We start from the raw sequence: 576,716 nt of genomic DNA on the forward strand, positions 1-576,716 counted from the left end.
ATAAAGCAAACTTTCCTTTCCACCAGCTTGCCTTTTTATTGGCTTTTGAGCGGCAAGCAGCCAGACCCCACTTTCAGTTACACTTGGAGTTGCCATCTCCTTCCTTCCTTGTTCTTTCTAAAGTCTCTCAGGGACACTGCTCCATCCATTATTATCCAGAAATTGCACCAGTGAGTAGAAGGCTTAGGGAAGTGAGTTCAGCTGCCCTAAAATAACATGAGGTGCCTTTTTAGACAGTAAATTCTCCACCACTGGGTGTTCAAGAAAATATTGGATCATTAGGTATCAAAGATATGGAGGATTGTTCATGGAGGTGGTAGGACATTGAGAAGGATGATCAATAAGTTTCCTTCAAATTCTGAAATTGTAAGACATTGTGGGTAGTGTTGCATAGTGGTAAAGAATTTGGGCTTAATCATACAGACCTAGATTCAAATTCTGGATCCTTTACTTAATTAGCTATGTAGCTTTTTTTTTTTTAATATTTATTTATTTGGCTTCATCGGGTCTTAGTTGCAGCACACGGGATCTTCATTGCGGCATCAGGGATCTTTCGTTGCAGCGTGCAGTCTTCTTTCTAGTTGTGGTGCACAGGCTCCAGAGTGCGGGCTCAGTAGTTGCAGCACGTGGGCTCTCTAGTTGTGGTGTGCGGGATCTAGAGCATGTGGGCTTAGTTGCCCCCGTGGCATGTGGGATATTAGTTCCCTGACCAGGGATCGAATCCACGTCCCCTGCATTGGAAGGCGGATTCTTAACCAATGGACCACCAGGGAAGTCCCCACTATGTAGCTTTAAGCAAATTATTTTACCTATTTTTATACTATCTTCATCAGTAAAATGAGTATAATCATAAGATTAAATAAATTCATGCAGGGGAAGGCTTAGAACAAGTGTTTGGCAGTTTAATGCATACTTAGTAAATGTTAAGCATTATTGTGATTTTTATAAAAATAGTAAGAGCCACAGCTTTTGAAAAATGAATTGAAAGTTCTGTGCTTATAACCTAGCCCTGCTTCTCAATATCCATATGACTCTGGGCAAATCACTTCACATGTTTGGGCCTTGGTTTCCTAGATACCCTTTCTTTTAAGACTCCTGAAGTGTCTTTCTTTCTTTCTTTCTTTCTTTCTTTATTTCTTTCTTTCTTTCTTTCTTTCTTTCTTTCTTTCTTTCTTTCTTTCTTTCTTTCTTTCTTTCTTTCTTTCTTTCTTTCTTTCTTTCTTTCCTTCCTTCCTTCCTTCCTTCCTTCCTTCCTTCCTTCCTTCCTTTCTTTCTTTTTCTTTCCCTCTCTCTCTCTCTCTCTCTCCCTCCCTCCCTCTCTCTCTCTCTCTCTTTCTCTCTCTCTTTCTCTCTCTCTTTCTTTCTTTCTTTCTTTCTTTCTTTCTTTCTTTCTTTCTTTCTTTCTTTCTTTCTTTCTTTCTTCTTTCTTTCTTCTTTCTTTCTTTCTTTCTTTCCTTCTTGTCAAAAGACTAAGATGATTTTTATGGGATGGTAGTTTCTTAGGAACATTAAAAGACTGAAAGGCAGCCTGGCCTTATGGGCAAAGTACTGAACCAGGTGTTCAGCCTCTGCTTTGACTATTGAGATATTAATTTCGTGCTGTCTTGATATGCAACCTTATACCACTGTTTGATAACTCTGTGGCTAGGTTTGTCCAACAAAATTGGAGATAACAGGGCTTCCCTGGTGGCGTGGTTGAGAATCTGCCTGCCAATGCAGGGGACACGGGTTCGAGCCCTGGTCTGGGAAGATCCCACATGCCGCGGAGCAACTGGGCCCGTGTGCCACAATTACTGAGCCTGCGCGTCTGGAGCCTGTGCTCCGCAACAAGAGAGGCCGCGATAGTGAGAGGCCTGTGCACGGCGATGAAGAGTGGCCCCCTCTTGCCACAACTAGAGAAAGCCCTCGCACAGAAACGAAGACCCAACACAGCCATAAATAAATAAAAAATAAATAATAAATTGCCATATCTTTAAAAAAAAAAAAAAATTGGAGATAACCACCTCTGCCTTCTCTTTGCCAGCAAGGAATGGTTTGAGGTAGAGTGGGATAAATTTATTAAAGCAATTTGGGGACTTCCCTGGTGGTCCAGTGGTTAAAACTTTGTGCTCCCAATGCAGGGTGCCTGGGTTTGATTCCTTGGTCGGGGAACTAGATCCTGCATGCTGCAACTAAAAGATCCCACATGCCGCAACTAAAAGATCCCGCATGCCGCAACGAAGATCCCGTACGCAACAACAAAGATCCTGCATGCCCCAACTAAGACCAAGCGCAGCCAAATAAATAAATAAATAAATATTTTTTTTTAAAAAAAAGCAGTTTGATTTTCGTTGAAATAAAATGGCCTTTGCTAAATTTAAGGTCATATTATTTTTATGAGCTAGAAAATCACTTGGGAATCTATAATTGAAAAGGTTAAATCATCTCACTTTTTATATCAAAATTGAGATCTCTGAGAGTGCTTGAAGAGGGATGCTAATTTTTTATTTAACAAGGAGAGTGGAGCCATCGATGATCTATTACCCTTTCGTTGTTGTTGCCATTAAACATCAGTTTTCCTGCCTCTATATAGGAATTCTTAGAGTGTATTGTTTGCTTTTTGGACAATTTTTGATTCTACTCTTGTGAAACTGGGCTTCTCAGTTCTCGTTCTTATGTTACCCCTTGTGAGATTCCTAATCCACTGGAAAGCTGTGGGAGTGCTAAGGATGGAGAGAATGGTGGAGGTGGTGGTTAAGTCTTCTATTGTATCTAGACTTTATAATGATTGGGTCATGAGCAAGAAGAGGGAGTTATCCAAATCTTACAGGATCAACTGGGGTGTTTCTCCTGAGATTCATATGGGGAATTTGAGTAAGCTGACATCCAAGAGGGTTGAGCTTGTACCCAGATGAGGGGAGGGGGAAGAGCACAGGTAGGTAATAAAAAAAGAGGAGAGCTTGAAGAGTCTATGTAGAGAGGCTCAAATGTCCATCTATGCATGGGAGATCTGATGTCTCTGCCTCATTCCCTGGGTATCTCTCTCTCCCATAATTCCAAAACCAATTTTCTAATCCATACTTCTCTATGGGGCCCCAACCCAAGATATCCAACTGTGCGTTGTCCAACAGTTACCTCATACATGTCCCATACTGGACTTAAGAACTTTCTGTACCTCAAGCTGTTCTTCCTCTTGTATTTTAATCTCTTAGTTCAATCAGCCATCCAAATACCCAAGCTAAAAAATCTGCAGCCATCCTCAACAATTCCTTCTCCTTGACCCTGCACCACTCATTCAGTAGACATTTACTTACCATTTACTACGTACCATTGCTAGATATTGTGCTGTAACAGGAGAGACAAAGATGATTAAGACATGACCCTGAATATAAGCAGCTCAGTTCAGCAAAAGAAGCCAACAGGCAAACACAATACAGTCAGATACAAATCCTTTTCTTTTCTGTCTCTTAAATGATTCTTGAATCCATTTCCCCCTCTCCATTCCCACTGCCAATACTTAAGTTCCGAGCTTTTATTTGGCCCAGATTACTGTAATTATCTGGCATAGTTCCTTCTTTCCGTTCCTTTTCTGGAAATACCCTACTCCCAGAGTAATTGTTTTAAAGACACACTCTGCCTCAACCAAACACCTTTCCAGTTTTACCTCCCAGCATTCCACATGTCACTCTCTATACTACCCCTCACCTAATTTTAGTCATGAGAGCTTTTGTGACCTTGAGCATACTATTTCTCTGCCTAGGAGTCCCTTCTCCATATAGTGGATTTTTATTTCTCCAGTTTATGTCCCTTCCTCCATGAGTCTTTTCTCAAGTACTTAGACAGGACTTAATGCTCCCAGAGGACTCTTTATACCTCCATTTATACCATCAATTATGCTGCATGTTTTTGGATTCATGTTGTTATTATTATCTTTTACTTTGCTTTTGTTTTTTTAGTGTTTTCTCACTGGCCTGTACCCTCATTAAAGGAATATATCTTACTCCTATTTCAGTCCCTAGCAGCCAGATTAATGATTGGAATAGAGTAAATGCTCAGAAATGTTAGAAAGATGAATTGCTCTTCATGAAGCATGGATGCGAACCAACCTGGTTCTACACTAAGATTTAGAACCAGGAAATGATGACTTCTCAGGCACTGGATTCTGGAGTTCGCTTCTGGCTGGGATAGGGTCACCATTACTCTGAGCTTCCTTCTGCCTTTTCACAAATGGAAACCATAGCAGAGTCCAGTTTTCAATAGGAAAAGGCAACTGCATACCAGACCAGGCAATGAGGTTAGTGCCTCATATACATCATTTAATATAGTCCCAATAGCCCTATGAGGGAGACATTCTCATTCTACAGGGAAGAGAAGCTCATGGAGTTAAGGGGCTTATCCAAGATCTTACAGCAATTAAGGGTTGAGCTGGATTTTGAACCAAGCCTGGCTGACACAGAAGCTGCTTTCTTTGCACCATTCTATACTGCTACAAATTATAGGTCATGGTTTGAGTACTTGGTAATTGTTACTACATTAGGGGTAATAAGATTATCATATAATGTCACTGGTAAGAAATTGACTGTTATTTGGTGAATTACTATCCTGTAGAGCATCAACCTGGGAAATTAAAGATTTCTGAGTTTGAGTATCTAAATTACACAGTTATTTGAGCTCATGTTCTAGATTGCAAACAGGAATTCTGGATTATAAAGAATTAGAGTGATAGAGTAATGCCTCGTTTGCCACACTTATAGACCCCATTTGAATTTCTCCACCATCGGGTAGAGTAACAGTGGTTATTTCATGAGGTTAAGCAATATAGGTAAGCTATCATTATTAATTAGGAAATGATGGTTGGCAATGAAGGCTGTGAATAGCAAATGAAGTATTAAACTCTCAGGATGCTAGACTCAGCAGAACCTTATGGATCATCTAGTCCAGTCCTTTCATTTTACAAAATGAGGCTGAGAGAGAGAGGCAGGGACCCACCCAAGGTCAAGTAGCTACCTAATGCCAGAGCCGGGATGAGAGAAGCCAGGCCTTGATTGTTAGAATAATGCTTATATTACTCAAGCTCCCTTTGTAGATCTGAAGGTAGTTCACAGCCAATCTGGACATATCAGTACAAAAGTGTACTTGTTTTCTTAAAGTAAATTCACTTTTTAAAAAATTGTTCAGGTTCCTCTTTTCCTTATGCCTTGGTAATTTCATCTATAGATGTCAAAAACTAATAGTTTTTATACCCCAATCTATGTAGGAACACAATTCCATTGTATGGATGTACTAGACTTATTTACCTATTCTCCTATTGATTGACATTTAAGTTGTGTTCAATTTTAAAAATTGTAAACAATGCACATGGTGAACTTTTAAAATTTTATAAATTTATTTATTTATTTTTGGCTGCGTTGGGTCTTTGTTTCTGCGCTTGAGGCGAGCGGGGGCTACTCTTAGTTGTGGTGCGTGGGCTTCTCGTTGTGGTGGCTTCTCTTGTTGCAGAGCACGGACTCTAGGCACATGGGCTTCAGTAGTTGTAGCTCATGGCCTCTAGAGTGCAGGCTCAGTAGTTGTGGCGCACGGGCTTAGTTGCTCCGCGGCATGTGGGATCTTCCCCGACCAGGGCTCTAACCTGTGTCCCCTGCATTGGCAGGCAATTCTTAACCACTGCACCACCAGGGAAGCCCTTAAATTTTAGAATGTTAAAGTTTTTAGCTTACAGTTGATTCATTGATCAGACATTTATCAAGCTTCCATTCTGTCCCTGGCACTGTACTTTTTTTTCTTTTAACATCACTAGTTAGAAGAACAAGCTCTGCCTGTCAGTTCACAAGATGAAAATGGGATTTCTTGATTAACTGCCCAGCCCATAATAAACTTCATCATGAGAGCTGTAATTTTAAGCTGCTCTGTACAGCTACTGTGCCAGACATTTTACAAGAATTTATCCATAGATAGTAACTAGTATTCTCATTGTACACATGAAGAAACTGAGTCCTAGAGAGGTTAAATAAGCTCTGCAAGGACACATAATGAATAAGCAATAGAAATGAGTTCGTTCATTCATTCATTCACAAGTTTTGCTTTGTTTTGTTCTGTTTTTCTTGGAGAGTCTACTAAGTGCCAACCATTATTCTAGAATCACATTGGGAAGTAATACAATGGTAAGTAAACCAGATGTGGGGCTTACACTCTGACTGGTAGACAATAAATAAGTAAATAAATGTAGATATTCATAATGTGTCAAATTGTGACAAGTGCTATGAAGGAAATGATTGGGTGCAATAGCAGAGAGTATTGGGGGGCAGGGTGAGGAAGACAGCTGCTTAGATTGGGTGGTCAGAGAGGCCTTTCAAAGGAGCTGACATTTAGCTGAAAGCATGAAAAGAGTAGGCAGAGTTCTTCCAGCAGAGGCCACAGCTGGTTTGAAGGCCTGTAATGGGAAAAATCTTGGCAAACTCTGATGTGGCTGCAGGGAAGCTGGTGAGGTCAGGGTGGCCCAGGATGAGGGTGGAGAGAAGGCAGCTTTGATGCTGCAGAATTTCCTAGACCATGGGTAGGAATATGCATTCTATTTGCCATGGAATGGGACAGCCATCAAAGGTTTAAGCAGGAGGTGAAATGGTCTTATTTATATTTTTAAATAATCACTTTGACTTTTCTGTGAAGAAAAGATTAGAGAGAGGAAAGAGTGGAAGTCCTGAGACAAGTAAGGAGGACATGGAATCCAGGTAGGAAATGACCAGAGCTTGGGCTTGGGTGGTTGTATTAAGGAGGGAGGGAAGGTGGTAGACCTGCCTGTTTCTCGGTGGTGTAAATGGCAGGGCTGTGTGACCTTAGTATCTACCTCTTCCAGTGCCACAGTAATTGCAACTCGCTGTCTGAGAATGGAGAGGTCTTACGGAAGATTCTTATTTCTGGAATCTTTTAAACTCTGTGTTGGCTTCTGAAAGTTGGATACTCTTTTCTTTCAAAAGACTTGAAAATGTCTTTGTACTCAGTTCCACCACCCACATTTGTGATGCACTGGTAAAACATTTCTGCAAACCAGGGCTAGTGCTCACACTGACTCCTGACTTCATGCATTTTGCAAATGCACAGCTCAGTGAATGTGACTTCCTGCTGTTTGTGGTTTACAATGCTGCAAGGGATGACTTTGTATGAGGCAAAAACTGATAATGGTCTCTTATTTTAAGTTACAAAGAATTGGGTGGTAAAAGGAGCGAGGAAGGAAACCCTAAATGCTTTGAATGAATTATTGCATTTATAGCATCTAAAGTGACATTTCTTTTTTCTTCTTTTTAATTTTTAAATATGTTTTTAAAATTATTTTTCCCTTTTCTCAAAAACAATGAATATTTATTACCAGAAAATAGGAAACTACAAAAAAGAAGACCCGCAATTCCACTTACCCAGAGATATCCCCTGTAATGCTTTAGTGTACATGAAGGTAACTTTTAAACAATCAATTTGCTTTATTTTTACTAATATTAAAAATCAATCATGCTCATTATAGACAGTCTAAAGAATATAGAAAATTACACATAAGGTAATTTGTCATCCAAAGGCAGACATTGGTAACATTTTAATATGTTGTCAAGTCTTTTTAGTGTGCATATTTTGTATAATTGATATACCATCTATTTATTTTTCCACTCAATATTGCAACCAAATAATTTTTCTATGTTATTACAAGCTCTTCATAATTATTGCATTTAATCACTACATAAAACTGCAATCTGTGTTTGCCACAATGTGCCTTGAATTCCCAACTGTAAAACAATAAATACGTAAAATAAAAATAATACCAACCTCACTGGATTGTTGTGAGAATTAAATGGGTTAAATGAGTTGTTGAGCACAGAGCCTGATGCATGGTTAGCATTTAATCAGTGTTAGCAGCTATCATCAATTTCTTCCTATGAATTTAGACTACTTCATTTTTCATTGTTTTATGTAAATCCTTAGTGAAAATCTTGTCTACAAAGCTCTTTCTGTATGGATTATTTCCATTTCTTTTAGAGTTAATCCCCAGAAGTGAACTTACTGGGTCAGAGGGTGGGCATAATGTTAAGAAATTTAACACTGTGTTTGCAAGTGTCCCCACAGGATACGTTGGACATATTGAGATTTGGATTTTGTTACAAGCGGCTGCCTTGTTGGCAATTGCTGTGTGTAGGTGGGTGGTATCACAGGAGATGACCTACAGGGTTAATATTCTGGATTTAGAATACTATTGATTCTCAGCTGCAACATAGAGGAGAGGGAGGCATGCCTTCCTAACTGGGTGTAGCAGAATCACCTAGGGAGCTTTTTAAAAATTTTGTTCCCTCTTCCTTCTTTTCAGCATCCTTATGCACCTGCCATGGCAGCATGGGGCATGCCTTTTCCTTCTGAAAAAAATCTCACCATCTTCTCTCTTCCACATCACTGATAAAATAATCACTTTACAGATAGAAGTGTATCATTTCCTTTACATGTGTTAGACGGGAAAATTTTGAGAAGCAATCAATGGTTTAGGTGATGGTAAGTAATGGTTAGGACTTGGTCTGAAGCAAAAGAGGAGATTGTATCTGTCAACTTGGAGAAAGATGGCTTGGTGCATGCCTGTGGCTGCCTGTAGTGGTCCACAGCTTTGTTCTGGGCCCCACTAGGAGACTATCTGCTGAATTTTTTTTTAATTAATTTATGTATTACTTATTTATTTTTGGCTGTGTTGGGTCTTCGTTTCTGTGCGAGGGCCCTCTCCAGTCGCGGCAAGCGGGGCCACTCTTCACTGTGGTGCGCGGGGCTCTCATTCTCACGGCCTCTCTTGTTGCGGAGCACAGGCTCCAGACACGCAAGCTCAGCAGTTGTGGCTCACGGGCCCAGCCGCTCCACGGCATGTGGGATCTCCCCAGACCAGGGCTCGAACCCATGTCCCCTGCATTGGCAGGCAGACTCTCAACCACTGCGCCACCAGGGAAGCCCTATCTGCTGAATTTAAAGTGTGTGGTGCTTAAGGCTGCTATGGAACCACAATTATCTTTTTGTTCAGCTCTGAGATCAACTTTCAGGCCCTGGGCTGTTCCCTTTTAATTCCTACACCTCTACCGTGGTGGACTCCTTATCAAAGCTGCTGTTCCTCATCTTCCTCAGCCAGCCTGGCTATTGATGGCACACAGCTTTTTGGTTTCCCCTTTCCCGCTGTTCAGATGGGGCTTAGCTCACCCCAGCCCCAAGTCTGGCCAAACAGACTCTTCCATCTCCCTGGCCACAACGATTGGTTCAGAGGTGGGCACATGACCCAAACTGGAGGCTTCTTCTTGGAGCTATGAGGAAAGACAGAAGAGTCTTCCTCTGAGGTGCAGGCTATATGGATGATGTAAGTGCCAGCTGCTGGAAGCCACTGTGAAACTTTCTGCCCTAGGAGAGAATGAGGCCATATGCAAAGAGAAGCAGAGGGAGAGGTGGAAGGAGAAATCGGGAGCTCAAGGACACTGCTTGAACTCCTGGTTTTAGTTGTAGAAACTACAGTCTCTTTCAATACCTTTTGACCCCCTTTTTTGCATTTCGTCCACTCCCCACCCCCCACCTCTGGCAGCCACCAATCTGTTCTCTGTATCTATGAGCTTGAGATTTTGTTTTGTTTTGATTTTACATATAGGTGAGATCATACAGTATCTGTCTTTCTCTGTCTGACTTATTTCATTTACCATAATGCCCTCAAGGTCCATACGTGTTGTCTCAAATGGCAAGATTTAATTCTTTTTTTATGGCTGAATGGTATTCCATTGTATATATTACATACCACATTTTCTTTATCCATTCATTCATTGATGGACACTTAGGTTGTTTCCATACCTTAGCTATTATAAATAATGCTGCAATGGACGTGGGTGCATATATCTTTTCCAGTTAGTGATTTCATTTTCTTTGGATAAATACCTAGAAGTGGAATTGCTGAATTGTATGGTACTTCTATTTTAAAATTTTTTGAGGAGCATCCATACTCTATTTTATAGTAGTTATACCAATTTGCATTCCCTCCAACATTGCACAATGGTTTCCTTTTCTCCACATACGTGACAACACTTGCTGTTTCTTGTCTTTTTGATAATTGCCATTCTAACAGGTGTGAGGTAATAGCTCATTGTGGTTTTGATTTGTATTTCCCTGCTGATTAGTCATGTTGAGCATCTTTTCACGTACCTGTTGGCCATCTGTATGTCTACATTATTTTACATCTTGACGAGTAGATAATATTATTCACACTTATAATTCCTTGCAGGCATGGACACAAGTAGCACAAAAACTGTAAGTGCTCAAGAAATATTTGGGTATTAAGTATTAAATAAATGAGTGAATCAGTCAATGGCATAGTATCCTTAACCAATTTGGTTTCAGAGCCAGAGTTTTAAAGATTAATTCATTAACCAAGAATGGGCAGAGTAGGTTGATCCATGGCATTTAGTAAGATTGCCTGTTAAGAGTTCTAGATAAATTCAGGTGAATTGAAATAAAAAGTTCCAGCTAGTGCCAGAATGGCTTAGAGCTGCTTCTACTGTGCATCAAAGTAGCATTTCCCGAAACCTGGCACTGCCCTCATTGTCAGGACTGAATCTTAGGAGCATTCTTATTTATACCACCAGCACTACAGTCTCTGTCCCTTTTTTGGTTTCCCAACTGTCTTAGACAGGAGTTTCTTCATAGGTGACACCACCTGACAGAAATGAGAGTCCCAGGACATTCAAACCATAAAGCTCTTCAGAGATCACAGCTAGTAAAAAGATACGGACATATACTATGAAGGCCCAGAAAGGTGGATTAACTTGCCCAAGGTTACACAGTCGGGGCAAGAACTGGGTGTGAACCTACATTCCATGACTAACTGTGTAAGACTCCTTCCATACTACTAGTGGTTTCGAGATCCGGATGCACACTCACATGACCTGCCGGAGCAGCTGTACTGCAGACCCATTAATATGAAATTCTGGGGGACATAAAGCTCTCCATTTGATTTCAATATGTAGCAAGTTTTGGAACCACTGCAGGATCCTGTGTCCTGCTCTTAAACTTCTAAGACCCTTTGTGACATCAACCCAAAGTGTCAGACTCAGTTCTAGTCTGAGTAATGCCCTGATTTAGGGACAGCTTGTTTTTCCCATGCTTTATATGAATACTTAGACAAACAGACCATGGAAACATTTTATTACTTATAAGCAATGGCATATCCAATATCTCAAGTGTCCTCCCAACAATATTATATCATCCCTGTATTTCCCCAAAGAAACAAACACTCAGAGAGGGAAGATCACTTGTTTGAGATCATCCAGGCAGTAAATAGCAGTTTGAACCTAGCTCTCTCACTTCAAATTATACATTGTTCCGCACTTTCTTTTTTTTAAATATTACTTATTTTTTTTAATAGGTACATCATGCACAAGATAAAAATCCAAGAGGTACAGTGAGTGAAAAGCAAAGTAAGACCCCCCCCCCGCCCTACCCTGCCCTAGTCTGCTATCTGTCCAGTTTTTCTCTCTGAAGACACCGCTGTTACATGTTTCTGATGTGTGCTTTCAGAGATTGTCTATGCATTTTGAAATGCACACATATGTATTTGTCCAGCCCCACCCTCATAAACGGTAGCTTAAAATGCACACACAGCACCTTGATTGTTTTTTGTTGTTGTTGTTTTGTTTTTATAAATTTATTTATTTATTCATTTATTTAATTTTTGGCTGCATTGGGTCTTCGCTGCTGCACACGGGCTTTCTCTAGTTGCAGTGAGCGGGGGCTACTCTTTGTTGCGGGGTGCAGGCTTCTCATTGTGGTGGCTTCTCTTGTTGCAGAGCACAGGCTCTAGGCGCCCGGGCTTCTGTAGTTGTGGCACACGGGCTTCAGTAGTTGTGGCTCGCGGGCTTAGTTGCTCCGCGGCATGTGGGATCTTCCCGGACCAGGGCTCGAACCCGTGTCCCCTGCATCGGCAGGCGGATTCTTAACCACTGTGCCACCAGGGAAGCCCTGATTGTCTTTTAACAATATAGTTCACCTTGGTATACACAGAGCTGCCTCGTTGTTAAATGTTGCATAGAATCCACTGTCTGTGTGTCATGTTATTTAACCAGTTTCAGTTTGAATAACATATATGTTTTTTGTAAGCTTTTAGGATCACAAACAATTCTGCAATAAATATCCTTATACACATATCATTTCAACATGTGGGAGTACATCTGTGAGCTTAATTACTAGAAATAAGTTTGCCAGTAAAAGGATATATGTATATTTAAAATTTTGACAGATCTTGTCAAATTACCCTACCCAGAGGTTGTGCTGTTTTGTACTGCCTGCAGCAATATATGAAAGTGTGTATTTTTCCACACCCTTGGCTACAACGAGTTATTAGTCTTTCAATCTTTGCCAATCTGATGGGTGAAAAAATAGTAACTCATTGGAATTTTAATGTGCACAAAGGTACTTTTAAATTTTAAAAGTTTTAGGGGATTGAACTACAGAGTGAGATTGCGAAATTCCAGAGTACTTGAGCTATGGTTTACTTCCATTTTGGGGAAGCAGTTAATATAGTCCTTCTCCTTAAGCTTTAGAATGATCTCTGAAATTTGGAATTTTGCAACCTTAACAGTTCCCTGGTGTGGGTTTATTCTAAAGGGAGTTATAATTATTGAATAGCTATTATGCGTCAATTCCTCTATAGGTGCTTTCATGTATGTAATCTCATTCACATTAAGAACTCCTAACAGCCTTTTGTGGTAGGTATTATGACCCCCAGGTTTCAGTTGAAGAAAGATAGCTCCAAATACTTACCCAAGGTCACAAGGCTAGCAAGAGGAGGAGGTACTTACAGCCTGCACAACCTGATTTAGAGCCTGCACTTTTTCCCCATTATACTATGTTAATTCTAAGAAAAGGACAAAACATGTATAACCCTAATAAGTCCCTTAAGTCCATGCAGCTCATTCTATCCAGTTACATTTAAAGCAGAAACAAGAGTCCTTCTAAAGAGAGTTATTAAAAATGAATTCTATTCTTTATTCAAGTCTGTTAAGGAATATTGAAGGGGCTCCAATTTCTAGCCCTGAGCTGCGCTTCTCAAAAACGTCCTCAATCCAGATTCTTTTCCACCCTGAATCTGCTCTGGAGTGTCTCACATCCCAACCTCCCATATTCCTCCTCTATCCCCAGCTCCATCTTCTTCTCTTCCTCCTTCTCCTTCTAGTTGTGATTTAAAAAAGACCACTCATACACACAACATGAGATCTACCCTCTTAACAACTTTTAAGTGTATAGTTCATTATTAACTAATTAATAACATTAATTATTAACATTAAGCATAATGTTGTACAGCAGATCTCTAGAGCTTTTTCACCTTGTGTAACTCAAACTTTATACACATTGAATAGCAACTCCCCACTTCCCCCTACCCCAGTCCCTGTCAATCACTGTTCTACTCTCTTCTATGAATCTGACTACTTTAAGTGGAATCATGCAGTATTTGTCCTTCTATGACTGGCTTATTTCACTTAACATGATGCCCTCGAGGTCTATTTTCTTCTATGTCCCCTCTTTCCACTATATCCCAGCTCTTATGTAATTCAACTTGATATCTTGTTAGGTTCTTTCTCTGCTTCTTAGTCATATATATCTACCCATTCTACAGATTCTGCATCTCAAAACACAGGAACTGTCCCAGCCAAGAGAGAGGGAGAAACTAAATGGAAAAGAACACACATTCTTTTATACAAAGAGAAAATTATAAAGCTCACGCGCTTATTGAATTTTGTTAGAGCCATTAATAGATGTCTTAGACAGAAGACTTAAAACTAGAGTTTTAACTGGGAAGATGAGAGTAAAAGTCAGATTGAAACAGAGAAAGGAGGTACAATTGGAATATGTTGGGTCCTTGCACTGCAGTATCCATTGTGGTAGCCGTTAGCCACATGTGGCTATTGAGCATTTGAAATGCAGCTAGGTCAAATTGACACATACTGTAAATATAAAATGTAGATTGGATTTTGAATGAAGACTTAGAATGAGAAGAGAATGGAAATATTTCATTAACAATTTTTAATGTTGATTGCATGTTGAATTGACAATATTTTGAATACATTGGGTTAAATAAAATATAATATTAAAATTAATTTTACCTGTTTCTTTTCACTTTTTAAAATGTGGAACAGGGAGAATGAAAATTATATATGTGGCTCACATAATTGGACAGAGCTGTTATAGGATTCTCTGTAATCAAAGGGCAAGATGAGGGCAAGGTGCTAGGGCTAGAAAAAGTTAAGGGACTAGGAAGAGGAAGAAGGACAAATTGGGGGAAGCAAGAGGGTCCTGAGGTCAGACTTTTCCAATTTCTCTGTTGTCTAAAAGCTGTCCTAACTGTATTACATGCACATTACAAACATAAGCACAGTCATATGCATATTTTATTATATTTTATAATTAATTCCATAATTTGGCTTTTTTGGGTGATTTCTCTCTTTTTTTCCTTTGACTTCTTTATGATGAGATAGAAGGGTACTGTCTTGCTAATAATATAAACTTCATCAAAAGACAATGTTCCAGAGCCTCATTTTCCTTAACTGTAAAATGGGAACGAAAGTCTCGTCCCATATATTTAATTAGGTTTTGTGAAGGTCAATTATAAATTAGAAACTGTTTGACAAGTAAAAGTGGTTTCTCTGTGTTGTCATTTGAGAGAGCCAGGGGTCCTCCTCCATTGCATCAAATCTGAGAACATTATCTGAATCAAAAGAAACTTGAAAAGAATCTGCATAAAATTTGGAAGATTTGGGAAATTATGCTGCTTTCCTTTCTATGTTCAACTACATATTTCTGATAAATTGGAGATGGTGATGGGTGGAGAGGTGGATTAACTGAAGGTGAGATTGCAGGATGCATGGTGGGCTACTGAGGGGGAATTCACTCAGCAGCGGCAATGTGGCCTAGCATGGGTATGAAGGGTGGTTCTAAGTTCAGCATGTCGTACACAGAATAATGACCCTCCAAGGATATCCACATATCAATTCTCAGCACCTGCAAATGTGTTACATTACATGGAAAAACGAGACTTTGCAGATGTGACTAAGTTAAGGATATTGACATGGGAAGGCTATTGGGGTGGAGGAGGATGGGACAGTGAAATCACAAGAGTCCCTATAAGAGAGAGGCATGAAGGTCCAAGTCAGAGAGAGAAGATGTGACAACAGAAGCAGAGATTGGAGTGATGTGCTTTGAAAATGGAGGAAGGAGTTATGAGCCAAGGAATTAGGGCAGCCTCTAGAAGGCGGAAAAGGAAAGAAATATTCTCCCCTAGAGCCTCTAGAAAGGAACACAGCCCTCTGGACACCTTGATTTTAGTTCCTAAGACCCTTTTCAAACTCTGACCTTTACAACTGTTAGATAATGTTTGTGTTGTTTTAAGCCATGATGTTTGTGGTTGTTTATTACAGCAACTATAGGAAAAGAATACACTGAACAATCCACCTGAACCATGAGTACAGCTTGTAGAGAAAAAGAATTGTGAGGACAAAATGGAAGAGTTCTTTCGATAAATTCTGTAGTACTTTAGAAGCCACATGTGGGAAAACCTCTAACTGAACTTATCACAGGAAGGGGTCACATATTCCTTCTTATTTCACAGAAGCATTGTTGGTTGGAATACATTGCCAGGGATAGGCACCAAGGAAACAGGGGGGATGATGGTGATGGGAATGGGTTCTGGTTCCAGGGACGTAGAACAGCTGCATATTGGGACAGCAGGAGGTCATCTCAGAGAAGGGCCTCTACATGCAGATTCTCAGCTGAAGATTCCTGCCTCAGTTGCTATACTAACAAGGGTCTAGAATGATATTGTAAGTACTCCCTGTCCACTCTGGGAGTTTCCAGAAGTACCTGAGGAGTATTAGAATTAATACTAATTAATTAGTATTAAGTACCTGAGGAGTATTAGTATTTCTAATGTATTAGAAATCCTACTTGAGTAGAAATGCCTTTGAAACTAGTGAATATCAGGTATGAATGATAATGTAACCACATTTGTTCTCATAGGTTGATGCAGTTGGACCATTTGCTTTATACTACTACAGTGGGTGGCTTTTTGACTTGGACTTTTAACATTGGCACCTGAAAATGGGCTCAAATTTAGGCCCAGAGTATTCTGAAATCCCCAACATTATGAAAACTAAAAAAGTTATTTTTATTTGGTGGCAAGTATAGACATGAAATGACATGAAACTATTGTCTTTATTTCTCTCACTTGGTATGAAATGCATACACTTCACTGCAGAAACAGTAATGTGTTTGATTATGAGGTGCTGCTCTAGACTTAAGGGTGGAGTGTTATGTAATATATAGTAAATACCTGCTATCTCCTTAAGTCTAAATCTAAAAGCATTTAATCTTAAGAGTTCAGATAAGGGATTATGGAGTTGCAAATGGGACCAGCCATTTACTGGGCATACTGGACTGGACGGTGTCCCCCCAGAATTCATGTCCACCTAGAACCTCACAATGTGACTTTATTGAGAAATAGGGTCTTTGCAGATGTAATTAGTTAAATTAAGATAAGGTCATACTGGATTTGGGTTGGCCCTAAATCCAATGACTTTGTGTCCTTGTAAGTGAAGACACACAGAGAAAAAGGCCATGGGACAATGGAATTAGAGACTGGAGTGATGCAGCTACAAGCCAAGGAATGCCAAGTATTGCCAGCAGCTATCAGATGCTAGGAGAGAAGGATGGGTGGTTTCTCCCTCAGCTTCTGGGGGAACCAACCCTGCTAACACCTTAATTTTGGACTTCTGACTTCCTCAACTGTGAGAAAATAAATTTCTAATTTTTTTAGCCACCTAGTTTGTGGTAATTTGATATAGTGGTCCTAGAATATTAATACACTGGGCTAGAACAAATTTAGTTGTAGGAATAACAATTGGAGTTAGAATTTTGAAAGTTTGACTAATTTATTCAACAGAATATCTCATTCAGTAAAAGAATGGTAGCATAAGTCTAACTTACACAGTGATATTACATTCTCTTTTTAACAGTGTTAATAGGATATTCACTGCAACACTGCTTTTAATAGAAAACACTGAAAACTAATTACATAATTATAAGGAGTAGCAAAATCAATTACAATACATCCATACTATAGAATAATAACCAGCTAAAAAAATTCATGCCTTTGGAAAGCCTTTAATGGCATGAGAAATTGCTCATGTTGGGTTGAAAATAGGATACGGGAGTTGTCAGAACTCATCCCATTGTACATGCTATATTTATGCATTTCAGTGTCTGTGTCACACGCTGAATGTATCTCAAAAAAAAGAACTATAAACAAATATTGAATTCTAATCAGTAGATTTGTTTTTTGTAGTGGCATGAGTTTCATGAGTGGCATGAAACTACCTTCTGTGCATCTTAGGCTTAAGCAAGTAAGTAGATATATTGAGGATAATGGAAGCCAGTTTTTTCACTGTTGAGGAAGGGAGTTACAAGTGTGAATAGCTGGAATTTGAGAGTATTCTCTGAAGTGTTGGACTGGAACTGGAGGTGTTAGTTTGGATTCATGGTTTTTTTAGTATATATATTTAAAATATGTTATGTATAGATAGATGGATATAGAAAAATTATAATTATATAGGTATAGAAATAATTATATGTAGATAGATAGATAATTTCTAGCTCTGTCTGCTGAGAGGGCCTAGAAGAAATGACCAAGTAGTAAAAATGAGCACACCTAGCACTCAGAACTTGGCTTCTAAATACCACTTTCCAGTAAAAGGAACTAAGACTCCTTGGAAAAATAGCTGATTTCAGGACAGGTTGGGGAAAGCCCAAGATAAATCTGGATCATCTTGTACAAGAAAGAAAGGAATTTTTTAAAGAACAGCAAGAACATATCAAAAGGGCACAGAAGCCAACTTGAAGAGTTCCCACTGGCTAAATATGGGACAATCTGTGCATCAGAATAGATAATGATAGTAATGGATTATAACCCATTAAATAAAATTAAAATCTATGAGGCCATACTTATATCAATAAATGATAAATGAGTAAATAAAAAATGAGAAGGGAGGAGAGTTCTTTCAGTAGGATACCAACTGCCAAATATAGAAGGAATAATGGCGATAGAAAACCATTAATGGATGCTAAAACTAGTGGATGAATGAGGTTCACTAGCGGGTTTAATGAGGAATGGAATGTTTACATAGTCTCAAATCATCTCCTCATAAATCGCTTATTAATTTTAAAGGAAAATAGTCATGTTAGGGTGGAGAGAACTAGCCAAGTCTACTAAGTGATCAAAGTTAACAAACCAATATTATTTGTCTCCTGGTGAGGTGCACTGAGAAGGATATAGCATTACTTTGGTAGAATTCCTGCCCAAATGGCAAAACCTGAATCTGATCAGACAAATCCAAATTAAAGGACATTGTACAAAATAACTGGCTTGTACTCTTCAAAAATATCAAGGTCAAGAAACACACACAAAAACAGTGAGGAACTGTTCCAAATTAAAGGAGATTGAAAATTGTGAGAATTAAATGCAACTAAGATTTGATTTTAGACCAAGAAAAAGCTATCTATAGAGGACATTTATGGGACAACTGATGAAATTTGAATAAAGATTGTGGACTGTGAATTGTAGCAATGTTAAATTTCTGGATTTTGATAGTTGTACTGTGGTTATATAAGAGAACCAATGTCCTTATTCTTAGGGAGTACACACTGATTTCTCCAACTTACTCTCAAATGATTCATACCAAATAACATGCATAAATATAAATTCACATACATACATAGAATGATAAAACAGATGAATCAGCTGATTGATGAATCTGGGTAAAGGGCATATGAGGGTTCTTTGTACTATTCTTGCAACTTTTCTGTAGGAAACATTTGAAATTATGTTAAAGTGTTATAAAAATAAGGTACAAACCTCTTGTAGTATGATCATAAGTTTGAAAGGTTAAAACGTTAAAATATATTTATTTACCTTATTTATATACATAGGAAAAAACTGGAAGGAAATACAATAAAATACTGTCAATGATTATGTCCCTATTTAAGTTTTAGGGTTTTTTTTAAAATAGTATTGACAGCAGCTTTTTTTTTTTTTTTTTAATTTTTATATTCATGGCTATGTTGGGTCTTCGTTTCTGTGCGAGGGCTTTCTCCAGTTGCGGCAAGTGGGGGCCACTCCCCATCGCGGTGCGCGGGCCTCTCACTATCGCGGCCTCTCTTGTTGCGGAGCACAGGCTCCAGACGCGCAGGCTCAGTAATTGTGGCTCACGGCCCTAGTTGCTCCGCGGCATGTGGGATCTTCCCAGACCAGGGCTCGAACCCGTGTCTCCTGCATTGGCAGGCAGATTCTCAACCACTGCGCCACCAGGGAAGCCCCTAGGGGTTATTATAAAGTTTCTTATTTATATTTTTAAAATGTTCTGTTTTCCTACTACACTTGGAATAACGTCCAATGACTTTAAATGTCCATTGACCTCTTCAGACGGAGGTATTGTTTATCACTACATCTAAATAGCCACTCTCCTCTTCCCCATCACATCCTGTCCCCTTTTTCTGGGTTTGTGGTATCAGCTCCTTTTAATGGCAGAATGTTGGAAACAAACAAACATCCAATCTCAAGGAAGGATTATATATATTATGATACAGCTATATTCTGAACTATCAGGCAGTCTACACTCTGGAAAATCTGTATTATGTGTTATTTCCCAAAAAGAGCTGGGCTCTCCTGTTTCCTGGCTTGCCGTCAAGCTATTAGAATAAATTCCTTTCTTCTTTAGCTTTCTTCCCTTTCCTTTTGGGCAACTGGAGATAGCCAACAGAACCCAGAGTTCAATTTTCATTGCTTCTTTGCTTACTAGCTATACAACGTTAGTCAACTTTCAAGTAATTGAAACTCTGAACTGTAGTTTTTCCATCCATAAAGTGGGAAAAGTAGTAGTGCCTCGAGGGGTTATTGCAGGATCAAGGGGACAGAAGCACTTACGGCCTTAAGCAAAGCACCCACTTCACTGTGAGGGTCAAATGTCGGTTCTCTTGAGAACTCTTATTTACCCCTTTTTGTGACATCCACATGGTCCCAGGCAGAACTAGCTGCTTAATCCTCGATGCTCCAGTGGCTTTTTCTTCTTTTTCCTACAAGAGTATTTGCCAGGGTGGGTTGAGATTTTTCTTTTTATAAGTTTCTCTTCCCTAGCTGGGCTGAGAGCTTTTCCATGAGCACAAATGTGCCACTTTTATCTCTGTATCCCCAGTGCCTAGCACAGAGTCTGGCGAACAGCAGAGCTCAATAAAAGCCTATAGAAAGTGGGGAATTCCAGTTCTAACGACATTTCTCCCATGAAATCTTTTGATACTCTAACTAGGAATAATTTTTCCCTCTGGTGAGAACTGAGTACTCTGATCACATTCTGCCTTGAACTGTAGTTATTTGTGAGTGTTTTTTCTTTTTAATTTACCCTTGCACCCCCTCATGCAGGGCCCCAGTCATGTGATTGCGGGAACTGCATCTTATTCATCTCTGAAACCCCAGCAGTGTCTGGCCCATGCATTCTATCATTTGTTTAAGATACAATTCTTGAGCAAGGAGCAAGGGATATGACTCAAGCATTTAATATACAATACAGTTCTTGCCTTTTTTATGTAGGCCTGTTCAGCAAACCACTTCCCCATTGCACAATGAATCCGAGGGTGGGGTTGCTTTCAATGTTAAAATCAGTCAGGGTTACCAGAAGTCATTCACCTACCTCTGAATAAAAAACATTAATTCACAACTTACCTCAAATCCAGCCCTCTCTGTTTTACCAAGAATGTCAGCATAAGAATCTGAATCATTATACATATGCAAAATAAAATGCAAACTCTGAGCAGGACAAGGGTTATTGGAACTGATGGGAAGATAAAATCTGGAATAAATGATAGGATTATAGTTCCCAAGATCACAAAAGTTTTTAAAAAGTTGTCTGACCTTAGCAGCAATTACGTTACGTTACGTTACTACTTACGGCTATTTAAGATTAATTGCATTGGTTGGCATTACGTTATATTAAACTTACACTGTGAATATAGGACAGCTGAATAGAGATTTGCCAAAGTCCAGTAGCACCTTGGTGAATTTTTTTATCCATTGAACAAATGTTTACTGAGCTTCTATCATGTGCCAGCTCTATGGTAGAAATGGCTGATAAGAGGTAAATATGACAGACCCTTCCCTTGCTTTCATTTTTTTCTTTCTTACTGTTAAGTAATCCAAGTTGATTGTATTTATCCTGGTCACTAAACTTGCAGATTTGCCGTGGGGAATGAAGAGAATATTTATATAGCATTCAGATGTTTTGATAGGCACTATGTAAAAACTCTGTATAATTAGTCTCCAGCACAATATTAATGTGTTAAAAATCAACCATGAAGTTGCATTTCTAAGGCCCTTTTGCTTTTGACTTTAATATTTCTTAATAGACAAGTCCACCAACTCTCATTTGATTATCAGTTTTAAAAATTAAACTTCTTTTCACCATTTAACAGAGAAATAGTGTTTTGATTCCTCTTAGAATATAAATGCTCCACTCCGAGTGATGTTTCATAGAGTTGTTTTTCTTTAATATCCATATTTCCTCCTCAATCTCACAGAACATTAGAACTAGAAGGGTACTTGGGTATCATCTAACCTAATGCTGGTCAAACATTTCCATTCTTTGCATAACATTTGAAAGTGCCTAGGGACTTTCCTGGTGGTCCAGGGGCTAAGACTCTGCGCTCCCAATGCAAGGGGCCTGGGTTCAATCCCTGGTCAGGGAACTAGACCTCACATGCCGCAACTAAAGGTCCTGCATGCCGCAACTAAATATCCTGCACGCCACAACGAATATCCCGTGTGCCACAACTAAGACCCGAGCAGCCAAAAAAAAAAAAAAAACTTTCCCAATTAAAAAAAACAAGTGCCTCTTTTCTGAAGACCCAAGGTTCTGGAAAATTTTTGCATACCGAACTGTATTTCATTATTAATTACTAATATTTCATTTTTCTCATTTTCATTAAAGACATTACTGCTAATCATGGCTTCCAATTATTATGAGGCAATTAGAATTATGGCAGTGTGGCTATTGATTCTGGAACCCAAATTACTTGGGTTTGAATCTTCCCTCCACCACTCACTAGCTGAGCAACGTTGACCAAATTTCTTAACTCTCTGTGCCTCAGTTTCCTCATCTGTACATGAATGATAACAATAGTACGTATCTCATAGAGTTGTGAGGATTCGTACATTATTGCAGCCCCCAAAAAGAAAAGGGCCCCTTTGTTATCTTGTCAAACCTAAAGAGGCTTCTATATAATATTAGGTTTCTAATAAAATATTAGAAATACTTTAGCTTGTGAATACTCATTACTACCTTTCAAGACTCCAACGAGTTTCTAGGGAATTGCTATTTGAGAATAAACTTCTCTTTAAAGGTGAGGAACTTGAAACTCAGAGAAGTGAGCTGCTTGAGGACTCCCAGCTTGTTAGGGCCAGACTGGCACTGGAACCTGGAACTTCAGATTGGAGGATTGTGCATTTATCAGGCTAATTAGAAGCCTGTTCATAAAGGTCACAAATACACCCAGATCATGTGGTGTGAAACAGACATAGGATGGGAACATTAGAAGCACTTACTGTCATGGGTTCTGTGCCCACCAAAAGCAACCAAGTATTGAAATTCCATTTCATTTGGAATAACAGAAGCCCCTTGACATCTATAAGGAATATCTCCAGAATTTGGAGATTCCAAATTATTAAATATCACTGCAGAATATAACTTCCTCCAGAAAATGCATTAAAGGATAACCGAGGAGTTGAAGTAACCCCATGAAACCCTTAATAAGGTCTATAAATATTAGACTTTTAAAATAGATACTGCCACAGAAATAAAGTTGACACTATATGCTAATATTATTACTGAAACAAAGCAAACCATGAGCTTACCTGAATGTACAAAACTTCAGGGATGATGATGGGTGCCAATGACTGCTGCTGCCCAGTGAAGGGCTGACAGATGAGATGGAGCAGTGATCAGGAGTGGCCACACGGCAGGATGAAGTCAGCAAGGCCCTGTACAGAGCTCCCCCACTAACAGCAGACTCTGGGCCCTCAATTAGACTTACTTACTGGGAGCTGAGTGGGCTTCTCAGCCGGTCCCGACAGTTTCCCAGTCCTGTCTCAACCTACTACCCATAACTACCTGTCATGAGCCATCTGGGAAGCTCCTAAGGAGTGGAGATTTGAGAATGATAAACCCAAGAATGCCAGTGGACTGTTGTCCTCAGTGCTGCTTAATATTCATATATACCGCTGAAGGGACTGTAAATGGATACACTCTTTGGGAGGACAATTTAATATTTCATTATTATAAGTTTTAAAAAATATCCATTTCCTTTAATCAGTAAATCCACATCTAGAAATCTACTGTATGGGAGTAATTAGAGACATGGACAAAGAGATATTCAGAGCTGTCTAGCAGCAGTATACTATAGCAAAATATAGGAAACAATCTCAATGCCCATCAACAGGGAACTGATTTAAAAAATTATTGTATGTTTATACAGTGGAAAACTGCACAGCCATTACAAATGATATTTTCGGGTAAAATTTATAGATGTGGGAAAATAAGTTATAACACCGAGTCAAAAAATCAGAATACAAATCTATACATGCACATTATGATCCCATTTATATGAAAAACTTTATGTCTTCAAATAGAAGATTGAAAGGGAATACACCAAAATATTAACAATGGTTTATTTAGAGGTGGGATTATAAGTGATTTTTATTTTTCTGTATATTATATCGTTTCTACACTAAGTATGTAGTACCTTTTATTTATTTATTTATTTTTTATTTTATTTATTTATTTTTTTATTTTTGGCTGCATTGGGTCTTTGTTGCTGTGTGTGAGCTTTCTCTAGTTGTGGCGAGCGGGGGCTACTCTTGGTTGCCGTGTGCAGGCTTCTCATTGTGGTGGCTTCTCTTGTTGCAGAGCATGGTCCCTAGAGCACAGGCTCAGTAGTTGTGGCTCGCGGGCTCTAGAGTGCAGGCTCAGTAGTTGTGGTGCACGGGCTTAGTTAGTTGCTCCGCGGCATGTGGGATCTTCCTGGACGAGGGCTCGAACCCGTGTCCCCTGCATTGGCAGGCGTATTCTTAACCACTGCTCCATCAGGGAAGCCCTGTAGTACCTTTTAAATCAACTACCTTTATTAAATAATACATGTACATATTTACAAAATTAAATATGGAATGAAAAGAAATCCAGACACGTAGTTCCTCTTCACATAAACAACACTATTAACAATTTCTTGTGTATCATTCCAGAGATTCTATGGTGTAGGAGTGGGGTGTCATGTGTGGGTATATATATGTGTGTGTATTACATTCATTCCTTAACAAATGGAAGAATACTGCAAATACTGTTTTATATTTCACTTTTTTAACTTAGCAGTACAGTTTGGAGATCATTCCACACTAGTAAATATACAGCTACCCAGTTGGCTGCCTAGTATTCCCTAGAATGAATGGAAACATAATTGGTTTAATCAGTCCTCTATTGATGGAGGATTTAAGTTGTTTACTATCTTTTGTTATTACAAACAATGCTACCATAAACAGCCTTGTCTATGTGTCTTTAAGCACAGGTACAGGCATATCTGTACAGTGAATTCCTTGATATAGAATCATTGAGTCTAGAGAAAGCCCTTGCACAGAAACAAAGACCCAACACAGCCAAAAATTAATATAAATAAATAAATTAAAAAAAAAAAGAATAACATCTTCTCAGGACTTCTCTGGTGGTGCAGTGGTTAAGACTCCACGCTCCCATGTAGGCAGCCCGGCTTCGATCCCTGGTCAGGGAACTAGATCCCACATGCATGCTGCAACTAAGGAGCCCACCTGCTACAACTAAGACCCGGCACAGCCAAATAAATAAAATTAAAAGAAAAAAAAAAAAAAAGAATCATTGAGTCAAAGGCTTATACAGAAAAAATACATACTCAAATTTTAAACGTTTATTTAATGATCATAGCACATGATCCAGAAACAGTTTTTAAAAAAACATAAAATATAGTAATAAAAAATATAATAATCCTAAATATCTTGTTTATTTAAAAATATGATTATTTTGCTTCATTTATCATGATGTGTCTTTCCACTATAAAATAAACAGCAATTTGTTGCTGTTTACTGCAGAGGCTTTGTCTATCTTGCCCGTATAAGTATCTCCAGTATCTGAAATGGTGTCTGACCCATCCTAAGTAATTCAACAAATACTGATGGGATAAATGAATGAATGAAAAAATTTTAATGCAGTTTTCATTACTGGTCACTCATAATAATATCACATCCTTGTCTTAAGTCAAGTGTTCTAGAAGCAGAGCTTGAGACAGGGTTTTGGGTGTGAGGGACTTATTGAGGGCATGCCCACCACCCTGTCTGTAAGGGAATGAGGAAGCAGGATGGGACAAGCAAGCAGTCAGGTAAAGATGTCACTTCAGGTAAAGTCTAGCCTTGGCCTGACCCAAGGGGAGCTCTGGAGCATAAATCGCACCACAGAGTTGGTCCCATCCTGAGGTGAAGTGCTGGATATTTTAAGCCCTCATCAATCAGTTTTGGGGCGGCAGGCTGAGAGTGAGGGGAACATAACCTCCTAGGAGAGTCAGCTCCTGTGCTGCAGAGGGCAGTTTCTGGAGACAGGAACCGTAGTGAGTCATTAGCAGTGAACATGCACAGCAGTCGGGGGATAGCTAGGCACCAACAGGGCACCAACAGTGTCCACTACACCAACTCAACCACTTCCTAGTTTTATTCACATAAAATAATTAATTTATAAATATACTCATTGTTCTTCCTAGCTATTGATTCTAAAATTCCTTACTCCATATCTAATATACATATATGTGCAGGAAGGTAAGCAAATAAATTCATCGTTTCCCCTAAATAATAAAGGTTGGCACAGTATTATCTTCTAATAAAATGTGCTTGCTTCCTTTAAAAAATATACTCAACACACAGCAAAATAAATAAAATAAATTTAGCAAAAGAAAAAACGAGTTAAATTTAGTTCAACTTTTGGCAAAGAACTAAGTAATACTTTCATTGTTCTCAAGTACATATTTTCCTGATTTGGACTTCGTTAATGGATTGTGATTGGTGATTGTGCTTGTATTTTGACAAATGTCAGTGTTTTTTTAAAAAATTTATTTTATATTGAGGTAACGTTAGTTTATAACATTTTGTTTCATGTGTACAACCTTCTATTTCTACTTCTGTGTACACTACAATGTGCTCACCACCAAAAACTTAGTTTCCATCTGTCACCATTCAGTTGATTCCCTTTACCCATTCCCGGTCCCCGCACACCTTCCCCTCTGGTAACCACTACTCTGTTCTTTGTATCTGTGTGTTTTTGTTTGGTGTGGTTTGTTCATTTATTTTGGATATGTTTGTTTTTTATATTCCACATATGGGTGAAATCATATGGTATTTGTCTTTTTCCATCTGACTTATTTCACTAAGCATAATACCCTCTAGTTTCATCCATATTGCAAAAATGGCAAGATTTCATCTCTGTTTATGACTTAGCAGTATTCTTTTGTAGATATGTATCACATCTTCTTTATCCATTCAACTGTTGATGAGCACTTAGGTTGTTTCCATTTCTTCGCTTTTGTAAATAAGGCTGTGATGAACATAGGGGTGAATATATCTTTTCAAATTAGTGTTTTTGTACTCTTTGGATAAACACCCAGAAGTGGGTAGTTCTTAATTTTTTGTATTTGTACAAAATAATTTGTAGTATTCTTAATTTTTTGAGGCATCTCCATACTGTTTTCCATAATGGCTGCACCAATTTACATTTCTACTAACAGTGTATGAGGGTTCCCCTTTCTCCATAAACTCACCAACACTTGTTATTTTTTGCCTTTTTGATAACAGCCATTCTGACAGGTGTGAGGTGATATCTCATTGTGGTTTTGATTTGAATTTCCTTAATAATTAGTGATATTGGGTACCTTTACATGCATCTCTTGGCAATCTGTGTGTTGTCTTTGGAAAAATGCCTCTTCATCTCCTCTGCCCCAAATGTCATTGTTTTACAGGTTTTCTTTTTCTGAGGTTTCTGAAATATTGGCTTCTAGTTTCAAAACGCTCCCTGTTTTGGCAGCAGTTAGCGTAACTCCAAACACATATCAGAGGTGACTGAAAATTAGAAAGAAACCTAAAGATCGATTAATCCAAAACTCTAAGTTTACAGGTATAGAAACTGAGGCTCAGAGAAAGGAAATGACTTAGCTAAGGCTGCATGTTGTGTTAGAGGTAGAAACAGGGTTGGACCCCAGTCATCTAGTTCCCCTTCTAAGCTCTCGAAATGATTGACTACTGGTTCCCACAAAGGTACATTAAGCCACAGAGATGGGTTTAGCTTGGATTAAAACTTCTTGTTTCTTTTTTATAGCCTTGACAGTTTTTTCACAGTGACAATCAACTCTGGAAAAAAAACAACTTTGGGAATGAAAATTTTCTGTGTACCCACTACAGTGTATTCAAGTGTGAAATGGGACAAAGACCAGAACAGGTTAGACTTGGATGCTGTGTGGGGAAATTCCTTGACACCTGAGCATTTTGGATTATTCAGGAAATGACTTAGAGACTTGGCTTTCCTCTGTATTGTTGCTCTTGGAATTGCCATGAGGCCAGGGAAAGAAATGGGGCTCACACTAATTATTTACAGCAACTTTCCAGGGGGATCAGAGTTTGTCCTCCGTGAACAGATTTTAAGATCCCAGCCCTTCTGCATCTTCATTCTAAGGAGGCTGGGCTCTGACAGGTTACTCTGTCTCAAGGGAGCAGTGGAAGTCTCAAGGCGAGACATCGACACAGAAGGGTAATTACAGTCTTTAGACAGAATAGGGTTATGCTTAATTAACAGAGTTGCTTGGTTTCCAAGGGGTCAACACTTGCACAACTTTTTCGGTGGATAAGAAGGAGGAAAGCAGACATTTCTAAGTCTAAGAGGATGTTTGGAAGTCTTTCTTGGGCCTATAATTTTAAGAGGGCTGTGTGGTTAAATGCAAATATATGAGCTCAGCCCTCTTGAGCTCTGACCTTCCAGGAAGGAGAAAGAAGCTCATTTTATAGACAAGGAAACAGGCATAGAGGGGAGGTGACTAGCCAAGGCCACAGAGCTGGTAAACAAGTCAAACCTGAGCCATAAAACCTTAGCTGCTACTCTACTTCCAAGATGACCAAGATGCATTTCCTAGTGTTTTCTTCCTTTCTAATCCTCTAGATAATAATAATCTAGATAAATCAAAGAAAGCATTTGGTATGACCAAAGTAGGAGTCTACCTTGGTTTCTTTAGTTTGTTTTATTGTTTTTTTTTTGCCAAAAGGTATAAACCCATTTTGTTTTTTCCTATCCCAGGCAAAATAGGCTCCATCCCTCACATCTTTGCCAAAGGCCACCTCCTCAGGAATTTCTCATTCCCCTGTATGCTAGGATTCTCCCCTTTTAAACGTTCAGGTCATTTCTATGTTTATAAACTCCATATTTGTATCAGGCCTGCTCTGAATTTTCAGGGTCTGGCATCCAGTAAAGGCTCAATAAATGCTGGCTGTCATGAATTCAGGCTGACCTGAGCCAGGGCAGTGGCACAGTGAGCACCGTGAGACTGCAGAGTTCTCATGGGTTCAGCTGCTGTGGGAGGCTCCTTCCTCCTACAGCCCCTGGATCCAAGTGACATATCCATAGCTCAGTAGGGAAGAGATAGGCAGGCCCAAGTCTCAGGCACAATACACAGGAGGCACTTGCCTAGCTCCTCTACTATTTCTGGGCAGGACAACTCTGCTCCTCTATGCTCTGTGCTGCCTGGAAACCCTCCAGCCAGTAATCATTCTTAGGTTTCAAGTGTATAGCTCTCGGTTCCCCTTCCCTTGAGAGGGTTAGGCTTGGTGCCTGGGACAACATGCCCTGTATTCTCTCTGAATAAAATAAAATTAATACCCTTTGCCCAATAGCATTTGCCATTTACCAATCCCTCCTTTTAAAATATATATTATTACATTTTCTTGCTATCTTTAAAATTACCCTGTGAGCTAATTTTGCACCCATTTTACATATGGGAAAACCAAGGATTGCTGAGGTTAAATAATGTGCTGAAATACACACCCCAGTAAAAGCGAGGACTCAAACCTGGGACGTTTGACTCCAAATCTCATGTTTTCCCCACTTGGGAACAAGGACCATATCTCATGCACTTTGTAACCTATGTAGTGCTTCATAAAGAGTCCTATCCCTTACTGAATGGAATGAAAGGGCTTTCCTATTGATAGAAGCCAGCTGCACAAATCACACCCAAGAAGCACCATGAGAGGCGATTCAATAGGAAGGGGGTTGTGGACCAGGGCTTGACTGTATCCATTTTCTGTATGCCTACTGCTAGCTAACCTTCTGGGGCCAGTAAACCTTTCACCAATGATTCAAAACGAAGAATTTCAGATTCCAACGGGCCTATAAACCTTATCTGTGTGCTTAAGGCTGGGAAATCTTTTTCCTAAAATATTTGCATCTCACATTGAAATTCTTCCATTCCTTATACTTTATTTTTCCTCCTTTATTAATTCATTTTGTAAATATTTATTGTCTACCATGTGGCAGGTACAATTCTAGGCACTTCATCCCATCTCATCCTCCACCTTCATTCATCTATTCATTCATTCCTCTAAGTCACTTATTATTAACTGTGTATAAGGCATGGATTTTCATTTGTTCTACATTTTTATTGAACTATCTCTGGGATAATTAGGGAAGAAAGTGAGAAATTTAGCAGCAGTTTTCCCAACCAGCTCCATGTACCTGCCCCACGGAGATGGCAGTGGGGAGTGGGGTGGTTAGGTCCAAATGCACACAGCAGTGAAAGGAGTTGAGTTTCAGCCATGCCTTTTACTGACTGTGTGATGTGGGGAAACCACTTACTGTCTCAAGAGTCTTGGTTTTATCCTCTGCAAAATGAGGGTTACACCACTTACTGCATAGGGCTGTGGAGGATCATATGAGAATTCAAGCGAAAGTGTCTATTCTAGCAAAGGGCTCACTGTGGCCAAAGTTCTCAGCACATGAGATGATGATGTCAGTCCCCAAGCAGCTTTCTTCCTGCCAACACCACCAAGCAGGCGGCTCGGAGGCATCTTGACAACATCGGGCAGCACATGATCTCCCATAGTCACCTCAGAGAGGCTGTGAGGTAGGGTTACATTAGGGCAAAAGACAGTCCAATCACAGCCTTTGTCTTTATCAGCCTGAGCAGCAACACAGTCTTGGAGCACAAGGCAGTGACATTCCAATTCCCTGACTGAACACTCAAGGAAGGGGGTTCTTGGAAAGAGGTGAGGGTGGGAGGGGGCTGACTGGCAGATCTGCAGCCTTTTCTGCTCCTCTTGCATTTCCCTTTCGGTAGTTGCCTGTTTCCCAGACCTCTTCAGGAGAAGAGCTGAACTGCTTTTCTTTTTGTGATTCTGAGGAACAGCTGGGGCACTGAGGGGCAGGTAGGGACAGGAGGGGTGTATTTGGTCCCCTGCCCCTCCCTGGGAGATGCACTTTTTGCCTCACAGGAAACGCTATGCCTTCCACATGCATGGAGGTGGGCCAACTCCCCGATGTCTAGGACTCAGAATGGAATTTTCAGGAAAGCAAGGCATTCCTGCCCTTTGAAGCTCCCGTCCTGTTTTCCATCTGTGTCCACCGCAGTGTGGGTGCTCAGTATGTGTGCTTTATGAATGGAAGTGTCCTCATCTGGGAAAAGTCGCAGGAAAGAAGTCACTTCACCTACTGGCAGACACAATTGCAGCTTCCTTCCGGGCTAGTCTGGGATTGAAAATGTGTTCATTCGGTTATAAACTCACCCAGTAAACACCATACTTAACAAACCATGAGCAGTGCACTCTGTCCTTGCCCTCAATGAGCTAACAAGACAACTATCTCCTAGAAGGGGTGGTCACTTTGTATTTCTGTAATGGAAACCTGCAGTCAATGCAAACTTCCAATGATGAGAACATCTTTCTCTTCCTCATGCCTGGGCCACTCATCCCATAGAGTTTGAAGCTCTCACATAGGTCTGTGGGACAGGGGATGAGGGAACCTGACCTTGAGCTTTGAGCTTTTTATCCCTCTAAAATGGAGCACGAGATCTCAACTCTGCTGGTCTCTCTGTGGTCACAGCACAACTTTCTTGAGTCTCAGTTTCCCCATCTGCAAAAGGGAAATAGTAATACTAGTTCCACAGGTTTCAGGTAAGGATGGAACCAGGAGGGTGCCTTGTAAAATGCTCTACACATGTGGGTTATTAGCACTACAGCCAAAAAAACCCCACCTCAAACCAGGGACCATTTGTAGAAACTGCCCTCTATTGATTGGATGACCTTGAGCAAATTATAATACATGAACTCGCTGTGGCTCAGTTTCCTCTTTTGTAAATGGGAGGCCACCTTGTCTGTTCTAATGCAAGATTGAAAATAACGCCGTGGCATGCCCAGCACCGTGTCGGGTACATAAATGGCGCTCAGGCGGTGGTTCTCTCCCCCGCACCATTCCTGGACCTCATTTCCCCATGGAGGACTGAGTGACAAGCATTTTCCAAGTCTGCTCGACGCCCCCGCCGCCCCATCGCCTCCTGCCCTGCCCCCTGCCACATCCGCAGCTCGATGAAATGCAGACTTGGAGAAACTTGCGAAGGAGGGAACCAGCCGCCGGAGCCCGCGCACGCGCGTCTGGGCCGCCGCCAGGATCAGCGCCTGCTAGTTACCTTTCACCTAGTTCGGCCGGCGAGCCGCGCGGGGTAACTCGAGGGCAGACGCGGAGCCCAGTGCGCCTGCGCGCAGCTCTCTCCCAGCCGCCGCTGGGCGGCCAGAACGTTTATTTTTTGGTGGTTTCCGTTCCCCTCTGAAATGAAGGGTGTGGGCTTTGTGGATGTGCCCTAATTTCGAGGTGTGTCGGGGCTGGGCACAATCTCAGGCCGGCGGGGCGACCGAGGCCCCCTGTGCCGTCACTCTCGCGCATCCCTTTGCCTCGGACACCGCATAACTTCTCATCCCCCTTCTATCTGTTGTCTTCACGTTCCGCCTTCTTCCACAGCTGGCCGCGATTCAGCTCCGGCCTCTCCGCACATCGTTTTCCACAAAACGCGGTTAGGAAAGGAGCCCCGGGCTTCCGAATGGAGCACACGCCCGCGGAAAAGCCACGTGGGCACAGAGTTAATGTGCCCATTTCTGCCAGGGAGGGGCCCGGACCTAACGACAGGTTTGAAGTGAAAAGGAGCACATTCTCGGGTTTTTTTTTTGGTTTTTTCTTCACTCTTCAAATGGCTACGTTGAAGATAGCCGAGGCTGCCGCGCGCCTCGGGGTTACTGCCGGCCACCGGGCGGGGCGTGAGCGGCGCTGGGGGAGGGAAAGACTTCCTCGCCTTCAGCCGCCGCAGTCGCAGAAACGCTTTCAATCATCTGGCGAGGTTTTCGGTTCCCAATCACACAATCCCAACGACGGTTTTCCGGAGTCCTTGTTATCTCTTCTGCTTCAGGGTCCTCCCTCTCCTGACATGCCACCGATTTAGGGGCAGGGAACACGATCTAAGATACGGAATAAGAACCAGATGCGTGCGAAAAACATCCCTCTTCTTCCTGTGGCCTGTTCCCATCTTCCTTCCTCTGGTTCCTGCAGTACGGCAACACACCCAACCATCAACCAACAAACCCAACCATCGACCGGAGTAATTTAGGATAAGCCCGGTTCTCTCTTCAGGATGGGTATCTTCACGTGTAAGATGTAGGGGTTAGTACGGATGATCCCCCAGGCCCTTCAACATTAAAGTTTAGGTGACGGGGCTTCCCTGGTGGCACAGTGGTTAAGAATCCGCCTGCCAATGCAGGGGACATGGGTTCGAGTCCTGGTCCGGGAAGATCCCACATGCCGCGGAGCAACTAAGCCCGTGCGCCACATCTGCTGAGCCTGCACTCTAGAGCCTGTGAGCCACAACTACTGAGCACATGAGCCACAATTACTGAGCTCACATGCCACAACTACTGAAGCCCACGCGCCTAGAGTCCATGCTCCACAACAAGAGAAGTCACCGCAATGTGAAGCCCGTGCACCGCAACAAAGAGTAGTCCCCGCTCGCTGCAACTAGAGAAAGCCCGCGCGCAGCAACAAAGACTCAACACAGCCAAAAATAAATAAATAAATTTATAAAAAAAATAAAATAAAAAAATTAAGTTTAGGTGACGAATCCTAAGATTTTCAATTTCATAATGTTATGTCTCCTCCATTTCAGACAGGGCTAGCAGGGAATGCTGTTAAAGAGAATTACCATCAGAGTTACAACGTTGTTCCGTGACTGGACATTTCGAGGTTTTCTAGGTTTCCTTGAAAGGTTGTGTAACTGTCTTAACACATTACATTTAAGGTTAAGTATATTAGGTCATTTTCCCAATGTACTAATAGACATGAGGGCACCTACCCCAAATTATATTTCTTTGACTCTGCCATTGCCTCCAGCATTGTGTATAATGCAGCCGGTTTATTCTCTTAATGAGTAAAAGAAAATTCGTGACTAGCAGGGATAGGGGTCTTATGCTTTCATTTTAATATGAATAGATTTTTTAAACTCATGAGCAGATAAATATATCACATGAGGAAAAAATGTGAAGGCTGAACATAGAGAAACCATTTAGAACAATGTTAATCTGATAAATCCTAAATGAGTCTATACATTTTAACAGAGATTAGTATAAAGTCCAGCACTTAGTTAAAAAATTTGCTGACATACTTTATGTGGAGGATGGAAATAAAGTAGCAATAAATACAGAGCTTCTTTACATTTCTACCTTATGTAATCCCTATGAAAATGCTGTGAGTTGAGTACAAAATAATGGTTCCCATTTTGCAAAGGAAGAAACTGGGGCTAAGAGAGGTCGAACATCTGGCCCAAGTTCACACAACTAGCATGTGATAAAACGAAATCTAGGGTTTCTAAGACCAGGCCTTCTGTTTTAGGAGAGTGCCTTCCAATAATGGTTGGTGTGTGTGTGTATGTGTGTGTGTGTGTGTGTGTGTGTGTATGTACTCAGGCGATCATGGAGGTGGGAGCGTGCAGAAGTGGAGAGAACAGATTTGTCTGGAGGTGGGCAGAGGATGGGCATTTATAATTATAATTATTATCATTACAGATGATATTTATTGGACTTTACAATGTTCCAGGTACTGCGTTAGCACCTTGCATGCATGAATTCATTTAATTCTTTTAACAGCCTTATAAGGTAAATAATATTATTTTTTTCAAATTAATAAGATTTTATTCTGAAGACAAAATATAAAATAAGGTTCCATATAATGGTAATATTCATGTGTCCTTGTATTGGATTTTTTTTTATACAGCAGGTTCTTATTAGTTATCTATTTTATACATATTAGTGTATATATGTGAATCCCAGTCTCCCAATTCATCCCACCCCCCACCCCACTTTCCCCCCTTGGTGTCCGTACGTTTGTTCTCTACATCTGTGTCTCTATTTCTGCCTTGCAAACCAGTTCATCTGTACCATTTTTTCTAGATTCCACATATATGCATTAATATACGATACTTATTTTTCTCTTTCTGACTTACTTCACTCTGTATGACAGTCTCTAGGTCCATCCACATCTCTACAAATGTCCCAATTTCGTTCCTTTTATGGCTGAGTAATATTCCATTGTATATATGTACCACATCTTCTTTATGCATTTGTCTGTCCGTGGGCATTTAGGTTGCTTCCATGACCTGGCTATTGTAAACAGTGCTGCAATGAACATTGGGGTGCATGTGTCTTTTTGAATTATGGTTTTCTCTGGGTATATGCCCGGTAGTGGGATTGCTGGGTCATATGCTAATTCTATTTTCAGTTTTTTAAGGAACCTCCATACTGTTCTCCATAGTGATTGTATCAATTTACATTCCCGCCAACAGTGCAAGAGGGTTCCCTTTTCTCCACACCCTCTCCAGCATTTGTTGTTTGTAGATTTTCTGATGATACCCATTCTAACTGGTGTGAGGTGATACCTCATTGTAGTTTTGATTTACATTTCTCTAATAATTAGTGACGTTGAGCAGCTTTTCATGTGCCTCTTGACCATCTGTATGTCTTCTTTGGAGAGATGTCTATTTAGGTCTTCTGCCCATTTTTTGATTGGCTTGTTTTTTTTTTAATATTGAGCTGCATGAGCTGTTTATATATTTTGGAGATTAATCCTTTGTCCTTTGATTCATTTGCAAATATTTTCTCCCATTCTGAGGGTTGTCTTTTCATTTTGTTTAGAGTTTCCTTTGCTGTACAAAAGCTTGCAAGTTTCATTAGGTCCCATTTGTTTATTTTTGTTTCTATTTCCATTACTCTATGAGGTGGGTCAAAAAAGATCTTGCTGTGATTTATGTCAAAGAGTGTTCTTCCTATGTTTTCCTCTAAGAGTCTTGTACTGTCCAGTCTTACATTTAGGCCTTTAATCCATCTTGAGTTTATTTCTGTGTATGGTGTTAGGGAGTGTTCTAATTTCATTCTTTTACATGTAGCTGTCCAGTTTTCCCAGCACCACTTATTGAAGAGACTGTCTTTTCTCCATTGTATATCCTTGCCTCCTTTGTCATAGATTAGTTGACCGTAGGTGTGTGGGTTTCTCTCTGGGCTTTCTATTCTGTTCCATTGATCTATATTTCTGTTTTTGTGCCAGTACCATATTGTCTTGATTCCTGTAGCTTTGTAGTATAATCTGAAGTCAGGGAGTCTGATTCCTCCAGCTCCGTTTTTTTCCCTCAAGACTGCTTTGGCTATTCGGGGTCTTTTGTGTCTCCATACAAATTTTAAGATTTTTTGTTCTAGTTCTGTAAAAAATGCCATTGGTAATTTGATAGGGATTGCATTGAATCTGTAGATTGCTTTGGGTAGTAGAATCATTTTCACAATATTAATTCTTCCAATCCAAGAACATGGTGTATCTCTCCATCTGTTTGTGTCATCTTTGATTTCTTCCATCAGTGTCTGATAGTTTTCTGAGTACAGGTCTTTTACCTCCTTAGGTAGGTTTATTCCTAGGTATTTTATTCTTTTTGTTACAATGGTGAATGGGATTGTTTCCTTAATTTCTTTTTCTGATCTTTCATTGTTAGTGTTTAGGAATGCAACAGATTTCTGTGCATTAATTTTGTATCCTGCAACTTTACCAAATTCATTGATTAGCTCTAGTAGTTTTCTGGTGGCATCTTCAGGATTCTCTATGTATAATATCATGTCATCCTGCAAACAGGGACAGTTTTACTTTTTCTTTTCCAGTTTGTATTCCTTTTATTTCTTTTTCTTCTCTGATTGCCATGGCTAGGACTTCCAAAACTATTTTGAATAATTGTGGTGAGAGTGGACATCTTTGTCTTGTTCCTGACCTTAAAGGAAATGCTTTCAGTTTTTCACCAATGAGAATGATGTTTGCTGTGGGTTTGTCATATATGGCCTTTATTATGTTGAGGTAGGTTCCCTCTCTGCCCACTTTCTAGAGAGTTTTTATCATAAATGGGTGTTGAATTTTGTCAAAAGCTTTTTCTGCATCTATTGAGATGATCATATGGTTTTTACCCTTCAATTTGTTAATATGCTCTATCACATTGATTGATTTGCGTATATTGAAGAATCCTTGCATTCCTGGGATAGATCCCACTTGAACGTGGTATATGATCCTTTTACTGTGTTGTTGGATTCTGTTTGCTAGAATTTTGTTGAGGATTTTTGCATCTATATTCATCAGTGATATTGGTCTGTAATTTTCTTTTTTTGTAGTATCTCTGTCTGGTTTTGGTATCAGGGTGATGGTGGCCTCGTAGAATGAGTTTGGGAGTGTTCCTTCCTCTGCCATTTTTTGGAAGAGTTTGAGAAGGATGGGTGTTAGCTCTTCTCTAAATGTTTGATAGAATTCACCTGTGAAGCCATCTGGTCCTGGACTTTTGTTTGTTGGAAGATTTTTAATGACAGTTTCAATTTCATTACTTGTGATTGGTCTGTTCATATTTTCTATTTCTTCCTGGTTCAGTCTTGGAAGGTTATACCTTTCTAAGAATTTGTCCATTTCTTCCAGCTTATCCATTTTATTGGCATAGAGTTGTTTGTAGGAGTCTCTTATGATGCTTTGTATTTCTGCGGTGTCCGTTGTAACTTCTCCTTTTTCATATCTAATTTTACTGATTTGAGTCCTCTCCCTCTTCTTCTTGATGAGGTTTATCAATTTTGTTTAAAGAACCAACTTCTAGTTTTATTGATCTTTGCTATTGTTTTCTTTGTTTCTACTTCATTTATTTCTGCTCTGATCTTTATGATTTCGTTCCTTCTACTAACTTTGGGTTTTGTTTTTTCTTTCTCTAGTTCCTTTAGGTGTAAGATTAGATTGTTTATTTGAGATTTTTCTTGTTTCTTGAGGTAGGATTGTATTGCTGTAAGCTTCCCTCTTAGAACTGCTTTTGCTGCATCCCATAAGTTTTGGATCATCGTGTTTTCGTTGTCATTTGTCTCTAGGTATTTTTTGATTTCCTCTCTGATTTCTTCAGTGATCTCTTGGTTATTTAGTAACGTATTGTTTAGCCTCCATGTGTTTGTGTTTTTTACGTTTTTTTCCCTGTAATTGATTTCTAATCTCATAGCGTGGTCGGAAAACATGCTTGATATGATTTCAATTTTCTTAAATTTACTGAGGCTTGATTTGTGACCCAAGATGTGATCTATCCTGGAAAATGTTCCGTTTGCACTTGAGAAGAAAGTGTAATCTGCTGTTTTGGGATGGAATGTCCTATAAATATCAATTAAATCTATCTGGTCTATTGTGTCATTTAACGTTCGTGTTTCCTTATTAATTTTCTGTCTGGATGATCTGTCCATTGGTGTGAGGTGTTATTATTATTATATAATAATGACACTAGTATTGTGTTACTGTCGATTTCCTCTTTTATGGCTGTTAGCAGTTGCCCTATGTATTGAGGTGCTCCTATGTTGGGTGCATATATATTTATAATTGTTATATCTTCTTCTTGGATTGATCCCTTGATCATTTTTTAGTGTCCTTCCTTATCTCTTGTAACATTCTTTATTTTAAAGTCTATTTTATCTGATATCAGTATTGCTACTCCAGCTTTCTTTTGTATAATTTATTTTATTTATTTAATTATTTATTTTTGGCTGCGTTGGGTCTTTGTTGCGGTGCGTGGGCTCCTCATTGTGGTGGCTTCTCTTGTTGCGGAGCACAGGCTTTAGGCACACAGGCTTCAGTAGTTGTGGTTCGTGGGCTCAGTAGTTTTGGCTCACGGGCTCTAGAGCGCAGGCTCAGTAGTTGTGGCGCACACACTTAGTTGCTCCGTGGCATGTGAGATCTTCCCAGACCAGGGCTCGAACCCGTGTCTCCTGCATTGGCAGGCGGATTCTTAACCACTATGCCACCAGGGAAGCCCGTCCAGCTTTCTTTTGATTTTCATTTGCATGGAATATGTTTTTCCATCCCCTCACTTTCAGTCTGTATGTGTCCCTAGGCCTGAAGTGGGTCTCTTGTAGACCTCATATATACGGGTCTTGTTTTTGTATCCATTCAGCAAACCTGTGTCTTTTGATTGGAGCATTTAATCCATTCACGTTTAAGGTAATTATCAATATGTATGTTCCTATTACCATTTTCTTAATTGTTATGGGTTTGTTTTTGTAGGTCCTTTTCTTCTCTTGTGTTTCCCACTTAGAGAAGTTCCTTTAGCATTTGTTGTCGAGCTGGTTTGGTGGTGCTGAATTCTCTTAGCTTTTGCTTGTCTGTAAAGCTTTTGATTTCTCCATCGAATCTGAATGAGATCCTTGCCGGGTAGAGTAATCTTGGTTGTACCTTCTTCCCTTTCATCAGTTTAAATATATCATGCCACTCCCTTCTGGCTTGTAGAGTTTCTGCTGAGAAATCAGCTGTTAACCTTATGGGAGTTCCCTTGTATGTTATTTGTCATTTTTCCCTTGTTGCTTTCAATAATCTTTCTTTGTCTTAATTTTTGTCAATTTGATGACTGTGTGTCTCAGCGTGTTTCTCCTTGGGTTTATCCTGCATGGGACTCTCTGTGCTTACTGGACTTGGGTGGCTCTTTCCTTTCCCATGTTAGGGAAGTTTTTGATTATAATCTCTTCAAATAGTTTCTCGGGTCCTTTCTCTCTCCCTTCTCCTTCTGGGACCCCCATAATGCAAATGTTGTCACATTTAATGTTGTCCCAGAGGTCTCTTAGGCTGTCTTTATTTCTTGTCATTCTTTTTTCTTTATTCTGTTCTGCAGCAGTGAATTCCACCATTCTGTCTTCCAGGTCACTTGTCCGTTCTTCTGCCTCAGTTATTCTGCTATTGTTTCCTTCTAGTGTATTTTTCATTTCAATTATTGTATTGTTCATCTCTGTTTCTTTTTTCTTTAATTCTTCTAGGTCTTTGGTAAACATTTCTTGCATCTTCTCAATCTTTGCCTCCATTCTTTTCCCAAGGTCCTGGATCATCTTTACTATCAGTATTCTGAATTCTTTTTCTGGAAGGTTGCCTATCTCCACTTCATTTAGTTGTTTGTCTTGGGTTTTATCTTGTTCCTTCATTTGGTACATAGTCCTCTGCCTTTTCATTTTGTCTATCTTTCTGTGAATGTGGTTTTCGTTCCACAGGCTGCAGAATTGTTGTTCTTCTTGCTTCTGCTGTCTGCCTTCTGGTGGATGAGGCTATCTAAGAGGCTTGTGTAAGCTTCCTGTTGGGAGGGACTGGTGGTGGGTAGAGCTGCGTGTTCCTCTGGTGGGCAGAGCTCAGTAAAACTTTAATCCGCTTGTCTGCTGATGGATGGGGTTGGGTTCCCTCTCTTTTGGTTGTTTGGCCTCAGGTGACTGAGCACTGGAGTCTACCTGGCTCTTTGGTGGGGCTAATGGCAGACTCTTGGAAGGCTCACACCAAGGAGTACTTCCCAGAACTTCTTCTGCCAGTGTCCCTGTCCCCATGGTGAGCCACAGCCACCTTGCCTCTGCAGAAGACCCTCCAACACTAGCAGATAGATCTGGTTCAGTCTCCTATGGGGTCACTTCTCCTTCCCCTGGGTCCTGATGTGCACACTACTTTGTGTGTGCCCTCCAAGAGTGGAGTCTCTGTTTCCCCCAGTCCTGTTGAAGTCCTGCAATCAAATCCTCCTAGCCTTCAAAGTCTGATTCTCTGGGAATTCCTCATCCTGTTGCTGGAACCCCAGGTTTGGAAGCCTGATGTGGGGCTCAGAACCTTCACTCCAATGGGTGGACTTCTGTGGTATAATTTTTCTCCAGTTTATGAGTCACCCACTCAGTGTTTATGGGATTTGATTTTATTGTGATTGTGCACCTCCTACTGTCTCATTGCAGCTTCTCTTTTGTCTTTGGATGTGGGGTATGTTTTTTGGTGAGTTCCAGTGTCTTCCTGTTGATGATTGTTCAGCAGTTAGTTGTGATTCCGGTGGTCTCACAAGAGGGAGTCTCTCATTCGGCAGGATGGAATTTCTTCCGGACTCTGCTGTGTACGTTCCACTGTCTCCTCTTCAGAAATAGGACCTAAATAATATTATTGGCTCTTTTTGAGCAGCCAAGGAAACTGGGGCCTATAAAAGAGAGGTGAGTTGTCCAAGTTCTCACAGGAAGTGGTGAAGCAAGTATTCACCCTGGGACTGATTCCAGAGCTCAAGGAGGACCTTTGTTCTAGGGGTTTCCCTTGGCTGAAAACTCAGGATGAATTAGCAATGAATGTGAGCTCAAAGGGACCTCAGGTTGCGTGACTAGAAATACAGGGTAAAGAATGAAGTGAAGGGTCCTGCTCTCCTATGTGATGGTCAGAGGCCACCTGGGAGGCTGAGTTTAGATCTGGGCACCATCTATGAAGACATGGACACTTACCGTAAGATGACAGCCAGGAGCTGGGGGTTATCCAAGAAGAAGTGCCCATGGAGGAGCTGCATTTGGCTCCTCTGACCTCTGCCACCACCTTGGGACACTTTACATTTCCAAGGCCAAGCACAATATATGAGGCAATGTGATGTAGTGATAACAGCAAGGGATTCTGAGCCAGATCCACAGAGTTTTGACTCTGCTCATCCCTTCTCAGCTAGATCATCTTCAGTATATTCCTTAACTTCTCTGAGCCTCAGTTTTCCCAGTTGTAAAGTGAGGAGAATCAGACCTACCTTGCAGCATTGCTGTGAGAATTTATTGAGATAATGTATGTTTAGTAACCATCCTCTCCCTGTTTCCCACCCCCATGCAAACAGAGAGCAAGGACGATTTTAATCTTTGGACAAATAGTTTAATGAAGTCCTTAAAAAGGATAATTTCACATCTTCAGCAAGGTATTTATGAGGCTGAAGTGGTGGTCTTTAAGGGTTTAGCCAGGTTTTTTTTTTTTTTTTTTTTTTTAAGTAGTGGACTCCGGAAAGAACTTAATGGATTTGTCTGTGTAATGGAACAAGAAGAATTTGGAGTCTCAGGCAATCTGAGGCAAGGATTGACGAGGAGAGATTAGTATGGAAAGGGAAGAGAGAGGAGGATTTAGGATCCTGGCAGAAGGCTGAATTCTAAAATGTGGATGTGGTCAACGACGTTATAAAGAATAGGGATGACTCACTTTATTGACAGCCCTAGCCTCTCTTTAGTCCCTGGCAGCTGCTAATCTGTACTCTGTGTCTGTAATTTTGTCATTTCAAGAATGTTATATAAAGAGAATCATACACTATGTAAAAAAAAGAAAAAAAGAATAGGGATGACTGATACTGAATTTAAAATTGATTGGGTGTTGTAACATAACCCTCCCTTTCCCCAAAGGTTCAGCAAAGTTTGCTACATATAGGAACACCTTGCTAAACTTTGTGTGGATATTAATTTGAGTTAAACATTTGGGAACACAATGTATAGAACAAAAGAGTACTCAAACAGAATAATTCTGAAGAAGCTGGTATTTAGAGCCTGAGCTAATGAAGAAATATAAGGTACCCTTGGGAATTCAAGGAACTATCAAAGTCTGTCTAGCTGTAATTGGCTTTACGTTGCACTGCCAAACTGAGACAAGACTGCTCCCTCTCCTCTGCGTGTGAGCACAGTTCTAAGCTCATCGACCACTGGTGATGGAAGAGGTTCCCTCAGACCAGGAAGTTATCAGACAAGAAAGTGGAGAAGTAGCTTCAAGTTTGGAGGCTTTCTGCCCACGGATGAAGGAGCATGTATTGGTATGGTTAAGAAAGACCCCCTATCCCCAGGCTGTTTGTTCCCCATGTTGGAAATTCTCTCAAGGAGATGGTAATTTGCAATAAGTGAGTGGTCTCCAAACACTGCTGAAATGTCCCAAAGGCGGTAGAAGTAAGAGAGCCTTTTGAGGGATGGGATGCTTAGGATGGGTGGAGGGCAGCGCAGGGGCTCTAGGGGAACATGTGAGAGGGTGCTGTAGGAGGTGTGAGCTGCAGAGGAACAGGGGGGTACCAAGGACACAGGGTCCTCCAAAGCCCAGGAAAGCTGTAGCTTAGCTTAGCTGCTGGTAGGACTGCACTACTCTTGTCCCACTCCTAGCACCCGCCCTTATTGCAGGTCCCCCAAAGCAACCTCAAGTGGGCTCTTAAGGCCTTTGAGAATTGTCGAGGGCCATGGAATGGACCTGCAGGGAAAAACATTATTGAGACCTAGGGAATGCCTTCCCCCCACCCCGCCCCACACAAAGCCCTGGTGGCAACTGTAGCCGTAGACTGACACTTATTGGAGGGGTCAAAGAAAGGTAGTATGGTAAGACAGACCCGGGTGTGGATACTGCTATTAATTACCTTCTCTAAACCTCAGTTTTCTCAAGTATAAAATGAAGATAATGGCACTTAACTCACAGGGTTATTTGTAAGATAAAATGAGACATTGCAGGTGAGCATGTTTTGAAATAAATACACTACAGAAATGTTATTTCTATTGCGGAGAAACCGTTTTGGGGGCATTGTTTATAATCAGTCATCTCAATTTCCAGCTATATTTTGGTAGTGAATATCTAACATCACCCCAAAAGAGAAATCAGTAGCATCAGCTGGTTCACTATCTTATATATATTCCATAATTTGTTACACTGAATCTTTCCACTGTGCTACAAGCCAAAAAGAGAGATGAGGTGAGTCAGCTGGCCACTGGGGAAAGTGCTTTCTCATCTATTAAAGTATCTTCCTCATCCATCAAAAGGCTTACCTGCGATTGGATGCTTTTTTCATTTGCTCCCCCTTTTCTTCCTCTGACAAGTCTCTCTGTCCTTCATTCAAATTGTAAATAATTTCCCAGATACAAACTACCATCTCTTGAGTCCTTCTCCACCCATCCCATCAACTCTCCTTTTAGCAGTGATGCATTTTTTTCCCTCTCACATTCTGGCACCCCCAGCTCCCAAATAGAGATATTTAATAGCCATTCCTGCTCTATAACAAGAAATCAATATACTAAAGGAAAATATAGATTTCTGGGGTGGAACAAAAAGGTTCTAGGAAGCAGAACATCTGTCACCTTCATAAGCTGTGCCAAAGCTTCTCATAATGAGACAATCAAAGTTCGTTGGCATTTTCCCTTGACTTCTTTCGCTTCATGAACATTTAAGGTAAAGAGCTGTGATGACTTGTTTTATATTCATTTGCTAGATTCAGAATTACCAAATACATTTGTGGGAAATACGGGAATTTAAAAATACGCAACTTAGAATCATCAGTCATGAATGCAGCATCATCAGAAGGCAAATTAATTGTACTCAGTGTGTAAAGACTGTGGGCCTGAGGAAGAGAGAGTATCATTTTTTAAAATTAAAGTTGATATGCAGCCTATAAACTGATAAACACTCAAAGCAGTTAAGGTAGGTTATTGGAGCTTTAGTACCTCTCCTCGCTTTAGTACCACTCAAACCTGCTATTGCTTTAACTTCCATCTCATTCGAATCTTCCATCCATAACCAGACCTAATAATAGCTATAGTTATTGAATATTTGTTTTCTCCTGAGTATTGGGCTTATTTACTTACTGTATCTCATTTAATCCTCATACCATTACCCAAATAAAGTATTATTTCTCTCAATCTTGAAAAAAGAGGAAGCGGAAGCAAGGGGATGTTAGGTAATTTGCCCAACGTCACCATTCTTATGAGTAGCAGGGCTGGCAAGTGGACTTGGCTTGTCTGGCTCCAGAGTCCTTGCTCTGCAGCACTATTTAGAATTCCTTCCCTTGTTGCTGACACAAAGTCTTCAATTTCCCCCTCCATATCTGGGTCTGTACTCCTCATTCCAGTAAACTACTTTTGTAATACTGCTTTCCTCTTGAACAAACCCAATCGTTATAATAATAACAATATTAGTTGCATTAAAAGGTCTACTATATGCCTATCATGGGGCCAAACTCTCACACAGTTAAAATCAGGTCTGGTGAATCCCCTCACTCCCATCCCTTCTTCATTAGCATTATGTGTAAGAAAATCAGGAAACAAAAATGAAAAAAAAAAATGGACCGAGAACGTCCTGGAGTCCCTAAGCTGCAAAATAAAAACCACTTTCTGTGTTCTTCACAGAGTAATTGTGAGGATTAAATTAGATAAAGCATATAACAGTGCTTTGGAAACTGGCCAGATCTCTACAAAGTATTCTTGTAAGCTATGTAAATGTCTAGCTGTATGACCTTGGCAAGTCAACAGCTCTAAATCTCCATTTCATCACCTCCAACGGGAATCGAAGTTCCTACCACTTAGGGGTGTTATGAGGATTAAGAGCTGCCTAGTGCACAATACAGGGTAGTTGAATCTGTATTTCACTGATACTCTTTTAAAGTGTGTTTTCAAGGCCACATTCTTTCCAAGTTTCTCACGCATCTCTTCTTTTCCCCTTCCGTGTTCCCCTTTGCTGTCAGTCTCTTCCACTCACATCCCTGAGTCAAGTCTGAACCCTCAGTTCTCTGGCCTGCCTCTGCATTCACTTCTGTAACAGGCTTGCCACGCATAGGAGCTCAGCCACCACTCTACCGAGAACACTCTCCCCTCTAGTTCCTGCCTTGTGCTACAAGTCTCCCCAGCTTCTGACCTTTCTCTTCTCTGAGATCTTCTAGAGCAGTGCTGGGGAGCATGTTAAAATGCAGATTCTGATTCAGTAGGGCTGGAGCGGGGCCTGAATGTGTATTTCTGACAGGGTGCCAGGTGATTTTTTTTTTTTTAAACATCTTTATTGGAGTATAATTGCTTTACAATGGTGTGTTAGTTTCTGCTTTATAACAAAGTGAATCAGTTATACATATACATATGTTCCCATATCTCTTCCCTCTTGCGTCTCCCTCCCTCCCACCCTCCCTATCCCATCCCTCTAGGTGGTCACAAAGCACCGAGCTGATCTCCCTGTGCTATGCAGCTTCTTCCCACTAGCTATCTATTTTACATGTGGTAGTGTATATATGTCCATGCCACTCTCTCACTTTGTCACAGCTTCCCCTTCCCCTTCCCCATATCCTCAAATCCATTCTCTAGTAGGTCTGTGTCTTTATTCCCATCTTGCCCCTAGGTTCTTCATGACCTTTTTTTTTTTTCTTAGATTCCATATATATGTGTTAGCATACGGTATTTGTTTTTCTCTTTCTGATTTACTTCACTCTGTATGACAGACTCTAGGTCCATCCACCTCACTACAAATAACTCAATTTTGTTTCTTTTTATGGTTGAGCAATATTCCATTGTATATATGTGCCACATCTTCTTTATCCATTCATCTGTTGATGGACACTTAGGTTGCTTCCATGTCCTGGCTATTGTAAATAGAGCTGTAATGAACATTTTGGTATATGACTCTTTTTGAATTATGGTTTTCTCAGGGTATATGCCCAGTAGTGGGATTGCTGGGTCGTATGGTAGTTCTATTTTTAGTTTTTTAAGGAACCTCCATACTGTTCTCCATAGTGGCTGTATCAATTTACATTCCCACCAACAGTGCAAGAGGGTTCTCTTTTCTCCACACCCTCTCCAGCATTTATTGTTTGTAGATTTTTTGATGATGGCCATTCTGACCAGTGTGAGATGATATCTCATTGTAGTTTTGATTTGCATTTCTCTAATGATTAATGATGTTGAGCATTCTTTCATATGTTTGTTGGCAATCTGTATATCTTCTTTGGAGAAATGTCTATTTAGGTCTTCTGCCAATTTTTGGATTGGGTTGTTTGTTTTTTTGATATGGAGCTGCATGAACTGCTTGTAAATTTTGGAGATTAATCCTTTGTCATTTGCTTCATTTGCAAATATTTTCTCCCATTCTGAGGGTTGTCTTTTGGTCTTGTTTATGGTTTCCTTTGCTGTGCAAAAGCTTTTACGTTTCATTAGGTCCCATTTGTTTATTTTTGTTTTTATTTCCATTTCTCTAGGAGCTGGGTCAAAAAGGATCTTGCTGTGATTTATGTCATAGAGTGTTCTGCCTATGTTTTCCTCTAAGAGTTTGATAGTGTCTGGCTTTACATTTAGGTCTTTAATCCATTTTGAGTTTATTTTTGTGTATGGTGTTAGGGAGTGTACTAATTTCATACTTTTACATGTACCTGTCCAGTTTTCCCAGCATCACTTATTGAAGAGGCTGTCTTTTCTCCACTGTATATGCTTGCCTCCTTTATCAAAGATAAGGTGACCATATGTGCATGGGTTTATCTCTGGGCTTTCTATCCTGTTCCATTGATCTATATTTCTGTTTTTGTGCCAGTACCATACTGTCTTGATTACTGTAGTTTGTAGTATAGTCTGAAATCAGGCAGCCGGATTCCTCCAGCTCCATTTTTCGTTCTCAAGATTGCTTTGGCTATTCGGGGTCTTTTGTGTTTCCATACAAATTGAGAAATTTTTTGCTCTAGTTCTGTGAAAAATGCCAGTGGTAGTTTGATAGGGATTGCATTAAATCTGTAGATTGCTTTGGGTAGTAGAGTCATTTTCACAATGTTGATTCTTCCAATCCAAGAACATGGTATATCTCTCCATCTATTTGTATCATCTTTCATTTCTTTCATCAGTGTCTTATAATTTTCTACATACAGGTCTTTTGTCTTCTTAGGTAGGTTTATTCCTAGATATTTTATTCTTTTTGTTGCAGTGGTAAATGGGAGTGTTTTCTTAATTTCACTTTCAGATTTTTCATCATTAGTGTATAGGAATGCCAGAGATTTCTGTGCATTTATTAGAGAAAGAAGAACAAAAAAACCCCAAAGTTAGCAGAAGGAAAGAAATCATAAAGATCAGATCAGAAATAAATGAAAAAGAAATGAAGGAAACGATAGCAAAGATCAATAAAACTAAAACCTGGTTCCTTGAGAAGATAAACAAAATTGATAAACCATTAGCCAGACTCATCAAGAAAAAAAGGGAGAAGACTCAAATCAATAGAATTAGAAATGAAAAAGGAGAAGTAACAACTGACACTGCAGAAATACAAAGGATCATGAGAGATTACTACAAGCAACTCTATGCCAATAAAATGGACAACCTGGAATAAATGGACAAATTCTTAGAAATTCACAACCTGCTGAGACTGAACCAGGAAGAAATAGAAAATATGAACAGCCCAATCACAAGCACTGAAATTGAAACTGTGATTAAAAATCTTCCAACAAACAAAAGCCCAGGACCAGATGGCTTCACAGGCGAATTCTATCAAACATTTACAGAAGAGCTAACACCTATCCTTCTCAAACTCTTCCAAAATATAGCAGAGGGAGGAACACTCCCAAACTCATTCTACAAGGCCACCATCACCCTGATACCAAAACCAGACAAAGATGTCACAAAGAAAGAAAACTACAGGCCAATATCACTGATGAACATAGATGCAAAAATCTTCAACAAAATACTAGCAAACAGAATCTAACAGCACATTAAAAGGACCATACACCATGATCAAGTGGGGTTTATTCCAAGAATGCAAGGATTCTTCAATATACGCAAATCAATCAATGTGATACACCATATTAACAAATTGAAGGAGAAAAACCATATGATCATCTCAATCGATGCAGAGAAAGCTTTCGACAAAATTCAACACCCATTTATGATAAAAACTCTGCAGAAAATAGGCATAGAGGGAACTTTCCTCAACATAATAAAGGCCATATATGACAAACCCACAGCCAGCATCGTCCTCAATGGTGAAAAACTGAAACCACTTCCACTAAGATCAGGAACAAGGCAAGGTTGCCCACTCTCACCACTATTATTCAACATAGTTTTGGAAGTGTTAGCCACAGCAATCAGAGAAGAAAAAGAAATAAAAGGAATCCAAATCGGAAAAGAAGAAGTAAAGCTCTCACTGTTTGCAGATGACATGATACTATACATAGAGAATCCTAAAGATGCTACCAGAAAACTACTAGAGCTAATCAATGAATTTGGTAAAGTAGCAGGATACAAAATTAATGCCAGGTGATGTTGATGCTGCTAGCCCAAGGACCAAGCTTTGAAAAGCGAGAATCTAGCTTGTGAGCTACCCCAGAAACCACCTGACCAGCATGGCTCTGATCCTGCAGCCTTCGCAGCAGCTTCCTGAGTCTTTTCAGCTGGGCTTTAGGCCCCCAGCCCTGGCCCTCTCTGATGGAGGCTCTCCTATGTCCATTCTACCCCTTTCTCCCTGTGACAGAGCCTCCCCTCCCCGCCTTTAGTGGGTATCTGGCCCCGTGGAATGAAGACATGTCCTAATCCCCCTTCCAGCTGTGTATGGCCGTGAGACTACATTCTGGAGGTGAGCAGAAGTGGTTTGTGTTACTTTCAGGAAGAATCCTTAAAGGGAGGGGATATACCCTTTTTCTCCCTTTCCTCCTTCTTGTTGGTTGCAGTGTAGTCATGGTGGCTGAAGCTCAATAGTCACCTCAGGCCACGAGGCAGGTGTGACATGCTGAGCATGGCAGAGCAACAGCAGAGAACCAGCCTGAGTTCCTGGTGCCATGGAGAGCTACACCCGCTCTGCACTGACTGCCCCCAGACTTCTTCCACATGAGCGGGAAATGCAAGGTGTGCTTGTTTAAGCCGCTGATATTTGGCTTCTTCATTTCTCACAGTTTAACCCGAACTATTTGGTCCTGCTCACCACTAAACTCCCCTCCTTGCTTGTGTCGAGGGGCGGCAGCTGGTGTGCTCCACCTCAACCTCTCAGAAGTATGGTGGTTTCAGCCCCACTCCAGGCTCTACATGGGTCACATCTCCGGAGTTCTTCTCCATTTCTGTTTTCCACTGAACTCGTTTCCCCTCCCAAACCCTGTGTCAGTGGTCCTCTAAGAATCATGCGGTGTCCTTCTTTGAAATACAGACTGCTGGCCCCACGCCTGGAGTTTCTGGTACTAGGCCTGGGAGGAGGCCCCCAGGAATCTGCATTTTAACATATACCTTCAGGGATTTTGGTGCAGGGCATTTGTGGACCACATATTGAGAAACACTGCCCAAGTTTTGTTTTACTTTGCTAATTTATAAAAATGATGAAATATTTCAATCCCATACAGAAAAACAAAATGAATAATATAACAAATACTTACAACGGAGCTTTGTCAAATTTTATTTATTTTAACTGTTGTAAAGTATTTCATACTTTTATAAACCAAAATTTATTCTTCTGTTGTTGGACATTTAGGTTTTTTCCAAATTTTGGCTGTTACAAATAATTCTGGAATGAAACTTCTTGGATATAGCTCCTTGTGCACACTTGGGGGAATTTAAAATACACTATAAAAAGTTTACCACCTTCATTACAATTATAAAGGGGACTTTACATACATGGTTCTACCTTGAAATCTTATAACAACCCCAAGAGGCTGCCTGAAGGAGTAGTAACCTCCCCGAAACTCTTCTAGCGTCTTCCTCCAATTGTTCTTATCACCACTCGGCATGTTCCTTCTCTGCATCATACACTCAAGTGTCTCTGTAATTCACACTAAAAACAACTGGCATGGTGGATATTGCTAGTTCCTGTCTCATATCCATTCGTCCTTCTTTCATTATTACCAGAACATCAGTTTTGTTTGGGATGGCAGCATGCCCAGTTTTTAAAAAAAAAAAAAAACACATTACTCTCTATCTCCCATGCAGCTGCGCTGGGGGCAGGGTTGGGGTTGGGGGGGGGGACTCTGGCCAGTGAGGCTACTTGGGAATCTGCAGGGGAGTCTTCTGGGCAGCTACTGGAAAGTCTTGCTTTCTTGATACCTGTGATGTGCCTTTTCTCTTCTTTCTCCTCCTCTTCCTCCTCCTTCTTTTTATCTGAAACAAGGGTGAGAGGCTGGAGGTAGGGCCCCCCATTGACCCATGAAACCGAGGCCACGTGTGGAGTCTGGTGAAGCAAACAGACAGGGAGCCTGAGTACTTGATGGCGTTGTGGAGCCTCCATACAATCCCGAGCGCCCACAAGAGAAAGAAACCTGTATTTGGTTAAGCCTTCACAGTCAGCTTTCTGTTCCATGCAGGCAAATACAATCCCTAACTGCTACTTAGAATTTCACTTCACTTACCCATGTTTGCCCTATCTTTCTTTCAGTCTGTTGTGGACTGGAGATCTCCCTTCCATTAGAACAGATTCTTGGAGTGTGCTGGTCTGAATATAGGTGATGATAGGTGAATGGTTTTGGCTAATTAACTAAAATTTGATCTTTAAAATCGTAAATTCCAGGCCATTTGAGGCTGTCCCAAAACCATTTAATTGAATAATTCAGATTCTCTGTCACAAGAGATTCTAATTTTTACTTTAATCTGACTCTTAGAAAATAGCTCTGGTAAAGAATGCAAATGATTTCTTACACCTGAAATACTGATTTAAACATTATCTTCATAAACTTAGACTTCTGTGCATTTAAGTTTTAAGTAGTAACATAAACCCTAACACTTAAAGATCTAATATAATAATCTTATATAGATTATTTCCTTCAAATTTAGGATTCACTTCTAGGGTTGGAAATTCAAATAACTTGGAAAGAGCTTTCGATAGTTCTGCTGAAATGTATCTAGACAAACTGTGCCATTTTGAATAGTGTGCATTAGTGTCCACTGACATTTCACTTGGATCCTATAAGCATCTTCCCGATAAATGCACACTTAACTTTTCTGCTTGGCTTCAGTAATGCCGAGCTACCTCATAGGAGGGCTTTGCAGAAATACTAACGAATACGATTGTCATGCACTTTACAAATATAAAGTGCTACCACAATGCACAAAACAATGAGGTGGCACCATTTGTCTGAAATATGCCGTTCGATGAAACTCTAGAAGAGGCACTGAAGTCTTGTAAAATAGTCATCTAGCTATGTTCAACGGACACCCAAAGCCAAAAATCTGCATTGTGTTTTGGGAAACTTTAATTTTTCATTTTTCTTTTTTTTAAACATAAACTGAAGTGAATGCATCTAACTCTAGAGAATAAGACCACTCTTCTGCAGAGCATCAACTTTGTACTGTTTTTTTTAAAAATTTATTTATTATTTATTTATTGTTTATTTTTGGCTGTGTTGGGTCTTTGTTTCTGTGCGAGTGCTTTCTCTAGTTGCGGCAAGCGGGGGCCACTCTTCATCGTGATGCGCAGGCCTCTCACTTTCGCGGCCTCTCTTGTTGCGGAGCACAGGCTCCAGACGTGCAGGCTCAGTAGTTGTGGCTCACGGGCCTAGTTGCTCTGCGGCATGTGGGATCTTCCCAGACCAGGGCTCGAACCCGTGTCCCCTGCATTGGCAGGCAGATTCTCAACCACTGCGCCACCAGGGAAGCCCTTCATTTTTAATTGTTACTTTTTAGTGGTTTTTTGGTATCATCTTACCTCTGATTTAAACAATAATTCACTTGAGAATATCAGGTTCATACTTATAGTAAGTCATTTATACAGAATGAATTATACTATTATAAATGAATTAAAAATTTAAAATTAGTAATAGATTACAGATGAGCTGTTATTTATGAAAATTTAAAAAACATTAAAATTCATCATAAAAAACAGAAATTAGGGCCTGATCTCCTTCCAAATAAGGCATTCTTTGCTTTTCCAGTAACACAGTTCATTCATTAATTCAACAGAGAGTTAGATGACTACCATCAGCCAGGCATGGGGACAGGAACTAAGGAGAACTGTGGTGGGAATTAAATGGCATAACATATATGAAAACATCTGGTACACTCTTGGTTGCTACTCAAGAGAACCAATAACAGAGGGGCCTCAGAGAATAGAGGAGGCAGTCTAGACTGAGGAGAAGATGGAAATAATGTCATAGTCTGTTCTGATAAGGGCTTTGGAATGGAAGGTGAGAACCTGGGGATTGCTCCCTATAACAGTGGTCAAGTCACTGCAGTGCCGGAGGAACAGAAGTGAGGCCGGGGAGGAGACTAGAACTGTAATGCTCAATGAGATAGAGGATTTGGAATAATGAATCAAAGGTGAACTTCCACCGTGTTCGGTTTGCAAACATGTTTGCCCAGTGACCACCTGCCCTGATCAAGAGGACTTTAAACTGACCCTGGTCGGGGAAGGGGAAAGGCCTAGATCAACCTGTTAAGCAAGTTACCATGGAGTAGACACAGTATTGAGAGAAGAAAAAAGGTGTAGGAGTTTCCCAATGAGTCACATGAGAAAATAATTGGGGAGGGAGTTGAAAACAATACAATTCTTAGCGCTTCAGATATCCATATGCCAATAGGATGTGCATAGGTAATAAACAGCATGCAATTGACATGATAACAGAGGACAGAAAATACAGTCTCTTAAGGTGCATTGAGCTGTGGTAGTATGGGAATCAACCCACTTGCTGCCAGTCTCTATTGTCAGATAAAAGGACTTCTGTGATACTGAATGTGAATCCTTTAGCACGGTGCCTAGCACAAGGTAGTTATTATTTGGAATAGAAAAAAATAGCTATAAAACCCTTGTAAATTCCTGATCTTCTCTTCACCCCTACTCCCATCTCTATAAATGCACCATAATCTATCCAGTTTTGCAAGCCTAGAAACCCAGCACCCTCCTAACTTTTTGAAGCACACACCAAATCTTGTTGATTTTAACTCATAAATATGGCATCAATGCATTTCTCTGTCTCTCCACTTGAGTACATCACCATCATCTCTGAGTCTATTCCAATAGTTTCCCAGCGAGTCTCCCCAGTTCCACTCTTACTCCACTCCCATCTATTCTTTACCATGCAGTCAGGGCCTTCGTTTTAAAACAAAATCCATTCACGTCTTCTCCTATGTAAAACCCATCCCCTGTTCCCCATCATTCAGGGTAAAGACAAAGACCACACTTTAACAGAGCCGACAGTGCCCATGTGTTCTAGCCTCTACCTGCCTCTCCAGCCCCATCTCTCTGTCCTTGTCCACCAACTTTCAGCTCCTAAAATATGCCAGGCTCCTTCTTTCCTTAAGATCTTTGAAGACGTTACTTTGTTTGCATAAGTTCCTCTGTCATCTTTGCCCAGTTCACTCCTACTTATCCTTCAGATATCAGTTTACCTGCTGATTTTCTCTGAGAAAGCCTTCCCTGACCACCGGGTAAGGGAGTTCTCCTAGAACACATACTTGTAGCATCCTCTGCTTTTCCTCACCACAGTTTGTAACTAGTTTTTATAAAATTATTTCTTTAATGGCTCTTTCTCCCACTAGACTATGAACAACATAAGGTCAGGGGCTATGTCTGTTTTGCTCACGGTTATAGCCCTAAGACCTAGCAAAATGCCAAGCAAATGGTGAAATACTATGTATTTGATAAATAAACAAAGCATCTATGATATACATCAGATTTAAATATTAGATTAAAAATTATGGTACAGGATGTTGATAGTGGCAGAGGCTGTGTGTTTTGGGGCGGGTAAACAAGGAGTATATAAGAACTCCCTACCCTGAACTCAGTTTTGCTATGAACATAAAACTGCTCTAAAAAATAGTCTATTAAAATTTTTTAAGCTATTATGCAAAATTTCAAATGTATACAAAATTAGAGAGAATAGTATAATGAATGGATCCCCATGGACCCACCACCTTAGATCTTAGTATCATTTGAATGTTCAGGGTGACTAGTGAAATAATTTCTTTTTAAATTGACTTCAGATTTTACAACTGACATAAGAATAAAATGATTGACATTTATATATTCTGTGGAAATTACAAATGATAATTTTTTAAAAAGCATAATAAATATGTCTTCACATTTGGGACTTTTTAGTCCCTAAAGGGTCCTAGTGCACTCTCACAGCTATCTGATTTCATAGGGCACATAGCATTGGCCACTTCACTATGTCATTTGGACATGAGAATGCACTGGTCCCCTCAAGAGCATTTGAAATCAACATGAAAACCCTAATTCATTCCAATGACCACTCACCCTCACACTTCAGCACTTTTAGGCAAAAGCAAAGACGATTAGCCGCTGTGAGTTACACACACACATACACACACACACACACACACACACACACACACACAGAGCTTTGAAAACAGAATGACTAAGATGTTTACCCAAAGAAATACATACAGTTTCTTGAATGTGCTGGGCTGCTTCCCACCCCCTAGGTCTTTTCACTTGCTGTATCTCTGTCTAGGTGATACCCCTGGCTTGATCCAGTGGACTCCCACTCATTCTTCAGCTCTCAATTCATGACCCCTCCCCTGAGGGGCCATTGCTGATCTTCCTACTCTCCCCCCCCCCCCCCACATAGATGGCCTTCTTTGTGTTCCAGTATTATCCTTTGCTAACCTCTGACACTATACTTGATTTACATTTTCTGTCTTCCAGTTGTCTGTAAGCTATGTGAGAACAGAACCATTGAACTGTATAGAGAAGCATTATAATGTAGGAATTAAGCAACAACATATAAGCTTCAGAGTTTATGAAACCTGGCTTCAAATTATGATCCCAGCACCTGGGAAGCCTTATGCAACTGGCTGTGAAGCCTTAGGCAACTAAGCTGAGCCTTTGTGAGCCTATGTGAGCTTTTGTCACATTTTAAGTGACGATACTAATACCTCCATCGCAGAGTTGTCATAGGGTTATGAGAGATTATGAACATAAAGCATTTAGAAAAATGAGTATCAAGGACATAGTTAATGCTCAATAAAAATATGTTGAAAGAAAGAAAAAGAAGGAAAGGAAAGAGAAAAGGAAAGAGGAAGGAAGAGGAGTGAAGGCCCACGCAAAAAACAAATGGATGAAAAATCCCCACAATTGTTAACCATTTCTAATCTTGAGGATTGCTCTCCTCTATTTAGTTACAGCGAAATTAGAGGGACTTTTACATTTTGAAGCTGAAATTCTTCCAGTGCACTCTGCCTTTTATGAAGAAAAACATGCTTTTTAATTCTTTTTAAGCCATTATTCTGAGGGGGAATGCACAGATTTGCCTTTCCATCGGCTGATGTGATTTTCATCTTTCAATTGCTCGTTTGTACCCTTGGGCTCATTCATTTTTTTTTTTTTAATTAATTAATTTATTTATTTATTTTTGGCTGTGTTGGGTCTTCGTTTCTGTGCGAGGGCTTTCTCCAGTTGTGGCGAGCGGGGGCCACTCTTCATCGCGGTGCGCGGGCCTCTCACTGTCACGGCCTCTCCCATTGCGGAGCACAGGCTCCAGACGCGCACGCTCAGTAGTTGTGGCTCACGGGCCTAGTTGCTCCGCGGCATGTGGGATCTTCCCAGACCAGGGCTCGAACCCGTGTCCCCTGCATTGGCAGGCAGATTCCTAACCACTGCGCCACCAGGGAAGCCCATGGGCTCATTCATTTTTGATGGGCTTCATAGCCTTTATTAATCTGAAAATTATATTTACTGGGCACCTACTAGTACAGAGAATTACAGCTAACACAATATTGAAACAACATGGTCTTTTCAACTTTGCTTTCTTATCACCCAGGAGTTGGCAACACTTAGTGTGTGTGAGGTGAAGTGGTGGCTTAGATGACCCAATGTGTGTAGCTCATGTACTTGGGCATCTTGTTTCTGGAACAGGGGCTCTGAATAACAGGTACTTTTATCTTTCTCAGAAAAGCTCAATTTTGAGCTCCTGCTATATGCCCGGCACTGCTGTAGACATGACAGGGAACAACAAGGGAAGTAAGACTCAACTCCTGCCCTCAATGAGCTGACTACTGAGTAGGGGGAATTAGACATGAAGATAAGAACAAGCTAAAGAAAATGTCACAGGAGAAACACAAGAAAGTGCTTGAGGTTTCAAAGGAGGGAAAGGGTATATCAGGTTGGAGATATTACAAAAGACCTTATTTGCTCATCCATTCATCCATTCAATGAAAAATATTTATTAGGTGCCTATTATAAGCCAGGCACTAAGGTAGCTATTAAGAATAAGAGATAAATGATCCAATATTCCTAACCTCAAAGACTTAATAATAATGTGGGAGGGACACATATGTAAACAAACGATAACATTCTTCCATTCGTTCATTTATTTAACATTTATTATCTGTTAAGTTCCAGGCTCAAGGATGAAATAAACATGGTCCTTCTGGTAAAAAGAACCCATAATATAGTTCAGGTGATAGGCGTATAAACAAAAAAATTCAATCCAGTGTGTTAGGTGCCAATGTTAATTGTGAAATCAGAAGGTGGAGGGTGAAGGGACAGTTAATTCTTTCTGGGGTTAGGGAAATCTGAGGGAAACACAGTGGAGGGGATATTAGAGGATGAAGGACTTTGCCAGGTAGTTGTAAAGAGGGAGAAGGGTATTTGAGGCTGGCTGTACGACCTGGCTGGAATAAGAAGCAAGAGTTGAGATGTACTGGAGATGGAGGCTAGATTGTGGAGGGCTTTGAAGCCCTGCAGCTAGAAGAATGGAATGTCAAGGAACTTGTTAGGAGACCAGAAAGATAAAAGCATTCAATTAGGAAGAAACAGCATTCCTCAGGAAGAAGTTTCCTCTTCTTGGATTTTGATAGGTGCAAATAATGGAGAGAAGGAATTCCAAGAAGAGAAAACAGCTTGAGCCAAAAGCAGAAAGCTCACACATACATACAACTGAAGAGAGTAGTGAAAGCCTATGGGAGCAGCTTTTCCTGTGTGTCTAATTCCAGACATGCCATGTGTCTGGCCGTGACTCTGACCACTGTACAAATTAACACAGCAGGGATAGCCCCCATTCACTCCTCTCTCTTCTTCAAGGTTCAGTCTTGGGGATTCAGACTTTTTTGAAGTTAGGAGACCAAACTTGTTTTTAAGGCCGCCAGATCACATGGCTTTAGAGCACTGTGACAGAAAGGGCCCTGAGGCTCCAATGCAGCCTGACCACTAGACCCGGCTCCTCCTTCCAGACTGACCTATACCAAAGCCTCTGCCCTGCGTTGGTGGCTGGGGAGGCCAAAAAGCAACATGCCTATTTTCTCCTTCTGAGTTTGGAAGTGACTGAGAAATAAGACTAGGAGGCAGACCGCTGGAGATCAAAATATCAGCTTTATTTATTGATAAAGCTGACCTGCAGCCAGCTGGGTTCCTGAAATGCCCCTCCTGATCTTCGCCTACCCTTCAAAGCTGGCTTAGCCACGCTCACACGGCAGAACAGAATGCAGGTGTCCTGTAGACAGGCTGGCTGTAAAAGGATACACAGAGAGAGAAAAGGCAGGGGTAGAGTCACCAGGCGGGTAAGTCACCCCTTCCCTTGGGGCAGGGAGAAGCCGGAGAGTTCCTTCATACTTTTCCATTTCGGGGAAGTGACTTGGAAATTCTCTTCTTTCCGTGGAATGTGAGAAGCAGGGAAATACTATGGACGCCCCCCTCCCCCCCCTGCATCCCACCAGACACACTCACACTAACTTCATCTTTTTTGCCTTGTAGGATTTTAATTTTCTACTGCCCAACTAAGCACTTAGCTATTTACTCCGAAGTGGGAAATCTTTCTCTCAAGTCTGCAAGCTCCTTAAAGTCAGAAGGCATCATCTGGTGTTTTTTTTTTTAAATCTCTTCCCTCTCACAGAGACTAGGAAGAAAGACCGAAGGGAAGGAAGGAGGGAGGAAGGGAGGGAGAGAGGGAGTGAAGGCAGGAGGGAAGAGTAGCCCTAGGCTGTGCTGACTCTGACTGGCTCCTCAGCTTTCCCAGCTCCAGCTGCACCCCAGGCTCTCTGCTCCCACAGTTGGAGTCACAGTCTTTAGCGCAGGCTTTGGGACCAATCCTGAGGGCTTTGACTCCTGACCTAGTCTCAGGTCACCCAGTTCATAGAGTGGGGCTCCTGCTGCCTGCAGCTCAGTGCCTGCCAAATAAATGTCTTGCTTACATTCTGCTTATTCCAAGTGGCCCTTCTGGAGGTTGAGTTCTCTACCAGAACCTTCACTCTTAAGGCAGAATCCTTGTTTCTGGCCTCCTGCGCTGCCTATCTGGGCTGATTCTGCCCCTGACAGGGTGATGCTCCAGCACCCTCTTCCCTCTTCCCAGGCTCCCCCTTCTTGATGAGCCCTTCCCTGACCATTTGTACTATTCTCAGCAAGTCTTGCTGGGTTTTGAGCCTCCAACTTCCCTCTCTGATTTGGCCTGTTTGTTGTCGCGAGATCCCTGGCTCTGACATCAGGAGGATGATTTCGTTGAACAAGCACAACAGCAGTAACACACATCCCAATTAGGGCTGTCATTTGAAGGAGTCACCTGGGAAGTTTGCATTACACGTCTAGTCCAGGGATGCTGCTATTGTTCCACTTTGTATGTGGGGGCACTAAGGCTGCGGGAGCTTCGGAACCCACTGAGACCACACATCAAATTCCAGGAGCAGCTGAAACCTCCCCCTCTGCTCTCCTTCCATGTGATTCTCCTTCCGAGGAGCTTACAGGCCACAGAAGTGATCTCATAACTCTATAGCAGTAGTTGTTCATCTTTTTTAAATCATGGAGTCCTTGGGGAATCTGATAAAAGCTAAAGACATGATCCCTCAGGAAGATACACATACACTCAAAACTTCCACACACACCAGGATGAGAACCCCTGTAAACAAACAGACAAACAAACACCTTCCCCCACATTTCAACATCTATTATGCAGCATGATTGCCTTCCTCATCCTCTAGACTTTCATCCCAAATAACTTCTGGCTCTTCCCAAATATCAAATCCCTGAAGGAACGAGATGTTCCTTCCAGTGCTGAGGAGGTCCAAAAGAATGTGCTGTAAAACTCAAAAGGCATTTCCACAAAGAGCATTCCAAAGATGTCTGAGGAAAGCCACGGTCCCTGGAAAGCACGGCTTCTCCAGATGACCACCTGGAAGAGGGTAGCATCTGTGTTCCTGTCCTGGTTGGCTCTTAAACAATCAGTCCCTTTCCCTGTCTGGCAAAGCTCACAGAGAGGCTTTGGTGTGATAACTTCCCATCTGCTAAGTCAATGAGGGGCAATTCCAAAGCTTAGAGGATACTCCCTCCATGCAGCCTCAGGGGGCCTCTCCAGGCAGTTACATGCTTCTTCCTTCCTGTCCCAAAGCTTTGTGTAAATCTGCGTCTCTACTCTCATCTCTACCTCTGCCAGCAGACTTTGAGCACAGACCTGAATGGCAGACACTGGATTCATGCATGTCATCACTGGACATTTACCAAGAGACCACCATGTGTTAGCACCGCAGACACCATGGTGAAAAAACCAGTGCTGCAGACTCTCAAGAAAGGCAGACAAACAAGACATAGCATGCCTAATGCTATCCTCTGGGAAATACAGGGTGCTTTATGGTTCAACCTGTCTTTGGGGAAGGGCACCTTTTAAGCTAAAATGTGATGTATATCTTTCCAGAGCCCAGCACAAAGTATGTGTTTAATCTTAAACATCTCCCTCAGCAAAATCCTCTGTTTGCTGGAGGGCTCACTCGCTGAGGGCAACTGCTCACTAATTTAAGAGAGGCTGTGGTGAACCCGAGCTTGACCATTCGGGAAGGCAACTTGCATCAGGTTCAGCTGGTTACCTCCTTTAGCTGTTTGTGAGACATTTGTGAAGTGGTGGAAAAAGCAGTGGATTTAGAACTCCTGGAGGCTGTGGTCCTGAGGCTTTGTCACCAACTACATTCGTGAGTTCTTGGGTCACTCGGTGTCTTTTCGTATATTGATGTCACCTTCCAGAGCAAAGGAAGCTATGAAAGCCCTGTTCAAACTTAAACGCGTAATCTTTCTATCTATCCATCTATCTAATCTATCACCTAGCTGGTTCCAGCTTTGCAGGAGGAGGGCGGGGTGACTAAATTTCAGAGACCTGCCGAGGGTATTGCTTTGTGGGGCCTGTGCCTCAAGCCTTTTGCTGCCTCACATGACATGGATTTGGCAGGGAGGGGGCGGTTTGAATTCCAGGCGGGCTAAAAGGCCTTGGCTGAGAGGCTCTAACAGATTTCACAACACAGCAGGGAAAGGCTTCCCAAGGAGAGATGGGAGAGGGCGAGGGCGGGTGTGCGTGTGGCTGCAATTCTGCACGTTGGACGAGGGCAGGAAATGGGAGAGTCCTGAACGGCAGGATGAGGTAGGGCGAGAAGACAGTCGGACAGCTCCCCTTATCTCCCTGCTGACAACCGCACTCCCGCAAGCCGTACCACCTCAAACTGGCCTAGGGCCCTACCTCTGTCCCCCGCCCCCCAACGCGCCCGGAGAGGTGCGGGTGGAGCAGGTCGGCTTGCGCATGCGCGCCGCTGCGGCCAAACACTGAACAGAGCCCATCGCCTCTCCTTTTATCTCCTGTTGTGCCTCGGGCTAAATCCACAGCAGCTTCAGAAGTCCGTAGGCGGCGGGACGCAGTGGAGGTAGGAAGAAAAGAGTCAAGAAACGCTTGGGCCTAGAACTACAACTCCCAGCAGACACCGGGTCGGCCACGCCTTCTTGTGGGCGGGCCCGAGGGTCCCCCGCGGCTTAAAGCGGCGAGATCTCCTCGCCGAAACCGCTGGACGCTGAACGCGCGCTTTCTGTCCTGAGCTGGGCAGAGTAGGGAAGCGGTGGTGTCTTTCCGTTTTTGCCACTTTGTACCTGAACTAGCAAACACCACAAAACAAATAAACTACAGTCAAGCGCGTTTAGAGGCTTCTCTCAGGTTCGGCAGCTTGTTGCTCCTGCTTCACAAATTCTGAATTGTCGATTTAGCAAATGAGAACCTAAAAAATAGCTCGTTTGTTAAATTTCTGTAAGATGAATTATTTTCCCAACCATGTAGGAGCAACTTTATTTTCTAGTTTGCAGGTGGCAGTGGCTGATGTTTAGTCTCACTTTTTTTTTTTTTTTGTAAAGACCCAATAAATAAGAGGGGACTCTTAAATCTTGCAGTAAATCATCCTGAAAAAGTAAAAGCTTATTTGTTGATTTGATAAATGTTCTACTTTAATTTTCTAAGTTTTAACTTTTGTAATGAAGTGTCTTTAAAATGCAGCATACTTGAAATTATGTTTTAAGGTGTAGATTTTAAAATCTACTTTTAATTGTAACCTAATCTTTGAATAGGATGTAGAGGGGTGAGGTTTAAAACTGCTACTCTTTGCTTCTTGCTGTAGGGAAGAGAAAAGTGATGACCATTAGCATGAGGAATAGCTACCAGAATAGTGTTATTGGGGTCCTAGGTCCTCATGACCATACTGGGTTTCTTGAACAAAGCAGTTTCTTGTATTAAGAACTGACAATTTTACTGGGTTAAGGTACTAAAATTTAAGAACTTTCCTTTTCTCTTCCTACCTCAAGTTCTAACCCTGATTTCTCACAGCCACTAATAAGCCACCTCCAAATGCCAACAATGAACTTTTGTTTTTTGCAAACAAATACATTTTAAAGGCCTCAAAGCGAATCAGTTCAGAACTTGAATGCAGAATAGCTTTAGAGTTTTTGGGGGGTAGGGGCATGTCTCAACTTCAGCCTGCTGAGATTTATGATTATGTATGCTTTCAGTCTGTGTAGTGTGGCATTTGAAGATAATATGAAATTGGCCAACTTTGCCAAAAATTAACAATCTGTGTAATTTTTATTTGTTCTTTGTGTGGGGGGAGCTCAGCAATAGGCATACTGAAAACTGGTAATAATAGTTGGTGTATAGCGATTTTCGAGAAGACTAGAGTGTAGCTATTGTGCTCTAAACAAACCCTCCATACATTCTGAAACATTAAATAGGGGAGGAAGCAATACTTGTGATATTTGGTAATATTTAAAATTTCCCCAGATCTCAAATGTTCTCTTTATAGTCACGAACAGAACATGTTTTCTGGCTATCAGCTCTCCTATTAAACATTCAATTTATCAAGTCTTAGCCAGCAGAGTAAGACAAGAAAGCATAAGATATAAGACAATGTTACTGTGTACAAGAAAATTTCAGGAGAACGTACAGACAGAGTATTAACACTTTTAAGAGAAGGCAGCTGGAAATAAGGGCAATATATAATAATCAAATTTATTCCCATTGCCACCAACAAAGGACAAACATCAATTTGACAAAAGATGCCACTTACAGTAGCAACAAAAACATTAGGAACCTAGAATAAATCTAAAAAAATAGATGTGCAGGATTTTAATGAAGGGAAGTATAACACTTTGTTGAAAAACATTAAGAAAACATTTATAAATGGATGGATACATTGTGTTCATGGATGAAAGGACTCTATATTCTTAAAACTGTCAATTCTGCACAAATCTATACATTTAATGTGACCCAAATCAAATTCTTATTGCATTTTCAGTGTATGTATGTTTACATACACTAAGTAAATATTTAGTGTATTTAGAATTCTGTGTGTGACTTGACAAGCTTATTCTAAAATTTATTTGGAAGATCAATGGTTCATGAATAACAAATTTTTAAAGAATAAGGTGGGGGCCCTACTACATATCAAGACTTCTTATAAAACTGTAGTAATAAGACAATGTGGTATTGTTGCTGGAATAGGCAAATAGAGAACAGGTCAGGGCCTGTGCATATAGGAGGACTGATGTGATATGTCACTGGGAGAAGATGAACTATTCAATAAATGGCGCTTAGAACATTTAGTTAACCACATGAAAAAAAAAACAACATACTAACTAAATAAACAAATAAATACATTCTGATGGATTAGAGACAAATTTGAAAAGCAAAACTTTAAAAATTTTAGATGTTCTGCTATATATCTTTATGAACTTGGTCTAAGAAAGGATTTCTTAAACAAGCTACATAAAGTTTAAACCATGAAGGAAAAGATAGGTAAATCTGTGTATATTAAAAACAGGTAAGTGGGAATTCCCTGGTGGTGCAGTGGTTAAGACTTGGGCTTTCACTGCTGTGGACCTGGTTTTGATCCCTGGTGGGGGAACTAAGATCCCACAAGTCACACGGTGTGGCCAAAAAAAATAAAATAAAATAAAAAATAAAAGCAAGTAAGCAAACAAACAAAACTTTTGTACATTAGAAAACACAAGTGAAATGGCAAGGCACACACTGGGAAGACATTTACAACTCAAAGAGAGACAAAAGATTAGTATTCAGAACATTTAACTACTAAAAATCACTTAAAACAAAGACAAATGTTACAATGTAATGATACAATATAATAGTGAACTAAGGTATGACTGGGCAATTCCCAGCAGAGGAAAACCGAATGGCTGATAGATAGTGAGAAGATGTTCAACCTCCCTGGTAATCAGGGAAATACTAATTAAAACAACAAGAAGACGTCATTTCACATTTATCTGATTGGAAAAATTAGTAAGACCAATAATATCCAATGTTGTCAAAAATGTCAAGCAACAGGAACTCTCATTTACTGCTGATGTTAGTGTAAATTGGTTGAGTTTGACAGTATCCTGAAAAGTCAAGATTACAAAGCAATTCCACTTTGGACATACGTTCTAGAGAAACTCTTGTACGTATGCATAAAATGACATGTTGGAAAATATTCATAGCAACAACAATGATGATAATCCAAAATAGAAAACAATGAAATTGTCCCTCAAGAGAAGAATGGATGAGTAAGCCAAGTCATTCAGTGGAATACTATAAAGCAGTGAAAATGAATGAATTAGAACTGCATTATCAACATGTATAAATCTCAAAAAACAATTTGTGCAAGAAGAACAAGTTATAGAATGATGTATACAATGTCAGCATGTTACCATTTACAAAAAGTTTGGAACATATGAAACAATACTAGTTATTGATTATGGACACTTTCATATGTAGAGAAAGTATAAAAAAATACATAGGATTAATAGACACCAAATGCAAGGGGAAGGAAGGAAGTAAAATTGGAAGGAGCTTCAAATGTGTCTATAACATATTATTCCCTTATTTCTTGAAATTGTCCATTAAAAAAAGGAAAGAAAAAGATGGACTGCCCTGTCTGGTGAACTGAAGTTACACTTACATTTTCAAATAACTTTCTGAGTTTCCTTTATAATTCAATCCAATGAACCATCACTCTCTCTCTGTAGGATCCCTTGGCATAGAGGACTAAGGCATGGCGGGGTCTTGCTGACAGCCATCTGCCCAGCTTTCTATCCCCACATTTCTACAACGCAGTGGGACTAGTGGAGATAACATGCTTAGCTGGCACTGAGGAGTTTAAATCTGGCTGAGAATCCTTATTCTAGGAGCAGGATTGGTGCAGCCTGAGAGCATGGCTCTCTCCCGCTGATCTCTGGTGGATGCCAATAAAAGCTGCCGTTTTAAGCACTTAAACACCTTATCTCTCTGTAGGCATCTTCCAATCAAAATGGGCAAATTAATCTATTGAATCCCAGATGCTAGTGGGATGGCAGCTGAGCCAAATTCTTGAATGAGGGTCTCTTCCCCCTCTTTAATTGGTTTTCAGTTTTAGAAAAGGTGCTTTTGGGGGTAGGCAAAATGGGTGAAGGTGGTCAAAAGGTACAAGCTTCCAGTTATAAAATAAATGAGTCCTGGGGATGTAATGTACAGCATGATGACTATAGCTAATAATATCGTATTGTATATTTGAAGGTTGCTAAGAGAGTAGATCTTAAAAGTTCTCATCACAAGAAAAAAAATTTTTTGTAACTATGTATGGTGATGGACTTATTTGTGGTGGTTATTTTGCAACATACACATATATCAGATCATTATGTTGTACACCTGAATTAATATTATGTTATGTGGCAATTATATCTCATTTTTTAAAAAGGTGCTTTTAGAATCATTTGTTAAAGGGTTGAAATGACAAGAAAGCCACCTGCAGAGAACATAATATACCTTGCTTTACTAAAGATACTTAATTGTGAAAATTCAATTTGGCTGAAAAGTTTTAATCCTTGTTTTCTTATTATTTTGGCAGCACACAGTCACTATCATTGGCTATTGAAAAGTGTATCCAGTCTTTTTTTGCCCAAAACAAGAGCACTTCATAGGACGTATTGGCTTTTTACCACCTTCACCTTCATACCTTGACTCACAGGTCCTCCTGGATTCTCAAGTGATGCATATGACCTTGGAATGCTTTTCCATTTATCAGCAAACAAAGTTTATTAATTAGCCACCCACACTGGCACAATGCTCCACTGAGCACCTGATAGATAAGTTTTAAAAAGACACTGTCTTTGCCTCACAGGGCTATAAACTTAAGTAGTGCCAGTTGTACAGGCTGTTGGCTCTTCATCTCTGACCACACTGTCACTGCTCACCCCTTCCTAACCTCCAGATCGCTGGAGATGTTTGAGCCCAGGACTGTAGGGTCTCCACCACCTCCCTGAGCCATGAAGCAGGCATTCACTACATGCTTTGGCTGAAGGTGGTAGGAAAGAGCTTCTCTGTCTTTAGGAAGCATCTACTAAGCCTTTGCCATGGGCAATTGGCTTTTTACCTTCTCAGCTGTTTTTTTTGTTTGTTTTTCTTTGTAATTTTTTTTACTTTTTTCCTTTTAATTTTTAAAGTATAGGTGCCAGACAATATATTAGTTTCAGGTGTACAACGTAGTGATTTAACATTTACATACATTACAAATAGATCACCAAAAGTCTAGTAACCATCTGTCACCATACAAAGTTAGTACAATATTACTGACCACATTCCCTATGCTGTGCATTACATCCCCATGACTTATTTATTTCATAGCTGGAAGTTTGTACCTCCTAATCCCCTTCACTTAGTTTGCTCAACACCCCTCCCACCTTCTCAGCTGGTTTTAATCACATGGTTTTCTATGGGCAAAAAGCCGGCTATAGCTTGTTTCCATAGAGTTGCACCCAGGGAAGGGGAAGTAGTCCATTTTAGACCACAGTATAGAATTCCACCAAGCAAAAGTCACAAAGGCAGGACCCGGAGCTAATAACCGCCCCCCCCCCCCGCCACGTACACACTTGAATTCATTTTATGGGGCTTTTTCCTGTAAGTAATAAAGCCACAAAGCATTCACCTGCGTAAACATGATTAAGCTCTAGTATCATACAACTGAAATAAATACCAGCAATTTAGAGAAAAAAAGTTCTTGGTTAACAGAGATATGATAAACACAGTTTAATATGAGGATTCGATTTCCACCAAAAAAGGAGAGTGATGGTCTTAAGGGTGGGTTTCTATCTTCCAGTTTGTTACTTTAGTTAATCAATTTATAGCCCAGGCTGCCTCTCTCTTGGTGAGCCTGGCTTCTGTGGTTTCAGACTCCCAGGCAAGTGAGGAGAAGGACTTAGCTCTCTCGAGGAGTTGATGTGGTGGGCCTTTCTAGTTTGAAAGAACAGGCAGTCAGGCAACTGTTACTGAGGGTCATGGTGACTTGTGCAGCCGTGTGTGGGGTGAGAGGGGGCCTGTCAGCAAAAGGCACTGGATGCCCTGTCATCTTCCCAGGAAGTTGTGAGAATTCGGTTTTATTTCTCTATTTTTTGCTGGTGGAATGTAAAGTATTATTAGTCATCAGATGCCAACTCTCCACGTGCATAGTGGACTCCATGGTGAATGGGGGAGGGGAGAATTTATGTCTTTGGTTTCATTCTGCCATTTAGAGAGCTAGGAAATTAAATGGGCTTCACAGCATGGTCATTTCTGATCTGCAAACACTCTATTCACGTGATATAAAAAAGAACGATTTCCTTCTTTCTTTTCTTCTTTCCATTTTTTTCTCTCCCCTACTTCTCTCCCCCCTTCCTTCATATTCACCTAATCATCCATCCATCCACCCAACCGTCCACCCAATATTGACTGAGTACTTTCTATGCACCAAGCTCCTGAGACCAGTAGTTATGGTCCAGGAATAGAGAGGGTGGAGGCCTATTCAAGGGCAGGGGCAGTGGGGATAGAGGGTATGGCAGAGAAATGAGGGAGCTGACAAGACATGACACCCAGTAGTAGGTGAAGGGTGGTGATGGAGTCAAAGATAACTTCTGACTGGAAGCCTTCCCCCCCCCATTTTGCAGAGTTCTACAGTCTCTGCCAGTAACTCTGGAACTTGGGTACCACCTGAAACAAACAAAATGTGGTAAGTACTGCAATCTTTCTACATGTAATTTATAATGCATAGACATGCTGCCCCAAGGTTCTGCTGGGCAAAGTTTCAATTGATATCTATAGTCAACCAATATGCTACCACACAATGATTGTGTATCAGTTTACATAATTTAAAGCTATAAGAAGCTTAAATGGCTGAAAAGTATAAATTTTAACTAAATTTTTGAACTCCCAAAATCATATAAGAAAAACTAGCAAAACACAGAACAATAAGATAGTCCAGGAGACCAACTCTAAAGACAGAGAACATTGATGAAAGAGACAAGGTATTGGAAATGAGACACATAAAAATGCCCTGGGACCAATCATATAGAAATGCTGAGGGCAAATCATTAGCAAACCTGGAAAAGCATTACAATAAATATTTGTTATTACAAAGAGCACCTCAATGCAGGGGTTAAAAGTGTACACTAAAGATTGTCACAGTAGGAGGATTTCTCTGGACGTCTGTTTGGGGCACTTACTCTATCATAAGAGCTTTTACAGGAGACACAGGCAGAGCTCACAGCTGCAGAGAATATGCACAGGAAGACAGCTCAGTACAGACATCTCTATGTGGCTGAATCTAATCACAAACAACCATAGGTTGCTCTCTCAAGAGCCTGATTATTGAACTCATTCAGTGCATCTAAGAACATAACTGCTAATTTTGCTTATAATGAAATGCATGAATAAATAAATGCATTAATACTCTAGTAAAATCTATTAAAGTATGATGGCTGGTGGAGGTGCAAAGCACCAGAGGAGGACAGGGAAGGGAGAGTATTCAGCTGGGAAAGGCTGTGGTACCACACTGGTTGTTACCCTCCGTATCCCAGGATGTGGCACAGATATTTACACCAGCCAAGGAAGGCTGACATTCTCCCCCTGCGTGTTCTGCTTCCTAGGGCAGGCACATCTAGTAATTTCAGAACAATTTCTAGTAATGAGAATGAAAGCAAAAATAACAAGAGAGGGGAATGCAGCTAGCCGAAGTGGAAGGTAAGGCACCGGAATCCCAATCCAGCAGTCTTCCTTCTACCTCACACAGCAACTTAAACTCTTGCTTCATTTATTTTTATATACATCAAAATTCACTCTTTTTAGTGTTCAGTTCTATAGATTCTGAAAAACACACAGAGTCATGCAACCATCACCAAAATTAAGATGCAGAACCGATCCATCACCCCCCAGAGTACCCTGTGCTGCCCCTCTATAGTCAACCCTTCCTCCCACCTTTAACCCTGGAAACCAGTGATCTCGTCTCTGCTCTTTAGTCTTTTCCAGAATGACATGCAAGTGGAATTATATAGTAGCATAGCAGCTTTTTAATTAGGGGGTTTAAAACAAAGTGAACCAACAAGAACAAAGCCAGAGCCTATTCCCTGAATATTCTAGTCAAGCAAAATTTACTGTGCCAGACTACTCACATCTTCCTAATGCTTCTCAAAATATTTTTCCTGATTGAAGCAACTTTTGTTTCTCTTTCTCCCGGTCCCAACCCTCAGTTTGCTTAAGAATTTGGGGGCAGCTTTGCAGTTGTTTCCTGTGTGGCGATGATTGTGTGTTTGACTCTACAGAGGAGACCGGCTTTGCAATATTCTGTCTGGAAAAGAGGCAGTGTTGTGTTTTTCTAGAACTGTTACAAATTAAGTCTGAACTAAAGAGGAGAGCTCATTTCATGGAGTTCCATTAGGATTTTCTTGAAAGAGCACAGACAAGAAGGGTGTGGGAAGCACAGCGAAGCGCATAAAAATTATTAAAACTCTAAGGGTCCTCTTTTATGAAGGTCAACTTCATACATAAAGGTACATAAAATTCCTGAAACATAAAACTGTGAGGCCTGCAAAGGAAAGCCAACACCTGTGGGTTTGTTGGGATGCACACAAACGCCATGAGGCAGACAGGCCAGCTCTAGGCACAGCATGAGTTCATCGCCTAACTCTCCATCACCCTCTCTACTCTGACTCTTCATGATCCAGCACACATTAACTATAAAAACAAATGGTACGAGAGCTGGATTGTACCTTAAATTTCCTTTGGCTATTATTGGCTATTACTGGTAATGATAAATATTATTATTATTTATTAAAAATGGGTTCAGGGATATGGATTTGTTTTGTTCCATTCCATGAAGTATGGAAATGATAACACTACCTACTGGGGATAAGGATGGAGTGAAACATAGGCTGCTTCCTGTCTCCTCCATCTTCACTGGTAGTATTTATTGTGCATCCTCTCTGGACTAGGATAGTTGCTGTTTGGATGGTGCTGTCTTAGTATAGTTAACTTCTTTCCATTATGTCACCTTGCTTTCCCAGCCTATTATAAAATCATTTGCATCAAACCGCTATGTATGCCTGCTGGATGGGGCTCCGCCATTGTGCTTATCACCAGTATTAGACAGAGGAGCAGTGAAGGGCACCGAGGGAAACACTATATAAACACAGTGATGGAGATAGTGGCCTGGTGACCCATGGGGACAACATATGCATAAGATCCCTGTATTTTCTCAACTCTCAATTTGTGACAAAATCAAGGTCCTGACAAGACATTAATATATATTTTTATTTGTGAATGTATAATATACAAAGTCTTACCCAAATATCTTATGATTTATTAATAAAAATAGAATAAAATTCAGTTCTGCATGCAATAAATCTAACTTTTAATATAGAAAAAAGTAAATTCATGAAAACAATGGGTTTGATGTATAATCTCTGGCATCAGGTAGTGAAACAGATGGTTTGTAAGCACATAGCAAACAAAACAGCGTGGGTTTACTAAGAGCAAGCCATGCTAAACCAACCTTGTTTCTGATTATGATAGGGTTGACACTGATAGAAAGGAGAAATTCCTTAAAATCAGTGTATCTTGATTTCAGTAAGGTTAAAATGTTTCCTTGAGGACAAGATGGAGAAAAGGCACCTAGATGGTAATGCAGTAGAGCTGTTGCTGGTTAAACAAGTGGTTAATGAGCCAGGGCACCCTTGAGGGAGGTATATAGTGGTATGTCATAGGACTCTAATTGTTCCCTGATTTTATCAATAACTTGAATGAAATCTGTACATACCTTTACTCAACGTTTTCAGAGATATTGAGTACAATGAATATAAAAATCAAGAGTTTTTAAGAAGAAAAAAAAAAGCAGACTGGAACAACACCCCAAACTAATAAAAGATTTTTAATAAAGACAAATATAAAGTCCTAAACCTGTGCTTTAAAAAATGCACAAGTATAGAATGGGGGTAATTTACTTCTTGTTAGTTCATGAAAAGAAGACATGGATATTTAAGTCAGTTTCAAAAGTAATGTGAGTCAACTGTATAAAATGGTTGCTGAATAATAGAAGAATAGTATTGGTATCAGATGGAAATGGCCATCCCGCTGTACTTTCTTTTTTTAAAGGATTAGATTTTTTTTTTAATTAATTAATTTGTTTGTTTATTTTTGGCTGCATTGGGTCTTCCTTGCTGTGCGTGGGTTTTCTCTAGTTGCAGCGAGCAGGGGCTACTCTTCGTTGCAGCGCACGGTCTTCTCTTGTTGCAAAGCATGGACTCTAGGTGCACCCGCTTCAGTAGTTGTGGCATGCGGGCTCAGTAGTTGTGGCTCATGGGCTCTAGAGCACGGGCTCGGTAGTTGTGGTGCAAGGGCTTGATTGCTCCACAGCATGGGAGATCTTCCAGGACCAGGGTTCAAACCCATGTCCCCTGCATTGGCAGGCGGATTCTTAACCACTGCGCCACCAGGGAAGACTCCCGCTGTACTTTCTAATAGTCACACGCATCAGTAGAATTGTTTCTAGAACCACATGTCTGATTTTAGGAAAGACATTAACAAACTGGAGCAGATTCTGAGGATCTGACTGTGCTGATTTGAGTCTGAAGATCCCATCATGGGACAAATAGGGGGAAAGAAGCAACATGTACTGAATGTCTACTTAGAGCATAAGAGAGAAGGCAAAAAGGCTGGAGGTAAAAAGGAGGATGGAATAAGAATAGGTGAGCGTCCTACGGGTTTAAATATAATAATAAGTAACTGTGTAGGAAGTGGCTCCAGAACACAAGTTATCTAGGGTAGGGAAAGAGTCAAGTAGGACATTCTACTCCTCTCTTGCCCTGCATAAGGGTGAGGAGTGTGTGTGTGTGTGCTCATGTGTGTGCACACGTGTGTGTGTGTGTGTGTGTGCAGATAAGTAGGTAGCTAGGTGGCGATGAGAGTGTATGTCTTAGGCAATTTGTGCTGCTGTAACAAAATAACACAGACTGGGTGGCTTATAAACAACAGAAATGTACTTCTCACAGTTTTGGAGGCTAGAAGTTCGCAGTCTGGGTGCCAGCATGTTTAAGTTTTGGTGAGGGCCTCTGCCAGGTTGCAGACTGCTGTCTTTTTGGTGTACCCTCCCATGGCAGAAAGAGGGTGACAGAGCACTCTGGGGTCCCTTGTATAAGGACAGTATTCCCATTCAGGAGAACTCTACCCTCATGACCTAATTACCTCCCAGAGGCCCCACCTCCTAATACCATGACCTTGAGGCTTAGGATTTCAGCCTAAGAACTGGGGTGGGGTTGGACACAGACATCCAGTCCATAGCAGCATGTGCCCCTTCTCCCCCTACTCCAATAATGGCTTCCCTCAGGACAATCCAAGTTGTCCTCATCATTCCATGTTCACTCTTGTCACTAATTTAGTGCCAAGCCTCATGGTAGGAATTGGAGATACAAGGTTGAATAAATCCATTTTCTACATAAAATGAGCTCACAGTCTGGAGAGGCAAATGGGCATTGTGCCTGCAAGTCGGCCCACTAAGCTGAGAAGCCAAGTTAGGAGTCTAGGGTCACTCAGTCCTCAGGGCAGTGACTAAGAGTCATCTACACAGACTTTCAGAGCTGGAGAGGATTTTGGACACTTGCTTAGTGCATGGTTTTCAGACAGTGCCTGGTGGAATCCTTGGCCTTTTGCAAAGCTTTCTTAGGAGTTGCTGTGTGTGAGAAGGAGATCGAATCAGAAGATGTCTGGGGTCCTCCCTTACTCACACTTCAAGTGGAGCAGCTCTACTTCTGTTTTATTTGTTCGTTATCCATAGATGAATTAACTTGCAGAAAGGGTACTGCTACTGCTAAGAACTGAACCACACCTTAAGGCCACACAGGAGGCGAGTGAGCAGCGGCCAAAAGATATTGTGATTTGCTTGATGTGATTACAGAAATGTTTTTGTTGTATACCTACTATGTGCTTATAAAGACTATTCATTCAGTGGTTTATTGAAATACCTAATAAGCCAAGATCCTATGTGCTTCTAAAATTATCCTAAGATTTTTCCTCAGAAGTTTAGCTTTGTCGTAAAACGCCACACTCCCTAAGGGCAAGAATTTTGCCCTACTCATTTTTGTTTCTCAAATGAATAACACTGTGCCTGATACATATGGGCATTCCAAATGTTTGCTGAATATATGAGGAAGGAATTAAAATAATGTATTAATTGGACCCAGAACAGATCTTCTAACTGATTATGGAAAAATAAAATAAAATTCTGAAAACTTGATTCAATTTTCATGAACCTAATAAGCTGAAAAAAATATATAGTTACATTACACTGCATTAGCAGTAACTATAGCAATCAAACTACATATTGATTGGTGTTGGAGAAGACTGAACATTTGGCTCTGAAGCAGTGTCGTTTCTTTCATCTGTGTGCACCCAGTCTCCCATTCCTTCTTAGTGAATCCTGGAATCTAAGTCATAAATAATAATAGAATTCTGCCAAGGATACTTCTCACAGGAGGGATATGTAACTTCCTTTCCTGTGATGCACTGACTCACTAAACAGCTACCCTTGTGAATTCCACTTAGCAACAGCTTTTGTTCTTTCTGGTCAGACTTTTTGGCAAATATAAAATCTTCAGGATTCCTTTAGCCATTTCTAAGTGTGGGCTGGAGGCATTCAGACACGCCCAGAGGCACTCAGTAACCAACTGATCCATGAAGGTCTGCCTTGGGTTTGGCCAGGCTGAAGCCTTGACATTGTGGTTCTCTTCCGAGAAGGTGCCTGTTGGGTGTGCCATAAAGACAGCATGACTAGATAGTGCATGGAGAGGGTGCTTTTCCTAGTTTTACCAAAAATGTTAACCTGTAAAGCTGCGACCAGTGCTTGCGTGCAGATGCACACACACACACACACACACACACACACACACACACACACACACACAACCACTGACATATTCATGAAAAGAATCTTTAGTAAAGAACAGAAGCCAAGATTTTATAGACCAAGAAGGGGAGGGGTGATGTTCTTGGAAGGAAGTTGATAAGCAGTAGCTATGAGTTATCCCGAGAAAGCAAGGAGAGGCCCCCAAAGCTATGGGAGCTATTAAGGGCCCTGCTTTTGCTTAGCAATTCATAACTCTTAAATTTTATACAGTCTTTTAAGGCTGCCCCTCTTATCTAGAGTAAATGGATTATTTTACAAATTGTTCCTCAGACTCACATTCATACTTTCTGAGACCATGACTTTATAGGAGAATGTAATTTTCCTCATTCTGGGCAACTGAGTTCTATAGCTAAAGACACTGAGACAAACCTTTAGTCAAGTGTAGTTTGGGCATATTGCTTCTTCTCCCATGAATGTGAAATGGTGCTGGAAGCAGAAACCCACTTTTTGCCATGAGACATATCAATGGTACTTGTTTTCTTCAAAATAAATCCCAAGTCTCAAAGATGGCCTCCATCTTTTCAGTGAAGTTCGTCCTCTGAAACTGCTTTTCAGAAGCTGGAACCATATTTTATTCTTTCATCCACATTCATTACATACGGAGCACCTATCATACGCCAGGTTCTGCAGATACATTAGTTAACTGACCACTGTCCTTATCTTCAAGAGGGTACTGGGAAAATGAACAAGTGTTTCCAGTATGTATTGCTGCCTAAGAAGCCACCCAAAATTAATGCTGAAAACGAAACCAGTCATTTATTTTGCTCACAAATCTCTAATTTTGGCAAGGATCAGAGCAGGAGCTCATCTCTGTTCCACATCTTCTCGGGAAGTTCAAAGGCCAGGGCCTGGAATCACCTGAAGACTTCTTCATTGACCTGTATGGAGGTTGATGCTGGCTGTAGGCTGACATCCTAGCTGGGGCGGTAGCTATAGCACCACAGTATGGCCCATCTGTATAGTCCTTCCACTTCTTCACTGCCTGGTGATCAGGCTCCAAGAATGAGCCCAACACAAACCAGCAGAAATTGCATGGCCTTTTCTGACCTTGCTTCAGAAGTCATACAGCATCACAACAGCATACATTCTGTTCCTCCAGGCAGTGACAAAAGCTCACTCATGTTCAAGGGGGAGGGGAATTAGACTCCACCTCTTCATTGGACAAGTGTTAATATATAGACATGTTTTGAAACTACCACAAGAAAATAGACAATTACCATGAGATGGAAAAGTGGAAAGAGTAAGCACTGGGCTTGGGCAGAACCTAGGATTAACATCTAATTCAATGGTGGGGGGGCAGGAAGGACTTCCTAAAATAAATTATATTTAATCTAATTCCTGAGGAGTCAGTTGAGATTAGTCAGGAGAATGGGGTAGCATGGTGGGAAGAGTGGTACATGTAGAGAAGAGTAATAAAAAACTGAGCAAGTTTACATAATTACAAGTAATTTTGGAGAGCCAGATGTAGAGTATGAGAAAGAGTGACAAGGTATGAAGCTGGAGAGGTGGCTATGAAAGGCCTTGTAAATCATTTTATGGGTCTGGACTTTATCCTGCAGGCCATGAAGGAGTCATTGAAGTGTTTCAAGCAGAAATGACATGATCAGATTTGTATTTTATAAAAGAAAACCTCAGCCGTAGTGTAGAAAACTTATCATAGAGGAGGGATGGGGGTAAGACTGGCAGTAGACGACCAGTTCAAAGGCTGTTGGAGTATCCAAATAAGAGATGATGATGGAGTGGGTTAAAGTCATCTTGATGGGGGTGGAAAAAAAGTGACAAAGTCAGGAGATCTGAAGAGTTAGAACTGATGGGACTTGGTGATTAATGGTTGGTTGTTGGGAGAGAGAGAAAGGAGTCAAGGGTAAGAACAAGATTTTTGCCTTGAGTAAGCAGGTGATATCATTCATTCTTATATGGGACACAAGAAGAAGAACAGTTTTGGGAGGATGGGAATATGGGATGCTCATGAATTTGGGATTATGGGATACTCATGTATTTGGAATTATGGGATACTATTTTGAATTTGGAGTGATTGTAGGACATTCAAGTGGAACTATTCAACAGGCTGTTGGATATGTGAATAGAACTTATATAGGAAGACTGGGCTTTGAAAAAAAGATTTGAGAGTCATCAGCGTATAGAATTTATAAATGGCAATTTCAGACTTGGATGAACAGAATAAAAAGAAAGAAAAGAAGAAACCTTGAGGTTCACCAATATTTAAAGAATGGGGAAGAGGAAGAGAACCCCACAGAATGGATGGTAAAATAAGTCAAGAAAGTAGCCAGATAGCCAGGAAGTGTGGCATCATGGAAACCATGGGAAGATTGTTTCAGTAATAGAGGCTATAAAGAAGTCAAATAACTTGAGAATTGAAACAGCTCCTGGGTAACTAAGACAACTGGGCCCGTGACGTTCTCTGTTTTCTCCTACACATTTTATGAGGTTAATCTCAGGGCAATGGGGTAGCCCATGTAACTGTCAAAATCAACTCCAATATCATCAATAAGTAATATGGAATTTAACTGAAGATTTTGTGGGGAGGCGGAGGTGTAGTTACATACTACCTAGCAAAACTTGATGAAAACCTTCTTTATCCAGCTCTGTTCTTTCTCCAAAATTTCTCTTCCTTTACCTCTTCTCTCTTCTCTATGCACAAGCCTCTCCAGTTTCTTCAGTACCACCATCCTCCAATATTTTATCTCTTTTCTTATCTTGTCCTCTCTCCCCTTTGCACTTTGTTTTGTAGGGCCATTAGTAATAAACAATTTTTAAAGTATAATGGTTATGTTTAGCAACCTGGAGTTTCAAAACAAATTAGGCCAAGAACAATTTTAGTGTAGTGGGATGGAGGGCACATTACAGATGTTAAAAATAAGTTAGACTTCTTGTTAAACATGTTAGACTAACCATATACATTTAACTCCATTCCCTTTTCAAACCTCACTAAAATGACAGCTGTGGCTTCCATGAAAATGTACTCTTCAGATTCCCTGCTCTTAGGAGCATAACTCAACAGTGGCCTTAGCTGCTACCCCTCTAGATCCACCACTGCCTTGATGACAAGGCCACACTTCCTGTGAGCTGTTCCTGATGGTACATGGTAGGGATACTAATGCAAGCTCATTACCATGAGACTCCTCCAGTGGCAGACATTGGCTTGAAGGCTCTCCCTGGCCTGATCAAATCTTTCTTGGAACCGCAATGTAGTTCTGGACTCTTGCTACTCAATCCTCAATTCCTTCCCTCATTCCCCCTGCAGGCATCCAAACGGCATGGCAGTTGGAAGCCTCTGCTGCTCCCCTTTCCCCCAAATAAATCTCTTCTATATATAATCCAATCTTGACATCTGCTTCTCAAAGGACCCAAACTAACACGATTGTAAAATTAAAAAGGCAGAAATTCACAAGGAAAAAGAGATAAGGTGACAGTAGAAGAGAAATGTCAACAAAATTCTGAAAGATAGAAAGTTGGTAGATGAAAGGTAACTTACAGACTTACAGAGGAGAAAGATGAAACCTAGGTGCCAACAGAGGGGCTAGCCAACAAGAAGGAAGCTGACTTGAGTTGCAGAGTCTTCAAAAGGCTCAAGAATTAGAGGCACAAAGCACTGGGGTGAGGCTGAAAATATGAAGAAATTGGCTGAAAAGTCTGCATGAAGAGTAATAGATCACCAGATTCCTTCTTTCATGACAAGTATCCAAGTGAACTACTCTCTTATTACCCCTGTAAGGAGACTGGAGATGCCAATCTTGGGAATACCAGACACAGTGGAAGGGTGATTAATTGCAGATCTACAAGCTGGTGAGAACTCCCCCAATCCCTAGCAACTAGCAGCTCTCTCCTTAAGAAAGACTCTCTGAATGTCGATAGCCAGGGTTATATCTCCTGGATAGGAGATTAAAGAATTCTTCTCTGGAGACACTGGTCTACCCCAAAGAAAATAACTAGCGATACTGTCTTTTGGAATCCGCCAAACACAATCCCTGTGGCCAGGTACAATCATCATATAGCGAAATCCACCATTCCATATGCTGAATCTCCAAAAGACATAGACAAACAAACAGAAAAAGATAAAAGCAACTCAAAGGAAAAGAGAAACAACACAGCGGCAAGAGAAACATTTACATATAAACCTTTTAGTTACTACCTTCAGAGAAATAAGAGTAGTTTTGTAACCATGAAACAAAAATAAAATTCTTTAAAAAAGGAGGTCAGAAAATAAAAATATTTCAGAAATTAAAAATACGAAGGCAGAAATAAAAAATTGAGTGGACAGTTTGATGAATAAAATTGTGGAAATATCTATTAAAGTAAAATAAAAAGTCAGTGAGATAAAAATAGGAGGAAAAAATAAGCAAAAAAAAAAAAAAAAAAGGGCAGATCAATCCAGACAGTCAAAATTTGAGTAAAAGCAACTTCCAGAAAAAGAACCAAAAAGAAGAAAGAAAAAAAAAAGAAGGCGGAGGAGGAGAAGAAGGGCATTATCAAATAGAAGAAAATGTCCCAGAATTGAAGTCTATGTCTCCAGGATAAAAGGGCCAACTGAATGTCCAACACAATGAATGAAAAAAGACCTATACCAAGGCACATTTTGGTGAAATTTCAGAACATTGGCTCAAAGAGAAGCTCCTAAAATCTTCCAGTGAGAGAGGGAGAGGAGAAAGAATAAGAAACTGATCATATACAAAGCATTAGGAACCAGAATGCCATCTAACATCTCAGCAGCAGCCCTAGACTTTAGAAAACCATGCAGCAATGTTTTCAACATTCTTAGGAAAAATGTTTTCCAAACTTAAATGCTATAGTCAATCAAACTACCAATAAAATATGAGGCTGGAATAAAGATATACAAGATCTTTAAAAATTTACTTCCAAAGCAACTTTTCTCAAGAAGCTACTGAAGGATATGCTCCACCAAAAAGAGAGTAAACCAAGAAAGAGCTAAGTGGAGTGACTCAATACAGGAGAGATGTGGGTCTTTGTATTTAGAGGCCTCCAATCAACTCACACCATCAGTTTAGACTCCCCTGTGTCCAGTTCCAGCACTGCAAATTTGAGACCCTAATCCTTACACAATTCTTTTACTAATGTCTAAATCCCTTCTTACTGTCAATCCACTATTATAATGACCTGGTCCAATAATTTCCTTAGTTAATTTATTAATTCACTCACTTACTGAGTGCCCACTGTAGTATAGCTGAATTTGAAGAGAAAATATGGGGAAAAAATAGGCATGGACGATTGTTTTTTTTCTTTCTCTTTGTATTTTTGTTAAGCCTTCCTTTCCCTGAGGTCAAGGTCTGATTTGAAAGAGGAACAGAAAGAATGTAGATAAAGGAATTTCTCCCACTTTGAATTTTGTATAAGATAGGTATATGCATACATACCATTTGAGATGCATATGGAACCCATTGCATGTGCCAAAGTCCTGGAGAGTAGGACTTTAAAAATGGCCTCTTTCTTCCAGGGAAACTATTAAGACCCAAGTGATGCTGCAAATTGTATTAATTTTCTAAAGTTCATATATTTGAAATCTTAGATTTAGCATTTAAGTCCTGTACCTCTAAGTGCAGAATTTTTTTTGCCTTCAACCTGCTTTGGGTTTGAGAGATTATCTGAGTTATAGGAGGCCCAAATATTTAGCAATATTGGGGTATGCACATGAGTTTCATAGTTTTGATGTGTATTCAAGAAACTGCTGGTACTTGTAAGGCATGTTGCAGATGCAGTTGATGCCATGCTTCTAACCCCTCTGTCTACCTATGCTCACTGGCACCTGCTGTAGAGAGTTTCCAGAGCATAGACAGATTCCCACCCGGAGCACCTGCTTCCCTTTTCTCTGCATAGAGGCTTTCTTGGCACCATGAAGAGTTTGCAGAGCCTCAATCTGGCTCAGCCGAGAAGTGCAGGGGCATCAGCACCCCTGGGGCAGAGGGCAGTTCTCAACCAATGGGAGACGGAAGTCAGTGGATATACTCTCCAGTCTTCCCCTCCACCAGTGGAATGATTCTGGGCAGGGCTGCCTCTGCTTTTGCATGACTTGAAGTTGGCTGACCTTGGGTGTAGGGGAGCAAAATTTGCCACTCCAAAATGTGTCTCCTTGGCATGAGGATTATTTTAGGCTATTGGTTTTTTTTTAACATCTTTATTGAAATATAATTGCTTTACAATATTGTGTTAGTTTCTGCTGTATAACAAAGTGAATCAGCTATATGTATACATATATCCCCATATCCTTTCCCTCTTGCGCCTCCCTCCCACCCTCCCTTTCTCACCTCTCTAGGTAGTCACAAAGCACAGAGCTGATCTCCCTGTGCTATGCACATGCTTCCCACTATCTATCTATTTTAGATTTGGTAGCGTATATATGTCAATGCTACTCTCTCACCTCGTCCCAGCTTACCTTTCCCCCTCCCTGTGTCCTCAAGTCCATTCTCTACGTCTGCATCTTTATTCCCGTCCTGCCCCTAGGTTCATCAGAACCTTTTTTTTTTTATAGATTCCATATATATGTGTTATGGTATTTGTTTTTCTCTTTCTGACTTACTCCACTCTGTATGACAGACTCTAGGTCCATCCACCTCACTACAAATAACTCAATTTCATTTCTTTTTATGGTTGAGTAATATTCCATTGTATATATGTGTCACACCTTCTTTACCCATTCATCTGTCAATGGACATTTAGGTTGCTTCCATGTCCTGGCTATTGTAAATAGTGCTGCAGTGAACATTGTGGTACATGTCTCTTTTTGAATTATGGTTTTCTCAGGGTATATGCCCAGTACTGGGATTGCTGGGTCATATGGTAGTTCTATTTTTAGTTTTTTAAAGAACCTCCATACTGTTCTCCATAGTGACTGCACCAATTTACATTCCCACCAACAGTGCAAGAGGGTTCCCTTTTCTCCACACCCTCTCCAGCATTTATTGTTTGTAGATTTTTTGATGATGGCCATTCTGACCAGTGTGAGGTGATACCTCATTGTGGTTTTGATTTGCATTTCTCTAATGATTAGTGATGTTGAGCATCCTTTCATGTGTTTGTTGGCAATCTGTATATCTTGTTTGGAGAAATGTCTATTTAGGTCTTCTGCCCATTTTTGGATTGGGTTGTTTGTTTTTTTGATATTGAGTTGCATGAGGTGCTGTATATTTTGGAGATTAATCCTCTGTCAGTTGCTTCGTTTGCAAATATTTTCTCCCATTCTGAGGGTTGTCTTTTCATCTTGTTTATGGTTTCCCTTGCTGTGCAAAAGCTTTTAAGTTTCATTAGGTCCCATTTGTTTATTTTTGTTTTTATTTCCATTTCTCTCGGAGGTGGGTCAAAAAGGATCTTGCTGTGATTTATGTCATAGAGTGTTCTTCCTATGTTTTCCTCTAAGAGTTGTATAGAGTCTGGCCTTACATTTAGGTCTTTAGTCCATTTTGAGTTTATTTTTGTGTATGGTGTTAGGAAGTGTTCTAATTTCATTCTTTTACATGTAGCTGTCCAGTTTTCCCAGCACCACTTGTTGAAGAGGCTGTCTTTTCTCCATTGTATATTCTTGCCTCCTGTATCAAAGATAAGGTGACCATATGTGCGTGGGTTTATCTCTGGGCTTTCTATCCTGTTCCATTGATCTATATTTCTGTTTTTGTGCCAGTACCATACTGTCTTGATTACTGTAGGCTGGTTGTTTTAAGAAACAGAAGACTCAGGAAATTGTTGTTGTTGTTGTTTTGTTTTGTTTACCTCCCCCTTAACTGACTAAAAGAATTTAGATAAAGGGCCTGGTCCAGGAAGAGCACTAGCACCAGAGATATTTACAAAAAATATGGGCTAAATATGGCAGAGCTTGGGGACCAAAGTCCTCTCCATGTCCCATTGTCTCTGTGAGGTATAACAAGCATATATTTACCAACATTTCTTTTTCCCATCTTCCTTTAAAATTGCTTTTATCTCCTTTGAGGTCCCAACATCCTACCCCCTTCTCCTTCTCTCAGATGGCATGTAAATCCAATTGCCTAACTTGTCCTTGGGCCTCATATTCTTATGGAGTTCCCAATTGTACATAAACTTGGTTTTTCTCCTGTAATCTGTCTGTGTCAATTTAGTTATTAGGCCAGCCAGAAGGACCTAGAAGTGTAGAGGAAAAGTTTTCCCCCGCAAGAGTTGGCATAGCTGGCAGGATTAACTTCACTGGCTGACACTACTTGCTCTGAGGCTACTACTGCTAAAAGATCCAGCCAGCAGAATGTAAGAGTTTTTACCACGTCAGTCTCCCAAATCTCTGCCTACAGGGTCTGTTGGAAGCCAGAATGGTAAGAGTGCTTTATTTCCTTTTTCTAAATTTAGATTAGCAGGAGAGAATACTTGTGGAACTAGTTCCTTAGGTCACAGTGACTCTGGTAAAAGTTTGGTTAATGGCTACTCTTGATTTTTATTGATCCTTTTCCTCCCAAAGATGGTCACTGATTTTCTTTGTCTCTGTCTGTTGTGTTGTTTGTCTTGTTCTATATTTTGAGATCTTAGCTTTATGACCAGTGAGAACTCTCTCTGATCTCTACCAGCTGGAAGGCGCAGGTACCAGCATGTATTTGGTGGTCAGTCTAGTAGACTGGGATTCCAAACAGCTGTAGCCAGTTTGTCAGAACAGGTAGCAACCTTGGCTTGCAACTGGTGTCTCTTTTGTTCGACAGTGCTAGCTCTCAGGGGGAATTTGTCATAAGTCCAAAAGGGGACCTTGTCTTCTCAACCTTTGTTGTGTTGTTAATGCTGGAAAAGTCTTATTCCAATAGTGCCTGCCTGCTGTCACAGATTAGTGGGTCTATGACTCATATTCTTGTGGGAAACCAAAGATACCATTTGCACTGCACCGTTCTTAGCTCATGTGACAACAAGGTCTTTGCTTTCGTAGACTAATTCTGGGAGTAGACTTCCTAGATCTTATAAGAGCTGCATCTTTTGCACTCTCTTGTGGGATGCCTCTTGCATCTTTGGTTAAACCATAAAAAGGTTTATTGGTTTGAGTCGCTATTTCAGATTAATATAAGATCCTACTCATCAATGGCCAGATAACGGATCCTTTGAATTGGCTATATTTTAAAGAAGAAAATAATTTTTTAGAGACCTCCCATCCTAAACAATTTTCTTATTGATATAACAGCTAGCCTTAGGGACATCCTTAATAAGGTAGAAGGACAGAAATTAGAACAAAAATAAAAGTTTACTTAGACCCCTTCAGATTTGCCTTCAGCTATTTGCAGATACTGTGAAAAATCAGAACATTGGAATTACAATTGTCCTGTACTTAAGAAAAAGGAGAAAAAAGAACAAGAGGAACTATTTGGAAATTTGGGCAAATAAAAATAATTTTAAACATCTAAGAACTATGGTCTTAGAAGCTATAAATATCTACCAAAAAAAAAAAAAAAAAAAGATGACCAGACAAAAATGTGTGTTCCACCCCATTTGCAGCTAGATGTAGATGAGGAGAAAATGTGGGTTAAACCCCAGTTGTAACTAGCGTCCTTCCAAACTGCAGCCAGCCCTCAAGGAAATTACAAACTAGAATTATAATGGCCATTATGAGGAACATTCCAATTAGATAAGATCATTTAAAGGGTTCACTTAAAAGCAAGGGCTCCCAAATCAGACAAAGAGAATGGGATACATATTTTAATTGGTATGCAAGAAACTTCAAAAGGCTTCTAAATTCCAAAATAGCTTTGTTGAAAGATTTGTTATAACAGGCAGAAAATAAGCTAGAAGTCCACTGGTCTGACTGAACTCACGCCCATAGCTGATATTCAGAGCTAATAAAAAAAAATTTAGGCCTCATCCCCTGAGTTAAATGCACCCAGAGAGAAAGAAGAATATTCCAACATAAGTGGATAGATACATCAGTCCTTTGATAAGCAACTCACCTCACAGATTTGTCTCAAAAGACTTATAAGTATTCTGGTTTTAGGAAACCAAATTCTTTCTTGGAGGAACTTGCATTCCTTCCCTGCGCCTCTGAGATGTAAACATTCTACAAACTTCAGGGAGGTAATTCTTATGAGAAGAAAAACAAAAGGGGGGAAATTGTCATTTGAAAAATTAAATGAATGAAAATTCATATGTCTTCTTCACCAATATTAGTAGTAAAAAGTTTTAGCCATCTGAGCAGATAAACTTAGCTTTTTCCAGTTGCCAAAACAAAATTTGCATCCAACTGTTCTTTGGTAAACCAGTAAGTTTTGTACTGTTGTGCCTGTCTCATGATTAAAATTTTTTTAAACAAAGCTATAAGATCTATGTCTGTGTCTATCTATATGTTTATGTATGTGTCTATATGTGTATGTTGTAGAGGTGTGATAGTTTTCTAACTCTGGATGGTATTACTAAAATTAATTTGTAAAAGAGCTCTTTTAATTGGTTTAAACAAACAAGTGCTTATAAAAAATTCTCAAAAATGTAATGAAAACTAACCCAAATGTTTTTCAAGTTCATGTGATCTAGGATTAATCTTTAGAAGATAAAAGTAAGTTCCAATTTATTGGTTTCATTAAAACAAGCATATATTTAGCATTATCAGCATTAAGTATGTTATTTTTATTCTACCTAGGTTTACTAAAAGGCAAATAAGCTCATGTTATCTCTATCACAAAATTTGTCAGCCAGAAAAAAAAAAAAAAAAAAAAGCTTGAGTTGATGGTTGACTTTGTTTAATGTCTCATGAAGTTTTTTTTCCATAGGTAATCTAAACATAATTGTTTAGAATAAATAAAATTAAATAGATGTAAGTAGGATCAATGTTTTTAGGTAAATTTTAAACAATAATCATGTGTTATGGTATATATACTTAAAAACAGCTTCCAAAATCTTTTTGGTTACTAGAAACCTTAGTGTTCTGCTAAGTTGAGTTAAATGATGAGCTAAGTTAAATTCCTTGAATATCTAAATCACTTCCAAATAAGATAAAATAATGAAACATTAATTGCTAAACAAGTCTAACTTTACCTACTTTTGACCTCTTATTAAAGAGGAACTAAAGATGTTTGTAAACCTGTTTTGTGCCAAATTGAAAAAATTTTGTTATGAGGAAACATATGTTTCTAGAAATTATTAAATGTATTCATACATTTGTCAATCAAAAGAATGCTGGTATAACAGTTCACAGTTGCTTACTTCTTAGTTTTCACTAGAAACTAAGCTTTCTAAGGGTTAAGTATTCTAATTAATATACATGATTAAAGCTACTAGAAATAATAAGGGAAACAATTTTGCATGCAAGGAAAGTAGAATATATTTTGGGGTAAGAAAAGGTGTGAGGTATGGAGATACTTTCTTTGTTGAGGGAAATGCAAGCGATTTTGTCCTAAAACTGATGATTTCCAAATTGGAAAGAAAACAAGGGACAAACTAAAATAGCCATATAGAAAGTTATAGAAGGTTTGTGGAAAAAGGAATATCTGGAAAGAAATTGTATGTGTGGTCAGGGCTGGCTAAGATTGGAATGAATTTACTTAAGTAAATGAGATTTAATATCAAAAGTAAGCTGTTACAAAATTAGAATTTGGTTTTCTCTGTTAAAAGAACAAAGTTTTATTGGACTATTGGTCTACTGTTGATAAGAAATTATAAAAGGCTTTTCTTTATTTTTTAAAATAACCTGCCTAGAAAACAAGAATTCTATGTTTTGTCAAAATAATTTCCTGTGTTTTCTGTCTTCATCAGGTCTTTGATTACTTAAGTAAACCAAATCTTCCTAATATTAAAAGAGTTAAATTTTGCTCAGAACTATGTAACTTTCTATATTTGCCTATAAAATCTTTGTCACTATTGTTAAGTGGATAACTAACATTTTCCACAGTGATCTGTGATCCTATTTGACCAACTGTTTTAAAACCTTTTGATATTCTTGACAAACTTCCCAAAACCAAATTCTAAATGAAGTCGTTTTGACCTCAAACTAACTTTGAAATTTTCCAGAGGGTCCCTGGAATATTTCAAAAGATGTGTTCTCTCTCCTTATAAAAAGGGACATGTTAAACTAATTAGTCTTATTTGGTATGTTAAACCATTGTCAAATAAGAAGCAATACTAAGCCTTCTGTATGTTTTATCTCTATGAGTATATGTTGTAAGTGTTCCAGAAATTATGTGAAATTCCTAAAAATCTGATATGTCCTGGTATAATGTTGTCATCATAATTTCAGGTATCTTATAATGTTGTACATCACAAAAATAACTACACTTCCTTATCAAATGAACTCTAACAATAGGCATTTTAAGTCTTTTATTATTTATAGACAGTTATTATTTTACTCTGTCTTGCAAATATGTTTCATCTTCAAAGAGATTCATGGAAGGAACTATTAACACATATTCCAGAATACAAGTTTCTGATGAACTTTCAGATTGTATCACTGAACTGGGTAAGAATTTACAGAACCCTAATGGAGAAACTGATAGCTTCATAAAACTGCTAACAAATGATCAAGATCAACAAGAATTAATTACATGGGACTGAAGGAACTGATGAGGATGATTATAATTTTTTTTGTGATTTCTTTTTGTTTGAAATATTGCTGATTTTTAAAAATATTTTATTTTCCAGATATAAGGAAGCCTTCCCTCTTAAGCTAACTATGACTTAGAGCAATTTGGTAAATTATATCTTTATAAGTAGAATTGAGACATTTATCTTTTTCTCCCTACCTGATTCCTCCAGAATTCAGAAATTCTCCATGAGTATTCTTATTTTCATGGCAATGTAGTTATTTGCATAAGTTCAGTAAGAATCTGTTCTTCTTGAAACAGGACACAGTTGGAAACATTGGTTATATTACCAGGACTTTGACTGGAATGTCATATTTGAGAGAGCATTCATAGACTCAGATATGACCACGCAGCTTTAAGGAATTAAGGCTGACTTTATGGAGCCAATAAAGCCCCTTGAAAAAATAGCCTAGTACCTTGCTTAGGGTTCCCAGCAGTCTTACCAGGTGAGTAAGGAAGGTTACTCCCTGGCAGGTGCAGGAACCTCAAGCTATTTTGGGAACCTCAAGAAGAGAGTAGGGCTTCCCTGGTGGCGCAGTGGTTGAGAATCTGCCTGCCAATGCAGGGGACACGGGTTCGAGCCCTGGTCTGGGAAGATCCCACATACCGCAGAGCAACTGGGCCCGTGAGCCACAATTGCTGAACCTGCGCATCTGGAGCCTGTGCTCCGCAACAAGAGAGGCCGTGATAACGAGAGGCCCGCGCACCGTGATGAAGAGTGGCCCCCTCTTGCCGCAACTAGAGAAAGCCCTCGCACAGAAATGAAGACCAACACAGACATAAATAAATAAATAATAAATAAATTTAAAAAAAAAAAAAAAAAGAAGAGAGTAATTCAGCCAAATCTATAGGTATTGCAGGCAAGTCTAGTGGTGAATTCTTGGCTTGGCTTCCTGGCCTCAAGAGGCATTTAAAAGTGCAAAGCGAAATTCCTTATGAAAAATTCCAGCAAAGCAGATATAAAAGAGTCTATATGATCAATTACTATTCTTGCTGCACTTTTGTAAATGACCAGGTCAAGTTTATTGAAACTAGACCTATTTTTGCCAACAAATTAGTCTTAATTTGGCTGTCTTTGGTAAAAATGAGGGTGATTTTAGAGAGAAAAATTAAGTTTCAGTGATACACTTGTAGATATTAGATTCTAATATTGTCTATCATCTTTGAGGTTCGTTTTCTACACATAAACTGTTCTAGATCCTGAATTCTTCTAGTTGCCTCATGGCTGGCTACAGCCCTCTCAGCTAACATTTCCAATTTCTCCTGTCCTTTTAACTTGAAATCATTGAGAACTAAAACTGCCCTTTTTTCTGAAGTCCTGCAAACTAAAGCTAGATGACGATAAAAACTTCAGAGAAATCATCCCAACACTTCATGTTTAGACAATCTTCTTCATGCCTGTTGCTATGTGGGCCAGTCAGAAAGTTTACCAGTACACCTGATGACATCATCAGAGACATTCAATCTATAAACCAGGAAAATCTGATTGCCACTGCCTGCCCTCATTCCATCTAAAATGCTTCAAGCTGGACATTTAGAAATCTTCTCAACTGGCTGCCTTCAGAAGTCTGAAAATGGGATTATGGTCTGCTCCAATCACTAACCATTGTTTTTCTTTTGTTTCAATAGAAATGCCTCTAATTAACCTGATTGCTTCTACCATAGACCTAACTTGGGGAGCCTCACTTCATCAATGTCTCCTGAAGTGAGTTTAACTGAACTAATCTATTGTTAGAACTAAAAGACTGATTCAGTAAGATGAAACAATCTACCAATTCAACTTTTGGACTGTGAAACTTCTTGGGGAACTTTCAGTGGTAGGACTGTAGGGGAACAAAATATCCCCCCCGCCCCCAAGATGTGTCTCTTTGGCAGGAGGATTATTTTAGGCTGGTTGTTTTAAGAAAAAGAAGACTTGAAAAGTTTTTCTTTTTACCTCCCCCTTAACTGCCTAAAAGAATTTAGATAAAGGGCCTGGTCCAGGAAGGGCATTATCAATAGAGATATCTACAGAGAATATGGGCTCAGTGTGGCAGGGGGACCTTGGCAGGGCCTGGAGATCAAAGTCCTCTCTGTGTCCTATTGTCTCTGCACGGCATAGCAAACATTTGTTTACCAAACATTTGTTTTTCCCATCTTCCTGTAAATCGTTTTCCTTCCCTTAGAAGACCCAAACCCCTAACCCCTTCTTCTCTCAGATGACATGTAAGTCCCAATTGCCTAACTAGTCCTTGGACCTTATATTCTTTTTTTTTTTTTTTTTTTTTAATTAATTAATTGATTTATTTATGGCTGTGTTGGGTCTTCGTTTCTGTGCGAGGGCTTTCTCTAGTTGCGGCAAGCGGGGGCCACTCTTCATCGCGGTGCGCGGGCCTCTCACTATCGCAGCCTCTCTTGTTGCGGAGCACAGGCTCCAGACGCGCAGGCTCAGTAGTTGTGGCTCACGGCCCTAGTTGCTCCGCGGCATGTGGGATCCTCCCAGACCAGGGCTCGAAGCCGTGTCCCCTGCATCGGCAGGCAGACTCTCAACCACTGCGCCACCAGGGAAGCCCCGGGCCTTATATTCTTAAGGAGTCCCTGAGCATACATAAATTTGGGTTTTCTCCTGTTAATTTGTCTTGTGTCAATTTAATTATTAGGTCAGCCAGAGGAACCTACAAGGGTGGAGGGAAAATACTCCTCTTCAACAATAGTGAGTGCCCCCCTTAAGTTTTGCACCCTGGCTGCCTTATTCACTCCTCCCTGATCCTGGCTCTGATTCTGAGGCAAGTTCCTCACAGTTTCTGAGAGGGTTTCCAGCAGGACTGAGCCCCAGTAGCTCACAGTTAATAACTTACTTATTAACATACCTTTTACTGATTTTTCTCTTTTCCTTGTCACACTTTCCCTACTGTCTCACTGGTGCATCCTGGGATTGCCTTTCAAACCAGTACCTCCACCCATTTCCTTTTCAGCTCCTACTCCTGAAGGAACTCAAACTAAGGCAGGCATTGCTTAGAAATGGTGTTTCCTCTCCCCACCCCCACCCCACATACCATTTATTTAAGCTTATGATCAGCTTATGATAGGATTCCATTAGCTGTAAAGGTTTGTCTTCTCTGAGACAGATCTGGGACTTAGATGTCCTGGTGCTCAGGGTTAGACAGTTACATCCTTCCAAAGACTTCTTTGTACAAGTTCAAACACATACACGTGGGCACTTTTTGTTTTGGGTGATTGAGGAAAGAGGTGTTGGATGTTGTTGCTCCTGTTTTGTTGTGTTTTGTTTTGTTTTGTTTTGTTTTTGGTGGAGAGGCATTTGGGGAGGTGTGAAGGAAGATAAAGACCATGGAAGGATAGGAAGGCAAGAATTGGCTGGATAATTTTCTCAGACTTTCCCTTCACTTGGGCCTATGGCTAAGGGCCTGGCTGCGAGCCCCTGTGGGAATGGTGCCAGGGCAAGTAACAGAGTCTGTGTTCAGACAGACTGGGAAGCTTGGAGTACACACAGTCCTGCTTCAGGACAAAGGTGGCCAAAGGCAGCACATAATGAGCAACACATGCCCTGTGCCCTCCTTTCCCATCTCAGCCCCAGCCCCGGTCCCCAGACCACAGTACTTATTCTGGCTCAGAGACCAGTCTGAAGAAATGCACAGAACTTGGTGGAGCATCAGGGAAGATCTTGGGCAGGACTTGGCAGCTGGACTAACAGAGAGTCTGCATCTCCCATAAGGGGCTGGTGGGCTGCAGCCTGTCTCTGAGCAGGACAAAGCATAGGACCCTGGGTAAGGAAGCCTTTGGGAGGGGGATAAATTCCTGAATGAGCAGGTAGAGGCACAGGACTGACAAAATTTAGGAGACTTTAGCCATGTGACCTAGTTTGTACTCACAGGTAGGTGAAACCTGGGCTATTTAGCTAAGTGATGTTTGCTCTAAGCTTGCTGGCATCCACGTGATTTAATCAACCTGTCCAGCAAAAAGCCTGGGAGTCAATTATCCTGGGCTCTAGCTCTGTCACTAATAATAATCTTGGGCATGTCACTTGACTTCTCTGTGCTTCAGTTTCCTTCATCTTATAATGACCTCATTGGGCAAGATGAATGCTTAGGTTCTTTTTGAATATTAAGGTAACCAGAGTTCTTTCTCCAGAAATTGCTGTTGGACACACAGAGCCCTAGAGAATGTCCTACCATGTGGCTCCTGCCTTGGAGCTCAGAAGTGGCCCGTGGGCTTGGGATCCTCTTTCTCTTACAGTGCTCTTGGGTAAAATGTCAGGTTATGGCCAGACACAGTGGAATTGAAAAGGAGTGTCAACTGCAGCTTTTGTGAATGTCTACTTTGGAACTTTATCTTAAATGTTTGAGAGACAACTCTTTTTTTTTTTTTTAATTTAATTTTATTTATTTTTTTATACAGCAGGTTCTTATTAGTCATCAGTTTTATACACATCAGTGTATACATGTCAATCCCAATCGCCCAATTCATCACACTACCACACCCACCCCGCCGCCGCTTTCCCCCCTTGGTGTCCATACGTTTGTTCTCTACATCTGTGGAGAGACAACTCTTAAATTGATGTTTTATTGTCCTTGAGACACCATACCTTTGTTGAGTTCATTGTAAATCATAAATTTGAGCATGAAACATAGGTTGCCAAACTGGCAACTAAGTGTGCCCATTTGTGTTTAGTTTGGAGAACTTGAAAATGCCATTATTGATACGATGTATAAAATAGATAACTAATGAGAACCTACTGTGTAGCACAGGGAACCCTACTTAATGCTCTGTGGTAACCTAAATGGGAAGGAAATCCAAAAAAGGGGGATATATGTATACATATTGCTGATTCACTTTGCTGTACAGTAGAAACTAACATAATATTGTAAAGCAACTATACTCCAATAAAAATAAATAAATAAATAGATAGATAGGTAAATAAATAGAAAATGCCTCTTGCAGCTGTCTGCTTATTCCCTGTCCAGCCTCTGATTGATTTCTGTCCCATGCTTATGTGACACCTTTTTATTATGTTTACTCCGCACGGAGTTGGCCGATTGTTGTTTCAGAAAGTTAAATGGCGTGCCTCCAGTGGAGGTGTGGCGTCATGGTGTCCCTGCTTCCGAGAGCGGAAAGTCCACCTCCACTGTGCCGTAATCTGGGGGCCCTAGGCTGAGACTTCTCCAAGTGAGCTGCCTCTCCTGGCCCAGGTTGTGATCTGGGTGGCACGGCTGAACTGACTGTGAACTGTCCATTTATTTCTGATTGGCAGCCAGGCTGGACGGTGATCAAACAAGACCATTCTGACAATACAACATGCTGCTCTGTTTCAGAAGTATTTTTAAGGAAGGATGTTGTCCTGGGGGTGCCCAGCAGGGCTGTTGAAAGCAAAGAGAAATCACACGTGGTCTAATCAGAGGGTCAGTGAGTGGGAAAGTGTACTTTTAAAAGTATACTACTGATTTCTGAATATGCCAATACAATCTAATAGCAATACTATCTAATATTTATTGAATGCTGCCTAGCAGCTATGTTCTGAGTATTTCTACATATATTAACTCACTAATCCTTACCACAAACCGGGGCAGGTCCTATTGTTGTCCTCACTCTATAAATGACAAAACCAAGGCACAGAGATGTTAAATGACCACACAGCTACTGAAGAGTCAAGACCTGAATTTGAAACCAGACCATTTAGTTTCAGTGTTCACACTTAATTGCTCTACTTTTTTAAGAGTAAGGATGTTTTCGTCTATGTGGCAAATATAGAAAGGAATGTTGTTAATTATATTTCAGGCCAAATTAGAAGTGGAGGAGACATAAGGAAAAAAATATGTTTTTTCTTTTTTGTATTTATATGAGATGATGGCAGTAAACTAAACTTATTGTGATAATCATTTCATAATACATGTAAGTCAAGTCTTTATGTTGTACACCTTAAACTTAGTGCTATATGTCAATTATATTTCAATAATACTGAAAGAAAAAAGAAAAAAAAAAATAAGAGAAAGAGAGGCCACAGTGAATCCAAGCCCTCTGATATAGCTTCTCAACAACCCTCATGAGCTAGCCTTGGCCAGCCTCTGCACCTTGTATGCTGGGTGACTTTCCTGGGCCCCAGCCACAGTAGGAGACTTTGCACCTATCTTGATTTGTTCAACTCCTTGTGCTTTTATGCTTTTACGCACCCTTCCTGGAAAGCTCTTCTTCCAAGTCTGGAGAAATCTTCAGCTTTTTAGACTCGACTCAAATGTTAACTCCTCCGTGAATCTTTCTCAGACTTTTCATGCTGGGTTTTTGCTTGTTTGTGCTTCCTCAACACCTGGCTTATCCCTTCGCCATAGCTTGTTAAAAGACAAAAATTCAACCAAGTAAATGTGAAAATCTAACTGGCTTTATTGGGCAGTTCATGAGTGGGGCAACATCCTATCTAGCAAGTAGATGTGTGCTCTGAGGGGTTGTACAAAATGGAAGGTTTTTATAAGAAGAAGGGTGGGATGAGGGAGCTATTAGCAAAAGAAAAGAAAGAATTGTTTTTAGGCCAGGACATCTTTTTGGGGGTGGGAGGGAACAGCAAGGGTTTTATCATGCAGACTGATTCTCCTTCCTCTTGGGTGTGGAGAGGGCCGAAGTGGTAGATTACTTCATTGGTGCTGAATAGAAAATTCCAGACCAGTTTATTGATTACATTTCTGGTGTAAGTTGAAACTGCAATTACGTTAGGTATGAAATCTAGTTTTGGTATCATGGGCTTTAGCACAAGGGATGCCATTTTGGGCCTGAGTTTTTTGTTTTATTTTTTTCATTAACAGCTTGCTTCAGGTAATATTGAAACTGTTTTCTCTCTCCTCACTAAGCTGTGAGCTCCTTCAAAGCGTGGTAGCATCTAGCAGAGTGTGTGCTTCATAAATGTTTCTTGAAAAAACTGCGTAAAGCAAGTATTCCTGTAAGCAGATAGAGTAGGGGATCCCTGGAGAAAGAGAATCAGGCATGGCTTTCTTTACATAAGAGAAGCCATTTTTGGCCTAAGCTATTTTGTGATCTAAGCCTGGCCACAGTGCTTGCCCTTGAACAGGTCTCAGTAATGAATGATATTAAGGGAAGTGAGGGAAAGCAGGGACAAAGGAAAAACAGTCAAGAAACCAGAGTTCAACAGTAAGACGGAGTCCTAGTTCCTCCTCAAGGTATATACATCATAATCTGATACAGATCTTTGAGTTCTGCAGGAACTAAGGCGCCTACGGAGGTGGAGAATGGTAACTACATGCTGAGATCCGAGACTGGTCAGAACCTAAGGAATAATGATGTTGACCTTTTCTGACCCTCCTGACTTCAGTCAACTAAAGCTTGGACTTTGTCAACCTTTGCCCCAATTCTCTGCCGAATTCTCCTCTGCTCCAGCCCCTTCATGAATGTGCATGTACCCTTAGTTTAAAACTTACCCAGTTTTGCTATTCAGAGACATACTGCTTTGGGAAAGATCCCTGGTGTTCTCCTTACTTGCTGCAAGTAATAAATCCATCCTTCTCCCTATCTTTGGCTTGACACCCACCAAGAGGTGAACCCAGTTTTTGGGTAACATTCCCATCATTAGGTAATAATGGACACTCAGAGATTCTGTCTTTAGGCTTATGTAAAGAACTTTATTTTGGGTTCTAATTATCCTGATAATTTTTCAATCCTTTCACTTATTTTGGCTTGTTTGCATAAATTGTTGACTTTATAAACACTTGACTCTTTGATAATGAGAGTATACTAACATATGAATTAAGCAGCCACTCTGATGATGGTGATGATGATAAAGTATATATATACATGTGTTTTTATGTATATATATATATATATATATATACACACACAAGTAACACCCTTATTTTCAGGGCCAACCATGACACCCTCCCTTTTCATTCTACCAGGTAGGCAGGTATTCAGGTAGAACCTGTTGGAAGATACGTTGTTCCTATCCTGGACATGACAGGAGTTTGGAATTTTTGACACAACTAATGAGAATTGGAGGTTCTAAAACAGAGTCTTTCAAAGTGGGATTTGTTTGAGAATAATTTATAAAATATAGAGAAATCACTGCTCGATTTTACTAAGGAGTGAAAATCACAACTGATTATAATTTCTGCCTTTGTTTCAAGTATAGCTCTGCTTCTTCCCTAAACAGTCGCTGACCTGGTCAAGGATGCCTGGCTCCTTGTGGCTCAGGTCCCTCAACTTCTTTTATCTTTCCTCCCCCTTCGTCATAGAGCTTACCATCTCCTGCTGCAACGCTCTCATATTCGGTCATTTGTTTTGCTGCAGATCCTTCCAGACTCCTTTTCCACTCATAGTTTTTCTTTACTATGTTCTTTTCCCTTGTTCAGTTTACTCTCTTGCATATTAATTTTTTTCTCTTCTGTGGTTTGTTTCCTTGATTCTCCCCAACACTGGACCCCCAGCATTGGAGCCCTCTTCCTCTATGGTTATCCTTCAGATCACCTTTAAGGCCATCTCTGCTTAGTTCAGTGTAATCCTATTTACTCACTAAAACTGTTCTTTGGGGTGTACAGCATCTAAATCAGGACTTCTAGTAATTAACTCTTGATTTTTAGAAAGGTCATTTTCTTGCTCTCGGGGCTTGGGTGAGAAGGGGAAGAGATGGAATTTTTAGCAAAGTTTCATGAGGGAGAGCCTCTCTCCACACTCACTTCTATCCTTCCCCAATCAGAACAATCTCCTTAGCCATGAAATATCTTGGCCGTTTTATTTTAACGCTCAGCAGAACATTTTACATAATGTTTTGATGTGGTTGTAGAAAACTGATTCCTGCTGATAGAGAAACACTTTGAAAAAAAGTTTTAATTTTCAAACAATGAGTGTAAGCTGGCTGCTCTTACCCTTACCCCACTTCTGAGATTCTCCCCATGGGCTGGGGTGAAGGCGACTGGTAAAAATAAAATTGAATGTTTACTAATGTATGCAAGTGTTTGAAGAAATTTTTTTGCATATTTCTATAATCTTGAAATGGAGAAGGAATCTGTAAACATCAAAGCCAGAAACCCTAAAGGAAAAGACTTATAGATTTAACAAAGTAAAAAAAAAAAACAAATGATGGCAATCTGGGGAAAATATTTGCAACACGTGTAACATTTGAGGAGTTAAAACACTTGGTTTACAAGAGTTTAACAAAGAAAAAGCTGAACACTTGGATTAAAAAGGTCAATAGACGTATGAAAAGATGTTCAGTCTTATTAGTAATCAAAGAAAATGTAAATCAAAACAATAGTAAGTTAGATTGGACATAATTTTAACATTGATAAGAATATTGATAGAAAGATGAAAAACTAGACATATTCATACCAATATACACCTATTAGAAAGGCTAAAGTAATGCTGACAATACCTAGTGCTGACAAAGATGTGCAGCAGTTGGAATCCTCATACACTGATGGTGAGAATGCAGAATAGAACAGCCACCATGGAAAACAATTTGGAAGTTTCCTGTAAAGTTAAACATACACCTACCGTATGACCTAGTACTCTCACTCCTGGTTATTTATGCTAGAGAAATGAAAACTTATATTCAAACAAAAAAACTGTGTAGCAGTTTTATTCACAACTGCCAAAACCTGGGAAGCAATGTCCTTCAGTGGCTGAATGAATGAGCAAACTGTGGTATATCCATGTAATGAAATACTACTTAGCAGTAAACCACCCCCCGCCCAGAACAATGAATGGAATCATCTTTGGATGAATCTCCAAAGCATTACGCTGAGTGAAAGAAGCCAGTCTCAAGATGTTTTAGATGATTCCATCTGTATGACATTCTTGAAAAGATAAAAAATTGTAGGGACAGAGAACAGATCAGTGGTGCCAAGGGTTTAGATGTAGGGGAGGGGAGTGTGCCTATAAAGAAACAGGACAAGGGAGTTTTTAGGGAGATGAAACATTTTTGTATCCTGATTATGGTGGTGGTAACACAAATCTGTATATGTGTTAAGATTTGTAGAACTGTGTACCAAAAGAAAGAAATGTAAATGTTACTCTATGATAATTTAAAAAAAAAACAAACGTAGGCATTCTCACACCCTGTTCGTGAGAGTGCATTGTGCCAACTTTATGGAGGATAATTTAGCTATATGTATCAAAATGTAAAATATGTCTATTCTGTTACTTAGCAATCCCACTTTTGCTGAAATATTCTGAGGAAAAGTGCAGCCATGAACATTCTTGTACTATCTTTGTACACATGCATTTTTTATGACTGCAAAAAAGAGATACAAACTATAAGTCTATCTCTGGGGATTTGATTTCAAGTTATAATAATACATACAGTGGAATATCATACATTTAAAATGGTATAATCTATACTTGTTTACATGGGAAAACGTCTATAACATATTATGTAGTGAAAATAATTTACAAATTATTAGTGATATGCAAATACGTGTGTTTATGTAAAGTATGTTTATGCAAATATGTAAAAACGTAAAAATATAGTTTACAAATAATGTGTATGGCATGAACTTGTTTTTTAAAATGAGAAGTATATGTCCAAATTTATTCACTGAAAAAAAATCTGGAAGAATGTACATCAGACACATTGACAGAAGTCATCTCTGGGTAGTGGGCTTATAGTGATTCTCACTTTCCTCTTTGTACCTTTTTCATAGTCTTTTTATCTTTCTACTTTTGTTATAGTCTGAACGTTTGACTAGGAGCATGTATTACCTATGCATTTTTAACATTTATTTTGATTTTTACAAAAACCCATGTAAAGTTTGAAGGTTTGCGTTTTAGACCATGATAAAATTTTCCCAAGTCAAAACAGATGTATTCAAACATTATGTACTCCACAAAAATATCCTGCCCAAATCTACTATAAAAGAGAGCATTTAGCTGTTTATTGCTAGGACTGCGGACACCAGCAATATTATTTCCACTGTTGAACTTTTCACCCGCCAATATGTGTGAGCTACTAACACACTTCCTCATTTTTGGGGATTTGTCTTTGATATTTAAAATATAATTCTTGGACTCAAGGAACATAACCTCAAGGTATTTATATGGTTTAAAATCAAATAATGCACCTTGTTTAGTATAAAGTATGATCCTATGCATATGGTGATTGGGAGGATAAAATGGAAAGGTTATCTATTACCAAATTTAGAAATTATGTCCTGATAGATTGATGGTTGATTTAAATATAACTTCTTGTCAAGCATCTATTTTTAGGATCAAATTACTATGACTCTACAGTTTCCTTGAAGTCTCAGAGTCTCAAATTTCTGTTTGCTTTTGTATGGTTTTAAGAAAATGAAGAGTGTGAAACTGCAAACTTAGTTTTCATTGTATCATATTTTATATGACACACTGGTCATTTCATAGAAATATAAGGTGGCAAACAAATTGTCTGCAGAAGAAATCATTGTCATTCTCTCATTGAATCCCAAGTCATTCAAAACCATCTCCCACACGCTGAAGATTCATTTGAGAATGCTTTTGTCTCCCCAGCTGCCCACATGTTTTTCTGATCCATCTCTTCTCCAACTTTGCCTTATTGACCACCCGGAGTGGAATGCTGACTGTTTTTCATCTTGCTTCCTTTGTTTATCTCTAGGGTTTAATTCAATAAACAAAGTGGCTTGGATCAAACTTTGGGCTCTTATGGGTTTGGATGTGTTCTTTGGTCTCAGTTTTAGTTACCAGAAGGGAGTGTTGCTTCTGACCTCTTTGACTCTTCCCTGCTGATTTTACTAGGCCTTTGATACTAGTAAAGGGTGAGATTTTTGAGGAAGTGGTCTTGCGTTTGTTAGAGGTGGTAATGCCTTTTATTACTTTGTGACTCAAGTTGTGTTTAGTTACAATCACAAAGGTGTGCCTTAAAAAAATCAAATTCAAACTAGCAGAAGTAGAAACCCAGGGTTTTGATCTTCGAGGAACAATGTGACTCTTATTATTGATGCAAAAATAGCAAATAAGATCCCTCATCTAGGTTTGATTTCACAAGATTTAGGTAATTCATTGCCTACTACACTCACACTCTCAGCCACTTCTCCCAACACATTCTCAGGATGTATAATGGACTAGTGTGTCCACTCCACCACACTCCCCCAAGAACTTCCAGGCCAAGGGGCCACAAACTCAGAAGCCTTTACGGGCTGAGCAGGTGGAACAGAAGAGTAAATCAGGCTGTTTAAGAAAAACGGATTAGTGGGGACTTGGCTAAGGTAGAGACAGCATGTTCCACCTAGAGAGAGCCTCTTTCCAGCATCGGCCAATTGTTGCTCTGTGGGAATGGGCCTCAGGTGGTCAGAGCTTCCACCCTTCCAATAGAAGCAAGAAATAAAGATTTTTGTTGTGACATTTCCAATCTCATCAACTATTTCCAATAAAATACCAACACACTTTAGCCCAGACCACGTGTCAGAGAGCTGGATGTGGCTATGGGCCGCCAGTGTGCAACTTCTGATTAAAAACTAAAGTGCATAAATTTTGGGAGTCCAAAAGCAGGGTGCTGATGGAGGCTGTTCCGAGGTCAGGACCAGCATGGACACAATCCCAGCAGTGAACAAGGGTATGTGGGACTTTGAGGCACCAATCAGTGGTACTTCAGTGGTACTGCTGTGTGCTAGTGACAGGGCAATTGGCTGCTGAAAATTAGAGGCTGACTGGCTTCTCTAGATCTCTGTGGAAGCCCCCAGGGCTCTTAGGCAGTTCAGGGGGAGGGAGGGGAGGAAGGAAATCTCAAGAAAGAGATATTGGATTTCCTGCTAATAGGTAGGCATGTGGGGATTTGAGTAATTAAATAAAAGATGGAAAAGAGATATGACCGTATTTGAACTCTAGGCTGGCAAAGTAGTTTATACTGGTTAATCTAATTGAAAATATCAATTTAAAAATCCACGGATTGGAATTTTGGAAAGAAGTCATATTTATTAAGTTATTATTGGACATTGAGGAAAGGTTATATTGTTGTTTGGAATAATAGTATAGTAACATAATAAATGGCATTAATAATAACAACAGCAGTCTTTTATTTATTAATTTATTTTGGCCACGCCTCGGGGCATGCGGGATTGGACCCGTGCCCCCTGCAGTGGAAGCATGGAGTCCTAACCACTGGACCGCCAGGGAATTCCCAACAACAGCTGTCTTTTATTGAGCACTTACCACATGCCAGGCACAGTACAAGCACTTCACATGTACTAGCTCATTTAATACCCATAGATACCCTATAAGGTAGTTTCTACTATTACTTCCATTTGATAGATGAGTAAACTGAGGCACAGAGAGGTGAAGTAACATGCCCAAGGACACACAGACATGTTGTACAAATAAGGAGTTTTCACTTAGCAGTGGCCTCCTAGGATTGGTTTAAAATCCTCTCACTTTTAAAAAAAATTTATAAACCTACTCACCGAAAAGTTCTAGCTGTCTTAACAATTTCATCTCTCCATATTCTCTTCTGCTCTTTGTTACTGTGTATACATTCTTCTAAAATATGTCAGGGTTTACTGTTTCCACGTGGTGATTTATGGTTTGCCTTTCTGCAGTTGTGAACTATCCCCTCTCACTACTAATCTACAAACTCTCTTCTTAATGCCATTTTTCTTAGGTAAAAAATACCATATGCTTATCCTAGAAATTTTGTAAAATACAGACATGTATGAAAAAATTAATCCTAATCCCACCATCCACAGAAAATAGCTGTTAACTTTTAGGTGGCATTCTTTCCATTCTTTTCTATACACATATAGTCAATGAAAAAGACTACAAATACACTGCTAACTATTTTTACGGAATATAAATCATATATACACATAGCTATAGCTTTGCTTTTTTCAGTTAACATTTATCATGAGCTGTTTCCCATATCACTACCTTTGACAACATTATTTTTATTTTTAATGACTGCATAGAATTCAATCATATGAGTTTACCAGAATTTATTTTAGAATCTTAGATGATTAATAAACATTAACCATTAGATGATTTACTATTTTAAAAATGTTCACTCCTGGAGATAACATAGTACAAACATTTTGAATATAAGTCTTTGACCATATTTTTGGATATTTCCTTAGGGTAAATTCCTCCAAGTAAAATTACTGGGTCAATAGCTCATAACACATGTTGCTACGTTGCCTGTCAGAATGTTGGGGCCATTCACACGCCACTAACACCCTCAGTTTTTATGATCTTCACTTTTACATCACTCTCCTTTTTCCTTAACCTCTCAGTTTATTTCCTTATATGTCAGGACTGGGCCCACCATTGAGCTGTCTATTCTCATTCTAGTAGTGTGTTGAGGGCCTCCCATCCCCAGCAGTAAGCAGCCAGATGTGGGGACTTCCTGCTGAGCTTTGTTGGGTAACGGAGCCAATCCAGAGGAACCAGCTTTAGGGTCAGCTAAACTGACCCGTGGGAAGCCCCAGGCCTCTGGGAATGGAGCCCATCCCCACTAATTTACATACTGTGGATGATTCTTCACGGGTAGGTTTCCGGGACAAGTAACCAAGCTAAGAAATTGCTCAGATTTCACTGGACAGCATCAGTCACCGGAAGCACGGCAATGAAGAAGGGAAATGAAGGCCTGCCTCCATGGCCTGGTCACAGCACAACAGCTAGACAGTGTTGTCTTTGAGGGGGCACAAACATTCATTCTATCAAGACAGTTTCAGAAGCTACGAAGGGCACTGGTGCAGGCACGAGTCAAACCAACACCAGAACACCAAGGGGACAAGAACAAAGAGAAGACCATGCACTACAGAAGGGATCGTCTCCAAAATGCTGAAGAGGAAAAAGAGAGGCTTGCCTCTCTAGCGGCCCAAAAGAAAAGGGAAATCTGGAACATTTCCTAGGCTTTCTTTGTTTTTTAATGACTTATCCTCTTATTAATATGTCAGAGAGAAGGAAAGCTCCTGGCTAAGAAATAGCAGTCCCTCATCCCAGAAATCACAGCCAAGAATATGGATTCTTAACAAGTGTCAAAAAAGCACTCTGAGTAAGGAGAGAAAAATGCAGATACATCACTTCTGTTATAATAAATGCTGGATTTCTTTTAATGCCGAGTCCAATTATTTTCTTTTCAAACTTAAGGGTACTGTCTGCCCTATTAATTAAGGGTATTTGCCTATTAATTTGAGTACTTAAAAAATAGCTGCCTATAATATTTCTCTCTCTCTCTCTCTCATCTACCCTCTACCCCATTCCTTTTTATCTAATGAATTCTAATCCTCTCTCTTCTCTGTCCCTCCTGCTTCTTGAATAATAGCACAGCAGAGTTAGTCATTTAATCCCATCCCTCTCCTTCAATAATCTTACACAGGAGGACAGGGGTGGAGATGAGAAGAAGGATTTCCAGGTAGGGAAATCACTGAGCAGAGATGCAGAAAGTCTGTGGAAGGGGGAGTGGGTAGATAGGGATGGGGGGATGGAGGAGGCTTCAAAGGCCTTTTATGTCATGTTTGCAAAGGTCTTTGTAGGTTTTCTTAAGGAACTTTGAGGGATTGTTTCTTTGTAAGCAAAGGAGAACCATAGGAAGTTTTGAAGGGGAGAAAGATATGATTAGATACTTTTTGTTTTTGTGTTGGCTTGCTTAGCTTTTTTCCCTTCAAGCAAAAATCACTCCATTGTGGTAGGAAAGATAAATAGGAAGAGGAAGAAACTAAAGGCAGGAATAGCAATTTGGAGGTTTCTCAGTCCTTTGGCTTGGATTTAGACAAGTGGGGTTGGAGAGTAAGGGACAGATTTAAGAGATATTTAGGAGATTCAATTGGCCTGACTTGGGTGCTTTTTAGGATGAGAAGAGAACGATGAGGTCAGAGAGATGAAAAGTCAAACAAGTATGACTCTGATTTCCCACAGTCAATGTGTGGATGAGGATGTCATTACATGAAATTAAATCATAAGATGCATATGGAGGAGGGAGATTTAAAGGGAAGATAAAAAAATAAGTATGGGGTTTAGCTGCAGAATGTCCTATTCAGTGTTGTGGTGGTAAATGTTAAAATTGGCTTTCCAAAAGAAGAGAAAGAGAAAGAGAGAAAGAAAAGAAAGAAAGAAAGGAAGAAAAAGAAAGAAAGGAAGGAAGGAAGAAAGGAAGGAAGGGAGGAAGGAAGGAAGAAAGAAAAAGAAAGAAAGAAAGAAAGAAAGAAAGAAAGAAAGAAAGAAAGAAAGAAAGAAAGAAAGAAAAAGAAAGAAAGTATAAAATAAAAGGAAGAAAAGAAAGCCCTGACTGTATCAGATTTCAATGGTGTTAATATTCCAAACCATGGGCTGATTTTAAGCTCACCCCGTGGAAGTCACTTAGTGCAGAATCGGGAAGAGATATACATACACAGTCAGCAGTTCTGAGCTGGAGCGAGCACACCACTGGTCCCACTGGATGCCCCACCAAGTATGGGGGGCGTACCGTCCCGGAGCCCAGCAAGGAGATGAGAGCTGGCGACACAGGGTTTACGTGAAGCCAAGGGGAGTGGATCATGTAAAAATAAAAAGAGAAAACCAGTATTAGGAGACATTATACAAGGGCAGAGGAGTCAGGAAAAGAGTCGTTAAAGAGGCAGGAGGGTCAGAAGAGAACCAGATTCAGGAAATAAAAGAGATGAACTTGTTTCAGGAAGGAAGGTGTGGTGGGTAGTGTCAAATATCAGAGATCAGGTAGCCCAGGGACTTAAAGGAGGTCATCAGCGTTACCCATTCAGCAGTCTTTCTGCACTTGAGGTATTTTTCTGTTTTTCTACATGAAAATATTTTATACTGATAAGAAAGAAAGCACATATACCCCTCTCTCTCTCTTTTTAAGGAGGTCATTAATGAATCTGGAGAGTGGTGGGGGCCAGAGTTTGCCTGAAATGGGCTGGAGAGCAAATAAAAGGGAGGGATAACAGATGAAATCTTTTCAGCAGTTTGGCTGTTAAAGGCAGGAGAGCTTGAAGGGAGGCAGGTTGGATGGCTGGCTTTTAAAAAGAATTATAGCTCATCGATCAACTAGTAATTCAGGGGAATATGTCTGTCTATAATCCAGACTAACTTGCTGATCCCAATGACAAGCAGAACAAACATCTTACTCAAGTCCAGAAGCAGTAATGGTTTTGAATCTTGCTACATGTCAATAGGAGTCACATTAATAAAGAAGGAGATTGCATTGGTCCAATTATATAGAATTTGTAGGTATTGAAAGCCTATGCAATACATGGTTTACTCCACAAATAACGGTGATTCCTTGTATTTTTTGTTTGTTTGTTTGAATATCTATAGCTTGAGAATTTGTTTCTAACCATGAATTAGAATTAAACTGACTCAAATATGAACTGTAGGTCCTTTTATTCCACTTTACATGAAAGAAGGATTACCTATTTTTTTTCTTTAATTTTGAGGTACCTGTCATTCTCCAGGAATTCTCAAAAAGTCCAGCTATTAGGTCTTAATTGTAACAAATTCTGCTTGAGAAGTTATTTTTAGAATATTTTCTGTTTTATTCTTCATTGACTTCCTGTAATACTCTATTTTTTTCAGTTTCCAGGAATCAAACAGTACGCTATACACATGTGTGGTGAAAATCATTTACATTTTAAATAATGTGTGCATGTACATTTATGTAGACCAGTTAACAGATATTATATATCAAAGCAATTTCCAAGCAAAACCTTTTAGGTAATTCCTAATTTAAAAGTCTCAACAGAATGAAAATCTGTAGCTTCATGACCTCTAGCAGGGTCTCCAAGGCCACAGCTGCCTGAATTCTGTAGTTAAAAGATTCCAGGGTCATCTCAGAATAGAACTTCAAGACACCCAGGCTACATTGACAGAATCATTTTCTCCGGAGCCACAGCAACAAAGAAGGGCCATTCCACTTGTTTGGAAAGGGTCACCTAGGGTGGGGACCTGGAGTGTTGGTGTTGGTGTTAGCAGGAATTGAAGGACTTGGAGGAAAGCTCGCTGAAGCATACTCTGGAACAAATAGACCTGTGACATTCAAGGGAGAGAATTCACGCTTTTACACTTTCTCAAGGGACACATTCTCTTAACCTCTAACTTTTGGAATTCAGTATTTTTGTCATGTGAACCTGTCGTATTTGCAAAGTGTGGGCTTGGTGTCAGCAGACTTAGGTCCTTGTGTCCCCTGGCCAAATCACTTAGACTCTTTGGGGATTTGGGCTCTTTTACTGGTAGAAATCAACACGACTAATAAGCATATTTCAAACATTATGGTGTGTTCATGTATTCATTGCAGAGATGAGCAGATTCTTGATACCATAGGTTGTTCTTAGTTAAAAATGATCACATTTGGTGTTGGGGGCCATAGACCTGTGTATTCGAATCAATGGCTGTCCTCTCTGGGGCTTTCATCTCCTTCTTGGCCTCATCTCCTTTCTCCAACAGTCTATCTTTGTCTCATTTGTACAGAACTTACTGTCACTCATTCCCCAAGAGAACAATCTGAGGGATTACTTTAGTAGGGGGTGCTCTTGGGAACTATAGCCTTCAGTTGCAAAAAGAATGCTTTTGGTGGTGGGATTTCAAGCATTGTGATAGGTGGATGGTGGGGTGGGTGGGCAGGGAATGGAGAGTCAGAGAGACATAAGCACCTTCCATAAGTCACACTTGGAATGGTAACACTTCCTCCAGGAGCTTTCCTTTATATCCAGAGGGTCAGAAAGATTACTTTGAGCTCTTGGCTAGACCTGGAGTTTTAAAATTTTGGCATGGGACAATCTTTATAGGCCATTTTCTGGTACCAGAAAATGACATCAATAGTCAGCTACCAACACCCTCTTTGTTTACAGTGCCATTCTTCCCAGGAGCTCAAATGAACAAAATGCGCTTTCAGAAAACCGCTGTGAGGCAGGGAGAGCATATATATTCTGTTTTATGGACAAAGAAATGGAGGCAGAAAGTTGTGGATCATATGGTTCAGTCAAATGTGACCCCAGAACCCATTCTCTTGACCAGGGTTGTCCTTTGACCCAGGCAAGAGGGAGTCCTCTCGTGGGCCCTGGGCTGCAGAAGGCTTGGCTGTGGCCCGCCTCAAACCTCATCCCTTCCTAAGGGTGAAGAGTCCACAGGACGTAGGGGCCAGGCCACCACAGTTATGAGTTGCCGGGACCCCAGAATTCCTTGCAGTAAGGCCCCTAAGTGCACTTCCAGGGCTTGCATGGGCCCCCTCCCTGGATCAGTCCTGAGCGTTGACAGAACCACTGACATGTGGACCTGGGTTCAAATCATAGCCTGGACTGTAGCATGGAGGGCCTTGTGCAGCTAGGGGCCCACATGCACAGCTGGAGGTTCTTCTGCAATATGATGGAGCTGGGGGTGGGAAGAGAAGTTGGCTGGGGGCCAGCTCTCCCACTCCACCACTTTCTTGACAAAACTTAAGTCAAAGGGTGAGGAGTCTGAATGTGAATCCTCCCTTCCAGTTTGCTCCAAAGGTATCTTTGTCAGGTAGGAGAAACTTATTTTACAGTTTGTTGGCTTGATTTATGAGTTAAATATTTAGACTTAAAGTATGTGGGCCTCCATTTGTACTCTTGCTTCTGTTCCTCAAATGTTATGGGCCGTCTTGCTCCTGACTGTCAAAGCCAAAGCCAGAGGAAGAAGGTGGAGAACTGGAATGGTTATGTAATTTTACAAGACTGCGATTCTCTAGCTGCACTTTGCGAATCTGTAGAAACCTAAATACAAGCCATGTGTATTTATCTATCACTGGGACGCTGACCAGTACGATGAAAATGAAAAGGGGGCTGGTCCACATTGCTCGGTTTTTTGTGGCCTTTCTCTTCCACCCAGTTTGCTAAGAGAAGGAGCAAGACGCTTTTCAGGGGTCCTCCCGGGGATCTGGGAGGCCCAGGCTGGGAACCCCAAAGGCAGTAAGTCGCCTCTTGAATTCCAAAGTCAGGGTTTGTGGTGGAAAACAACACCAGCCAATTGTCCAGAGGACTATCCACCCTCTCCCACACCCTGGGCACTTGAAAGGAAAAAAAGACTAAAGGGTTGGCATCCCGAGGGTTTGCAGCCTCGAGGTCTCTTCCCCTTCCTCCTCCTCCCTCCGCCCCCTAAGTCCCTCCGACTGAGTAAATGAACAAAGGAAATAAAAATTGCTGAAAGCAAGAGTTTAGAGGAAGCGATGTCCACTTGCGCTGTTGGCTGCCCTGAACCTGGATGAGAGTCTCTGTTAGGCGCAGCCCCAAGCCCGGCGTTTCCCGCTGGTCCTGGGCAGGCCGTCCGGGCAGGGGCGAGGGGCGCGGACCCAGGCCCGGGCGAGGGGCGCGGACCCCCACCAGCACCCTCCGCCCCCAACCCCGCGCGCTGCAGGACGTCGCCCGTTTAAGGGGCGGGGCGCGGCTCCACGTGCTTTCTGCTGAGTGACTGAACTACATAAACAGAGGCCGGGAAAGGGGGCGGGGAAGGAGGGAGAGAACAGGCTTTGACCGATAGTAACCCCTGCGCTCAGCGCAGCGGAATCTATAAAAGGAACTAGTCGCGGCAAAACCCCGGTAATTCTGAGGAAGAGTGAGTGCGGCCGGGGCCGGAGGAGCGGCGCCGACACATCTCTCCCCCGGCGCAGGTGGGCAGAACAGGGGGCGCCGCGTGACCAGCGTCGCCACAGCCCATTTCTCGCGGCGCTTTGCTCCCTTTCCCCCACTTCTTTCCCAGAAGGGTTTTTCAAGGGGTGGGGGAAAGAGCCGGAAACAAAAAGTGGAAAACAGGTAAGAGGCTCTCCAGAAACTTGGGCTGGGGTTATTGTTTTGTTTCAGGGCCGAGGGGACTTTGGGAAGCGCTGGGTTTCGGGGACTTTAGTCCGAACCCCCCACGTCCCCACCTCCTGCAGCGCAAATGGGGGGGCGTAAGGGGGGGGGGGGAGGACGTCCTAGGACGAGCTTTGGAGACCCAAAGACGCGGCGCCTCTGTGTTCAGGGTTCGCCCGGCGGTGGAGCCCGGGGAGCATCTTTGGGCGCGGACACCCGAGCGCAGTACCTGGGGCGCAGTGGAATCGGGGGCTCCTGGTGGTGCTGGGGGCGCTGCAGCCGGAGTGGGGAGAGTGGCAGGTCTGGCACTGAGCTCTTCCCTTTGTTTGGAAGCTCCTGAGCCGGCTGGAATCCTCTCTGGCTGCGGGTCGGCCGGCGCCCACCCGGACAAATGCTAGCCCTCAGTCTCCACTCCGTTCTTGCGAGTTGGACTCTGGTCTGAGGATCGGTCCCCTGCGCCCCCGGACTGGAGCGGCGCGTTCTTGTTCACCAAGAACGCGACTGGGAGGCGCACCAAACCGGGTCCATAGCGCTAGTGCTCATTTGAGGCCTCGGGGGCTTTGTTTGGGTCCTTTCTACGGTCTCCGTACGCTCCCCGGAGCTGGTATCCCTGACGCAGCTGGGGCGACGAGAGTTCTGTTTCTTTAAAAAACGTTAGACTTAGAAGGAGGGCCTAAGGAAACCTGGAGCTGAGGTGCCCATTCCCCTGTCCCCCATCTTCCTGCCCTTTGCTGCTTGTCTCTTGGGGCAGCCTCAGGCCGGGCACGGATGGGGAAGCTGGGGCGAGATGGTGTAGCGGAATGACCGAGAGTAACCCCGGCGGGCGGTGCAGAGCTCGCAGCTCCGCTGGCGGGCTGCGCTCCGCGGTGGGGGGAGGGATGGCTGGGCGCCGGCTGCGGGTGGCCACGGGGGGACTGATCCACAGCGCCTCCTGGCCGGGTGGCCTGGGAATCGGCTCCTTGGCCGGAGTGAGGCCGGGCTGTACGAGGCGTTGTCGCTCGAGGGTTCCGACCGAGATGCGGTGAAGACGGGTGTTGCAGACTGAGAGGAAACCTGGAGAACAGGCGAAAGCGCGTCTGGTTCTGTTTTGTTACAGTGGTTCCCAACTCCCAGAGCGTTGCTAAATGGAAGGTTCTTGGGGCATGGGCCAGTGCCAAGGTTGTGTGTAGGTGCCTCTTTTTCAACACTTATCAAAAAGAAGGGAATAAACAAGATAAAAGAAAATAAGGAGAGAGAAAGAAAAAGGGAGAAAGAAATGCGGCACTGCAAAAGCGATACCATCAGCTTTTAAAACCAACACTTTTCAGTGACACAACAAACTGAGCGAGTAGTATATACATTAATATAATAGAGAACAAATTTGATATTTAAAAAAATTCTTTGGTGATGAAAATCAGCAAGTCACTTTCTAAGGCCCGGTCCCCACCTCTCCACAAAGAACACCTCACAAAATTTTGCAAGTTCAAAAGCAGAGTTTTACTGGTTCTTTTAACAATAGTTTGGGACCCAAACCTAAGTTTTGATCTTCTTTTCAGACAAAATTTAAATCCCAACTAAAAAAGTACTTAGTTTCTCATTTCCCCTTTTATTAATATTTCAGCCCATCTTCCTCATACCTACCACAAAATTAACGGAGGCTTTCTTTTGTTCATATCGTTCTCTTGAGGCATTTCTCCCAAATGAAAGAAAGTGTGAAAGCATGGAGAAGCTTCCGGAGTAGAACCTCTTCTGATGGTATAATAATTTTCAAATACAAAGTTTTCATTGTCAGCTTGTTCCCCAAGTGCTCCTTTTATACGAGCTTTAATGCTTTATGCATTAATTCATGATAGAGTTTTGGGAAAACATTGGCTACACAGAGCACATTAGTATTTACTCGAGAAAAAGCGGTAGAATCAGAGTGACCAGCCTTCGATGACCACAGTTCATTTAAGGGGTAAGAATTTCTACTGTAGTCAGAGTAATTCATTAGCCCCCTTGCAGGGACCAGCCTAGTGTTCCAGAATGACATATATCTGATTGTGAAGGGGATACCTGTGATATGTGTCTCCCCTCCAGATGAGCATTTGAAATCTCAACCCTCAGTTTACATCTAAATAGAGGCCTGTAAGGGACCCTGGACACCTTTTGACTTAGGGCATATTTACAGTTCATGTGAGACAGTATAAGACAGTAGCTTAGGATTGGAAAAGGGTGATTAGGGTTTGGTTGTTTTCAACCTCTGCTCTAGGAAACCTTAATGCTTACATTATTAAAAATGAATGAAACCAAATGAAACTCAGCAACACAGCTTTTTAGTATCTTCTGTAGTATTTACCTTATATGGAGAGAAGTTGGAATATTTTTCCATCAAAAATTTTTTTAGGGGATCTTCCTTCCCATAAACCAAGTTGCTTATGCTGTATTCAGAGTGATTGTAAATTGTTAATATCTTTGCTATTTTAATTTTTAGCTCCTAAGATAAATGGACATGACTTTAGACTCCTTAATTATGAACTTTTTTTAGAATCTAGAAAATACCAATAGATGTGTGGTTTTTACATTTCTAAAATACTCTCAAATCCAAATACATTTTTATTTACTATCTGGATGTTAAAGGAATAATGAAAGTATAATGCTCCTTACGGTTAATTACCTCAGTATCAAATTTTAAAGATCTTGCTGAAAATTTGTTTTAATTTAACTATTCTGGGAGAGGGCCTACACTGAAACTGAAACCTTCTTCATATTTGCATGTGGAAATAATCATAAGTGCCAAAGTTACAATATTTATTTAATAGACACTGTTAAATAGCACCAGGTGCCAAGTACTGATACAAATGTTTTTCAAATACTATTTTAATTTTTACAACAAATACACTTATTATCCCTATTTTGCAGACTGAGAAACGGAGAGGGTAACTAACATGTCCCCAGCCACACACCTTGCAAGTGGCAGAGCTAAGTTTTGAACCCAGCCAGTGAGCCCCAGATTTCTTTGACTCCCACACTAAGCAGTGAGGTGGTACAATTTCAGTTGCTATGGGCAGAGGACTTTGTGAGGATGCTCGCTGAGTTCTGGTATATTCATCTGCTCTAGTCTTTATCAGAATCTGCAGCCTGTGTTATATTTCCCTTGTTGCTATGAGTGGGCCAGCCAAGTTCTCTTCAGCTTGTTGGGACATTGGTTGTGTAGGGATTGCAACACCGTGGAAAGGACAGACAATAAAATTTGCTCAACTCTAATTCTTTACTTGGTTTAAAATGAAAAATTTACTCTCGTTTTAGTCAAGTATTTGTGAGTAGGTCTATGATGATCTCGAAATCTTTTCCTGTGTGATGCATAGAAAATGGATAGACAGAGGATTTGGCTGTAAAAGGATAAGGAACAAAAGAAAAAGGGAAGGGATTTCCCTGTGGCCCACTGGCTAAAACTCCGAGCTCCCAATGCATGCGGCCCGGGTTTGATCCCCTGTCAGGGAACTAGATCCCATATGCCACAATTAAAGATCCCTCATGCTGCAACTAAGACCCGGCACAGCCAAATAAATAAATAAATAAACAAATAAAAGGAGAGAAAAAGGGAAGAGAACTATTAGTTAGCTGTCAGTCTTAATTTTGGTGAATTTTTAAAATTGGTTATTGTACAATATGACTTCTGCTTGTTTTATCCCTAATTATGTCTTGGACCTTCTGAAATAAACCGTTTTTCTGTTACTGCCATTACTGTCTAGGAATCAAATTTAGCCTTTTCTTAAGGCATCTTTCTCTGAAAGTACATACAGTTTCAAAGTCAGCTTAATAAAAGTGAAATAGGATGGGAAACTCTTTTTCTTATTAAATTGGTGTAGCACCTTAGAAATAAACTCTTAGGAAAGATTTCTTCTTGATTACATTATTGTTGATTTACCTTATGCTGGGTGTTGTTTCAAGCGTTTCACACGTAATAATTTAGTTCATTCTCATGAGAACCACATGAGGTGGGTTCTGTTATTATCTTCATTTTACAGATGGGGAAACTGAGGTACAGACAGGGTAAGTAGCCTGATCATGGAGTTTGTAAGTAAGTAGTGGAGCTGAGGCTGCATCCCAGGCAGTCTGGTTTCCATGAATTTACTAATAGCAGGGTAAGGACTTCATTAAAATATCAAAGTTTTGACAAATGAAATACTAGCAAAAGGCAAAAAATGAGTCTCACTTTTCGTTTGGATATTTCCGACTGCAAATAGTTCCCTGAGTAGGTAACCAGCATAGGTGTTGTTAAAGAGGCACATTTTGGAAATATCTGAAGCCAGAGGAAGAGAATCTCATATGTAAAATTGCTTTCAGGTAGAGCCTTTGGTTGTTCTGCATTCTGTTGAGTCGATAAGCTGTATTAAAGCAAAGATCATTTACTCTGAGGAGCATCAGACTTGGTTCCTAAAACAAAAGAAAATTTGAAATCCTGTCTTTTTCCATTTTGAAAATCTACTCTAAGACCTGATTTAAATGCCATCCTTCTCATAAGCTCTCCTGAATTCACACCTTCCTGCCAACACAGAGTTAAAATGAATTATCCCCTTCTTTTTTGCTCCCATAGGATTGGATCACAGCACTATTCATGTCATGGGTTTAATTGCATTTTTGTTGTTGTTTTCGTTGTTGTTGTTATAGTTAACATTTATTTGTCTTCTTCTTGAGTGTATGCTTCTCCAGGAGGGCTTTGATTCATTTTCCTAGTCCTTAATTCACCCTCCTTGATATGGAATGGGATTCAATAAATGCTGACTTAAACAAGTCAAAGAGAATGGGGAACTAATGTTGGTTTTCTATATTCTAAAGATGAATTAAAATGATGGGATAATCACAGAAAAGCTAGGAATTCATTCTTTCCTTAGTGGAGTAAAGTGGAATGAGCCTGATGAAATATGGGACAGCAAAACTGTGGATTATTTTGCTTCAAGAGTAAGTAGTAAAACAGTTTCTTGTGAGTTTTTGAAAAAGCATGAACAGAAATGGGAAGTAAATATAATTTGTGATGAAAAATGTGTCATTAATGAACTATTTAAATGGACAGTATGTTCGAAACTACAGAAAACAGTATTGCAAATGCCTAAGGTTGTCTCTCAAAAGGTGAGCCCTATTGATAAAGAAATGAAGAAAGGACGATCAAATGAGTATGAAGGTTCTATGATCCTTCAACTATCCTACCAACAGCTGGTTAATATTCCTTTTGAAGAGTTAAAACCTGGACAACTTGAAAAGGCTGAAATACTTTATGTTTCAAAATGTGGGACATTTTATGTTAAGTTATCTAAAAATAAAAAGATTTTATCAGATTTAACAATATTAATTACTAAAGAAGTAAAAAAAAACCTCTTTTTTATCAATGGAAAATATTGAAAAAGGCTTAGAATGCTTGGTAAAATCTAAAAAAACTTTGAAGTGGTATTGATCAAAAGTAGAAAAAAAGTGTGTTGATGAGAAAGTGCTTGTTTTTTTAGTAGACCATAGTAGGTATGAAATAGTGCCTTTATGTAATACCAAGGTGCTTACTAAGGAAATCAGAAATATTCCAAGACAAGCTGTGCCTTGTAAATGGATTTGGTTTGAAAATTTTAGGAACATGCCATTTGAGTCCATTGTGTGTTTAGTTGCTCATTTGGAAATAAAGATTCTTTTTCTGAAAAAACAAAAAACAAAAACCATTTTATAAAATGTTTTAAATTCATGTATTCTAGACATAGAACTATATGAGGAAAAACTCTAGTTAAGTTTAGGTTTATGACACACTGAGAAATATTAGTATGTACCTAGGCCAGTTTACTTGTAGAACAAACAATTCTGACTCCATTCAGCTTCATTTCTCTTCTTGAGGCAGCTGTGATTTGAGAAAGTGCTGTAGTCTGTGACATTTCACATTAAACTACTTCTATTTGCACATTAATTTATTTTTTAAAAATAAGAATGAGATAATTCACTAAGTAGTTTAGAATTTAATTACTTAAAAATAGAATTTAATTTTCAAAAAAACCCAAAATAACCTTTTATGTATAGGATCTTTTCCTTTATTCATTTTGTGTGTGTGTGTGTGTGTGTGTGTATTTGTTTAGAACTTCAACATTTTCTATGCCAAATCCAACTTCCAAGAAGCATTTGGAAGTCAAAACATTTTATTTGGCTAGTCTTGAAGTCAAGATGTTTTATGATAACTGATGTTTAGTCCAGGACACTTCCTAGGAAGAATTTTGTATATAAAAAACTAATCAGTGGCTATCAATTATTGGGAGAGGATTTTTGACTACATAGAGAATATGATGAAAGCTATGGATTCTCTCTAAAGAAAAAATATACACAGGCATGTACACTCCAAATTTTACATATAATTACATACAATTTGACGTAATTATATTCTACATGTAATTTGAGAAACACACTAAGGAGTCATGTGACCCTGGGCAAGTCATTTTACTTTTCTGAGATATAGTTTCTTGGTTGATGAGATGAAAGAGGCTGAGTACGTGACTTTTAAAGAGCCATTCAAGCTTTTACGTCCTTTAACTCTGTGTCAGTATTCAGGAAAAAGGATGATTCTTTGATTGGAGCTGCCCAGAGAAATGTCCTGAGGGACAAACTCAGCATTAGTGTAACAGATCGTGTGGGTTTTGAGAGGTGGAGTGGAAATACCCAGGGAATGCATAAAGAGCGTTTTTGTTTGTTTTGTTTTGTTTCTGTTTTTTTTTATGAGTGTTTTGATGAGAGTGATGATGGAAGAAAAGAAGATGGTGGGAAGAGAGGAAGGTAGAAGCCTGAGGGTGTTGGAATTGCCTATTTAATCTGCATTAGGTGGATGAAGACTTGAATCATAGAACCAAAAGGGGAGTTTCATCCGAAATGCAAGGGAAGGAGGGGTTGGTTGATCTCAATAAATTTCAATGGAACAAACATGATGTAGTGAGACATAGTGAGACATTTGTCTCATTTCCGACTCAGCATCTGGAGAATCTCTCTGAAAGAGAATATTCATTTGGACTCTCCATTCTGGACATCTCCATTTTGAGTATAGGTTTTGCTTCTTATACTGCAGTCTTGTTAAGCCAATACATGATAGGGGAAAAAAAAGCTGACTTTTAAGACTCATTCATCCTCCAAGAAAGGATGAAAATTGGACTAACCTTATGAAAATATTTCTAAATATCTCAGAAGACTTTCACTGGGGGTAGATGGGCAAGACACAAAGTTTTCTAAAGCATTGCTCTGAATTAGTTGTTTCAGAGATCATAGTAGATTAGGACTAGAAGGAAGAAGAAGGGGAAAAAAAAGGAGCAAGAGTTTTCAGGGTTGGGGCAGGCATGGGAGGAGGGAAGGAACTGCTAAGAAGTTGTTTGGGTTTCATATCCCTATTTACACTTGCTTTGCAAAATTTCTGTGGGATGCCAGGTTGGGAATAGTTTTTGCCAAGAGTCAAGCCAAGCTTGTTTTCTTGAAGAAGCAAGTCCCCAAGGGGATGACAGCTTGAATTCAATTGGATCTGGTATTTAGATGATCCAAGTTTGACATAAAAGGCAGCATTGATGGAAGCAGCAGCTTTCCTTGGAAAGGCAGAGAGAATGTAAAGGCCCGGACTGATGGCTTTATTTTTTTAAAAAAAAATCTATCTATCTATCTATCTATCTATCTCTATCTCTCTATCTCTCTATCTATCTGTCTCTATTTATTTATTTTGGCTGCGCCAGGTCTTAGTTGTGGCATGTGGGATCTTTTAGTTGCAGCATGCGGACTCAGTTGCAGCATGCACGCAGGATCTGCAGAGTCTTACCAACTGGACCACCAAGGAAGTCCCACAGACTGATGGCTTTAGATTGATCTGTAGACTCTTCTCCATTCCCAGATGCAGGGTCTTGGGATGGAAGTGGCCGTTTACCTTAGCTGGGGTGAGGTGTGATTTCTGGTACTGGAAGAAGGAAGGAAGAGGACGACATAATTTTTTAAAAATGTGTGTGCGTGTGTGTGTGTGTGTGTATCCGTCTATGGCTAATGTACAAAAAATACCATTAAACTGAAATTCATTTCTTCAGCAAATATTTTTCAAACACCATGTAAATACTAGGTGCTGAACAGATGTCAAAAGACTTTAAGGATCTGCCACCATGACAATCTTTAGCTTGGCATTCAAGGCTCTTTGACCTAAGACTCTGACCATTTTGACAGCTTTGTCCTGGACTTTAAGAGGCATCCACCGCTCTGGATTTTCTCACCAGTGATGCGCATGTAGTCTGACTCAGTAACTATCTGTTAACTGACTCTCCTTCTATGGGTTTTCCTCTTTTCTCTGATTTCTACTTTAAGAACCCCTTCCTGCTATTTTTTGGCTCCTCATCGTTCTGGAATCTCACAGCCATGCTTCGTGGTCGGCTTTTGTTTGCACTGTACCCTCTACTCTGATTCCTCACTGACGGAAATTTTGCCCCTTGACCGTGGGTAGATGAGCTTGGCGTGGGCTAAGCCTTGCCCTGCGTTACCATATTTTCTCCTCACTGGATCCTGCGGTAGGCAGCGTGTAAGCCCCTCAGATTATTTCAGTGGACTCACACTTTTGTAATCATCAATACGTATATTTTTTAAAGTTAACTTTATGTTGGTTCTCTAAATTGAAAACTGATATCAGTTGTCTCAAATAAAAGGTAATTTTTAAAATAATTAGAATGAAAGCAAATTATTTCTTAAACAGTCTGTCTATAAAATAAACTTGCTTTCTGAAGACACTGACTCTGAGACTTGCTCTCACTTTGTTAAAAAAGGGAAATTAAGCACGTGTTAAAGAGACATTGAAGAGAAGACCAAACAGAAACTTTCTCCTTAATGTAATACAGTTTTTACAAAGGCTAAAGAAGTGTTGAAAAGAATATTTTCTCATTGTGTGATTGAGTGTTTAATACTGTGCCTGTCCATCCCCTAAAATCCTCTACGTGGAATTTAAGTACTGCTTAAATTCATCTTGTGTAGCTTTCCTGCATTTTGGGAAATATTGAGGTTGCCCCATTTTTCAGATGGTGCACCTGATACAGAGACTAGTTAAATAATTTGTTCCTGGTTCACATGCTTCGATAATGGCAGAGCCGGGGGTTCAAACTTGTGTCTGAAACCCAAGCTCCAGGCAGTTTTCTTAGACTCAGAAGATCTTCTACTCCAGTCTGTTTATCATAAAAGCTTGTTTTCTGTTCTGTGGCTCAGAGTGGTAGAATGCCTTACCTAAATTGACTCCTCAGCAGTCAGTAACTGGAACTTAAAATCTTAGCTTCTTGCCTCTTTAACCCAAGCTTCTCGCTACTGTACCAGAATTTAGGGTAGTATTTACAGTGTCCTTTTAGGAGAGAAAAAAGAAATTGGGTCTATAAGTCTGTCCTTTCAGCTTACAATGGACACTGAATCTTTGAATATTGAACTGACCTCATTTATTCTGTCTGTTGGTCCAATTTGAATCTTAATAGGTTTTTCAACTGGATTTTTTTTTCTCACTCTCTTAAATAAACATTGCTCTTTGGTTGTAATTTCCTTCTGATTTCCTTTCAAATCAGAAGGAAACCTCCACAGAAGTCCTAAAGGTTGAGTCTTTCCTGGGGACCGTTTCCTTTATGCAAAAGTACAAAAACCCTATGCTAATTTTGGCCATTTAGGACTAATTGTGATTAAAGGCAGTTTATCAGGTCTTTTTTCTTTTTTTTTAACTTTAATGATTGTGTTAATTATAGTAAGGACCTTGAGCTCAAGATAAAGAAAGCCTTTGGTCAAGTAGTGTTTATTCAGTTGTCAGTCCTGTTGCAGGATTTGCAAATTTAGTGGAATTAGTGCCATTTTCCAGTTTCCAACTCCAGTCCCATTTCACATGATCACAGTATGGCTTTCTCCTTGGCTGTCTGACACTAGGTCCCAATGGCCTCCACTGAGGGGAGTGGATGTGCCCCTGGAGGGTGCAGAGACCAGCAAGGCACTCTGTCCTCAGGTGGAGCTCCACTGGGGACTCTGTGCTCACCTGATGTAGACACTTAGCACACGGTCGCTTGGGAGATGAGAGTGTGTGCATTTTTAAATGCCAGTGTCAACCGCAGTTGAAAAAAGAGGCTAGCAGGAGTTCCACTCAATAGTTTAGTTTCATCTTTCCTTAAGCACTTTTTTATCTGGCACGTAAAATATTTGATTTGTGAAGATCTTAATGACAGTAGCACTTTCTAGAAGGAATACTCAAAATTATGATAATATTGGAATAATAGAGATCATTTTCCTCTGGGAGCATCCTCCCAGACCTCAAATAATGGAGTTCATGTTGCCATTATTTGTTTTTAAAAGTCTAACATCCTTCATTTTTTGTTTCTCAGAATCACAGGTAGGTGAATTTAAACTAGTGATCTTATTCCTCTTTAGTTCAACGAGGCAGCCAGCAAAGTGGTTTGTTTTGGTTGTTATAGAGAAGGAGTTCATTTATGAAGCTGGAAGGGCAGGGCTTAGACCCTGTACCTCTGTGCCTGCCATGGAGTCCTGACTACATCCTCACCTACCTGGTCAGCTGGTCCTCACTGGGCTGCAGGGACAGAGGCATCTCGGACACATGACATGTGCCTGCACTGTCTCAAGAGCTGGCTGGTGAAAGAGGAGTTTCTGGAGAAGGTTGCTAGGTTTGGTCACATACTCTATGAACTAGAACTGGAAAAGAGCCTGGAGATAAGTAAGATAACTTGTTTTGGCAAGAGTAAAAGGAATAAAGTGTTGAGGTGGAAAAATTATATCCAGGTGTTGATATGCTTCATTGAGTGAGTTCTTGACTTGAGCCTATGGGTTTAGAGTTCAAGGCTCCTGAACAATGCTGACAGTCCTGTATTAGTGGCTGAGCCCCTAGGGGAGGTATTCTTGTTAGCTGGCATGTTTACTTGTTTGCTGCCATGTTTACAGGGGTTCTAGAGCATCGGTCTGGCAAATTACAGGTTCTCCTTTGCTCACATAAGTCCATGAAAATGAATGTCCTTCCCAACAAATTAGCGTGGCTTTGGGGAAAACCAAATTAAATGTACTCCTATTTAACCTGTGTTTCTTTGAACACAGCTGGAAATTTTGTCATGGTTTTGGGCTACCTGAACCTGTACTTTCAATGACATTTCTGACATGTTACCGTGGTGAACCTGCTTTAACTAATTTTTCTCATCCCTGAGGTCTGACTTCAGAGGCTTTCAAATTCCATAAATGTTTCCGAGCACCAAGTGGTTCTGGGCTCTGGGCTCAGTGTGGCAGAGGATGGTAAGATGTTGAGACACCATAGCTTGCTGCACATGGCTTGCAGTTTAGCAGGGACCACCTGAGAAGTTGGTACACTGGAGGAGATGGTAGGGAGAGCTGAAGAGATGGAGGAATTAGAAGGCCCAGATTGCAAATAGGTAATTGACCTGGAGGCTGGAGGAAGTGGGCTGGGGAAGAAAACTGTGCTGGGTGCTAAAGATGTGGAGGACGGTGGCCTGCATGGAACAGAGGAGCTGACTGCCCCCAGAGTGGGAGAATAGTATAACTGGGTGGTGGGGTCCCCAAACAGGGGTTTATGGTACAACAACGGCAGAAGTGGCATGAGGATACCAGCGTAACCCTTTCACATCTCCCACTGAGCTGGGCACTGCAGAGAGTTCCAGTGTGTTCTGGAAAAGCCCTTGGGGGAAATCGTGCCGTCTGTGGACAAAGAAGGGAGAAGAGAGATTCCTTTAATAAACTGCCCATTTTGTGCCCCATCCTTGACGAATGCTTTACCCTGTGAAGTCAGCAGCACTAATCATTGTAATAGCTGCCGTTTGCTGGATACTTCCTTTGTTCCAGGAACTGGCTAAATATTTTATATACATTATTTGTTCTATTTAATGGAGAGGATACAGGGACTCAGAACCCCTAGGGTCCCAGAGCAGGTGAGTAGCAGAGTCAGGATTCAAAACCTGCTTTCTCTGACTCCAAAACCTCCCTTCTGTCTACTGGGCCAGTTAATTCAAGAAAATAAGAGTTAAGGACGTCTGGGGAAGTTTGCTGCACAGCGGCATTGGCCTGCAGGAAGTAGAAGGCAGTGAAGGGATTTGGGTTTGTCTGTCCCCAAGTCCTTTGAGCACTGTTATGGGAGATTGGGATTGAGATATATATACCAATATGTATAAAATAGATATAACTAATAAGAACCTGCTGTATAAAAAAATCAATAAAATAAAATTCAAAAATTCAAAAAAAATAAACTTTTAGCCTGGGAGAAGGTTGAACATCTGAAGATGTTGACCCTTCCAAGATGTAAACCAAACAAAGTGGTTGTTTTGTTGATACAGTCACCGAGCCTTTTATCATAAAATTCTCTTGGAAAACCCTCCTCCAACAACAGGGAATATTATCCAGTCAAGTTTTTCCGCAAATAAAGGATTGCTCATGGAGGTGGGCTTGCTTGTGTTTCTGTATCACTCAGGGTGTTTGTGACTTTGATAGTTCCTTCCCTGCAGGGCCCTCTTGCTTTGGCATTATGATTATGGTTGAGAAAATTTTTTTTTCTATGACATGTAATGTTGACAGGTATTTCATTTCTAGGAGAAAGGTTCATTTTTCCTATATGCTACACATCCCCAACCAGGGAAAAAGCAAATAGTTGTATTGTTTGCTGAAGTCTTCCTTTGAAGCTTGCTCTGTGTTTGTTTAGTGGAAATCAGCAGGGGAAGAAGGGTTATCTCTAACATTTTGTCAGAATTCCTCCATAATTCTACAACAATGAAACAAGAACTTGGGGACAGGACAGATATGCTTTCAGAAACCGTGGATCTTGTCAGTTTTAGAAGTCCTGAGATTGTTTAGCTGGTAACAACTGGACTGTTGAGAGTGATAAATAGGATCTTTGGTTGTCCAAATATCAGTGACATGATAGAAATAGATTTACACTTTTTGAATCTCCTTTAAAATAGAATTGTTGACAGCATGAGGAATTATGCTTCTCAAAGGCTTGTTACAAATTTGTACAGTATTCATGTATCTCTTCTAGCTTTACGTTTTTATGTATTCATGTCATAACTCTCATTTTGAAAATTAACTATTAGCAAATACTTTTGTCCAGGAAATTGAATATATATTTCAGGGTGAAACAAGAATGTGCAGTTATCTATAAACTTATCGTTACTAATAATCAAGTAAGTATGATACATTTGGTACTTTAAAAAATATCCCCTTGAGTTACAGATTGTTAAAATTGATAAAATTCATTGGATCTGTATTTTTTAAACAGGTATTGTGATAGCAGAGCCTCTTCTAGAATGACAGGAATTTCGAGAATGATAGAATGGCTTCCTTTTATCCTTGACTTTTATCTTGGAGGATTTCTTACATCTTCTTTTCTCCTTAGATTTGAGTATTAAAATATTATGGTTTAAGTAGGAACACAGTTTCAGGGGTCACTGAGTACCAGCCCACGGCCTTTCTGCAGGCCTCTAAGGGTATAGTGGCAACTAAGGACAGTTTCACTGAGTTTGTGGGTCTGCAATATGATTGGGGAATGCGAGGGGGTAGAATTTCAGGATTAGCATGAACGACCTTACAGGTAGAGAGCTCAGTGGCAACTGGAGACCGGAAAAGAAACTGAGGCAGTCAAATTAACTTCAGCCTTAATAAAACTGATGGCTCAGCCTGGGAGAGATCACGGGGCGACTCCACGGGGCGACTCCCCTCCTTCCACCACGGCAGCCGTGTCCTGTCTTCAGTCATGGGTGCAATGAGCCTGTCCCAGCCTGGTTTTCTGACTGTCAGTAACTTCACTAGCCTTTTCCCTGAATGTGGCTACTGATCCAGAGACATATACGCAGAGAGGCAATTAAAGAACAGACCTTTTCCAAGCAAGCATGCTCTGGTGGGCTTACAGCTTTCATATCTTCATTCTTCAGGACCCTCTACATCTCTCTGGAGACGAGATGCAGCAACACCTGTGATCCTTGCATTTGCATCAGCATCTCATGAAGAGGCCATTCGTTGAGCTTTACTCCCAACACGTTTACTGCAATTCATATGTGATATAGTTAAATCCTGCCGTAAATCCACCTCCTGCTTTTGTTAACGGCTAGTTATTTATTGAGATAAGACATCTAGAAACAGTTTTGTCAGGAGAGATGCTGATTGCTGTTGTCACAGGTTTCAACTTCTATGTCACTTCTGGTGACTGTGGGGAAATTTGTCTAACAAAGAAGAACACACACACAAATTTATCTATTTATCTATCTATTTATTTATTTGTTTAAAATTTAGAGGAATAGCTGCCATAAAACCACTGGTTTTGGAAGACGAAAATTAGTTGCTGACTGCATATTTGCAGTGTATGAACTATTTGGGTAGAACTGATAGGAAAAATGTGTTCAGAAGAACAAGCAGAACTGTAGGAGGGATATAGTAGTGAGAAAGTGGGAACAGTTGTTGACAAGTTATTTCTTGAGAAACCTGGGGGCCAGCTCTAACTCTAGGGGGTGAGTCTGGGCAGGCCACTTGCTTTTTGGGGCCTTGGCTTCTCTGTAAGATTGGGGTGTGGTGGGAGCGGGTCTCCAAAGCCACAGTAAACTCTTTCTATCAGCTGGGGGATGGCCTTGCGCTAGGTTGTCCTCTTCTGCCTCGAGGAGCCGACTTCTCTGCTCCAGTGAGAAACGGCGGCTGTGTTGTCCCCACTGGAGACCGTCCTCTCCTGGAGCGAGCAGGCTAGAGGGTTGGCTCCCACCCTTTGACAGAAGCTCAGTCTCACGCGCTCACAGTGTTCTTGCAGGAAGGAAAAAGACCAACCAACCCTTGGTTACTGCACAAACTAAGAGTTTCGGGTAGCAGTGTAAACACGTGCCGTTTTTTTCCTTACTACGTTTCTGTAGACAGATTTAATGCTCTAGGAGGGTAGAAGGCAGTCACGGGATGTAGTTCCTCTTTTCCTTTTGACTTCACTAAGTGGGAAAAAACCCTCCCACCTTGTCTTTCTAGCATGTCTGCCTCTTCCTCTCTCGTCCTTTCTTCTTTATATTTCTCATCGCTCTTTGAAACTTACATGTGAAGCTCAAAAGGGCCAAATGTTTTGGTGAGGAAGGGGGTTGGGGGAGCAGTGCAGTAGGTGCTAATTGGGGTCGTCATTTCCCCCATGGCACCAGGCTTCCTGTGAACCTACATTTTTTCTTTTGCCAGCATCACTGAGTCTGTCTGACATTTCAGGTTTCGGTTTAGGGAAAAGTTAAAAGAATTCACGATCCCAGCTGTCACTTGGTGACCCTTTTGCCAGTAGCATATGGCACACTCTCATTTCACTGTCCTAAAGAAAGGGGTTACCCACCCCTCGTTACTTTCTGCCTGCTTACTCTGCTTTATTTTTCTTCATTACTCCTATCACCCACTGCCTTAACAACACACTGTTATTTGTCTGTTTTATACCTCCTTGCTAGAATAGAAGGTCCATGAGAGCAGGAACTTTGCCACTTTTGTTCACTGCTGAATCTCCAACGTCTGGAACAGCACCTGCACATAATAGGCATTCAGTAAATATTTGCTGTGGCTGATGGCAGCCTGGCAGAGTTAAGGCTGCAGTTGTTTGTGGAATAAACAGGGGGTGAAGATTTTATTCACTATTTACCTTCCTAGGGAATCACACAATAGTCAAGCTTTACACTATGCAGTACTTAGGTCTTCCAAGGCATGACTTGACTTGTGGAGTATGTGAATTATTGTCATAGAACACAGGTTTTTTGGGGGAGGGAGATCAAATTATTGACATATAATTGACATACAGTTAAATTTAGCCTTTTTGCATGTACAGTTAGATGAGTTTTGATAAATGTATATAGTATATGTATAACCACTACCACAGTCATGGTGTAGAATATTTCCATCACTCAATGTTCTTTGCAGTCTGTCCTCTCCCCCACCCCTTGGCAACCACTGATATGATTTCTGTCCCCATTGTTTCACCTTTCCAGAATGTCATACAAATAGACTCATACGGTATGTAGTCTGGCTTTTTTCTCTTAGCATAAGGCTTTTGAGATCCACCCATGCTGTTGCGTGTATTAGTAGTGCAGTCCTTTTTATTATTGCTGAGTAGTACTCCATTTTAATTTAGTCACTAATTGATGTACATTTGGATTGTTTCCAGTTTTGGCTATTCTATATAAGACTTCTATAGATGTTCACGTACAGGTTTCTGTGTGAACATATGCTCTCATTTCTTTTGGGTAAATACCTGGGATGGGATGGCTGGGTTATAAGTCTGTGCGTAACTTTACAAGAAACTGCCAGAGTATTTTACAAAGTGCCTGTTCCGTTTTTCATTTCCACAAGCAATGTATGAGAGCGCCAGTTGCTCCACATACTAACACTTCCCAATTTTAAAAATTGCAATAGTTCTCGTGGGTATGCAGTGGTATCTCATTGTGGTTTTAGTTTGCATTTCTCTGCAACTAATGATCTTTGCTTATTTGAGAAGATCACGGTTCAGCAGGCTGTGGTATTCTCTAGGTATTAATAATTTTAGAATATCAGTGGCACTTGAAGTGAAATTTTTTTTTAAAAAATTGGCCAAAGATTTGAACAGTCGCTTCCGCAAGGTCATACTGTACAAAAAAGGTTAGAGTATGGAACTATGTTAAATTTTGGCAAAGCGTGATCCACCTGGATGACTGATGCAAAGACCTAGAGAGGGAGCGCCTAGGACTTGGCATGAAGGTGGGGAGAAAGCAGATTTCATGGTTCCTCTGGCCTTGGGAGGGCCTTAGCTAAACCTGTTTGTGGGAAGCCTAGCTAGATTCAATTACACTTTCCCAGATGTCCCAGGAGTCACCTGGGAAGCTCAGCAGTCCTTGTGGCCATCACAAGTGTGTGGTGAACATAGAGCCCCCTCCCTGGGGACAATTTGCCTGAATCAGTTAATCAAGCTTGAGAAACCGGTTATCACGGGCCCAGGAATGCCACCACCCTTCCATCCTGAATCCCTATTTCTCATGCCCATCTTGTAGTTAATTAATTGAGCAAATATTCCCTGAGGGCTTACTCTATGCCTGACACTGTTTTGCATGCTGGGGAAAACTGCTATGAAGAAAGAGGTCCCGTGGACTCAGAAGGTGGCAGAAACGATGCAAGCGAAAACAGAGGCTGCCCTGGGTGCACCTAGGAGGGGCTCCTAACCGAGTGTGGTCAGGACAGGATCCTAAAGTTGAAGAAGAGCTGGCGAGGCTGACAGTGTTGGAAGCAGTAGTTTCAGGACCAGGAGCGCACGGGAGTCCCTGTGGTAGGAGAGAGGGCAGTCCATTTGGAGCCATGGGTAGTTTTGCGGGGCCTGGTTTAGGAGGTGGGGAGTGGTGAGAGAGGAGGCTGGAGTCATCGGGGAGACCAGCTAAACCAAGGTGAGGACTGGACTTTATCCTCAGGGCGGTGGGGTGCTGGCAGAGGTTTTAAGTGGGCGAGTGGCATACCTGGAACTTGGGTTTAGTGGAATAACTTTGGTTGCTCTGTGATAAATGGATGGAGGGGGCAAGACCGGAGGCAGGGAACCCAGGGAAGTGGCTGTTTTGGTCACGCAGGAGCCAGAACAGGGTGGCCTATTGACTGGCCGTGATTGTGAAGTAGGACCCTTTCCAGCCAGTAACTGGAAATGTGCATAAGGGCAGAAGCGAGTGTGCTACTAGCTTTGAAACATTGAGAAATCTAGTCCATAGTACGGCCTTCTTTTTGGTTTTGGTTTGTTTGTTTGCTTCCTTGGATGTAGAAATGTCCCTTTGGATTCAGTTACCTGAGCAGAGGAATTCAGGCATTGCCAAACCCTCCTCTTTGGGCAAAATTGCTCCCAGCTGTGGTCACCGTGTTCTGAGGTGGGAGGAGGGGATTATGCGGGAGGCCGAGGTCTGTGTCACGGTGGGTAGGGGAAGTCGGGCAAGAGGCCTGCCTGTTGGTACCCAGCGAAGCCAGAGCAAGGCCTTCCACTGCTGCTCCAGGCTACTTCTCACTGACTTCTCTGCGTGTCTCCTGGAGGGTCTCTGAGGCCAGAATCCATGTCTGGAGACCCAGAAACTCTGCTTTAGGAGAATACTCTCCAAAAAGCCTCCTCCTAGCTGTTCTCTTCTCGTGAACATTCTATAGAGGCGTGTCTTCTTTTCCTCTGAGATTCTCCACTCAGATTTAGGGGATTCTGTGTCCTGGTTTGGGCCTGGGGGTCTCTGACACCAGGCCATTCTGATTTCATCCTTCCTACTTTGCCGGAAACCCACACTGGATTTGCTAGAAATAATGGAGTAGAAAAGATTGTTTAGACAGGATATAACCATTTCTCTATTAGAGGGTACTGATAGACCAGAGAAAGAAAAGTGGGGAGAAGGGAACTAATTTCTTTGACACTTACAGTGTGCCATGTACTTTGTTGGGTACTTACTTATATCGCCTCATTGAATCCATTGAATATCATGCAAGGTAGGTATTGTCACCCTCATTTTATAATGAGGAAATTGATGCTCAGAGAGCATAAAGATTTGGCCAAGGGCACATAGTTGGGAAGCTGGGCCTAATTCCTGTCTAGGCTCTCTTTCTGCTAAGTTAATTTTCCTTTTTAAAAAAATTTTATTTATTTATTTATTTTTGGCTGTGTTGGGTCTTCGTTTCTGTGCGAGGGCTTTCTCTAGTCACGGCAAGCAGGGGCCACTCTTCCACCGTGGTGCGCGGGCCTCTCACTATCGCGGCCTCTCTTGTTGCAGAGCACAGGCTCCAGACGCGCAGGCTCAGTAGTTGTGGCTCACGGCCCTAGTTGCTCCGCGGCATGTGGGATCTTCCCAGACCAGGGCTCGAACCCGTGTCCCCTGCGTTGACAGGCAGATTCTCAACCACTGCGCCACCAGGGAAGCCCCCAGTTTTCCTTTTTTAGTTACAAACTTGTGTTCCAACGTCCTCATTGTTACCTTGGGGATCTGAAAAGATTGTTGTAGCTTCTAAATTAACTAAGTGATTCCTGGAGAGCAGCTTTCGCATGAGAAAAATCTAGCTAATTATTTATTTCTGTGTTTCTGGAATGCAAGCCCTGTCCTAGGCCACTTTCAAAATAATTTGGGATTGCAAGCACGCAGCTCACAATCAAATTCTGGCTCTCAGCGCTTGGAGGCCAGTTGCCATCTTTAAACAACAAATTACGGATGGACACAGTGCTGATTTAACTCTTCTTTTTGGAGTGAGAATTTTTTTCGGGGGGGGCGGCATCTGTGTCCAACTAGAGGTTTGCTGAGCAAACGATAAAGAAAACAAATAGGGGGACTTCTCTGGTGGCGCAGTGGTTAAGACTCCACGCTCCCAATGCAGGGGGCCCAGGTTTAATCCCTGGTCAGGGAACTAGATCCCACAGGCATGCCACAACTAAGAGTTCACATGCCACAACTAGGGAGCCGGTGAGTCGCAACTAAGGAGCCTCCAAGCCGCAATGAAGGAGCCCGCCTGCTGCAACTAAGGAGCCCACGTGCCAAAACTAAGGAGCCCAAGAGCCACAACTAAGGAGCCCAGCTGCTGCAACTAAGACCCAGTGCAACCGAATAAATAAATACATCAATAAATAAAAAGAAAAAAGAAATAGGTCCCAAGACTTGACTATTTCAGAGGAATCCCTGATTTGTTGGCTTGTCAATGAATGAATTAAAATACATAATAGTAGAGTCAGTCCTTCTTCTCAGACACTGCAGACTCCTTCCATTCCCTCTTCTTTTTTAGAAGTTTTTAATCCAGGTCCTTGTGGGGTGGGGACCAAGAGGGTAAAATCCTGCTATAGATCAACCTTTGCATTGAGGTCTGTTTGGACCCACAGATATTTAATCCAGTACTTGGTTTTGTATGCACAAGTGCTCACTACATTCTTAGCTGTTTTTGCTGTTTGTTCCTTGGGCCTAATATCCCACCTCTACTCCACCACAGGCCACAATGATTAAATGAGCCATTTTAGAGGTAAAACTGGTTTCTGATTTCTGCTAAGGGTTCATGACTGTGAAGTGGAATCAGGGCGTAGCTTTTTTTTTTTTTTTTTTTTAATAAATTTATTTATTTATTTTTGGCTGCGTTGGGTCTTCGTTTCTGTGCGAGGGCTTTTTTCCAGTTGCGGCGAGCGGGGCCCACTCCTCATCACTGTGCACGGGCCTCTCACTGTCGCGGCCTCTCGTTGCAGAGCACAGGCTCCAGATGCTCAAGGCTCAGTAGCTGTGGCGCACGGGCCCAGTCGCTCCGTGGCATGTGGGATCCTCCCAGACCAGGGTTCGAACCCGTGTCCCCTACACTGGCAGGCAGATTCTCAACCACTGCGCCACCAGGGAAGCGCTCAGGGCGTAGCTTTGACCTATGTATCCCTCCCTGCTTCCAGTTTTCATTTTTCACCCTTTCCCCAACTTTAATTTTAGTATGACTACCTGGGATTATTCCAGTATTAAATGAATACCATTGTTGAGGGGGCAGCAGGGACACACAGAAGGTTGTATCCCCTGTTTATGAGAACCCCCGCCCCCAGCATGGCAAAACAGTCCTCCAAGGAGGCACCTGTGACACCTGACAAGGAGTAGGCGGGCCTTGTGTGCAGGTGCAGGTGTAGCAAGACCAGAAATGTGCATACGTCCGGACAATGAGAGCTTGTCAGTTTCACAGGTGATGCTCTCCGTCTGCCTTAGCTGCCTTGTTTTTCTCAATGGGATATTGTTTCCTTTCCACACACGCACAGCACTGGGGTTGTCCTCATCACCTGGGAGCCAGGTGTCCTTGGCATTTCCTTGGTGTTTACTCACACCATCTAAGATACCATCACATCTAAGACACGCTGTGACTTTCCAGATTAGGAAACTGCTTTATCGATGGTGCCATTTATCACCAGAAGGACTCAACTTTGGAGCCAGATGAAAACGTAGCTTGCAGCAAATTTCAGGGACTAGCATAAGTCACTCCAGGTTCAAGGCAAAATTTATAAATGCTACTGACATTTTCTGAGAGGGGAGGCATTTTCTTAGCGAAGGGAGGCAGGTCTCTAGGATTCCAATATGCCCTTTGCAATCTCAGGGTTTTGGCCACCTAAGGTTGCTCACGTAGGTCTGCCTTCATAAGTGCATTTTTCATTCCCAAATGATCACACCAGTGGAGCTCAATTGATTGGGATAATAATGACTCACTCCCAGGCTACTGCCAGAAAACCTCCAGAATCCCTGTTTACCAGAGACCCCAAGGCTAGAAGTTGGGGTCTCATGACTTAATGGAGAAGTAGTCATGAGGCAGAGCTGGGTTTGAGGGCTCAGGTGAGAGGGCTGGTGCAACAGCCCTCACTGGCGTATAGCTTTGCAGCAAAAACTGACGGCGCTCTCCCCTCTTGCTTTATCTTTCAGTTAATGACCAGCCACAGCGTCCCCCCTGTGAGCTCCGGCCACTTCCTCCACGGGCTCCCGAGCCACACGCAGGCTGCTGTGGTGTCGGCTGAGGTAACATGGCTTGTTGGCCTCAGCTGAGGTTGCTGCTGTGGAAGAACCTCACTTTCAGAAGAAGACAAACAGTAAGCCTGGGTTTCTCTGGAGGTTCTCCCATGCTTTTCTTCCTGATTTTGAGTTGGGAGGGGAGGAGGGGGGAAAGGGAGTCTCCTTGGTTTTCTCAAAATGATTGAATGAATCTGGCCCCGGTGGACACGGGACTGTGTGTAGGGTCCTGATCGAGCCCCGTCACTTATCACAGGGGGCAGATTGGCAACCAGGCAGAAATGATAGCTTTGGTTTGTGCTAGTACCCAGGCCTGAGTTCTGACCTCTGGAATCTCGCACAGAATTGCCCCTTTGCCATCTTCCGCTTAACTTTTGCTGCAGCCCTGGGGCCACCTGGCTCTCCAAGAGCATCTAATGGTTTCTGGGCAGTGGAAATGAAGTGAGTTCGTGGCCCAGCTCTTAGAGATCAGAGGCTGGATCTGTTAGTGTCAGCGTGGACTCTTTCCTGTCAGCTTTGACTGCAAGCCTGGAGGAATATAAAACTGAGATTTGTTTTATTTCTGTGGAGTGTTCTAAGCCATTCACTTCTGGATGGGACAATGACCCTTTCAGTAATCCCGAGAAGGCCATCTTTAACTCACAGGTGAATGGTATTTTTCCATGAGAAGATAAAGGCTATAAGGCCCAGGGATCTCTCTGAAGCTCCGACATCAGCTCTTGGCTTCTCCCTCTCTGAACACTCCTAGAGATCCCGTCCAGTCTCCTGGGTTTAGCCTCACCTCTCTGTAGTAGGCTTCTAAATGTCTGTTTCCTGCCCTGCCTTTTTTCCTGAATTCTAAACCTACATCCCCATTTGGCTGTGCTCATGAAGCTTAACACGTCTGCAACCGAAATGCTCATCTTTCTTAGACTCAAAGAGCTATAAGGGATCTTGGATATAACTTAATTCAGTGTTTCTGAAACTAGACTAATGCTTGGCCGGCCCTTCTTTAAAAGAACAAAAATGTCAAGGTCCTCCTCTATTCACTAAATTTATTCTTTTATTATAATGTTACTTAAATATGAACATATATGAAACTAGATATAAACCCCTTATTCTTACAGGCCATATGACCCATACAAACTTACAAATTAAATGCAAACAAAATTGCAAAACCAGTACTGTTAATGTAGTAAGGCAGCTGACACTGTTTAGCTGAAGCCATATTATAGGTAACAATGTGACTATGGTAGTGAATGCTTATTCGTTTGAGTTTGGACAGTCTATATTACTATGTGCTAATGATTCAATTTCCCAATCGTTTTTTCCGGTGACCTTCATTTGATATCATTTGGCTTTCATTTGGTCCAATCTCATCATTCACAAGTTGCGTCTGCCTCTGTGCCTTTCTCATTGGTCTGCTACAATTATATTGGTGCTAACACAATCACAAACACAAATATAAACTTAGGCTTGAAATCTTGTTCCAGAACTTGGTTATAAAGTAGGCATTCAGAAAAATCCAGATATGTTTATTCACATTTGCTTAGATGACCATTGAAATGAAAACACAAAATTTTAAAATCCTGACATAGAACTCATATATAATCCCTCATGGATATGTGTGTATATGTGTGACTCTAGAGTTGGTTCTCTAAACCACTATGTCAGATTGCTCTTCAGTGGTATTATTATTTTTTCTATCTTCAGTCTTGCAGTTTCTAACCCCTTCCTTGCCTTTGCCCCTGCCTCCCATGGCTCTGCCCAGGTCCTGGTGTTCCAAAGACCTATACGTTCACCTCCTAATCTCATTTCTTAGCTACTGTGTGGTCCAGGTCCCCTGCCTCTTCTCATCATGGTGGCAGCAGCCCACATGATGGGCAACTGTCTCTGCTGTGCTGTGTCCATTAGCCGGTGAGTAGTGGAAAGAACTATATCATCTTAGTGATGCAAGGTCTCAAGGACAGTCCAACCCAAACCTGTCATTTTACAGATAAGAACACTGAGGCACAAAGCAGGGAAGGGATTTCCCCAAGGTCAACCAAGGAATCAGCAGCACAGGGTCCTGGAACAGGATTTGGGGTTGGGCCATCCAGGCTGGGCCAGTCTCTACTAGTCTTGCTGCTTCTTGCTCAATATTGCTTATCAGTTTAAAAAGCATTACAAGTAGAGAGATAGGCGGGCTTAGTCAAAGGCAGTTTTTGGCCTTGTGGCAGAGTTCTTGTTGAAAGAGTAAGAAGGAGACAGCATCCTGACACAAAAGGGCTTTTCTAGGTGTTACACCTACTGCCTGCTAGCTTGTCCCCCCTTCCTGATTTCTACAGGAAATGTATTTTGCCAAACCGGAAACAAAGGGTGGTTTATTTCAGGTTGCACATGCTTAGGTTGTCAGAGCTGGAAAGATCTGACCTGCTTCTTGTACAGCTGATGGGATTGGGGTTTGGGGTAGGGGACAGGGGTCCAGAGTGGGTGGGTCATGGAAGTAGCACCAGAACCAATTTCCTGGTGGCCCTACAGGCACAGGCCCTTTTTTAGCAGGCTTTGCCTTATCTGCGTGAAAGATTTAATGCCCATGGATCTCAAGTGCTGGCTGTAGCTACTTCCCAATCCACCTGGCTTGGATCTCTAGATATATTGTTTTATAGACAATGGAACCTGTTTAGGGTTTTGGTACCACTTTGTTAGCTCACATAGAACGAGCTCTGCCCAGTAGGCAGGGGAAGAAGTTAGCAGCTCCAAATAGTTCTTGCCCACAGTGTATGGAAGACCATTGCTTGATTTCCTCCTTCTGAGATCCTGGATGTACACACTTGGCCCTAGAGCCTGGCACCGGGGATATGCTTAATAAGTATTTGCTGAACGGGGCGGGGGGGGTAAATGCGTTAAATGGGCCATTAGTTTACAGGTCTCAAGGAGGCTCCCCTGCTATAGGGGCCTTGTGTGCAGGCAGATGGGAAGAAAGATGTAAAAGCTGGGTGCTGAACAGTAAACCCCGAGCAACCTTCCTGAAAGGTGGCCATTTGCCCTTTCACTCTGTGTCCTTGTTTGCTAATGAATCCTGGGGACCTCTCTCTTGTGCTCCCATTATGCAGACTCATGGGGACCATCAGCCAGGGGTAGATTTCCGCTGTTCCTGTTGGGCAAAGAATACATTGAAATTGAGTTGCATAAGTTGGGTGCAAAGCTCAGTTTGGGTCCAAAGTAACGGTTAACTTGTGTGGGTGGCAGTCACTGAGCACAAACAGGGCTTGGGACAGGAAGGGCGAGGGGCTTCAGAGTTCTCCGGATCCTCGTCTGGTTTTAGGCTGAGCCAGAGGCCAAGGTCCCCATGGAACAGATGGGACAGAGTACGGCCATATGGCCTCTCTTTTTTCTCTTTGCCATTGATTTTCTCATTTAGATCTGTCTAGCTGTGTCTGGGAAAATAGATAATTCTAATTTCTGCATATATCAATATTAGAGTATCAATATTTGGGGATTGTTTAATGACAAGGAATAAGCTATCAAATAAATAAAAATTAAGACTCCTCATTTAAGAGCCACTAGAGAATTTTATAGCATAGACGCAAAATTTCTGCACCTCCACCCGGCTTCCAATTTCACCTGATACATTTCTTTCCTGTCCTTAGTCCTGGCCTGGCATTGCTGGTTCAAATCCAGATAAGAATTCGAATTATTATCTAATTCTCATTCAGTTCTAATTCCAGCTTGGCCACTATATGTCTCAATGGCTCAGGGAAACTCATTTTTCCTGAGTTTTAGTTTCCACTTCTTTGGAATGAGGAAAGTTAGAACAAATAGCCATTTGTTGTTTCCTTTGGGTAGATATTTATTGAACATCTACTGCACGTAAGATAGTGTGCTGGGTATACAGGCCGGATCCCTGCCCTCATAGGGCTTACAGTTCAGTGAGGGAAGCAGATATGAAGCACATTATCACATAAGTAGAAATCTCATAACAAACTGTGATAAGTGCTACGAAGGAAAAAAACCAAACTGTCCTACTATGTTAGGTACTACCAGGCTGTGGATAGGGAGTTAATTTAGAATAGAAGGTCATGACATTTAAGCTGAGAGCCTTGAAGTTCGAGCAGCAGTTAGCCAGGGGAAGATCAGGAGCTCAGCCGTCAGGCCACTGGATTCCGGGCAGAGAGACAGAGGGTGTGAAGGCCACGGGCCTAACGCATGTTCTGGAGTCAAAGAACAGGAAAGCCAGTGGCACTGAAGGAAGACTGGCTGGGGGTGAGTTGGGAGTCAGCAGGGGCAGATCATGCAGCCATGGAGCTGAGCAAGGGCAGCTGAATTTTATTTTATGTGCAGAAGGAGTCTCTGAGGTAGATAGGTCATGATGACGAGGGTCAGATGACGTGGTCCTTGGCACCGAGGGGACTTGAAGGACGATAGCCCAAGGAGACAATTATAATCATTACATACATACATACATACCATTTTGTGCTCTGTTTTCCTCTTTCATTTAACATCATTTGGCATATATGCTGCCGTGTTTCCAAATAATTTACATATTTATAATAATGATTCTTGATGTGTAGGCTGTGTTTTGTACTTTTGAAAGTACTTTTGTATCTGTTATCTTCTTGATTTTCACAGCAATTCTGAGAGGTATGCATTACAATTTTTGTTCCACAGGTGAAGAAAGTGTTATAAGTTAGTAAATTAGTAAGAGGAGGGGCAGGATCTTTTGGGCCCAAATCTGCCATGGGATAATGCCACTGACACTCCCAGTAGCATTACAGTAATCTATCAATGCAGTTTTCATTTTGTAAGTTCATACCCTATTGCCAACATTCAGATGTTTCCCGTGTTTGCTGTTATACATAAACTACTATGAAGACTTTATACATATAGCCTTTTCTTATTTTTATATTATTTCCTTAGGCCAAAATCTCAGAAGTACGATTCCTAGGTCCAAGGAAATGGCCCTTGACATATACGATCAGATGTCCTTCCGAAGGATCAAACCAATTTAAAAATCCACCATCACCGCATGAGGCTTTACAGTTCTGGGAGGGCAGGCGTGGTTTTCAGATTTCTTTTTCCCTCAAGCATTTCTCTGATTTGATCTTTAAGATTTCACTTTAATTTGTCCAGACTTAATTGAGGTATATATCGATAAGTATTTTTCATCGTGATGCTGATATAGCCTAGAGTGTGCTATTGCTTTGATGAACATCCTGTTAACTGGGAAAATTCATTGTCTCACATTTTACTTTTTTAACCTCTCAGAATAGTCTTTCATATTTTCATCTGTTTCTTTTCCCCATTGAATCGTATTACCTTATCAAATTCTAAAAGTAGCCTGGCACTATTTTAATGTCCCAGGGACACTGGGTAATGTCTAGAGACATTGTTTGGCGGTTACAGCCCTGGCCAGGGGTGGTTGGTACTGTTGGTTCTGGCGGGAGGGGACCAGGGATGGGGGAAACATTCTTACATTCACAGGAGGGCTCCTTACAACGCTTATCTGGCCGCAAATGTCAATAGTGCTGTTGAGAGAAACCCTGCTCTAGAAAGGCTCGTTCATATTATCCCCATGTTGTTGCTGAGGAATAACGAGGTGGAAAGTCCCCAGAGCAGCTCAGTGTAGCAATTTACTGAAACATCAGAATTTTTGTTTTAATACCCAACCTAAAAGAAGGCTTCTGAGTTTCTAACTTTGTAAGAAGCATCTTTTGAACACGGTGTTCCTCTCCATCTCCTCTGCCTCGTGGTGGGGGCAGGTGTGGAGGGAGGTGGGTAGGTATCATCAGACTAAGATTTAGAAGAGTTTTCTAGTTTTCTATAGGAGTGTGTAGCAGTAAAGCATCAGTCTTATTTCCAAGCTATTGGGTTGGCCAAAAAATTCGTTTGGGTTTTCCATCTGGTATGGAAGACCCAAACGAACTTTTTGGCCGACCCAAATATTTATGAGGGCCTATTCTAAAGGAAAAGTGCTAAAGTGCTTAGAGATGGGGGAGAAATCTGATTTTGACAATGAGTGGAGCCAGAATGGCATTCCTGGCAGAAGTCGAATTGGGTTTCTACAGGGAGGCTATTAGGAAAAGAAGTACCTAGAACAGCCCCCTGAGTTTGGAAGGCAAATTCTATGTTCAATGACAGAAATAATTTTAGAGGTTCAGAGTAAAAGTGCACGGAGAGAATTGTGTGTCACGAGTTCTCTGGTTTGAGTGCTGGCTCTTGGAGACGGTCTCTTCATTCATTCATACATGTTAGTATCTCAGCTCAGCACGGCTTATAAAGATCAAGATCTAGATACTCTGGTAATGGGGCAGGGGGTAAGGAGGCTGGGGTGCATAGTGGCTAAGAACACACCCTTGAGTTGGACTGGCTTTGAATTCTGGCTCTGCCATTTACCAGGCTTGTATCTTTGGGCAATTTATTTACCCTTTCAGCCTCAGTTCCCTCATCTGTGAACTGGGTATTATAATAGTGCTAATGGGGTTATCTGAAGATTAAATGAGTTCATCTATGTTAAGCACTTAGAACGCTGATACATGGTAAGACCTATTTAAGTGTTAGCTGTCATTATTGTCGTCAGTCTTTTCCTTACCTCTTTCCCTAATCTGCTTACACCCACTGGCTTCAGCTGCTGAAAATGAGTTGCAAGATTTTCTTCGTGCTCTTTGCTATTAGTGCCATGGGAAAGATCCATTCATTTTTTTTTTTTTCAATCAATCAACATATTTTGAGCATCTGCTCCCCTATTGGATCCTAGATGTGGGGCTACAGAGATGTCCAGGAACATAAACTTTGATTCACTGGGTCAGATCAGTGCCCAGGAGGGCTGGTGAGTGCCAGACTCCTGTTAAGTGGAGTCTTGTAAGTCTTGGCCATCTTGTAAGGTATACATCTCAAACATGACTCTGTAAGAGGCAGGATGATGGGTGCAAAAGCACGTGGGGGTCAGTAGATCTGGGTTCAAACTCTGGTGCACTCTCTTACCAGGCTATGGCTCATAACCTGCCCCAATCTTACTTTCTTCACTATCTAGTGATACCAGCTACCTCCCAAAGTTCTTGTGAAAATTAAATATTAGAGATGAGGTATATAAATCCCTGGTACACAGTAGGTGCTCAGGATTGGCCGTAACTATCATAAACCTATAGGCCATGAGCTCATTTTACCTCTGTGGAACCTGTTGGTATTTTTTGACTGTGCCACCTAGAGGGGTCATTTCCTACCTGGGCCACACGAGTTGGGCAAAACTAGCTGCTAATCTCAACCCTGCCACTGACTTTCTCTGTGACTTACCCTTCCTTGAGCTTTAGCCTTGCCACATATAAAATACAGACAATAATGGTTCCTACATCTCAGGGTTGTTTGCAGGCTTAAATGAAATAATCCATGTATAATGTGCCTGCTACACACTTGACTCTAAAAAAGTAAATGGTAGCTATTATTTATCGCAAAAGTACACATAGTAGCTTCAGAGCTTCAAGGCTGATGACTATCTTACTCATACTCTTCATTTAATTTTGGTTTTGTTGCTTTATTTTTTTTTAACTTCATTATTCTTTTCTGAATGTATCCACACTTAAACCGTTTTTTGGAAGTTTTACTCCCATCTGTTAATATTTGTGAGTGATTTTATTTAGCTGTAAGCTTGGAATGCATACAATTTTGTGTTCCACTTTTTTCACTTAATATTATATGGTTAATAGTGTCTGTGTTTCATAAACCTTGTTGTAGTGACTGCATAATGTATTGTTGAGTAGATGTGCCATATTTAATCATTTCTCTATTGCTGTGCAATTAAGTTGTTTCCAATACTTTGCAATTATAGTGTTTGAAAGAATGAGTAACTTAGTGTATATAGCTTTTAGATATTTTAAACTTAGTTCTGTGGGATGAATTTCTAGGAATACTGTTTGGTCAAGGGGAATAAACATATCTTTTGAATACATATGGCCAAGTTGCTTTCCCAAAGGGCTCAACTGACTTACATTTCCATCTTTATTATTTTGTAAACTTCAGTTCATTCTCTCACTCAACACACATTTTTCAAGCCCTTATCCTGCGGCAGGCTCAGTGAGAAGAAAGGGACACTAGAGGAGGAGCCCCTGCTATGCCCAGTGCTGGTAGAGGCTCAGGGTACTTGGGGAGCCCAAGGAGGGAGTTGCAGCTCAGCTGGTAGAGGAGGCTGAATGTCATTTGAAAGCTTGGAGATTTCACTGTGTTTTACCTCTTTGGGATTATTTACAGAAATATTTAGCGAGACCAGCCCCATCTTTGGTCTTGGAGACCCCACTGACAGCATGCTTTCTTCCAAAGAAGGACCCATTTGTCTTTTTTTTTTCCTGGTGTGCTATCTAGAGCAAACTATTCTTCATAGTTATATGGTGACAGTGGGTTTTTTTTTTTTTTTTTCTACTAGAGAAGTAATACATGCTCATTATGGAAAATTTAGAAAACACAGGAAGGTGTTTAAAAAAATCACCCATGTTCTTATCATCTTAGGACATCCACTGTCCTCATCCATGTATTTCCTTCTAAAAAGAAGATTTAAAAAAGAGTTTAATGTGGAACCATATCAAAGGTCTTTGGAATGTAAAATACCAGAAATCCAACGACAAATAATAAAAGCTAAAACCAGTCTGAAGCAGAAAGGTTAAATTAATTATGATCTATTCACAGCGTGGAGTATCAAGTGGCCATTAAAATCCATATTTTAAGAGAGTATTTTATGTCATGGAAAACACTCCCAGTATGATGTTCAATGAAAAAGCAAAATACAAAATTATATATGCTGTATAATCTTAATTTTGTAGAGAAAAATCATTATTTATGTATGAATAGGAAAAAAAGACAAAAAAATATTAATGGAGAACCATTGTTAGCTTAATTTACTATCCTGGATTATCTCCTGGATTATCTCCAGGAAGTAGAATTAATGGTGATTTATATTTATTTTTTTCTACTTTTCTGTATTTTTTTTTTTTTTAAATTTCAAAATTTCCACAATAAAAATATATGGACTTGGGGATCAAAAAAAATTCTGTTTAAATAAAAGGAGGGATTTCATATCAGTGTTCTCTTGGCTCTGAAGCCACAGTTGTAGTTACTCTCAACCACAAGGGCCCGTGACTATTCTGGGCTCTTTGGTGTTCATCCTAATTAGAACATCTGAGTCCAGAACTGAAAGGAATGAAAGAGGTGAGGCTTCAGGCGTGGAACTAGTTGTCCGAACACCACAGGTTTAGTCAGATTATGTCTCATGATTTCCATCCTGTCCCTGTGCTTATTTATCCCCTGGTAGCTCACTGAGGCAGGTTTTTCCTTTAGAGAAACCCCATTGCTTTAACTGGTGGATCACAGTTACATATGTTTAATGATCTTCTAACCCACTGGAGAAGGTGGTGACCAGATCTCGATGGATGGGGAAGGACTTTGCACTCTTCCCAGATCTTTCCAGTCCTGGGGGCACTCAGGTCACTGTGGAACTGCGTGTGATTTCCATTGTCCTTTGGAGCCCTATTCTCAGCCCTGCAGGGGGCAACTTTGTGTGTTCCTTTAGAGCCAAGGTGGTGTGTATTTAGCACAGCAGGTTGCCCTGGCCCTCTTCTTTTAACAAATGGTCATAACATACCTGACACTATGCTAAGGCTGGAGATGCAAAGATGACCTTGATCCAGTGCTTGCCTTCAGGGTACTCATATTGCAGTGAGGAAGCCAGTGATAAAAACATGATTTCAGGGGCTCAGGGAAACTGTTATGGGAGGAGGATGCATGGGTTACTCTGGGAGCACAGCAGAAGGGCTTCCAGCTCAGCCTGAGATTTTAGTAAAGGAAATTTTGCCTGGTTGAATCTTGAAGGATGAGTGGAAGTGAGCCAGATGAAGCAGGATGGGAAGCATCTTCCCTTTTGTAGGGAAAACACAGAGGTATGGAATAGTAAGTTATAAGGTGAGAACTGCAAACAATTCAGTATTATCAAAGCTTAGAGAGTGGTAAGAGACGCTGGAGAAGTTGATCAATTGTTTATTTATTTATTTATTTATTTATTTATTTATTTTTATGGCTGCGTTGGGTCTTTGTTGCTGTGCGCGGGCTTTCTCTAGTTGTGGCGAGCGGGGGCAGCTGTTCGTTGCAGTGCGCGGGCTTCTCATTGCGGTGGCTTCTCTTGTTGTGGAGCACAGGCTCTAGGTGTGCGGGCTTCAGTAGTTGTGGCACGTGGGCTTCAGTAGTTGTGGCTCATGGGCTCTAGAGCACAGGCTCAGTAGTTGTGGTGCATGGGCTTAGTTGCTCTGTGGCATGTGGGATCTCCCCGGACCAGGGCTCGAACCCATGCCCCCTGCATTGGCAGGCGGATTCTTAACCACTGTGCCACCAGGGAAGCCCTGATCGATTGTTTAATTAGCTTTTTTGTGGATTTCCCAAAGCTCAATAGCATTAGGCATCTACGTTTTTCTGTTTGTTTAATTCACAGTGCTCTGTCTTATTTCCCATCAGTGTCAGCTGCTGCTGGAAGTGGCCTGGCCTCTATTTATCTTCCTGATCCTCATCTCCGTGCGGCTGAGCTACCCACCCTATGAACAACATGAATGTGAGTATATGAGCATCCCGCCTGAGACTTACTGCTGGCAAGCGAAACCCAGGCAATGGGCATGGGCTAAATGTGACCTCTCCCAAGATGCTATCTTTAGGAAACAGTGCAAATGGTTCGGAACAGAAAAGCTAGGCTTTCAATTGTTTGATAAGGCATGAGCTCAGGAAACCATTTTCAGTCCTAGTAGATGGTGATAATAGTAATTATAATAATAGCCAACATCTGTTTCATGCATTTTCAATCATGAAAGTAAAATAACCTTACTGATAGCTCAGAAAGGGGTAATTAAAAAAGCCCCCTAAGGCAATACCTTAATACCACTATCATCTGGTCCCTGCCGGGCTTTTTCATATGCATTATGTCTTTACCACACAGTTGCAAATCATGGAACATATAATTTTAAGCAGCATTTGTGGAGAACATCTCGGATTGACTAATATTATTTCATTTGATTCTCATAACAACCTTGTATAATGGACTTTATAATTGCTATCATTTGCTTTAATTTCTTTTTTTTTTTTTTTTATAAATTACTCCTTTGAGCTGCATGGCAATGACTTTATTTATTTTTTTAATTTTATTTTTACTTATTTATTTATGGCTGTGTTGGGTCTTCGTTTCTGTGCGAGGGCTTTCTCTAATTGTGGCAAGTGGGGACCACTCTTCATCGTGGTGCGCGGGCCTCTCACCATCGCGGCCTCTCTTGTTGCGGAGCACAGGCTCCAGACGCGCAGGCTCAGTAGTTGTGGCTCACGGGCCTAGTTGCTCCGCGGCATGTGGGATCTTCCCAGACCAGGGCTCGAACCCGTGTCCCCTGCATTGGCAGGCAGATTCTCAACCACTGCGCCACCAGGGAAACCCTGCTTTAATTTCTTGATAAGTAAATTGGGGCTCAGAGAAGTGCAGGGAATTGCCCGAGGTCACATATGTATCAAGTGACAGTGATGAAATAAAGCTCAGGTCATCTGACTCCCAATCATGTGTTTGGATGATGGCCTTTTCAGTGAGCATAGATAATACAGTAGTGGCTGAGAACACAAGCTCCAGGTGTCAGGTTACCTAGGTTTGAATCCTGGCTTCAACACAGGTATGTCACCTTGGGCAAGTGGCTTGGCTTCTCTGTACCTGGGTTTCCTCATCTCTATAAAAAGGGAATAATAAGACCTACCCCATATGGTTGTTGTGTTATCCCACAGTCACAGCCCTTCTCTCCTGGCTGGGCTTGCTGGATGGATTAATACAGCAAAAATGTCCCAGTGTAAAAGATCAGCATTTATGGGAGAGGTTTGGCTGGGACCTCTTTTCCGTGGCTCCAGCGACTTTTCCTGTCATTAACCAGCTCCACCCACATCCCACCAGCCCTACAGGTGTGCAGGATACAGTTCTTCAGGGAAGAGGGAGGGCTGGGGTCACCTTTGAATTGTGTTCTTGGTCTGGTCCCGTGTCTCTCAGGGCACGTAGTGGCAGTTATTTACCTGCTAATTTGCCAGTACACATTATACATATTCAAGTTTTAAAAAACCCCACGAAACCTCAAAACATTCTACCAGATGTGATTTTCTGATTTCACCAAAAAGAAAAAGAGCTTACAATGAAATACACACTCAGTTTGTGGGCCTGGAAGGTAACACTGCTTTCTTGTTTGGAACCTCAAAGATTGATGAACAAGTGTGTATTTGATTTTGTATAAGCATTACCCTAAGCCCCACTGAAGTACACATTTTAGGGAAAACTCAGCTTTTTCATCTGATAAGCTATTCTTTCTCAGGAATTATCACAAGCAGACAAGACGGTGTAAGGGAAATAGTGCAGACCTTGGTATCAGACAGACGAGTTTGTTTGGATCCTGGCTCTGCCACTTGCTGAGGTTGTGATCTTGGGCAGGTTGTTGAATTTTGACCCAAATCTCTCTGAATCCAGACCATCAATTCTCAGAAATGTTGTGAAATTCCTATACCTATGGGAGATAGATAAGACTTTTGCCCTCCATCTATGTACTTACTACTGCAACCTTACTTCCTGTTCTCACCACCTTCTAGGGACCTAGCTGGAAGGGCAGAGAGTTAAGGTGAGGCTTACAGAGGTGTCTTGTCTCTAGGAACAGAGGAATGGCATATAATTCTTCCCCATAAATCTTTCCCAGTTTGACCCAGACCCATCAAGGTCCTAATCACGTCCCTGGGTCATGAGACTCCATTAAGCTACTTGACTGTCATCCTGTGCACCAATGCCAAGTCCTCACCCTGCTTTTATTTGCAAATCAGGTGGGACAGGACACACGAGGAAGGGTCTTTGCTTCACTCACCGAGGTTTAGACTGAAGCATGTTGTTGGTGTGCTGGACCAACATCACCCTGCCTTTGGTGCCAGTATTTCCTGGAGGTTAAAGGGGAGAATCCCTTGGTCCTTTGAGTATTTGGTTGGGTTACATAAATCTCCCCTGAATGAGGAGCAGCTGACTTAGGCAAGGGACCTTGTTTGGTTTTCCTTGAACTATTAACAGGGAGATAAGGGGATTAACTGAGTAAATGTTCAACAGGCCAGAGTCCCTGCAGAGGGTGGCCACAGGGACCAAATCTTGGTTCATCCTTGCTTTGGATGTTGCCTCTCTGGTTGGAATGTGGATAGAAGAAAAAGAAAGATAGAAGGACCCCAGTATTGAAATGCAAAGTATAGCAAGTCCTGGCTGTGGGTGAACTTCTGGCTAACTCTGTTAGCCCATTTGCATGAAAATAGTAAGCTGAATAAAACCGGGTTTCTGCCTGGGGGAGGGGCTGCTGTGTGATGGAAGGAGTGTTCCTGGCTGGGCAAGAGCCAAGGAAGTACTATGGTAGGCTGGCCACCACAGCGCCTCAGTAACCCTAACAGGCCCATTCACTGAGCCTTAATCTCTGCCAGGCACTCTGCGGCGTGCTTTCCTTGTAAAAACTCACGTAATACTCACTACAGCTCTGCGAAATAGATTGTATTGTTACCACCATTTTATAGACGAGGAAACTGAGGGTTAAGGGGTCAATGACTTGGCCAAAGTCACTGCTTAGCAAGTTGCAGAGACTGGATGTAAATCCCAGTTGGTTTGACCCTAAAGCCTGTGAAGCTATACGGCTCTTCACTCAGAGCCATGGTTCTTACTGGTTGTTAACTCTTTTGGGGTCACAGATAACCCTGAGAATATGGTGAGCGTGGAGCCTCAGCCTTTCTGTCACAGAAATCCACACGTGCTTGGTCTCAGGTTAGGAGCCCCTGGTTCCAGGGCACATTTATCTTGATCCCCGTAAGCAGCCCCATGGCCTTTGATGCAGCACCACCAGCCCCTGTACACGCAGTCCTGCTGTTTGTACAAAGCTCCTCCATAATGAAGGGAAGGGGACAGAGAGGAGATGGCCTGTTGGACGGGGCTCGGTGCTCTGATGGGAGGAGAAACAGCAACAGCAACTAACATCGCTTCAGAGATGGCATCTGCCCCCAAGTCAGCACGTTCATTAGGTGCTTTTGAGGAGCTTGGGAGCTAGTGGAGAAGGTGAACAGAGGTCACAGAGGACAGTACCACGGGGGACTGAGAAAAGCTAGCAGATAAAGGAGGCCACAGGTGGGAGGGAAGGAGCAGGATTGGGGTCACAGAAATGTGGGTTCTGCCCCTGGTCCTGCCCACTGACTTCCTGAGTGTTCTTCATCAGCCGCTTTACCTTGCCGTGGTTTCCTCCTTCAAGTGTGAAGGAATTGGATTAGGTCCTCGCCAGGGCCCCTCTGTGTCTCTGAAAGGCGAGGTGAGTGGTAGGAGATGAAGGAATGAGGAGCCAATACTTGCTGCCCTCCAGGCACCTTCTGTATATGGTCTAATCAGCCCCTCTGGTCGCTTCCCCAAGGCTGGTGTCATGAATCCCACTCAACAGACTATATCAAGTAGATTAAGAACCGCTATCTGATGCCACATTTCCAACTCAGGGTCAGATTAGTCCAGGGTGTCAGGTCCCAGGGATGTGGGGAATGGGACAGACAGACTTGGGATGGAGCAATGTTTGGTGGAACCAAAAGAGATAGAGGTTCCTGTCAAGTCCCAAATCCTTCAAAGAATTAATGTTTCTCCTTGTGTTTTTCTTCTCCTCGATTTCAACAGGCCACTTTCCAAACAAAGCCATGCCCTCTGCAGGAACACTTCCTTGGGTTCAGGGGATTATCTGTAATGCCAATAACCCCTGTTTCCGTTATCCGACTCCTGGTGAGGCCCCCGGGGTTGTTGGAAACTTTAACAAGTCCATGTAAGTACCGGATCAGGTTTTCATTCCCTAACTTGTCAGTTAATACTTTTCCTTTCCCTTCTCAACCTCCGGGGAATTTTGAATGGTTGGGTTTGAGTGAAGCTTCTTTTGTGATGGTTTGTGTGATAAAGTCCAAAGAATGAGACCAGAGAGAACTGCCGCCAGGATTTAAGCCTGTGTGACCTCACTTTGGTGCATTTTAGGAGTAACGTTATGTAGATGAAAGTCCTGTGGTTGGGGGCTTTTCCTCCAAAAACTGGCGGGTAAGTAGAGGAGGGAGACATAGCACATCAGCTTCATCCGTTAATGAGCAAACATTCAGTTAGCAAACACTTATTGTGTGTGGGAAATGGCTGGTCCAGGAGCTGGGGATGCAGAGCTGCGCAGAGGGAGGGGCCTGTCCTCAAGGAGCTCACAGCCAAGGCTGGAAGAGTTTGGTCCTCTCTGCTCTCAGATCACCTCTCTTCCTCCATTGCTGCCCTATCACACTGCAGCGGTCTTTCATCTGCAAGTCTTTCTCAGCCCTGGGTGTGAGCTCCCTGAGGGCCAGGATGCTGCTTTCTTCACTTTTGTATTCCTGGCTCCTGGCTTCAACAACAGACATTAGGGCTGAATAAGTGTTTCCCAAATGAGCCGTTGAAGATTCTTGGAAGGCACAGAACTGTGGCATGAGTTAGAAAGGACTAAGAACTGCAGGAGATGTAGCAGGACAGTTTTGAGGAAGCTGCCGCCAGGCAGGCGGGGCCATGTTATAATGTTCATGGACCTTAGGCTTTGTGGCTTTCATGAACCCCTTCTTCCTTGCAACAATATTAAAATTTTTATTTTATAACTGTGTTGGTATAAAGATGAGTATAATCCAGGCTGGATTCATTATCATGCATTCATTCTGAATTTCTGAATTTTTTTTTTTTCTAATTTTAAAAGAAATTTAAAAATTTTGTGGACGCGTAAGAGTATCCTGGGCCCTAGGCACTGTGTCTGCTGTGTCTTTTGGAGAAGTTGGTCCTGGGGACCTGTGTGTGTGTGTGTGTGTGTGTGTGTGTGTGTGTGTGTGTGTGTGTTTGAGAGCTTCCTGGAGAGGCGGCACATGGGCTGGCCCTTGATGGCTGGTGAGGTTTGGTTGTGTGGACACATGAGGACGAGCATTTGGGGCAGGGCTGGTGGCTGGGTGGTTGTGAGCAGAGGGTCTCAGTGAAGTTGGAGGAGGGGGCAGCAGGAGTGGGTCAGGGCCGGCCCACGGAGGACCCTGCAGCCAGACTGGGTCTTCCCGGCAGGTACTTTGTTCAAGCTGGAGAGACAGCTGGCCTAACCAGGGCTTTTCTACTTTTCTTGCACCCCCTGCAGTGTGTCCCGCCTGTTCTCAGATGCTCGGCGACTTCTTTTGTACAGCCACAGAGACACCAGCATGAAGAACATACGACAAGTTCTAAGGACATTATACCGGGTTGAGCGTTCCAGCTCAGGTAAGCGAAAGCCTTCTGTGAATTGGTTCGTGATTGGAAGTAAACCTGCACCAGGGAGAGACAGCAGCCCAGGTGGCCTGGCACTTGTTCCTTTTAGCTCTTCCCTACGGGGTTTTCCTCCTCAGTGGCTGGGCTGTAAGGCCTCTCTGCAGGATGTATTTGAGAAGAAACTAGGGACTCAGTGAGTGTGCTGGCCTTCTCTGGGGACACAGAAGAAAACCCCCCAGAGAGGAATGGCACCAGCCTGGCGTTAGGACCGTTAGGGGGGCAGGTTGCTGCCAACCTCATGTTTTTGGAGTTAGCCATATGGTTGCCATGAATGGGAGGATTTACAGACGGGATACTTCTGTGCATGTAAGAGCAGTTAAAAGTTGCAACTTGATATGGAGAAGTGAAAGTTGAGCATTCATTTCTAGAAGGAAAATGCAATTCATCTTCCCCCAGGTCATTTGATTTAGTCTGATGGGTACTTGAACTTTGAGCTTTAAAAAGTGACACCTTTATCTCTGATCCGGAGTGTGCCCAGGCAGTTTACTGCATGCCGTCTAGGAAGTGGCTGAGAGCAGGCAGCTTGCTGGGTGAGGCACTGGTTGCAGAAGTCACCACGGAGCAGCCTCCCGGGCCGTGGCCTACCATGGGGGGGCAGGGGGCGGTGGGAGCAGACCCCTGGGTGCAGGCCGTGATGGCCTGTGTGGTCTGTAGAGAATTTAAAAGCAATAACGAAGCTGACTGAGAGTCAGTCTGCTTTTTGTCATCTCCATGCACCGGTGGTTCTAAACAGCATGAGTGATAAATTGCAGCCATCAGGAGTTAGCTGCTGCCACTACTCCAGGAAAGCACTTTTTTTCTCAGTTTGGTGTTTGGGAGGAATGGGGTGGGCCAGCTTTGGCTGAGAGGAGTCCCAGTTTGCCATCCACTTGGCGAAAGAAGAAATGGTGTAAAGTGCTGGAGTTTAAACCAGGCTTGGATTGGAGCTTTCTCTTGGGAAGCCAGACTGTGCTTTCCCTGGGCACGAAAAGAGGCAGTGAGCAGGGTGGGATCTGCCAACAAAGGGAGGCCAAGCAGTGTGGGGTGGTGCGGGGGAGGTGTCATTTCCCATCAGAGATGGGTGTGACTGTGCTTGGGCTCCTGGGTCAGCTTCGAGGAGCTCCCAGCTGGACCACTCCTGGATGCACAATCAGGCCACCTGGATGCTGTGTTCTTGCCCTATAGACCCCCATCCTGCACACCTGTCTGTCTCAGCACAGGACACAGAGGGGTAGCAATCACCAATCAAAGCATTAGTCCTTCCTTATCTGCTGGGGGCCCCCTGCCTGGTGGACCAGAGACAGAGTCAGGGTTACTTCTTCCACTGCAGAGACAGTGTGACCAAGAGGAAAGAGAGCTACAATGTATTACTTTGTAGCTTGGTGACTTTGTGAATAAGTCCTTTAGACCTCTTTGGGGCCACTCTTCTCATCTGTAAAATGGAGACAATAGGAGAACCTAGCTCAGGATTGTTGTGAGGAGTAAAGGAGATGAACCATTTAATTGCTGAAAGACCGCATGTGACACATAGGAAGCACTTAGTGAATATGAGCTATGATTATTTTGGAGTGGTGCCATCTTGGCCAAGCCATTTAACCTCTCTGAGCCTTAATTTCTTCAGCTGTAAATAATAAGTAACCTGCAATGTGAAATGTAAACCCTAACGCAGTTTCTGGCACATAGTAGGTGTTCAATAAATGGGAGCCAGTGTTATTCCTGTGTGTCAGTGATGCATTTCTGAGCACCTGGCCTTGCTCTTCTGCCTCTGCACTGCACGGCCAGAGAAACAGACTATGGATGGGGGAGGGTGTTGTTTCAGATCTCAGTGGGTGCTTCCTTAGACCAGAGCAACTAGAGACATGAGTCAGGGTAGAGAAGAGAAACCAAACCTGCATTCAAACAACTTTCTCTGCACAGCTCTGTAGAGAGATCTCTGAGTATGATTGTCTCCCATCAAGGCTTATCTCTCCATTCACCCAGTTTGGTCTCTTATCTGCCCTGCAGCTACTTCTTAAGTGCTTCTACCTTTCTTTGCCTGTCTTGCAGCACTGAGCCCGGCCTCAGTCCAGAGGGAAGTGCAACAGAAATGGTGCTTCTTCCGAGGTGAAATCAGTAACTCTTTGCCGAATTTGAATAGCACTCTAGATTTCAGAGAGCGTCTGAGGCTGGGGTATGTTGGTGTAGATCCTGACTTGGAGACCTCTATTTCTCTGCCCCGACACCCCTACTTACAGCGTGATGGGCTCAGCTCTCTTGCACTGTCACTCTGTGGATGGGAAGGATCCTTGGTCCAGAGTCCTGCCCTCATCAACCTTCTCTACCTAGCTGAGGAGGGAACCTGCCTCTCCCAGGGCAGCTCATTTCAGGTATTGGCAGGATACCCAATATTAGAATACTGGTATTCTAATTATCAGAATCTATTCACTGGTCTGCTTATCTCCCAGAGAAAGAGGCTAATCTATTTCCCTTGAAGTGTTAAAAGACAGCTCTTCCCCATCCCCCTTCCTGAAATCTTTTGTTTTTCTAGGCTAAATGGCCTCCATTCCTCTTCTGGAATGTCACCCCCCCCCCCCCCCATTTCTGCCTCTTCTCTGGTTGGTTGTGTTTCAGTGTGTCTGCGTCTTTGTTGAAGTTTATCAGAAATTACAACAGTCTTCCAACACAGGGTAGAAAGAGCTTTGTCTCCTTTGCTCTGAGCACCATCCTTCTGTTAATGCGGTGACGCTTCTTGGCATCCAGGTCACGCTGCTGACTCATATTCCACGCGCAGTCGACCCAAACCACAGAGCCTTTTAAACATACAGAATCGCGAGTCACTTGTTCTCCATTTCTGAATTGTGCTGTTGGCTTCTTGAACCTAAAGGGAGAATATCTATCTCTTTTCTAGTTTACATTTTTAGATTCCCTATGTCATCTCCTCCTACCCAAACCGTTTTAGATTTTGGTTTTGCCATATGTTATATTTGCTGCTGCTGCTTGTTGCCTGTCATGTAGGAATTTGATAAATAGCTCTCTTTGTTCTCATCCAAGTCATTGGTGACTGTGGGACCAGGGCTGGAGGCTTGGATCAGTCCAAGGCTGGAGACTGACAGCCCCTTTGGACAGTGCCATTCAGGCTCTTATAGACCTACCAACCCATGTTGTCATCTGTGCTGGGCCACCGGGCTCCTGTGATCTGGTTAGAGGACTCATCTTGTTTTTTCCTTCCACTTCACCTGCTAAATCCATTGGCCTATCCACTGATAATTTGTGGATAGGGGAGTGTCTGCTCAAATACTCTTTTCTAGTCCCATGGTTTGCTGGGCTAGGGCATTGTTTTATTTCCACTTATTGGATGAGACCAGTTAGTTCATTTATAGACAAATGGGTTCATTGATTCAAACGTTCAGCCAGTATTTATTGAACATGTAATATGTCCCAACCACTGTTCTAGGTGCTGGGACACAGAGGTGTACAAAACAAATATGGCCTCTGTCCATACGGAACTTCTGTTCTAGAATAGACTCTGATCCAGCAGCGGGGAGGGACTTTCCCAAGTTTGCACAGCCGCCAGAGGGATATTCTGGGAATTGAACACAGCTAAACCTCTGCTGCCCTGTGCAGTGCTCTTTCTACAGAGCTCTCTTGTGCTGTTCTATTAATCTCCCAACTGGGAAGACCACCAGTTTTAAGAGTTAAGTCATAGACAAGTCTAATTATCCTTGAAACCATCCTCATAAGAAACGCATGTAGGAAGCTTTACAGAGGGGCTCCTCACTCAGTTTTCTCATCACTGGAACTTTTTGGACATTTTATTATCTTCTTCCTAAACCTACAACCGCCCAGTTGAGTAGGGGCTAAATTAATGTTTGGGAGTCCAGGTGAGGAGCGTTCCTTCTTCTTAAGTCCCTGTCATGACTACAGTCCAATGTAAGTGTAAAAGTTGCACAAATTCTCAAAAACTCTAGAAGAAATGACAGGTCTAGATTCTGTCTCTGTGAGATGCAGTCTGGCAAGGAGTGTTTCTCTGAGTGAGTCTTGTGTGGTATCTGAGATGATTTTGAGCAGTACACAGATGAAAACTTTTCCTTTTAACCCATCTCAAATTGCAATTTCATGGGTATTATTGCTTAGGAGGCTGTTAAATAGGAAAAAATTACTTGAAGTTAATTTAAAGAAGACATCGTTTTATGTGGATGTGGTGAAACTTGTGAGAGTAGTTTGTAAATGCTGGAAGATTGGAAAATGCTGCTGTAAGAGAAAGCGTTTTGGGCTTTGTATTAAGATTTGTTTTGGGGGAGTGATGTCACCAAGATGGTGAAATAGGTCTTTGCTGACTTTGCTCCCCCCTCACAAGAAGATTCCTTTGGAGAACAAGTTCAGGCTCTGTCCCTCATTAAGTGTGAACCTTGGGCATGTTTTGATTCTTTCTGACCCTCAGTTTACCTGAAAAGTGGAGATTAGCTGCTCTGCGGGTTGTTGAGCATTAAATCAGATGACATTGTAGATGACTGATAGTGAGGTCACAGCACATAGTTGACATGCAATTAATCTGAGTTAGTTTACCTCCCCGTCTGCTCCTGGCTGCCTTTTGGCTTTGCCAATTTGTTCATCCTCTCTGGGCCTCAGCTTTCCTTGCCTCGAAATTGGGACTTTGGCAAAACAACCTGAACATGTTTCATCTTGGAAACTTGGTCGGTACTTGGGCGGGGGATCACCTGGGACTGACTGGTGATGTGGGCCGTCCCCTGCCTGTAGCTCCTGGAGGGCAGGGCTGGGCCTTGCTTGTGGCTCTGTCACAAGCATCAGCATGATAGCAGTACAATCAGGTAAGGAACCAGTGAATCTTTGTGGAATGAAGGTGAGAGATAACACCTGCCCTTTCTCCTTCACAGTGTATTCTGAGGGTCAAATGAAAGCACCTTGAAAAGTATAAAATCCCAGCACATGTCATTTTCAAGTTGATCCACTGTGTGAACCCAAGTCACCAGGGGTCTCAATTACTAATAATGACAAAAGTTCTTCAGCACAGCCTTGGCTTTCTTTCGTCTACAAGGTTTACCTTCCAGAACTTTACTGGAAGGGCTGCCATGAACCCAGAGGCTTGAAGTGGATTTACTGAGAAGCTAAAGAAGTTTCACTTTCACAGCCCCCTTCCAAGGCGCTGGTAGGGATCTCAGCAATCAAAAAATTGCCAAAGTAGGATGTTAAAAAAAATATTCTTTTTCTTAAAGAGAGTCCCCCAAACCGTGTCAGCCTCAGGCCTCACACAGCTGCATCTGCCCCTGCCAGAGGCTTCGGGGGACAGGAAGGACCGCCTACTTGCTCGGCCTCCTCTTCCACCCGGCCCTCCAGGTTTGCTCACCACTCCAGCCCACTGCATCCTCTTTGGGGAATCTGGCATTTTCCAGTGGGGTGACCAGCAGGCTGGCCGGAGCTAAGGCCTTCCCAGTGGGGGCCGGTGCTGCTCAGATCAGGACTGGGCTAGGGAAGGAGGTATCCCTTTGCTTTCTTACTGTTTGTTTCCTGTAGAGCTACTGAAACGTGTTGTTTAGCGATACCTAATGGGCTCATTAGCCTGCTTCCTGCTGGACATTTCAGCTCAAACATCCACTCTGCCCCAGTGCCTTGCTCCTTCCCCAAATCCTGGAATCCCGACTACAGCTCTCCTTCATCTCTAGGTGACATCATGGGCCCAGGCCCCTCTCGAGTTTGTATCATATGTAGTGGTTGAAGACATCCCACGTCGTTGAGGTCACGGGTTGGAAGGGGAAGGGCTGGAGGAGAGATCTGGGGCAGCGCCGCCTGCATCCTGACACCCTGACTTGGGTCTTGAGTTTGTCCATCCCTTCGGTGACATTTTTGAGTGTCAGTGGAATGGTTGTCATTTTCTATATATTCATGGTACAAATCTGACTCGTTTGACCTTTTTGATGTGGCTCTGACCAAGACTTTTATGCAATAAGTCCTGAGGGTTATGCTGGACTTTACATAGGGAAATGGATCATAACTTTCTGGCTGTTGGGTTTACTGGTAATACTGAGAACTCACTGCATGGACCTTTGAATCTGCTTTGATCTTTCAAAGTCAGAAAGACCTGATCCCCTGAGGGCAGGTCAGGCTTTGGTGACTGGCTCTGGCAGGGAGTTGAGGGAAAGGGTTGTAAAGTTAGCATCTTGTAAACATCCACTGGGGCAGTACAGTTTATTATTAAGAGACTCAGCATACCTGGCAGCCAGACTGCCTTGGTTCAGATCTTGGCTCTGCTGCTTACCGGCTGTGTGATCTTGGATAATTCTGGAGCATCTTTGTGTGTCAGTTTCCTCAAAATGGGGATAACAGTCCTCTCTTAGGGCTGTTGTGGGGAATCATGAGATAAGCATAAAGCATTTAGTACGGTATCTGGCACATCAGGAGCACCAGGCTTAGACTTTACTTCATTGCAGGACCATCATGTGAGGTAGGGAATTTTGTTCCTTTTTATACACACGAAGGAGCTGAAGTTCAGAGAGACTAAGTAACTTGCCTAAGGAAGCACAGCTGGCAAAGGGGAGGAATAGGACTAGAACTTCAGACTTCCATGCTCTGCTAGCATGTTATTACAGCCTCAAGAGAGCAGCCCAGGGTAGCCAGAAAAGTTCCCAGGTCACAAGATACTGGGCATGGATGGATTGGGATCAGAGCAGAGACAAGGGGGCTTCCGAGGGAAATGCCAGGCTTCCTCTATTTCCCGGCTTCGTGGTAACAGACATGGGCGGAACGTTCCCCAAAGCCCGTGTACAAAGAACATCCTGTGACTCACAGCCACTTCTTCCCTGCCTAAACCCCTTCCTTCCATTTGGGCAGCTGCTGAAGTTGAGGCTGCAGCCTCGAACTTTGTTTTCTGTCCTTGTGGGGCCCCTGCGGGTCATCTTGGGAGATCAGTTGACCTGTGTGTCAACATTATGTCATCAAACTGGAAATTCCTTGAAATCTTTGGATGATTGCAATTCATGTCCGTATGCACTTATCAAAAGTTCTAATTTGAAGCCTTAGAGTTTCATAGTTTGAAAGTTTCCCAGACCTGTCAAAACCAGGCAACGTCTCAAAGCCTAGGCTGTTGGTTTCCATCCAGGGTAGGGCTTGGCCCCAGCTTGGTCTGCCATCAGGGGGATTCAGTGCTGCACTGCTGTGTTGAAGTATTGCTTGAACTAAAGCAAATCAAAGGTCAGCTTTACCCAGACAAGAATAGAAAACACAGTTGTACTTGATTCCAGGAAGGCATGTGCCACATAATATCAGGCTGCCTTTAAAGAGTTTGGGTTGTTAACCTCAACAGCAGTGTTTCATGTCTCGTGCTTTTCCAGTGTGAGATTTATTTACCTTGTGGGTGGCAAAGAGCAGTTTGGAAGTCCAGTTTGTTTCTCCTTAAAATCTTCACATTTCTAGCCCTCTCATCGCTGTTGCATTGAGGCACAGAAAGTCAATCTTAGAGTGACACTGTGTCCAACAGACTAAGCTGTACCAGGTTGTGATGCCGTTTTACATTTAAATATGTTGTGACATTCAAGTCTTACAGCAGCACCAGCTTGGTGTTATCACCCCCATTTTATTGATGAGGAAACTGAGGCTCACAGGGTTACATCTTTTGCCCAAGGTCACAGAGTAAGGCTGTGAATTTAATCAGGGTCTGTCTGACCTCAAGGCTCAGAATCTTTGCACCATCCCATGCTGCCACTTCGCCTTATTCCAGTACCAGGACGCATGCGTGGTATCACCAGCTTTTGATGCCAAAATCATTATGAAGCATTTTAAAAGAATAAAATGATTCATTTAATTCCTATATAGCGAAAAGAGCCAAAACTTTGTAAGCCTGAGCTGATTGGGTTCAGATTTACCACCTGCTTGCTCTGTGACCTTGAGCAGGATATTAACATCTCTGGGTCTGTTTCCTCATTTGAAAAATGGGAAAAATAATACCTTTCTCATAAGCTTGTTTTAAGGATTGTAGAAAATAATATAGGGACTTCCCTGGCAGTCCAGTGGTTAAGACTCTGGGCACCCAATGCAGGGGTCACGGGTTCGATCCCTGGTCGTGGAACTAAGATCCCACATGCCGCACGGCACGGCCAAATAAAATACAATGGCTGTGTATTAAAAAAGAAAGAAAGAAAGAAAATAATACATATAATGTATCTGATGCTCGGTACATGTTAATCCCCTTCCTCTGCCGACAAAGCACTACCATGTCCCTTAATATACGTTTTATTAATTTTAAAAGTAAGAAAAACTGAAGTAATTTATACCTTATATATATGAACAATTCTTCCTTAGTCCAACCCTGGAAAGAACCCCTTCTCAGCCCCTAATTGATAAATTCATCTGCCCTTCCTTTCCCATGTTTCTGGGCTTCTCAGGGCCCTGCATGCTGATTCTAATCCCTAACTTGTTGTGTTAGGAGCCTCTGGTCTCATTTTCAGTCAGAGACCAGCTCGTCAGCAAGAACTGAATGCCTCCAACTCCCTTCTTTTTTCCCAGCTCTTTTTCTCTCTGCCCTTTCTGTTTGATGTGGTCTTTCCTGTCTCTAGACTCTGTTTCCTCTTATTTTGATCTCACCTTCTCTCTGTTCCTTGCCTCTTCTGGGCACCCTCCCTCACCTCTCCACCTTTCTGGCCTTCACAAAGGGGTCTCCATGTAGTGTTCTCCCAGCTGTTTTCTTGCTTTGTCTAACGATGTCTCCTTGCCTCTTCCTCTTTTCTCTTTAGGTGCCAAACTCACTGGGGCCAATGCTACCTCCCCAGTGTTATCTTTCTTTTCCTTCTGGGCTTCCCAAGCCAGCCCGACTGTGTCCACCACCTGCATTGCATTAGCAGAGCTCCTGGCCAGTGTGAACAGGTCACCTCTCCCTCTGGGGCCACAGTCTCCATTGGCTCTTTGGGGGCCTGGTTACCATTCAGCTTCTTATCAGCTGATGTTAGTCCTCATTCCAGGGGCTCCTGACCACCTCTCCCACCTTGCCCACTTCTCAGTAAGACACAGGTATGCTGTTGCCTTAGCAGATGGATCTGGGAAAGATGTGTCATGTCTCTTCCCATCCCCCGATTTCAACGTTGACTGATTCTGGAGTGGCAGAGTGGGCTGCAGGCTCACGGCTCTGCTCACCTGACCCTCTGTCCACCTTCTCTTGGAAGGCAAGGGCAGGGATCCTGTCTTTATACAGCATCTCTTTTATTACAGGCTCCTGCCTTCAAGGAGCGCCAAGAAATATTGCTACTTGGAACCATAGCTCTAGCGTTTTGGGTTCAGTAGCCATTTAGAAGTTTGTTGAACTTATGCAAGTTCCATTCTATGTAGAATAAGGAAATTGTGGTTCCGGAAGCTGTGATGCTCCCATTGGTCTCAGGAGAAGACTCTGGCTTCCCCGGGACTTGCCACAAAGGGTTCAGGAAGCGTGACCCTAAATATTCTGGTTTCTTTGTGGAACCCTTCACATAAGTGTCATCCAAGACTTTATCAACATCTGTTTTGAACTTGTTTAATTTTTCAGCTTGTATTTTCTCTTGCAGTGTGTGTGAGTCAGTATTCACTCAGTGTCGTTAGTGTTTACTTAGCCCACCCCCTAGTATGGCCGATCTCCATTTATAGAAAAATGCAGGTTCAGAGAGTCTAAGTGACTTCTCCAAGGCCACATAACTGGAAAATTCTGGAACTGAGATATGAACCAGGTTAGCCAGACTCCAGAACCTGGGATCTTTCAGGGGTGTCTTGGTGTCCGTCAGCAAGCCCTCACTGTAGAGAAGGAAAGTTCTCCTGGGTAGGGGACCCTGGGCCCAGATGACCAGCAGGGAGGTCCTGAGGCTGTGTGTACCCCAGGCTCCCGGCCTCCTCTTACAGGCCCTAAGGAGTCAGCCCAGGGAGCAGCCAGGATATCCTGCCTTACCCCCTTCTCCAGAGCCCTGAACTTCCCAGAGAAGCCCTGGTTTTCCCGGGGAGGGCCCAGCCGTCTCAGTGAAGCAGGCAGGAGCTATCCCTGAAGAAGAAAGTGGAGCCCTAGCATCAGGAAAACAAACCAAAACAACAAAAAATACCCCAGAAGACACCTGAGTATGTTTGTTCCCAGCCCTTTTCTGGCAGAGAAATGTTTCGCAGTCTTGTTTAGAAGGCCCGGCTTAGGCTGAGTCAAGCCAGGAGCGAGAATCTGGCCATGGCCCCTCCAGGCCATTGCCCCTGCGACAGGGTCAGGGCTGGGAGACCCTCCTGTGGTCCTTTTAAGAAGAGTATTTGGGCCTGGGAAGCTGATGTGATCTCTTTCTCGACTTCTTTTTTTTTTTTTTTTTCATTTGCCTCCTCCACCCAATTCTCAAGCAGCTGATCCTGTGGTTTCTTTTCATGTTGAACAAAAGAGACTACAGCGATCTTGAAACCGGAGCTGGGCACTGGAGGGCACTGACCGAGAGTAACCCCGCCGCCAGCTCTGCTGAGGGCTTCCCTCCTCCGCCTTCCGGGGCTGCTGCCCTCCCTCTTCCCTGCTCCCCTCCTTCTCCGCGGCACGCAGGCAGGCTGGGAAGAAGCAGAAGGAACACTGCGTGGCCATGAAGGTATCCCCTGGTGCAGTGCCCCTCCGCCTCCACACCCCTCTCTCTGCTGCTGTGGAAGCGTTTCCTTAGCCTGCCTGGCCCAGAGGGCTGGCAAGGAACTGAGGATTCTGTCCTGTTTGTCCTCAGCCCACAAACACACACTTCACTTGTTCTGTTCTTTAGACTCCAAGCTCCTGAATTGTTTTTTTTTTTTTCTTCTTCTTTGCCCTGCCTCCCTGCACCCAAAGCAAAGCTCTCTGGAAAAGGACAGGCTGCCGCTGGCTCCTCAAGTATTTTGGTCCATATCAGAGAGATGGCAGCCGGAAAGCTCTAGGCGCCTTTTGCTGGACTTTTGGTCTTCTCTGCAGGCAGCAGGGACTCATGTTTAGTTTAGTGACCCGTTGAGCTCCCTGATGACCATATTCTGTGACAGCATTTATATCCTCTCAGTTACCCTTGTAAACTCTTGAGGCCCTTTCCCTCCAGAAGAGTACTTTCACTTTCTTGATCTTGGTGTTCACAACAAGCGGTGAATATTATTAACCCTTCTTACATCTAAGGAAACTGAGGCCCAGAGAGATTCAGAAAAGTGAGGTTCATGATTACACAGTGAGGAAACAGCTGAACTGGGACCTGAATTCAGATTTTCTGATGCCATGTCCAGTGCTGATTTAGTTTTACCCCAAGTGTACCTTTCAGTACCAACTTTAAGAAGACCTCTGAGATCATCTTCTACAACTTACACATTACAGATAAGAAAATCAAGGTCATGTCAGCTCATGTGGGCAAAGTTAAATGGCCAAGTAAGTGACTATCTCTTCCATTGTGTTCTCTGTCTTGTTTCCAATGGCTGGTTTTTCTTACTGGTCATCTTCCATCTATGCCCATCCTTGCAGTGATCCTGTAGAGGCGATCATTTCCATTGATTCTCTGCAAAATGCTAGATTTATTTATCTTTTCTAAAGCTTTGAATAGGCAAATTGGTTAGCTTCAACCTTTTCTTCACCTTATAGACAGTGTCAGCAGAAAGAATTCAATAGTTCTGTCTGACTCAGGAGCTCAGCCAGGCAAATACATAACACACACATACACACACACACGTGCATATACCTTAGATCATAAATTCAGTATTGACTTAGTTGGCAAAGTCACTTCTGTGTTCTTATCTATTCTGAAAGCATATGCTTTAGGATCAAACTAGCAACGAAGCTAATGAGGTGTCTTTCCTGAAAGTGATGATGGTATTAGCCGTCCTTATTGAGAACTTTTCTTGGTTTCAGGCATTATGCTGGGACTTCAGGTGCATTTTCTCATTTAACCCCCAGCTCAGTGCAGTGACGTAGATGCTGCTGTCATCCCCATTTATCCTGTTATTGACACTTCCAACACTCTGCTTCCAGCTCCCACTCACCTGACTGTCTTCCTGACCTGGGCTGACGCAGCTGAGGGGGCTTAGAGAAACTCTAACGCTATCTTGACCCGGTTTGTTTCACACTCAGGTCCTGTTTCACCCTTCCCTACCCGCAGCAGATCACCTCAGTTCATTACTTGATTCACTCATTTGTGTTCATCCATTCCTCCATCATCCACCATTGCCAGGGTGCCTTCTCTGTGCCAGGCATTGCTGTGCTTTCGAGTTCCAAAGTCCTGGCCCTCAGGCACTTCTGTTCTTCTGGGGAAAAAGATGTGGTCTCAGACAACTGCAGCTTGGGGGAAGCACACTTAGGAGGCTATTAGGGCACAGAGGATGGCCACCTGACCCAGCTTGAGGGCAGAACGTCAGGGCAGGCTTCCTGGAGGAGATGACTTATGGCCCAAGTCATAAAGAAGGGTAGGAGTTAGCTAGGCCGAGAGGAGAAGGGCCGTTTCAGACATCAGGCTTTCTCGATATTCTTGGCTTCTCCATTCATTTTCCTGCCAACAACAAAACGGAGAAAACTGAGACCAGAGGTACAAAGTCACCCAACTCTGGCCTCATACTATACCTCGTCCTCTTCCTTCTCCCATCCTACTCCCCAAATCTTAGGTTTTGAGGAATCTCCTCTATGTTTATCTGCTTGTACATTTATTTATTCATTCAGAAACATTGAGAACCTGGTGTACACAGCACTATGACTACAGGGTATCCTGGTCCCTGCCATCACAGGAGGCCTTCCTTACCCTCTCCTCACCAGACACAGCCTCTGGAGACTTCTGGCTCTCTGTTCCAGAATTTGGCTTCAGCCTGACTACCCCCTTGAAACACTTGCAGATAATAAGCCTCATCTGGGTCAAATGCTTCCATGAGCTGCCTTCCTCTGGCTCTCTCATCCCTTCTGCTTTCTCTGTTGATTTGCCTCTTCATCTCCCTTATCATCCTTGGAAGTTCCTTGAGGGCAGTGCCTGTGTCCTTACCTTTTCTCTACACTTCATGGTGGTACACTAGTAAAGGTGAGTGAAATAAACCCTTCTCAATAATCACAAAATTATTATCATTTTTTGAGCACCTACAATGAGCCCGTTGCTCACTATTCATGCATTACACGTAAATATCTCTAATCCTCATACCTTCGAAAAGTGGGTACTGTTACCCTTACCTCTTAGGTAAGAATTCTTGGGCTCAGGAAGGCAAAGTGAACGTCTCAAAGCCACACAGTTCATAAACAGCAGAGTCCAGCATCAAAGTTAGGTTATTCTGGTCCCACACCCCTGATCTTTTCACTGCACTATTGTTTCCCAAACTTGGCTGGAATCACCCTGGGGAGTGTTAGAAAATTCTGATGCCTGGGTCTCAGCCCCAGAAGTTCTGATCGCGTCTCCCGGGAGCCAAGGTTGAGAACCAGTGCACCCCACAACACTGCTTTCCTGCGCGCACACTGGCTGCAGCTTGGTGGTGGCGGTGTGTGACTCTGCATCCACATGTGTGGTATCCGTGTGACCAGAATTCAAGTTCTTCGTAGCCAGGGATCTTTGGCCCTCCCTGCTGCCTTGCCGCATGGCGGCCTCCCCACCACGTGCACGTGCACTGCCAAAGGTTGTTGACTGTTTAATCAGCCTCTCAGTTCTTCTTTCTCATTCGGAGGATTCACTGAGAGGCAGTTGGAGTTTGATCACATCCAGCTGTTCTCATCCACAGAGCCAGTTGACTTACCAGAAACGTCTTGTAAATGCACTGCGCATGCTCCCTGGTCTCAAGAGTGTTGCTTGTGACCTAGAGCCATCGCAAGTGCAGCGGGGTCGGCCTCCCAACCTTCAGCAGCCCTGCTCCAGAGGGAGGAGGCTATTCTGGAGTTGGCTCAGCCCAGTGTCGAGTGCTGCTCTGGCTTTTCACCTCAGGAGGGGTGTGTGACCCGCCTGGTCACTGAGGCTCAGCTCATGTGAATATTCTGTTCTGTCCGGAGCTCAGAGAGGTTTCTTCATCCCTCATTTTACAGGTGAGGTAGTGGAGACACAGCTAGGTGAAATAATCTGGCAAATAAACGGATACAGAGCCCAAGTTTTCTGACCCCCATTGTTCCACAGTGGTTAGTGTCAGGCTTTCCATGCCAGACCTCAGATGAAGCCACTAGCTTTCCTACCTTCTTCCCGTTTACCTTAGGGATACCTTAGGGCTACTGGGACACTCAGGATGTCACTTTGCATCTCTGGGAATATAGTTCTAGTGACCAGGAGTCCTGCTTACTGTTGGGGTGCAGCCTGGGGATCATCCTAATACCTCTGGGCCCTTCTCGGGCCTGTACAGCTGAAAGGAAACCTCCTGTGATGTTGCTCGGATACTTCCGGAATCTTCCCAGCCCTGATCCCATCTCCTAGTATTTATTATCCAGCCATCATTCACTGATCAGTAATTCTCTGCTTGATCTGGACACCGGGATACAAGGATAAAAGACATAGTCTGTGTCCCAGAGGCATAGTCTGGTGGAGAGAATATGCAAATAAAGCAACATTCCTAAAAGGATGGTCCCCAGACCCCCTGCATTAGAAATACAAGAGATGCTTATTAAAATGTAGATTCTTAGGCCCCACTCTAGAGCCACTATTTCAGAATCTCTGGGAATTGGGCCCAAGAAACTGCATTTTAGCATGTCCCTAAGTGAGTCTAAGATGCTCTGAGGTTTGGCAGCTATAGAAGCAAACACGATGGTGAGAACGCAGCGTCATATATGTTAGGGAGCACCAGGCAGGGGTCAGCCTGCAGGAGCACCTGTTCTCAGAAGGGGTACTGACTGGGCCAGGACCAGCTTCTTGAACGTGTCCTGAGGAATAACTAGGAGTTAGTCAAATAAGGTGTAGCCAGAGAATCATTTCTCTAGAGACGCGAATCATGCTTAGTGTATCCCTTCTATAACTCTGTATTATTAAAGTTTGCTTTAGCAGAACATGTCTGGATCAGGAAGCACTGATGAGAGTCTGGTTGGATTTTGAGCCCTCCTTCTACTTTATCTCTGCACATCACCCCCATAGCTCCCGGGATTAATTCCTGTCCTCTTTAAGCCTCACCTCACAGCCCCATTTTCAAGTCAAACATCTGTTTCTCATCAGTTAAGTGATTTAGGTTTGCTAGGTTTGCCCCCGAGAGGTGGGTTCGTTCCTGGGCCTGTGGGCTAGTCTCTCAGTGATGTCTGCCTGGTCATGAGATCATGACGAGCTGGTTTTCTCTTTATTGAAAGAAGTTGGGTTATTAAGAGGGAGGGGCAGAAGGAGAAGTGGACACTCAAATGAAATATGGCAGGGAAAATGAGAGCATTTCAGTAAGGGGGAGGGCCTGCCAAGCATCTGGCCAGAAACCTCATGTTTTGGGATGAAGAAGCTGAAATTCAGAAAGATATGAAATACCCAAGTGATGCCATTAGGCACAGCCTCCAACTCTGGGGACTAAAATTGGATTTCTGGCTAGTGCTTTTTCTGCTTCACTGCACTGGATTGGAACCTTTTCTAAATGTACCTGAAGGGCTAATTATTTAAAGAGATTCTGTATGACACCCTGCAGCAATCCAATCATTTGGTAGCGTTGATTTTTTTAAATGTATGCATATGTGTTTTCTTAAAGCACGGCAGACCTGGGTGTTGGAGCTCTGTATCACGTGTTCCACGTTTAGAACTGAAATGAGACCAAGTCTGTGAAAGCGCTTTGATATGCATAATGCTCTACATCCTTGGTTCTCAAAGGGTGGGCCCCAGACCAGCCGCAGCAGCACTGCCTGGCAGCTTGTTAGAAATGCAGATTCTCCAGCCTCATCCCAGGCCGATGGATCAGAAACTCTGGGGGTAGGGGACCAGCAGTCTGTTTCCACAAGTCCTGCAGGTGATTGTAATGCCCGCTCAAGTTTGAGAACCAGTACTCTGCATCAAGAGGAAGCCAGGCCCTGAGGCTTGTGGGAATAAAGGCTTTAAATATCTCCAAGTTTAGCTGTCTGAGATGGCACTGGGGAGACGGGCGCTGTGGGGTCAGGGTTACAAATCTCAGGTGGGTTGATTTTTTCTTTGAAAAGCAAGGAAAAGCTGCATGTGTGTGTGTGTGTGTGTGTGTGTGTACGTACAGAAGTGCCGCACTCCACAGCTTCAGAAAGCAGTCTTTTCTTGTCTCTGCTGTTAAGGCGAAGCTCCCTGAACTTTGTTTCTCTGTGTGCTTAAGCCAGAGGCCTGTGGTTATCAATCGGTTTAAAACGAGGCAGTCAATATTATGATAGTTTGCTCCGTCGTGCTTTTAATTTGTTTATTTATTTATTTATTTATTTTTTGAGTTACTTATGAAATGAAAATAAAACGCTATTTCTCCAGCAGGCTTGAAGTTTCGGGACTTCCTGGTAGACAATGAAACCTTCTCTGGATTCCTGCATCACAACCTCTCTCTGCCAAGGCCAACTGTGGACAAGATGCTGGGGGCTGGTGTCAGTCTCCGCAAGGTAAGCTGCGACCGTCACTTTCCCTGGTGGGGCTGATGGCAGTGACATTGTTGGAGAGCGCCTGGAGGGAAGTGAATAAAATCCTGTCTTTGTAATGGCGCTGAAGGAGGTTGTTGGCTCCAATGCAGCTTCACCTGTCTTTACCTCCCTGCTCAGGCTGGCGTTGCCAAACCATCCAGAGAGTAGAATGTACAACCTGGCGTCACGGGCCCGCTGGTTGAAATAAAACTGATTTCCTGCCCATCAGTTGGCATTTGTTGATAACGTCTCCCTAAAGGGGAGATGAATTTAAGATGAATTAAACATTTTCTTTAAAATTTCACAGTTCTGAAACAATAACCAGGGCTGAGGATTATTACCTAGAGTATCTCTGTCTATAAAATCTAAGACAGGAGATTTTCAAAATGTAATGCTTCCCTTAAAGATAGACGAGAAAGATATATAAGGGAAAATGCTTAATTTTTTTTCTTGAATTTATAAAACCAGGAAGTAATGTTAGTGTTTATGTAGAATTTTAACCTTAGATTTTCAGAAACTTCCACTGGCATCATTAGATAATCACACTGCTCCTGTGCGGTGGACAGCAGACCCAGATTGCATGGTTATTGATTTTCAGAGAAGTGTCTCAAATTTATTCTCTGGCAGAAAGGGGAACTGCTTCTTTACTGTGTCTCATGTCTACATACTAGCTTGCCTTTGCAGTAAGCAGAAGTAGTGGAAATGTTTATGACTGAAAATAAGATCTTTGCTTTACATGATCTAGAATTTTAAAAATTCGAAAAATGTGCTTACTGCTTTCCCTTATGAAACTAGGAAAATATGCCTTGAGTTCACCAGTTGTGTGGTTGGGAGATGGGCCAAAGGCAGCAGGCTTATGAAAATCGTTAGCATGATTTCCATTGCCCTCCGCCAATTTCTTATCTGTCACATCCGATCAGTTTAAAATAAGGGGCATCCTAAGTATGGAGGTGGTCCTTGCATGGTAATTAGTCTCTGTGTAGTCAGTGTTCTTAAACCAAATACTAAAGGTAGGCTGGCAGCAAGGGCTAGTTAGAGAAAGGAGGAAAAGTGAAGTGTACTTGAGTATCTGGCAGTAGGTGGAAACTTAATGGAAACCATGGCCAACCAAGTGCTCTGCAGGGTTAGAAAACTGCATGGGTCTTGAAAGGCTTTTGATCCATCACTCCCACTAGGTTGTACTACAAGCAGGTCAGGTTGCACTAATTGAAACAAACAGAGGAAATAGTAACGGAGTTATAAAGAGTCTGAATTATCCATTCATTCAACAAATATTTACTGTCCATATGTTCCAGCACTGTGGACACAAAGAGAGCAAGAAAAACAAAGACCCTCATCTTACTGAACTTATTGTCTAATGGACAGTAAGGACCATATATGAAGAAGTGCAGTTTATTTAGGTCCAGTAAAACTAATTAAATAAGATATGGCCAAGGAAAGGTTCTTTGCTGAAATGAATAGATAAGAATGACATAGGGAAGATTGGTTCAAGATGGCGGAGTAGGACATGCTCTCACTCCCTCTTTCTAGAACACCGGAATCACAACTAACTGCTGAACAGTCATCGACAGGAAAACACTGTAACTCACCAAAAAAGATACCCCACATGCAAAGACAAAGGAGAAGCCACAGTGAGACGGTAGGAGGGGCGCTATCACAATAATATCAAACCCCATAACTGCTGGGTGGGTGACTTACAAACTGGAGAACACTTATACCACAGAAGTCCACCCACTGGAGTGAAGGTTCTGAGCCAAACGTCAGGCTTCCCAACCTGGGGGCCTGGCAATGGGAGGAGGAATTCCTAGAGAATCAGACTTGGAAGGCTAGCGGGATTTGATTGTAGGACTTCAGCAGGACTGGGGGAAACAGAGGCTCCACTCTTGGAGGGCACACACAAAGTAGTGTGCGCATTGAGACCCAGGGGAAGGAGCAGTGATGCCACAGGAGACTGAACCAGACCTACCTGCTTGTGTTGGAGGGTCTCCTGCAGAGGCAGGAGGCAGCTGTGGCTCACCAAGGGACAAGGACATGGCAGCAGAAGTTCTCGGAAGTACTCCTTGGCATGAGCCCTCCCAGAGTCCGCCATTAGCCCCACCAAAGAGCCTAGGTAGGCTCCAGTATTGGGTTGCCTCAGGCCAAACAACCAACAGGGAGGGAACCCAGCCCCACCTATCAGTAGACAAGTGGATTAAAGTTTTACTGACATCTACCCACCAGAGAAAACAGCCAGCTCTACCCTCCACCAGTCCCTCCCATCAGGAAACTTCCACAAGTCTCTTAGATAGCCTCATCCACCAGAGGGCAGACAGCAGAAGCAAGAAGAACTACAGTCCTGCAGCCTGTGGAACAAAAACCACATTCACAGAAAGATAGACAAGATGAAAAGGCAGAGGGCTATGTACCAGATGAAGGAACAAGATAAAACCCCAAATAAACAACTAACTGAAATGGAGATAGGCAATCTTCCAGAAAAAGAATTCAGAATAATGATAGTGAAGATGATCCAGGACCTCGGAAAAAGAATGGAGGCAAAGATGGAGAAGATGCAAGAAATGTTTAACAAAGATCTAGAAGAATTAAAGAACAAACAAACAGAGATGAACAATACAATAACTGAAATGAAAACTACACTAGAAGGAATCAGTAGCAGAATAACTGAGGCAGAAGAACAGATAAGTGACCTGGAAGACAGAATGGTGGAATTCACTGCTGCGGGACAGAATAAAGAAAAAAGAATGAAAAGAAATGAAGACAGCCTAAGAGACCTCTGGGACAACATTAAACGCAGCAATATTCACATTATAGGGGTCCCAGAAGGAGAAGACAGAGAGAAAGGACCCCAGAAAATATTTGAAGAGATTATAGTCGAAAACTTCCCTAACATGGGAAAGGAAATAGCCACTCAAGTCCAGGAAGTGCAGAGAGTCCCATACAGGATAAACCCAAGGAGAAACATGCCGAGACACATAGTAATCAAATTGGCAAAGATTAAAGACAAAGAAAAATTATTGAAAGCAGCAAGGGAGAAACGACAAATAACATACAAGGGAGCTCCCATAAGGTTAACAGCTGATTTCTCAGCAGAAACTCTACAAGCCAGAAGGGAGTGGCATGATATACTTAAAGTGATGAAAGGGAAGAACCTACAACCAAGATTACTCTACCCAGCAAGGATCTCATTCAGATTCAATGGAGAAATCAAAAGCTTTACAGACAAGCAAAAGCTAAGAGAATTCAGCACCACCAAACCAGCTCTACAACAAATGCTAAAGGAACTTCTCTAAGTGGGAAACACAAGAGAAGAAAAGGACCTACAAAAACAAACCCAAAACAATTAAGAAAATGGTCATAGGAACATACATATCAATAATTACCTTAAACGTGAATGGATTAAATGCTCCAACCAAAAGACACAGGCTTGCTGAATGGATACAAGAAAAAGACCCATATATATGCTGTCTACAAGAGACCCACTTTAGACCTAGGGACATATACAGACTGAAAGTGAGGGTATGGAAAAAGATATTCCATGCAAATGGAAATCAAAAGAAAGCTGGAGTAGCAATACTGATATCAGATAAAATAGATTTTAAAATAAAGAATGTTACAAGAGACAAGGAAGGACACTACATAACAATCAAGGGATCAATCCAAGAAGAAGATATAACAATTATAAATATATATGCACCCAACATAGGAGCACCTCAATACATAAGGAAACTGCTAACAGCTATAAAAGAGGAAATCGACAGTGACACAATAATAGTGGGGGACTTTAACACCTCACTTACACCAATGGACAGATCATTCGAACAGAAAATTAATAAGGAAACACAAGCTTTAAATGACACAATAGACCAGATAGATTTAATTGATAGGACATTCCTTCCAAAAACAGCAGATTACACTTTCTTCTCGAGTGCGCACAGAACATTCTCCAGGATAGATCACATCTTGGGTCACAAATCAAGCCTCAGTAAATTTAAGAAAATTGAAATCATATCAAGCATCTTTTCTGACCACAATGCTATGAGATTAGGAATGAATTACAGGGAAAAAACCGTAAAAAACACAAACACATGCACGCTAAACAATATGTTACTAAATAACAAAGAGATCACTAAAGAAATCAAAGAGGAAATCAAAAAATACCTAGAAACAAATGACAATGAAAACACGACGATCCAAAACCTATGGGATGCAGCAAAAGCAGTTCTAGAGGGAAGTTTATAGCTATACAAACCTACCTCAAGAAACAAGAAAAATTTCAAAACAATCTAACCTTACACCTAAAGGAACTAGAGAAAGAAGAACAAACAAAACCCAAAGTTAGCAGAAGGAAAGAAATCGTAAAGATCAGAGCAGAAATAAATGAAATAGAAACAGAAAACAATAGCAAAGATCAATAAAACTAAAAGCTGGTTCTTTGAGAAGATAAACAAAATTGATAAACCATTAGCCAGACTCATCAAGAAAAAGAGGGAGAGGACTCAAATCAATAAAATTAGAAATGAAAAAGGAGAAGTAACAACAGACATTGCAGAAATACAAAGCATCCTAAGAGACTACTACAAGCAACTCTATGCCAATAAAATGGACAACCTGGAAGAAATGGACAAATTCTTAGAAAGGTATAACCTTCCAAGACTGAACCAGGAAGAAATAGAAAATATGAACAGACCAATCACAAGCAATGAAATTGAAACTGTGATTAAAAATCTTCCAACAAACAAAAGTCCAGGACCAGATGGCTTCACAGGTGAATTCTATGAAACATTTAGAGAAGAGCTAACAGCTATCCTTCTCAAACTCTTCCAAAAAATTGCAGACGAAGAAAAACTTCCAAACTCATTCTATGAGGCCACCATCACCCTGATACCAAAACCAGACAAAGATACTACAAAAACAGAAAATTACAGACCAATATCACTGATGAATACAGGTGCAAAAATCCTCAACAAAATTCTAGCAAACAGAATCCAACAACACATTAAAAGGATCATACACCATGATCAAGTGGGATTTATCCCAGAGATGCAAAGATTCTTCAATATACGCAAATCAATCAAGTGATACACCATATTAACAAATTGAAGAATAAAAACCATGTGATCATCTCAATAGATGCAGAAAAAGCTTTTGACAAAATTCAACACCCATTTATGATAAAAAACTCTCTAGAAAGTGGGCATAGAGGGAACCTACTTCAACATAATAAAGGCCGTATATGACAAACCCACAGCAAACATCATTCTCAATGGTGAAAAACTGAAAGCATTTCCTCTAAGATCAGGAACAAGACGAGGATGTCCACTCTCACCACTATTATTCAACATAGTTTTGGAAGTCCTAGCCACGGCAATCAGAGAAGAAAAAGAAATAAAAGGTATACAAACTGGAAAAGAAGAAGTAAAACTGTCCCTGTTTGCAGATGACATGATACTATACATAGAGAATCCTAAAGATGCCACCAGAAAGCTACTAGAGCTAAGCAATGAATTTGGTAAAGTTGCAGGATACAAAATGAATGCACAGAAATCTCTTGCATTCTTATACACTAATGATGAAAAATCTGAAAGAGAAATTAAGGAAACACTCCCATTTACCATTGCAACAAAAAGAATAAAATACCTAGGAATAAACCTACCTAGGGAGACAAAAGACCTGTATGCAGAAAACTATAAGACACTGATGAAAGAAAGTAAAGATGCTACCAACAGATGGAGAGATAGACCATGTTCTTGGATTGGAAGAATCAATATTGTGAAAATGACTCTACTACCCAAAGCGATCTACAGATTCATTGCAATCCCTATCCAATTACCAATGGCATTTTTTACGGAACTAGAACAAAAAATCTTAAAATTTGTATGGATACACAAAAGACCCCGAATAGCCAAAGCAGTCTTGAGGGAAAAAAACAGAGCTGGAGGAATCAGACTCCCTGACTTCAGACTATACTATAAAGCTACAGTCATCAAGACAATATGGTACTGGCACAAAAACAGAAACATAGATCAATGGAACAAGATAGAAAGCCCAGAGATAAACCCACGCACCTATGGTCAACTAATACTATGACAAAGGAGGCAAGGATATACAATGCAGAAAAGACAGTCTCTTCAAAAAGTGGTGCTGGGAAAACTGGACAGCTACATATAAAAGAATGAAATTAGAACATTCCCTAACACCATACACAAAAATAAACTCAAAATGGATTAGAGACCAAGTGTAAGACCAGACACTATAAAACTCTTAGAGGAAAACATAGGAAGAACACTCTTTGACATAAATCACAGCAAGATATTTTTTGATCCACCTTGTAGAGTAATGGAAATAAAAAGAAAAATAAACAAATGGGATGTAATGAAACTTAAAAGCTTTTGCATAGCATAGGAAACTATAAACAAAATGAAAAGACAACCCTTAGAATGGGAGAAGATATTTGCAAATGAATCATCAGACAAAGGATTAATCTCCAAAATATATAAACAGCTTATGCATCTCAATATGAAAAAAAACAACCCAATCCAAAAATGGGCAGAAGGCCTAAATAGACATTTCTCCAAAGAAGACATACAGATGGCCAAGAAGCACATGAAAAGCTGTTCAACATCACTAATTATTAGAGAAATGCAAATCAAAGCTACAATGAGATATCACCTCACACCAGTTAGAATGGGCATCATCAGAAAATCTACAAACAACAAATGCTGGAGAGGGTGTGGAGAAAAGAGAACCCTCTTGCACTGTTGGTGGGAATGTAAATTGATAGAGCCACTATGAAGAATAGTATGGAGGTTCCTTAAAGAACTAAAAATAGAAGTACCATATGACCCAGCAATCTCACTACTGGACATATACCCAGAGAAAACCATAATTCAAAAAGACACATGCACCCCAATGTTCATTGCAGCGCTATTTACAATAGCCAGGTCATGGAAGCAACCTAAATGCCCATCGACAGACGAATGGATAAAGAAGTTGTGGTGCATATATATAATGGAATATTACTCAGCCATAAAAAGTAATGAAATTGGGTGATTTGTAGAGACGCGGATGCATCTAGAGACTGTCATACAGAGTGAAGTTAAGTCAGAAAGAGGAAAACAAATATTGTATATTAATGCATATATGTGGAACCTAGAAAATGGTACAGATGAACTGGTTTGCAGAGCAGAAATTGAGACACAGAAGTAGAGAACAAACGTATGGACCCCAAGGGGGAAAAGTGGCGGGGGGTGGTGGTTGTGGTGTGATGAATTGGGAGATTGGGATTGACATGTATACACTAATGTGTATAAAATGGATGACTAATAAGAAAATAAATAAATAAATAAACATTTAAAAAAATAACCAAAAAGACTTAGAACTGGCCTATCAGTGAGGTAAGGGGCTTGACTTTCTAGTACTCTGCTCTGATACCAGTAAAAGGAAGAGTTCCACATTCTGAAATTGTTTGAACATAGTTCTTTGCAGCAGTTAAATATCTGTATCTACACATAAATAGTATAAATGCCTTTTTTTCATAATTCAGCCCAACCCCAGTTTAAGATATCATGCATTCCAAAATAATGAGAATTTTCTATTTTCTTTAATAAAAGTGGTTTTAGGAGTTTAGACTCTAGATTCCTACTGGGTTAATCACGTGTCCCACTTTTGAGAAGAAGAGTTGCACTCAGGATTTCCCCTCACAAGGACAAGAGTGTGGAGGTGATAAGTCAAATGTCACATTCCGGTTTTAATGTCCTGTAGGATCATGCCTTGATCCATCCTAAAGTTCAGTAGAGACCCTATGCACTGGACAGAGTCCAGCAGTGTCCATTCTTCAAAGCTGTTTTGATGTAAAGTCCCCCAAAAGGCTTCAAGGACCCTGCTTCCCATCTTTGTAATCCAGTTTTGCTTCTCTCTCTTTGCATGAAATGCTTCCAGGTATTTTTGCAAGGCTACCAGTTACATTTGACCAATCTGTGCAATGGATCAAAATTAGGAGAGGTGATTCGACTTGGTGACCAAGAAGTCTCCATGCTTTGCAGCCTGCCAAAGGAGAAACTGGATGCAGCAGAGCAAATACTTCATTCCAACCTGGACATTCTGAAGCCGATCCTGGTGAGTAGGATTGCTGTGTGGAGAAGCTTCAAGCACTAATACTTTCGGAATGTGACGTTTTTCCTTGGGCAACGTGACTTTGTTTTTGTAGAAATATAGGGCTGTCTGGGAGTTGGAGACATAATTTGGCTCAGTGGTATTCTAACTGTCCTTTCAAACTTTTGGGCCACCTCCCCAAGAGTAAATGGGGGAAGAGTAAGTAGAGTGTGGCTCTGAGTCCAAGTCTAAGGTCCCTTGTGCCTGTTTCAATCAGAGAAAACCTGCTTTTTTATGGTTTTTAATATTGAAAGGGTTCATTTGAAGAAGGAATTCCACAGATTTTTTTTAAAAAGTCTCAAAACCATTGATGGGAAGATAGATACCTATTCATTTTTAAAAGCCTATCAGAAAGGAGACATCGAGATGTCTCAGTGGGAAAACCCTGGAATTGGATGGGAGCACAGTCAATAATTAGCTTAATCAATGACAAAATTGCATTCACAGAAAAAAATCATCCCAACAAAGACCAGTCATCAGCTGGGAATCACTAGTTCAGAGAAGCAGTCCATGAGAATACATCCAAGAATAGGGATGAGTCTGAGCATTCTGGTCGTCTATGTGTTATGTCTTGTTCCAGAACAGGTATCTTTCTTTGGATTTCCTTGGAGCTCTGGTGAAATGCCCCTTGAACAACATCCTTTAGCATTCAGTGTTCAGGTTTCCTATTCACCATAGAGCTCTCTGATTTGTCAGTAGTTTCTTTTAAAACCAGGGGAAAAGCCCTAGAAGAAGGATGTGCCTGGAAAGAGATGTTCCTCATTATAATAGAAAGAAATTGGAATCCTCTGAGACTTTGCACACCATGATTTCTCTAGAGAAAGATGGGCCCTCCTGGGGAACTAAGAAGGTTCTGTTTCTGGACCCTGTACCTGGATCATACCCTAGAATATTCCTTAGAAACACATGCCAGGGTTTACACTCTTGACTGACCATCAGGGAGTCCTTGTGTCCAGCTTGACTCTCTGATGCTATAGCTTCTGCCTGAGGTGAAGGTAGTAGTCAAACTGTGACTTTTTGGATGCTTCTGTGGCAGGGTTGATGGTGATCCCGTCAGTGTGAAGGGCTTAGGCCTAATGCTTAAGATCTGTTTTTGTTTTATTCCAGAAATAGTATTTTCTGTTTCAGTGGTTGAAAATGTACTGAGTTATTTTCAGTGCTCTGTGATTCCACTGGTAATGTTTCTAGAGTATAATTTTAGTAAGATATGTTTCTGTATGGAGATGTCTGCAGCCCCAGATAACTGGTCTAAATAATCGATAAGCTCATCTGTGAAGACACTTGCAGCCTGTTGGCACTTTTTGCATTGTGAGACAGAGGGTCAAAGGTTGTTACAAATGGTAGACAATTTCCTTGGACCGTTTTGGCTGTTTTGCTTTATTTCACAACAAGATAGAAACGTTCACCCTTTCAGCTGGGATGATTCAGACTTTGGAAAGATGGGTGCTTTTAGAAGACATAGTAATTTATCCTGGTGCCCATTCATTGTTTCACTTCTGTTTACTCATTAAACACCTATTGTGTGCACAACCCAGTAAAATCCCTCTAATTATATAATGTCTGAATTATGCTCTAAGTAGAATGATAGTACAGCCTTCATAATCTGACAATCAGCAGCTTAGGGTTCAACTTGAAAATCTCTCCCTAGTTGGGAAAATTAGCGAGATCGAGGACATGGAAATGCACTGTCAAAACTGTCAGCTACATCACAGCCCATCCTGTCACGTTGTGGTTGTGCCTGGTAGACCAGTTGGTTCACGGCGGGTGTTGAGTAGGGTAGCTGCCGTATGCTTCCTGCCCATCTCTTGGGCATAGGAGCATCTCAGGTTCTGCTCCTGCCTGTCAGCTGTTGCTGTGAGGTCTTCCTAAAATCAGAAAATGGGGCTCTTGAATTAGAACATAATGAGTGGCCAGGATGGCTCTGTGTAAAGATGTTTTAGGGGATACCTTCGGGATGAAGTGACTTCCAAACATTTTGAAATGTGACTCTTATAGCAGTGCCTTAGTTGGAGCACTGGGATTGATACTTGATTTGCATTAAGCAGCCTTTTGCTTCTGCCACTTGGGTGGAATTTTGACATTGGTGATGGTAGACGGGTGTGCCGTGAGACCTCGTTGCACATGGGCAGTTAATTGCGCCAAGATATACAATAGGAGCAGCAACCAACATTGCGGGGGAGGGGAGAGAAGCTGTTCTGTCGGTACGTGTTTCTGTACTGAAAGTGGATTTTGAGGAGAGACATGTTTTGAAACATTTCTCCTCTCTTTCTTTCTTTCTTTCTTCTTTTTTTTTTTTTTTTTTGATGTGGCTATTTCTCTCTTTTTCAGCCGAAGTATTCTGACTCTTTCTCCTGGGTCTCCTTCAGTTCCCTGATGACCACTTGGACCCCAGTATTTTGACAGAAGTGGGGAAGTGTGGCAGAGTAGAAAGGTTGTAGGCCTGGGGTCATCTGCATCTGGGTTCAAATTCTGCCTCAGCATTTTACCAGCTGTGGGACCTCGGATACATTAGATTCTGTAAGCCTCAGATAATGAGGCTTTTACATACAGATAATGTAGTTTACCCTCGGTTGTGATTATTGCTCAGGTATATGAAGAGCCTGGCATAAGGCCTGGTACACATTAGATGCTCAATAAATAGAAGTTAATAATTTAATTGATATGAGTAATATAAAAATTATATGCTGAAAGCAGTGGCTGGTAAGGTAGAAATTTTCTTTTATAAATCAGTGTTAGAAATCAGTCATACCAAGCAAAGTAATCCTGAAGAATATTTCAATGAAAAATTGCATTCTTTGCTTAGGTATTGCCAAGGCTTCTTATCCTGTAGATTATTTGTTTATGCCTTTGTTATACCTTGCATAAAATGAAGGTATGAATTTTGCATATCAAGGTGTTCACAGTGCTGTATTCCTTTTTTGGAGGCTCTGAACATGAATCTGTTTCTGAGCTCATTTGGATTGGTAGCTGATTTCAGTTCCTTGAAGTTGTAGGACTGAGGTCCCTGTTTTCTTCCTGGATGTCAGCTGGGGGCTGGTCTTTACTCCTAGAGGCTGCCAGCATTCCTTCTCGTGCTTTTCATACGGTCCCTCCCCAGCCACAGTGGTTTGAGCCCCTCTCATGCTTTAAATCTGATTTTTCCTTCTGCTACATCTCTCTGCCTCCAGCCTGAAAGTTTTTTGCTTTTAAGGGCTCATTTGACTAGACTGAACCCATCCAGATAATCTAGGATAATCTCCCTATTTTAACATTCATTACTTTTTACATCTGTAAAGTGCTTTTTACCAGGTGAAGTAACTGATTGACAGGTTCCAGAGATTAGGGTGTGGACAGCTTTGGGGAGGGCATTCGTTCTGCCATAACTGCCTTTGGATTGGAACATATATTGGAACAATATTTCATTCTGTCTTTGAAGTGTTTCTTCAGTGCCCTTGGCTTTTATTATTAGTCCCGTTTCAGCCCTGTGTACTTTTTTGCTCATATTCTGAGAGTGATTCTAAAGTACAGTAGACACTACTCATTAAGGTTTGTAATGCACAAACCAAAGAGCAGTGACTTTGGGAAGCAGAGCATCTCTGAACGAGGCATGAGACATTCATCAACAGAACCAACGCATATTTACTGTCTGTCTACTTTGTACCAGGTACTGTTCTAAGGCACTGAAGGTTCAGCCATGAACAACGCAGACAAGGTCCACGTGGAGCTTTCATTCCACTGGGCACTGAGAACCAGCTTTAAGGCTGAGACTGGAAACTTGAGGAATTCTTCATAAGTTCTGGGTTCTGTAAAGTGAGGGCTGCCCTCCCAACAGCTCCCCGACAACAGTCTTGTCTCATACGGGACACTGTGAGCCCTAGTGAAAGTCTGTGTGGTTAAGTAGGCTTGGGCTCTAGTCCTGTCTGTGATGTGAAGATGGTGTCTGGTTTTTGAGGTGAGGAAAACGGTGTCTGATTCGAGTTAGCAAGGACAGGCATGCAGATTGACCTCCATCTTGCTAACATCTTAGACACTTCACGACCATGTGGCCAGACTGCCTTGACTTATACTTTCAGCTGAAAAGGGAAAGTTCTGTCTCCATGGAACAAAGTGTTCTGTTCCTGTGTCTTCCGAGGTGTGTAACACATTCTTGCAGAGGCGGAACTCAGTTCATAGGACAAAGGAGGTAAGGTGAGTGGTGCCCTGAGGTGCCCAGAGGACTAGTGGGCTCACAGCTGGACTGCACAAGGATTGAAGGAGCAGATGGAGGAGGAGTGAAGAGTTATCCTTGTCCTGAAGGGTCTTTGACTTGATGAGGTGAATATGAAACAGAGTATATCTGAATTTGAATGACCTTTGAAGCAGCACTCACACCAGTGCATCTCTCACCCTCCTAATGTGCTCTTCTTCCCTTTGCTTTTCATTTTTCTTGCATGTTTATTGGACACCTAGTTATTATGTGTCAGGAACTGTGCTGGACACTGAGTTGAAATAAAACACCGGCTCAGAAATTAAAGTCAAATTGACTTTGCTAGGTTATTGCTTTTTTTTTTTTTTGCTTTTTTTTTTTTTTTTTTTTTAAGTTTCAGTCTTTTACAACTTAGTTAAACTAAATTTTTGGTGGGGCACATGCTGCAGCGTATATAGAAATATAATGTGTATTATAGAATGTAGGAATATAATGTACATGTGAAATGTATATAATGTTATAAACCATAGTTACCTCAATTTAAAAAAGAAAAAAATAAAATTCATGTGGAAGGAAAAAGCTAGTGAGGATAGAAAGAATATAATGAAGTCATTTATTAGGCCCAGAAAAGATGGCACAGTGGACTTGGTCATTCTCAGGCCAGTGCCCCAGAATGTGTCATGCTTTTAGGAAATCTTTCAATGTTGTGATTAACACATTTTGCAGAAATGGGTAAGAGCTTTTGAGTAATACTCATTTGTCTATTCTTCCATTAATGATAGTACAGTATCTAGTTGTGATCTAAAAATATTGAATAATACATGAATTCCTGTTAGCTTAACACAGAACGTACAGTATTCACCAAAGGTTTTATTTTCCCTCTTTTTCCCCATTTGCCTTCATACAAGAAAATCTTGCCCCCTGTGGTCAATGGGGACCTGTATGAATTCATAGCCAAAGGAATGTTTTTGGTTAAGAAAAATAGTAGGAGGAATTCCAAACTGTGAATGGCTTACCAGAGCTCTTTGGAAATACTATTGGCAAGTTTTGTCTGCCTTTGTCAAGTAAGTATGAGCCGGAGACCTCAGTTAACAGTAGGTGCAGGCACATGGTTCTCAGACTTCATCGTATGGCCTCATTTTAAGGCATATTGCCTGGGGTTAATTTTGTTCAAGGAAGTTAGACATCTTTCAGATCTGATACGTACTCAAGCCAACTTATATTCTTACCCTTCCTTCATTCCTGCCAATCTCCTTTCCTCCGCCCTCTCTCTCTTATCTTTCATTGAATTAAAAAGAAAATTATGAAATAGATCAAATATATAAAAAGGTACAGAAATAACATAAAGAACACTCATGTACCAACATCCATCATTTTACCATGCCTGCTTTAGATTCTTTTCAAGAAAGAAAACACTACAGATACAGTTTATGTCACCTGTATATCCCCCTCTTTCCTCAAAGATAACCGTTATCCTGGAGTGGCATATTTTTATGCAACCATATATATGTTTGCATTCTGTTAATAACAATATAGGATATTGGTTTGCATATGTTCATATTGTATAGGTGTGCATGTTGATTTGCAACTTGTCTTTTTCACTCAACGTTATGTTCTTGAGATTTATCAATGTTGATAAATGAGGCATCTGGTTCATTTTAACTGCTGCATGGTATTCCATTTTTATTCTAAAAATATATTTTTTAAATCTCTTCTTCCAGTCTTTGGCTTGTTTTTTCACATTGCTGATGGTATCTTTTTGTGTATAGTTTTTACTTTCAGAAGTTGAAGTCGTTAGTTCCCATTTTTGGTTTGGACTTCTGTATTTTAAGAAGGCCTTCCCTACCTTAGGTTCATAAGTAGATTTTCTCCTCTATATCTTTTAAACTTTCATTTTTAGTTTTAGCTTTTCAATCTACCAGGAATTTAATTTTGTATAGTGGTATGAGATGGAAAAATTACTGTCTTTTTTTTTTAACATCTTTATTGGAGCATAATTGCTTTACAGTGTTGTTAGTTTCTGCTCTATAACAAAGTGAATCAGCTATATGTATACATATATCCCCATATCCCCTCCCTCTTGCATCTCCCTCCCACCCTCGCTATCCCAAGCTGATCTCCCTGTGCTATGTGGCTGCTTCCCACTAGCTATCTATTTTACATTTGGTAGTATATATATGTCAGTGCTACTCTCTCACTTCATCCCAGCTTACCCTTCCCACTCCCCCTGTCCTCAAGTCCATTCTCTATGTCTGCATCTTTATTCCTGTACTGCCCCTATGTTCATCAGAACCATTTTTTTTTTCAGATTCCATATATATGTTTTAGCATATGGTATTTATTTTTCTCTTTCTGACTTACTTCACTCTGTATGACAGACTCTAGGTCCATCCAACTCACTACAAATAACTCAATTTTGTTTCTTTTTATGGCTGACTAATATTCCATTGTATATATGTGCCACATCTTCTTTATCCATTCATCTGTTGATGGACACTTAGATTGCTTCCATTTCCTGGCTATTGTAAATAGTGCTGCAGTGAATGTTGTGGTACATGTCTCTTTTTGAATTATGGTTTTCTCAGGGTATATGCCCTGTAGTGGGATTGGTGGGTCATATGGTAGTTCTATTTTTAGTTTTTGAAGGAACCTGCATACTGTTTTCCATAGTGGCTGATCTGATCTTTATGATTTCTTTCCTTCTGCTAACTTTGGGGTTTTTTTGTTCTTCTTTCTCTAATTGCTTTAGGTGTAAGGTTAGGTTGTTTATTTGAGATTTTTCTTGTTTCTTGAGGTAGGATTGTATTGCTATAAAATTCCCTCTTAGAACTGCTTTTGCTGCATCCCATAGATGTTGGGTTGTCGTGTTTTCATTGTCATTCATTTCTAGGTATTTTTTGATTTCCCTTTGATTTCTTCAATGATCTCTTGGTTATTTAGTAGCATATTGTTTAGCCTCCATGTGTTTGTATTTTTTACAGTTTTTTTCCTGTAATTGATATCTAGTCTCATAGCGTTGTGGTCGGAAAAGATACTTGATACAATTTCAATTTTCTTAAATTTACTGAGGCTTGATTTGTAACCCAAGATACACTCTATCCTGGAGAATGTTCCATGTGCACTTGAGAAGAAAGTGTATTCTGTTGTTTTGGATGGAATGTCCTAAAAATATCAATTAAGTCTATCTGGTCTCCTGTGTCATTTAAAGCTTGTGTTTCCTTATTTATTTTCATTTTGGATGATCTGTCCATTGGTGAAAGTGGGGTGTTAAAGTCCCCTACTATGATTGTGTTACTGTCGATTTCCCCTTTTATGGCTGTTAGCATTTGCCTTATGTATTGTGGTGCTCCTATGTTGGGTGTATAAATATTTACAATTGTTATATCTTCTTCTTGGATTGATCCCTTGATCATTATGTAGTGTCCTTCTTTGTCTCTTGTAATAGTCTTTGTTTTAAAGTCTATTTTATCTGATATGAGAATTGCTACTCCAGCTTTCTTTTGATTTCCTTTTGCATGGAATATCTTTTTCCATCCCCTCACTTTCAGTCTGTATGTGTCCCTAGGTCTGAATGGGTCTCTTGTAGACAACATATATATGGGTCTTGTTTTTGTATGCATTCATCCAGTCTGTGTCTTTTGCTTGGAGCATTTAATCCATTTACATTTAAGGTAGGTGATTATCGATATGTATGTTCCTATTACCATTTTCTTAATTGTTTTGCGTTTTTTTTTGTAGGTCTTTTCCTTCTCTTGTGTTTCCTGCCTAGAGCAGTTCCTTTAGCATTTGTTGTAAAGCTGGTTTGGTGGTGCTGAATTCTCTTAGCTTTTGCTTGTCTGTAAAGGTTTTGATTTCTCCATCGAATCTGAATTAGATCCTTGCTGTGTAGAGTAATCTTGGTTGTAGGTTTTTCCCTTTTGTCACTTTAAATAACGTCCTGCCACTCCCTTCTGGCTTGCAGAGTTTCTGCTGAAAGATCAGCTGTTAACCTTATGGGGATTCCCTTGTATGTTATTTGTTGCTTTTCCCTTGCTGCTTTTAATATTTTTTCTTTGTATTTAATTTTTGATAGTTTGATTAATATGTGTCTTGGCATGTTTCCTCTTGGATTTATCCTGTATGGGACTCTCTGTGTTTCCTGGGCTTGATTGACTGTTTCCTTTCCCATGTTAGGGAAGTTTTCAACTATAATCTCTTCAAATATTTTCTCAGACCCTTTTTTTTTCCTCTTCTTCTTCTGGGACCCCTATAATTCGAATGTTGATGCATATAATGTTGTCCCAGAGGTCTCTGAGACTGTCCTCAATTCCTTTCATTCTTTTTTCTTTATTCTGCTCTGTGGCAGTTATTTCCACTATTTTATCTTCCAGGTCGTTTATCCATTCTTCTGTCTCAGTTATTCTGCTATTGATTCCTTCTAGAGAATTTTTAAATTTCATTTATTGTGTTGTTTATCATTGTTTGTTTGCTCTTCAGTTCTTCTAGGTCCTTGTTAAATGTTTCTTGTATTTTCTCTATTCTATTTCCGAGATTTTGGATCATCTTTATTATCATTACTCTGAATTCTTTTTCAGGTAGACTGCCTATTTCCTCTTCATTTGTTTGGTCTGGTGGGTTTTACCTTCCTCCTTCATCTGTTGTGTATTTCTCTGTCCTCTCATTTTGTTTAACTTACGGTGTTTGGGGTCTCTTTTTTGCAGGCTGCAGGTTCATAGTTCCTGTTATTTTTGGTGTCTGCCCCCAGTGGGTGAGGTTGGTTCAGTGGCTTGTGGAGGGGACTGGTGGCTGTGCTCTGGTGGGTGGCACTGGATCTTGTCTTTCTGGTGGGCAGGGCCACGTTTGGTGGTGTGTTTTGGGGTGTTTGTGAATTTAGTATGACTTTAGGCAGCTTCTCTGCTAATGGGTGGAGTTGTGTTCCTGTCTTGCTAGTTGTTTGGCATGGGGCGTCCAGCACTGGAGTTTGCTGGCCATTGGGTGGAGCTGGGTCTTAGTGTTGAGATGGAGATCTCTGGGAGAGCTCTCACCGATTGATATTACATGGAGCCGGGAGGTCTCTGTTCCAATGTCCTGGACTCGGCCCCCCCACCTCGGAGGCTCAGGCCCGACACCCGGCTGGAGCACCAAGACCCTGCCAGCCACACGGCTAGGAAGAAGAGGAAGAAGAAAAAAAAAGAACAGCTAGAACCCCAAACCAAATGGTAAAAGCAAAACTAAACAGAGAAAATCACACAAAGAAACATACACACTCACAAAAAGAGAAAAAACAAAATAATAAAATAAAAAAATAATAAAAATAGAAAAAATAATAAAATAAAAAGATAAAAAGTTTTAAAAAGTAAAAAAAAAGAAAAAGGAAGAGAGCAATCAAACCAATAAACAAATCCACTAATGACAACAAGCACTAAAAAGTAAACTAAGATAAACATAAAACCAAAAACCAATCAGACAGAGAAAGCAAACCCCAAGTCTACAGTTGCTCCCAAAGTCCACTGCCTCTATTTTGGGAACATTCATTGTCTGTTCAGGTATTCCAGAGATGCAGGGTTTATCAAGTTGATTGGGGGGATTTAATCCGCTGCTCCTGAGGCTGCACGTAGAAACTTCCCTTTCTCTTTTTTGTTCGCACAGCTCCTGGGCTTCAGCTTTGGTTTTGGCCCCGCCTCTGCGTATAGGCCACCCTCAGGCGTCTGTTCTCCGCCCAGACAGGAGGGGATTAAAGCAGCAGCTGATTAGGGTTCTCTTGCTCACTCATGCCAGGGAAAGGGAAGGGTACGGTAGTCATAATTGGAATGGAGGGTGAGCCTGTGGCAGCAGAGGCCGGTGTGACGTTGCACCAGCCTGAGGCGTGCCATGTGTTCTCCCGGGGAAGTTGTCCCTGGATCACAGGACCCTGGCAGTGGCGGGCTGCACAGGCTCCTGGGGGGGTGTGGGTAGTGACCTGCGCTTGCACACAGGATTCTGAGTGGCAGTGGCGGCAGCGTTAGCAGTTCATGCCCGTCTCTGGGGTCTGAGCTGATAGCCGTGGCTTGTGCCTGTCTCTGGAGCTCGCTTAGGTGGTGCTCTGCCTTCTGTGGGCGCACGGAGCAGGAATCCCCTCTCCTCACACACCTGGAAAGAATGCTGTGTTGCCTCTCCAGCAGGTCCAGACTTTTCCCCAGACTCCCTCCTGGCTATCTGTGGCACACTAGCCCCCTTCAGGCTGTCTTCACATAGCCAACCTCAGTCCTCTCCCTGGGGTCTGACCTCCGAAGCCTGAGCCTCAGCTCCCAGGCCCTACCCGCCCCAGGGGGTGAGCAAACCAAAAAATTACTATCTTAAATGAGTAACTACTTGTCTCAGCAACACTGGTTGAATAGCCCATCCTTCTCCCATTAATTTGTAATATTAAATCTGATTTACATCAGTCTCCTCTCTGTATTTTATAGTGTCCAAGCACAAAAAAGTGAAATGAAGTCTTGAGCAAAATACCTGGATAATGTAAGATTTAAGCTTGATGTTGAATTTGAATTGTGTGTGTTTTTAACCCTGTGATGTCAACCCACACCTATATGTGTAACTCCAATCAGCACTCCTTTGAAAATGGAAATTAGTTTGTACTGATACAGGTTGCCAATACTTATGTTAATGAATTCTGAGCATTTAATCTCAAACAGTGATTAGTGTAAAAAGGATCCAAAAAAATGGAATTGACTATTCTAGTTATGACTTATGGATGGGTTTAGCCAGTGTTTTTCTCTTTGAGACCAAAACCTGAATCAATCAATTAAACAAACAAACCAAAGTTCAGTCTGTTGACAACAAGTTCGTATAGTAAGATACGGTATTGCATGGAGTTTGAATATCTAAAGGTCTGAAATCCACAGCAAATGTAATGAGGTCTTTATGTTTATGTCCATGGTTAACTATATTCATGGGTGAGACAGTCATGCAGTAAGCCCTGCTGTGTGTGTGGAGTTTTGCTGAATTGTGTAGCTTCTAAAACAAGAAGAATAAGCTTGCTCCAAAGTTAAGACACTTAAATGGAAAAACCTGAAGGAAAAATCATTACCCAATGAAGATTTAAATTCATTCAGATGGGGAAGACGTATTCTCAGAACAACATGAACTGCCCATTGATTTGTCTCCTTCAGGGGAATGCTTGCTAGTGGGGACGACCGGCCAGTGTTGGGTCTGGGGGTTTAGAGAGCTAGCCTTTTGCACTTGGTGACTTGTGTACACAATTGGTGTGACGTACCTACCTGCAGATGTGTTTGGCACTATCTTGGATCCCACGCAAGGCCAGGTAAACTGATTGGCTTCTTGTCACTGCTTCACCATCTGAAGCAGACAGCATTGTGTGGACCAGATATAGAATGCACAAACAGCCACACTCGTGCAAAGAATACTGTGAAAAAGAGGTATGAATATTGTCCAGGTGCTGTGCCTCAGTGGTTCTCAAACTTCAGTGTGCAAAAAAATTTCCTAAGGATTTGTGGGTCTTACGTCTAGCTTTTCACTCAGGTCTCGGGGGCTGGGTGTCGGCACACCTGACAAGCACCTCACTCAGGTGGTTCTGATGAGGAGTTCCTGAGACCACAGTGTGTTGGCGAAACCTGGTTATTCTCAATCCTGTGTCATGATTTAGGTTGTATTCAAGTGCAATTGGTTTTTAATTTAATATTTTCTTTTAATCAACTCATTTGTTTTGTATAAAGAAAAGGAAACTGAATTACTCCTATAAAAGTAAAATCAGTATCACTTACTGGGGGTAAGTAGAGGGTATAGAGGGTATGCATGAATATACATTAAGATAAAGGTGTGTGTATGTGTATATATATACATAATCATAGGTAATGATTTTGCTTCAGGTTTTTCCATTTAAATGTCAAGTTTGGGGAAAGTTTCTGTGTATATAGTATAAATATATACCAATATAAGTATATCTGTCATCCACTTAATATTATCTTTTGTTTCTCAGTTTGGCAAACACTAAGAAAAAGGGTTATAGGGGAGAGAGAAGCATTTGCCCCAGGCCGTCAGGAATTAAGGATGAGGATGTCTTGGCTTTGTGCTGAGGAGCATTTATAATTTTAGAAATAGCACACAGGAGTGTGGCTGATATGCTTGCCTTGAGCTGACAACTCTAGCTGTCTGCCTCGTGGAGAAGGGCACCTCGACAAGAGGAAAAGTTCACCCAGAGACAGACAGAAGGGAGGGTGCACGTCCCTTCAAGAACTGGAAAACCCTGTGTGCAGAGGACTAGCCCTTCCGTTTTGGTAGTAAATTTTGGAGAAAGGGAAGAGAAAGGCAAGGATGGAATTGTTTATAATTATAAGGACCTGCGGTGTGCCAGGCACTGTGCAGGGGCTTGCACATGGCCTCTGGTTTAATGTTTTGAAGGCGCTGTGACACGTGCACATTATTGTTTACTCTGCTGTGGAGTTGAGGAAGTGGAGGCGTGGGGAGTTGAAGCCACTTGCCCAGGGTTCTGTAGTCACTCCGGGTCACCCTAGAGTGATACGAATCTTATTTCAATTCAGACTTGAAAAAGAAATGCATTAACTACCACATTTTAAGTTTTAAATGTTTACATTAATGTAATTTAGCATTTTTTGTTTTGCTGTGCAATCCTGAACATGTATCCTCTTGTGGGCCTCATGGTAAGCACAGAAACAGTTTTTACCTCCTGTGTCTTCCAATTAAGACCTCTCGTTATGTAAAAAGTTTTCCTTACCAAGGTCTCTGTAGGTTCAACTTTTAGTGTGGTAGCCTTCAGGTGTAATGTAAACCTGAAGAGAGAAAGAAAAAGCAAACAAAAAGCCCCCAACCTGTTTTTGCTCATAATTACTTCATGGAAGGAATGATCATTAACACAGCCTGTGAGTTGTGTCACAGAGACCTACCTGAGTGTAGCATTTCAAGGAAAGCATGGGCCCATCAGAGGACTGGGAGTGTGGGAAGGCTGGTCTCTGGCGAGTGAGCCATTCTAGAAGAGCTCATGAATCAAGATGGATGAAATCTTCCAGAGAACCTTTAGACAGATTTTATCAGAAATGTACATTTGGGATTATGCTAGGATATTATGATGAGATCATGATACTGACTTAGCCTTCTGCATTTGGAGTCCTTTTTAAAGGGAAACATCCCAGGCTGCTGTTTCCCAGAGATAATGATGAGCTCCGTCTACTTTCAGCCATCTTCCATGCAGGCTGCCTTATGATTTCACAGCAATCTCTGATATATGACAAATATCAAAATGTTTCAGCCTTCTCTAGATTTCTGAGGGTCTGATATTGAATAAAATGATGCCCGTAGAAGCAACAAGGAAAGATGGGTTTTTCCCTGGAGACCTTTTCCCCCCTATTTGACAAATAGGAGTGATGAAACTGACCCTACGTCTTTTTTTCTTCGGAAGCCTGAAAACTCAGAAGCAGTTCTGGCCTCGGAGCCTGTGCATCATTGCTCTATTTCTTCTCTAGGTTAGGCTTTCTGCCCTAACCCAGCTTTTCCTTGGGCCTCAATTATTTGCTTATATTTGCCATGCAGCTAGGTGGCATATTACGATTTGACTCAAACTAGACATAAACACAAGTATTTCTAAATTATCTAAAATTAATTTTAATATATTAAAAATAAGTAAATTTCCAGTGTTAGAAACAGTGCTGACTTGAGTGGAATGAAAGAGAATTCCTTCTTTCCATGCTTTTGGCAACTTTATACTGTCTTTTGTTTCTTGTGAGCCATCACACACTTGTTTCTCAAGGCCATTCCCATGTTGTCTTTCTTGCAGAATCATAGACAGAGTTGGGAATTTATGGTCAACTTTGCATTGGACACACACACACACACACACACACACACACACACGAGATATTTTTATCTCTTGCATATCAACTAGTTTAAAATACACATTCCTATACCCTTTAAAAGCATCCATCAAAGAATTAGTAATTCTTATCTGAGATGAACAATCTGCAAACATATAGTTAGAATAATTTTAGTGTCTTATTTTGATTAGGAGTGGGTTTCTTGTGTTTTAAACTCAAGATTGTGAATAGTTTTAATTATCTTGTTTATTTTTAAATACAGATTTCAGGTTTACATTGAGTTTAGAAACAAAGTATTTTTTTTTCTCATTGCAGACACAACTAAACTCCACATCTCTCTTCCCCAGCAAGGAGCTGGCTGAAGCCACAGAAACTTTGCTGGATAGTCTTGGGATTGTGGCTCAAGAGGTAAGTCATTTCTTCTCAGCCCCAGAAGGCAGATCATCCACTATCACTTTTTTCCACCCTGAGTTTGGCTCAGAGGGTCTTTTTGATTTGATTATCATAGGAAGTGTAAAATCAGCTTTATATCCGTGATCTTAAAATTACCTGATTTGATCTCCTTACTTTAGAGATGAAGAAACCAAGACTCATAGATGTCTCAAGGTTAATTAGCTAGGGGCTGAAGGCCTGATATCTAGCCTAGAACTTTCTCTCATAATTACTCTTGGCCCCTAGTTAATGACCCATTTGTAAAGAAGATGATTCCTCCTCATCCTCCGTGTACTGTATTTGTCTTACCAGCAACTTCTCCGTATTTCTTTTTTTTTTTTTTAATAAATTTATTTATTTGTGGCTGCGTTGGGTCTTCGTTGCTGTGCACCGGCTTTCTCTAGTTGCGGCGAGCGGGGGCTACTCTCCATTGCAGTGCATGGGCTTCTCATTGCGGGGGCTTCTCTTGTTGCGGAGCACGGGCTCCCCATTGCGGTGGCTTCTCTTGTTGCGGAGCACAGGCTCTAGGCATGCGGGCCTCAGCAATTGTGGCTTGCGGGCTCTAGAGCGCAGGCTCAGTAGTTGTGGCACACGGGCTCAGTTGCTCCGTGGCATGTGGGATCTTCCCGGACCAGGGCTCAAACCCGTGTCCCCTGCATTGGCAGGCGGACTCTTAACCACTGCGCCATCAGGGAAGCCCATCCTTATTTCTTTTTCAGCAGCAAAGCAAGACAGTCTTTTTATCAAAACGTTTGTTTGCTATCTGAAGGGAAGAACCTGGTACCCCTAATTCAGATCTTTCCCTTGTAAATATCTGGGCCCTGAGTTCAACTTTGGGAATGTAGTCTCCTGATAAAAGTTGAGTTTACCTTTCGGGTCCACATGTTTACAAGTGTATTAGAATAACCTTAGTCACAGGATCAGGGGGCCTAACTTACAAAAAGCAATTAACCATTCCTCTGCCTCCCAGTCAGCATGTGCTCACCTTTCTGACACCCAGCCTTGTTTCAAATTAGACTTGGAAAGGGGGAACCATTTGGAGCCAGGTGTGTAAAGAGCTAAGCTTGAGGGATGGTGGTCAGAAATCATGCAGGCCTTAATGTTTAAGACACTGGGTAGGAATAATTCATGGTGAAATTCTCTCAGACTTGGTCCAGTCTTATTATGAGTTGCTTCTCTAAGTCATTTTTTGGGGTTTGTATCATTTTTCTCAAATATCAAAACTCACTTTATGTCTCCTAAGAATAAAGGCTTGCATGCTCACTATGGGAAATGCAGAACGTTTGGAAAATACAGAAAACACCGAGATTCAACGCTGTTGATTTATTAGTGTTTTGCTTTTGGGTCTGTTCTGTTTTTCAATTTTGCTCCTGTGTGTCTGACTGGAGAGGGCTGGCTTTGGGGTCCCTTTCAGGAGGAGAAGCCCTGTTCCAGGCTGCCATCTGTTCTTCCGGTTATGAACGCTGGTGACCGCTCTGTAGGTGGAGAAGCTGGGTCTCCCAGGGTTCTTCCAGGAGGCAGAATGAGAAACAGAACCTGCCCTGCAAGTCATTTCTCCCGGGCCCTGTTAGCTGACACTGATATGCCCCGTACTACTCTGCAGGTCCCTGCCAGCCTTAGAGAAAGCAAAGCAGGGTCTCTAACATGGGAGGCTGCCTCTAACCTCACGGTCTGGTTACAGCTGTTTCCTCTTGCATCACTGGCCCGCCTTTTGTCTGGGGTAAAAAAAAAAAATTGAAGGCATCTGATGCTCCTGTTGCTCATGTGGTAGAACCTCTCCAACTGAACAATATACATTCTTCCTGGCAGCTGCTTCCTTGTGCCCTGCTTGTCCCCTGGTCCTGGACAGCAAGGGCCACCTGCTCCTCTCAATGGAACACTAAATCAAGTCACTTTTGCCACGAGTGACTCATTGTCTAACTTGCCATTTCTCTGGGACAAATGGGAGAAGATAAATAAATAAGTGCACTTGGAGATCTGCTCCATGTTTGGAAAGAAAGTTGGTTGTTTGACCAAAGCACAGCCCTTAAAAGGAAAAGGAAAAGGGAGTTAAGCTGCCCTGGTTCATGCAGTTTCACCCAATTTCCCTGTGTAATCCACCTGACAGATGTCAGTGGGTCCTACTGTGCCCATTTTACAGGTGACACTGAGGCTCAGAAGAGCTAGACAACTTGCCCACAGTCACCTAGTAAGTTAATTGGCAAAACTGGGATTCGAACCCAGGACCGTTGGCCTCAAAAGCCCATGTTCTTGCTACTTAAGCCCACTTTTTGTCTGAACCCTGATGGTAACTGGAATAAACAAAATAATAGATAAGTAAATAAAGAAATAGATAATAATAAGTAAATAAATAGAATAAAAAGGAGACTCTTCAAAGAAAGAAAATATGGATTAACAGGGCCTGCAGTTGGCTGGGAACGGGGACTTTTGGAGCCAGATGAGTGAGAGCGGACATGAGCTTCACATCTGGGTGATGGGAAGGTGAGCCCAGGGAGGCAGGGCAGGAAACAGCGTCTCCGTTACCTGCCCAGCACCCACCAGGTGTCTGCCACAGCCGGGTGCTGGGGACTCAGCAGCGAGCGCACTAACTTCCCTGTTCTCGTGGGACTGACATGGGGCGAGAGACAGAAATAAACAGTTCTGTATATAATGTGACAGCAGGGATGCCTGCCATGAAGAAAAATAAAGCCGGGTAAGAGGCTGGAGGGCTGTGAGGTGGTGTTTTAAAGGGGGCTGATTTGTGAAGTCCTCTCTGGTCAGGTGACATCTGAGCCTGAAGGGAATGACACTAGGGCCTCCACTCCAAGCAGGAGGAACCGTAAATCCAAAGACACTGATGTTGGGCATGATGAAGAGATGTATGTAAAGACCAGGGAGAAGCTGGGACGAAGTGAGAGAGTGGCATGGACATATATACACTACCAAATGTAAAATAGATGGCTAGTGGGAAGCAGCTGCATAGCACAGGGAGATCAGCTCAGCGCTTTGTGACCACCTAGAGGGGTGGGATAGGGAGGGTGGGAGGGAGACACCAGAGGGAGGGGATATGGGGATATATGTCTATGTATAGCTGATTCACTTTGTTATAAAGCAGAAACTAACACAACATTGTAAAGCAATTACACTCCAATAAAGATGTTAAAAAAATAAAATAAAATAAAATAAAGACCAGAGAGGAGCCCAGCCGTGGCCAGACAAAGAGAGCAAGTGAGAGGGGAGTCGGAGGTAAGGTTAGGGTTAGCAGCAGGAGGTGAGTGCCATGCAGGGCTGCCAAGGCTGGGTTTACACTGAGTAAGATGGGAGGCCAGTGGAGGGTCCGGAGCAGGGGCACCTGGTGTGACCTAGAGGATGAGGGTTGTTTATGGTTCGGCTGTTACGCTAGGAGACTGATGGGGGCGAGGGCAGGAGGAGGCCATCGCAGTGGATTGAGAAAGTGAGTTGGCGGTTCTTCTCTCCACGGATGACAATCAAACGCCACCTTCCGTGGGCTGGAGGATGAGCGGCCCCCCTCCCTGTGAGGGGGAGCGCTTCACGGAGGAGGTGTGGCGCAGGAGCTGTGGTGTAGAAGAACGAGTAGGAGTTTGCCCCTAAGACAGGTTCCGGGAAGAGCCCAGAGTTCGGAATAACTCAGTCATTTATGGTGCTTCTGTCCAAAGATGTGCTGGCTTTAGGTGGGGAGCCATTTGTCCTTTTGATTGGGGGATGGCAGGCTGGTGGTGGTGAGAAAGAGAAGTGAGTGGCTTTTGCTGTCATTTAAAAACCTCTAGGGCTGTTGCACCCACCAAGGAAAGGAGAGGTGGTCTGACTACCTCTCCCCTCCCCGTCTGTATACCTCATACAGGTGATGAGAAGATAAAAATCAGGAAAAGCGGGCCGCCTGAGTTCTCCCGGTGTTAGATGCTCCCTCTGGAGGGAGGAATCTTTGTGACCTCTGACTGCCTCCGGGGCGCCTGGTTCCCCTTGCAGGCAGAAGGCAAAGGCGGGCTCTGTGACGCCCAGGACCTTGCCCCTCACCGGAGCCAGCAGACTCTGTGAGATGGAAAACTGGGCCCGCGGAGTGCGAACCTAGCCCACCTCCGGGGCAAGTGTGGGGTTCCGCAGCCACTCCCCGCTGCTCACCACGCCTCAGCCCTCCAGGCGGTGAGAACATGCAGTGGCATGGCAAGGAATGTAGGGATTTTTTAATGATTTATTGTGAAATGTGTGGAAATACAAAGTGCTCTATAAATATTGAATTATAAGAGCCACTGGGCCAAGAATTCCACACGGTGCTGGGGTACGTTGGTGTGTGAGACATAGAGCTGGTCACGTGTGAGTCCCAGACTCACCCCCCCCCCCCCCCGCCCCCGACTGCCTGGGGCATCTGGCTCTTCCCGGCAGGGACCGTTCTGTGTTGGGCCCTCTCTGGGATGTCAGATATCGTGTGACTTTCTCCTCACCACACTGTTTTAGCTTCATCATCTTGATGAGAAGTTGGACCCTCAGAGAAGTGACTTTCTGAAGGCTGTGAACTCATGAGAGACACAAGTGGGATTCAAACTCGGTCCCCCACCATGCGCTCTTTCCATTGCCCGACACTCAGCCGAGACAAGAATGGGGACTTCACACGCAGCACCTCTTCTGCCCGGGGGCAGAGGGCCCCTCAGTTTCCACACTGAAGTTTGAGGTGTTGTAGAAATGAGGCAGTGACCGAGGGTGTAAGCGGTTCCTGATGTACGCCTATGAGCACATAGTTGTTCAAAGAAAGCATCCTCTTCTGTAAACTCAGTGATCATCCGAATAGATAAAGCCCGTCACCAGGGGCTCCCCTAACTGCTAAGCGGTGCTTCTCAGTCTCTAATGTGTCTAGGAGTCACCTGGGCACCGCGTGAAAATGCGGATTTGAACCGTAGATAGATAGACCACCTCCAACAGCCTCTCCGATGACACTGATGCCACTGGTCCCTGGACCACAGAGGAGCAGCAAGGCTCTGGCAATCCCATCACAGAGCGATGCCCCTTTGAGAGGCGACATCAGACGAGATAGGTTCTGGGGTGAGGCTTTGGCGAGGTCAAGAAATTGACCTGTTAATTCCTCTTCTGTGTCTTCAACCTTCCCCCACTCTTTCCTCTCCTTCAGCTGTTCAGCATGAGGAGCTGGAGTGACATGCGGCAGGAGGTGATGTTCCTGACCAACGTGAATAGCTCCAGCTCCTCCACGCAGATCTACCAGGCCGTGTCCCGCATCGTCTGTGGCCATCCCGAGGGTGGGGGCCTGAAGATCAAGTCCCTTAACTGGTACGAGGACAACAACTATAAAGCCCTCTTTGGAGGCAACGGCACTGAGGACGATGCCGGCACCTTCTATGACAATTCGACAAGTGAGTGTCTGTGCAGACCCAAGCCCTGGCCCCAGCCCACCTCGGGTCCAGGCTCAGCCCCGTGGCACCCGTGGCACCTGCTTCCTCGTGCTTATCCTCATCCTACGTAGCAGCGGTGGATGTTTGTTTACCTGTTTGCCCCCCCCAGACTGAGCTCCTAGAGGAGGGAATCTTCTCCTAGTCAGTGAACTGTCCCCACTTGTGTGAATGGGGCCTGGCACATCCCAGGCGTGCAGTGTGTTTATCAAGTGAATGGATGACTGAAAGCCAATCTCCTCAGTTTTCTGGGGGATGTCAGAGGGTGGCTCCCAAAGTGATCAAGTATCTTCGGCTTCTTCTCTTCCTCTCCCTTGCCCCTCCCCTCTCCCCTCCCTCTCCTTGAGGTATGCTTTACAATAAAGACTTAACAATAACAACAACAATAATAAAAGATAACATTTAGGGAACATTTCCTATGTACTATGCATTTTATTTAACTTATCTCGTTTAATCCTTACAATAACCCTGCAAGGAAGGTTTTATAACCCCACATTTTATAGGCTCAGAGAGGTTCAGCGACTTGGTCAAAGCCACACCATAGCTCATTGGCAAGAGCCAGGATTAAGCCAGATCTGCCTGGCTCCATGCTTTTTTTCGGTAAACCACGTGGCCTCCAAAATACCTGTTCATGGTGGTGTGTGTGTGCCGTCAGACTCGGACATGGGGTCTGCTGTCTGTGGTTCTTAGCTGCAACGTGGCGTTAAAGAACCCTGTAACTCCATATCTGCTCCCCACACTCGGGCAGTTTTGTGGGGATGTGTGTCCTGTGCCTGGTGGCAGCCAGGAGCCAGTGTTACAGTTTTAGACAATGGCATCGTTTTCATTGAAAATATGATGCAAGTGAGCCTTTCTCCATTTCTAACTGCAGGTGTGTCTTTCGGACACTGAGTGAGGTGGCTTTTTGTGCGTTATTGTGACACAAGAACCTTTTATTCTTGTCTAGAGTGAAGCACTCCAGACATGGCAGGTTGCTTTGTGAGCCTGAAGGGAAGGGCGCTGCAGGCAGTTTTCTGAAATGCCATCCCCTCCGCTCCCTCACTTTGCAAGTCAACCCAAGGGAACCTTCATTTTCACAACAGATATAACTGTGAGAAAATCCTCTTTAAAAAAAAAAATTATCTTTGTAGCATGTAGAGGATTCTTAGTATCTAAAAGAACCCAGAATGAAATTTTTAAAAAAATCAGGAATCCTTCTGGATAATCAAACCCTACTGTCTGTTATAAATTTGGATTTTTCAGTTTGGGATGTTTATTTACATTTATTACATATACTTGTGATGAGACCTATTAATTAAAGGGAAATTTAAAATTTCTGCTTGAAAACTAAAGTCTGAATTCAGCTCTTTGTTTCCAATAAAAACAAAGTGGTGAGGACTGGTGCAAGCTATCTAGAGTTACAAATCTAGAGTTATAAAGGATTGTGCATAATAAAAAACATTTTTCCATATTGTCTCAGTTGTGAGTTGTCCATCATCAGTGTTATAATAAGCTCTGATTATTTATCAAGCATCGTTCTAGGGGCTCCACAGATAGCATCTCAGTTAATCCTCTCTGCATCTCTGCCAAGTAGATGTCATTAACTTTATTTTTACAGAGGAGCCAGCTAACTGAGACTCAGACAAGTGATGTTGTTACATAGCCATTAAGTGGCAGAGCTGAGATTTGAACCCATGACTAACCAGCTGGCTCCAAAGCTCTTGTTACTTCCTACAAGTACATGAGCATGCATACAAATATTTGCCTTTCATCCTCTTCATAGCTCCTTATTGCAATGATTTGATGAAGAATCTGGAGTCCAGTCCTCTTTCCCGCATCATATGGAAAGCTCTCAAGCCCCTGCTTGTTGGGAAGATCCTGTATACACCTGACACTCCAGTCACAAGGCAGGTTATGGCTGAGGTAAGCTGCCTGGGCCCAAGAGGCCCTCTACAGAATCCTCCTAGAATTATGGACAAAAATATAAAAGTGGCTTCGGATGGCGTGTGTTGAGTATACTCATGGCTCTTCTGGGATTTCCAAAGAGTGAGAACCTCCAGTCTGACTCAGGCCCAAGCTGACTGTTGAGGGCCAGCTCTCCAGCCTTGGGTATTTGAATCACTGCTGCAGGCAGACACTTCTTGGGAATGGGAAGGACTGGAAAAGGGCCTCTGTGATGGAACATCTTTTCAGGGAGCAGCTGAGTTCTCATGTCTCTGCCTCTCTCTCTCTCTCTTTTTTTTTTTTTTTTTTTTTTGCTGCCCCTGGCTCCCTGTTTGACTCCAGGTGAATAAGACCTTCCAGGAACTGGCTGTGTTTCATGATCTGGAAGGCATGTGGCAAGAGCTCAGCCCCAAGATCTGGACCTTCCTGGAGAGCAGCCCAGAAATGGACCTTGTCCGGGTGAGTGTCCCTCTGATTACCGTGTACCTGATTGATGCTCTTTACTTTCCCAGAAGTCACTGAGATGAGGATTCTTTACATTGAACCAGTGCAGACGTACTGAGCATCGCTCAAGCCACAGGCCCGTCACTTGGCAGAGCTACAGGTGACGGTGCACAAATCACACCGTTTCATGCACATCAGCATCAATGCGTCTGATAGTCAAAATCAGATTTCCAAGAAACCTAGGGCTGGTATTTGGAGCAAGAGTTTGGTGATTACAGGACGTTGATTATTTTCATTTCTGGCTCTAGAGCCACAGCATCTTACTTAGCCCTACTATGTCCTAGTGGGTCTTGGACAGAGGTGTGTGTGAGCAAAGGTCTGGTCTGACCTGAGATACTCATTCCCCGAGGCACCGTGTGCGTGTAGAGCTGCTGTTAGTGCATGGAGGGGAATTGCACTTAGTGCTTCAGAACCACTTGAGAAGGGATAAATGCTCTAGAGACAATTGGATTCAAAAGCGGAGGAGTCTGAGCAAGAATGGAATGTCTCCTTTGCTTGAGCCTGAGTGCCATTTAATCGCATCATCCTGCCTTGGGCTGAGTCAGAGAATCATTAGACTATTTCCTCTCTCCATGGTGAGAGAGGCCTCTTCCTTTTATTCCTGCTGCTATTAAGAAGCACGAATGGATTTTGCCAGGTTTCTTTTCTTGACACCTCATTGATCAGAGGGGCAGCTGGGTGTTAGAGGAGGTATCTACCCTGGGAGGTACTCTCCCAGGCTGAGGACTGTCCCTTGATGCCCTGGGAGGGACGATACGCAGGTGGTCTTCCAATGAGGGGAAGGCTGGAGTCATCTTTGTTGCACTAGTCTTGCAGTTTAATTCTTAAATTGGGAGCCTTTAAAAACCAAGGGACTTTAGTCAGAAAAACATGAACAATAATTTGTATGGATTGAGTGAATACTTCTGACTAATAATAATAACAACAACAACTTATGCCCTTCAAGGATGGCTCTCTATTGGACTCCAGTCTGTCGTCCAAAAGGGATTCAAGTGGTCCAGCCACAGACAGTGCCATAGAATTAGGTGTGGTCTCAGGTGTCTTCTTCCTGGTCCTCTCCTTAGAATGTACATTTCTACTTGTTGGACTTCTCTCCTTCTGCATCTCAGAGGATGGTGAGGGTCCCTGTTGAAGGAACTCCATGAGTTTCAGTCTGTAGGCAGATAGATGCTTCCCCTACTCTTAAATAGAGGGTTTGGCTTGGATGCTCCAGCAGCTCACAGGCTCTCAGTTCTTCTGGCACAAGGCGCTTGCCAACATGGCCATGGCATTCATTAGGAATCCTGCTGGAGAACACAGGATGTGTGATAGGAAATGGAGGAGCTGTGGCTGGGGAGAAAAGCATGGCGTGTGGTTTGGAGAGCCTTGGGCGTCAAGCCAAGGACCTTTACTTTAAGCTCTGGAGCACCATGAAAGGGTGTGAGGCAAGGGGGGCTATTACTCTGGTTTGACAGGTGGATTGAAGAGGGGAAAGGTGGAAGGCAGAGTCCAGGGCAGAGGCTATCCAAGTAGGTGGCCAAGGCATTTTCTGGAGGCAAAGCCTGGTGACTGCTTGATTGTGGAGGGGTGAAAGACAGGGCAGCTTCAGGATAATTCTTGATTTCTAGCTGGTGGACGGTGGGGATGTCCAACAGGCCAGTGGGTATTGGGGCCCGGAGTGCAGGGGGCTGGTTAGGCTGAGACACCAAATGGGGACTCATCAGCCTGCGGGTGGAAGTCAAAGGAGCCTCCTCCAGCTGCTTTCTCTTCTCTACTAAGGAGTGTTTATTTCACTCCCCAAGCTTGGGCCACTCAGTCCTCTGTGCCCCCTGCAGCCTTGCGTCTGGTACACAAGGCAATGCTTGAGACTTCTGTGTCTGTTGGGGTAGCTCTTTCTTTTTTTTTTTTTTTTTTAGCTTTATTGAGGTGTAATTGACAAATTAAAAGTGTATGTATTTAAGGTGTACAACTTGGTGTTTTGATATATGTGTGCATTGTGAAATGATCACCACAATGGAGCTAAGTAACATGTCCCTCACTTCACATAGTTACCTCTTAGCAAGTGTCAAGTATACAGGACAGTATCATTAACTGTAGTTACCACACTGTACATTAGGGCCTCAGAACTCTTTGTACTGCAAAACTGAAACTTCATACCCTTTGACTTCCCTGTTTCCCCCAGCCCCCGGCAGCTACCGTTCTACTCTGTGGTAGCTCTTATCTTCTGCTGTCTCTGGCTCTGTCTACACCCGTCACGTCACCCCACATATCTGGAGGCGCTTCTCCGTTGAGTCATGTAACCCACTGATACTAAACTGTTCTCCTTTCTGAGCTGTTGTTTGTCTCCTTCATCTCAAGCCTCTGCTTTCTCCCTGGCCACTGCTCCTGAGGGGGATCTTTGGTCTCCTGGCCCCTCTTGTGCCCTAGAACGGCCATGTGATCAGTGATCTCACTGGGCATGTCTCTCCGGCCTTGCTGCCCTCCTTGGCCATATTGCTGAGAAGCCACACTGGCCAGGGAGGGCCTCACCCCAAATGCCACGTGTCTTCACTCAGGTCTTATTTGCTCAGTTCAAGTCCCAAATAAGTCATTTCAGAATCACTAACCCATACCCCTCTGAACCTTTGTGAGGTACAATTTTGTACCTATTTCGTTAACAAAAATACATATCTTAACTGATGACAGTATAAATTGTTATTCCCTATAGGAAAACAATTTGGAATGGAAGTTGTACGAGCCATAAAAAATGTGCTATCCTGTGTATCTGCATTTCACACACCCTCAGGGATGTATCCCATACAGAAATAATTTTAAAGAAAGAAGTCACCATATGAGAGAGAATGTTATTGCTATAATAATTGTTATTGTGAGAAATTAGACTAAATGCTGTGGTATGGGAATAGTTAATGAAATTATAGTTTATATACTGTATAAAAACTATTATGCTCCCATTATAATAATAAATATGAAGCCACATGGGGAAAAAACTTATATGTTAGTAGGAATAAGACTGATTTAAAAAATAGCAGAGTTTGGCCCCTTAGGGATTCCATTTCAGTAGAGCCAGAGCTTCATGTACATTCTCAAAGGTGTGAAAGGAGTTGTAGCTGATTCTCCTTTCCATGAGCTGAGGTTGAAATAGACCCATTTTTCTGGCAGCACATCTGTGCAGGCCTCTGCCCTGGTCCTCTGCACCTGCTGGTTGACCACCAGATTGGTTTTCCTTCTTTCCCTGTTGACCCACATGGAGAGCCAGCCAGCTAGGGAATAAGAAATGGAAGACAGGCCTCCTTTGCATCATGACCCATGCATCCCGCAACTGGAAAAGATCATATTGGTTTAACAGCAGAATTCTTTTCCCAAACTAAACAGCAAAAGTAGGTGTGTCTTAATTCGATCTAGAGATTAGGGTCTTTATGAGGAGTCATCAGCCTGGGTCTCAAAAGAGGAAGAAGATATAATGCAGTGGGAAGGTGCAGTAGAATCCGAGAGCCCAGTATTCTCACCTGTAAAATGGCAACACTGGGTCACCTATCTCACAGTTTTCTATGAAGATTTTAAAAAAAGACAATGTATGTGAAAGGGTTTTGTAAACCATATAATGCTCATCAAGACTTAGTTGGTGTTTACTACTTGTACTTTGTCATTGGAATGGCAGACGCTATTGGACAGCAGAGGCAATGACCACTTTTGGGAACAGCGATTGGAAGGCTTAGATTGGACAGCCAGAGATATCGTGGCATTTCTGGCCAAGCACCCAGAGGAAGTGCAGTCCACTAATGGCTCTGTGTACACCTGGAGAGAAGCCTTCAATGAGACCAACCAGGCAATCCAGACCATCTCTCGCTTCATGGAGGTGAGGATCTATTCTGCGGACCACTTAGAAAAGGCTTTGGCTTCTTTCTCTGAGATGGTGCAGTAAGGTTTGGATTGGAGTAAAGTTTAGGAATAATGTGTCATCTTATTTACAGTAGTATCCCTCCACCTAACACAGGGTGTAGCGTACAAAAAGGTACTCAGTGGATGTTAGTTAAATGACTGAATGAGTAAATCAACAGACCTAACTTCTAGCTTTATTCTATCTGACTCAGGAATGTCTCTATCCATTGTTTTCTAGATTTTCCTGTGTTTTGATATCCCAATATCTAATGGCAACAAAGCATTCTCTTAAAAAAGCATTACTTACGAAACTTATCTAAAATCTAATAGGACCGATTACACTTTTAAAAATTGAGTCCTAAAAATGATGTGACTTAATAGGGACAAATGAAGGGATTTTTTGTTCTGTTTGGTTAGTTGTTATGACTCAAAATTACTAAGAAAACAGAAGCAAAAATGAGGTTTAAACCTCTTTCCCTCCACAAAAATCAATATAGGTAACTTACCTCTAAATACTTCCAACATTTCCCTTAAACTGCAGTTAAAAACCAAAACAACCCACTTTCAATTGAATATTGGAGAATGACTTGAGAGGAGTAGAGAGTGAGGATAAAAGAAGTCATGCACTTAGCGCTTCTCTCTTAGCATAGATTCTGCCTTGGCCACCGCTTGTTTTCCCGGCCATCGGCGTTCTCATGACGGCTGTTCTTCATTCAGTGTGTGAACCTGAACAAACTGGAACCAGTGGCAACAGAGGTTCTGCTCATCAACAAGTCCATGGAGCTGCTGGATGAGCGGAAGTTCTGGGCTGGGATCGTGTTCACTGGAATTGCTCCTGGCAGTGTCGAGCTGCCCCATCACGTCAAGTACAAGATCCGGATGGATATCGACAATGTGGAAAGGACGAATAAGATCAAGGATGGGTAAGTCGAATCCCATCGTACCAGCCAGTCTTGGGAAAGTCAAGAGCAGCTAATGTGAGTGGAGGTACCTTATTTTAACTAATAATTTGGTAAAAATTTCCAACAAAGTATAACTCAAATTGGTGGCATGATTTTGGTGTAACTGGCTCATTCATTGTGGAGACAACTATTGCAAAGGTCTTAAAATATCATTATCTTTTGGTTCAGCATTTCCATTCCAGGGAATTAGTCCTGAGGAATTAAATCAACAGGAAAAAAAGACATTAGGTTCTCTGTGCCAGCACTATCCCTTTCTATAAAAGGGAGCAAATAAGCAAGATAAAAGGGAATGGTTAAGTAAATTTTGGCCCATCTACTTGTTGCAATGTTAGGGAGCTAATGGAGGGGGGGGGATACCCAAACCAACAAGTGGTTTGCTCATTCTGATTATATTTATTTAAAAACATGTGTACGTGTCAGCTGAGACCGGAAAGTAAGATACAGAAATAAGAAAAGTGGCTCTGTAATGGTGGTAGGATTGTGGGTGACTGAGTTTTTTTTATTGTATGGTTCTAAGGAATGTTTGATCGCCTGTGGTTTGATTTAAGGTACTGGGACCCCGGTCCTCGGGCTGACCCTTTTGAGGATATGCGGTACGTCTGGGGGGGCTTCGCCTACTTGCAGGATGTGGTGGAGCAGGCGATCATCAGGGTGCTGACGGGCACAGAGAAGAAAACCGGCATCTACATGCAGCAGATGCCTTACCCCTGTTACGTTGACGACATGTGAGTTACCAGCGAGCCACCGCCTTCGCTTAACTGGTTAACACTGTCCCCAGGTGGTGTGTACACACTCACGCACACACATACACACGTCAAGGGAGGAAACAGAATGATTACATTTATTTTATATGTGTGTTGATACTGGTCAAAAAATTGGTTAAAACAAGATTGCAGCTACTGCCAAAAAAAAAAAAACTTGTTTTTGAAATTCTGTGGCAATTTCAGGAAATAAGATGCCAGATGTAGGTAGCTGACAGTTTGAGCCACGTCACCAGTAATCTTCACTCCTTTCTAGTCCATGGTTACCAGAACTTTTATTTTTTTATACTCTGTCCTTTCAGTCAAAATCAGCCCAATCTGCAAGTTTAAAATGTGTCATGACGAGCACATGCCAGACGCATCTACACATCCTCACGTCCCCCAAACACAGAGGCACAGCGTTCTAGACCTATAAAAGCAGACTTCGTGTCAGTTTTTCTCCTTCCTCTCTATAAGTGGTAAACCACATTTTCAAACAATGCAGATAAAACCGAACAAGGCCTTTTTATCTTAGACATTTTAGATAATCTTTTAGTGCTTAGTCACTGTGCCGCCAGGTCCTCACCATGGGGACTTTGGAGCCAGAGATTTCTTGTGAGAGAGAGAGAACAGGCAGAGGTGTAGTTATTGCAAGCATCTGAAACATGTCCCGTCTCTTCTGGATTCTGGAAACTCTCTTATTCTCTGTTGTGTGAGGGAGAGTGTGTGAGTGTGTGTGTGTAGAGATCAGAGTGCAGAAAGAGCAGGGTTCCTCTCCTTGTACTTCTCCCTGCTTTGCATTGAACAACCCATTTCCTTGCAGGGCTCACTCTAGCTTTTCTAGGTCACCTGGATTTATCTTGTTTTTCACCTTCAGAAAGGTTAGCCAATATTTTCCAAAGGAAGACTTTTCCAAAGACCCCCTAAGCCAAGATTTACTCTAGAAAGTATGTATTAAGATGGGAACACGATGAGAGGTCAGAGGCATTCAGAGCCTTTGCCTGTTGTCACGTAGCCTGTAAGTGCATAAGTGGTAAAGCTGGGACTTGAACCTTGAGTTTCAGAGTCCAGATTCTGTGTTCCTTTTACTTCACTGCATTTCCTATTCTACTTTGGAAATCTGAAATATTACTGACAAGAGCTGCCTGAAGTGTATTTCTGCACCATCTGTCGTTAACAGTTATGCACGGCAAGCTGATAGTGAGGTGACCTTGAAGATGTTGAACTTTCATGACAGAATGAGTCGGTTTTTTGGTTTTGTTGGTTTTGTTTTAGTACTTTAAGCTCACCCCCATTTAGCTTAATGACATCTGAGAGCTATCTGGTTACTAAAGCAAGCCCTCCAAGAAGTTTTCTTTGGCATCACTTTGTTAGTAGTTTCATCACTGCGTTACCCCACTCACGAAGCGTGACTGTCAGGGTGCACGGGTCTGCCCGTCTCGGGCTCAGTGCTGGTGCTTTCTCTTGCATGCAGACCCAGAGGTGTTGGCCCAGGAGCCTGGCTTACACTCCCCTTTACTCCTCCCCCCGCCCTTCCAGCTTCCTGCGGGTCATGAGCCGGTCAATGCCCCTCTTCATGACGTTGGCCTGGATTTACTCTGTGGCTGTGATCATCAAGGGCATCGTGTACGAGAAGGAGGCGCGGCTGAAGGAGACCATGCGCATCATGGGCCTGGACAACAGCATCCTCTGGTTCAGCTGGTTCATCAGCAGCCTCATCCCCCTGCTCGTGAGCGCCGGCCTGCTGGTGGTCATCCTGAAAGTAAGGCTGCCTCACCGGCCCCTCCCTGCCCCCCGTGGGCTCTGTGAGCAGAAGAAAGGCACGGATTCTTTGGAAAGGAAGGGGTCATATGTGCTGTTCCCTGCAATTCCCTCATTTTGTAGTTGGGGAAAGGGAGACCGAGAGAAGGGCAGCAACTTGTCCAGAGTCAACCCAGCTGGTTAGCAGCTAAGCAGGACTGAACCTAGGGGTCTTGTGTCCCAGGTGAGCACAAGCTTAACTACGCCATGCTGTTTGGCAATGGTTCGTGGCAGCATCTGAGAGTTACTCATTTTGCTAGATGTATTGGGTGGTAATTCTGCCAGAATTTCTAAAAACCATACTCAGAAGCATAGATATTGTTGCACGTTAGGATTTTCTGGAAGCAGAGGCTGAGGCGGAGTTTGGGTATGGGTATTTCTTAGGGATCCACACCTCTAGAAGGGATGGGGAGGATACAGGATTTAGCAGAGGGAGGAGTTGAACTGTGACGCACGGCCAACTCGCCGGGCACTCTTGCCGCGGAGCTGAGATGTCCAGCCCTTTAGGTTACCCCAAGGCCTCCCTCCCTGACACCGCATAGATCCAGGCCCTTCAATTAGTCATTGGAAGGGTGTGCCCCAGGGCCGGACAGCTGTCTGCAGCTGGGACAAACCTAGAGGGGTTGACACCTGAGGCTGTCTGCTGACAGCCAGGCAACAAGTCCTTCCTTGAATGGGACTCTGTACAGTGCAGTTCTGTGTCCACCCCTTACATTAATAGGTTTATATGCCATTTTTTTCACAATCATTTCATTTAAGGATGCATTGTTTAAAAATAAATATTTTTAAAAGCAGAGGGGTACAAAGGGAAAGGAAGTGACATTTAATTTAATACCAGCTACTATTCATTACAAATGAGCACTTACTGATTGCAAGCACTGTTTAAAGCACATACGTACGTGTACTGTCTTGTGATATCCTCACTAAATAACCCATTTAACATACAAGGAAATGAGGCCAAGGAAGGTTAAGGACTTCACTGAGGTCACCCGACACTGTGGCAGAGCAGTTCTTGCTAAAGTCAAGCCCCCCTCATGCTCTGATGTCTGACTGCCAGGGTTGAGCTATGTGGCCGGGGTGGAGGTCCTGTGGCTGGTGGGTGAGAGCCACTCTGTGACAGCTGAGCGCTGGTGGGTCCTGCTGAAATAGAACCAACTGCTGAAGAGAAACTTGAAAAGTCCACAGAGCTTGGATGATCGTGGGGATCCAGAATCCATAGCAGGTTCTCATGGGGGATGTTAAGATGGCCTGAGCATTTTCCTTGGCTTTCAGAGGGAGAAGCCATGTGGGATGCTGTCTCCCATAATTGTTTCTTGGTGCCAAGAGTCATGGTCCTTAGAGAAGAAGGAGAATCCAGGTGATGTTATTTCTTGGAGAAACGAAGAACAAAATTGTCTGTTGAGATGAACCTTGGTGAATGTCAAGCCTGGACTTTGTTTTGTTTCTGGCTCTACCATGACTTTGATGTGTGGTCTTGGGCTAGTCATTTCCCTTCAGTAGATTTCAGTTCACTCATCAGAAAAATGAACAGCAGTGTTCCTCAGTATTGTCTTTAAGATGAGCAGGAATAAGCCCTGGCTGCTTCCCATAGATCATTGCTTATTGACAGTCTTATTGGGTCTCTTCCTTCCCAGTTAGGAAACCTGCTGCCCTACAGCGACCCCAGTGTGGTGTTTATCTTTCTGTCCGTGTTCGCCGTGGTGACCATCCTGCAGTGCTTTCTGATCAGCACACTCTTCTCCAGAGCCAACCTGGCGGCAGCCTGTGGAGGCATCATTTACTTCATGCTGTACCTGCCCTACGTCCTGTGCGTGGCGTGGCAAGACTACGTGGGCTTCACACTCAAGATCTTTGTGGTGAGTAACTCTGGCCCTTCTGCGGTAGCTGCAGTCACAGCTGCACCTGGTATTTCACTTCTGCTTTATAGTCCAAGCTGAGAACAGAAGATAAGAGATTCTCTTTCCAGCGGGACTTGAAACTCAGTTCTAGATTCTATGCTCCTTGAAGGCAGGGACTGTGTCTTATTCAATTGTTTATTTTTAGTCCTCTGAGTGAACACTGGTTGAATTGAATCAAATGGTATTTTTCAGGGAGCCAGACTTGCACTGCATGCGGTAAATGGCACTGGGGAATGCCTTTAGACAATAGAGGCCAGCTCTACCTTTTGTCTCCCAGCTCTGTTGGCCATGTTAAGCTCGCCATAAAGTCACAGCACAGATAGAACTGAAAGCTCTTAAGGTCAGAGATGGCTCCTTCTGGACTCTTGTCTCCCTTGTGTCCAGTATGGGGTTTCGCTTGAGTAATATTTTCTGAACGTCAGGACTGAGGAGCAGGTGCTCCATGTCCCTGCAAATCCCTGACTTCACTCCCCTCCCTTGTACAGAGGAGGAGAGGCCTTTGAGGGTGTGCAAGTCCCTACAAGACTGAGTTGTCCTGAGTTTTTTGCAGGATGCTCCAGATGCCTCTGTCTGGACCTGTTAGACATCAGCAGCCCCAGACAGGCTCCTATGACACTGAGCCATCACTGACCGAGCAGGGAGCTTGAGAGGACCTGGATAAATGGGCTGTGTGTGTGTGTGTGTGTGTGTGTGTGTGTGTGTAAGGTACAGGATTGCTGAGCCCTTGAGGCATCTTTGGAAGCATACAATTCTAAAAGTTTTACATTCCCTCATACATGCATTTCTGAAATGTGTGAGTATAATGAGTGCTTATAAGTAGAATCACTTTATATGCTGCCAGGGAGCCCACTCCCCTAAAGGGACTCTGTAGATAAATATTTCCATATCTTGCAATTGATCCATTTGGCAAATTCACCTTTCTCCAGGTGACATTTACATTAGCAGTGATAGGAAAATGAGAAACAAGGAGATGGATGAGTGACTTCTGCATCTTTCTCACAGAGCCTGCTGTCTCCTGTGGCTTTTGGGTTTGGCTGTGAGTACTTTGCCCTTTTTGAGGAGCAGGGCATTGGGGTGCAATGGGACAACCTTTTTGAGAGCCCTGTGGAGGAAGATGGCCTCAACCTCACCACCTCGGTCTCCATGATGCTGTTTGATGCCTTCCTCTACGGGGTGATGACCTGGTACATCGAGGCTGTGTTTCCAGGTACACTGAGCTTCCACACTGCTTTAGACATCAGCCAGAGAAATGAAGTTTCTAGTTGTAGTGCTTTCCTTCCTTTGTGCTGGAATTTCTGCAGGGCCTGGGTCTCCTTGGAAAGTGGTTAGGGCTTTAGACCTATGGCAAACAAATAGTCTCCAAGGAGAAGCAGCTGACGCTAAAAGTACAGCTCTTAGTACTGACATAGCTCTTGTTTCTTGAGCACTGTGTGCCAGGCACTGTGCAAAGTGTTTTACACACTTTGGTTCATTTAATCCTTGTAAGACTACTCTGAGGGAGTTACTGCCCTAACCAGTTTTTGCAAATGAGAGAACTATGACCCGAAGAAGTTAAATAACTTGCCTGTGGCCACAAAGCTGGTAAGAGTAGGTGCTTGGAGGTGAACCCAGGTGGGTCACACTGGGTCAGCTAGCCCAGGAGAGTCCTCCCAATGCTGACCCAGGTCTCTAATTCTGTATCCCCTAAATTACCACCAGCAAAGGTTCTGTTTCCCGAGTACAGCTTGTGAATAGTAAGATACATTGGCTCTCAACCCTTGCCTGTGCTTTAATCGAATTAGTATTCATAAAAATTCATTTTTATACTTCCCTTAATAAATCTCCTTGACCAAGACCTGCCTTGGATACATTTTCATAGAAGATCAAATTCTGAGAGAGTGAGGTTTAACCGTTTCTGGTTCACCTACTGATTTTTCTCTAAAAGAGTGTATGTGAAATGTTTTTTACATACCCTACCTGAACTTCCCACATTGGATATGCAATTTTGTATCATACAGATCTGGATTCAAATTCTGAATCCTCCACTTTACTGGCTGAGTGATCTTGAGTAGGCTACTTATCCCTCAGTTTCCTCATCTCTAAAGTGGGGATGATACCTGCCTCGTGGGGTTGCTGGAAAGATTCAGAGAAGTGCAGGATGTTTGTCATACACAGGAGATCTCAGCAAATGTTAGTCCCTCTCCTCCCCCACCTCCATTCCATTTTGTCCTGTCTTCAAAGGCTGTGTCAAGGAGAGAGTCAGGGAGGCTGTGTCTGGCTGGGACACCTCGGGGATGCTGGGGCGTTGCTGAGCTTTGCTCACACCTGTGCTTTGCTTTCAGGCCAATATGGAATCCCTAGGCCCTGGTATTTCCCTTGTACTAAGTCCTACTGGTTTGGCGAGGAAAGCAATGAGAAGAGCCACCCTGGTTCCATCCAGAAGGGAACGTCAGAAAGTAAGTTCTGCTGACCTGCCCTCACCTTAACTGCAGTGCTGGCTCCTATTGGCTGTCGGGGGCAAAGGGCGGCTCTCTGCCTGAAGAGCCTAAAACCACCTAAGGGGCGGAGAAATCCCCTGAAGTGACCCTTTCCAAATTCTCCCATGCATTTGTGTCCAGTGCTGTTGACTTATCGGGGAGTCACTATCTGGGTTTCTAAGGGACATTTCCTTTGTTCTCTTGGCTTCTAAATAAAGTGGCTCTTGATCTCTACCTTCACCTCCGCCCACCCCATCCCCCCAAACACATATACACATACTTTTCATGCTATCCTGACAGCTAGAAAGAAGAGGTAAAGACAGCCGTGGTTATGGAGCCATAACCTCGCTGCCGCCTTGTCCCGATGACAGACGCGTGAGCCCGTGCAGGCTGACACCAAGTGGCTGCCACAGGGCTCGCTCTGTGCTTCTCAGTGTTCTCACCCCGCATCACTCAGAGCGCACATCCTCTCCTGGCGTCTGACTGTAGGTAGTGGTGCCCCCAGTTCAGCAAAGGCTCTGCCTTCTGGGCTCTTCTGCTCAAGTTCTTGGAGGGGAACTCTTTGTGTTCGGTACAGCTTCCTAAGTCGTTCATAAGTCGCTCCCCTGCTGATCTCTTCTGCGCCCTTCCCCCAGTCGCCAGTGGTGAGGTGTGGCGTTCCTTAGCATGGCTCACGAGTTTCCTTGCCACCCGCCCTTGCCCGCTGTTCCAGTGGCTTCTCCTGCTGTTCCTTCTCTTCTTCCGCAGCCTCCCCTCTGCACCTTTATCACTGTATTCCCATCACCAACACTCGTGCCCAGATAGGCCCTACATAAATATCTGTTGCCTGTCTGCCTGAGAAACCAGAAATAGCTGTGGAGAGAGGACACTTGTAAAAGTGCAAGCACAGCCCCCTGCGTCTTGACGCTCCACTCGTCAGTGTCGTCTGTGGGCTCATTTCCATCCTGTGTCTTCTCACAGTCTGCATGGAGGAGGAACCCACCCACCTGAAGCTGGGCGTGTCCATTCAGAACCTGATGAAGGTTTACCGAGATGGCATGAAGGTGGCAGTTGATGGCCTGGCCTTGAATTTCTACGAGGGCCAGATCACCTCCTTCCTGGGCCACAATGGAGCTGGGAAGACCACCACCATGTAAGAAGAGGGTGTGGCTTTCTCAGAATCAGCCACAGGAAGGTTCTGTCCTACAGTTAGAAACTCATACCTAAGAACATTGCCTTGGTTACCGGGCCGAGGGCAGAGCATATGAGGAATTGATGAATGTAAAAATATTGTCTAATCACGAGAGTGCTTTCCAAATGCTGGTTTTTCTCTAGATATTATTTCTTCAGGTTAAAATAGGCTGGGGGCCCTTTGATGACCTTTCCCCTTCGGTTCTCAGAATTCTGCAGTGTTTTTGGAAACTGAGACTGTGACAAGTCTGAGAAAGGGTCTCCTTTGGAGTTGGTTTGGTCAGAACTGTGAGGCAAGAATGTGGAAAGAAAGATTGGCTATACTGGTGGGAGGAAGTAATTTCCAGGAACTCTGTCTCTAAGCAGATGTGAGAAACAGCTGGGCAGCTGGCCGGCTGTATGATTGCCTTCTCTGGGACCTGTAAGGACCTTAGAATGGACAGCTTCAGAAGGGAGCACAGGCCATAAACACACCCGAGTTACCTCAGTGGCTTTCAGTGTAGTCCGTCAACCATTGCCGAGGGCATTTTGGTGGGGGAGGGGTAATCTCTTCCTCCTGTTTTTCTTTTATATATTTTTAACATGCAAAATCAATATATTATGAACATTGCAGAAACTCTTTAAAAGGTGCACAAAAATCCTAACTGCCAAACACACAAATTACTTTTATCTTTGAATCATTTGTTCTGCTTTGTCCCTTTTACTTGGACATGATTTTAAGCATAAAAAGAATATATGCTTTAAAGTGTACTTCCCATTGTAAATTGGAATCTTCATTTAAAAAATGCTTGTGCTGAAACTGCCATTTCCAACACATAGGCCCACTCCTAGCTGTTCCCTGAAGCAGAGACTCCTTCGCTGTGTCGGGGTCTGTTGGAGTCCATTAGGAAGGAAAGGCGCTGCAGGGTCGCTGCCTCTGCCGTCTGCCCAGACGCTGCAGCCTGGAGTGGAGCTTCAGGGCAGGAGGGCCAATGCTGACTCCTGTACTTTAACGTTTTTGCCCTTAGGTCAATCCTGACTGGGTTGTTCCCTCCCACCTCGGGCACTGCCTACATCCTGGGGAAAGACATTCGCTCCGAGATGAACACCATCCGGCAGAACCTGGGGGTCTGTCCCCAGCATAATGTGCTGTTTGACATGTGAGTACCAGCACACCCTCTTTGCAGGTGTGTCATGAGTCACAGGTAGAGTGGGACTTAAGCATTTTACCACCTTTGGGGGTAGCAGGCCTCGCCTTCCTGGATGTGTTGAGACCAGGTCGTCCTTCGACGTTGGAAAAGTAAGAGAATTGTGGGGTGGGGGATGTTATATCAGTCCAGCTGGTGGATGGAGGCCTGGGAAACGGTGCTTTCCATTCCTGTCCTTCTGGAGTGAGGACATATCTCTCCCCGCACACACTCCCTGAGACCACCACAGCTCTCACCTGGCAGTACCTCAGGGACCTTGATACGTGGGTCCCGTGTTTCCTGCTCAGAACTTTTGCTCCCGTTCAGCCTGCCCATCACCAAGCAGGGAGCCGCCATGGTGAGCAGAGAGAGACCTGAGCTCTGTGACCTCGGGCAAGGGCATCCCCCTTCTGGGCCCCGGTTTCCTCTCATCTACAGTGAGCAGCCCGGGCTTGTGTCCTCCACAGGGGCCCCCCTTCTCTCAGGGCTGAAGTCGTTCGAGGTTCAGGAGGGCTGCTCCAGGCTAAGGCCGAGGCAGCTCCTTGGTTGGTGGGGCCTTGGGGAGGGCCCTTTGAGGATCTGCCACTGCCTGATGCGCGGGGGCCAGGCCAGCGGGGAATCGGGTGGACGTGACCTGTCGCCTTGCTGCTTTGGCTTCTCAAGTAGCTCATGTGACTGCTCACTGCTGTTCTACCTTGAATCCTTCCTGGAGATTATTTTTCAGAAATTGATAAAGTTAAAAAAAAAAAAGTGGGGAAAGAAAAATGTGCCTGTTGTGTTCTGGGTGAGGAGGCACTGTGTTCTGTGCGTCCTGGGGGCCCGGAGCCGACCTGCCCCTCTGTCCCCAGGCTGACTGTTGAAGAGCACATCTGGTTTTACGCCCGCCTGAAAGGGCTCTCGGAGAAGCACGTGAAAGCAGAGATGGAGCAGATGGCCCTGGATGTTGGTTTGCCGCCAAGCAAACTGAAAAGCAAAACAAGTCAGCTGTCAGGTGAGGCCCAGAGCTGCCTTCCTCCTCCAACGCACCCCGCCGCCCCCGACTACACACACACAGGAAATACAGCTGCCGCCGTGTCCCCGGCTTCCCGGGGGAGTGGGAGGGTCAGAAACGTGTTCGGGCTTGTCCCCAGGAGGGCACCTCCATCCCTCCTTCGCCACCTCTGCTGTCACTCACTGGGGCTGGCCCTGGATCCTGTCTCCTCTCTCCCATAGGTGGAATGCAGAGAAAGCTGTCTGTGGCCTTGGCCTTTGTCGGGGGATCCAAGGTTGTCATTCTGGATGAGCCCACAGCCGGCGTGGACCCTTACTCCCGCAGGGGAATATGGGAGCTGCTGCTGAAATATCGACAAGGTAACTGATGTGTATTTACTCTGCCTTCTGGGCTGGCAGGGGGAGGGAGGGAGGAAAGGAGCGAGAGAGGGAGGGAGGGCCTCTGGAAGAGTATCTTGTGGCTGTTTCTGCTAGAGCAACAGAATTACTTTCAAGGAAAACGTGGAGTTGAGCTCTGAGCTCAGCCCTGGTGTGCAAGTGGGATGCCTGGTTTCCAAGAACCTTCAAGTTTACACTTTATTCCCTAGGGGCCTGCAAGGAGAAGAGAAATGGGGATAAAGGGCATCCTCCGTGGGCCCCCAGGGCTCCCTCCAGCCTAGAACTCTCACATGTATAGTATAATTATGGTCTACAGACTGAGATTCCCAAGAGCCGAGGCTGTGTTGTCCTTCATCTCTGTCCCCACGTGGTGCACTAAACTTGTGTGCTGACAGAGTGGATGAATACATGAATGGATGGGGGAGGTGCAGTCAGCTTAGAGGGGTAGAAGGTACACAAGGTGGTACAGTATGAGGGGCACGGGTTTGGAGTCAGCTCAAGCTGGCCCGTGACCTTGGAAAAGTCATTTAACTTGCCTCAGCTTCTTTATCTATAATGGTGGGAGTGCCCACCTTACAGAGGATTAAGTTAAATGAGAATGCACCTAGACCACGTAGCACACTGCTGGCATGTAGCAAGTTCCCAAATAAACATTCCCGTCCTTCATTCTATGAGGATGCAGCAGCCGTCCTCACAGCACTGCCATCCTGGGGGTCATGAGCACACAGGCCTCGGGGTCTTTCTCCCAGGCTTTCCCCTGCTCGTATTTCTGTAGTTGTGGCCACTGCGACCAGTGAGCACAGCAGGCCTCACCTGTGCCTCGCCCTCGTGTTTGTTCCCGGCAGGCCGCACCATTATTCTGTCCACACACCACATGGATGAAGCGGACATCCTGGGGGACAGGATTGCCATCATTTCCCATGGGAAGCTGTGCTGCGTGGGCTCCTCCCTGTTCCTGAAGAACCAGCTGGGGACAGGTTACTACCTGACCCTGGTCAAGAAGGACGTGGAGTCCTCCCTCAGCTCGTGCAGAAATAGCAGTAGCACTGTGTCGTACCTGAAAAAGGTGAGTTGCAGTCTCAGTGCTGGGCTGGTGCCGGGTCCGGGGAGTCAGGACTCATTGGCTGTGAGTGGCTTGTCCACATCTGCCCCACTCTGCCACCTTGAGGCCACCATCTCCCTGCTCTGTGTCCCTTTGGAGTCACGTCGTACCTCCTACATGGAAATCTCTGGAGACTTCTGTTCCCATCGTGTTAGCTCTGTTGAATCCCGTTTCCTTTTTCGTATGGAGACAAAATGAGCGATGAAGAAGGCCCTTAGAGGACTTTATTTTGTTGAAGAAGAAAGACTTACCAAGAGTTAAGAGCCTTAGCTGAAGAATGCCCTGCTGTGCCTGCTCATTACCTTTAAATCTTATTGACCTTAACTTTTAAACTACAAAACAGCACATGTATGTTGAGCACCGATTTCATGCCAGACACTCAATCTGGCAGACTCTGGCCATAAAAGAAAATCAGGATAATAGTTGTAACATTGTTATCATTTGCAAACTTTTTTTTTTTTATCTATCATCTCAAAGTACAGAGCAACCCTGGGAAGAAGGTATTGCAATTATTATCCCAGATGAGAGAAGTGAGGCTTGTAGGGATTTAGTTTATTCAGGGTCACCCAGCACGTGAATAACAGAGGTGGGACCAGAACCCAATAACCGGGTACATTTTCCCCTGTACTGCAGTACATGCCTGAGGTTTATCTGTGTGTTCAAACACTGGCGCCCAAAACACTTACATCCCAACCTTGACCTCCTGTCCACTTATTTACCTTTTAACTAGTGTCTCGTGGGTCAAAGTGTGGTCTGAGACAAGCAGCATCAGTCACTTGGGAGCTCGTCAGAAATGCAGAAACTTGGGCCCAACTCAGACTTACTAAATTAGAATCTGCGTTTTAACAAGGTCCTCTGGTGAGGAAACACAAATTAAAGCTTGAGAAGCACTGAGCTAGATAACCAGGCAGGTAAATCCCATGCCCAAGACGGTCGATGAGGGCCTGGTTACAGCACTCGCTGGCAGGCCGCAGTTCTTTTGCGAGCTCTGCTTCCCGTGCACACAGCCCAGGTGTCAGATCAGACAGTGACCTCAGAAGCCAAGTCAGCCCAGCTGCGTGCCTCCCAGGAGGAGCTCTTTGCTCCGGTTCTCACACGATAGAGCTTCTCGGAAGCCCCCAGGTGAAGCTGGTGGGGCTGCACCTTGCTCGGTCCCTGACCCATTCTTACCTCCTTCTTTGCCATCAGGAGGACAGTGTTTCTCAGAGCAGTTCTGATGCTGGCCTGGGCAGCGACCATGAGAGTGACACGCTGACCGTCGGTAAGGACTCTGGGGTTTCTTATTCAGGTGGTGCCTGAGCTTCCCCCAGCTGGGCAGAGTGGAGGCAGAGGAGGAGAGGTGCAGAGGCTGGTGGCGCTGACTCAAGGTTTGCTGCTGGGCTGGGGCTGGGCGGCTGCGGGAGAGGGTGCAGCTTGGTGGCGGATCGGCCTGACGCTTGCCGGGGAGCTTGGGGCTTGGTCTGGGAGCTGTCAGGGCAGTGTCCCAGAGCGCTGAGATGATTGGGGGTGGGGGGATCCCTTAGGGGAGTGGGTCTGGCTGCACACTGGACACTGGAGACCAAGGATGAGGAGCTGAGTAGCCAAGCTGATGGTGGAGGGATTGGGGTTCAGTGCCTAGGGAGGGTGAGTTCCCAGGAGAGGAGCAGCCCGCTGGATTTCCCTCGGGAGGTGTGTGTAGGACGCCAGTGTCACCAATAACAGAAATGGAACAGAAGCCTTTACCCTGGCCCTGTCTTCCCCATCCTAACAGCTGGCTGTTCCCAGGAAGCCTCTGGCTCTCCTTCCATGCCCTGTTTGATTAACCCTCTATTGAGGTAAATAGAAGGAGCCTCCTTTAAAAGGTTAGAGAAAGGTGAAGAATCTTTTACAGTTCCTTTAGTCGAGCTTTCCGTTGAAGAATCCTAGCACTTAGGCAATAGACACCAGGCTTTCAACCTCAGAAGGCCATCCAGCCACCCACAATGCACTGAGGACCTACACTGTGCCTGGCTCTGGTGATACAAAGGTGAATAAGACCCAGCCTCCGCCCCCAGGAACTCTCAGGCCAGAGGTGAACACATGGAATGACTTAAGTGTCTGGGCCATGTGTGCTGTGTGGGCAGGCGGGCTCCTGAGGAGTAGGCAAGGGAGAAGGCGGAGAGCGGCTGGCCCCTAATGGGGGGCCTCGGAGTTGGCTGATCCGTGTCTGTTCTTTGGTCCCTACAGATGTCTCCGCAATCTCCAACCTCATCAGGAAGCATGTGGCCGAGGCCCGGCTGGTGGAAGACATTGGGCATGAGCTGACCTACGTGCTGCCCTATGAAGCCGCCAAAGAGGGGGCCTTTGTGGAACTTTTCCATGAGATTGATGACCGGCTCTCAGATCTGGGCATCTCCAGTTATGGAATTTCAGAGACTACCCTGGAAGAAGTAAGTTCGGTGGCTGGCTGTCAGAATGTAGCAGGGCCAATGATCCCGGAGCCAGACAGGCAGCCTGCATGCCCACTGGGAATAGCATCACCATGGACCTAGGCACTGAGTGCTTAGGTCGTTGGCATCTGGGTTGTGTTGGTTCCAGTTAGCCCTTTAAGGTTGTAGTGGGAGATGTAGGAAAGAAGTATTAGGATTGCTCCCCGGTATGACTGTGTCATGACCATGCATTGGAAATGGCCAACATTTATGGAAAATCTACTCGTGCCATGTGCTAACCTTGGTGTGTTTTGTTTTTTTCAATCATTATAACTTCATTTAATCCTCATAACAAGATGAGAAAGTTGACATTCAGGGATGCCAAGCAAGGATTCAGAATCAGGGGTTTTGGGCTTCAAAGCTCATACTCCATTACTGTGTAAGCAGTGCCTCTCTTGAGAGAGACCTCAAGGGCTGGAAGGGGTATAAAATTGTCTGGCCCAGTAGTCTCCAGGTTTGACTGTGCAGCAGAATCATCTGAGAATATTATTGACAATAAAAATTCCAAGGCTCACGCATAGCACAGGGAGATCAGCTCGGTGCTTTGTGACCATCTAGAGGGGTGGGATAGGGAGGGTGGGAGGGAGGGAGATGCAAGAGGGAAGAGATATGGGGATATATGTATATGTATAACTGATTCACTTTGTCATAAAGCAGAAACTAACACACCATTGTAAAGCAATTATACTTCAATAAAGATGTTTTAAAAAAAAAAAAAAAATCCAAGGCTCAGCTCCAGGGTCTTTGAATCAGAATTTCTGGAGGTAAGGCCTTGATGTCTGTGCTTTTATTGAATGCTTCCTGGGCAGCGTCTGGGCAGATCAGAGTTTGGGAATCATTGGTCTAGTTCAGATTGTTTTCTGATGTTGGAATCCCTGCCATAACATTTCTAGTGATGGGAACCCCTCCTCTCTTGATCATCCTGTCTCGGATAACCTATCATGGTGCTAGCCTACTCAAAGATTTGGGGCCATAGACTTGGAAGAAGCCACTTGGCTCATTCCCTGTAGGTTCAGAACAAATTCCTCCTTCCGCAGTGTCCTCATGTCATAGCTTTAATTTGAAATGACTGTGTGGATTGATAGCTCTCACCACTGGGGAAATGTTCTCTGGTAAAAACGGCTTCTCTCCCAAGTGACTCTGACAAAGTGTTATCAATAAATGAGTCTTCTACGTTTTGTCTTTAGGGGCTAGCATACCATTCAGTCACGTAATAATCACAGCAGTTGCTCTCACAATGTGGTGCTTATGACACTCGCACTCACTCTTATTTTTCAGATATTTCTCAAAGTGGCTGAAGAGAGTGGGGTGGATGCTGAGACCTCAGGTAACCCTCTAGGGGGGCTGCACATTCTCTGGGCTGTGCCCCCTGTAGGCTGTCTTAGCTCACCAGGCTTGTGCCTTTCCCTTCAAATTGTTTTATGACATTCTTACTTTTAGTGTATAGATTTGTTACAGATTCAGAGTTTGTTTTGTTACAAATAAAATGAAACATGGAGTTCCTTCCTTTTGCCTTCAGATGGCACCCTACCCGCAAGACGAAACAGACGGGTCTTCGGGGACAAGCAGAGCTGTCTTCGCCCATTTACTGAAGATGATGCTGTTGATCCGAATGATTCCGACATAGATCCAGGTCCGTTTGGGCAAGATCTTCATTCCGTTGCTAGAAAGTGAATTTCTCTCTTATGTTCTTCTCAGGTGTTATCTTTCGAGGTCCTTGAACCAGGATGATAGATGCCTACAGGGTCCAAAGGGAAGAGAGAGAATGAAAAAAGCCACTTTCCCCTTTTCAGGGTTGTGCATACAGTCAAACCTGAAAGAGCCTGTCCTCACCACTTCCTTCACTGCACTGAGATCGCTCTCTCAAGATACACACACATCAAAAGATGGCCCCTCAATCCTCTGAATCCATTTCTTATCTTTTCTCACGTTCATGAGGTGTTTAATTGTTGAATAAATGTTCTCTGAGTGGACGGAAGATTTTGAAAGAGCGAGGTGAATTTGCTTTTAGAGTTAATTGGACCCTTAGACTTAGCTGTTTTGGATGAGTGTATCCCTGTGTATTTGACTGGGATGGAGAAGGGGGAGGCAGGATATGAAGCAAATATTGGTGAGATGTCAAGCCACCGCAGTTAGAAATGGTTTGTTTAAGACAAGGATTTCTATAAAAATTTTTCGGAACAGAAACCTTCCTGACTCTCCCATCCCTGTGCCACGTGAGTGTGTGACTCTCATGTTCTCCCTAACTTCATACATCGTTAGTGCTTAGATCACTGGAATGTGTCCACCTTTTACCAAAAATAGAATAAATGGGAGACAAATTGCTATTGTGTGTTCTCAAGTATGTCAGCCTACTTATGTGGCCTGTTTTGTAGAATATTCTGTAAGAAATTGAGGATGACTTGATTCATCTGAATGGCTTGATGTAACACCATTATGTGTGAACATCTCTCTTCAGCTGTCTCAAGGCACCTTCATTTTTCTGTGCTCATCAGATAAGAACCCAGAGGCAGAGACTGCTGCTGTCATACGTTTGGGGTCATCACTTTTCCTTGGATGTGACTTTGTCACCAAGGCCCTTTACTCCTTTACTTTTACCTTCAAACGCAAGCCTCCAAGGTGGTTGCTGAAGATGCTGGAGGGAGGAGCGTGGGGGTGTCAAAAATGCCTGATATACCAGGTGACCTTCAGTGTTGGCTCTCTGCAGAATCCAGAGAAACAGACCTGCTCAGCGGGATGGACGGCAAAGGCTCCTACCAGGTGAAGGGCTGGAAACTCACACAGCAGCAGTTTGGGGCCCTTTTGTGGAAGAGGCTGCTGATTGCCAGACGGAGTCGGAAGGGATTCTTTGCTCAGGTGAGAAGTGCTGTTCCAGGCCAAGGACTCAGGCTTCCTTGATGGGCTGCAGGCTCCCTGACCAGTGAAGACACGGCAACATCACTGTTATAAGATGGACACTGGAGCCAGGTTATCTGTATTTCAATCCCAGTTCTGCTTCTTGCACTCACGTGTCTGTTGCAGGTTACTTTTCTGAGCCTCAGTGTCCTTATCTGTAAAATGGGGATAATAATAGTACCTATGATATAATTGTTATGAAGATTAAAATGAATAAGTGCTTAGAATGGGCCTCACATTAGTAATTACTGTGTGTGTTAGTTTTATCGTAAAGGAGAGTATAACAAGGACAAAGTTTAGAAAAACTGGCTGGGCAAATTATACTTTCATAACTTCAGAGATGATATGCCCAGATGCACTCAACATATGAACTTATTGGAAACTTGATTTTTCTCTAAGTTGATGTTTATCTGAAAACTGATAGAAAAGATAACCAGAGGTCAGACCAAAAAAAATGATAAACAGAGAAGACTCATTACACTCTTGCCTGCATGTCAGTGTTTGCACGCTAACTTGCTGGGTTAGGAGGGATGAAATTATTCCACTCTATAAAATCAAGAAGTATAAAGAAGTTACAGAGATTCTTCTCTACAGACTACGTGAGTAATGCACAGAATATGAGTTTGGAGCATATAGACTTAGGTTTGAATTCTGGTTCTGCTACTTATTGTCTCTTTGGCCTTGGGCAAGTTACTTAGTCTCCCTGAGCCCCAGTTACCTTGTTTGTTGATTGGTGATAATGATATTACTACTTAGGGTTGTAATGATAATTAAATGAGATAATGCTCATACAGTTTTTTCCCATGGAATTAATCACCTAGTGATTAATTTTCTGCATTGAAATGCAAGAACATTAGAACCAGGGGCATCATTTGGATTTTTTTTTTTTTTTTAAACGGATAAATTTCTCAGGAATAAATGGAAGGAGCTTAGAGTTTGCTTATAAAGTATGTACAAGTCATTGTTTTCAGAGAAGGTACAGGTGTAAAGTTTAAGGTGGTTTAGTAAGGATTTAGATTAATCATGCTTTTTGAGGCCATTGGGGGAAGAAATAGCTGCTGTTCCCTTTCCATGGAGACAGTGCTGTAGAGTGGTTTTATCAAAGTATGGAATCTGAATGAGTCACCTAGTCTGTCTGCAGATTACAAATGAGAAGACTGAGGCCATAGGGGATGTGGCTTCACATGGATACAATTACAGTAGAGACAGAACAAACTGCAGGTCTTCTGGCTTCTGGTCCAGGCTTCGGCTCTCAGCTTTCGTCTGAGCTGAGCTGGGCTCATGACCAGTGTGGTCTTTCTCAGGTTTTCAGGGAGAAGAGGGACCTGGTGTTCTAAGTCACCCTGACATGTGACCACTGTTTACTCTGTGAAGTTCTCAGCTCGGTGCCCCTGTCAGGGGGCCACAGCCTCTGGCCTTGTGTTGCCAGCTTCCAGAAATGCCCCGGAGGGAAGGGGTTTAGATTTCAGTCTCCATTGCTTCCAACCTGCCAAGAATGCCTTGGTGGAGCTGCGCCCTGTGCACACTCGAGTGATGGCTGGTCTGAGAGGCTGGCTGGACTCACAGGGCCTTGCCCTGTGGCCTTCTTTCTAACCCTTGTCCTTCTCCTGCGATTTCTCTTCCCTCCTACCCCCTGGTTATAGATTGTCCTGCCGGCTGTGTTTGTCTGCATTGCCCTGGTGTTCAGCTTGATCGTGCCACCCTTTGGCAAGTACCCCAGCCTGGAACTTCAACCCTGGATGTACAACGAACAGTACACGTTTGTCAGGTATGCGTTTGCCTTCTGCGCCCAAGGTGGGAGGAGACCTCAGGCCGACCAGGGTGTTTACTGTGCTGAGGGCCAAGGGGAGGGGGACTCGAGAGTTACACAGGGGCATGGATTTATCAGCTGTGGCTACAGCCCTCACACAAACTCATGTTAGATGCAACGGACAGCGGTGAACAAAACCTGAACTAACAGGCCAGTCCTCTTATGCATTTAAACTCCATTCCTCTTTATACACTGTTGTAAGGAACATATGTGTTTTATGTAAGTAATCTGCCCTTGCAAAAAAAATCTATGATTGAGCTATAATACATTTGGATTTTCATAGCTGTGTCTTTATTCTATAGTTGAACACATGGCTTCCATACACTCAGAGCATTGCACCTCCAGGTTCTTGTTTTCTGCATGATGCAATTCGTGTATGTATTATTTAGTCTTTTAGCTTATAGATAATAGCTAGCTAGTGTTTGGTTTTTAGACCAAAATACCAGCTACTCTGTAACAATCCAGCGCTTCAAACAAAAGGACAAAGGAATTTCTGCATCACGTTATACAGGAGTTTTCCTCAGTCCCATAGTATTTGCAGATCTTTCGATCGGGGAAGTGTGTCAGTGATGTCAAAGGGAAGCTTTAAAGAAAAAAAAAAAAAAAAATATATATATATATATATATATATATATATATATGTAAACATGTGAATCAGTCTCTTTTTCTCTAATCCCATGCTTCCTTCCTATTTAGTGCAGGTTTACTTTCTTCTTTCCTTTCCAAGCTGCTGACCTTGTATTGCCCGGGGCTGTGGAACACATGGGCTTGTTTTGTGTTTGTAACCTGTATCCATCATTGTTTGTGTTTTCCAGTTGTCCGTGCAAACATTCAGCCCATAAAGTCAGCCTGCCCTTTCCTAGAAAATCCCTGTTGTCTATGCCTAATGGATAATTGTGAAAGTACTTTTGAAATACTGATCTTTAACGAATTCATGTACTTCACATTAAAATATATACGTAAATGTGTGTATATATGTGGGTGGGTGTGTACACACGCGTGTGCACATCTCTATACATATAACTTATTTACACAAGCTCCACTTCGGAGTGCTGTATGTTACCTTGATACCAAATGTATGGCCAGAGGCTGAGTTCCTTGTGGGTGGGTTCTGTGTTTTATTCATTTCCGTTTCAAGAGTTTGGCACACAGGAAGTACTTAATAAAGTGTTTAATTTTTTAAAAAATCGCCTTCCTCCTCCCGATTCATGGTTTTAATGAATTGCTGAGCTGGCTGCCTCTCATGTACCTACAGTAATGACTCTCCTGAGGACCTGAGCACCCAGGAGCTCTTGAGCGCTCTCACTGGAAAGCCTGGCTTCGGGACCCGATGTATGGAAGGAAACCCAATCCCGTGAGTGCCACTTGAGCCGTGAGCCCCTCCACGGCTGGCTTCTTGCGCTTGTCACCTGGTTTGATCTCTACACTGCTTTTATCATTTGTTATGCCACATGGTGACTACCGTCATTTGCCCTTTGAAACATTTTTTTATTTTAAAAAAGTTAATATAGTGGTTTAATCAGACCATCTAGGAACAAACATAACAGACTAGGAGAGTCTTCTAGCATCTTGCCAGGCAAATGACTATAGACATTTGTTTACTGCTTTAGAAATGAATATTTAATTTAAATAGTCCTTTATACTGATCCCTTTTCTCCAGCTCCTATACCTAAGTGCAGAGACAGGCTCCCATTATGTATAATTTGCAGTTTTGTTGATCAGCTTCTTCACTCTAAAAGCCTGAAAAGATGGCATAGTTTTTATAAAAATGGACATTTTCTTCTTTCAGAGTTGCATATTTTTATCATATTCTCCTTCAAAGTCCTTTAAAAAAAAAAGTAGGCAGTGAAATACCTGCCTACTAATTCAGTGAAATACCCATACGACTCTAAGTGTACATGGGAGGAAGGCAGGTCCAGAGATCTTTGTGAGTAAAGACAATGCAGAGAGGTGAGGAGCTTCTGAGAGAACCCAACGATGGTAGAGGCAGGTTCAAGTTTCCAGGCTCAGGTAGGTTGTTAACCACAGACTGAGGAATTATGGAGAGTGTGGGAAGGTGTGGAAAGATTGGAGAAGGCCTAACTTGAATTCCAGGTTTTAAAGGGAAGATAGTGAGCCTGCAGGAGACAGACCAGTGAGCATACCACCTGTGTGTGCCAGGTTTTAGAACAGGTTGCTAAGTGGATAGCCATTATGTACTTGTTAGCTCTTATCAATTGAGTACTTACTGAACATTTGTTAGTACTTAACACTTGCTAAGTGGTAAATCCTGACAGTCAGTATCAGTTCCTAAAAAACAAGGTGACCAAGGTGGAGACGGTCAGAGATTTCGCAGGACTTTTGATGAGATTCCACTTGGAAGTTCTCTGTAGGCGAGAGAGGAGAGTGAGATGAGGTAATAACACAGGTAGGTGGATTCATCACATGCCAGCTCAACAGTATGGACTCAGATGGATGCCAGCCAAGGAAGGATCTGTAGGAGCCAGGTCTGCATTGAGAGGTGCAGGCCTGACATCACAGGCTCGCAGCCTGGGGGCAGAGCACCCACTGACGTGTACTGGGGTCCGTCTGATGTAAGGGCCCCACTGTGGAGACTGTTAGGTTTTTCAGAAAGTAGTAGAACCGATCTCAGCCAGTGATCTTGTGAAGGTTTTAGAGCGTGAGCTTCAGGACGGCACCATCCTAGTCTGACTTTTCCATTTAGTCCAGGTGCTTCAAAGAGAGAACTAGAGGGCAATCCACAAAACTGTTCCTTTGATAGAAGAATCATCTAAAGACTGTGGCTCTGCTTCATACTGTAGAGTTTTGAAACTGGAAGGGATGTTAGAAATGCCTTGTTGAAATGTGACTTATTGAGACAAGTCATTTCATACTTCTGTTTCACTAGTGGAGAAAATAGGCCCTGAGAGGGCAAGTGACTTACTGATGGTATCACAGTAATTCAGAGCTCACGTCAGACATAAAGGCCTGTCTTTAGTTACCTGGGATGCTTGCAAACAGTCTAGCTCTTCATGGGCCAACAACTGTCACCCCCATTCACTCCCCAAAATCCTCTACTCATTTTGAAACATAAAGTGAATCCTGACACTCTCCACCAGGTTTCAGCACATTGAGCGTAAAATGCAGACTCCTTCCCAGGCCTATGTCTTAGGGCCCCTGCCTCCCTCTCCTCCTCATCTCCCCATCACTCTCCCTGGTAGCTCATCGCATTCCAGCCCCACTGCCTTCCTGTTGTTCCTTAAATGTAGAACACTCGGAACCTTTTCACCTGTGCTCTGTTGCTTCTGCTTGTAATATTTTTCCCCTGAATCCCTGCCTAGCTTGTTCTCTCCCATCATTTAGGTTTTGGCTGAAGTATATGACCTCTTCAGATGGTCCTTTCTCACCAGTCACTCTGCCTTTATTTTGCTTCATTTTTGGCTATCTAAGATCATATGATTTAATTGTTTGTTATCAAACTCTTTCCTGGGAACACAAACTCCATGAAGGCAGAGACTTTGTCTTTTCACCCCAAATTCTCAAATATGCAGGACAGTGTCTGGCACATAGTAGATGCACAGTGAATGTTTGTTGAGTGAGCACATGGGTGAGTGATTGAATGCTGGTGATTAGATTGACTTGAGTTCAGTATATGAGCATTTAGGCCCTCTTTGTGTTCCATCATCCTTCACTGTAAATGAGTTTATAGCTTACAAGTCTGTGGGGCGGAATGTGTTCCATCATCCCTCACTGTAAATGAGTTTGTACCTTACAAGTCTGTGGGGCGGATCAAATAACCAAGTGATGAGGGGATAGATGCATGTTTGCAGTTGTTATCGATTGGTCCTGTGCTCTGAGGCAATAGGAGAGGCCAGGCCCTCTTGGATGATCCTACCTTTGATGTCGCTTTGCAGAGACATGCCCTGCTCGGTGGGGGAGAAGGAGTGGACCACCACCCCAGTCCCCCAGACCATCACAGACCTCTTCAGAAATGGGAACTGGACGATGGAGAACCCCTCCCCCACCTGCCAGTGTAGCAGCGACAAAATCAAGAAGATGCTGCCCGTGTGTCCCCTGGGGGCTGGGGGGCTGCCTCCTCCACAAGTGAGTCACTTTCAGGGTGTGACCGTTCAGGTGGGGTGCAGGGTGGGCTTGGGGAGAAGGCATGGGTGATCTGCCGTGTCAGGAGGGTCTCTTTCAGTCTTGATTCTTGTCATAGGGAAAAGCATGTGAGTTTTGAGAGGAGGGGGCTTGGAGCAAATTGTTCCTGTATCTGAGGGAGCTTAGCCTCCTTCTCTCTTTTGGAGTCAGCCTAGTTTCCTTACTGGTTCGAGGTACAGCCAGAATGCAACACTCTGGATCATTGAGCTGTGGAAGGCACACTGTGGACTCTCTGGTGTCACAGGACAGACTGTGACAAGCCCAGCTTCATCTCTGCCTCTGCCACGGATGAGCTGGTGACCTTGGACAGGCCACTCTGAGTCCCTAGGCCTGTTTCCTCACCGCTGAATTAGGGAGGCTGGCCCATAAAACTTCTGTGGGTCTTACAACTGTGACATCCTCTAAAACTCTGAGTGTGGGAAACAGTTCTGAGCCATTTTTTCTGAGAATGATTTCAGGAAGAGGCTTGCTTTTGCTGTCTCTCTGCTGCCTTATCAGCATCCAGGTTGCAGGGTGAGGACAAGGAATTTCAAATGGTGTTGAAAACTTAAAGCAGTCCTTCTTGGTTACCTTTCTTTAAAATAAGAGCTCATCTCTTCTTCAGTATAACTCCAATGAACAGAAGAATTCACTAGGCATGGTCAATGGTGCTGCTCCCTAAAATCCTTTTGTAACCATAAAGAACGATACTTCACGGTCTAACGCTTAGTTGTTCAGAATAATTTGCTGGGGCTCTCCTTGGCTTGCCATAAGTGAATGGCCCTGCTGAGAGCAGAGTGGATCAGACCTTGGTGGCTGGCTGATGGCAGAGCCTGGGCCCTGTGGGCAGAGTCTGGTCACACTGTGGTACATGTTTGAGGGACATGTGTCATTGTTGTCCTTGATTTGTTTTCTATTCCAATTCTGGTCCATAAAGACACATGCACTTGGTTTTTCTGTGATAACAGAGAAAACAGAACACTGCGGACATCCTTCAGAACCTGACGGGAAGAAACATTTCGGATTATCTGGTGAAGACATATGTGCAGATCATAGCCAAAAGGTCATTATTTACTAAACTTGGCGCCTGCTTAATCATTACTGATCAGAGGAAGTAAAAGCCAAAAAAAAATAGTAGATTGAGTAGTGGGGGGGAACATCACATTTTGACCTGATGTTGTCTTTTGGAAGTTTAGGATATTCTTTCAAACTAGAAAAGGTGATGGGAAGTATTATGAGCATTCAGCTTCAAGACTGAGGTTGCATGGTTCCAGGATGAAAATAAATCTGGATTCAAATTCTAATTCTGCTGCTTATTAGCGTTTTTGACCACGGGCAGCCAGTTATCCTATTAAAGCCTTAAGTTGTATAAAATGTGATAATAATGTTGCTCTTATTAGTTTGTCATGAGGATTAAATGAAATGATACATGTGAAGTACCTCTCATGGATGGAATGAATGATAATACATGGCATTATAAAGAGAGCCCTGGCCCAACTTAACGGCCTGTCTTAGCTCTGGAGCCTTGGAAGAGCCATATAGCTTCCTGGGGCCTGGGATGGGAATCGTCCCTTTGTCCAGCATATCCGTGCCACAAATACTACCTGCACACGCCCTCTTGGTTATCAGATTGACTGTCACTGTATTACAGTACTTGTGTTCATGTAACCCTTATTTTACATAATAGTGGCCCTATTGACCTTCAAAGAAATTAACAGGAGACATAGGATAAAACATAGTATATGTAGGGGTCGGTATTATCCATGGTTTCAGGCATCCGCTGGGGGTCTTGGAATGTATCCCCTCCAGATAAAGGGGGACTGCTGTATTTAGTTGATGCTCAGAAAATGTTTGTTCTAGCTTCCTTCCTATCAGCTTGGTTAGTTGGGCCCCTAAGTTAGGAGTTCTAGTGACTTTTAATGACAAGGGTATGCTTGAATGACAGTTACTGTGAGTTTCCAAGAAAGAGGCATAACCTCTCCATATGTCATCCATAATTGACCTATTATTTTGAATTTTAAAAAGTTTCTAGTTTGATCACCTCTGTTGGTTTTTGAGTTGTTCTTAATATAAGGCATGACCTTCATATAAATAATAAGGTTTTAATATGGGGAGAAGAAAAGACATGCTGATTAGGACTTCTTTCCATTGACAAGACCCTACAGCACCAGCCTGACCGTAGGGTTATTTCTGCCCTTTGTTGTATCCTCAAGTAGATATTTACTCCTTTTGCATCATCAGGAATAGGATCAATGTTTCTTTGCACTGATTTCTGGTTTCTTTGTCTTTGGCGTTCTGCAGCTTAAAGAACAAGATTTGGGTGAACGAGTTTAGGTAAGTTGACCTCGCTGTGCCTTCTTTTCATTTTCCTTGACTCCTAAAGTTCAGGAGGATGATTTTGATGTAGTTTTCTTGGATCCCGGGAAGTTGTTAGTTTAGGGATTGTTTTGCCTTTAGCATTTCTGCTCAGTGCCCAGCTGCCACTTCAGAGGCCTTTGGAATATTTGGCACACTGATGTCCTTGAAGAGATTTAGAAGTTCCTTGTGGGTCTCTAGGGACTTGACAGGAAGCACGATGTTTTGAGGGAAAACCTATGCTAGTTAAACTTACCAAATCAAATTCCTAGGAGTCCTAGTGACTCAAGGACAATTTTTCAGGTCTTTGGAATAACCAAGGAGGTCTTAGATGAAATAAGAGGCATCAAGACCATCTTTGTTCATTGTATTTCAACTCATTTATCCCTCTGAGTTTTTTTTTAAATAACGATGTTTCTATTAGAAAATAAAACCAGAGTTCCATCAGGATAGCAAGAATCATTCTCTCCTGTGCTGCAGTCAGGCTGTCTCCGACCCACCCTCCACCTCCACCCCTGCCCATATCCCTCTAAGTTTTGAAGGAGCAGATGGGACTGGGGAAGAAAAGAAGGAAGGATCCTTGAAGTCCCTCAGTTCTCACGAGAAATGAGATACACCTTACATGGCTGCCTCAAAACTTGGCTCTTTGTCCCTGCCTCCCGTCTTCCTTCTTTGCCTTTTCTCCAAGAGCCAGGACTTACTGAGTAACTGAGCAGGGCGATTGCAGGACCTTTCGTGGTTCTGCTATGGAAGAGCCACGGCCTGTCTCTAAACCCTTTCAGGCCTCTCTGGTCAGTGTCTTCACTGCTCATCCTGACTTCCCATCTGCTTGCCTGGAGACGCACGTTCAGGCCAGAGCCACCAGGGGTGGGAGGAGCATCTGTGAGATGGATGAGCATTCTTTCCTCAACATCTCAGATGTCTCACTCTATGTATAATCAGACCCAGGTCCCTCCCACTTGGGCAGGAGACAGAAGAGTTAAGAGATTGCCAGAATCCATTAGAGGAGGCCAAGGTGAAACTTTCTCTGAGTCTTACTTGGGTCCTACTTTGAACAGGCAGTTCATCTAAATGAAGCATTACATACTTACGTGGCGTCTGCTGCTGAATGTTATTGGATCCCACACCGCCTGTGTTTTAATATCAGGCTGTTCTTTTAGGTACGGTGGATTTTCCCTGGGTGCCAGTAATTCTCAATCACTTCCTCCGAGTGAAGAAGTTAATGATGCCATCAAGCAAATGAAGAAACACTTGAAGGTGGCCAAGGTACAGTATCCATCCCAAGACATGTCAGACAGAAAATGAGTTGCTAGTACGTGGGAGTAGTTGGCAGGTAGATGATCACCTGGCAGCTTATTGTTTAAGACTTTCAAATACAAAGCCATCACTGGGCATTTAGTGATCTTGGGCCAGCCAAGACTGAGCTACTCAGTATGTTATTTACTATCTGAAAGTGCAGATCAAAAACAAATGCAGAGATTTTAAATCTCTCAATAACTTAAGCATAGCCAGTGGATAAATAAACTGGGCATCAAACATACTTTTCTGAAACAATCTCTGGTTAAACAGGAAATGAATCATTTTCTTTAACCTGGCAGCTAGATTTAGTACCTAATAAGCATTCACTTCATTTATCTGTATCTCAAGTTCCCCATTTCTAAGTTTGAATTGAGGAGGTCAGATGATATGGCCTCTAGGGTCACAGACAGCAGGGATTGTCTTAGAGTCTGTATCTCTGCCCTTGAGGCACAGACCCCATGTCTGATGCATCTGCATATTGAGTGTAGTTCTGGGTCTTAGGAGGATGTCAAGGGAGCACGGTGAAGAATCCTCACTACCAGTTACAGCCAGACATCTACATCTTGGGACTTTGAGTCACAGGGTTTCCCTCTGGTTCCTTTAAGACCTGTGGCTCATGGCAACAACACTGCTTTAGACTTCTGGTCCCTTGTTTCTCAGGAGCCAGTTATTCAGTGGCTTCAAGGTTCATTTCAATGAACGACGCAGTGGCAGTGTTGCCCTTCACAAGGTTGTCCTATTGTCCACAGACTCCAGACTTTCTGTTGCCCTCCCCTGTGAACCATCCCGCTGAGGCAGCTTTCTGTCATTCACAGGACAGTTCTGCAGATCGATTTCTCAGCAGCTTGGGAAGGTTCATGACAGGACTGGACACGAAAAATAACGTCAAGGTAAAGCCCTTTGTTCCAATAGCTTTTTTTTTTTTTTTTTTTTTTTGGCCGCTCCTTGCTGCTTGAGGGATCTTAGTTACCCAACCAGGGATTGACCCCGGTCCCCAGGGCAGTGATAGCACCGAGTCCTAACCACTGGACCAGGGAATTCCCTACAATAGCTTTTAAAGTTGTTTTTGGGTTTTTTTTAAAGATTTTTGATGTGGACCATTTTTAAATTAATTAATTAATTTATTTATGGCTGTGTTGGGTCTTCGTTTCTGTGCTAGGGCTTTCTCTAGTTGCGGCAAGCGGGGGCCACTCTTCATCGCGGTGTGCGCGCCTCTCACTATCGCGGCCTCTCTTGTTGCGGAGAAGAGGCTCCAGACGCGCAGGCTCAGTAATTGTGGCTCACGGGCCCAGTTGCTCCACGGCATGTGGGATCTTCCCAGACCAGGGCTCGAACCCATGTCCCCTGCATTGGCAGGCAGATTCTCAACCACTGCGCCACCAGGGAAGCCCCCTCCAATAGCTTTTTGATGAACAATAATCCCTATGTTCCCCTGAAGTACTTTCAGCTCATGATAACATTGATTCATGACAGAAATATCTCTTAATTTTACTGGTGAGGCTGTACAATATGATGATGAAGAGAACTTGCTTTGCCACCAGTCACACCAGGGGAACCATTATGAACTTGACCGAGTTACTTAACCTATTTAAGCCTCAGTTTCCTAATCTATAAAATGCAGGCAGTAATCGTGGCTACCTCAAAGCTATGGTGAGGGTTAAATGAGTTAAAGGTAGCACAGCGCCTGGCCACACGGTCAGTGCTGGGCACACCCTGGCCACTGTTACCTCTTTGCCATGTTCTCTGATCATGTTTTGTCTCGTGGTATGACTGGAATTTCTGGAGTGCACATGCATGTTTTGTGTGTGTGCACCTACCTCCGGGAGCAGGGTTTGGGAGCAGTACCTCACACCTGGTATGTTTTATTTCAGGTGTGGTTCAACAACAAGGGCTGGCACGCCATCAGCTCTTTCTTGAATGTCATCAACAATGCCATTCTCCGGGCCAACCTGCAGAAGGGAGAGAACCCTAGCCAGTATGGGATTACTGCCTTCAATCACCCCCTGAACCTCACCAAGCAGCAGCTCTCGGAAGTGGCTCTGTAAGTATCACTGTGTCTGAATCGGGAGAGGGAGAGGGTGTTTGGGGGAATCATGGAGCAGGGAAAGGAAGTATGAAGCTGGTTGTAGAGTAACAGCTGGGGAAACAGGTTCATTATGGTATGTTTGGGTTGGTCCAGGCTCTGGACAGAAAATGATCAGTTTATGAATTGGCTGGGCAGGGATAAAACTGCAGAAGATACATGACTCTGATATATCAAAGCCATTTTTACATTTAGGGAATTCACATAAAGTAAGTTAAATTGTTAATATAATTCTAAAATATTTTAACTCACCCTTAACACAGTGTTTAATAAAAAAATCAGTTTCATTTGTTTTGAAATCACTATTTTTTTTTGTTTTTTTTTGTTTTTATTTTTTATTTTATTTTATTTTATTTTTAACATCTTTATTGAAGTATAATTGCCTTACAATGGTGTGTTAGCTTCTGCTTTATAACAAAGTGAATCAGTTATACACACACAATATGTTCCCATTTCTCTTCCCTCTTGCATCTCCCTCCCTCCCACCCTCCCCATCCCATCCCTCTAGGTGGTCACAAAGCACCGAGCTGATCTCCCTGTGCTATGCGGCTGCTTCCCACTAGTTATCTATTTTACATTTGGTAGTGTATATATGTCCATGACACTCTCTTACCCTGTCACATCTCACCCCACCCCCTCCCCATATCCTCAAGTCCATTCTCTAGTAGGTCTGTGTCTTTATTCCCGTCTTGCCACTAGGTTCTTCATGGCCTTTTTTTTTTTTTTTTTTTTTTCCCTTAGATTCCGTATATATGTGTTAGCATACTGTATTTGTTTTTCTCTTTCTGACTTACTTCACTCTGTATGACAGACTCTAACTCCATCCACCTCATTACAAATACCTCCATTTCATTTCTTTTTATGGCTGAGTAATATTCCATTGTATATATGTGCCACATCTTCTTTATCCATTCATCTGTCGATGGACATTTAGATTGCTTCCATGTCCTGGCTATTGTAAATAGAGCTGCAATGAACATTTTGGTACATGACTCTTTTTGACCTATGGTTTTCTCAGGGTATATGCCCAGTAGTGGGATTGCTGGGTCGTATGGTAGTTCTATTTGTAGTTTTTTAAGGAACCTCCATACTGTTCTCCATAGTGGCTGTATCAATTTACATTCCCACCAACAGTGCAAGAGTGTTCCCTTTCCTCCACACCCTCTCCAGCATTTATTGTTTCTAGATTTTTTGATGATGGCCATTCTGACTGGTGTGAGATGATATCTCATTGTAGTTTTGATTTGCATTTCTCTAATGATTAATGATGTTGAGCATTCTTTCATGTGTCTGTAGGCCATCTGTATATCTTCTTTGGAGAAATGTCTACTTAGGTCTTCGGCCCATTTTTGGATTGGGTTGTTCGTTTTTTTGTTATTGAGCTGCATGAGCTGCTTGTAAATCTTGGAGATTAATCCTTTGTCAGTTGCTTCATTTGCAAATATTTTCTCCCATTCTGATGGTTGTCTTTTGGTCTTGTTTATGGTTTCCTTTGCTGTGCAAAAGCTTTTAAGTTTCATTAGGTCCCATTTGTTTATTTGTGTTCTTATTTCCATTTCTGTGGGAGCTGGGTCAAAAAGAATCTTGCTGTGATGTATGTCATAGAGTGTTCTGCCTATGTTTTCCTCTAAGAGTTTGATAGTGTCTGCCCTTACACTTAGGTCTTTAATCCATTTTGAGTTTATTTTTGTGCATGGTGTCAGGGAGTGTTCTAATTTCATACTTTTACATGTACCTGTCCAATTTTCCCAGCACCACTTATTGAAGAGGCTGTCTTTTCTCCACTGTATATGCTTGCCTCCTTTATCAAAAATAAGGTGCCCATATGTGTGTGGGTTTATCTCTGGGCTTTCTATCCTGTTCCATTGATCTATATTTCTGTTTTTGTGCCAGTACCAAACTGTCTTGATTACTGAAGCTTTGTAATATAGTCTGAAGTCAGGGAGCCTGATTCCCCCAGCTCCATTTTTCGTTCTCAAGATTGCTTTGGCTATTCGGGGTCTTTTGTGTTTCCATACAAATTGTGAAATTTTTTGTTCTAGTTCTGTGAAAAATGCCAGTGGTAGTTTGATAGGGATTGCATTGAATCTGTAGATTGCTTTGGGTAGTAGAGTCATTTTCACAATGTTGATTCTTCCAATCCAGGAACATGGTATATCTCTCCATCTATTTGTATCATCTTTAATTTCTTTCATCAGTGTCTTATAATTTTCTGCATACAGGTCTTTTGTCTCCTTAGGTAGGTTTATTCCTAGATATTTTATTCTTTTTGTTGCAATGGTAAATGGGAGTGTTTTCTTAATTTCACTTTCAGATTTTTCGTCATTAGTGTATAGAAATGCAAGAGATTTCTGTGCATTAATTTTGTATCCTGCTACTTTACCAAATTCATTGATTAGCTCTAGGAGTTTTCTGGTAGCATCTTTAGGATTCTCTATGTATAGTATCATGTCATCTGCAAATAGTGACAGCTTTACTTCTTCTTTTCCGATTTGGATTCCTTTTATTTCTTTGTCTTCTCTGATTGCTGTGGCTAACACTTCCAAAACTATGTTGAATAATAGTGGTGAGAGTGGGCAACCTTGTCTTGTTCCTGATCTTAGTGGAAATGGTTTCAGTTTTTCACCATTGAGGACAATGTTGGCTGTGGGTTTGTCATATATGGCCTTTATTATGTTGAGGAAAGTTCCCTCTATGCCTACTTTCTGCAGGGCTTTTATCATAAATGGGTGTTGAATTTTGTCGAAAGCTTTCTCTGCATCTATTGAGATGATCATATGGTTTTTCTCCTTCAGTTTGTTAATATGGTGTATCACATTGATTGATTTGCGTATATTGAAGAATCCTTGCATTCCTGGGATAAACCCCACTTGATCATGGTGTATGATCCTTTTAAAGTGCTGTTGGATTCTGTTTGCTAGTATTTTGTTGAGGATTTTTGCATCTATGTTCATCAGTGAAATCACTATTTTTAAACTTGGCGAAACATGCTTTTGTCAGCTTGTGTTTAATTCCTTGAGTGTGTGTGTGTGTGTGTGTGAGTGTGAAGTTAAAACCACTATAATCTAGTTCAGAGTGTATAGCCTTTGAAATCATAGAGATCTGGGTTTGAAACTGGTTTCTAAACTTTCCAGATGTATGGTATTAAGTGAGGCAATTCATGTAAATTGCCAAGTCCAGCCTTCAACACATGGTTGATATTCAACACACGTTAGGTTCCTTTCCTGTATGTGGAGCATGGCACAGTTATTACTTCTGCTTCACTCGTATAGAATATCAATATATGTCACTGGGATCTTTATACCAAGCTTATGTAACATTTATGCAGAGAAATAGTTGATATTATACCCCATTTCATGGACTTATAAGACTATTCTTACAATAAGGATCTGATGGAATTTTTGTACGTGTTAAGTTGATATGCCACGAGCTTTTGTTGTCAAACTTATTTATAGCCAGAAATTGTTGTTTGAATAGTTTCACACTAATATTTCTGCTTTATTAAGTTTTCAAGCTACACTACTCCCTTATGTGTGAAAATTTACAACTTGTTGCTCATAGAAGGTCAAGAATAGTGGAACAAAGTGAATGCCGTTAGGCCACTCTTAGACTTCCTTTAATAGTTTCATTTTGGCAGTAGACCCTTTTGACCTCACTAGAATCAGTTTTGCATTTGAATTATCGAGTTTTTTTTTTTTTTTTTTAAACTTGAAAATAATCATCTTTAACCCTGAATAAAATATATGTGGTGAAGAGATTTTTCTTCCCTGGGCTGTGCTTCAAATATTTGTGTGTGTATGTGTCCCTGATTGAGTCCTCAGCTGCACTGTCTGTCTTTTTCAGGATGACCACATCAGTGGACGTCCTCGTGTCCATCTGTGTCATCTTTGCGATGTCCTTCGTCCCGGCCAGCTTTGTCGTGTTCCTGATCCAGGAGCGGGTCAGCAAAGCGAAGCACCTGCAGTTCATCAGCGGAGTGAAGCCTGTCATCTACTGGCTCTCCAATTTTGTCTGGGACATGGTAAGAATGCTGGTCTGCTGCTGCTATATAAACCTCCATCAGGGCTCTGGATTGGATGGATGAAAGAGCTCCTGGCCATCAGCAGGAGATGTTCTAGCTAGTCCAAAGATGAACAACAGAGGAAAAGGCAGGCGCAGTTGTACACTTTCATGTGACCAAACACACTTAAGCCCAGGGCTGATCTCACACCAGAGGAAATCTGTCCACATGGACTGCAATTCATACCACCGCCACCTCATTCCCTAAGTGACAACTTTTCAAAGAAACTGAGGTGGAAGACTTAGTCAAAACTCAAAGCCAGTGCCTCTAACTTGTCTGATAGAGCTTTAACCGCCAGAGTCAGGGTGTTCTTTGTCTTACTAGGAACTCAATCTGTCATTTGAAAACTTTATATGTTTTACTGGAAGCTTATCCATCCATTGCAAATCTATTTTCATGCCAGCTGTAATATATTGCTTCTATTTGGACCAATATGGAGGACTTCAAAGAATTCTGAAGTTCTAATTTTTATAAAGTGGAGTTGAAATGTGTCTCCCTATGGGGTCCATTAATTTGTAGGCCACACGGAGGAAATTTAATTCTTCTCCCACTGGACAGCCCCTCAGATATTTGAAGACATCCATCATTTATCCTAAGTCTTCCCCAGATAAGATGATATATGAGAACATACTTTGTAATCTCTAGATCACTGTACAGATGTGAGTGATGATGGTGATGTCTGTGTTGATTATAGCAAGCCTCTCAGACTTGTCATTGTTCTGACCTGATTGCCTCTCTGTGGCCATGCTCTATATTGTTAATAAGCCATTTGAAAAGCAAAGCCCAGAATTAACCTTACATTCAGGCTGTGGTCTGAATGGTTATGAGTCTAGAGGGAGTTGATCTTTATCCCATATTCCTATTACTCAGCCCAAGGGTATTTCATCTTGGAAGCAGCACTGTCTTGTTGGCAACTTGGCAGTGAACTGTTTCACAGGTATTGTTTATGGGGTCTCTTTCACTGTATACTAATGCAATTGACTTTTTTGAACCTTTATATACGAATCTAAAACTTGATATATATATATCAAACTTTATATATAGCTTTGTATATAAATATAAAGGTTATTAAAAACATATATAAAAGTTTATATTTATCTCCGTTAAACTGAATTTTATGTAGTGTCCATTTGTTTTGGTTTTATCTTGATCCAGTAATTGCTTTATTGAGTAAGCACATACATACTGACTGCTCACTACGTGTCTGACTCTGCCAGGCATTGCAGATTCAGAGATGAAAAGATCAAGTCCCTGACTCAGGAATACCACTTATCTTCCTGTGTATTATCTGTCCCTCACTGCTTTAGAACCTCTGAAATTTGCTATAACCATGTCTTCATCTAAGTTGTTTGAAAAGCACAATTGAGTAGGATGGGACTGAGACGTAGAGCCCTGTGGTCTGAAGCTACAAATACTTCTAACAGCTGACAAGCCCACTACCACCTCCCTGCCTCTGCTCTGCTCTGCCAGCTATGAATTCCCGTAATTGTCCTGTGGTCAAGTCTTTATTTCTGCATTTTAATGCTTGAGACACTGTTAGGACAGACTTTAAAATTAGTCTCAATGTGATGAAACAGTTCTGACATTCATGTTATGAGTGCTTACCTCATAAATAGATCACAAGTGAGCTTGAACTTGGGCAGACTATAATACAGCATTAATGATGAAGCAGACACAGTCGTCTTCGGGAAGAATAATGGCAGCTTACTTGCTACCTGTGAAATTGAAATTACTCTGACTGGGAATCCATCGTTCAGTAAGTTTACTGAGCGTGACACCTTGGCTTATCTGTTGGAAAGACAGAAAGGACGTGCAGTTTATAAAATCAGCCGGGGGTAAAATGCTTGTCAACACGTATTGTCCAGTATTTTGATTAATAGTTCTTGTGGCTTCATTAAGTCAAAGTTCTTCTTCAATATGTTTATCTGCCCTTTCTTGTCTGATGATGATGAAGACTTGAGATGTGTTGTATCTTTGACTTAGGGGTGACCTTGATTTCCTCGTTTCACTTTTAGTGCAACTATGTGGTCCCTGCCACGCTGGTCATTATCATCTTCATCTGCTTCCAGCAGAAGTCCTATGTGTCCTCCACCAACCTGCCTGTGCTAGCCCTTCTCCTGCTGCTGTATGGGTAAGGCACCTCTGGATGGGGCATATGGTATCAGATGTCAGGGGGAAGGCAGGGGACACCCAGTGGACATGTGTCTTTGTGCCTCACCAGGTGGTCCATCACACCTCTCATGTACCCAGCCTCCTTCGTGTTCAAGATCCCCAGCACAGCCTACGTGGTCCTCACCAGCGTGAACCTCTTCATTGGCATCAATGGCAGCGTGGCCACTTTTGTGCTGGAGCTCTTCACCAACAATGTGAGTTCTGCAGAAAGAGATGCTGGGATGAGCATAGTGTTTAGTCATGATCTTATTCCGCTTGCCTGCGGTGTTGACACCGTGGACCACTCTGTCCTTATGCAGAGTCTGTCTTTCCTGGGTTTGCATACCATCTCTCGCTTCTCCTTTTCCTTATATGTCTCTGATCACATTTTTCTGTTTCCTTTGACAAGTTCTTGTATACTCCTTTCTGTTTAAATGTTGCTTTCCCCAGTATTCAGTTCTCTGGCATCTTGTTTCCCACTTTAGATGCTCTCTCTGGGTGATGGCATTCATGCTGGAAGATTTCACCACCACCTCTCAGAGCCTCATGTTGTTCTTTCTCACATTCATGCATACCTTTAGCCCCGACTCTCCTTTTGAACTCTATTCTCATGTTCTCACTTGCCCAGTGGATGGCTCCATTTAGATTAACTGAAGGACACCCCAGACTGGCCATGTCCTAAATCATCTTCCCCTCAGAACCCAGTATTTCTCTTGCCATTCCTGTCATGCTGGATGGCATTACCATCCACCCAGTCACCCCAGCTGGGGCAATATTAGAGCCATTTTATATGCTTTGCTTTTGCTTATTTCCCACATTCAGTTGGTTACCTTGCCAGTTCCTCCCATTACAGATCTCTTAAACAAGGTTCCCCGTATATTCTTGTTGTCATTGCCTTCATCCAGATATCTTAACTTAGCCCACAAAGCCTTTCAGAGGAGTACAACCCTTCCTTGACAGTCCCCACCACACTCTTTCCCAAGACATGGTAAGCTTTGGCTGAATGGTCCCTTCAACCCTCCATACTCCTGTAGGCCTTGTTCAAGATCCCCAGCACAGCCGACGTGGTCCTTACTAGCGTGAACCTCTTCATGGGCGTCAATGGCAGTGTGGCACTTTGGCACTGGAGCTCTTCACCAACAATGTGAGATACTACCCAATTCTGTGACTCCTCTGTCACGGAATCGGGTAGTATCTCACTAACCCTTCATGACTGAGCTTGAATGTGAAGCTTTCCTTACCTGCCTTATGGGAGGTGCTCTCTCTTCCCTGTGCTCCCAAAGCCCACACAGTTCATGCCTCCAGTACAACACATCCAATTATGTAGCAATTTCCTGTTTCCATGTTTCTTTTCCTCAGAGTAGAGACTAGACTGTTTCTTATTAATCTCTGCCTCTCCTGTGCCCTGCCACAGTGCATCCAGCACATAGCAACTTACTCAGTTGTTGGGTATTTGGCCACTGCTGGATTGATGTATTCGAGAAGAATTTTTTAAACTCCAACAAAATCCTGAAACTGAAGTATTGACCCAGACATGATCAATTTGCTTTTAAAATGCTAAGCAGATATTTTATGATGGATTAGCTTCTGATTAAATATAATCATGTTTCTAAACTTTGCTTATATTTCTCCCATACTCATAGCATTATTCCAGATTTTCTAAAGAGCAAAATTTTATTACGTTATATATCATCCTCTATGGCTACTGCTATTTATTGGTATCTGAATTCAAAGATTCAGTTTGACCTCAGGGAATCAAATTTTTTTTTCACTTCCTTATTTTAGACTTTGGTAAATTTTTAGCCTGAATCACAAAAGACAGTCTCTCTCTGTCTTATTTTTTTAGAAGCTGAATAACATCAATGATATCCTGAAGTCGGTGTTCTTGATCTTCCCACATTTTTGCCTGGGACGGGGGCTCATTGACATGGTGAAAAACCAGGCAATGGCTGATGCCTTGGAAAGGTTTGGTGAGTGACAGTAGTGGCTGTAGGATGTTTTAATAGAGATGGCAGTTTGCATGGGCCTTGGTACTTTGGCCTTTGTTTTGGAAAGAGGGTGGTGACTGGGCACAGGACTTTTCTCCACTGATAGGACTCATGTCAGTACAGCTGGCTGTGGCATGGGTCTTGTGACACAACCATTTGTCTGAAAGATGAGACAGTAATTTTGGAGGTGAGGAAAATATTGGCTTAAGCTTGGACCCAGTGCCTGATACCACTGGTGGGGTTTGCCAGAGTCATTGGAAAAGTCAAACAACAGCTTTGAGAATTAGATACAGGCCAGAGAATCAGAAGGAAAGATGCAAACTTTGGCTCTATTGGGAAAATCATGGACCTGCAGATGGGGTCATATATTACCTTTTACACAGTCTATAAAAAGGTAATTTACTGCAGCTCTTTCTACATTTAGAGTCTTTAAATTTATTTCTCCTGTGGCCACATTACTATTCTTTATTGACTGGCTCATATAGTTAGATGGGCCATGTTATTTAATGGGCATAGAAAAGGGACTTTTTTTAAACTTGGAGGTACAAGGAGATATATAAGGATTTTAAGGAATATTTACATAAAACCAGATGAGTTGAGTCACCAGGTTACATTATATGCTATTGAAAGGGGCATCTTTTAAATGTGCTTTCTAATCTTTCTTAGTGAAGCTTATAATTTGTTAAAATACTGACCCTAAAAATTACCCTGGATTGTTTGCCTTTTTACAAAGGATTTTTGGCATGTCTCATTAAAATGGAAACATTAGGGACTTCCCTGGTGGTGCAATGGTTAAGAATCCGCCTGCCAATGCAGGGGACACGGGTTGGATCCCTGGTCCAGGAAGATCCCACATGCTGTGGGGCAACTAAGCCCGGGCGCCACAACTACTGAGCCTGTGCTCCAGAGCCCACAAACCACAACTACTAAGCCCACGTGCTGCAACTACTGAAGCCCACGCGCCTAGAGCACATGCTCCGCAACGAGAAGCCACCGCAATGAGAAGCCCGTGCACTGCAGCAAAGAGTAGCCCCCGCTCGCTGCAACTAGAGATAGCCTGTGCACAGCAACAAAGACCCAACGCAGCCAAAAAATAATAATAATAATAATAATAAATAAGTAAATAAATACATCTTTAAAAACAATGGAAACATTAGATTTCTTAAATGAAGTTACAGTTCAAATACATGTTATCTCTGAAATTCTGATTGATACTGTTTCATAGTATGTTTCCCCAAAACCTTACCCTAAATCAGATTTGGAAAGTGGTGACTCCCTTATTTTCTCCTCCTGGCCACGGGCCATAAACATTGGTATTTCTAGGAATGTAGGCCTGAATTTGAGGAAGGGCCATGGTCTCTGGTGCCTCCATTCTGACTGGATCTCTGCATTGTGTCTACCAGGGGAGAATCGCTTTGTCTCGCCACTGTCTTGGGACTTGGTGGGACGAAACCTCTTCGCCATGGCCGTGGAAGGGGTGGTGTTCTTCCTCATCACTGTGTTGATCCAGTACCGATTCTTCATCAGGCCCAGGTGAGCTTTCTCTCAGAACTCACAGAGCACCTGGTTGATGGTCACGGAGGAGGAACACAGGGAACACTCGCTGGTGGTGGTTGGATTGACTGAACTCAAAGCAGAAAATCAAACTGATTTTCCTCATGTGGGCATCTCCCGGCCCACAACACTGCCGACAACTCTGGAGTGTGGGTTTTACAGGACTGCTTTAGAAACTGGGTCTTTGACTTAGAAAATAACTTGAAAAGTTGACTTGGTTTTTTTTCTTAATTTTTTCCCCCTAAGACCTGTAATGGCAAAGCTTCCTCCTCTGAATGATGAGGATGAAGATGTGAGGAGGGAGAGACAGAGAATTCTTGATGGTGGAGGACAGAATGACATCTTGGAAGTCAAGGAGCTGACTAAGGTGAGGCAATGAGGACAGGCTATAATAACTTGTCTTCAGTGTTTTCAGCTTTATATGTTGGAAGCTAGCATTCTGCTGACTCAATAAAAAGAGCATGCTTCTTAAAATGTGCATCTATACCAAGTTTCTGTCAATTTAATTTTATTTAAAATACACCATGGGGACTTCTTAATTAAAGAAATCCTACTGAAGATAATTATACTGTGAATTCTTATTCTTGAGTATATTTGTTTTTCACACTTACATTTATGTATTAGTTATTAAAACATCTAATATTGTGTATCGAGGCAAAGCTGAAGTTGATAGAATAATGATTGATTTTGAGTTTCATGGTCCAAAAAGCTGGTAAATCTCCATTGCTTAAGAAGAGGGTCTGTTTCAGCCCTTTCTAGGTGCCAGAATCCCAACAAATTCACTTTTTTGTAATCTGTTCAATATTTGCAATGTTTTGATAGCAAATTATTACCCTGTAAAATTTAGTTTTTAAAATATCTACAATGTCTTTACATATTAAATGAAAATTATATAGATATTAATGACCAATATGTTTTTTAAAAGTCTGACATTAGATTAAAAAATAAAAAGAAATTCACTTGTATTTTGAGCTTCAGGGTCATTCAGAAGCCAGTTGCCACAGAGACAGACCAAGGCTTTAGCACATCACATGTGTGACTTAGTCTTATCGATAAGTCTTATTTCGTGGTGTGTTTAGGTCATAATTTCCTCTTCCACAGTTGCCTGGGACAGCTGTGAGTCACTGCAGCTCATGAATTTTTGCATTTTGTTTGTTGCAGGTATATAGAAGGAAGAGGAAACCTGCCGTCGACAGGATTTGCGTTGGCATTCCTCCTGGTGAGGTAAAGACACTTTGTCTACCTTGTGTTTGCCTCTATTAATTCAGACTGTCTCTACTGCAATCAAACAATAATGTCTGTAAGGGGTTAAAAGTGGTTTTAAAAGGCTTCTCCATTTATATCTGTGTGGAGTAATCAGTCATTGAAAGGATGGGGGCCCCATATATCAACAATTTTGGATAATCTCAGACAATGTAAGAAAAGTATGCACATCCAAAAAGTGATTTTGTGATCCATTCCAGGTGATAATGAAATTCAAATAGATTTTAAAAGATAGATTTTCTCCTTTCTCATTTATGTGTGTATTCTTGTATGCCCTTTAGCCAGATTAGATGGTGAAATTTGACTTGTTGGCTTTCATTACTGTTTTTCACACATTAACTTTGGCCTTAACCTGACGACTCAAATAATACTTACAAATACACCCACACTTTAAATGGTTTCATTATAAAACGTATGTTTAAATATCTATATGATTTCTTAAGACCAAGAAAATAGTTGACTCTTCATTAAGAATGATGTTTTAGGATCATGTTACATGAAAATGAAGCTGAGGTGACTATTTTATAAGGGTCATTTATATTCAGATTTTTAGTAGTTTACTTATACAACTTACCCAATCTTTTTCAGTGCTTTGGACTTCTAGGTGTCAATGGGGCTGGGAAATCATCAACTTTCAAGATGTTAACGGGAGATACCACTGTTACCAGAGGAGATGCTTTTCTTAACAAAAATAGGTGAGAAAAGAAGTCTATGTTTTGCCACAAAGACTTTTTTTAAACTTTATTTGAATGAATATGTTGTTATTTTTCTGATTATAACAATACTGTGTAGTTTCTAAAAATGTTGAAATATAGTAAACTGTAAAGAAGAAAATAAAAGTCATCCATAATCCCAGTACCTAGAGATAACTACTATTTACATTTCATTTTAGTCTCACTCTGTTTTTTTTTTAACAGCTTTATTCAGGTATGATTTACAAGCCATACAATTTACTTGTTTTAAGAGTACAAGAAGTGACTTTTAGGCAATTTACAGAATTGTGCAACCATTACCACAATACAATTTTAGAACATTCCCATCACCCCAAATCTCTCTACTTTATATACACATATAAATATATTATAAAATTGACATCATACTACATCTAGATTTTTAAATTAGTTTTTTTGTTGTTAATGACTGTATTATATTTCCCAATGGGTTACGTATTCTAAGATATAGAATTTTTGCTGCATAAAATGCATCTATGTACATGTACCTATAGTTTATTTCACCAATTCCTTATTAGACATTTGTTCCTGTTTTTCATTAAATATGTCCTTGTATTCATCTTGGTTGTTTCCTCAGGGAAAATTCCTACAAGATAAAAGGTTATCTATATACTTGCCAAGTTGCCCTCGCTAAAGGGTGTGCCAACTGTTGGTGTCACCGTGGGCTATTATCCGAGAGTGCACAGATCACTAAACAGTCTGATCGTAAGGGGTACAGTACACTTTAGAGTCCTGTTAGGCAATGTTATGCTCGAGCACTCGAATTATGTGGGACTTCTCTGGGCTTTTTATATGGAGAGACGGTACAAGGCGCAGTGGCTTTCAAACTCTTTGATCATGACCCGTAATACCAAAATCGATACATTTTACCTCTCAACCCAGTAAATACACAAAAACACATAAACAGGCATATAGCTTAAATAAAAGTTTTGTAAAACATTACCTACTCTTCGTGCTTGCAGTGTACTCTGATATTTCTTATTCTACTCTCTACCACACCATTTAAAAAATACTGGTTATGACCCACTAAATTTATTTCACAACGTACTAATGGGTGGTGACTCACAATTTGGACAAGGGCCTGCTAGCCAATAAAATTGAAAAGAGCAAGGAACTTAAGGTACTCATGGCTCTCCTCTGCATCTTACACATTTTTTCAGTAGCAGTGTAAAGGAGGTTTAAGGGAACAGAATTTCTTTTTTTTTTTTTTTTTTAAATATTGATTTTCAGTTTAATCAATAAATATTTTCATTTGTATTTCTAAAAACAACATCCTCACACCTAAACAATGAGAATCATTTCTTAACATCATCAAATATCCAGTCAGTTTTAAAACATTTAATAGACAATGGGGGATATTTTATTTACTTGTTTATAATTAGTTTATTCCATCTTTAATCTCTAAATTGTCTCTATTTTTTTCTCCCTATATTTTTTAATTGTTGAAGAAACCATGACATTTGTCCTAGAGACTTTTCTTGTGCTGGATTTTGCTTTATGCTGATTGAATCTCCAGTGTGTCCTTTAACATGTTTCTCTATTCCCCGTACTTCCTGTAAACTAGCACTTAGATCTAGAAGCTGGCTATAATTCAGGCTTTTTAGTTTCTTTTTTGCAAGACCATTGCAGAGGTGACCCTGTGTACTTCTATATGAGGCATATGATGCCCAGTTGTCTCTTCTCTTGTGGTGTTAGAAGCCATTAAAAATCATTGTCTGAATCCTTCTTTTTTCAACACTGAAAATTCTATCATTCTTTCTTCCTTGATTAGCTGTAATATTTCTATTAAGGTTAATTTTCTCTTATCAACTATTTGCTTACCCTGAAGTACAGGAGAACAGAATTTCTAGAATAGTTGGCCTAAGGCTACACACCTGCTTTCCCCGTCTTGTTCCTAGTACCAGGCTCCTGGGGCACATAGCAATGGCAGCAATAACTGGCCCAAACTAAGGTTCATCACAGTGCCTGGTTCTGAGAGCTGGTGTGGGCAGTGTAGCTGTGAGGTCCAGGCACAGGGTCTGTGAGCGCCTCAGTCATAATTCTGGAAAAGGCTGGATCTGGGAGTACGAATTTATATGCAGAGAGGAATGAATACTGCTGATGGGCCAGACTCGTGGTTGTCCAGAGGTGGCTAAAGTGCAGCTATCAGACTGGACGTGACACTGAGCTTTCTCCTACGTCAGGGATCCTTAACCCGAGAACGGCTTCATAGGCCCTAAAAACTGCCCCCACCAATATATGTAAAATTGTGTCTGTAGGTATATTTTTTGTTGTCATCAGATTCTCAGAGGGTCTGTGATCAAAAAAATCCTTCAAAACCAGGAGGATTCCTGGGTTGAGTATTTAGTGGGACCAAGGGGTCTGGATCATGTTATGTGCGAGTCAGTGTATGGGCAGCAAAAAGCAGAGGCAGTCACAGCGAGTTGCTGAGCCTCCTCTGACGTGAATGGAGCAACGGAGCACAGGGTGCATGTGACTGGGCCACAGAATCAAGTCAGGGATGGACACTTAGTGTTAAAGCCCCAGGATGGTGTGACTGAGGCTGTTGATAAAGATGGTGCCGCAGCTGGGATGGACTTGGGAATTCTGAAATGGGACTGAGCCTGCAGATTGAGGTGCTGGGGGAGCCAGGTGCAAGGACTGGGCAGGGTGTAGGCCAGAACCCTGACTTCCAGGAGGGGCTGGCCTCCTGGGGGCAGAAAGGCTGTTCCTTCAAGCTATAGCAGGTGTGCTTGCTGGTATGTTGGTCATACACAAGCACTCTATAGGAATATTAGGCAAGATGGTCTGATCAGAGTATCTAAATGCTTAAAAACCTGACCAGTTTTGTTTTTCTTTGCAGTATCTTATCAAACATCCACGAAGTACATCAGAACATGGGCTATTGCCCTCAGTTCGATGCCATCACAGAGCTGCTGACTGGAAGAGAACATGTGGAGTTCTTGGCGCTCTTGAGAGGCGTCCCGGAGAGAGAAGTCGGCAAGGTACCGTGGGCACCGGAAAGCCAGCCTGTCTCCCTTGGCATCCTAACAGTGTACCTTACGGCTGTGACCTTCACACATGACCATCGGCTTCAGGCTGTTCTTCCTTGTGGATGCGGCAATATGAAGTGCTGGCTCTTTGCAGCTCCTTTCAGGGTGGGAAGCCGTGGTGGCGGTGGGACAGGGATGGGTGACCTGGCTCACACCGGTGGGCAGAGAGGGAGTGCCGCTCCCACCACGCGAGTCCCTTCCCCCCCTGCTGTTGGCTCCTCCACACTTGCCAAGTCGTGATTGTATAGAATCTGGTCCTACTCAGTGAAAGAGTTTTCATACGCAAGTGTAAGAAAGCATGATAAAATTCCCAAACCCAACAAAGGTCAAGACGCTTTTTATCACCCTTAGGTTGGTGAGTGGGCAATTCGGAAACTGGGCCTCGTGAAGTATGGAGAAAAATATGCTGGGGACTATAGCGGAGGCAATAAGCGCAAGCTCTCGACGGCCATGGCTTTGATTGGCGGGCCTCCTGTGGTGTTTCTGGTGAGTGTAACTGTGAATGGAAAACTTTGTTCTGGCCTGAATGGAAGACATGTCTTTTCTAAAGTCCTCGGTGTCCAGGCCGTGCATGACTGGCTTGGCAATGGCAAGCCCCCCTCCCCCGATGAGGAACAGCAGGGCAGCCTCAGAGAACCAGAGGGAAGCTCCCTCGCCCCTCTCCTTGACACACATTGGGGTGGCTCTGACATGCCCCCAGATGCTCCAAAGGAGGAGATACTCCAGGGACCTTGTTTCTCTAGCATGGAGAACCCCAACAGGTGCGGCTGAGGCTGGGTGTGTGATTTGACCTTTCTCTGGACCATTCTATATGCCATCTATGTGTTCATCCCCTGAAGACTGAGAGTGTGGATATAGCTTCAGGATCCCCAAGGTAGCACCTGGGCCATAGTTCCTTACATACAGATAAATGGAAAACAGAAGGTCAGACTGACAGTGGCCCTTGCCCATTTTCTTCTGTAGAGGAGAAGAGCACTGAAGTTATTATAGGAAGAAGCCTTGGGCTGAGGCTTTAAAGTTATCCAGACTATTTGGATTTGGAATTTGTTTCTCTAAGACTAGCAAGTACAGTATAACAGGCTAAGCCAGAGTGAACTAGAATTAAAAAACAAGAAAAGAAAAGGAATTTTACCCAAACCTTAAACTGACTTCAGTAGACATTTCAGACAAAAATAATTTTTAGTATATACTTGTCAGTCATGAAAAGATGTTTGAAACTAAATGACTTTTCCCCTTCCCTTTCTGTTTATTTGGAGAAATTTCATTTCATAAAAAATTAGAGTTTTCTACTTCAGTGACACATGTGTAAAAGTGAACTGGTTGCAAACAGTATGAAATATTCATGTATGTAAGGTCTGGTTCTTTGGTCCATAAGAAATAAATAGAATGGTAAGTTAAAACTTAGGCTATTTCAGAGATGTTTCTGAATTTAAAACCAAACCTATCTTTGATTTTTTTTTTTCCCAGCACATAATAGGGCTTATTTTATTCTAATTACAGGATGAACCGACCACAGGCATGGACCCCAAAGCCCGGCGATTCTTGTGGAATTGTGCCTTAAGTATCATCAAGGAAGGGAGATCAGTAGTGCTTACATCTCATAGGTCTGTAGTGAAGACTTAGCTTGGCTTCTTTGTTGTGTGACTTTTAAGTTTTCCAAGTAGTATATATGATCATTGTATAAAAAATAGAAAACACAGAAAGGCAAATAGAAAAAAAAAATTATGATCACCTGACATTGCAACACTAGGAGACAGCTATTACTGTCATCGGGCAATATATCTTTGCAGAGTTTCCCTATGCAAATCTATACACAGTGTATATGTTTTTTACAAACAAAAATGCAAGCTTTAGCATATATACTAAGTTCTTTTTCCCTTAACAATACTGAGAACATTATTCCAAGTCAGTTAATTTAGATGTGTCATCTTTCTTATAGCTATTAGTGAATAGTATTCCATTAGGATATACCCTAATTTATTTAACCATTCCTCTTTTGTGTAGACATTTGGATCATTTCCAACTTTTTTCACGATTATAAACGGCACGGCAGTGAACAGCGTTTTCCCTACATCTTCATGTATTTGTAACAGGATGCAATTATGCCCTAGGAAGCTGGGGATCTGTTTCTTTGAAATGCCAGATGTCATGGTGATGTTCTGATGGTTATAGGAGCATCTCTCTAAAACTAAGCCTCATTCTGTTTTCCCACAGTATGGAAGAATGTGAAGCTCTTTGCACTAGGATGGCAATTATGGTCAATGGGCGGTTCAGGTGTCTTGGCAGTGTCCAGCATCTGAAAAATAGGTAACAAAGATAGTTTCTTTGGGATCCCACATACTGAGAAATTGTGTATTTATTCTTTTGTGAGTGTATACATGGTTCTCTAAAATAAAGGGAAATAAACTGAACAAGATGGTATAGTGGAAAGAATGAGGACTTTGAAGTCAAACAGAGCTGCGTTCAAATTCTGTCTTTACCTTTTATTGGGTTGTATGCACTTCGGCAAGTTATTTAACCTCTCTGAGAGGCAGTGTTCTAGGAATATCTACTTTCTAGCTTTGTTATAGAGATGTAATGGGAAGATTTATATGTGCCAGTAAGGTTAGAGCATAGGCTTCAGAGTCAAGCACAAGTTGGGTCCACACCCTGGCCCCACCATTTCTGAGCTACGTACCATGAGCAAGTGACTGACTCTCTCGGTTTCAGTTTCTCTGTAACATCTGACAGACCTCACAGGTCTAGGTGAGGATTCAGTGAAGTCATGTCTAAAGCCCTCGGCAAGGCAGCTCACATAGAATAGGTATTCAGTACGTGACCACTGGTTCCTGCTCTCTGAAACTTACTTCTGGGTCTGGCAGGGACCTCTCTCTTTCATGGCCCAAGTGGGGTTCTCAGAGCTAAATATTCTTTTGAGAAGTTTCCCGAGGGTCTTCCATTTGGACTTTCTTTTTCCTGCTTTCAGGTTTGGAGATGGTTATACAATAGTCGTACGAATAGCAGGGTCCAACCCTGACCTGAAGCCTGTCCAGGAGTTCTTTGAACTCGCCTTCCCAGGAAGCGTGCTGAAGGAGAAGCACCGGAACATGCTGCAGTACCAGCTTCCCTCTTCACTGTCTTCCCTGGCCAGGATTTTCAGCATCCTTTCCCAGAGCAAAAAGCGACTCCACATAGAAGACTACTCTGTCTCTCAGACAACACTTGACCAAGTAAGCTTAGAGTGTCAAAAACAGGTTTGCTTTTCAGGGCGAGGCTTCCTGCCGCTTCTCCACCCCCTGCCCATTGTGGGCCCTAGCACAGTATAGATGAGCTGAGCATGAACTCCTGATCTTCTACTACTAGTTATGCTTTTTACCTAACCTCCCTGAATCTGAAAATGGAGATGATACTACCAACTTCATAGGGTTAATGTGAGAATAAATTGTCATAATAATCATAAAAACTGCAGTTTTTTATTGAGTATCTGCCACGGGCAGGTATTATGCCAGGTGCCTTATCCCATTTATATTAGATAACATCAGGTACCAAATAGATCCTGGCACTTAGTAGGTGTTCAGTAAATGTTAGTTTTCAACTCTCTTCCCTTTAATCAGGCCTGTATGAGTCAAAGTAAATAGATGATCGAGCAGTTGGTGATTTGGGGGGCAATAATAGAAGGTCAGTAAATGTTAGTTTTCAACCCTCTTCCCTTTAATCAGGCCTGTATGAGTCAAAGTAAATAGATGATTGAGCAGTTGGTGATTTGGGGGGCAATAATAGAAGGTCAGTTTTTTAGGTTAATGCTTTGTCAAGTATTCCCCTCTCCCTCCCACACACAATTTTCTAGTTAATCTATTCTATTTATTCAATCTCGTATTCTCTAATTTTCATGTGGGGAAAAATGCAACTAGAATAAAGAGAGCAAGTTAGAGGTATTTATAAAGGTCCACCTTTATTTTGACAGGTATTTGTAAACTTTGCCAAGGACCAAAGTGATGATGACCACTTAAAGGACCTGTCATTACACAAAAACCAGACGGTGGTGGATGTTGCAGTTCTCACATCTTTTCTGCAGGATGAGAAAGTGAAAGAAAGTTATGTATGAAGAATCCTGTTCATACAGGGTGGCTAGAAGAAAGGAGGAACTAGACCTTCCTTTGCACTATGTGAAGTGTTCCAGAGGAAAGAGCTGGAAGATTTTGTGGGAAGAGGTAAACTGGATACTGTACTGATACTATTCAATGCAATGCAATTCAATGCAATGAAAACAAAATTCCATTACAAGGGCAGTGCCTTTGTAGCCTATGTCTTGTATGGCTCTCGAGTGAGAAAGACTTGAATTTAGTTTATTACCTTATACTCATGTGAAACTCTAGTATGGAACCCAGTGGACATATGGGTTTGACATACTTTTTTGTTCCTTTGTATTCTAACTGGGGTTGCAACAATAATTCATCAAGTAATCATGGCCAGTGATTGTTTATCAAAATCAAAAGGCATCCTCATTCATTAAGCCGTGCCAAGCCAGGAGACTGGTTTCCCGGTGACACAGCCAGTGCCGGCAATGAGTGCACCGGAATTACTAATGCCAAGTTGCTCAGAAAGCCCGAAGCACCATGGTGTGTCGTGCACACTGTTGTGAAAGCTGCTCTGCTCAGAGTCTGTTGACATCATCAAATATCAGGTGACAAAATGGTTCCCTGTGTGGGGAAAGTCCTGCTTTGATTCCCTCTTTGATGAACTGCTCTGATGGTGGTGACATGCAAATTGCAACATGTAAATTGCATGATGACATGCAAGAGTGAGACTTGGTTTCATTGTTGTCCTTGCTTGGAACCATGAGTCTCCAAGGTTATCTTTGTGGGACTCTTTAAGTATACTTAGATCCTGGTTAAGAAGCAAAGAATCAGCAACTGCATTGTTGAGGCCGCAGGCTGCGGAAGCCAGGGCATGGGATGAAGGAGATGATGCGTTCAAACCAAGGGAGGCCTGTGTCCATTTGTCCTGATTGTCTGCTAACACGGTACAGTGCATCTCAAGATCTTGTTGTTTGATACAAGCATAGTATTATTTCTGGCTTTTTGGATTAATCTAGAATATGAAAAGATGGAGTTGTATTTTGAGAAAAATCTTTGTACTTTTAATGTTATTTGGAATTGTAAGTTCTGTCAGTGACTTCTGAAACCTTAGAATGGCCTCTTTGTAGAACCCTGTGGCACAGAGGAGTATGGCCACACTGCCGCACTAGCTTTATTTTTTCATGTAAGTTTGCGAATGGATCATCTAATGCCTAGTGACTAGAAAACACTGTGATGGCCAAGATCTCATGACAACATTGTATTTAAGTTTCTTTAAGATCGTTTAGAATACTTTTAGTATCAGTGCATTAATCAAGTATTTTTTGAGTGTATGTTATAACTGAGTATGGATGGATGCGGTGAGGAGATATTAAGTCTCAGTAGATTTCCTGTGCCATGTTTGTCAGCTAACTGGTTTACAAATACAGGTTTTGTTGTGGTTGTGGGAACCCACTGAAAGAATATTGGGCAGCCCACTTTTTGAAAATAGCAACAATGCAAAAGCCAAGAAAGTTTAAATGTCATAAGGGTCACAAGACTATATAATGAATACTTTCACAGAGAAGACAGCTAGCTTCAAAGCTTGTTGAATAACATAAAACTGTGCTTATGGCATTTAGTACCTTCGAATAATTAACTTTGAAAATCTCAGATACCCCATTCTGACAATCTCAAATTTTTCATCTCTTCAATCACTAACCTATCATGAAAAAAAAAACAACAACAAAAAACAGCAAATGCCCCCACGTAAAGATTATCTCAGACTTTTCTAACCCAGTTTAATTTTTTTAGTCAGTAAATACTTGTTAAAAATAATATTGCACTAATGCTTAATGTCATCTGTCTTGAGGCAACAAAATTATGAGAGAAATACTGTTTGGTAAAGTCATCTTTCAGTATCATTACTAATGTCTTCTCCTTTAAAAAAAATTTAGATATTAACTCTAAAGGTGCAAGATTCCAGATCTATCCAAATCTGTATTTTTTCTTTTAAAATTTACTGTATGTTATCATGCAACTTGTTGCTTGGAAAAAGAAAATGACCTTTAGGGGACTTCCCTGGTGGTCCAGTGGTTAAGACTTCACCTTCCAATGCAGGGGGTGCAGGTTCGATCCCTGGTCGGGGAGCCAAGATCCCACATGCCTCACTGCCAAAAAACCAAAACATAAAACAGAAGCAATATTGTAACAAATTCAATAAAGACTTTAAAACTGGCCCACATCAAAAAATCTTTAAAAAAAAAAAAAAGAAATGAATGCCGATATTTTCTAAAATGATAAACAAGTAATGAAGGCATTTTTCCAATAACTATTGGCATGAGCTCATATTTTATGCTATCTTTAATGATATAAAACTCATAGAATAATTGTTTCTCCTTGTTCAATATTTTTCAAAATCAAGCTTCTGTTTTCCCATTTCACTAGAATCATGTTCTAATTCTGTATTATATTAAAACCATGAGTAGCTCTTTTTTTGATTACTTCAAGGCCATATTTTAAAAAATCAAAAGACACTGTGAACTACTTTGAAAAAAAATGCAACATTTCAATATAGATTTAAAGGTTCTCTTAAGCTAGAAAAAGTCTACAGCTACCCATCTACTTCATTAATATTGTTACCTTTTAGACTATCCAAACAGCAATCTTTTAAATTTTTCTGTGTAAGCCTAATTATAGTAGAAATTTTTACAACTCTCTGCTCAGTCAGGTAAAATTTCTATATAATCCCTGTGGAAATGTAACCATGTGAGTTTCAGAAATTTTCAAAAGTGTTTAAAGATTTCGGCTTTTGCTTCTTTTGGACACCTTAAACCTTATTAACTGTGAATATGAAAAATACAAAAGAAAACAATAACAAAGCCCTCTATATGTAAACGCCCAGCATAGGTCATTGTTAAAAAACAAATAACCAAACCTCAAACTACTGTATTTCAACATCTGTACTGAAGCCATATGCATTGTGACTATTAAATGTTGCACAGCATTCACTGTATACTAATCATTGACTAAAGGGATATGTCTGTTTTCTTCTCGTGGTTGTATATATCAGGTAAAAATTTTTTCCAAAGAGCCATGTGTCATACTGAACCACTTTGACGCTGAGATATTAATTTCTACCCTTGTTACTATTTACTAGTAATAATATAGTGCTATAGTCGTATCATTCTAATTCTCTTCAGAATTGTTGCATCCCTTTTTATAGAATGTTTAACCTTCCATAAGGTTTAAGTATTCTGTTCTCCCGTCTTATACCCTACGATGAAGCTATGTTTTTGTGCTTTTTCTTTATCATTGGCCCTTCATTCCAAGCACTTTATGCTGTCTGTAATGGGATCTATTTTTGCACTGGAATATCTGAGAATTGCAAAACTAGACAAAAGTTTCACAGTAGATTTCTAAGTTAAATCCTTTTCATTAAAAGAAAAAAAAGAAAAAAATTTTGTATTGTCAATAACTTTATATGAAGTATTAAAAAGGCATATTTCTATGTTGTAATAAGTCACGAAATAAACCTGTGACAGTTCTGTTGTGGTCTGTACTAATTTATTTTCGTGCATTCATAGCACCACCTACTGTTGGAGCTTATAAAGTCATTACAGAAGTAAGAAATGTCTGCTTATAGAAGGGAAGACGCTTGGACCAAAAGTAGAAATTTAGAAAAAACTAAATGTCCTGTTAATCACAAAAGAAAATCGAGGGGACTACTTGAAAATATAGGGTGTTTCGCACTTTCATGGTTCAGTTTTGGTAGTAACTGATACTAAGTTTAAGAGGTTTTAGATAAACTTATTTTGCTTAATGATTATGAAGCTGTAGAGATCTCTGCAAATACTCTGTAGCTAAGCCATTTAATAAAAACCTCATTACTTCATTTGGCATTGAGGAAGCTCCAAGGCAGCCTTCAGTGCTCTTTTGTTTATTCAACCAAAATACAAGGACACAGTGTGGCAGGTGTACCCGCAAGGTGCTGGCAAGGGTGAGCATGCAGGAAAAATAGGCAAACGTGGGAGAAGAAACGATACCAGTGTTGGAGGGGCCTTCCCTTTCTTCTGTAAAAAGTGCTGTGCAGTCTGCACCCAGGATTATGTAGTGCTATGATATGTGGGTGCATTTGTCATAGCTCATATGCATTGTTTCTGAGACTGACTGCTAATCTCCGTCCTTGAAGAACCCCTGTCAAACAGGCCCTCCTAGGCAGCACAGTGGAGTCGTGGCTCTACCTGTGACCTCTCGATGCCCGTGACGTGTAGAGAGCAGTCCTTTGCTAAGGTGTGGATCTGAACTTGGCGGGCGGAACGATTGTGGCTTTGCGACTGAGCCTGGTTGACTGCCCAGCATCAGCATCGCGATTATGTCTCTCGCCCTTGAAGTTCACATTATAGCCACTTTAAGGAAATGACAGAAAACTGTGTTTGTGAAAAATGACAATTGAGGGAGAGAAAAAAATACTGAAAAATAAAAGGCAGTTAAGATAATATGTTACTCATGAGTCTTGACCAAAACATTCTTCTATCTAGGAAAAAAGCCTGTATAAACATGTACAGGTTCAAAAAAACTCTGGAAACTTTGGAATGCTAATGCGTACATTGAATAAGAAAAAGCATGAGAAGATTAGCTGTCTTTTTCAAAGGTTTAACTGTGTTGTCAGGTATTTCATTTAATCCTCAGAACCTGCCGTATGAGGTAAGTAGTACCATTTGACATATGAGTAAACTGACTCAGAGAATAAGGAACTTGTTCAAAGTGACACAGCTAGTAACTGGCAGAGGGTTCTTCTGGTGAAGTTAAAAGTTAAATCAGTTTGGTTCTTTTGGTGAAGTTAAAAGTTAAATATCAATTAAAATTGTCCTTATAAAATCAGTTTGGCATCATTATGCAATAATGTAACAAATACTTCTTGAACTCTCTCATGCACCAGATACTCTTCTAGGTTCTGGGGATACAGTGTTGAAGAAGGCCGAATTCCTGCTCTAATGAACTTGAATTTCAATGGAGAAGTTATATTCATATTCACAACAGATGTGTGGGTAAAGAAATATAATAAATTCAGACAGCACTAAGTGCTAAGAAGAAAATACAACACGGTAACAATAACCACGGAGAGGTGTCAGGCCTCTGCGGCGTGACATTTAAGCTCAGATGTGAATAAAATGAACAGGAGCCAACATTTGAAGGTGGGTAGGAAGAATGTTCCTGGAAGAAAGAACACTCGGTGCAAAAGCCCCAAGTGGGAAAAATCTTGGCAAGTTGGGGAGCAAGGAGAGAATTCCAGTGTCTCTGGAGTTGTAGGGAATGGAATCAGAGATGGCAGGAACCAGAACTTGTGGAGCCTCGTAGTCCTGTGTAAGGTGCCTGGATTTTATTGTTAGTGCAATGAGGAGCTGCTGGAGAGTTTTAAACAAGGAAGTGGCTTGATCTATGTTTCAGAAAGAACTTTGCTGGTTATATGGGAAGAAAGGACAGTAGGGGGGCTAAGTAGGAGAGGATGGTAGATTGGGCCAGGATGGTAGCAACAGACATAGGAAGGAATTGTAACACTGAGGATCTGTTTTAGAGATACAGCCAACAGGACCTGCTGATGGGCTGCAAAGGGGATGAGGGAAAGAGAGATATCAAGGTGACTTCTAATTTGTGACCCAAGCTAGGTAGATGGTTGTGTTCAAAAGGCAGTTAGTATTTCAGTCTGCAGCTCAGAGGCAAGGATGGGAAAAAAGATAAAAGTGCGTGAATCATCGGCACATACATGGTACTTAAGCCTTTGGACTGAATGAGCTTACCTAGAGAGAGGGAAGAGAGAGAATACTCTTGAGGCCTGAGATGCTACCCACATTTAGAAGACACACCAGCAAAGAAAAAAAAGGGACTGGCCAGTGGGGAGGAGGGAAATCTAAGAGTAAGATGCCATGTATTAAAGTTCAGAATCAAGTGTATTTGGGAAGGTAAGAAGTGGTCGATTATGTCCAACATGGCTGAGAAGATGAGCAAGGTAAAGGCAGCGAAAGACCATTGATTTTGGTAACAAAGAGATCCTTGGTGACCTTCCGAAGAATCATTTCAGCAGACTGACAAAGATGCAGGCCTATCTGGATTGGTTTCAGGGAAGAATAAGAGGTAAGGAAGGGAAGATGGTGAGTATACACAACTCTACAGAGAGTTTTGCTTTGAAGGGAAACAGAAAACACGACAACAGCTGGATTACAAAACTTCTATTTGGATTCTTTTCTTGCCTGTTAATAGTATAGGCTGCACCTGAGCACCATCTCACCTTTCCCTTCTGACTTTTTGTTTGTTTGTTTTTTAATCCTTTAGACATTTCTTCTATCAGGAGCCTAACACACTGTACCTTGTTTTCCAAATTCCCGTTAGACAACTAATTCATAATTTACTATATGTTTTAGAAATGTAAAATAATATAACTATAAATATAGACTACAATATGTTTTAGAAACATAAAATAATACAGCTATAAATTTACAATATGTCTTAGAAATGTAAAATATAGACTATCAAAAGAGCTTGGAAATACCAAACCTAGTTTTAGAAAGCAGAGGTATACAACTAAAATGGAAATTAAACGTGTTTCAAGGAAAACCCTAGCGTATCTGTGGTGGTACTGAAGAAACCTTCCTTCTGGGATTACTGTCATGCTATTTTCTTGACATAACATAACATTTACAATAAAGGTGGTAAATTATTACTGTGTCACCATCCTATAGTAACACAGTAAAAGCTCCAGATACGATAATATAAATATAAAACGCAAATTAAGAAAAAAACAAAATGGATATGTAGGCTTTTATTAGGGCAAGCATTTCCATAAACATAAAGATCTCCTTAAAACAAATAGATGTCCCAAGGATCTTCATTAAATAGTGATCCAAAATGAACAAAAATTAATAAAACTGTAAACACATTTCAGCATATAAGTCTTCTGAAATTTTTTAAAAATTATTTTCCAAGTGAAAGTTACAAGTAATTAATGTGAAAACCATAATTAAAACAGGTGACACAGGTTATACTGTACTTTCCCAAGGTAAAGAAATATATTTGATATAATATTCTTCTGAATTCCATTTGATGTCACAAAATAAACTTTACTGGGCAAAAATGTTTTAAAAATCTCAGATAACACAGACATGATTAAAAGATAGACACTGTATATAAATAATTTAAAGATATTGTCAGTCACAGAAATGTAAAATCATTATATGAATATAAGAAAATGCTATAGAGCAAAATATTGTTAAAATAGAGAAGAAGAGATGTTCTGAAACAAATGAAAAATCAAGATCAAGAAGTAGTGGCGACTACATATTTCTAAAGTATAATAGATACTGAAATGCCAAGGGGAAAATGAACAGAACTATCCTGAGGTGGTAGTGACAATGGACAGAGCTGGCTTTTAAAATGCAGAGACATAGTGAATTAACTTACTATTTTCTTCAAATAAAAGTGAGACTCTCTTGGAAGAATTTAAGCACCATTAGCAGACACATCTTATGGCAGTTCATGAAATGCTTCATATTTCAGTGGAAAACTATTTCAACGGTGAAAATGATATAGGAATCAGAAGCATATTCTTCTGAGACTCTAAGTAATTTACACTTTCTCGAACTGAAAAAAAAAATCATAAGAAGGTATATAAAGTTATTGACTAAATCAAATTTGTTCTAAGAATAACTTGTGCCTAGTGAAGTAGCCTACCAGCTGCTACAACTCTGGGATCCTCATGAGACTGGTGTCTCCCAGCTGCTCGGCCATCTGCACTCTCGTTCCACCAAAGAACATGAACTGCAGAAATAAATAAACCAGAAATAGATTCTAAAGACTGTGGCATTACTACAAATAAGAAAGACAGAAATATTAATCAGAAACTGAAAGTCCTATTCTTTAAATCAAAATAATGAGTACAACAAGGTAACACTAAGTATGTTAGTGATAAGAGTTCAGAGGAGTCAGAGATTTGGGAGAGAAAGTTATAATTAGTCAAACTGGTTTTATAGATGAAGAAACAGAAGGCTTTTACTTTTAAAAAGCAAGACTATAAAAAAATTGTGTTTACTACTGAAAATTTGGCTGATACAAAGAATATGAAAAGTGCCATAATCTTAACCACCTAGAGAAAACCTCTTTTAATATTAATATTTAGTTTATTTCCTTCAAAAAATATGAGTGAAATAAAACTAGGGTCTTACTGTATATTATGCTTAGAAATAGATTTTTAAAAATCAACAATGAGTATTTTCTTTGGCAGTGATATTAATTTTTAATGGCTCTGTGAATTCCTCCTTAGAGATATAGCAAATTTTTATCCCAACACCTTGTTGTTATATTCAAAATATATATTGTTGTTATATTCAAAATAGTGTGGTAGTCTACAAAATACTGAAATAAGTGTTCTTGTACTTATTTAAATTTTTAAAAAATAATTATAAGTAATATGTGTTGTATAGATTTTGGAAAATGCAGATAAACAAAAAGAGAAAGCAATAATCATTTCTAATCCTACCAACCTGAAATAACTACTTTTCAATTTTGGTGTATCTTTTCCATATTTATGTATATATGTATGTATTTTTATATGTTTAAATATTTATATACACACAGAATATATGTTTATGCTTATATAAGATACATGATGTATATGATTTATGAGTGTGTCTATTTGTGTATTACAAGTATATTATATACATAGGGTCATATCACATTGTTTCTAAAGTTTCCTTATCATAAACAATGCTGACAAAAACTTCCTTAGAGCAGCACCTATCATGTATATTTATAAAAATAACAATGTCAAAGACAAATCACTACTTACATTTATTGGGTGCTTCCTATGTGCTAGGCCTGGCTCTAAGCGTTTTGCATGTATTAACTCATTTAGTCTTCACAATAATCCTAGGTGGTAGGTTATTATTATCATTATTTTATCAATGAGCAATGTAAGGCACAGAAAGTTTAAGTAACTCACTCCAAGTCACAAAGTTAGTAAGCGGTGGAGCTGGGATTCAAACCCAGGCAGTCTGGATCTCATTATTTCCTCAATATAATCTCTTAAAATGAAAATTGAGAGAACCAAAGGGAATATCTTATATATACTTACATATGTACAGTGTACATATTATAAATTGTCATCCAGAAACGATGCACTGATTTATACTCCACATATTACTCTTCCCTTTTCTCCACTGACAATGAATTTAAGATTAAAAAATGTGCATACTCATTTTCAGTTTTTTCTTATAAAAGTTAGATATGTCAATTATAAAAACTAAAATACTACTTAATAAATATTAATTTCATCATTCAAATGACCACTATATGTTTTACGTCCTTTCCAATTTCCTTTCTGTGTAACTGAACACATCTATACAACTATGCATATTTCCTAGGATATTGGGAAAAATAATTTAAAAATTAAGGCTTTTAATTTATATCACCAAATTTTGTGGAGGGGAAAGGTTAAGCCAGTGCACCCTACACAGTAGGGGTACTTATTTTTTCCCAGCTTATTTAGTACTATATTTATAAAAGTATGTATTTATTAGGTGAAAATGGCTCTCATTATTGTCTTAATCTGCATCTTCTTTAATATATATTCAGTAGTCATCTGTACATCTACCTTTGCATAAGTTTTTATGTTTCTCTTTGTTTTTGAATTTCATTTACAGTGTTTTGGGGCATGCAGAAAGATTGAGCTTTTTTATAATAAAATCATCAATTCATTGTTTTTCCTTCATTGTTTCTTCATTTGTTATTTTGGCTTAAGACATATAGTTGTCATTCATATTATTAAATAAATTCATCTATATTTTATTTTAGTAATTCTATAACTTTTTTCTACTCTGAAATCTATAACCCATTTGAATTTTATTTTTTAGCATATGGCATGAGATGGACATCTAATAATTTTCATAATTTTTCTCCTCTTCATATATTTTCCAACTTGAAAATAAATTTTTCTGTATATTCTGATAATTTTCTTAGGATGTATTATTAGAAGTTAAATGTCTTGGTAAAGATCAGAAGCTCAGCTTTGAATATGTTAGGTGTGAGATGTCCACTGGACATTCAACTAAGAAAGTTGAGGAGGCAAATGGATATAATGTGTCTTTCAACTATTTTGTTAGCTATTCTTAGTCATTTATCCTTCCAGGTAAACTTTACATACATTTTTTTAGTTTGCCACAAAAAATGCTCTGAAATTCTGACTGCAATAACTTTCAACTTTAAAAGTTAAATGCCCCAAATAAGTGTTTATTAAATAAGTTAAGGTATGTATAATTATCTGTCTGCTGTGTATACTTGACTAGAGTGTTAGGAAGTAATTGTTAATCATGCACATGCATTATTTCTAATATACATATACACATATAATGTACATGTACATACATATACATAAATATATGACATTTTGGTCTCCTTTTTCTCATGTCATTCATACACACACACACACACACGCACACACACACACACACACACACACACACATAAATGGAAGGTTGATGGAAATATCCCTTAAGAACCATTAGTTCTTTTTGTATTAGAGGTATGGTCACTATATACATTTTTGCTGTGTTTAATCTTCTGAGTCTTAGTGAACTTAACTTTAGGTAGGAAATTACCTGCCAGAAATTATGCTCTGAATGTAAATGTGTGTGTATGTAAATATGTATATGCATACGTGTATACACACACACTCGTATGGCATTTGTGTTTACAATTTCATGTTATTGCAGTTTTGGATATCGTGTGCCAATTCCTGAAGCTGATTAATCAGAATTATCTAATACAAGTGTTGGTACAAACAAAGCTATGGACAAATTTGGGGCTTATGTTACAAACAAAGCTATGGACAAATTTGGGGCTTATGTTGACCAGCTGATATGTCAAATGAAACCAGTAGGCTCCTTTCTCTGACATATTTTTGGTTATAACACACAGTTGCCTATATATGTGATTTCATTGTGCATAATGTCATATTTATAATTATCTACTTGAGTTCATTCCCCTCATGTCCCCTAGGAGTTATATTCCTATTGCCCAAGTGTCTAAGCTTACAATGAAAGCAGGTATTCCCACCAAAAACAACTGCAGCCAGCTACTCCTACTTTTGGTGGACATGTTTTTTTGTGTCCTTTTAACCAAATTCTAATAAGACAATATTACACAAATAAACAACTGCCTGGTATACTAGTTTAATAAGTATTATAAATAAAATATATCAGAAAATGAGCCAGTGGGGTATTTGTAACAGTTGCTTTTTTAGTTGATTTTTCAGGAATTTGTATTGATACTTGGAAACAAGTATGTGGTCAAGGCACATAATTTTGTTATCTTTCACAAGAGAAAGAAACAAATAACAAAGGAAGCCCAGGGAAAGGTTAAACAGCAGTTGAGATAAGTGTGTGTGTGCTGGGGGGAGGTGATTTTTGTTGTAGGGCAGAAACTAGAACTGTGCTGGGAGAAGAATCATGAGTACTTCAAGCTCCCTTATATTCATGTCAGGGCTCATTTCAGCAGCAATAACTTCCAAGTCACCTATAAGAGAGCGTTTGATCGACATTTAGTAAAGTGAAAGTTCAGAATAAAGTTGTAAGGAATAATTTTGGCCCTGCCCCGGTAGAGAGAATCAGGATAAAGGCTGTATTGCTAATCTTGAGTGAAGGGGCCATTATGGCTCCTCTTTAGTCTTTACAGAAAGTCAGTCTCTATGTAAATCCCCGTCCTGTCCTATCCCTTGAGAAAGGAGTACAAACCTAAACAACAGAAGGAGAAAAATCTTTAGGTTAGATTCGCGTATTAGACCAATTCCCGTCAGTTAAAGCTGTCTATTTTGTACATTTCTCATTAAGTTTAAATGAGGTTGTCATCCTATGTGCTGTGAGGTTCCTGACCCTACCTGCCTGACTTGGGCACTGACCTCAGGAGACAGTGGCAGCTGGGAGGATGCTTCACCACTGGCACCCTGGGCCCCTCTTTAAGGTTCTCCATCTGCAAAATGCTGGGAGGTTGCGTATTTCGTTAAAAAGGGGGAGGCCAGTTCTGTTGCTAGCTGCTGGTTGACCTTCTTCTCCTTCCCCCTTCAGCCTGGAGGGGTCTGTCAAAGGACAAATCAAAGAGGCTGGACCACCGCCTGGCATAGGCCCCAGTGCTGCGACAGCAATCGCGCGGGGCGGCAAGAACGCAGCAGCTGGCGCTTCAAGGGTGTCCTCGTGGCTGCCTGGTACCTAGGCTGCAAAAGGCCCCCGTCCATGGCTGTTCGCGAGCCGGCCGGAGGCAACCCTGGCAGTGGGTCTTCCCCTAACGGCACCCTCCCTCCCCCAGCGTGTCTCGGGGTCCTTGCCCTGCGGGTTGTGGGACTTGCACTAGAACTTGGGCGGCAGCACCAATCTCGCAGACCTGGGCTCTCCGGCCTGTAGGCGCATGCGCGGCCAGCGCGCTCCCAGCAGTCCCCTCTCCTCACCTTCCCTCCCCTCCCCCAGGAGACATTTTGGTCACGTCCCAGCAGCAGGTACCCGAAGAGCCAGTATACGAGCGGCCAGAGCCTTAGTCAGGCTCCTTCGGAGGGCAAGCATGGCGCGGCTTCGAGCGCTGCGAAGGGCAGCGGCCGGTATTCTTCCTTAAATTCCTTCTCCTGTGGCTTCTTTACTGGTAGGGAGCAGCTCCTGCGCAAGGGTAGGTACAGGCTGGGGGCGGCTCAGCTCCTCCTACTGCGACGGGGGCGGGGCGGGGGGAGAGGGGGCGGACAGCCCAGTTAGCGAGGCGTCCACCACCTGCCCCTGTCAGGCGCGTTAGGTGTCGGCCCTGACCCTTCGGTGCACTTTTGTACCCTCAAGAGATCTTACCCCCAGTGTCCGCTGTGACATTAGTTGGTTAATTTCATCTCATCTCCATGCACACCTGCATACACTTCGTAAAAGTTCGTGTGTAGAATGCGAGTTTGTGTGACCACTGGGAAGGCAGTATGGATGCGTGCCTGTCATGCTTTGCATTTAACTCGTGGACGTGTTTGCCGGGGTTAATTTTTACTCGGGTGATTTACATGTAGCTAAAGACCAGTGAGCCTTCACTCTTCCTTATTAAGTGCATTCTCTCTCCCTATCGCCACCTCCGGCATGGCCTTGTTGGAGTATTTCTTAGTTGCTCAGAGGAATGGGGGCCCTGAACTAGATAATGGAAATTCAAATTTAAACAAACAAATCAGCAGACTTCTGATCTTGTCTTCTTATTCTTGATATTGGTCCCCAGAGTAACCGCTTTCAACATTTTCAGCTGTTTCTTCTAATGCTTGTTTCCCTTTTTCTGAATTATATACACTTTCTGGTGCTTCTTGATATTTTCAGTTACAGATAGTATCTGTTGCTTGGAAATTGAGGATATAGGTCTGTTAACATACCATTCACCCAAAATACACTTCCTTTCCCTCATCTGATAAATAACATTAAAATAGTTAAAATTTACACTATACTGATGTTTATGCCTTTATCACTAATTACATTACCTTCTTACACACATAACTACACACACAACACATAACTAAACCCAATTACACAATAGTTACATTCATGCACACATTGAAGTGATATTGCTTATACTATTAAGGCTAGGGAATTATTAGAGGGCTGTCATCTGTGGTTGTATTGGTTGTGCCTTTGCAAAGACTTTTGAATCATCTGTTCAGAGGAAGGGAGGCTTTTTAAAATTAGTAATTCCAGAGGTAGTGAGTCAGTTTTTCAAGTTGATGGGCGTCCATATCTAACCAAGCAAGACAAAAAAACATCATCTGTGCCTGGACTGGATCTTTATGTTTAAGTTTTTTTCTTAGACTTTTTCTCCCTAGAATTCACAATTCATACCCTCATTCAACCCGTATTAATTAAACTCCTTTATGCTTCAGGCACTTTTACAAAAACTGGGGTGCAGAGGTGAACAAAAGACAAAGTTTGTGTCCTCTTGGAACTTCCAGGTTAGGGGAAACAGGTAAACCTATGAAGGAAAAACATGTTAGGGATTAATAAATACAATGAGGAAAAACAAGTAGGATATGGAGAATAGAAAGTGCTGGAGGGAGGAAGCAGAGACTGCTAGCTATTTCCCAATAGCCATTCTTCTCCCACCCCACCTTTTTTGAAAATTAGCAATACAACCCTTGCAGCTTAGTGCAGCCATGTGACTGAGTCCTGGCCAGTGGGATGTGTTAATGCATTTATGACCTACTCTAAGTGGTCTTAAAGCAGTTTAGGTTGTTGCCCTCTTTGTTTCTTTCTTATTTCTGCCTGCTGGAATGTGGATGTAATGGCTTGAGTTCTTGGACTATGAGGTAGAAACCACATGCTGAAGATGGCAGAACAACAAGAGAGAAGCAGCCTAGGTTCTGACACCGTGGTGCACCATATTAGGAGCGCTGTATGAACTCCTTTTTTACTTGAGAAATCATTTTCTAGTGGCTTAAACCTATGATCTTAATCAAAAGGAGAGTAACTATTTTATTTCTCTTTTTCATTTGTTTCTATTATTTTCATTATACCTATCACTTATTAATCACCAAATTCTTTGCCAGAAGAATAAATTTCCTCTCAGTATGATTAAACCCATTAATCAGCTTGTCAGTTTCATCTTCTGGCATTGTCTTTTGGGGGTCTTTTGTTTTCTTGCTCCAGTGTGGGCTAATTGTTCTCTAAGATAGCATGGTAGTAATTCTGGGATCTCTCACTGATATTCTGGGGGTCTCATTTGCCTTGTGTTGGACCTCCTGTTGCCAGGATTTTATAGCTTTTTGTTTTGTTTTTTTTTACTCCTACATTTTGGAGAGGGTGCGTGGGAGTTAAACTTTTGAAACTTGCATCTCTAAAAATGTTTTATTCTGTTAACCCTCTTGATTCATATGTTGGTTGGGTATATAACCCAAATTCTACTTTGGAAATAATTTTTCCTTATATTTTCAAAGGCAATTCTCCAGTGTATTATAGCTTCTAGTAAGAAATTCATAGCGTTCTGATTCCTAATTTTTTGTATGTGACTTGTTTTTCTTTCTTTTTGGAACCTTTTATGTTTTTTTCGTTTTCCCTGGGGTTCTGAAATTTCACAATTACATGCCTTGGAGTAGGCACTTTTTTCATCCATTGTTCCTCACTCAGTGTCCCCTCTTAATCTGGACACTCTTCAATCCTGAAAAATGTTTGTGTTTCTTGGAGTTTTTTCCTTCTCTTGTCAATCTTTGGAACTTCTGTTTTTCAAACATTCTGCCTCCACTTGATCTTCTCACTTTCTTTTTCTACTATTTTACATCTCTACTTTTTTGGTGTAGGTTTTTTTGGGGTTAAGTACCACAATTTTATCTTCTAACTTATCTACTGAATTTTAAACTCCTACTTTCACAGTATTTATTTACAAGAGCTCTTTTTTTATCCCTTCCCCAGAATATTTTTACTTTTAAAAATAATATTCTCTTTTTTTTTTCATGGGTTAAATATTTCTATATCTGTGGACATTAATTACAGGTATTTATTTTAGTCATTGCTTTAGGTCTTCTTCCTGCATTATTTCTTTTTCTTTCAAGTTTTATTATATTTTCTCTCATTTGATTCCTTTTCTCCCTTGTTACTAGGGTTTTTCCTATAATATTTTTATGTTTGTGATCCTTGACTATCAGTTCGTATTTTGGAGAGAGACAAACAAAAAAAAATTGACAGCTCTTTGAGTACCTGGAGGGGCGGCTGTCAAACAGTGGGCTTCACTGTAGGGTTTTCTGACTGGGCTGTTTCATCACTGGGGAAATTGCCCCATTTGCTACCATGTGTAAGTCATTTCTCTTAGTTACCCCTCCGAGGAAACTTCCAGGATTCCATCTGTGAGTTATAAGCCTTACTGCCAGTCTCCTATGACTGAGGAGGGTAGAATGCTGAATATCTCAGTGCTTGGTTGGTAGTCATTCACATAATTTGTTTAAGACTAGTTTTGACACTTTCTGCCGTATCTGGTATTCCTGAATGTGGTTCAGCCTTTCAAGAACGTATTAAATAGGATAGGCTAAAGTGCTGTAACAAATAGACACCAAAATGTATGTCTCAAACACAGTAGGATTTTATTTCTTGTTCTTTAAGATCTAAAATGGGTTTTCCTAATTGGCAAGCAGCTCTTCTGTATGTGGTGAATTAAGGACACAGGCTTCTCGACCCTGTGGCTCTGCCATCCCTAGAGCCCCATCATCAACTGCATCTAGTCAGCAGAAAGGGAGAGAGAATTTACAAGGGGAAGGTACTTACCAGATAGTGAAGAGTAAAATGCATGACTGTAACTTAGAGAGGGAAGACGCTGCTAAGTGCTGAGACAATTTCCTACTCACTTTCTCACAGGTTTTAATTATCCTCCAAACGCTGTGAGTTAAGCTTTATCTCCAAGTGAGAAAGGTGAATTTCTGAGAGAAGTAATTTTCTCAGGTTCACTGCTGCTCAGTGGCACATCCAGGGTTTAAAGCCAGATTTTAAAACCAGTTCAGTTTACCATTTATTTTAAATCAGTTGAGTAATCAATTCACTTTTTAATCTCTTTTAGCTTTACTTGACCATCATGGATTGCTTTTACAGCGTCTTTATAATTTTTTATGCTTTATTTATTCTCAACATTGTATTGAGGGCCAGAGCATTAATGCAAGGGGCTGATAGGCTGTGTCCAAACCCATGGGGCCTGTTGTCTCTTTTGCCCCTTGTTAGATCCTTCAGGATATTGCCTAGGATTTTCCCATACACATTTTACGACTGAACCTCACATGTCCCTCTATCTCTTATGAAGGTTGACAGACACATGGTTTATAGCAAATCAGCACTACACAGATTAAAATTCCTTCAGAAAATCATTCTGTGTTGTCTTTGCAAGATAGCTTGATGACATTAGTTGAAGTAGTCTTCATACTCAAGATGATTTTCTTCTTATATAGACACTGGATATTAAAAAATACAGTTCCCAGTTTTCCCACTCTATTGGAGTCATTGGAAGTTCACACTCAGCACAAAATAAACATTGAAAATAGAGAAAAGTCATAACTTTACAGGCTGCCTTAGTATAAATTCTATTTCAAAGTATATTTCATTGAATAAGGGTCCTGAGCTTGTGAGTGTTTTGGAATGAGGCCTGTTGGTAGATTCATGTGACTAGAGTCTCGTTTGTGATTACCTCTTCAATGAGAGCTAGGCCCTCATTTGGTTGGTTAATTCTTTCCTCATTCCTGTCTCGCTGACCTTCTCATTCTTAACCTAATAAACATTGATTATTCTCAAATCATATATCCTATTCCTCTCTCTTTCAGAGAACATCAATGATACCTATTTTGCAGACAAGAGAATATCAGATTCTAATGTGCCTGATATCATGTAGGAGCTGTCGTGTATATTAATGTCTTTTACTTAATCTTTTCTTTCGTATTCTCTTTCATCTCACTTTGTGAAGTTCATATTTCCATTTTACAGATTAAAACAAAAACAGCAACCAAGAAGCTCAGAGAGACTAAGAGACAAAAGTAACAAAGTAAGTTGTTCAGATATGGTTCATTCATTTTAATACTTCCCAATAATCCAGTGTTTGAGTATACTGTTGGCCTGTATCTGCGGGTTCTGCTTTAGCGGGTTCTGCACCTGCGGATCAAAAACATTAAAAAAAAATTCCAGACAGTTCAGAGAGGAAAAAACTTGAATTTGCTGCCCACAGGCTACTATTTACATGGCATTTACATTCTATGTACAGCTATTTCCATAGCATTTGCATTGTAGTAGGTATTATAAGTATTCTAGAGATGATGAAGTATAAGGGGGATGTGCATAGATTGTATGCAAATACTACACTGTTCTCTATAAGGGACTTGAGCATGGCAGATTTTGGTATCTGCTGGGGTCTTGGAACCAATCCCCTGAAATACCAAGGGACATTTGTACCATAACTTTGTTATTTCTTCCCTATTGATTTTTAAGTGTTTCCATATGTTTATTTTATAAATAATGTTTCAGTGAGTAACTGGTACATGGGAGTAGTTGGCAGGTAAACATGGTCACCTAACAGCTTATTGTTTAAGACTTTTAAATACAAAGCCATCACTGGCACTTAGTGATCTTACGCTAGTCAAGACCGAGCTCCAGTTAATACTTGAAAATGTAGATCCTATATGTGGAGCATGGCAATTATTGTTTCTGCTTATCTCCTACAGCGTATCAGTATAGGTCACTAGGAATCCTATATGACCCTGTATAATGGGTGTATAAGACTGTTCTTATAACAAGAATCTGTTAGAATTTTTGTTTCTGTTAGATTAATATGCTATACATTGTTGTTTTCCAGTTTACTTACAGCCAGAAGAATTTAACTTATTTGAGTAACTTCACACTAATATTTCTGCATTTATTAAGTTTTCAAACCAAAGCAGTCCTTTTTGTGTGTGAGAATTTACAACCTGCTGGTCTTATAATGTCAAAAACTGAACCAAAGTGAACCCCATAAGGCTACTCTCAAATTAAACTAAATTAAATTGAATTAAATTAAATTCCATTTATTTATTTATTTATTTATTTTTGGGCCGGGCCTTCCCCAACCAGGGTTTGAACCGAGGCCCCCTGCAGTGGAAGTGCAGAGTCCTAACCACTGGACTGCCAGGAAATTCCTTCTCAGACCTCTTTCAATAGTTTCATTTTGGTACCAGACTTTTTCATGAACTCAGAGAAATCAATTTTGCATTTGCACTGTCAGTTTTTTCACCTCAATGATGTTTTAACTCTGAATAAAATAATTATATTTTATTTATTGAAGAGGTATTTTTCCCTGGGCTAGTCTTCATATATTGCGTGTGTGCACGTGTGTGTCTGCCTTGATTGAGTCCTCAGTTGCATCAGTGAACCCTCAGATTCTCACTGACTTTCTCTTTGCAAGAAGAACATGTTAGTGGACATAATTACGTCCATCTGTGTCATCTCTGCAATGTCCTCTGTCCCGGCCAGCTTTGTCGTGTTCCTGGTCCAGGGGTGTGTCAGCAAATGGAAGCACCTGTAGTTCATCAGCGGAGTGAAGCCCATCATTCTACTGACTCTCCGGTTCTGTCTGGGACATGGTAAGAACGCTGGTCTGCTGCTGCTTTATAAAACTCCATCAGGGCTCTGGATTGGATGGATGAAAGAGCCCCTGGCCATCACCAGGGAATGTTCTAGCTAGTTCAAAGATGAATGAAAGAGGAAAAGGCAGACCCAGTTGTACACTTTCATGTGACCAAACATGGCCTTAAGCACACGGCTGATCTCATGCCAGAGGAAATCTGTCCACACAGACTGCAATTCATACCACCACCACCTCATTCCCTAAGTGACAACTTTTCAAAAAACTGAGGTGGAAGACTCGTAGTCAAAACTCAAAACCAATGCTTCTAACATGTCTGATAGATTTTAGCCTTCAGAGTCAGGGTGTTCTTTGCCTTACTAGGAACTCATCTGTCCTTCAGATTCCTGAGGACCAGGTAAGTGAGAGGTGACCGTGCTTCCTGTTTTTCAGTTTTCCCATAGATAGCTAATTCATAATTTATTGTTTTTGCAGTATATTAGAAACATAAAATAACATAGCTGTAAGTAAGTACAAGCTATCAGGAGGGCGTAGAAGTGCCAAATCTAGTTTAAGAAGGCTGAGGCACTCAACTAAAATAAAAACTAAAGTTGTAAGAAAATCCTAGTATGTCTGTGATAGTACTGAAGAAATTCTTATAAGGTTACTAGCAGGCTATTTACTTGAGATGACAATATTTACAATAAAGATAGTACATTATTACTGTCTCATTGCCTTATGGCAACACAACAATAGCTCCAGAGATGAGGATAAAAATATAAAACACAATAAAAAGAATCAGATTGTATATGTAGGCTTTTATTAGGGCAGACATTTCCATAATTATAAATCTCATCAAAACAAATAGATGACCTAACACAACATTGTAAATCAACTATACTTCAATTAAAAAAAAAACCAAATAGATGACCGAGTATCTTTATTAAACAGTGATCCAAAATGAAGTAAAAATTAGTAAAATTAACTGTAAATGAAGACACTGCAAGCACATAAACCAATGAGTTATCAATGTGCTTTAATACCAGGACCTAATAACATTATTTTCCAAGTAATTAATTATTAATGTAAAAACCATAATTAACATAAATGACACAGATGATACTGTACTTTTCTGTAGTAAAGAAATGTTTAATGGATTTTTTATGGATCCCAATTGGTATTATAAAGAAAACCTTACTGAACAAAAACTTTTATAATCTCAGAAAAACAGACATGATGAAAAGGTTGATAATTTATGCATATAATTTAACGATACTATCACAGGTATGGAAATGTAACAATCATTTGTATGTAAGAAAATGGTATAAAAGCAGAGGGTTGTCAAAATAGAGAACAAGAGATATTCTGAAACAAATGAAAAATCAAGATACTGTAGTAATGGCAACTATTTTTAATGTGTGACAGATACTGAAATACCAAGGGGAAAATGAACAGACTGTTTCCTGAAGTGGTGGTGACAGTGGATAGAGAGTAGCTTTTAAAAAATGCAAGGGATATAGCAAATTAGCTTACCACCTCCTTCAAATAAAAGTGAGAATCTCTTGGAAGAATTTAAGCACCATTAACAGACACATGTTATGGCAGTTCATGCAATGCTTTGTATGTCCATGGAAAACTATTCCAGTGGTGGATATGATGTAGGAATCAGAAGCATATTTTGCTGAGACACTAGGTAATTGACACTTTCCCGAACTGAAAAAAAAAATTCATAAGAAGGTATATAAAGTTGTTGACTAAATGAAATTTGTTCTAAGAATAACTCGTACCTAGTGAAATAGCTTACCAGCTGCCACAACTCTGGGATCCTCATGAGACTGGTGTCTCCCAGCTGCTCGGCTATCCGCACTCGCGTTCCACCAAAGAACATGAACTGCAGAAATAAATAAACCAGAAATAGATTGTAAAGACTGTGGCATTACTCAAATAAGAAAGACAGAAATATTAATCATAAACTGAAAGTCCTATTCTTTAAATCAAAATAGTGATTATCAAAAAGGTAGCACTAAGTATGTTAGTGATAAGATTTCAGAGGAGTCAAAGATTTGGGAAAGAAATTTATAAATTAATTAGTCAAACTGGTTTTATAGAAGAAGAAACAGAAGGATTCTACTTTATTTTGAAAAAGCAAGATTATAAAAAAATTATGCTCACCACTGAATATTTGGCTGATGCAAAGAAGAAAATTAAAGTAGCTGAAACTTAACCACCCAGAGAAAACCTGTATTAATATTTACTGTATTTCTTTTAAAAGATGAGAAATATAAAATTAGCGTCTTACTGTATATTATACTTTGTAATTGATTTTAAAAAGTCAACAATGAGAAGTTTCTATGACAATGCTATTAATTTTTAACACGTGAATTCTGTCCCATAGATATAACAACTTTTTATACCAGCCCTTTATTGTTGATTATTTATATCATTCAAAATAGTGTGGTATTCTACAAAATACTTAAATAAATGTTCTTTTACTTAAATTATTTAAAAATTTAAAAATAATTACAATGTAATACATGTTGGTTGTATAGATTTTGGAAAATGCAAATAAACAAAAAGAGAAAGCAGGAATAGTTTCTAATCCTACCACCCAGAATTCATCACTTTGCTATTTTGGTGTATCTTTTCCATATTTATGTATATATGTATGTATTTTTATATTTTTATGTATTTATAGGCACACAGCATATATGTTTATGCTTATATTAGGCACATGATATATATGATGTATATGTGTGTCTGTTTGTGTATTACAAGTATATTATATACATAGGGTCATATCACATTGTTTCTAAAGTTTCCTTATCATAAACAATGCTGACAAAAACTTCCTTAGAGCAGCACCTATCATGTATATTTATAAAAATAACAATGTCAAAGACAAATCACTACTTACATTTATTGGGTGCTTCCTATGTTCTAGGCCTGGCTCTAAGCGTTTTGCATGTATTAACTCATTTAGTCTTCACAAGAATCCTAGGTGGTAGGTTATGATTATGATTATTTTATCAATGAGCAATGTAAGGCACAGAAAGGTTAAGCAACTCACTCCAAGTCACAAAGTTAGTAAGCGGTGGAGCTGGGATTCAAACCCAGGCAGTCTGGATCTCATTATTTCCTCAATGTAAACTCCTAAAATTAAAATTAAGAGAACCAAAGGGAATATCTTATATAGGTACAGTATACATACTATAAGTTGTCCAGAAATGATGCACTGATTTATACTCAGCATATTACTATTTATTCCCTTTTCTCCACTGAGAATTAATTTAAGATTAAAAAGTGTGCACACTCATTTTCAGTTTTTTCTTATAAAAGTTATATATGTTCATTATAAAAATTAAAATACCACTTAAAAAATATTTTTATCATTCAAGTGACCACTATATATTTTATATTCTTTCAAATTTCCTTCCTGTGTAACTGAACACACCTATACAACTATGCATATTTCCTAGAATATTGGCAAAAATAATTCTAAAATTAAGGCTTTTCATTTATATTGCTGAATTTTGTGGTGGGGAATTATTAAGCCAGTATATGCTACACAGAAGGGGTACTTATTTTTTCCTATCTTCTCTGGTACTATATCTATATAAGTATGTCTTTATTTGGTGAAAATGGCATCTCCTTATAGTCTTAATCTACGTCTTCCTAAATATATATTTAGTAGTCATCTGTACATCTACCTTTGCATATGTTTTTACATTTCTTTTTGCTTTTGAATTTCATTTCTGGTGTCTTGGGGCATGCAGAAAGATTGAGCCTTTTTATAAAAAATTCATCACTTGATTTTTTTGCCTTCATTGTTTTCATTTGTGTTTTGGTTTAGAAATATAGTTCTCATCCATATTATTTTAAAAAAGCATCTAGGGGGACCTCTCTTGTGGTCCAGTGATAAAGAATCCACCTTCCAATGCAGGGGACGCGGGTTCGATCCCTAGTCAGGGAATTAAGATCCCACATGCCATGGGGCAACTAGGCCCGCGCATCACAACTACTGAGCTCGCACGTCTCAATGAGAGAGCCCGCGTGCCACAAACTACAGAGCCCACATGCCCTGGAGCCCTTACGCCACAACTAGAGAGAAGCCTGTGCGCTGCAACGAAGAGCCCGCGTGCCACAACTAAGACCTGATACAGCCGAAAAAAAATCTATATTTTATTTTAGTAATTTTATGACTATTCAAATGGATCTATAATCCATTTGAATTTTATTTTAGCACGTGGTATGAGATAGACAGCTAATAATTTTCATAATTTTTCTCCTCTTCATATATTTTCCAGCTTGAAAATATTTTTTTTGGTATATTCGGATTCTTTTCTTAGGATATATTACTAGAAGTTAAATTTCTGGGTAAAGATCAGACGCTCAGTTTTGAATATGTTAGGTTTGAGATGTCCACTGGACATTCAAGTAAGGAAGTTGAGGAGGCAGAGGGAAGTAATGAATTAGCTATTCTTGGTCATTTATCCTTCCACATGAACTATACATGCATTTTCTAGAGTTTGCCACAAAAAACTCTGTGAAGGGCTTCCCTGGTGGCGCAGTGGTTGAGAATCTGCTTGCCAATGCAGGGGACACGGGTTCGAGCCCTGGTCTGGGAAGATCCCACATGCCACGAAGCAACTAGGCCCGTGAGCCACAGCTACTGAGCCTGCGCGTCTGGAGCCTGTGCTCCGCAACAAGAGAGGCCGCGATAGTGAGAGGCCTGCGCACCGCGATGAAGAGTGGCCCCCGCTCACCGCAACTAGAGAAAGCCCTCGCACAGAAACGAAGACCCAACACAGCCAAAAAAACCCAAAACCAAACAAAAAAAAGACCTAAAGAAGAAATACGTGGCAAATATCTTTCTGAAAAAAAAAAAAAAATGTGAAATTCAGATTGCAGTAACTTTCAAATTTAACGTTAAAAGCCTCAAATAGGTGTTTATTAAACAAAGATATGTACTATCTATCTGTCTGCCATATGTTACTCTCAGTGGAGTGTTAGGAAGTCATTAATCATGCGTATGCATTATTTCTAGCATATATATGAATATGAATATATATGTATACACATATATACATTCACCTACATATATATGAATGACACAGGAATAGAAAGACCAAAATGTTAACAGTATTATCTCTAAGTAGTGGAAAATGTTTTTTTTCCACCTTTGGTCATGGCCATGATATTTAGTCGCTGTAAAAATATGTATTACTTTTTCATTCAGAGACAAACACTCTATCCCAAGTAATGTTATTTTTAAAAATCAATAAAAATATATTTAGAGGAAAAACAAGATGCACAGATTTTTCTTAGGCTCCTTGCAGTTTTTTAATTTTATCATTTTGATGTATCATGGAAGACAGCAGTTCAACATTTGGAAAAGCCTTCATAAGTGGTTAACATTCTAAATAAATAGTATGTAAAACAGGTATTTTCAACCCTTAAAATGACAAAAAACCCTAAATATTTGGCAATAAAAATTAAATATATGGCATAATCAAAAACAGTGACAAAATACTGGAGGAACTTAGTAGGTCACCAGTACACTTTAAATTTCATAGAAGAAATGGACAACTATACCTCTGTTGAGTGCTCCATATTCTGTATGGAAAACACCAACTAGTTTTGAGTAGCCTAGGTCGACATGGGCATTAATTGCTCTTCTAAATGCGTCACCCCACAGAGCTGGCCCACCAGGTTTCATCTGAAAAGTTACCAGCTCGTAGACTCCTGGAATAGAGAGAAAATAATTACTTTACAAAAGATATTAAAGAAATTTCTCATCAGGTTAGTGTGGTTCCAGTGGAAGGCTAATCTACATATACAGATTTGGAGGATCAAACATAAAAATGTTTATGTATACATATTTATGATTTCTTTGCATTTCTTGCATTTTTCCTAGCTTTTATGTTTAGAAAGTCTTTCTCCATGTTTAAGGGTGAGTAATTAAGCTTATCATAGAGAACAAAGAACAAGGAAGCTATATTAAGCTCTTATCTGAACGATTTTTAATCTATAAAATTAGTTATTTAAACAAATATTGAGAATTTATGATAGGATTAGGATTTTTGAGCTGCCTGAGTCTAATTCTAGGTAAGAAATGAATAAGAAAAGTATTTTCTGATCTCATATATTTCCTTCTTTCCAATTCTGAGAGGAAACACTTTTTTGTTTGTATAATTTCCCCCTACAGGTTTCCATTTCTAACAGGAACAGCCAGCAAACAAAGGACCCAAAGTGATATGTGAGATTTTGAGGGGAAAAAAAAATGAAGAAGGTGGTTTTATTATTCCTAAATATCCAGGTAAACACTTGAAAATCAGTTTACCTTCTGGTCAGAAGTATGGAGCAGGTAGAAAAAAAGAAACTAGGGAACAAGTAGATTTGAGAAGTAAAAGGAAAAAAAGTACAAAGCAACTAAAGAATTATAAACAACAGAGGCAGATAACCAAGATGTGACACTGTTCCAGGAGCCACTAAGTTCACGTAGACAGTGCTGAAGGCTGAGGGGAGGTCCTGGTGGATAGGATCCAAATAAGACATTCCAAATCTCTTGTCATCTAAGATACACTACGAAGTTGAGATTATGGGGGAAAGAAAAATTAGTTTATGCTTTTAAAAAGTCTGCCTTTTGTTTAAAATTAGGTTGAGGTAAATATTTCCCTTAAGTCAGTAAGAAAGTGAAGTCAGCAAGAAGATAAATCTTTAATAATTACTTTCAAACTGAGAAATAAGAGGAAAACAAAAAAGTTAAACTACAGTAATTCAGCTTAACAGTTTAAATTAATCCATTCCCCCCAGTTTTACAAGCAAAGATATACTTACTGTTTTTAGATTAACTGTAATTTGTGTAAAAAAAAATACTAAATTATGAGAAAATATCATACATTATCCTTTACCTACCTATACATGTGTTCTGTGTTCCAGATCCCCAACTTCTCAACCTTTCTTCCCATGTATTTCATATTCATACCTAAACTTTAACAGTTTTTCCAAATTGGAAAAAATTTCATTATTTAAGGCTCATTGTTTTAATTGTAAGCAAAGAGCTCAAATTCATTTTTATCTCTATAATCACAATATATTCCGATGTAAAACAAAGGATTATTTTTTCCTATGGAACTTTAGTTTTTATAGCTTAAAATCTTCAGTATGTTCTTCATTAAAATTCAATGTAATTTAGAGAGACGAACTTACCTTCTTTGGGTGGTTTTTCTAATTTGCACCATGGCACCAGATAAGTAATTTCACTCTCTTGTTTATCAGTAAGACCCAAAATTGGAATGAGTAATTGTTCTCGCCATTCCTTATCATTGGCCAAGGCTTTCCGAACTTCAGTTTGCTGAGCAAAATTGTCTATGGGAATAACAGGAGTAAGAAAAATAAAATTGTTTGATTTAAAATCACCTGTACAGCTTTAACATATATAATATTGTACATCAACTATACATCAATAAAAAAATAATCACCTGTACTTTTTCTGGGTTTCATCCAATTTAGCAAATGTTTATTGAGGCCACATAAGGACAATGTGTTATATCACTAGAGATACCAACATAAGTAGTTAGTTGCTCATGGTCTAAAAGGGGAGTGGCAACGTAAACAACCAATGATGTCATATAATAATGGGCTTTATAGGTGCTACCATTTAGTAGGTAGTTGTGAGACTTAGGTAAGTTATTGGATCATTCTGTGCCTGTCTCTTATTCTGTGAAATAGGGATAATGATATAGTAGCTACCTCCAGGGCTGTTGTGAGGATTAAAAGAATTGGTATATGAAGGGAGCTTAGAACAATGTTTGGCACCAAGTGAGTACTCCGTATATATTATTTATTCTTATTATTTGAGGCATTTAAGTTATAGTGTTAGTTTAGAGAAAGACTGTTTCTTCGGTAGTGCTGGTGGTGGGTAGTCAGGTCAAGGTACAACTGAATTAAATTTAACATAAATGAAATTAAGATTTGCTTTTCCAGCCTCTTTGAACAAACAGCTTCCAAAGAAACAGTGCTAATTCTCTTACTTATTGACACCCATTCTTTTTACCCAGTACTGTTTCTCTTCTGTTACCCAAACAGGTATATACATTTAATAACATATAGGCCTAGTACTATATTTATTATTAGGGCCTAAGGTTAATGGTAAAAAAAGAGTTTTCTATGGTTTATGCTAGAGATAAGGAATAACATCTATCTTAGAGCTTAAGTAAGTTATATCATGATCTTACTAGTAATTTTCTTAATGGGACATAATTCTCCTTGTTGCACATTAAAGCATAAATTGTGTTTTAATGGGGTTTGTCCTATTACAACAGGGAAATCCTCTAAACTATGGCCATGTTAAATATAGAATGAGCACTTTTCACAATAAAGTATGTGATGAATATTAACTTTGGACACTATTAATGACTCTTAACTTGATGACCAGACACTAAATGAAATTATTAAAAGTTCTCTGGATATCATCAAGTCCTATGTGGACTTCAGAAAGATTAGACACTGGAGTAACAATCTGGGGATTCCTGTAACCTGTTCTTCGTTGTCTACTAAACCAGCAGGAAGTCAACTTCAATATGGGGAGAATTCTAATTCCTTTGCCTTCACTTCCCTAGAACAGTGTAATGATAGTGAATTCCCTGAAACCTTGGGGTACAAAAACAAGTGGTTCCCTAAATTTAACAAATTATTCAGTCTGAGTTGGGTGAGGCCTGGAAGTTAACTATTATCCCCATGAACCTCAACTAAACTAAATTAGAAATATTGAATTGTTTCTACTAAAATCCTGATATCCAGTTGCAGATTCAACAGTAAGAAAAAATAACTCTCCCTTTTATTATCTTTACCCACTTGGGCTCTTGCAATCAATGCTTTAAATTTTCCATAAATGATCTATACAATAAACCATTCTATGTTCTTTCTGAGCATTAAAGGCTAGTTCACAATTTCATGATTTGAAATATGAGATGTCACACTTTCCCAATGACGATACATAGGAATTTGGGCAAAAGTTGTTAGAGGCACCAGTGGGAGGAGTAATCACTGAATTCATTTGTTGTTGTTATTGTATTTGTTGTTCCTCTCTTTAAAAGCTGAATTTAACCTGTGTGTATTTATAGTAACATAGACCCAAGAGGTAAGTGTATTGTAACATTCAAAAGAGTGAAAATCTATACTGAATACTAAAGCTGGAAAAATCATACCATACTTCCAAATATGAAACACTTTATCAATCCTGCCTCCAAATTCTACACTCCAGGATCCAACCAATTCAGAGTGAGCTGTCTGAAGATGTATGTTTTTCTTAACATTTTCCAGAAACTCATTCATCTTTGAAGGTTTAACGCAATAAGTACGAAACTCATAGAATGTTCCATCGTATTGTCTGGGGCCCGTAGCAAAAGATGAACACACCTGAAGAAACATAAGGCAAATTTAAGTATTTGGGGACCTTAAGGCTTATAATATGTTAACAACCAAATCTGAATCTGCAAAGAAGCGACACTCATTAGACTCATACTCCATGTTTGTACCTCTGTTGTCATCTCTCCTTAGAATTTGCTGAGAGATGTCAATAAAGATAAGTACTCTTAAGTGTGCTGAATATACAAATACTGCTTCCTAGCAGGGGTCCCTTAGCCACCTTTTCATGAAAAGTTAATCATAAGAAGGCACTAGGGTCTTCATGAGAGTCCTTTATCCAAGAACTACAACTAGGATTCTAATTAATTACAAATGGTTTACCTTATTTATCCAATATTCTATCTTTAGTCAATACTGTATGTGTTACAGTTATATATTTAAATGAACTTTATAAAATATACAGGTGTTCTGGCAGGAATGATGGAAATACGTTTACTTGCAGAAAAACCTTCTTTAGGTTTTTTTTAAAAATGTAAGTTTCAATTCAGGTCAAAGTATTTTCCAAATTCAATGAAGTACATCACTGGTAAATAATAGAACTGGAATGTAACTAATGCTAAAGGGAATCCATAATCTATTAAATTGCACTATAACATGGTGGTAGACTGTATGAATTCTATAAAGGAAAAATCAACAGGTCAGAACTGTCTGAATCATTATTAGGTTTAATTATAGATGCAGTGTGAAGAAGGGCATTTAATCCATCCAATTATACTAAGTTGATGGAAATATCCCTTAAGAACCATTAGTTCTTTTTGTATTAGAGGTATGGTCACTATATACATTTTTGCTGTGTTTAATCTTCTGAGACTTAGTGAACTTAACTTTAGGTAGGAAATTACCTGCCAGAAATTATCCCCTCTGAATGTAAATGTGTGTGTGTGTAAATTCGTATATGCATACGTGTATACACACACACTCATATGGCATTTGTGTTTACAATTTCATGTTATTGCAGTTTTGGATATCATGTGCCAATTCCTGAAGCTGATTAATCAGAATTATCTAATACAAATGTTGGTACAAACAAAGCTATGGACAAATTTGGGGCTTATGTTGACCAGCTGATATGTCAAATGAAACCAGTAGGCTCCTTTCTCTGACATATTTTTGGTTATAACACACAGTTGCCTATATATGTGATTTCATTGTGCATAATGTCATATTTATAATTATCTACTTGAGTTCATTCCCCTCATGTCCCCTATGAGTTATATTCCTATTGCCCAAGTGTCTAAGCTTACGATGAAAGCAGCTATTCCCACCTAAAACAACTGCAGCCAGCTACTCCTACTTTTGGTGGACATGTTTTTTTGTGTCATTTTAACCAAATTCTAATAAGACAATATTACACAAATAAACAACTGCCTGGTATACTAGTTTAATAATTATTATAAATAAAATATATCAGAAAATGAGCCAGTGGGGGTATTTGTAACAGTTGCTTTTTTAGTTGATTTTTCAGGAATTTGTATTGATACTTGGAAACAAGTATGTGGTCAAGGCACATAATTTTGTTATCTTTCACAAGAGAAAGAAACAAGTAACAAAGGAAGCCCAGGGAAAGGTGAAACAGCAGTTGAGATAAGTATGTGTGTGCTGGGGGGAGGTGATTTTTGTTGTAGGGCAGAAACTAGAACTGTGCTGGGAGAAGAATCATGAGTACTTCAAGCTCCCTTATATTCATGTCAGGGCTCATTTTCAGCAGCAATAACTTCCAAGTCACCTATAAGACAGCATTTGATCGACATTTAGTAAAGTCAAAGTTCAGAATAAAGTTGTAAGGAATAATTTTGGCCCTGCCCCAGTAGAGAGACTCAGGATAAAGGCTGTATTGCTAATCTTGAGTGAAGGGGCCATTATGGCTCCTCTTTAGTCTTTACAGGAAGTCAGTCTCTACGTAAATCCCCTTCTTGTCCTATTGCTTGAGAAAGGAGTACAAACCTAAACATCAAAAAACAACAACAAAACGTCTCTAGCTTAGATTCACAAAATAGGACAATCCACGACAGTTAAGGCCGAATCACAAAAATCTATTTTGTACATTTCTCATTTAACTTTTTAAATTTATTTAATTATTAATTTTTATATGTCAATCCCAATCTCCCAATTCATCATTTCTCATTTAACTTTAATGAGGTTGTCATCATCATATTTTCTAGGAAGTTCTCGACCCTGCGTGACTTGCGCACTGACTGCAGGAGACAGTGGCAGCTGGGCAGATGCTGCACCACCTCTCTGAGGTTCTCTGCAAAATGCTCAGAAGTTTTACTTCATGTATAAGGGGGAGGCCCGTTCTCTTGCTGGTGTCAGGTTGACCTTTTTCTCCTTCACCCTTCAGTCTAGAGGGGCTTGTGGCTTGTCAAAAGTCAATAGAATAGGCTGGACGAGCGCGTGGCACAGGGACCAGCGCGGCGAGCCCAAAGGCGCGGGGCGGCAAGAACGCAGCAGCTGGCGCTTCAGGGGTGGCCTCAAGGCCGCCGGGCACCCAGGCTAGAAAAGCCCCCCGTCCACGGTTGTTCCCGAGCCGGCCATAGGCGACACAGGCCGCCGGTCTTCCCCTAAGGGCACCCTTTCTCCTCCTGCGCGCTCCAGGGTCCTCGCTTCCAGGTGCTGGGACTTGCTCTACAAGAAGGCAGCAGCACAAGGCTCCCAGGTCAGGGAGCGCGAGCCGGGTGGTGCCCCTCCCCTCCCCTCTCCCAGGTATCATTTTGGGCGCGTCCCCGGGGCGGGTACCTGAGGCGCCAGGGTCCGAGCGGCCAGAGCCTTAGTCAGGCTCTTTCCGAGGGCAAGCATGGCGCGGCTCCGACCGCTGAGAAGGGCAGCGGCCGGGATTCTTCCTTAAACTCCTCCTCCTCTGGCTCCCCGACTAGCAGAGAGCGGCGCCTGCACTACTGCAGGACGCAGGCTCGGGGCGGGGATCCGCGGGTCAGCTCCGCCTCACGCCCGGGGTTGGGGCGCGGCCGGGGTGCCCAGTGCGTAAGGCGTCCGCCCGGGGCCGGCCTCAGACGCCTTTGGTGTGACCTCTGGCTCTTCCTGGCTCCTTTGTTTCCCCAAACGTTCTTACCCCCATCGTCAAGAGTGATATTAGAATTAGCTGAATGCTGAGGTCGTTCCTGTGCCACCTGTCTGGACACATCGCCTCATCTCCAAGAGCTCTTGCATACAATCAGTAAAAGTTCGTGTGTAGAATGAGAGTGTGTATGACCATTGGGAAGGCAGTATGGATGCGTGTGTGTGTCATGCTTTGCATTTTAAATCGCGGACGTGTTTGCAGCGGTCAGTTTTAGTCGGGTGATTCACGTGTAGCTAAAGACTAGTGATTCTTTCCTTTTGTTCATTAAGTGCATTTTCTCTCCCTATTGCCACCCCCAGTATGACCTTGTAAGGCTCCTAATAATGGTATAGATTGTATTTCTCAGGAGCTCAGAGGAATGGGAGCCCCGAACTAGATTCGAAAATTCAAATTTAAATATATATAGTTTGAATCAAACAGTTTTTAAGCCTTAAAAGCAAAACAGCAGACCTCTGATCTTGTCCTTCTTATTCCTGAAATTGGTCCCCAGAGTAGTTACTTTAAACATTTTCAGCTGTTGCTTGTAGAGCTTGTTTATTATTACGTAAATGTCATTATATGCATTTTCTGGTGTTTCTTGATATTTTCAGTTATAGATAGTGTCTGTTGCTTGGAAAATGAGGATTTAGGTCTGTTACATACCACTACCCCAAAATACACTTCCTTTCCTGCATCTGATAATGCTTACATTAAGAATAGTTAATTGTAACGTTATTAATTTGATTATATTGATGTTTACATAATTACTAATTACATTACCTTCCAAACATATAAATACACACATTAAATCCAATTACACAATCATTACATTCATGCATACATTGAAGTAATATTGCTTATACTGTTAAGACTAGGGAATTATTACAAGGCTACTGTCTGTGGTTGTATTGGTTGTGCCTTTGCAAAGACTTTTGAATCATCTGTTGAGAGGAAGGGAGGCTTTTTGAAGTTAGTAATTCCAGAGGGGGATGAGTCAGTTTTTCTAGTTGATGGGCATCCGTTTCTAACCAAGCAAGACAAAAAAACATCATCTGTACCTGGACTGGATCTTTATGTTTAAATTTATTTTCTGAGGCTTTTCCCCCCTTGAATTAACAATTGATTCCCTCATTCAACCCATATTAATTAAACTCCTTTATGCTTCAGGCACTTTTCCGAAAACTGGGGTGTAGAGGTGAACAAAAGTCAAAGTTTGTGCTCTCTTGGAGCTTCTAGGTTAGCGGAAACAAAAACAAATGAAGGAAAAATATGTCAAGGCTTAATAAATACAATGAGTAAAAACAAGTAGGATATGGAGAATAGAAAGTGCTGGAGGGAGGAAGCAGAGACTGCTAGCTATTTCCCAATAGCCATTCTTCTCCCACCACACCCTTTTTGAAAATTAGCAATAGAACCCTTGCAGCTTGGTGCAGCCATGTGACTAACTCCTGGCCAATGGGATGTGTTAATGCATTTATGACCTACTGTAAGTGGTCTTAAAGCAGTGCAGGAGCGGTTCTTGCCCTCTTTGTTTCTTTCTTATTTCTACTTGTTGGAATGTGGAGTAATGGGTTGAGTTCTTGGACTATGAGGTAGAAACCACATGCTGAAGATGGCAGAACAAGAGAGAAGCAGCCTAGGTTCTGACACCATGGAGCACCATACTAGGAGCCCTGAACTGCCTATCTCTGGACTTCTTTATTACAAAAGAAAATTTTTCTAGCTTAAGCCACTGTTTTGTGGCTTAAACCTATGATCTTAATCAATAGGAGAGTGACTATTTCTTTTTCATTTGTTTCTATTATTTTCATTATACCCATCACTTATTAATCACCAAATTCTTTGCCTAAATAAATTTCCTCTCAATATGATTAAACCCATTAATCAGCTTATCAGTTTCATCTTCTGGCATTATCTTTCGGGGGTCCTTTGTTCTCTTGCTCCACTGTGGGCTAATTGTTTTTTAAGACAGCATGGTAGTAATTCTGGGATCTCCTCTCACTGATATCCTGGGGGATCTCGTTTGCCTTGTGTTGGACCTCCTGTTGCCAGGATTTGGTAGCTTTTTTTTTTGAGACTTGAATTTCAAAAAATGTTTTATTCTACCAAACCTCTTGATTCATATGTTGGCTGGGCATAAAATTCTACATTGGAAATAATTTTTCCTTATAATTTCAAAGGCAATTCTCCATTGTATTATAGCTTCTAGTAAGAAATTCATGGCATGCTGATTCCTGCTTCTTTGTATGTGACTTCTCTGTCTCTCTATAAAATCAAGGGAAGGAGTCTGCATAGATTCTTCTCGACAGACTGTGTGAGTGATATAAAGTATATGAGTTTGGAGCATACAGGCCTGGATTTGAATTCCGGTTCTGGTACTTATTGACTGTGTAACCTTGGGTAAGTTACTCAGTTTCTCTGAGCCTCTGTTACCTTGTTTGTTATTGGTGATAATTAAACTACTACCTAGGGTTGTAAGAATAATTAAATGAATCTCATTATAGTACTTTCCCATAGAATTAATCACTCAGATTAATTTCTGACCTGAACCCCCAGAATATTAGAACCAGGGGCATCATTGGAATCTTTCACTTTTTTAAGGATAAATTTCTCAGAAATAAATGCATTAAATTGTATAATTTTGAAAATGAAAGGGACACTAGAAATACTTTGTTGAGAGAAGTAAATTTACACTTTTATTTTGCTAATGGTGAAAATAAGCTCCAAGAGGGCAAGTGACTTGTTGATGGTTACACAATAATTTAGAACTCAAGTCAGGCATAAAGGCCTTGTCTTTGGTCACCTGGGGTGCTTGCAAACAACCTAGCTCTTCATGTACCAAAAACTCTGACCCCTACTAACTGCACCCCTCCCAATTCTCTACTCATTTTGAAACATAAAGTGAATCCTGACACTCTCCACCAAGTTTCAGCACATTGAGCATAAAATGCAGACTCCTTCCCAGGCCTATGTCCTATGACTCCTGCCTCCCTCTCCTCCTCATCTCCCATCACTCTCCCTCGTAGCTCATCACATTCCAGCCCCACTGCCTTCCTGTTGTTCCTTAAACATAAAAGCTCATTTCTTTTGTGGGACTTTGTACCTACACTTTCTATTGCCTTTGCTCATAGTGTTCTTTCTCTCCAAATCTTTTCCTGGCTTGTTTTTCCTAATCGTTTATGCCTTGGAAGAAGTTATCACCTTCTCAGGGAGCGTAGTCACTCTTCTCCTCATGCACTGCTTTATTTTTGGCTAAGTGATATAATTATTTGTTTACTGTCAAATTTCTCTATAGGATTGCAAACTCCTTGAAGGTAGGGACTTTTTCGTATTCACCCAGACTCTCAAATATGCAGAACAGTGTCTGGCATATAGTAGCTGCTCAGTGAATGTTTGTTGAGTGAAGACATGGGCGGTAGACTGGATTGACTTGAGTTCAGTATATGAGTATTTAGGCCCTCTTTGTGTTCCATCACCCCTAACCGTAAAATGAGTCTGCAGCTTACAAGCCTATGGCAGCGGGGAGGGGGGCATCAAATAACCAAGTGATGAGGGGATAGATACATGTTTGCAGTTGTTACTGATTGGTCCTGTGCTCTGAGGCAACAGGAGAGGCCAGGCCCTCTTGGGTGATCCTACCTTTGATGTCCCTTTGCAGAGACATGCCCTGCTCGGTGGCAGAGGAAGAGTGGACCACCACCCCAGTCCCCCAGACCATCACGGACCTCTTCCGAAACGGGAACTGGACAATGGAGAACCCCTCCCCCGCCTGCCAGTGTAGCAGTGACAAAATCAAGAAGATGCTGCCCGTGTGTCCCCTGGGGGCTGGGGGGCTGCCTCCTCCACAAGTGAGTCACTTTCAGGGTGTGACCGTTCAGGTGGGGTGCAGGGTGGGCTTGGGGAGAAGGCATGGGTGACCTGCCATGTCAGGAGGGTCTCTTTCAGTCTTGATTCTTGTCATAGGGAAAAGCATGTGAGTTTTGAGAGGAGGGGGCTTGGAGCAAATTGTTCCTGTATCTGAGGGAGCTTAGCCTCCTTCTCTCTTTTGAAGTCAGCCTAGTTTCCTTACTGGTTCGAGGTACAGCCGGAATGCAACACTCTGGATCAATGAGCTGTGGAAGGCACACTGTGGACTCTCTGGTGTCACAGGACAGACTGTGACAAGCCCAGCTTCGTCTCTGCCTCTGCCACAGATGAGCTGGTGACCTTGGACAGGTCACGCTGAGTCCCTAGGCCTGTTTCCTCACCGCTGAATTAGGGAGGCTGGCCCATAAAACTTCTGTGGGCCTTACAACCCTGACATCCTCTGAAACTCTGAGTGTGGGAAACAGTTCTGAGCCATTTTTTCTGAGAATGATTTCAGGAAGAGGCTTGCTTTTGCTGTCTCTCTGCTGCCTTATCAGCATCCAGGTTGCAGGGTGAGGAGAAGGAATTTCAAATGGTGTTGAAAACTTAAAGTAGTCCTTCTTGGTTACCTTTCTTTAAAATAAGAGCTCATCTCTTCATCAGTATAACTCCAATGAACAAAAGAATTCACTAGGCATAGTCAATGGTGCTGCTCCCTAAAATCCTTTTGTAACCATAAAGAATGATACTTCACAGTCTATTCTGATACTTCATAGTTGTTCAGAATAATTTGCTGGGGCTCTCCTTGACTAGCCGTAAGTGAATGGCCTGCTGAGAGCAGAGTGGATCAGGCCTTGGTGGCTGGCTGATGGCAGAGCCTGGGCCCTGTGGGCAGAGTCTGGTCACACTGTGGTACATGTTTGAGGGACATGTGTCATTGTCATCCTTGATTTGTTTTCTGTCCCAATTCTGCCCGATAAAGACACATGTGCTCGGTTTACTTTGAATTTAAAAAGCTTCTAGCTCAGTCATATCTCATTAAATAAGGTTGTTTTTAACTAGTTTAATCCAAAGTATAAGTCTCATATCTTAGTTACACTTTCCTCCCAAATCAGATTCATAAAGGGTCCTATGGATTTAAGGACAGTTTCTCAGGCTTTTTACATGGACCCACGAAGGACTTGGATGGAAGAAGTGGTATTAAAACCATTTATTTTCACTGCTTTTCAACTCATGTGTCCCTCTGAGTTTTGAAGGAATAGGTGGTACTCAGAAGAAAAGAAGGAAGAATCGTTGAAATCCATTCATACCTTCAGGAAAATGAGATCACTTACATGGCTGCCTCACAACGTAGCTCTCTGAGCAGAGCAGTCTGGGGCATCTACAGTGGCCCTCATGCTGGGAGAGAGCCAAGGCCTGTGAATAAGTCCTTCACGTCTTTCTGGTCAGCGCCCCTCACTGCTCGTCCTGACTCCCCATTCGTTTACCTTGTGATCCAGGTTCAGGCCTGAGCCACCATAGCTGGAGGCGCATCTGTGAGATGAATGAGTATTCTTTCTTTAACATCTCAGATGTCCAACTTTGTCTATAATCAAGCCCAAGCCCCTCCCCTTCCCCATTTAGCCTCTGCTAGCCCCCTGGGCAGGAATAATAGGAGTTAAGAGGTTACCAGAATCTAATAGAGGAGATTGAGCTATAACTTTCACCAAATCTAACTTTAGACTTCCTTTAAAGAGGGAATTCATCTAAATGAAGCATGTACAGACTCATGCTGTATCTGCTACAAAGCGATTCTGTATTCATATTCTCAGTGTTCTAATGTCAGGCTGTTCTTTTAGGTATGGTAGGTTTCTCGGGGTGCCAGTACTTCTCAATCATGTCCTCCAAGTCAGAGTTAAGGATGCCATCAAGCAAGTGAAGGAACACTTGAAGCTCGGCAAGTAACAGTATCCATCCCAAAACATGTCAGAAAAAGGGGCCCAGAGTCGTTGGTACGTGGGAGTAGTTGGCAGGTAAACATGGTCACTTAACAGTTTATTGTTTAAGACTTTTAAATACAAAGCCATCACTGGCATTTAGTGATCTTACGCCAGTCAAGACTGAGCTCCAGTTCATACTTGAAAGTGTAGATCCTATACATGGAGCATGGCAATAATTGTTTCTGCTTATCTCCTACAGAATAATTATACAGGTCAATGGAAATTTTATATGACCCTGTATAAAGGGTGTATAAGACTGTTCTTTTTTTTTTTTTTATAAATTTATTTATTTTATTTTTGGCTGTGTTGGGTCTTCGTTGCTGCGCATGGGCTTTCTGTAGTTGCGGTGCGTGGGCTTTCTCTAGTTGCGGTGAGCAGGGCCTACTCTTTGTTGCAGTGTGCGGGCTTCTCATTGCGGTGGCTTCTCTCGTTGCGGAGCACGGGCTCTAGGCGCGCGGGCTTCAGTAGTTGTGGCATGTGGGCTCAGTAGTTGTGGCTCGCGGGCTCTAGAGCGCAGGCTCAGTAGTTATAGCGCACGGGCTTAGTTGCTCTGCGGCATGTGGGATCTTCCCGGACCAGGGCTCGAACCCGTGTCCCTTGCATTGGCAGGTGGATTCTTAACTACTGCACCACCAGGGAAGCCCTAAGACCGTTCTTATAACAAGAATCTGTTAGAATTTTTGTTTGTTAGATTAATATGCTATGCATTGTTGTTTTCCAATTTATTTACAGCCAGAAGAATTTAACTTATTTGAGTAACTTCACACTAATATTTCTGCATTTATTAAGTTTTCAAACCAAAGCAGTCCTTTGTGTGTGTGAGAATTTACAACCTGCTGCTCTTATGTCAAAAACAGTGAACCGAAGTGAACCCCATTAGGCCACTCTCAGACCTCTTTCTTTTTTTTTTAAATAATTAAATTAAATTCCATTTAGTTATTTATTTATTTTATTTTGGGCCAGGCCTTCCCTGACCAGGGACTGAACCCAGACCCCCTGAAGTGGAAGCATAGAGTCCTAACCACTGGACTGCCAGGAAATTCCCTCTCAGACCTCTTTCAATAGTTTCATTTTGGTACCAGACTCTTTCATGAACTCAGAGAAATCAGTTCAGCATTTGAACTGTCAGGTTTTTGACCTGAAAATGATGTTTTAACTCTGAATAAAATAATTTTATTTTATTTATTGAGCCGGTGTTTTTCCCTGGGCTATTCTTAAGATATTGCATGTGTGTGTCTGCCTTGATTGAGTCCTCAATTGCATCAATGAACGCTCAGATCCTCACTGACTTTCTCTTTGCAAGAAGAACATGTTAGTGGACATAATTACGTCCATCTGTGTCATCTCTGCAATGTCCTCTGTCCCAGCCAGCTTTGTCGTGTTCCTGATCCAGTGGTGCGTCAGCAAATGGAAGCACCTGTAGTTCATCAGCGGAGTGAAGCCCATCATTCTACTGGCTCTCCGGTTCTGTCTGGGACATGGTAAGAACGCTGGTCTGCCGCCGCTTTATAAACCTCCATCAGGGCTCTGGATTGGATGGATGAAAGAGCCCCTGGCCATCACCAGGAAATGTTCTAGCTAGTCCAAAGATGAATGAAAGAGGAAAAGGCAGACCCAGTTGTGTACACTTTCATGTGACCAAACATGGCCTTAAGCACACACAGCTGATCTCACGCCAGAGGAAATCCGTCCACACAGACTGCAATTCATACCATCACCACCTCATTCCCTAAGTGACAACTTTTCAAAAAACTGAGGTGGAAGACTCTTAGTCAAAACTCAAAACCAATGCTTCTAACATGTCTGATAGATTTTAGCCTTCAGAGTCAGGGTGTTCTTTGCCTTACTAGGAACTCATCTGTCCTTCAGATTCCTGAGGACCAGGTAAGAGAGGTGACCGTGCTTCCTGTTTTTCAGTTTTCCCATAGATAGCTAATTCATAATTTATTGTTTTTGCAGTATATTAGAAACATAAAATAACATAGCTGTAAGTACAAGCTATCAGGAGAGCGTAGAAGTGCCAAATCTAGTTTAAGAAGGCTGAGGCACTCAACTAAAATAAAAACTAAAGTTGTTTGTAAGAAGATCCTAGTATGTCTGTGATGGTACTGAAGAAATTCTTATAAGGTTACTTGCAGGCTATTTACTTGAGGTGACAATATTTACAATAAAGACAGTACATTATTACTGTCTCATTACCTTATGGCAACACAACAATAGCTCCAGAGATAAGGATAGAAATATAAAACACAATAAGAAGAATCAGATTGTATATGTAGGCTTTTATTAGGGCGAACATTTCCATAACCATAAATATCTCATTAAAACAAACAGATGACCAAGTACCTTTGTTAAACAGTGATTTAAAATGAAGTAAAAATTAGTAAAGTTAACTGTAAATGAAGATACTGCAGCATATAAACCAATGAGTCATCAATAACTTTTAATACCAGGACCTAATAACATTATTTTCCAGGTAAGTAATTATTAATGTGAAAACCATAATTAATACAGATGACACAGGTAACATTGTACTCTTCCATTGTAAAGAAATATGTTTAATATTTTTATGAATCCTATCTGGTAGTATAAAATAAACTTTAATGGACAAAAACTTTTAAAATCTTAGAAAAACAGACATGATGAAAAGGTCAATAATGTATACAAATAATGTAAAGATATTATCACAGGTATGGAAATGAAAGAATCATTTGAATGTAAGAAAATGATATAAAAGCAGAGGGTTGTCAAAATAGAGAAAAAGAGATATTTTGAAACAAATGAAAAGTCAAGATCCTATAGTAATAGCAACTATTTTTAATGTATGACAGATGCTGAAATGCCTAGGCAAAAAGGAACAGACTGTTTCCTGAAGTGGTGGTGATAGTGGACAGAGGTAGCTTTTAAATATGCAAGGGACATAGCAAATTAACTTACCACCTCCATCAAATAAAAGTGAGAATCTCTTGGGAGAATTTAAGCACCATTAGTAGACACATCTTATGGCAATTAATGAAATGCTTCATGTATCAGTGGAAAACTATTTCAATGGTGAAAATGACATAGGAATCAGAAGCATATTCTGCTGAGACCCAAGGAAGTTAACACTTTCCCGAACTGGAAAAAAATTCATAAGAAGGTATATAAAGTTATTGACTAAATCAAATTTGTTCTAAGAATAACTTGTGCCTAGTGAAATAGCTTACCAGCTGCCACAACTCTGGGATCCTCATGAGACTGATGTCTCCCAGCTGCTCGGCTATCCGCACTCTCGTTCCACCAAAGAACATGAACTGCAGAAATAAATAAACCAGAAATAGATTCTAAAGACTGTGGCATTACTCAGATAAGAAAGACAGAAACATTAATCAGAAACTGTAACTCCTATTCTTTAAATCAAAATAGTGATTATCAACAGGGTAACACTAAGTATATTAGTGATAAGATTTCAGAGGGGTGAGCGATTTGGGAGAGAAATTTATAAATTAATTAGTCAAACTGGTTTTGTAGATGAAGAAAGAGAAAGCTGGAGAAGGGAAGTAAAATAACACAGCTAAAGACATAATCAAGACTAGACTCAGGGTTTCCCTGGTGGCGCAGTGGTTAAGAATCCGCCTGCCAATGCAGGGGACATGGGTTTGAGCCCTGGTCCGGGAAGATCCCACATGCCATGGAGAAGCTAAGTCCGTGAGCCACAACCACTGAGCCTGCGCTCTAGAGCTCGCGAGCCACTACTACTGAAGCCTGTGTGCCTAGAGCCCATGCTCTGCAACAGGAGGAGCCACCACAATGAGAAGCCCATGCACTGCAACGAAGGTTAGCCCCTGTTTGCCACAACTAGAGAAAGCCCGTGCGCAGCAACAAAGACCCAACGCAGCCAAAAAAAAAATAAAGACTAGACCCAAATTGCATGACTTCCTAATACATGTTCCTTTATTTTAAAAAAGCAAGATCATAAAAAAAGTTGTGTTTATTATTGAACATTTGGGTGATACAAAGAAAAAAACTAAAAGTAGCAATAATGTTAACCACCTAAGGAAAACCTCTATTAAGTGTATTTCCTTTAAAAAATGTGAGGAAAATCACATTAGGATCTTGCTGTATATTATGCTTAGTCTTAGTAATAGATTTTTAAAAATCAACAATGTGTTCTTTCTATGGCAATAATATTAATTTTTTAAATTAATTTTTATTGGAGTATAGTTGCTTTACAATGTTGTGTTCGTTTCTGCTGTACAGCAAAGTGAATCAGCTATACGTATACATATATCCCCTCTTTTTTGGATTTCCTTCTCATTTAGGTCACCACAGATCATTGAGTAGAGTTCCCTGTGCAATAACATTAATTTTTCATGGCTATATGAATTCCTTCTTATATTTATTTTTTATTTTTTATTTTTTTTATTTTTGGCTGTGTTGGGTCTTCCTGTCTGTGCGAGGGCTTTCTCCAGTTGCGGCGAGTGGGGGCCACTCTTCATCGCGGTGCGCGGGCCTCTCACTGTCGCGGCCTCTCCCGTTGTGGAGCACAGGCTCCAGATGTGCAGGCTCCAGATGCGCAGGCTCAGTAGTTGTGGCTCACGGGCTTAGTTGCTCCGCGGCATGTGGGATCTTCCCAGACCAGGGCTCGAACCCGTGTCCCCTGCATTGGCAGGCAGATTCTTAACCACTGCGCCACCAGGGAAGACCCGAATTCCTTCTTATAGATATAACAACATTTTATCCCAACCCCTTATTATTGACCAATTAAATTATTTCCAGTGTTTCAGTATTCTGTGAAATACTGGGGTAATGTTCTTGTGCATAGTGTTTTATAAACTTTTTATAATTACAGTATAATACATGTTACCTGTATAGGAAAATGCAGATAAAGTAGGAGGCATTTCAATACCATCCAGAAATAACCACTTTAATACTTGGTATATCTCTTTCCATGGTTATGCATACATGTTTGCATTTTAATATATATTTATGTATTTATATACACATAAACACATAAAAATATATGCTTATGGTTATAAATACATTATATATGACACATATCTATATATCTATTTATGTATCACATGTGTATTACATAAAGATGGTTATACCACATTGTTTCCAAAGTTTCCTTACTATAAATAATGCTGACATAAATTTCATTAGAGCAGCAGTACATGTATATCTATAATAAGAGCAGTGTTGATGACAACTTCTAACATTTATTGGGTGCTTATTACGTGCTGAGCCTGGTTTTACATTTTGTGTGTATTAACTCATTTAGTTTTCATAATAACCTTCAGTGGTAGGTTATTATTGTCATCATTTTATGGATGAGGAAACTAAGGCACAGTAAGGTTAAGTAACTCACCCAAGGTGACAGAGTTTTAAGTGGTGGAGCTGGGATTCAAACCCAGGCAGTCTGGATCTGATTATTTTCTTAACATAAACTCCTAAAATTTAAATTGAGAGAACCAAAGAGTATCTTACATATATACACTTACAAATGTACAGTGTATATATTATACACTATCCTCCAGAAGTGAAGTACTGATTTATACTCAGCATATTATCATATTCCTAGTACACTGAGAATGAATTTAAGATTAAAAAGTGTGTGCACACACATTTCAGTAGTTTTTTTAAATAAAAATTCTACACGTCCATTATAGTAAATTAGAGATTTAAAAAACCTTTAACATCATCATTCAAATGTGATTATATATTTTATATCCTTTCAAATTTCCTTCTTGTATAACTAAAAACATTCATATTTCCTAGAATGTTGGCAAAAACAGTTGAAAAAATTAAGCTTTTTGTTTTATTGCCAAATTATTAAGGGGGGCAAGATTAAGCCAATACAGCCCTACACTGTACAACAGTACTTGTTTGTCCCCAACCCCTCTAATACTATATCTATATAATATGTTTTTATTAGGTAAAAAATGGCATCCAATTATTGTTTTAATCTGCAACTTCTTTAATATATATTAGTCATCTGTGTCGTCTTTGCATAAGCTTTTATTTTTCTTTTTGCTTTTGGATTTCATTTATGTTGTTGTGGGTATGCACAGAAATTTGAGCCTTTGTACAATAAAATCATCAGTTCTTTTTTCTCCTTCATAGTTTCTTCATTTGCTTTTGGCTTAGAAATGTTGTTCTCACATATTATTAAATAAATTTATCTATATTTTGTTTCAGTAATTCTATGAATTCAGTTTTTTAATTGATATTTATAATCCATCTTGATTTTATTTTAGTGTATGCTGTGAGAAAGGCATCTAATAATTGTCATAATTTTTCTCCTCTTCATGTATTTTCCAACTTGAACAAACATCTATTTTTGCACAGTCCAACTTTTTTTTTTACAATATATTATAAAAAGTTGAATTTCTGGGCAACGATCAGCTCAACTCTGGATATGTTAGGTTTGAGATGTCCATTAGACATGAAGTGGAGAATACGAGGAGGCAACTGGATATTATGAGTTTTCAAATATTAAAAGTCTTAGTTATCCTCTCAGATAAACTTTATAAGCATTTTTCGAGTTTGCCACAAAAAAAAAAACAAAACGAAAAAACCCTCTGAAATTCTGACTGGAGTATCTTTCAACTTGATAAGTTAAATATCCCAAATAGGTGTTTTATTAAATAAATCAATATGGTATACATACTATGTGTATATAAGTAGTGAGAAATGGGTAATTTTTTTCTTTGGGCTTGTCCATGTTTTTAATATTTACAATAACTATATATTACTTTTCACCCCAAAACAACCCAAGTAATATTATTAAAAAAAAATCACAAATGGTACAACACTACAAACTTTCACATATAAAATAAATAAGTTGCTGAGAAGCTTAAAAGTTCCCATTACAAGGAAAAAAAAAATTTTAACTATGTGAGGTAATGGATGTTAACTAAATTTATTGTGGTGATAATTTCACACAATATATATATATATCAGATCATGGGCTTCCCTGTTGGCGCAGTGGTTGAGAATCTGCCTGCCAATGCAGGGGACACGGGTTCGAGCCCTGGTCTGGGAAGATCCCACATGCTGCGGAGCAACTAGGCCCGTGAGCCACAACTACTGAGCCTGCGCGTCTGGAGCCTGTGCTCCGCAATGGGAGAAGCCACGATAGTGAGAGGCCCGCGCACCGCGATGAAGAGTGGCCCCCACTCGCCACAACTAGAGAAAGCCCTCGCACAGAAACGAAGACTCAACACAGCCAAAAATAAAATTAATTAATAAAAAAAAAATCCACTTTAAAAAAAAATATATATATCAGATCATTATGTTGTACACCTTAAACTTAACACAATGTTATATGTCAATTATATTGCAATAAAAGTGGAAAAAAAAATGAATAAAACTACATTCAGAGATTATGTAGATTATGAAAAAAAGATTATGAAAGGAATAGGTGATTTCTTGAGGTTCTTTCCAGTTTTAAAAATTTTATTATTTTGATGTATCAGAGAAAAAAGCAGTTCAGTATTTGAAAAAGGCTTCATAAGGTATTAATATTCTAAAGAAATAAGATTTAAAAGAGGTTTACTCAACCCTTAAAATCACAAAACACTAAAAATTTGGCAATAAAAAGTAAAATACACTCAATAATGAGAACAGAGACAAACTGACCCAAGGAACAGTAGATCACCAATATACTTTGCAATTTCATAGAAGAGATGGACAACTGTACCTCTGTTGAGTATTCCATATTCTGCATGGAACACTCCAACTAATTTTGTGTAGCCTTGATTGACATGAGCATGAACTGCCCTTTTAAATGGGTCACCCCACAGAGCTGGCCCACCAGGTTTCATCTGAAAAGTAGCCAGTTCATAGACTCCTGGAATAGGGAGAAAAATAAGTATTTTACTGAACACATTCAAGCAATTTGTAATCCTGTCTAGTTTGGTTCCAGTGGAAAGCTAATCTATATATAGATTTGGAGGATCATACACATATACATGTTTATGTAGACATATTTATTAATAATTTGCACTGTGCTTTTATGTTTAGAAAGTCCTTGTCCCACTTTAAGGATGAGTTGTTAAGCTTATCATAGAGAACAAAGAAAAAGGGACTGGAAGATATAGGTAAGTTATTATCTAAAATATTTTTAACCTATAAAATTTATCAATAAAATAGTGAGAAAATAATGGAATAGGAGTTTTTAGCTGCCTGCATTTACACTTTTAAAATAGAAATGAATAAAGTATTTTCCAATCTCTTACAGTTCTATTCTTCTTTCCAACTTCCACTACTTTTTTGCTTTATATGATTTCCCCCTATAGGTTTCCATTTCTACCAGGAACAGCAAGCAACCAATGGACCTGAAGTGACTGTCTCAGAGTTTCTGAGGGAAAACCAAACGCTAAAGGAGGTGGTTTTATTATTCCAGGTATATAATATCCAGGTAAATACTTGAAAAGTATTTTACCTTCTGGGTGGAAGTATAGGGTGGGTGGACAGAAAGAAACTAGGGGGCCAGTAGATTTGAGAAGTAAAGGAAAAACATGCAGAAGTTACTGAAGAATCATGAATAACAGAGAGGAAGAGAACCAAGATTTGACATTGTCTTTGAAACCCACTAGTTCATTTAGATGGTGCCTAAAACTGAGGGGATGTAGGTGGATAAGGATCTAAATAAGACTTTTCAAATCTCTTGTAATCCAAAATGCACTACAGAGTTGGAAATAATGGGGGAAATAAAATAAAATTTAAATTAGTTTATGCTTTTTCTAATCTGACCTTTGTTTAAAACTGGATTGAGGTAATAATTTCTTTAAGTCAGCAAGAAGTGAAATCAGGAAGAAGACAAATCTTTAGGAATTATTTTCAAACTGAGAAATAAGAAAGAGGAAGACATAAAAGTTAGACTACAGTAATACAGCTTGGCAGTTTCAGTTAATTCATTCCCCCGAAACAGTCAAATTTTATAAGCAAATTTGTACTTAATGATTTGAGATTAGTAGTAATTTATGGAAAAATGCTTTTATATCTAAAAGTTTGTAATATTTAAAAATTATGACAAAATATCATACACTATCCCTCATCTACCCACATGTGTTCCCTGCTCCCAAGGCCCAACTTCTCAACCTTTAGTGACCATGTCAACTTTTTCTATAATATAGCTCAACTTTAAGTATCAGTATGATACCAATTTGGAAAAATACTGCATTATTTAATGCTCAATTTTTAAGAATAAGCTAAGAGCTCCAACTTATTTTTATCTCAACAATCAACATATGTTCCTATATTATGCAAAAGATTAACTTCATTTTTTTCCAGTAGAACTTTAGTTTTTATAGCTTAAAATCTTTAATATTTTCTCCATCAAAATTCAGTGACTAAGACGGAAGGACTTACCGTCTTTTGGAGGTTTTTCTAATTTGCACCATGGCACCAGGTAAGTAATTTCACTCTCTTGTTTATCAGTAAGAGCCAAATTTGGAATGAGAAATTGTTCTTGCCATTCCTTATCTTTGGCCAAGGCCTTCTGAACTTCAGTTCGATGAGCAAAATTGTCTATGGGATGAAAAGGAGTAAGAAAAATAAAAATGTTTGATTTAAAACCACCTGTACTTTTTCTGGGTTTCATTCAGTTTAGTAAATGTTCATCGAGGCCACATAAGGACTGTGTTATATCACTGGAGATACCAACATAAGTAGATGTGACACCTGTCCCCAAGTTGTTCATGGTCTAAAAGGGGAGTAGGAATGTAAACAACTGATAACGTCATATAGTAATGGGCTTTGTATGCTCTACCACTTAGTAGGTAGTTGTGAGGCTTAGGTAAGTTACTGAATCTTTCTGTGTCTGTTTAACTCTAGGGCTGAAGTGAGGAGTAAATGAATTAGCACATGAAAGGAGCTCAGAACAGCGTTTGGCACCTAGTGAGTACTCAATATCTGTTAACTATTCTTATTAATTTTATTGAGGCATTTAAATTATGGCACCAGTTTAGAAAAAGACTATTTTTCTTTGTCAGTGGTGATGGTGATGAGTGGTCAGGTCAAGGTATAACTGAATTAAATTGAACATAAATGAAATTAAGATTTGCTTTTTCAGCCTCTTCTTTGAACAGCTTCCAAAGAAATAGTGCTCATTCTCTTACATATTGTCATCCATTCTTTTTACCCAGTACTACTTCTCTTCTGTTTGTTACCCATATGTTACTAACATATGGGCCTAGTACTAATATTTACTAATAGGGCCTTATAAGACTAATGGTAAAAGAGTTTTCTATGGTTTACGTTGCAGATAAGGAATAACAGCTTTCTTAGAGCTTTAGTAAGTTATATCAGGACCTTACTAGTAATTTCTTAATGGGACGTGATTCAGCTGGTGGTGCATTAAAGCATAAATTGTGTTTTTTTAAATGAATTTATTTATTTTTGGTTGCGTTGGGTCTTCGTTGCTGCGCGAGGGCTTTCTCTAGTTGTGGCAAGAGGGGGCTACTCTTCGTTGTGGTGCTCGGACCTCTCATTGCAGTGGCTTCTCTTGTTGCGGTGCACGGGTTCTAGGTGTGTGGGCTTCAGTAGTTGTGGTTCGCGGGCTCTAGAGCACTGGCTCAGTAGTTGTGCATGGGCTTAGGTGCTCCGCGGCATGTGGGATCTTCCCGGACCAGGGCTCGAACCCGTGTCCCCTGCATTGCCAGGCAGATTCTTAACCACTGCGCCACCAGGGAAGTCCCATAAATTGTGTTTTAATGGGGTTTGTTTTATTACAACAGGGAGAACCTCTAAACTATCGCCACGTTAAATACACAATGAGTACTTTTCATATTAAAGTACTTTATGACTATTAACTTTGGACACTGATGACCAAACACTAAATGAAATTATTAAAAGTTCTTTAGATATCATCAAGTCCTGATGTGACTTCACAAAGATTTAATATTGGAGTAATAAACATTCTGGGGATTCCTGTAACCGTTCTTCTTGTAAACCAGGGGTTGGTCAACTTCAATATTGAAAGAACTTACTCACTTCCTTTCCTTTACCTCCCTAGACTAGTATAATGACAGTGAATTCCTTGAAACTCTGGGGGCAGAAAAAAAACCAAAGTGGTTCTGAAACATAACAAAATTATTAAATCTTAAGGATGGGTGAGGGCTTCAAAGTTAACTATCATCCCCTATCAACTTCTATTTCCCTAAAGTCCCTAGATGTTTGAATGATTTCTGCTAAAACATTGATATCCAGCTATAGCTTCAATATAAAGAAAAAATAATTCTACTTTCTTTTATGATCCTAACCCACTCTGGTTCTTGCATTAACTGCTTTAAATTTTTCATAAAAAATCTTTACAATAAGCCATTCTAAACTTTTTTTTTTTAGAATTAAAGTCTAGTTCAGAATTTTATGACTTGAAATTGGAGATGCCACATTTTCCCAATATTGCTTCCCATATGATAATATAAAGGTTCCAGGAATGGGCTGTTAAGAGGTATACTGTTGGGGAGAATAATCACTGAATTAATTTTTTTGGTATTGCTTTTTTAGTTTTACTTAACCTGTATATATTTATAGTAATATAGATCCAAGAACTAAGTCTCATGTAATATCTAACTGAATGAAAATCTGTACTGAATACTTAATTTGATGACTCATACCATACTTCCAAATATGAAACACTTTATTCATTCTGCCTCCAAATTCTACAGTCCAGAATCCAACCAATTCAGAGTGAGCTGTCCGAAGATGAATGTTTTTCTTAACATTTTCCAGGAACTCATTCATCTTTGAGGGCTTAACATAATAGGTATGAAATTCATAGAATGTTCCATCGTATTGTCTGGGGCCTGTAGCAAAAGATGAACACACCTGAAGAAAGATAAGGCAAATTGAAATATTTGGGGAAGGTAGGGTTTATAATATTATGTTACAAACAAATCTGAGTCTGGAAACAAGGGACACTCATTAAACTCATAATCTGTTTCGACTTCTGTTGTCCTCTCTCCATTGAATTTGTTTAGAGATATGTCAATAAAGATGCCTGCTTTTAAACATTCTAAATATATAGCTACTGTTTCCTAGCAGGGGCTCCACCTTTAGTCACTTTTCCATGAGAAGTTGCTCATAAGAAGGCACTGGGGCACTCTCTTTACCAAAGGACTACAATTAGGATCCTAATAAATTTTACAAATAGTTTATTATCCCTTATTTAGCCAATATTCCATCTTTATTGAATAGCATATGTATTAGAGTTAAGCATTTAAAACAATTTTTTAACATATACAGGTATTTTGGCTGGCACAATAACAATGTGTTTACTGGCAGAAAACTCTTTTTTTTTTTTTAGGTTCTTAAAACAATGAAAATTGCTGGTCAGATAGAAGTATTTTCTAAGTCCAGTGAAGTGGACCACTAGTCAAAAATAGGACAGGAGTGTAACTAATATAATAGGAAACTATGACTTAGCCAATTGCATTGTAATATGGTGATAGCCTGTGTAAATGCTAGAAAAAGGAAACATCAGTAAGTCAGAATTGTCTGAATAATTACTAGGGTTTAATTACATATGCAACCTGCAGAAGGGCATTTAATCCACCCAATTATAGAAGGTTGATGGAAATATCCCTTAAGAACCATTCATTACTTTTGTAATAGTCATATGCTCACAATGTAAATTTCTAATTGGGTTCTCTGAGTGAACTTAACTTTCAGTAGGAGATGCTTTGTGTATGTATATGTGTTTGTGTATATATATAGGTATATACAAATATATGTATATACACACATGCGTATACATATACATTCATATAGCATTCTAGTTTACATATCCATCGTACATAAGTTTGGTTAGCATGTGCACATTTCCTGAAGCTGATTATACCAGAATTATCTATTAAAGTAGTTTTGGTACTTATAAGGCTATTGATGAATTTTGGGCTTATACTGGCTACCTGATGTGTCAAAGGAAAGCAGTAGGCTTCTTCCTCTGACATATATTTTGTTTACAAAACAGAGTAATGCATATATTTTACTTAATTGTGTATAAGGCTTAATTATAATAATCTCTCTTGAGGTCATTCCATCTCTATGATGAGTTATATTGTTATTGCCCAACTGACTTAAGCTTGCCATCAAAAACAATTGCAGCTGCCCCTGTATTTGGCAGATAATTCTTTTTGTGCCATCTTACCAAACTTTCCTAACAGAATGTTAAGCACATAAAAACTGCCTAGTATTTATAGTTTAAAAATATTATAAATAAAATATATCAGGTATCAGAAAATGGGCCAATAGGGTACTTGTAACAATTGTTTTTAAAGTTGCTTTTCAGGGAATTTGTATTTGGAGATCAAAATATGTGATCAGAGGCACACGTTTTATTATCTTTGGCAGAAGAATATGTCCTCCCTGTGTCCTCAAGTCCATTCTCTACGTCTGCGTCTTAATTCCTGTCCTTCCCCTAGGTTCGTCAGAACCATTTTTTTTTCTTTTTTTTTGGTTGACATTTAATAACGTCAAAGTTCAGAGTAAAATTCTAAGGAATAATTCTTGGTCCTGCCCCAGTACAGAGAATCAGAATAAAGACTGTATTGCTAATCTTGGGTGAAGGGGCCATTAATGGTTCCTCTTTAGTCTTCACCAGAAAGTCAGTCTCTAGAGTAGATTAATCCCCTTCTTACTGCTCTTTGAGAAAGAAGTAAAAGCCTAAACACCAAAAGGAAAAACCTCCAGGGTAGATTCACAGAATAGGCCAATTCCTGACAGTTAAGGCTGAATCACAGTAATCTATTTTGTACATTTTTTATCCAGATTAAATGAAGTTGTCATCATCATATTTGCTACGAGGTTCCTGACACTGCCTGACTAGGGCACCAACCTCAGGAGACAGCGGCATCTGGGCAGGATGCTTCACCACCTGCACCCTGGGCCCCCTCTTAAAGGTTCTCTGCCTGCAAAATGCTGGGAGGTTGTGTATTTCGTTGAATCGGGGGAGGCCTGTCCTATTGCCCCTTCAGTCTGGAGGGGCTTGTCAAAACGCAAATGAGTAAGAGAGGCCGCAGCAGTGTCTAGCACAGGCCCCAGTGCGGAGACAGCAGCCTCGCAGAGACGCAAAAACGCAGCAGCTGGCGCTTCAGGGGTGTCCTCAGGGCTTCCGGGTACCTAGGCTAGAAACGGCCCTTGTCCACAACTGTTTGCGAGCCGGCCGGACGAGACCCTGGCAGTGGGTCTTCCTCTAACAGCACCCTTCCTACTGCCGCGCACCCCGGGGTCGGCCGCCTCGGGATTCCCAGACTTGTACTAGAACCTCTGCGGCAGCAGCACCACGTTGGCAGGTCTGGGCCCGTAGGCGCAAGCGCGGCCCGCGCTCTCCCCGCAGACGCCCCTCCCCGCCCCTGCCCCAGCGAACGTTTTGGGCACGTCCTGGGCGGCCGGTACCTGAGGCGCCTGCGTCCGAGCGGCCAGAGCCTTAGTCAGGCTCCTTCGGAGGGCAAGCATGGTACGGCTTCGAGCGCTGAGAAGGGCAGCGGCCGGTATTCTTCCTTAAATTCCTCCTCCTGTGGCTTCCCGACTAGCAGGGAGCGGCGCCTGCACAACTGCCGGATGCGGACTCGGGGCGGGTCGGCTCCTCCTCCTGCGTTGGGGCCGGTGGGGGAGGGGGGCGGCCGTACCGCCCAGTCTGCCAGGCGTCCTCCGCAGCCTGAGCCCCAGACGCGTTTGGTGTTAGCTCTGACTCTTCCTTCCCCGCTGGTTCCCTCAAACGTTCTTACCCCTAGCGTCAGAAGTGACATTAGAATTAGCTGAGTGCTGATGTCGCTCCTGTACTACCTGTCTGGGCCCATCGCCTCATGTCCTTGCACACCTGCGTACAGTTCCTAAAAGTTCGTGTGTAGGTTGCGAGTGTGCACGACCAAGGAGCCTTCACTTTTCTGTTTTAAGTGCGTTCTCCTTCCCCATCACTGCCCGCAGCGTGAAGTTGCAAGGCTCCTAATAACTTACACTGTATTTTCTAGGAGCTCAGAGGAATGGGGGCACCGAGCTAGATATGAAAAATTCAAATATAAACATACGTTGTTAAAATTCTGTGATTCTTAAAAGCAAAACCTCTGGTGTAGTCTCCCCTATCCCTGATTATTGCTCACCAGAATAATCACCTTTCAACATTTAGAGCTGTTTCTTCTGACGCCTGTTTCTATATTTTTAAATAATAGGCATATTCTGCTATTTCTTGTGTTTGTTTGTTTTGGGTTTTTTTTCGGTTTAGATAGTATCTATTGACTCCCTTTATGGAAGAAGAGGATTTATGTCTCTAGTATAACACTCCCCGCAAATAATTTCCCTTCCTGCGTCTAATAATGTTTACATGAAAAATAATCAGTTGATTACATCATTAATTTACATTATTTACATCATGTTAATATTTATGTTATTCTTGCTAATAGTTACATTATTGCAAACATTAATGCAGTATTACTTATATTGTTAGGACTAGGGGGTTAGTTGTACCTTGTACAATGACTTGAATCATCTGTTCAGAGGAAAGGAGGCTTTTTAAAATTAGTAATTCCAGAAGGGCGAGTCATTTTTTCCAGATGATGGGCATCCATTTCTAACTAATGAAGACAAAACAAAGCATCATCTGTGCCCAGACTGGATCTTTATGTTTAAATTTATTTTCTTAGACTCCCCCCGCCTCCTGGAATTAACAATTCATTCACTCATTCAACCCATATTAATTAAATTTCTTCTATGCTTCAGTCACTTTTCCAGAAACTGGGGTGCAGAGGTGAACAAAAGACAAAGTCTGTGTTCCCTTGGAAGTTCCAGGTTAGGGGAAACAGATAGACAAATGAAGGAAAAATATATCAGGGATTAATAAATACGACGAGGAAAGACAAAGTAGGATATGGAGAATAGAAAGTGCTGGAGGGAGGTAGCAGAGACTGCTAGCTATTTCCCAATGCCATTCTTGTCCCAACCCCTCTTAAAAAATTACTAATAGAACCCAGGCAGCTTGGTGCATCCACGTGACTTAAGTCCTGGCCAGTGGGATGTTTTAGCGCATTTATGACCTACTGTAAGTGATCTTAAAGTTGTGTAGGAGGGGTTGTTTTCCTCTTTGCCTTTTTCTTATTTCCGCCTGCTGGAATGTGGATGTAATGGTTTGAGTTCTTGGTCTTTGAGGTAGAAGCCACATGCTGGGGATGGCAGAACAACAAGAGAGAAGCAGCCTAGGTTCTGACACCATGGAACACCATACTAGGAGCTCTGGACTGCCTGTCTTTGGACTTCTTTCACAAGAGAATTCATCTTCTAGTTTAAGCCACTGCTATGTGGCTTACATCTATGATCTTAATCATAGGAAGGGGACTATTTTTTTATTTCTCTTTTTCATTTGTTTCTCTTCTTTTCCTTATACTTATTAATCACCAAATTATTTGCCAAAACTCAAAATGATTAAACCTTTTAATCAGTTTATCAGTTTCATCTTCTAGAGGTATCTTTCAGGAGTCTTTTCTCTTGGTCCAGTGTGGACTAAGCGTTCTCTAAGGTGGCCCTGTAGTAATTCTTGGATCTCCTTTCACTGATCTCCTGGGGAATCTCGTTTGCCTTGTGTTGGACCTCATTTTTCCAGGATCTTGTATCTTTTTTTTTTCCTCCTAATTTTAGGAGACGACACATGGGACTTAAACTTTTGAGACTTGCATCTCTAAAAATGTCTTTATCAACCTCCTTAATTTATAGTTTGGGTGGATGTAAAATTCTACATTGGAAATAATTTTTCCTCATATTTTTAAAGGCACTGCTCCATTGCATTATAGTTTCTAGTGAGACATTCATCCCATTCTGATTCCTGATCCTTTGTATGTGACTTATTTCTCTCTGGAAGCTTTTATGTTTGTCTTGTTTTCCCTAATTTTCTGCAATTTCACAATAATGTTCCTTGGGATAGATATTTTTTCATACACTATGTCTCACTCAGTTGACCCCCCTCAATCTGGAAACTCTTAAATTATGAAAAATTTGTTATGTTTCTTGGATTTTTTTTCTTCCTCCTCAATCTCTGGAACTTCTTTTATTCAAACATTATGCCTCCACTTGATCCTCTAATTTTCTTTTTCCTCCTAATTTTTTTTTATTATTATTATTAATTTATTAATTTATTTATTTTTGGCTGTGTTGGGTCTTCGCTTCTGCGCGAGGGCTCTCTCCAGTTGCGGCAAGCGGGGGCCACTCTTCATCGCGGTGCGCGGGCCTCTTCACTATCGCGGCCTCTCTTGTTGCGGAGCACAGGCTCCAGACGCGCAGGCTCAGTAGTTGTGGCTCACGGGCCTAGTTGCTCCGTGGCATATGGGATCCTCCCAGACCAGGGCTCGAACCCGTGTCCCCTGCACTGGCAGGCAGATTCTCAACCACTGCGCCACCAGGGAAGCCCCTTCCTAATTTTTTAATCTTTCTTTTTTGCTTTTTTCGGGGGAGGGGGTCATGAAATGTTCCAATTTTATTTTCTAACTCATGTAGTTAAATTTTAATCTTCTAATTCCAGTGTTTATGTCCAAGAACTCCTTTTTACCCCTTTTTCCAGAATGTTTTTTTCCCCACTCTCTTCAGAAATATTATCCTCTTTTTGTTTCATGGGTTCAATATTTCTGTCTCTCTGGGTACATTGATTATAGGTGTTTTCTTTTTAAATATTGTTGTTTTAAGTCTTCATTTGAGTTTTATTTTGTTTTCTATCTGTTTGATTATTTTTTCTGTCTCTGGTACTGGAGTTTTTCCTGAAATGTTTTTGTATTTGTCTATCAGCTCATATTTTGAAGTTGGACTATAAAAATGTTTGAAAGCTCTGTGAGTATGGGTGGGTCTTGGCAAGTAATGGCTTTAGTGTAGGGTGATCTGACTGGGCAGTTTCCTTCAGTAGATGCCCATCACCCCACTGTTATTATCTATAAGTTATTTCTCTTGTCTAGTCAGTTTTCCCTGCAAGGAAACTTTTGGTGTCCCACCTGTGAGGTCTAATCTTTGTTGCCAGGTTCTTGAGGCTAAAGCAAGAAGGAGGCCAGAGATCTCAATATTTGGTAGTATCTTTCAAGAATATATATAATATATATATACATACATACATATATACATAGATATATGTATATATCGTTTAGGCTAATTTGCTGTTACAAATTGACACCAAAAGCGTATTATGACTCAAACACTAATGAATTTTATTTTTTATGAGAAACCAGAGTGCACTTACCTACTTGGCAGGCAGCTCTTCTGTACATGATAAGGACCAGACTTCTTCCACATTGTGGCTTGGCCACCCCCTAGAGCCTCATCGTTAACTGCATCCAACCAAGGGAAAGATAGAGGAAACTTCCAAGAATATTTCCAAAACGAGAATGCTTACAAGATAGGAGTAAAATTTATGGCTACAACTTAGAATTAGGTAAACATTGTTAAGTACTGTTAGGTGCCTAAGACAATCTCCTATTTATTTTCTCACAGGTTTTAATTATCCTCAAAATGCTATAAGTTAAATTTTATCTCCATTTTATAAGTGAAAAAGGTGAGATTTTGAGAGATTAAATAATTTCCTCAGGTTCACTGCTGCTATGTGGCCCAGCCAGGACCACTTTTTAATTATTGCCATCTGGTCCAATGAGTGTGAAAGTGCATTTTACACTGTACCTAACAAATAGGTATCAGTTAAAGGGTGGAGGAAATTATATGAGGTGGGGAAAGGCAACGATCCACTTGATGATGTCTCTGCTTGGTTTTGTCCAAAGGTCAGGCTCATCAAATCTGCAGAAGGAAGCGGGAGAGGTGGATCCAACGCTGGCCCAGCTCCATAGGAGGGCAGTAGCTCTACGTGTGAACTCCAGATGCTTGTACTTTGGTGACGTCACTGGGTAAGTACTTTCTTTGTGCTGCATCATTGTGTGGCCACTAGGTGGTGGTATAAACTCGTTTCCTTCATTAAGCCTCCAGTAGTGTGCGCTATTTTTGTTATTTTTAACTTCCTGTAAGTTAACCTGTAGGTATTTAGAGTGGAGTTGTCTTACAGTTCTTCTTTTTTTGTTGAAGAGAAAAATTTCAGTAAAGATGAATTACTTTCAAAACTTTTATAAGTTGCTTTATTATTAATATAAATAAATGGTAATAAAGTAACAAATTTTCATTCAGTGTTTCTTAACAAGTATCCTACTCATATCAGTGAATATGTATTAAGCACCTGTTGTGTGTCGAGTATTGAATTAAATGCTGTGGGGAAGGAAAAAGACTGGATGCCTCTTCTTGAGCTTGTCAATGTCTTGATATTTCTGTATCAGCCTCTTTGCTGCTAGCCTTCTTAGAATAAGTAGTAAGAAAGACTTGTGAGCAGCCCAGTATTACATATAATATGAATTTATTTAACGCTGTTTCTATTAATAAAATAAATTGTTTTTTATTACTAAAACACATAAACATATGAGTTTAATATATATCCATTATATACCTTTTTAGATATCCTCTATTAATTGGCTTTCTTTATGTTTTGCATTTGAAAGTGAATTCTAGTGCCAATGACATTTAAAAACCTGTCAATAATAAAAGCAATTACTTCCTGAAATAGTCTTGGCAAGTCTATTCCTTTGAATAATCCTTGTGCCTCACAATTGAAGTTGGGGGGAAATGTATGGGGGAGGTATTTCTGGACCTTTTGCTAATTGTTTTGGATTTTTATTATGAAATATGGCTGATTTCTTTCCTAGGTGTAAGTTTAAACACCTTTTACCTTTAGGCACTAGTGCGCTTAGTCTGTGACACGTTTTTCCATGAAGTTCCTCTTTCAAATGAACACGCATTATCTGATGCTCTCCAATGGAATTCTCTTCACCTCTGCAAGTTGTCACAGACACCTACTAGCTGAGTAATCAGCTCACTTTTTAATCTGTGTTAGCTTTACTTGACTATCTTTAATTGCTTTTGCAGCATCTTTATAATTTGTTATTTTAAAATTTATTCTCAATATTGTATTGCGGGCCAGAGCATTAATGTAAGGGGCTTGTAGGATGTATCCAAACCCAGGGGGCCTATTGGCTCTTCTGTCCCTTGTTAGGTCCTTCAGGATATAGTTTAGGATTTCCCCAAATACACTTTATGATTGAAGCTCAGATGTCCCTCTATCTCTTATGAAGGTTGACAGACACATAGCTTATGGGAAATCAGCATTATTCAGATTAAAATTTCTCCTGAAAAATGTAAGTTGACTTCTCAAGATAGCTTAATAGTATTACTAGAAGTGGGCTTCATATTCAAGGTGATTTTCTTCTTATATAGACACTGAATATTAAGAAATATGGTTCCCAATTTTCCTACTACCTTGGTGTCATCAGAAGTTCTCACTCAGCACAAAATAAAACTAAAACTAGTTAGTGAAAAGTCATAACTTTACAGGCTGCTTCAGTATAATTCCTATTTCATAGTGTTTTTCATTGAATAATGGTCCTGAGCCTGTAAGTGTTTTTGGAATGGAGCCTGTTGGTAGATTCATGTGACTAGAGTCTCGTTTGTGATTACCTCTTCAATGAGAGCTAGGCCCTCATTTGGTTGGTTTATTCTTTCCTCTTTCCTATCTAGCTGCCTTTCTCATTTTTAAACAGGTTTTAATAAACATTGATTATTCTCAAATCATATATCCTATTCCTGTCCGCCTCTCTTTCAGAGAATGTTGGTGATACCTATTTCGCAGACAAGAGAACATCAGATTCTAATGTACCTGATATTACATAGGAGCTGTTATATATATTGTGTCTTTTACTTATCTCTTTCTTACTTATTCTCTTTCATTTCACCTTGTGAGGTTGATTTTCCATTTCATAGATTAAAACAAAAACAGCAAACAAGAAGCTCAAAGAAGCTAAGTGACTGACAAAGGGTAACAAAATGAGTAGTTTAGAGCTGGTTCACTCATTTTAATTACTCTCCTATAATCCAGTGTTACAGGATACCATAACTTAGTTATTGATATTTAAGTGTTCCCATATGTTTATTTTATAAATAATGCTTCAGTGAATAACTCTGTGTGGATCTCCTTGGTCATATACCTGTAAGTGGAATTAATGAGTCAACTTCACACTTTTTTGTAGATTTTTAAATTGATTTATATTCCCACTGTCAGTGAATGGGATTTCCTCTTTCTCCATATTCTTGACAGTTCTTGTAATGGTTTAATATTTTCGTATCTCTTGGCTGAGAAATATCTCATTGATTTAATATACATTTCTCTGATTTCATGTGAATTGAGCCTCTTTTCATAATTTTATAGCCCATGCTGTTTTCCTTTTCTTTGAGGTCCTGTTTATATCCTTTGCCCAATTTTCTGTTATGTTGTTTATCTTAGTAATCTGATAGCTTAAAAAAAAAAACAATCTGGATACTTATCCTCTTTTGTTACTGGTATAATCTTTCATTTGTGTTAATATTTAAACCTTCCTAATGATGCATTTTTGCCATATAGATGTTTCTAAATTTGAATTAGTAGTTTTTTATGTTTTATGGGCTCATTTGAGATACACTTTTCCTATCCCTGTGTATGAAGACATTTTCCTGTAGATATTTTACAGTTTTGCTTTTGACATTTGATTTGTCTCAAATTTATTTTGGTCACAGTGTGAGGTGGAGGTTTAATTTGATCTTTATTTTTCCCTTTAATATTAGTAGTCCATTACCAAAGCACAATTTATTAAATATTTCATCGATTCCCTACGGATTTGCAATGCCATATTATATCAAGTATCATTTATTTAGGATATAAACTTCCACATATGCCCAGGCTATTTCTGAATACTCTATTTCTTTGACATATTTATGTTTACTTGTACCAATGCTATGCTATCTGAATTATTGTAGCTTTACCATCCATCTTGACATTGAGTACAGTAAATTTGTAGCTCTTATTCTTACATTTTCTTGACTATTCTTGGTCTTTACTATTCAAGTTGAATTTTGGGGTAAACTTCAGAAATTAAAAATCCTAATTTAATTTTGATTGAAATTACACTAACTTTATAGAGAAATTTGGGATGAATTGATACAGTTATTCTTGAATTTCTTAACATGAACAAAATAAAGCTCCCCAATTTGTGGGAGGTTTTCTTCTATGTGTTTTAAAGAAGAGTTATACTTTTCTTCAAAAATTCCTTATACAGATTTTATAGATTTATTTGTGAGCACTTTATACTTTTGTTGGTGTTGTGAGATGCTTTTTAAAGTACGTTTTCTAACCAATTATAACTGCTGCACAAAATACTATTGAATTTTGTATATTGTTCATGTATTTAGAAGTCTTGCTAGATCCTCTTATTCATATAAATTTCAAGATTTTCCTTTTATAGATTTTTTTTCTTACTTCCTATGTAGACAACCTTATTTTCAGTAAATAATGATAATTTTGTTTCTCCCTTTCCAATCTTCATACCTCCTCTCCTTCCCTTCCTCCTTCTCTCCCTCCTGCCCTTTCTTCTCCCCTTCCTTCCTATTTTTCTCTTTCTTTTCTTTCTTTGCTTTCTCCCTTCCTTTCTCCTTCTCTTCTCTCTCTGTCTTTCTCTCTCTCTCTCTTTCACTGGGTAGGATTTCTTTGCAATGTTGAATTTGTTTGGAACTTTAAGGGAACTTGTTAGTTATAAGTTTTTTGATAAATACTCTTTATCAGGTTAAAGGAGATTTTTTCTGTTTTTAGTTTGCTAAGTTTTTAATTTTTAAAAAGTTGTGAATGCCTGTTGAATTCAAAACTTTTCCTGAATTTGCTAAAAACATCATTTGTTTTTATTCTTTAATTGATATTGTGGTGAATTACATTAACATATTTTTATAATGTTAAGACGTCCTTACATCCCTGGTATAAACTCTGCCTGGATGTTAGGTATTATTATTTTGTACATTGTTAGATTCTGTTTGCTATTATTTTATATAGAATTTTTCTGTCTATGTTTGTAAATGTGATTGGCTCATAATTTTCCTTTCTCATATTGTCGTTCAGTTTTCATTTCAGTGTTATTTCAGGCTTATAAAAAAGACTTGGGGGAGGTTCCCACTCACTTTTTATATTTTATGAAACAATTTGCATATTATAAGGGTTACCTGTTTTTGGAAAGTGTATTAAAAGTATCCAGGGAAATGGTATGGGCCTGGTAAAATTTTAAACTACTGATTTGGTCTTTATCTGTCTTTGGATTTTTTCGTTTCTTCTTTTTATAAAGTTTTGGGTGGGATTCTTAGTGTATTAATTTTCAATCTTTTTTTTTTTGAATTTTTGAATTTTATTTTATTTTTTTATACAGCAGATTCTTATTAGTCATCCATTTTATACATGTCAATCCCAATCTACCAATTCATCACACCACCATGCCCACCCCCCGCCCCTTTTCCCCCTTGGTGTCCATACGTTTGTTCTCTACATCTGTGTTTCTGTTTCTTCCCTGCAAACCGGTTCATCTGTACCATTTTTCTAGGTTCCACATATATGCGTTAATATACGATATTTGTTTTTCTCTTTCTGACTTACTTCACTCTGTATGACAGTCTCTGGATCCATCCACATCTCAACAAATGACCCAATTTCGTTCCTTTTTATGGCTGAGTAATATTCCATTGTATATATGTACCACATCTTCTTTATCCAGTCATCTGTCGATGGGCATTTAGGTTGCTTCCATAACCTGGCTGTTGTAAATAGTGCTGCAATGAACATTGGGGTGCATGTGTCTTTTTGAATTATGGTTTTCTCAGGGTATATGCCCAGTAGTGGGATTGCTGTGTCATATGGTAGTTCTATTTTTAGTTTTTTAAGGGACCTCCATACTGTTCTCCATAGTGGCTGTATCAATTTACATTCCCACCAACAGTGCAAGAGGATTCTCTTTTCTCCACACCCGGTCCAGCATTTGTTGTTTGTAGACTCTCTGATGATGCCCATTCTAACTGGTGTGAGGTGATACCTCATTGTAGTTTTGATTTGCATTTCTCTAATAATTAGTGATGTTGAGCAGCTTTTCATGTGCTTTTTGGCCATCTGTGTGTCTTCTTTGGAGAAATGCTATTTAGGTCTTCTGCCCATTTTTGGATTGGGTTGTTTGTTTTTTTAATATTGAGCTGCATGAGCTGTTTATATATTTTGGAGATTAATCCTTTGTCCATTGATTTGTTTGCAAATATTTTCTCCCATTCTGAGGGTTGTCTTTTTGTCTTGTTTATGGTTTCCTTTGCTGTTCAAAAGCTTTTAAGTTTCATTAGGTCCCATTTGTTTATTTTTGTTTTTATTTCCATTACTCTACGAGGTAGATCAAAAAAGATCTTGCTGTGATTTATGTCAAAGAGTGTTCTTTCTATGTTTTCCTCTAAGAGTTTTATAGTGTCACAGTCTTACATTTAGGTCTTTAATCCATTTTGAGTTTATTTTTGTGTATGGTGTTAGGGAGTGTTCTAATTTCATTCTTTTACATGTAGCTGTCCAGTTTTCCCAGCACCACTTATTGAAGAGACTGTCTTTTCTCCATTGTATATCCTTGCCTCATTTGTCATAGACTAGTTGACTATAGGTGCGTGGGTTTATCTCTGGGCTTTCTGTCTTGTTCCATTGATCTATAGTTCTGTTTTTGTGTCAGCACCATATTGTCTTGATGACTGCAGCTTTGTAGTATAGTCTGAAGATAGGGAGTCTGATTCCTCCTGCTCTGCTTTTTTCCCTCAAGACTGCTTTGGCTATTCGGGGTCTTTTGTGTGTCCTTACAAATTTTAAGATTTTTTGTTCTACTTCTGTAAAAAATGCCATTGGTAATTTGATAGGGATTGCATTGACTCTGTAGATTGCTTTGGGGAGTATAGTCATTTTCACAATATTGATTCTTCCAATCCAAGAACATGGTATATCTCTCCATCTGTTGGTATCATCTTTAATTTCTTTCATCAGTGTCTTATAGTTTTCTGCATACAGGACTTTTGTCTCCCTAGGTGGTTTATTCCTAGGTATTTTATTCTTTTTGTTGCAGTGGTAAATGGGAGTGTTTCCTTCATTTCTGTTTCAGATTTTTCATCATTAGTGTATAGGAATGCAAGAGATTTCTGTGCATTCATTTTGTATCCTGCAACTTTACCAAATTCATTGATTAGCTCTGGTAGTTTTCTGGTGGCATCTTTAGGATTCTCTATGTATAGCATGTCATCTGCAAACAGTGACAGTTTTACTTCTTCTTTTCCAATTTGGATTCCTATTATTTCTTTTTCTTCTCTGATTGCAGTGGCTAGGACTTCCAAAACTATGTTGAATAATAGTGGTGAGAGTGGACATCCTTGTCTCGTTCCTGATCTTAGAGAAAATGCTTTCAGTTTTTCACCATTGAGAATGATGTTTGCTGTGGGTTTGTCGTATATGGCTGTTATCATGTTGAGGTACATTCCCCCTGTGCCCACTTTCTGGAGAGTTTTTATCATAAATGGGTGTTGAGTTTTGTCAAAAGCTTTTTCTGCATCTATCGAGATGATCATATGGTTTTTATTCTTCAATTTGTTAATATGGTGTATCACATTGATTGATTTGCGTATGTTGAAGAATCCTTGCATCTCTGGGATAAATCCCACTTGATCATGGTGTATGATCCTTTTAATATGTTGTTGGATTCTGTTTGCTAGTATTTTGTTGAGGATTTTTGCATCTATATTCATCAGTGATATTGGTCTGTAAATTTCTTTTTTTGCAGTATCTTTTTATGGTTTTGGTATCAGGGTGATGGTGGCCTCATAGAATGAGTTTGGGAGTGTTCCTTCCTCTGCAATTTTTTGGAAGAGTTTAAGATGGATGGGTGTTAGCTCTTCTCTAAATGTTTGATACAATTCACCTGTGAAGCCATCTGGTCCTAGACTTTTGTTTGTTGGAAGATTTTTAATCACAGTTTCAATTTCATTACTTGTGATTGGTCTGTTCATATTTTCTATTTCTTCCTGGTTCAGTTTTGGAAGGTTATACCTTTCTAAGAATTTGTCCATTTCTTCCAGGTTGTCCATTTTATTGACATAGAGTTGCTTGTAGTAGTCTCTTGTGATGCTTTGTATTTCTGTGGTGTCTGTTGTACCTTCTCCTTTTTCATTTCTAATTTTACTGATTTGAGTCCTTTCCCTCTTTTTCTTGATGAGTCTGGCTAAAAGTTTATCAATTTTGTTTATCTTCTCAAAGAACCAGGTTTTAGTTTTATTGATCTTTGCTATTGTTTTCTTTGTTTCTATTTCATTTATTTCTGCTCTGATCTTCATGATTTCTTTCCTTCTGCTAACTTTGGGTTTTATTTGTTCTTCTTTCTCTAGTTCCTTTAGGTGTAAGTTTAGATTGTCTATTTGAGATTTTTCTTGTTTCCTGAGGTAGGCTTGTGTAGTTATAAACTTCCCTCTTAGAACTGCTTTTGCTGCATCCCATAGGTTTGGATCGTCATGTTTTCATTGTCATTTGTCTCTAGGTATTTTTTGATTTCCTCTTTGATTTCTTCAGTGATCTCTTGGTTATTTAGTAACGTATTGTTTAGCCTCCATGTGTTTGTGTTTTTTACGTTTTTTTCCCTGTAATTCATTTCTGATCTCATAGTGTTGTGGTCAGAAAAGATGCTTGATATGATTTCAGTTTTCTTAAATTTACTGAGACTTGATTTGTGACCCAAGATGTGATCTGTCCTGGAGAATGTTCTGTGTGCACTTGAGAAGAACGTGTAATCTGCTGTTTTTGAATGGAATGTCCTATAAATATCAATTAAATCTATCTGGTCTATTGTGTCATTTAAAGCTTCTGTTTCCTTATTTATTTTCATTTTGGATGATCTGTCCATTGGTGTAAGTGAGGTGTTAAAGTCCCCCACTATTATTGTGTTACTGTCGATTTCCTCTTTTATAGCTGTTAGTAGTTGCCTTATGTATTGAGGTGCTCCTATGTTGGGTGCATATATATTTATAATTGTTACATCTTCTTCTTGGATTGATCCCGTGATCATTACGTAGTGTCCTTCCTTGTCTCTTGTAACATTCTTTATTTTAAAGTCTATTTTATCTGATATGAGTATTGCTACCCCAGCTTTCTTTTGATTTCCATTTGCATAGAATATCTTTTTCCATCTCCTCACTTTCAGTCTGTATGTGTCCCTAGGTCTGAAGTGGGTCTCTTGTAGACAGCATATATATGGGTCTTGTTGTTGTTTCCATTCAGGAAGCCTGTGTCTTTTGGTTGGAGCATTTAATCCATTCACGTTTAAGGTAATTATCGATATGTATGTTCCTATGACCATTTTCTTAATTGTTTTGGGTTTGTTTGTGTACATCCTTTTCTTCTCTTGTGTTTCCCACTTAGAGAAGTTCCTTTAGCATTTGTTGTAGAGCTGGTTTGGTGGTGCTGAATTCTCTTAGCTTTTGCTTGTCTGTAAAGCTTTTGATTTCTCCATCGAGTCTGAATAGGTCCTTGCCGGGTAGAGTAATCTTGGTTGTAGGTTCTACCCTTTCATCACTTTAAGTATATCATGCCACTCCCTTCTGGCTTGTAGAGTTTCTGCTCAGAAATCAGCTGTTAACCTCATGGGAGTTCCCTTGTATGTTGTCGTTTTTCCCTTGCTGCTTTCAATAATTTTTCTTTGTCTTTAATTTTTGCCAATTTGATTACTATGTGTCTCGGCGTGTTTCTCCTTGGATTTATCCTGTATGGGACTCTCTGCACTTCCTGGACTTGGGTGACTATTTCCTTTCCCATGTTAGGGAAGTTTTCGACTATAATCTCTTCAAATATTTTCTCAGGTCCTTTCTCTCTCTCTACTCCTTCTGGGACCCCTATAATGCAAATATTGTTGCATTTAATGTTGTCCCAGAGGTCTCTTAGGCTGTCTTCTTTTCATTCTTTTTTCTTTATTCTGTTCCGCAGCAGTGAGTTCCACCATTCTGTCTTCCATATCACTTATCCGTTCTTCTGCCTCAGTTATTCTGCTATTGATTCCTTCTAGTGTATTTTTCATTTCCGTTATTGTATTGTTTATCTCTGTTTGTTTGTTCTTTAATTTTTCTAGGTCTTTGTTAAACATTTCTTGCATCTTCTCGATTTTTGCCTCCGTTCTTTTTCCAAGGTCCTGGATCATCTTCACTATTATTATTCTGAATTCTTTTTCTGGAAAGTTGCCTATCTCCACTTCATTTAGTTGTTTTTCTGGGGTTGTATCTTGTTCCTTCATCTGGTACATAGCCTTCTCCCTTTTCATCTTGTCTATCTTTCTGTGAATGTGGTTTTTGTTCCACAGGCTGCAGGATTGTAGTTCTTCTTACTTCTGCTTTCTGCCCTCTGGTGGATGAGGCTATCTAAGAGGCTTGTGCAAGTTTCCTGATGGGAGGGACTGGTGGTGGGTAGAGCTGGCTGTTTCTCTGGTGGGTAGAGGTCAGTAAAACTTTAATCCGCTTGTCTGCTGATGGGTGGGGCTCCCTGTTGGTTGTTTGGCCTGACGCGACCCAACACTGGAGCCTACCGGGGCTCTTTGGTGGTGTTAATGGCAGACTCTGGGAGGGGTCATGCCAAGGAGTACTTTCGAGAACTTCTATTGCCAGTGTCCTTGTCCTCACAGTGGGAGAGAGCCACCCCCCGCCTCTGCAGGAGACCCTCCAGCACTAGCAGGTAGGTCTGGTTCAGTCTCCTGTGGGGTCACTGCTCCTTCCCCTGGGTCCCGATGCGCACACTACTTTGTGTGTGCCCTCCAAGAGTGGAGTCTCTGTTTCCCTCAGTCCTGTCGAAGTCCTGAAATCAAATCCCGCTATCCTTCAAGTCTGATTCTCTAGGAATTCCTCCTCCCATTGCTGGACCCCCAGGTTGGGAAGCCTGACGTGGGGCTCAGAACCTTCACTCTAGTGGGTGGACTTCTGTGGTATAAGTGTTCTCCAGTTTGTGATTCACCCACCCAGCAGTTATGGGATTTGGTTTTATTGTGATTGTGCCCCTCCTACCATCTCATTGTGGCTTCTCCTTTGTCTTTGGATGTGGGGTATCTTTTTTGGTGAGTTCCAGTGTCTTCCTGTCGATGCTTGTTCAGCAGTTAGTTGTGATTCTGGTGTTCTCGCAGGAGGGAATGAGAGCAAGTCCTTCTACTCTGCCATCTTGAACCAATCTGAATCTTTCTTATTTTTTAATATATTTTTTTAAGATTGTAAAATTGCTTTATCCCACCAATTTTGATAGTCCTATTAAGTTATAAGTATGTTTAAATTTTCATCATTTTTTTAAACATATGAATTATTTAAAAGTATGTTTTAAAATTTCCACATTTAAAAGACATTTTGGGGGTTTTGTTTTTCAATATTGATTTCTAATGTTACATTATGGTTATAGATTGTGGTTTGAATGACATTAATTGTTAGATATTCATTGAGACTTACTTCCTTTACTAATGCATCATTTGTTTTATGAACATTTTACTGGATTTAAAAACATTCTTTGCAGTTTGAGTGCAAAGTTACACACACAAACATATACATACATGTATGATTGCCGTAATTTTTAAAGATGCTTGTTTGACTTAACACAGTCCCTATTCAATAACTCTGCAATCCTCCTGAGTAGTACCAAGGACCTTAAAATGTTTATCTCTTATTTCTAACCCCTCCCATTATCTTCCATATTATTTGTATCTAAGGTTTCATTTATACCTTGTTTTTAAGTTCCCCAATTGTGAGCATTCTCTCTCTCTCTTTGTTACAGTGACAGTTTGGATCCACTCACATATTTACCAATTTCTTTGCTTTGTATTATTTTTTCATTCATTTCCTTTCATCCAGGGACAGTTTCTTTCTAGGGTTGCTTTATGGAAAAATGTTTTAGTTTTTTTTTTTAATAAAAATGTCTTTATTTTGTCTTCTCTCTTGAAAGATAGTTTAGTTTGGTATAGAATTCTAGGTTTTCGGTTATTTTGCTTGAAAAATTTGAAGATATTATTCCATTGGCTTGGGGCCTCTATTTTCACTGATGTCATTTTAAAAATTCTTTTCCAATATGGTTTACTACAGGATATTGGATATACTTCCCTGTGGTATACAGTAGGACCTGTTGTTTATCCATTCTAATTCTATGTATAATAGTTTGCATCTGCTAATCCCAAACTCCCAATCCTTCCCTCCCCCACCCCCCTCCCCCTTGGTAACCACGAATCTGTTCTTTATGTCTGTGAATCTGTTTCTGTTTCATAGATATGTTCATTTGTGTAGTATTTTAGATTCCACATATAAGTGATATCATATGGTATTTATCTTTCTCTTTCTGACTTACTTCGCTTAGTAGGATAATCTCTAGGTCCATCCATGTTGCTGCAAATGGCATTATTTCATTCTTTTTTATGGCTGAGTAATAGTCCATTGTATATATATGTACCACATCTTCTTTATCCATTCATCTGTTGATGAACATTTAGGTTGCTTCCACGTCTTGGCTATTGTAAATAGTGCTCCTGTGAACATTGGGGTGCATATACACTGGTGTCATTTTTACTGTCTTCTTAATTTTGAAGCATTTGAGAAAAATAAATACTATATGATATTATATGATATTAAAATATAATGAGATCATTCATTATTAAGAACAGACTGTGGTTCATTCAAAAAAAATAAACTGCTGTAAATATTCTATGTGGAAAGCATCATGACATTCCTAGATGAATGTCCTAAAAGGAATGGTTCCTTTTAGGCACTCATTTTGCCTGTGTATTATGCTTAATTATAAACATGCTTATATATTTATTATATGTTAATTTAAAAAGTAATTTCCTTTATTATAAATATTATTACAAAGTTTACAAATATTCAAAACTACTTTGTACAAGTTTTAGATTTTGAAATTTAAGTGTGCCAGCCAAATCATACTATAAAAACTTAAACTGTATTATATATACAAAAAAACAGAGGAAGATATCTTCTGTAGCATCTATCCAGAGAACCTTATTCTAGGGATTATCATTCTCTTCTTTATACTGTAAAAAGAAAAAAGTAAATCTGTATTTCATAATTTGATATCTTAGAGAAGAGATTTAAGGCAAATGCTAATGTCATACATACATATTGAAACAATGCAGTTTTGCACACAGTATATACTTCTGCACAATCATTCTTAGGACTTCTAATGATTTCACTGTTATAGTAAGACAACTAGTTTTAAAGTGTGGTAAAATTTCCTAGCCTAGCCCAAAGCTAAGAAATATATAGCACAAAGACTCTTAAAATCTCTTTTGCCTTGTGCCTTTATATAATTATTTTGATATTTGTCTCTTTTTCCTTGCCAGGAAGTTGGGTTTTTTTTTTTTGGTGGGGGGTTTATGTTCCTGAACTTTAAACTACTGTATGAAAAAATCAAAGACATTAAACCCAAAGATATCCAAGTCTGTGTGCATTTATTTCTTATGAAGACACTATTTCCTTCTGAAACAGAATCAATGTGTTACGTAGTCTTTGTCATGTAATTGTCTTGATTGATTTACTTCAGTAGTTTCTTTCATTTGTTCCTCAGTCACTGAGTTGTACACTTATGCTATCTTTCAGGATACTTTGAAATTCAAACCTTTTGATCAGATGCATAAGATTTATTTTCAATAGTCCTTTTATCACTAATACCAGTAGTGTTCATTGTATCGAGTAATGTCTCATTCTCCATTTTTATATAGTCTTGTGTATTACAGCATACATATTAATACTTATATTCTATAATCACCTGAATCATTATTATAATATAACCACTATTAATGTATGTTGTCTTTAACCTACAGTGCCTCCACATTTATAATCATTGTTTGTCCCACGTCTGTTGTAGGAAAATTAATAGCATAGTAAATAAATAGTTTAGTCAATTTACAGGTTAATTGTTTGAATGAACTTCAACTTCTTAATTTTTAGTAAAGGTCCAGATCAGAAAAGGTCCTGGGAAATGTGAGTGATTATGTAAATTGATTGTTTTAAGAATAGCAGTGCTAGAAGCTACATAGGTGATTATCGTGTGAATATATAGGAATGGCATCTAAAATTTTATGGCCTTAATTGCATTGAAAGGGTGGAATTACAGAATAAATGCTGTAGAAAGAATGAAATTTCTCTTGTTAAGGTCTGTACAATCTGACAGTCCTGGGGAATCAGAAATACTCAAAAGCACGTGAAGGAATATGGCAAACAACACATCATGCCAAAAAAGTTTGCTGTCTTCTTTTTCCTTATTACCTTTGAATCTGATTCTGGTAAATCTTCTGATATACTTCTTTTCTTTCCTTTCTTTCTCTTCCCCTTATACCATCCCCCAGGAATGGCAAATGAAACCTTGACAAGAGTTCACTGTAGGAAATTGTTTCACAGGGACCATTAAAATTTATTTTTAATTTATCTCTTGTAAGAGTTGTAAATAACCTGTTAAAAAGTTTTGCCTTTTTAAAATAGCGGAACTTTTTCCTAAATTAATTGAGTTTATAATGACACTATTTTTGATCTGATTTCTACCGTTGCCTCATTCATTGATATAACATTTATTTAAGAACTGTATTCCTGACAGGCTTTGTATAATTTTTCCCCCAGCACTGTATTATGGTAAATTTCAAACATAAAGTAAAACTGAAAGAATTTTACATTAAACATCAAATACTCACCAACTAGATTCTACCACTAACATTGACTAGATTTGCTTATCTCATGCCTATGTGTCTATTCATCTGTCTATTCCCCCATTAAATCCATGTCATTTTAGATGCATTTCAAAGTAAACTGTAGAAATCATTACCCTTTCCCCTAAATACTTCAGTGAATGTATTATTAACTAGAGTTTAAAACTATATTTGTTTACAGTTTTTTCTTTTAATTTAAAATTCACACACATTAAATTCACAAGTCTTAATGTAATATTCATAGTTTTGACAAATGTACACCTTTGTCACTCAAATTCCTGTTAAGATGTAGAACATAAACATAACCTCAGAAAAGTTCCTTCATGTCCCAACCCAGTTGATACTTGCTCTAGCCACTCACCCACATAGGCAACCACTGTTCTGAGTTTTAAAAATCCATTGATTAATTTTACCTGTTCTAGAGCTTCAGTATGAGCTCTTCTAAAAACAACACTCCAGTTACTGTGAAGAGAACAGATTATAGGAGAACAAAAGTGGAATCATGCTTGATGTATTTTTACAAATAGAACACATCACTCAGGGTGCTTGCAGATTAGACTTCAGTATTTCTAAATCATTGCAGGTGAAGAAACACTGTTCTTTTAAAGCTTCCTGAATTTCTTTCCTGTAGCTCTAAGAGTAGAAGCTGCAGTTTATTTTGGGAGTAAGCTCATTCACTCTCCATTTTGGAAAGAACCATCTTGAGGAGGGCTTTGAGTTAGGTATCAGTTCATTTTTATTGAGAGAAGTGTTTGTTCTTATGAAAGAAGGAAGAGAATAGATACTACCAATCTTGTAGCAGGACAGGAACTAAACAGGAAAATGGACTTAAGAGGGCCCACGTGAAGGGGAATGGCTAATGGATACCAAGAGCAGTAATATTTAATATTGATTTATTTTTCATACTCATCATAGTCCCTTTATATTATTTTTAAACCTAAGCAAAGGTTTTCAATATAGTAGTCTTTTGAATGTGGATATTTATGAGGCTTTATGTCTGTTCTTTTTTTTTTTTTTTAATTTAATTTTATTTATTTATTTTTGGCTGCTTTGGGTCTTCACTGCTGTGCGCAGGCTTTCTCTAGTTGTGGTGAGCGGGGGCTACTCTTTGTTGCAGTGTGCAGGCTTCTCACTGTGGTGGCTTCTCTTGTTGCAGTGCATGGGCTTCAGTAGTTGTGGCACACGGGCTCAGTAGTTGTGGCTCACGAACTCTAGAGCGCAAGCTCAGTAGTTGTGGCTCATGGGCGTAGTTGCTCCACGGCATGTGGGATCTTCCTGGACCAGGGCTCGAACCCGTGTCCCCTGCATTGGCAGGTGGATTCTTAACCACTGAGCCACCAGGGAAGTCCTTTTCTTTCTTTTTTGTGTAGAATATTTATGCCTTCTATTGAATTAACAGAAAATTTTTTGCTCTCTTTTATTCCCTTAATAGGCTTAGAAGTTCTGTATCTCATTCCTATTGTTTTTGTGAGTTCCCTTAATTTTTTAATGATGCTTGTTTAATTAACATAGTCTCTACTTACTATCTCTGCAATCCTTCTGAATAGTACGAGGACTTTAAAATGTTTATCTCTGACTTCTAACTCCTCACATTATCTTTCATGTTATTTATTTTACCTCATATTTAAGTCCTCCAAATTATTGCTGGTTGTCTTTTTTTTTTTTTTTAACAAGTTAGGGACAATTTGGATTTATCCACATATTTACCAGTTTCTTTGTTTACTATATTTTTTTCATTTGAGTACAATTTCTTTCTTTCTGGAGTTTGATGTGGGGTAAAATTGCTCATCTTTGTCTAAAAGTGTCTTCATTTTGTTTTCTCTCTTGGAAGTTAGTTTAGTTTGGTGCAGAATTCTAGATTTTTAGTTATTTTCCATGAACAATGTGAAGATATTATTCCACTGATTTTGGGCCTCTGTTCTCATTGATGACATTTCTACTCTATTCTTTATTTTTAAACATTTGACAAAATAAATATTATAGGTATAACATGATATCCAAATTTAATGGGATTTTTCATCATTAAGAGAAGTCTATTCTTCATTATTTCTAAATAACAATAAATAGTCTCATAGAAATAGCATCAAGACATTCTTGACTAACTTCCATGATTCCCTATTGGACATTAACTTTATCATTATAACTTGTTTAATATAAACATGCATATCAAGTATTGGTTTTAGAAAGTGATTTGCTTTGTTTTATAAATCATTACAGTTAATATTGATTTAAAAACTCTTTAAATGTCTTAGACTTTGAAATATTTGGATTAAAAAATATAATTTTTATGGCTGTAGTCCAAAGGTTTAAATATCAAAGCATCATTTGTTCTTTGAGTATGTCATAAGTCTAGAATTATATAATGCAGAAATAAAATTTACTTAGTTTTGACAAATGCATACACTTGTGTAATCTAACCCCATATCAAGATATAGAATATTAGTATAACTTAGAAGAGTGCCCTTATGCCTCTTCCCAGTCTTTCCCTGCCCCAACGCTCCCAAAGCAACTACTTTTGTGATTTTTTTAAATACCATTGATTACTCTTACCTGTATTAGAACTTGAGTATATACTCTTTATTCTTTTATTTCCTGGGTTTTCTTTTTTTTTTTTAAGACATACAAACAACTATACATAATTAATGTATACAACTTGATGAGTTTGGAGATAAATATACACCAGTTGAAACCATCATCACAATCCATGACACAAACCTGTCCATCACTTCCAAAAATTTCCTCCCACCCTCTTATTTATTACTATTATTATTATTTGGTGATAAGAACTCTTAACATAACATCTATCCTTAGAAAAACTCAAAAGTATACAATACAGTATTGCTAACTATTGGCACTATTGTCAGTGTATCTCTAGGACTTACTCATCTTGTATAGCCAAAATTTTGTACCCTTTGATTAATATCTCCCTGTTTTTCCTTCCCTCTAGCTCCTGGCAACCACTATTCTACCCTCTGCTTCTATAAGTTTCACTATTTTAGGTTCCTCATATACATTGTATCATGTAGTATGTATTTATCCTCTCTGACTGGCTTATTTTGCATAGCATAATGTCCTCAGGTTTAATCCATGTAGTTGCAAATGGCAGGATTTCCTTCTTTTTAAAGGCTGAATAATATTACATTTAATTATATACCACCACATTTTATTTATCCATTTATCCATCATTGGGCGTTTAGGTTTCTAAGTCTTGGCTATTGTGAAATCGTTGCAATGAACATGGGAGTGTAGATATCTCTTTGAGATCCAGACTTCAATTCCTTTGAACAGAATTGAAGAAAGAGAACTTATTTTCTCAAGATAAATCAGAACCCTTACGAAGTAGTGATCAATTACAGCACAGATAGCGTGGAACAAGAAGCTCATGTTAACATGTAGAAGAATCAGCAGAGTCCGGAAAGAAAAGAGTACACTGGGAAAGTATAGACTGTAGTCCTTTAACCACTGGCTTAGGGTTCCTACCAGTTATTTCAGTCATGAAGAGGCATACATTTATATATGGATATACTCCAGAGTAAAATGTATAATGCTGTCCTACATTTGGATGTGGAAAGTTTATTCCACATCCAAATCCTATTTATGAACTACCATTTATGTATCATTGATGTAAGTACTGGAGATCCACAGCAATGAACAAGAAAGAGTCGCTGCCTTCATGGAGCTTACAGTGGAGAAAATAGACAATAAATCCATAAAATGATAAATCTATAATGCAGTTTACAGGAGTGATAAGTGCCGGGGGATTACGTTAAGGTTTTTCTGAAGAGAAACATTAGACATTTGAGGAAAGAACTATTTGAAATGACAGAGGGAAGCCTTGGAAATTCTGGGGGAGGAGTATTCCATATAGAGGGAACAGCAAATGTAAAGGCTTTGGCATGTTTGAGAAACAGCAAGAAGACAGTGAAGCTAGAGTCCAGTGAGCAGGTAGAAGGCAGGAGATGAGGTTATAGAAGTAGGTGGGGGTCAGATCATGTGGTAAGGAGCTTTAATTTTAAGTATGTTGGAAAACATTTGTAGCAGTTTAAGAAAAGTATGACATAATATGGTTTACATTTTAAAAACAACACTACAGCTGCTATTCAGAGAATGGACTGTAGGAGAACAAGTGGAGTGGAAGCAGATATATAATTAATTTGAAAACCATTACAGTAGTATAGATGAGGTGACTGTGGCTTGTACTAGGGTGGTAGTGATGGAAGTGGTCAGATTCAGACTGAATGTGAAAATAGAGTTAACAAGATTTATTGGTGGATTGGATGTGAGTTAAGGGTGCTGGCACTTTCCAAGAAGGAAAGAATTGAGGAGAAGTAGTTTGGGGATAGAGAGAATCAGGAATTCTGTTTTGAACATGCTGTATTTGAAATGCCTGTTAGAACAACACATCAGGGCTGGAGATAAACACATATGAGTCACATTGCTATAGATTAATATATTTGTTTTTAATTTCTGTCAAATTCTGAATTAAGTATAGGGAGTATATCTCTATTTAACTGAATTTGGTAGACCATGCCTGATCTATCGTAATCATGATTCTGGTGCACAGAGTGGACACAATCAGATATGCAACATCTTCTAAGGGAATTCTGTCTTCACCAGGCTCATTGCCAGTGGTGTGTGTTAATATGTAAAGAATCATACTGGCTATATTCTGCCAAACGACAGTGTCTGTTAAAAAATTTAAAACATTTTACAAAAAAGCAAATTGCAGTGATCAGAAGAATCAATATACTGAATTGAAGCACAGAGCATGGTAAAAAAAATTCCAGAACATCAGTTTGGAGCAAAATCTGAGAACAAAAAATTAGGAACATGTAAATGCTCCTCAGAAATAATTGGTGAGGTTACTGGAATGCTGAAGTTATGAAGAATAGAGGTTAGATTAGTGTAATTTAGTTATTAAGAGAGAAAAGAACTAAAGACTGGAGAACCTGGAACCACTTAAATAACATACCATACGTATATATACGCACACATGTATATATATACACACACACACATATATGTATTTATTTTTAGCCTCAAAAATGTGAGTAGATAGAGGGAGATGTGAGGTAAGGGGATATATTAATTAGGATTTATATGGTTGTAAGTGGTAAAATCCAACTAAAATTAGTTTTGCATAAAATACTAATTTGACTCATAAATAAAATGGACACAGGTGACTCTGATTTTAGCCATAGCTGGGTTCAGGAGTTAAAATGACATCATCAGGCACATTCTCTATCTCAGCTCTAATCTCCTCGATTAGATTCTGCCACATATTGGCAAAGATGACCATCAGGAGCTCTGGGTTTACATTCTTCCAGTTTAGAGATCACTGCACAAAGAGCGCCCTTTTTTCTGACACTGGGGTAGCACTTCTGGGATTGAGTCTGATTACCTTGACTCAGGTCAGTTGCTATACTATACCAGTCAACATGACTAGAGGAATAAAAGTCTTTTTTATGAGAGTTATTTTATACTTTTAAGAAATAATTTCTGTGCCATATAGTATGTTTTAATATGAAAAAATTATGGAATATTTTACAAAAACATTTTATCAAACTAAAGTAGTCTGTTATTCTAAATTGTCAAGGGTAGAATACAACTATGGAATCATTATTACTTATGCATATATATGCAAGAATCATAAATAAGTATATCCAAACTATATACTAAAGTGATATGATTTATTTCATGGATTCATGAAATTCCAAATTAATATTTGAAAATCTATCAGTGTAATGTACTGAACAACTAGGCAAAAAACAAAACAAAACACATGGTCAGCTAACAAGATGCTAAAAAGCACTTGATAAAATACAATACTCATTCTTGGAAAAAAATAAAATCTCAGTAATACAGATATAGGAGGATACATAATTTAGATAATAAAGATTGTCTTTTTGAAAAATTCTTTGGCCACATAATTCAAAATGGTGAAACTCTGGGGTATATCCCTAAAAGTAGCCAAAGATTGGTATTAGCACTATTATTATTACTTAACATTTTTTTCCCCTTAATGATCCACCCAATTGACTAGAATAAGAAAAAAATAATGACATTGCATGTCCTTTCATGTTTCAGGTTCAATCATGATTTAAACAGTTACAACAGTTTTTTACTCTAGGCTGCTGGAATTCTGGTTTGTGTTGGTTGAGGGTCAAGCAACACATGTGAGAAGACATACCCTTCCATGTTATACAACCAGTAAAAATTGTAATCTTGGAGAAGAGTAAAGGGAAAAGAAAATGGCCATGCTATAGTATTAAATTAAAATAGGAAATTTCATAGCTATAAAAATGAGCACAATTTGTATACATGTGGCTGGAAAAAGCCACAGCAAAATGTTAACTTGTTTTCTCTAGAATGTGGGACTTGGCTGCATTATTTTTATTCTTAACTTTTCCTCATTCTCCAAATTTTCTTTAAGGAATGTATATTTTATGACTGTAAACATCAGAAATATTAAAAAGTTTTTCTTTGAAGGAAACAGTGGCAAGGATTTACAGAATTTTGTCCTCAGTTTTCATTAACACCCAAGAAAGGGTTAAGAACAGTTAATGAAAGGAAATTGGAGAGAATTTTTTGTTAATTTATTACATAGACTGACAATGCCATTTAATGTTTCGATTTCAAGAAATCACTTCACAAAAATATCCACCCTGAGCAGACATACTGACATAGTCTCAATTCTTGGAACAGGATTCTAGAGTCCACCATTTAGGATGGCCCAGGTGGGCAGTATAGGTAAGATGCACTTTATGAGGCATTCAGTCATATTACACAGTAAAAAGATAAGGCAGAGGAGAGGTGAGGAGTGGGGGGTATATTAGTGATAACTGTTACCTTGGCCTTCTTTATTTCTGCCAAAAGGAGGTAAAATTTCAGCTTCTTGGCTCTCTGTTTTTTGTCCATCTCTTTCCAAAGGATCAGACCTTAGATTGATGTTCACCTTTGGACATCACCTATAGAAGGGAAGCAAACTCTGCTTGAGGACTTGGATCATGAAGCATTCACCCTTCTCGCTATGTTTACCAATAGAAGAGAGTAGTAGTTGTTTGTAAAGCACATGTACTCACCCAGCCTCCCTGATTTTAACCCAGGGAACCTCTTGAAACAGGCTGTGCCTCACTCCCCTCAGAAGGAAATCAAATGCACTAAGTATTGCATCCTGTCTCCCACATCAGTTATTTTTTTCCTCCTGTTTATGAAACAGTGTATTCTTCGTGATATCAGACATCGCTGGTGCTAGATCCAGTGTGTGTCCAAATTTCTGAACCCTGAAATTGCTAATAATGAGCAATAGTGCTCTAGTTAAAACAAAAACTCTTCTCATTTTCCTACATGGTTTTGAGGATTTTCTTGGGTTTTCTCATTCACATTTCTGTGTGGAAACCAAGAACATTCCTCTGTTGCTTGGAACTTCAGTGAGCTAGGCTCACTGCTGGGATTGATTCACCTAGCTCGTGTTCTTCATGCTCTGACCATCTCTAGGGCTGTGCTAGAGTATGGTAGTCCTGTGTCTCTGGAAGCCTACTGTGCCTCAGTCCTCTTACTCCATTGTCGCCTTAACTGCTGATAAAGAGAAGTACTACATATTATTGGAAAGCACTTGGCTTGGAGGACCTAAACTTCAGTCTTAGCTCCTTGGTGTATTGGCTGTACAGACTTGGGCAAAACACTGTCTCTCAGCGTGATGTGTCATTTAAAATGTGGGTAATGGCACCTATGTCTAGGGTTTTCTTGAGGGTTGGTGTAACATACCTGAAAGTTCTTGGCATAGATTGTATGCACTATACATGTTAGTTTAATCTGTACCCCTAGGCTGGTATTCTTTCATTTTCCATGACAAAAGACAGTGACTTATTTAAATTATGTTCATGTATATCCATGGTATTTTCTTTTCTTCATGGTAGTTTTTTCGTTGTTGTATTCAGCACTTTAAAAATAAAATAAATTATTCATAATTCCCAGTTCCCATTCATCTTTTCCTTTCTGGAAATATGTCTTCTCAACTTTGTCCTTATGTTCCCTATTAAACCTTCAGTATAGGATCCTCAACTTCGCCAGTTGCAGTAGATAGCATGGCTAATTGGGATTTCAGTTTTCAAAACAAGGAAAACATTCTTTCTTTTTCATCCGTGTTTCACTAACTTCTTGTGACAGTTGCTGCTCCTCCTCAGTGGATGACTTCTTAGGTTTCCTTCTAGAGCTATAGCCAGGCTCTAGGACTCACAGTCAAGTATCCCACAATCACAGACCACTATTAGTAATGGTGAAGGAGAGGAGAAAATAAAGCTTTCTGCCCAACAGAATGTCATGTTATAAATTTGTATGCAATAGTAAACTAACATGCCACATACATACTTCCTACCTCTGAGCCCTAAGTATTTCCAGAGGCCCCACAGTGGTTCTGATAGCCAATTTAAATCCTCCTTTGTTTTCTTCTAAGAGACTCTATAATCCCAGAAGTAATTTCAAGTTGAATCTTTAAATAATATAGAAGGTAGTAACTTTTAGATACATTAGGGTTGATGTCTCAAAGAACTGATTGTACCTAACTTACTAACATTAATTTCCCTTCTCCTCTGAATTATTATTTCCCTGGTTATACCAATAATACATATTCATTATAGAAAATTTGAGAAGCTTAGGCAAACCCAAAGGAAGAAATGAAAGTCATTCATAATTATAGAATAAATATTAATATTTTTATATATATCTATTTATATACTATATTTACACACCCGAGAGCACACTGTATTTCTTGATTTACTACCTGCTTTTTTATAATTAACAGTATAGTGTATTTTCCCATATCATTTTACCTAGGTGATTTTAATTAATTTCATAATAATCTTTAAATGGTAAATAGGAAAAAGCATGTAAGAATGGAAAAGAAACAGTTTTTTGCTGGATTCTCAGCAACTTTTCACTTTTTTTTTTTTTTTTTGCTTTTTGAAGGCTGGAGGACTGAGATCAGAGATTCCCTTCATTTTATTCCCTGTGAGTAAAAGCCAGTTCTCATTGTCAGAACGTATCACAAAGCCCATTTTATAGAATGGAAGATCAGTGTGATGCACAGTTTTTCTTTTTCAGGTGAAGCAGATATAAGGGTGTGATAACCCAAGCTGTGGATGCACAGCCTCAAGGAATGTCCAATACCCTCCTGCCATTTCTTCCCAGCTGTCCCCTCTCACTCCATTTATCTTCTATTGACTTTCTGTCCCCTGACCCTGCTGTGCACTTCCATATCTTAGTGTTTTAGCTCCATCCACACTTATATTCTTCCAGCACTCCAGAATTGTGTTGGCCTTAGTTAGAAGATCACAGTTCTATTTGTATTTTAAGATCCAAATGTGTGCCAGGCCCTCTGCTCAATTTTGATGCCAGGTGTATTTACTCAGTGTTGCGGGATGCACAAAGGTGAAAAAGACTCTGCCTCTTGATCAGGGGACTAGCAAGGTTTCGGAAGAGCCTGTTGGAGTAAAAATATTTCTGTGACTATTTGCGGAAATGGAATTTTCCACAAGTATTGATGTTTTGCTTTAGCAGGCAGTACTTTGACAGGACTCAGATTTCAAACTTGTCTTCTCTGAGGTGGGCAGCAACTGAAATCTCTGTTCAGGTCTTTTAGCCTTAACTCTTCTTATGTGTAGTTTAGGGATCAGCCAGTATTTGGGCAGAGTTTATATAGAAATTTGGGGCTCCCACTCTCTGGCTGTATTTGACTGTGGTTTTCTTTTCTAGATTTTCAGCTGCTGTGGTCTTCCTGAACTCTGTCCTCTGTTTCTTCAAGTCAGTAAGACTGAAGTTTTCCATCTGAATTTTAGGCACCTTGTAGTGGTGGTGACTGTCCTTCCCTTATCTTAAAATCCCTAAAAGGGAAACTCACCCAGTGCCATTCCTTCTTATAAATGTTGACTGCCCCCATTTCATTTTCTGGATGCGTTTGGCCACTTCAAGAAGGTTTTGTTTTATTTTTTTATTGCGGTAAAAACTAACGAGATATAACCCCGCTTAACAAGACTTGAAGTGTACACTACAGTATTGTTAACTATAGCACAATTTGTACAGCTGATCTCGGGAACTTATCCATCTTCAGTATCTGAAACTTTTAGATTCTTAGATGTCCTTTGGGGTTAAGAACCATGGTTAGAGAATGTATCCAGGAGAGGAATTTTTGTGTCATAGTTTATACACATACTTATCTTTTTTGTAAGTTTTTTGTTTAATAAAAAAATTATTGCTTTGATTTTGGGATATATATTCATCTTTACTAATTTTCCAACTTTGTACCTTAACACAAGTGTATGAGGGCCCCTTTTGCACCATATTCTTGTCAATGCAATCTAATCTGGTTAGTTTGGAGAAGCATTCTTTCAGCCTTACATAACAATGGATATCATTTGAAGGGTGTTGGAAATTATATAAGGTAGACATGAGAAACACTCTGCCTGAAGATATTTCTACTTGATTTTGTCACAAGGTTAGGTTCATGCAAATCTGCAGAAGGAAGCAGGATAGATGGAATCAAATACTGGCCCAAAAGGGCAGTGAGGGAAGTTACTGCATATATAAACTCTGCACATTTATAAGTTGTTGGTGCATCCCTGTGCAGGTACTTTGAGAAGTCCTTTGTAAACACTGCTGAAGGAATCGTATTTTCTATTATATTCTGAGACCACTAGATGGTGGCATAGACTAGCTTTTTCTTCATCCTTTCTTTGAGTACATACCTGGAAGTGGAATTAAGGGATTTTTTACCTGATCTTGCTTATTTGCTCTTCAAAGTGTTAATTCATATTCCCCATGGCAATAAATTAGATTTTGTGTTTCTCCATATTACTGTCATAATTTACTGTTTGACTATTTTTGGGGTATGCAATGTCTCATTAAAAATTTTTTTGTTTCTCTGATAACTTGTGATTTTTATATTTTTATTGGTATTGGGGTTCCTTTACATTGTAGAAATTGCAGTTTTTTATTGGATTGTTTGTATTTTTAAAAACATACTCTGGACTAATCCTTTTTTTGTTTTTTGTGTACTACAGATAATTTCTCCCATTTATGTCTAGTATTTAAACTTTCTTAATGGTGTCTTTTGTCATATAGAACTTTTAATTTTAAGGAGGCTGAGTCTTAAATTACCTGTTTTTTGGTTGCATAATACTTCATTGAGTTGATGCAGGATACTTGGCTCATTCTCCTCCTATCTTTCTCATATTTTGATATTTTAAATAATGAAAATTTCTGTATGCTTTAATTTTTTTTTTCTTTTGGCTATATCCCTTGGATAAAATTCTAGCTGACTCTCAGGAATGAATAGATTGCTGAGATTTTAAATAGGTAGTATCATATTATTTTTCTGAAGGGTTGAACTAATTTTTATCATTTAAAATAAAATTTTACTGTTTTATTAAGTGTAGTCTCCCCCACCATAGTCAAAGTTCCTTTAAATTGTATTTCTTTGACTAGTTTTTTAACCTGAAAACACATCTGAAAAAAAATTTTTTTAAGAAGGCTGATTTTGTCATTCTTTTCATTCACTTTTTGTTTTGTGTCTTATTTAACAAATGTTAATACTATTCCTGCCCATATGCCATAGAGATATTTCTCCACAATTTTCTATAGAAGTTTTAGAATTTTGCTTTTTAGAATTTGGCTATTTACTCTTCATTAAATTTATATGTGGTGTAGTATGAGGTAGACATCTATCGTTATCTTTTTTTGTCAGTATTTGGTCTGTACTGATTTACAATGCCACATCAGTCATCAAACTCTCTATAATATCTGTTATCAAACTCTTTTAGATGCCTGGGATGTTCCTAGACTTTCTGTCCTATTCTGTTGATCCATTTGTCTGTTTATCTTCACCAACACTACATTATCTACATATCTACAGCTTATAGTCAGTCTTGATATTTGGTATAGTGATTACCATATCCTCATTCTTATTCTGCAGTATTTTCTTGGTGACTCTTAGTCTTTTATTCTTTCTGTAAATTTTAGGATCAACTTAATAATATCCAAAGAGGGGAAAGAAAACCTCACTTTGCTTGACTTTTAATAGAAATTGCATTAAATTTAGATTGTTGGGGATAAATATTTTTGAATTTCTTAACTATATTCAAAATATAGCTCCCTGTTTACTCAGGTTTCCTTATCTGTTTTTTTAAAATAAAGATTTATAATTTTTTTCTGATGAAGTACGTGTGCTTTTTTTTATTAGATTTATTCATAGGCATTTCACATGTATGTTGCTATTGTGAATGAGATTCTTTTTAAGATACTTTTTTAACCAGTTGTGATTGATACAAGGAACACAATTGATTTTTTAATATTGATCTTTGACTTGCAACCATTATTAACTCAGATGATTTGTTTATAACTTTTCTTCATTTTCTATGTAGAAAATTGTATTGTCTGGGATAATGATAATTTCATTTCTGCCTTTGTAATCTTTAAATGTCTTATTTCTTCTTCTTTATAAAATTGGATTCTAGTCCAGTGTTATGGAAGAGGCAAACCCAGGCATTTAAAAAATCTCATTTTGAACATTACAATGAATATATTTAATATTTCATCATTAACTATGATATTTGCTGTGGGTTTTGGATAGGTATCTTATCAGGTTGAAAAAGTTTCTTTCTGTTCTAATTTGCCAAGATTAAAAAAATTATAATTGCATGTTGAATTTATCAAATGATTTTCCTGCATTTATTAAAAGGGTCATTTTTTCCCTCCTTACATTGATACTGTGAATTATTGATATTGTGTGAAAATGAACACATTTTCTAATGTTAAAATTTCCTTGGTTCCCTGGGATAACTCCTACTCGGACACTAGGTATTATTACTTTGTACATTGCTGGATTATGTTTGATAATGTTTTATTTAGGATTTTTTTATCTATGTTTGCAGTAGAGTGACATTTTTTCCTTCTATTCTTCTTATGCAGTTTTTTTTTTAATTTAATTTTATTTTATTTTTATACAGCAGGTTCTTATCAGTCATCCACTTTATACACGTCAGTGTATACATGTCAATCCCAATCTCCCAATTCATCACCCCCCCCCACCCAACTGCCGCTTTTCCCCCTTGGTGTCCATATGGTTGTTCTCTACATCTGTGTCTCTACTTCTACCCTGCAAACCGGTTCATCTGTACCATTTTTCTAGGTTCCACATATATGCGTTAATATACGATATTTGTTTTTCTCTTTCTGAGTTACTTCACTGTGTATGACAGTCTCTAGATCCATCCACATCTCTACAAATGACCCAATTTCGTTCCTTTTTATGGCAGAGTAATATTCCACTGTATATATGTACCACATCTTCTTTATCCATTTGTCTGTCGATGGGCATTTAGGTTGCTTCCCTGACCTGGCTATTGTAAATAGTGCTGCAATGAACATTGGGGTGCATGTGTCTTTTTGAATTATGGTTTTCTCTGGGTATATGCCCAGTAGTGGGATTGCTGGGTCATATGGTAATTCTATTTTTAGTGTTTTAAGGAACCTCCATACTGTTCTCCATAGTGGCTGTATCCACGTGCCTCATTGATGGACTCTTCCTTTCATGAATGATTTCTCTGTAGCATGCAGTGCTGTTTGATAGCATTTTACCCACAGTAGGATTTCTTTCAAAATTAGAGTCAAATCTCTCAAACCCTGCCACTGCTTTAGCAACTAAGTTTATGTAATATTTTAAATCCTTTGCTGTCATTTTAACGATCTTCATAGCATCTTCACCAGGAGTAGTTTCCATCTCAAGAAACTACTTTCTTTGCTCATGTTTAAAAAGCAACTCCTTATCCATTAAAGTTTTATCATGAGAATGCAGCAATTCAGTCACATCTTCAAGCTCCACCTCTAATTCTAGTTCTCTTGCTATTTCCACCACATCTGCAGTTACTTCCTCTGCTGAAGTCTTGAATCTAAGTCATCCATGAGAGTTGGAATTAACTCCTTCCAAACTCCTTTTAATGTTGATGTTTTGAATTCTTCCCATGCATCAGGAATGTTCTTAATGGCATCCAGAATGGTGAATCCTTTCCAGAAGGTTTTCAATTGACTTTGCCTAGATTCATCAGAGGAATCACTATCTATGACAGCTATAGCCTTATGAAATGTATTTCTTAAATAATAAGACTTGAAGGTCAAAATTATTCCTTGACCCATGGACTGCAGAATGGATGTGTTAGCAAGCATGAAAACAACATTAATTTCATTGTGTATCTTTAATATTTTTAAAGGAATCTCTTTTTCTGAGCAATAGGTCTCAACAGTGGTCTTCAGGTATTCAGTAAACCATGTTGTAAACAGTGTGCTGTCATCCAGGCTTTGTTGTTCCATTTATACAGCACAGGCAGAGTTGATTTAGCATAATCATTAAGGGCACTAGGATTTTTGGAATGGTGAATGAGTATTGGCTTCAACCACCAGTTGCATTAGCCCCTAGCAAGAGTGTCAGCTTGTCCTTTGAAGCTTTGAAGACAGGCATCGACTTCTCTCTACCTGTGAAAATCCTAGATGGCATCTTCTTCCAATATAAGAGTGTTTTGCCTACATGGAAAATCTGTTGTTTAGTGTAGCCACCTTCATTCGTTATCTTAGTTAGATCTTCTAGGTAACTTGCTGTGTCTACATCAGCACTTGCAGCTTCACTTTGCACTTTTTAATTATGGATGTGGATTCCTTTCTTAAACCTCATGAAACAACGTCAGCTAGCTTCAAACTTTTCTTCTGCATCTTCCTCACTTCTCCCAGGCTTCATAGAATTGAGGAGAGTTAGGGCCTTTCTCTGGCTTAGGCTTTGGTTTAAGGGAATGTTGTGGGTTTGATCTGTTCAGACCACTAAACCTTTCTTCATGTCAGCAGTAAGGCGGTCTGGCTTTCTTATCATTCACGTGTTCACTAGAATAGCATTTTTTTTTTTTTTTTTATTGGCTGCGTTGAGTCTTCTTTGCTGCGCATGGGCTTTCTCTAGGTGTGGAGAGCGGGGGCTACTCTTTGTTGTGGTGTGCAGGCTTCTCATTGTGGTGGCTTCTCTTGTTGCAGAGCATGCGCTCTAGGCACACAGGCTTCAGTAGTTGTGGCATGCAGGCTCAGTAGTTGTGGCTTGCGGGCTCTAGAGCTCAGGCTCAGTAGTTGTGGCGCACAGGCTTAGTTGCTCCGCGGCATGTGGGATCTTCCCAGACCAGGGCTCGAACCCATGTCTCCTGCACTGGCAGGCAGATTCTTAACCACTGTGCCACCAGGGAAACCCTGGCACAAAGATTTTATGAATACTGGCAAGTATTAGTATGGCTGGACCAGTGATAGCTAGCTAATATTTATTGAGAACTAACTCTGTCCAGGTGCTGTGATAAGCACTTTATTCAGTCATTTAATATTCACTGCGAGCCTATCAGTATTACATATAATAATAGTATGAGAAACAATTATTATCCCCATTTTACAGAGCAAACAGGTAAAGGGGAGTTAAAGTAGCTTGCCCAAAATAATATAGCTAGAACCAGGATTTAATAACTGGCAATCTGGATCCAGAGTCAGTCCTCTTAACACAATACCATAGTACCTATCACAGATTCTCTTCTGATCCTCTGAAAATACTACACAGCATTTAGGTGTGTTGAAATTAACATTCCTGCCTTACTTGCTTTTTCTAGCCCACCGTGTATATCATGAGGTCCTATGATATACAGTGTTAGTACATTATGAAAACTCAGCTGTTGCCCTAATTGTTTCATATTTGTCCAATATGATGCCCAGGAAAGACTGTAGATTTTGGATGTAAGCACCGTGCCTTATACTATGCTGTATTCCTGTGATAGATTGTTTTCACTGGGACCAGGGCAGCAGAGTGAGAAAATGTCTCCTTTTCTTCTGTCCTCCAGCCTGCAACCAACCATTTGCCCTGCTCTCTCTTTCTGGAGCACAGAAGGGCATGATTCCTTGGCTTATTCCTTGGCTGGTCACATAGGGCAGTCTTCCTGGCTTCCCCATTAACTTTCTATATTTTTCCTCTTCCTCCTAGTGAGTTACCACCTAGATAATGGTTTGGGAGAGATTTAAAAAGAGATCATGGTACAATAGTTTATTAACAGAAGAAATTCCCTTCTTCCTGCTCTTCCTTGCCTGTCTCTGTTCACGTTGGCACGTGGATCTAACTTCAAAAGTGTGAGTTGAGGCAGTTTTGATTTGTTTGAGCACAGCTGCTCTAAGTAGAAGGAGGAGGAGAAGGAAGAGAAGAGGTTGGAGGAGGATAGAAGGAGCTTATTATTCTGTTACAAATGAGCACTAAACTAAGCACTTGTATCTTGAGAGAGTGGGTGTTGAGAAAGAAATGAAAAGAGAGTGGCTCCTTTTCTTTGCTCAAAGAAAAAGGCCCAGATGAAGGAGACCATTTAAATACTTAGGACAAATACGAGAAAGTGGAAAAAGTCATCTCATTAACACTGAATTAGCCCATCATAAAAGGCCCAGTTTAATCTCTCCATCTTCTTTTATGTCATTTCCATATTTCCCCACACCACGAATGTGTCAAGGGAAAAGATACTGGGGGAGGATTTGCTTACCCATACTCTTCATCAGTCTTGCCCCCAACGTCAGTCCAATATAACAGTAGTAGAATTTGAGATAAAACAGTGTAGTTGTTATATAACATGGCTTCAAGAAAAGTTTCCCGCAGTCAGATCGTCACCCCTGAATGCTAACGTAGGGCTTCCCTGTTGGCGCAGTGGTTGAGAATCTGCCTGCCAGTGCAGGGGACACGGGTTCGGGCCCTGGTCTGGGAGGATCCCACATGCCACGGAGCAGCTGGGCCCATGAGCCACAATTACTGAGCCTGCGCGTCTGGAGCCTGTGCTCCGCAACAAGAGAGGCCAGAGGCCGCGATAGTGAGAGGCCCGTGCACCGCGATGAAGAGTGGCCCCCGCTTGCCACAACTAGAGAAAGCCCTTGCACAGAAACGAAGACCCAACACAGCCATAAATAAATAAGTAAATAAATAAATAAAATTAAAAAAAAAAAAGAATACCTATCTTACAGGGTTATTGTGAGTGTTTAGCATAAATGCTAATGTATAAATTTTGGAGCCACTACTGATCCTTCTTCTTTATGCTCTGCAATAGCCATGCTGAAATCCTCGCAATTTACCCCGAACACTACAGTCTTTCTTCTTTATGCTTTTGTATTGATACAACATCTTATCTTAAACTGGAAAGGCCCCTCCTAGTTAGTTAATACCTTTTCCTAGGAAACTTTCCTGAATTTCTAGTTTGGGCAGGATGCCCATTTAAGTGCTTCCATAGAACTGTGCTTACCTCTCTCCTAGTATCTTTCATTTATTCATTTAGTAAACACTTAGCATAATTCTGTAGTATTACCAGAGATTCAACTGGGAGAAGGATAGATACTGATCCTCAAAATGAACATTGGACACAGATTACTTAGTAAAGAGTTAATTTATACTTTCAAGAAACAATCTGTGGTACATAAATAGTTTAATGTCCAAAAAATTATGGAACACTTCATAAATCATTTTATCAGACTAAAATAACTTTTACACCCCAAATTGTCAAAGATAGAACAAAACTATGGTTCTGTCTCATTTGAATATATATGTAAAATTTGTAAATATATTCAAAACAATTCCAACTGTATATTAAAATAATTTCATGAATGCAAGACATTCTGAATATTATTTAGATATCTATCAACATAATATACCAGACAAATAATAGCAAAAACCCCTATATGATCATCTAGAAAGATATAAAAAAATCATTTGCTAGAATTTAACATTCTTGATAAAAACTCTTAGTAATTTAGACATGGGCCAATTTGATTTTAAATGATGAAACTCTGGAGGTGTTTCCCTAAAAGTCAGTTAAAGATTACTGTTATTGTCATCATTATTATTACTTAATATTATTTTTCGGAAATAATCAATAGACAGTTGTAATTTGTTTTCCTTTAGGATGCTGAAAATCTGGTATGTAGTGGTGTAGCATGTTATGATATGTGAGAAAACATACCTTCATATGTTGTACCACTGAAAATTGTATTCTTGCAGAGGAGTTAAGGATAAGGAAAAATGCTCATGATATATTATTATGTGATAAAAGCAAGTTACTTGGCAATATAAATAATCACAATTTTGTATATGTGTAGCTGGAAGAAACAAAAATATTAACTGTGGTTTTCTTTGTCAGATTGGGTTTGAAGCATTTAACTTTTCTTAATCTTTTTCATATTTTCCAATTTTTCTATGCTAAACCTATATATTTTAATTGTAAAAATAAGAAAAACAAATTTTCTTAATAGGGAACTGCCCTGGGGCAAAGGTTAGCATCTCTGTGTTCTTTCTAATGATTAGGAGAAGCCAAAGAGGCCAGAAGGTCCAAGCATTTGTTGGCTCCAGCTGTCTCTAAAACCCAAGAAGGAAAAAGAACAGTCAATGGATTGGAATTGACTTGAGATTTTCTGTTGCTTTTTTTCATAGACTAATCAGGCCATTTAATGTTCCAGTTTCAACCAATCAATCTCACAAATATATCCACTCTGAGAAGACGTACTGACACAGCCCAATTCTTGCAAAAAAGATTATAGAGCCCACCATTTAGAATGTGACCAAGGTTAGTGGTACAGATAGGATTCATTAAAAAAGCAACAACAGTATCATACAGTAAAGAGAAAGAGGAGATACCTGGTAGAAAGGCAAGACCTTGGGGAAGCAGTTGGGGGCTTCCGTTACTTTTGCTTCTTTCTCTTTCTCCAAAAAATGTAAAGTTTCAATTTCTTGGCTCCCTGAGCTTTATCCATCTCCCGAAAGGCCCTGTCCTTAGATTATTTTTCACCATTGGGCACCACCTATGCAAGGAAAGAAAACATCAAGACTCACAGATCATGTGCATCTATCGTCTACCTGTATTTGCCAACGGAAGTTTGTCTGTAAATCATATAAATTCAGCCAGTGTTTCCTATTTTGCCCCAGGAGCCTCTTAAATCGGGCTCTACCTCAGCCATCCTGGAAGACTTCCTTGGGAGTAAGTTTCCAGCACTAAGTATTGAATTCTAATTTCAGAGTTATCAAGTTTCCCCTTTTGTGTGTAAAACGACTTTGTTCTTCACTGAAACACCCGTCACAGGAGATCCCCAGTGCTTGTGTGAATAAATAAGCTTCTGTGAGCCCCCAAAGGAAACATTAATGAATAAGATGGAGTGAGCAAAGGCAAAGGTAAAAAAGAAAGGCCTTTTCTCCTTTTTTCTACGTGGTATTGAGAATTATTCTGGGTTTTTCACTAACATTTCTGTGTGGAAACCAAGTGCAATTTTTTTATTGTTGGAAACACAGCAACAGCCTTTCACTCTTATCTAGTGGGAACGTCTATCTGAGCAACAGGCTCACTCCTGGGATTGATTCATCTGGCTTATCCTGAATGCTCTCACCATCTCCAAGGCTGTGCCCTAATCCTTTTATCCCTTTGTCCGAAATGCTGGTAAGATTTATTTATGAAAAAGTACCATGTCTTAATGCAAACAGCAGTTGGCTAGGAGTCAGAGAACTTAGAGTTTAGTCTCCACTCTGTGGTTTCTTAACTGTACAGACCTTGGGCAAGACACAAACCGTCTGAATGTGATGTGCCATCTGTAATATTAGCATAATAGCACCTATTTTATAGAATTGTTGTGAAGTAAGTACATGTGACATGTGATAGATAGTCCTTGATACAGAGTAATTGCGCAACCCGTGTTAATTTAATCTGGACTTTCAGGTTCACATTTTGTCCCCTTTTTTCATCGTAAGAAGAAATGATAATTTAAAATGATGTTTATAGATATTCAAGATATTTCCTTAATTTAATAATTCTTTTTGTCTATATTTCCTTTTTAATTTTTTATTTAGAGCCTTTCAAATTAATAAAAGAAAAAAGACTGAGGAACTGTTACAAACTGGAAGAGACAAAAGACAAATAACAATTATATAGAGTGTGGGACCTTAAAAAGGATCCTAGAACAGAAAAAGACACTAGTGGAAAATTGGTGAAATCTGAATAAAGTCCACAGTTAATATAATGTACCAACCTTAATATCTTATTCTTGATACTTGTACTCTGGTTGTATAAGATATTGACATTGGAGGTTAGTTGAGAGATGTAAGGGAACTCTTTGAACTAATCTGGTAAATTTTCTGAAAGTTTAAAATCAGTTCAAAGTAAAAAGTTAAAAAATATATAAAAAGTAAATTATTGAGAACTTATTATTTCCATTTCTTTTTCTTTTTCTGAAACAAATCTTTACAACTCTGCCCCAGTACTTCCTATTTAATTTTTTGTGTAGGATTCTTACCTTCTCCACACCCAATAGATAGCATGTCCTGTTGGGACTTCAGTTTCTAAGAAAGGATGTAGTGTTAGACACAAGCACACTCATCACTATATATCATTCCTTATTCTATTCCGTATTTTACCAACTTCTTGGTAATAAATTCATAATAAATTCATTGTGGTTGCACTTCCTCAAGCTAGTTGACATCTTAGCTCTCTTCTTTTTTTGAGCTGTTTGGTAAGGCTGTCATTCTTACCTGAATGTTCTGTCTTGAGTTCGTATCAATAGTAAATCTTACAAATATTCCCCAATCTCTGAGCCTTAAAAATTTCCTTAGGCCCCATCAGTGGCTCTGATACCAATTTAAATCCTTCTTTGTTTTCTTCTAAGAGACTCTATAATCTCAGAAGGGGTTTAAATAGTATCTCTAAACTATTATGTGGAGAGTAGTAGTAGTTCTTAAAGCTTTAGGGATATTGCCTCAAAGATCTAATTAAATCTAACTTATTAAATGATAATTTATTTTTTAATAAATTAAAAACGTATTAAATTAACATGTACACACTACTATATATAAAATAGATAATCAACAAGGACCTACTGTATAACACAGGGGGCTCTACTGTATACTCTGTAATAACCTATATGGGAAAAGAATCTGGAAAATATTAGATCTATGTATATGTGTAACTAAATCACTTTACTGTACACCTGAAACTAACACAACATTGTAAATCATATATGCTCCAATATAAAAAAAAGATAAAAATAAAAATTTCCTGATTAAATAAATAATACATACTTATTGGAAAAGATCTGGGAAATTTGGAAAAATTCAAATGAAGAAATTAAATTCATCTACCATTTCAGTTATAGTAACTATTAACATTTTAATATAGTCATATGCATATACTATATATAATAAACTCAAGAGCATAGTGCATTTCTAACTTTCTAACCTACTTTAAAAAATAATTGTATATTTTGAATTGTCCTGTGTTATTTTTTCAGGCAATTTTAACTGATTTCAAAATATCTGTAAATGGAAAATAGGGAACAAAAAATAAATGGAGAGTGAAACAGTAATTTTCCACTTTTGACAATAATGACAATGGTGAAAGACTAGAATCAATGATTCTCTTTATTCCCTATTCCTAATGAGTAAAAGCCCATTCCCAACATTAAATCTTACGATTTTTGTAGAATGGAAAATACAGTGCAATATGGTTCATTTTTCCTTGGTGGAGTAGGGAGACCTAAGGCTGTAATAGCTGAAGGTGTAGATGCCCAGCCTCAAGAGAATGGGCAACACATTACTGCCATTGCTTCCCAACTGCTTCCTCTAACTCCACTTATCCTGTTGGTTGGCTCTCTGACCGTGTTGTGATAGCTCCAAATCTTATTTTAATTCCATTCACATTTATATCATACCAGCACCTCTAAAGTATATACATTAGTAAGAGGGATGTGACTTTAACATGGAGACCCAAGATCATTTGTAAAAGATAAACCATGAAAGAAACAAAAACAAACAAACCAAAAAACCACAACAACAACAACAAAAAAGATAAACCATGAGGCAAGAAGTTAGTATGAATAATTTGGAAAAAGTAATGGACAACAGTACTTTAATAACATTATAAACATTTGTTATATTTCTTTTATTCCTATTTGAGATCTGATTATGTGAAAGATCTCTCACTAAATTTTGATGTCAAAATTGTGAGGATGTACAGAGATGAAAAAGCAAGGTTCTTGCTTTCAGATAGCTAATTACATAAATGTAAGACAAGGCAAAGTGAAACTTGTTCCATAAGGTTAAAAACAAAGAACAATAATTTTACAATAGTTTTCTGCCTCCGTGAATGTTATTACATGATATTTCTTTTTAATAATATTACTATAATTTTACTGTTTGATTTTTGGATGTTAAACCACTCTTACATTTCTAGAATTAACTCCACTTAATTGTAAGCTATTGTTCCTTTTATATAACACTTCATTCAATGTACTAATTGTTTTTTGGTTTTTTTAAATTTTTATTTATTATTTATTTATTATGTTTATTTTTGGCTGTGTTGGGTCTTCGTTTCTGTGTGAGGGCTTTCTCCAGTTGCGGCGAGTGGGGGCCACTCTTCATCGCGGTGCGCGGGCCTCTCACTATCGCGGCCTCTCTTGTTGCGGAGCAGAGGCTCCAGACGCTCAGGCTCGGTAGTTGTGGCTCACGGGCTCAGTTGCTCCGCGGCATGTGGGATCTTCCCAGACCAGGGCTCGAACCCGTGTCCCCTGCATTGGCAGGCAGATTCTCAACCACTGCGCCACCAGGGAAGCCCCTCAATGTACTAATTGTTTTTTGAGGATTTTTTCCAACTGTGTTCATGAGAGCTAGGCTTTTAATTTTCCTTTTAAACATAATCCTGTTAGATTTTGGTATGAAGTTTATGTTAGCCTCATAAAATGAATTGGGAAACTTTCCTGCATTTTCTATCTGTGAATAGATTGTGTAAAACTGAATTTATTTCTTTCTTAAAAGAAAGAAATTTCAATTTCAATCTTTCTTAAAAGATTGAAATAATTCATGGTGGAGTTATTTGAGCTAAATATTTTTTAGGGAAGATTATAATAATGAATTCACTTTTTAAATAGATACAGGACTTCTGGTTCCAAACAAGTTGGAACAGACGCTTCTCCCTATTCTGTTAAATACAGCTAAAACTCTGGATATTATATATAAAAAAGCCTAAGAAGACTGGGAAAGGTAGAGAGAAAAAAGACCAGCTAGTGCCTTTGGGACCCAAGCAACCAAAAGGCAGTGGGTTTCCTGGATTTCCTTTTTGCCTTCTATATATCTCAGATTGAATTCTAGATAAGCCTACAAGTTGGAAACACCAATGGGAGCAAACAAAAAAGCACCAAGGAAATCTTACTCTCTGTAGCCAAAGGGTTAAAAGGAGAGTAGCTTAGCAGGATAGAAAACATTTTGTCAATACTTGCCATATTGCAGGCGAACACCAGAGAAAAATACTGTAGTCCTTCCCCCTCTTCTTCAGCTAATATCAAGTAGGAAGCCTAGACTTCCACCCTCTTCCAGCTGTAGCAGGTGCCCTTCCTCTCCAGACAGGATTTCAGAAGAGTACTAGTGGGAAGTCAGGGCTTTCCCTACATCCCATTGGCAATGGATTTTCCTATCCCCATTGTGTCATGAAGGCCATGCGGTGAACCTATACTTCCACCCCATCTGGTATGAATGAGGTAGTGACTCCCTTCCCTAAAGGGCATGGTTTTAGAAGAGGGCTGCTAAAACAGAAGATCTGAGTAAGATCCAGATTCTCATAGTACATAAAATATCCAGGATAAAAATGAATATCACTCTTCAAACAAAGAATCAGGTATCTCAATGTAAATGATAAAAGACAGTCTCCAGATACAATGACAAGATGAACATCTGTTGGAATTATTTGACAAGCAATTTAAAGCAGCATTATAAAATACTTCAGTGAGCAATTATGCATACATTTGAAACAAATGAAAAAAAATAGAAGGCCTAAGAAGAGAAATAGAAAGCCTTGGAAAAGAGATGGGAAATATAAATAAGAACCAAAAGGAGATTTTGGAACTGAAAAATACAGTAATATAAATAAAAAATTCCATTGGTAACCTCAATAGCAGAATAGATGGGGTAGTATGGAACATGTTGGTATGATTTTCTGTTCTTTTTTTAAAGTTGGAGATAGAATCTAAGATTATTTTCTAATAAATATATTTGGGGCTGTAAATTTTCTTCTGATCCCTGGCTTTAGCTGGATTCCATAAGTTTTTAGTAGTATCTTCGTAACCATTTGATTCAAAACAGCTTTATTTTTTGTTGTGATTTCTTCCTCATACTGTACGTTATTAGGGGTCCATGTGTAAGTTCCTAACATTTGGGATATTTTTAGTTATATTTTCTTTTAAAAATTTTTCTAGCTTAAATCTGTATGGTCAAAGAACATTCTATGAATGATTTAAATTACTTGAAAGTATTTGAAGCTTATTTTAATGCCTCATATAGTTATAGTTTTCATTCTGCTATATATCCCATTTATTGAGTTTCTTATTTCAACTGTTAAATGTTTAATACCCAGTATTACCATATGATTATTTTTTTGGTAACTGCTTATTTCTGCTTTATGCCATGAATATACTTCCTTATCTCATCAAGGATATTTATTTTGCTCTATCAAAATTTTTGCTCTCTCTTGTTCAATGAATTCTGCCTCATGTGATCTTGGGTTGCACATTTTATTATCTTTCTTTTATAAAAGTTGTGTTCAACATTTATCACATTATTCTTCTCTATAGAATTTGTTTTCCTCTGAGGTACCTTGGTCAGTAATGTGTACCTTATACGGAAAAGGCAAAAGTCCAGGCCCTAACTTGTGCTACTTCAGGTGAGTACAAAAGTAGAGAGCCCATTGTACTACACTTGGGGTATGTGCAAATATGGTTGCTCATCTGGAAACCCTAACTCTTAGGGTACTTATCCTTCACCTCTTCCTGGATGCTGTTCTTCTAAGTCCTTTTCTTCATTGGTAAAATTATTTCATCTTGTGTAGTGAGATGAGACAGAAAGAGGGAACTCCCTAGGTAAGCAGGCTGCTTTGTGTGCACCTGTAGTGAGTTATTCACTCTTCAACTCTTCTTAGCTCTGGACCACTCTCATGTTGCCTTATGTACCTTTGCTTGTGAGGATTACAGAAGGGTCAAGCATAATTTCCTCATGGCAGTGCAACAGAGAAGGAAGAACTCTACTCAAAACTACTCCCACAATCTATTTCTTGTCAGTGGCTATGTTCTGTTTCCTTGGGTTTCTTCCAGTTTCATTCTATTCTTCAGGTTGATATATTTTTATTCTTATTTCTATGTCATTTCCATGTTTGAGTGGGGAAGAAGTCAAAAGATTATGCTAGTTTGCTCTCTGCAAAAACTGGAAATATATTACCTTCATAATAAGTTGTTTATTGATGATTAATTAGATTAAAAATTTATTAAGAAACAGTCCTCATACGGAGACCTATATTGGAACTGAGTTAAGTTAGATTGATCTGTGCTATATTTATTTTTCCCTTGCCTCCATCTCTTGCTATCTCAACCAAATTTATTGATTGGTAGTGTTTTTTTGTTTTGTTTTGTTTTAACCACAACTCGGATCCTTCCACTGCTTAGTGTTGGAGATATTCCATTCAAAATCTAGATAACTGACCCCATATGATGTCCCTGTTCTGTTTCTTATATAATGGGCTAATTGGTATTTACTTGTTGCCTTCTACTATTCCATCAATCTGTCACTCTTCTGTCTTGATAGATTCTTTTCTGCCATGTACAAAACCCACCTGTTAGAGAAACAGGCAAGAGAGAAAATGATAATGAGACTGTGAGAGATTCTCATGATTAAATGAGTTAACATACTGATCACAGTGTAGCTGTATTATGGCTAATATTAACAATTTAGATAAATTTTAGGCTGAGGATCTAGATAAGGTTCTGTGCCCATTCAATAAAAATGTATGAAAACATTGCCTTTATCTAACTTTAAGGTGATGAAGGCCTATCATGAAATCAAAATTTTGTTCACAATTCATATAAAATATAGCTGTATTTAAATAGAGTACATTATTTTAGGGAACAGAAGAGGCGTGAGCCAGATTAAGTGACTGATACCTAATTACATGGTTAGTTTGTCTTTAGATGGATTGAAATGGACAGGTGTACCAGCTTCCTGGTAAAGGGACAAGAAGATGGTATTTGAATGCCATCAATAACTAAGAGATACAGAGGGACCTGGGAGTTAGGGAACTCGAGCAGCGTATGCCAACCCCTCCAGGGAGAAGCATGGAATGATGTGTGGCCTAGCCTGAGGGAGAGCAGCGTGAATGGAGAATCCAGGGCAATCTCTGGAGGATAGATGGGCAGTTGACATTAGGGGATTCGACCCCAGATATTAAAACCCTAGACATCAGCTTGCCGTGTTTGTAATGGGCTATAGTACTTAGCAGAGGACTAAAGTAATTTCATGGGATCTAGAGAAGAAGCAGACCTGGTTCCTAGAACAAGGAGTCCTCAATTAGTACACACTGAATTGAATGAAACCAGGAAGGGAGATGACAAGATGATAGTTTAGGACTTAGAAATGTTGAAGAGCGGTACTTGATCATGAGTTTCGTATTAGTACATCTTAAATGTTTCCTCTTACAATATGTGTCCTGGAAGGGACAGCCATATATATATATATATATATATATATATATATATATGTATCATAGCTGTAGGTGATATTTATGTGGTGGCTGAGTACACTTGAGACAACAGATATACAAGCTGTATTTATCAGAGTGGTTCAGGGAAATACACTGAATACTGTCTTTCTGTTTCTCATTTGAACGTTTTGAAAATAATATTGCTTCACAGTATTATTGTGTGTAGTGCTGCTCAGATACCTGGAGAGAGTGCAGGACTCGCTCCATTGCCTGGGAATGGCCAGAACTGGCCGTGGTGCTGGGTGGGACAAGCCAGGCTTGGACTGGATTCCCTGTGAATCCTAGCCACATGAAGTTAGGGTTGCTAGGCTAGCAAATAAAAATAGATGGTGCCCAGTTAAATTTGAATTATTTCTAATTGCCTTCCCATATGTACACTGGGAAAGAAGAAAAGTATTGTATAGGAAATATTTGTACTAAAAATTACTTGTTTATCTGGACTGAATTATAAGTATCTATACTACATACCTCTTTAATTATATTTCTATAAATATATGGCTCTACTTAACATTTCTTTGTCTTGCGTAATTTGCTTATAAAACTCCTTGCAGTTACAGACTATCTTCCATTTGTATTGTAATATGGCTTTTACTGTGGTCACATCAAAACTATTTAATTCCTTTGTCTACTCAACATTCATTAATGAGAAAACATGTCCAACATTTGCATTATGAGCCAGTATACTGAAAAAGTAGTCACATAAAGTTCACAACTCCGAGAACTGCTCTTCAAATTTGATTTTTTGAAGCATATAATACCATCTTTCATGACATAAGTTGCTTTCCCACTGTTTAGGATTATGTTGCTCAACGACTTTTTAAAACTATTGTCCACTGACAAAAAAGCATTGTTGTCAAATTTTATTCCCTTCTTTTAAAAATTACACATGATGTTTTCACTTGTTTCCATGCTGGAAGAGTATTTTACAACATCTGAGTAAAATGATTGAAATCTTCAAGGGTTGATATTGATTTCAAAAGGTAGTCATGGCAAGTGTCATAATAATTATCCACTTCAAGTTGGAACATCTTTTCCTGTTCATAAGTAAAGTGTGGTTTGCTCACATCATGGAAATTGTTGATGTGGTCTGCTCTGTATTGTGTCATGCCAGTGTGGGCATGACTGAAGGACAGGTTGGATAAATTTGGGGGTATTGTGCGTGTATTTGAACAGAGGGCCTGAGTGAGCAAAATTAAAATGACTGTGCACATGATTCTGGTTGTTTAGAGAGGCCAGTGAGACCGGAATGAAGCTTATGGGTTCTGAGCCTCCAGGATTTAGAGGTCAAAATAAAGGTGATTAGCAGATACTTTATTAAGAACAAGTATCATTTTGACCTAAGTGTCACAAATTACTGCTACATCTTTCCATCAGATATAGTTAATTCTAATTTCTATGTCTTGACCATTTTACCTGGAGAGCAGTTCTAAATTTGGTCTTCCCAGCGGGTGTAAGGTCAGAAGATTTATGTTTTTTGTGAGTTCCACCTTAATTAAATTGTATTAACAACTTTGTTTTAATTACTTCTAAGGGACTTCATCCCAAAAGTACTAGAAATTTTCTAAATTCTATCCAAACTACATTGTGAACTTTAAATTGCTTTTGGGATTAGAAATATCCTTAAAGCAGCAATGACTTTAAGTTGTTTGGTGCTCCACTGGCTAATCCTTTAAGGGATCCTCTATTAGCGAAATGACTGTAAAAAGCCCCAACTTTCATTTTACTGGAAGTCAGTTCTATTTTGCTAGTGGTTAATTGCGTTTTTTTTCTTTTTACAATGTAGCAATGGCAGCTACTTGATATTAATGAAAAGTGAGAAGCAGATAGTTCTTCTTATAGTTATCTTACTGAATTTACTGGGATGGAATTTATGAGACCTGCAATCTCATTAAAAAGTAAGGCTACTTCTGTTTCTGGCACTTTAATATAGAAATACTCTATATTCCAGTAAGTGGGGATACAGGTAATTGTAATGTATCGCTAATGCTTAAGAATATTTTTGAATGACTCACCCCTCTCTATTATGGATTTTCTGAATATGCAGTGAGAGGAAGATAAGCAGAGCAGCTGTTAGAGCGGAAGCAGCTGATTTCTATGCAGGGAGAAGATAATATGTATTTTCTCATACCTGGAGGTAAAAGAGTAAATCCCCTGTCACTTAAATTTCTTAGTTTATACATTTATTTTTGTTTTGACTGTAGATTGGGACATGTGCACTAGAGTTTTCTGAGATCAACGTGTCATTCATTATCAGGCAGGACAGTAGAGTTACCTACATGTCCCAATTTGTACTGAAAAAGACTAAGAAGAGTAATTTTATCTAACTATATTTTCTTTTATAATCATTACTAATGCCTTTGATTAATATTCTTAGGATATCTCAGGTATATATTTCTCCCCAAATTAGAAATAACCAAATATCATTTCTCTAAAAATGTGTCTTTTCAGTTTGTTCTTCTAGCCACAAAACAATGCTGCCACTGAGGTTAAATTACTGTTGAATCAGGATTTACAGCTAACCATTATGTTTTAGTAACTGCAGAACAGTTATTTTTGCTAAGGCTAACATTAGTTGTGTTTTGGATTGTTTGGTCAAAATGTTATGGTGATATTGCATTCACAATAATTTCAAATTCATAATGTAAGTGAGATACACAATTCTAACCCAGTTGTATGTGTTCTGAATCTGTTTTCTAACAAGAGCATACTTTTTTGGAGTTAAAGCCTCCTTCATGTGTTCTAAAAGTCTAACTGATCTTAGCTTAGAGTATTGTAACATGTTCTTATGCTATCTGTGTATCCAATTATAGGTCCACATTACCCATAAGGGAAGCCACTTAAGGGTGCAAACAACTCTTACAAACACTGCGGTAACAGATGCACATGTATTCTGGCTGCTGCAGAACTCCTTTTGGTGAAAGAAAATATTAACATGGAAAAGACCAATCAGTCTTCTGTTACAGAATTTGTCCCACTGGGGCTTTCTGGCTACCCAGAGCTTGAGGCCATTTATTTCTTGCTGGTGCTATTTATGTACCTGGTGATCCTGTTGGGAAATGGAGTCATCATCATTGTGTCTGTGACTCTCACCTGCACACCCCCATGTACTTTTTCCTCAGTAACTTATCATTCTTGGATATTTGCTACACCAGTTCTTCTATTCCCTTATTTCTCAGCAGGTTCTTAGCTTCACAGAGAACCATTTCCTTCTCTGGGTGTGGAGTGCAAATGTTTCTCTCCTTTGCTATGGGAGCCACAGAGTGTGTCCTTCTAAGCATGATGGCATTTGACCGCTATGTGGCCATCTGTAACCCTCTGAGATACCCCGTCATTATGAGCAAGAATTCGTATGTGCCTATGGCTGCTGGGTCCTGGATTGCAGGGGGTGTCAATTCTGTGTTGCAAATGTCTCTTGCCATGCAGCTAGCTTCCTTTCTGTGGGGACAATGTCATTAATCATTTTACTTGTGAAATCTTGGCTGTCTTAAAATTGGCCTGTGCTGATATCTCCATAAATGTTATTAGCATGGTTGTTGCTAATATGATTTTTCTTGTGGTTCCAGTACTTTTCATTTTTGTTTCCTATGTTTTCATTCTCTCCACCATCCTGAGGATTCCTTCTGCAGAGGGAAAGCTTAAAGCCTTTTCCACCTGCTCTGCCCACCTCACAGTGGTGATTATATTCTATGGAACCATCCTTTTCATGTATGCAAAACTCAAGGCTAAAGACTTCTCTGGTGCAGACAAAGTACAAGTCACAGACAAAATCATCTGTCTCTTCTATGGTGTCGTGACTCCTATGCTCAACCCCCTCATCTATAGTTTGAGGAACAAAGATGTGAAGGCAGCTGTGAAGAATATACTCTGTCGGAAATGCTCCTCAGAGGAAATGTGAATGTTGCTTTTTTAAAAAACAATTCATTTACTCTGAATGCAGGACTAGTTCTCACCTGGAGTTCCAAAGTAAATGTGAGGGTTGGTAGTATCATTAATTCTTGAAATTCTCATTTTTCTGTTCCTAGCATCTAAATGTGAGAGAAATCTGGGGCCTATATTCTTTATGACTGGCTTAAAGAAAAAAAGGGAAAGAAATCTATGGGTAAAAGGATTCTCATCCAAACCACCCACCTTCACAGAATTTATTATAGTTTAACTCTGGGATGATGAATTCTGTAATCTTATGTGAACAGAAGTACCTTGTAACTAGTTTAACTTCTTATCCTCTATTTGCATCAGTTTTCTAGTCTCATATCTTTCTTAGGAAGGTAAAGTAGAAAGTGCCTTGTTAAGTGTCAGAGTGCTATATAAACTCAACATTAAATAATTCATCACAGGGTAGTGTTTGACCTTAGAGAGGGATGACCACTTTTGGCTATGTATACATTAGAGGCAAGAGTAGAAAAAAATGATGCTATTTTTCCTAGGGCTGATATCCTTTTGGCTGCAATCTGGCAAGCATACTTCTGTGCAGAGCTATCTGAGGCAATGTGAGGCTTAGTGCAGATGCCCCATCTGATGGGGAAATTTGGTCTATCTTGTGTTTCAACAGATGAGCAGTGACATCTTTGAATGAAAATGATGATTACTGTTAAGTGACATAAAAATTACTTAGTTTCTAGAGACTGTGGTTGTCCACTTCCCTGAGAACATTGTGATAATGGGCTTAGAGTGTCACAGATTAGGTATTTCTGCAGTTACATGAATTTCCTGTAGAATATGAGCTTTCCATTCATTCACTGAGTCATCTCTTCCTTAATTCAATTATTCAATCAACCAGTATCTACTGAATATCTGTTTTGTTTCAGGCATTATGCTACCTATTGGCAATACCAAAACAACTAAACAACATGGAAACAAAAACAAAAACATGACCAAGGGGTACACAGTCTTGTGGAATATAGACTGACATGAATTTGGGACGAAACATTAAAGAATATTCACAGCTTTTCCGTCTCCACTATCTTCTAAGCTGGATCCTTTGTTTGTATTCATAGTATGTTGGGTCTTTATTGGGCTGAAGGAGTATGGGTAGAACAGGACATTCCAAGAAGTCAGATCTCTGATATCCCTAACCCTCTAGCTAGCTCTGCTTCTGTCTGTTTTATATGCTCTGAGGTTCCACGTAATATTTTATTTGGAAAAAAAATAAAAGTTGCTAGGAAAAGTTTTAAAACCACTAAGGTGGACTATAGAATACAGTAAGCGTTATAAGAAAGAGACTGATGCTTTTGGATTGGTGTTTTAGAAGGATCACTTTGGCACTAATTCCCAGGGCAGTTTCACATTTCTTGGCCAGCCACTAGCCCTTACCTTGTTTTCCTTCCTGTAGGTTTCAGATTACTGAGACCTACCCAGTTCCTTGGAGTTTTAATTCCCATCCTGATTGGTTATGGAACAAGTTTTCTCAAATAACTTTCATGATCCTTTCACTTAAAGTTTTACTTTAACTAACAGAGGCAACAGAGAAGAAAAAGTAACATGAATGGCAACATTCCACAGGTGTAGAAAAACTTCCAGGCTTTACCAGAGTTAGCTCTGATATAAGGAGAGAAGAATACTGACTATATATATTTACCTCTGCATCTTTCCCAGGGCTTGTAGTCCTTTTTCCTTAGTGGAAGATCTTCCCAGCACCTAAGTCTGAGAAAAAATGCCTCTAATCATGTACTAAAGTCTATTTTGCTTTGTTTGAGAATGGTATTGTTTAAATACTTCATGTGATACAGAGGACCAATTTGACTCCTGAATGCAAGCTTCTTCCTTCATTCTTTCCTTATATTTCTCTTCCTTTCTTGGTTTTAAACTTCACTAGGTACTTACTGTATGTTTTTATGTCACTGACTAATCCCTATACTCTGTAGTATTTTCCCTTCAACTGTTCAGTATTCACATTGTTCTACGTGTATTCATTTGTGTTTACAAATATCTTCATGTATGAAAATGTAAGGAACATTATAAGGCAACCTGGAGTCACATAGTATGGCCTTAGACAATCTCTGAATTCAACCATTCTCTGAGTTTTATAATTATTAATATCCAACTTCAACAGATCGCTTGGTCAGTGTGAGGTGACTATACAATGCAATCCTTTATGTGAAAATGTTTGAAAATTTTAAAGTACTAGAGAAATGGGAAATATTATTGAATTATTTTTATTCATTGATTTCTCAATAGCAGGGACTAGATCCTGCATCACTGTGAACTTCCCTCTGAGAACTGCTTTTGCTGCATCCCATCAGTTTTGTAAGGTTGTGTTTTCATTGTCATTTGTCTTGAGGTATTTTCTCTTTCCTTCTTTGGTTTAATTGTTGACCCATTGTTTTTTTAGTAGCATGTTATTTAGTCTCCATGTATTCATTTTTTCCAATTTTTCTTTCTGTGGTTGATTTCTAGTTTCATACTGTTGTGGTCAGAATGGATGCTTGAAATAAATTTCTGTTCTCTTAAATTTGTTGAGACTTGTTTTCTGTTCTAGTGTGTTGTCCATGCACAGTTGAAAAGAATGTGTATTCTGTTTTTTTTTTTTTTTTTTTTTGGAGTAGTGTCCTGTAGATGTCAATTAAGTCCATCTGATCTATTGTGTCTTTTAGGATCTCTGCTGTTTTCTTGATTTTCTGCCTAGAAGATATGTCCATTGATGTCCATGGGGTGTTAAAGTCTCCTACTATTATTGTATTCCTGTCAATTACTCCCTTTGAGTCTGTTAGTATTTGTTTTAGGTGCTCCTATATTGTGTACATGTATGTAATGAGTGTAATATCCTCTTGTATTGATCCCTTTATCATTATATAGTATCCTTTGTCTTTCATTATGGACTTTGTTTTAAAGTTTATTTTGTCTCATATGAGTATTTCTACCTTTGCTTTCTTGTCATTTCCATTTCCATAAAATATCTTTTTCCATCCCCTCACTTTCAATCTGTGTGTCCTTTGCCCTAAGATGAGTCTCTTGTAGGTAGCATATTGTAGGTTCTTGTTTTTTCTATCCAGTCTTCCACCCTATGTCTTTTGACCCCAGCATTTAGTCCAATGCCATTGAAAGTAATTATTGATAGATATGTACTTATTACCATTTTAAACCTTGTTTTCCAGTTGATTTTGTAGTTCTTCTTTGTTTATTTTTTCTTCTTTTTGTTTTTCCTTTTGTGGTTTGATGGTTTTCTTTTGTATTATGCTTGAGTTCCTTTTTTTTTTTAATTTGTTTTTTGTGAATCTATTGTATGATTTGTGGTTACCCTAGTTTTCAAGTGGTTCAAGTTAACCCATAACTATATCTACTTGCTTCAGAATAATAGTAATATAAATTCAAACACATTCTGAAAGATCTACATTTTTTTACTCCCCTCCCCCAAATTTTGTGATTTTGATGTCCTATTTTACATGTTCATGTTCATCCTGTTGCTGTTAATTGTAGTTATTATCGCTTTTACAAATTTTTTGTGATTTTTAAAAATCTATGTACTAGATTATTAGAGTGATCTTTAGTCCTTTTGTATATTTGCCTTTTCTACTGTGATTTTCCCTTTCCTATAGCCTCTTGCTTCTTTTCTATTTAGAGAGGACCTTATAATATTTCTTTTAGGTTGTGTTTAGTATTACTATAATCTTTTAATTTTTGCTTGTCTGAGAAATTCTTTATCTCTCCTCATATTCCAAATTATAATTTTGCTGCATAGAGTATCCTAGAGTGCAGGTTTTTCCCTTTCAGGACTTTGAATATATTATGCCACTCCCTTCTGGCCTGAAAAGTTTCTGCAGAGAAATCAGCTGATAGCCTTATGGGGGTTCTCTTGTAACTGACTCTTTGTTTTTCTCTTGCTACCTTTAACATCCTGTCTTTATCTTTAACTTTTGCCATTTTAATTAATTATGATATGTCTTGAAGTGGGTTTGTTTGGGTTCATCTTCTTTGGGACCCTCAGTGATTCCTTCACCTGGTTATAGGTTTCATTTTTTAGATTTGGAAAGTTTTCAGCCATAATTTCTTCAAATACATTTTCAATCCCCTTCTCTCTTTCTTCTCCTTCTGGAACCCATTATGCTTTGGTTGGCACACTTTATATTATTTCATAGATCTTATATGTTGCTTTCTTTTTTTTTTTTTTTTTTTCATTTGTCTGCTGTTGTGATTGGGTGATTTCCATTATTCTGTCTTCCAGATCACTTGTTCATTTTGCATGATTTTGTCTTCTATTCATTGCTTCTAGATTGGTTTTTATTTCAACAATTGAATTGTCTAATTTTGATTGGTTCCTCTGTATAGTTTCTCATTCCTTGTTACAGTGATCTGCATTTCTATTGATAATCTTTCTTAATTCCTTTAGCTTTTTTTTTTTTTTTACTTCCTTTTTGAACTCAGGATCTAGTAGGCTGTTGAGGTCGGGTTCATTATGTGTTCTTTCAAGGGATTTCTCTTGTTCTTTTAATTGGGAGTAGCTCCTCTGCTTTTTCATTCCACTTAACTATCTCTGTCTCCATGAATTTAGGAGAAACAGTAATCTACTGTGGTCTTGAAGGGGTGTTTTTATGTGTGAGCATCCCTATGTAGACTATGTGAGTCCAGTATTTTTGGTGCAAAGGCTGTTTGTGGTATGGGTGCTAGCCATGCTTTTTCTCAGAGTGTGCTGGATGTTATCCCCTTGATAGAGGGGGTATGATTGGTATTGTGGTGTCCAGAGCCTGCACTGGATGTTGGGCAGCACCTCCTCTTTGCTTCATGGCTGTCACAGCCTTGTTGGAGGTGGAGTCTGCTCCCCAGTTATTAGAGTAAAAGCCTTGAGGGTCTGTTTCTTTAAGGCTCTGTTGCCCTTAAGTGTGTGCTCTGTCCCAAAGGAGGTGAGCACTGAAGCAAGTGAGGCCCTGTTTGGTCACAGTGAGCCTATGCACTGCTGATGCAGATGTTTAGAAGCAGCCTGAGGTCATGGCCCTTTCTTTCTTGTGTTTGACCCTGACGTAGTGCTAGGTGGTTCGGGGGACAGAGTGCTGTGGCTGTAGGAATCAAGATAGTTGTGCTGCCTCCTGGGGCCTGGGCTGTCTCTGTGGCAGTGTTCTCTCAGGACCCGTCCTCCTCAGGTCTGGCTCCAAGCTGGGTATGGTGTGGGTGGAACTGGAGTGCCCTTGCCAGGAAATGAGCCACTGGGTACTCCTTTCCAGGGGCTGTCTGACAGATTCTGTGATACCACCCGGTGTGAGCACCAACAACATCCACTGCTGCCAGACCCACCCATGGTCTGCCCTTGCTTTGTGCACGCTGACAATGGGCTCTGAGATTCAGCCTGGGCCATACCTCAGGCCCTTCAGGCTCTCTCCTTGCAGCTAGACCGAGTCCTCTCCCAGGGCTGGTTCGCCCGATATTCAGTGCCTAGCCACCAAGCATACCAGCAGCCCTTCCTGACTTGAGTGTTGGGCTGGGAAGTGCAGTGAGGTGGCAGCTGTCAGCAAAGGTCTCTCTCTTCTCTGATTGCTAGCAAGCCAACGTCTCCTACCCAGTTATGTGCGGATCTTTTTTGTAGCTTTGGTTGTATAAGAGATCTTTGGCCAGTTTCCAGTTGGTTTTCTGTGAGAGTTGTTCCACATGTAGAAGTATGGGATTGGCCAAAAAGGTTGTTCGGGTTTTTGCGTAAGATGTTAGGGAAAAACCTGAACGACCTTTTTGGCCAACCCGATATTTTTGATGTGTTTGTGTGGGGAGGTGAGCTCCACATCTTCCTACTCCACCATCTTGATCCCCCCTGAGTGGGTCTAGATCCTTTATATATTCTGTGTCCCACTATAGCCTAGTAATAAACCACAGTTTCTATAAATGCTTTTAGGTCTAAAAGGAGCCCACTAAATAGGATACTTGTTGTTTATTTGATTGATTTATTGAATTTGGCTATTCAACTGAATATAGAATATACCAGTGGAGAGATGCATTTATCATGCTAAGGTGAACGAAAAGATAAAATAATTGAAAATAAAGTCACAGACAAAAATATAATATTTCTATTGCGAAAATGAGAGATTCACTCCTATTAAATAGAAGAAGTGAATTTTTGCTTACTGCCAGGTGTAATTTGATTTTATGTGCTACTTGGAAGAGTTTATGATACTTCTGAGAAGAAAAACATTCAAAAGTGATGTTCAAGACATATTTTTTCACTCAAAGACCCAAACCCTCAGGGTGTGGAGTCAATACATTTTACTAAGGAATGGAAAAGTAAAAAGACGAATAGGCTTTGCATCTTGCTCTTTAGTAGTGTTCCATCCCATGGCAGAAATGGGGGTAATGAAACAGTTATACACTGTGATAAAACCTATTATAAAACTAAAAACAGTAAAATCACAGAAACAAATCTTCCACGAGTAAATAATAACATTTTACCTGGGTTTGAAGGATAAGTAATATTTCTCCAAGTGGAAAGTAGAGGACAGATATCCCAGGTGAAGAGCACAGTAGAACAACATTTTCAAAGGAAAATAGGGACTTGATCCATGAGGCATGTTGAAAGGATGACGGGAATCAGAACAAGGCTCAGGTGCTTTATTTAATGAGGGTAGAGGGAATGTATTTTAACCATGAATAAATAATTAGAAGGGCTAATAAGATGTACCCAATATAAGGATTTTGTGAATTGAGAATTAAGACTTCCTTATACTCCCACGTAGTTGAATCTCTTAAAGTCTTGCTTGGCTCCTGCTTGACACTTATTCTTAGAAGAGAGACACACTGCTCTGGTTTTCCTGTAATATTCTTTGGAAAAAAGCTCCTCATGAGGGTGTTAAGTGCAAGAGAGGATTCTTCTGCCCAATTCTGCTTACAGACATGCTCATCCTGGGTTTAAGAAACTTAAGCTGGGATAATGGATATGGACCAATAGAGAATAATTAGCCTTTTCCTTGGTCATACAAAAGAACATATCTAATATGTGCACAAATGACATAGATTATTTTTATAAATCCACACATATTGCTGCCTTTATTAGAGAAAAAAATGTGGTAGTTTCAAATGAAGCCAAGGATTTCTGGATTGTCAGATTTCTTTTAAATTGCTCTACTGTGTCTTGCCTAACAAGACTCTTTCTGTGTGGAATGAAAATGCATCATTTATCCACAGATACGGATTTGTAAAAAAACCTGGATATCAGCTCTTGTGTTTCAGACTTTTTTGTGTGACACACATGATAAAGAAAGGCTCTTTAGTCTTCTAAAACAGACCTCAGTGATATCAAGGGGCAAGGACCTGAGCTAAAGGGACTATTACTGGCCTTTGGTCAATGAAATATGCTACTAACACCAGGATAAGAATGTTATTTAAAATTTTATTGATAGCATAATCTGTGGATGACCATATAATATGATTTGCATGCAGTGATCCAAGTTTATGCTGGTTGTCCTAGTATAATTGTTAAAAATACCCTGTTTCAGTCTCAGAAGTATCCTAGTTTGGATAAGAGATATTGTGGCCCTTGTCACAGAGTAGAGTTGCTCAGAAATACTGTTTCGCAATTTCTACCAGTCTGGGATGTTAGTGGATTCTAAGGGCTTCTTTTCTTTTCTTTTTTTAAAAAATTTTTATTGCAGTATAGTTGATTTACAATGTTGTGTTACTTTCTGCTGTACAGCAAAGTGAATCAGTTATAAGTATACATATATCCACTCTTTTTTAGATTCTTTTCCCATATAGGTCATTAAGGCTTCTTTCTTAGTGAGATGCTAATGAAATATTTATAGTTTCTTAGACATGCACTGTTGTGTTTAGACCTTTTCCTTCCATGCTACATTCCTCCAAAATTACCTTTTGGTCAAAACAAACAGAACAGAACATAATATAATCTCATAATGATGTTTGTGGGAAAGTCAAGATTTTTCATATAAAATATAGGATCAGCTTATATATTTCTACATTAAAAGCTGCTGGGGTTATGACTGGGATTATGTTGATTCTAAAGATAAATTTGAGGAGAATTAGTTTTACAATGCTATTATGTAAATTCATCAATATGATATATCTATCTACTTATTTTGGTCTTAAATTCTCCCAGAAAGTTTTGTAGTTTTGGTGTAGAGGTCTTATTCCTAAATAAATTCAGTTTATTCTTTAGTATTTTGGGTGCTATTTTAAATGGCCTTAAGCTCTCATTATTTGGGGTCTTTTGTGGTTCCATACAAATTTTAGAATTTGTTTTCTATTTCTGTGAAAAATGCCATTGGAATCTGATAGGGATTACATTCAATCTTGTAGATTGCTTTGGGTAGCATGAACATTTTAACAATATAAATTTTTCCAAACCATGGGCCCGGAATATCTTTACATTTATTTGTGTCTTCTTCAATTTCTTTCATCAATGTCTTATAGTTTTCAGTGTGCCAATCTTTCACTTCCTTGGTCAAATTTATTTCAATGTATTTTATTTTTTTGATGCAGTTGTAAATGGGATTGTTTTCTTACTTTCTCTTTCTGATAGTTCATTGTTAGTGCATAGAAACACAACTGATTTTTCTACACTATTGATTTTGTGTCCTGCAACTTTTTGAATTTGTTTATTCTAACATTTTTCTTGGTGAAGTCTTTAGGGTTTTCTATGTATAATATCATGTTGTATTCAAGTAGAGACAATTTTACTTCTTTCCAATTTGGATGCCTTTTATTTCTTTTTCTTGCCTAGTTGCTCTAACTAGGACTTCCAGTACTATGTGGAATAAAAGTGGCAAAGTGGACATCTTTGTCTTGTTCCTGATCTTAAAGAAAAAGCTTTAGCTTTTCACCATTGGGTAAGGTGTTAGCTATGGTCTTGTCACACATGGCCTTTATTATATTGAGATATGTTTCCTCTATACACACTTTGTTGAGAGTATTTATCATAAATTGATATTGAATTTTGTCTAATGCTTTTTCTTCATATATTGAGATCGTCATATGAATTTATACTTCATTTTGTTAATGTGGTATGTCATATTGATTGATTTGCAGATGTTGAACCATCCTTGCACCCTGGAATAAATCCCACTTGAACATGGTATATGATTCTTTTAACATATTACTGAATTCAGTTAGCAAATATTTTGTTGAGGATTTTGCCTATTTTGTAGTTCAGTGATTTCTGATGTTATCTTTATTTCCTTTCTTTCTGGTATACCAATTACATGTGTGTTACGCCTTTTGATTTGGTCTCCAGGTCCTTGATTCTTTTTTCTAAGCCTTTAAATCTTGGATTTTAAAATACTTTTTAATGGAATGTTTGACATGTAACATTGTGTCAATTTAACGTGTACAGCGTGTTACTTTGATACATTTATATATTGTAAAGAGGTTGTTGTAGCACTATTTATCAGATTACATAATTACAATAAATACAATATATTATTGTATATATTCACTATACTGAGCATTAGATTCTATGGCTTACTTACTACTCCCTACAGGTTTTTACACTTCACACTATTCATCTTATCTCACCACCCATTATCTCCTGATAACGACCATTTTATTCTGTTTTTCACAAATTTGATTTTTTTAAGATTCCACATATAAATGATATCATACAGGGCTTGTTTTTCTCTTTCTGACTTATCTCACTTAGCATAATGTGCTCAAGGTCCATCTGTGCTGTCACAAATGGCAGAATAACCTTCATTCACAGGGCTGAATAATATTCCATGGTGTATATATATCTGTTTTTAACTCATTCAACCATTGATGGGCATTTGGGTTGTTTCCATATTTTGGCTATTATGAATAATGCTGTGATAAACATGAGTGCATAAATCTCTTCAGAATCCTATTTTCATTTCTTTTGTGTATACACCCAGAAGTGGAATTGCAGGATTGCATGGTAGATCTATTTTTAATTTTTTGAGGAACCTCTGTATTGTTTTCCATAGTGGTTGGACCAACTTACATTTTGACCAACAGTGTATAAGGTTTCCTTTTCACTACATCCTTGCCAGCACCTGTTGTCTACTGTCTTCTTGATGATAGCCATTCTAACAGGCGTCAGATCACAATATTCCCAGGTCTGGTTGCTGGAAGATTGTTGTTTTCTTTTTTGAGGTACCGGATGATTGTGATATTTTCATAGTGATTGATGAAAGTCCTCGTGCCTCTGCATTTGAAGTAGGAAACACCTTTGTTATTTAGATAAGGCTTTGTTTATTCTGATTATAATTGTTCCACAGTTGGTAAATAGGAGCCTTTCTTTTGTTTTCAGAAGGTGGCACTATAGCACAAGTTTTTGGTTTCTGTTACCAGAGCTGACTGGCCACTAGGAATAGCCCTGAGTACATAAAAAAATGCTGCTGGAGAAACAAAACAAACAACAAAGGAGGTGGTGGCAGCGTTGGGTGGCGGAAGGTATGTTCTTAGTACTTGGTGCTTTGTGTGTGCCCATGGTCCCGCAGGGGAATCCTTGATGGGGGAGATCCCAGAGGTTCCTGGGAGGATCTCTTGCCAGAATCCCTGGACAGACATCCCTTCAGCTCTATTTGTCTGCCTTCTTCCTTCTCCATTCCCTCCCACCAGTCACTTGCCTTAAAATATGTGAGCTTGTTTTGTGCATGAACTCAAAGATGTCAGTTTCTTATCATTTTCTCCAGAACCAGTAGTAACTCAATATTTTTCTCATAGCACTTCCTTGTTCCTCAGGCTGTAGATGATAGGATTGATCATGGGGGTGACTACCCCATAGAACAGGGTAATCAGCTTCTTCAAAGTCATGTCTTTGGACTTTAGCTTTATGTACATAAAGAGGATTGTCTCATAAAACACAATCACCACTGTTATGTGGGCTGAGCAGGTGGAGGAGGCCTTTTTCTTCCTTCAGCTGAATTGATTCTCAGTACAGCATAGATGATGAAAATATAGGAAACAAGTTAGCAGTAATGGAGCAAATGAAAATATTACATTGCCCAACAGTATTATACTCTCATTCAAGAAAATACTTGTGCAGACCAGCTTTATTAAAGTCAGTACTTCACAAAAAAATGATTAATGATATTTCTTCCACAAAAGAACACTCATAATATGAGTACATTTTGTGCCAACCCATTGAGAAAGTTTAATCCTCAGGAGGTAGCTTCCATCTAAACACAAAGTTTCTAGTTTATGATGATGAATTATCTTAGAAATTTGCTGATGACCATGTAGAAACCATATGCCATCACTGCCAGGAGCACACACTCTGTGGACCCCATTACATAAAGAGATAGACATTTACGTAATACAAGCTATGAATGAGATACTTTTTTTTAATAATAGGAAGAGGGGACAAAAGAGGATGTGTATCAGATATCCAGCAAGGAGAGGCTACCAAAAAAGAAGTCCATGGTGTCCATGGTGTGTGGAGGTGGGATTCTTGGACAAAAAAGAAATTTTTGTCAATTCCTTGGTGCTCAGAAAGGTCTCTCAGAATGAACTCAATTTCAGTTGTCCAATTGGTCCTTTCCATTTTTCTTTTTCATTCTTGAAAGGATCCAAAAGAGGAAATAGCACATGAGTTAAATGAGCGGTTCCATGTTACATCAAGTAAGAGGTAATTGGGGTAGAAGGTGTAACAACTATGTGAGCACTAGCTGGAGTAGTGTTAATAGCAGTGAGATCAGCTCATGGGATTCCTCTTCTAGTGCATAAAACAGCTGAGTGACACTGGTAACTTATTAAAAATGCAGGCTTCTGTATTCCATTTCCTGGGATTGTGATACACAAAGTCTGAGGCAGGGAAGAATGATTTGCATTTTAAAATAAATATCTGGTATGAGATAGGTTAAAAAATAGTAACTAAAATTTCTCTGTCAAAAAAGTAAAAGAATATTTCCATTTTCTTGAAACACTGTTCTGATGTGACTTATTTGAGGGCTTCACTTAAGTAATGTTGGACATAGGATTTTGAGGACCCCTTGTGTTTTGCAGAGAAGAAAAGAAGAAATGGTTAAAAGAGCTCTGTTCTTGGGAAGGAAGCTTAACCACAGGACCTATTAAGATGTTCAGAAAGCAATTCTTTGTAATCAGGTCAATGAACTTCAGAAACAGTGATGTTGACACCCAGTTTTAACTACTTTCCTGTTCAGTGCTTTGTTTTTTCCCCCATTATCTTCAGACTTTTAGTCAAAATTCGTTTTACCTAGGTTAGTGATTTTTGTGGTGAACAAATTATGTTCACTATTTGGGTGAAGCAGTTCAAGGAAAGGTGAGCACTGCCTGCAGAAGTAAAAAATGGCTGAGGGCACCTGGAATATATATATATATATATATATATATATATATATATATATATATATATATACACACACACACACATATATATACACACACACATATATATACATACACACACACACACACACATACACACACACCATTACCTCCTAATTGTGTAAATTAGATAGGTGGTGACTGTATGTCAGTTAATCTGGGTATATCTATATATTTAGGTAAATTCTTTGGAGATGCTTATAGTATGGAGTGGGATTGAGTTACAAATTAAGTTGCAGAGTTACAATAAGAAAACTGAATAACTTGATGGCTTATAGGTTTTCATTACATGGTTTCAAACGTCTGAATTTTTTGTGAATTTCAAAATGCCACTCATATTCACATAGCACATGTTTCAGAGTTCTGAGTTTCAGAGCCAAATGCAGTAATTATTAGAAAATATTGTACAATAAAACCCTTTTTCTCTTTACTCACTAATTGATTAACAAATTAACAAATTTGAATTAAATAACTAATATATATAAAATTCTTACAAGAATGCCTAGAAATTTGTGTATTATTATTATTATTAATAACTAAGAGTTAATGTGGCTGAAAGAGGTCTTTCTGCTATATTATCAGTAAGACATAGTAGGATAAACAAGGGTCTGGACAAAAACCATCAGAATATGTTTGTATTAAGGATTCCAGCAGTATATGATAATAGATTGAGAATGGGATAAAACACATTCTCAAGACTTCTGACTGGTTATTTGAAATACAGTAATGGATCTGATATAATTAAATCTTTAGGACATTATTCTTGAAGTTTTCAAAAGTTTTTAACATCTTTTCCCTGAAGCGATTTAAAGTTATGGCTTAGGAAATTGCATGAGTCCCTGAGAGGAAGAAGTATTTAAATTGCCTTCTTGAGCCAAGAGAAGATTCTTTAGAGAATTTCCTGGGTTTTCACAATGGGGCAGTGTTTCCACCTGGGCTTGAAGGGCAAATGAAATCTTCCATATTCTCAAATATTCATTTTCCTCTTACTTTTGTACTAGCAGAACCAAAATATACTCCCTTTGTAAACCATCTTATTTGGCTCTAATGAATAGAAGCTTTTAAAACAATTTTGAAATAGTACCTTTGCTATCAGTGTTTTCCAGAAAAGTCCTGTGACATTATGGCTCCTCAGTGGTTACACCTTCAGAAATTTATCAACGCCATGGAAAATTTTGTGCAATAGGCTGAAAATAGACCAGTGTAACAATCTGCTGTGTGTTACAACCTAGGAGGCAAGTCGACCTTCCATTTAAGGCAATTGCTGAAAACGTACTAATAACACAAATCCAAGGGGATATCAGTTCAGTGAACTGAGTTGAATATTGAACTGGTGATAGAATATTTCTTATTATGAAGAGTCTATAGAGAATAGGAATTTAAAATATTCTAAGATGATATTTTCTTTGATATAGTGAGAAAAAGGAGAAAAATGAAAAATATGACCCAAAGAGTAACTTGAAACTGGAAGTAATTTGAATATCCAAAAAATATGGATATATAGGTCAAGAATTTATCTTACTGGGAATAAAGATTTATTTAGCCAGAATATAGATTCCTGGTCCGTGATTCAGTGTAAGTGCCTACATGTCTGCTGGTGTCATTTCTTATTGGTCCAATGAGGTTGGAAAAATAGGCAGCAGATTTACACTCTTATCCAGAACATAAAGTAGGCTGGTGTCACCAAAGTTGCGATTCTGTAACAATTTACCTTATGGCACCAGTTCAGTTTTCTTTGGTTTGGTCTACAAATGTTTTTCCAGCACTAATCATGAACAGACAGGCGGTCCCTGTCCTGGAGCCTCTCACTGGGGGTGCTATTTGGAAAACTTTATTACTTGTTTGAATACATCTTTTGGTTTGTGTAAAAGGAAATGAAGAGGAACAATGAGTCCTTAGCTAATAGGAAAGAATTTTGACTTTCATAGTTATGTGTGCATGAGTATTTGGGGAATTGTTTTGAGAACTTTTAATTATTTTGTTGTTGGTGGTGATGCATTCCTGTGGTAACTTTAGACATAATATTTGTGACCCAACCCCCCCCACACATACACTCATTTAACTTTTAGATAAATGAATTGAAATAGCCTTTTAAAAAAAAGTCAACCTGTGAGTTCCTTGTTTTATATGGCATTGGCCTTTGCTATAGTGATATAACACTCTTCATTACAAAGTGAGTAGAGTTTGGCATCAATATCATATCAGGTATGATGAAAATTTGTATGTTGGTTGGGTAAGAAGAAACCAGATACCTGACCAGTTTTGACTGATAAAAATTTAAAGGTACTTTTTTAGGAGTGAAAACTGGGGAAAGAAACGTGGAAGAACTTGAAAAAAACAAAGTCAATGGAAGATGAAGGAAACCAAAACAGTATTTACCTTATGCCAGATTCTTTATATGCATTTAAAATTTTTTTCTCCCAAGAACACCACAATGAGACTATTAAAATCCCCACGGTATAGGTGAGAATATTGAGATGCAAAAGTTAAGTAAATTGCCCAAGGTCACATAGCCAGTACCTGGACCTGTTAACAGAGAGGATATGGATGAAGGACCCTAGCCCTGTGGTCACTGCTGGCCAAAGACAGGCTTAATCCATACAGAAATCATGTCTAGTATGTGTTCATATGTTCTTCACAAAGACGGAGGCCTGTCATCGAGCCGGTCCACTCAGAGAAGGGTTTCAGTGAGGCCGGAGTGGAGCAGCGTGGACGGAAGCTACAGCTTTTAGTGGGTGTGGGCCCCCAGGTGGGATAAGTTTGGGAACAGTGGAAGCTGGGAAAACAGGAAGCGGAGGCCAGTGCGGCTGTTTCTGCAGCACAGACTTGCCACAGGCCCTCTCGCTGGGTAGCGCTTTGAGCTTCTGCCTGTGCACGGTGAAGGCCAGGCCACCTCAAAGCCCGTTTCCCTCCAAACTTGATAGCCGCCTCCTCCTCTCTGTGGCTGGGCCTGTGGAGGGTGCAGTCGTATACATTGTGATGTAATATTTTCAACACCTTGCGACTTCATGCTAGAAGTTTTCTATTGTCTGTAGAACCTTTTTATAGAAATACTAAAGCACACCTGCATGTCAGTAAAAATCTCAACTTCATACCAGAAAATGGATATTCTTTCCAGTAGACAGAGTGAGCTTACAGCATAAAACTGCTTCTCAATCATCATTTACCGGGTAATTGGGACTTGGGGGCCTTTATTTATCACCTAGCATTAAGAAGGTGAATCTGGGACTCAGAGTAAAAAAAGCATGCATCTTTGGGGTATAAAAGAATCCAGAAGCATAAATGGTTGGGTTAATTGAAATAAGGGGAAAATAAGATGAAAGGAGAAGTACCCTAATAGTGGCCAAAGGCAGGTATAGGTGATTAGAAGCTGGTTGAATAGGTCCAAAGGATTCACTTCAGACCTAAATTTTGTGCCAAGTTTCTTGAATAAGAAGAAATGGTCTATACATTAAGTACCTGCTTATTTTGTAAATGAATTAGAGCAGTTTCAATGGATTCTGTGTCCATGAACAAGAATATTACTGGAAATTTGTGTGTGTGTGTGTGTGTGTGTGTGTGTTGGGAGAGGGAGGTGCTATTTCTGAGGAAAAATTAAAAGGAATGGCCTGAGACTTTATGAGGCAAGGTCTTTGGATGCAGAACCTATTGTTTGTGCTCCCTGGGTGATGTGGATATCTCCCTGGGGAATCACTCCAAGTGAGAGGTGTTAAAGAACAGAACTGTTGGAAGATGTCTTTTTGGTCACAGTCTTTCTTTGTGTCCCCTTCCATTGGACTTAAGCAGCAACTAGTTAAAATGGCAGTTAAAAGTGTTTACATTAAGAGAATGAGTAGACAAGTCACAGACTTGTAGACAGTATGTGCAAGTCGACAGTATGTGCAAGTCATATATCTGATAATGTTTCATAGCCGGACTAGATGAAGAATTCTCAAGACTCAACAATTAGAAAACAAACAACCCAATTAAAAATGAGCAGAAGACATGAACGATACTTTACTGAAGAGAGTATAAGGATGGCAAAAAACCCCCCAAACAATAGTCATTAGGGAAATGCAATTTAAAATCATGATGGGATATCACCACATACCTATTAGAATGGGAAAAATATATAATTACTGACAATATCAACTGTTGATCAGGATGGGAAGCAACTAGAACTCTCATACATTGGAATGCAAAAATGCAGCCACTCTGGAAAACCTTTTGACAGTGTCTTATAAACTTAAATGTTCTTACCTCATATCATCTAGTATGCCACTCCTGGATCTTTACCCTAGAAAAATGAAAGGTTGTGTTCACACAAAAATCTGGGTGTAAATGTTTATAACAGCCTATTCATTATTGCCCCACACTGGAAACAACCCTAATGTCTTTCAACAGGTAAATAGATAAACTGTAGTATATCACTACAATGGAGTACTACTCACCAGTAACAACTTGGATGAATCTCAGAGGATTTATGCTAAGTGAAAGGAGCCAGATGGCAATGGCTCATATGATTCCTTTTATATGCCATTCTGTTAAAGGGTAAACTATAGGGATAATGAGCATATACATCTTTGCCAGGATTTATGAATGGATGAAAGGAGTGATTATAAAGTGGTAGCCCAAGGGGGTTTTTATGGCGATAGAAGAGTTCTATGTCCTGATTATTGTGATAGATACATGAATCTGTATATGTTTTAAAATTCATAGAACTACAAGCTGAAAGAGACAAAATCAGTTTTATTGTATATTTTACTGTATGATAATTTAAAAAATAAAATTAAAAATGTCACTCTATCTCTCATCAAAAAAGGTATTTTCATTGTCAGAAGACTTTAGATTACTGGGCTTCACATAAATTACACCTGTTTTTTTGGCAATCAGGCAATCAGTAAACACTGGTTGGGTTTGTTGCTGACCATTCTTCCATCAGATTGACACACTTCTTTCAGCGTTTCAGTATGCAGTGGGTTACTGTTGAGTCTTCCTGACCCAGGAGCTAGGCTGCCTAAATCTCAGCTTATTATGGACCACAAGCCAGCTTGAGTTCAGGCTTTGCTACACATCATTTATATGATTTTAGGCTTAAACTCACTTAGTTTAACTTAGATAAGTTCCTTATCTTTAAAATGATAAAAATTGTGGGGTTTACATGAGGTAATGCATGGAAAAAACCTCACACACAGTTGCTGGTTCAGAAAGAGTGATCAGTATAATTGCTTTTCCCTCATATTTCTCTTCCTGTATTGTTTACTTCTTCACTCCCTTACTTTTCTCTCTTTTTCCCCTTCCCTATTTTCTTTCTGCTGTCTTCTCATTGGGTTCATGCAAAATTTCTATATTTGTGCATTGGTGAAGTTGGACTTACCATAGTAAAGAAGCTATTGCTTTTTAAAAAAAATTATTTGAATTCTTACAGTTCAAAGAGAGAAGTAAAATGGAATGGGAAAACCAAACCATTCTGGTGGAATTTTTTTCTGAAGGGGTTTTCTGGTTACCCAAGGCTTGAACTACTCTTTTTTTGTGCCAATCTTAATAATGTATGTGGTCATCCTTCTGGGTAATGGCACCCTTATTTTAATCAGCATCTGAGACTCCCACCTTTATACCTCTATGTACTTCTTCCTGGGAACCTCTCCTCCTTGGACATCTGCTACACCACCACCTCCATTCCCTCCACACTGGTGAGCTTCCTCTTGGAAAGAAAGAAGATCTCCTTCTCTGGCTGTGCATTGCAGATGTTCCTTGGCTTGGCCATGGGGACAACAGAGTATGTGCTCCTGGGCATGATGGCCTTTGACCGGTATGTGGCTATCTGCAACCCCTGGATCATAGGAGTTGTCAACTCTGCAGTACAAACTGTGTTTGTGGTACAGTTGCCCTTCTGCAGGAATAATGTCATCCATCATTTCTCCTGTGAAATTCTGACTGTCATGAAATTGGCCTGTGCTGACATCTCAGGCGATGAGTTTATCATGTTTGTGGCTGCGATATTGTTCACATTGGTGCCCCTGCTCTTGATTGTCATCTCTTACTCATTAATCATTTCCAGCATCCTGAAAATCCACACTTCTGAGGGGAGAAGCAAAGCCTTCTCTACCTGCTCGGCTCATCTGATAATATTCTCTGGAACTATTCTCTTCATGTACATGAAGCCCAAGTCTAAAGAGCCACTTAATTCAGATGTCTTGGATGCTATTGACAAACTTATATCCATGTTCTATGGGGTGATGAGTCCCATGATGAATCCTTTAATCAGTCTCAGAAACAAGGATGTGAAGGAAGCAGTAACACATCTATCTAACAGAAGGTTCTTTAGCAAGTGAATGGAAAAATATTGGACTGTGAACATGTTGGACATTGTTGAAACTTGAGAATTATTTTGGGATTTTGGTTAATTTAACTTCTTTTTGCACTTTTGTATTTTATTTTAAAAAATTTTAGTAATGACAGCATTTCAAAATTATTTCATGCTTATTGTAGAGAATTTGCAAGATACAGGACAGTAGGGTGAGGAAAAGAGGGAGCACCTATTACCCTAATACTTTATGAAAGATATTCTATATTCATTGCAGTATTGGAATTGAGTGTTATATGCCTCTTTATGTTCACTTTTTTGTACATTATTTCATAAGTAATGCTTCATTAAACCTTTCAAAATAAATAAAGCTCTCTGTTGTGAAAAAATCTAAACAGAAATCCCCCAGAACACTGCACCCACATTCCAGTGGAGAGTCTTATGTTGTAGTTTCCCATTAATCTCCAAATAGTCCTAAGCCAGTAAATACTATTTTCTTGCTCAGTATTTAGAATATTTTTTTCTGTGGAACTGTAGGGATACTGAACCTTTGGGACTATAGAGGGAGTGGGTAAATGGGGCTTTTGGGTGAGCCCTATGCAATCAATCAAGATGTCCTTTTTATTTCCCTAAATTTTTTTTTCAGCTTACTTGTTAGCTTTAGCATAAAGAAAATTTTGCAAAATTAAAACTAAGTTTGAAATCCAGTCTGCTACTCCAGGTGAAAATGTGGACAAGTGTTGAGTTGGATGGCGGGTCATATCAGTGTGATTTAGAAGAAGCCAGATTTCTTTGATATCCTGAGGAAATTCCAATACTTTTTCAAATCTTAGAATATCAGAGCTCTTGATTTCTAGTGTAGACCTGCATTTATGTCTTGTCTCTGTTACTGGCTAGCTTTGTGACCCTAGTGATCTGAGGAAGCGGAGGATTGGGAGATGTCAGAAGGAGGTAACATTATCTTGATTTTCCTTGGCTTTCTCCTCAAATTTTTACTCTATCTGAAGAGAACACTTCTAATTTACAGCCCAAGATGAATGAGAAAGTGTGTTCAGGAGTGAGCCACATTCTAGGAAATCCATTTGGCTGGATACATTTTATATTGATGGATCTTTAAATTCAGAGGATGTTGGGCCTACAGATATTTTACACAGGCAAGTAAGAATTAAATGTTTGTGGAATTTGGGGTATATTCATTTTATTTTTCCAAATTTACTTTTTAATTTTAGTAGAAGGACTGTTAAACAGTCATGAACTCTATTTAGTTACCTCTAGCTTCTGTCATCGTTATGCACAGATTAAATCTGATGCAAAGGTTGAGACCATTGATGTATCAGATTCACACTCTGACAAAATAGGTTTTAAGAACCTATTAGTTCCCGTACAGCAGCTCATAGGACTTTTTCCCCCCATAAGAATTCCAAGTAGGTGGAAAACCTCTGAAGTCAGGCATATTATGTTTGACCCACAGGCTATCCTGTATACTCAGACTCTAATTTTGTTTTTTCTCACAGCTTGAGTCCAATTGCTTCCATAAACTCTCTGGGAATACTGATCTAGGTCCTAGTCTTATATCACATTTATAAATTTCAGCTAGAAAATTAATTAAAGCAAATAGAAATTTTAATGTGCATATTTCTCCTCAGAGGAGAACACCAGAAGTGTTTTCCCGCCTCACAGGGTTGTAGAATCAAGGTCTCAAGGAAAGAAAGGCAAGTCCCCTGTTTTGATGTACCCACGTGTTCAAACTTGCTGGGCAAATAAACTATCATTATAATATTGATATACTTATTTAATACTTGGCCTCTAGAGGGTTTTCCTTCAGAAAGTTTATTTTGAAAGCTTTTACTGTTTTTCCAGTTTCTCAATTTTTCTTAGGATTTGTGATTTGGAAAACATAAGTTTCTTGAGAAGGAATGATAACACCCCCGTGCTATCATTTAATAATAATAGTAAATGAAATAATTCCTTTCTGCTTAAATCATCCAGAAGATATTCTGTCATTTGTAACTAAGCCCTGATTGACACTTATGGCAAATGAGGCACTCTTTGCTTTGGTTTGTTTAGTTTCATCTTCCGCTAACCTCCATATGCATCTTTAGTTAGGTTCTTGTGATGCTGAGTTATTTTCTTTTCCTGTGTTCATCATGCCATTTCTTATCTTTCACCATTGATGTTATTTTCCTCTTCTTGGAATATCCTTCCCTATATTACTTCTCTCTCAAATTCTTACTCACAAATTAAGAATCAGTTTAGGTCTCACCTCTCCTGCAAATTATTCCTTGATTCTGAATTGCTTGTCATTTATACTTCTGTAGCACGCCAAGACATCATTTTTTTTTAAACATCTTTATTGGAGTATAATTGCTTTACAATGGTGTGTTAGTTTCTGCTTTATAACGAGTCAAACAGCTATACATATACCTATATCCCCATATCTCCTCCCTCTTGCGTCTGCCTCCCACCCTCCCTATCCCACCCCTCTAGGTGGTCATGAAGCACTGAGTTGATCTCCCTGTGCTATGTGGCTGCTTCTCACTAGCTATTTTACATTCGGTGTGTATATATGTCCATGCCACTCTCTTACTTCGTCCCAGCTTACCCTTCCGGTGTGAGGTGGTACCTCATTGTAAATATAACTTTAAACATTTTTAGTATATTGTTAAGTACTCAAAATTGTATACATGTAATATACAAATGTAATAACTTTAGTAGATTTTTAGCTAATTTGTTATTGACCTCTGTTTTAGGCTGAATTGTGTCTCTTCAAAACTCTTATGCTGAAGGTATAACCCCCCATTCCTCCCTGCCCCCTATATACCTAGTACCTCAGAATGTGTTTGCATTTGGTGATATGACCTTTATAAAGGTGGTTAAATTAAAATGAGGCCTTTAGTGTAGGCCCTTATATAAGCTGAGTTGTATCATTATGAGAAGAGAAAATTTGGACACACATACATACACCAGCTGTGCTCACACACAGAGGAAAGGACATAATGAGAAGGTGACTACAAGCTAAGGAGAGGCTTCAGAAGAAATCAGACTTGCCGACATCCTAATTCTGGACTTCTAGCTTCCAGAACTGTGAGCAAATAAATTTCTATTTTGTAAGTCACCCAGTCTGTGATGTTTTGTTATGGCAGCCTTAGCAAACTAATATAACCACTTTTTCAGCATAGGTAAATTTAATGGAAACAGTTACGTATTCTGTAAATGTGTGGCTTTGTTTTAAATGTGTGGATATGTTTGTATGTGCAGATATGTGTGTATGATGTGAATGTCTATATACAAATGTAAAGATCTGTAGAAATATATCCTGATTAGAAGTGGAGTGGAGGAGTGCCAGTCATGAAAAAAAAAATATCAGAGAGTTTAGTGGTATGTTTTTGGTCTTAGGATGCTGCAATTTTTTTTGTACATTCCAAGAAGCTACAGGGTGCTTCAGTGAAACTACTAGTACCCTTTTTAATCCTTCTATTCCCTGACATGTGGTTCCTTAAATCCAAGGGTACAAATGAACTCATTAGCACTTAGAAAGAAAAGACATGATATTTATATTATAGAATTTGTAATACCCAAAGCCCACTAAATGGGTGTAAGTGTTGAAATATGTGAAATATCTTATTATATAAACCATAATATACAAGGAATTAAAAATGTACACTCAGAATATTTCATAGCATTTGTATTCCCCCTCTGGACCAGATGGATAAATGTACAAAACTTATTTGCTTTTTTTCATGGAATTGTTAACAATGCCAGTAAAATTGTTGTGATGGCTTGGACCCAAGTTGAGGGCTGCCCATTTGTGTAGAAGAAAGAGATAGAAGATGTAATGGAATTAATTTTAGGGCATGTGAGGAAATCATAACAAAGGTTTATCTAGTCTGTCCAAAGAGTGACAACCTCATCAAGACAGGTATTTAGATTGGGGTCAATAGATTGACCAATCATTAATAATAATCTTTGAAGGCTATGGTCTGTGGCCATTGGAGGAGTAATAGAAGGGTGAGAGAATGGAAGAGAGTATCACAAGTATGCATAAGTAATAGCTAATACAGTGATGAGACTTAAGGCAATTATTAATTTCAGCTAGTCATATTCGCTCATCTGTCTTCATTCACTGTCTCCATAAGGCCAGGGTGAATCTGATCTATGGATGAAGAGATAGAAATTATCCAAGACTCAAAAGTTCTATTTCTATGTGGAACCCTTCTAAGTAAAGTTTGTATTCCTTTTAAAATTTTCTGTTATCTGGCCTTGGGTTTATTATCTCCAAGTGGATACTTTTCTGCAACAGACTTCACCAAATATCTATAAGCCTGTGATTATGCCTTCACTTTGTGAAGACCTCTTAAGGCTTTTGATAGGATTATAGGCATTAATATTGTGGTTTTGTCGGCCTGATTTGAGTAAACTTCAGTAGTACACATACTAGGTAACTGTGGTTTTCTCATTCTTTTATTGCCTATGACTAGTATTTCATAATTGGTTATTTTAATACATTTAATAGTAAGATGGAGTTAACATTACTTATTTCTTATTAAATGCAATAAAAAGGAGAGATTGGAATTTAAGGTTAATGGTTTATTCCATATAGGAAATAATCAATTCCTTTTAAAGTCAACACATAGAATGCCTCTGTATTAAAGAAGCAATTGGAACATATTATGATAAATAAAAAGGTTTGTGAACAAAGTGAGAAGCAATGTTCAGATGGGAATGGGTATTAATTAAAAAATCCTATTCATTATCTCTTCCACTGAACCCTCATTAGCACAATAAAATAAAACAAATCACAACCTGATCCTCAATTAAAGTCATAAAGCATATTATTCTACCTAATATTCTACATACTCGTGTTGAAGAAATAAAAATTTGTGGAAAAATATTTTCATGTCTTATTTACTATGTCAGTACTTGTCAGTTTAGTTATTGCTGCAACAGGAGTGGTAATGTGGTATTATGGAAAATCATGGGCAGTAAAACCAGGGAACTCAGGATTGAATTCCTGTTCTTTCACTCTGAGCTGTGTGACCTTGAAAAACTGAACTTGACCTCTGTGTGCTTTGAAGACGATACAGCAATGTCTACATTATGAAGTTGTTGTGACAATCAAATGAGAAAATAAATTCAAAACCAGCAACCGGGGGCTTCCCTGGTGGCGCAGTGGTTGAGAATCTGCCTGCCAATGCAGGGGACATGGGTTCGAGCCCTGGTCTGGGAAGATCCCACATGCCGTGGAGCAACTGGGCCCGTGAGCCACAATTACTGAGCCTGCGCGTCTGGAGCCTGTGCTCTGCAACAAGAGAGGCCGCGATAGTGAGAGGCCCGCGCACCGCAATGAGGAGTGACCCCCGCTTGCCGCAACTGGAGAAAGCCCTCGCACAGAAACAAAGACCCAACACAGCTAAAAATAAATAAATAAATAAATTAAAAAAAAAACAACAAAAAACTTTGCCTCCAATATAAGAGCTTATTTTGCGCATAAACTCAAAGATGTAAGTTCCTCATCCTTTCCTCCAGAACCAGTCTAGCTGTCAATTTTCTCATAGCTCAATGGACCTCTGTATTCTTCAGTCATTGAGCATGGTAGGATTGAGCATGAGTGTGACTACTCCATAGAACAGGGCAATCAGTTTGTCAGAAGCAGAGTCTTTGGAATTTGGCTTCATATACATTAAGAGGATTGACCCATAAAACACAGTCACCACTGTTATGTGGGCTGAGCAGGTGGAAAAAGCCTTTTCTCTTCCCCCAGCTGAATTGATTCTTAGTGCAGTAGAAAGGATGAAAATGTAGGAGATACCAACAGTAATGGAGCAAACAAAAATATTACATCGCTCAACATTTTAGTAATCACATTCAAGGAAATATCTGTGCAAGCCAGCTTGACAAAAGCCAATATTTCACAAACAAAATGATTGATGACATTTTTTCCACAGAAGGGTGACCGTATTGCTACAATTGTTTCTGTCAATGAGTTGAGAAAGCCCAATCCCCAGGAGGGAGCTGCCATCTGAATACAAAGTGCCTTGCTCATGATGATGGTGTATCTCAAAGGGATGCAGATGCCTACATAATAGTTATATGCCATCACTGCTAGGAGCACACACTCTGTAGACCACATAGTGTAAGAGACAGACATCTGAACAACACATCTAGTGAAGGAGATGGTTTTTTTCTCTGATAGAAAGTGTATCAGCGATGAGGGGATAAAGGAGGATGTGTACCAAATGTCAAGGAAGGAAAGATTACCAAGGAAGAAGTATATAGGGGTGTGAAGGCAGGAATCCAGGAGAGTGAGGATGATCAAGGTGCTGTTCCCCAGGAGGATTACCAGGTACATCACCAAGCACACCACAAAAAGGAGTTTTTCGGCTCTTGGGTACTCAGAAAGTCCCTGTAGAATGAACTCAATCTCTGTCCGATTGGTCCTGTCCATTTTACTTTTTAATACCTGGAGTAATCCAGAAGAGATGTGGGTTTAAGGAGTCTATGTAGTATTATCATACAAAGTAAGAGATAATTAGAGGTAGGGCAACAAGTGTGTCAGTACTAGCTGGAGTGGGTTTACAATTGTGAGTTTAGCTTTTCAAATTCCTCTTCTAGCTCATAAGTTAGGGATAGAAGACATGCAGTAATTACATTGGTAGTTTATTAAAAATACAGACTTCTGTATTCTATATCCTGAGATTGTGATGCACAAGTTCTGAGTCAGGGAAGAACTATTTGCATTTTAATAAACATTTGTTATTTCTGATTCAGTTGACCCACAGACTTACTTTGAATATCATTATTTTGGACATAGCATGCTTAATCTCTTAAAAATATCGATTTATTTGATTTTATACCATGCCAGTCATTAACAGTAACATTGGTTTAGGGTTTTACAATTTATGAATATGCTCACATGTATTACTTATTTTATCATCACTATAATTTTTTGAGGAAAATAAAGTTCATAGAGGTAAAAGTATTTTAAAACACAGTAAGTGGACAAACCACTATTCAAATCTACATTTTCTGATTTGCATCCCCCCTTTTTTATTTGCATGGTTATTGCCCTCCCAAAATTATGCAAGTTTTCTAAGGAGTGGGAATAAGGCATCTTTTAAAATAATGCCCTCCAGATGTTTCTGTTGTGCAACTGAGGAAGAGAACCACCCATCTAGGGGAGTGTTTCCAAATTTTAGTATACAGATGAGTCACATGGGAAATCTTTGAAAAAGATTCTCATTCAGTGGTTCTGAAGTCAGTTCTAAGATCTGAATTTATTAACATGTCTCCAGATGCTGCTGATGCTGCTTGTCTATAAGCACATGAATAGCAAGGCCTTTTATTTATTTATTTATTTATTTATAATTTATTTATTTATTTATTTTTGGCGGTGTTGGGTCTTCGTTTCTGTGCGAGGGCTTTTTCTCTAGTTGCGGCGAGCGGGGGCCACTCTTCATCGCGGTGTGCGGGCCTCTCACTGTCGCGGCCTCTTCCGTTGCAGAGCACAAGCGCCAGATGCGCAGGCTCAGTAGTTGTGGCTTATGGGCTTAGTTGCTCCGCGGCATGTGGGATCTTCCTGAACCAGGGCTCGAACCCGTGTCCCCTGCATTGGCAGGCAGATCCTTAACCACTGCGCCACCAGGGAAGCCCCAGCAAGGCCTTTTAGACTATCTCTCTCTGATACCATTGGAGCATGCCATTGGTGTTTCAGTTGTATGTAGGATTGTAATTGAGTAGCAAACAATGCAAAACTAAACATTTTGGTGAGCTTTCGAGGTGAGACTTCTGTGTAAGCGTATATTGCAATTAGCTTTGGTTTCTTTAGATTTTAGAAATACAAACAACCAAATTACACACAGACGATTTTGCCTTTTATCTGTCTCTATGAAAGTCATTCCTCTCCATTTTGAATTCGCAATTAGGCTCAATATTTTCCAAGAAAGGAATTTGGTATCAGTTCAAGATCTGAGTTGTGCACTGTAGAGTATGGAGAAAATGATTTTAATTTGAAAAAATTTAGAGAGTAGATATTAGTAGATGACCTTCTTCTTTATAATAAATAAATAAAAGAGCATAATTTTGAAAACATCTCTTCATCCTCAAAATATTCTATCTAGCTTAAAAAATATCCCTAGAGGAAAAAAAATTGATCCAATGGATGGGTTTCTATTTAGGGTTTTACAACAGTAGCTATGTTTCTGGTATAGGATTGGCCATTTCTTTCTGTGATAGTCATTTGCCAACAGGTTATGCTGCTTTCTGTGAAAACTCCAGTTTACAATGGTGAGACAATTCAATCAGCATAATAGAATATTTATATATCTATTGGCTATGGAAAGGAGGACTCTCATCCAATTCAACCTGTACCCTACTTTGTAGGTATACATTTCAAAGAGGGTAGGGAGTGTTGGGTAGGCTGGGATATACTTTTACTTGGTATTAAGATTGGAATTTGATTGACTGTAGGTGCACATATCAATCTACTCTTTCTCTGGGAATAAAATTCTGATAGAGGCTTTGAAGAAACTTAGTCATCTGGGGTCTGTATGTACTGAAGTTTTGAGAGGAAAGATGTGAATCAGGTCAAATGCCCTCTCTTTCTTTTCTAGGAACATCTTCTAAAAGCTGATTTCTCTTTGGAAATTACTTATAGAAAATAATTATGGTGTACATTTGGTATCCTAACAGCCCTTAGATAGTTGCTGCAAAAAATTTCACTTGAAAACTTTTTAAAGAGACACCACCAATATGCTGTAATGCTTTCAAATGGCGGGGCGGGGAGGAAAATGGATAGTAGAGAGGGAATTGTTTTCATTACCTTGCAATGCTAGTGTACCTTTTAAGAAGCAGTCAACAAACACTCTGTTGAATTGCATTGTGCCTGAAATGTTTTCCCCATTTAACTTTACTTCCCTAAATGGATTCCCAGAATCTGGGAACAAGGGAATGAAGGTTTTTAAAAGATTTTTGGTAGTTTTTAATAAAATCGCTTTCCACGGTATCTGTATATTGGGTAATTCCATTTTTACTAGATCTTTAGTGTTATTGGAAGTTATCTTTTAAAAGAGTTTTTCATTCTTGTCTAATGCTAGGAGAATTGTTAAATAATTATAGTACATTCATTTGATGGGCCATTATGCACCTATTAATATGACATTTGTGAGAAATTTATACTAACCCAAAAATGATACTTAAAATATTTAAAATGATTAAGTGAAAACAGAAACAAAACAGTTATAGCATTGTTTTCAAAACCAAGATATAAACCAAGATAACCTAGACAGAATAGAAAGACTGGAAAGAAATATCCAAAACATTAATGGTTATTTTAGGGACCTTTTTTCTACGTTTCTGAATTACCCAAACTTCTAAAATAAATATGCAGAAAGGAAAAATATAATTTAAAAAAAACGTTGAAGCAGGTGTCCAATAATGTTAGGAAGATTAATGCAGAGCAAAAAAATGTTAAAACAATTTAAACAGTGCTGTGATAAAACAATTTAAACAGTGCTGTGATTGTCTTAGGTGTCTAGAGACTACACGTTGAGGCTGAGTTGTACTGGTGTGCCTTGTCCAGTTATGCATAGGAACCCCCTATTTCTGGTAGACCTAGAGCAATTATAATCCCTACTCTGAAAATCTTGCAGGTTAACAGTGTTTATTGTTTTTAGGAGGTAAACCAAGATAAAGAACTTGAGTTCTTGACTTAATTGTATAGTCTCAAAAGAGATAGCAGACCATCCGTGCCTAGAACAGAATTGTCACTAGAAGGTGAAATTCTTATTTGTTAAGGCTCTGAACTGGCCTGGATCCTAGCTGTCCTCTAATCCCTCTCACCCAACTCCTGTTCTTTTAGAAGTAATCACTCTGTGGTTCAGTGCTGTGGGACTTCATCCAGGCACCGTTTTGGTGTTGTAACAGACCTAAAGGAAAGTCTGTGACTTTTTTTTATCCAAGCCAGAAGTCAAGCTGTGTAATCTTCTAGAAAGCCTCTAACTTTCTAGAATTTTTTTTGCTTTGTTTTATTGACTCGGCTACTTAAAGATCTAATATTTAAAGTACTAAGGTTTTTCAGTGAAAAACAGATACCATCTATACTCTAAATTCTCACTAGGGGAAATAATTTTGTTATCCTGTCCAGTTCTTCTAAAAAGATCAATTAAGACAATTGATATTTTGCCAAGATAAATGGATTTGCCAACTCTCAATTTATAGATTTTATAAACTGTAATCTTCAATTAATATACCACAAGGAAAGATGTATTATTTTAGCTCACAAAGAGAAGAGTAAGTGACAACATGTGAGGTCCTAGTCTGTATTAGGCACTTCATGTAATTTTTATCATTTAACTTTCAGAATAATCCAAGTATTATTATGAATTTTTTAACAATGAAGAATTTATTTTGAGATTTTAAAAGTCAAGTACAACTTTCAGTATCTTATAGTTGGTAAATACCAGAACTATTATTTAAACCCTTATCCTTATGATCCCCAAGACCCCATTTTTACCACTAAGTCACAATGTTTACTTGTTTATAAATTTTTAAATAAAAATCACAATTTAATATGATGCACTCAAGGACCCATATGATATATATACACATTAAATATGTATTTGCCTCTTTTGAAAACATTGAAGACATTCATTGACTTCCACTTATGAAAACATTATCCCAATAATGAATTCAAATGAAAAACATGCCCAAAATTTCTTTCAGATTTAGTGTAGAGAATTAAGATCTAGGTTGTGGAATTTGATTAATTATATAAATGAGAGCTCAAAAACTTTTAATATTTTTTCTTTTGCTTTGGCCTTCTAGGGCTCAGACTAACACTCATAATTAATTCTGCCCTCTGTTATATATTTTTTTGTTTCTAATCCTATTTTTACCATAAACATGTTTATCTAATGTATCCTCAAACTCTTACTGAGCATAGTTTATGTGTGAATAATGTATAAATCACCAGGGGCTCTTTCTCCAGATACTTTTTTCTTAAGATTTTAGTGAACTTGATACTTCTCAATACTCGAATACAGTAGCCATTAGCCTGTTATTTATAAGGGTCTGTTGCATTGCAAACAGCTTTCTTTTCCTCACTAGTCTCTTCCATGGAATATTTTGGGATTTAAAAAAAATTAAGTGGTATCCTGGTCTTGGAGATGTTGCCTGGGTTTTTATCTTTTTTTCCGTTACACATATATAAATATATATATGTATTTTCATAATCTCACTAGCAATGATCACCTCAACTCAAAAGTTTTTATATTTATTGATAGGATGTTTTTCTTGTGAAATAATTTAAATAAAAACTTCTCTCTTTATCTTACCTTCTGACTGAGTTTTAAAGTCATTTAAAGTCATTCACACCATTCCATTCTATTATGTAATAGAAAAAATTCCCAAGAATTTGTATTTCATTTGCATTTTTCAAATAAGACCAGAAGATTCTCAACTTGAAAGACTGTTGCTCCTTCCTAAAAAGAAATGTGAGAAAGAACAGCCACAATCAGGCAATTTGTCTGTACATGAATATTCTTAAGAGGCATGAGGGAAATACAAGATATTAAAAGAAGATCAATGATGCAACTCTAGTTTCCCAAGATTTGTCTTAAAGTTAACACTTACTCAAGAGACTCAGCTTCTTTTGGAAGCTAATTTAGCATTGATTTTTATAAACTTCTTTAGTCCCTAAGGTTGTGAGTCAGAAACTTAGGAGTCTCTAGAGATAAAGTTCCCTACTTCTGCTTGTTCCAAAAACCCAGTTATCCTGAGTTAACAAAAACCTTCCCCAGCCATGCATTTCTTGGAATAGTCCTTGAACTATTTGATGACCTCAACATATATTGGGGCTTAAATCAGAATATGTCCAATAGTTCTCAAAAAAGTTAAACTCTCCCCAAGAATTTGTTTTTCTTCTTATTCCACAAATAATACTAGTTCAATCCTAATAAAATCCTAAATAAGTCATTCTACCTCTTTAAACTATTTTTATCATCCATATTTTTGTTAATTCTCAACCACACACAAATAATTTTTCTTTATACCAGTATGGATAAATTTTAATTAGAATTTGCCATTTTATATCAATAATTTTCTGTGACTTTTCAGTCTTTATTACATTCCTTTTCAACATTTGAAGAATAATCAAGGCTTTAATTTTAATATTGTTGGATAATTTAATTTGTTTTTAATATTTTGAGATTTTGTTATAATGACCATTGCTATCTGTGTATCAGGCAATCTAATCTGCTTTTCCTTCTACTGGAAATAACTTAATCTCTAGAGATGGGATTATAGAATGGAAAGATATGAATTGAGAGAATTCTTAGTACAAAATTATTTTTCCAGACTTTAACATTATTATTTTTCCAGACTTTAACATTTTATCACCCTGCTACTGCGGTATTTGCACAGACCATTTTTATATATTTTCTAGAACAAGAGAAGGTGTTTATTCTTTTCTATTTGTATAAAACATTACTTTGTTTTACTTTTTATTCCTATGATTGGTAGTTAGATTGACTATTTCCTTTATGTTCATTTATTATATTTTCCCTTTTATTATGCATCTATACTCTTTGCTTAACTATCTCTTGGTATTTTGATAGTTTTCCTTTTAATTTGTATGAACTCTTAATAGAGTAACACTTTTTAAATTTTCTGCAAATTTCCAGTTTGTGGTTTTCCTTCTTATTTTTGACATGCTATTTAAATTTTCATTAAAATTATCATATTATCCCTGAAAAATATGAATGAAATTTTCTTCTATGGTTATATTTGGTTTTGTTTTACCATAACTATGTTGTTTTATATCTAATGCATAGAACAGATTGATATTTTTAAAATATTAACTAATTTTTCCAAAATACTTTATTAAAAATATGTCATGTTCTTTTCCCATTATTCATTTACCACGTATTTTTGAGCACCTGTTATGGGGCAGGCACTATGATCAACATTGGGATGAACTTGGACGTAGTTGATAGAAAAAGACAGTTTCAAAAATTTTTAAGATAAACATGGGAAGAGTTATATTATAGGTCATAAAATTTCTATGTTTATCTGTAATTTACACCCTCTTACATTTAACATTAAATCATAAGCATTTTTCACATATCATCAAATACTCAGGGAACATGATTATAATGCCTATATATTACAGAAGATGTTATGGAAAAACCCAAATGAACTTTTTGACCAACCCATAGTGTTCTATTATATTCATGTTTCAAGATTTATTTAATCTGTTTTCAGATAATGGACATCTACCTTGCTTTCATTTTTTTTAATATAAACAGTGCTGCAATGACAATCCTAATTTATTCTTTAAGGGGAATGCTATATTTCATTTATTTTGGAATAATCTCAATCAAGGTAAAGATAATTGAATACATACTCTTATACAATCATACTAGTGGAATAGTCAAATCCTACATGATTGCATCTCAGATCTGGAAATCATCTTAAAATTAATCTAGTTCTAACCCTTATGAGATTACAGAAACGCACCTATAGTATGGTTGATGTTCATTTTACTTCTGCCCCCCAATCCAGTGATGGTTAGAGCACTTTATTCTCTCAATAAGCACTCATTATTAGAAAGTTCTTTACATTTAACTATATATATAACTCTCTGTATGCAACTCTCACCTTTCCTTGTGGAACAAGAATAAGTGTATGCTCCTTTTACATGACAGCTTTTTGAGTACTTCCAGATTGCTGTTTCTGAGTCTTTCTTGTACCAAGCTACAATATTTTAGTTCTTTCAGCCATTCCCCATGTGTTTTGTTAAAATATTTAAGAACATGTATTGCTGAAGAGAATATTTTAGGATTGTGAGATTCTCTGTGATAAACAAGGACCTCACCTATGCATTATACTTCTGGTTACTGGTTTTGCCTGATTCTACTGGAGCAAAGCATTTTCTGTCATTTAGGAGGCAGAAGAGTGAGATGGTTGAGAACATTGGATTCTGGAGTTAGACAGTTCAGCTTTGTCAGGCACTATCTCTACGACCTCAGTGAGGTCACTGCACCTCTCTAAGCCTCAGTTTCCATGTCTGTAAAATGAGGAACTTAAAAATACCTGATATTGTTATTATGAGAATTAATGAGGCAGTACATATGAAGAATTTAACATAGTTATGGATGCATAGTAGGTGTTCAATAAGGGTGTTTGCTATTCTAATTATACGGATGATATATATATGCATCTTGTAATTATAAAAAGAGAATGGCTATGGAGTTGGATACACTGGATTCCAGTTTCCTGACCTGTAGATTGATGATCTTGAATAAGGTATTTAAGTTGCAGAATGAGTATTATAACTACCTTGTAAGGTTGGTATGTGATAGAGTACTTATGATTCTTCATATTTAATAGGCATTCCATAAAAGACAGTTGACATTATTATATTTGATTACTGGTCAGTGAGTCTGAGTATAGTTTGCCTACTGTTGATGTTATAAATAATCACTTTCAATTGGTTTGGGTAAATAAAACAGACATATAATCATCCTGTTTCAGTAAGCTATAAAAATCAATAGAAAGAGTATCAAAATGAATCACTACTGCCAAAAAATGGAATCTATTCCTTGATGAATTGGGGAAAATATGAATTGCTTGTATAAGATAGAACTATATAACCTATTGAATTTAATTACACAAAGTTTTGTGAAGTCCTTTAAGGTAATTCCATCAAAATTAGAGGAGGCTTATTTTTCTTAATAAGTATATTTAAGTCAGTTTACCTCAGCAGGTACATTGGCAGACCAAAAAGCTGTGGGAGAAACAAAAATGAGTAATGCATAGCTCATAAGCCATGAGCTCCTGAGTGAAGTGGCATTTCTGCAACAACTTCCTAACTGGTCTCTCAGCTTTCACTCTTGCCTTCCTTCAATATATTCCCAGACAATGGTATGGTGGATCTTCTTAAAATGTGATACAGATAACACCATTACTCTGCTTACCACCTAATATGTCATCCCAGCTGGGTTTCTATTCTGATTCATTGTTGCCTATGCCTTACTTGTCAAATATATTTTTTAATATTACCTCCTGTCAGAGCCCGGTTTCACATTCATACTAAACTGGGAAATGGCCATTACTGGATATCTTGTGAGGGCTATCTAGTAGACAGTGAAATTTATCTCAAGATGAGAGAAGATGCTGCTGCAATACGACTATGTGCTCTCTGCTTTCACGTGCAGCACAGGCTCTTATAAAACAAAGTGAAAAAATATTTGCAAGAAGCAGTGCTCATATTTTCAAGGGTTAGAGCTGTCACTCCCATGCTCATATTTGGGTGTTTCATTTGCATCCAGGGCTGAGGTAGCACATTCTACTTCTCCTGAGGCTTTGGGTAGAGTAGGGGTGAGTGAAGTACAGGGTATGGCAGGAATATAGGAGTTGGCAGGTCAGCATCGCCCAGTTCCCTTCCCACTGCAGATGCGTGTGTTGAATGCCAGAGGGACAGTTATTGATCAATTTTTAGTTGTGATGAGTGATAGGTAATGTTAAAAATGATATATTTTTTGGAGACTTTCAAATTTGAGTCCTCTAAAGTTACTTGCAAATTGGAACAAAGCAAAGATAAAGTGGTTTGATCAACCCTAGTGCCCTTGCTCGCATTTGCATTATATTTCATAAAAATAATTCTCTCAGTGGATCCTCTCATGGATATCTACCATGTAGCTACTGTTAGAAACCTTGGGCATCTATATATTAAAATTTCTGTAATAGATGCTTACATATCTAGGTAGTTTGTTCATCTGTATTTTCCAAAAAGGAATGCTGATTAGGTTGCACACCTTTATTACTATTTTTATTTATTATTAAAATTTCATTTGTTATTTTATTATTGTTGTTATTTACTTACCATTCTTTGTTTATTTGCCATTTGTCTCTAATTTCCTTTCTTAGAGTCAGGATATTCCCTTTTAGGCATCATAAAGCTCTCCCTTTTGTGATGCTGATGATTCTACAGAATGATGCCTCTCTTTCTACCTTTTGAATGGCTACTTGCCTCTGCTTTTAGTGGTTCTACTTCTTTCTTCCCTAAAAAGTTGGATGCAGTTAGTAATTGTTGTTCAGCTTTTCGTTTTTACTGCATAGATATTACCTATAATATCCACATCAAAAATTTCACCATCTGCAGCCTCACACTGAATGCTCATCAGTAGTGTTTAAATTTGTATCTTCATATACTAGCTAGATGCTATCAACCTGGTGATCTACTATCATCACAAAAAAACCTGGTTATAGTTGCACTCTTGCTATTCCTCCAGTTCCTTGATTTTTTCAAGCTAAGACCCTTTCTCTAGAGTGAGAGAAGTGCTGTAAAATGTGGATAAATGAGCTAGTATATTTAATCTTCACAAAGGATCAGAAAGCTGAGGTTCAGAGAAGTTATATTACTTGCATAGGCTATAGATTAGTAAGGTAGATATGGACATGAGATTCCAATCTAAAAAGTTTGGCTGCACATGCAGTCTCCTAACCAGTAATGTTTTCTGCCTCCCTTGATAAACTAAAAATTCTCACACCCTAAAATTTCCCCTTCCTTCAAGTGCATCACACTGACAACCCATGACCCTAGGTTTATTCAGCAGTTTTCTGGTTATTTAAAACACTTTGTTCCTGGTGATTACTGTCTGTTACTTGTAAGTACAGGGGTATCAGCGAGTTTCCCAAGAGCCTGATGCTATACTGGGCTCAAGACAAAGTCAAGTATTATCCACTCTTTTTCATGACTTTTGCCATAATCACTGAGGACTTGGTCATCATTGTCTCCTGAAATCACCTATATATCCAGTTAACTGCTTTGGAGAAATTACAAGGTTAAATCCATTTAGAATATTTTAACTTTCTTGCCCTCTAATATGTTTAGATTAATTCTCCTGATTTAGATACAACTGGGCTTCAGAATATTTTCTTCTGACCAGTAGGCAATAGAGGAAATAATATGTCTCTATAGTAAAGACCATGGTTTAAAAACTAGCTTTCCCACTTAGAACCTGTATGATCTTATCTTCTCTGAATCTTAATCTCTTCACCTCTAAATTAAGAGCAAGGAGATATACCTTTTAAGATTACTGTGAAGATTTAGTAAGAAGTAATAAGATGTGATATATAGCACAATACCTTGCATATTGGCATTGCATTCAAATTCTCTGGATAGTTCCTTTTTGTTTTCTTCCTTCTCTCTTGCTTATGAAGCCAAGTTTCCTAAACGAATTCTAGTAGGAACATCTCCCTCAAAAAACTGTTTTCTTTTCTGTATCTAATAAATTTTAATTGCAGTGTTTAATTATATTTCATTTCTTAGCAAGGTTGATATTGAAAATATTTTACAAAGACTATGGAACAGCTACCAATTAATCAGAATGTATACTAACTATAAACAACCAGTACAGTTATACCAGTGGGTATAAGCTCAGGTCTGGTTTTATGAGGTTTTAATTTTTTGGTTGTAATTTTTTCTCTGATCTATAAGCAAAGCTGAAATTTAGCTGGCACATTACTATGGCCACACTGATTATTTATGGTAGGCATTCATTCTGACTTAATGGAGCACTTGCCATAGACATTGTTAACTATTTTGAATTTCAGTGGTACTCATTAATCATTTAGAAGTGTGTTTTAATTATCTCAGGCTATGGAGCTTTTTAATTAATTAACTACTTTTAATTTAATTGAGAGAATATGGACTGTTTAATATAATTTCACTGAAATTTGCTGATTCTTGCTCTCAGCCTAACAAAATATCAATTTTTATACCTGTTCCACATGTTATTTAGGGTAATGTGTATCCCATAATAGTTGGGTTGTTAAAGTTTGTTAATCATTTTATTCAAATCAAAAACTTTCCACATCCTGATTGTGACCAGATATTCGACCTTTCTGGAATCAGGTATTCTGTAAAGTTGGGGAAATAGTAGCTCCTTGAAGAGTGTTCATGAGGATTCAATAATACGACCTTGGTGAATTGTTTTGGAAACTGTGTACCTTTCTGAAGTTATTTCTTCCATTCATTTATTTATGCATTAATTCAACAAATTTATAGAAGTAGCATACTATGGTGCCAGGTATGGAATTTAGGTGGGTGCTAGGTATGTGTTGGTAAAAGAAAAGGGTTATTTTTTTTTTCTTTCTCTCAAGGTCCTCAGTTTATCCCTTCTCACATGTATTTCAGGATTTGGTGAACTACTCAATGTTTTCTTTTCATACAGTCATATGATAATCATTATTTGTCATTTTAGAGCATACTAAAGAGGTTTCCATAATCTACATTTTAGACACAAGGAAGGAACTGTAAAGGAAATGCAAATCCCTTGCCCAATACCTGTTATTCAATTGTGTATGGAAATGACAATCTGACCAAATCTATTGCTTATGCTCCATCTGATTCACTACGTTTCTCAAGCAGAGAATTGCGTATTTTATTGTTTTTAAAGATACCTCAAGACAAAGACTTAGCAGGCAGGGCTATTTATTTACCAGAAGTAAAAGCTGAGTGACAGATTCAAACCTCTGAGGAGGTGGCACTGGTAGGCTACTGGTTTTGGCTTATAGAAAAGAGAAATAAAAACTGAAACCAATACTGGAAGCAACTAAGGATTTGCCATTGTTGTGGTGAAGAACCATAGCTGGAGTGATGCTGACATGAACAGAAAGTTAATAGGGAGGGTCAAATCCCTTAATCCTCATCCAACCTTCCATTTTCTTGCCAGCAACTCTTTTGGAAGAATTTAACAGAAGCTGGCTAGCAAAGGAGAAATGTGGTTTTCAGTGTCTCAACCCTAACTCACAAAGAAAAGCGAATTTGAAGCTGAGAGACAATAGTTTAATAGCATCAAAATTACTCTGTAAAAAAGTAAGGATGAAAATCTTGTGTCTACTCAAAGCTTTATGATCTATTAAAGTACACTGAGCATTAATAAAAAAAATCACCAATGTTTATTGGATATTTAGGGTGTTCTAGGCACTATTTAGTGCTGAGCATGAATTAACTTATTGAATATCATGAAGAAATAGTAATTACCTGTTAGCAAGAAAGGAAGATATTAAGGGCTTACTTTTACAATTTAGAAGTAGTTATAGTCTTTTACTTTAGGTGTGTGTTCTATATTTCAACTCTCATTGACTCCTCAAAGGGCTAGAAGAAAGGAGTGCTTTCTTTTATTGACATATCTGACTCAATTCCTTCAGTGGAAATAGGGTTTCCATTTCTCACTTTGGCACCAATACAATGGCTACACTCTTCAGACAATAGAGATTATCTCAATTTGGGGCTATCTTTCTCTTATCCTCCAATGCCCAAAACCCTGTAGCTCTTCAATTCATTGAACAACTTGACTCTCTTTTGCCACTTCGTATCCTCTTATTGAAATTGTTGTCAGTTACCAGTTCTATCTAGTTCTCCTTCCACTTAGAAGCTGTGTGATTCAATGCAGGGTAAGAAAGAAGTCCTTATTATGACCTGGTCTCTTCTCAAAATCCAAGAGGAATTCTCTGCTACCATGTCACCTCTATTTTATTGGGTTAAAACTTAGGGTGCATTACTAGGGGACTCTTTCAACTTAATCTCATTATGTACCAAATCCAGAAAAGTTATAGTATATGATAAATAAAACCTCTTCCTCTACATTAAGATACACATTATATAAAAAATAAAAGGTAGTAATTTATGAAGGGAGATCGTATGACAAAATGTCAATATAGTTAACTTATAAAATATTGTATTGAATTAGATATCTTTTTGAAGAACCACTGTTACCTCAGATATAACAGATATACATTTATTTCTATGTTTATGCATGATGTGGTTCATTTATTTATGAAAAATATTTATTGAGCACCTATTATATGTCAAGTCCTCGTCTATGTCTTTGAGGTGTTGTAGGGTAATAAACAAGTTCCTGCTCACCATATAAGAGAGCTTTATGTCTTGGTGGACATAAATAGTAAATAAATGAACAAATTAAAAGTAAATATATGATATATGTGCTAGTTGATAATGACTTTGAATAATTAACAATGTACTTATTTTAGGTTACAAAGTGCCTTCTATTTTTTTATTTTTTATATATTTATTTATTTATTTTTGCCTGCGTTGATGAAAATATTAGTAAGACATGTAGATGTAAGATCAATGGAAAAATCAGTAGTTCTCTTTATGTTAGTAATAAATGATTAGCAACCATAATAGAAATAAGTATAATAAAAATAACAAAGTATAAAACATCTGAGTTTTATCCTAACAAAGCATGTACAAGACCTTTACAGAAACCATTTAAAAATTAAAATAAACAGCATATCAAAATATGAGTAATTCAAAAGATATAATATGTTAAGAGATGGGATAAAAATATAAGGCTGCCATTTTTTCCCCAAATTAGTCTATACATTCAATTAAATACATTCAAAATTTTAGATGGATTTTTTTTGAGAAATATGATTAACTGTTCTAAAATTTATATGGAGGAATAAAATTGTACAACTTGCACACAATTTTTTAAAAGAAAAGTAGGGGGAAAATCCATATTTGAAACATACAACAAAGCCACTGTAATAAAAATATTATAATAATGCCTCAGGGACATTTAAATATTGCAATAGAAAAGAGATCTCAGATATAGACACATGTTTATGTGGGAATTTGAAATATCATAAAACTGTCACCCTAAACTAATGGGGAAGTGATAGCTTAGTAGGTCATGTTAGGAAAATGTCTTTATATATGAAAAATCTAGAATTTGATCCTTGGATTATCATACATACAGTTGGAAACCAGATACATTAACAATTTACTTGTGAAAAATTATTAAATTAATAAAAGAAACAATATAGAAATATTGGGAACTCTGAGGAAAAAAACTTTTAAAACATAAAGGCTTAAACTAATAGAAAATTGGTCAAAGGATATGAATCAGTGATTCATAGAAAGGTTTTCCTAAGTGGCTGACAAATACATGGAGAGATTCTAACACTTAGAAAATCTGAAAAATGCTCATTAAATGTTCAAAGTCAGAAAAATTATCATTAAGATAGCCGTAAAATATTCATTTTCTTTAGAAAGTAGATATCAAATGTTGGCAAGTATGTGGGGAGGTAGAACTCTGATGGGAGTGTACACTGATATACTGGAAAAGTCTCTGGCTATATTAAAATTAGGTGGGGCCCAGTGATTCCAGTTCTGGGAATATGTCTCAGGTAAGGGGACTGTAAGGGGACAAGCATGAGGATGCTCATCATTGCATTGTTTGTGGCAAAAGGAGGTTGGAGGCAACCTTGATATCCATCATCAGAAGAATGGTTCTACCACACATGAGTAAGCATTATGGAACAGTTTGCAGATGTGAGGAGAAAATGAACTAGATGTCCATATAGCAACATAAATAGATCCCTGAAAAAGTGTTGAAAAAAGTAGGCAATGTTGTGATTTATAGCACAGTAAAATTTATATGCAAATTTAAATCCATATTTTACAAGGGTACATGCATTTTTAGGGACAAAGCAAAAACATAGTTGTGGGTTGGGAGGACGTGTTAGTGGAATCAGTGATTATGGGAAAATATAGGTGGCTTTTTAAGGACTGAGGAAAATAATGTACAGAGGAATAGAAAATAAAATACAGAGGAGCATGATTAACTAAAGCCTAAGTATAAAAGGAAACAGACAAATAAAAACACATATAAAATCAGAGAGAGCAATATAAGGCATATGCTAATGAAGGAACTCTGATCAGAAATGTAGTTTAATAGAAGGGACTATCATAAATGTAAAAGAAAAGGAAAATTGAGTTCTCACACCATAAAAACAACACATAATGGATTGGAAGAAAAAAATGAAGGCACTTAAAAGAAAAAAAAAATAGGTTAGAGCTTAGACAAGGCATTTTTTAAAAAATAGAGTTTTTAATCTAGTTAAAGAAAAAGAAATCAGTCATAAAGTGGTTGCTTTGCATGGAGAATGAAAGGGACCCTGGGAACTTCCTTTCATTCAATGCTCATCCAACAGATTTTAAGTCAAGTATAACCTTGGAGAGGTTATACTTAATGTAGAGATTGATGAATCTGGCATTCCTTTTAGCCTGATTCCAGTAAATATGCTATTCATATAAGTAATCCCCTTGATTTGACCTAGTTTTCCCCTTCTGATGAGAAGCAGACATCCAGGTCACCTGTATAGAAGGAAAGAATGGACTGAGCAAAGGAATGAAGTGGCTCTTCCACTTTGGCCTATGTTTCTCATTGTAAAGGATGGCACTCTGCTTCATAGTAGTATCTGTGAGCTAGTGTGAATCAACCTTTGTGAACGAGATCTAGCTTCTTGTTTTAACAAATCAACTTTGAGTCTTGTAGGGCTAAGGAACAGAATGTGGACCTTGGTTAAAAAACAGCAGCAACAACAACAACAAAACACACAGTATTGCTGTCTGGTGAGGTCTGTTGGCAGGAAGCCCGACAGCTTCTCTTGGGGGAAGCCTCTGAATCACTGCACATGTTTTATTCAAACTCTAAGAGTAAGTACAATCAGACTTCAAAGAAGGGGAGATCCTGTGAGAGAGGGCTAAGGCAATATTTCATTGCATCAATTGAGTTTGACCTTGATCAGCTGAGGAGGAATAGTCTTAGGTAATGGGCTGAAACCAAAATGCATCAGTGGGGCTTCTAGACAAGAAAACAATGTACATGGGTGCAATAGACAGAACAAGAAAGAAAAAGAGGAACAAAGATTTGCCAGTTTGTGAGGTATATTAAATGGAGTATTCAGGAATTATAATTTATTCTCCAGGCGATTTGGAACCTTTCGAATTTTGACCGAGGGAGTATAGAAGATGAAAACTCAGAAAAAAGGTTAATATAGAGGCATTCTTCAGGGTCATGTGCTTTTCTCACCAATATGGAACTGTGACCTGTGCTTGGTGGGTCTGTAAACATTGTTTTTCAGGACAATCATTGGCTCCTCCTCTAGCTTGTAGAGAACCTGAATCAAAATTCACCTTTGTATGGAGCTAGACAAATAGTAGTTCATTTTAGGTCAAATTTGGTATCAAAAAGTTTTAATTCCCTTGGCAAAAACACAGTCCTCCCATTTCCTGTGGATTCTCAGCTCAGTCCTGTAACAATCTGTGAAAATTAAAGTGAATCCAGCATCAGTCTGAAGTGACACTAAAGCTCTGTTGGGTCCTTTGCAGCTAAGTCTTAACTGATTGCTTTAGTTATTAAAGTAACCAAAGTAATAATAACTGCTTCATTCTGCCTGGGTTTTTCAGGTTTGTTTTGTTTTGTTTTTTTCACTTCCAAGAACGAAGGGGACTTCAACAGATACCCAAAGAAAAAGAAAAACATCTCCATTTATAAGTTGAAAAATTGATGCCCTGGGGGCCATAGGAACCTAACCCTTCTACTATTCCTGCTTTTTTTTTTTTTTTTTTTAAATAGCTTTTACCCCCTACCCCTAGAAAACTTCTCTTCTAGAAGTAGTGAATTTATGGAGGTATTGCTCACTGGGTGAAAAAGAACATGTTCATTTTGTGGTCAGTTTTCCTCCATATGCCCTAGGATATGTTGAACATTATAAGCAATAGTAGTCAAATGTATATGAGCTTAAAAAAATCTGGCTACATCTCTTAAGAGCTCTGTGACATTATGCTCACATTTTTAAGCTTTTCTCAGCAACTGTGGGCTCACCTATATAATGGAGCAGCCTGTTCTGAATTTAACTGTTATCACATATACTAAGTTTATGGCTTAGATTAGGAACTTAAAACACATTTGACTCTTACTGGGGTCATAATTAGTTGTAATTAAAAGAGTATGAGGCCCAAAATTACATTCTTAAGAAACCTAATTTCAAATTCTAGATCTTTCTCATGCTAGGGAAGTGAGGGCTGCACTACTTTTCAGAGTCTAGGTTTACTCATCTGTAAAGTTACCAATAGCTTCTTCATAGATCCCATGAATGAATCCAATGATATCATATGATGAAAGTGCTTTGCAAGTGAAATGCAATATCCAAATGCTTGTTCATTAATTCATTCAACATATATATGGCAATGGCTTAGTGTGTGCCAGGCAATATAATTAGGGATGGTGGTGAGCAAATGAAGTCATTACAACATTTATTTTTCTCAAGACCAAAGGATATTTCTTTATACAAATATTTTAGTATATTTGTTAAACAACTTTCATATGACTTTACAATTTGAAGCTTACAAGGAATTTTCCCAAGCTACTGCCTTATCATTTTAGAAACAAGGAAAGCAGTTCTGTGAGAAGGTAAATTACTTGCTCAGTGTTCTGTGCCTAATTAATTGTGTGTAGGAAGCAAGTGTTGACTGGCTCTAAAGCTCACACTCTTTCCAAAACGCTGTGTTATCTCAGACAAGAAAAGTTGTGCTGTTAATCTTACTGGTTTTAATGGCAATTGGAGAGAGGCTAAATTAAGTAAACTTGGAATCCAAACAGAATGACAGATGTATGGAGAACGGAACAGCCACAAATTTGTTCCACTAAGCCGAATTTCTCCTACAAATTATATCACTTGGCACAATGTAGGAATAGATGGAATAGATGCTCTTTTTTTTCTGGAACATTTCTGTCATACAAAGTTAGTAGATTAATCCAGGTCACAAATAATCAAAACAAGAGATAAAGGACCTATGGTGGATTTTTGCTTCTACATAATTTATTCTCTGTAGTCAAAGCTTACTCTGGAACTCAGGGGCACTAGGATAAAGAGGGACTGACTGATTACAGTGATCCTGGCCCAAGGAGCTTCCCGAAAGGGTTCATGGAAGAGGTGGTTTGTGTTTATTCGTATTTAGAGGGTTAGATATAGGGATCATATTTTTGTCTTAATTAATTTGAATTCAACAATTATTTTGAGTATAATCATTTAGGTGATATGGTATCTCAGCTACGTTTAAAAACGTTTTAAAAATATATTTTTTATTACAGTGGTCATAGCAACTGCTGATGATGGTCAAATGATTGCATTGCAGTTCCATACATTTGGGACAGAATTAATTTTTTCAGCAGATTATAGGTCCAATAATAGCATTCAAATTGTTTAGATGCTAAAGAAAATAACAGATAACACGTCTGTTTTGCAATAATTTTTCTAAGATCACCAATTAAAGGAATCTAATGCTCTCATTCTATCTGCTCTGGGGAGGGGAGGAGAGACAGAATAAATGTTTCTGAAGAGGCAGATGTAGCAAAGAGCACTGAATTTTATTTTAGAGTGCCTAGATTTGAAACTGAAAGATTTGGAACTTCTTTTTTTCTCTTCTTTAAATGAAGCCAATTCCTACCTAAGATCTTTATTGTGAAAATTACCCAGTAAGGGTCTAAAATATAACACGAAGCTTTATGACACTAAATAATGAAAACTTGACAAATGAGAAAATAAATATATCCAGTTAAAGCATATAAAATTGATATCTTACCCTTAATTTGAAAAACCACATTTACAACAGAAGAATATGGAACATTATGACATTTATGTAAATCTGAGCCTGAGGAATGGTTTCCTTTCCTTGATTTGAGATCAATATTCCTTTGCTTTACAGCCTCAAGAAATGCTTTCCATTTTATGTAATAATTTTCAGGATAAAGAGAGGGGATATTAGTGAGCATTGGATAACAAGTAAGGTGCTGTAATTATTTTCTTCAAGTTTTGACTTATCATTAGTTTATTCCTCAGGTAAAACTGATAGATGAATCTATTTAAAATATTCTGACTCTCAGGTCCAGAGTTTCTAGTTCAATCTCAGAAAAGAAATATGTGAGATAACCCAGAGATTCTTGGGGCCTTTGGGTTTATCTAACTGCTCCTCTACATTTTGAGCTCCAGAAATGTCCTCCAAAAGACCAACCATTAGCATAGCAAGGCAGTTTAAATGCATTTTGGGGCAAGCCAGGGAAGGGTCCAATATTTGCAACAAACTAAAATTAGGAATGTAAACATGGAGGATTATAAACTTTCCAACACCCCAGGGGGAATGTAGTTAGACCCAATTATATAATTGGTATGTTCCTTTTGTAATACAACTCAAACATGAAACATATATCACTTTCTACCTTCTCACAACATTTGAAGATTTAAGACCCAAACAGAAAAAAGTCTTTAATAAGTATTGCTGTTTTTTGGGGAGAAATTATCTGAAAACTTTTCACAATTAATTGTGTAAATTGCCTTCATTTGCATAGTGCTTTCAAATATCTAATGTGTTTCTCAGAATACTACCATGAGTTAGTACAGTTATTCCTATTACACAAATTTAGAGCCTCAGACTTTGAAAGTTGAAATATTTTGCTGAAGTTTGTCCAGCCAGTATATGAGAAGGTAAAAAAGATCTCAAATTCAGCTTTTGTGTCTCTTGCCCCTGCAATCTATTTGCAGCACTGCCCCATCTAGCACTGATAAGAGCCTGAAATGAGCTGTTAGAATTTTGCATCCCCACCCTGCAATGGATGCAGGAAAGTTAGGTTAGAAGGATGTAAACAATTGAAAATGACAAATGTCAATAAAAAATTAAAACTGAACTTTATTTTCCCTCTAGGTCCAAGTCAGAGTTGAAGCATATGGAACAGAATGTAACCTTTTATGAAAAACAATTCCTCTTTGACTTTAGTAACAAAGATTTGCACTCAAACTCAACCTTTGCTCCCGAAATGAATCCTCCTTTCTCAATAACTTTCTGTTAAAGCTTTTTCAGATAAGCCTGCTTTTTTAAATTGGTAATTTCTTCTTAACCTACGTATTTTTTCTAAATTTAGTTCACTCTAAATGCTATAATTTATGCTGCACAGGCATCTGACATTTAATACCAGAGAATAATAAATAATACTAATTGAGTTGGGAGCAAGGAGCATTTTTCTATGCACTTTTCATGTATTTCACATATCTGATCCTTATTACAATCTTATGAGATGTATGCTATTATTATCTTCATTTTAACAGTTGAGTAACTGAGGAACAAAAATATATTATCATTGCCTGTGAGGTGTGTGTGTGTGTGTGTGTGTGTGTATGTGTATACATACATATATATATATATATATATATATATATATATATATATCTCACATATATATCTATGCAACAAGTTTCCCTAAAGGGACTGAAAAATACTTAGGGCAGAAAACTTTCTATTTTACTTTTCTGTATCACAGCACTATCTGATGATGTGTCTTGAGTATGGTGGACACTCAGAGTATATACCTGTAAACAGATGGACAATTTTTCACTTAGTTCCTCAAATGCTGTCTATAGTTTGTATATTATGAAGTTATGTGTTGCTTTACTATTTATAGTTATTGCTTGCAGTAGTAATTTCTACTAAAAGACCACCACAGGAATAAAGGATGTTGAAAGGAGGCAGGACTTGAGTCCTCTTTCCCGAACATCTTTCTCTCTGTTCAACCTGAAAAACTCAAAATCTATATATTTTATGTGCTAGTCTGCATTTTTATTGACATATAATTGACATGTAATATTGTGTAAGCTGGAGTATGTTGATTTGATACACTTATATATTGTAATAGCAATACCACTTAGCATTAGCTAACACCTTCATCACATCACATAATTATTTTTTTTGGTGGTAAGACATTTAAGATGTAGTCTTTTAGAAACTTTCAAGTATATAAGAAAATATTGTTAACTATAAACACAATGCTGTGTATTAGATTCCCAGAATGTGTTCATCTTCTAACTGTAAGTTTATATGCTTTGACCAACATCTCCCCAGTTCCCTCATTCCATAGCCTCTGGTAACCACCTTTCTACTTTCTGTTTCTATGAGTTCAGCATTTTTAGATTCCACATGTAAATGATATCAGACTATATTTGTTTTTCTCTGCCTGATATCTCACTTACCATAATGCTCTCAAGGTCTATCCATGTTGTCCCAAATGGCAGAATTTCCTTCTTTCTCATGGCCGGATATTATTCCATTTTCTATATGTACCACATCTTCTTTATCTGTTCACCCCTTGACAGACACTTAGCTCAGCTATTGTGAATAATGCTGTATTAAACATGCAAGTACAGATATCTTTTTGATATCTTGCTTACATTTTCTTTGGAGGTGTACCAAGGAGTGGGATTGCTGGATCAGATGGTAGTTTTATTTTTAATTTTTTAAGGGATCTTCATACTGTTTTCCTGGCGGCTGAAGCAATTTATATTTCCACCAGCAGTGCACAGGCCTTTCGTTTTCTCCACATCTAACACTTGTTCTCTCTTGTCTTTTTGATGGCGGCCATTCTGACCGGTGTGAGGTGCTATCTGATTTTGGTTTTGATTTGCATTTCCCTGATGATTAATGATGCTGAGCATCTTTTTGTGCACCTGTTGTCCAGTTGTATGTCTCCTTTGGAAAATATCAATTCAGTTCTTCTGCCCATTTTTTAATTGGACTGTTTACTTTTTGTTATTGAGTTGTATGACTTCTTTATATATTTTGGATAATAACCACTTATCTGATATATTGTTTGCATGTATTTTCTCCCATTATGTAGGTTGTATTTTATTATGTTATTTCTTTTGCTGTGGGGAAGCTTTTTTGTTTGATGTAGTCCCACTTGTTCATTTTTGTTTTTGTTGCTTGTGCTTTTGGTGTCATATGCAAAATATCATTGCCAAGACCAATGTCACAGAAATTTTTCCCTATGTTTTCTTCTAAGAGTTTTATAATTTCAGGTATTATGTTTAAGTCTTTAATCTATTTCAAGTTAAGTTTGTGAGTGGTGTAAGATTGTGGTACAATTTCATTTTACTGCATATGGTTATCCAGTTTTCCCAGCACAATTTATTGAATAGAGTATACTTTCCTTATTGAGTATTCTTGGCTCCCTTGTCAAATATTTTTTGACTGTATATGTGGGGGTTTATTTCTGGGCTCTCTATTCTATACTATTGGTCTATGTGTCTATTTTTATGCCAGTACCATACTCTTTTGATTACTATAGTTTTGTAGTATAGTTTGAAATTGGGAAGTGTGATGCCTTCAGCTTTGTTATTCTTTCTCAGGATTCCTCTGTGTGTGGTCTTTTGCAGTTTCATACAGATTTCATGATTTTTTTCTACTTCTGTGAAAAATGCAATTAGAATTTTTATAGGGATTGCATTGAATCTATAAATGACTTGGGTAGTATGGATATTTTAACAGTGTTAATTCTTCTGATACATGAACTTGGAATATCTTTCCAGTTGTATCTTCTTCAATTTCTTTGATTTCATCAAGGTCTTCTAGTTTCACTTTCCTGGTTAAATTAATTCCTAAGAATCAATATTTTATTGTTTTTGATGATACTGTAAATGGGATTGTTTCACTTATTTCTTTTTCAGATATTTTATTGTTAGTGTATAGAAATGCAACTGATTTCTGAATGTTGATTTTATATCATACAATCTTACTGAATTCATTGCTTAGTTCAGTTTTCTGGTTGAGTCTTTAAGATTTTTTTGTATATAGGATGATATCATCTGCAAATAGAGATAATTTTACTTCTTCCTTTTCAATTTGGATCTATTTCTTTACTTGCCTGATTGATCTAGATAGGAATTCCAGTACTGTGTTGAATAAGAGTGGCAAGAGTGGGTACCCTTGACTTGTTCCTGATCCTAGTTGAAACACTTTCCACCTTTAACCATTGAATATGATATCAGTTATGGTTCTGTCATGTATGGCCTTTATTAAGTTGAGATATGTTCCTCTATACCCAATTTATTGATGATTTTTTAATCATGAGAAGATGTTGTATCTTGTCAGATTCTCTTTTCTGCTTCTATTGAGATTATCATGTGATTTTGATCTTTTATTCTGTTAATGTGGTGTATTGCATTTATTGATTTATATATGTTGAACCATCTTTGCATCCCAGTGATAAATTCCACTTGATCATGGCATATGATCCTAATGTGCTGTTGAACTTGGTTTGCTAATATTTGGTTGAGAATTTTTGCATCTATATTCACCAGGGATATTGGTCGGTAGTGTTTTTTGTTTTTTTTTCTTGCGGTGTCCTTATCTGGCTTTGGTGTGAGGGTAATGTTGGCCTCCTAAAATAAGTTTGGGATTTCTCCTTCTTTAATTTTTTGGATGAATTTGAGAAGGATTGATATTAATTCTTTAAATGTTTTGTAGAATTTACCAGTAAAACCATCTGGTCCTGGGTCTGTCTTAGTTGTGAGGTTTATAATATTGATTTAATTTTCTTACTCATTATTGGTCTGTTCAGATTTCCCATTCTTTATGATTCAGTCTTGGTAAGATATTTATTTCTAGGAATTCATCAATTACTTCTATGTATTTATTGGCTATCATTTGTAATGTCTCTTCTTTTATTTCTGATTTTATGTATTTGAGTCTTCTCTCTTTTTTTCTTGGTTAGCCTAGCTAAAGGTTTTATCAATTTTATCTTTTCAAAAATCCACCTCTTAGTTTGTCAATCTTTTCTCTTGTTTTTCTGGTCTTTATTTCATTTATTTACACTCTGTTCTATGTGTTCCTTCCTACTGCTAACTTTGGGCTTAATTTATTCTTTTTCTCGTTCCTTGCAGTTAAAGTTAGGTTATTTAAGAACTCTTTTTTCCCTTAATATATGCATTTATCACTATATACTTCTCTTTAAGAACTGCTTCTGCAGTACTTTATAGGTTTTGGTACATTGTGTTTCTATTTTCATTTATTTCAATATATTTTTACTTCCCTTTTGATTTTTTTCTTTGACACTTTGGTTACTCATGAGTGTGTTGTTTTGTTTCCACATGTTTGTAAATTACCCAGGTTTCCTCTTGTTGATTTCTAATTTCATACCATTGGGGTATGAAAAAAAGATACCTGGTACCTTGGTATCTTTAAATATGCCAATAATTGTCTTGTAGCTTGTGATCGAGTTGTTTTGTGATCTATCCTGGAGAATGTTCCATGTGCACTTGAGAAGAATGCATATTCTGCTGCTCTTGGATAGAATGTTCTCTATATGTCTGTTAGGTCCATTTAGTTGAAAGTATGATTTAAATCTAACCTTTCAATATTAATTTTCCATGTGTATGATCTATCCATTGCTGAAAGTGGGATATTGAAGCCCCCTACTATTTTTGTGCTACTCTCTATTTCTCCCATCAGATCTGTTAGAATTTACTTAATATATTTAGGTGTTTTTGATGTAGGGTGCATATATATAATTGTTATATTTTCTTGATGAGTCCACTCCTTTATCATTATATAATGACCTTCTTTGTCTCCCATGACAGTTTCTGTTCTAAAGTCTATTTTATCTGATATAAGAATAGATGCCCCCAACCTTTTTTGGTTTGTATTTGCATGGAACATATTTTGCCATCCCTTTAGTTTCAGTTCATATGTGTCCTTAAAGCTGAAGTGAGTCTCTTGTGGGCAACATATTTTTGGGTTTTTTTTTTTTTTTTTTTTTAATTCATCCAGCCACCCTGGCCTTTTGATTGGAGATTTCAATCCATTTATTTAGAGTAATCTTTGATATGTAAGCACTTACTAATACCATTTTATTAATTACATTATGGCTGTTATGTATTTCCACTCTTCTTTTTTCCCTCTTGCTGCCTACTTAAATGGATGGTGATTTTCCCTATGATATGCTCTGATTCCCTTCTCTTTATCTTTTGTGAATGATGATGGGTTTTTATTTTGTAGTTACAATGCAGGTCACATAAAACATATAACAGTCTGTTTTATGCTAATAGCAAATTAACTTCAGCTGCATACAAAACTCTACCCTTTAATTCCCCCCTTTTATGTTTTTAACATGACAATTTACCTATTTTTATATCATGTATTCGTTAACAAATTATGGTAGCTATAGTTATTTTTAATGGTCTTTTCCTTTAGTCTTTATACTGTAGTTAAGTGGCTAACGTACCATCTTGTTATGGAATTAGAATTTTATGACTGACTATATATTTGCCTTACCAATGTGTTATCTGTTTTTATATGTTTTCATGTTACTAATTATCATCCTTTCATTTCATCTTGAAGAACACCTTTCAACGTTTCTTGTAAGGTGAGTCTAGTGGTGGTGAACTACTTCAGCTTTGTTTGACTGGGAAAGTCTTTATTTCTTTTTCATTTCTGAAGAATAACTTTGCCAAAGTTCAGTGTTAATATCTACAATATAACTCAATAGACTTTCCTAAAACACTTTAATTCGATGATGAATTATTACCTATCTGAATTCACGCCTTCTTCCCCTCCTCCTCTTCCTCTCCTTCCCTTTTATCCCTCCTCCTCCTCCTCTTCTTCTTTAATTTTGTGACCTTAAACATATGAATTCCCTTTTGTCCTGTGAATTTATTTATTTTATTGCTTATTGGTATCTCTTTTCATTCCAAAAAAGGTGATGCCTTCCTGAACCAAATTAACTTTCTAAAAGGATGAATATAAAAAAAGCAAAAATGTTAAATGAATGCATTTAATTCACAGCAAATATCTGTTTTATTTTATTTATAATATCTAGATTATTTTCAATTCAAACATTTCATTTTGGTAATTATCATTTGAATAGTAATTCCTGACTTTGAATTAACTTTATTTTGGTAATCATAATTTGAACTAAAAATCTCTCACATTTCATAAAGTTACTTTGGTGAACATTTGCCCCTGTTTTCATATGTTACATGAGTAGGAGAATGTCATTTCATTTTGGAGCTTTAGTTCAGCCACAATTTGTTCCCATCACCATTCTTAATTGTGTCTGTGGGACACTGTCCCTAATGAACCAGAAGTTTCTCCATTCCACAGGTCTCTCATTGCAAGTTTAAATTGCTTTGAGAACTGGGGAACAATGAAAACTGTTGCATAACAAATATTTATTCTTCCACATCTGTGGGATCTGGCATTGTTTGTTGAACCTGACCTTAATTCAGAATGCTGACATAAGTACGAAAAAGGAAGTAATGGGTTCTTTTAGGAGGTGGAAATAATTTATCAGTGTAATGGTAAGTGTTGAATATCATGAAACTGTACCTTTTCAATCTACAGTTAAAGCTATTATTCAGTATTAATTTTTAATGTGAATAACCTGATGCAATATAGGTATCAATTTATTATCACCAAAATACGGCTGAGAATCATTATAATTATTATTATTTCATTATTATTTGTACAATGTCTGTTAATCCTTAATTTCCATATGGTATCACATAGTTTCTTTAAAATCTCCCTGCAAGGAAAGTAAGGCAAGTATCTTTATCACTATCTTACAAATGAGAAGACTGAGGCTATAAATTAGAAGCATAGAACCTCAAACGAAAGACTTTGATTCTAGTCTGAGATACTTTTCCACTATGCTAAACCTGTATTAATAAATGTTAGATGATCCTCTGTACTTATAATGCATAAACTGGTAATTATTTGTATAAGATGACAGCTTGTTAATACTGACTGAAAGATATTTTAAAAAATTAAAGCCTGCTACAGATGAACAAATGTGACATATTAAAGTTTTCCTGATAATTAATCCATAAATGCTGCACACGGAAAATGCTTAAGAGTTTAGAAAATAAGCCTTCACCTATTCAGTCAGAACCCATCTATTATGTGCTACCACTGTATTAGGCTTAGGTGTAGAGGGATGAGCAAGACAGGCAAGCTCCTTCCCCCATGTCTCTTGTTACCTCACAGTATAACAACATAAACAGTTTAAAGCGCTGGGAGCAGAAGCAAACCAAAGGTAGCAAGACAGCCTGGGTCAAGGTGGGTTTGACTTAGTGAGGGGATTCCTGCCTAGGAGCGAAAGGCTTGGAGCAGATGGCAGGGAGAAGCAATTCAGCTAGCCTCAGATGCATTGTCATTGCAGTTGTCTGGAAGAGGAAGCCAACAGGCTCTCTAGTCCTGGACCCAAAGGGCCTGGCTAGAACATCTTCATGTGTCCTGGTAAATCTTGCTGTCTTCTTCCATTTGCATTACTGACTGGTCTGATCAAGGGTGCTTATGTCCCTTATCTAGTACATCCTCTGACCAATTTCTGAGCCCTCTTGGGGAGAATTTTGATTTGTCATAAGAAGTAGTGTAGAGTAAGTATTGAATCATTGCCTCCTTTCTCTGGGCACTGTTGAATGAATGTAGTCTTTGTGACCCTTACTTCTCTAAGGTTCTCACTAACCATTCCCTGCTGTTGACACATGATTTCTATACAAATTTTAATGCTACCAGTTAGGCAGGGTAGTAATGTAAAGACAATGGACTTTGGATCTTTCCTCTTCCTGTTATTAGTCATGTAACACCAGCCAAGTGAGCTAATTTCAAGCCTAAAATATGGCACATAAGATCCTAAAGTAAGATTTGGCAACAAAAATGAAGATTTCTCCTCCCTCTTTTCTTCTTTAAAGAAAGTTTTGGTCTTAAGATGAATAAATAAAAATTTACAATCTCATTTGGGCTAAAGTTTTCATCTCCAAAATTGTGATTTTATATTCCCTTACTGTCTTTCTGTTCAAAGTTGTGATATTTCTCTTGTGTATTCTTAATTAAATTATTCCTGTAGTGCGAATCCCTCCTTTGAGTTGGACTTTAGACTCTAAGTAATATCTGCTCTAAAGTAATTTCCCCAACTTCTATCACATGGCAAACTAAGTGGCAGAGTGGGGGAAAATTGGCTGTAATGAAATTCTTAACACTATTAGCCCACGTGAGGGCTAAACTTGTGATTTTGACCAATGTCAAATGTGGTGGTGATTATGGAAAGGTCAGTTTTCAAGTACAATCAGTAATGTGACAAACCCATTAATCTAAATATCTTAATTCCTTGTATTATGTTTCTGCTAAAAATCTCATAAAGTCCTACAGTGTGATGTCAAATTTGGCAGGTACTAACATCACAGGATCCAAGCGTTCAACCCATGTTCTGTGCTTTCTAATGATAGACTCCTTCCCCACCAAAAGATGTGCCAACATAGCACAGAGAGATCAGCTCAGTGCTTTGCGATGATCTAGAGGGGTGGGATAGGGAGGATGGGAGGGAGGCTCCAGAAGGAGGGGATATGAGGACATGGCGTATGCATATGGCTGATTCGCTTTGTTGTACAACAGAAACTAACACAGTATTGTGAAGCAATTATATTCCAATAAAGATCTATTAAAAAAAAAAAAAAGGCGTGCCAAATTCTCTGACTTTAGAGCCTCTCTGTGCACCTGCCATACTTTCCTTCTGAGATGCGCTTGCCACCACTCCACCACGGAAACTCCCTTGTCCAAAAAGGATGCGCTGCCAATCCATTTACTCCTAACTTTTGCTCACCTTCTCACTTTTTGAATACTCCCCTTCTTTTCTTCCAAACTTGTCTAATTCTTTCTCTGCTTCCAGATCCAGCCCATTTCTGAAACTCTTCCTGAATTCTCCTTGGCGTGATTTATTTCTCATAAACTTCTTCCTTATGGGAAAATCTATAAATTTTACTCAAGCTACATAATGTCATTATATTTATAATATATTTTATATGTACTTTTCCTATACCCCTAACTGAATTTTGCGCTCTGTAATGGGAGGCACTTTATTCTTTTATTTATCCTTACTGTACTTGGAATATGACTGGGTTCAAGATAGACTGTCAGTAATATTCAAAAGCTATTGTAGTAGCCTGGCACACATTTAACCTGCTTTAAAAAATGCTTCCAATATTATTTTTTCCTTAAGACTATTTATTTAACTCTTTCAATAATATTTTTTTCTTAAGAGTATACGAATATTGAACTTTCTCTAAAACACAAAAGGAATATGTTCTTGTCATTTTCCAGTTTGGTATGCCAATCGACTTAATAAGGCAAAAGAGAATCCATTTGTATCAGAAATATCTGGATAATCTGCCAGCTCAGTGTAGATTAAAGGCTTGCTACTCAAGTGCTTTCAAGACCTGTTGCGTAAGTATAACCTGAGCTGTTATGAGAAATGAAGACTCTCAGGAGCTGCCCCCAAAACCAAAACAGAATCTAAAGCTTTTCAAGATACTCAGGTGATTCATGTGTATATAAAAATTAGCGATGCTGTGAACTACACTTGATCTGAGCTTTGAGCTCTACTTCACTGTTTACTATGAGGTTAACCTTGGAAAAATTTCATGTTTTAATATTTGAAAAAAATGGGAGTAATATAAACAATGATTGTATTTTGTTAAGCATAAAGTAGTAGTACATACACACATGTGTATACCTATTTATATAAAATATTTAAACCTTCTTGCTGATTTCTTAGGTTGACTTAAGTGAGTAAATTATGAAGATACACTCTGAAGCCACATAATGAAAATAAGTGAAGAGACTATGTAATACTCTCCAAAGACTGTGTGTGACATTCATGTGGACCTGATCTATGCAATGGTCTTGTCACAGGAACAGTCACACAAGATACTAAGAGGAGCTGGAATGAGATCAACAACTATCTACATTTAAACAGATGTTAAATTTCAGTTTATGCTATTCAATTTATTATTATTAATGTCTATTAAAAAATTAAAGTGCCTAATATAAAGTATGCAGTGTCAGGTGTAGAAAGAAATATGCACCAAAAAAATCAAAGTTGCTGTGAAATTTTGACCATCATGAATTGCAGAATCATATTTCCAGTCCTTGTTGAGTAGTCTCTTGACATCTCCACTGCTTACTTTCTGGGGCAGATGAAGTCAGGCTTATAGTTGCTAATTAGGAGTTTTAGAAACCTCAACCCGGGAACAAGGCTTCAACAGCAGGAAAGGTTACTTCTGTATGTTTGCTTGATCATAGGTAGATCTTCACATATTGGCAATGGGCATAGGTACTTCCATCCTTCCCAGTTTTATTGTATTCTAGTCATACACATTGTTGAAGATAGCTGGATGTCAGAGTTTCAAGCAAACACTCCTTATAATACATTCTTAAAAAATCAATTGTTCAGGTAATATGTAACATGTAACATTTGTTCCTTGGCAGTGAATGTATTTTATATTAGATCTTCCTTTGACATACTGAAAGTGGATGACATGGATAAAATTAACCAGACATTTGTGCTAGGATTTCTTCTGGTCTTTCTGGATACCCAAAGATTGAGATAGTTGACTTTGTTCTAATTCTAATTATGTATCTTGTGATTCTAATTGGCAATGGTGTTCTGATAATAGCAAGCATCTTTGATTCCCATCTTCACACCCCAATATACTTCTTCCTGGGAAACCTCTCTTTTCTGGATGAGCTTAATCTCAAAGAAAAGGAACATTTCCTTCTCTGGATGTGCAGTGCAGATGTTCTTAGGATTTGCAATGGGGTCAACAGAATGTTGCTCCTTGGCATGATGGCTTTTGACTGCTACGTGGCCATCTGTAACCCTCTGAGATACCCCGTCCTCATGAGCAAGGTGGTGTATGTACTGATGGCTTCTGTGTCATGGCTGTCCAGTGGAATCAACTCAGTTGTGCAAACATCTCTTGCCATGCGATTGCCTTTCTGTGAGAATAATGTTATCAATCATTTCCCATGTGAAATATTAGCTGTTCTCAAGCTTGCTTGTGCTGATATATCCCTCAGTATCATCACCATGACAATATCAAATATGGCATTTCTAATTCTTCCATTGCTGATCATTTTTTTCTCCTACATGTTCAGTCTCTACACCATCTTGAGAATGAACTCAGCCACAGGAAGACACAAGGCTTTTTCCACCTGTTCAGCATATCTGACTGTGGTAATTATATTTTATGATACCATTTTCTTTATGTATGCCAAACCCACGTCTCAAGAACTGCCTGGAGAAAACAGTTGCAAACTTCTGACAAGCTCATTTCCCTGTTTTACGGTGTAGTGACACCTATGCTAAATCCTATGATCTATAGCTTGAGGAATAAGGATGTAAAAGCAGCTGTAAAATATTTGCTAAACCGAAAACCTATCCAATAAGTATTTCAGAAAATGCAGATCTTTGTGTAATAGGCACAAAGATGGACTTATAGCTAAATCAGTAAGAAGCTTTGAGGAAACCATGGTTAAGGAGAGATATTTTTATTTTTCCCTTCACTAACCTTACTCAGCTAGAATTACTGAGAACTGTAGTTTGCTATAAACTCAGCTTCCAGTGTTTTCAGATCTCACAAGTACAATGAATTTCATTAAAGTCTCATCCCAGGTGGTATCTGAAATGAGTGTTTCTGGTGTACTGTACAGAAATGTAATAGAAAACAGTTACACATAACTTTGGAGATAGAGGGGCAAGAGTACAAAATCTTCAATTCCACAAACTACCTAAATGACATTGGATAGTCTATTCTTTGTAAATCATAGACTTGTAATAAGGAAAGAGATAAAACCCAGTACCAGTGTCATTATAATTTCAATAAGTTGGAGAAAGCACCTAGCATAGCACCAACTTCATAGTGTCCTAAAATTTCAGATTTAAAGTTGGCTCCAAATTGAGGACTAAAAGTTACTACTGAGTACCTCTTTTACCCGAAGCTAATACTTATGAAAGCTAGATATCTCCCCCTAAAGGTCACTCTGTTAATATAAGTCACACCCTCCTTGCCCCTCCCCCCATATCACCATAAAGAGAAGTTCGGGCCAGGGGAAGAAATAATCAAGGGAGTGTTCTGCCTTATGTGGAGTGTACAGTGCTTGGTGGGAGGTGTTGCACTACAGTCCCTGGGGAAGAATGGGAACGTTTTTTGTTCTAATCCAAGCCAAGTGAGATGGTGCTGCAAAAGAGCTCTTAAGGTTTCGGGTGCTTGCAAAGAAGGAGAGTCTGGCTTCTGGCTTGATGAGTGGAGGCCTGCTGAGCTCTTGAGGCTGCAGACCAGAAGAGGAGCTAGTGTAGAAGAGGAAGGAAGGTGGATATTCTAAACCAAAAGATACACAAAAACATTTCAAATCTGCTTGAGATGTTCTTACAGGCTCAGAAGGAGTGATAAAGTCCATGACTGGGGAAATTAAATCAGTTCTTGTCATTCTCTAATGAGTTGAAACTCCTTAGTAAATCTATTTTTTTTCTTTTTCTGTAGAGTCCTCGTCTAGAAGGCCAGTGCCTAGCATAGGGTGTCTTTGGGCCACACCCTCCAGCTTCCCCATGGTCTCTTAGCTCATTATGATAGCTGGGTTTTGACTTCATTTTCCTACCCAGTCTTCCTTTTTCCTACTTGTTTTAGAGCTACATGACCCCATATCTCCTACTCAGAGACTTCATTCTTTGCCAGTCTACTTCCTTCAGGTTGACCCAGGTTTCTGCCTAGATGATCTGGTCACTAAATTCTGCTCCTCTGCCACTGTCCCACCAGAATGAGTGCTGTCACTGCAAAAAACTTCCAGATGCTGTTCTCTCTCCTCTGGGTTGGATCACATTGGTGTTGCTTTTGGTTCAGAAAGGCATGTACCCGACCCTGTGGCTGACAGCTTTTGAACTTCTAGTGCTTCTCCTCTACCCTCTCACTAGAGGCCCTGCATTTGTATCTGATCCATGCTTAGTTCTCTTTAACTTTTGTTCTATGACAATGTTTTAGGCATATAAAAATATTATTTATATTGTTTTAACCAACTCCTTAGCACCTGAATTTTTAATTTTTTCCCGCAATACCAAGAGTGTCAACATCTAATATGCAAGCTTATATCAAGTTGAACTCTTCATCTGCTAAAATATTCCATAGGTATATAAAAGTGGATGCTATAGGGCTTTGATATAAACAAGCGTACTCATGTTATTCAATGATCAGAAAATTGACAGATTTGATAATAAATATCTTTCCCTGGATAAATCAGGAAATCTCCAATAGATTATTAGGTGTATTATTTTCTTATTAATAAATAAATTTTTAATTAAAAATATCAAAAAGTATTAAAAAAATTGTCACTATGGTCATCTCCTAAAGCTACCATTTAAAATATTTCTTCTAGTAACTAGGAGTCATACATTCAACATGTTTGTATTTTGATTTATCACTTAATATGCTATGAACCCTTGAGGTTAAAGGGTTTTTTTGTGTGTGTGTGTACAACACCTATGGTTTCAGAGGATAAATTTTAAGAAGTGAAGTTAATAGAGAAGGGGGTATGAACATTTTCAATTTCTAGCTAAATTACCCTCTACCCACCCTTAATACCATCATAGGAGTTTTCCCAAATATGTTTACAGCTCTGTTTACATACATACATACATACATTTATATCTCTATTTATCTATATATACACACACGCTTATGTATTTTTTCTTTAAAACCTACTTTTAGAAATACTTATTTTCAAATACTTAACAGAAGAGCAAGAGTAATTTAACAAAGTTCCATATACCATTCACATGGCTTAAAAAATTACCAACACATGGTCAGCCTTCTTTCATCATTATGTATCTTCCTCATCCAGATTATTTTGAAACAAATCCTAGGCATAATTATATCAGTTTATCTGTCTATCTATAAATACCTATATATCTAGTATATATTTATAGATATATATGTGTAATGTGTAGACATACACTAAGTGGCAAAAATCCAAGTGCCACTATTCACATGGTAGTCTACAAGAATGCACCTCCTGGAGCGCATAAACTATAAGATAAATGATGCTGTCTCCAGTTTAGCAATAGGACGATGCTGGTGATGACTGTAAGCCACTAAAAGGGCGCATGAGCCATGTAAAATACATTATTTCTCGATCCAGTGGATTGTTGCCATGAGATAATACAGGCTGTATACTACCTGACTTTCTAAATTTCAAGGGAGCTCAGTTTTTAAAATTAAACACTGCAGCACTTACCCAGGGTTGGACATTTTACAGAACACACGAGGATTCAGTGTACACTCATGTAAGGCTAATGCTTCCTATAACAGTATAGGATATGGTCCTGCAGGAGGAAGGAATTTCAGGCCAAAAAGGAGAGTTCTGAAACTTCAGTTGTACCTGCTAGGCCAATTTTGAGGAACTGTCTCTTAGAATATTTCAGTCAATGTTGGTTTATATACCCAACATATTGCCATTAACTGCTTATTGAGTTTGAGTACATATTTTGAACCCAAAATGTTTATTTCTCCAGGATGCTATCATATAGATAGTAGTAACCTCCAAATATACGTTAGCTATAGCATGCCAAAGAACTTCCCATAGGCTCCCTTTTTATATCAGCAATCACTTTCCCTTCTTTCCACCTTTCATTAATTTTTACCCAGATTATCCTCTTTGGGGTAGAACTGTTAGCTTCAGCAAGAGGACTGATCCATAAAGCTAGCAGCAATTTAAATACGGTCAATGATTTCCCCCTTTATCTTGTGTATTATATAGAACAGGGTTGGATAAATACAAGCATACTGGCTTGCCTCATTAACCAGGTAAGAGAGAAACAGAACCTATTAATCCCATTTTTAAAAGGGTAAATAAAGAATGATCTGTATTATTGTAGCAGTGTGGGCAGTAGTACCTAGATGTGTTGTCATGGTATCATGTTCAGCAACTGATCCATGTCCCATTAAAACAGGATCAGGCAAAGAAAAAGAAAATTTTTAGAAATATAGAAGTTTCTATAAAGCGCCTGTATCATTCGCACAATTTTCCCCATGTCTTCCCCCCAAAACATCTCAACAATATGGCCAATAGTGATCTTCCTTTAAGTCCACGTATATCATGTCTTAACACACATTCATTCAGCCCTGAAAAACATCTTTTTAGTCTCCTATCACCCTCCAGTTTTGTAAAAGCAGGGTTTAAATGATCCATTTCAATTTTCATTAGTCCACATTTTGTGGATAGGGATGTAGATGATGTCTAATGGTTTGTAACTTGTTGGATTTCACTTTGACTTCCTTAATTAGATGACCAACATTCTAATTCCTCTTGCTGTAGGCCTTAAGTAGTGGTTGAGGTCTTTGCATCATTTGCCAGGTATGCAAATCCAAGAACAAACAAGAAGAAAATGTGTGTCTGTCTTAGTCAAGACTCATTGTTATTTACCCAGAAGGAAGGGTAATGGGCCAATGTAATCCACTTGCAACTGAGACTAAAAGCAACCTTTTCTGCTGACAACCATAAAAATTGTTAGCTACATATCCAGCTCCCGAGGGAATCAATGAGATGCATATTTTTTGCACACATTACAGCGTTGCTTGAATGCCTCCATGCCTTCTCATCCATCTCCTGTTCCCCAAAAGGCCACTTTCAAAAAGAGAATAAAGGCTTCCATTTGTTATTTCTAGTCCTTTTATGAATTCGTAAGGAAAATCCATATCTATGTCTATTTGATAGACATAGATATGCCCTGCTTTGATTATCCCTCAAGTCCATAAAGTGTCCCGTAACATACAACCCCATATAGGAGAGCTTTATCTTCCAGTCATGTAAGGCCTATATTTTCAGACCATATTGCTAGTCCATTAGCTTCTGTCTGAAAATAGGTAAAAATTCATATTATGTCATTGTCACTATCTGGGTCCTCTGATGAATAAGGAAGACTGTTTTTAATTCTTCCTAATTAAATACTAACAGTGACTTTGGAATATTATTTCATCACTTTTACCTCAGTTTACTCATTCATAGAAAGGGAAGTCTTACTAAACAATATTGTACAGAGTTTTCCAGCTCTAAACTTCTGTGATCTTATTAAAAAACCCTAACGTATTTCCATTTGAATTTAATGTACACATAGTATGGTTTGTGGTGTGAGTGTGTGTGAGTGGAGAGTTGTGTGTGTTTGTGTCTGTACACATGCATAAATACTGCTCTTTTTTTCTTAAGTAAATTTTTATTGCTCAGAATCCAAATATTTTATTAAATTTTTTTCAGCTTTATTGAAATATGATCAACAAGTAAAAATGTATATATATATATTTAGGTTGTAAAATATGATTTTTATGGTGTGTAACATGAAGATTTAATATATGTATACATTGTGAAATGATTACCACAGTCAAGCAAATTTAAACATCCACCACCTCACATAGTTAACTTTTTGTGTGTATGTGGTGAGAACACTGAAGATCTACTCTCTTAGAAAAGTTCAAGTATACAATAGAGTATTCCTGACTGTAATCAGCATTCTGTAAAAGATCCCTATAACTTATTCACTTAATACCTGAAAGTTTGTACCCTTTGACCAACATCTCCCTATTTACCCCACTGCCCAAACTTTGGCAACCAACATTCTACTCCCTGGTCTTATCAGTTCTATTTTTTTTTTTTTTTAAGATTCCTATCAGTTCTTTTTTTTTTTTTTTTTAAGATTCCACATGTAGGTGAAATCATACAGTGTTTGTTTTTCTGCAACTGATTTATTTCACTTAGCGTAATGTCTCCAAATTCATCCATGCTATCATAAATGGCATGATTTCCTTCTTTTATATGGATGCATAATATTCCATTGTATATGTGTTTTTATATATACATATGTATATATATGTACATATATATCATATTTCTTCATCCATTCATCAATCAATAGACACTTAGATTGTTTTCCATATCTTTCCAATGGTGACTAATGCTGTAATGAATATGGGAGTGCAGATACCTCTTCAAAATACTGATTTTATTTCCTTTGGGTAAATACCCAGAAGTGGGATTGCCAAATCATGAGGTAGTCCTAATTTTAATTTTTTGAGGAACATGCATATCATTTACCTTAATGGATGTACCAATTTACATTCCTACTAGCAGTGTACAAGGGTTCCCTCTTCTCCACATCCTCTCCAACACTTGTTATCACTTGTCTTTTTGATAATAGCATTATAACAGATATGAGGAGCTATTGTGGTTTTGATTTGTATTTCTCTGATGATTAGTCATGTTGAGCACCTTTTCATGTACTTCTTGGCCACTTGCATATCTTCCTTGGAATAATGTCTATTCAGTTCCTTTTCCCATTTTTTAAATTAATTTTTTTTGCTATTCAGTTGTATGCATTTCTTATATATTTTAGATATTAACCCCTTATCAGATATATGGCATGAAAATATTTTCTCCCTTTCCATAGGTTGCCTTTTCATTTTATTGATAGTTTTCTTTGCTCTGAAGAGCTTTTTAGTTTGATTTAGTCCCATTTATTTATTTTTTGCTTTTGTTGCTTGTGCTTTTGTTTCATATACAAAAACTCATTGCAAAGACCATTGTCAAGAAGATTTTTTCCTAAGTTTTCCTTTAGGAGTTTTATGGTTTCAGATCTTAAATATAAGTCTCTAATCCATTTCAAGTTATTTTTTATGTATGGGGTAAGATAATGGCTCAGTTTTATTATTTGCACGTGAATATCCAGTTTTCCCAACACCATTTATTGAAGAGACTATCCTTTCCTCAAGCAGTATTCTTGTTGTCCTTGTCAAATATTAGTTGACTGTATATACTTGGGTTTATTTCTGGACTTACTCTGTTTCATTGTCTGTGTGTCTGTTTTTATGCCAGTACAATACTGTTTTGATTACTAAAGCTTTGTTATATAGTTTGAAATCAGGAAGTGTGATGCCTCCAGCTTTGTTCTTCTTTCTCAAGATTGCTTTGGCTACTCAGGGTCCTTTGAGGTTTCTATGAATTTTGGATTGATTTTTCTGTTCCTGTGAGAAAACCATTGGAACTTTTATAGAGGTTACATTGAATCTGTAGATCGCTGTGGGTAGTATGGACATTTTTAACAATATTAATTCTTCCAATCCATGAATATGGGATATTTTCCCATTTATCTTTACAATTTCTTTCATCAATGTCTCATAGTTTCCAGGGTACAGATCTTTTACCTCCTTGGTTAAATTTATTCCAAAGTATTTTATTGTTTTTAATGCTATTATAAATGAGACTGTACTCTTAATTTCTGTTTCTGATAGTTCCTTCTAAGTGTACAGATATTCAATTGATTTTTCCTGAAACATGGCTGAATTAATATATTAATTATAACAGTTCTTGGTGGAGTCTTTAGGGTTTTCTATATATAAGAACATTTTATCTGCAAACAGGGATAATTTAACTTCTTCCTCTCCCCTGGAGAAGAAGCATTTTATTTCTTTTTCTTGCCTAATTGCTCTGGCTAGGACTTCTGGTACTATGGTGAATACAAGTGACAAGAGTGGGCACCCTTGTCTTATTCCTGATCTTAGAGGAAAAGCTTTTAGTTTTTCATTGTTGAGTATAATGTTAGCTATGGGTTTATCATATATCCCTTTATTACATTGAGTTTCCTTCTTTTTATACCTCATTAATTGAGAAATTTTTTAATCATGAAAGGGTACTGAATTTTTCAAATGCTTTTTATGTATCTGTTAAGTTGACAGTAGAGTTTTTATCCTTCATTCTGTTAATGTGGAGTTTCACATTTATTGATTTGTGTGTGTTGAACCATCCTTGCATCCCATGGATAAATCCCACTTGATCATGGTGTATGAGCCTTTTAATGTGCTGTTGAATTCAGTTTGCTAATATTTTGTTGAGGACTTTTGCATCTATATTCATCAGGAGTATTGGTCTGTACTTATAGTGTCCTTATCTGGCTTTGGTATCAGGGTCATGCTATCCTTTTAAAATGAGCTGGGAAATGTTTCCTCTTATTCAATTTTTTGGAAGAGTTTGAGAGGGACTGGCATTAATTCTTTTTTAAAATTTTGGTAGAATTCACTACTGAAGCCATCTGGTCTAGAGTCTTCTTTGTTGGGAGGTTTCTGATTATTGCTTTACTCTCCTTACTCATTGTTGGTCTGTTCAAATTAACTTACCACAATCAAATACAGAAATTTTACACTTTACCCTCCCTTCCCCCACTTTATGTAATTGATGTCAGGTTTTACTTGTTTCTATTAGCAAATTTCTGTGGTAGTACTTATTCTTACTAGTTCTGTCTTTTAATTTATATACTAGTATTAAAAGTGATTTACATGCCACCATTACAGTATACAATAGTCTTTGTTTGTATTTATATTTAACTCTAGCAGTGAGAGTTATATTTCATATACTTGTATGTCTCTGGGTGGTTATAATTGCCTCCAGGACCTTTGCCAATATTTCTGGTGCTAGGTCAAGGGTCAGCTTCATTGTTTGAAGACAGCTGGCCTATTATAAGGTGCATGGATGCATGTAGGTCTCTGTAGGTCCTTGGGGGTCTCCCATTAGATCACTGGGCTAGTCCCTGGATGGGGGACTGCTCCCAGACCATAGCTGTGAGAAGTGGAAGCCAGTTTATAGTGCCCTTTTGACATCTGCAGTTGGATCAATGTCAAGTGCCTACCTCCAGAGACACAGACATACGTGTCCCTTGGCAGGTACCTGCGTGAGCAGGAATACTCTCTGATTATGACTGTGAAGGGTTGGAGCTGGGTTACAGGACTGCTTCAAGACCTGTAGTCAGACTGAGGTTGGCAGGTACCTCCAGGAGCTCAAATGAGCATGTCTTCAGCCAGGTTCCTGGGTGGGCAGGGAGTTCCCAGCCTGAAGCTGCAAGAGACTGGAACAAAATTACAGGGCTGGTTAAGGATCTGCAGTCAGATGGAAGTTGGAGGGCTTGCAGTGGGGTACAAATGGGCATGCCTCCTACCTGGTCCCTGGATGTCCAGGACTATTGGCCAAGAGCAGCTGGAGTCAGGTCATGGGTCACCTAAGGGTCCACAGCCGGGATTAAGGTGGGCGAGCCCTGTTACCTGGGTCTTGGAGTGGTGTGATTCCTTCTGGGTCCCTTGGCAGATGGTGCTGGTGGCTAGTTCAAGACCAAATAGGGCTGTAGCCAAGTCCAAAAGGGCATAGGGCTGTTTCTGGGTCAGTAGCTGGCACCACAGTCTGCCAGCAGCAAGTCTCCTACTTGAGCATGGGCCTGCCTTCTAAAAACAATCCTCCAGAATCCAAATATTTTACAGTAAACTGTAACATCTATTGGAAAGTTAAAGTCAGAATCTAAGTGTTAATATCTATAATGTAGCTTAATAGACTTTCTGAAACACTTTAATACAACAATGTGCTATCTATGTGTCTGAATTCGTGCCCCAAACTATCCATTCAGGACTTTTAAAACTTCTTTCTGGCCTTGAACATATGAATTCACTTTTATCCTATAAATTTATTTATTTTATTTCTTATCTGTCTGTCTTTTCCTGTTGAAAAAGGTTGGTATTAATATTCTGTATGAAATTAGCTTATCTAAAAGAATGAAGATAAGTAAAAAAAATTAAATGACAATGCAATTAATTCACAGAAAATATCTATTTTATTTCATTCATAATATCTAGATCATTTTTAAGTCTAGCATTTCATTTTGGTAATTATCATTTCAATTAAAAACTTACTTTGAATTAACTTCACTTTGTAAATATATTTTAAACTAAAAAGGTCTCACATTTCATAAAGTTATTTTGGTGAACATTTGACCCTGTTTCCAAAAGTTGCATGGGTGGGAGAATATTATTTCATTTTTGAGCTTTAGTTCAGTCACATTATATTCCCAACACCACTCTTAATTGTGTATGTGGGACACTGTCCCTGATGCATAAAAAGTTTTTCCATTCCACAGATCTCTCATTCCAACTTTAAATTGCTTTGGGAATGGGGGAACAATTACAACTGTTGCATAACAAATATTTACTCTTTCACATCTATGGAATCTGACATTGTTGAACCTGACCTTAATTCAGAATGCTCACATCAATACTAAGAAGAAATTAACAGGTTCTTCTAGGAGGTGGAAATAATTTCAGTATAATGTAAGTCTTGAATATCATGACACTATACCTTTTCATTCCATAATTAAAACTATTATTAAATATGGATTTAAAATATGAACAGCATGAGGCAGTGCAGTTACTAATTTTTTATTACCAAATACAGCTGTGATTTGTTATTCAGCATACTTTGGGAGTTTATTAGAAATGCAGAGTCACAGGGCCTGCACCAGACTTAGTAAGAGAAAATCTACATTTTAACAAGATACCCAGGAAATTTATACATATGAAGAATTTGAAAAACTGAAATAATTGATTCTTCATAAATCCACCAAGGCCAAAAATTCTGGTTAGTTCTTGGTGGGAAAACATGGTATAATAACTTTTGGTGTTGTAGCCCAAAGAGCTCTAGACTTCATTGGCAAAGATCTGAGCTTCAAGCTCCACTGTTTACTTACAGGCTGGATTACTTTGGCCATATTCTGTCTTTCACATTTGAAAAAAAATAGAGATAATGAGAAGATTAATTTTTTTGTAAAGTATAAAGTGCTACACACACATACACAGATGTATATTTAAGCATTATTACTGTTTTCTCAGGTCCACTTAAATAAATAAATTACGAAGAATAACTTTGAAGCCACAGAATAAAACAAAAGAAGAGAGACTATTTTTCTTCAAAGATCTCCACTGTATACTTGCAGAGTTAGTTTACACACTGGTCTTGTAACGGAGACTACGAGATCAACAACTAACTAGACAAATGTTAAATTGCTGTGTATGTGGTTCCGTTTACTATGATCAAGTGTCTGCCCTATAAAAATACGCAATTTAACAGACTGAATGGAGATCCAGGGTGTCAGGCAGACAAACAAAAATGCATAAAATCAAACTTGCTTTAAAATTTTCAAAATTTCTGTTAAACACTGAATCAAAATTCCAGTCCTTGTTGAGTTGTCTTTTGCCTTCCCCACCACTCTGTCACTGAGCCTAACTAAATGAAGTCAAGTTTGTCATCTGAAATATTCTAAGGCTTTTAAAAAACTCAACTTAGGGTGTCATCAACAGTGGGGAAGGTTGCTTCTGAATTTGCTTCTGATCCTAGGTAGATCTTCAAACATTAGACACAGGGCATTGAAATCTCAGTTTCCCAGTATCATTGTATGCTAGGCGCAGACGTTCTTGAAGATAACTGAATGACAGAGCTTCAAAGAAAACATTCTTTCTATTTCACTCTAGAATAATGCCTATCCAAGAAATTTGTTACATTTGTTGTTATTTGGCAGTGAAAATGTTTTATGTTGGTATTCCTTTGACATCCTGAAAGCTGGGACATGGATAGAATAAATAAGACGTTTGTGAAAGAATTCATTTTTCTGGGACTCTCTGGTTACCCCAAACTTGAAATTATTTTCTTTGCTCTGCTTCTAGCTTTGTACCTACTGATTCTAATTGGCAATCATGTTCTGATCATAGCAAGCATCTTTGATTCCCGTCTTCACGCTCTCATATACTTCTTCCTGCGCAACCTCTTTTTTCTGGATGTCTGCTATACATCCTCCTCTGTTCCCTCAACTTTGGTGAGCTTAATCTCAAAGAAAAGGAATATTTCCTTCTCTGGATGTGTAGTGCAAATGTTCTTAGGATTTGCAATGGGGTCAACAGAGTGTTTCTTCCTTGGCATGATGGCTTTTGACCGCTACGTGGCCATCTGTAACCCTCTGAGATACCCCGTCATCATGAGCAAGGTGGTGTATGTACTGATGGCTTCTGTGTCATGGCTGTCTGGCAGAATCAACTCAATTGTGCAAACATCTCTTGCCATGAGATTGCCTTTCTGTGGTAATAATATTATCAGTCATTTCTTATGTGAGATACTGGCTGTTCTCAAGCTAGCTTATGCTGATATATCCCTCAATATTGTTACCCTAGCAGTGTCAAATATAGCTTTCCTGGTTCTTCCCCTGCTGGCCATTTTTTTCCTCCTATATGTTCATACTCTACACCATCTTGAGAATGAATTCAGCCACAGGGAGACACAAGGCCTTTTCCACCTGTTCAGCGCATTTGACTGTGGTAATTATGTTTTATGGTACCATCTTCTTTATGTATGCCAAACCCAAGTCTCAAGACTTTCTTGGACAAGACAATTTGCAAGCTAGAGACGGACTTGTTTCCATGTTTTATGGGGTAGTGACCCCAATGCTAAATCCTATAATCTATAGCTTGAGAAACAAGGATGTAAAAGGGATGTAAAAGCTTCTGTGAAATATTTGCTGAGTCAGAAATCTGTTAACCAATAAGACCAAGGGGAAATGTGGGTGTTTAGTGTGTAAAGACTAGACATGGCATCATTGGGCAATCATTGACAACCTTCTTTGGGGAAAACAAAGTTATATATAGAGATTTTTATTCTTTGTTTCCACTATCTCAGCTTAGCTACAATCCCTGAGAACAGTAGTCTGCTACAGACTCAGATTCCAATAGATTCTGATCCATATTTCACAAAAGCAGTCGCTTTAGAATCTTATCCCTGGTGATATCTGAAGTGAGTGTTTTTGGTGTACTGTCTGGCAACACAGTGGAAAATATCACACATACTCTTCAGAAATAGTGAGGCAGGAGTATAAATTCTGCTCCATCACAAACCAGTTAATATTGGGAAAGTTATTCACTTTTTCTAAAATGTAGTTCTCTTACTTGAAAAAAAAGAGTAATTTAACACTGCTCTCAGTGTTATTGTAAAGATTGAATAAGTTGTACAAAACACCGGGCATAGTGGCAATTTATAGTAATTCCCTTTGTAGAGGATGTTGCTTGACTTTTTCTGTTGACCCAGAATTTAAGTATTGAAGTGGAGACTCCAAATTGAAGATAAATGACACCAAGTAGCACTTTTTATTTTTTAAGCTACCAATTGTTAGAGTCAGGCATCTCTCCCTTGTCTTCCTACTGGTATCAACCACCACTCTTCTTTGCCTCCTCTCCCCACATATCTATATAAAGTAAACATCAAGAAGGGGGAAGATAGAATCAAAGGAGATTTATACATCATGGGAGGTGCTCAATGAATGGTGGGAGGTGTTTCACTACTGTTCCTATGAAAGAATGGGAAGACTGTTCTTATCCAAGACAAGTAAGGTAGTGCTGCAAAACCTGTTGAGGTTTTGGGTGCCTACAAAGAAGAACTGACATTTGGCTTGATGAATGGAGACTTGCTGAGCTTTTTCTCTCTAGGCTGTAGACTAGCAGAAGAGCTGCTCTAGAAGAGGGCTGGGGGATGGGTGTCTTAGGGCTGAAAATAACCAGAAAGTTTTTAGTTTGCCTGAAATATTTCTTTCGACTCTGAAAATCTGAAATTTGTGACTGGGAAGAGAAATTCATTTCGTTTTATACTCCAGTGAATTGAAACTCCTTAGTAAACCTATTATAGGCTTTTTGGATGGTTGGTTGGTGTTTTTTTTTCACTTTTTGTAGATTATTTTTCCATGGCTGAGCACAGCATATCATTGGTCCATATCACCAGCCATTGTGACAGCTGATTTCAGCCTTATGGTATTAACCTAAATTTTCTCTTCCCTATTGGTTTTGGAGCCATAGTATGACCCCAGACATCCTACCTGAGAACTGTACTCCCTGCCAATCTACATCCTTGGGTAAATCCATGTTTTTTTATATTTTTTTTTTTTTTTTAAAGGACTTCCTCTTTTTTTTTTTTTTTTTTAATTATTTATTTATTTTTGACTGTGTTGGGTCTTCGTTTCTGTGCTAGGGCTTTGTCTACTTGTGGCAAGTGGGGGCCACTCTTCATCGCGGTGCGCGGGCCTCTCACTGTCGTGGCCTCTCCTGTTGCGGAGCACAGGCTCCAGACGCGCAGGCTCAGTAATTGTGGCTCACGGGCCCAGTTGCTCCGCGGCATGTGGGATCTTCCCAGACCAGGGCTCGAACCCGTGTCCCCTGCATTGGCAGGCAGATTCTCAACCACTGCGCCACCGGGGAAGCCCCAAATCCATGTTTTTGATCTATGTGATCTGGTCACTAAAATCCTGCTGCCTGTCTTCTGTCTCACCTGGGTTGGAGTGTTGTCACTGCAGCACACCTGTAACTGGGGGTCCTCTCCTCTGGCTTGTATCACAGTGGGTGCTACTTTTTGTTCTATTTAGACAGGCATGTACCAAACCCTTTAGGTGAGGCTTTTTAACTTCTCCCTACTTCACTGGGATGAGCCCTACATTTCAGTCTGATCCAAGTTTGTTTCTTTTCAAACTTTGACCTATGCTACCAAGGTTTTAGCACATGTCTGTATGTTCATGGTTCTACTTCTATTGTCCCAGCCAATTCATTAACACCTTAATTTTTTCCCCCCACAAAGCAAAGGGTGCTAGCGTCTCATATGTATGTTTATATCAAACTGAATGCTTTATTTACGAAAATTGATTAAAATTATTCTTTCTGTTGCTATGTAAAAAATTGGTGCTATGTTGCTTCAATTTTGACAAGTTCTGCTCATGTTGATGAATGCCCAGAAAATTAACAGTTTTAAAACTAATCTGCCCTCCCAAGAAATTGAGAGGTCTCAAAAAGATTGTTACATGTATTATTTTGTGATAAATAATAGATATTTTAGAAATTCAAAAAACTGTGGAAGACTATAAAGAAGAAAATATTGTTACTACTGTTGCTACCTCCTACAGGTGACCACCATTAACATTTTTATTATTTATCTTATTAATTTGGAGTTTAAAATTAATCATTTTAATGTTGACTTATTTTGGTGCACTGTGGTACATTTGAAGTTGCTATTTTGAAAGTTTTTTTTAATGTGTGTACAACTCATTAGGTTTCACAGAATAAATTTACTACATAGAAAATGAATTTACTATAGCAGGTGATATGATTTTTTAATTTCTCTTGTTAAATTATATGCCCTTCCCCCCAAATCATATTACCTGCTGTCAGTGTCACTGTACATGTTTCCTCAAACTTTTGCAGCTCTGGTCTGTGTGTGCATGTGTGTGTATACAAATATAAACTTTTAATTTTGGAACATTTCGAATAACCATAAAAAGAAAGCTATATAATGAAACCTCATATACCAGTCACTCTGTTTAAAGAATTGCTAGCTCATTGTTTCACCGATATCTATACCTACTCCCTCCCTTTTTCCAGATTTTTAAGCAAGTATTGGATATATATGTGTGTGTAAATAATTTTTATTTTGAAATAAGTTCAGACTTATAGAAAAGTTGCAAGAATCATAGAAAGAATTTTCTATAAGCCTTAACCCAGCATCTTCAGATATTATATCTTACCACATTTGCCTTATCATTCTTTATATATATATGTAAGTGTATAAATATATATATATAGAGAGAGAGCTGTTTGCAGTAAGGTACAGATATTATGTCTCTTTACCCCTAAATATTTCACTCTGTCTTTCTTAAAAGCATTCAAAGACATTTTTTTTTTTAACCATAAACAAAATATAATTATTGACATGGAGAAACAATACTATTTAATTTAGCAGTCAGCAAAAAATGACCCTGGGCCTTGGCTTGCTACCTATATTTGTGTGGTCCATGAGCTAGGAATGATGTCTACATTTTTAAACTGTTGAAAAGATTAAAAGAAAAATAATACTTCATGGCACCTGAAAATTATTGGAATATCGAACTTGAGTGTCCATAAAGTTTTTAAAGACCTTTTATTTGGTGATAATTATAGACTCATAGAAAATTACAAAAATAGTATATAGAGTATCATGTACCCTTCACTCCACTTCCCCCAATTTTGATACCTTATATTATAGAAGTACAATATCAAAACCACAAAATTGACATTGGTTCAATACTATTAACTATACTACAAAACGTATTCAGTTTTCACCGTTTTCCATGTATTCATATGTGTGTGTGTAGTTCTATGCAATTTTATCCTATGTACAGATTCTTGTAACCACCACCATAATCGAAATATATACCTGTTCCATAACTACCAGGAAACTCCCCTTTTGCTACCCTGTGATGGTTAATTTTATGTGTCAATTTTGCTAAGCTATGGTACCCCATTGTACATCAAACATCAGTCTAGATGTTGCTGTGAAGGTAGTTTTTAGATGTGATTGACATATAAATCAGTAGACTTTGAGTAGAACAGATCACCCTCCGTAATGTGGGTGGACATCATCCAGTCAGTTGACATCCTTAAGAGAAGACTGAATGGTAAGGAATGGAAGGAATTCTGCCTCCAGACTGTCTTCAGACTTAAGACTGCAGCGTTGACTCTTGCCAGAATTTCCAGCCTGCCAGCCTTCCCTGTAGTGATTGTAGAGGTTGGGTGGGTAATAGGGTTAACAGTTCTTCATCCTCTTCAGCCAAATAACATCACACCATGGTCGTTGTTGTCTGGTAGTGAAATGGAAGTAAGGACACAAATCAGAATAACTGTTTTGCTTTTATTATGATACAAATCCCCAGTCTCTACCTTTGGAGAGATTCTGAATTAATAGAACTGTGCATCTAATACCTGAGAAAGAAAAAATTTTCTCATGTATACTAAGGGTACTTGGATTAAGAACACCAGCACAGTTCCTATACATTGAATTCTTTCCTCCGACATGGTTCCTTCATCAATCCATTCACCCTCAACTGACTAATTCCTTGCAAGTTCTGTCTTGTTCAGAATGGGACCTTCTGTTATAATTATCTATAATTGTCTCGCCTTCTCTAAGTCTAAAATTTAAGGGGATTATGTCAATGCTAGCAAGAGTCACCTTCTCCATAGAATAAAGCCATCATCCACATATACCCCAAAGACATCTCTCTGATAAAGAGGAAGTAATGTACATGCATTGGCCTCATAACTCCCCAGCTCCAGTGAGGGTGGAAAAGACAAGGAAAAACTGGTTAATATGCAATATTGGTGTAATTATAATTTATGTAATTTTGCTCACATATGTCAAATATATCCATGAATCTTTTCGCACAATATGTGTGTACATTAATAAATTGTTTCTTTTGCAGTGTAATCTCTACAGGGTAGAAATCTGTTGTTTCTTAGCCATAATTGCTCAATTCAGCATGCTCTAAGAAAAATAAGTAACATGGTGTGTGTTGTGTGTGTGTGTGTGTGTGTGTGTGTGTGTGTGTTGATGAATTCACTTAGACATTCAGAGTACAATATTAGAGTACTTTGACCTTATAACCATGGATACTTTAAGATCTACTGAATGCTATTCCTTTACTCCACTTTATATACAGGATTACAATGCACAAATCCTTGTCATGATGTCTTTGAACATACACAGATATTTACTCATCCCCCACATATACATCCTAAATAAACACAATCATTCATGTGGTAGTTTATCAAATCTAACAGATTTCACATTTTAACATTTAGAGTAGGAAAATTTCTAAAATTAATGGTGTCTTGGTTTTATAAACTAATACACCTTGAACTATAGCCACACTTACATAAAAATACGATTTCTTCATAATTTCAGGCATAATTACAAATCATATGAGGATAAATTATTTCAAAATATACTAGGCTTAATATCTTACACTCTTGGTATATTAGTTATTGTCATGGTGCTGCTAGAGTTGAACACTTAAATGATATAGCAAATTAAATATGAAAAAATCATCTAATTTTAATGTTATATTAATATTCAATGAATGCTAAATACTTCTCCAGAAACATGATTCATTCTACCTAAATTATTTATTAATATCAAAAGTTTTATTTACAAGGTAAATCAAGATACTGGACTTAATGTTGAACTCCTATAGAAAATGAGTATTTTCCAGGGGTTGGTTTATTCCAACTACTTTGCAATTTTCTGGATAATGTTGGAGATTATCCAGATGAGTGTGCTTGCTCCCATATTTTCTGAAGATAGAAATTAAAACATTACCAAAGAATTTCTAAACAGCAATTTTTTCAAAGCTGCTTTCACCTCTTTGTTTCGTAGACTATAGATGATAGGATTCAATATGGAGGTTAACGCACCATACACCAAAGTCATAAATTTATCTATTTCCTGTGAATCTACAGATGAGGGCTTCAGGTACATGGAGAGAGCTGTCCCATAGAACAAAACCACCACAGTCAGGTGGGCTGCACATGTTGAAAAGGCTTTGCTTTGACCATCCACTGAGCTGATTCTCAGGATGTTGGAGAGGATGAAAGCATAAGAGATACAAATTAAAAGCATCAGCATAGGAACAAGAAGTGCGGTGAACACCAGCATGATTAACTGCGCCATGGAGGTGTCCACACAAACAAGTTTTAAGACAGCCAGAATTTCACAAGCAAAATGATTGATGACACTATTACCACACAGAGACAGCTGCAATACAGACACTGGTTCCACCAGGGCAGTGAAGCAGCCTGCCACCCAGGAACCAGCTGCAATCTGCACACAAATCCTCTTGTTCATGATGTTGGGGTATCTCAGGGGGTTGCAGATGGCCACATATCAGTCATACGCCATCATGGACAGGAGCACACACTCAGTGGAGCCCATGGCAAGAGAGAAGTACATCTGAGCAGCACACCCTGAGAATGAGGTAGTGTTTTTCCCTGAAACAAAGTTTATCAGCATTGGAGGGAAAGCAGAAGAGGTGTACCAGACATCTAAACAAGAGAGGTTGCTGAGGAAGAAGTACATGGGTGTGTATAAGCTGGAATCCAGGATGGTGATAGAGATCAGAATTATATTACCCAGCAAGGTGATCAGGTACATCAGCAAGCACAGCACAAATATGATGACCTCAACTTTGGGGTAGTGGGAAAATCCCAGGAAGAAAAAAATTGTTACAGATGTCAAATTTGCCTAGAACGTTTTATTATGTCATGGTCATTTGCATATATGCATAGAATGATTAACATTACATATTATATATAAAACATAAGATCCTCTCCCTTTATATTTTCTGGTATTTTTTTCTTCACATCAACTTGTAGTCTGTGCTTAAATGCTTCTCTAGCTTGGTGATAGCATTAGTAATATACATTTGAAGGAATTTGTCATCATCAATAAGGAAAATTTCAGTCAGGAAGTCAACAAAGTATCTTCAAGGTGTTATTTTTGCTGCAAGACTTTTTAGGGCAGTGTTGGGGAATGGCAAGGTTTATTTCATAAATATCATGAGAGACTGAGGAAAGAAACAATCTTATGGGGTCTTTCTTTTTCCAAAAGCACATTTGTAACTGATCTAGGGGAAGACATTGGTTTACCTCTGAACCATTGGAATGGTTTTCTTCCCCTAGCTGGGTAACAGTCTTACTTAGGAAACTTTTCTGCTTTCCAAGTTCAGTACCTTCCGCCATTTGTAGGGTTCTCTCCAAAATAATTTGGGAGATTCAGTTAGTAAAAAACAGATTTCTGCAACCACAGATTAATTAACTGAAAAGCTTGAAAATTTAGACAAAACCTAGACTTTCCATCTCAAACCCACAAAAATGCTGATTTACTCATGATGGGACATATAGCCAAGATTTCCTTCATATGGCCAGAATTGTCTTTGACATATGTGCTCCAGAAACATCCTCCAAAGGACCAGCCATTCACACTGTAAGGCAATTTAAATTTTTTGTTGCTTGTGAAAAGTTTCTAATTCATGCAGCAAATTAAATTTAGAAATCTATTTGTACAGTATTAAAAAGTCTGAAACTCCAGGGACAATCTCCCATAGATCCAATTATAGTCAGTAGCTGATCTGTTCTAATTGTTGTGTTATTCAAACAAGAAATTACCTTTTTCCTCTCTGTGCTGACTTTGGGAAGGGGAACTTTGCTCTGCTCCTAATTGTGTTATTAAATCAGTCAATCTGGTTTTTAATTCTCACTGTTTCCCTCTGTTTGACTATGGCAATGTCCTTGCTTTTCTTTCCTCATTTAGACAAGATTCACTGCAACCATAATACAAATGGTTGACCAAAAGGGAGAAAAGAGGTTGACTGGCATCTGGCCCAGAGTCCCATTTCCAACTCACTTGTTCAATTCCTGTAGACCAAGGCTTATATGGCTGGAAGTAAATCATTTAGGTTGACCTGATTGTGCCTAGGGGGGAGGGTCAGAAGATTACTTTAGAGATACACTCACAAAGTTAAGATGGAGGCAGTGGGACTTCCTTGGTGGTGCAGTGGTTAAGAATCCGCCTGCCCATGCAGGGGACATGGGTTCGAGCCCTAGTCTGGGAAGATCCCACATGCCGCGGAGCAACTAAGCCGGTGCGCCACAACTACTGAGCCTGCACTCTAGAGCCTGTGAGCCACAACTACTGAAGCGCATGCACCTAGAGCCCGTACTTTGCAACTAGAGAAGCCAATGCAATGAGAAGTCTGCGCACCGCAACAAAGAGTAGTGCCCGCTCGCGGCAACTAGAGAAAGCCCGTGCAGCAACAAAGACCCAACGCAATCAAAAATAAAAAATAAATTAATTAATGAATTAAAAAAAAGATGGAGGCAGTGACTAAGACTGAGGAAGAAGGTTGCCGACCTGACTCCCTACTATGTATAAAGTACCAAACCATACTTCTGCTTTAGAATTACCTTGAAGCACACTGAAAAGAAGAGAAACTCAGAACCTCCATGATATTTTCTGTCTGAAAAAGAAATAGCCAAAATTTTAACAAGTTTCCTGATGCTTATGAGTCTGTATTCTTCCCTATCTCCAATAATAGCAATAGCATTTACTCACATACTTAGGCCAGTAATCTAGAAGTAATCCTTGATCCTTTTCCCCCCTCTTATTCCATACCCAGCTCAGAAGGAAGTCTGTCAGATCTTCCTGAAAAGTACATCTTAGATTTCCAACTTCTAGTAACAATGGAGTATCTTGTGGCAGAGTAGCTTAGATCAGACTAACTCTCCTGCTACTAACAATTATAAACTCTGAATCAAATATAAAAAACGACTGTTTTATGACACTGGAGAGTGATCAAAAGCAGGCAGAACAGGAGGGAATCCAACCCCTGAAAGATGTGAACCAGACTGGCTGATCAACAGGGCACTCCTGAGTCCATATAGCAGATGATAGTCAAGCAGAAAGTAGCAGTCTTGATATGAGGAATCAGATGAGCATTTGGGGCTGCCAGAGCAGCTGGAAATTTAGGGATACATCCTGTAAAAGAGGGAGCCATAAAGGAGGAAACTAAACTCTATGTAAAATCTCTCGTCAAATCCTTGACTGACCACTGAATTGGGCATGTAGAGAGTGAGACTTCTTAGAACCCAAGGGGAAGTGACAATTGGAAGGCTAAAGAGTTGAACAGAGATTTTAATAAAAAGCTCACATCTTGGGAGACTGAGTTTGGCATTCAAGTCCCACCAAAAAGAAAGGCTTGGTAAATACTTCTAGATTTCCATTGAAACCCAGGTTGTTTTTCCATGCATTAGACAGGCATATTGGCCCAAATAATGGGTGTGGTCTTAAGTGAGATTTGCAGTTACCTCACACAGAGCATTTAAGTTAAGAAGCATCTTAGTTTATACCCCAGCGCATTGTGTAGCATAGGAAATATTCTTCAGGGAGTCATGTATTATAGAAGAATCTATAACCACAGAAGGGTTTTTTTTACTATAAGTGATTTTTATCCAGGGACACTCTAGAAAGGGCATTGAGTAGATATGGTCAGTTCACTCCCGCAAACATCATTAGTCTCTGCTCAGAAATCCAGTTGATAAAGGGCCTATACCGGGAAACCTGTCTTTTTTTCTCTTTCTCCTAAGAGATTCCACCTGGTAAAGAAAGTGAATGGATCACAGCCTACTTGCTTTAACTCCTTCATCCTTGGGCAGATAGAAAATTCCTGTCATAAGGTTTTTACACTTTACATTAAGTGATTTAATATTAATTCAACATAGAATGAAAGAAATTGAGGAACCATACTGTAAACCCAAGAGCAACCACTATAAATCCTAAAAATAAATTTAGCTTAAAAGCTAATAAAGGAGATACAATGAAATAATAATAATTTAAGACTTCATTAATCCAAAAATACAGAAATAAAAGAAAACAAGTAAGAAAAATGGAGGGGACAAATAGAAAGCAAATAGTAAGATAATGGATTTAAACCAAAACATATTGATAATTACATTAAATATAAATACTAAAAACTCCAATTGAAAGACAGAGATTGACAGACTGGATATAAAAAAGGAAGATACAACTTTGTTGTTTTAAAAAATACACTTTGGACAAAGATACAGAGAGGTTGAAAGTAGAAGGATGGAGGAAGATATAACAATCAAAGACTAAATAAAAGCTGGAATGGCTATATTAATTGCAGGCAAATTCACTTCAAGAAATAGAATGTTGCCAGAGATAAATGATAAAAAGGTCAAAGCATCAAGAAGATATTAAAATAAAAGCGAAATGTATATGTAGCTAATAGCATAGCTTCAAATCTATGAAGCAAAAATCGACACAACTAAAGGGAAAATAGACAAATCTATAATTATATCGGGAAATTTTTAACACCCACCTTCAATAATTGGTAGAGTAAGTAAACAAGAATTCAGTATGGATTCAGAAAATTGAAAAATACTATCAAACAAATTGATTTGTTGACATTTGTAAAACACTATTCAACAGTTGCAGAATATACAGTTTTTTCAAGTGAGTATGGAACATTCACCAAGATAGAGATATGCTGGTTCATAAAACAAGTCTCAATAAATTTCAAAACACTGAAAACATACAGAAAATGTTCTCTGACTACAACAGAATGAAATTTTAAGCCAATATCAAAATAATAATTAGAAAATTCCAAAATGCTTGTAAATTAAGCAGTGCACTCCTAAATAAACAGTGTGTCAAAGAAGAAATCACAAGGGAAACTAATATTTTGAGTTGAATGATCATGGAAATAGAATATGCCAAAATTTGTGGGATGCAGTAAAGCAGTGTTTAGACAGAAAGGAATAGTGTTAAATGATTATAGTAAGATAGAAGAAAATTCTTAGTCAGTTATGTAAGATTTCAACTAAGGCTGGAAAAAGAAGACCAAAGTAACTCAAAGTAAGTAGAAGGAAATAATGAAGAGCAGAAACAAATGAATTAGGAAACAACACACAAAAAAACAGAGAAATGAACAAAGCCAGAAGTTGGCTATTTGAAAGATTAATGAAATTGATAAACCTTTAGCTAACTCATTAAGGAAAAAAGTGAAACAACAAACTAAACATTTCAGGAATGAAAGAGGGAATATTACTGCAAAAGAGACAGCTTTGCCAGTGAATTTTGTCAATTTAAAGAGTAAACAATATTAATCTTACAGAAACATTTATATGAACTCAGAAAAGAGGATAAACTTCCATATATCAGGAGAGAACACCTATGAACCTTTTTTATGAGGCCAACATAATCTGGTACTAGCAAAACCTGACAAGAATATTATGACAAAAGAAAATTATAGACCAATATCACTAGTGGATATAGACTCAATAATTATTAATAAAATCTTAGCAAATAATATCCACCATTATATCAAAAGGGTATTATATCATGAACAAGTGGGTGTCATACAAGAAAGATCAGTTTAATATTTGAATATCAACCAATTAATTTCATCACATTAACAGAATAGAGGGAAAAAATTCTTATGACCATGTCTATAAATGCAAATTTTAAAATTTATGAAAATTCAAACCCTATTTATGATAAAATACTCTCTGTGAACTGGTAGTAGAAGGATACTTTCATAAGTACATCAGCAATATAGTAAACTAGGAGTTTCCAGAGCTTGTCGCCTCGCAGAAACATCAGTTTGAACAACTATCCACAAATGAAAATACCTTCACGATAGCTAAGGATTCCAAGTGAGAGATTAAAGATGGGTAAAGACTTCTGGGTTTTCGTTGAAAACCCAGCACAAAAATAAGAAAAGACCCATTAAAGAGGGTAAAACAATAGTTTTGCATTACCCATGTCATCCTTCTCCCAAGCCCGAGCAGTGCAGTTCATAGAGAGACTCCTACTTCATGGAGGAAGAAGAGTGTAGTGTGTACCCTACTTCATCATGAACCCCAGCACCAGGCTCACCCCAGTGAACCCTGGCACCATGCTAGCACCTGTAATCCCAGGCTTGCCCTTCCATATCTAGGCTCCTGGCTGCCACAGTGCCAGTCCAGGACCGAAGGCCCCAGGCTTCAGGTCAGCCCCCATGGACCCAGGCTCAGTGCCTGCCTTGGTGATCCAGCTTCCAGGCCTGCACCAGGGTTAGGTTGGCACCTGCAGCCCCAGGATCCAGACCAGCCCCTGCTAATAATTTCAGTAGATGCAGAAACATGTATTTGACAAAATTCAACACACTCTTCTGATAAAACTTTGGACAAATTATAAGAAATATACCTCAACATAGTGAAGGCCATATATGACAAACCCACAACTAACTTCATATTCACAGATGAAAAGCTGAAAGCTTTTCGTCCAAGATCAGAAACAAGACAAGGGTTCCCACTCTTGCCACTTCTATTCAATATAGTACTGGAAGTCTTAGCCAAAGTAATTAGACAAGAATAAGAAATAAAAGGCATCCAAATTGGAAAGGAAGAAGTAAAATTGTCTTTGTTTGCAGTTGACATTTTCTTATATATAGAAAACCCTAAAGCCTCCAGCAAAAAAGCAGAATTAATAAACAAATTCACTAAAGTTGCAAGATACAAAAATCGACATACAAAAATCAGTTGCATTTCTATACACTAACAATGATCATGAAAAGATATCAAGAAAGCCATCCAATGTATAATAGCATCAAAAATAATATAATACTCATGAATAAATTTAATCAAGAAGATGAAAGATATGTACACTAAAAATTACAAGACATTGATGAAAGAAATTGAAAAAGAAAAATAAATGGAAAGATATTCTGTGCTCACAGATTAGAAGAATTAATATTATTAAAATGTCATACCACCCAAAGCAATCTACAGATTCAATGCAATCCCTATTAGAATTGCAATGGAATTTTCCACAGAAATAGAAAAAGCAATCCTAAAACTTAAGCAGAACCACAAAAGACCCCAAATAGCCAAAACAATCTTGAGAAAGAACAAATCTGGAAGCATCACACTTCCTGAATTCAAAATATACTACAAATCTGTAGCAATTAAAACAGTATAGCTGGCATAAATAGACATATAGACCAATGGAACAGAACAGAGAGACCAGAAATAAATCCATACATTTACAATCAATTGATCTTTGACAAAAATGCCAAGATCATACAATAAGGAAATGATGGTCTCTTCAGTAATTGGTGTTTGTAAAACTGGATGGATATCCACATGCAGAAGAATGAAATCGGACCCTTATACCATCTACTAATATCACCTCAAAATGGATTAAAGACTTAAATTAAGACTTGAAACTGTAGAACTACTAGTAGAAAACAGGGGAAAAGCTTTCTGACGTTGGTCTTAGCAATGATTTTTGGTTATAACTCCAAAAGGACAGGCAACAAAAGCAAAAATGGACAATTGGGATTGCATCAAACTAAAAAGTTTCTGCACAGCAAATAAACGAATAGAGTGAAGAGTAAACCTATGGAATGGGAGAAAATATTTGTAAACCATACATATGATAAGGGGTTAATATACAAAATCTAATAGGAACTCAAATAGCTCAATGGCAAGAAATCAAATTCCCTGTTTACAAAAATGGGCAAAGGACCTGAATAGATATTTTTCCAAAGAAGACATACAAATAGCCAACAGGTACCTGAAAAAAATGCTCAACATCACTAATCATCAGGGAAATGTATATCAAAACTATATTGAGATATCACCTAACATCTGTTAGAATGGCTATTATCAAAAAGATGAAGGATAAGTATTGGTGAGGATGTGGAGAAAAGGAAACCCTTGTGCACTGTTGGTGGGAATATAAATTAGTACTGCTATTACGGAAAACAGTATGGAGGTTCCTCAAAAATTTAAAAATAGTACTACCATATGATTCTGGGTATATATTCAAAGGAAATGAAATCAGTATCTCAAAGAGAGGTCTCCATTCCCATGTTCACTGTAGCATTATTCACAATAGCCAAGATAATGGAATCAACCTAAGTGTCTATTGATGGATGAATGGATAAAGAAAAGTGGTATATTCATAAAATAAAGTATTATTCAGCTTTAAAAGAGAAGAAAATCCTGTCACATGCTACAATAAGGATGAATCTCAAGGATATTATACTAAGTGAAATAAGCCAGGCACAGAAAGACAAATATTACATGATCTCACTTATATGTGGATTCTAAAACAGTTGAATTCATAGGATAATAGAATAGAATGATGCCAGGGGCTCAAGATTAGAGAAAAATGCAGAGATGTTGGTCAAATGGTACAAAGTTTCAGTTATGCAGGAAGAATAAGTTCTGGAGGTCTAATTACAGCATGGTGAATATAGTTAATAAATACTATATTTTATACTTGAAATTTGCTAAGAGAGTAGATCTTAAATGTTTACTCCACATACACACAAAAATAACTATATGAGGGATGGATATGTTAATTAACTTGATTGTGATCATCATTTCACAATGTATACACATTTCAAAACATCACATTGTACATTATAAATATATATACCTTTTATTTGTCAATTTTACCTGTATAAAGCTGGAAACAAATAAAAATAGTACCTAACAACAACAGCAACAACAACAACAAAGGATACTTCCAAAGCATAATAAAGGACATCTATGGAAAACTTCAGCTAATATCAAACATGATGAAAGAAGAGCTGAAATTTTTAATTTAGAAAATCATGATATTTGAAATTTTCTTTTAATAGATATTGATGTTTTGGGATCCTATCTAAGAAATGTTTGTCATCCCCAGGGTAAAAATGATATTCTGTGTGCCCCACAAGAGGTTTTATAGATTGAATATTTATGTTTAGGTCTATTATCTACCTCAAATAGATTGTTGTATATGGTGTTCCAGCATTATTTATTGAAAAAACTATCCTTTCCCCATTGAATTACCTTGGCATCTTTGTTGAAAATCAATTGATCATATATGTGTGTTTCTTTCTGTACATCTTTATTCTGTTCATTGATTTATTTGTCTTTTTTTATGTCACTACTGCAATGACTTGATTATTATAGATTTATATTGAGTTTAATTATGAGGTAGTGTAAATCCTCCAACTTGATTCATCTTTTTCAAGATTGTTTTGGCTCTTCCAGGTCCTTTACATTTCCATATCAGCTTAGAATCTTCTTGTCAGTTTCTCCAAAATTTCTGTCTGGATTTTGAATGGGATAACATTAATCTGTAAACTGACTTGGGAAGAAATGGTATCTAAATAACATTGAGTCTTCTAATCCATGAAAATGTATCTCTGTAATAGGTCTTCCTCAATTTCTCTCTACAGTGCTTTGTAGCTTTCACTATAAAAGTCTTATACATCTTCTGTTAATTTTTTCTCAGTTGTTTTATATTTTTAACGTATTACAAATGATGTTTTAAAATGTATTTTCCAGTTGTTTCTTGTTGGTAAATAGAAATGCAATTGGTTTGTGTGACCTGACACAACCTGATAGCTTGGTAGGTTTTCTTATTTATTTTATTAGTTATTTTATAGATTCCTTGGGATATTTTTATAGTTATTTATATACACAATCTTTGTGAATAAGACAGTTTCCTTCTTTCCAATTGTAATGCCTTTTATTTCTCTTGCCTTATTACACTGCCTGGGACACCCAATATAACATTATACAGTAGTGGTGATAGTGGATATTCTTGCCTTGTTCTTTTCTTAAAAAATTTTTAAAGAATTTATTTTATTTAAGTATAATTGATTTACAATGTTGTGTTAATTTCTGCTGTACAGGAAAGTGATTCAGTTATATATATATTCTTTTTTGTATTCTTTTCCATTATGGTTTATCACAGGATATTGAATATAGTTCCCTGTGCTATACAGTAGGATCTTGTTGTTTATCCATTCTACATATAATAGTTTGCATCTGCTGATCCCAAACTCCACCCCTCCCCCACCTCCCTCCTCCTTGGCAACCACAAGTCTGTTCTCTATGTCTGTGAGTCTGTTTTTTGTGTCACAGATAAGTTCACTTGTGTCATATTTTAGATTCCACATATAAGTGATATCATACTGTATTTGTCTTTCTCTTTCTGACTTCACTTAGTATGATAATCTCTAGGTCTGTCCATGTTGTTGCAAATGGCATTATTTCATTCTTTTTTATGGCTCAGTAGTATTCCATTATATATATGTACTTCATCTTCTTTATCCATTCATCTGTCAGTGGACATTTAGGTTGTTTCCATGTCTTGGCTATTGTGAATAGTGCTGCTATGAACATAGAGGTGCATGTATCTTTTTGAACTAGAGTTTTGTCTTCTACATAGATGTCCATGAGTGGGATTGCTGGATCATTTAGCAACTCTATTTTTAGTTTTTTAGTTTAGAAAACAGTTTTTATACGGTTTTCCATAGTGGCTGCACCAATTTACATTCTCACCAACAGTGTTTTCTCTTTTCTCCACACCCTCTCCACCATTTGTTATTTGTAGATTTTTTAATAATGGCCATTCTGACTGTGTGAGGTGGTACCCCATTGTAGTCTTGCTTCACCTTTCTCTAATAATTAGCAGTGTTGAGCATCTTTCATGTGCCTACTGGCCATCTGTATGTCTTCTTTGGAGAAATGTTTATTTAGGTCTTCTGCCCATTTTTCAATTGGGTTGTTTGTTTTTTTTGTTGTTGAGTTGTATGAGCTGTTTGTATATTTTGGTAATTGAGCCCTTGTTGGCTGTATCATTTGCGAATATTTTCTCCTAGTCCATAGGTTGCCTTTTCATTTTGTTTATGGTTTCCTTTGCTATACAAAAGCTTGTAAGTTTGATTAGATCCCATTTGCTTATTTTTGCTTTCATTTCTATTGCCTTGGGAGACTGATCTAAGAAAACATTTGTACAATTTATGTCAGAGAATGTTTTGCCTGTATTCTCTTCTAGGAGTTTTATGGTGTTGTATCTTATGTTTAAGTCTTTAAGCCATTTTGAGTTTATTTTTGCATATGGTGTGAGGGTGTGATCTAACTTCATTGATTTACATGCGGCTGTCAAGCTTTCCCAACACCATTTGCTGAAGAGACTCTTTTTTCCATTGTATGTTCTTTCCTCCTTTGTCAAAGATTAATTGGCCATAGGTGTGTGAGTTTATTCTTGGGCTCTCTATTCTGTTCCATTGATCTATATATCTGTTTTTGTGCCCGTACCACACTGTTTTGACTACTGTAGCTTTGCAGTATTGCCTGAAGTCTGGGAGGGTTATGCCTCCTGCTTTGTTCTTTTTCCTCAGGATTGCTTTGGCAATACTGGGTCTTTTATGGTTCCATATAAATTTTAGGATTATTTGTTCTAGTTCTGTGGAAAAGGTCATGGGTAATTTGATAGAGATCGCATTAAATCTGTAGACTGCTTTGGTAGTATGGCCATTTTAACAATATTAACTTTTCCAATCCAAGAGCATGAGCTATCTTTCCATTTCTTTGAATCATCTTCATCCCTTTATTAATGTTTTATAGTTCTCAGAATATATGTCTTTCAACTCCTTGGTCAGGTTTATTCCTAAGTGGTTTTTTTCATGCAATTTTAAAAGGGATTTTTTTTTTACATTCCCTTTCTGATATTTTATTGTAAGTGTAAAGAAATGTCTTGCCTTGTTCTTGATCTTAAAGTCTTTTAAGTGGCTTTATCTTGTTATTTCTCCTTGCCCATGTCCCTACATTCTGCCTCTTTTTTTCTAGTCTATAAATGGAAGGGACTGAAATATATCACCTTTTTTAAATTTTTAACTGTGGCAAAATTGGTTAAATTTACCATCTTAACCAATTTTAAGTGTACAGTTCAGTTGTGTTAAGCATATTCACGTTATAGTGCATCAGATCTCTAGAACTTTTTCATCTTGCAAAACTGAAACTCTGTACCCACTATACAATAATCCCTGTTACCCCCATCCTTGGCAACCAACTTTCTATTTTCAGTTTTTATGAGTCTGACTACTTCATCTGAGTGGAAATCATACAGCATTTGTTCTCTTGTGACCAGCTTATTTAATGTAATGTCCTTGATGTTCATTCATGTTGTAGCATGTGACAGGAATTCCTTCTCTTTTAATGCTGCAGAATATTCCATTATATGTATACATGACATTTCCTTTATCCTTTCAATTGTTAATGGACATTTGGGTTGCTTCCTTCTCTTGTCTATAATAATAATAATGCTGCATTAAACATGAGTGTACAGGTATCTCTCTGAGATATCACTTTGAGTTCTTTTAGATATATACCCAGAAGTTGGATTGCTGGATCATATGGCAGTTCTATTTTTAATTTTTTAAGGAGGTTGCATAATGTTTTCCATAATGACTGCACCATTTTATATTCTCACCAACCGCGCACAAGGGTTTCAACTTTGTATTCTTGCCAACACTTGGGCATAGGAGCTACTGGATTGAGGAGCTTTTCTTACTTAGATAACCTAGGTATTGCAAAATCAACATTTTTAATATTCCCATTCCCTCTTCCCCCACATAAAACAAGCAAGCAAGCAAACAAACACCATGTTTCTCCTGCTCTATTCTGATCTTGAGTAAATCGTTTAATTAACACTCACCAATTTTCAATTACTTTATTAGGTGCTGGTGATGAGAAGATGATAAAGGTATAAACACTTCCCTTACCATCTTCTCAGTCTAGAAATATAGTGTAAAGGTGGAATCATTTGTGAGGCATGGGAGTGAGTGAGTAACCTTTGTTGTGGTCTGGGAATGGGTTACAAAGGACTTCTTGGAAGAGTTGATACCAGAGTTGAATTTGGAAGGTTATTAAGGGTATCCAAATGAGTATGTGAAAGAAAAGATTTCCAAGACAAATAGAATAACATGTATTTAAATTTAGAGTTGTAAAATCTCATTTTGCATTCAGGAAAAAATAAGTAGATTGGTGTGATATGATCATTATATATGAAGAGGGAGTAGCAGGTGGTAAAGCTGGAATTGTCACACAAGGTTGTCTATGCTAATTTAGTAGCTTTATAGCTCACATTTTAGGTACTAAAGGATTTTTTTTTAACCAGGAGAAAAGCAATATGAATATTGCTTAAATTTTTTAAAATATCACTTTGGTGAGAGTGGGGAGAAGGTATTAAAAATAAAACTGAAATTAAAGCTCTGACAATGGAAATGGATGGGTAGAGTTGGAGTACTGAGATATTAGAATAGCTTGAGATGTGTATAACTTGGGTTATATCGCCATCTGGTGTTCACCGTGCAGTATAACTTGATTCAGGGAGTTAGAACGTTAGAGTTGAACATAATTTGAGGACATTGGGAAAAGAGGAAAATGAGCTCTCGGCAGAGATCAGAATTTGGCTTTTCAGGTGCTTAATTAATGTCTTATTTTGACACATTGTAGAAGCTCCTGGGAGCAACATGAAAGATGTGTCACTTTCAGTCATTTTAGGAGGGTCTATGTGCATAGATAAATGATGAGGGAAGTCACCTAATGAACATGTGGGCCTGAGAGAATTTCTTTGATACTTTACTGATCTCCCTTAAAGAAGACAATCTTTCATCCTGACTGAATGTAAGTCTGGCTGAGTAATCATTAACTTCCCCAAAGAAGAGTCAAGATTATGGGAAAGACAATCTCATCTTCTAAGAAGTAGGATTTTTACTCAAGTTGAAGACTCCATGGAGTTAAATTTTCTAGAGGGGAAAGACCATTAAACCAAGATTAGGGTTATTGCATAGGAGGATGTATTAGTTTGGTAGGCTTCCTTAACAAAATACCATAGACTGTGTGCCTTGAACAACAGAAATTTGTTTTCTCCCAGTGCTGGAACCTGGAAATCTAAGATCAAGGGGTTGGCAGGGTTGGTTTCTCCTCTGAGGAGACCTCCCCTGAGGCCTCTCTCTTTGGCTTGTGGATGGCTGCCTTCTTCGTGTGTGTTTACATGGTTACCTCTCTGAATGCACCTGTCTGGTGTCTCTCTGTGTGTCCAAATTTCCTCTTGTTACAAGGACACCAGTAGTATTAGATTAGGTCCCACTCTAAGGAACTCATTTTAACTTGATTATCTCTTTAAAAACCCTATCTCCAAATATGGTCCCATGCTGAAGTACTGGAGGTTAGGACTTCATCTTATGAATTGTGGGAGACACAATTCAGCCCAGAAGAGAGAGTATGGCTGGCTATTTCATACTTCCTCAGGAACATACTCAGGGCCTCTTATTAAAACTAGTACCTGGCTCTGGGAAACACTGGGGAGTCCTGTGAAGTAATCTGCCTGCCAAAATCCATACTGATTGTCTCTCCAAATAGTGGTGAGTTTTCTTTCGTGGTGGCAGGGATAAGCTTTCTGGAACCTTTCTTGAACTCGGATACCAGCAAAGTAGATGCTTTAGGCGGGGGTGTGATGGTAATTGTTAACAGCTGGGTGCACAGAACTGTGTTTGTACTGCATTTCCTAAACAGAGAGTAAAGAAGACATTGTCTCATTCCCAGTGGGCAGGGACCTCAAGGCCTGAAGATTTAATGTAGTGTCGTTTCTGCTTCCTAGTATAATTTTTGGTTTCTTTGGGTTCTCTAAGGCTGGTATAGAAGTTAGAGTTTTAAAAACTCATGTTTAAGAAAAATTTCTGAGGAGCAAAGTCAAAGAAGTGTGGTCAAAAGAATCATCAAAACAAAAGGTGGTTTCAGCCTGAACTAGGAACCTGGGGGCAAAGCCAAGGGCTTAGAAAGTCCAAGGAGATGAAAGCAAGCAAGAATGGATCCAAATGGACAGAGGGAGGGCTGAAGTGGACAGAGTAACTTCAAATGGGTGAGATTTTGAATATTTCTGGTAGTGTGGCAAGGGCAGAATAAATTTATTTAAACGCATTTAAGTATGACTCCCTTATATCACATGATTGTCTATTTTGTGGGTAAAGTGTCTTATACCACTGTTGATTACCATTACAGTGCCTGGAAAATAGTAGTGGCTGAATAGAGATTTGATAATTGAATAAATAGCTCATCATAGAGCTCATGCTCCTGTAAACCAGCACAAAATAACAAACAACGAAAGGCTACGCTGGGCTACCTTGTGTCGAAATAGGAAGCAGCTCTACGTGTGAGCTCTACACTCTTGCATTTTTCCAAGTATAGTTTTAACTATTCCTTGGAAGGACTGAGTTTAAATTTAAGCTCTATACTGTTATAACCCTCTTACTACACTAGATGGCAACAGAGACTAGCTTGTCTTTCTTTGCGGTCGCCCTACTGAAAAGCTTTCTCAGGAAGAAAAGAAATTCACTGGTTTGTTTTCTATCTATTGTTATTGACATTTACAAATAATGAAAAAAAGTTGTTTTACTTATATGTTTATTCAGAAGATTTTAAAACAAAAATGAACTCTCGAGACTTATAGTGTCTTATATCAAAGATTAAATAAATAATAGTTCTGTGCTCAGCCATGAGCTGGAATCTATGGGGAACAGCAATAAGGAGAAGGCTTCATCCCTGCCCTTGAGCTTATTAATATCTCTTACATTAACATAATGTAATGTATCAGTCAGCGGCTCCCTGGCCTCGCCATTGCTCAGGGTAAACAATAGGAAAGCTCTATGAGGAGCACCTCTGATCTAGTGCTGCTTCTGCTTTGTGTAATCACCGGATAAGATACAGCATTTGTTTCAATGTTAAGTGATTTTTAACGCTTCAGCCGAGGTAGAGCTCAAGGTTGTCCCATAGTGTGGTTTCGGTGGGGGTGGGAGTGTGGTAGGAGACTGTCTTGACAAGACAGACACTATTGTTTCCAGTGAATGACTTCAAAGAAGGTGTATTCATTTGCTAGGGCTGTTATAACAGAGTATCACAAACTGGGCCACTTAAGTAACAGAAATATATTATCTAGCAGTCCTGGAAGAGGCAAGACCAAGGTCAAGGTGTTGACAGGGTTGGTTCCTTCTGAGGGCTGTGAGAATCTCTTCTGCCTCTTGCCTAGCTTCTGATGGTCTGCTAGAAATCTTTGGCATTCCTTGGCTTACAGAAGCATCACCCCAATCTTTGCCTTCATCTTTGCATGGTCCTGTGATCATTTCTGTATCTAAATCTTACCCCCCACCACCTTTTTTATCTTCTGAAAGAAATTATACAAGGTAAGGTGCTTTAAGGATATTATAATTTTTGAACAGTTACGAATTCATTTATAAACATAATTATAAAATTGAATGCACACATAGAATATAATGAGACACATAAATGCTGACTGAAGGGGACAAGGTAGGGGCTGATTCGAAGATATGTTTAGCCCCTTAATTCATAAACCCCTGCCTGAAAAAAGATCTGGAAAAATCAAAATGATCTATTAATTATAATTAATGTAATGGTTTTTCAAAGTACACCTGGAATGATCTTTGATAAGAGTCATGTGGCAGATTAAAGAAGGCTGCGCATTCTTAGACACTCCAAGACAAGACATGGGTCTTTGTCACCTCCCCTGAAGTGTGAGCAAGCCCTGTGCTTGCTCTAATAAAATATTGCAGACATGATATTGCACCAGTTTTTCAGTCCAGGCCTTAAGAAAGTGGCAGCTTTCGCTTCTTAGCTCTTGGAGCACTTGGTCTTGGAGCCCTGAGCCACCATGGAAGAAGTATGGCCGCTCTGCTGGAGCCACCATGTGGAAAGAACAGGCATTTGAGTGAAGCCATTCTGGATACTCCAGTCCAGTCCTGCTGCAGCCTAATCCCACCAAATTTTCCCTTTTTATAAGAAAGGGCTTACCCTACCCCAGTATGACCTCATCTTAACTAATTATATCTGCAGTGACCCTATTTCCAAGGTCACATTCTGAGTTGGGGAGTTAGGACTTCAACATATGAATATTTGGGGGACACAATTCAACTCATGGCAAAAGTCTTTAAAACTGTTTCCCAGGTCGGTATTATAAGTATCCTCTGGTTGATTTCCTTTTCTTGGGGGGTGTGTGGTTTTAAAAATCGTGAGATGGCCCCTGTATAAAATGTATAAAATCTATCATAGAATCTATGCTAAAAAGCAATAAGTTATCTCTCCTTCTCTTCTTTCTTCCTCCCTCCCTACCTCTCTTCTTTCTTTATTATTATTATTTTTCACACAATGGTGTTAGACTTACATCTGGTACACGATTAGCAAATACTGAATCAGTAGAAAACAGGAGGAGCACAAAAGTAAGAAAGGATAAGAGAGGTTTCTAATTTATCAAAATATTAGCAATCATACTTCATGTTTTAAACAAAAATGACAACATAGAGCCTATTAAGTTATGAATAAGTTTCCTACAACAGATATTCTAAGGCCACTTAGCCAAATGAATCTAATTTTTTTTAAGTCTTGAAGGACACTAGCTGCTTACCTCATAGGCAAGGCAGGCTCCTTGAAACATCATTCTGTATTCTCTCTGCTATCCAAGATGAAGCACACTGGGGAATGATGTGGCCTATAGCAGCCAAACTGGCCATGAGGAAGAATGCTCAAAAACAGGATGTTAGTGACTTTAGTGAGTGCATGCGTCAACCTTGTTGTATTGTAACTGGACTTTTGGTGTTGAGTTAAATTCGTCTTCACAAGATGCATTATTTATATTATATATGATTAGAAAAATGTTGTTTTGGTCATTCATACATACAACAAACTTCTAAAGAGTTCTTTCTATGTGAAGGCTCAATTTTCAGCACAGAGAATTCAGAGCTGGATAAGACATGATCCTTGTTTTCAGGAGAATCCCACCATGCAGTTGAGCTCATTCGACAACCTAGATACACGCATGTGCATTACAGCAGCATGAAGAACACCTGAATATGTGCTGAGCCCAGTGCCAAAGTCCTGGACAAGTGTCAGAAACTCTGCATGTGCATACGGTTGATGAGGATCCCATGCCAGCTCGTGGGAAATTCTTGTACTCCTGCCCTTGCCTCTTTTCTCAAACCTCTTTGACTGTTCTGCTGGTCACGTTCATGGGTCAGGCAAGTGAGCGTAGGCAGAGCATCTGGAGAGCACCTCCTGGGTATACTTTGAGCACATTTGCTGAGTATGATTGTCATCATGATTAGTGTCCTCCTCCCCAGTGAAGGACGACTATTGAATATCCTCTATTAACCTTAAAGTGTTCATTGATTCTTCAGTTCATCAGCATTCTCAAATAATGTTATTTAAATACTTAACTCTTCTTTCACTGGCTCAAATTTATTTTCAAAGCTCTCAATTTTGCTTTATTCAACAGCTTTTTAATATGTGAAACAATATACTCCTGGTTATAATTATATAATTTATTCAGGCAGTAGAGTCCTATTTCTGCAGAAAACATCTTCCTCATTTGTATGCCAGATCAGCTATACTCCTTCAGAGAACAGCGTGTGTCCAGTGCTCTGCCGGTGGAGAAAGTGTGAGTCCCACTGTCCCACAGCAACCAAAGAGCTGGGCGGAGAACTGCCAGGCAAAATGTACATTCCTAAAAATTGTGAAAGGAGCCCTGGTGGTTGGACGTAGCCAAAAGTGGAGGTCTACGTGTTAGTATAAGATAGAGTCCAAGCCTTCAAGGAGTCACACAGACTAAAGATGGCACCTCATTTGTTTCCATTTACACTGTGTTCCCAGCACTGAGCACAATTTGCATGTTCCCTGACTGTATAACAGGTTGAAAACAGTTAACTCAGTAGTTTTATTGGAGGCTCTATTAAAAACTGCTTAAAGGACCAACAATTTATTTGACAAATGATTTTCGGGCAAGTCACAGGAGACTACAAGCCCAGATGTTTTTATTATTGTTTTTATTATTTTTAAGAATAAATCATTTAGAAATTGACAAACATAATTGAAGTATGGCCTATAAAATCAAATCGAAGCAAAGCAAATTTGCACATCTATAAATCAATAAACCAGAGAAATTATGCTCCTGACTAGTGCATGATGTTTGCTTGCCTAGCCAGTGCTCAGTAACCATTTATTAATTTGAAATTGAAGGAGAAATTTCTAAAGAGTAATCTCAAGTCAAAAACAATGTAAATTCTTTTGTAATAAAAACTTTACACCATGATGACAAGTTTAAAGCTCTCATTTGGCATTGCTTGAGTCCCTACTATGCACCAAATATCCAGACCTATGATGCAACTTCCTTTTCTGAACTTTATTATTTCACAATAACAATTTTTCTTATCATGTAGATACAAATTAAATTGTATATCATTCTCTATTAATAGAGAGAAGGAGTTTCCTTTATTAAGCTCTTATTGGAGACAAAATTTTCCCACTCTGAGAAAGATCAAATAATTTCTAGCCTTTAAAATTCTTTAATTCCATAAAAATTAATGCTAGGAATATTTCAATTAGGAAATATGTGCAGTAGTTAACTTGTTTCAGAGTGTGGTAAAAGTCATTTCAAAGAGACTCAATTCATGGAGGACATTAATTATAGCAAGAGGTCTTTTGATATTGACATCAAATCACTATAAGTGTTTTGACATGTGATGACATGCTTAACTTTCTGAAACACATTTAAATCTTTCTGTAAATCATCTACTAAAGGTGAAGAGAAGACTACCCATAACACCAAGTATCCTTGAGAAATGACCACGGCATTCACTGTGAAGCCACATTACAGAGTCAAAGTTGCTAGTCCTTCTGCAGTGTAAAATGAAAATGTTTTATGAGTCTAAGTGGGACCAGTGAGTATTGGTGCTGCCGTATCTAAAGGAGCCACGGCAAGGTGACTTCAATTCTTGCAGGTAGATAAAACCATCCTCTGTGAGGGTATCTCATAGGACTTAGCACACAACATCCAAGAGTTAAATTATCTGCAGACATAACCATACAATTTAAAAATAATTGACTGGGGGACTTCCCTGGTGGTCCAGTGGTAAAGAATCAGGGAACTAAGATCCCACATGACGCGGGGCAACTAAGCCCACGTGCCACAACTACTGTGCTTTGGTGCCGCAAACTATAGAGCCCACGTGCTCTGGAGCCTGCACGCCACAACGAAGAGCCCACATGCCACAATGAAGAGCCCACACCACAGTGAAAGATCTCACATGCTGAAACTAAGACCTGACACAGCCAAAAAAAATAAACTAAATAAATAAATAAATAAATAAAATAATTGACTGAATTATATGCAGCGTCTACACCTTACTAAAGTAACCAGGCTAAAACAAGGAAAAGTGTCACTGAGTCATCTGCAGTGTACATGTTCCTGTGAACGAAAGAGGAGTCTTACCTACTTAAGTCTAGAAAAGGAGAAATTTTGCCCAATATATAGAAACGTTATCCAGAAGACCCAGTCTGACCACTAGAAAAGTGAACAGGATTGGGGGACAAGGAGAGATTGCTGGCTTTTCTACGTCTCTGTTAACATATTCCTCAAGAGCGTCCAATTCCTTTGCTCTGATTCTTTGTCACTGAGCAACCTTCTGATGACGCAGTCATTTTCAGACTACTGAAGTCTCCTGTGTCTAATACCAGGGAAAGAGTGCCCTGAATTTGTTGGAAGTATTTCTTCTTCCATGATAAATTAACAAATCTGCTAGTGTCTGCTTTACCACCTATCTCTTGAGAATTTTGTTGTTATAAACCAGCCCCTCAGAGATCAGTTCTAGCCCCTCAGAGATCAGTTAACTCTTGGCACACTGACAAATTCAAATTTCTGGGACTAAAAAGGAAGAAACTTTTGGAGATGATGCATATAGTTATTGCCTGGATAGGGGTGATGGTTTCATGGGTGTATATATATATGTCAGAACTCATCAAGTTGTATACTTTAAGTATGTTCAGTTTCTTGTGTATCCATTATACCTCAGTAAAGATGTTTAAAAAAAAAAAGAAAAAAAAATCAAGGAACAGACTCTGGGCTTTGTAAGATCAACAGGCTCTGAGGCTTTTTCTCATATCTCATATCTGTGCTCCGTCAAAGTCAGCATGTTCTAATCATGACTTGTCCCTGGTGCAACTGTTTGATACAACAACAACAGTAACAAATTTGTGAGTGATTACCATGAGTTAGCCAATATGCTGAGTACTTTCTCATATATTTAATCATCTAATTAGCTCTTTGCCCTGCAAGACAATTTCCATTTTACAGGTGAAGTAATAGAGGCTCAAGGTAATAAAATAACTTGGTCACACAGTGGTATATTTATGGTTTGAACCTAGGCTTATCTGACTCCAAGATCTTTACGGTATTGCCTGCTGTCTCTCTCTAAGTTATTAAATGAGTTTTAATAGAGATCCTGTCCTTTACTAGTACGACTTCCTGGTAAAGAAAACTCCTACATTGTGAACAACCTAGATGTTAACAGTAGAATAGATCTCACCAATTAAGACAGTGGAATATAAAATGTAATATCTAGTGATTGAACTGATTTTGAATTTCTTAATAGATCTCTATTTGACTAAAAGATTTTAAACTATCAATCAACTCAGCCATGGATGGGCTGGGTTGATGGTCTGTGGCTTAATTACTCTAGTGTCCTCCACATTGGCAGTCTTTTCACAAATACATTTAAACTTGAGTCCATTACTTGGTGCTGTGAAGGGCTACCAAATTTACTATTTAGGCTATAAGGTCTAATAAAAGAGATAGTCAAATAAATATAATTGTAATGAAATGTGTTGTTACAACCATCTGAACCAGTTGCTGTGGGAACCATAGGTAAGAGCAATAAATCACCTGGGCTTATGGGAGAGCTTTACCAGTAAGGAGCCCTCAGTTGGCTCTAGTCTTAAAAGATAGGTAAGTGTTTGCTGGGTGAAGAATTGAATAGGGGAAAGTGCTTTGCAGGCAGTAAACCCGGGCTCTACAAGGCATTAACATGTAAAAAAGTTCTATAAGACCATAGAATGGTAAGAAATGCAATGTGGTAGGTTTTTATTTGTTTGTTTTTGTAATTATGAGCATGTTGGCTAGAGGTTAAGACAGGTGGCACGTAAGGGAGAGCCAGATCATGGGAAAGTGCTTGACTCTCTGTTGCTTACAGGTTTTTTCTCCGTGAGTGATTTCAAGTCTAAAGGAGGAGACTCAATGAGACAGACGTAGGTCCTCCATCATCAGGTAGGTTCTAATTTTTAAGTCTGATTGTCTCAGCTTTCTGGACTTCGATTAGCCTCTGCTTCAGGTCATGTTCAGTTTATGCAGTGAAAAATGGGACGGATCTTTTCATTCACACTGAACAGTCTTTAAAGAGGTTGTCAATGTGTGGTTATGAGACCGTTGTATCAGAAAAATCTGGAAAGCTTGCTGAAAAGGCAGATTCCTGGATCCTGGGATTTTGGTATTCTTGGTTTGAGTTAATGGCAGGAATCTAAAGTTTTAACAAACATCCTGCAAGATTCTGTTACGTATATAAATGTGGATACCCTTGTTCTATAGGATAAAATACAAAAAGATATAGTTACATTGATTAATGGCAGCTCTCATATAACTCAAATTTTTTCTTCCCTTTAAGAGAAAAGAGACTAGAAGACAATATATTGATAACATTAACATAGAATTACAAATCCAGCTTCTAGATCTAGAAGACTATGTATATCATGAGTTAGGATTAATTCAATTTATGTACTATTCTTATGTATATTACAGCAGAGGCTACACAGTGGAAGCCTGTTCAACCTGAATTTGCTCATGGAAGTGTTCGTTTTGGCCTATAGTCTAATTTCTTTTTTTTTTTTTAATGGGTTTTTTAAAGTAATTTATTTTTATAATGGGGTTTAGCTGCTTTTTTTTTTTTCACACACACACACACTGTATTTTATTTTTACAAGAGATAAATAGACTGACACCAAGCATTGTACATGGATGACCACAACAAAAGCAACAATGATTGCAATTACCAAACATGAAACACACTCATACTATGTCATAATATTGTATAGTCTAATTTCTTAAAGCTTAAATTAACTTCCTCATTTAGACACAGCAATATTTCATACAAAATATTGCATTCACATTATGCAATCAATAAACAACTGAAACTGGTTAGGGGATGCCTCCTTTGGGAAAGAATCCAGGCTATGTAGTTCACCATAGACCCCACCCAGTCTTTTCCACCCTGGGCTCTTGCCTGGCCCATAGGACTAGTCCTGTCTCCCTGAAACAAGGTTCCTCCACATCTGGCTACTGCATGCCTTCTAGTTTCATTCTTGCTCTTTCCCCAGTTCTCCTCATGCTCAAGCATTGCCAAACATTGGGAGGTGGTTGGTCAGAGACCTTCACACTTCTGTGTCTTTGCACATGCTGTCCCTTAGGTCTAAAATGTCCTTGTCAACTTTATATTCTTGGTCATCTTTTAAAAGCCATTGCAAGTATCATACCAGTTGTGCAGTCCTCCCTGACTCTTCCCAGGCTAGGTTAGGAATCCTACCTCTGCTCTCTAACAACTTTGTGAAACTCTCTAGCATCTCTTAGCATGTTGTACTATAATCAACTGTTGAACATCTCCACCACTAAACCATGACTTTATTCAATATTTGACATTTAAAATAAATTTTTACCTAGGCTTGGTATAGAAAGGATCCTTTCAAACCCACAGGCAACCAGAAGATCTAATAATCCTAGTGACCCAACTGCTTAATTATCTTAGTAGTAGACATTGTGACATTATTTTAGAAGAATGCATAACCATTTTGACTTTATCCAGAAATGTTTGGGCAGAGTTATTCAAGTAGGTGCAGTGTATTCTTTCTTATTTCATTACAGTTATTACACTTCTGAAACAAATATATCAGAGGAGACCTAAAAACCTACTTTATTAAAATTCTTCCTATCCGATATACTACAACTACATCTTAGCTGAATGCAATTTGTGGTAAGTTCTTAGAAGAAAATCCTATTCTATATTTAACTGTAGACTTATCTAACATAGAAGTCGCATTTAACTCTGAATTCTGTTTATTCTCTTTTTGGTAAAATAATCTATTGCCCCCTTCATAATAATTCCAGTTTCAACTATTCTCTATCACTTTCAACATTCCATTTCCTCCAAACATCATGCGAAGTTATTTTTCCTTTTCTTGAACATACTTATTAGTTTCTCCCTTTCTTTTTCTGGTCAAATGCCATCAGGTTTTAATTAATTCCTTCTATAATATTTGCATGCTATGATTTTCTTTAATTTATTTTGTCTACACTCTTGCCTTATTTAATTCAAGGGAACATTTGGGGAATGGATATAGTTTGCATAAAGGATGCTTCACAAATAAATTATTCTGCTTCCAACTGCCAGAATGGGTAAGCAAAAGCTTGCAAAGTCATTTCTATAAAGTCTATCTGCAAACAATGAGAACACTCCTGATTAATATAGGCTAAAGCTACACCGGAAGTCATTAGTACACTTCAGTTGCACTTGCCCACTTCAAGTTTTAAAAAGTGACGCTGAGTTTAAATGTTTGAAATTACTTTTTCAGCAGGAATTTTAAAAAGAATGCATAAATCTGGCCTTGTTTGCCTGATAGCTCTCTGTCCAGATGGAACTGTGCATGTGAATTTCTAGAGCATTACAAGCTTGGAGGTCCAGTGATTGTACTATGATGTTTCACAAATCAAATTTCTCTCCTTTGTGAATTGTTGCCAATATGATAGCATTTAGTTTATTGAAAATAACTTCAATTGTTGCCAATATGATAGCATTTAGTTTATTGAAAATAACTTCAATAACTTCAATTAAAATTAACTGGGTGAATTAATATAAAGCATATTTTTGGAAGATGTTAGGAGACAGAGACAAGCCTAAGGAGAAGGAGAGCAAGGTTGTAGGAAGAGGTACTGGTATGAAGTGACACAGAGAGGGGAAAGTGTCTGATTAGAGGTCTCCAAGAGGGAGAGAGAGAGAGGATACAGAGGGGGTGCCAGGCTGTAATGATTTTTGTTCATTTTTTTTACTCTCTATTACCTCTATTTTTTTCATAAAACTTTACAATTTGATGTTTTATAAACACTTATGTAATTGCTTATTATCTCTCTCCTGCAGTAGAGTGTAAGTTCTAGGAGTGCAGAAACTGTGTTAGTTTTATTTTCAAATATATACCAAGCACCTATCACGGTGCTGGTAAATCATAGATTCTGAATAAATATTTGCTCCATAAAATAAGAAAGGCTGAGAAGTTAATACATTTCCAAGTTCTGGAAGTATATGAGCCATGAAGATCTGAGCAACCCAGGCAGGAGAGGAACTGTGAAGCTAACTTAAAGTTAAGTATTTACAGGGAAAAATGAAACAGCAGGAAGATTAGAGATGGAGCAGGGGAAAATTCTGGTGTTTTCCTACGGAATTAATATGATAACATTTAAAATGCCTTAAAAGATAAACTAGTTTGTTTGCAGTAGACTAAAGTAGATAAAGATGTAATTAATATTAGAACATGTATATATGAGTTTTATTTTTTGGTGAAAGAGTGAAGAAGTAGAGGAAGTAAAAGAGGCTAATTTTAATGGTGTTACACCAGGCATAGTTATTGTGGCCATGTTTCTGAACAAATGGCGGATTCTTCTTTTGCTTGTAATTAATTTAGGAATTCTCTTTTCTACCAAAAGAAATTTAAAACAATGTCTGCATTCAAGGTAGAAAGGCAGTATGGTGCTGAGTGACCTCCATCAAGGCTGCTCCCTGTCAGGCAAAGGTTTGGGGTGAATCCCACATCAGTTTACATCAAGGGATAAGAAATGGGCTTTACTGGATAAAAAGAAATAACACAAGGCAAGATCAGTGACACAGATACCCATGTCTGCCTGTCTCTTACCACTGCACAGAATGGTATACCAGAACCAAGGCTTCCACTGATGAAGTTGAGGGTCTCACTCTTAAAGGGCAAACATGAGAAAGTGGCTTTGTCAAGAAAGGAATAAACTGGCCAGTTGGGTTTTGGGTACTAGCTATTTATAGGAGTCATCTGGGATGCTCTTGCCCCAGTATCTGAAGATCTTAGGACCTATGCAATATTGCAGTTCTCTGGGGGAAGGAAGCCTGACACCTGGGATGCTGAGCCTGCATAAGCTCCTTTCATTGGGAGCCTTCACCAGTTTCTCAGCCTGCTTATTGTCTGGGAAACCCAGGCAGAGAAGCACAAGTCATCAGTAGTACTTGCTTTGTGCCCTTTGACAAATTAACTTCTCAAGATCTCAGCTTTTCTATCTTAATATGAGAATTATGTGTATCTCATGGAATTCCTTGGAAATTTGGATCTTATTCTAAATGAACTAGATGTATTTGTTTCTCAAAAATGTACTATAGAATCATTTATTAGTGACCACTATAAACTACAAAATTTCATTTTCCTGACCTTCATGACTTTTTGGAAAGTACAAACAAATGATAACTCCATTCCAGATATGAGTTAATACTGGGATTTAAGTGCAGAGTGCTAGAAAACTAGAATTCTGTTTAAACTTAAATATTATTTAACATTTTTTAAACATAGTTACATGGACCTCAGTATTAGATAACAAAATGCCCAATGATCAAGACTTTGAGACCTTTTTATTTACACATTTATTGCAAAGTAATTCTGGCAAGAAAAAGAAAAGGGTGGCATGATTGTTTAGATGATGCCAAAAGGACAATTCCTGAGTTTTCTGGCACATACTAAGAGCATATTTCTCTGTTTTTTAATAAAACTGGCATGGAGAATCACAGTGTCTATGTTCTTATTGCCCAGAAATAACTCAAGCAAGACAGTCCATATAGTTGGAGAGGCTAAGGACGTTCTAGACCAGTCTGTGAAGAGGGAACTCTTAGTGTGGTGTGCCGTGGAACTAACAGGATGCTTTCTTTGTACCAAGCACCATGATTTACCATTTACACATATTTCATTGCATTGCATTTTCACAACAGTCCCTGTTGTTCTCCTTTAGTGGTTCATCTGAGAAAAAAAATAGATTACTGAAGAATACTGGGTAGCAATCTGAGAAGAAAAGATGCCTACCTTTTTTTAATTGAAAGAATGGATTACTTTAAAAACTTTCTATAGACTTAAGGTCTTAAGAAATTTCAGAGCTAGGCAGCAAAAATATTTTTAAAAATAACAAAATTAGCTAAAAGATAATAGACTAAACTCTAAATAGAAGGGTAGTTTAAGTAAGAAAAACACCAAGGACAATGGCTACACTCACGTTGTAGTAGAAGACAGGGTCATGGTCTGCAGTGAGGGGACTGGGTCAGGCTGTTCCAGAACAAGGCCTGGACTCATCACTGTGCATGGAGGTCAGGACCTTAGAAGCTGGAGTGACACAGATCAGGATTCAATCCAGGTGTCCCTATTCTCCAACTATGTGACTTTAGGCAAGTCATTTAAGTTGTCTGAGTATTTGTTTTCTATTTATAAAATGAGAATAATAAAATGCCTCCATCATACAGTCCAGATTAACTTAGTTTGTACAAATTACACCTAGCACAGTGCTAGGTACATGAACATTCAGTAAGTGGGCTTATTGTTTTTAAAATTTTTATTGCCTGGGCAACTTTTAAAGGGTTTCTGGCATATAGGATTGGAGTGAATCTGAGGTCCCTAAGATTCCTGTGTCCCCAGTTGAGAAACCGGTGTCTTGGGGCTCTGTGCCTGGCATCAGGGGTTCATACCTTAAGGGAGTGACATCGATCTTCTTTTCATTTATAACACAGAGACTCATCAGAAAGGAGACATTCTTCTTAATTCTGTTCATACCAAGTGCCATATTTCCCTTCTCTTATAAAATAGCACATAGACTTCAATCCAAAGTCCTTGTTAATGAAAATGTGATATGAACTATTGACTTTAAGAAATCATATATACTATTTTAAAGAATTGGTACTGATACTTTCATTTGTATATTAACAAACACACTGCACACATTTATAGCAAAACACAGATCTCATCTGAATGTCCTTTGACAATAAGAATAGTCAACTCTTCATTTCTTACCATCTTTTCTCCTGTAGTAAAGAAAAGGCATTAATACTTCTGAGTGAAACATGAAAGCTGCTTTTGTGCAAAATAGATTTATAAGTACTCTGAAGTACTATAATAAGAGTGATAGTAAAATTCCAATCATTCACTGCTACAAAAGTTAAAATACAAAAAACTTATTGGAGTTTCTTTTAATCATCTTTTAAATCTACAAAGATAGTCAAAGTAGAACACTATTGGTTTTTATTTCTGAAAGTACTTTCCCATAGGGCATTATACTGCTGTATCAGACCAAGAACTCCTTTCCATCACTTTGTGTGAGTTTTATAAATTAATGAAGATCTTGTTTGGGGGGAAATCATGCCATTTAAGATATTGTATGTTAGAAAGAGCTCCAAAATTCATAGGTTCCCTTCCATTTAGGCACTTGAAATGCTCAGATTATACTGAAAGCTTCTTGAGGAATGCCAAATGCAGTTGCCTCTGCAAGTGAGCAGCAGAGTCCCAGAAGGTCATCTGAAAGATGTTTTGATCCATGGCTGGTGTCACTGGAGGGATGGCTCAGTCTAAAACCTGAGATGTCTTTAAAGACCTAGGATCTGTGGTTTAATTAAAATGGGTGGATGGAGGTGTTAAGGGGGAACTTTTTTCAACAGCTTCAAGACTAGAATTTATTGACTTCAAAGACAAAGAAAGTAGACAAGACAATAGTCCCAGAGGATAGAATAAAATATGCTAGCAAAAATGGAGCAGCATTTTGTTTCTTTTTAAGATCTCTTAAACATTGCAAAACAAACAAAAAATATTCAAAGCACCCTCCATAGCTCTGGTTCTCAGATTTCTGTGTTCATTAGGATCAGCTGTTACAATACAGATGCCCAAGCCAGACACTAACCCTAATGATTGAGATTTTCAGTGGGAGAAGGTAGGTGATTCTAATGCAATCAAGGTCTAAGAATAGTTACTCCATGGTTTTTGTCACCTGACATACCAGGCAATAGGGAAAGGACTCTGGATTTTAAGACAGTAAAACACCACTATTTTTTTTTTTTAATGAGGTATAGTTGATGTACAATATTGTATAATTTTCAGGTGTACTGCACAGTGATTCACAATTTTTAAAAGTTATATTCCATTTATAGTTGTTATAAAATATTGACTATATTCCCTATGTTGTACAATATATCCTTGTAGCTTATGTATTATATAGATAGTAGTTGGTACCACTTAATCCCTTACCACTATCTTGCCCCTCCCCCTTTCCTTCTCTCCACTGGTAACCATTAGTTTGTTTTCTATATCTGTGAGTGTTTCTTTTTTGTTATATTCAGTAGTTTGCTTTATTTTTTAGATTCCACATATAAGTGATATCATACAGTATTTGTCTTTCTCTTTATGACTTGTTTCACTTAACATAATACCCTCCAAGTCCACCTACTGGGTTGGCCAAAAAGTTCATTCAGTTTTTTTTTTTTTTTAAACATCTTTATTGGAGTATAATTGCTTTACAATGGTGTGTTAGTTTCTGCTTTATAACAAAGTGAATCAGCTATGCATATACATATATCCCCACATCTCCTCCCTCTTGCTTTTCCCTCCCATTCTCCCTAACCCACCCCTCTAGGTGGTCACAAAGCACTGACCTGATCTCCCTGTGCTATGCGGCTGCTTCCTACTAGTTATCTATTTTACTTTTGGTGCTGTATATATGTCCATGCCACTCTCTCACTTCCTCTCAGCTTACCCTTCCCCCTCCCCATGTCCTCAAGCCCATTCTCTACATCTGCATCTTTATTCCTGTCCTGCCCCTAGGTTCTTCAGAACCTTTTTTTTTTTTTTTTTAGATTCCATATATATGTGTTAGCATATGGTATTTGTTTTCCTCTTTCTGACTTACTTCACTCTGTATGACAGTCTCTAGGTCCATCCACTTCACTGCAAATAACTCAATTTCATTTCTTTTTATGGCTGAGTAATATTCCATTGAGAATGATGTTGGCTGTGGGTTTGTCATATATGGCCTTTATTATGTTGAAGTAAGTTCCCTCTATGCCTACTTTCTGGAGGGTTTTTATCACAAATTGGTACTGAATTTTGTTGAAAGCTTTTTCTGCATCTATTGAGATGATCATATGGTTTTTATTCTTCAGTTTGTTAATATGGTGTATCACATTGATTGATATGTGTATATTGAAGAATCCTTGCATTCCTGAGATAAATCCCACTTCATCGTGGTGTAGGATCCCTTTAATGTGTTGTTGCACTCTGTTTACTAGGATTTTGTTGAGGATTTTTGCACCTATGTTCATCAGTCATATTGGCCGGTAGTTTTCTTTTTTTGTGACATCTTTGTCTGGTTTTGGTATCAGGATGATGGTGGCCTCGTAGAATGAGTTTGGAAGTGTTCCTCCCTCTGTTATATTTTGGAAGAGTTTGAGAAGGATAGGTGTTAGCTCTTCTCTAAATGTTTGATAGAATTCGCCTGTGAAGCCATTGGTCCTGGACTTCTGTTTGTTGGAAAATTTTTAATCACAGTTTTAATTTCAGTGCTTGTGATTGGTCTATTTATATTTTCTATTTCTTCTTGGTTCTGTCTCAGAAGGTTGTGCTTTTCTAAGAATTTGTCCATTTCTTCCAGGTTGTCCATTTTATTGGCATAGAGTTGCTTGTAGTAATCTCTCATGATCCTCTGTATTTCTGCAGTGTTGGTTGTTACTTCTTTTTCATTTCCAATTCTATTGATTTGAGTCTTCTCCCTTTTTTTCTTAATGAGTCTGGCTAATGGTTTATCAATTTCGTTTATCTTCTCAAAGAACCAGCTTTTAGTTTTATTGATCTTTGCTATCATTTCCTTCATTTCTTTTTCATTTATTTCTGATCTGATCTTTATGATTTCTTTCCTTCTGCTAACTTTGGGGGTTTTTTTGTTCTTATTTCTCTAATTGCTTTAGGTGTAAGGTTAGGTTATTTGAGATGTTTCTTGTTTCTTGAGGTAGGATTGTATTGCTATAACCTTCCCTCTTAGAACTGCTTTTGCTGCATCCCATAGGTTTTGGGTCATCGTATTTTCATTGTCATTTGTTTCTAGGTATTTTTTGATTTCCTCTTTGATTTCTTCAGTGATCTCTTACTTATTTAGTAGTGTATTGTTTAGCCTCCATGTGTTTGTATTTTTTACAGATTTTTTCCTGTAATTGATATCTAGTCTCATAGTGTTGTGGTCGGAAAAGATACTTGATATGATTTCAATTTTCTTAAATTTACCAAGGCTTGATTTGTGACCCAAGATATGATCTAGCTTGGAGAATGTTCCATGAGCACCTGAGAAGAAATTGTATTCTGTTGTTCTGGGATGGGATGTCCTATAAACATCAATTAAGTCTCATTCAGTTTTAAGTAAAAATAAAAGACACATTTTTCATTTTCACCAAGAATTTTATTGAGCAATGTATTCACTAACCAAATGAACTTTTTGGCCAACGCAATATGTTGTTGCAAATGGTAAAATTTCATTGTTTTTTATGGCTGAATAGTATTCCATTGTATAGACATACCACTGCTTCTTAATCCATTCATCTGTTGATGGATACTTAGGTTGCTTCTATATCTTGGCAATTGTAGGTAATGCTGCTATGAACATTGGAGGGGTGTGGGCATGTATCTTTTTGAATTAGTGTTTCTGTTTTTTTCAGATATATATCCAGGAGTGGAATTGCTGGGTCATATGGTAGTTCTATTTTTTAGTTTTTTGAGAAAGCTTCATACTGTTTCCTACAGTGGCTTCCCCAATTTGCATTCCCACCAACATCGTATGAGGGTTCCTTTTTCTCCACATCCTCTCCAACATTGTTATTTGTGTTCTTTTTGATGATAGCCATTCCAACAAGTGTGAGGTGATATCTCATTGTGGTTTTAATTTGCATTTCTCTGATGGTTAACAATGTTGAGCATCTTTTCATGTGTCTGTTGGCCATCTGTATGTCTTCTTTGGAAAAATGTCTACTCAGGTCTTCTGCCCATTTTTTAATTGGGTTGTTTTTTTTTTTGATGTTGAGTTAAATGAGCTGTTTATATATGTTGGATATTAACCCCTTATCAGTCATATCATTTGCAAATATTTCTTCCATTCAGTAGGTTGTCTTTTTGTTTGGTCAGTGGTTTCCTTTGGTTTTCTATCCTATCATATGCACTCATGGAAAGTGGAAAATTTTATTAGAACATTTAGCAGTGAGGTTTCTTCGAAGATTTGATGTTGGTTATGTGTGCTTTCATTCAATAAATGCCTTTTGAAGACCCTGCTAAGTATAATCCAATGTAATTCCTGTTGGCAAAAAAAGGATGAATCAAATTATCTTTAATTTACTCATATTCTAATTGTAGGGGCACACAAGCAACCAGGAAAATACAATAGAGGGCATGAAGATAGATATGCACAGACAGAGGATGACAGTAGGGAGTGAGAGCTTTAACTCAAGTTGAAGAGGGGAATTTCTCAGAGCAAATTAAGCCAAATCTTGAAAAATGATTACATAGCTAAGATAACTTGGAGTTGTCTATAAGAGCATATTTCATTCAGAATTGATCTGGTAAGAAGGTCATGAAACAGCTGGGGTAACCACAAGTACTTAATATATCACTTTTTAGTATACTTGTAGATATACTTAATTAGTACCAATTAAATATAGTAATTAATTATACACAGAGTAATAGTTGTGGAAGAAGGGCAAATAATGGAAAGGAGCAGATCACGACAGTCTTGTTCAGTAAAATTAGAAATTTAAATTTTATCCGGTAAACAAAGAACTACTGAAGGATTTTTAAAAACCAAAGTGAAAAGACCAGATTTGCATATTTGAAAGCCCCTTCTGCCATTCTGATCAAATTATGAAGGAGATTAAAGGTGCAGTAATGCAATTGAAGTCTGAGAAAATATTACGGTAATCTGGGCAAATGACAGTGATAGAGATGGGAATGGATATGAAAGATATTAAGGAGACAATAAACAGGACTTGCAGACTTAATATGAGTTGATTGTGAGTAAATAAATGCATGCAAAATCAACATTTGATCTGCAGAAATACTTCACTGCTGAATGTTTTAATAAAATACCCATTCCCCATAAAATGTGGGATTTGGAGAGAAAACTAAAGTGGACTTGATGCTCTTGGAATCCAGAGACACTGCCCTGTCCTCTGAGGTATGAGGGTGGCAAGAACTGTGGAATTTGTTAGACATGTCTTGTTTATTGTCTTCTTAATATTTTCTTAATTGGAAAATGACCTGGTAAGTGTTTTAAAAATACTAAATTTAGATCAATAGGAGAAAGATATATAGGTTTTCTCTTAATCAATATTTTAAATATTCTGGTGTTGAGGTGGTTAACCTAGGGTCAACAGCATCTGTCGAGCACTCAACAGTATTTTTGTTTAATTTAAAAAAATTTTTCCAGTTTTATTGAGATGTAATTGACTCAGGTATATTTAATAGCCGGAATCAGCAGAGTTTGCTCATGGATGGAGGTAAAGTGAAAGGAGAGAGTCTGGGGTGGTAAGTGGATGAATGGCAACACCATCAACTCAAGTAGTGGAGAGAGACAGGTGTTCGGGGAGGATCATGAGCTCTGTTCAGCTACGTGGATTTGAGGGGACCATGGGACATCCAGATGCAGGTACTGGACAGGCTGTTGTACAGGTGGGGCTGAAGCTCAGGGAATGAGTCTAGGCTGATGAAAGGAATTCGGAAATCATCACTGTTATTATAATGGAATCAAGAGAGGACGTGTGATGAGCATTCAAAAATATTAATTGCCCAATTAATATTAAGCAGCTACTATATTCCATGAACTGAGGAGATTGAGTGAAGGACTCTGTTCATAGGGCTTATATTGTAGTGTCAATGTAGGACACAACAAATCATGGTCTACATGCCAGATCTTTTCAGGAGTGTTGTGTGAGATGGAGGGAAGAGTAGTCACCTGGGACACTTCATGGTATGGATGAGACTCAAATTTGCTTTAGAAAAATATGGTATTTTTGCTTTCCACAATGGCACAAAAAGACACCAGGCAGAAACATATTCATGAAGTAAAAGTGTAGATACATTTAAAGGAATTAATAACATTTACTTTTCTGATTAATTGTAAGAAGAAGAGGGAAGGAAGGGGAAGAGAAGAAAGAGGAGGAGGAGGAGAAAAAAGAGGAAGAAAGAAAATGAGAAAAAAACTATTTTAAAAAATTACCTGAGGGGGCTTCCCTGGTGGCGCAGTGGTTGAGAATCTGCCTGCTAATGCAGGACACACGGGTTCGAGCCCTGGTCTGGGAAGATCCCACATGCCACGGAGCAGCTAGGCCCGTGAGCCACAACTACTGAGCCTGCGCGTCTGGAGCCTGTGCTCTGCAACAAGAGAGGCCGCGATAGTAAGAGGCCCACGCACCGCGATGAAGAGTGGCCCCCGCTTGCCACAACTAGAGAAAGCCCTTGCACAGAAACGAAGACCCAACACAGCCAAAAATAAATAAATTAATTAATTAAAAAAAAATTACCTGAAAAAGAAAAAGAAAAAAAAAAAAATTACCTGTAACACTCCCATCCAGAGATAAGCTTCATTAACAGTTTTCTGAATAACATTAAAGTCTGTTTTAAAAGTACATATTGCACAGTTATTGCAACTGTTTTTTGCTTTAACTTTTTATCATTTTACATAAAGTAATTATGAGACTAATACATAAAAAGTTATGAGAATTAGGTGAGAATACTAATGATAGCACTGTTTACACTTGTCTGCCCAGCTTTTTACATTTAGTCTTTTAGTGTCATTATATTTATTGTTTTAGAATGCTAACAAACACAATAGCAAACAAAATTCTGCTATGATAAAATAGTAGCATTAATATTTTGGTATTTTTTATATCTCTACCTGTATATTTCTTTAATAAATATTTGAACCACACTATATAGACAATGAAATATTCTTCTTTTCCTTCTTACAGTTTAACTTTATCCTAAGCTCTTTAAATATTTATTTAAAAACTTATTCAGAATGACTGCATGGTATTTTATCATATGAGCCGTATTTAAAAAAATATTGTTAAACACTCTGGTTACACATAAATATATACATGTATATGTATTTCCTTAGTACACCCTGGCAATATGGTAATAAGAAATAGGTTTTATTTTACTGGTTCATGCTTAACCTGCTAGTGCAGAATCCAACCTTCCCTTTGTTCCATCATCATTTCTGTGACCTCCTGGGCATATGTATCAGATGTGCTTATTGCCAAGTCTGGCCTGCTGTCACATGGCACCTGTCATTTTCCTTGTTCCCTTGCCTGCCTGGATTCCAACAGTCCTGCCTCTGCCCCCTAAGCCAGGCTAGTTTGCTTTCTGTCACCCTCCAGCACTCACAGGTGAGCTGTGTCCCCTCTGGTGCCATACTAATGTTGGGTACCACCTAACTTTTTGTCTGTTTCTTCTGGCTATGAGCTCACTTCCACAATGTGCCACCTCTTCTGGAGGGACACTGTAATTACTGCCTCAAGCCTTCTGTACTGCTGGTCTTTTCTTGGGGGATTCTACTACTATGGTGAGGTCAGGGTGACAAAACAGCTTTGGGTACTCTGAGCAAAAACAACGCCAAAAACCCAAAAAAAAAACAATAACAACAACAACAACAAAAAAGTAAGAGAGGATGTTTCCCCCTCAGAAGCAAAAGCTTTCATAAAAGTACATTTTCAAGTCCGTAAAGAAGTGTAACATGTGCCCTAATCATTTACAGGGATTTTTATAAACTAGCTCTTTCAGCATTTATTTATTGCTCTCGCATGGAATTTAGATTTACTTACAATAGGAACTGGGCTAGAAAATACATTTAGAATGGGAAATGTTATATTTGGAATCTCTCTGCCTTTTCAGTGACTGTGGCTTTATTAAGTCAACCTCCTTGTACTTTTTTTTTTTTAATCTTTATAATTACTTCTTTGGGCATGTATACTTTTTTTCACATCTTTATTGGAGTATAAATGCTTTACAATGTTGTGTTAGTTTCTACTGTACAACAGGCGTATATAGTTTCAAGAAAGGATGATTAGGTTTAAACTGGTACTTCTGCTTACTTTTTCTTTAGTAAGTTCTCAAAATTCTTTGAAAAGATCCTTACTAATATCCAATAATCCATTCTGGATATGGCATGGGATAGAAATCTTTTTAGTAGAGTCACCCTGTCTCTTCCCTTTGGGCAGGCTATTAGAGATGAAGATTTGCCAACCATTGCTAAAAGGCGAATGAAATTCCCAATCTAGACCTATGTCAGCGAATTTTGTCACTAGTCATTTTTCTCTGGCTTTGTCTTGGGAATCTCAACCTCTAACTAGGCCTTTTCCATCCTTGGGTTTTCTCTTAGGCGTGCTTGCCATTTTCTCAGGCAGGATGACCCATTGGTGGAAGGCTATTTCATATCTAGTGTGGTGTAGGAACTGATGCAGAATCCTTGTCTCAAAGACAATAGAGCTGGATTTGGCAAGCCTCGTAACCCTCCTCTCTTCCCTTGCAGACTTTCTCTAGCTTCTGCTTCGGACTCTGCTGGTAATCAACCAATTATCAGAGATCTGAATGATCTACCTCTGCGAACCATGAAATACTCTATATGCTTCTGTATAGGTTGGCATGGTGCCTGCTATTGGCCCCTTTCTCTGCCCTCATTCTTTTCTCTAGTGCTCTTTTCTAATACATCAGCAAAGGAAAAGAAGCGTTGCTCATAAGCATCTGATTTCTGAAATTAATCCATCTGGGTCAAACATAAAAGTCAGAAAAGGGTATAGTCGACAAGAACAGAAGGCACCAATAAACATATGAAAAGATGTTTGACCTTTTCATATAAAAAGAAATGCAATACATTAAAACAACTATAGAATCTCATTTTTTATATATCATGTTGACAAAAATTACAAGGTTTGATAATATCTTGAGCTGGTGAGGACAAAATTATGCAGAAGCATGTACTGGTGCTAAGAGGATAGACATGGACCTCATTAGTATCAACTTGGTAACACACATATAAATTAAAACTGCCCATACCTTTTGTTGTGGGAATTATACCACCTAAAATATACCTCCTAGATACCCTCACCCAATTGTGCCAAGATATATGTATAGGAATATTCATTTAATGTTGTGATATAGAAAAATAATCAATAACCACAAACAGAGAAATAAAAAGACATCCAAAAGATCTGGATACAACCAGAACCTCAATCAACAGAGAACTGAAAAACATGTTATTGAAAAGAATAAGGTTTATACTGAAAAGGAAGGATTTCTAATATATATTAGAGGAAAAAGACAATATAAAGAACACAATGTATAGTGTAATTCTGGTCTGTGGAAATAAAAATGAATCTATCCATGTGGTATTAAAATTTTTCTAGAAGATAAAAGTAAATACTAATAGTTATTACCTTTGGGAAGATAAACTGGTTGGAGAAGAGCAGCTTTCACATTTCATTTGGAATCCTCTGTGTCTTATAATGCAACTTTTATTTATTAATTATAAATGTATATGGGAGATATGTGGACTGAGTTTTTAGATGAAGATTTTATTATATAAAAGATTTTATTTATACATTTTTGGCACAAAACAAAATGTGTATGTCTATACGTATTTAAATTTTTAATTTTGAGATCATTGTATGTCTGCAGGCCATTGCAAGAAATAACATAGGAGGTGTTTTTTAGCATCTCTTTGTATAGCTTTTTAGTGTTGCTAAATGAGTAGCTAAAACTCTTTTAATGTATAAATGCTTACTGATTAAAGAGGTGAAGTTTTAAAAGTGTTGCTGTGTTAAAACATGACTGGAGTGGGAAAAAGACTGTCAAACATGGCAGCACATAAGAATCACCTGTGAGCTTTTACAAAATAAAAGCTCAGGCCGCATAGCACACTAATTAGATAAGAATCTTTTGCGAAGGCAAGGATTGGACACATAAATTTTTACAAGTTCTCCAAGTAAGTCTAATGTGCAGCCAGAGTAGAGAACTATTGGCTATACCAATGCTTCTCACACTTTAATGTACCTAAGAATCACTTGGGAGTCCTGTTAAAATGCAGATCTGGTTCCATGTGTCTGGGGTGGGATCTGAGATTCTGCATATCTAACAAGCTTCGGGGCTATGACAAGGCTGATCATTCATGGACTGCACCTGGAGTAGCAAGGGACTGTAGCATTTGCTGTAGTATTTGCTGAGACCTTGGATTTTGAAATTCATAGAGCTCTATGTGTGAATATAGAGGCTGCAGACATAGAAAAAAAATGTGAGTAGGGGAATAGAGGGTAGAAGGAAGGAGGCGAGGGTAACTGTGATGGGAAAGAAGAGAAGGTGCAGGTGAATAGATAGTGGGTAGATGGATGGTTTTGGGGATAGCACCTTTCCTTCTGTCTTTCCCTTATAAGAATATCATTGTTCTTTGGAGGAATTTTGTCTAAATTTCACCATTATCTTAAGCAGTCCTTGTACCCATGAATAGTTACAATTTTGAAGAAGAGTTTTGGATCTGTTCCTTGAGAAAATATGAACGCCTCAGTGAATTTATAGCTCAGTTCAGCCTTGTCTGAGTAAGGACTTTAATGTTATAATGGCTCTAAATATGTTAGAAGCAATGTTAAGGGCAATGAGAGCTCACAACTAAATGGTAACAAATATTTATTGAGCACTCAGTGTATGCCTGGAACTTTCACTTATACTATCTAATTTAATTTCACAACAACTCTATGAGCTAAGTACATGTTTGTAATTTTATTTTTGATATCAGAAAACTGAATCTAAGGCATTGAAGCATTCAAAATATTTCCCAAGGTCACATAAATATAAAATAACAGAACTAATATCTATACTCAGATGCTTTTACTCCAAGTTCAGTGTTCTTTCCATTTAAACTAGAAGAGTTAAAAAATACAGAAATAGTAGATATATTGAAAAATAAAGAAAAGTTTTATTGCATAATGTATAGGTCATCAAAAGATGGAGACTAGTCTGTAGATTATAGAAACAGTTATGAAGAGAGCACTGAATCTAAAGAACATAATTAAAAAGTTCGGAATATAGTCTTGAAAATTGTGAATGGTTTTGCTATTGGACTACTCCAGTAAAAGACTGAACTATTAAGAAATAAATGTAAGAGTCATTTAGGAACCCAATACTATGTTTAGAAAGTTCCTTGCTCTAATGATTCTCTAATAGTAAAAATAATCCTTAGTTTTTCTCAGCTCATTTGCTCAGAACTGCATGATACATCGATGCTCTTGTGCAAAGCTGTAAGTACATCTATGAGAGAACTGTACAGAATACTACCCTAGGAGTAGAGAAGATATATGGGTGTGTGTGTGTATGTGTTAGAAGAAACTTGTTTAAAAAAGTAATGAAGACATTTTACCATCAAGGATGAAATAGGCTCAAGACCACCGTCATCTATAGCAGTGGTCCCCAACCTTTTTGGCACCAGGGACCGATTTCATGGAAGACAGTTTTTCCACAGTGGTGGGGGGGGAGTGGGTGCAGGGGGTGGTTCAGGCGGTAATGCGAGCGATGGGGAGTGAAGGGGAGTGGCAGATGAAACTTTCCTCGCTCACCCCCTGCTCACCTCCTGCTGTGCAGCTTGGTTCCTAACAGGCCGTGGACCAGTACCAGTCTGTGGCCTGGGGGTTAGGGACCCCTGATCTATAGAGAATATGTAAAATGAGTTTTAGATTAATGCTGAGATAGATACACTCTCATGCTAAAAGCCAGTTCAAAACCCTCATGCACTTTCTGTATACCCACCTGTAGTATGTTAGCAGTGGCTGCCATTAGATTCTTCTCAGCCATTACCCCAGACTCTCTGCCTTTCTGTCTGATGCACAACATCACTCTCAAGTTGCTTCTCTATTTCTCCTCCTGGCTTTTGAACTTGTTGTGGCATGATAAGGACTTGATATCCCTTGCGATTAATTTTCAGCTCTGGGAAGATGCACCTCTCTGATACAATCTCTCAGAACTTGTCCTCTGGCATCAGGTTTTAGCTAGCCCTTTGTAATGTCCTCCCTTCCTTCATGAGCAAAAAGGCTCAGGTAAATGTATTGCAATTACAGTTATGTTGAAGATATTCCCAACATACCTGATGCTGATGTGCAAAGAGCTATTAAGTGGTAAAATATCAAGGCTAATATTCTCATCACTACTTTCCAGAAATACATACTGGCAATGTGATCTAAGGAAAACAACAGCAAAAGGAAGTCTATTCTAGCCCATTTGTAAATTTTGCTTTACAAGTAAACCTCATCAATCTTTGTTATTGTTAAGTAATGAGTTATTGCTGAGGATGTGAAAAACCAAATGGGAGGGAATCTGCCAAGAAAGATTCAAACCAAACATATGATTGCCCACTATTTAATTCTCTTGTTTCTGTACTAGTTTCAGATTCAGGCATTTCATGAAACTCTGGACAGATGCCAAGGATAAAATTCAATATGTTGTGCCTGACTTGAAAAACTAAATTACAGAAAAAGTCCTTCTCAGGTCTACTCCTTAAATGTCAGTGATGCAAAAGCATACTAAAATAAAGTCTGCATGTATTATTATTGCAATTAGTACTTTCGTTATTTAAATGTAAATTTTCATTTTTATTAATTTAAGGGAAAATTCTGGCTTTATATATGTGTTCCTGTATAAATAAATGTATATTAAATGACTAAAGTAGGAATGATGGTCTCTTCCATATCTTCTTATGGAGTGAATTTTCAGACTCTTATAAAGCCATAAAAAATTTATATTCTTTTTCTTAAAAAATGAAGGTGAATCCCTATCACCTTCAGATATGTTACACCTCTTGATAGTGTCCCACAGTTCTTGAATGTTTTATTCTGTTTTTCTTTTCTTTTGCATTATTTTCCTTTTTTGAGTTTCAGGTTGGAAAATTTCTATTGACCTAACTTCAAATTCACCGATTCTTTCTTCATCTATGTTGAGTCTAATGATGAGCCTGTAGAAGGCATTCTTCATTTCTGTTACTGTTTTTATTTTTTTTCTTATAGTTTCCATTTCTCTTTGGCATTACCCATTTTCATCTTCAGATATGACATCAAACACTTTAACATAGTAGACAAACTTTCACAAATTTTTGTCCCTTTTTGCTTCACATTTTACACTATAGGTGCACCAAATTACCTCATGTATTTCAATGCAAACCCTTTTCAATTCCATGTTTAGTGAAATTCTTATCTTTCAATACCAAGCTCTAATATTACTCTGTGAAGCCTTTCTGACTTCACCACTCCTTGGCATGATTAATAATAACTCCTTCCTATGTTTTGTCAGAATATTTTCTATATAACTTTATATATTCAATACATATTATACATATAGCTATTATGTTATATTATTATACCTATTATATTGTTATTACATCTATTGCTGGATATCTATTTCCTTTATAAGACTATAGCATCCTCAACAACAGGGAAGGCACTTAATCCATATTTACAATTCCTGGCACATAGTAATTGTTCAATATTTTATTACTTATACTCTGTCTTATTCTTAAAAGCATGGGAGAAGCTTAGAATAAAACATAAGCAGAAAAAGAAAAGAGTGATAAATTATAGATAGAAATATAGAATCCAAATAAGTGGAAGTGCATATAAAATTTAAAACTTGAAACCCTTTCAAATAAATGTCCAAATATTCAGACTACTTAAGGACACAACTGAGTTTTAAACCTGGCTCTGAGCTTCCTAGAAGGGAAATAAGTAAAATGAGATACATGGTATATTAGGAAGCAAATTGGCACAACAATGAGAGATAACCAAGACCCACAACATCTCAGCGGTCCATACCATTTATTTATCATGCATCTCCAGGTCAACTTGAACAATTCTGTTGATCTCAGCTGGGATGAGATCTGGGGATTAGCTGGGTATTGGCTGATCTAGACTGCAGTGACATATATTCTGCTTCAAGGTGCAACTGTGAGGGTCTGCTCCAGTGTCTCTCAACTTTCTTGAGCCAGTGGGCTAGCCAGATCATGTTCTCAGGGAGATGTGGGGATCAAAAAGACAGGACCAATATTGCAGGCACTTTCCAAGCCTTTGGCTCTGTCATGTCCACTAGGATTCCATTGCCCAAAGTAACTCAGATACAATGTCAAGAGGCAGGAAAATACCCTGTTTCCAAGTAAGTGGCACCAATGAGGCACTGAATATCTCTGAATCATAATCTAATCATACATCATAAATACTAAATATATTTTAAAATAATATTATTTAATAAGGGGAAACAAAACAAAACAAAACTTGATGTACCAGTCTAGTACACCAGTAAATATTTCTCAAGTGCTATTTTTTGTGGGAGGTCCTTAGTGATACATTATCACCAATAATATTTTCTAAGCCTATCTGGTTTTAAATTTGTATCACTGTTTCCTTAGCTTCACCTAATACAAATAGGTGTTTATTATATGGTTATTGTTTCACATGCATTATTTAATAATACCTCTATAAACATGTCAGAAAGGGAAGGCACTGTCTTTATTTCCATTGTATAGATGAGGAAACATTACTCAGGGGTATTAAGTAATATTTGCAGTACCAAAGATTTAATAAATGACACAATTTAGATATCACAAAATCCTAGTTCATTCCATAATGTCATGTCATTTTTCCAAGGACTGGAACTGCTTTAATTCTGAAATTGATAATGATAATGTAAACAGGAACTATATTCATACACAAGGCTAATAGTTGTGTGCAGTATTAAAAGGGCTTGCCACTGCCTATTTTTCTAGACTCATCAATATTCACAGTGGTGTTTATATTAATTCATTTTTGCATGTGGATGTCCATTTGTTCCAGCACAATTTGTTGAAAAGACTATCTTTTTCCATTGAATTAGCTTTTCTCCTTTGTCAAAGATTCAGTTGGCTATGTTTGGCCGGTCTACTTCTGGCTCTCTGTTCTGTTCCAATGATCTATTTGTCTATTCCTTCACCAAAACCACCCTGTTTTGGTTATTGTAGCTTTATTGTAAGTCTTAAAGTCATATAGTGTCAGTCTTTTCACTTTCTTCTTCTTCAATATCACTTTCTAGGTCTTTCGCATATAGATCCTGAACATATTTTATTAGATTTGTTCCTAAGTACTTCATTTTCATGACAATATAAATGGTAGTTTTTAATAGACAAATTTTTAGAGCAGTTTGAGGTTCACAGCAAAATTGAGTGGAGGGTACAGAGATTTCCCATATACCTCCTCTGCCCCAAAATATATACCTCCCCCTCATTATCAACATGCCCCACCAGAGTGGTACATTTGTTACAACTGATGAAGCTACATTGTCACATCATTATCACCCAGAGTCCATAGCATGCACTGGGGTTCACTCTTGCTATGGTACATTCTGTAGGTTTAGATACATATACAATGATATGTATACACCATTGTACTATCATACAGAGTAGTTCCACTGCCCTAAAAATTCTCTGTGCTCTGCCTATTTGTCTCCAATTTTGCCTTTCCCAGAATGTCATATAGTAGGAATCATACTGTATGCAGCCTTTTCAGATTGGCTTCTTATATGCATTTAAGTTTCCTGCATTTCTTTTCATGGCTCGTTTCTCGTTAGTGCTGAATAATATTTTATTTTCTGAATGTACCACAGTTTGTTTATCTGTTTACCTACTGAAGGACATCTGGTTGCTTCCAAGTTTTGACAATTATGAATAAGCTTCTATAAACATCTATGTGCAGGTGTTTGTTTAGATATAAGTTTTCAACTCCTTTTAAATATCAAGGAGCATGATTGTGGGATCATATGGTAAAAATATGTTTAGTTTTATAAGAAACTGCCAATCTGTCTTCCAAAGTGACTGTACCATTTTTCATTTCCACTAACAATGAGTAAGAGCTCCTGTTGCTCCACATCTCACTAGCATTTGGTGTAGCCAGTGTTCTGGATTTTGGCCATTGTGTTGTGTTTTTCATTTCAAGTTCCAGTTTTCCATGGTTGATATCTAGGAAAGCAATGAACTTCTGTGTATTAACCTTGTATCTTAATCCTTGCTATAATTGCTTATAGGATTTTTGTTGTTGTTGATCCTTTGGGATTTTCTACATAGACATCATGTCATTTGCAAGAAACGCCCCCCCCCAAAAAAAACACAGAAAAAAACAGCCCCCAAATAGCCAGTTTTATTCTTAAATCCCAATTTGTATAATTTTAATTTCTATTCTTATCTTATTTCATTAGCTAGGACTTCTGGTACAATGTTGAAAAGGAGTGGTGAAAGAAACATTTCTATGTCCTCACATGGTCTTTCCTCTGTGCACGCATATCCCTGGTATCTCTTTTGTGTGTCCTAATTTTCTCTTCTTATGAGGACACCAATCAGATTTGATTAGGGCCAATCCATATGACTTCATTTAAACTTAATTACCTTTTTAATCGTCCCATTTCCAACATAGTCACATTATGAAATAGTGGGGGGTGAGGGCGTCAACATATCAATTTTGAGGGACAAAATTCAGCCCATAAGAAACACTATAAGCATAAGTCTTGCTGAGAGCAGCCTCCAGTAAACTAAGTTTTGACCAAGAAGGACACAGCTACTATTGCCTTTCTTCTTCTCCCTTTTTTTTCTGATTGAATGAAGATGTGACAGATGGAGCTAGAGCAGCGATAATGTGATCCTGAAATAAAGGCTAAGTGAGTCAAGGATATATCAGAATGTACACTGTGGAGTCTAAAATGAATATCAGTAGCCATTTAGCTCCAGACTTCTTCGTATATAAAAACTAAAAAAAAATCCCTGATTAATTTAAGGCTTTTGAACCAAGTGTTTTATTATTTCCTGCCAGATATAATTATACTTAATATACATTCTATGTTAGAGATTTCATAAATTTCAATGATTAAATTTTGATTATTAGCACGAATTAAGACAATGTGTCTGTTTCAATCAGGGTCCCGTTAGGAAAACAGAATTCATCCCAAGTATTCCAAATGAAGAGACTTTAATGAAAAAGTTACGTATACTGGGTAAGACTAAGAAAAGGAACAGTGAAGAAATACTGTGGCCTTGACTTCAGAATACCTGCCTCTGCTTCTAGTATCCAAACCCAACTGGAAAACCTTTGGCAGGGGAGTCTAGTAGATAGTGTCCATGTATGTCAGCCTCCTAGGGAAAGTGAAGGGCAGAGAAAGGCAGAGAATAAGTCTTGGAAAGGTATAGGGGAAATGCAAAATAATCAGCACACTTTCCTAGAAAACTTTAGCCTCATTTTAACCATTCTTCATTTCAGTTACTCTTTGACATAATACAGTCAGTAGCTCTTCTCTAATATCAGATATCCACACTTTAACATGAATGTACAAACCTATGAATTAAATTCAACCATCTCTGGGAAATGAGATTTGACTAAAAAGTCTATGAGTGAAAAATCTGTGATAATGCAAATTGAGAAACTGCAGCTTGTAATCAGTTATAATTCATCAGAAAATAATAATAATAAAAAAGAATCCATAGCTGTATCCTAGGTGTACCTTGGTTTTAATCCAATAATGATGAAAAAGTGCTGCTTAAAAGCAATTAGAAGGTTTGGGAGGAAGTCTCAGTTTCTTTATCTATAAAAGGAAAGGAAGCAATCTCATCAGTTATATTACAGGTCTCTAAGAATAAGACAAAATATCAGTGATCAAATACATATTTTTAGACTAGAACTTGATAAATATTTTTATAATGTATATGGTAATTAGGTTAGAGGAAAGCCTATATGTTAATGATAGCCCAAATTTATTAAACACCTCTGATGTGTGAGATGAGTTATTCTTCTTTTTTTCCTTCTTTCTTTCTTTCTTTCCTTCTTGCTTGCCTGCCTGCCTGCATTCCTCCCTTCCTAGCTACTTTTAACAAACATTTCATGCTTTGTGGTAGTTATTGAGAATACAAAGAGCTATGGTATTACTAGAAGAATTACATAACCTAAGCTGGGGGCAGGATATAGAACCCATTCTGAAATTTGAAGATCATACAGAAGCTAGCTGTGGGAAGAAGTAGGGAGGTATACAGACCATGTGCAAAGACACTGAAAGCAGAACACATAATACATAATACTACTGCATTTTCTAAGCATGCCAGGAAAATATACGGTGGAGGGTGGAGGCAATCAAGGGTGGAAGAATGTAGGTCTCAGAGTGATTCATATGACTTGCTGAAGAGTGTGGTTTTAAAAGTATTAGAGTTGCTATGTGTTATCATTCAAACTAGGAAAATTTTGAGATTGAGAGTTGGTGCTATTAATAATTACCCTGGGATAAAAGTTATAAACTGGGAATGGGCAAACCAGGATTTATGGTTGCTCTAAATATTAGAGATACATTGAATGGTTTTAAGGAGAGATGTGGTGTGACAAAAATTCCCCTTGAGGTAAAACAAGTTTGGACCCTATTTAAAAAATTAGTGAGACAGATTCTGAGACCTTGGGCCAAGCCAGCAGCAGTGGGATTGAATATAAGAAGTTATATTTAAAAAATATAAAGCAAGTAGTACTAACAGGACTAGACATGGAGGGTAAAGAAGTGTAAGTATCTCTTATGTCACTTGAGCAAGACAGCTGTCTCATATTCTTCATCAATAGTAATTGTTAGATATCCATATCTGGTACAAGTAGATTTTTAAATTATAAATCAGATATTTTTCTTGCTTAAAATTCCTAAAGGATTTCCCATTGTTTTTAGAATAAAACTCAAACTCTATACAGCCCAAAGTCCCTGTGGGGTCTGCCTGTCTCTCAACTAAACACAGTGTCTGCTCCATTGAGTCAGGAAAGTTGTCTGTTTATTGCCCAGTGCTTACTTGCATGGCACATAGTAGGTGATTAATTAATATTTATTGAACAAATAGATTAACCCATGGATTCTCCACACAGAGTTTTCTTAGGCTAGGCTTTGATTGGAAGAAGGTTAAAATTTTTTTTTTAATGGTAATTTTTTTTTTAAACATCTTTTTTGAAGTATAATTGCTTCACAGTGGTGTGTTAGTTTCTGCTTTATAACAAAGTGAATCAGCTACACATATACACACGTTCCCATATCTCCTCCCTCCCGCATCTCCCTCCCTCCCACCCTCCCCATCCCACCCCCCCAGGCGGTCACAAAGCACCGAGCTGATCTCCCTGTGCTATGCGGCTGCTTCCCACTAGCTATCTACACTACCAAATGTAAAATAGATAGCTAGAAGGTTAAAATTTATATAACATGTTTTATAGGTAGATGAGACCAAGAGAAGTCATTAAATCACTAACCTTCCTTCAGACAGGCATTTTCTGGGAAGCAGCCACAAAAATCAGGGCACTAGACATGTATAAAGGTCCCTTCTGGGAGATACTGGTGCTGTGGAGCACAGCAAAGGGAGAATGCAAATATGGCACCTGCCAGTCTCCTTCCCTGGAGAGTGTTCCATCAGGCTCCTAGATGTGTGTGTTAAATTAGATGCCTGCCCCTTGGGTTGAGGTTTTAATATAAGCAGGTGAGCCTCTTTCACTTTAAGTCTGGGCACGACTGACTGTTCTGAGCTGGTCCCTGGGGCTGGTGAATTTGAGAGCCCTGTGAGAGGTGTTTCTTACATCGCTGCCATCTTGTGGGTCTCAGGACACATTGGTTTTCAAAATTAGATGTTTTGGCAGTTCATCTCTCAAGAGCATGTCTTAAAAGTTAAGAGTGCCCAATGTGAGTTTTGAACCCTTCACTCCTCAGGGAGAAGCTCCAGGTTTTGAGTTCCCTCCCAGGTTTTGAAAGGATTGCTGCTCTAGAGGTGGGATTTATGGTGAGATTGTGTCCCACTCTTTCCTACCAACTCTGATGTGGTTTTCTTCTCATTTGCCTGATGTGTAGTCATCATTTAGCCAGCTTTTAGATTTTTTTTTTAAGAGGATATTGTTCCATATGTAGGTGTAGACTCAAATTCAGTGTGTCCATAAAAGGAGGTGGGTTCCTCACCACTAAACCAACATTATAAGGAATGTTAAAGGGGCTTCTTTAAGCTGAACATCTCCATCTTGAACCGGAACTCAAGATAAAACCTCAGAAAAACCTTAATGAAATAGAGATAAGTAATTTACCTAATAAAGTGTTCAAAGTAATGGTAATAAAGATGTCCATTGAACTGGGGAGAAGAATGGATGAACACAGTGGGAACTTCAACAAAGAGACAGAAAATATAAGAAAGTACCAAATGGAAGTCACAGAGTTAAAGAATATTATAATTGAACTAAAAGATACACTAGAAAGTGTTCAACATCAGACTAGATGAAGCAGAAGAAAGGATCAATCGACTTGAAGACAAAGCATTGGAACTCACAAAATCAAAGGAGCAGGAAGAAAAGAGAATGAAAAAAAAGTGAAGATAGATGAAAGGACTTATGGGATAACATAAAACAAATTAACATGCACATTATAGGGCTCTCAGAAGGAGAAGAGAGAGAGAAAGGAGCAGAAATTTTATTTGAGGAAATAATGGCTGAAGACTTCCCTAACCTGGAGAAGGAAACAGACATGCAGATCCAGGAAGCCCAGAGAGTCCTAGATAAGATGAACCCCAAAATATCCACAAAAAGCTACATTATAATTAAAATGTCAAAAGTAAAGACAAGGAGAGAATATTAAAAGCAACAAGAGAAAAATTTGTTATGTATAAGGAAGCCCCCAGCATTAAGACAGCTGTCAAACCACAAAGTAAGAGAGCAAGAAAAGAAGAGAGGATCAGAGAGGAGCTACAAAAACAGCTAGAAAACAATTAAGAAAATGGCAATAAGCACACACCTATCAATCTTTACATGTAAGTGGACTGAATTCTCTCATCAAAAGACATAAAGTGGCTGAATGGATTAAAAAATCAAGACCCATCTATCTGTTGCCTACAAGGCACACACTTTAGATGTAAGGACACACACAGACTGAAAGTGAAGGGATAGAAAAAGATATTCCATGCAAATGGAAACCAAAAGAAATATGGACTAGCTATACTTAGATCAGACAAAATAGACTTCCAAGCAAAGACTGTATAAGAGACAAAGAAGGGCATCACATAAAGATAAAGGAGTCAATTCAACAAGAGGATATAACATTCATAAATATTTATGCACCAAACATAGGAGCACCTAAATATATGAAGCAAATGTTAACTGACCTAAAGGGGGAAACAGGCAACAATACAATAATATAGGAAATAATACAATAATAGAGGGAATTTTAATACCCCACTTACATCAATGGATAGATCATCCAGATAGAAAATCAATAAGGAAACATTGGCCTTAAATGACATGTTAGACCAGATAAACTTAATGGATAATTACAGAATATTTTATCCAAAAGCAGCAAGATAACATTCTTCTCAAGTGCACATGGAACATTTTCCAAGACAGGTCATATGTTAGGCCACAAAAGAAGTCTTAATAAATTTAAGAGGACTGCAATCATAACGAGCATTTTCTTCTGACCACAATGGTATAAAACTAAAAATTAATTGCACAAAGAAAACTGGAAAATTCACAAATATGTGGTGAGTAAACAAAATGCTACTGAATAACCAATGGGTCAAGGAAGAAATCAAAAGATAAATTTAAAAATTCCTGATACAGATGAAAATGGAAATATAACATAACAAAACTTATGGGCTGCAGCAAAAGGAGTTTTAATAAGGAAGTTCATAGCAATAAATGCCTACCTCAAATAAACAACTTAACTTTACATCTCAAAGAATAGAAAAAGGAGAACAGTTGAAGCCCTAAATGAGTAGAAGAAAGAAAATAACAAAAGTTACAGCAGAAATAAATGAAATAAGAGACTAAAAAGACAATAGAAAAGATCAATGAAATGAATATCTTGTTCTTTGAAGAGGTGAACAAAATTGACAAATCTTTAGCTAGACTCACCAATGAAAAAAGAGAGAGGGCTCAAATAAATAAAATCAGAAATGAAAGAGAAGTTACAACTGATATCACAGAAATACAAAATATCATAAGAGACTACTATGAACAATTATAAGCCAGTAAATTGGACAACCTAGAAGAAAGGGATAAATTACTAAAAACATACCACCTACCAAGACTGAATCATGATGAAATAGAAACTGTGAACAGACCAATTACTAGTAAGGAGATGAATCAATAATAAAAACCTCCCCAAAAGCCAGGACCTAATGGCTTTGCTGGTAAATTCTACCAAATATTCAAAGAAGAATTAATAAGAATCCTTCTCAAACTCTTCCAAAAAAAATAGAAAAGGGGTAAACTCATCCAAACAAATTTTATGAGTCCAGCATTACCTTGATACCAAAACCAGACAAGGATGCCACAAAAAAGGAAAACTATAGGCCAATATTACAGATGAAGATGGATGTAAAAATCCTCAACAAAGTATTAACAAATTGAATTCAGCAATACATTAAAGGAATCATAAAAAATGATCAAGTGGGATTTATTCTAGGAATGCAAGGATGTCTAATCATCTGCAAATCAGTCAATGTGATGTACCATATTAACAAAATGAAGGATAAAAATCATATGATCACCTCAATAGATGCAGAAAAAGCTTTTGACAAAATTCAATATCCATTTATGATAAAAACTTTCAACAAAGTGGGCACAGAGGGAACATACCTCAATGTAATAAAAGTCAGATATGACAAACTTATAGCTAACCATACTCAATAATGAGAAGCTGGAGGCTTTTCCTCTAAGATCAGGAACAAGACAAGGATGTCATTTTAACCACTTTTATTCAACGTAGTATTGAAAGTCCTAGCCAGAGCATTTAGGCAAGAAAAAGAAATAAAAGACATCAAAATTGGAAAGGAAGAAGTAAAACTGTCACTATTTGTAGATGACATGATATTATATACAGAAAAGCCTAAAGACTCCATCAAAAGACTATTAGAACTAATAAATTAATTCAGTAAAGTTGTAGGATACAAAATCAATACCCCTAAATCTGTTGCATGTCTTTACACTAATAACAAACTATCATAAAGAGAAATTAATAAAATAATTTCATTTACAATTACATCAAAAAGAATAAAATATCTAGGAAATAAACTAAGGAAGTGAAAGACCTGTATATTAAAAACTATGAAACAATGATAAAGAAACTGAAGAAGACACAAATAAATGGAAAGATATTTCATGCTCATGGATTGGAAGAATTAATATTTTTAAATGTCCATACTACCCCAAGCAATCTACAGATTCAATGTATTTTTCAATGGTATTTTTCACAAAAATATAACAAACAATGCTAAGTATGGAACCAAAAAAGAACCCTGAATAGCCAAATCAATAGTGAGAAAGAAGAACAAAGCCGGAGGCATCATGCTTTCTGATTTCAAACTATATTACAAAGCTATTGTAATTAAAGCAATATGGTATTGGCATAAAAGCAGACACATATTGTAGATCAGTGGAACAGAAGAGAGAGCCCATGAATAAACCTATGCATATATGGTCAATTAATGTATGACAGAGGAGTCAAGAATATACAGTTGGCCAAAGAAAGTCTCTTCAATAAATGGTGTTAGGAAAATTGAATGAAACGGGGACACTATCTTATATCATACACAAAAATTAACTCAAATGGATTATTGAATGTAAGACCTGAAACCATAAAACTCTTAGAGGAAAACATAGGCAGTAAACTCCTTGACATAGATCTTGGTGATTTTTTGAATCTGACACAAAAAGGAAAAGCAACAAAAGCAAAAATAAATAAGTGGGACAATATCAAACTAAAAATCTCCTGCAGAGCAAAGGAAACCATCAACAAAATGAAAAGGCAATCTACTGAAAGAGAGAAAATATTTGCAAATCATATATCTAATAATGGGTTAATATGAAAAATATATAAAGTACTCATAAAACTCAATAGTAAAAAACCCAACAATCCAATCAAAAAATGGGCAGAATACCTGAATAGACATTTTTCCAAAAATGACATGCAGATGGCCAACAGGTATATGAAAAGATGTTCAACATTGTTAATCATCAGGGAAATGCAAATCAAAACCACAATAAGATATCACCTCATACCTGTTAGAATGGCTATTATCAAAAAGACAAGAAATAATGTCATAGTGAGGTTGTGGAGAAAAGAGGACCCTTTTTCACTGTTGGTGGGAATGTAAATTGGTGCAACCACTATTGAAAACAGCATGGAATTTCCTCAGAAAATTAAAAATAGAACCATCATATGATCCAGCAAGTCCTCTTTTGGGTATTTGTCTGAAGAAAACAAAAACACTAATTTGAAAAGATATCTGCACCCCCATGTTCATAGCAGCATTATTAACAATAGCCAAGACATGGAAACAATCTGTGTCCACTGATGCATGAATAGATATGGTAGATGCAGTTTATCACATACACATATTACTCAGCCACAAAAAAAGAATGAAATCTTGCCATTTGTGACAACATGGATGGACTTCAAGGGCATTATGCTAAGTGAAATAAGTCAGAGAGAGAAAGATAAATACCATATGGTCTCTCTTATATGTGGAATCTGGGTAGGAGGGAAGCCAATAGATCCAGAGAACAGATTTTGTTGGTTGCAAGAGGTGGGGTGTGGAAATTGAGAGAAATGGATGAGCGCATTTTTGTTTAGTTTAAATAAGTTGAATAAATGTTTTTTAAAAAGTTATACATCTTGTTATTGTCAGAGCTGGTAAGAATTCTGTTTCCTGTATTTTAGTAGGAAAAGCACTCACATTATAGTATATTTTCTTAGTGCCCAATCTGTGTTAAGTGCTTTATTCAGTAAAATCACCTATGGATAGAGACGTAGCTAAGAGAAATTAAGTTACTAGCCCAAGGTTACACAGGTAGTAAGTAGCAGAGTTGGAATTTGGTAGTAGGTCTACCTGGCTTCTTTGCCTCATGATATCCAAGTGAGTATCTATTACAATGAATGCTCAGTCTTACTCCCTCTCAGTGGAAACCCCTGAGTCAGATTTTTAAAATCTATTAGAAAGTTAACAAATAATCCCAACAATGTAAGTGATGAAATGATGACCATATAAGGGAAGAGCTGAGTACTGAGATCTCCAAGAAAGGGAGATCAGAATAACTTCCTTACCCTAATACACATTTTTCTTATTCAAGTACTATAAATACCTGACAGAATCATGCTAATGTATTAATAAACTTCAATTAACTAAATAATTGCTTCATTTATTCAACAAATGGTTACTGAGCATTCCATGTTTACAGCATATTACTAAGCAATGCGAAAGGCACAGTGGAATATAGCTAGTCACTCCTCTCAAGGAATTTCCGATATAATTGGAAAGAAAAAAAAAGCATAGACCAAATTTAAATATATATTTGTGATAAAAAATGAGGAGACTTACAAGAATACATATAGTTACTCATTTAAATAAGTTGTTTTCATTTTTCCCCACACTAAATCTTCTAACAGAAGATTTAGAACATCAAACAGGTACTACCTGGACTGATTTGAGGCTCATATTTACTCCATTCTTTAGCTTGTCTTTTAGGTGACCACACTCGTGGGATGATTAATGAACAAAAAGAAAGTAAGGAAAATAAAAGTTGAATAATTCATGAGCCAGTTTTTTTTCACTTATTCAAGCTGTGCCAGGGACCAAACTGGGTGCTGAGGATACAGGGAGGATAACACAGACATTGTCCCTGCCCTAAAGGATTGAGAACCTAGTAGGGGATAGAGTCATAAACTGTAGTGCTCCAAGACTCTTATATTTGTTGTGATAAAAATCCGTAAGGGTTACGGAGTGGCAATAAAGCATGTGGATGTTCTGGGTTCAGACTGCCAGAGTTCATATCTTAGCACTACCACTTACTACGTGTGTGATGTTGAGTACAATTGTTAATCCCCATGAATTTCAGGTTTCTCATCTGAAAAAGGAAGGTAACAATAGATCCAGCTTTGGTTATCGTAATTGCTAAGTTATTAATATGTCTGAAGTTCCTGGCAATAATAAGAGATATTCTCATTAGCTATTCTGTCTACAGACATCTAGACAGTTTTCCTACAAGAATTTGTCTCTGTCTGAGATAACTCAAGGAAACGTAATTAGGAATATTTCCAGATTTGGGAGAACATTCTGGACAGATAGAGCATCATGAAAGAAAAGTCACCATGAAACAGATACTCAGGGAAATGTAAGCCTTTTGACTGGCCTAGACCTTTGGTCTCTGGCTAAAGGTGGCTTGTCATTTGGGAAGGAGATAAGGTTGGAAGACAGAGGCCAGATAATGTACAGCCCTGTATGGCATGTAAAGAGGTTTGGATTTGATCCAGACTACAGTGTAGAAAAAAGAGAATTTTAATCAGTGAAGTCACATAGTCAAATTAGACTTGGAGAGAAGTGCAGAAATACACTGGAACAGGGAGAAACTGGCAGCCAAGAAAAGCAGTTAAAAGATGGTGGTAATAGTTCAGCTAATAGATAGTAATGGCCTGAAGGCTACAGCTGTGGCTGTGCAGAAAGAGGCATAGTTCTGATACATTCTAGAAGGTGAAATATAGAGGACTTAGTGATTTATTTAGTTTGTGGGGTGAGGAAGGAGAAGATGTCTGGGCCATCTTACAAAAATGCCTACAAAATGAAAAAAATACATTCTTCCAGATAAGTTAAGTAATGACTATTCCAATTAGTGCTGCAATTTGTTTGCACTGTACTTACCCCTGGGTGAATATCAGCTTTCCCCACTGATCAAGTACTCACCTGATTAGAGATAGGCAAGCGCATTATTGATTCTTAAAGGCCCATAGTTAATTCTGTGCCTGACCATTCATGAAAACTAGTGCTTTTTCTACAAAAATAAATTTGAATTATCAATTACAATACAGAAAGTTAGAGCTAGTTAAAGAGATCTGTGACTCAAGAATAAGCTTTGAGTTTATTTCTAATTCCAGCATTTCAAAGCTTTAAATACTATGCACTAATGGATTTCATTCCCAATGCAACTAGTATTCTGAAATTTAATCAGCAATTTCATTAATTCCATAGTAGAAAGTTTCCTAGCCTGTAGTTTACAGTTGCTATACACATTTTGGTACAGACTACAAAAAATATTATTTTTAGCTTTTTATTGCTTTGAAAACCTTAACTTCTTCCTGGAAAAGCCTAAGATAGTCACAGGGAAGCAGTCGTTTGAAATTATGCATTGGGGAATTTTAAATCTACCTGGGCTAGTGATCTTCCATTCTTATTTGCCCTACTGGTTAGAAGACTACTCATGATGCATTTACTCATGGAAGAGACAGTCATCTAGTCAGTGGGCATTCTGTTTTGGTTTAAGGAATGAAATGTGAGTTGTAGCTTCGCTTTGGACGAGACGTCATGAAATAGGATGAGATGTTATTCTCTTTCAAGGTGCATTTTATTTTTGTTCTATTTGCAAAATATTATTTACATGGCTTAAGCTTTTTTATTTGTGCATGTGACTATTGGATATTAAGTAAAGGCATGCATTATTTTTTTTAATTTTTTTAAACATCTTTATTGGAGTATAATTGCTTTACAATGGTGTGTTAGTTTCTGCTTTATAACAAAGTGAATCAGCTATACATATATCCCCATATCTCCTACCTCTTGCCTCTCCCTCCCACCCTCCCTGTCCCACCCCTCTAGGTGGTCACAAAGCACCGAGCTGATCTCCCTGTGCTATGTGGCTGCTTCCCACTAGCTATCTATTTTACATTTGGTAGTAGATATTAGTCCATAAGGCATGCATTATTTAAGCAGTATATTGTATGCCAGGTTGCCAGCACTGAACAGATGCATCTAGAATTTACTGATACTGGTTAATCATTATCAAAAGTTAAAAATTACCAAAAGAAAAATAATGTTGAATATATGATAGTATTGCAGAAAGAAATGCGATAACTTTTTCGTTTCAATCTTTCTTTAAAGCAGCTTATGTGAGATGTGATATGTTATATTGTGGGAAGGCTGAATCAGGAAGTGATTAAAGAGATTATGAAATATTCAAGAGTTTATTATGCATAAGTTTTTTTGAAAATGTTTACTTCTCTGAATTGAGCTTAAGACTTCACAATTTCTACTCCAATTCCATTTTTATCTCCAAAGAAATGATTGAAGGAAAATACTCCAAAATGTTAATCCTAAAGTTTTAGGTACTTAAGAAGATTTAAGATGATAGAGTTTGGATTTGAATCAGGTTTTCAGCCTAAATTTCAATCTTTTACTCTAAGAATAACCATAAATAGTCATCAAGATATGTGATTATAAGCTATATCTACCATAGTTACTTAGATTGTTCCATTTGACAAGAGTGACAAAAATTCCATCAAGGCCAAGCAATCATATTTTTTGTGTTATATACTTCAGCAGATCATTAAATTCTTTGAATCATAAGCAAATTTGGGAAAGTTTCTGGTCTGTTTTATGTACCCTTGCTTTGGGATTCTACTCCTCTTTGAAATGCCAATAAGCTCCCTCATAAAGATACCCAAGTACAACTTTTGGTCTGCAAACTTCTCTTAGATGATAAAAGAAAGCAAAAAAAAAAAAAAAAATCATTATAAATAATAGCTCAGAGGAAAACAACACACTAAAATGAACAAAGGATAACCTGTATGATGAAAAAATATGTAAAGAAGATATGTGTGAGCTAAAGCCTTGCTAAACAGAAAAAAAATGCATTATAAATTATATAATAATCTCCAGTGTTATGTTATAGGTGATAATTAGATGTTAATACTATTAATTTTGGGTAAGGCTCTCCATCGTATAACAAATAATGAACAATCATTTTGATCCATATTTATAAGTGGTGGAGAATAGATGAAAAAGAATTGCTTCAGCTCGAAATAGTTTATAACTGTTGAATATTTTATTTTGGATTGTAACTTTCACGTATTGAAAATGCAAGGGAGGGTATTTTGACATGGGTGAAGATGCAATTTTTTCAAAATGGCAGTATCCAGGTGTAGAAACTCAGTTACTTTAACATCAAATAATGTACACAACAGACATGACTTCATCTCTGAAATTTGCTCAGTTCCTTATTTTTTCCTTCTATTTTTGTCACCCAAATCCTGGAGGTAAAGTGAACAATATAGTGAGGGTTAGAAATGGAAAAGTTGTTTGTCTTATACAAACCCTAATAATTATTAAAGGTGAATATTTTATTATTTGTAAATTTATTAGAATCATATTTAGAGTATTTTTTCTCTAATACAGTAAATGGATGAGAAGATCTTTCTAAGTGAATGAGACTGAAGACAAAAAAATGGAGAAATAGATTAAGCCATTTGACTTCATAAAATGCACAAAATATTGAAAAAAATTAGAAATAAACCAAAAAACTTCAACAGCAAAAGCTTTTCTGAAGGACAACTTCATGAGGAAAAATAGTCACAAGGTATATGACAGATTAGAGGGTGATGTTTTTAATAAGTCAAGGGCTATCATATATCACTAAAAGAAGATGGAATGCAGAATAAATAACAACAATATGTCATTTACCCTTATTAGACCAGCAAATGTTGGAATTCTGGCTAATGCCAAGTGTTGTGTGGGAGTGAGGGTGTAGGAAGCCTCAAGTACTGGTAGTGAAAACATAATTGGTGCCGCTATTCAGTGAAAAAATCTAGTAGTATTAGGTGAAATTCAGTATATACATACCATTTTACCCAGTGGTTCTAGTCCTGGGTATATATCACAAATAATAAACACTCACCCAGATCTGTAAGAAGTCATGTTCAAGATATTCATGAAAATTTATTGTGATAGAAAGAAGTGGAAGCAATTTGAGTAAATGAGTAATGTGATGGGTACAGACCATGAGGTTTTAACCAGCAGTGAAAAGCAATGGACTAGATGTACATAAAACAACATGGGTAGGTCTTAAAAACAAAGATCTGTGTTTAATATATGTGTATGTACACACACACACCACGTACATGTAAAGACACACACATACTTATATATAATGAATGAAATAGAAGGAAACCTATAGTACTGTATTATCCATATAAATTATGCATGCATACATATATACATATATATCACAGAACTATAAAATAAACATTTTATAAAATATTATATATATATAAAGAATGTATTAAACATTAAAATGGTTTCTTGGGTGGGGGTGGATAGAAATGGGCAAAGGGATAAAAAGGAATAAACCAGTTATAGTGCTGTGTCCTTGTGTGACCACTGATGATACTGTTCCCAATGAAAGGTGTTACATTAATTAAACAAGGAAGACATTGAACTGAGCTGGTTCTTATACCTTAGCAGCCTATGTACGCATCCAAAACCTAAGCCTATAAATGCCTCAGGGTTAAGAAATCAAAACCTAAGGGCAACCAACCACAAACAGCTAACTAGGTTCTTCCAAGTAAAGCAAATGCTTAAGCTATAGCCAATCACATAATTCCCTTTCTGTGTTTTTGCCTTTTCTCTATAAAAGTCTTTCCCCTAACCCCTATGGTGGTGCACTCCTAACCACTTACAGTTTTGCGCTGCCCAGTTCATTATCTCATAACTGTATCACATTGTCCTCTATCATCTTATTGTATATTGTCTATGTATGTTTTCTTGATGATATATAAGCATACAAATTAAAAATGAAGCCTTAGTTCTCTCTGTTGAAAACGTGGGGAAAGAATTCCTCTCCCTTTTTTTGAAAATAATTTTTATTGGAGTATAGTTGATTCACAATGTTGTGTTAATTTCAGGTGTACAGCAAAGTGAATCAGTTATACATATACATATATCCACTCTTTTTTAGATTCTTTTCCCATATAGGTCATTACAGTGTATTGAGTGGAGCTCCCTGTGCTATACAGTAGGTCCTTATTAGTTATCTATTTTATATATAGTAGTGTGTATATGTCAATCCCAATCTCCCAATTTATCCATCTCCACCCCCCAGCCATTTCCCTCCTGGTAACCATAGGTTTGTTTTCTACATCGGTGACTTCATTTCTGTTTTGTAAATAAGTTCATTTGTACCATTTTTTTACTTTCCACATATAAGTAATATCCTATGATATTTGTCTGTCTCTGTCTGACTTACTTCACTCAGTATAACAATCTCTAGGTCCATCCATGTTGCTGCAAATGGCATTATTTCATTCTTTTTTTATAGCTGAGTAATATTCCATTGTATATATGCACCACATCTTCTTTATCCACTCCTCTGTTGATGGATATTTAGGTTGCTTCGATGTCTTGGCTATTGTGAATAATGCTGCAATGAACATTTTTGAATTATGGTTTTCTCCAGATATATGCCCAGGAGTGGGATTGCTGGATCATATGGTAATTCTATATTTAGTTTTTTAAGGAACTTCCATAGTGTTCTGCATAATGGTTGTACCAATTTACATTCCCATCAACAGTGTAGGAGGGTTCCCTTTTCTCCACACCCTCTCCAGCATTTATTGTTTGTAGATTTTTTGACAATGGCCATTCTGGCCAGTGTAAGGTAATACCTCATTGTAGTTTTGATTTGCATTTCTCTAATAATTAGTGATGTTGAGCATATTTTGATGTGCTTTTTTGGCCATCTATATGTCTTCTTTGTAGAAATGTCTGTTTTAGATCTTCTGCCCAGTTTTTGATTGGGTTGTTTGGTTTTTTTTTATATTGAGCTGCATGAACTGTTTGTGTATTTTGGAGATTAATCCCTTATTAGTCACTTTGTTTGCAAATATTTTCTCCCATTCTGTGGGTTTTCTTTTCATTTTGTTTATGGTTTTCCTCTCCCTTTATTTGTTTATTTTTTTCCTGGAAAATAGATTTAATCCTATTCAAATTAGAAATGTTCTGTGTTTTTCTTCCAAACCCCTCCAAACAAAAGTCTCCTTTTTTTTTTCCCCCAGGTGTGAGTTGTTTAAATTTTTCAAAATAAAAAATTGTATATATTTAAGGTGTACAAAGTGATGTTTTAATATATTTACTTCAGAAAATTTGTAATTAAGTTCTCTCTGTCTTTTTGAGATGCATATAAGTCTTTTAAAAATGAAATAAGCCTTTTTGCAGCTTTATGGTCCAGGAAGCTCTTTTTCAAGGACCTGGAAACTCTCTCTTTGAAACATAATCATCAAGGAACATGGTGCCTCTATCTTCCACTTTCTGAGGGAGAGTAAGAGCGTAACTTCAGTCAGCCAGTGCCTTGCTCCAAGTTGCAAAACTACCTTTTGTCATAAATATATTAGAAAATTACAGTCCTTTGGATGAAGCCAATTAGCTAACATAGATGGTCACCCCAATTATCAAATGAAATTAGGATAGACTATGTGACAAATGGTGCTGTCAAGTCTGCTTACTTGAGGACCAATTATTGTTTACTTTGAGAACATGTATGTAAATGGGTACTTGGCTATATAAAAGGATGAGATTTATTTCTGTTTTTGCAGTCTCTTAGCAAATTGCCTGGTTTAGTGTTTACTTAATAATAAAATTGTTTCCTTTCTCTTCTACCTTTATGGAGAAGTTTTCTGGATTAGGACAAAATTTTGTTTTTAATTATATTTCTCCAATATGTGGAAGGACTTAAGCTTAAGTAGTAAAGAGTTAAATAAATGCTTGGAATAATTTATTCAATCACAATGCTCACATCAATCTGTGCTTATATACATGATTTTTTGCTTCCAAAAGTATGTCTAATATTACTCCCTTCCCTTGTACCTGAACATTTAATGACCAGAAAGCTGCAGCTTTGTTGAAGAAAAGGTGGTGAGTTGATTCACGGAGCATAGAGTTGGTATTGATGTGTGCTAATCTAATATTTCAGGTATACCAGCTGCTATGTCATTGCCAAGATTCTAAATTTGAAACTAAGAATTCTGCAGTGAGGTTCTTTTTTTTTTTTTTATATTTAATTAATTAATTTATTTATTTTTGGCTGTGTTGGGTCTTCGTTTCTGTGCGAGGGCTTTCTCTAGTTGCGGCGAGTGGGGGCCACTCTTCATCGCAGTGTGTGAGCCTCTCACTATTGCGGCCTCTCTTGTTGCGGAGCACAGGCTCCAGACGCGCAGGCTCAGTAGTTGTGGCTCACGGGCCTAGTTGCTCCGTGGCATGTGGGATCTTCCCAGACCAGGGCTCGAACCCGTGTCCCCTGCATTGGCAGGCAGATTCTCAACCACTGTACCACCAGGGAAGCCCCTGCAGTGAGGTTCTTGAAGAGATTAGTACCATGATAGATGCTTGTGAAGGGTTGAGCTCCACCTTCAACCAACTTATGTCAAGAAAACCTCATCCTACCTTTACCCCTGGAGAGTGGAGCTCTTGCCCTGGACTGGAGCATAGCCCCTGGGACCTTGAAATCTGTTGGTAGACTAACTTGAGGTTGCCTGCCTGCTTGGAATTCAGACTTTGGAATATTATCCATCCATTCATTCTCTTTTACCTCTAGCTACCACTGGTCAGACCACAATACATTTCATTCTAAACTGTCCCTGAAGAGAAGTGAAGGAATGAATCCCTGATTGGGAAGGAGCAGTCTCAGACAATAGCCAAGATTCTGGAAGCAATTGAGAGGGTGGTAGGTAAAGAAAAATGCCACATGGGAAATGCCAGAAGGGAAGAAAAGATAAAGAAGTTATTGTAACGATGCTGCTAATACAGTGTTATGTCATGCAGGTAATTTTGAAATATGTATGTGTGAGCATGTGTGTGTGTTTATATATTTCAATTCAATTACCTTTAACTATAGTAATTCAAGCCAAAAAAGTTCAGTTATTTATTATAACTATAGTTTGTATATGGCTTTATGGGACAGTATTTATAATCTTTTTTGTTTTCAAACCAAGCTTGTGCCTTTTACATGTCTAAGCTGTCCAGATGCCAGTTAGCCAGCACACAGAAGTAGAGAGCTCTGGACAGGACAGCCCTGTTTATAATTGAAGTCTTCCTCCTTTGCTCCCTGTTAGAGCACTTATTCTTGCCTGGCTCTTCTGTTCATCAAGCTCTTGAACTCTTGCCTTGCCTACAGTTAGGATCCTAGTGCTTTCTCTTCAGAAGTAACTGATGACAAACACGCATTAACTTGTCTTGAACCCAGACTATCCTTCTTAGATATAGCTTTGTTTTCTGGTCCCTCAGAGTAGCTATCTTTCCTTATCTAGACTCCAGTAAAAAATAATTTGTAATGTTTTATATGAACTGAATTATTCTAAATTGCTAGAAGGTTGGTTCTTAAGTATTTTAACAATTATTCCACCACAGACTCCAAATTTATTTATAATATCTGCTGATTGCATCTGGAAATATTGATTACAGAAAGCAAACAAGAGTGTATTCTGGGGCCACATGGAATTAATGAGGTTTTATGATGTACACTTTAGTCTCTTAATCTGTTAAATTATGTATTCATCATTAACAAAAAAGAGCCACATAACCAATGTAGGCCTAGGGAAATCTAGAGTAAAATATTAGTTCTGAAGTACAAATTAGAGGTCAGAAGAGGCAAAGGTCAACATCTAAGAAGTGTGTGTTATTAAAGAGTCATGTTCCAATTTTCACACTGCAAAAGTAGTAAAAAGGTAAAATCAAAAGGAATGGTCCAGCGTGTTGGATCAGTTGCCTAGAGAATTAATGGTCAGAAAAAGGGGAGTAGGACAGTTCAAGGGGTCTGTGAGGGGACAGAGAATGAATAAGAAATATTTCCATTTCTTTTCAAGGCAAAGGTGCCATTAACTTGACAAATGGCTAGTTCATGGTTGTGCTGTTGATCACATACATTTACAGTGTCAAAGATGTGGTGTGATGATGAGAAATAGGGTAGTTTGAAATTATGGCTAGCAAAACAAAGATGAAAATAAATGACAAATTGTCTTAAAAGTCTCCAAGATAATGGGGAATAAAGACCCCATGAACATTTGCCATTGCCTAAAACTCCCAACCCTTTGAATATAAAAATCTAAATAATTAAATTTATCTAAAAATCCCATCAGCACCAAAAGTAATTCATCTCTAAGAGAAGTTCTGGGAACTTATATTCATTAAAAAGGTTATACCAAGGGCTTTTGATAAATACTTCCCCAGACCCAAAATATATTAACTTACACTAGAGATTGGGGGGAATAATATAGGAGGCAAAGAAGGTTGGAGGATCCTAGAAGGAGGGAAACTGAAAGAGTGTTAGGAATGTGGCAAGATCTGAGATAGAAATGAATGTACCGACATAGGCAGATGGACCATGCATAATCTTGTAGCAAGTTTCCATGTCATTAGCATGAAACTAAAGTAGCAAAAAAAAAAAAAAAAGAGCAAAAGGCTCCTGTGTGAGCATTGTTTGAGTACCTAACAGCTGCATAGGAACTGAGTCATCCACAGCTGACTATCTGGTCTTTGCTGAATAGACCCAGGGTCTATGATATTTGCTGTGTCAATTTTTGATGTGGCTTGTAATAACCAGCAACTAGAATCTAGCTTAGAGACCTCCTAGCAAAGACTTAATGCTTGACTATGCCCTGAGACTTGGTCTAGTCCCCATCTGACTTAAGCTATGTGGATACCCAGTAGCTGTACATACAATCTCCAGTGATACCCACAAGCTCAGGAAGTGACGCAGACCCTGCCTCCTGGATAAAGGTGAGGGAAGTACTTGTTTTTGGGGAAAGACTGAAAAAGCATCCTCATCAGTTACATTTTTTATTGAATCAAACACATGGTAGGTAATCCATACATTTCATTCAATGTATGTTATTTATCATTTTGGGAAAAATAATTTAAAAAATAACTCCTTAAGGTATTATAATAGAGAAATACAAAAAGAAGTTGAACTCATAGTCAACACTCTGGTGCTCAAAAACCAGTCTTCCTTAAAATGTCATACTGGAACAGGACTTGTTTCTGGCTGGCTGTTTAGCATATTATGTATCTAATATGTAAAAATTCATTTTCCTGGGCTTGATTAATATTTGCCTTGTAATTCTGCGAAACATTTTCTATAAGAGTTGACCACTACTTATTTCTTCATATGTACTTTAGTCTCTTTTCATCTTTATGAATATAATTGTGATCTAACTGCCATATCTGTCACCCCATTTTTACCCTAGGATTGATTCAGATGATCTATCTGGCTAGCAGGAGCCCACTTTATCTTATAACCATCCAAATGTTTCTTCCTAAAGTTGCTTTCTTAACTAAAGAGATAATCTTCTTCCTTCATTCAACTATAATATTTATTACATCCCTGGCCTCGTAGAATATAGACTCTATTGGAGGGGACAGAGAGATTAATTAATCAATTTATTTTTATGCAATTAAAAAATTACATAATCTAATGTAAAAATTTTTTAAATGTGATAAACTATATGAAGGAAGATTCTCAGAACTTTAAGAGGACATAATGCAGGACCTTTCATCTAGTGGTGGTGGTCTTCTTTAAAGGCTTCTCTGAGAAATGGTATCTGTACTGAGACTGAAAGGATGAGTAAGAATTTAATAGACCAGAGGAGGAGAGGGGAATGATGGGATAGAGAAGACCATGTGAGGACAAATATTTTGCTAGACTGTAGCATGATTTGCTACCAATAAAAGGGGGAATTACTGTATTGTTAATTTTCATTTTTTCATTCAGCATAGTTTTTTTAAGCATTTATCATATGCTAGACACTTTACAGTATGTTGGGAATACAGTGGTGAGTAAGTAGTTATTTACTTGGCTGTTTGTCCATGCAATAAATTATTTATTTAGCTTGTAGTCTAGTGGGGTAGAGAATTAACAAAATGATCACAAAATAAGTATAAAATTTCACATGCCACAGTGCTGTTACAGATGCTTTATGTAACAAGATGCTTTATAATCTGTAATAGGGGAAAATCTTCCCTGAAAATAATATCCTTATGTTGAGAGCTGAAAGATCAATAGATATTAAATAGGAAAAGACAGGAGAGAATTAGTTTCAACATGAAACCATAGAAGGCCAGTGATGTCAAAGAAGACAGTATCAGAGGACATGCCTTACAAGATGAAGATGGAGAAATAGGCAGAGGCTAAGCTGTACAGGGCCTGTTGGAGGACAGAAGGAACAAAAAGTGCACACTAAACTGAGAGGACATCTTTTTAAAAAATATCTTACATTTATTTAGTATCTCATAGTTTACAATACATTTTCACATTCAGTATCTAATGTAAATGAGGAGACAAATTCTACAGAAGAACTAATGGCTTATTCTATCACAGTCATCATTTCAAGTGTAGAGAAAGTGGTAACTTTTATTATTGTGTTATTTAGTTATTTATTTTTGTTGAGGCATAGTTGATTTACAATATTATATAAGCTTCAGGTGTACAACATAGTGATTCACAATTTTTAACAGTTATACTCCATTTATGGTTATTATAAAATATTGGCTATATCCCCTGTGCTGTATAATATATCCTTGTAGCTTATTTATTTTATACACAGTAGTTTGTACTTCTTAATCTGCTGCCCCTGTCTTGCCCTTCCCCCCTTACCTCTCCCCATTGGTAACCACTAATTTGTTCTTTTTTTTTTTTAATTTTTTTATTTATTATTTTTATTTTTGGCTGTGTTGGGTCTTCGTTTCTGTGTGAGGGCTTTCTCCAGTTGCGGCGAGTGGGGGCCACTCTTCATCGCGGTGCACGGGCCTCTCACTATCGCGGCCTCTCTTGTTGCGGAGCAGAGGCTCCAGACGCTCAGGCTCAGTAGTTGTGGCTCACGCGCCCAGTTGCTCCGCGGCATGTGGGATCTTCCCAGACCAGGGCTCGAACCCGCGTCCCCTGCATTGGCAGGCAGATTCTCAACCACTGTGCCACCAGGGAAGCCCTAATTTGTTCTTTATATCTGTGAGTCTGGTATTTTTTTTCTTATATTCAGTAGTTTGTTTCATTTTTTAGATTCCATATATAAGTAATGTCATACAGTATTTGTCTTTCTCTGTCTGACTTATTTCACTAAGCATAATACCCTCCAAGACATCTTGAGACTAAAAAACAAGGCAGATAGCTCCATATACTCAATGGATCAGTTTATTTTAGGGTAACTTATTCACAGGGTGGGATTGGGATCGGGGGGACAACCATCCAGAAGCTAGATGGTTAGTTAGACTCAAAAGGACTTGAATAGTTGGATGTATCAATTGAGGAAGGGCAGAATTTTTTCATAGACTTTCTCAAGTTTTTTAGACTTTGTAAGTTACAAAAATGTGTAATCATTCATTTGTGTAAGATATAAAGGTGGATAAAGATACTTCTGGCAGGGGAAGTAATAGTTATGGTTTTAGATAGGTTGAATTTGAAGGGCTTGGAGGTAATCTAGGAAAGCATGTTCAACATTTAAATCTGAAGTTCAAGAGTTAGATTAAATATAAAATGTCCCTTAAGGAATCACCAACATATAGGCGATAGAAATGATAATTGAGTTTATGTGAATTGATGATTTCAAAGAGTGTATATATGGAAAAGAAAAAAAGGCCAATAATAGACCCCCGGGGAACAGCAACACATTGAAAGATAAATAGAGTAGACTGAAAAGAAACACAAGGAGAGAGAATAAAAACATTATGATAGTGTGGCATGATAGAAACCCAGGAAGGACAGTATTTCTAACAGCAGGAAGTGATGATTACTATCAGATACCTCAGAGTATTTTCACAAAGTAAGGAATGAAAAGAGATCACCTATTGGAAATACAAAATTGGAAATAAGTTGGAAAACTTAGCAAGAATGTTTCAAGAGTTTCACTGATGAGTACCAAATTCCTAGTCAGTGATTGAGCACAGGGGCTTGGAATTTCTGACTAAAATTTGTCTCCTCTAATAGGCCATCTTTGCTCCAGAGCTGCCTCCTGGGTTAAGCTGCCTATTGCCTATTCAGAAACAAATCATTTCCCCCTCCCACCAGAAAACTTAGCCCAGGAATTAGAAAAGACACTACCCTAAAGGACTTCTTATATTCTTATGTTTACTAAACTAATTTTACTACATTTCGTAGTATTAGGACTCTTTCTGCACCTTTAGTCATTTTACTATCTTTAATTCAAAGTGTTTGGATAATAAAACCACTTCATAAGCTTGGGAAAAAATAATAAGTATCACTAAAGAACATAAAAGCAGACAAAGACCTTCATCTACAACATACTGCATTCTTGGTCTTCTTCCTGGCAGTAACCACTTTTCAATATTTAAGACAATATCTAGGAATTCTCTGCTGTTTAAAACAGTTTAGTGCACTTGCACAACCTCTTATCTTCCTTCCCAATTCTTCTCCCATTAGAAAAAATAAATTTTGTGTTTGTCCTATCAGTAATCTAACTTGAAATTATATACTTAAGCTTAAATGATTGACTTTACAAGATGAGGAATTTAGGAGAAGTGCATTTTCATTTTCACTTCTTTTTACCTCTGATGACCCTTTCCTTTGTCAATCTTCTGTCAGATGAGCTTAAAAATTGTCATTATTTATAACATTTTCATTGAGTTCTGAAGTATAAAAACATTTTCTTTTTAGCCTATGGATTTACTCTAAAATTTGAGAAAAAAATAATGCTTATTATGACCATAAAAATATGAATCTTTGTAGAACCAAATAGTGTTACTAACTTATAGAAAGAGAAATGTAATTGTAAGTTAATACCTTGCCAGCTGAAGAAGAATCAAAGTGAATAAATTCTATTTTCACATACATCATCAATTATTCACAATTGTGCCACATTTAGTTTTCATTCTTGTACAGCTTTTAGTCTTCTCTGTAATTTCTACTTATTTTTCTTTTTGCCATTGTTGATAGATGAGATATGTATTATCTACATTTTATCATTAAGATTTTCCAAGTTCTTATTTATATATTACTATAAATTTTGTGCATCTACTTTCTTATTAAACTTTGACTTCCTGTTCTAATTTAAACCATTTGTTTTCTTTGCCTGCTGTACAACAGACTATTTATTGCATTTCTGGTTTAGTTTCATTGTTGGTGGGTTTCTATGTCTTTTTCTTTTTTTTAGATGCCTTTTTTATTCTGCTCGAGTGTGTCCTGAATGAATTTTAGGGGCAGAGAAGATAAATTTCTAAACCTTTATGTGTCTGAAATGGTATCTTTAATTTGCCTTCACATTTATTTGCCAGTTTGGTGAGGTAGAGAATTAAGGGCCAAATTCATTGGATTTTCAAATTTTGAAGACATTTCCCCCAACCGCTTCATCTTCTTGTATCCAATGTTGTTGATGAGAAGTCAGGCACCTTCCATAATGGATGCTCCTTTTCTTTTATCAGTTTTCTGCTAGATGAACTTTTAGTTTTATTTTTTGCATATATTTAAAAAAATTTTTTTTTTAATTAAAAAATGTACTGGAGTATAGTTGATTTACAATGTTTTGTTAGTTTCAGGTGTACGGCAAAATGATTCAGTTATAATATACATATATTCATTCTTTTTAAGATTCTTTTCCCATACAGGTTATTACAGAACATTGAGAGAGTTCCCCGTGCTATACAGTAGGTCCTTGTTGGTTATCTATTTTATGTATAGTATTGAGTGTATGTTAATCCCAAGCTCCTAATTTATCCCTTCCCCCCACATTTCCCCTTTGGTAACCATAAGTTTGTTTTCAAAATCTGTGAGTCTATTTCTGTTTTGTAAATAAGTTCATTTATATCAATTTTTAAAATTAGATTCCACACATGAGTGATATCATATGATATTTGGCCTTCTCTGTCTCACTTACTTCGCTTAGTATGATAATAGATGAACTTTTAGATTGTCGTGGTGGACTGGCCTGACCATTGCCCCGCAACCAACTCTGCACTTTAAGCCTTCCACTGCTTATCCTGGAAGAGCATGTCTGTCTCCATCACTGCCTCTCCCAAGGTGTATTCAGAGCTAGAGTCTTCTTCATACATATGACTACGATGCTGCCCAATCTCCATCTTCTAGAAGTTCATAAAAATGTATTTTATTCATGGAAATTTATATCGTCTTAAGTTGCATATATATTAAAACCTTTTTTTACAGTCATTCCCATAGGATCTTGGGAGGTGGAAAAAAATGTGTGTTCTATCTGTCACTTGGAACAGGAAACACCTCACTGCTGCTGTCTATAGATCCTCAATAAAGGAGCCTATATGTTTTCTTGAACCAAGTGGACACAATTATTAGTTGTGGTTAATAGTAGACTAAATAAGGAAGATAAAATTATCATGGGTGATCCTCTCATTTAAGAGACAGCAGAGCAAAGTTAAACTGTGTCTAAAATCTGATTTGATATAAAGCATCAAAGAAAAGTATCAAGGTTTTTATTCAGCTGATGACAAAGCAAACTCACTTTCACAATCATTGTTCCTTTATACTAATTTTTATACTTGTACTAATTAAAGTGGTTTTGTTTTTTTGACTGTAAGGAACAGAATTTAATCCTGATTTGCTTACTGAAAGAAGTAGAATTTTCAAATAAGATTTTGGGGTGTTAGTAAATCTAAAGAAAGGTTAAATAGTCCACAAGGAAATGGCAGCAATCAGGGAAGCTCTAGGAGCCCCAGCAGTCAGTATTCATGAACCCTCTTTCAGGGTAGGAAATCTCCAACTTTATTGACTCCCATTCACTATATCCATTCCAAATTCTTGGTAGAGAGCTACTGATTGGCTCAAATTTGTTAGGAATCCTCCCCTCAATCAGCGGTAGAGTTACATCATATAAACAGAGCCAAAAATCAGCCCTGAAAGAAAAATGCCTGTGCTTTGAGTGGTGCTTATGGCTCTCACTTCACTCAAAGAAACAACATTTGAGGGTACAGTCACAGTGAACTCATTAGCCACTGAACTCAAAGATCAAAACATACTTACAATAAAACTTACTGACTGCTATCACTAAATAGGAAATTCAGTAGCTCATGTTGGCAACAAAACCAACCCTTCTTTCTATATATCTTTCATAGTTTCAGATGCAAAAAATACTAGGGCCTCAAAAAGCAGAAGGTAATTTTACACTGTATTATTTACACACATTTATATCTCTTCCAAACAAATAAGCAAACAAAACCCAACAAAACTGAGAGTGTAAAATAAAATTAGTCAAGCAATGAAAGGAAACAGAATAAATGATTAATCCTAAGGAGGCATTTCATGAATAAGTCGGTTGGCTCCAAGAATCACCATATTGTAGCTTTCCTCTTGTAAGTTAATATACAATCCTAAATTAGAGACTATGACATCCATGCTTAAAATAATAGAAATATGTAAGTCAAGAAGTTAACATAAGAAAATTGTCTCATGTTATAGACAAGAAAACAGTCTCAGAAAAAAGAATTGGTCTTCTAAGACTAAAGAGCTTACTATTGCAAGAGGAATACTCCAGTCCAGACCTTCTCATCCTAAATTCAGGGCTCTTTGAACTAGTTTCTAAAATGGTATTACAGTATTCCAAGAGGCTTCTATTCTGTCGGCTATTGGAATCTTTTGGTAATAATTGGGGTTATTCTACTGGGAAAACATATTACTCCATTCTTTGAAAGAATGATTTTTCACCAAACTCATTCTCTATTTTATTTTTAGGATTAGTCTTTGCCTAGAAAGGTTAAAATTGTCAGTGGTATCATTTTGGTTAGTTTCAGACTTGCATTTGAGGACATTTTATAAAGCTAAGTGTTACGACTAAGCTTATTGCTCTGAGATTTTAATTAATAATTAGTTTAAACATTATTTTTTTCTGATGACTTCTGAATATTTAGTTTCACTTGATCAAAGTGCCTTTAATAATGTCTTTATTAAATTTCTAATCCAAATGCTAATTTACACAGAAAAATGAGCTACTTTTGAATATGGAGATATAAAGCTAGATAATACGTTTTCTACTTTTGAGGAATTCATAGGATAGATAACAGAGAGAGTGACAATAAAATAAGTATAATGCAGTGTAATAGGTGATATAGAGAAAAATCAGTGTTATGAAAACATATACTATTTGTCACAGGGAATGTGTATGTGTGAAATGTTATAGTTCCTTTCCTCAAGGATTTCACAATTCAGGACCTCCAGTAATATTCTCTATCCAATGAGGCAAATGCCTATTATGACCACAATTTGCATGACCAATTTTTTGGAAAATAGATGTTAAAGGACATGGAACTTTGGTAAAATCTTTGGAGTTAAAAAAAAATGTAAGACCCCTTAGTCTTAAGCTTTTGAGTCTCAATTTTCTCATTTTAAAAATGGGGATAATATTATCTACTGGTTGTTGGTAATTATTATTATTTTTTTTAAAGAAATTCACGTTCTTTTATTTATTTATTTATGACTGTGTTGAGTCTTCGTTTCTGTGTGAGGGCTTTCTCTAGTTGCGGCAAGTGGGGACCACTCTTCATCGCGGTGCGCGGGCCTCTCACCATCGCAGCCTCTCTTGTTGCGCAGCACAGGCTCCAGACGCGCAGGCTCAGTAATTGTGGCTCATGGGCCCAGTTGCTCCGTGGCATGTGGGATCTTCCCAGACCAGGGCTCGAACCCGTGTCCCCTGCATTGGCAGGCAGATTCTCAACCACTGCGCCACCAGGGAAGCCCTGTTGGTAATTATTAAGTGAGAAAAGGAATGTCTTGGAACATTAGTATTTATTATGCACTCAGTAAATATTGCTTGAATAGTAGGTGGTTGAGAAGTGGAATATGGAGGATAGTGATACCTAATGGCAGGCAACAAGAGGTTTTGGTGGATGGTATAAATGAAAATAAGTGAAAGGGAAAATAATGTGTTCCACCAACGTAACACAGCCAGATTCCTTACACATAGGAAAAGTTCATAAAACATTTTTCTAAATGGAAATAAAGATATGGGTTTCATAGCTGACCATGTGACTATTCTTTGGGATACAGCTTTTTAGGCCCTAATTGACTCCAATTAAATTCAGCAGCAGAAATAATAGCACCATGAATCTTCAAATTGGCAATTGAATCAATCTGTATTTATATCTATATTAGGAAGCCATAATTCAGTCTCATGGATGCCCAGTTAATGAGATGTTTTGTCTTAGCGAGTTTCTCCATATAAACCATGTTTTTAAATCTAAATTAAATGAAAAGGCAATTTCCCATACCTCCTTGGGATTTTGCCCAGAGACAAATTCCTCTAAAACCCCCAAGTTCCTTTGCTGCATTGCTTTAATGATGTTCTTTTATTAAAATGCCCATGAAAATTAGAAAAATAAGACAGTGCATATTTATACTTATAAAAACAAGTAAAAAAGATAAACATTTGTAACTCCAATGCACAGTATAGTTGTCTGTCTCTCTTTCCTTCACCACAATTTGCTGAGCAGTTTGAAGAAAATCTGTGATCTGCAGTGCACCCTGCAGAGACTTAGCATCCTCCTGCTGTTTCTCCACGAGTAAACGGTAAACTCTGCTTGGGTTTCCCAAACAATTATGAGATAATTAAGCTTTGCTCTTTAAGGATGAGTTCAGGACTAGAACTGACCTCTTCTTGGCTAAATAGTGCTCTGAGGGCAAAACACTTAATTATAGAAGATCATTTTAAACATACACACACACACAAACACAGAGTAATCTAAGTCCTTTGTAATAGCATCTGTAGACAATACTGCCATTTTTTTCATGGATTTAAATGTTTTGCAGACCAAAAGGTTTTCTAATTACAAATGAGCAGAAACAGAAATAAGCTTCTTGAGACATGGTGACACACATGAAACCTCTCACTGAGTAAAATCAGAACATTAGAAGCCAGCAGAAAATTTCCAAAATCTAGTCACCTTAAGAACATACAAGAAACCAGTAGTTGAAGAAAAGAAAAAGGTCTCTAGAGACCCTCAAATCATTCCATCCCTATAATCACTTCTGCTTCTTTGGCTCTGTGCTTTGGTAAACAGGAAGTAAATGGAAGAACTTGCCCTCATATACCTCTTCTAAAAGAAGTAAAATAAGATGCTCTGGATAGATGCACATGCATGACTTCTAGAAGAGATTACTTCTTAATCTCTCCTTACTTGCCTACCCTAGGGAGTTGGCTGGACTTTATAGAAAAATAAAACCTGAATTTTGTCTCCCAACCTGTTTTTTACATCTGTAAAATGAGGCCAATATCCTTCTCATAAGAATTTGTAAGGATTAAAGACATGTATCTAAAAATGTTTATTGAATTTCTGGGGATAAAGTATTTGAAATGTGTTGAACAAATCAGTTCTATCATTAATTTTTAAAAAATATCTGTGGAAGTTAGGATTAAGACATGGTACACATGGTCCCTGTTATATCCTGGTACTGAATCTTGAATTTTGATTCCAAGATAAATTTGAAGCTATTGAAGAGTTTCAAGTGGGGACGAGGGGTAAGATGATTTGACTTACATTTTTAAAAGACCACCTTGATGGATCTATGGGAAACTCTTTGGAGAATAGCAAGAAAGTGACAGGAAACAATTCAATTAATGAGGCTTTTGCAACTGTCAGATGAGAAGTGATGATTACTTGGGCCAACTGGTATTGGAGGAGACAAAGTGATGTTTAAACAGAGTACTTAGTTATGGATTGGTTGGGAGTTTTTGGAAAGATGCTGAGTAAAAGGAAACAATTTAGAATGAAATTCAGATTTTGCCATTAGCAACTGGGAGGATACAGAAATGGCATTTTAAAACATGAAGAAGAAACAGATTACATAAGAAATGTGCTGGCACATTATAGCAATGACTGAGGAAAACCTGAGAACCAAATTTACTAGAATAAAATATAGATAAAATTATCTTATTTTTATTTGAGGAATGTCTTTCTAATCTCAGAAGACGTAAAGGAACAAATAAATTGGGAAAATGGAAAGATTTGACTATGAATATTTAAAAACTTTTCAACACCAAAATAAATGGTGAATAATATATAATAATAATATAATTAGCTTAAAAAATACAAATGAGAAGAGGGAAAAATTAGCAATATAATTCTTGAAAAAGGATTGCTATTCCATATTTATCAAGGGTAAGTTGGAAGGGTAAATCAGATAATTTAAATAATGCTAAAGAGTAAGTATACAGGAGGGAAGAACTAACATAAAGCCTTTTAAATAATAGCTCCAAATGAATATTGGAAGGCTACATTGACCAGAAATAAGAATATTGGTTAGAATCATGTAGGAACCAGATTATTTTAAAAGGTTATAAAAATAATGGGATATGATCACTTGGTGGAAGAAGGGGTGCTATTACAAATGACTTCTAGGAAATTGTGCCATCCCTGAGATTTAACTTATACTTCATTTATATCTAGAAAGTAGTTCTGTTCTCTACATATATAGACATCTACAAAAACCTTCTCTTTTATGATACAGTTTTCAAGTTATCTGTGTCATGTTCTCCCCCTGCTCCCACCCTCTCTATATCTAGCCAAATGTCTTTCTAGCTAAAGGGCTTGAGGTTTTATGCTTCATTTTACGATTGTGAAATTAAAACTGCTGGCTTTTATAGATATTGTGCCTATATTTGATTCTAGTTGTTAAAAAATTTGGGTCAGTCCTTTGACCAGTAAGCTCTTTTGTGGGACTTTATCATACTTAAATAATCCAAAAACAGATAAAGAAGAATACCTGCAACAAGAGAATTATAAATGATTAATGAGTAATATAATGTGCTCTATAGCACAATAAAATAATATGTAGCCATTAAAAATGACTATTATAAAGACTATAGCAACAAGAATATTCTGATGAATCATTTTAAGCAGAGTATAAATGTGTATCTACACTATGGTTAAAACATTGTAAAAATGATATGTATTCGGGGGCCAGGTCTGGAAAGGAGCAATAAAAATGAAAACAGTTTGATTCACAGAGGTGATCAAATAGTGGTTCTCAAACTATAGTGTGCAAATGAATCATCTAAAATACTTCTTAAAAATTCACATTACCAGACCCACCCTAAGAGATTTGTACTTAATTTGTCTGAAGAGAGACTTCAGAAAAAGCATTCCAAAGTAATTCTGAGGCAGGTCATAAGTAGTTTGCTGTTGGGGGCACTGTGACAGGATCAGGGGTGATTTAAAGGATTATAACCACAGTGTTAAAATCCACTAATGTGGGTATGTTGTTTGCCCCATATATATACTGCACTTGAGTGTATCACCCCTAGTCAAAATGTGATAAACTAAATTTTACACGGTCAATGTATAATATTATGATATATGCATATTTCTGACCCACATTAATCATTTTTTTATTGCCTGTGTCTGTGGGACTCTATTTTCCCTATCTACTCCCTGGGAAGAGACTGGCTCCATTTGCTAACTTTCTGCTATTCAGTTCTCAGTATTGAACAGGGCAAACAATAGATTTACATAAGTTCATTGGTTGATGAAGACCTTAAATGATGGTTCTCTAATGGTGGAGGATTGGAGTTTAGCCTGCTATCATGGATTCAGTATCCATATTTCTGGGTGAACCTACATTTGCTGTATCTTGACTATCCTCCTGCCTCCTCAAACCTCGTTTCCTTTACCCTACTGAAGCAGGTCCTATCTATGACCCAACGCACATCATGCCCCACTGTACTCTTTTTTTTAAACAAACTTTAGATTTGCAACCTCTTTCTTTTTTTTTTTTTTTAAACTAAATATTTCAGCTTACTTTTTTTTTTTTTTTAAACTTTGGGTTTATTTATTTAATTAATTAATTTATTTATGGCTGTGTTGGGTCTTCGTTTCTGTGCGAGGGCTTTCTCTAGTTGTGGCAAGCGGGGGCCACTCTTCATCGCATTGCGCAGGCCTCTCATTATCGCGGCCTCTCTTGTTGCGGAGCACAGGCTCCAGACGCGCAGACTCAGTAATTGTGGCTCACGGGCCTAGTTGCTCTGCGGCATGTGGGATCTTCCCAGACCAGGGCTCGAACCCGTGTCCCCTGCATTGGCAGGCAGATTCTCAACCACTGCGCCACCAGGGAAGGCCCCCCACTGTATTCTTGCTAGCACTCTCCGTAGTGTGCTGAATTGCCTCTCTTGGCAATTACTCATTAGCTTCCTGCTTTGAAGGTACTTATCAGTAGGAAGCTTATGGCTGTAGTCTGCTATGATTTAATTAATGATTGCTACCTAAATGGCTACTGTACTTAGAACTGTGACTGGCATATAGTTAGAAAGTATACAACAAAAGTTAGGGATTATCCACTCCATCTGTTGGTCTGCATACCTTTACATATCAACATCGACACTAACCCTAACCATCTCCGTGTCTATGTTGGATACTTGAATTGGACTTTAAAGAAGTTAACCACTATGGCTTCATGAATATCCCACACTTCCAACTTCTTTCCGGTACCTGTTTCGTCTTTCATTCCATGGGGATGAAGTTCCAGCAAGAGTTATAACCAATCTTATCATATTTATAATGATTAGATTAGAAAATGTATGTAATTTCTAATGTAGACATAGACAGACTGTCACATTAATAGTTATCTTCCCAAAGTGTAATATACAAACTAAATCTGTATTGAGAAGAAGGAAAAGGATGCAATACTATGTCAAGTACTTGGCACACATAATTAAGTTTACTTCACAACAGTTCCATATTACATGAGGAAACTGAAGTTTGGAGATAATAGAGGTTTAAATGAAGTGACAGAGGCAAGATTTCAACTCATATCTATCTGGCTCCAATGCATTTTTTTTTTTTTTTTTGCTACTATGCTACAATGCTAGTCAATCTGTCTGGTTTGTTGAATTTAGTTTAGGAAGTTAAAAACAAATCACGTAGAAGGAAAAGCTTATTGCTAGCTGCATGATGTCAGACAAGCCAAGCTGCTGAATTAAGGTTTTTAGCTTGTGTGTTTTAAAATTTTTCTAGAACTGCTTATCTCAAGTATTTGACTATTGTGTAACTTTAGATTTTGATCAAGTCTGAAAAACAATGAAAGAGAGAAGAAAAATGAGGTTTTAAGTGTATATACTGTGGACAAATTCTCGACATAAAATTAATGTGCAGGGCAAATGGGTAGCTGAGCAAAAATGATTAATTGCTCATTAAAATTTACCTTGGTATTAAAGTGTGTCAAGGGCATATAGTTCTGAAGGCTATCAGAGGAGACTAAGAGTGTGAGAAAAATAAGAAGTGGCCATGAGGTCATTCTTTTGTTCTGTTCTGTGAACTTAATAGCATGAGAACCATTGCATAATGACTGACACGATAATACAGATCAAAAATGAATAATGTAGCAATGCAAATTAAGAGGCTGGTATTGGTTTGACTTGGATAGGAATAATGAATAAGCAAGGTTAGGTCATGTGAGAATTTTTCTTTTATTTAAGAGCTCTAATAAGAGTTTTAAACAGAAATTAGGGACTTCTCTGGTGGTCCAGTGGTAAAGAATCCACCTTCCAATGCAGCTAAGCCCACGCACCACAACTACTGAGCTCGCACACCTCAACAAGAGAGACTGCGTGCCGCAAACTACAGAGCCCACGTGCCCTGGATCCCGTGCACCACAACTAGAGAGAGAAAACCCGCACACCACAACTGGAGAAAATCCTGCGTGACGCAATGAAGAGCCCGCGTGCTGCAACAAAAAATCCCGCATGCCTCAATGAAGATCCTGCGTGCTGCAACTAAGACCCGACACAGCCAAAAAAAAAAAAAAAAACAAGTTAAATTGTAGTTTGTATTTTAAAGATGTCAGTACCTTTTTCATTAAAATGTTCATGGAGACAAAGATAACACATACAAATCATTCTGAGAACTAAGGATATGTATGTATCAACAATTGCAAAGGGACCCACCCAGAGGAGTTTACATGAACCACCAGAAGTTGATAAAACTGGACTGAGAAATACAATTATAACCTATGTGTTGATTCCTGGTGGGTGGAAGTGGGGATTGAGGAGAAGAGGAAATCAGTATAAAATACAGTTTTATTCCTTCCAACTTAAGTTGGAGACTTTGGATTAAAACAACCTGAACAACTACAGATTTACCCATGGGTATGCTTTCTTTACAGCTAGGACCAGGGCCACATGCCACCCTCCTCTATCCCTCATCAATATCTCTCCTTTTGTACCCATTCAAAGAAACAAACTCTCAGAGTATAATATAGCAGGTAGAAAAAGGAAAAGACTAATAGTGTATTGTATCAATATTTCTTCGTGTGTTTTTTCACTTATATTCAGTGATGTATGCACAGAGACAAGCATAATATTGAGGTAAATAATGCGGAAGATTGTAGGCTTTTATGTACTCAAATGGGAAAAGAGCCACAGACACATTTTTGTCTCATATTTATTTGTTGATGTACCGAAATTGAGAGTCTTCATTTATATCAAGATCAATTCAATTTTTGTCAATTTAATGGGCTTTTAACTCTTACCTTTAATTCTTCACACTACCTCATATTTATAATATTTATTTTTATTTCCATTATTTTCTCTATATAATTTTTATTTTTAATTTATTTTATTTATCTTTTTCAATTCACTTCTGTTTTTCTGACTGTTGGTTTTTGTTTTGGCAGCTAATTTTTTAGGATTACATATTTATAACGTTTTAAAGTATTTGGTAGTGCAAGTCTCACTTATTAGTCTCTCAGAAATGTTGACTTGCCTATTCAAGTCTGCTTTTCCTCTCAGAATCATTTTAGTTATTCTCAAATATATCTATATGCAATTTTGGATATTGATACTGTGATAAAACAAAAATTACTTATGGAAGAATTGTGACCTTTATGAAATTCATTCTTCACGTATAGGGACTCCCTGAAATACTTTATAACTTTAATGAGAATTTTGACATTCCTTACACAGAGTTACTATACATTTCATGCTTATTTATTTTTAATTGTATTAAAATATTTTATTTCTTTGTAATTATCAAGCTGGTATTGTTACTATGGAGGAAATGTATTATCATTTAAATTAGAAAACCATGGTGAGAATTTGGAGTAGAATAGAGAATTGATTAATAAACTAGATGATTCAGTCAAATAATGCCTTTACCTGAGTAGGAGCTAAAATTCTAATGGCTTGAAAATTAGATAATGATATGACTCAAATCTAAAAATAAGGCTTTGTGACCACTTCCTTCTATAAGTTACAAGATTCCTATTGCTAATTTTAATTTGAATTAAGTATACCCCATTATTGTCACAGACAAGAATGGTCATGTCACAGCCAATATTCCTATTCATTAGGAGACCTCAGCAAAATCCAAAAAGGCAAACCCAAAATTACTTGCAAACTTCATTTCAAAATTTGAATGACACAAGTATTCCTAAGTGAGTAAATATGTGATCATCCAGGGAATCTAGAAGAATATAATAGTTGGAGGAAATCAAATTAGTTAAGAAATAAATTAGTCTTCCAGGTAGCCATAGACAATGAAGTCAGTGTATTAAACAACCTTCCAAGATCTCTTCCCCCAAATATTTAAAGTAGCTTCACATTACACAAGGTTATTCCCTAAGCAGAACTTAAAGACAGAGAAACTGAAATTTCTAGATAACTGTGAGGAAATGAAAAAAATCAACAGATACTAGCACCTTGGTCTCACTGGTGTCTGCCTCACCCCTGCCTATGATAGGGCTTTAAGGAAAGCAAAGATAGACCAAGAGAAATGTTAGATACTGAGAGTGGGTTGGAGCTATCAATAGAAAACTTAAACCCACCCTAAATCTAAAAATACTAAAGATAGAAACAAGGCCAAAAAAAAAGCAATTATGAGCATGATTGAAACAAGTAAAATAATAGAAAGTACCAGAAAATAAATAGAAAATCTCTGCAAAGTGATAAAAGATATAAAGAAGACCAAATGGAGATTTTAAGACTGAAAATTTTAACATTGAAATATAAAAGCTCAGTGGATCAGTTTAACAGCACTGTGGAGGGGAACGAGGGGGAAAAAAATCAATGAACTGAGTGATATAACAATAGAAATTACCCAGTCTGACTAACAGAGAGAAAATAGACTGGGGGTATAAAAAGAACAGAGGCTGAGGGACCTGTGGCTCTTTAACCAAAACTCTAACAGGTGTATCATCAGAGTCCAAAAAGGAGATGAGAAAGAGGGCAGGGTAGGAAAAGTACTCAGAGGAATAATGGCTTTAAACTTTCCAGTTTGGCAAAAGACATAACCTACAGATTCAAGAGCTGAATGAACTCCAAACAGAATAAACTCAAACAATTTGCACTAAATGCATCATAGTCAGTCATCTGAAAACTAAAGAAAAAGAAAAAGCTTAAAAGCAGTAAGAAAGGAAAAACACCAAGTTCTGAAAGAAAAGAATTGTCAACCCATTATATTATATCCAATGAAAAATCTGACAGAACTGAAGAGGAAATCAAGACATTCTCAGATAAAGGAAAACTAAGAGAATTTATCACCAGCAGACCCATCTTAAAGAATGACTTAAAAAATTTCTGTTCTACGAACAGAAAGAAATGATAAAAGGGACCCTTGGAACATCAGGAAAAGGAAAAAGAACAGAGTAAGCAAAAATACAGGTAAATGCTATAGACGTTCCTTCTCTTGAGTTTTCTTAGTTATGTTTGACCAGAGAAGTAGACACTATCATCTGTCTTATGTGATTCTAAATGTATGTAGAGGAAATACTTAAGACAATTATATCATAAGCAGAAGAAGGTAAAGAGATGTAAAGGGAGGTAAGATTTTTATATATTATTTGAGAGGTGAAATGATGATACTAGTAGACTGTGATAAATTGTGTATGTAATATAATATCTAGATCAATAACCAAAATACCTATACAAAGAGACACACTAAAAAACACTACAGATAAATAAAAATGGAAAATTGTTCAATTTAAATTAAAAAAATCATTCAGTTATCCTACAGAAAGGCAGGATAAAAGAAACAGAGAAATTTAAAACAAACAAAAGTAAAATGGCCGACTTAAGCCTCAACATATCAGTAAGTACATTAAATGCAAATGGTCTAAATACACCAATTAAAAGACTGAGATTGGCAGAGCGAATTAAGTAGCATGTCCCAACAATATGCTCTCTACAAGGCATTCACTTCAAATATAACATCGTAGGTAGGTTGAAAATAAAAGGATGGAAAAAGATATATCATGCAAACATCAAACAAAGGAAAGCAGGAATGACTGTGTTAACTGACTTCAGAGCAAAGAAAATTACCAGAGAAAGAGAGGGATATTGTATAATAAAAGGACTAATCCACTAAGAAGATTTAGCAACCCTAAATGCATCAAACAACAGAGCTGCAAAATATGTCAAGAAATAATTGATAGAACAGAAAGGAAAAATCAGCAAGCCCACAATTATAGTTGGAGATTTCAACATCCCTCTTTCAACAATTGATAGAACATATAAACAGAAAATCAAGAAGGATATAGAAGAACCAAATAACAAAATTAACCAACAGTATGTAATTGACACTGATAGAATACTCCATTCAACAAAGCTGAATACGCATTCTTTTCAAATGTCCATTGAACTTTTACCAAATAGATCATAACCTGGCCATAAAACAAATCTCACCAAATTTTTAAAAAATTAAAAATACAGAGTATATTCACGGACTACATGGAAGCAAACTGAAATCCATTATAGAGGATAAGAGGAAAATCTCCAAACAGTTGGAAACCAAACAATATATTTCTAAATAATCCATGGGCCAAAGAGGAAATCTGAAAGTAAATTTAAAAATTACATTAAATGGACTTAAAATGAAAATATAATAGCTTAAAATTTGTGGAACAAACTCAATGACAGCAAAAAACCCTAAACAACCCAATTTAAAAATCGACAAATGACTTGGATAGCCATTTCTCAAAGAAGGTATGTAAATAGCCAACAAGCACATGAAAAGATGCTCAGTATCACTAACCATTAGGGAAATGCAAATCAAAAGCACCATAAGATACTGCTTCACACTCATTAAGATGGCTATTATCAAACAAATAGAAAGTAACAATTCCTGGCAAGCTTGTAAAGAAACTGGAATGCCTGTGCATTGCTGGCGGGAATGTAAAATGGTGCAGCTGCTGTATAAAGTGGTATGGTTGTTCCTCAAGAAATTAAACATAGAATTACCATATAATCCAGCAATTCTACTTTTGGGTACATACCCAAAAGAAGTAAAAGTAGGGACTCCAACAGATATTTGTATACCCCCATGTTCATAGCTACATTATTCCCAATAGCCAAAAGGTGGAAGCAATCCAGGTGTCCATTGACAGATGAATGGATAAATTGTGGTATATACATACAATGGAATGTTATTCAGCCTTAAAAGGGAAGAAAATTCTGACACTTGCTACAACATGTATGAACCTTGAAGACATTATGCTAAGTGAAATAAGTCAGTCAGAAAAAGACAAATATTGTATGATTCCACTTATATGAGGTATCCAGAACAGTCAAATTCATGGAGACAGAAAGTAGAATGGTGATTTTTAGGGACTGTGGGGAATGAGGAATGGAGAGTTATTGTTTAATGGGTACAAAGTTTCAGTTTGGGAAAAAAAAATTTCTGGAGATAGTTGGTGGTGATGGTTGCAGAACAATGTGAATAATGCCATGGAATTACACTCCTAAAAATGGTTAAAGTGATAAATTTTATGATATGTATATTTCATCACAACTAAAAAATGTGGGGCATAGCTAAAGCAGTGCTGAGAGGAAAATTTATAGCACTAATTGCACACATTAGAAAGGAGGAAATGTCTCAAATCATTAATGTAAGATTCCACCTCAGTAACCTAGAAAAAGAAGAGCAAAATAAACCCAGAGCAAGCAGAGGGAGGGAAGTAATAAAGATAAAAGCAGGAATCAATGAAATTGAAAAAGAAAAAAATAGAGATATTTAACAAACAAAGAGCTAGTTCTTTGAAGAGTTCAATATTATTGGCAAACCTCTACTAAGACTGACAAAGCAAAAAAAAAAAAAGAGAGAGAAGACTCAAATCACCGCTATGAAGAATGAAACATGGTATATCACTACCAACTTGCCAGAATGTATATCAGGTGTTCTGTTTGAGACATATTAAGTTTGACACGTATCATGAAACTTCCAAGCCATGAAGTAGGCATAGGGATTTAGGTGCTTTGGGGCACAGGACTCTTGTTGAAACCTGCCTCAGCAGGTTTTGGTCATTTGCCATGTGACAATGCATCTTTCACCTGAGAACAGATTCATCTGATTAAACTATTATGCGGCGTACATTGCATAGCCAGGCTTAGTTTATTTCATTCCACGGAGATAATTTGTTTAAGTCATAACAAGAAATAAAATGAAAGCATGTCAGTTTCCTTATATTTTTTTCATTATGTCATAAATATTTTTGCATGATTGCTACTTTATAATAGCTCCAATAGAGAAAGAATCAGCCACTTCTACATCCCAAAGGATGTCAGTGTCATCAGTGGGTGTAAATGAAGGAAGGTCACCCATAGAAGAAAGGAATGAAAGGCTGTGTCTATGTAGCTTAATTACCAATGAACCTTGTTTATCCACCCCCTTGCAAGATATAGCTGGGGGCTGGATGACTGATCAGGAAGTGTGTTCTCCAGTGCTGCTCAGACTTTTGAAACTTGAGGCAGGAAACCTTCATCATCATAATGCAGAGAAATTAGAGTGGGTGATAGCTGATTGCTACTTACTGTCTAGCGGAAAATGGGGATTTTGTTGGAAAACCTCTCAGACTGATGTCTGTCTCTAAGTTCTGAACATTTCACTCTCTGATTATAAAAAGAACCTACTATGTAATTAGACCCCTGAGAGGGAGAAAGTAGTCTCTACTAATTTTTGGCCACAACTTCCACTAAAACAACAGGGAGACACCATCATGTACATCATTTAAGGTCACGGGAATTTCTACAATTACATGCAACAGTGTTTCTAAAAATTTTGGCAATTCTAGGTCTCCGTTATAAAGTACATTTTAAAAAGATTTATCAAAGTTTAAAACAATAGTACAAATAAAACAGAATATTTAGAAATTGACAATTATGATGATTATTTCAGATCAGTGAGAGAGATGAAATTATCTGAAATCTTTCAGCAAGCTTTCTATATCTGGTTTAATAATGAATGGCTGTAATTGACAACTGGGGCCATGTTCAGTTGATATATTCCTTTTAATCCCTTTTTCTATTAGACAGTTCTAACTTCGATTTTAGTGACCAGGAATGCACAACAGTGTTCAATGTATCTGTTTAATGGTTCTGGAGATTCAGCTTCAAAATGGACTTAAAATTTAGAGACAGATTTTTCAGTGACTACATGCACTGTAATATCAGTTCAAACGCTGAAAAGTTAAATGTCTCAACATGAAAGATAATGGTGAATGGGTCTTTATCCACTCTTTGTTTCATTCATCTCTGTAAAGCATTCCTTCAGGTTTTGATTACCTATGCCCACATTATATACCTACAGTTTCATTCTCCAGCAGGTGAAAAAGTCATCAGGTGTTGTGAAAGAGTGAAACTCAGCAATCAAACAATCTGCAACGTGGTTTAGTTTTCTTTTGAAACCTCAATATTTTATCCTTAACTTGAAATATTGTAGTGTTTTAGTATGGTGTCATAGATTCAAACTGTTCAAGATTCTGCCCATTTCAATGAGAAACACAATTTAAGGAAATACTTAAAATCTTGTAAATGATCTGACATCATCAGAAATGTTTCATCTAATGTCTCATTTCACTCATTTGCATGCCTTTATAACAATCTGCATTCTTATGTGTGTAAAGGCATTTTGTTGCATAGCATGTTAAGAATACTGCTCGATTTGATCATATTCACAATTATCCTCTTTTCTTTTTGACCCTGAATTGAGATCAGGAGTGAGCTCTGGAGCTGGAATGCCTGGGTTTGAATCCCAGCTCCACTACTTACTAGTTGTGTGACCATGAACAACTTACTTAACCTCTCAGTTTCTTCATTGATAAACTGAGGATCATACTAGGTAGTGACAATCTCATAGGTCATAGTGGTCATTAAATGAGCTAATTCATCTAAAGGTTTTAGAGCAGTGATTGATATATAATAAGTACTGAGTACATGTTATTTGTTATTATATATGAATAGCAGAAAACTTAAGAATTTATACAAATATCAGAGATTTTATCTCCTTGTAGTATATGCAGTACATGTGGTTTTCATTACTTTTCTAAGTGATTATGCTTTATTAGTCAGAACTCTTTCTGTCATGAATTGAAAGAAGAAAATGTTGAACCTGGCTTGAATGGAAAAAAGGAATACATTGGCTGAATTAAATCAGACAGTGTTATCAATAATAAATCAATCTCTTTTTCTCTCTCTCTTCAATCACTTGGTTCTGCTTTCTGCAATTTTGCTTTACTCTCAAGAAAGAAGTGGCTTTCAGCCACCCTGTGCTTATAGTTCTTAACTATCACAATCTCAAAAAAGACTTTCCCTCTCACAACATCCTTGTGAATCCCCATGTAAAATAAATACATAAAAATGGTTTATGGGAAAATCAGTCTCTAGTTAATTGCCCCTTTCACCTTCTCTCTAGAAGCATTTCTCCTTATCCCTGGATAAAATCTCAGGCTTGTTCCATATCTTTTAGTTAATGACAAATAGTTTTCTTTCTCAATGTTAAAAAACCCAGGCTGTTATTAAAGCTTCAGTGTTTAATCCACTTTAAAGCTTCTCTCATTCCCCAGCTTAGCCCTTCTTCAGACTGGAAATTCTGCAATGGTAACACACAGGTGGTGTTGGTTTCCTCACCTTTTTCTGTTCTCATTCCTCTACTCCTCTCCTACTCACTATGCCTCTTTTGCATCCTCTAGTCTTGGAATAGGGGAATAAGGGGAAGAAAGAACAGAAAAGGTTTGCTCATATGATGCAGTCATAATCTGGCATTGGTGCCTCCGTGAGTGGCAGATGTCCAAAGGCTTACTCTTCCTCTAATTTAGCCCTTTTGTGGGTTTCTTGGAGACTTGCTGGGAACCTCTTACTGGCAGCTCCCTGATGCTCACAGAAGTCTCTCCTGGCTAACTTATTTCAGTTTCTAGGTTCTGACAGGCATTCTAAGAGTCACTCTGGAGAGTCTACTCACCACTTCAGGTGGTGCTCTTGATTGGGAATCCTTTAAAACATGCAAGTCCAGCCGTCTTCCACAGGGTCCATATCTGGTTCTTCCATGCCTCCCATCTTGCCCCCAAACTCTGGAAGTCCAGGACACTTCTGTTGCAGCTCTTTTTGCTGGGCTTGGGAATGAGCCTGCCTATAGGCAGCATGAGTTATCCTTTTACCCTGAACTTATCTTGTCAGGCTTTCCTGCTGCCCTGGTGCTGCCTTGACTAGATAAATTTTTCTAATTTTTGATTTGTCTTGGTAGGTGTGTGTGGCTCTTCCATAAAGTGCATTTTTCAACTTAGCTTCATCAGTAATATAGGTGATATTTTGGCCTCTGATTTTATTGTTTTATTTCTCACATTGTTCAGAATCTAGGTAGGAAAAGTGTTTTTTATTAGACGGAAGGAAAATCTCAGAGATCTACAGACCACCATACTGAGAAACACTAATCTATTGGGGAAAATATAGAATGAAATGGAGAAAGCCTAGGACATGGCCTCTGCCTTCAAATTTTTAGTTTAATTAGAGAGATAGGTAAGTAAAACAAAATGTACAGTTCAAATAACTTGCCCCAAGTTAGGAAGAGTCAGAGCTTGAATCTGAACCCAGGTCTGATTTTAACTTCTTAATCCTTCTTAAGGCCTTACTCTGACTTTTAGAAGCTTGGAGTTTAACAGAGAGAGACATGCAGTCTTCATTTCATGATAGCATAGTAAGAAAAACCTTACTTCTATCAAGTGTTTTGATGTAGTAAATATTAATGATAGAAAGTCTTTCTTCAGATGCCAATGTCATTACTTGGCAATGACAGAGTGACTGTCTTGGTCAGTTCAGGCTGCTATAACTAAGTACCATACACTGGGTGACTTATTAACAGCAGACATTGATTTCTCACAGTTTTGGAGGCTGGAGGTCTGAGATCAGGATGCCAGCATGGTCAGGTTCTGGTGTGGAATCTTGGTCCAGGTTGCAAATGACTGATTACTTCTTGTATTCTCACATGGAGGAAAGAAAGTGAGCTAGTTGTCTGGCCTCTTCTTATAAGGGCACTGGTCTCATTCATGAGGCCTCTACCCTCGTGACCTAATTACCTCACCAAGGCCCCACCCCCAAATACCATCACATTTAGGATTAGATTTCAACATATGAATTTGGGGGGAACACAAAAATTTAGTCCGTAATAATGTCCTGGGTATAAGTGCACGTATCTGCATGAATCTTGAAGTTCATCTCTAGTACCCAACCGGTTTAGTCACTCTCCACTTGTGTATACTGATCATGTGTGTATGCTCACCAAAACCTGATGCATTTTTAATATATTCTGAAACATTAGAAAACTATTCAGAATCAGAAAATCCCACAATTTCTGAGATTTCAAATGGTTTATTTTTACTGTACTTTGTTACATATTTAAAGAAATATAATATTCAATTTCACAAAAATAACATTCATATTCTGATTTCATTTTAAAAGTAATTTTTATACATCCACTCATTTGATACTTATACTGATGTTATGGAATACGTTATCATTATTATTATTATCAGCATTATAATTATTATTATATCATAAGGAACCTAAGTCTCAGAGTTGTAAAATGGCTTGCCAAGTAACTCAGTTAGCAGCTGTCTGGGCTCTCTTCTGACTGAACCTTTCGGCTCGACCTCAGTGCCTCAGATACTGCCAGCAGTCACTCTAGCTTTTCCTCCAGAATGATGGATATCTTCAGAAAGTTGCCAGTGTGACTGCAAGAGCTGATGATTGGCTGGCTAGAAATAAAACATATATCAGACACTGTGGTAAAGCACAAACACATTTATAGACACATTGTTTTTAATCATGAAAAGCTGGTATGACAGGTAATTTTGAAATATTAAATTGTGTTTTGCTTTCTACCTATAAAAAAAATTTAAAAAAAGAATGAGCAGTATTTATGTTTTATACTTTGTATTTTTCTCCCCTTATCCCAAGAAGGCAACCAGGACTTTGTATTCCCTTCCCTTGGGTATAATTTCTAAGAAAACAAAATTTCTGGTAGAAAAATCACTTTTTATGGACTTTTTCGAAGCTTAAATTCCTGGCAGGTGTCATGAAAAAGAGGAAAGGGAAGCCAGTCTCTCCCAGGGTGAGAAGTAGATAAAAGCAGTGAAAGAACTGAGGTATACGACAACATTTAAAAGGGGATGGCAATCTGCTAGTTTGTGGTGTATTTGGAATGTGAAGTCTGATCCATTAAAATATCCATGGAAACGGGCTATTTCAAAGGAATGACTGCTTGATAAAGCTCAGAAGGCTGGACCCTAGACACTATGGCTGGAACATAGGCAAACGTTCAGATGCCTGACTGCTACAAAAGCTCCAGAGCTACAGGACTTCGAAGTTCAGTATAGGATGAATGTTAGGTGTATTAACTCTTCCAGAATGTCTCAAAGGCAGGTGAGGCCTCTGTGGACATATAGTTTTACAGAAGCCTCCATTATCATCTTTGTATGAAGGCAGGGAGAGAAAGGATTCATCAAAAGATTGCTTTTCTAGACACCTACTAGCTAGAAACTGGAAGACAGATTTAATTTTATTTAAAAACAATAAAACATATACATGCATATGTGTGAGGTGGAGTTGGATAGTTGAAACGAGCTTGGCAAACATGGATCATTTTTGACATTGAGTGATGGGTATACGGGGGCTCATGATACCATCCTCTTTTTGTATATGTTAAAAAAAATTTTATAATAAAACATTTTTAAGAAGTCAATAATGTAACAATTCTTGCACTCCTATTTTGTAGAAAAAGATTCATCCTGGCCATGCTGGAAAGAGCCTATGAAGTACAAAATAAAGGGAGTAGCTCAGTAGCAATGCCTGCCATGCGTTTAGAATGGAGAAGTGGCAATATACATGACCTGTATTTTCCACCCTTGATTAAGATTCTCCAACTTCTGTGTTTTATACAGACTCATCAGAAATCAAAATATTCTATTTTAGTCATCTTCACACAGAAATAGAACAAATATGTCATGCTTTAGTGGAGATAGATTAATAATTTGAATCAATAGCCATGTCTTTTATTATAAATAAGGTTATTGCCCAATATTTGATTCTATAGCCTTTTTAAAAATTGGAGTATAGTTGCTTTACACTGCTGTGTCAGTTTCTGCTGTACAGCAAAGTGAATCAGCCATATGTATACATATATCCCCTCTTTTTTGGATTTCCTTCCCATTTAGGTCACCACAGAGCACCGAATAGAGTCCCCTGGGCTATACAGTAGATTCTCATTAGTTATCTGTTTTATACATTGTAGTGTATATATGTCAATCCCAATCTCCCAGTTCATCCCACACCACCTTGCTTTCCCCCTTGATATCCACACATTTGTTCTCTATGTCTGTGTCTCTATTTCTGCTTTGCAAATAAGATCATCGATACCATTTTTCTAGATTCCACATATATGCGTTAATATATACGATATTTGTTTTTCTCTTTCTGACTTATTTCACTCTGTATGACAGTCTCTAGGTCCATCCATGTCTCTGCAAATGACACAATTTTGTTCCCTTTTATGGCTCAGTAATATTCCATTGTATACATGTACCACATCTTCTTTATCCATTCCTCTGTTGATGGACATTTAGGTTGCTTCCATGTCCTGGCTATTTTGTAAATAGTGCTGCAATGAACATTGGGATGCATGTATCTTTTTGAATTATGGTTTTCTCTGGGTATTTGCCCAGGAGTGGCATTGCTGGGTCATATGATAGTTCTATTTTTAGTTTTTTAAGGAACCTCCATACTGTTCTCCATAGTGGCTGTACTGATTCTATGGCCTTTTAAACCAAAACCTGAATGAAATGTTTCTGCTTGCTTTAGTTACAAGGGAAGCTCTACTAGGAACAGAGATGGGGTTTAGCTAGAGTCCCTGAGCCACTTAAGCTGCTAGATCCAGATACTCTTGCTGGTTTTGGTACACCAGACTAGAAGGTGATGAAATAAAACCCAGCCTGTATCCTCACCAGAGTTTGGGGGCTGGATTTCATTTCCAGACTCAGAAGAAAGTTCTGGTATCCAGCTCCTCCCCCACTACCAGCTGTGATGCCCCAAACCTTCTCTCCCAGCTCCGTGGGTGCTCTGGGATGACACAGTCAGCCATCTAGGGCACCAGGGCTCAGATTCTTGCTCTTCCTGGAGCCCTAGAGCTGTCAGGCTCAGTGAGGCTCCCGAGTCGCCAGCCTCTTTCAAATTCTGCCCTAGGACCTGAAGCTCAGCAGCCCCGTGAGCCTGAGCCAGAAGAGCTCCTTCTTCCAGACTGTATTATTAACACCAAGATGCACAAGATGAGAAGAGTCTAGCAGAGGGAAGTCAGAGCACCACCCGTCAGGCTGGAACGGACCTCGAAGGACTGCCTGCTCTTTAAGCCCAGGCCGCTCCAGGGAGGAGCTGTGTTCCTGTGAACCTAGCATGAGTGAAAGCTTCCAATAGTTCAGGATTTGACATTAGCTCCTCAGGAGCACATACTACTAACCAGCTGTCCACGTCTAGGCCTCTGGGGAATGTCCAACCACACTTAGGACTGGCCCAAACGCAGCTACTTCCCCAGAGAAAACCACTGCTTTGGAACTGCGCACCCACATTCAGGCCCCTGAGAGTTCCTTGTCTCTCAGGGCTGAAGGTGGAGTATCAAAACTTGAAAAGGTTTCAAAGGCCTCCCCAAGGGTCTCAAAAATGATGTGCAGGAAGAAAATATTACAACTTTTATTTATATTCATCTTTATCTAATGGGCTAAAAAGAAAGTACACTTAAAATATATATATGATTGACAGTGGCATCCCCACTTGGTCCATGTGTTGCTTAAGGTATAAGCTGTATCCTGAGGGGAGAATATAAATTCTGCACCTCAAAGGAGTTGACAGCTGCACCCTCACGCATCCATTCAAGCACATTGCACCCTAGTGTGGCTCACATATGCTTGGCTATGTGTGTTTATGAATTTGATATCATGAAGAGTAGACTCTGTATAATGCTTAATTGTAATGACATAAGGTGTGACCGTTTAAATCTGTTTTATGTGTTGTTTTTATTTTTGTTTTTTGTGCAACATAGTTCCCTTATTATCTTTGGCAAAGAACCTAAAAGAGTAACAGTTTTCTTTCACTAAATTACCAGTGTTCCAAATTTGCTGACCTTTTCTGTGATGACAAGTAGCTGTTGATAGAATGCCACCTAACAGAGATCCTCAAACAAGATAAAGACACTTACTGTCTTCTTTCAAGGTAGAGGTGACATTCTAAAACTGAGTGAGAAAGTGATTGTTTTTGCTTTGTTTTCTTTTATTTTTAATCCTGGTATGGGAAAAGAATGTTGAAAAATGGATGTTTGGAAGTGTTTATATTATTGTTGTCAAAAATGATATGTCTCAGACATAAACTCATATCTTACACTTAATAAAAATTGAATCAGAACTCACTAACCTATTTTAAGATCTTCCAAATAAAGAGTTTCAGTGGTTTTTTTAAAACCATTTGATGAAAATATTAAAATAAAATCCCTTCTGATTCATTCCAAAAAAAATCCGATTTTGACATCAGGAAAAGGGAGAATTTATTAAATATTTACAATGCAAGTGAACAAGAAATTTTTTGAATGAAACTCAGAAATTAATACCATGATTTAGAAAGTACAGCCAATGATTCACCTTCTCTGTTGGATCTACAGATCTTTTGAGAAATACTTTGCAGCAATGTTTTGATGGTCATCAAAACCAAGTATCAAAATACAATAAACACAACTAGACCTTTAACATAAGGCATTGAACCCAAATTTTATTTAATTAATGAAGCATACTCCCATCATATCACAATGCTCAGTGTTATTAATAATTTAGTGAGCCCGTGAATACAGATTCTTGTTTAATTAATACATATAATTTAAATATTTAAATATTTAAATATTCATATTCACTTGATTGTATTCTTTGTATAATGTCTGTTTTGTTAAATGGTTTGGAGTGTGCATAATACCTAGTACTATATTACATATATGTATACACACACACATACGTACACACATGTATAAAGACAGAGGGAGAGAGAGCCAAAAAATATGCAAGAATGCCCCTGGGTCACACACATGAAATCCAGAATATCTGGCTATAGCTTTTGAACGACAGCTTGAAATAGGGACTCTGATGGCACATTTCTATAACCCTAGTTTTAAACTCAAAGCTCGGCTTCTAACAATGTGTTTGATGAATGAAAATTTCAGTATGGCTAGAGGTTTGAATTGTTCTCAGATAATAATAAGCATCCGTGAGTTCTTTCAAAAATGTTTTAATCCAACCACGTATACACAGAGCAGTGAAATAAAATTGCAAAATATTTACCTTTATAAAAAATTTTCTATTTCTGTTAGACCTGAGAAAAGGAGCCTGATGTTTCTATTGTGAACCACTAGATGGCAATAGCTCTACATTACTCTCAACCTCTCTTCCTAGGGATCCTAGTGGTCTTGGAGTTGGCATTTGGAATAAATATTGTCTCTGCAGATATTTGCCAAGAAAAGGCATATCTGCTTTAGGAACTCTGAGATTGATATTATTAATGCAAGTGCATTTCTGTGCTTGTTTCTTGTTGCATATATCTATGGCTACTGCAAGTTATGCACCAATTTGATTATCCTGGAGCTGTAAATTATTATAGCAAAATCAATAAAGAATTTATTTTAAGACATAGGAGTCCATAAAGGTCTGCATATGGAAAGTTTAAGATAATTGCAGTGCTTTTATGTATGCTAACCTAACCTCATGGCTTTGGAATTACTGAATAAGACTCATGCTCATGCACAGCTACAAATATAGATAAAGGCGGCAAAAGTGAGAGTTCCGCTCTTGCTTCTCTTCCTGGCTATCGCTGTGTGTTCACAAATAAGCCACCTAACTGTGACTGAGAGCTGTCCAGTTCCTCTTCCATGGAACATGGATCTACAAAGAGCACCTGCAAAATGCATGAGGTTTTGGACGGAAAAATGACAGAATTGGAGACAAGAGTAATGACTGGGCAACATGGAATGCTCTTTGGCTCAGTACCTTGAGGAAACTGATACTGTGTAATTTTATATTGAAATAGGAACAAAATGTAAATTAACATTTCGTGGGGCTGTTTTGTTTGAGTTTACTCATGTAGCCATAGTGGGTGGGTGGAAAGAAACCATACCCAGAGTCCTGGAGTTGGTGTGATCACTAACTAGTTCGATCTAAAGTCCTCACAGATGAGACATATGAGATCTTTTAAGATTTCTTTGTTTTCTATGACTTTATCAACTATTAGTTCTAAATGACTCAAAAATTGGGAAAAGAAACAGGTGGAATTAAATTTTTAAAAAACCTCTTGACCTTTGAATTGGTATCTTTTTATTTCTCAAATACTTTTAGCTCTGACAGGTTCAGAAATGCAATTTTGTTTTAGCATCTTTCTCTGCCCTGAAAACTGCCTCCTGTCCTCTTCCAATTTTTAAAGCTTTCTGATGGCAATAAAAAGAGAGTGAGAGAGCACTAAAATGCAGACACCCTGAATATTAATCTTTTTAATTAAATAAATATTGGTGAGAAAGAAACAAAAAGCCACAGTTTTCTGTAATTTATTTAAGACCACATTTGGCTGTTTATATGGAATATAACACAAGTGACTAATCTCTGTCACCCTTTTTGCATTTATTTAACTTAAATTCCATCTCAATCTAGTTCTAATGGATTTCTTCCAGAGAGAATACCAAAGGATTGTTCTGGGACTGAATCTTCTTTTGACTGCCTACAACCAATTGACCAATGTGGTGTCTCAAAACAACATTCATTCATTCATTCAACAAGCTCACACAGAGTATCCAAATATTGTGTTCTCACATAACTGTCTAGAGCTAGAAGGAAGAAAACGGCAAAGGGGTCTTCTTCTTGTGTGCCTTTTTTTTTTTTTTCCAGGGAGGATAATCTTTCCAGGTATCTCCTAGCTCACTTTCCTCACATTTCTTTGGCCAGAATTGGGCCTCGTACCTCCTCTAAGTTCATGCCTGGGAAAAGTGTATGGGGTTTATAGGAGAAAACATTTGAACTTGGTCTTGAGAAAAACTATCGTCTTGATGTAATATATGCAGAGAATAGAAAAACATATCCATCATTTTCTTTCCAGTGAGTAATTTGTGATCCTCAAAATACATTGCACAATTCCCTTTCATGCTACTAGGTTCCTCTGATGATTTTAGAATCAGAGAAAGAAAACAAGTTATTTCATCTGAGAAATCACCCACTGGGCCAAAGCAAATAAAATAGTTTGTGATGTTGTAAAGGAAGATAGGAGTGCAAGAAAACAGGGAATCAAGTGGAAACTGAAAACTTTGAAAAAATCAATTGGAGTTAAAAGAAGATCAGTCAAGAAAGGAAACATTGTAGCGGTAGCTCTGAAGGTTAGGTATTGATAGCACAATCCGTGCTGTTCTTAATGGGTCCTTACAGACACACCAAGAGAGGTGGTAAATGTTGGTGGCAAAGAGTGCTTAAACTCTAATAAAGACAAGTTTCATCTCGTCACTAAGGAATCTAATTTCCATTTCAGAGAGAAGTAGAAAGGGCATTATTCCATAAATAAGTACCTAGGATATTATGTAGTGCTAACTAGGGAAGTAAAGCTAAAGAATATTTCAAGTGAATTTTGGAAAATTCCTAGCTGTATGAGTTCCATAGGCTTTAACCCAGATAAATGAGTTTAATTCCAAAACTCTGCCATTTAATAGCTGGGGTACCTTAAGTCACTTATTTTTATGAGCCTCAGTGTCCTTACTTGTAAAATGGTGCCGATAACAGTATCCTGCAACAAAGAATTGCTGTGATGATCAAATGAGATAATGATGAAACACCCAGCACGGGTTCTAGTGTAGAGCAGGTGCTCAGTAAATAGAAGTTCCCTCCTTTCTCTAGAGCAGTGCCTAGCCTGCACCAACCTGGCTGCATCAGTCAGGTTCCAATCAGGAGACAGGAACTACACAGCGATTTGTATAAATTTAATAAAAAGAATATTAACAGTAACAGGAGATTTGAGTAACAAGGGAGGACCTAATAAAGAAGTAAAGAGAACTCTAAAGAACATAGGCAAGGTAGATATAAGGAGTAGTTACTACCACGTAGGGGTATGACAGAGCATCCAATATATTAGAGCCCCCCTTCCACCCCTCCCCCCATGGCTGAGATCCAGATCTTGTTGAAGAGGTCATGGCCATGACCCGCTGGATGGCAGAAAAGTAGCTGTGGCGATGCACCCGTGGAAGCCACTGGAAGTCCGTACTCTACAGTGCTGAGAAAACTATGCACAGGGAAGTATCTTGCCAGAGGCATTCCACTGCCAAACCACCAGAGAGGGTGCTGGAGGAAGCTGTCGGTCATAGGTGCTGCTCGCCACCGTGCACTGCAGGAGCTGGTGTTGGAGGAGACATCTGGGCTGCAGATTCCTGTTGCTGGAGAAACCACAATGCTGCAGGAGCCGGGACTGGAGTTGTGTGCAGTGAAGGAACCAGGCACTGAACAAGCTACACAAACTGCAGGAGCCTATTAGTGGAGCACTCTGAAACCAGAAAAAAAAAAACCCTTCCTCCACCATTGATTATCTCCCCAGGACTCTCTATTGACAAACCTTAGCATTGCCCCTTATATCAAAGAAGAAATAAAGAACCCAACTTCATTTCACAGATCAGGCAATGAAGAGTAGATTTGTAGTTGAGAGGCAACAAAATGATAAAGGCACACTGGCTAACCTAGTTTCCTGTTTGGGGTGCATCAGTGTGGAATCATTCCCTGAATTTATTCAGAGGACTCAGTAAGTGTGAATGGCCAATCAGAGACAGGCTGGCTAGGGAAGGGCCATCTAGGGATGCTGACTGCAACAGGCAGAGGAGGAGACTTTAGTTTCTTTCTCTCCACATCTATCCTAGCTCCCTCACCTTCCCATGAAGAAGAAACTGCTAATCTTATTCATCAAATTCTAGGCCGTAGATTCATCCATATTTGCTAATGGGCAGGAATACTGTGCCAAAAATATCAGGAATCCACATTATATTTTTTCTCTTTCACTTTTTCTCTTTTACGGTACTCTTGGGAGGAACTCTGCTACCTCTAATTTTTTCCACAAAACCTGAGAGTCCTGGTCAGTGTGTCGGGTCCCTTGTACCATGTGGTTGGTCATCAGGTGGTAATACTCCAAAACTTGAATTTAGGCTGGTTGCAGGCAAAAAGCTGCAGACCTCTAACTCAGCTTTGCCAACATTTTGCATTAAGAGTAATTAGGTACTTACCCAATAATAATGAACTAATATTTGTTTCCCATTGGCTTTGTTCTCTGTGTCTATCTCCCTATAGAATTTTCAGGGATGAGTTATGATTTGCAGAACAGGATTCAGGCATTCCTACATTTTCACAAACACCTTCAAACTTCCATCTTAATTTCTAACAACTGCCATCTTGTTTTTGCAAACAAATGCCTAAAGTGGTTGGCATTTTTAAAATACTTCTTATATACTTACAATCATAAATACAGAAATATTTATGTAGCAATTTATAGTCTTCAACAGAAATATATATATAACAACTTTACAAACAACTTCACATGTTTCCTTAGGCTATCTTCACAATTTCTTTATGACATTGTTATTTTTACTCTTATTTTATACCTAAGAAAACTGAAGTTGAGAGGCTAAATATATTTCTCAGTATCACATCATTTTAATAAGGCAAAGTTGGGATCTAGGCACAGGTGTTCTGATTCTTAATCCTATGTTCTTTCAAATAAATAAATAAATACATTTAAAAAAATTCCTGACACTATTTATGGAATAGTAGGTACTCCATAAATGTTGACTTTACAAGTCCCTGCCCTCTACTTGTGCTAGCTGCTTTCTTTGTGCAGGAAGTAGATCTGTTAAGGCAGCTTATTTTCAGCTCCCATTGCTATGCTAATGCTAATTATTTAACATCTTGTTCTAAAGGCCAAGATCCCAGTGGAGATCATACACAGGGCTCCTGCTATAATGAGCATGGCTTCCAGTGGTGGGAAAGGATACATTTTGATCTCTTCCTACAGTATTACAGAGTTATTTTGCCATTTGTAATTTTTGTTTATTGGGAAACAAGATAAATTCCCCCAAGTATGTGCTCATGCTGTTTAAACCTACACACTTGTTTTTAAAGTTCTCAGGAAAAGTAACTCTAAAAAATAGCGTTTTGAACAGCAGGGTCAATTGTTGTAGATAGATTCAGTTAGTAAAAAACAGAGAACATCTGATGCTTTTAAAAGGAGATTTTCCCAAAATACTTACTGTTGGAGATTAAGAGCTTTTGAACAATCAGTGTTTACCCACTATTATTGCCAGACTACATTTAAACAGTTCCCAATTCATTCAGGATATATGGCCCACAAAATGTACTTCCTTGGCAATGTAGGAAACTTGCATTAGTGTTCTATAGAGAAATAGAAAATGAGGAGGCAAGATGCTCTTTTCTTCCTCTCTGTTACCTCTATCAGTGGTACAGCATCCCCAGATGCTCTTCGATTCTGGTAACACTTCCTCCCTTTTGTCCTCTAACCTTCGGGGAGGTATCTGGTTTCGCAGGTATTAATTTCTGGACAACATTCCTCCCCCTACTTTATTCTTCCAGGACTCCTACACATTTTTGCTCTTCCAACTTTCCAGTGCTAGGGTAACCAATTCCTTTGTTCAAAGCTGCCAAAAGGTTTCTATTTTCCTGATTGAACCTAACTGATAGAGGAAACAGATCAATATGTTGATTTTGAAATACGTCAAGATCTTAAAAGGAGATAAAGGGTAAAACTAGGTATTCTTTAGATATTGCTATCAAAGCCTTCTTAAAAGTGAATATATGAGTTACAGTCTAAAGTATGAGAAGGAGATAATAGTAAGGAGATCTGAAGGAAGTGTGTCTCAGCCAGAGGGGACCTTCTTTGGATGTTAATTAGTGGTAGTTTGGATTAGAGGGATAGCCGTGGAGGTGAAGTGGGTGGATTCAAGATGTATTTTCAAATAAAATGAAAAAGAATTGTTCATGAAAAAATTAAAAATCGGGGTAAGAGAAGAGCGATAAGAGATGATGTGGTAGGCTGAATAACAGACCCCAAACATATTCAGGTTCTAATCCTTGGAACCTGTGAATATAACTTCATTTGACAAAAGAGAGTGCAGATGTGATTAAGTTTAGCTTCTTGAGATGGAGAGGATTAGCCTGAATTACCTGGATGGGTCCTAAATGGAATCATATGTGTCCTTATCAGAAGGAGATTTGATAGGGCAGAGAAGGAAACCATGTGACCAAAGCACGGGGAGGAAGAGTCAGGGAGAAGATGCTATACACTGGCGTTGAAGATGGAGGATGGGTCACAAGGCAGAGAATAAAGGCAGCGTGTAGAAGCTGGAAAAGGCAAGGAAACAAATTCTCCCTAAAGCCTCTGGAGGAAATGCAGCCCTGCTGACACCTTGATTGTGGCCCAGCGAAATCCATTTTGGACTTCTGACTTCTAGAATGATAAGAAAATTAATTTGTGTTTTTTAAAGCCACCATGTTTGTGGTAATTTGTTAGAGCAGCCCTGGGAAACCAATATAGATGACTCCCAGAATCTCATTTTGAGCAACAGGGTAAGTGTGATACCATTTACTAAAATGAGAAATATTGGGAAATGAGCAAGCAGGTTTGAAGAGTGGGAAGTATCAAAGAAATATCAAGAGATCATTCTGAACTTGCTAGTCTTAAGATCTATGAGTAACCCAAATTTGAAATGATTAGTTGGCTCTTCAATATTTCCTACTTGGAGTTGGCCGAATTTCCTGGATCAATTGATTGTGGGTTTTCATCACATTTGGGAAATATTCAACCTTATCTCTTCAAGTGTTTGTTCTGTTCCATTATCTCTCTTCTCCTTTTCTGCGACTCCCATTCCAATATGTTAGACTTCTTGATATTACTTGACAAGCCACTGAAGCTCTGTTCATTTTTTTTTTACATTTAAAAATAATCTGCGTCTGAGCTTGGAAATTTCTATTTACCTATCTTCAATTTCACTGATACATTTCTTCTGAAAGCACGTCTTATTTTAATTTCAGATATTGTAGTTTTCAGTTCTTGGGTAGCCATTTGGTTCAATTTTAGTTTCCATATATTTTCTGAAATGTATCTTTACTCATCATATCCATTTCTCCTATTAACTCTTTAATATACCTATAGTAGTCATTTTAAACTTATTGTTTGCTAATTCCAATATCTGCTATGTCTGTGTCCACTTTTATTGGCTGATTTTTCTTTTGAATATAGATCTCAGTTTCCTGCCTCTTTACATTGCTAGTAATTTTATTGTACATTGAATAATATTTTGCAGAGAGTTTGGATTCTGTAACTTTCCTCTGGAAAATGTTAATTTTAATTTAGCAAGCAATTAAGTTGCTGGTGGACCAACTTGATCCTAAGGTTTTGTTTTTAGTTTTGTTAGAGTGATTGTAATTGAATTTTTCGCTCAGTTCAGGGCATAGACTTTAGTCCTGGGAATGGTCTTTACTACTGTAAGATGTGGCCCTTCTGGAGTATCAGTTACAAACCCTAGATTTAATTCCTCTAATTAGGCAGAACTTGAATTCCAAACTGCACCTCCCTAATACCAGGCAGCTAGTAAAATTCCTGTTCAGTGTTTTAGCTTTCCAACTGTTGTTTTCTACTAAGTTCATTAGAATCTCACTCTACACATGTGCAGCTGAATTTTGGAAGATTTCACACACAGATTTGGGGATCACGCCTTATGTGGTTTCATCCTTTCATGCACTTACCTATCCTCATCAATTTCTAGCAGCCCCAGACTTTGACCTCAGACTTCTGTTTTCTGCTTGAACTCTATCTCCTGTGCACAGGGCAGACTGGAGAGTGCTATCATGGGAAAAGCCAGTTAAATGTGGATCTCACCCAGTGTGTTTCCAATCTGGAAAGTGTAATATCAGCTCCAGTTTCTGCCTGCTCTCAGTTGATACGAAGAGACGTAGAAATAGACATAGATATGTTTGTTTGTCCAGAGTTTATAATTGTGATTGACAGGAAACAGTCCAATATAAACAGCCATACTATCATCAGAATTCTGGCAGTTGGTTGAATCTTGATTTCAGGAAAGAATTCTGAAGCTAATATAGAAATTTATATTTATCAATAGGAGAAACGTCTAGTAAAGTGCTTCTAATTATTGGTTTCACATTACAGTAACCTGACAGTTTTTAATCTATTTGGCCAGATACCCCAAAATCAAATAAATCAGACTTTCTGGAGGTTGGACCCAGGGGTCATTAGTTGTTAAAGCTCCTCAGGTGGTTAAAATATGCACTTAGAGTTGAGAACCTCTGATCTTGGAGATAAGCGGGGTAAGAGAAGAAGTAGATTCAGATTTGACAACCAGTATTATTCAGCAAAGAAACTGAGAAGGAACAACCAGAGGAAGGTAGTATCATGAAAGCCAAGAGAGGAGAGTGCTTCTCTAAGCAGGGAGAAGTCATCAAATGTGTTAAATGCTGCTCACAGTTTCAGTTGAGGACAGAAAAGCAATAGTATTTTGCAACATGGTATTTGTTGGTGGTAAACATATCACAACAAATGCAAGAGTTTTTAATATTAATTGTGATCAAAGTAGATGAGCAGTATTGGGATATACATACTATGTCTCAGATGTGGATACAAAGAAAACCTTATTTCTGTAACTGCTCTCATCCACCTCATCTTCTATTGTTGCATAGTCATGAAAGAAAAAATTAAACTGCCCCCATAGCGCTCTCTCTTCTAGTTTGAAAGTCTCTTTCAAGTCAAGTCAGCCTCTTTGAGATTCTTAGTCGTGACCACAAGTTGAATCAATTCTGCCCTTTTCCCTCTCCCTTTTCTATGTATTATGTGGTAGGGGCTGGAGAGACATAAGTTCTTGGGTAGCACACATGTTATCTGCGGTGTTAGGGTTAAGAATGATGGATGTCCTGTGAGTCTTCACTAGATTCCTTATATGCATCCATCACCAACCAATCATTGAGCGAGATACTATGCTTGCCAGCTTCCTTATTCTTGTACCTGCTTTTGAAGTCTGGGGTCACAACTAGAATCTCTGACCTTTGAAGTCTCCCAAATCTGTATTCCCTCCTCCAAGCTTCAAGCCTCTGTTGCTTTACAGTTTCCTCATTGTACATCTGAAACCAAGCTAAAGTTTTTAAATAAGGACTTATTAAAGATGAAACTGAAAGTAATGATAAAAGGGAATATAGCAAGTAACATGTAAGTTGTTAACTCATAGAAAAAAATATTAAAGCATATTTATATTAGAAGTCCCAATTAAAGAGATCAAGACTTAGAGAGGTATCTACTAGGAGTTATGCCTCTTTTCTATATTCTGCCTTGATAATTCATCATTTCCTGTTATCTTCCTGGTCCCTTATCTTAGGAACTGCCTGTTCCAAAGATAACTGACTCTGATAACAGCCTTTCAGGGAGATCACCTCTTCATAACAATCTATCAGAATGTAATAGTTATAATAGAATATAATAATTCCAATACCCACAACAGATGAACACAGTATCAAGTGGCTCATTTTCTTAAGTTTCAAATCTCAAAATATAAAAATATTAAAGTGTTAAATTAAAAAATAACTGAAAACAAAGTTATTGACATGAAAATTTTGAATATATAAATATGTTTAAAAGTAAAACATACGTTATAATTTGAATAGTATAATTCATTAGTTTGAAAACACAATGCATATTTTTTCAAGGATTCAGAGAATGTTTGTAAAAATTATGTCTTGCTTCAAAGGAAACACACAGAGAATCTGGGACTCATACTAAGTGATCTGTCTCAGCATTCACTGTTGCTGAATGTCTACTTCTTGTCCCTATTTGTGAGGACTCTATTTGCAGGTAGGTTTTTATAAGACTGATAGGTGTGGGTACTCCAGGTGCTAACTGTGGAGCTGAGACAAACAATACAAGCTGTAGTTGACTACATTGCCCAAGGTCTACACCTGAGAAAACTTCTTAAGTACGAGTCTAGGGGATAAGTGAATGACTGTAATAAGAGGCTAAAGAATCAAGGAATGCAGAGAAACAAGTTCAAACAATTATAGTGAATTGAAATTATCTAGAACGTTATTACTGAAAATGTGGTCCCTAGACCAGCATCAACAACATTATCTAGGAGCATGTTAGAAATTCAAAATCTCAGACCCCATCAAAGACTTACTGAATCAGCATCTGCATTTTAATAAGACCTCCAGATGATTTGAAGACACAGAGTTCAACAACTGATCTAGGATACAGCTGAAAAAGCAAAGCTAAGTTATGTCGAGTCTAGGGTTATAATTCAATTCTTTTTTTAAATTAATTTTTATTGGAGTATAGTTGCTTTACAATGTTGTGTTAGTTTCTGCTGTACAGCAAAGTGAATCAGTTATATGTATACATACATCCACTTTTTTTTTAGATTTCCTTCCCATTTAGGTCACCACATAGCATTGAGTAGAGTTCTCTGTGCCGTACCGTAGGTTCTCATTTGTTATCTGTTTTATACATAGTAGTGTATATATGTCGATCCCAGTCTCCCAGTTCATCCCACCCCCCTTTCCCCGCCTTGGTAACCATAAGTTTGTTCTCCACATCTGTGACTCTATTTCTGCTTTGCAAATAAGTTCATCTGTACCATATAATTCAATTCTTCATCATTATAAAGCTAACTTGGATAATATTATGATATCAAGGAGTGGGAAATAAAGCCAGAGATGGAAATTCTACTTATTTCAAGTATAAAAAATACTAATGCAATAATTTGGCCTCAGTGTGGCATGTGGTGGTGCAAGGTCAGAGGCAGTAGATGATAAATGTTTACTGGGGGAACGCAAGTCACATAAGAATGAATTTACATTAACTCTAATTCCAGTTATGGAATGTTCTACCTGAAATGCCTCTCCTCTGATGAGAGTCAGTGCTTCTCCTTTGGTTAAGATGGAAGGAAATGAAACTCATTGAGTTGCAAAGGTCCAGGAATAGCAGTGATACCTCAAAATAAACATTAAATGCTAGTTCAAATATTTGTAGGTAACGGGGATTGAAATTGAAAGCACACTTGGTTAATTATCTAGGGTCTTAAATCCTGAGTTTTATCACACCTAATAAATGAGACTTGAATGAATTGAAAGTCTAATATGACAGCTCCTAAAATCTTACCTTCAAAACAATAGTCAATGTTAAACATCAGGGAAGTTAAATTGAGGCTTGGAGTTGCTTCTCCCTGCATAGCTTTTCATAGTCTGACAATTTTCTTCCACTGAATTGACCTTGGTAAAAATTTATTTGCTCATAATTCTGGCTTCTTGATTTCCATATATTCTTTCATCAAGTATTTATTAAACATCTTTTATGTATCAGATAATGAGCTAGGTTCCTGGAATACAGAACTAAGGCCAGTTCCTGACCTTTGGGGAGTCAGAAGTCAGGGATGCATCTACATTAATAGGAAAATATCCTTAATAGTGGCATAAACAGGAAATTATGGAGAAGAGGAGGGGCTGGTGGAAGACTAGAGGGCCAGAGAATATAACTATAGTGAAAAAAAGATTTAATGTGTATAACCTTTATCAATGAAAGAAATGATTAACACTGAATGTCTCTTTTTATAATTTCAGGAACCATGTGAAATAGGTATTAACCTGCTTTTGCAAATGAAGAATCTGAGCCTGAAGGAAGATTAGTAACTTACTCAGGATTTTACAGGCAAGTGGGGACTCAAATGAGAAACCGGGTTTTATAACACTAGAATTCCAGGCCTTCTGCCTAACTAGCCCATGACCCATGACTATTCTAAGTAATAACATATCCAGGAGTAACATTTTAGGATACTTCCGGGTCCTTATCCATTAGCTATGAATGTGGTCCTGCTGAAGGATATATCACCTGATTGATGATTTGGTGTGTTTGGGTGATGTAATAATTTAGACAGGTCCCTCTCACCACCTTGCTTTTCTTTGTTTATCTCTCTGAAAGCTGGTCACTTGTTAAAAAATAACCACCTTCCAATACTCAGGTAAAGATAGCTGAGTGCTTGGATTCCATTGCTAGAATTTTAAAGTATGCTTATTATGTTACTTAAGGTTTATTTATAAGGCATGCATCTACCATGTACAAAATGGTACATTGGGGCTTGTGTGAAAAAACATTTCTGATAACCTAGTTGCCCAGGACTACCCCAAATGAACTAAATCAGAATCCCTGGTAGTTGGACCCAAGCATCAGTAGTTGTTAAACCTCCCCAGGTAATTTTAGTGTGCATATGGACAGGATGACTGACTCTAATGTAATGTAAAATGGCTACTGCAAAGACAACAGCTAATTGCTAGTCACTACTTAGCCTAGGCCAGGCAACATGCTAAACTCTTTAATAAGATGGTCTCATTTTCACAACAATCCAATGAGGAGAGTGGTATTGTTACCCATTATCTCCATTTTTTTACATGAGAGAAATGAGGCTTTCTCAGGGGCTCGTTAGTGTGTCCAAGGTCAGTGGTGAACCCCAAATTTCTGATTCCAGATTCCAGGTCCTAGCCACTAGACTATACTGACTTCCTATAATAAAGCTAAATAGAAGAGAGATGCTTTTGAGGCCTCTTTTCTAAAAATTAAATTTGGAGACAGTTGGGTTAAATTTAGTTCAATACTTGAGCACATTATTCTTTGTCCAGTGAAGAAAAGAGAATGAGTAGAGAAAGATGAAAAATTACTTCCAAATGAATTAATGTCCCCTGTTTTATTTCCTTTGAAATTGAGAGAAGTGTTTTGATGCAGACCTATGGATTAAAAAATATACCTAAGCAGCCTGTGAGGTTAGCATAGCCCACAGCTAGTATCTGGAAGGAGGCCCCTGTAGCAGATCCCAAGGCAAATACACAGGAGAGCATCTGGTGCCAGCAGAGGGGGCAGCATCTTGTAGAGGGTGGTGATGACATATTTAAGATCATTTAAAAATCAAAACGGAGTAACTATGGTTCAGGCATCCAAAATGGAGCCATTGTGGATGTGGTTTCAGACACACTCCGGCATCGCTGAGAACTTGAATTTTTTCTGAACTGTGTCAAACTCAAGAATACCACCAGCCGGTTTTCAAAACAATATCTGCTAGCAGCTGCTAGCTGCATCCTGTAGTTTCAAAGTTTCCTCTACCCTTTGCAACTATGTAACCATTTTAGAGCCCAACCAATCCTTGCTTAACAAGCAATCTTGCCAGCTCCGATCCTAATTCTTGACAAACAATTTATGTAACCTTGTAGGTTTTTTTGCCTTTATAAGCTTCCCTTATTTTGTAGTCTGGTGGAACACAATTCAAGTGCTTCTTGAATCTGTGTCTCCCAGGCTGCAATCCTAACAAACCCCAATCAGGTCTCTCTTTCTGAAATTTTGGTTAATGATAGAGTAGGTGTATTCAGTGGGGTTCTGGAGTGTCAGAAAAGTATGAGACCTAAGTTGCAGAGCCATGCACATCTCCAAGTTTCATATGCTGAGGAATTATCAATGCAGAAATGTAGACTGCCTGCTTAATGTTTGTTTTATATGAGGCCCTATAGCATATTGGTCACCATATATACATAGCATAGAGCCTGAGCTAGGTTCAAATCTTGGCACTAAAATGGAGTATTAATATTAATATTATAGGGTTATTGTGAGAATTACAAAATACAGTGTGTTAAATATATGTTTGGTCTTCATCCCCATTTCTGGCATGCAGTTCCTAAAACACTTGGAATTTCCTAAGTGGTAAGAACAATGAAGGTGTCTTTCATCAGGTTAATAAGGTGATTTTTGGAACTCCCCTAAAGACGGGAGCTGGTTGCCAGGAGAACTAATGTGTGATTAGAGTGTTGAAACTTTCAATCCCTCCCTGCCCTGACCTCAGGGGAGAGGAGAAGGGCTAGACATTGAGTCAATCAGCAATGGCCAGTGATTTGATCAGTCATGCCTGTGTAACGAAGCCGCCATAAAAACCCAACAGGAGGGGTTCTGGAGAGCTCCTGGGTTGGTGAATATCTGGAGATTTGAGGTGAGTGGCATGCTCCAAGAGGGCTCGGAAGCTCAGCACCGTTTTCCCATACTTTGTCCTATGCATCATTTCCATCTGACTGTTCCTGAGTTATATCCTTTTATAAGAAACTGGTGCTCTTGTAAGTAAAATCTTTCTCAGTTCTGTGAGCTGCTCTAGGAAGTTAATCAAAATCAAGAAGGGGGTCATGGGGACCTCTGATTTATAGCAGTCTGTCAGAATTACAGGTAACAACCTGGACTTGTGACTGACCTCTGAAGTTAGGTAGGAGAGGGGGGACATTCTTGTAGGAATGAGCCCTTGTTACCGAAACTGAACTTGTTCACTTGCCTGAAGTGCAGCAAAACCAATCTACTGTCATCAGGTTGTAGTGAAGGAAAGTACAGCATTTATTTGCACAGTGCCAAGCAAGGAGACTGGACAGCTAATGCTCAGGAGATCCAAACTCCCTTATGACTTAACATGCAAGGGTTTTTAAAGGCAACATCGGGGGCAAGTGTCACAGGATACGTGATCAGCACATGGACATTCTTCTGATTGGTTGGTGGTGAGGTAACAAGGTGATGTTTTGGGAATCTTAATCATCAATCTGGTTCCAACCACTCTGGCATCTATGTGCTTGTGGTTAGCAGTTTCTGTTTAGTGGGAGTCCTGGTTTCCGTAAAACAACTCAAGGATATGAATCATGTTTTTATCTATATCCCTTTAGGAGGAACTAGGAGTCTGTGACTCTATTGTTCAAGCTATTATTACTTTCCTTGCTTAATTGCTTTTCCTTTGTTTCTGCATTTTTTCATGTCTCTAGTCGTTACCAGTTTGAGAAAGCCCTAGGATACTAAAGCTTTTTCTACAGATGAGAAGTGGGGACATGGAGATTCTTGTACCTGGGAGGGCCCTGCAGGGTCCTGCTTGGTTTCACCCTTAACCTGTGAGACCTGATGCTCTCTCCATGTAGATAGTGTCAGAATTGAGTTGAATTGTAGGACACCCAGCTAGTGTTTAAGAATTGTTTATTGGTTGGTTTGGGGAAACCACCCCCCCTCAAAGTGGAATTAGGTCCAGAACACTTTTTATACTGTGTATCTGTAATATATAAGAATATAGTAATCTTAGATATTAGAATATTAGGCCTAAGATATAGCAAGTCTCAATATGGTTTGGTTGTTTTTCCTTCTATTATCATTCCATTAAATGAAAAATAAACATAACTAATAATAACAGAATAATTTCCTGTATTTTAGTCAAACCCAAAATTTCTGAGAAAGGAGAGGAGAGATGTATCACTTGACAGTTTTCTTTGGAAAAAAATCAGGAAATTCAGGGAAAATTGCATGAGTGTAGATACTACAACTAGACATAATAAGTGTGAGGAGCAGAGTTTAGTGGTTAGGAGAACAGGTGCTGAAGTCACATGATCTACCAATTATTAGCTTTGTGAGCTTGAACAAATGACTTGATGTCTCTGAACTTCAAATACATTATCTTTAAAGTGGGAGTAATAATATTAAATAATTTAGAATTAAAAGCATTAGTATTTGTAAAGCTCTGAGAGCAGTGTCTAGTATAGCTAGGATATAAGAGTGTATTGAACAAAATAAATATGATATAGAGATGCAAGCTTGTCAGTACGCTTCAAGGGAAGATGTGGTTAATTCTGAACTTTTGATAGAAGTGGCATTTTAGGTAGCCTTGCATATTATTACTGTAAGTTTTTTGCCTTGTACTACAGTGTTTGGTGAGTTGGGATGATCTTTTTGGATGATTCCTATTGCCTATACTAGATAGACGTCAGCCTAAATGACCTCCAATATAAATGGTAAGGGACCTTGTCTCTATGATAAAGATAAGTCCAGAGCTAAATACATGATAGAAATAAACATAAGCCAACTAGAAATCATTTGGCATTTGACTGAAGAGGAGAGTATTTACCTTCCCCTGCCAACCAATGCTCATGTCACTAACCCAGGCTCTCTCAGGATAGGAAAACTTGGCATTCTTATTCTTCCAGCTTTGTGGAAGGAAAGGAGATTCTACAAAGATACAGACTCTCATGGCCCAGGTACTATGGTGGACTGTGTATCCTTGATTCTAACTCATTCTTAGGGAAACAGTGACAATGGGGTAGAGAGGGGAACCTGAGCAGGCTTTAGAGGTCAACTTTCCTCTACTTTTGATTATTGCTTTTTACTCGTCTTACCAGCTTAGTTCCAGTGGTTAGCTAGAGACATTGTTGAAACAATTAGGAGAGGAAAAAGATCAGTGGATTATCAGAAAACACCTTCTTACACCTTCATGTGGCTCTGTTATTTTTAACAAGTCACGTGCAGTCACACTGTTGGGAAGTCTGGGCAACTAATTTAGGCAATGCGAATGCAGTGACAAGGGCAAAACAGATGTGGGTCCTGCTCTCAGGGAGCAACTGAATAAATTAGACTTCATATTGTGCTGGAGTCAAATCAGTCAGAGAGGAGTTTAAAAAAAACAAGACTGCTGCAGAAGAACAAAATTGTCTCAGTCTAAAAAGAGATTTCACCACATAATAAATAATAATGAATTAATAAAAACAAGATTAGCAAGATCACTTACAAAGTCAGAGAGGAAATTTAAATTTTAATACAAATATAATTTTAAGTGAAGAAATATAACTTCTAATCAGATATGCTTGACAAAATTAAGTGTTTAAACTCTTACATTTAAAACGTGTAGTCAGACATTCATACGTCTCAGAAAGTCTTATTTTGTTGTACTAATTATTGATAAATACAGAAAAGATCTCTTAACATTGACAAGAAACAAATCATGCACAATTTCATCTTTCAAAAAGCAATTTTCCATCTGGCTAGCATCTTCATTTGTATTCCTGTGGTTGTAAGATGTATATATTCTTGTTCCTTCAATTTCCTGTCTTGCTGAAAAGGAAATTTTCAACAGAGGGTTTGTATTCAAGTACATATGTCCATAAATACGATTTAACCCACATTTTTGCAACTAAAATATGTCAGTGTAATTAAAATTTCCTAATTTTTATTTCCACAGAGTTTATAGTCTAGCAGGGACCAATTAGACTGGCAGACCATCCCCTTAGGCCATCATGAAAATCCCTTTTGATATTGTCCCCCAAAACCTCTAATATGGGTCAGTACAGGAATTAATTGAGTGACACCCCAAGAGCATACTCTATATTAGAATAAATTATCCAAGTTTCTATTTCCCCTTCTCCTACCTATTCACCAGACAAGCTTATACAAGGTGTGTCAGCTAATAGCAGAGCCCAAATAACACGAAGCCACCAATTTAAAATCCCCCAATTTTGCAACCAAATTTGTACATTTTAAGAATATTAACCCTTCATGTTATTATATAAACCTCCTTTTACTACAGGGAAATTTGATAGCTGAAATGAAATCTTGTCTCCCTTTTTACAGATAAATTAAAGTCCTAGCTTATGTCTAAAAGCATTTTCTCTCTTGCATTTTCTTCTATTTTACTGAGGTTCAGTCAAAGGAGAGCTCACCTGGATGTCTTGGCAGAGAAATAGGATTTCTTCTTCATCAGTAGTGCCCTGATGAGGGCCTACATTTTCCCACTGGATGTAGTAGATGTCCAGACATGGATGTCTTCCAACTAGAAAACTTTCCTATGTTCTTGTAAAGTTCCAGAGGAACCACAAGACACACAGGAACATTATAGCACCAGTCCCACACTTTCTCCACAAATACTCAGGACCCATGTGGCATTGGAAGCCCCTAAAATCTAAGCAAATTCCCACAAATAAAAGCATTTTCCAAGCAAAGGTGATGTCTCTAAAACACAAAAGATGTTACAAGACAGACCTACATTCTATTACAAATAAAAGATAACTTCAAAGACTTTGTAATAACTGGTAGAACTGAAAAGAAAAAATAAAAAATTTTAAGAAAGAAAACTTTCTTGGATTATTTAGCTTTTCCAGAGTTTCCATCAGTTTCCTGAGTCTAGTGTCTGTGAATTTAACCCTCACATGTGAGAAATCTCTCACTTAGAGCTAATTGTAACACTCTGCTTCTTATATTCTGAGGTGAACAATGGAACAAAAGAAGAAAATAATAACAACAACAACAAAACCCTGCCCTGCATACATAAATTAGGAGAGGTTTATTAAAATATCCTTATCTTCTTAAATATATATATAATATTCAAAGACTTCTCTTTTTTGTTGCTACCTTTTCTCCTTTTTATTTAGTCCATTGATCTTAATTCATATTTCCCCTTTAGACCAGAGTTCTTGGAATCCCAAGTTTTAATTGAGTGCGGTCTCTGACTAGGGCTGGAATTTCCACTCTCTTGTGAGCTGAGAATTTCAGACTTAAAACAAAGACTGGTATAGTTTATGGCCTTACATTTCCTACTTCCCCAAATTCTTGTTTCTCTCTCTCAAATTTTCCATCCTTAGAAGAACCACCTTAGTCATTTGCTGACATTTATGTTACTATGTAACAATAGCTGCATCATCAGCCCCCAACTCCTGAATTCCTTAGACCTTGGATGCTCCCTCCCAGGAAAGATTTCTTCCTGAGTTCACATTTGTCCCTGCTAGAGAAATAGACTTATGAACTAGAGATGGAATTCCTTTTGCTTTCCAAACCTGTATCTTTGGGCCCAGTGCAAGTATTTATATATACTCCTCCCCAAACCTACCTTCTGAAACCTTCTCTATGCAGTTGCAGCCGAAAGACTCCTTGCATCTTCAGTTTATTGTCTACAGAATGAAATCTGACTATACTGACTCTAGAAATCCATTTCTTTTTTACTTTGGTGTCTCTCAACACCCTTTTGAAAAGGCCAGTTGAGATTTTAACACTTCAGTGTGCTTCTTAATTTGATCCATTTCTCCTTGACTGTGTATAAAACTAATGTATGCTGAGTTTGAATGTCTTCCTTCCTTTCTTTTACTATTTCCCACAGCTCATGTTTTAACTGCAAAATCAAAACCTTTTACAAGTGGATTTCCTTGCCCCTAAGTTTCTGATAGTTTTCTTATAAAATGGAAACTCAGTTTTCTGTTGCCAGCCTTCTTACCTGCTGCTTGTAGTAATCCCTTAGTCTATTAGCAATTCTGATAGCAGAGTCACTGTGTTGTTTCCTTCTTAGCAATTGAATTTTTGATAAATGCATTTTTTTTTTCACCTCAGTGCAAGGAGATAGTACAACTTTTATATACTAGTGATTCCCATTTCTCCTTATCTTTACAGATGAACTTCAGAAAAGAACTGTGCTAGAACTCATATTCAGGAATCTGGGTCCCCCCAAATCTGTGCTCTTATCAAGATTTAGTAATAAGTGGGTCCCTTAGAACTTGGCTGGCGATAGAGGGGAAAACAAGACAAAAAGATCCTGGCATAAATACATCACTCTGAAAGTAAAAGATCTCTATACAGGGGTCCTGATAATTTTGAAGTGAATTTTCCATGATACTGGAAATGAATATGAACACCTAAACCACAATAAGCAGAAGAGTGGCAAAGAATATGTGTTCATAAAAACCCATTTTTTCTCCTCCTGGGATCATAATAAAACCACCTTTGCTAGCCTTCTCTTCAGTTAATGAAGTCTGATCCTTGGGATATGAGTGAAAGTGATGTGTACCACATCCAGGCCTGGCTCATAAAAGCCTTCAGTATGACCCTCCACATGTGCTTGTCTCTTTGCTTATCTGCCATCCAAAGACAGAGGATTCAGTTGAGGCCTCGAAGGCCCTAGGAACAGTGGGGCACACAATAGGAGGAGCCTGGGTTCCTGAGATACTCTGTGGAGCAGAGTACCCACCCTTCTCCATCCTATTGGATTTTGAGGAAGTGAAAAATAAAATTCTATTTTACTAGTCCACTGAGATGTGGAAATTGTTTTATCAGTTAGCCTGCCCTGAATAATACAATAAAGTGAAAATTGATATAAGAACTGTTTTCTGTGTGGAAAGGATGGATTTATTCAGCATTTTCTGACTCAAAACTCAAGTAGCAGTGTCCTGAAATCAAAGCCATTTTAAGATAAAGTGAGTCTCCAGAACTCTTTTTATCTTTTATTTCCTTATTTATTAAAAGAACTACCTAGTGATAACTTACAATTCTTTTTTTTCTTGGAAGATTTTGCCTTTACCTTTTTTCTAGTTTACTGTATATAGTTTATCTCATTTTAACTTTTTTTTCTTGCTATGCTGCACATGTAGGAGTCACCCAATCAAAGCTAAAGGTATAAAATTGAATATAATAAAATGTTGAGAGCTCAGAAGCTAAAAATACTCTCCAAGCAAATATCTCTAAGAAGCTAATGGTTAACCTGGAAGTTCAGGTTTACTTGTCTCTCTGATAGTGTTCAAAGTGGTGAGGGGGTTGTGAAAATGTCAAAAAGTCACTGAATTAGAAAAGGATTATCAAATATTGCAATAGGAAAAGGAGCTTTTCCCTACTTAGGTCTTGTTCCGAAGATCCACTTTGGATCCAGACCAAAGATGACTGTGGCTTAGCTCCCAAAGTTTAGAGTCAAACAAAAAAACAATAAAATTTTGTTTTTATTTCAGTACTTTACATCTCAACATTTTGCCCTTTATTTAATGGATATTCTCATTTGTTCCACCAAAAGATATCGAGTGTAAGTTATGTGTCTTTTAGGATGCCGAAGAGAAGTAGTAGGTATCCAAGTTTTTACTGGCTACCTGTTACCAAAAGTTTGAAGAGAGCACTAATATGAATGGATAACAAAACTATGTGAAGGAATGCTTTACTGTTTCCTGGGGCTTTGTCCTTAAGCTCTAATATGGAGCCTAAATTGCAATGAGATGGACTAGAGTGCAGAACGCTGATGATCGCACAGGCTGAGATTAGGGAGGCTTAATTTTTCTCCTTTCAGATAGGCTTTGCTCTCTTTCTAACACATATCTCAGTATGCCTGAGTGGGTGGATACAGGATGAACCTATTCTCTTGTGGTCCATGACTTAATGCAACCTCCCCACGTATAAAGAACTAAGATGGAACCTGCCATGACTCAGCTCAGAAGCAAATTATCTTCTTAACCCCAAAGCTTCACCCTCTGACACTGTAATCTAGTTAAAGAGAAGTTAATGGGCCCTCAACAGAACAACCTCTTCCTAGGAGAGGAATAAAGAAAAAAAGCAATAGTTTCCAAGTTAATTTACTTTTTGAATCAGTAGACATAGTGCATAGTGATAGGAACCTTTTATCAAGTTGAGTAGCGAGGTTTTTGAGAAGAGGGGCAGATGTTGAGAGAAAAAATGGCTTGAATGTTGGCAGGTAAATATTTTGATTTAATTTCCCCAAATGAAAAACTCTTCTAAACAATATTTTAATGCCACTGGATGAAATCAGGATAGAAGCTTGAAGAGGAACATAGATAAAACACAACACTTAGAACCAAAAGATCTGGGCTGCTGACTTTACTTTCCTGGGTTTTGTTTGTTTTTGAGTATTTTAAAACTAAGTTATAATCTTTGGTTTTCTAAGTGATCTTGCATATGTATACAGCTATGCTTTTATGGATATCAAAATAATTGGAGATCTTATTTCCAGTTGATGATATACTGGATATTATTTTCTACATTCTGAATAATATCCCACATTGCTCTAGTGGAGACTTCTGGCTATACTACATAGAATGTCACCAACAATCACAGGGAAGGAGTCCAATTTAAAATATGTATAAGATAAAAGTCTAGATGTCACAGGAATCCATGAATTATGTCTGTAGGTTTATTTTCAATCCAGGAAAATAATCAAGACTTTGAATTTCTAGATTATTAACTCACATTATACACACACACATACACACACAAACAAATTTAAGATGGATGAGATCTGTTAAGAAAACAAAATAAATGTGAGACTTCCAGCTGAATACCACACATTCAGACTCCTATTTCATAGCCTAGAATTGTTGCTAAGTTGAAGTAACCATCTAGGAATTACATTTCCCAACCTTCCTTGCCTCTAGGTAGTGCCACGTGAATGAGTTTTCTGACCAATTAAAAGTGTGCAAAACTAATACAAGCCTATAAAAACCGACCAAATCCATTCTCCCCTCTCTCTTTCCTCCTCATCTGACTGAATGTCGACCCTCAGGGCAACCTTGGAAGTCAAGTGCTGAATCTGAGTGATGGGTATTTGGCTGTTCATTGTAATATTTTTAAAACGTTTTCATTTTTTAAATTTGTTCTCACCTCCAGTTTGGACCCGATTTGGGAAGGCTATCTTCAGTGGGAAAGTAGCCATGTTCCACTCCTCCTCTAGTTCCCTAACTTATATCCCTTCTCTCCCATATTGCTAACCACGGTTTCTGACATGTCTAAGATTCACGTAGACAGGACAGGATGGGTGAGGCAGATAGAACAGAAGATTTCTTTCTTGACTAGTATTATTCCAAGCTGTTATCAAATTCTCTATATGGTAGGGGAATAAGGACTACCTTTTTCTTTCTTGAAGTGTTGCATGTGGTCTTTAGTGCCCTCTTATGCATAGTTTCCTTTCAGAGGAAGTCTCATCTCCCCTCCAACTGGTTTTGGGGGCTATTTCTAAGACAAATTTATGGCAGTGCTCTCTTTAACAAACCGTGTCTGGTCTGTTGAAACCTGGCCCTTAGATCTAATGTCGTTAGAGGGTATACCTCCTTCCTTACTGAATCCTCCCTTTCAGTGTTATGGGTTACCTCAGGCAGCCTCTTGTATTTTAGATTTCACGAGTGGAAGTCATACACAAGTCCACTATGTCCTCCAAATTGGTGGGGTCATATATAAATCTCTCTCAGTGCTTACATGATGCTACTATCACTAGGCTTCAGCTGATGTCTGAGTACCTTCCCCTTCTCCACAGGAGACAGTGACTCACAGCACACAGAGGAAGATTAGCTCCATTGAAAGTTTTTTCCAAATATACTTTACTTCTGGTTTTCCAATTCCTTTTCAATATCTTGACATAGGTGAGAAAAAAAAAAAGGATATATCTAACTTGTGTTATATGTGGGGTGAAATACTGTATGCTGAGAGTGGGAACCAAAGGTATAAATTAAATTTACAAAAGAGTCAAGTAATTCACTAATTAGTGCTAGGAAAAGTGACTATCTGTATATTTTTGTTTTTAAGATTTTCTTTTGGATGTGGACCATTTTTAAAGTCTTTATAGACTGTGTTACAATATTGCTTCTGTTTTTATGTTTTGGTTTTTTAGCCACGAGGCATGTGGGATCTTAGCTCCCCCACCAGGGATCAAACCCACACCCCCTGCATTGGAAGGCGAAGTCTTAACCACTGGACCGCCAGGGAAGTCCCACTATCCATATATTTTTTTAAATCTCTCTATAAAGTAATATTTTCCAGATGGATAAAATGTGCAAAATTAAGTTATAAAACTTTTAGAAGAAAACATAGAAAAATGTCTTCATGACACTAGAGTGTGGAAGGATTTCTTAAATGATTCAAAAAGGACAAACATAAATAAATTTAAAAGTGTCATTATTAAAAATATCTGTATTTAGCAACCCACACCACTGGGAGAAGGCATTTATAGTAAATATCACCAGTAAAGGATGAAATGGACACACACACTTAAATATATATTTTATAAAATAGTAAGAAATATAGAATAAAACAGTATTTAGAAAGAAGAAAGCAATACCAAATCTAAGAATGTAGAGAGAAGGGAGTTCTCATACATTATTGGTGAGACTATTCATTGAAACCATCTCTTTGGGAAACAAAGTTGAAGATGTGCATATTAGCAAGTCCCTATTTAGGTATATACTTTGGCTTTTTGCAGTCTTGTTTATTGTAGCTGAAAATAGGCCTCATCTTTATTATTTACTGATGGAGGTAGATTAATTAATTATTATGAACTGACATAATGGAGTCCCATACAACTTAAAATGAATAAACTGAATATAAATTAATCAACAAGGATAATTTCCAAAAACTAAAAATGTTTAGAGAAGAAAAAAAAGATGTGTTCTTTTCTTCAATGCATGGTTTTCATCCTGGAGTACCTCTGCCGCTCTATCCTCATCTTCCTCTCTCTCTCTCTTTTGAAGAGTCCCTATCATAGGATTTAGATATGTTTCAAAGAGTCTGTTTTCTGGATTCAACCATGCATAGACAGTTCTTGGGATTAAAGTGATCTTGAAGGCATTTGAATCTGTGAAAATCTCTGCCTTTTAAAATAATGACTTTAATTTGTTCACTGAAGGAGTCTGTCCAGTGAGCTTTCTAGGCTCATCACAGCTTTTTGTCTTACTAACTTGCCTTTGCCAATTTATCTCTACTCCTTTCTTTAGGAATGGTCTCATTTCTCTTGCCCTAATTTCAGAGGTGTCCTCTGCTTTTCAACCCTTTTGTCCTACTGAACATATTTGTTTTTATCAGCGAGCTTCTTGTGATTTGAGCAGTAGCTATCTCATGACCTCTTTCCTATAATTATCTTAAGCCTCTTCCTTGGGAATTATTTTGAATCCTGTACCCCAGAAGGTTGAAAACAGAATAAACTAGAAACATCAGATCTGTTGACTAAATAATTTCAGCTGCTCCTAATAATTCCCATATTGGATTACCCCTGTCTTTAAGAGAAGTAAGTTTTGGTCATCTTCCCCAGACACAATCCAATATGTCATCTCTCAGCTGGTAAACTGAGAAACTAGTAAACTGGTCTGCATTAAGATGAGAAGAAATGTGAGTTATTTTATATCTTACAATTATCAGAGTACGTGCTTAGAAAAAGTACATAAGAAGCTTTTTCTGAAGATCTTAAATGCCTTTATAGTCAATGGAAAAAAATTGTTTAGATTTTGCATTTCTGAGTGTATTCACTAAAGAGTAGAAGTTTTCTTGATTTCTAAGAACCTATTTTGCAATTTGAGAAACTTTTTTAGATTGCTCTGATTTGAGCTAAAAACTTCCTTAAGCCTTTAAGACCAGTTAAATAAGGTAAAAGGAGGCATCTGGTGACTTAATGAAACCAGACAATCAATCTGAGTTGAAAAGACTTTTCTTTCCACTCTTCTCTTTAATGCTTTCCTCTTGATTTTTGAATAATGTCTTTTCCCAAACAAAATGTCTTCATGTTCAGAAAAACTGAAAACTTCCAGCAGATATTCAAATATTTGGTTTGCATAACTGCTAAACGTTCCAAATTCTGGAAACATCTAGACAACTGTTCCTGGGTATCTTCTATTACTCCCAAATCAACGTCTATCCACATATATATGTTTTTGTGAAATTTTTTCTGTGTTTCTCTATTGTATGTCGATTCCTTTGTGAGATGACTGACAGTGTCAATATTCATACATTATTTTTGAGAAAATATAACAGCACAATGATTGTGCTGTTTTCCATCCGGAACCTGGACAAATGAACATAGAAGCATGGTGCATAAGACAATCGCTGTCCTTCTTACCCACTCATAGCCATAGGCTGTACAATGTTAATCATAAGAGCATAATCATAACCTGAACTTTTAAGGGCACAGAGCTTCCTGTAGCATTAAAATTAAAGTTTTGAGAAAAGATAACAATTACTTTGAATCTACCTTTATTATTTAATATTAGCAAATACAGTAGTTAACAAATAATGAATTGTCCTTTACTAATTATCGCAGTGGAGTGGTTGGGAGCCTGGTACAGCATGAGACTATATTATTTACTTACATATATTCTGACTTCTTCTCTAAGTAATTTATTGTGTTTTTATATGAGAATGTTTAGAAATATGCCATTAGCAAGTTCACTACAGCTCTGCTCCAAATTATTTTTGTTCTGGGAACCAGACTGAAGGAACAAATGCAATCTGGGCATACAAAAAAGGGAAAAAATATATATAGTATACTGTATACTGATTTTTTTTTTTTTTAAGAAATTCACGTTCTTTTTATTTATTTATTTATTTATTTATTTATGACTGTGTTGGGTCTTCGTTTCTCTGCGAGGGCTTTCTCTAATTGTGGCAAGTGGGGACCACTCTTCATCGCGGTGCGCGGGCCTCTCACCATCGCGGCCTCTCTTGTTGCGGAGCACAGGCTCCAGACGCGCAGGCTCAGTAATTGTGGCTCACGGGCCCAGTTGCTCCGTGGCATGTAGGATCTTCCCAGACCAGGGCTCGAACCCGTGTCCCCTGCCTTGGCAGGCAGATTCTCAACCACTGCGCCACCAGGGAAGCCCTGTATACTGATTTTTAAAACTTTAGTGGAAGTGACAATCATAACTTTTGCTCTCATTTCATTGGTCAAAGAAACTGACATAGATAAGGAAAATATCGCTGGAATATGAAACATAATCCTCCTGCAGGGAGGGATACTGAAGGAAGAAGAAAAAATCCAACCCATCACACCCTTCATGAGCTTATTTTTATCAGTCTGCCAGCTAAAAGTACTCCCTGTTATCTTTCACAACTTGCTGTTTCCTAATGTGTTGTGTTTGCATGTGATCTGAAAATTTAAATCTGCCAGAATCCTTCGTTTTGATTTTCCTTCTGGCAATTTCCTACTCATTCTTTAAGAACTATAAGACCTATAAAGGCCCTTTTAGCATCAAGAAACTATGTGGTATATTTAGAGTTACTTTTATTGAGAAATTTCTCATAAGTACATAACTCTTTTCATTACTTTCATTATAGCCACAGCTGTATATGTCAATGAATATCTGGTGCTTGTGCAGTCACAGCCTCCAAAGTTGAAGCCTCCTGAGTTGGAAATAATGCCTTATTTGTTTTATTATAAGTGGTGCAGGGCAATTAAAAAGACCGATAGAGAGATACCTGTCCTTGCTTCCATTTAAAGGCAGATATGTTTATTTCTTGAGTTCTGTAATGTGGGGAACAAACCCATCACCACACCTCATCAGGCAGAAGATTTCCTCACAGGCCATGTGGGCTGAGTATCAAAAGATCACTTTGTAATTAACATATTATTTGGTATATTGATATATTATTTGGCATATTCAAAACATATCACTTGGTATATTACTCTTTTTCTTACATGCAGTAACCCCCAAATGGTTTTTCTGTCTACTTAATGTAATAGTTGCCCCTTGTGTCCCATCTTTAGTTCAGCAGTCTTGTTCTTCCATGAAACTAGTTTGGTGGTCTCCAGACCATCCTTCATCCCATAGCAGAGAGACCACTGTGACTACAATAAAGTTCTGCTGTCACAGAAGACTATAGGGCAAAGAGTTGGAGATACAAATGGAAATAACATTTTACGATCAGAGCACTCTTGCTATTCTCCCGTACTTCTGGGAATTTCTCAGGCTCTGTGTCTCTGGGGGCTTTAGTTAGCCCTAGAGTTTCATAAACCTGAGCCTATCTGAGGTTTATGAGGCTCTTGTGGTTTTCTATATTGTAAGGAGCAGTGAGAACTAGTAGAACCGCCAGCTGCTAGTAAAACCCATAGCTTTTTTTTTTTTTTGGTTTTTCTTTTTTTTTTTATAAAATCACATTAATTCTTTTTATATTTATTACATGTTAAAGTGATAATATTTAGGTTTTATTGGGTTAAATAAAATATACTGTTAAATTAAAAATATAGGTTTGTTGAATATATGATAAATGTGTTAAAGTATGAAATTTGACAGCCTAAATGAACTCTAGAAATGATCCAGTCTAGAGGGTGCTAAACATTGCTGAACCTCAGAATCACCCTGGCAGATTTTTAAGTTATGGATGCTGGCGTCGAAGCTGCAGAGAAATTTTGTGGATCTGAAGTAGGGTGCAGATGACTCAGTCATCAGATCCAAGCCTCTCTTTACACTTTATCAGTCTCTTCTGTTATCTTCCCACAGTACTCAATTCAGGAAGCTACAGAGAGCAAGTGCATATAAGTGTGATTGAATGACATCTAGTATACATTCAGAATCCATTTTTTGCTGACAGTACATCCCATGCTTGTCTTGTAAGAAGATAGACACCTAGGATATTCTTTCAGCATGTAACATTTTAAGTCAGCTTCTTTGCTTTTGATGGGCATGTCTGATTCCTACCTACTGGTTCCCACCTAGGTTGCAGAGTTACAGAGTAACCTGAATATCACCCCCTACCACCACCACCAAGAAATAAGCATCTCTAAAAAGAGCTTCTGTTTAACCTGCTTAACTAAAAAATAATGCTTATGAATATCCTCGGATATTTCTCAACTCCTCATCCCAATAGAAAATTTTAATTTTCTGATTCAATGTAATAAATAATTTTGAGCACTACTATATGCCAGATACTCTGCTAGGTGATGGATTATGTGACCTTAATTGCACTGCTGAGAGCATACAAGATCACAGCAGAAGACTGAGCTAGTTATTACCCTATCAGCATCCTTGCCCCTCACACTCAGCTTAATTATGTGCCCCTAACATGTTCAGGGATGCAATTTCAATGCCTCGGTACACTTTACTTCCAGAGCCTTTATCTCTGTTAAGGTTGCATTGAACAAATACCACTTTTTACTCTGCCCTCTGATTTATGCTTCTTTTCTTTGCTCAGGACCCAGTGTGCTTTTTCTCCCTCAGTTCTGCTTATGAAATCTAAAACACTTTTAACTAATTTCTGGATTTTTTTGTCTTTTGAAAGTAGTTACATTCAATTCTCAAATAGTTACTTAGAAGAGAATACCACCACCTCCTTTGTAAAAGGAATATGAATTAAATTTAAAATTTCTGCCACACAGATTCAAGTAGTCATGTTGCAAACACCACTGACTATCCAAGAGCAGTCTAGTTAATTCTTAGGTGCCATACTGACTGGTTCCAGGACAAACTTGTTCTTGTTCCATACCCTTGCCATTGTTGGTGTCTTGCCGTCACTGTTGGCCGAGAGGCATCATGACCTAGTTGTCATTGCTTGATCTTATGTGAATTTGGTCAGTACTGTTTACTTTGTTGTCACATCAACATAATCGATGTATTACGTGTGTTGTTGGTACCAATCATTTTGAATTTAATTGCTTTTCACGATGTCTTCAAAAAGATTGTTACAATTTACCATTTAAATAAAAAGTGTATGTATGCACGATGTCCTGGACACAGAACAGCATGACATATGACTATAGTCTAAGTGTAACAAAAAAAAATCTAAAAGTATTCTTCACATGATTAGCAAATAAATATTCTAAATGAAAAGAAAATCATGCCATAGTTTCATTGGTAGGAGATTTTTTTTCTTTTTTAGTGGTATATAAAATGATGTGTTTCACACTGTTTTTTTTTTAGAAGAGGCATTGTGCCTAGCAAAACATTACATTCCCAGCTTTACTTACTGGCTGACATGGCCAAGTGACTTAGTTCTACACATTGAGATATGACTACAAGTCATTGAGTTGAGATTTTGGAAAAAAAAAAAAAAGAGAGAGAGAAAAATAACTCCTTTAAATGGGCAAACTTCACTGGCAGAGGCTGTCTTCCATCCTCTTCATTGGAATGAGGACTTGACACTGGAACTTGAGGACCCTTCTTAAGACCATGTGACCTGGAATACATGATAAGGATGATAGAGATATAGGAGCAATCTGAGTATTTTATGAATTTGTGGGACCAAGGTACCAGCCCTGGACTTCCTACCTGCAAACTCCCTGGTATATGGGAAAAATCAAATCTTGAATTTTTACTGTTTTTCAGGGATCTGTAACTCACATCTGATCGCAAATTTTGATGCTACACATAGATTCAAATGCATAACATGAAATTTATGAAACTTCGGTAGCACCCCAATGAAAGCATTTCTAAATAATTCAGTAAGAATCGTTTTCCAGGATGTTTTATTTATATAAGTAATTCATATTCATTATATTAGAATATGTAGATGAATAAACTGAAAATAAATTGTCATCATCTAAATTCCCAACATTAGATTACTAATTAACGTTTTCCAATGTAAACAATAAATATAAACAAATAAATATTAGATTCAAACTTTTACAAAGATAGGTCAAAATATATATGCTGGAATCAAAGTGAAGAATTTAAGGGTGTTCATTGTACTATTGTTCCCATTTTTAAGTAGGTTTAAAAATTTTCAGGTTAGAGATTATGTATACACATGTATATGTGTATATGTATAAAACTTCTTCATATATTTTCCAGAACATTTGGTCAACAAATACCATAGTTGGAGAAACTTTGGCCCTTCCTTCAATGCTTCTTTGGGCAAAGTCAGGATTCCAGCACTGAGAACCAAACATTTGAGTCTCTATTTCACTGAGCCTAGTCCCATAACTATCTTTACACAGAGAGTTGAAGAAATTCTTTTATTTATTCCCCTTCCCCCATCCTAGAAATAATATCTCTCAAATATACCCTCACTGCCCAACTCAAAAACTGAAATGAAAATTCTGACAATGCAGAGGTGTGTTATATTATAGAACTAATTAGAATCCTTTGAATTTGAAAGAAAAAGGGAACCTGCTGTATTGAAACAGAATTATCAGAAAATGCCTGCTCTCAAGCATATTCACATTTGGTAAGTGAAATGGCTTTCAATATGCTGTTTAGGAATCCCACAGCAGATCATTGATAAGCTAGTCCCCATAACAGATTACAAGTCCGTTCTAGCAAGGGATGTAATTAAAGTCTCAGATGTTTCGATTTTCATGAATAGATGTTTGTCCTCACTTGGTGCCTTTTATCCGTGCTCAAGAGTTCTTTGCAATTATTAGCTCATTAGTCCTAGTGGATTTTTTAATTTAATTGTAAATTAGTAGACCCTACAGAGTTACATATAAAACAAACAGAATGTTAATACCCCATTTCATGAATATATATACCAATGGCTAAACATTTATTATCTCAACATATACATTAATAATACCAGCATTGATTTCAACTCTCCTCTAAGGCACAGTTCCTTGCTTCAGACATATTACTACTCTGTAGAATTTGTCTCAGCCTGAAAGCTCCTTTTTTTCCTTTTTTTGATACACCGTTCCAAAGTTTAGCTTTTTGTAGAATTTATTTTTTATTGGAGTATAGTTGCTTCACAATGTTGTGTTAGTTTCTGCTGTACAGTGAAGTGAATCAGCTGTATGTATACATATATCCCCTCCCTCTTGGACCTCCCTCCCGCACCACATCCCACCCGTCTGGGTCATCACAGAGCACCGAGCTGAGCTCCCTGTGCTATACAGCAGGTTCCTACTAGCTATCTATTTTACACATGGTAGTGTATTTATGTCAAACCTAATCTCCCAATTCATCCCCCCTCCCCCTTCCCTGCCCCATGTCCACGTCCATTCTCTATGTCTGCGTTTCTATTCCTGTCCTGCAAATAGGTTCATATGTACCATTTTTCTAGATTCCACCTATATGCATCAATATACGATATTTGTTTTTCTCTTTCTGACTTACATCACTCTGTATGACAGACTCTAGGTCCATCCACATCTCTGCAAATTTCATTTCTTTTTATGGCGGAGTAATCGACATTTCATGGACAAGAGTTACATGAAAAGATGCTCAACATCACTAATTATTAGAGAAATGCAAATCAAACCTACAAAGAGGTGTCACCTCACGTTGGTCAGAATGGCCATCATCAAAAAATCTACAAACAATAAATGCTGGAGAGGGTGTGGAGAAAAGGGAACCCTCTTGCACTGTTTGTAGAATTTCTATATATGCTCATATCACTACTTTGGTATATTAGTATAGTAAAATCTCTCTCATACTTTATGGACAAACATTTTGATCAAATACTCTGATTACTGAAATATCGTTGTAACTATTTTTCAAGGATATCACATTGTCATTGCTTCCATTAACACCTTCAACCTGGGAAGGAAATCATGGACATTTCCAATGTTTCTAAGGGCCTGAGAAACACTTGACCTTGTGCAGAAGAGAAGACATCAGGTGTAACTGAAAGACTGAAAGAGGACAAATATTTATCACATCGATAAATAGAGAAGTGAACTCTGTTCCCCCTGAAATTGATAGAAAATAGGGAACTGTATCATTGACAGCTGAAATTTATTCTACCCAATTTCCGTCATCCTCCAACTCTAACATCCCCCTGAGACTCACCCCCTCCCTCAGTCTGTTCCAGTGCTGTCATTCCATTCCTGGTATGGCGGGCCTGCATGTGACTCAAGCCTGGCCAGAGTATTGCTTTCACTTGACCGTGGTGATTGGTGCATGTATTAGTTTCCTGGTACTGACATAGCAAAGTACCACAGACTGGGTGGCTTAAGCAATAGAAAGTTATTATCTTACAGTCTTACAGTTCCAAAATGAAGGTGTCAGCAGGGTTAGTTCCTTCTGGAAGCTGTGGAGGAGAATCTGTTCCATGCCTCTCAGCTGGCTTCTGGTGTTTTGCTGGCAATCTTTGGCATTTCTTGGGTTCTTCTGCATCATCCCAATCTCTGCCTTCACGTGGCATCTTCCTTGTGTGCCAGTGTATCTACAAATTTCCCCTTTATAGGAAAATAGGACCCCAGTCATTTGGATTAGGGACTTACCCTACTCCCATATGACCTCACCTTAACTAATTAAATCTGCAGTGACCCTATTTCCAAACAGGGTCACGATCACACGTCCTGGGGGTGGGGAGGGGTTAGGACTTCAACATATGAATTTGAACGGGACACAATTCAATCCATAAGAGTCCAATATAAATGCATAAGCTAACGAGACTCAGTGAAGTGCAATAAGAATTTCACTGTGAATCCTAAGAAATACTCTCAGACTTTTTCCTGCACAGAAGCATGCAGGGACAGGAGTTGCTGCAGTCACATTATAGCTGCTGGGTGGGAGTGGGGTTCTGCAGAAAATGTATCTAATGTTGTAGAAGCAAAGCCATAAATGAAGATAGAAATGTCTGTTTGCTTCTTGTTGAACACTGAGTAAAACCATATCTGAAGCCAAATACCCCTTAATTGTTCAGTTTTATGAATGAAAATATTCCCCCCTTTTTGTTAAACCTGTCTTAGTATCACTTTCTTCCCTTTGCCACAGAAATAGAGTCGTAATTAATATGATTAAAGAGTGGGATTACAGATAGGATATTCATGTGAACTGCAAAAAGAAGGGTGGGGGAATGAATAATTCCTTTCTGCTTTTCTGTTTTTGTATTATTTTAGATCAAACTCAACTTGATGAGTTCCTGCACAGTAATATGTAATGCCTCGAAAGCATAAGTGAATCTAATTATTCTGTTTCTATGAAATATTGAATCCCTTCACATAACAGCAATACACAAAGGCACAATTTCCTGTAACAACAAATCTCCCAGCAAAGAATCAAGGTACATATTCCCAGATGCTGGGTCCATGCCTTGCTGGGAATAAAGAGACAGTCAAGCTGAGGTCAAGAGGATTAGCACGGATCACAGGTCAAATGCAGACAGTCAATGACATTGAAAAGTGGTCTTCCATCAGAGACAATGTCCAAAGAGTGGAATTAGAAAGTTCTTGGGGGTGGGATGGGAACCTGACTTTCTAAGTGCATAGTGGTGATGATGGTACGTCAGGCAAAGTAGCAGCATCTCTGAGAAATATTTAGGAGCAGGGACGAAGGGGAGCAAGGCCTATCTTCCAGAAGCATGGCAGACAATAACAAGTCAGGCAAATGTGCTGTGTCAGGTTCTTCCACAAGTATCATTGACCGTGAATCTTCAAAATACTTTAAGCACTCCACCACTTACTTTACTTGTATGCCCTAGGAACCCAAGGAGCCTGGTTTCAGAGCACCAGTAGTCTTCTTATTGTCCCTACTGGTGTTTGATAGTGAGGTAATTCTAGTCAGGGAGGAGACTTATGCCAAAATTATCATGGAGATGCCTGGTACCCTAACTATAATTTCCATATCTTGTTCGTTTGCTAAAGGTGTACCATACACTTGAAGCTAAATTAGCTTCTCACTGGTTACAGGTGAAATACAAAGCAATGCTCAATAGGAACAGAAAGGAGAAAGCTTGAATGGGGGGGTAAGAAATTAACAGTATAAAGAGCAAGGGAGATGACACTGTACAGAGAGTGCCAATGTAACGGTGTGTAAGGAGCATAACTTCATGCTGTTTTTGGTAATTTGGAGAACTCTGGAAATATTTCAATGCATAAATAAGGGTACTCAGCCTTGGAACCTCACACCTCTCAGCTGCAGGCTCACTGCAGAACAGTAGCCTCCCGATACATGCATGACTGTATAGGACAACTTTTGTGCCTCGTCCTGGTCTTCTTGGCCCAAGTTTTAAGCCAGCCGTTGTTGTGACAACCAGCTTCACACAAATATGTAATCTGAGAGAACCTCAGCTTCGCCTGTCTGCATACCTTCTGTTTTGTGCTCCAGGTCTTCTCTGACATCGTGGTATGGGATGCTTGTAGCACCTGGGTGGCGCTCACACTTGTGCAAACTGGAATGCCAGAGAACAAGCATCTGATGGGGCAGTCCTTGACTACTGGGAGATGGGAGCTGGTACATGAATGCCTTTCTCTTTTTTCCTTCCAGTGAGCGATTTGGAGGCACATTCTACATTGCTCCTCATAAGATTCCAGCATAATCTAGCCCTGGTGCCCACAGCTGTGACCAACTCAAGAACACCCCTTGTACTGTTCCCTTGCATTACACCTCACCCCCTGCCACCACCAATTACCTGCATTCAAGTTCTTGTCTCAGACTCTAATGTCTGGGTGGAACCCACGCTACCAAAATGACCTTCTGGGTTCGCTGTATGTTTTACTGCCGGAATCCCATTGTGGTTCAAGGGACTTAACACTTATAAATTCCTAAATCTTTTTACAGTGGAGGATGCAAAAAAGAGTTGCTGATGTGCGAGAAGCAACAGGTCACAAATCAAAGCTGGCAATTGAGAGTATCAAGTGTTGTGGTTTGGGTTCATATTTTAAATCTTCACTGTTTTCTCTATAATGTAGGTCCTGATCAGAAGCCACCCGGTTCTGAACTGGTACCATGGTTGCAATAGCTATGGATGGTAAAAGCTCCTGTCTTTGCCTTTTCCACAGGGGCCTCCAGAGTGAACTTTGTGAACTACATGTTAAGTCAGACCAATTCAAATTCTCTAAATTTGGTACTCGGCTTCACGTTTATGTAGATTTGCTTTTTGGAGTATGTGGAAGAATGAGAGTGGGGATAGCAAGTGATGGTAGGAAGTACGTAACTATCTAAAATATTTTATTCCTAAACTTGATTACACATAAAAATAACCTGGAGAAAAAACTTTTTGAAAATATGAATTCTTAAGCTCCACCCCAAAGGTCCTGACTCCATTGACCTAGACAGAGATCCTGAGATCTATATTCTTAAAAGCTTCCTAAGAGATTCTGATACATGGCCAAATTAGGGAAATAGTGATCTAAATAATTCATGAAGGATTTTAAGAGAATTTGTTACCTAAAACTATAAATTTTTCTACCACAGGGCTGGAAGCTTAGGCATTTTCTAAATCACATTTCCTTATTTTCTAGTGAGAAAAAGTCAACTTCTTGATTTGGGAAGGGGAGTTTAGAATTTAATTTTCAAAATAAAAGGTCTAATTTCATATGTTTTGATCTTTCTGAAAATTAACACTTAGAGGTAATTTTTTACATACTTTCATTTAGAGGCATCTATAGACAAGCTTAGTTTTAAAGAAATTATGTATAGGTGTAATCACATAATAGAAAGTGTACACAGTTAATTATAATACTTGAACTAATTAGCATTAATTAACTATACAATTAAGATTTTGATTGAAAAAGACAATTAAGTTGAATGTAATGTCAAAACAGAAAAGCACCTGAAATATGGTGCAAACTGTAAATTATAGTATGTTTCACCTTCACCTTCTTTTTGTTGCGACTCATGGGTATACCAATAATACTTAGACATATACGTGGACTTATAGAAATTGTCCTGTATCTTGAGACTGCTGAGTATGTGCTGCACAATTGATACAATTTATGAACCCATCTAATCTGAACTGCCTGAATGAGAAATTTGGATATCTCACTTGGCTATGTATCTGATATTCAGAAAGTCTCAATAGAATATATTTTAAAAGATGTGAATATTTGACTAGTATTAAACTGCAATAAACTATAATAAGGGTCTTTGAGAAATTGGAGTCAAGCTAGCAGTTTAATAAGAAATTTACTTTTCTGAAAGCCAACTTTATACTGAGTCTGATTTAAACCTTTGGATCTCTCCAAGAGCAGTGCTTCAAGTTCAGTCTCTTTTATCTAATCTTATTTTGCCTGTGACTGCTTCTTTTACATCTGAGAATCCCTTATTATGAGTCTTAGAAATAGAACATTTTATTATGAGTCATTAATGGGGTTTAGGGCCCTCAAGGGAGTAGACAGTCTTGGATTTTGAGGTGCAGAAGCAAGGCATGGTCCAGAATGCTTCTGTACTAATAATAGGGCATGTTGTAGGATACTCTAATACTGGTATAAAATAAAAGAAAAGGAGAAATAAAATCCATAGTAAAAGTGCCTCTGAAACAAAGGATGAATGATGACCATGCGTTTTGGCCACTGTGGAAAAAGCAGGATTTCTGACAAGCCTTTTTTTCACCCTCTTTATTTTTCTTTCCTTTTCCTTCTTTTCTCCTCCACCTCCTCTACTTCCTGCTCCTCTTCATTCTTCATCTTTGTCTTCTTCTCCTTTGAATTAAGGGGAGGAAGGGGGTTTTCTATGCTTTGTACAGTGGGTCACTTTGGAATGCTCCTAAATGGGAAATTTGTCTTTCATTTTTCTTTGCAAGCTGCTTATGCTGTTGTGTCTAGACTCTAGATCATACTGCCAGTGAGAGCCAACTAAGAACATCTATGTTAATATCAAGGCCACCAAGTGCACCATTATCAGACTATGCTTATGCTTTAGCCATCCATAGAACTCTACAAACAGTGGCGGTCTGGTCAGACAAGCCCCTGGGGCTGGGGGTGAGGGTTCTGAGTTAAAGTGTGTGCTGATTTCTGTGGTTTAAAGTACTCTCACAGTAGCTGACTTCAAGATATCAACATGATGAATTGAATTTAGAGTTAGGGAAGAGAGCCACTTTGCACTCTGCTTGTTTTGTGAATCAGCTGTATCTTTTCTAAAGCCCAGAGTGAACTACTAGGTGATTGATGTGTAAGTTTAAATGTAAAGAGCATGTGTCACTATAGGAAAGAAAAGGGAAATTCTAATGTAAAAATTGTTTGGGAAGTTTTTTTATGAGAGTTAACTGAAACTAGGGGAGCTATAATAAGCTCCCTACTGAAAGAGCAGGGGAACTGGACTCAAATTTCCTGGGACTGTTATTTCTGGTCTCCAAGATTAGACACTATCAGTGCCTTCTATTAACCAGTGTTCTTTTATGTATAACCAGTAGTTACCTGCTACATTATTTTTTTTTTAAAGGTTTTCTTTCTTTTTTTTTTTTTAATGTATTTATTTATTTATTTTTGGCTGTGTTGGGTCTTCGTTTCTGTGCGAGGGCTTTCTCTAGTTGTGGCGAGCGGGGGCCACTCTTCATCGCGGTGCGCGGGCCTCTCACTATCGTGGCCTCTCTTGTTGCGGAGCACAGGCTCCAGACGCGCAGGCTCCGTAGTTGTGGCTCACGGGCCTAGTTGCTCCGCGGCATGTGGGATCTTCCCAGACCAGGGCTCGAACCCGTGTCCCCTGCATTGGCAGGCAGATTCTCAACCACTGCGCCACCTGGGAAGCCCCCCTGCTACACCATTTACTGTAGAATATTTTGCCTTCTTCTTTCTTCGTGTTAAGGATTTATCTAGCTTTGGATGCCATCTGATTTATTGAGGAATAAATAGGGAGGTCTCCCGGTAATACATCAGTACCCAGATGTTCAGAGAGTTCATATCCATCTGGAAATATTTCAATGCTCAGCTCAGTAAAAGTTGCCTAAGATTTTCCAAGCCCAATAGCTGTCTATTTTTTCTATATTATACCAGACTTGAAGGGGCTACAGCTTGTAAAGTGGGACAGGGGAATGGGAAGTGTCCTCGAATTAGTCCTCGAATTAGAATCACAAAAATTTGGTCAAACTCATTTGTGATCACAAGTTAGGTTTTCTATTTAAGAAGTTGATAATATTGATTATTTAGTCATAAACTCTTTTATATGAATATCCATTAGATGGATACCTTCACGAGAGCTAAAAGTAAGTTTTTTTCACCTAAACTTATGCTGCCCCTTATCACTGTTTCCCCTAGATATGATTCATTATATCATAGGACAATGGAAAATAGAATGCAACTCCTCTTAAATATTTAAATGTGTCATGAGACCAAAAGCATATTTTAGGTGATTTGACGTAGATTCATAATCTGAACAAAATAAATTAGTGCTGTGATGATTTTAGTATCAGAAATCTTTTGGTTCAATGATGTTTCTAATTACTCAGCCATAAAAAGAAACGAAGTTGAACTATTTGTAGTGAGGTGGATGTATCTAGAATCTGTCATACAGAGTGAAGTAAGTCAGAAAGAGAAAAACAAATACCGTATGCTAACACATATATATGGAATCTAAAAAAAAAAAAAAAAAAAAAAGGTTCTGATGAACCTAGGGGCAGGACAGGAATAAAGACACAGAGGTAGAGAATGGACTTGAGGACACGGGGAGGGGAAAGGGTAAGCTGGGATGAAGTGAGAGAGTAGCACTGACATATATACACTACCAAATGTAAAATAGATGGCTAGTGGGAAGCAGCTGCATCGCACGGGGAGATCAGCTCGGTGCTTTGTGACCACCTAGAGGGGTGGGATAGGGAGGGTGGGAGGGAGATGCAAGAGGGAGGGGATATAGGGATATATGTATACATATAGCTGATTCACTTTGTTATATAGCAGAAACTAACACACCATTGTAAAGCAATTATACTCCAATAAAGATGTTTTAAAAAAAAGCCTGTATAGTAACATGAAAATATGTGTGTTAGAATATATAAAAAATTATAAGAATCCAAATTATATGTAATTATTCACAGACCTATGCATAGACTGTAGAAAATACACTGTATTATTAATATATAGCATTAATATATAGCAAAACTATGGATAGTTAATATTATTTTTTATTTTCTAAATTGTACATAATAGCAGTATATTACATAAAATTTTTTAAATAAATTTAAAAATAATCACTCAGTTCATAATTAAAACAATTACCAAAAGAAAATCAAAATCTTTAAAAATTTTGGCTTTATCTCTATATGGGAAGAATATCTTAATTTCTTTTTATGCTCATTAACTTTCAAATCCTAGATCAAGAATTTAAAGCCTGCCTTTAAAATTTCTCACAAAAAAAGATTTATAGAGTTTTAGAAGTGAACAGACACTACTCCCTGTGATTTTTATTCATCTTCCAAATTGAAACCTTCCAAACCTTTTTCGTCCGTGAGTCAAAGTTTCTAATGACTTAATTTTTCAGGAAAAGTAGGGCAAAGTTTAATGGTCAAAGGACATCTTCAGAAATCAAGTGAGGTCAGAGATCACTGAGCAGATCCATACCATCTGGGAGGCCAGAGCCAACAGAGATGGTTAAATCTTGAAAACACGATTTACCAGAGGCTTTGAAAGTTCTCTGAGGGTCACTTATTGCTTTAGGCATTTCAATTTTAATTTTATCCCAGGTTAAATGAAGTTATTATTATTTTAAATTATAAAATATGTGCTTGTTTTGGAGGATACAAAATATGGGAAGAGAGAAAGATGAATAAAGATAACATTCTTGCCTCATGAAGGCAAACATGGCTAACATTTGGTTGTGTTTCCTTTCAGTATTTTTCCATGAATATTTTTGCTCACAGGTAATATAAAAATATTACCGTATGCACAATTTAAGTTCCTATTTGGCTTCTTAACATCCTAACATAAGAATCGCTCCACATTACTTCTGGAAACACTAAATAAATTTAAATTGTTGGATCAAAAATAGGAAATTACACAATAGAGTAGAAAACCCACTCAGGTGGGGACTGAGAGTCATGGGGTTCAATCCCCACCATGTCCGTGTTTGGAAGTACAAACATGGTACCAGTTTCTGTGGCTGGCAGGGAAGATGGAATAGGTGGACCAGAATGAGTTGGGGCAAACAAATCACCTAATAAGGGTGTTAAAATACAGGTTTCCTAACTCTAGATACAAATATTCTGATTCAGCAACCTTAAGGTAAGACTCAGGGGTCCACATTTTTAATAAGGACCTTGGGTGATTGTTTTGCAGGAGATTCTGGGACCACCCATTGAAAATCAATGGATTAGATCACAGTTTGTTTTCAAAAATTGTTATGGAGGAGTTGGAAAAGTCCATAGACAATAGAGGACATGCAGGAAAAATACTAAAGTTTCCAGCACTGCCTCTCTTGAGTCCAGGAAACCCAGAATAAGCAGCTCCCTAGGCGTAGCTGGTCAAAGAGCTACAGCCACACTCCTCAAGGCCCGCAGTCTTTTCCAAGCTATGTCAAGCATTCTTTACTTTCATAGCATCCTTGCTTGTCCTGTCTCTTCCCTTCATGAATGCTTCCCATGACCTTTCAAGTCTCAAGTTTAGTTAATGGTAGAGTTCATACTGGAATGTAAGTGTCTTGACTCTTTTCCAAGGATGTTCCTGCTGCACCATCCTTCAAATCCTAAATTTCAGGGTTCCCAAGCAATATCTCTTTCAGGAAGCCTTTCCCAGTTCTTCAGTCTTTTCTGTGTTTCTACAGTAACTCCCCGCACCCCTGTGAGCTTACTTCTTTCATTATGTTTATAATACAATTAGTTCACTTACCATCCTTCCCTATTAGACTGAGTTATGCTAGTGCCAAGCACAGTCCTTGGCACAGAATATATACACAATAATGTTTAATTAATTAACAAATTTTAAGGCATTTATGGTTAAAAGGACATAGCAAATCTACATGGTATGTTTTCCTCTCCTTGGTTAAGCTCTGTGTTTTTTCAGTTGCCAATATTTTGAAGTTCCATCTCTTGTTTAGGCAGCATTTATAGTAATTCATCTTTTCTGAAACAGCACGAGTGTATCATTTCACTCTATTACACATACATCTTGAGGTAGGATTTCTTTTTAAATTTATTTATTTCAATTGGTTGGCCTGATTTCCATCAGAGATTTCATTTTAAGTTATTTTGTCCTCTGATCAGAATTACTACTCTGTAAAGGAAAGGAATAAAGTGTTCAAAGAAGATAGTTATGTCTATTGGCACTATATTAAAATGCAAATGCAAAGCAAACTGGAAGAAGTCAAGCTGCCAAATAATCTGGATCATTTCTGAGTCCAGGAGAAAAATTCAAATTACTCCTTTCCTCTATAGCAAGCCATTGCAAGCCTCTACATGCTTATTCTTTGAAAGAAAAACAAAATTAACTACAGAAGTGAACCAGAGGATATTCATTCTTCATGCTTGGTTACCCAATAAGAACACCCACTGACATTTTCTAACATATTTTCAAAAATAAACTTTTATTTGAAAATATTTTTATAATGCAAATTATTTCTGAATCATTTTGGGTTTCAAGGAAACCCCAGCCCCACCTTCTTAGCCCCCAAACTGTCTCCAGATACCTTTCACACCTGTCAATAGACCTAAATATAGACCCTGTTTTGTTTACCTGTTGGCAGTCATTACCTTTGGAGATTCCCTTCACCTAAGACTCTCTGAGAGTTGTATAGAATCCGTCCAGTTCCTTGCTTTCTTGTAAAACTTGGACATAAGGCTTCATAATTGAAGAATTTCCTTGCTAATAACCCTCATCTCAATATGTTGTCTGACTCTCTATTACCTCTCTAATTTTATCCCTTCCATTCTGCCTTTGCCTTACTCCATTCTAGCTTCTTTGATCTCCTTGCTGGTCCAAAGCCACTGAACACTCCTGACCCAGGGCCATCATCCTGTCATCTTTGCTTGCAATGCTACTCCTTTCTCCCTGGAACTCAGCTTAGCCTACCTCCTCACTTCCTTTGGGGTCTTTATTCAAATGTCAGCTAAGCAAAGAGGCTGCATTCTCTATTTCTTCACTCTGCTTCATTATTTTTTTTCACAGCATTTATCACTCATTGACACATTAGGCTGTTTAAAGTCAATTACTGTGAATCTAACTGTGCTAACATGAGAACAATGACTGTTTTCTTTATGGCTCCTGCCATAAAGTGCCTGGCACATAATAGGTGCTTAAAAATATTTGTTAAATAAATGAGTGATTACTATGGGGAAATAGTGAGGCAGTTTTTGGAAAGGATAAGTGACAAAAGTTCTGAGGTTTTAAAAAAGCATTTAAAATAAAGTTCCTGATCTTTATACCTTAACTCCTTTGGAGACAGTTATTAGAACTAGTGATGTTTATAGACTCAGTTTTCATTTCTGAGAGGAATCCCATCATTGCTGTCTCCTTTTTCACACCCTTGGCTTTAAAACAGAACTCCATTTTCTGTAGGAATGCAGGTTTGTAAGTGTCAAAAAATTATATATAAAAATGGCATCATAAGTACATTCTGTTCTTTGTTTTTTGTTTATTTTTTAGGATCTAGCATTTATTCCTTGTCCTTGTTTTCTCCAGTCTTATGAATCTCTTTTCTTGGTTGTCATAAACTATCATATTTTACAATAAAAATAAACGTATGAAATTTAAAAGTAGTACATTACAAACTATTTGGAAAATTGGAAAAAGAAGAAAAATCACTCTTAATTCTACTATACCACAACAGCCATTGGTTATATTTTGATGATTCCCTTCCAGACTTTTTTCTACCCATATATTTTTTTTGAATTTTATTTATTTTTTTATACAGCAGGTTCTTATTAGTTATCCATTTCATACATATTAGTGTATATATGTCAATCCCAATCTCCCACTTCATCCCACCACCACCGCCCCACCACTTTCCCCCACATTCTGTTTTATAACTTCATGTTACATAAGACTAATAAAAGAGTACCCATTTCTGTCAAAAAATAACCTTCACAGTGTAGCTTTGAAGGATAAAATAATTCTCTTGATAAATCCCCAATAATGAGACATTTAAGTTATGTCTAATTATTTTTTAGTTTCCTAAACTATACTGAGATGTTCATTTGTGTGGAGAAATCTGTAAATTCATCCATAGATACTTCTATTGGCTAACTTCTAGATGTGGAATTGAAATCTCAAAAAGCATGGCTATTTTTAAAGCTTTTGAAGTACACTCACAAGTTCCCTTCTGGAAAGACTGTAGCAATTTACCAGCAGTGCAAGAGAGTGACTATTTATTGTGTCTGTGTTAGTTAGGGTTCTCCAGAGAAACAGAGCTAATAGGATATAAAAGGAGATTTATTGTGAGGAATTGACTCGCACAATTATGGAGACTGAGAAGTTCCACAACCTGCCATGTATAAACTGGAAACCCAGGAAAGCTGGTGATGGGATTCCCTCTGAATCGAAGGCCTGAGAATGCGGGGAGCTCATGATGTAAATCCAAGTTTGAGGGCAGAAAAAGAGATGAAATATCCCATCACAAACAATAGGCAGAAAAGGGGGCAAATTCCTCCTCCTTCAGCCTTTTTGTTCCATTCAGGCCCTCACCGGATTAGGTGATGCCCACCCACATTGGGGAGGGCAGTCTACTAAGTCAACGATTCAGATGCTAATTTTATCCAGAAACACTCTCACAGACACACCCAAATATAATGTTTAATCAAATATCTTGGCATCCCCTGATCCAGACAGGTTGACATATAAACTTAACTATCACAGATCCACCCCTTGTCAACTTGGCACTCATATCCATCTCTTTAAGCCATACTTAATTTCCATATAAAAACAGTAACAAGGTTATAATTCCACCTAGCATGGTACAACTTGCATGCAACCGGAAGCCTACTAACCCTTTTGCCAGAAGAGGAGCTCTTGAAAAAGAACACGCTCATTAACATAGACTTTTCCACAGAATTCAAGGAAGCCAAATTGAGGTGAGACAGAATTGTCCCTTTGGACCTCGTGATTAAGGTGTTTACATGCACACACAACCCCTACCAGTCAGTTGCATGTCTTTAAAACCTACTGTAACTCTAAAGGCCTTGTGTCTTGTGTCCCAGTAGTAACAATCCCTTCTTGGACTTCCCAGACACGTATGTGAGTCAGGTGCAGCTCGTGGACCTGGCCAGCACCAGGATGCTGCCAGTGGACATCCCCGTACAGGAAGGTATCCTGAGCTGCACTGCTCTCGACCTGTAGGGAAAAAGAATTGCAATCTGACAAAGGCACTCATGAGAATATTTGCTACTTCTATCAGGGCATTGAATCCAGGAACTATGAAAAACATCTCAAGCAGTAAATATTTATCATAGCATGCTTCCCTCATCTGTGTATCTAGTGGCCATGGCACAGTGTACATTTTTGCTGCCAAAGATCCAAAAGAATAAACAGTCTAGTTTGGCATCAGCCAGTTTCCTTCCAAAGTACTTCATTTCCAAATGGAGTTTTCCCAAATTTTAGGTTCCCTCAGCTGATCACCCCATTGAAGTGCTGGGTGTGTCTCTCAGACCCCTCCGGGGTTAATGCTGGCACACTGTGGACCTGTGGGTAAAAGGCAGGAAGGGATTGCCCCAATGACCTTTGGCCTCAAAGCCATATGAGGTCTTTTCCTTTTCTAAGGAAGGCTTTCCATTATTAAGAGAATAATTACCAGGGCATAAGTAGATACTTAAGTGGCTTTGAACAACTTGTACCTGACTGTCGGTTTGTTATCTTTTAGTTCAACTGTGAAATTTAGCTCTAGCAGTTCCACTGCATCCTTTACATTTAAAATTTGAGGGGACTCCATATAAACTTAGGAGCTGGGTTGAGAACAGGGTGAACAAATTGAAATTTGTTTTTGGCAACAGATTCCCTCATTTTTACTGGGCCTACAGTGAAGAAATGAGCAAATGGGCAAATGTTAGTTCTTACAGTGTAACAAGATTTAAATAGGATAATAATACCAGCAGCTCACCTTAGAAAAGGAGAAAAATTCCTTCTCCAGTCTGAACATGAAGAAAAAAGACAATATTACGCTAGAAAACACAACGTGAACATTTCCCCTTGTGTAAATTAAATGTTGGGATTTTTCCGTGCCTGTAACATTGTTTGGTTATGTGTGCACACGTGCTGCACGCCACCGTCCCGTTTCTGTGTTGGAGTTGTTAGAATAGATGCGAAACACCAGAACCCCCGCAGTGAGAGCCCAGGCACGTTGTAGTGTCACTGGGGAGTAGCCATCCTTCCTACGGGGCTTGACTGGGCCTCTTAAACAGGAAGAGTCAGCTTTATTCAGGGTTAAGACTCAATTCTCTGTTATGTGTAGGGATCAAAGCAATGCATAGACTTTAAAAATTAGTCATTTAATTTAGAGTATATGAAGGAAAATATTCTACACCTCTTTCAACAAAGTGATACAGGAGAAAGTGTCCTCTGGTGATTTCTGTCGGTGTTGAGAATAATGCTTTAGTCTGTCATTTCTACTTACGTTTCTCGACATCTTTTTCTCTCCCCAACATTTATAAGAACTACACACTAGTATTTTGAATATGAAAGGCACATGACTTTTTAACATTGGGTAACTACAATAAGTTATGGGCTCTATATTGTTAAGTACTATTTGAAGCATATATTTAGTTTTGTTAAATTCTTGATAAAGAAATTTAATTTTGTGTTTTTGATTTCAGGTTGCAAATATTTAGAATCAGTATAGCAGCAAATTCTCAGTTTTGCAACAAACATGACAAAGAGACTAAAAAGACTAAAGCGTGAGCATAATATGGTAATTATGCACTTCGTGGTCTTGATCTTAACCCAGGTGTCCTTAATAGGCTCCCACTGGCAGCATGATCTAGAGTCCAGATCAACAGCTTAACCAGCTTGCCAAAAAAAAAAAAAAAGAAAGTCCAAACTCCCCCATTAGGGGCATTCCTGAGCATCCTAAAGCATCTATAATACAAAGAAAATTCCCTTCCTCCCTTAGTTCAAAAGAAGGAAATGAAGAAGACCAATACCCCAGTAGAAGACTGGTAATAAGACGTAGAAAAGCAATTCACAGAATATAGTTGTCCAATAAGTATTATGAAACAAGCCTCACTTCACATTTAATAAGGAAAAATAATTATTAATTATATATTATGTTTTGCCTGTCAAGCTGTGCACTTCTTAGTGCAGCTACAAATTAGTAAAAACTGCGCAAAAAGCAGTTTGGCAATAAGTGGCAAAAACTTTAAAAATGTAACTTATACTTTGACCCAACATTTCTATTCTAGGATTCTGCCCTTAGAAAGTCACAGAGCTGTGGAGATGTGAAAAGTGATTCACGTACAAGAATGAACATTGCAGAGTTCTTAAACTATAGAAAATTAGAAGCAATGTTAATGCCCACTTGTAAGTTAATAGTTGCATAATTTATGAAATAACCTTATGGTGCAATATTATACAGCTATTAAAATATTGTTTTCAGAGAACATTGAATATTATAGGAAAATGCTCATGGCATAATTTAAATGAATAGAAATAAGTGATAAATATATAATATTATATATGTATGTGTATGAAAGGAGTGTGTGAAATATTTATGATAGTTATTTCTAGGTTTACCTTTATGAATAATTTTTATTTTCTCCTTTATACTTTCATTGTCAGTGTTTTACTATAAATATACAATCCATTTTTAACAGAAAAGCACTAAGTTTTATTTTAACACCTAATAACTTCAAGGGAAAAAAATCTGTGAAACACTATTAATGCATTTCACTTCCAAAATATATTTCATTTTGATAAAGTTTTTGTTTTGTTTTCAATTCCAAACTTGTGCTTTAAATTTACCTTTGTGGAATAAAATTCTCAGTTTTAGGAAGTGACATTTTAGCACTTGTTATTCTATTGGGAAATTTTACCAGACTAACCCTCAGTTCAAACTAATAGTGATTGATGGGTACATATGTTGAGTAATGCACACGGAGTTTTCACAGGAACGGAAACATTTGTAGAGATTGATAGAGCAATTCTTTTCAGACAGTATACACTTTACTCTTCTAGACATTCACACTAAAACAAAAAAAGCAGTTTTCTTACTTTGATCTTTTCACTTCTTCATTTGTTTTGCACAAGCATGTCTTCTGAACTTTCGTGTCTATAAAATAGTGCTCTGGATGAAGCAAACATAAAATTTATAAATAAAAAGTTCCTTGATTATATGCACAATCCTGAGGAAAGCATTTAATTACATCATATCTTAGATTTTACATTTTAGAAATTGGGATAATATTTTCATTATTACTGTGGTTTTAAATTTTGTGTCTCAAAGAGGATTCACATCCTCATTATGTCCAGGAGGCCTTGCAATTGTCCCGCCACAACTACCAATCTGATTATGTGCTTCTCTTCTTAGGGATCTTCAAATTCTCCCCCTGGCCTTCAGGATAGTTACAGAGACCTTAGCATTGCTTTGAAGCATTTACAACCTATTTCCTCTGCCCAAACTTCTGTCCCTTCTTCTCGCTACTCCACCTCTACCACTCTTCAAGCTGTATTCCAGCTATCAAAATTTTCCAAAAGAGCTGTCTCTTTCCAGACTCTGTGTCTTAGTTGGCTGTTCCTTTTGCATCAAATACGTGTCCCTAGCTTTTTTGGCTAGCAAGAAAAGCTTCATCCTGTAAGATTCATCACAGGTGTAATTGTCTTAGTGAAACCTTGCCTGCTTGCCCCAAGGTAAATTAGTCCTTCCATCTTTATTCCCACAGCACCCTCCAGACAGCTTCCCTTGTACCATTTATTGATATTATGCTGTTATATACATATATAATTGTTAATTTATGGCTGTGCCTGCCACTGGACTGTGGGCTTTGTGACGATGGGAATGGTGTGTTTCCTGTTGCTGGATATGTTCAAGTCCAGTGCTGGAACCAAAGGATGAGGCAGGCTATAGTAGGAACCCAGCCTTGGGTGGGTGGTTTACCTTGATGACTGTGAGTCCCCTTTTACTTCTAAGCATATGGAATTCCCATGCCCAGCTCACCATTCTCAGTGGGGAAGGGGAAGGAGAAAATTGGGGCTAGGGACTGGGCAGAGGGTGAAGTTCTTAGTAGCAGTGTATCTTTTCCAATTTTAATCAGCACCTTTAATAAATACATTCCTTTCTCCTCACCATTTCTTGAGATCCCAGGGCTCTGATAAATGAAAAGCAGCTCTCCTGACTATAAAACATTTGAGGAAACTGCTGGGCTGATAATAACTAATGTTATTAAGCATTTGCTATGTGCCAGGCATTCTTCTAAGTGCTTTACATATATTAATGCACTTAATCCTCACAATAACTCCGTGAGAGCGGTATCATTAGTGTAGATGAGGAAAGGCAGGCATAGCTCATAAACCTTGCTTAAATATATATTACGAGTAAGTGGCATAGCTGTGATTCACACCCAGGCAATATGATCCAGGTCCCTACAGCTTTCTGCCAGCCATGGTCAAGGGTACATTGTCCTCAGAACTATTGCCACCTTCTCCAATTGTTAGCCTCTTAACACTTAGTTACAGGGCTCAAGGTAGCACTACCAGAACATAGCTGTTTTCTGAAGTAGTTGCCTTCAAAGTCCAGGAAACAGCTTACCAAGTTCATGTCGCCTTGTTACCCTCTGCTCCTCTCATTCTTCTTACTCTCGTTACTCCGCTTTTCTTTCCTTCACTCCCATTTACACACTGTAGCCAACTAATCTTAAAATATACAAATATGATCATGTTACTCCCCAGCAAAACAGTCCTTCAATATCACCCACTGCTTTGGGGATGATGTCCAAACAGCTGAGCATAAAATGCAGAGCCTTGGGCTTCCCTTGTGGCGCAGTGGTTAAGAATCCGCCTGCCAAGGCAGGGGACATGGGTTCGAGCCCTGGTCCGGGAAAGTCCCACATGCCGTGGAGCAACTAAGCCTGTCCGCCACAACTACTGAGCCTGCCCTCTAGAGCCCTCGAGCCACAACTACTGAACCCTTGAGCCACAACTACTGAACCCACACGCCACAACTACTGAGCCCACGTGCCTAGAGCCCATGCTCCACAACAAGAGAAACCACTGCAATGAGAGGACCGCACACCACAACAAAGAGTAGCCCCCCCCCCCCCGCTCGCCACAGCTAGAGAAAGCCCGCAGGCAGCAACGAAGACCCAACACAGCCAAAAATAAATAAATCAAATTTAAAAAAAAAAAAAAAAAAAGCAGAGCCTTGCATGAGGTGGGCCCACTGTGCTAGTGTCAGAGCTGGGCTTGGTAGAAGCCAGAAGCGAAGTAGGGGATTAGGCGATAAGGAGACCCTGAGGGCAGCTTCAAGATGTGAGGCTCAGCACATATATATGCCCTAAATGCCCCAGAACTTCTCCAAATCCACGGGGTTCTCTCACACATTACATATGTTGTCCCCTCCCTGACCTTTGCTCCTCTTCCAGACGAATTTGTATTTACTCTAAAAAGTACTGAGCAAGTCCAGACCACAAAAGGCTGGTCCAGGCTGAAGGAGTAACTGCTGAGACTTGGCTTAATTTGTTTCACGGGATTGGGCAGAGGAAGAAGTAAAACTGAGATGCAGTTGCAGCAAAGGCCTTAGCTGATGCCATGCTGTATACTTTTCCTGTGGTCACTGTAACAAATTACCATAAAATGGGTGGCTTAAAACAATGCACATATTTTCTCTCCCATTCTGGAAGCCAGAGACCTTAAATCGGTATCACTGAGCCAAAATCAAGGCGTCTGCAGGGCCACACTCCTTCTGGAGGCTCTAGGGGAAAATCCACCCCTTGCCTCTTCACGTGGCTGCTGGCATTCTTTGGCTTGCAGCCGTATCACTCCAATTTCTGCCTCTGTCTTCACATCACCTTCTCCTCACGTGATTACATTTAGGGCCCACCCTGCTAATGCAAGATCCTCTCTCAATCATTAAACCCTTTAGTTTACCACATCTGTGAAGACCTGGTTTCCATATAAAATAATATTTCCGGGTTCCAGGGATTAGGACTTGATATCTTTGCGAGGCTGTTTTTCAGCCTACCACATATGGAGATCTCTGGAACTCAGATTACCCACCAGAATTACCCTCCGTCAGAGGCAATGCAGTTAAGCGTTTGCATACTTGAAACGATAAATCAGGCTGCCCCCGGCAATGGAGGCATTGGGACCCCTTTGGAGGAAGGTGATTTCCAGGGGAAAAAACTCAGCTTTGAGCCTTCAACAGATAACACTGCTGGCAGCTAGGGTTGAGGGCTTTGGTCCTAAAGGGGTGATCTGGGTGGTGCATCACTACACCTCTTCAACCTAGTACCTTTTTATGGCCTGTGACTGTGCCACACTTGCTGATTTCTGGGGTTTATTTCTTACTGTGTCATGAAGCTTTCTACTGCACTGGCCATTGCCTACCACAAGGGTATAATTTAAATATCACTTTGTCTGTAAACCTTCCTGTATCTTGCCTTTCTCCACCTTCTCCTCCTCTACAGAATTAGTCTGTCTCTTTTCTGTGCTGCCATGTTACTTTATTCATACCTCTTCTGGTACTTATACCCATTGTGTAATGATTAATATTCATCAGTACGTCTTCCCTTACTAGACTGCTGCACCTTAAGGGTGGGGTACCTGATTTGTTCCTGTTTGTAATCATCTCAGTATCTGGCAGACAGTAGGTGCTCATAAATGTCGAATGAATGAACCATTAAATGTAGCTTAAAGCAGCCACTCTCTGTCTCTTCTTCAATTGGTGGAGCAGACAGAACAGCCAACTGTGTGAACGAAAGCCATCAAGCATGTCTAATCCAAGTGACTGAGTGCATGTCAGGAGGCAGTAAAGTAAACAATATCTCAAGGGTCACAGCTGTTTCACTCTGCCTTTCAGCCAAGAAATGCCATGATTTACTTTCTGCTCTTGCCAAGGATGAAGAAATAAAGTCATAAACAGAAAGTGAAAGAGTGAGGAATTACTCAGTTTGGATGGACAGGTCAATCTGCTTGCCCACCTGTGGCCAAGCGAGCATGATCAAAGAATAATATACTTTCACCTTCTATCCCACTTCACAGTCTTTATTCTTTAACAAAAAGGAAGGGATATTCGATGAGAAATGTAACTCCAATCCTGATAACGCTAACAAAGTTGGTTTTATACACAGATGACAGTGGGTATCCCCAACATTGTAGGGACTGTTCCAAAATTTCTGCCTCAGATATACCCCTTCTTGCCTCAGGTTGCTAAATTCTAAAAGCGTTCCTATGTGTATCTATTTCACAGGGGGCATTAGGAGGATTTAACAGATTAGGAATTAATGAATGTAGAAACTCCTATGATAGTACACATGGTGTGTACCTAATAAATATTTTTCTTTTCTTTATTTTCCTGAAACAGTTTAAGTTCAACAACAAGTCATTTATTAATGTGGAAGGTTTGGAGGAACAAGGTCAATGTGGCAGTTAATATGTGTTTTGTTTTGAAATTTTACATTTTTTGAAATAACATAGGTACATAGTAAAAGTTCAAACAGTATTAAGCAATATTAAATGAAAAAAAATTTTTTCTGTCCTCCCCACAAACCTTTTGTTAGCACATTTATTCTAAACAATATGCTGAAATCTGTTTTTCTCAATATATCAGTTTTAAATAGTAGCTATAAACTTTGCCTATGAAAGATTAGGAATTTAATTTATTTATACTACTTCTTCCCTACTAATTTTATTTGTATTGCTACTTAGTTCTTCAGTTGGTTTCACTTATAGCTCTAAGCAATATATAGAGAGATAGAGATTTACATATAAATCTGTTTCTATTTTTGTCATCATGTAGATTGCTCCTTGATACCTACCATTTAAATAATAAAATTATAAATTTGCAGAACCTCATACCCAGTGGTTTACAGGTAAACTGACTGACTGGTGGGGGAAGGAAGGCTGATTTGTAGCATTTTCCTATTTCTGTGACTGATTTCAAGCTACCAACCTGACTCTACATTCCCTTTTGTAATTACAATCATTTTCAATGCTTCTTCTATGGCTTGACTTTTTAACGAAATCAATAAGGTGCACTTGCAAAATTATGATAATGGAAATGTTATTCAATATACAATCAAATATTGTATTTTCTCATAGAGAAAGAAAAGTAATCTTGATAGGAAATAAGTAGATAATCGAATAAACTAGAATTTTCAAGTTCCAGTTGTATTTTAGAAAATAATTAAAACTGTCACTCTGAAGGAGAACATGGCTATTCCAAAATCCAAAAAGAAAATACAAGGTAGCAGGAATAATAAATAACAGAAAATGGGTGCTAACTTTTACATAGTTTTAATCACAGGAGCGTGCGTTTTGCAACACAATTGGAAGGATATCCAGCAGTTTTAGCATTGTTAAAGGTTACCACCGAAAAGAGGACAGAGACAGAACGTTATTTCCTAACCACATCAAATGACCCCAGAAAGGAAACAAGCAGGAATATGGACCTAGATTCCTAGCAGTTCTTTGAGTGATGTGAAACAAAGGGAAGATAGGTTTGTGGTGTTTTATAAACATGTAAAATCACGCCTTCCTTCCTGAGAAATTATTAGCCACTGCAGACCTGTTGCTTCTCCAAGTACGTATAAATACTGAGATACAAAATTGCCTATCTTCTTTGACTCATTTTACCTGCTGCTCTCCATCATTTGTTGGAACAATAGAAGTTTCTGTGATGATTAAAATTTTTTATTTCTTCACTGCTCAGTTTCATTCATTCAAAAGTAGTCACTAATTACATGTGGCTATTGAGCACTTGAAATGTGACTAGTACAACTAGAAAAGGAATACTTAACTTTATGTAATTTTAATTCCATGTAAAGCTAAAAGCCACATGTGGCTGGTGACTGTACTGGCAGTACAGTTCTTAAAGAAGCCATGGACTAAGGAAAGACAAAGATTTCTCCATTTCTCCACTGGAGAAACAGTTTGGCCTGGGAGTGAAATAATCTGCTCAGCTACTGCTTAGAAAGTTCTTCTTGCGCTGGGGGTCTGAGTCACACAGTCAGGAAGAAATAAGAGTCAGCAATTTGATGACATTAAAACAGTGCTCCTGGAGGCTAAATATTCTAAGCATAAAAATCAAATAGAGTCTTTCATTTCATTCTCTTCATTGCTCAAAATCACGATACACTTTTTGGTTCATATTTGGACTATGATGTTCTTGCATATATTTCCTTAGTTATTTCTGGAGATTCTAAATGTTTTTGTTTTACCTGGTGGGCAGAACTATATGCCTTCAAAAGCTTCCAATTGCTTTTTTAATGTTACATGTTAATGGAATCCACTTTTCACAAAGACACTGTTCTCAGACCTTGTGAATTCCTCCACTAATTTAGGCCTCTTGCTTTCTTTACCTGCTGAGCAGCTAGCTGGCATCTTGAGTTTTCTTGTCATATTACTAAGTTAGTTCATTTATGCATTCAATAAATATTTGTTGAACACCTACTAAATGCCAGATACTGTCATAAACCCTGGGAAATCAGCAGTGAACAAAACCAAATCTCTGAACTCATGAAGTTTATATTTCAGTAGGGGAAGAGAGCAGGTAAACAAATAAAACTAATATTCCAGACAGTTAGTATAAAGAAGAGTAAGGGGGATAAAGGATGCCATGAATGGAGACAGGTATGTGACTTTTTTACACAGGTTGGTCATGGAAGATTTTACAATAAGATGGCAGTTAGAACAAAGGACTAAAAGAAGAAAGAACAAAGTTGTGTGAATATTAGTTAAAGAACGTACCAAGCAGTGGGAACAGAAAATGCAAATGTTCCCAGGTGCGGCTGCTCTTTGTTCATGGACAGGGTTTGTTAATCTGTCCTAATTTGTGGGAATGGGAAAACACAGACGGAACACCTTAAAGAAGGTTCAGCTCTGGGGCAGGAACACCTTTATTAGAGATTCTAGTTTTTGCCTTTGTTTGGTTGAGATAGAAGATCATGACTGCAGCCTGATTCCGTGTGTGTGTGTGTGTGTGTGTGTGTGTGTGTGTTAGGGATGGAGGTGTAAGACAACTCACCTGGCTATTGGGACAACAGTTCCCTAACTGCTTAGACTTCTTCCTCATGGCCCAGTTGAGTTCTGTGTCCACAACTTCTTCTTCAACTGCAGATTTTCTTTATTTGTGTTGTGGACTATTTTCTTTCTCTGTTCTGATTTATCAAACAATCCAAACTCCTTAACATATAGTAAAAATTCCTCAATATCTCTTATCACTGATGGCTCCATTCTCAGGCTGGGGCTGTATATAGATTATTCTTTACTTACCAACATTTTAATAGAATTTTGGAAGGAAAGTAAATCCATGTGCTGCCTTAAGCTTGAAGTCAGAATTCTGGGCTGATGTGGCTGGAGCATGAGGGAGAGCAGATTGTATGGGACAGTCCTGAGTGGGCGACCACAGTGAAGAGAATACTGGAGAATCAGCTCTTTACTGCTATGTTCTGAGAGCCCTAGTGTATGAAGATTACAGTGACTAGACTATTACAGTTTTGTTATATACTGTATGCTAAAAATCAATGTTGTAAGACTGCAAGTCAGGGGCCTCACAGACTGAGTGACTTAGGAAGGGTCCATAGGAGGGTGAGATATAGTTAAGGTCGGGGATGTAGACATCAGTATCAGTAATTCAGTGACATCAATATCAGCATGAAATGGATATGTCCCTTGAAATATATCTCAAATGAGAGAACAAGTTCTAAAGAGTCTTGGGTATGTCATTTTAAAAGATTATGTTTTAAAGTCTTCTATTCATTCTTCCAAAAAAGGGAAAATCTTGAGGAGGGCTAGCCTAGTGGTTAAAATAAAGACTCCAGAACCAGATTTGGGGGTGGGGGTGGGGGTGGGGGTTGAAATCTATCTGTTAAATGCAACAGCTTGTTAAATAGGCAGTAGCCTGCAAGCCTGGAAGACTGGGAGCCAGAACTGCTACTCAGGAATTGCAGCTCAATTAAATGAATGTGTCCTGATCATCATTAGATGGTAGTCCCAGTGCTGGCCCCTGAGACCAGAGAGACAGGAAACGTATTTTTCCTGTGTATAGGGAGCTTACAGCTAAATAGGGAGATGGCATAAAGAAATGATTATTCTTGTCTAACTTTTCTAGTTTAAATTCAAAATTAAAGGTGTAATATTAAAAATCACATCTTAGAAATATAAGCTCACCATTAGAATATGAACTCTTTTATATGTACATTAAACTGTGTTTTTAAATCATGTCAGAAGCTATGTATCTCAGCAAGATGCTAGCACATAGTAGAAACTAAATGGAACTGGATTGAAATGCAGGAAACTATCAAAAAAATTACTAGCAAATTTGATAATAATGTGTAATGAAAATATTCTAAACACTAAAAGGAAGAAATTTAGAGAATTTCTCGTCTATCCTCCACACTTTTTATAAATAAAGAAACTGTGACCTGGAGACTTATCTGGGAAAGACCTAGAATTTAAGGCCAGATGCAAACTTTTAGTCAGAAGTTCTTTTTCACTGAAGTTACAAGATAAAAATCTCAGGTAAGGCTCACATGGCACACACAAAGGCACAGAAATCAATTTTATTATGTCACAGCACCCACCATAATAGCCAGTTATGCTTCTCTTGCCTTCTTTCACTTTAACAATTATCCATTCATTCAAAAATATAAAGAGAAGTATCAATTCCAGACTCTGTTCTAAATGCTGGAGATACAGCCCTTGCCTTCATGGAGTTCATGGTCTAGTAGGGAACACAGATAAAAACAATATAATATTATTGTTATATATTAACAGTTATATTAGTATTACAATCATATGCAATATATATAAATATATATACAACTATATACATCTAAAATAATGATAGTCCTTTCTCAGGAGAGAAATGGAATGGAAGGCATGATCTCTGTTACAAGCTCACTTGAAACTAAAATTTTCCTGTTGTGGTAAACTTAGGCCTATTCAAAACTAGAGTGTGATTATTTCTGAAGACAGAGAAGGGAGCATTTCATTTTAAAATGAGTATTGATTTTTTTCTTACTAGAACAGAACATACACATTGTGAACAATACAGAAAATTATAAAGAGGAAAGCAAAAATACCTAGTAATCCCATCTCCCCATGTTAGTTACATAGATAACACTGGAATATTCCCTTAAAGTCTTTCTCCTAATTATATGACATTATTTTTAGAAGATAAAATAATTTAAACCACTTGACATATTGCAGTATTTTAATAGAATACAGTTCTAATAGTCAAAAGCTTTCTTATACTTTCTGTTTCACATGAATAAATTACCTCTGCTTCTTTGGACTTGCTGAGCAATAACCAGAAGCTACTTTCTCTTTCTTTCGATTGCACTTCTGTCACTATTTTCCAACCACCTTTCTTCCCTTTTTGTCTCCCCTCTGAGCCTGTGATGATCACATTACTCTGCATCTTTCAGTCTTTAGCTTCCATGTTACCTCAGCTGAGTTGAAGTTCTCTCCTAGTAGAAGGTTTATTCATAAAACAATATTAAGAATAAGATAAATAATTGATATTTGAACTTGACCCAGTTGGTCTCTCCTCAGAATATTAAAACAATTAATGAGAACAAGGATGCAAAGAACTTTTAAATCTCAATTCTAGAGAGATATAAAGCACCAATTATTTAAATCTGGGATAAACTTATAATTTTTGTTCAAAGGACAGGTGAATATTCAGATCTACCTCAGTGGGATACTATCTTATGAAGAAATGCAGGTAGAAAAGGGAAAATGTCAAGGACTTGGAAATTCTGATGTACACAAAATAGGAGAATTCCAGGAAAGCTGCAATGCTTCAAATAAAAAGGTCTCATTAATTGACTGAGTAAAACATTATTCATGATGCTGTGATTAGGATAACCTTAAGTGTAGCACTCCTCAGAGAACTTATCTTTAACAAAATCATAAGGCAGGGTTGTTGTTAGCTAAAATGATCATATTCTTTATTTCTGTCTGGGTCGTGTTTTTAGAAGAGTGCTTAACAAAGGGTGTGTTCAACAAAGATTTGTTGAACAAATGGCAGATAAGTGAATGAATACTGGATTGGTCTTGGAAATGCTGGATTGTAAAATTTAATCTGTTGGAGGCAGAATTATACTGGGCAGTGAAGTTCAGTTACAGGTTTTAGCAGTAAGGTGACCCTGATTGTCATTTAAAATCATGGGAACAAAAGTCAGGAACAATACTAAATGGTAAACTAAAAATGGCTGACCAGGATTCTGGGAGCAGGAGTAGAGCCAACTTCTGGGGGAAAATAAGACTGTAGGCTCCACGATGTTGAGGGCCACATCAAGTGCTTACACTGTTGCATTTCTAGCAGAGCACAATGCCAGGAACAGAGTAGCAGCTCAGAAATAAGATTTGTGAGATGGTTGAATAATGAACTCTAACCCAGAAGGGTTGGCAAGCAGGCAAGTAAGAGTGTATGAATGTGTTGGTATTTGCTCAGAAACATCAGTCACAAGGCAGCAAGGAACAATTTTATATACCTAATGAGTAATTGTTGTTCCACCCATTTTCATAGGTTTAGTCATACATTCAACAGATTTCACCCTGGGGTATCTCAAATGGCCCACATATCTTCTCACAGAAGCTGACAGAATTGATTCTGGTTACTTGGGGAATATGGATAGATTTCACACAAAAGCAGAAATGGTGTACGGTCTATTTCTTAGGACAGTTTCACCTTCTAAAAGTTCAAGATTCAGGAAGGAAATGGGAGGATCTTCAAGATGCCAGAGGAGTAAGAAGTGGAGATCACCTTACTCCCCACAAATATATCAAAAATACGTCTACATGTGGAACAACTCCTACAGAACACCTAATGAACGCTGGCAGAAGACTTCAGACTTCCCAAGAGGGTCTTGGTGCTCCGGACGGCTGTCAGGCCTGAGCCTCTGAGGTGGGAGGGCCGAGTTCAGGACACTGGACCACCAGAGACCTCCCAGCCCCATGTAATATCAATCGGCGAGAGCTCTCCCAGAGACCTCCGTCTCAATGCTAAGACCCAACTCCACTCAACGACCAGCAAACTCCAGTGCTGGACACCTGGTGCCAAACAACTAACAAGACAGGAACACAACCCCACCCATTAGCAGAGAGGCTGCCTAAAATCATACTAAGTTCACAGACACCCCAAAATACACCACTGGACATGGTCCTGCCCACTAGAAAGGCAAGATCCAGCCTCATCCACGAGAACACAGGCACCAGTCCCCTCCACCAAGAAGCCTATACAACCCACTGAACCAACCTTACCCACTGGGGGCAGAAACCAAAAACAATGGGAACGACGAACCTGCAGCCTTCAAAAAGGAGACCCCAAACACAGTAAGTTAAGCAAAATGAGAAGACAGAGAAATACACAGCAGATGAAGGAGCAAGGTAAAAACCCACCACACCAAACAAATGAAGAGGAAATAGGCAGTCTACCTGAAAAAGAATTCAGAATAATGATGGTGAAGATGATCCAAAATCTTGGAAAAAGAATGGAGAAAATACAAGAAATGCTTCACAAGGACCTAGAAGAACTAAAGAGCAAACAAATAACGATGAACGAGACAATAAATGAAATTAAACATTCTCTAGAAGGAATCAATAGCAGAATAACTGAGGCAGAAGAATGGATAAGTAACCTGGAAGATAAAATAGTGGAAATAACTACCGCAGAGCAGAATAAAGAAAAAAAGAATGAAGAGAATTGAGGACAGCCTCAGAGACGTCTGGGACAACATTAAACACACCAACATTCGAATTAATAGGGGTCCCAGAAGAAGAAGAGAAAAAGAAAGGGACTGAAAAAATATTTGAAAAGATTATAGTTGAAAACTTCCCTAATTTGGGAAAGGAAATAGCCAATCAAGTACAGGAAGCACAGAGTTCCATACAGGATGAATCCAAGGAGAAACACACCAAGACACGTATTAATCAGACTATCAAAAATTGAATACAAAGAAAAAATTTTAAAAACAGCAAGGGAAAAACAACAAATAACATACAAGGGAAACCCCATAAGGTTAACAGCTGAACTTTCAGCAGAAACTCTGCAAGCCAGAAGGGAGTGGCAGGACATAGTTAAGGTGATGAAAGGGAAAAACCCACAACCAAGATTACTCTACCCAGCAAGGATCTCATTCAGATATGACGGAGAAATTAAAACCTTTACAGACAAGCAAAAGCTAAGAGGATTCAGCACAACCAAACCAGCTTTACAACAAATGCTCAAGGAACTTCTCTAGGCAGGAAACACAACAGAAGGAGAAGACCTACAAAAACAAACCCAAAACAATTAAGAAAATGGTAATAGGAACATACATATCAATAATTACCTTAAATGCAAATGGATTAAATGCTCCAACCAAAAGACATAGACTGGCTGAATGCATACAAAAACAAGACCTGTATATATGCTGTCTACAAGAGACCCACTTCAGACCTAGGGACACATACAGACTGAAAGTGAGGGGATGGAAAAAGATATTCCATGCAAATGGAAATCAAAAGAAAGCTGGAGTAGCAATTCTCATATCAGACAAAATAGACTTTAAAATAAAGAGTATTACAAGAGACAAAGAAGGACACTACATAATGACCAAGGGATCAATCCAGGAAGAATATATAACAATTGTAAATTTATGCACCCAACATAGGAGCACCTCAATACATAAGGCAGATGCTAACAGCCATAAAAGGGGAAATCAACAGTCACACAGTAATAGTAGGGGACTTTAACACCCCACTTTCACCAATGGACAGATCATCCAAAATGAAAATAAATAAATGCAAGCTTTAAATGACACATTAAACAAGATGGACTTAACTGATATTTATAGGACATTTCATCCAAAAACAACAGAATACACTTTCTTCTCAAGTGCTCATGGAACATGCTCCAGGATAGATCATATCCTGGGTCACAAATCAAGCCTTGGTTAATTTAAGAAAATTGAAATCATATCAAGTATCTTTTCTGACCACAATGCTATGAGACTAGATATCAATTACAGGAAAAAAACTGTAAAAAATACAAACACATGGAGGCTAAACAATACACTACTAAGTAACCAAGAGATCACTGAAGAAATCAAAGGGGAAATCAAAAAATACCTAGAAACAAATGACAATGAAAACACGATGACCCAAAACCTATGGGATGCAGCAAAAGCAGTTCTAAGAGGAAAGTTTATAGCAATACCATCCTACCTCAAGAAACAAGAAACATCTCAAACAACCTAACCTGACACCTAAAGCAATTAGAGAAAGAAGAACAAAAAAACCCCAAAGTTAGCAGAAGGAAAGAAATCATAAAAATCAGGTCAGAAATAAATGAAAAAGAAATGAAGGAAACAATAGCAAAGATCAATAAAACTAAAAGCTGGTTCTTTGAGAAGATAAACAAAATTGATAAACCATTAGCCAGACTCATCAAGAGAAAAAGGGAGAAGACTCAGATCAACAGAATTAAAAATGAAAAAGGAGAAGTAACAACTGACATTGCAGATATACAAAGGTTCAAGAGAGATTACTACAAGCAACTATATGCCAATAAAATGGACCACCTGGAAGAAATGGACAAATTCTTAGAAATGCACAACTTTCTGAGACTGAATCAGGAAGAAATAGAAAACATAAACAGACGAATCACAAGCACTGAAATTGAGGGTGTGATTAAAAATCTTCCAAAAAAAAAAAAAAAAAACCCAGGACCAGATGGCTTCACAGGCGAATTCTATCAGACATTTAGAGAAGAGCTAACACCTATCCTTCTCAAACTCTTCCAAAATATAGCAGAGGGAGGAAAACCCCCAAACTCATTTTACAAGGCCACAATCACCCTGATACCCAAACCAGACAAAGATGTCACAAAAAAAGAAAACTACAGACCAATATGAGTGATGAACATAGGTGCAAAAATCCTCAACAAAATACTAGCAAACAGAATCCAACAGCACTTTAAAAGCATCATACACCATGATCAAGTGGGGTTTATCCCAAGGATAAATGCAAGGATTCGTCAATATACACAAATCAAACCATGTGATACACCATATTAACAAATTGAAGAAGAAAAACCATATGATCATCTCAATAGATGCAGAAAAAGCTTTTGACAAAATTCACCACCCATTTATGATTAAAAATACCCTCCAGAAGGCAGGCATAGAGTGAACTTACCTCACCATAATAAAGGCCATATATGACAAACCCACAGCCAACATCGTCCTCAATGGTGAAAAACTGAAACCATTTCCACTAAGACCAGGAACAAGACAAGGTTGCCCACTCTCACCACTATTATTCAACATAGTTTTGGAAGTTTTAGCCACAGAAATCAGAGAAGAAAAAGAAATACATAAGAATCCAAATCGGAAAAGAAGAAGTAAAACTGTCACTGTTTGCAGATGACATGATATGATACATAGAGAATCCTAAAGATGCTACCAGAAAACGACTAGAGCTAATCAATGAATTTGGTAAAGTAGCAGGATACAAAATTAATGCACAGAAATCTCTTACATTCCTATATACTAATGATGAGAAATCTGAAAGAGAAATTAAGGAAATACTCCCATTTACCATTGCAATAAAAAGAATAAAATACCTAGGAATAAACCTACCTAAGGAGACAAAAGACCTGTATGCAGAAAACTATAAGACACTGATGAAAGAAATTAAAGATGATACAAATAGATGGAGAGATATACCATGTTCTTGGATTCGAAGAATCAACATTGTGAAAATGACTATACTACCCAAAGCAATCTACACATTCAATGCAATCCCTTTCAAACTACCAATAGCATTTTTCACTGAACTAGAACAAAAAATTTCACAATTTGTAAGGAAACACAAAAGACCCCGAATAGCCAAAACAATCTTGAGAAAGAAAAACAGAGGTGGAGGAATCAGGCTCCCTGTGTCAGACTATACTACAAAGCTACAGTAATCAAGACAGTGTGGTACTGGCACAAAAACATAAGTATAGATCAATGGAACAGGATAGAAAGCCCAGAGATAAACCCAGGCACATATGGTCACCTTATCTTTGATAAAGCAGGCAAGAATATACAATGGAGAAAAGACAGTCTCTTCAATAAGTGGTGCTGGGAAAACTGGACAGCTACATGTAAAAGAATGAAATTAGAACACTCCCTAACACCATACACAAAAATAAACTCCAAATGGATTAAAGACCTAAATGTAAGGCCAGACACTATAAAACTCTTAGAGGAAAACATAGGCAGAACACTCTATGACATAAATCACAACAAGATCCGTTTTGACCCAGCTCCTAGAGAAATGGAAATAAAAACAAAAATAAACAAATGGGACCTAATGAAACTTAAAAGCTTTTGCACAGCAGAGGAAACCATAAACAAGAGGAAAAGACAACCCTCAGCATGGGAGAAAATATTTGCAAATGAAGCAACTGACAAAGGGTTAATCTCCAAAATTTACAAGCAGGTCAAACAGCTCAATATCAAAAAAACAAGCAACCCAATCCAAAAATGGGTAGAAGACCTAAATAGACATTTCTCCAAAGAAGATATACAGATTGCCAACAAACACATGAAAGGATGCTCAACATCACTAATCATTAGAGAAATGCAAATCAAAACTACAATGAGGTATCACCTCACATCAGTCAGAATGGCCATCATCAAAAAATGTAGAAACAATAAATGCTGGACTGGGTGTGGAGAAAAGGGAACCCTCTTGCACTGTTGGTGGGAATGTCAATTGATACAGCCACTATGGAGAACAGTATGGAGGTTCCTTAAAAAACTAAAAATAGAAATACCATATGACCCATCAATCCCACTACTGGACATATACCCTGAGAAAACCATAATTCAAGAAGAGTCATGTACCAGAATGTTCATTGCAGCTCTGTTTACAATAGCCAGGACATGGAAGCAACCTAAGTGTCCATCGACAGATGAATGGATAAAGAAGATTTGGCACATATATACAATGGAATATTATTCGGTCATAAAAGGGAGCGTAATTGAGTTATTTGTAGTGAGGTGGATGGACCTAGAGTCTGTTGTACAGAATGAAGTAAGTCAGAAAGAGAAAAACAAATGCCATAGGCTAACACATATATATGGAATCCAAAAAAAAAAAGAAAACATGGTCTAATGAACCTAGGGGCAGGAGAGGAATAAAGATGCAGACGTAGAGAATGGACTTGAGGACACGGGGAGGTGGAAGGGCAAGCTGGGACGAAGTGAGAGAGTAGCATTGACATATATACACTACCAAGTGTAAAATAGATAGCTAGTGGGAAGCAGCTGCATAGCCCAGGGGGATCAGCTCTGTGCTGTGTGACCATCTAGACGGGTGGGATAGGGAGGGTGGGAGGGAGACTCAAGAGGGAGGGGATATGGGGATATATGTATACGTATAGCTGATTCACTTTGTTATACAGCAGAAACTAACACAACATTGTAAAGTAATTATACTCCAATAAAGATGTTAAAAAAATTTAAAAATAAATAAAATAAAACTTTAAAAAATTGAAAAATTAAAAATAAATGAATAAAGAAAGAAGGTAATGGTAGAAGAAGTATTTGGTTTTTCCCTTTTTATTTTCTCTTACCTCTATAGCATTGAGCAATAGACTCCAGGGATACTACAAATTGGTATTACTTTCACTTTTTTAATTAGTTTTAACAAAAATCTATTTGGTGTTACATCCCATTTTTTAGTTGGGAAAAGTAGAATTTATTAAGCCCATGCTTTTCAAACTTTATGTGCCTTAGAATCAAAAAATCTTGTTAAAATGCAGATTCTGGTTCAGCAGGCTGTTGGTGGGGCCTGGGAGTATGCCTTCCTAACAAGCTCCCAGGTGGTGCTTTGCAGCTGGTCCACCTATCTCCCTTTAAGAAACAAATAATTAAGAGACACAATCAAGGTCACAAAGCTAAAAATGGTGAGACCAAGATTTGAACTAAGCTCTTCTTACTGTAAATCTGAGACCAGGGAGAATCGAGTTAGTACTTTATTTTACCCAAAGATAAGAGAACAAAGATTAGTGAGAATCTATCACTTTCTAGACAATGTCTCACACGCTGTGGGTAGGAGAGAGAATCCTAATTACTCTGATAGGAATCAGGAGACTGTAATAGGAAACCTACTCTTCTCCCCTTGAGATGGCTTCCAGTAGAACTCCTCCTGGATTTCACTTTCTGTTATCAATAAACTGCTCTTGCCAAAGTTGAAAGTGATCTCCTTGATTATAAAAACACAGGACATTTTTAAAAACTTAACAGCTCAGAAGTATTTGACACTGAGGACCATTCCTTTCTCCTCTCTCTTGCTGTCCGTCCTAGTGCTTCGTTTGTGTTCTGCCTCTTTGGCGGCCTCTTCCTAGCCTCCTATGTGGGCTCCTTTCTTCTGCTACTCCTTCATTCTTGCATCTCCTGAATATTGGTTCTTGGACCCAGCCCCCATTTCATTTTGCCCTCTTTCCCTGTGTGATCAATGTTTAACCCTCTTAGGGAATTCAACTTTCACCTGCAAGTTTTAACCTCCAGATTATATCTTTAGCTTAGATCTCTATACTCTTCGTGTCATATACAAGTACTTATTAAATATATCTACTTTTGTAACACACAGACACCTCAAATTCCAAAACCAAACTAAATTAACTCATCATTTTTCCTTAAATTATTTTTTTCCATTGGGTCATACATTTGGTAAATCCATCCACCTGGCTGCCCAAATCAAAATCCCACGCACAAGTCATCCTCTTCACTGCTCTCTTATTCCTCGCACATTTAATCTATCTAATCTTATAGACTGACCCTCCTAAATGGTTCTCAAAATAACTCTCATCTCTCTACCCTCACTGCCTCTGCCTTATTTCAGCTTCCTGATATTTCTCTCCTTGATCACTGACAAACCCTCCTAACTTCCTGCCTTAATTCCTTCTAATCAATTTCCCATCAATAACCATTCTAGAATACTAATATGATTGTGTCACTGTCTTGCTTAAACGACTCCCCTTGTTTTCAGTATAGTTGGTAAGTTCCCAAAGTAACATAAAAGATTCAGGATTCCCTTTTCTACCTTTCCTGCATCATGGTCCATCACTGATCTCCTTCTTCTTATGAGCAAGGCTGTAAGCATCCTGGCCTACTTTTCCTTTCTCCATATGGCATGCTTTGTCATAGATCTGTGCCTCTCTACTATCAATCTTTTCAGAGCTCCTAGAACACCAAATGGGCATTTGCCAAGCTAACTTCTACACTTCCTCTAAGGTATCGCCCCTTCAAAGAAAGCTTCCATAATTCTTTCCGGCTGGGTATCTATCTCTTGTATGTACTAACACAGCACCTATTTTATATCTTAGCACTGGCAACACTGTATTATTTATTTATCTGAGTCCTTTTAGATTATGAGCCATTTGAGGACAGTGAATGTCTTAACGTCTGAATTACCAGCACCATGGACAGTGCCTAGGAAAGCCTGGAAACTCAGTCAGCAATTGCTGATGAGTGTTGTTAGGGAAGGGCCACTTTCTTTTCTTTTTTTTTTAATATTTTAATTTTATTCTTTTTATTTATTTATTTTAACATCTTTATTGGAGTATAACTGCTTTACAATGGTGTGTTAGTTTCTGCTTTATATCAAAGTGAGTCAGTTATACATATACATATATCCCCATGTCTCTTCCCTCTTGCGTCTCCCTCCCTCCCACTCTCCCTATCCCACCCCTCTAGGTGGTCACAAAGCACTGAGCTGATCTCCCTGTGCTATGCGGCTGCTTCCCACTAGCTAGCTATTTTACATTTGGTAGTGTATATATGTCCATGGGGAAGAGCCACTTTCTTGATGAATTAGTCAAGGGTGTCCTTTCAATGTCCCTGCCATTTTACAGGAACCATAGATTATAAATCCATGGATTATGGATTTAATTTCTATGAACAGTGCATAACCAGACACATCCTGTTAAGAACATTCTATAGTTAAGGACCTTCCTCCTAGCAAATATCATTTCATCATTTACCAGGAGGTCTAATTATCATGCTGACAAGGAGATTAGACTGGGTCACC

At 38.9% G+C, this 576,716-nt stretch overlaps 6 protein-coding genes, 2 long non-coding RNA genes and 3 pseudogenes across 22 annotated transcripts; 6 read left to right on the forward strand and 5 right to left on the reverse strand.

Moving 5' to 3' along the window:
* The first annotated feature begins 31,787 nt into the window (after window positions 1-31,787).
* Window positions 31,788-43,408, forward strand: LOC309665093. Its single transcript, XR_014266213.1, has 2 exons — window positions 31,788-32,896; window positions 33,299-43,408. It is a non-coding gene; the product is annotated as an uncharacterized lncRNA (long non-coding RNA).
* A 23,993-nt stretch (window positions 43,409-67,401) lies between these two features.
* On the forward strand, window positions 67,402-247,318 carry ABCA1 (ATP binding cassette subfamily A member 1). 9 transcript variants are annotated; one of them, XM_082471167.1, is made up of 50 exons: window positions 67,402-67,423; window positions 128,237-128,400; window positions 138,770-138,863; window positions 142,983-143,124; window positions 144,472-144,590; window positions 160,913-161,037; window positions 168,991-169,167; window positions 183,490-183,582; window positions 188,726-188,966; window positions 190,765-190,904; window positions 191,268-191,384; window positions 195,067-195,264; window positions 196,005-196,210; window positions 196,798-196,974; window positions 198,529-198,751; window positions 200,424-200,645; window positions 201,690-201,894; window positions 203,009-203,122; window positions 204,104-204,275; window positions 205,321-205,452; window positions 206,328-206,470; window positions 206,692-206,829; window positions 207,693-207,913; window positions 209,138-209,210; window positions 210,155-210,357; window positions 211,675-211,723; window positions 211,916-212,029; window positions 213,104-213,252; window positions 214,935-215,059; window positions 216,357-216,455; window positions 218,995-219,184; window positions 220,189-220,283; window positions 221,522-221,554; window positions 222,736-222,841; window positions 223,690-223,764; window positions 224,746-224,915; window positions 228,801-228,978; window positions 231,033-231,148; window positions 231,239-231,383; window positions 233,015-233,138; window positions 234,560-234,689; window positions 234,957-235,077; window positions 235,872-235,934; window positions 236,562-236,668; window positions 239,547-239,688; window positions 240,088-240,222; window positions 241,237-241,340; window positions 241,951-242,043; window positions 242,702-242,945; window positions 243,680-247,318. In XM_082471167.1, exons 2-50 carry the CDS (start codon window positions 128,335-128,337, stop codon window positions 243,818-243,820), a joined length of 6,789 nt encoding a protein of 2,262 aa, XP_082327293.1. In that variant the 5' UTR covers window positions 67,402-67,423; window positions 128,237-128,334; the 3' UTR covers window positions 243,821-247,318. The 9 variants fall into 9 exon arrangements, with proteins under 9 accessions (XP_082327293.1, XP_082327299.1, XP_082327291.1 ...); XM_082471165.1 differs by lacking the exon at window positions 67,402-67,423 and adding an exon at window positions 106,552-106,853; XM_082471169.1 differs by lacking the exon at window positions 67,402-67,423 and adding an exon at window positions 106,552-106,853 and having other exon boundaries at window positions 160,916-161,037.
* A 7,317-nt stretch (window positions 247,319-254,635) lies between these two features.
* LOC309665059 (olfactory receptor 13C3-like) lies at window positions 254,636-400,859 on the forward strand (annotated as a pseudogene). The gene is made up of 9 exons (XR_014268431.1): window positions 254,636-256,448; window positions 261,263-261,324; window positions 262,778-262,887; window positions 279,011-279,200; window positions 282,549-282,658; window positions 289,460-289,581; window positions 291,000-291,062; window positions 299,906-300,028; window positions 389,514-400,859. The product of XR_014268431.1 is annotated as an olfactory receptor 13C3-like (transcript).
* Window positions 263,672-275,210, reverse strand: LOC309665063 (protein NipSnap homolog 3A-like). Of its 3 annotated transcripts, none has more exons than XM_082471224.1 (7): window positions 275,034-275,209; window positions 272,078-272,288; window positions 270,078-270,236; window positions 268,461-268,610; window positions 265,041-265,087; window positions 264,673-264,759; window positions 263,672-264,581 (listed from the first exon to the last, which is right to left on the reverse strand). In XM_082471224.1, the coding sequence occupies exons 1-7, from the start codon at window positions 275,091-275,093 to the stop codon at window positions 264,558-264,560; spliced, it is 738 nt and encodes a 245-aa protein (XP_082327350.1). In that variant the 5' UTR covers window positions 275,094-275,209; the 3' UTR covers window positions 263,672-264,557. The 3 variants fall into 3 exon arrangements, 2 of the variants coding, with proteins under 2 accessions (XP_082327350.1, XP_082327349.1); XR_014266186.1 differs by lacking the exon at window positions 263,672-264,581 and adding an exon at window positions 265,936-266,018 and having other exon boundaries at window positions 275,034-275,210; XM_082471223.1 differs by lacking the exon at window positions 265,041-265,087 and having other exon boundaries at window positions 275,034-275,206.
* On the reverse strand, window positions 283,445-295,836 carry LOC309665064 (protein NipSnap homolog 3A). Of its 2 annotated transcripts, XR_014266187.1 has the most exons (7): window positions 295,563-295,836; window positions 292,784-292,994; window positions 290,535-290,693; window positions 288,862-289,011; window positions 286,528-286,609; window positions 284,384-284,470; window positions 283,445-284,294 (listed from the first exon to the last, which is right to left on the reverse strand). XR_014266187.1 is itself a non-coding variant. In XM_082471225.1 (6 exons), exons 1-6 carry the CDS (start codon window positions 295,620-295,622, stop codon window positions 284,218-284,220), a joined length of 744 nt encoding a protein of 247 aa, XP_082327351.1. In that variant the 5' UTR covers window positions 295,623-295,820; the 3' UTR covers window positions 283,445-284,217. The 2 variants fall into 2 exon arrangements, 1 of the variants encoding a protein (XP_082327351.1); XM_082471225.1 differs by lacking the exon at window positions 286,528-286,609 and having other exon boundaries at window positions 295,563-295,820.
* Window positions 336,470-354,923, forward strand: LOC309665058 (olfactory receptor 13C7-like; annotated as a pseudogene). The gene has a single exon. The product of its transcript is annotated as an olfactory receptor 13C7-like (transcript).
* Window positions 354,934-370,271, reverse strand: LOC309665073 (olfactory receptor 13D1-like; annotated as a pseudogene). Its single transcript has 2 exons — window positions 368,557-370,271; window positions 354,934-355,083 (listed from the first exon to the last, which is right to left on the reverse strand). The product of its transcript is annotated as an olfactory receptor 13D1-like (transcript).
* On the forward strand, window positions 362,254-367,765 carry LOC309665065 (olfactory receptor 13C9-like; the record flags this gene model as incomplete). The annotated part of the gene is given in 2 exon segments (XM_082471226.1): window positions 362,254-362,266; window positions 362,269-367,765. Coding segments are annotated over 2 exon segments (711 nt in total). The 3' UTR covers window positions 362,967-367,765.
* An 11,014-nt stretch (window positions 400,860-411,873) lies between the features above and the next one.
* On the forward strand, window positions 411,874-414,217 carry LOC309665057 (olfactory receptor 13C4-like). The gene is given in 3 exon segments (XM_082471220.1): window positions 411,874-412,533; window positions 412,535-412,792; window positions 412,795-414,217. Coding segments are annotated over 3 exon segments (966 nt in total). The 5' UTR covers window positions 411,874-411,885; the 3' UTR covers window positions 412,855-414,217.
* A 345-nt stretch (window positions 414,218-414,562) lies between these two features.
* OR13F1 (olfactory receptor family 13 subfamily F member 1) lies at window positions 414,563-419,315 on the reverse strand. Its single transcript, XM_082471221.1, is given in 2 exon segments — window positions 414,563-419,033; window positions 419,037-419,315. Coding segments are annotated over 2 exon segments (840 nt in total). The 5' UTR covers window positions 419,301-419,315; the 3' UTR covers window positions 414,563-418,457.
* A 28,979-nt stretch (window positions 419,316-448,294) lies between these two features.
* Window positions 448,295-453,309, reverse strand: LOC309665091. Its single transcript, XR_014266211.1, has 2 exons — window positions 453,063-453,309; window positions 448,295-452,726 (listed from the first exon to the last, which is right to left on the reverse strand). It is a non-coding gene; the product is annotated as an uncharacterized lncRNA (long non-coding RNA).
* Between the last annotated feature and the right edge of the window lie 123,407 nt (window positions 453,310-576,716).

This window comes from Balaenoptera physalus (assembly GCF_965194825.1).
Source record: "Balaenoptera physalus genome assembly, chromosome: 7".
Lineage (NCBI taxonomy): Eukaryota > Metazoa > Chordata > Mammalia > Artiodactyla > Balaenopteridae > Balaenoptera > Balaenoptera physalus.

Excerpts from the sequence above, each read along its gene's own strand:
- ABCA1 (XM_082471167.1), top strand. The coding sequence starts at position 128,335 with ATGGCTTGTTGGCCTCAGCTGAGGTTGCTGCTGTGGAAGAACCTCACT. Across the intron at positions 211,724-211,915 it reads GGTGGATGCTGAGACCTCAG|ATGGCACCCTACCCGCAAGA; the intron begins GTAACCCTCTAG and ends TTTTGCCTTCAG. Across the intron at positions 241,341-241,950 it reads GTAGTGCTTACATCTCATAG|TATGGAAGAATGTGAAGCTC; the intron begins GTCTGTAGTGAA and ends GTTTTCCCACAG.
- LOC309665063 (XM_082471223.1), bottom strand. The coding sequence starts at position 275,093 with ATGCTTGCCCTCGGAAAGAGCCTGACTAAGGCTCTGGCCGCTCGGACC. Across the intron at positions 264,760-268,460 it reads ATATGGAGCACTCAACAGAG|TTCATGTTCTTTGGTGGAAC; the intron begins GTATAGTTGTCC and ends TTATTTCTGCAG. Across the intron at positions 264,582-264,672 it reads TCCCAGAGTTGTGGCAGCTG|TTCGGGAAAGTGTCAATTAC; the intron begins GTAAGCTATTTC and ends TTTTTTTTTCAG.
- LOC309665064 (XM_082471225.1), bottom strand. The coding sequence starts at position 295,622 with ATGCTTGCCCTCCGAAGGAGCCTGACTAAGGCTCTGGCCGCTCGGACG. Across the intron at positions 289,012-290,534 it reads AGAAAAACCTCCAAAAGACG|GAGTCTATGAACTGGCTACT; the intron begins GTAAGTCCTTCC and ends TCCCTATTCCAG. Across the intron at positions 284,471-288,861 it reads ATATGGAATACTCAACAGAG|TTCATGTTCTTTGGTGGAAC; the intron begins GTACAGTTGTCC and ends TTATTTCTGCAG.